The sequence below is a fragment of the Mastigoproctus giganteus genome, chromosome 4 (assembly GCF_048544385.1).
Source record: "Mastigoproctus giganteus isolate SK-2022 chromosome 4, ASM4854438v1, whole genome shotgun sequence".
NCBI lineage: Eukaryota > Metazoa > Arthropoda > Arachnida > Uropygi > Thelyphonidae > Mastigoproctus > Mastigoproctus giganteus.
The window spans coordinates 105,984,060-106,506,680 of record NC_143578.1 but is presented as its reverse complement, the minus strand read 5'-3'; the positions used below and the strand labels follow the sequence as shown (position 1 = coordinate 106,506,680).

General features: G+C 37.7%; 5 protein-coding genes across 8 annotated transcripts; 1 reads left to right on the top strand and 4 right to left on the bottom strand.

The window, feature by feature from the left end:
• Nucleotides 1–45,505: 45,505 nt before the first annotated feature.
• On the bottom strand, nt 45,506–67,934 carry LOC150086971 (lysM and putative peptidoglycan-binding domain-containing protein 3). 2 transcript variants are annotated; one of them, XM_090371715.1, is made up of 2 exons: nt 67,337–67,934; nt 45,506–46,261 (listed from the first exon to the last, which is right to left on the bottom strand). In XM_090371715.1, the coding sequence occupies exons 1-2, from the start codon at nt 67,808–67,810 to the stop codon at nt 45,710–45,712; spliced, it is 1,026 nt and encodes a 341-aa protein (XP_090227841.1). In that variant the 5' UTR covers nt 67,811–67,934; the 3' UTR covers nt 45,506–45,709. The 2 variants fall into 2 exon arrangements, with proteins under 2 accessions (XP_090227841.1, XP_090227842.1); XM_090371716.1 differs by having other exon boundaries at nt 67,564–67,631.
• A 6,034-nt stretch (nt 67,935–73,968) lies between these two features.
• LOC150086970 (putative rRNA-processing protein EBP2) lies at nt 73,969–243,066 on the top strand. 2 transcript variants are annotated; one of them, XM_090371714.1, is made up of 9 exons: nt 73,969–74,102; nt 93,829–93,915; nt 95,984–96,177; nt 127,041–127,164; nt 162,069–162,158; nt 173,914–173,989; nt 176,679–176,760; nt 190,396–190,546; nt 242,984–243,066. In XM_090371714.1, the coding sequence occupies exons 1-9, from the start codon at nt 74,055–74,057 to the stop codon at nt 242,996–242,998; spliced, it is 867 nt and encodes a 288-aa protein (XP_090227840.1). In that variant the 5' UTR covers nt 73,969–74,054; the 3' UTR covers nt 242,999–243,066. The 2 variants fall into 2 exon arrangements, with proteins under 2 accessions (XP_090227840.1, XP_090227839.1); XM_090371713.1 differs by lacking the exon at nt 242,984–243,066 and adding an exon at nt 202,335–202,435.
• Nucleotides 242,847–399,266, bottom strand: betaggt-I (geranylgeranyl transferase type-1 subunit beta). 2 transcript variants are annotated; one of them, XM_090371711.1, is made up of 9 exons: nt 399,079–399,266; nt 383,362–383,483; nt 371,966–372,039; nt 344,356–344,504; nt 320,496–320,628; nt 303,472–303,517; nt 276,051–276,235; nt 263,878–263,986; nt 242,847–243,236 (listed from the first exon to the last, which is right to left on the bottom strand). In XM_090371711.1, the coding sequence occupies exons 1-9, from the start codon at nt 399,186–399,188 to the stop codon at nt 243,091–243,093; spliced, it is 1,074 nt and encodes a 357-aa protein (XP_090227837.1). In that variant the 5' UTR covers nt 399,189–399,266; the 3' UTR covers nt 242,847–243,090. The 2 variants fall into 2 exon arrangements, with proteins under 2 accessions (XP_090227837.1, XP_090227838.1); XM_090371712.1 differs by lacking the exon at nt 263,878–263,986.
• A 17,771-nt stretch (nt 399,267–417,037) lies between these two features.
• On the bottom strand, nt 417,038–431,780 carry LOC150086968 (uncharacterized). The gene is made up of 5 exons (XM_090372860.1): nt 431,501–431,780; nt 424,715–424,776; nt 422,703–422,804; nt 418,867–418,890; nt 417,038–417,196 (listed from the first exon to the last, which is right to left on the bottom strand). The coding sequence occupies exons 1-5, from the start codon at nt 431,589–431,591 to the stop codon at nt 417,140–417,142; spliced, it is 336 nt and encodes a 111-aa protein (XP_090228986.1). The 5' UTR covers nt 431,592–431,780; the 3' UTR covers nt 417,038–417,139.
• A 43,012-nt stretch (nt 431,781–474,792) lies between these two features.
• On the bottom strand, nt 474,793–513,021 carry LOC150086967 (uncharacterized). The gene is made up of 5 exons (XM_090372859.1): nt 512,862–513,021; nt 498,311–498,372; nt 496,998–497,099; nt 488,415–488,438; nt 474,793–475,191 (listed from the first exon to the last, which is right to left on the bottom strand). The coding sequence occupies exons 1-5, from the start codon at nt 513,007–513,009 to the stop codon at nt 475,138–475,140; spliced, it is 390 nt and encodes a 129-aa protein (XP_090228985.1). The 5' UTR covers nt 513,010–513,021; the 3' UTR covers nt 474,793–475,137.
• Between the last annotated feature and the right edge of the window lie 9,600 nt (nt 513,022–522,621).

Here is a 522,621-nt window from a genome sequence, read left to right as displayed (position 1 = left end):
TTTTCAATTAATAATGTCCTCTGTCTTTGTGACATTGAAGTGTCATCTGGAATCAACTGTTGATGTGCACTCTTCGCATTTCATGCAGTGACACTCCTTATTGACAGGCTGGCTTCCAATTGCACGTGTGTGCATGTGCGTGCGTGTGTCCATGTCCGTGCGTGTTTCAGTTTGCATTTTGCTTGCCAACAGGGTCAAAAAGGACTTTTAATTTAAAAAATTAATTTAAAACATGTTTTTGATATAAAAAATTTAGTTTTCACAGTTGCATTCAGAAAATATTGAAAATAAAAGTGGCATCAAAAAAAGTGAACAACTTTAAATTATATGAGAGGCATTTGAAAAGTTTGTGATCTGAGTATGAAACAGTGGTACAGCGTCAAAAATTTTTGTACTTAATATATCACACTTCAAATAGTAACCCACTAAGTTTTATGCAATTTCATTAACACCTCTCTCTCTCTCTCTCTCTCTCTCTCTCTCTCTCTCTCTCTCTCTCTCTCTTTTTTTAATTATAGGTCCTGAAGTCAACAAAGTTATGTGAATGAGGAAAGATGGGCAAAATCAGTCACTGTGCAGTTATCCAATATTTGGGGAAAAGGGGGCTAATACCAAAGGCAATTCACAAGGATATGGTTACAACACTGGGGAGGATGCCCTTCCTATTCCATGGTTAAGAAGTGGGCAGCAGCACTTAAAGGTTAAGAAGTGGGCAGCAGCACTTAAACAAGGGAGAGTGAGCTTAGAAGATGATTCAATGCTGTGGCTGACCTGCAATGTCCATCACTCAAGAAGTTTGTTTTTGACCATATGCATGATCTGGTGATGAGTGATAGTTCGGTACGTTGCCAGCATCTTGGACAACTCACCTGAACACAGGTACCATATAAATAACAGAGGTTCTGGCTATAAAAAAGGTGTCAGCATGACGGGTCCTAAAGTTGTTGACAGAAGATCAAAAACATGCAAGAGTTGTCAAGTCAAGTGAACATTTCCATCATTTTCAAGAGACCTAGGTCCATCCCTCTCATTCAAAGACAAAGGAGAAGTCTAAACTGCAAACAGACTCTCTCACTCCAAAGAAGGCCAATTCGATTCCTTCTGCTGGCAGGGTCCTGTTATCAAGACCTTGCCAACAGGTCATAGGTTGTCATCAGTTTTTTGGGGTGCTGATGGAGCGTTGTTAGTGGATTATCTTCAGAAAGGGCAGATACTTGCAGACTTTGTGAAGCGTTTGCATGAAAATATGAAAGACAAACACCATGGAAAACAGCAAGCAAGAGTGTGTCAGATATCACAGTCATCTGACACTCATTTTTTGCTCATAGTGAATGATTCACCTGCGTGTGAGAAGTGCAAAACTATTTTAAGCATTCGTCAAGTTTTTATTGAATGTCTCTTATTTTTAGAGATGCATGACTTGCCTGTTTTAAAAATCACTTTTCATAATCTGGCTGAACCATTTACACTCAGGCAGATTTTAGATGACAGACAATATGTCTGACATTTTTAACTTTGTGCTTGATTCATTTATACACACAGATTTAAATTTAGGCTTTTATATTTTGTTATTTCCCTTTATTTTTACCTTAGTACTTTATATTTACCTTAGTACATCAACTATATTTACCTTCTTGATGTGGTAGCCTGTTTATAGGTTACCAAACATATTTAGTACCATGAAATCTTGGACCATTTCCCCCCCCCCCTCCACATGTACCAGATCTAACACCACTGGACTTTCACCTATTTCCTAATTTGAAAAAATACCTGACTGGCATCCATTTTCCCATCAACATTGATGTTGTTGTAGCAGATGCATTCCTGGAGGCCTAAGAGAAAACTGTCTTTGCAACTGGAATCAATGTATTGCAGCCTTGGTGGCAAAAATGTATTGACTTCAAAAGTCTGGTAACACGTTACCTTTCAACTATGTTGAAAGGCAATGTGTTACCAAACTTTTGAACAGTGTCAGTTGTACACAGTATAAAAGTACCGTGTAAAATACTACAGACACTAATAACATTAAAGTAATGCAGTCGATAATGGCTGTTTTTTAGGCACACAGTTGTTAGCTCTGCAAAATGTAAACATTTTATTTTTATTGCTAGAGTATAAAGAGAAATAAATAAGTCTTTTGTTTATACTCTGGGATGGCCACATAGGGTTAGGTGTGTGTGTGTGTGTGAGTGAGTGAGTGAGTGAGGTGCATCATGAATTGAATCGTGAGTTGAATCATGGTCAACTCCAATACATGCTCCTCAGCATAAACAGATTGTGTATAACTTTACTTGGCCGACCGGGCTAGCCGAGTGGGTAAAGTACCTGCCCGGCAACCCAAAGGTCGCGGGTTCGATTCCCGCCTCGGGCTTGGATCAAAGTACTGCAAAAACCTTGGGAGGTGCAATATGGCCACAGAAGCCGATGCGCCAACAACTACCAAATCAAAAAAATAAAATAATAAAAAAATAACTTTACTTGTCTATAGATAGCTTTTGTTAAATCTATCTGTAGTATCACCTGCTATAGACAGATTTAACTATAATAATATAATAGATTTAATTATATGTTACCTCTCCTAGTATCACCTGCTGGTTAGGAGAATTGCAAGGCCTGCTGTAAAGTGTGTGAATACTTGTCGACTCTTCTGATTTTGTTGGATGTTTTCCAACAATTGAGTGAGTCTTTCAATTTTCTGATAAGTTTAGTTTTCTTCTGATTTGCATTTAAGGTGTGTTATTTTTTAAAATCTGAATTATTTTTCCCCCTGGTTCTAATTATGGACTTATTGAACAGTGATATACACTTAAAAGCTCATACTGAGCTGCCCTATTCATGTTTTGCTGCATAAATATAGCAAATATGATCAAGTGGCAGTACAATTTTTTTTTTTTTTTTTTGTGGCATCAATGACTCAGGCAGAGTTTAGCACACTCACTGTTACTGGTTGTCAGATAGTTTGTTCTCTATAGTGTATTGTAGTTGCCCCTTTTGTTAAAGGAATGTTAGGTTAATTTAAATATAGTGGTTTGAGAATTTGTTTATGAAAAAAGAAAAGGGTACTTTCATTTTGTTGAACTATGTGACTGTGCTGTGGTCAAGGGCAGATTCAGGGTAGGGGCACTGGGGCACGTGCCCCACCTGTCATTTTTTGGAGAATATATTCATTTAAATTTCCTTTAGCTACAAAAAAAAAATTTTTTTTTTTTTTTTTTTTTTTTTTCATAGTATAGAATTTTATCTATTTTTGCATTTTAGCTCAGCTGTTTTCAATTGACTACAGTTGGCAACACTGATGCTGATGTGATCGCCATTCTAGTTCAAGGTGTCACACAGTTTGGTCATGCATAATGTTTACATCAAAGTAATTCAGACTTTAGCTGTGTACCTGTGTTTGCCAGTCACATTATCTTTGAGTGTCATATTTGTTTTGTTCTGTGCATTGCTTGTGCATAAACAAGGCACAAAATGGTGACCCCCTGTCACAAATGTGCCTCTCCTGTCATTTTTTTCTGGACTTATGCAAATCAACTACCACTGGCTGTGGTAGTTGATTTCCATAAGTTGACATGATACACTATAGTCAACTTAAGTGGGCTGTGGAAGGTAAAGATTTTGAATAGCCAATGCTGTATAATTGAACAGAACAAAAATGAATAATAATAACAAATAAACAAAGCAAAGAACTTTAAAATACAGTTTATTGCATTCCACAACTACATGCTTAATTTACCGACTGCAGCATAATGTATGCATTAAATACAGTATGGAAGGAAAGTCTGGGGAAATTGAAACAGTTCATACAATGTTGGAACATAGTTTCAAAGCATTCCAGGTTAGCTGTATCTCGATTAAGTAGTCTTCCATTTTATAGTATTCAGTTTTTAAAAGTTGGTAGGGACTGACCTCTCTCCAGGCCTCCTGTTAATATTAACTATTAAAACTATTACATTTACTATTAAAAAGATTAACTTTTTAATAGTAAATTTTCTTAGAAATAAAAAAAAATGCAGACTTGGACATTAAACATTTTTAGAAAGCAAGTACTAGGCCTCTAAGTGCAAGGCAGAACTTTCATTAAGCTCTGTACATTGTGTTTTCAGAAGAATAATTTTGTTTGGCTGCAATAATGATCAGTGATTAGGTAGTTTAATTTTTCATTTTTATCCTTAAAATATTGATTGTGCAAAAGAATGAACATAACTTAATGAAAACAGTTATGTTTATTCTTTCACATGATAAATATTTTATTCAATTCAATATTTTAGTATGTCCTGCTGAGAGATAAAGTCAAGTTGTGCTATTAAGAAGAAAAGATTATTATGAAAAAAAAAGAAATGGAGCTTTCTCAATCTTGCAAAAGTATACTGTTAATAAATCAGTTATTCATTATTTAAAAAAGAACTAGGAGGATAAAATTAACAAAATAAATACAAGCATATTTACAAGTAGGATTAAATTTGAAAGTATCTGCAATTCTGCCCAGACATGATAGGAGGGAGTATATGTTGAGAGTCTTGTCAATCAATTCGGCCCTGGAGAGACTGTGCAAGGCTCATGGGGTACAATTTTTCTAAATAGGAAGCCTTCAAGGAATTAATCGTGGAAGCTACTAGACTTTTCATACCAACTAGGAAATACTGTTCAAGATTTAAGCCAAAATGGAAGACAGATGAACTGATGAGGATCGTGGCAGAGAAGAAAAATGAGTGGGATGCATATAAATTAACAGGCGACACAGAAGCCTGTAGCAGATAAAAGCTAGTCTGTAATCAAGTTACAAAGAAAGTTAGGCAAGTGAAGACTGATTACAAGAAATCCTTGGCAAAGAATGCAAAGAAAAAAAACAAAGACTTCTTTACTTATGTAAACTCTAGAAGGAAGAGGAAGAATCTGATTGGTCCACTTGATGTTGGTGGTTCGACTCTTGGTGATCCTGCTCAGATAGCTGACAAACTGAATGAGTGTTTTGCATCTACATTTACACATGAGGAATTCTGTAAGGAAGGGGAGGATAGAAGTTTACTATATTCTAATAGGGAGCTGAATGATTTTGTAATAACAGAGAGCAAAGTGGAGGAGAAATTGAAGTTAAACATAAAAAAGGCACCTGGGGCAGATGGATTCTATCCAGTTATATTGAAAGAGGCAGCGAGGGAAGTAAGCAAACCCTTAGCCATAATTATGAGAGCATCCTTAGATTCAGGGGAGGTCCCCATGGACTGAAGATGTGGAAATGCATCCCCAGTTCACAAAGGGAGTTCAAAAGGTGATGCAAATAATTATAGACCCATTAATTTAATTTCTGTTACAGAGAAAATAATGAGTCACTGGTTAAAGAAGTGATGCAGGATCACTGCAGTAATAGTTCACACACAGCATGGGTTTGTTGAGGGGAAGTCTTGTCTGACCAATTTGATTGGATACTACGATGTGGTTACAAAGGAACTGGATGTAAAAAATAATTTTGATATCATATACTTGGATTTCAGGAAAGTTTTTGATACTGTTGCACACACATGGAAGACTGCTGTAAAGATTGGAGCGATATGGCATTAAGGGCAAGGTGCTGTAATTGATAAAGGGATGGTTGAATGGGAGACGGCAGAGAGTGGTAATAAATGGACACTGCTCTACGTGGATTAATGTTATTAGGAGTCCCCTAGGGTTTGGTGCTGGGCCCATTGTTTTGTGTACTTATTAATGATATCAGTGAAGGTATATCTGACTTAATGTCCAAATTGCAGATGATGCAAAGGTTGGCATTGTTGTTAATGATAGTAAAGGCAGTATGCTAAATCTAGAAATAAAGGCAGTATTTAGAAAAGCTAGGTAGATGGGCTGAGCAGTGGCAACTGAAGTTTAATATTGACAAATGGAAAGTACTGCATATGGGTAGCAGTAACCCAGGAGAAACGTACTAACTGTGTGGTACTACACTCAGGGAAGTGGAGAATGAAAAGACCTGGGGGTAATTGTGCAGTTTGATATGAAGTTCTCTGAGCAGTGCAGATGTGCTGCCGGAGCAGGTCATGGAGTTTTTTCAATGATATATAGGAATTTTGCTAGCAGAGACAAAGAGGTGATTATACCTTTTGTATAATGCAATGATCAGGCCACACCTTGAGTACTGCATACACGTCTGGAAACCTCATTTAAGGATCGATGCAGAGTTGCTAGAATGAGTACAGAGAAGGGCAACAAAATTGGTGAGAGGAACAAAGGAGTTCTCTTACCAGGAGAGACTTAAATCCTGTAAGTTGCAGCGTCTGGAGACTAGGACAAACTATGGCCTTGAATGGTTTGAGCAGGCTCAATGCTGATGGGATAGTTCCACATGCTCAGATTAAGAACCTGAATGAAAAGTTTCATTCAGGTTCTTAATTGATTCAAATTGAGGAAAGACAGTTGTAGAATAGATGTGTGGAAGTTTGACTCTAGCCTGTGGGTAGTTGATTGCCAGAACAGATTTCCATCTGTTATTGTGGAAGTTGAGAGCTTAAATAAATTTAAGGCTGAACTAGACATTCATTTGGAGTAACCGAATGTGGGAAGGCTTTTTTTTTTTTGGCTGTTGCTCCGTAGGCTCTCTTTCTTGCATCATATGCTTCAGCTAATGCTAAAACTCCTCAAGGGTCATTGTTTCCAATAGTTCCCACCAAGTGACTCCAGCATTCCTTTTTCTTGTCTCTTATGAAGGCTGTATACTGATTCCTGAGAGTTTCATAAGAATCTCTCATTGCATCCACCTCGTTTTGTGGCCAAGACATTCTGGCTCCTTGAAAATTTCTCCTTGCCTGGTGCACCCTTCTCCTAAGTATGATCAGTTTGGTGCACCACTAGGGGAATACCTGCTTCTTTGGTTTTTTCTGTGGGATAGACAGGTTTGCTGTTTTTATTAAAATGTTTGTCATAGTCAGTGTTTGCTCATCCAGGCTACAGTTGCCTGATCTAGACCGCTAATTTTCCTGTTTTTGCAGCTCAGCTGCGGTATGTTTTGCAAAAATCTGCCAGTTTGCCCTTTTAAGGTTATACCTTTTTGATATCCAGTGGAGTGTTGGGGTGTTTGTAATTGCCTGCTTAGTTTGAAGGTGATAGCTCTATGATCTGATGTGGTCCAGACTGGCTGTACACACCAGTCTTTAATTTTATAAGAAATCGAACTAGTGGCAAGAGTAACATCAATGTCAGTCTCCGACATGGTACTGCTAAAAGTTGGGAGGTTATTTGGTTTTTTTAGCATTTGAAAGAGTGAGGTAGCTATATAGTCTGAAAGTATCTGGCTGTTATGTGTGTGTGTGTGCGCCAGCTTTTTCTTCCATACAGCTATGCCTTAAGGCTGACTGGCAGTTGATATCAGCACACACTATGATATTTGCAATAGGTAGCAAGTCTATGACTGCTTGTAGGTATTCAATAGTTGGATTTATATCTTCACCTGGTCTGGAATATAGTGAAATAATGTAAAACTGCCCTGCAGTACTGGTGATATGGGAATGCACTGCCACTGGGGAGCACAGGCGACCGACCTTTGTGACTGTAGGTCAGTATTTTTAACTACTGTTGCTACAGAAGGGGACACTTGAGGTGTATTCTATTATTTTATAGCCTCTTGGGTATCCTTGAACCCTACCCATATGTGTGTAGGTTTCTTGGAGTACCAAGGTGTCTATATTATGTTCTAATTTGAGTTTGATCTGATCTACAATGGCCCTTGCTCTTTAAGCATTCAATGGACGAGATTTAGCATTAGCATTAGTAGAGGCATATGATGTAAGACAGCAAGCCTATGCAGCATCAGCCAAAAAAAAAAAAAAACCCTCACTCCCATTTCACCCATCCGTTTCAACGAACGGAGGGGTGAAAGCTGAGCCTTAAATTTATTTAGGCTATCAACTTCCACAACAAGGGATGGAAGTCTGTTCCACCAATCAACTACCAGCTGGCTAAAGGCAAATTTCCGCACATCTATCCTACATCTGTCTTCCCTCAATTTGAATTTATGCCATCTCAGGTGATTATTCTGAGCAAGAGGGAAAATCCCATCGGCATTGAGCATGCTCAAACCATTCAAGGCTTTATACACCTCTATCAGATCACCTTGCTGGTGCCTAGTCTCCAGACACTGTAATTTGCAAAACTTAAGCCTTTCTTCGTAAGAGCAATCCTTTGTTCCATTCACTAATCTTGTTGCCCTTCTCTGTACTCGTTCCAGCAGCTCTACATCCTTCTTGAAATGAGGCCTCCAGACCTGTATACAGTACTCTAGGTGTGGCCTGACCATTGCCTTATACAAGGGAATAATTACCTCCTTATCCCTGCTAGAAAAATTCCTGTATATCATTGACAAGACACCATGAACTACTCTTGCAGCTCGTCTGCACTGCTCAGAAAACTTCATATCTGCCTGCACAATTACCCCCAGGTCCTTTTCATTCTCTACCACTGTCACTGTAGTACCACAGAGTTGATACGTTGTTGCTCTGGGGTTACTGTTTCCCATATGTAGTACTTTACATTTGTGAATGTTAAACTTCATTTGCCAACTCTCAGCCCATCTGCTCAACCTTTCCCGATCCTGTTGCAACAGCATAGCGTCAGTAGTGTCCTTAACAACCCTGCCAACCTTTGTATCATCTGCAAACTTGGACATTAAGCTTGATATACCATCATCAACATCATTTATAAATACAGAAAACAACAATGGCCCCAACACTGAACCCTGAGGGACTCCACTAATAACATTAGTCCACAAAGAGCAGCATCCATTGATTACCACTCTGTCTTCTTCCACTCAACCATCTCTTTATCCATAGCAGCAATTTGCCTCCAATGCCACACTGCTCCAGTTTGTGTAGCAGCCTTCCATGTGCAACAGTATCAAAGGCCTTTCTAAGATCCAAATATATGATATCAAAATTATTCTTTGCATCCAGTTCCTTTGTACATCATAGTATCCAATCAAATTGGTCAGGCAAAACTTTACCTTAACAAAACCATGCTGTGTCCGAGCTATAACTGAAGTCTTGTCTAGATGATCCTGCAGTACTTCTTTAACCAGTGCCTCCATTAATTTTCCTGGAACAGAAGTTAAACTCACAGGTCTATAATTACTTGATCCTCCTTTTGAATTGGGGTCACATTTGCACATCTCTAGTTTATGGGTATCTCCCGAGTCCAAAGAAGCTCTCATAATTAAGGCTAAGGGTTTGCTTACTTCCTTTGCTGCCTCCTTTAATATAACTGGATAGATTCCATCCACCCCGGGTGCCTTTTTTATGTTTATCCTCAACAATTTCTCCTCCACTTTCCTCTCAGTTATTACAAAATCATCCAGCTCACTGCCTGAGTTTACTTCATCTCTGGCATTCCCCTTTCTGAATAACTCCTCATGTGTGAATGTAAATGCAAAATACTTGTTTAGTTTGTTAGCCACCTGAGCAGGATCCTCAACTGTTGAAACAACAATATCCAGTGGACCAATCTGATTCATCCCTTTCCTTCTAGAATTTACATAGGTAAAGAACTCTTTTCTGTTTTTCTTTGCATTCTTTGTCAAGGATTTCTCATAATCTGCCTTTGCCTGCCTAATCTCCTTTGTCACTTGGTTACAAACCAGCTTATATCTATCATAGACTTCCACGTCACCCATTAATTTATGTATCCCATGCATTTTTCTTCTCTGCCATATGTCTCATTAGTTCATCTGACATCCATTTAGGCCTTGAATTTAGACCTAAACCTTGAACAATATTTCTGATTTATTATGTAAAGCCTAGTAGCATCCACGATAAGTTCTTTGAATGCTTCCCATTTTGAATTTGCTGTTGGTAACATCATCAGTTGGTCCCACTGTATAGAATTTAAATACTGTCTCAGACCATCGTAGTCACCTTTACGAAAGCAAAAACCCTTCCCTTTACCCCTGATGGTAGTTAACTCTTTGAGTTAATCCCACTCCAGCACACTGTGATCACTGCCATCTAGTGGTTCCTTTATCTGCAGATTCTTAATGCATGAAGAATCACTACTGATAATCAGATCAAGAGGATTACTCCCTCTAGTTGCTTCCCAAACATGCTGATGTATAAAAGAATCATCCAATAAATCCACAAAAGCCTTGCTAGTGTGTGAGTGACCGACCCACAAATTCCAGTTAATATCCGGGAAATTAAAATCCCCCCATTATAAGACACTCTAATTTACTGGCCCACTCTTTTTTTGCACAGTTGCTCATTGTACTCCTCAGATTCATTAGGCCTATAACACACACCTACTCTCATTTTTCCTTTCCCAGTGCTTATATCACACCAAACAGACTCAACATTGCATTGTCCACGAACATCAATTGGATGCACTTCCTTAGATTTTGTGTTTCTTAACTAACAGCATAACTCCTCCTCCCTTCCTATCCTGTCTATCCTTTCTGTACACATTGTACTCCCCAAATTCCAGTTCTGCATTCCTTATATCTGTGTGACACCACGTCTCTGATATCCTGATATCCCAACAATATCTGCCTATGATGTTTTGAGCAATACCTCAAATTCATCAAATTTATTTACCAAACTCCTAGCATTGGTGTACACGCAAGTATACATGCACCTGTTCCTATTCTTAGCTACCCTAACACAACTCATGTATTTTCTTGTACCACAGTGACCCCCAGTAGTCTCTGAAATACCCTGCATCTTGTTTTCCACGCTTCTGCTCATTCCAATAGAAGCAGTGCAATAGGACCAGGATGTGTCTGCCAGAGGAAAAATTAGATGATATTATAGAGGGGATATCATCTTTTAAGGGCACAAAAGGTGATATTGTTGTACACGTGGGCACTAATGATATCAATAGTTTTAGAGCCCTAGTCACATTTATGTTTTCAGTTTGGCCTATAGTTGGTCCTAGATTGTATAAGTTTTATCATTGTTTTATAATAGGGACATTTATCATCTCTGATACTGTGGCCATAGTCAGTCAGCCAAGCTGCCTTAAAGGTAGCACATTTTGGCTGCTGATTTCTGTTTTGGCAGTTCTTGTAGTCATGGTCAGTAACTGTGCAGTGACCACAGACAGGGGTTTTTTGACTGCAGGCCCTGGCAGTATGACCATATCTATGACAGTTAAAGCTCTTTTGTACAAGGAAGTGCTCTCTGAATCTATAACTAGACCAGCCAGTATTGATTCTTTGCTGTTCTTGTAGGGGCTTCCAATTCTTGGGGGAAATCTCCACTATGATATTTATCTGGCCATTTTTTTTCGGCTTTTTGTAGCTCTTTTAAGTTGAAACTGTTCCGCAAAACTCGTCTAAACTCGTTATTTCTTGGACGTTTTTATGCTAGATGCCTGTCATTTGTTCTTTCTCTGGAGTAGTTTGTATGATGTCAAATAACAGTATATGTGGATTCTTTCCTTTTGGTTTTCCTGGTTTTAATCCAAGTTTTAAGATATCAAGGTTTGTTTCTACCTTTTTCAGATCTTTGTTTGCTATTTCCAGCAGCACACCATTTTCTCTTACTTTTCTCATGCTATTTATTTTAGTTTCTTTTAGGTGTGGCTTTAGTTGAGTCACTACAGCTTCACTGACTGCCTCACTACATTTGTTGACTGAGTCAGGTTTTGCTTTTAATATAACTATATTAGTATCTTTACTCCTGGGTGTTTCTTGGCATGGTGTGTGATGCTGACACTGGAGGCAGCCAGTCTGCCTCCTGTGTGAGATTAATGCCCAATAAACTAGGCACCATCAGGCAACTAACCCTGCACAGGGCATCCTGTGCCTATGACTTTAATCCCTCTACCCCTAAGGATTATTCCCCTTCCTCTCTGCCTCATCCCTCTCTACCCAAAACATTTCTCCTGGTGGACCCTACCGCCACAAACACTTTATACTGTCCTTGTCGATTTCTCCCCATGGAGGGTGGGCACCTTCTGCAGGGATGTCCCTTCCTTCTAGTTGGAGTCTCCATACCATCTACCACCTTTGCCTTCAACTATACCCCATACACCCCCATGGTCCTTTCAATAAAAGACATGTAAACAAACATGTATAGTATTTGTAGGGCATCACCTGAACATGAGTTTACTCTGCCTTGGTACACTGTGATGTATCCAGAACTCTAAAAGGCCAAAAATGTGTGTAACATTATGTTTATGCAGTGTGTGTTGTTCAGTTATTTCTGGCCACTTTGCCACCTGGAGAGCTTGCCTAGTGCTTTCCTACACCATGAGGAGGTGGGCTACAACTATGTGTGAAATGTGGGGAACCTCAGGAACTAAAATCATTGTCTGCCCTAAAGGGAAAAATCTTGCCCCCACTTGGAGGTAGTGCTATACTAGTGGTATCAGCAATAAATTCCATACCCTGAATGGCTCAAATGCAGGGCACTGGAAAAAAAAATGATAAAAAAATAAAAATGAAATAAAAAATTTAAATCGACAAATTAATAAAAATAAAAATTGGGATAAGACTGTTGTAGGAAGTCAAAATCACTATTGGCATCCCATAAGTGACATCTGATGATGAAAAGTGGAAGGAGCAAAAATTTGAAAGGCAATAAATTTAAACAAGACTAAACATGTATTCTTGATTTTTTTTTTTTTTTTTTTTTTTTTTTTTTTTTTTTAAGATTATGATGCTGGTGATAGAAAAAATGGTTTTACGAAAATTGTAAATAGAATGTGCTCAGAAGTCTTGACCTCACCACAGAAACAAAGATTGGAATCAGAAAGATCAAATTGAGCCAATTTCTCATTTATCAAGCTATGCCCTGTAAGAAGGAGACAAGAATACAGTAAACTCCCGCTATTCGCGGGGGTTACGTTCCTGAGAAATGTCGCGAATACTGAGTTATGGCTCCCATAGTAATAAAGGTGTTCCGTTCCAAAGTATGAAATATATAAGAAAAACTAGTCTAAAATTTTGTCTATGTATGTATTATATGTACCTAGTACAGTAGACAGTACATAGTGAAATGCAAGCATATGGTATCAAAATGAAAATAAGAAACAATTTAATATTAAATTTAATATTTATTAGAAATTTCAAACCAGCACCTTTGCTAGCAAAAAACTTTATCCCGCCAGTACTATCACCAGTTTCGCTGAAGTGTTAATAAAGGAGTTTTGCCTTTTCATGAATGATGAGGTAACTTAACGGAATTTTATTTTGAGTTCGGTCTTCTATCAACAGATTTTAAGCCTTTTCCATTTTTTCTAATTTAACATCACGAGTTACAGAGCAAATTTTTGAAGCAATTAGCGTGTTTTCACGGACGCTACGGCGGATTTTTTATTCCAATTTTTTGATTGATTGTACCGTTGACTCATTGATTTTATAATGTTTTACCACTGAAGAGACACTTTCACCATTAGAAATTTTGTCTAATAACTCAATTTTATTCGCTAATCACCTTCTTTGATATTTTCACATTTCCCTTGTTATTCGTAGCATATTTTTGTACGAGTAAAAAAGAACTTGTCCACAATAAAGGCACTTTCTTCCGTTAACACACTCGAAAAAGTGTTTTACACTGCAAAACGGTAAACAGTAGATTTATCACTTATGTAAGCATATCAAATTTATAAATTGATACATTTATTCACTTTATAAGCATATAAATTAAAAGAAAACGACCAAACCGTCCATGACAAGCGCATAACACATACTGAACAAGGATTAGCTGGTCTTGGCGTATTATAGCCTTAGTTGCTAATGCGCCAATAAAATCCAAATCAAATCAAACAAGGATTAGCGAGAAACATCCACGCTCGCGATTTTGTCACCCCTCTCCCCCACCCACTAAACGCTGTTTTGACTGGGAAAGATAATTTTAGCCACTCCCATGTTTTTTTTTATGGCGGAAAATATTCACTGCTATTTAAAATTCACATTTTAAGTTTCATTTTATATTAAATCGGCAATCGCGAAACCGCGAATACAGATACCGCGAATAGCGGGGGTTTACTGTATAGATTTCGTAAAAACTGTTTCAGTGTACTTTTATTGACAAAATTAACATCACTGATAAAAGATTTAGGGGGAGTCAGTCCAGTGTTACTGCCACCTTGACATAAGAATATTAAATCTGCAAAAATCTAAGTCAAGGGGCATGGAACCAGACAATACACATAAGTCAGGAGTTGAGACAGTTCTACAAGTTTTCGATAAAAGTAAAAGAAAATTGCATTGTAATGTGCACAATTTACTCTTCAAAGTAGAAAGCCTGGTCCAAGTAAACCAGGTTGCAGCTGCATATGTGGCAATAGGCAGAATGACTTTCTTGTAGAAAGTAGTTAATTTTTTTTGACTAAGACCCCAGTTGTGGTGAATGATTCTGGTTATAATACCACCAAATTTTTCAGTTTATCTCATAAAAGGATAAATGAGGACAGATGGTTATCTATAATTAATCCAAGATATTTAGTTTTAATGACATAAGGAACACTAGAACCACCAAGTTTAATTAAGGGAGGTCTGTTAGCAGATAAAGAACCTTTAAATACCATCATAGAAGTTTTGTATGTTGAAATTTTTAGCTTTAGCCCTTTCTGATGTCCTTTAGGATGTTCTCAGCTTGAGTTTCCCCCTGAGCTCTGGAGTCAGCATAGCAGAAAGGACAATGTTGTCAACATAATGGCATTGATTGATAATCGTATTGTTTAAGCAGCCACTGATTTTAAACCAAATTCCAGATTAGCAAACCAAGTATGGAACCTTGTGGATAACCACGACTAATATGTATATAAACAGCATGGAAGTTGGAAGCAACACAAATGTGTCTGTCTGAAAAATAACTTAAGTCGAAGGTACAGTTTATAAAGATCTAAGACATTCAAGAGCGCTCTCCCACCAATGGGAGTTTTTATTATTATTATTAGCTATATGGTGCACCAGCCAAAAAAAAAAAAAAATTCCCGAGTTACCCTGAGAGAGAGAGAGAGAGAGAGAGAGAGAGAGAGAGAGAGAGAGAGAGAGAGGAGAGAGACAAAAGGGAATCACCAAGAAAGAGAAGAATGATGATATCCAGCTCAGGACTTGAAATTGCCCACAAAGTCAACAAATATGGCTAAGGAGTATATATGATGTAAGTACAGGTGACCCCCGCTTAACGCTGATAATTCATTCCAAAACAGATAATTCGTTCCTGATAAAAACAGAGTGCTAAGTGAATCCGCGCTAAGCGAGCAAGCACCGCATTCCCATAAGGTAACATGTATTTGTGAGTTGCGGTCGGTGCTATAGGATATTTCCTAATCAATAATAAACGGTACTGAAAAGATGCACAAATGTCGGTCAAAATATTTAATATTCAAATATTTGTACATATAAAATATTCTGAATTACATATGTATATAATTATGTTGTAACTACTTACGTATCAAAATTAAACTTAAAATTCCAATTAAAATCATGAATTTAATTGATCTAAATTGATTGAATTTAACTGATGAATTTAATCATGAAAAATTTGTCGATTTTGGGTTGAACTTTGGCCCTCTTCCAAATAAACTAAAAGGGGTATTAATTTTAAATCCCCCACAGCGTTACCACCCAACAATAAAGTCAACTGATCCTTCGCTGCTTTGAAACTTGGCATGTTTTTTTCTTCTTTCAATATGAAACTTCTTTTAGGCATTCGTTTCCACAAAAGTCCTGCTTCATCTATGTTAAAAACTTGAGAATTATAACACATAATACCCGTCTTGAATAATTTTAACAAATTATTTTTTGAAAGTTTCAGCTCCTTGATCTGCACTTGCAGCTTCTCCCTGGATTTTAAATCTATTCAACCAGCCCTTACTAGTTTTAAATAGTTCCACATTTTTTTTTTTTAGGCGAGTTTTCTTCAGATCATCATATAGGCTGATCTCTCTCTCTCTCTTTTTTTTTTTATAATATTTAACTTAACTGAATTCTGCACTGGATATTATCTTCAATAAAATTAGTTAAAGTCTCCATTTCAATCCTAATAGCCGCCCTAGCCCTAGTTGCTTGCAGTGGAATGGTAAAATTAATTTAACCCGCTGATAAAATTAATTCTTTATTTTTATAATTGTTCTTACAGTTAAACCTGCCAGTCCTAAATTATGACACACATCTGCTCGTCGTTGACCAGAATCGATTTGCTTAAAAACGTCTAATTTAATTTTCAAATTCAGTCTTTTTCTTACACTTATAGCCTTCGTACTGCGTCCAGATGTTGTTGCTTTTTCATTCTTATCCGCCATTATTAACTCTTCGAAAATGTAACTGCGTTGGTTGCATTAATTATGATATGATGTTCAAGTAAACTGTCTGTTATGCACGATGTCTAACACTGTACTGAGTGATGACTACACTTTGGATAAGTGCATATAATGCAAATATTACAAGCAATATACTTGATCATTTTTTAAAATGCTGATCTCTGAACTACGTAACAAGTCACTGTACTGCAATTAAATTAGCGTGGGAAAATTTCTCAAGTCGGCGTGGGAAACGTTTTAATTCTGTTTTGCTATTCATTTTCAAGCTATCGACTCCATCAAATGAAACGATTTCGTTAAATATGCCAGAAATGCAATCTGTTAAAGAGCATTATAGTCAGATACAGGTTATAATGTAAGAACAGTGTTATACCAAATCTGCATAAAGCGAACTGCATTATAACGGGGGCTTGCTCTAATGAGTTTCATAAAGTGAAACAAAGCATATTCGGTACCAACTCCAAATGAAAACCAAATCGATTTTCATTGTAGAAATTATTTTTAGTCAGTAAACTAATAATACAGTAAGACAAAAGTCTCTCAAAAACTTTTCCCAAGTGACTTAGAAGGAAAATAGGGCTAAAAGAATGGGGGTTGTCAGTCAGTTTGCCAAGTTCGAGAATTTTCACAATGGCAGATTTTTGGACTGTAGGGAAAGATCTTAAGTATAAGCATTTGTTGAATAGTTTAGCCAAAATATTTGGGAATTTTTGATGCAGTTTAATTGTGAATATGCCTTCAATAAGGTCATTTGTTGGGGCTTGATTTTGCAACTGCTGAGTTAACTTCAGAAGTTAAAAATGATAGTAAGGTTGTATTATTGTAATACTTCACATTTGTTATGTTATGTTGTTATTTGGTTTTTAGGAACATTAGAAACTAAGGCCATATTTCTCGAGGGATATGCGGTGGTCATTCCCTGACCTTTCCGCATCCTCCATATTTGGTGGTCATGGGCTCGAACCTCGGTCTAATCAAGAAGCGTGTGCTATGCACTGCCACTCCTGCCTACGGAGGCACCTCTTCACATTTGTCTGCAAGTTTGTACTGGGGAGATCCTCCATTGGGTCATCGCCTAAAAAGAAAGCATCTAAAATGCAATTGATGGTGTCTACTCAATCTGATGTTTCTATGTTATTGAATGTTACTGTGTTTTACTGGCCTTCGTAGCCGAGTGGTCAGGAGCGGGAGTGCAGTGCGCACACGCTCATTCGGTCGACCGGAGTTCAAGCCCCTGACTGCTAAATACAGTCAATCTGCCAACCTGCACTGGACCAGCATGGCAGATTATGTTCCATTTCCCTCAACATGAATCATTGAGGAGGCTTCCATCCTGCAGTGGATTGATAATGGCTGCACTTTACCCTTTTTTTTTTTTTATTATTATTATTATTATTATTATTAACCATATGCTGCAAGGAAGCCTGAAGCTTATGCTGCACCAGCCAAAAGAAAAATTCCCTAGTTACCCTGAGAGAGAGAGAGAGAGAGAGAGAGAGAGAGAGAGAGAGAGAGAGAGAGAGAGAGAGAGAGGAATCATCAAGAAAGAGAACAATGATGATATCCAGCTCAGGTCCCTGGGTGTGCCAAGCCCATACTCACCAGATGTGAGCCCCTGGGGGGATTGTGTTTTTAATTGCTCTGTGACCAATTTGCAAACAGGCCCCCTCCCCCAGGGAGTTTGATCACTTTGCTCTGTGACAAAAGATTTCCAGATCTCAAGTTTACTTTGAAAATAAACTTTGCATATTGTTTTTTAAGAGTAATATACTGCTGGTGCAGTTATTCAACATCAGTCAGGGGCCAAGTACTGTGCTGACAGTGATAGTTTGTGGCCTACAAACCGATTTACATAAATTAGTTAAATTCTGGGCCCACAAGGAAGTAATAATGTATCTTTTAACTTTCTTTTAGTGGCTCTGATAGCTGACAAAATTATTGAATTTTGTAATGCAGAAACTAAGACAGGAAGATAAGAAGATTCAAACATGTCAGAAGTCTGCAGAGTAAGTGATAAGGTTGAGAAAAATTTTTCCCAAGCAAACTTTTTTTTAGTAGAAAATCAGATCATTTTATTTAAGGGTTGTTGGAGACCGTAAGAAGGAACATTAAGAGAGAAAAGACTAAAGCATGATGATCAGAAGTTGTCCAGTCTGTAAAGACATTCCAAAAACATAAAACGAGCCATTTTAAGGGAGGCCAGAGAGAGAGAGAGAGAGAGAGAGAGATCAATGTTTGAGCTGCTAGGAAATTTAAAAAGTATCAAGTTGATTCTAAATAACTAAATTGTGATGGACAAAATCATCTAAAAGTTTTCCTCATGTATCAATAGACAAACTAAACCAAGACAGACTTTGCATTGAAGTCACCACAGATAATAAAGTTAGGTGAATTATTATTTATTATTATTATTAGCCATATGGTGTGAGGAAGCCTGAGGCTTATGCTGCACCAGCAAAAAAAAAAAAAAAATTCCTGCGTTACCTTGAGAGGGGGGGAGGGGGAGTCAGAAGTAGAAGGGAATCGCCAAGAAAGAAAAGAATGATGATATCCAAGCTCAGGACCCTTGGTTTGCCAAGCCCATACTCACCAGATGTGAGCCCCTGGGATAATTAAAATATGTTAAAGCATGGTCCAGTGAGTTTAGTATGAAATAAAAGTCAGCATAATGAGCACAATAGATGAAAAAAATATGTAAGGCCAAAAGTGCCAGCAATATAAATACAAATTATAAATTGGGTGCATTTGGGGCACTTTGGGTCCTTTTGTTGGTTTAGCCTGGGCCTTTTTGATAGTTGTCCTCAGTGCCTCTGAATAAGAGCAGGGATGCTGAAGCATTTCATTGTTTGTCTGCTCTTTTACCTCTTTACACTCCAGTTTAGTTTGTAATATTTCATTTTTTGTAAAATTTCATTCTTTATATGTAGGTTGATAACAAGTCTTTCTAGTCTGGTCTAATAGTCTTCAATCTATGTCCTGATTGCGGCCATGATTTTGCTACTTTAGCTTGTCATATATTCCTCTAATTGGTGTTTTATTATAGCCATAGGGTCAAAATGGGATACCTCTTTGTCTGTTGTTTCTGGGGATGGGTGCACAAATTGTTAAGGCTCTTTAGTCTTGTCTATTTCATTTTGGCTATGTCCTGAATTAGGGAAGTTGCCCCAACTACAGATGTTCCTTTTTGCTCATTTATCAGAATCTGGTTTCTCATTTGAACTTTTGTCTGTATCCAAAATTTCAAATGTATTCTTGGATACCATCACAGTAGGCAAAGAATCAATAGTCTCTGCCATATTGGCATTCGAATGTAACTTTTTTTTTTTTCACTCCTACCTCAATAACACTTATTATTTCATTGAGTGTGTCTTCTTTCTGGGTCAAAATATTCCCGGTTTTATCAGTGATTTCCCCATTTTTGGTGAAATACAAGCAGAGGGGGAAGACAAGATGGCTGCCCTCTTAGCACTACTGGCTTGCAAAATACTGTTACTACAGCTAAATTCTGTCTAACTGGGGATTTATACATACTTTTTTTAAATACAATTTATGTCTGGTGGTGATATGTATGCTTTCACTAGTTCTATAAATATAGACGCATTGCCCTCCTCCCAGTTATGGGAAAACTATTAGACACTCTTATTAGTAAGGTTTACTAATATTAGTAAGTTCACTCTTATTAGTAAGGTTTACACTCTTATCAGTCAAGTATCTAACAGGCAATTTGGATTTAAAGTGGGACCGTGCACTGAAGATGGAATGATATACCTAACAAATGCTGTACATTCTGCTCAGCAGAAGTACATGCTGGTCATATCAGTAGATTTTGCACACTATGGTGGCCAAGCATCATAGGGCACCTGCACCATGCTGATCTCCCTCACATCCATACTGGATGTGCCAAAGACTATCTAAATAATAGTCATTATGGTAAGGACTAGACACCGAGAAATTTCCCGGTATATACCTAGAGGATGTCCTCAGGGATCCGTTCTTGGACTTTTCTTCTGGTCTACTGAGCTTGATGAATTTCTATCAATGGACAAGGGACTAGTAGACAGTATTACTTATGCAGATGATGTTGTCCTAGTTATAAAAGCAGATAGCAGGGCTTGCCTGGAAACACAGGCAAACTATGCCCTAGATAAGCTTGGGCTTGCACCCACAAACTCTGTATTTTGAGTGAAAAGACTAAGTCAATACTACTGAAAGGTTCCTTACAAAGATGCCCCGGCATAAAGATAAATGGTACAAAAAGGTTCCTTACAAAGATGCCCCGGCATAAAGATAAATGGTACAACCATTGCACTGGTTACTAAACTAAAATATTTGGGCTTCATCTTTCACACTAAACTAACTTTCTATCTGCACTTAGTGCACCTGGCAAAAAAAGAGTCAGAAACCGTGCCCACAATAGCCAGAATAACCAGAACAGACTGGGGACTGAAAAAGAGAACTCTAGCATTGATTTACAAAGCAGTCTTTCTCCCAGTGATAAGTTATGGGGCGGGCGTTTGGTACCAAAAAAAATACAGTTCTAAGAAACAGAAGTAAACTGGATTCAATCCAGCAAACCATTTTACTCCTTACCACCAGGGCATGCTGTATTGGAATGTAAATACTCCTGCCATTGGATCTTGAAGTGATTAGGCATGATATGATCTACCTTCATAAGAAAGGTACAACCAGGGCTAATGCTAGTGTTTGTGGCGCTTGAGGCAAAACCTTGTAACAGTGCCTAATTCATATTGTATCTTAACATGCATATATATGCAGCAGTGCATCTAGCAGCACCTATTTTAGGCAGCGCCTGTGGCAAGTGCCTCACTTGTGCACTCCTAGTGCCGGTACTGGGGTACAGCCACAACTATCCTTGACATCGGTCTTGATACCAACAGAGATATCAAGCAAGAAAGAAAGCTTATCATAGAGGAACAGCACAGAAATTGCAGGTACGCTGGGAAGAAAGTACCAAAGGTGCAATAATTAGGCGATTTTTACCAGAGGCATAAATGTCTGGGGGAACCACGCACGGTGAAGCCTTGGGCTAGTCATTTTTACCTCTGGTAAAAATCGCCTAATTATTGCACTTTTGGTACTTTCTTCCCAGTGTACCTGCAGTTTCTGTGCTGTTCCTCTATGATAAGCTTTCTTTCTTTCTTGCTTGATATCTCTGTTGGTATCAAGACTGACCTCCCTGGATATTACTGATGATCTTATCTGTAACTGTGGCGAAAGCGAAATGTGGATTTTGCACACTATGGTGGCCAAGCATCATAGGGCACGTTATATATCACTGCCCAGACTATGAGGAACACAGGTGTTGTCTAATTTCTAAAATCCATGACCTACCGAATGGTCAAGAGCATCTCTTTGTTACACAGGAGCATTACTACAAAACGCTGACTGAGTATCCGCAGATAGTTTACGACTCACCGACTGAATATTAATGGATCCAAAGAGTCTGAGACTCTGCTGGGCCCCAACTCTAACACTCCTGTCTAAACATACATATTTGGCCACCAGATCTGACACTACCTGATTTGACTGTAAACACCTAATCATTTAGGATGCTGATGCAGCAACAGCATAGGATAATCCTGTAGTAGATCTCCTGGATAGTGCCTCAGTGCACCAACAATGCTGACACTCAGTATGGTGTGGGATGAATTCAGGGAAACTCAGCTGCCAGAGCAACCCTGAACTAAAAAAAAAGGGCTTCAACTTTAGGTATGAATTGCTGACACCATTAGGTTTGATTTGATTTGATTTGGATTTTACTGGTGCAAAATTGACTGCGGTTATACTGTGCCAAGAAAAGATTAAAATGTCAACAAATAAATTCTGGTAACCTTTAAAAAGATTACCTCATCAAATTGTTATTTATATATATATATCACCATTAGGTGTGGGATGCTGATGCTGTCACAGCATGGGATAACTGCCTGGACTCTGATTGCTGTCGCCTCAGCAGTGTGGAACTACAGGGGAAGTCAGATCTAAAGGAACCCTGTATAAATAAAGGACTAATCAAAGACATCTATTTCAGGTCACTGTGCCCAACACCTGATTGGTACCACTGGTTATCTGGGGGAGGAGTAATGGAGATCAGTTGATTGCATCAGCCTGGGGTGAATCTTATAGTAGCCAGCAGAGCTATACTGGCATGCCATCCATTCTCCTGAATATATCTATGATGATAGGGGTCCAGCAGTATATTCTGCAACCCATGGCTAGGAGTTTCACTCCCCTGTTGGCCATACATCTCCATGACCAGGATGTCATTTTTCCCTGTGTTTGGAATGCTGCAGACGTCTTACATCTTGACGTGGAATCTTGGTGTCCATGAGATGACATCATGGGTTTTACCCATTGTCTTTACTCTCCTTCTCTTGGAGGAGATGGGCTCCCCCAGTACACCCCACCCCATTTCTCTCGCTCTCTCTGAGTGGATGTTTCCACCTGCATCCACCTATTATTCGCCTCTTCTGCCTTCCCCTTCACTACTCTAGGGATTCCTCTCTCTGGGTGGAACCCTCCCTTCTCACCTGGTGGACAAATCCATCCCCTCTTTTAATACTTGCCCTTGAACAGGATGGGCATCCCAACTGTCATCCTTTTTCCACTTCCATTCCCCTCCCCCACTTTTTTTTTCTCTGCCCTCCCTGGGAAGCTCAGGCAATTCCAGGGTTTGTCCCACCAGAGTATATTTCTTTCTGCTGACACAGCCTGCCTTCCTGTGGTGAAGGATGGTAACTAGGGGGGACAGGCCAGGTCAGTAGAAAGAAATAGACTCTGGTGAGGCAAATTACACTATAGTCACCACTAGTTGAATAAAACTACACACTATGTTGAAAAGACCTGACCTCATGCCAGTTCATAGGGGGTCTTTTGGGGTGCCTTGTGAGGCTGCCTGATGAGGAGAAACCAAGTTGTCTTTGGCTCCTGGACAGGGACTTCCAACACTCTGTTGGGTCTTCCATTGATGTGGGATCTCGGTTAGTCTGAGGTATGATTTCAGCCTAAATGATTTTAGTATGAGGCATAATTTTAGTCTAAATTTAATTTAAAAACAACACTGACCAAAGAGATTGAAAAGAATAACTATACTAATCCCACTTATTTTACAGCAGTACGAACTAAATTCTTTTAGATTACATTACATATTACGTAATGTAATATGTAATGTAATCAAGACACATTTGTATTCCTGTAAGGTCTTGTACTGTTGTACAAGACTTTATAGGCCTTTACTGATGCTGATTACACTGCTACAAAACTATGTAGAAAAATCTCTGTGTTGGTTGTATCAGTACTATAACAGTGGTGGAAGAATTTGAATGTTATTGATACAATACAGTGATGGCAAAATTTGAATGCTATTATCAATACAGCACAATGGTGGCAAAATTTGAATGTTCTGATCGATACAACACAATGGCAGTAGAAGTCAACTGCAGTTTCTTAAGCAATTACAAAGGCCAAGTAATGAAGAAATTCATCAATTTATCCAGAAAATCACAAATAATAACTATACTACTAATTTTTAATCAAAACAAAAAAAAAAGAATTTTTAAGCAATAAAGAAAGTTCCACTTAGTGGCTCCCTAAAAACTATGCATCCAGATAGCCTCGTCTATGTCCATCATTATGAATTTGTCCTGTGTGAGGAAATAGTGAACCACGAATAGTAAACAGTTATATGGTGATTGTACAATGTTGCCCGGAGAATATGGCTGGAAAATTTGGCTTCAGGGAATTGGACTTGCTTCCTCACAATGCCTCCACACACTTTCCATTTAAGGATTTCTTCTGTTGCACCCCAATCTCTGTGGTCATACAACTACTGTACTTATTGCATTAGTTCTCTGCAGTTTCCTTTTTTCCATGCTTCCTGATAGGCTTCTTTTGGAATTTCATTCCAAAAGAAGCCTATCAGGAATGCTTCTGGAATTTGCATAAGTGTTGGAATTGGTCAGTGCACTGTCAAGGAGACTACTTCCAAGGAGATAAGGAGATGGTCAATAAGCAGCATTTCCCAAATATCAGTTCAGTCCCTGTACTTTATGATCATAACCTTGTGTTATGTTTTATTGTATTTACATTACTGCATTTTTGAGAATTGTCATATAGTTCATAATGAAGAAAATATAAAAATAGGATGTGCAATAAAGCAGTCTAATTAAATATACAATAGTTTCACACACACTACTGGAGGGTAAGTTATTGTGATACAGTAACAAAACTTGGATACAAAAAAAAATGTGACATCATTTATGTAGATTTAAGTCAACTGTTGACACTGTTCTACATGAAAGACTGTTGTACAAATTGGAGCATTGTGACCTTAGGGGCAAGTTACTACTATGGATAAAGAGATGGTTGAGTGGCAGAAGACAGAGGCTGGTTATAAGGGGGCACTGCTCTTCTTGGACTATTGTTATTAGTGGCATCCCTTGGGGTTCAGTGCTGGGCCCCTTACCTGTTTTCAGTATTTATTAATGATATAATTATTATTATTAGCCATATGGTGCAAGGAAGCCTGAGGCTTATGTTGCACTGGCCGAAAAAAAATTTCTGAGTTACCCTGAGGGAGAGAGAGAGAGAGAGAGAGAGAGAGAGAGGAAAAGGAATGACAAAGAAAGAGAACAATGATGATATCCAGCTCAGGACCCTGGGTGTGACAAGCCCATACTCCCAGAGGAAGGCATATCAAGCTTATTGCCTAATACTGTATCATCTGTGGTAGTTTTCCCTTGATTTCTATCTTTGATAGAAATCAAGGGAAAACTACTACAGATGTCTGTTAGTGGGCCCAACCTGGAGGGATGGGGCACTCTACACTTTTGGAACCTTTCCCTCACTCTATCTTTGATAGAAATCAAGGGAAAACTACTACAGATGATAGAAAACTACTGACAGAAAACTACTACAGAAAATCAAGTTTTCCCTTGATTTCTATCTTTGATAGGAATCAAGGGAAAAAAAACTACTGCAGTTAAGACCCAGAAAAATTAGACAGATGGGCTGAGAAATGACAATTGAGGGTTAACATTAAGAAATACAAGATACTATATTTGCACAGCAGTAATCCCAGAATAACACATTGTTTAGTTGGTAAAGGTGGTGAAAAACAAAAGAGATCAAAGGGTTACAGTCCGAAATGAAGTTTCTGAGAATTGTAGACAGGCTGCCAGAACAGTTCATGGGGTTTTCACTGGTATACAGGAATTTTGCCATCAGGAACACGGTAGTGGTTATTTTATTGTATAAGACAATGCTTAAGCTGCATCTTGAATACTGCATACATGTCTGTTAGTGGGCCCAACCTGGAGGGATGGGGGCACTCTACACTTTTGGAATCTTTCCCTCACTCTATTTCAGATTTCTTATCGTTTAATAAAATATCAAATCAAAATATAAAACACTTAGACACTTAACTACACACTTAATCAAGGTCAATAAATGTATAGTGCTGCCAATGAGATTCTCCAACAACATTATATTCTTCCCTTCCACAAGTACCACTAACTGAAGAGGAATTAAAAAACCATTTGTAAGGTTTGAAGTCAAATATGTGCTTCTCTGTGTGTTTAATGCGAGTTAAAGTCTTGGCTTTTAAGTTTCAGGGATCATGGATTTTCCTAAAGATTGCTATATGGGTATATAATGATGCTCTCTCTAAAATAACTATCTTCCTTCACGGATTAGGCGATCCGCCTGTTCTGATCTCAAAGAGGTCTGCCTATCTTTTCTTTGGTCTTCCTCTGTCTCTTTTTCCTTTTGCTCTATATGTGTAAGCTAATTAAGGGAATCTATTATCTTCCATTCTTTCTACATGTTCTTTCCATCTTTGTCTATATTCTATAATTTTTTCATTAATTGATTAAATCTTTAATTCCTTTCTAATATTTATGTTTGGTATTTTATCTAATTTTGTATATCCTTTAACATATCTTAAAAATTTAATTTATGCAGCTTGTATTCTATTAATGTCTCTTTGTTTCGGTATCCATGGTTCAGAACCATAAAGAAGTGCTGGTATTGCCATTACTTTGTAAAATTTCAGTTGTGTTTCTTTCCTTGTTTTCTTAGCCAGAGTTCTTTTTATTGTTCCACATATATTTTGAAATTTTGCCAATTTCTGGTTGGTTTCTTCTTCGACATCATATGTTATATCACATCCTAGATATTTAAAATGTTTTACTATTCTAATATTTTATTGTCTATAACTATTTTTGTTCTAACTGTATTTTTCTCCTTAAAAGCCATTGTTCTAATTTTCATTGTTGATATTTTAACTTTATATTCTTCTGTTATTTGGTTTAATTTAAATACTGCTCTTTGTAAATTATTTTCACTATCTTGAATAATTACTTGATCATTTGCAAATAACAGTGTATTAATCCTATTCTTTGTATTTAAATATATACCTGTAATAATTTCCTCTTTCCATTTACATATCATATCCTTGATATATATATATTAAACAATGTTGGTGACAAGCTACATCCTTGTCTAACTCCTTGATTTATTATACTTTCTTCTGTTAATTTATTATCTATATCTATTACTATTTTTGTTCCTTGATATAAACTATTTATAAACTTGATATAAACGATAGGAGGGAGTATATGATGAGAGCCTTGTCGATCAATTCGGCCCTGGAAAGATTGTGCAAGGCTCAAGGGGTAGAATTTTTTTCAGCCTGGACTGTACTTGTTAACAGGAGAGATTGCTTCTACAGGGATGGGATACACTTAAATAGAAAGGGTGCAAGAATATTTGCTGATGCTATCGAGGCAGTGTTAGGTGGGTCGGAAAACTGCTAGCTTGGGGGGAGACAAAGACCAATAGATTGACAGTAGCCACTGGCAGAGGTGAAAGAGATTCTTGCACTGCTTCTATTAGAATAAGCAGAAGCCTGAAAAACAAGATGCATGGTATTTCAGAGACTGCTGGGAGCCATTGCAGTACAAGTAAACACATGGGTTGTGTTAGGGTAGCTAAGAATAGAAACGGGTGCAGGTATACTTGCGTGTACACCAGTGCTAGGAGTTTAGTAAATAAATTTGATGAATTTGAGGTATTGCTCAAAACATCGAAGGCAGATATTGTTGGGATATCAGAGACGTGGTGTCACACAGATATAAGGGATGCAGAGCTGCAATTTGGGGAGTACAACGTCTACAGAAAGGATAGACAGGATAGGAAGGGAGGAGGGGTTATGCTATTAGTTAAGAAACACATAAAAACCAAGGAAGTGAAGCCAGTCGACATCGCTGGACAGTGCAGTGTGGAGTCAGTTTGGTGTGACATAAACATTGGGGGATCAAAATTGAGAGTAGGAGTGTGCTATAGGCCAAATGACTCTGATGAGTATAATAAGGAACTGTACAGGGAAATAGAGTGGGCCAGTAAATCAGAGTGTCTTATAATGGGAGATTTTAATTTCCCAGATATTGACTGGAATTTGGGGGCTGGTTACTCACACACTAGCAGGACTTTTGTGGATTTATTGGATGATTGTTTTCTACATCAGCATGTTCGGGAGGCAACTAGAGGGAGTAATACTCTTGATTTGATTATCAGCAGTGATTCTTCATGCATTAGGAATCTGCAGGTAAATGAACCACTAGGTGGCAGTGATCACAGTGTGCTGAAGTGGGATTTACTCAAAGAGGTAACTACCATTAGGGGTAAAGGGAAGGGTTATTGCTTCCGTAAAGGCAACTACGATGGACTGAGACAGTATTTAAATTCTATACAGTGGGACCAACTGATGATGTTACCAACAGCAAATTCAAAATGGGAAGCATTCAAAGAACTTATCTTGGAAGCTACTAGGCTTTACATACCAACTAAGAAATATTGTTCAAGGTTTAGGCCAAAATGGATGTCAGATGAACTAATGAGGCATATGGCAGAGAAGAAAAATGCATGGGATATATACAAATTAACACATGACACAGAAGCCTATGATAGATACAAGTTGATATGCAACCAAGGTACAAAGGAGGTTAGGCAGGTGAAGGCAGATTACGAGAAATCCTTGGCAAGGGATGCAAAGAAAAACAGCAAAGAGTTCTTTACTTATGTAAACTCTAGAAGGAAGGGGATGAATCAGATTGGTCCACTTGATATTGATGGGTCAAGTGTTGATGATCCTGCTCAGGTAGCTAACAAACTAAATGAATATTTTGCATCGACATTCACACATGAGGAGTTATTCAGCGAGGGGAATGCCAGAGGTGTATTCAACTCTAGCAGTAAGCTACAGAATCTTGAAATAACTGGGAGTAAAGTGGAGGAGAAACTGTTGAAGATAAACACAAGAAAGGCACCCGGGGTGGATGGGATCTATCCAGTTATATTAAAGGAGGCAGCAAAGGAAGTAAGCAAACCCTTAGCCATAATTATGAGAGCTTCCTTAGACTCAGGGGAGGTACCCATAGACTGGAAATGTGCAAATGTGACCCCAATTCACAAAGGAGGATCAAAGGCTGACACAAGTAATTATAGACCTGTGAGCTTAACTTCTGTTCCAGGAAAATTAATGGAGGCACTGGTTAAAGAAGCACTGCAGGATCATTTAGACAAGACTTCAGTTATAGCTCAGACACAGCATGGTTTTGTTAAGGGGAGGTCTTGCCTGACCAACTTGATTGGATACTATGATGCAGTCACAAAAGAACTGGATGCAGGGAATAACTTTGATATTATATACTTGGATCTTAGAAAGGCTTTTGATACTGTTGCACATGGAAGACTGCTACACAAATTGGAGCAGTGTGACATTGGAGGCAAATTGCTGCTATGGATAAAGGGGTGGTTGAGGGGGAGAAGACAGAGAGTGGTAATCAATGGACACTGCTCATCGTGGACTGATGTTATTAGTGGAGTCCCTCAGGGCTCAGTCCATTATTGTTTTCTGTATTTATAAATGATATTGATGATGGTATATCGGGCTTAATGTTTAACATTGACAAATGTAAAGTACTACACATGGGAAACAGCAACCCCAGAGCAACGTATCAACTCTGTGGTACTACACTGACAGTGGTAGAGAATGAAAGGGACTTGGGGGTGGTTGTGCAGGCAGATATGAAGTTCTCTGAGCAGTGCAGACGGGCTGCAAGAGTAGCTCATGGAGTATTGTCAATGATATACAGTAATTTTTCCAGCAGGGATAAGGAAGTGATTATTCCATTGTATAAGGCGATGGTCAGGCCACACCTAGAGTACTGTATACAGGTCTGGAGGCCTCATTTCAAGAAGGATGTAGAGCTGCTGGAACGAGTACAGAGAAGGGCAACAAGATTAGTGAATGGAACAAAGGGGTGCTCTTACGAAGAAAGGCTTAAGTTTTGCAAATTACAGTGTCTGGAGACTAGGCACCAGCGAGGTGATCTGATAGAGGTGTATAAAGCCTTGAATGGTTTAAGCATGCTCAATGCTGATGGGATTCTTCCTCTAGCTCAGAAAAATCACCTGAGAGGGCATAAATTCAAATTGAGGAAAGACAGATGTAGGATAGACGTGCGGAAATTTGCCTTTAGCCAGCGGGTGGTTGGTTGGTGGAACAGACTTCCATCCCTTGTGGTGGAGGTTGATAGCCTAAATAAGTTTAAGGCTCAGCTGGACAGGTATTTTGAACGAACAGAGGGGTGAAGTGGAAGTGGGTTTTTTTTTTTTTTTTTTTTTGGCTGATGCTGCATAAGCTTGCTTTCTTGCATCAAATGCCTCTACTAATGCTAATGCTATTATTTTTGTAAGATGCTTTGGGTATCCTTTATTATCAATATGTCCCATAGTTTTCGTCTGTTTACTCGATCAAATGCTTTTTCATAATCTATAAATGCTAAATGCATTTCTAAATTAAACTCTTTTCATTTTTCTATTATTTGTTTTAATATAAATATATTATCTGTACATGATCTTCCTTTTTTGAATCCTGCCTGTTCTATTAATATTTCACCAGAGATCATTTTAATTCTATTATTTATTATTTTGCTATACATTTTATATACTGTATTTAGTATGCTAATCCCTCTAATTCTTTGTATCATTTCTATTTCCTTTTTTAAATATTGAAATAATTTTTGCTATCTTCCATTCTTCTGGTATTTTATATTGTTCCCAACATTTATTAAATAAATTTAGTATCCTGTCTTTTAAAAAACTTCCTCCATACTTGATCAGTTCTGCATTTATATCATCCATTCCTACTGCTTTCCTAGTTTTTGTAGCTTTCAATGCCTTTTCCAATTCTTCCTTCGTTGTCAGATCTATGTTGCTAACCGGGTCTAACTGCATCTCTTCTGTTTGATATGTTGGGTCTTTCCACAATTCTTCATAATGTTTTTTCCATTGTTCTTCTTTTATTATATTTATTCTTTAAGTGCCTTTCTCTGTGCTATTCAAGTGTTTCATCATTTTATAATGCAAATTTTGTCTTCCATGAACATCATGTTCTATTGTGTGATAGAAAGTGGTGGAGTTTATATAAGGTGGCACACATCCATATGTAAATAGTAGTAAACAAACATTTGTGTTTACTTATCAAATTAACTTAAATCCATTAAATTTATTTGCAACTCAGGTAAATTATTTTCAAGGAGTGTACAATGACCACTTTAAGTATGGCTTGTATATCATGGAAAAATGGGATTGAATCATCCTGAATAGTGATACCTTGAAATCTAACCATCTTGAGTGGTGCAAAAAAGAATCTTGCTGTGAGATACAAATCAAAAATTTGAAATGCACGAAGCTGGACCCCACTAGAGCTTTCCATCAAGTGTTGGCCAAACTGGTAGAAGCATCTTACAAACTCATTGCTAAACCCAAGGAAGTACGTATAATAGGAGAAACTTTTGTGAGGACTTTCTTATTGAAAGCAGCCGATATTATGCTTGGTGTCGAAAGCAAGAAATTGTGGAAATTCCTTTTTCCAGCAATTCCATGAAATTTCTCATCTATGACCTGACAAAAGATGTTAAACATCAAATTATGGGGTCAGTTTCTCCTTTTTTTGTAATTAACTGCAACGTCACTGATATAGCACAATTCTGCCAGTTGCCTGTTAGCATCTGACTCATTTACAATAGAACTGTAAAAGAAAACTGCTTTTTCTGAAGAGACAGATGACTGCATCAAATGATTTTTGGCCATTCTGAAAATGGACTTTTGTGGAAAACCCTTCTGGTATAAGCATAGGTGGCGGTCCATCAATGCTATCATTCTGGATTCTAGCCATAACTAACCACCACTGCATCATTAGGTACTAAAACTCTTCTAGAGACCTATGTGACCCATTCAGTTTTGCCATCAAAGTTAAAGCTCTGTTCTTAATAGAGCTTTAAATACAAGACTTTATACAGCTCTTCATGCAGATTTTGGAATGGACTACAGGTTCTATTTTACATAGGTACAATTACTTTCCAAAGGGTAAGTGCTTTTGAGATTATTTAAACTGAAAGACAAAGTGGAAATTTTCCCTTAAGCAACAGAAAAAAAGTTTTTAAATTTTTATCGCACACCTAGACATTTTCGAAGGTTTGAACCACCTCATTTTGAAGTTGCAAACATCACAGAGACCATGATGCAATCACAGATTTTAGAGGGAAAAAAAATCCACATTTTGGAAACAAATGCAAGCTCAGATGCCAAACTTTTTTTTTTTTTTTTTTTTTTGTCTTTCACGTTTTCTCATTTTCATCATTTCTAGGTCAGTGCTTCTCAAACTTTTATCATTCACGGACCACTTCAAGCATTCTTTACTTACCGCGGACCCACTGGATAGGGTTTTTTTACATCTATGAAAAAACTAGTATTCAAAAATCCTGCTTTTAACCACTTATCCATGTTGTTCAGTATGCTATACTGATTATAGGGCTGATATTAAATTCCCAAAATAAATAATTCCAATCTCAAACAAAATATCACTTATTAATTAAATAATTAAAAATTACTAAAAATAACTCACCAAACATACAATCAAATAATCACTACCAATTTTAAGTTATTCTCACACACTAGTTTTGTGAAAATGTAAAAAATACTTTACGAATACACAAAAACAAATCCAATATGTATTACATGCTCAGAAGCTCGTGACTGACTGTGATAGATGAAAGCTTGAAGTCTCGCCAACAGTGTGCTGGCGACACATGATGTCTTACATTGTAAGCCTTACATTCCAATTAGGAGGTATCCCTTACACTGTAGGGGATACCTCTTGATTTGCGATAACAAAGTAAACAGTTGATTGCTAATTTTAATGTTATTTGTGATTATATTTTATACTTACAATAAAATTTACCTTCCCACGGACGAACTCAACCACTGGTGGTCCGTAAGTTGGACAAAACATAGAACAAACAAAATATAGAACAGTTTCTCAACTACAGGTTGAGAAACACTGTTCTAAGTGCTTTGCAAAGAGGATGTGAAGAAGAAATTCATGTTTCATCTGGATTTTCTTGCTGACAGATTCATTGACCTAATTTCTGGATAACTCTGTTCATAAAATTATTATACACTACATTTAAAAGGTGATGGTGATTCATTGCCAATACTGCAAGAATAAAATGATTCAAGTGCAAAAGAAAGTTTTGAAGACTTAAACTTGGAGGAATTAAAAAAAAAAAAAAAAAAAAAAAAGGCCATAAACATTTTTCACATTTTAAGAAAGATATAGATCTTTTGGAATGGGTGCAGAGAGGAGTAACTCATACTAACTGCAATTGGATACACCAATTGCATATATCTAAAACTTTATTAAAATAAAATAAAAAGGATAAAAAATAAAATACACTGCCCACTGTAGAATTAAAGGCGATAAAAATAGATAAAATATACACAAAAATGTTACAAATTAAAAGTGATAAAACAACACCAGTGCTTTCAAAGGCGACTGCCTCCTTTTCAACAGTAGAACATTATTGTCACTGCAAATCCTTAAACTGATTTTTGATGGCTCTCCTCCCAGAAGGCTAAGCACTTCTGGGCGGTTTTCCCAAGTCTGTGGTCTCTATTACTCTAGATGTTCCCCAACATAACATCCCCCACAGTTTGGACATTTGATCTCATATACAATTCCACTTGTACCCTTGATAGGTATGGGATCTTTTACTTTGACACAACTGTGTGCAGTCTCTGCACATGGTGTGTCTGACATATCCGTAATATTCTAGAGATCCTTTCTACTAGTAGAAAGTATCTGTTAGTAGGGAATGTATGTGGTAGCAGTGGGTGAAAACACTTCTCTTTGCCTGTGTTCAACTTCTCAAATGTTTGTCCAAAATCTTCTGGTGGTAGGTGCATTTTCAGATTCACTGTGGCACATCTAATCTCCTCCAATCTATCATTGGAGGTGTTGCAGTGGAACCTGGTTCTAGGACCCTAATTACATTATTTTTATGATTGTTGGCTTGTACTGTGCTGTAATGCATATACACAGATGAGCCAAAATGTTATGACCAGCGAGTTGTTAAACACATTGAAGCAACTGCAGGTGAACTACAGCACATGCGCAGGTTGGGACACAGTATAAAAACCACCTGATACTGAGCTCCGTTAATCAGTGTATCTCTAGTTCTTCAGATGGAAAGGCAGCGGATGTGAGTTTGACAAAGGCCAAATTGTAATGGCCAGGTGACTGGGTCAGAGCATATCCAAAACGGCACGGATGGTGGGGTGCTCACGGTCAGCCGTGGTTAGTGGTATGTAACTAGCCGGTAATTGGAATGCTGGTGATGGGAGTAATGTGTCACAACACACAGCACGTCGAACCCTGCTGAAAATGGGGCTTTGTAGCCACTCCGAATGCCCATGCTGACCAGGGTTCACCAGCGACAGTGCCTATAATGGGCACGTGAACATCGAAACTGGACCTTGAGTGATCGGAAGGTCGTCTGGTCTGATGAATCACGTTTCCTGTTGCACCATTTGGATGGCTGGGTACGTGTGTTGTTTACCTGGGGAAGTAATGGCGCCTGGATGCACTGTGGGACGAAAACAAGCCGGTGGTGGCAGTGTCATGCTTTGGGCAGTTCTGCTGGGATACCCTGGGTCTCATCCATGTGCCAGCTACTCTGACGTCTACCACTACCTAAACATCATTGCTGACCAGGTACACCCTTTCATGGCAACAGTCATCTCCTCTGGTGGTGCCATCTTTCAGCAGGATAATGTGCCATGCCACACTGCCCGGATTGTTCGAGACTGGCTCACAGAACACGAGGAGGACTTCCAGGTATTGCCCTGGCCTCCAAATTCCCCAGACATCAATCCCATCGAGCATCTGTGGTTTGTGTTGGAACAGCAACTCCGATCTGCAACATCTCAACTATGGACCTTACAGAAATTAAAGAATCTGCTGGTTACGTGTTGGTACCAGATACCACAAGACAAATGAAGAGCAAGAAAAACACTGACAGGGAGAAAATTGAGTATACTGAGTTATGCAAAGCCATTAGAAAGAGACTCAGAGAGGACATAAGAAAATTTAACACAAGAAAAGTAGAACAAGCATTAAAGGAAAACAAAGGATTTAAATCAGCAGCCATGAGCAGTAATACAGAAAGACAAATGATACTGAAACTGAAGAATAGCGATGGTGTACTTATAAACAGCAGAGAAGGCATAATTCAAATAGCAGAAGACTACTATAGAGTTATACAAGGAGCGAGGGAATGATGCCAGCAGTGGGGAAGATGGATTGCAAATTAGTAACGCATACAACATACCTGATATCCTTCCTGATGAGGTAGAACATGCGTTGAAGAAAATGAAGAATCATAAAGCCCCAGGGGAAGACGAAGTTACTGTAGTTGTTAAAATTGGAAGAGACATGACACAAAAACTGGCAACTCTTCACAAAATGCATTAGAAAAGGCATGGCACCTAAGGAGTGGAATAATGCAATCATAGTTTTGCTGCATAAAAAAGTAGATAAATCAGAAATTGAAAATTATAGACCAATTAGCTTGTTATCCCACATTTACAAGTTGTTCACAAGGGTCATTACTAACAGATTAGAAAGAATACTTGATGAGAATCAATCGAAAGAGCAAGCTGGCTTTAGGACAGGATTCTCAACTATGCATCACCTTCACGTAATATCACAGCTAATGGAGAAAACAAATGAATATAAAACACCATTATGCCTGGTGTTGGTGGTTTATGAAAAGGCATTTGACTCTATACAGCATAAGGCAATGTTTCTGGCTTGTAAGAGTTGCCTTTCCAGAGTAAGGCAACTCTGGAAAGACAAGGCATAGATACCCCATATATTATGATTTTGAAGAAAATATATGAGAATGCTACCTCCTTTATTAGACTAGACAAAGACTAGTAAATTTAAAACTGTGAAAGGAGTTCGACAAGGAGACACAATATCTCCAAAATTGTTTACTACTACCCTTGAGGAAGCTTTCAGAAGATTAGACTGGTCACAGAAAGGAGTCAATGTGAATGGAAAGTACCTAAACCATTTACGATTTGCAGATGACATTGAGGTCATAAGCCACGATCCCAAAGAATTAGAGTAAAATCTTAATCAGTTATGCAGAGTTAGTAAGGATTTTGGACAAATTATGAATATGGCTAAAACAAAAGTAATGATGAACAAGTATGCCACAGAAAGGGATATAATGAAGGGGCAGTAATTGAAAAAGTGGAGTCATATACTTATCTGGGACATGTCATTAGCTGTAATAATGATAAATGGATGAAAGTCAAGAGAAGAATAAATTTTGGATGGATAGCATTCAGGAAATATAGTCACATACTGAGGAGCAATATCCCAATTTGTCTGAAAAAATAATGAACCAATGTATACTCCTCATAACTCATAATGGGGAGTATACAATGAACCAATGTATACTCCCCACGATGAGTTATGGGAGTGAAACTTGGGTACTCACCAAAAGAATGGAAGAGAAGCTGAGAATTACACAGTGAAGAATGGAACGAATTATATTGGGAATCAGACTGTTAGATAAGAAGAGAAACACATTGATTAGGCATCAAATTCAAGTAAAGGACATTCTTATGAAAACTAACAAACTAAAATGGTCTTGGGCAGGACACATAGCTAGAAGACATGATGACAGATGGACCAACAAAATAACAGAGTAGTACCCAAGAGAAAACCTGGAAGACAACAGAGACGGACAGATGAAATTCGTGAGTTTGTGGGTAGTAAATTGATGGCCGTTGCACAAAATAGAAGGAACTGAAAAGTTGCTGGAGAGGCCTTCATCCTGCAGTGGATTGAAAATGGCTGATGATGATGACCACAAGACACATTTAGAAATCTTGTAGCGCCCATGCATCGCAGGGTATGAGCTGTTTTGGTTGCAAGTGGAGGACCAACATCATATTAGGTAGGTGGTCATAATGTTTAGGCTCATCGGAGTATTGTCCCTGGCACATAGGTTTCCTATACACCCTCGCTTTTACTCTGGGTCATCCATACAAACCAACACATAAAGGAAATGGAAGGTTCCACCTCCAAGGTAAACTGAAGGAAAGGGAGAAAACCATTGAGGAAGTTGAGAATGTCATCCTGTCCTCCCCTCCGTATAATAACAAACTTATCGTTGATGTGACATTTCCATGTATGCATGGGGGAGGCAGAACAGAACCATTAAAAATTCTAGACTCCAGTTCTTCCATGGCTAAGTTGGCAACAATAACACTAATTGGAGAGCCCATAACCACGCTGTGAACCTGCTTATACATAGTACCGTGATATATGGTAGTGCTAGAATCACATAATTAAAAACTGCTACAAATATCTTCCATACTCAAGGAAGTCCTTTCTCTTTATGTCATTCCTCTCCAATGCCATACATACACACTTCACTCAATGGCGATGCATGTGAAGTGGGATCCCACATCAAAGGATACCATGCTAGGTGCACTGAGATTTCCAGAACGAGAATGGACCTGGTCAATTGTGGCTATCCAACCCACATATTAGACAAGTGCTTATTGCAAGCGGAAGAGCTCGCGATTCACCCGAGACCATCATCGACGCATGACAATATGCCTACTGCCCACATTCCTTACTGTCTGGGCATGTCAAGCCAGATTTCAAAAATCCTCCAGGAACACCGCATAAAATATGTGCAACTACCTGGTAGGACCTTGTATTCTCTGGTTTCTAATGTGAAGACTCCGATCGCCCCTCTTTTGTGCAGCGAAATGGTATACCGCATGTATACCACATCGATTGTAAAGATTGTGGCAGCTGCTACATAGGAGAGAGCTCGAGACTGCTTCAAGACCACCTTGCAGAGCACGACAGGTCAATTTGCCTTGGTGAGATTGACCAATCTGCAATTGCGGAACACTTCTGTACAACCCACCATGACCTTAACCAAGTGCAATTACGAAGTGATTGACCAATCCCAGCACTTTCGCCACCGCCTCTGGCTAGTCACTTAACATTCTGTGCAATTCAAGAACTATGAATTGCTGCAAGGTCACGAAGGCTACACCCTATCTTGAAGGCAACTATCTTGAAACTGGATAAACACTGGCAGCAAATCCACACACATCTGTGCAACAACAATGAGCAGCAATCTAGTAGTTGAATGTTTAATCACATGTCCATGCATGCACAACTCTGTATCTGTTAAAATTTTGTTTCTAATGTCTTTATCCCATTAGAATTTGCTGACGAAGGGACCAATTAAACCTGAAAGCTTCATGTCATTTATTATTAAAACTTTTCTGGATTATACAGAATTCATCTATCATTAAACTATGGAATCCAGAATGACAGGCCCATTTATTTTCAGTCTTCAGTTATTACCTGTGCATCTATAAATTCAACACAGTCTCTACTGCCCTTGATGGTCAAGTTTTTATCATCCTACAATAGGAGATATCAGTTTGGTTAGAAATCTAAACAGTGCATGTGCCGGGCTGCCCACAAATGACACAGTTGGCCTAAATGAGATCCCTGCCATATGAATTTTCAGCCATAAAATTTAGGCAACTGGCATGCAACGTCCAATAGGTGTCCTTGGAGATTATCCTGGCATTCAGCCAACTCTGCAGGATTTTGTTAATGCATCGTTCTAATCCTACCAGAGGATTTCTACAGGTCACTTTATAAGCTTTCCTATCATTTAACAGTTCCAAGATTTTGTGATGGTAATCTACTTTTATTGAGGGTCACAGTTGACTTCCCCTTTGTCTACGGGTAGAACAACAGTGCTGTCAACATGTCTTAACTCCCTAAGAGCCTTCCTGTGGATTGCGGTGAAATTATGATCCGCACGAGCCTGGCTCAAAACCTCTGAAGTTCTAGTGCATATTTCATTAACTACTGTGGCTGGTAAATTCCTTGCCGCTCTTTAATTACGCATAGCTATTTTGCACTATCAGAAGGTGTCAAGAAACCAACACAAACTTTATACCTAAATTCAACACATCCTCTTGTTCTTAAACATTTGCTCAAATTGCAACTGGAATTCTCATTTGCAATATTATTTTGTTCACCAGTGGCCTCCTCCGTTAATCTAGCAAACTTATTCCCTCTGTCTGTAGACATCTGAAATTCAGGCTGTTTTGGCTAGCACCACCTTTGAAATGAGTAAATAGTGTAGATGCCAAATATCTACTTAAACTATTGAATAACATACCCTTATGGTCTCATATCATAGTTCACTTCTCTGTAGTTTTCCAATCCATATGTTCAATGCCTTATTCTGATATTTCGTAGCATGGCATAGATCTCGAAAACTTAACATGAAATCCAGGAGTAAGTCTAAATGCTTTGCACTGATCAGAAAATCTCAAATGGTGTCTCTGCTCAGCTTCACAAACATTCTTTGAAGATTAGATGTGTGTTGCAGCACATATCCAAAAAATGTGGCTACCCCCAGAAGATTTTGAACAAACATATTCAAGAAGTTGAACACAGAAGAAGAAAGGTGTTCTTACCCACTGCTACTGCATACATTCCCCGGGCTTAACAGAATGGATCTCTAGAATATTATGGACTTGTCAGATCAGACAAGGTTTAAAAATCATATGGGGGAACATACTAGAGCAATTGATCACACTTATGGGAAATCTGCTGTGGCTAGGCACTTCTGGGAGATCAATAGAGATAGGGGAGTATATATTCACCCCCCCAGACCATAATTCTTGAATGGGATGAACAGTTCCACCTGTCATGCTCCCAAGCCATTTTTAGTATCTATGCATATGTGAAGGATAATTACCATGCTCCTACAGTAACACGTGCCATGATCCTGCTGATGTTATTTAAGGATGTGCCATGTCAATAAAGTTTCACTGTTGATAAAGGGCAGTCACCTTTGAAAGCTACAGTCTGTTTTATTGCTTTTAATTTAAAATTGTGTATATTTTAATTTTTTTATATATATTTTGATCACATTTAACTCTCCAGTAGTCTGTCTTTTATTTTTATATCAAATTTTATCCTAAAAGATATTTCTTGGCTAAATGCCTAAGACTATGAAGAAGTTTATTTATGCATCATTTCTGCACACACATTTATACATCTCATATTGTAAATACCTTCACAAGTTGCCATGGTATTGCACTACCTCAAATAAGTAACACTTCACCTATGGAGAAAACTATTGTTACTTTTTCTTGGCGGATACCCCCACCCAGACATTACTTATTTGAGGTAGTGCAATACCGTGGCAACTTGTTGTGAAGGCATCACAATATGAGATATAATTAAAACGATGCATTAAAACTACCTTGGTAGCAGAAATAATGTGTGTGTGCATTACCCATGCATAAACAAACTCCTTCATACTCTTAGCCATTTAGCCAAGAAATCTTTTAGATTAAACCGTGCACACCATCAGGCATCTCTCGCATTGTGCAGTTACACTTCATAACTGGGTTGTCACTATTACAACAACAGGATATCTACCCACTCACTGAGGGACCAAAAAAGCCTTGAAACGGTGCTGCCTGGGTAGTGATATCTGCCAAGAATAAGAAACAAATATTTTCCATAGGTGAAGCGTTACTTATTCAAGGTAGTGCAATATGGTGGCAACTCGCTGTGAAGGTATTCACAATATGAGATATAATTAAAATGATGCATTAAAACTACCTTGGTAGTAGAAATGATGTGTGTGCATTACCCGTGCATAAATAAACTTCTTCAAATTTTAACCTGTTTTATTTAATTTAAAGTTTTGGTCATTACAGTTGGTGCATTCAATTGCAGATAGTATGAGTCAAAACTTTTGTAATCCCCGAGGTCTATTTGAAGAATTAGCAGAGAAGAGTAACCAGATTAGTCAAGAACACACAGGTGTATTCTTCCCATAAAAGACTTCAGTTCTGCAAATTGCACTGCTTGGAAACTAGATACTGCAAGTAGACCTGATTCAAGTTCAAGACTTTAAGGCAAGTATTCAAGGCTTTAAATGGATTGAGTAAACTTAATGATGGTATTCTAACTCTTTCTTGGACTACACACATACACACGGGGACATGAATTGAAAAACATTTGCAGAACAGAGGTGTGTAAATTTGTTTCCAGCCAGAGAATAATTGATTGTTGGAACAATCAACTATTTGATATAGTAGAAGTGGGTAGTATGAATAATGAGGGATTTTAACTTCCTAGATATTGACTGGAACACGGGTGTTGGTCACTTGCACACTAGACAGAACTTTGTGGAATTATTGGATGACTGCTTTCTACAGCAGCATGTGCAAGAGGCAAACAGAGGAAGTACTACTACTGATCTGAATCAGGAGTAGTACTTCCTCTGTTTGCATCAGAGAACCTGTAGATACAGATTCTTAATGTTTGCATCATTAAGAATCTGTAGATAAAGGAACCACTTATTGGCAGTGGTCACACTGTACTGATGTGGGATTTGATGCAACTACCATCAGGGGTAAAGAAAGGGATTTTGCTTTAGTAAAGCTGACCACAGTTGGTCCCAGACAACTTTTAAATTGTATACAGGGTGACCAATTGATCACATCACCAAAGCAAATTTGAAATGGGAAGCATTCAAGGAATTAATCTTGGAAGCCACGAGGCTTTTCATACGAACTAAAAATACCATTAAAGGTTTAGGCCTAAATGGATGTCAAGTGAACTAATGAGACTTGTAGTACAGTAGAAAAATGCATATAATGTATCAGATGGCACGAAGCTTATGGTAGATATAAGCTAGTCTGTAATCAAGTGACAAAGGAGGTTAGGCAAGCGAAGGCAGATTACGAGAAACCTTTGGCAAAGAAAAACATCCAATATTTCTTTACTGTTTGTTTGTTATTTGGTTTTTAGGAGCATTAGCAACTAAGGCCATATTGCTCCGGGGATATGCGGTGGTCATTCCCTGACCTTTCCGCATCCTCCATATTTGGCGGTCACAGGCTCGAACCCTGGTTTAATCAAGAAGCATGTGCTACGGACTGCTGCTCCTGGCTATGGAGGTGCCTATTTCTTTACTTATGTAAACTATAGAGGGAAGGGGATGAAACATTGGTCCACTTGATGTTGATGATCCTGCTCAGGCAGCTGACAAAATGAGTTTTGCATCTACATTTACACAAGTTATTTAGGGAGGGGAATGCCAACAGTTTATCAAATTAAACTAACAGGGAGTTAAAGGATTTTGTCATAACGGAGAGCAAAGTGAAGGAGCAATTGTTGAAGTTAAACATAAGAAATGCACCTGGGGTGGATGGGATCTATCCACTTATATTAAGGAAGGCAGCAGAGGAAGTAAGCAAACCCTTAGCTATAATTATGAGACCATTTTTGAATTCAAGGGCGGTCCCCCATGGACTGGAGATGTGAAAATGTATCCCCAGTTCACAAAGGGGGGTAACAAAGGGTATCACAAGTAATTACAGACCTGTTTGTTTAACTTCTGTTCTGGGGAAAATTATGGACTCACTGGTTAAGCACTGTAGGATCATCTAGACAAGACTGCAGTTATACTGTGCTGCCATTTTATTAGGTACACCCCTGCCCCTGCTGTGCACACAAATGGTTTGTCCCACAATGTTGCAAGTCATATGACCACAGTTGTGGATTTAAATGCAGCAGAACCTTTCTAGGTTCTGCTGCATTTAAATTTGTAAGATTGTACGCTTAACTCAGTTAAGCGTACAATCTGTAGCAACAATGGAGAAAAGAAGTGATCTAATGGACTTTGAACGTGGCAATGTAGTAGGTGCAAGACGTGCTGGACAAGGCATCTGTGAAATGGCAGTTCTCCTGAACTTTTCATGCACCACAGTTTCAAAGGTGTATCGAGAATGGTGCAACAAACAGAAAACATCCTCTCAATGGCACTCCTGTGGAAGAAAATCACTTGTTGATAAGAGAGGTCAGAGGAGGATGGCTAGAATTATGCAAGCAAACAGACGGGCCACAATGTCGCACATCACATCAGAATACAACCTTGGTGCACAGAACAAATATCACAATGGACCACTAGTCGCACTTTGTCTCGAATGGGCTACAACAGCTGACAGCCACATCACACACATTTGTTATCAATGAAGAACAAGAGAGCACGCCTCCTGTGGGCACAGCAACACCATCACTGGACTATCGAGGATTGGAAAACAGTTGCTTGGTCTGACAAATCAAAGTTCCTGGTGCATCATGTTGATGGAAGGCTCAGAATTTTGCGCAAACAACATGAATCCATGGACCCGTCATGTCGTCTGACAACTACTGTGCAAGGTGGTGGGGGATGTTTTCTTGGCACATGTTAGGTCCATTGATACCCACAGACTCACGTCTAAATGCCACATCGTACCTAAACATTGTTGCTGACCAAGTACGCCAGTGCACAAAGCCCGAATCACTATGGAATGGTGCCAGGAACATGACAATGACTTTTCTTTTCTGCAGTGGACCGCTCAGTCCCCGGATCTCAATCCTATTGAACATCTTTGGGATGAGCTGGAAAGGGCTGTTTGCTGCAGGCCTACACCTCCGTCAAATCTCAAGGAACTGCATGACCAACTCATGTCTGCACGGTACTCCATTCCTGCACAACGTTTTCAGCATCTTGTTCAATTCATGCCTAGACGAATTCAGGCTGTTCTGAAGGCTAAATGAGGCTCATTACGCTACTAGGTAGGTGTACCTAATGAAGTGGCAGCATAGTTCAGACACATCATGGGTTTAAGGGAAAAGTCTTGTTTGACCAATTTGATTGGATACTACAATGTGGTCTGAAAGGAACTGGATGCAAAAAAATAATTTTGAAATCATATACTTAGATTTCAGGAAAGCTTTTGATACTGTTGCATATGGAAGACTGTTTTACAATTGGAGCAGTATGGCATTAAGGGCAAGTTGCTGCTATGGATAAAGGGATGGCTGAGTGGGAGGAGAGAGAGAGAGAGAAAAAGACAGAGTGGTAATCAATGGACACCACTCTTCATGGACTAATGTTATTAGTGGAGTCCTCCAGGTTTAGTGTTGGGCCATTGTTGTTTTTTATATTTAGCAATGATTTTGATGAAGATATATATGGCATAACATCCAAGTCTGCACACAATACGAAGGTTGGCAGGGTTGTTAATGACAGCATGCTACTGCAACAGGATCTAGAAAAGTTGGGCAGATGGGTTGAGAGGTGGCAACTGATGTTTAACATTGACAAATGCAAAGTACTGCATATGGGTAGTAACCCCCAGAGTAACATATCAACTGGGTGGTACTACACTCAGTGTAGTGGAGAATGAAAAAGGACCTGGGGGTAATTGTGCAGGCAGATATGAAGTTTTTGAGCACTGCAGACAGGCTACCAGAGCAGCTGATGGGGCCTCGAAGAATGATGATATCCAGCTCAGGACCTTGGGTTTGCCAAGCATATACTCACCAGATGTGAGCCCCTGGAGTAACATGAGATTGATGCATTAAGTATCATCTAGTTTGCTCATTGCTATGTACATAATAAGTCTATACTCATCACACTTGTACAATAATTCGTGAAGCAACTGTGGATAAAATATTTTCCAATTTATTCAAAAGTCTGAGGAGATGCACTACATATTCTTCTATTTTCATCAGTGTACCTACCTCTGTCTAAAAAAGCATTTAAGTCCCAAGAAAAATAAAACAAGGGAATCAACTGGATGTCAAAAATTTTTCAAACCTATGATTCCCAATTTGAAGAAAATGCTGCATTATCCTTCATAATAAATTTGTTTTGTTTCTGCTATTTTGTTTAATTTTTGTGCCAAGAAAAGCTTTATGGATATTTTTAATTTTAAATAAAAATTTTATATTAAGTTTTTGGTTTTTATTTACTTATTTTGAATTACAAATAGAAGTTTATGTATGTGGAAAGGGGAGGAGTTAGATGATAGTAAAGAATGTGTGGAAATATGCAAGTTCTTCAAAAGTCAAAAATGGGAATGTGATGCTGAAAAGTTTAGGAATCACTGATCTACAATGTGTATGCCATGACTACTGGGGATGCTCCCTTTTTGCTGGGAATATATAATCTGAATTACATGCCATAACCACTTGCACATGACCCTTTGGTGTACCTCAAATGTAGGCAATGGGTGTTTATGTTAATCAGTGGAAATAATAAAATTATAATGCTAATGTAATTAAAATTAAAAAAATATATTTTTTAAGTTCCTATTATTTTTTTTCCTATGAAATTAAAATATATATTTATATATTTTTACCTGCAAGATAAATGCTTTAGTTGCTATCAATGATTTGGCACTTGAAAGTTTCATACTCTGACAGAGCAATTCAAAATGAAGTTCTTATTTTTCAAGGGTAATTTAGCAGCTGGCAATCTTTAAATAATTGTATGGTGTGTTATAAATGCCCATTCTTGTTAGTGTTAGATTTTCTATATTTCAATCTGAATTTCTGATAAACGGTATGATACACAAAAAGAGTGAGTGAGAGAGAATAATACAAAAATTGGGTCTAACTTATATGGTCTATCCAACTGACTTTTACTTAGACCTTTCCTTGTAAGTGAACCTTCATCATCTTTATAAAAATTAACAACTTTTTTCATCAAACAATTCCTTATTTTTTTTCTTTCATACACAGTTAATCAGGGTTAACATTTTACAAATTATATATAGCCATATCCTATACTGATGATAAAAAAGTTGAAGAATATTTATGAATCTAAAAATATGATTTTTGTCATTCACAACTTATTAATTATTGTAAATGTAAATAGCGACTCATATATACTCATATTTCTTGGCCTGTTCTCTTCATCTAAGAAGAAATCACTATCATAAAATACATTTATATTTACAAAATCTTAAAGCAAAAATTTAATACTCTCAACTAACAAAACATTCTTACACAAACAGGTGTTCCCTACACTGGGGAAAAAATGTTAATATTATACAAACTAGTCATTTTATTTCTAAAAGTGGCATTCATTTTTTTATTTTTTTTTAAGACATACAAAGATCAGGTCTCAGATGTAATATGATTTTCCTTCAGAATAAAAGTGGCAAGAGTAGTAGAAGATGTGTCCATATTCGTGTTGGGTAATGTGAAATACATGTACAGGGCACCCACAATAGGTAGTACTAAACTTAGCATTACTATAAAAACAATTAAATTACGCCAGTTTATACCACAGTCTGTTCCATTGCAGCTGTCATTAGAAATTAATGGCTGAAACTGTGCTGATGTCAAACTTGCTGTTGCTGCTTCTAAAGATTCTTTATTTGACTGAGTTGAATCTCTGATACGGGCAAGGTCTTCATCCATTCTCTGCAAAAATGCTTTTGCTTCATCTTTTGAACCCAGTGGCCCAATTCCAACAACTACAGTTCGTATGTGATTATCATTCTTATTAATTTCTGTAACTGCCTTTGATTCTGTACTAACATTTTCTGTAGTAGTAGATAAAACTTCTGTCAGCAAACTGTGCTTTTTTACAGGTATACGAAGTCTTCTGAGGCCAAAAAATTCTTGGTTGCTGATTAAGTTATTAGCACGCTTCAGCTCTGCTACCTACACAAAATAAAAACATATATCTGTTTATACTTCCAAAATATTAAACATGCAATATATATATATATTTTTTTTTTCGTATTGTTATGCTGTTTAATAAAAACTATTTTATACTACCACCACAGAGCACCTAGAGGATAATTGCAAATTTCAACAACTTTAAAATACTAGCATCTTCTAATTTTTGGTACTAAGCTTTATTCCTGTCAGTGACAACAGCAACTTCTTAAAGGACTTTTCAAGTGTGGCCGAGTTAACTGGTCTCATATAGCAATGCAGGATTTCTTCCCAAAGTAATGCTGGCTTCTCATCCTACAAAACAGCCATCCCAAACACAGAGCATAATTTACAGATATGGTAAACTTTAATTCTTCATGACCTCAGTTTCCTTGTTATTAATAAGAAACAACCCAATTTTAAGAACTCTGAAATAAGAGAATTTAAGTGAACAACTCCTTTTGTTGCTATCAGGTTGGGTAGGAATAACAGAAGTGAAATTTAGATAGATATAAAACGACAATGAACTGTTTGGATTGAATATCAAACAAAATTTTGCATGTCATTCAGTTTAACGAATATGGCAGCCCATATTCATTCGTTCTTTGAGTCTCTTATCTTAGGGAGGGACGAGCGGTTTAGTATGGTTCCTGCCCAAGCCACTTCTGGTTCCAATATACGGGAAGTTAATACTGATCATGTGCCGTGAGGGGCGTCGCGGACCTGCTGGGAGGTGTATATATATATATATATATATATATATATTGTTTGGATAACCCATAACCATTTCAGCTGAAAGGCAGCTGCTGCTGCCAAAAGCTATTGTTGTATAGTGGTGTTAGTGATTTTAATCTTTTTAGCACTTTTAACTACACTTTTATTTTATTTTTACCTCAGTTTATATTTTATTATATAGTTTTATATTAAAGCTTTGTTTTATTTCATTTTGTTTGAGTCAGTGTTTAGTGCATTAAAATGAATAACCATCAGAAGCTCAATAAAAATGCTGATTGCATTCTTGCTTAGACCACACATGTAAGAGGGCATACATTTCATTTGAGGAAGAATGGTTGATTTTTGGAACAAACTTCCATCTGTTGTTGTGGAAGTGGGCAGTTTGTCTAGTTCTTCCTTGAATAAATTCAAGGGTGGAATAGACAAATTATTGGAGGGGATGGACAGATGATGTAGTATTTTATGATTTTTTTTTTTTTTTGGCTGATGCTGTATAAGCTTGCTTTCTTGTATCATTTGCCACTACTAATACTAAGAAGTTTTATATTTTTAATTTAATTTGTCTGTCTTTTTCAGTCACCCCTGTACTTTTTCCAGCCTAATATTCCCAAACATGAAAAAAATATTCCCAAACATAAAAAAAAATGAAGTAATTCCCAAACATGAAGTAATGGTAAATAATCCTTGGTAAATAACTCAGCTAGAAGGGATGCCAAAGCTTTTGCTATTACTTAATGTAATCACATAACTTGTTAATCACAACTAACATTCTTGTTCATTTCCTTAGCAAACAACCATTCAAAGTGCATAGTTTTAATTGTCTCTAGATACCTCATGTCACAACTTGATGATGGCCTCTTCTCCAATGAGTCTTGTATCATTTCGCACTGCAACAATGCAAAATGAATTGAACTGTGTGATTTCTTCCTCTTCTCTTTGATTGGACTACTGGTTTGAAGCTTCTGATACTAATATTTGCTCAGATGTGTCAGCAAAAATATTCTTGCAGGCGTGAAATTATTTATACCTCATTCCACCATAAACACTCATCCTTTACTGGGATCCAATTTCCTGGTTCATTTTCCACCTAGTTCTCCATGTCAGTATAGCAGCTTTGCCACTTGTCACTCATTTGGAGAGGCCTGTGTTCAAATCCCATTAATGACAGGAGGAATTTCTAGTCTTTCTCTAATTAGGGTTATAGGTAGCTGGTCTCAGGCAGAGGGAATTAGCTGAGTTATTCCAGGTTTTTCAGCCTGCAGAACATGCAAATCAGCCTATGAACATGCACTTGTATAGTCTGCCTTCTGTATGTGTGCATGTTAATTTTTTTTTTTTTAAGCAATTGGGTGACATTTGAAGCTCTCTCTCTCCTGGCTTATTGATGGAGCTTCCCAAGGTGCTGTTCTTTCACTGCTTTTTTCTACCTGAATCAATGACCTTTTTCCATTAGTTATAAATACCAGCTATAGTTTTGCTGATGACATAGTATATGCCACAGTGTCCAGTTCAACAAAATCTGGTCTACACAGAGAGTTACAACTTCTCCAACACCCACCACCAATTCCTTATATTCTGACCTCCAGGTGAAATGCTGAAGTCCAGCGCAGTGACATAGCCCCCTTATGCAAAAACCACCAAAAGGCCCTAGCTCTGTTTTTATTAACATGAAACACCAAGCCTTACTTGTAAAAGTATTATTTATAATGTATATTAATATTCAACAAATCTAAACTATAAAAAACTGTTATAGTTTTTAATTATCTATAATTTGGTTAATTTATAAAATCATCTTCCTTACCTTTACGTCTGCAAGGAAGATAAATTTCTAAGTAAAAACCAAATTTAACCAAGAGCCAAGTTTACCCTGTGGGATTTTTTTGTAGTCTTTTATTATTTTTAATTTACTAAATAACCTTTCACACTAATCAGTGTTAACAGAAATGTAAGAAATAACATAATTGAGTGTTGTTCTGTGTATTCTATAATAATAATTATTATTATATAATAATATTATTATTTAATATAGTTTTATTTCTGTAATGTTGATAAAAAAAAAATTGGGACAGACCTGATAATTAATTAAAATACTATGCATTGATATACCCATATCTTGTTGACTTCCTAAGTAAATAAGAGGCATATTAAAATATAGTTATATACTGATTAATATAGGATTTTGAACATTAATAATAATCCAAAGTTAAGTACATAAGATCTGGGAGACCCCACAACAGAGATCAGCAGGCCTTAACTATATCATATAGAAAAAGATAGCCAATGAATGCTGAAATCAGAGGTTTAAATTATTATAAAGTTAGCAGACGGCACAATTTGCATTTTTACATGAACATATTTTTCTTATGTTAATCCTACCTACCTCATTTACAATTTGTGCTAAAGTGAAGCAAAAAACAAAGCTTAATAAATTTAGTACAATTGTATCAACCTCTCTTAATATGATCGACAGATGGCAGAACTAATATCCCCCACCTTTTGTTTGATAAACAAACTTATTTTATGTTATTAATATATTTATTTATGAACCTTCAGTCTAAACAATAATAATTTTGCAAGCTTCACAAACATTTTGCTATCATTTAAAATGAACTTCAAAATCTTTACCCTTAGGATGTGGTCTATATCAGTGTTTCTCAACTGAGGTCCACAGACACCTATGAGTTTGTAAGTTGTGTTTGGGGGAGGGGGGGGATCCATGTTGATAATTCAATTAAAAGATAACCCCCACATAACAAAATCCAGCTATTATATTTGAAAGTGTCATTGCAATGCAGAAATGATAATTTTATGATGGTTGGTAAATCATAAATAGTTATACATTTACCTGGGTTATTTCTCAGTCACTGGTCAGCTGAAATATCTCTTAAAAAGTGAAAGAAAAATGGAACAATCAAGTGGTGTCATTTGTGTAGTATGTGCACTAGAAAATAAAGAAATGCAATTCAATTTTATCATTAAAAAAAAAAAAAAAAAAAAAAGAGGAAACTTGCGTTCTGACCTGCGACAAAGAAAAATCAAATTTTCAAGTTCAAAGCTCAGCATTAGCACCATAGGGTTAGACACTGGTGTCAATGAAATTGACATACACAAGCCAGTTATAAAATGCTAAGAGAACTGTCTGGACATTGAAGCATTCCAAATATGACAACCAGTGAAGTTTCCTACCATAGCATACTGCAAAGCTACTCCTTCAGCCTTATATGCATACTAGGAAGATATTTCATTGAATCTTTCAAGATTCTTTCCATTTCCACCAATTATTCCCACTGAATGACTGAATACTTTCCTCTGTTTAGGCTACAGCAGTATTACCTCTGCATACTTTTTTTTTCCATCCCTATTCCTTCCCCCAACTCCCAGTAGCATTTCTTTCTGCAAGTCCCTCCCCACCACACATGCTTCTAGTACAACATCAATTTAGCATTCAATACAGCTTCAGTGATGAGGGCAATGCTACTGTAAATATTACAGCAGAATCACCATTTGTACGATTTCCTTGTAGGGTTAGGTGAAAAGATTTAGTTCTATTCAGTGATTTTATAAATTTTTAACATAGTGTTATGTAGCATTATAACTATCATTAATCAAGTATTGTTCAAGGTCCCACTTTAATCAGCATATATTGTTAAGAGGAAGTCTTGTCTGACCAACTTGATTGGATACTATGATGTGGTAACAAAATGATGTGGACTAGATGCAAAAAATAATTTTGATATCATATACTTGAATTTCAGGAAAGCTTTTGATACTGTTGGACATGGGGGCTCACATCTGGTGAGTATGGGCTTGGCACACCAAGGGTCCTGAGCTGGATATCGCCATTCTTCTCTTTCTTGGTGATTCCCTTCTGCTTCTGACTCTCTCTCTCTCTCTCTCTCTCTCTCTCTCTCTCTCTCTCTCTCTCATTCTGGGTAACTCGCACCATATGGCTAATGATAATAATATATTTTAATTTACCTATTTCTACTGAGAAGTTCCCAAGACAAATAACAATATACTGAGCACTGCATTAGGAACACAGAACCTGGTTGAGCTAACTTTTTAACAAGTAGCATGGCCTAGATACAGATAGTATACTCTCCACAGCTATGGTAACCTAAGCCAAGCACACTGCAGCCCACAGTTGCTGGATTTTCAATGATACCAAACAGCCCTTGATGACTCACACATGTTCAACTCAGCCACAACTGGGAGTTAGGTAGCCATTGGAGGATAGAGAACTCACCAGAATTCTTGTCAAATCAACATGGAGTGGCAGAGCACTGTCTTGCTGAAAGATGCTTTAATGGTTCAGAAAGAGTGTCATTGTAAAGATGAACACGGTCAGAATATACACCAGTATGAGTCTCCAGTGAGGCAGCGATTGGCATATATCAGGGTCATCCTCCAAACACATCCCAGACCAATAGGCATTCCCTGTTAGCCTGTACTGTAATCCCCTTAGTGAAACAAGGTACAACAGGCTTTTGTTGAGCATGCCAAACCAACAATTATCTGTCTATATGGTGCAGCTGTAAATGTGAATTCAAAAAAATGCAAAAATGATTATCACCCAGAAGCAGTTTTTTTTGCAACCATTTCTTGTAACTTTTGACAATCAAAAAAGCAGCCCTGAGTGACATCACCTAGGGCAGTGCTACTCGAAGTGTGGTCCGCGGACTGGTGCCAGTCTGTGAATTTGTATTTTACAAAAGTGTCGGTACGCGACGTATTGAAAGTAAAAGAAACTGGTCTTTCACCACAGATAGTTTGAAAAGCACTGACCTAGGGCACTGTTTTTTTTTTTCTTGCTTCAGGTAATAAAATTTGCCTAAAGAAGTTTCACTTCAAAAACATTCATTGGGCTACTCAGCTTCAAATGTTCTTTAAAGTTCTTGCAATGCAACTGAACTATGGCTCTGATTACATTGTATGCCTGGACTCCTGCACAAGCTTGGATAGTAGTAATCAGTGCTTTTTTTTGGGACAGTATGCAATGGTACAGCGTACCAGCAGCTTTACTAGTGATATGTGACATTTGGATGCAATGCACTTCGAAATTTGTCATATTCCATAATTTTTTTTTTTCACATGTTTACCTACTATTCAAATAAGCTTAAAATTATTTAACTAAATTTGCATTTTTATTTGTCTATTGTTAAGGTATTTTCTATATAAAACTGTATAACCATTTTTATAATTCTAAATTACTCAGTCGGACCTCTGTTTAACGAAGTCCTTTTATAGCGAATTATTTTGAATTCCTCTTGGAAGTTGCATTTAAAATAGTTTCCGTTGAGCGAAGAAAATTTTCATATAGCGAACGGATTAGGAGAGAATTAACTCGGTACGGACTGTTTGCATTTAGGCAGTTAGTGCTGCTGCACGAATTAAAGAGAGCTAAAGCATTCTACAACTTAGTGGTACTTGGTAAAACCTATCAGACCACCTGTCCCACATACGGAGGAGTTGTGCTAGTCAAGAGTGAGCAGACCAAGGTGTATTCCCAATGGGCTTTGGCCCAACTACTGCGGTGGTGTCCAACCTTTTCCCGTACAGGAGCCAAATTCAAAGTTAGATTTCTTTAGTGTGTTATATTTTCCATATCTTGTTGCATGTAAAAGTAAAATTGAAAATATTCAAAATTTTATTAAGTACAATACACAATTACATTTTACTGAACAAAACATTTAATGAGAATTTTTTTGATAATTAACAAAATTTAAAATGCTGTTTTAGTTCACTTCCCTCGCATGCCGTAGGTTGAACACCTTTGTGAATCAACTGTAAGCGCCCTGTTCGAGAATTAGAAAAGAGATTTTCTTTTACCCCGACAAATAATCATCTGTTGTTTCGTGGAAGTGCGTTATCCACATTTTCCCGTAAATTTTCCCTATCTCTGTTTATATGGTCACAGTACCTGAATATCCGAATGACACCGTCATTTTGGACAGTTTAAAAAAAAAAAAAAAAAAAAAAAAAGAAAAGAAAAAAATTCAAATTTAAGAAGTAGTGACGATACCGATGACGAGAGAAGGAAAACAAGGACAACAAAAGTATTAATCCTTCTAAACATGAAATGTTGGCATTTGGTGAAAATGAAGTTAGAAAATTGTCAATTAGGTTACAGTTAAATGAAAGAGATGCAATTCGGAGATACCTAATTGATAAGAAGGTCTCGGAAGAATTGAAGCATTTGATGAACGTTTTGAGAAAGATACCAATTTCATCGAGTGAATGTGAACAAGGATTTTCACAAATGAATCTGATCGCCAACCCAACCAGCACTTCGTTGATGACAAAAACAGTTTCTTCCCTACTGTTTCTTAAAATTGTAGGCTCACCGCTGACCCGCTTCGACCCAGCAAAATATGTCAATTCGTGGCTGCTTCGGAAACGTCATTCAGTAACGACAGACAAGAGGAAGAAAAGAAGTCAGCATAGGACAGGGGTCGGCAACCTGCAGCTTGCAAGCAGCTCTTTTAACATGTAACTGCGGCTCTTTAACTTTTTACAGCTCACATGAAGCACAATTTGAAATGGAGTTAAAGGACTTAAAAATCAAGGACGTGGAGTGCAAGACTAAAATTCCTTAAAACTGAAATTGAGGATTTGGAGAGACAAAAAGCTGCCCTTGCAATTCTACACAAATGAACAGTGATGGATGAGTTTAAAATGCAGACCAAATTGTGTTCGATGCATGGAGTAGTTTGCCGGACCCATATATAAATTTGAAAATATTTGCGTTTGGACTTTTCTCAGTTTTTGGTTCGACGTATTTCTGCGAGCAAATATTTTTGAACATGAACTATATTAAAAATAAATCAAGAAACTGTCGCCTGAACAATGCGAGCATGTTTAATTACGACATATTCAAATGAGGTTGAGAGACTCGATCGAGAAGTTCATCAGCAAAAGTCATTAATTTGTACCTAATTGGATGTTTGTTACGTTGTTTCAGTATTAATAAATAATATTTCAAAAAATATATATTTTTAATAAACACCTTCCCATTCTATTCCATTTCTTAAAAAAACTCTCACCTCCCCCTCCTCCCAGCTTGAGCCAAGGTGTAGCTCTTCAGATTCTCTCTCTTTTTTTTTTTTTTTTTTTTTTAATTAGATCAAAAATGGCTCTTCACTCAAAAAAGATTGCCGACCCCTGGCATAGGGTGTCAGATGAGAACAATAAAAATTTGGAATATTCTACAAAAACTTTATTATGAAATTATTTTTTACTTATTTTACTTATTTTTTATATATACTTCAATAATAAATTTATGCTTAATGTCAGGGGAGAATGCAGTGATAGTGTTTTTGTTGTTAGTATATAAAGTAAGGTAAGTTTTTGTTAACTTTGTATTCTTTTGGCCAATTTCATTTTTCTCTTCCACTCATTCACTCTCTTTCCCTCATGCTGGGTCACTCTTTCTTTCACCAAAACTGACATTTATTCCCTTTTACCATAATTCCCAATTCAATCTTTCACTCAGTGCCCAGCCTATTCATTCTACATTGCATCCCCTTGCTACTAGCCTACTGATATTTTTCAGCTAATCTGCTTCCCTGGCTGCCTGTACATCTCCCTTCCCTACATAGTTACTTATTTGGTGTGGTCTATGATGAACAGATGTTCTTCTCTCCTGGGAAGAGGGCCAATCTGTGCTATTAGCTTTGTTCTGGGGATGTCACAAATTATACATTCATTGAGAATGTGTGCCCAGTCTTCACTCTCGCCACAGGTACAGTTTTGGTCATCAGTCAGCCCTAAGGAGGTTAGTTTCGCCTTTAGGGAGCTGTGACCTGACAATATAAATGCTGTAAAAAGTCCAGGGGCATACCACTTAGGTGGCTTTGGGCTAACCAAGACACTTGTGGCAGAAACTGTTTGGAAACCTGACCTCTGGTTTTCTGCTCACACTTTGTTCTGTGGATATGCCCTTTTTAAGTCTATAATATAAGCCTCTTTTGGCTACTTCCAGATAAAGTGGGAGAGTTCCAGCCAGCAACTGTAGTGAGGTGTGCTTATTATGCGACATGCTCTAGTAATAGTGAGAAGTATTGTCCTTTGTATCAATTCTAATTTATTCCTATTTCTTACTATGGCCAAGTGGGTGAACCACACACCAGCTCCATAGGATAACAGGTAGGAACATTGCATAGTATATGATTGCCAGGGTCTTTCTTTTGAACTCCCCCAGTCTGCTCGACTGATCCTGGCAATCATACCTGCATAATTTCTCACTTTCTTCGCCAAGTAGGTCCAATGGGGATAAAAAGTTAATTTTGAATCAAAGACCACTCCAAGATATTTTAGTTCTGTTACCATTTTTATAATAATTGTGTTAATTTTGATTTTTCGATGTCTTCTTATGTCCAAATTGCCTTTTAGAAGTATTTGTTTGGTTTTTTTTGGGCGATATTTTGACCATGTGCATTTGTACTCAATCCTGCAACTGTAAGAGGGCGGCATTTGATCTTTGCTCTACAACCACTCACATGTTACCTTTTGTAAGGAAAATCATGTCATCTGCAAAGGCCAGGCTTTCCATGGTGCCCAGATCCAAGGCCAGAAATTCATCCAGAACAATGTTCCAAGGATTGAACCCTGCAGGCAGCCTTTATTCACAAGGCGTGTCAATTCCTGGAACCTTATGCATACCGAGACACTTCTGTATGTAAGGTAGCTGTTTATTATCTTAGAGGTTTTGTGGGGCATTTGCCTGATGGAGTCTCCTAAGGACACTAGGCCACCAGAGTGAGTCAAATGCCCCAGAAAAGTCAATGGAAATTTCCAGCATATATTTCTCCTCTGAGTTTTTAATTGTTGTCAGTAGGTGGTGCATAGCATCCTCCGCAGAGGATTTCTGCTTAAAATCATACTGATTATTGGATGGGGGAAGGGAGGGGATAACATTGCACCATTCCCCCATCCAATAATCAGTATGGTTATCCTCTTAATTAAGATACACATAAAACCTAAAGCAGTGCATCCAGCTGAAATGGATGGCCAGTGCAATGTTGAATCAGTGTGGTGTAACCATCCTGCCAATCTTGTATCACCTGCAAACTTAGACATTAAGCCTGATATACCATCATCATTATCACTGATAAATACTGAAACCAACAATGGTCCCAGCACTGAACCGTGGGAAACTCCACCAATAACATTAGTTCACGAAGAGTAGTACCTACTGATAACTACTGTCTGTCTTCTTCTATTTAACCATCCCTCTATTCATAGTAGTATCTTGCCCTTAATGCCACATTGCTCCGGTTTGTACAGCAGTCTTACCTGCAACAGTATCAAACATCTTCCTGAAATCTAGGTATATGATGTCAAAATTATTTTTTGCATCCATTTCCTTGGTCACTGCATCACAGTAACTTATCACAGTGGTTATAAATATATAGGGGGTTTGCAGACCCCTATATATATATATATAGGGGATCTGCAAATATTCAAACATATATATATTTGTATGTGTGCAGTGGTGAGCTGTGAATATTTTAACAATGGGCTCGCAGTTTTTCCGACTTTCTACCCAGTAAATTTGATCAGTCACGGAAGTGACATCATCCGCGGCTTCCACCAGGGGCACTTCCCACGCTCGCACTACTAGTAGTGTGATTAGAGCATGTGACACATTTTTCGTGACCGGTATGATATCTCGAGTCAGGGGCAAATTTAGGAGGTGGACAGATGCGGTTTATTACCCCCTTAACCATGCATATCAGTAAATGTATAAAACGTTCCTAGGTCTATCTAAAAAAAAAAAAGAAACTTAAAAACCTGGTCATTATGCTTCGCCTTACGATGATAACTGGATATGACAGTGTCTGGAGTTCTAAATTTTTAGAATTTTTGAATAGTATGACGTTGCAATCATGCTTCCTGAAGTTACTAGTGCAGTAAGTATGATTGCAACAATACAAATATTTGTCAACAGTTTCTTTTTTCGTCTCGCATTTTCGCTACATTCCACTGTTAAGTGCCCCTAACAGCTGCATATGTCGCCCCAACTACAAGATCGGTACATCAATCAGTGCTATTTTACAGAGATATTTAGATACGTTGCACTTGCAAGTATACATCTCTTACTTTAGTTATCATAAATCCATTGTATCTTGTCTTCTAGAAATTATGAAAATCTGTGAATGATCAATAAAATATTTACAATAAAAAAAGCTCTTTTATTTTGTAATTGATATATACAAATCAAAATACCTAAAAGAAACGCAAAGGATGTTTCATGTAAACCATCTACCACACATGCAACTTTTTTGTTCGTCTTTTTTTTTTTTTTAAAAAAACAACTAGGGAAATATAATGGATACATTTTTTTCATGATAAAATTTTAATATTGTGAATAAGAAAAATAACATGAAATATTTCCCATATCACAAATAACATAAAAACTATCACAAAACATTCCACAATATAAAAACAAATATTACATAAAAAACACACACTTTCTAGAAAAAGAAGACAAAAAAAAAAAAAAAAAAAAAACACAGATTACATGAAAAAAAATTATTTCCCAAATATTCAAGAAAAATTTATTCTAAAAATTACCAATTTACTTCTTTATTAATATTTGTTGTTGATCTTCTGCTTTGCTCAATAGCTGAGCGATGATTACAGAGGAATGATTTGACGTAACGATCTGGATCAAATAGAAGCAATGGTTTTCTATTTAGATGTATGGTCATCATAATCTGCAATGTGTTTAATTGTCACAATATTATTCATAACGCTGAAAGCTCACTCAGCTTCAGCACAGCTAATCGCAGTCATTTCAAAGATATTTCTGGCTTTCTTAATTGAAAAGGGAATGTCACTCGATTTTAAAGATAAACTGTCTTCGACAAAATCTCTAAAATCATTAATTTTATCAGAAAACAAATTTCTTATTCGGTTTTCACCATCTTGTCACCAAGACGAAAGTTCTTTCACATTCCACGATTTCGGATAGCATATGTTTAAAATTTCTTTCAATGGTATTGTCATTTTCTTTATTTAATTTAAAATCACTCTGTTGCATTAATAACTTATCCTTTAAGGATAAAACAATGCATTTAATAACTTTTCACGAGATAATTTTTTTACATTCGATTTTGATTCCTTCAAATTCTTTCCACTTCGACATGCTCTCAATTTTAGCTTCATAATTTTCTTCAGAATTTTTCAAATTAGCAATAGCATTGATAGTTCGAATTACTAATTTATATGCTTTTACCATTGTGATTTACCAATTAAGGCCAACCATCCCATGCATGGGGAGAATGTCTCCTCAGGCTATACAAATGCCAAGTTGTATATGCTTGTAACACGCCCAAAGGCATTTTACGTCAGCTTACGTCATACTATGCAGCATTCGAAGTGCCCATCAAGTCTGCATTCCTTTATCCTCTGCTTCCTGTAAAACTGGGCATTGGAAGGTGTATTCAATGCCACACTTTAAGCGCTCGTCTAGTATAGCCCTTAGAGTTTGATAAACTTCTGGCATCCCTTACCCTAGAGATTCCTCTTGTGCGAATATAGATGCAAAATACCTATTAAATTTGTCTGCAACCTGAGCAGGGTGATGAATAGATATCAAGTGGCTCACTGATGAAGGGGTTGAAGGTGATTCAACCCCTTCCTGTTAATACGCATAGAAGTCTTGGAGGTTTTTCTTTGCCAGTGTTCTCATAATCTGCCTTAGCTTGTCTAACCTGTTTTTTTTTTTTTTTTAAAACCCCAAAAATTAGAGGTATTACCTATAGTACTTGGTACTGTGCTTGGGTTGGAGGTTGAGAAGACGAAAGAAGATATTTGTTGACATTAGACTTGAACTTCTGTAGACTGTAATTTTCAGGAAAAACGTACGAAGGAAGGTTGTTCCAGAAAACAGCAGATGAATGAATAAACGAGGAAGATGAAAAGTTCGTTCTGTGAGTTTGAAGTTGGACAGTAAATGGATGTTGGCGGCACATGTTCGGACTGTTTTTAAAGAGTGAGTGGGAATAAGAGAAGCCAATTCAGAAGAACAATGCCCATGGAAGTATCTGTAAAAAAGGCATGCAGAGAAACAGTACGTCTGGAGAGACTATTAGAGAGGAGTCATTAATTAACCTAATTTCCCTCTTCTGAATGGAATCTAGAAGCCTGAAAGAGGTTTTGGGGGCACCACCCCAGGTGTGGGAACAACATTCCACGGTAGGGCGGATTTGCAATTTGTACAGAGTGAACAGCTGTTTGGATGAAAAGTAATGCCGAGAACGAAAGAGAAAAACCAAGTTTTTTAGATGCAGAGGAAGCAATATTTGTAATGTGCTTGTGCCAAGAAAGATTAGAAAGAGTAGTCAGGGTAATCCCCAAAAGAGATATATCAACTTGCCTAGAAATCAGAGTGTCACAAAAGATAAGCATAGGAGCAGAAGAATCCTTTTTGCGAGACATAAGGCAAGACTGAGTTTTAGAAAGATTGAAATCAACTAAGTTGTCTTTGCCTCACTGAAGAATTACCTGAGATCGGCATTTAAGGAATTGGTAGGAGATATTCGAAAAGTTGAGGCTGATTGGGCAGGGCAAGGTTTCTCAAAATGGAAAGTGGAATGCAATGTGCTATCATCAGCAAAACTATGGATAGGATTTCTAGTCAATGGAAGAAGGTCCATTAATATACAAGAGGAAAAGAGTGGGGGAAAGAACTGAACCTTGGGGAACACCAGCATTAGTGGAGAAGTTAGAAGACAGAGCCATCTACCATCACCCTCACTGAGTGATCAGAGAGAAAACTGGATAACTAATTACAAAAAACAGTTGGCAAACCATAAGATGGAAGCTTGTTTAGAAGACCTTTATGCCAAACACGATCAAAAGCCTTTGAGATGTCAAGAGCAACTGTTTGTGTTTCCGAACTTTTCCACTGAATTTGTCCATAAATGGGTAACATAAGCCAGTTATGTTATGTTTCATTGTGACTTGATAACAGACTAATTTATATCTACCATAGGCTTCTATATCACCTGATAATTTATATGAATCCCATGCACTTTTCTCTGCCACATGTCTCAATATTTTGTCTGACATCCATTTAGGTCTAAGCCTTGATCAGTATTTCTTCATTGGTACAAAAAGCCTAGTAATTTCCTTGATTACCTTCTTGGATATATCAAAGAATAAACACTGCAGTTTCTTTGCAGGCTAACAGCATCAAAATATCAAAAAAATTATTTTATTTCAATGTGCCATGTCTGCATGTAAGCAGGCCACTGCATGGGTGTGTAGTGATTTTGTGCAATGCACACAAGTGCCTAATTGAGGGGAGCACTATCTGGAGTTTAACATTTACAAATTTTAAAAATTAAAAATGACAATGTTTATCTTTTTTTTTTTTTGTACAGGCAACCCCCATATAACAGTACTTCTACAATATGGTTTCGCTCTAACACGATTGATAACTTGAAGCAATCCTTGCACAACACTGTTAGAGAATTTCGGTAAACCTCGAAAAACAGGGTATTTTTGAGCTTTTGTGCTAGAAAACCCTGCTATTATGCTGGATGTAATTTTTCAACATTTCCACTCTTTTTGAATCCTGCTGTTGACTCGCTAGTCAAAAAAAATTATTGAGAAATCCCTATATTTTATTTTGTTGGGAAATCCCCGTGTTAGGTTCTGTGCTATTGAACTTGTGGAAAAATCTAGATTTCAGAGTTTTATTACTATTGGATAGCACATCAGGCCATCCAAAAGAGTTAAGTCATCCAAACGTTGAAGTTATGTTCCTACCACCACCACCACAGTTGTACTAGGTTAATACAACTTCTTTCATTCAGCTATTAGATCAAGGCATTATATCCACCTTTAAAACTCATTACATCAGAATATCGTTACAATTGATTTTGGAAAAAATTGATTCTGAATCTATTGAAGTAATGGAGGCACGGAAACATTTCTCAATTGTGGACTGTATCAGAATCATAGCTTTATCCCTGAAAGAAGTAAAACCGACAACATTAAATGCGTGTTGGAAAAATGTATGGTCAGTTCAGTCAGGAAATATGGTTGAACCGACAGAAACCGGAATTGGTGCGATAGTAGAACTTGCTACGTCGGTAGGAGAAGGTTTTGATGATATGACTACTGAAGCCCTCATGGGTAGCACAGTTAATAGAATCGCCCTCCTCCCCACACAGGGTGGAAAAGACCTGAGTTTGAATCCTGTCAATGGTGGCAGGAATTTTTCTGGATCTTTTTCACAATGTGACTGAGTTAGTCGGGCTCAGGCGAGGGTGGCATGGTTTTTTCTCCCGGAATCAGTTTTTAGTCAAGCAAAACAGAAAATCGACCTCAGGACACACGGAATTTATAGACAATATACACAGAGTAACATGGCCTTAGTCGCCTATGCTGCTAAAAAATAACAGATATGATTACTGAAGACGTTCAAGAATTACTGGTAGAATAAAGAGGCTGGCGAAACGGATTTGGTGGAAATGGCATAGGTAAAACCAAATCAATTCAGAGGATGATAGTGCAGATGAAAATTCTAAACTTCCAAATTTTATACTAAAAAGCATACGGGAAGGCATAAAGTTAGCCAAGCAATTAAAATCTTATTTCTTGAATGAAAGGATCCCAAAGTTCAAAAGGGGGCTTCAAAAATGCTTAGTTCCATAAGATGAAATTCACAAAGATTTATCAAGCAAAAGCAAACAAACCCAGATTACTGATTTTTTTAAGGAGAGTAGAAGATACACGAAATCTAGAATGGTGTATTTTCGTTAGCTTTTGGAACGTAACCCCCCTTTATACTTTTTCTTAGTCCCGTATAACATGGTTTCGCACAACGTGACTACCGTGTTATACGAGGGTTACCTGTATACTGTTATTGCATTGTCATCTAAAGCCAGGCCCATTGCATTATCATCTAAAACTTGTTATCTGCCATAAATTATAAGAAACTGAACGAAATTCTGATAAATGCCTTTTTTTTTTTGTTCTTGTAACTTTTAGAATATAGTTGTTGAGGTTTTTTTTACATAAAAAAAAAATATATTTTGTTATGGTCATTGATCATTATGAAATATATTAAAATCACTGTCTACAATTATTTATTACTTTTTTGGGAGGGAAGGCAAAAAAAAAAAAAACTGCTCAAAGGCACCTCACAGGTGCACAGCATTCCTGCATGTGGGGAGTACTTCTTTACAGCAGTTTATAGTAGAGCAATGAGTAATTAAATTAATTTATAATTATATACTGACTTGGCCACAAGCCATCATTATTAGTCTTAAGATTTTGGAAAAAAATCCAGCACGTGAGTAAGAATTTATAAGATTAAGTTATTTTTATTGGAATGTTACAATTAAATTGAAACACCTCAATACCAATGCTCAAACTAATATCAAACTAATGCTCCTAAAAACCAAACAAACAACAAAGGCTATCCTTTTGCAGGGGAACAAAATCTGTCATACAAACAAGAATTTTGTATAAATCGAGGTTATATTTAAGATATTCTACTGTAATTGATTTAGCCTCCGTAGCTGAGTGGTCAGGAGCAGGAGTGCAGTAGCGCAGTAGCACATGCTCTTTCAGTAGACTGAGTTTCAAGCAGGTGAGGACTGGCCATAATGCTTACCAGGAAACCCTGGTAAGCCTTATGACCAGCTGTACGGAAGCTGGTGTGATTTTGGCCATAAACACTAGTATGAGGCTGCTACAAGTTTTCCCTGGTAAGAATTTTTGATCCAGTTTGCCTCTGGCTTCAAGCCCCTGAATGCTAAATATGGTTGATATGCCAACATGCACTGGACCAGTATGGCAGATTATGGTTCATTTCCCTCAACATAAATCGTTGAGGCTTCCATCCTGCCGTAGATTGATGTCTGCAGTTTACCTTTTTTTTTTTTTTTTTTTTTTTACTGTAATTGATAATATTTATAAATAACTTCTAAATGGCAGGTATTATTATTGTTATTACTCAAAATGCTTCAGTTATTTATTGTAATTAACCTCTAACTTTAGCCATTATACCAGGTGCAAGCCAAAATTTTCCGGACTAGCTGTGTGGTTAGTACTCCACATGGCCAGTCTGTGGTATTCAAAAGAACTGATTACCATGAGTTAATGGGCAAGTTTTGCATCAGTAGGAGGTTGTGTTTTTATGCAATTGGTGTTTTTCTATTGAGTGAGTTGTGCAATTTTTGTAGCCAAGTAAGACGGTGGATGTTAAGGAACAGTGAATTAGCGTCAAATTTTATTTTAAACTTGGAAAACCAATTTCAGAGACTTATGAAATGCTTAAAAAGCATTTGGTAATTGATGCTATGAATAGAACACAGATATTTCAATGGTATTGGCAGAATTGTTTCCAAGATGGTCAAACTTTGGTTGATGATTTTAAGCAATCAAGTTGTCAATCATCAAGTCAGATCAATAAAAATGTTGAAAAAAGTGCAGTCACCCATGATGACAGATAGCATATGATTATCAATATTTGTGCCATAGATATCATACAGTATATGCCTGCATATTTTAACCGAAAATTTAAACACAAGGTGGATTGCTTCAAAATTTTTGTCGCATTCACTGAGTGACGAACAGAAATAGGACCAGCTTTCTGTGTGCAGGAAGAACCGAACTCGGAACTGACTTCTGCAAGCACAGGCCAGAAAGGATTGAAATTTCTTTTCCACAGTCATAATAGGGGATGAAAGCGAGGTTTATGGTTATGACCCAGAAACAAAGTGGCAATCCTCTCAGTAGAAAAGTAAATTTTCAGATCCAAAAAAAAGGTAAGTCAAATCAAATGTCAAGAGCATGCTGATTGTTTTCTTTGATAGTGAAGGAATTGTTCATCAGGAGTTCGTTTCATCAGGCCAAACTAACAATCACCAGTTCTATGTTGGGATCCCAAGGTATTTAAGGGAGGATGTGAGGTGAAAATGTTCAGAGAAATGGTGACCTTAGGACTGATTTCTGCAACATGACAATATGGCAGTTCACATGGCTTTGTCAGCTTGGCAGTTTTTAGTCAAGAGCAAAATCGGTGATGGTTCTACACCCTCCCTATTTTCTTGACCTCACCTCCTGTGACTTCTTCCTGTTGCGAAAAATAAAAATTCAATTAAAAAGATGATTCAAAGACAGGAATCTTTAGAATGTGATCCCAGTTCTGAACAATGGTTGCCAAGACATGGTGTGATGCTGTGCTTGACAGGCCTAGCTCCTTCCATCCGTTGCTTTGTTAGGCTGCTAGTTTGCATTACAGTGGATACTGTTTTTCAAATGATTAAAGGCTGCCAGGAATTTAGTCATTAGTAGTCAATTTAGTATCCAAGAGAGATTCAAGCAAAAAACTGACCAGTTTGTGTTAGACTGAATCCTTTTATTTATTTAATAAAAAACTTTCGAGGCTCCTGGGGTTGATGGCATATACCCTATAATCTTATGGGAGGCAGAAAGTGAGTGAATTGAACCATTGAGGCTAATTATGCGAGCATCACTGGACTCGGGAGTGATTCCGTTGGATTGGAAAAGTGCCAATGTGTCTCCAATACATAAGGGCGGTTCTAAGAGTGAAGTGGGAAATTACTGGCCAGTTGGTCTAACTTAAGTAGTAGGGAAAATTATGGAAACAATGATCAAAGTTGGAATTCAGGGTCATTTAGATAGAAATGGAATTCTGAAGGATACTCAGCATGGTTTTGTAAAGGGAAAATCATGTTTAACTTGACAGGGTCACTCAAGAGCTGAACTTTGGGAATAATTTTGACATTGTTTATTTGGATTTCAGCAAAGCATTTGACTTGGTCCCACATGAGCGGTTACTTTATAAGCTGGAACAGGTTAGAATCACAGGGAAAATCCTTAGATGGATAACTGGATGGCTTCAGGGCAGGAGGCAGAGGGTTGTGATAAATGGTTATCCCTCAGATTGGGTTGATGTAAGAAGTGGGATTCCCCAAGGATCAGTATTAGGACCACTGTTGTTTTTGATTTTCATAAATGACATCAATGAAGGGATAGAGGGCGTGATGTCTAAATTTGCAGATGATGTAAAGATTGGTAGAGTAGTTAATGATTGCAGCCAAGCAGAGCTTCTTCAGAATGACTTGGATAGATTTCAGAGAAGGTCAGAAAAATGGCAGCTATGCTTTAATCCAGCAAAGTGTAAAGTATTGCACCTGGGGAACAGTAACCCCAAAATAACTTGTACAATTGGCGGAGTTGAACTAAAGCCGGTGTGGAGGAAAAGGACTTGGGTGTTAAATACGGTCAGACTTTAGTTCTCTGAGCATTGTAGACAGGTTGCAAGGAAGGCCCATGGTGTCCTGTTGATAATGTATCAAACAATTGCTAGCAGAGGATGTCATAATCCCATTGTTAGACCTAAGGAATACCGTGTTCAGGTATGGAGACCACACCTAAAGAAAGATATCGTACTCCTTGAAAGGGTCCAGAGACGGGTAACTCACTTGGTGAGATCAGCAAAAGGGCATCCATATGAGGAAAGACTTCGAATATGTGGATTGCAGAACTTGGAAACTAGACACCTTAGAGGATACTTGATTGAGGTGTTGAAGGCTCTGAGAGGCATAAGCAAAATGAATGAGGACAAAATTTTCAAGGTTATAAATGATTCTAGAACAAGGGACCATAATTTCAAGTTACGGGGGGGGGGGGGGGATGTTTAGATTGGATTGCAGGAAGTTTTAGTTTAGCCAGCGAGTTATAAATTACTGGAATAAGTTGCCTACATGGGTGGTAGAGGCTGACAGTTTGGGGAAATTCAAAGGCTAGCTGGATAATTACCTACGGGAGGAGGGAAATGCTTAGGTTGTCCATTTCCTTTTCTCTTATTTATTTATTAATTATTTTTTCCTCTTATTATTATTTTATTATCATTGTTATTTATTTACTTTATGTTATTTTATTTTTTGGTTAGTGCAGCATAAGCCATACACTTCCTTGCACCATATGGCCATTACTAATACTCGCCGACCGGGCTAGCTGGGTGGGTAAAGTGCCTGCCTGGCAACCTAAAGGTCGCGGGTTCGAATCCCGCCTTGGGCTTGGATCAAAGTACTGCAAAAACTTTGGGAGGTGCATTATGGCCACAGAAGCTGATATGCCAACAACTACCAAAAAAAAAAAAAAAATACTAATACTCCACCTCCACTGCTGGATTAAAATCGGATAACAATTTTCTGATTTTAATCCAGCGGCAAGGGAACTGGCCTTTGTTTTTACTAGACTTTAAATTTCTTTACCTTCTCCCCCCCTTTGCCGCTGGGTTAAAATCGGAAAATCCTTTTCCGATTTTAATTCAGGGGGGAAAAAATACCATATACTAAAGATTAACCCAGAAAACAGACATACTAACCTAAAAACACATTCCAATGCACAACAGTAGTAAATTATGCACAGGACCTTCCAATTGCTGCAAAGAAAGCAACGGGTAGGACGAGCTAGGTCTATTCATCACTGCTTCTTGCAATGATCGATTGGAACTGGGATCATATTCTAAAGATTAATCCAGACACACAGATTGAAGCTGAATTGTAGGTGTTGGGCAGCATCACAAAACAGGAGTTATGGAGATGCTACAGTGGGAAAAGTGTTGGGATCAATGTATAAATTCTGGAAGGCCTACTTTGAAGGAGTCAATACCAACACGTAACTAACATTAGTCTAAATTAATTTTATTGTCCCTGTCAAGAAACTTTTGGCTTGCCCCTCACACACCGTAATTCATTCATTACTTATTGCAATTAACTACTTCAGCTATCTGGAAATTATAACCCAGCTGTTATTTATTATAATTAACTTCAAACTTGAGTTATTATTCTAATCCCTCAGTAAGCCTAACAAAGAGAACTGTGTATTTCCTGAAACATTGCCAAATTGTTTTAGTGTTGATACTCAGGTGTTTCAATCTAATTGCAACATTCCAATAAAACCAACTTAAAATGTGATATATATATTAGGTGTGGTTTTATTTTTTCTCATTTGATGAATACCGATACTATCAATCTGATCACAAGCAATATGGCAAACTTGCCCATTTTCACATACTTAATCAAAAGCCCATACATTTCGCAGAATTCGTTGTTGCAAACACTGACTTGCTCAGGTTGTACACTAATTCTAAGTAACTGATCTGTTGAGTAAAAATTATAGTAGGGGTTTTTCTTTTTCTCTTTCTCTCTAATTCAATGGACCAACCCTGACTGATACTGCCTACTGTACCTGAGGCCACACTACAAGTTAATAAAATGGCATTAGTATCACTTTTGCAATGCTTTGCAGTTTACAGAGGTATACTGTGCGTTTTAAATGACTCACCGGGCATTGATATTGCAATGATATAGCTTGCAGTGAAGTCCCCTCTTTAATTTCCAGTTCAATATAGTCTGTAAGATCATTTCGGAAAGATTTATTTGATGCGCCTTTTGGTAACGGGGAAAGAGCAGTATTATTACCATCACAGAAATCCGAATTTGAACTGTTACTCGGTCCACCCTGCCGAAAAACTCTGCCACGCTGTCGTACCGATAGTTGAAGAGACTCACCAGTATGCAGTTCCTCGTCCGAAATACCATCACCCCATCCTTCATTTGTGAATGGAAACAAAGGTTCAGCTTCATCAGTACGAAAAGCTTCACTTCGCAAATATGAACTGTTTCGTTGTTTGAAATTGAGAAGTTTCCCTTTGCGAAAAAATCGTGACTTACGAACTGTTCTACTAGAAGTGGTTATACTAGCATTTTGATAACACGAATTCGAGCTATGCCCGATACGGCCATGAAAAGCGCTCATTCCACAGCCTCTGGCATAACTAATCACGTTTGATGAAATGCACTCATGACAAAACCTATCAGCTATTCCATAAATCGATAACAAGCATTTAATTTCAAAGTTTTAACCATAACGATATCACTAAAAACACCACCATCACACTTATAAGTAAACACTTATGACTTTATGCCATATATCACAGAGAATTAAGATACGTTACTTCTCTGTGTCATGTGTTGCCCTCTAACGCAAAAATTCGTAGAAAAGGCAATACTTAAAATTCATGATTCGTGACAATGTTTTTTTCGGCAGAGTTGATGATGTAGTTCGATTTTATGAGCATCAGCAATTAAGGCCATATTGTTCCAAGTTTATTGTCTGTAAATTGCATGTGTTCTGGGGTCGATTTTCTGTCTGCAGGATGAAAAACCCGAGTTTCCAGGAGAAAATCATGCTACCCTCTGCAGAGACCCACTAAAGTTAACCCCAGGGGCTCACATCTGGTGGGTATGGACTTGGTACCGCGGGTCCTGAGCTGGATATCATCATTCTTCTCCTTGGTCCTACAACTTTTGACTCTCTCTCAGGGTAACTCGGGAATTTTTGTTTTTTTTGCTGGTGCAACATAAGCCTCAGGCTTCCTTGCACCATATAGCTAATAATAATAATAATAAATAACTCAGCCACGTTGTGAAAAGGGACCATAAAAAAAATCTGTCCATTATCGATGGACTCGAACTCAGGTCTTATCCATGCGATGGCGATTCTACCAACTGTGTTATCCACGAAAACCCAGAGTGTACCAAGCAAGGGTTCAAACATGTATGAAACCTCGTGGATAAAGTAGAGATTTCCAGCGCCGGTCCCCTAGAAAATATGCCAATGTAATGCACCTGTACTTCAAATCCGAAAGAAACAAAAATAAAATAATTGGTCTTCAACCCAGGCAAGGACTGTCAGGTCACTTTAACCATAGGTGCGCACACAGGGTGCCGAGATAGCTAAATTCCTCCCATGAACATTCTGTTTTATTTTATATAACTGTACTGGCATGAGCTGATGCTTTTAAAAGCTACCACTATGGCTGTACCAGCCCCACTCCCCAACCCTCCAAAATATTTTGGATGAACGACTGCCTTTAACTCTTGGATCGAGCCTGTTTAAAGATATAAGAGAGCTATACTGCAGGTGTTCAGTAATTTGCCGGACATTTATATAACGAAGCCCCTTTTTAATTTTCAGTTCAATGTAGTCTGTAAGATTATTTCAGAAAGAGTTATTCACTGCTCTTTTTAGTTAAAATTATGAGCCACGCAAGGCCGACGCTAGAGTTTATGGCACCTGAGGCAAAACCTTGTAACGGCGCCTAATTCATATCGTATCTTAAACAGCACCACCTTGATCAGCCCACCTTGTTTTTAACGTGGCGCTGATCTTAACACGCATATATATATACACACACACACACATACACGCACATACACACACACACAGAGTCCAGTCACAATGTTATGACTACCCCCAATGCAGAAATCACAAACGTCTAGCGAATCATACAGCGCAGCTGTCAAGTTAACACACCGCAAGCATATAAAGTTTGATGTTCGGCAACCGTGAACCCAGCAACAGCCTCTGTCGTGGGCAGAGTAGGATTACCCATTAAGGCAATGAGGCATGTACCTAGGGGCCCCAGGCTTTGGGGACCCCCCAATAGTGTTCTAAAATAGATTAATGTTTTTAGTAAACATCATAAAAATCTTGATTATTTTAAGTGAAATTTATTTCAAAACAATTATTACGTTTTAATATGTATTTTGGAGAGAGCGGAATGTCTATACGCTTTAAATAATGCCACAAACCAATGGCTCTAATGAGCCAAGAGCGATTAAATGCCTTATTCCTAATTTCCATTGAACACGAGTTTGCTGCCGAAAAAATAAACTTTGAAGACATAATCAATAAATTCGCAAAATAAATTTGTAAAAACGACATAAAAAATTCATTAAACTAAGCAGTTTTATTTATCATTCTTTAACCCTTAACAGGCAGAAAAATCCAGAAGTTCAAAAAATTTCATTTATTTGCCACCTAACCTTTATTTTTTTTTATTCTTTTTTTTTATTATTATTTTTTTTTGGGGGGTCCCCCAAATATAATTTGCCTAGGGGCCCCAACTATCCTTAATCCGCCACTGGTCATAGGCAAAGCACGGGACCTATCAGACCTGGAAAAAGGCAGGGCCATCGGTTATCGTGCCAGAGATGCCAGCATTTCCGAAACAGCCGACTTTGTGAAATGCTCACGTGCTGCAGTGGTGAAAGTGTATCAAGGCTGGACGAATCGGACAGTTTTGACGACCCGACGTGCTAATTGTGGACCCCCATGCGCCATTGATCCCAGAGGTGAACGTCGGCTGAAACGGTTGATCAAGACCGATCGGCGGGCTACTGTTGCTCAACTAGCCGTCCAAAGGAACCATGGGGGACACCAGAAAGGTATCCGATACGACAACAAACAAAACGAATTATGATATTCTGAAAGACTGATAATCATTACACTACCCATATATTTATTTTTCTGAATTTACGTGTGTTCTCTGGTCGATTTGCCTGTTTTGCTGAACGAAAAATCCCAGCTTCTGGGGGAACCTTGCTATCTACGCCTGAGACTGACTAACTCAGCCAAGGAGTGAAAAAAAAACCACCAAACTTCCTCGCGTCATCGACGGGATACGAACCCGAGCCTTTTCCACTCGGTGGGGGCGGACGACACGATACCACTGTGTTACCCGCGCAGACTCTCCAACACGTCAGTGCGTGAACCCTGTTCCGCATTGGCCTCTGGAACATTGGTGACAGTACCCCTGCTGACGACTGGTCATCGCAAACAACGCCGTCAGTTGCAGAGCAATACCGACACTGGGCCCCCCCCGACCGAGTGGCAACGGGTGGCCTTCTTCGATGAGTCACAGTTTCTGCTCCATCGAGAGGATAGACGGTTGTGTATTAAGCGTGAAACCTCCGAGAACAGACAAAAAAAAATTTCAAATTATTATATTAGGGCAACCCGTAATTTCTTACATCTACAGATGTATTTATTTGCCTGAAAATTGCGTATGTTCTCTGGTCGATTTGCCAGTTCGCTGGACGAAAAAAACCCCAATTTCTTGGGGGAGGGGGGGACCTTGCTAACTATCCCTGAGACAGACTATACCAGCCAAGGAGTGAAAAAAGCCCATTAAAGTTCCTCGCGTTATCGACGGGATTTGAACCCGGGCCCCTTCCACCCGGTGTGGGGAGGACGGTGAGGATAGCACTGTGCTACCGCGCAGACTCTAAGAAGAGTCACCGCACAAGATTGTTGCCAGAAGGCAGGCTGGTTGGCGGCCTTATGCTGTGTAAAGTATGTTGAGGTCAAACGGCACCGAAGGTTCCCTCCCATTTCCGCGTTGCTTTCACTGTAGTTGAACCAGTTCACTGGGAAGGCCAGAGATTTAAAAAGTATATGGATATTGTAAATGTGTAATGTAATGTACCGGTGTTCCTCTGGCCGTTTAGCCTCTGTACCCCTACTGAGGCCCGACGTTGCCCGCACTTCGCCCCGTGGAGGCAGACCAGTATTTTAAGTAAGTACTCTGTGTTATGGTAGGGGGAATGTTTTGATCGTACGGTCGTACGGTGTTCTCCAGAGGTATCAGCGGATACCTCCAGAGGTATACGCTGATACTGAACGCAAATGGTTACCTGTCGATCGTCGCCGATCAGGTACACCCGTATATGTTGACCGTGTTCCCTGGGGCTGATGGTATCTATCTGCAGGACAATGCGCCACGCTATGTAGCCAGAATTATTTGTGAGTGGTTTGAGGAACATGACGAAGACTTCAAGCTAATCCTTTGGCCACCGAATTCCGCGCATCTTAACTTAATTGAAAAACTATGGGACCACCTCGATCAACACATGAGACGGATGGACCCTCCAACAAGGAACCTACAGGAACTCCGGGGTATACTGCAGTCTGTATGGTCACAAATACCTGTAGCAACCTTCCTCGGACTTATTCAGTCCCTCCAACGGCGGCTGGCTGGGGTGCGTGCTGCGAAAGACGCATATTCTGAATATACTAGGTAGGTGGTCATAATAATGTGACTGGACCCTACACAGTATATAGTCTGCGCGGGCAGCACAGTTCTGTCGAATCCTATCGATGACGCAAGAAACTTTAATGGGCTTTTTTCATTCAGTATCTGAGTTAGTCGGTCTTAGGCGTAAATAGCAAGGTTTTACCCCCAGAAACTGGGGGGTTTTCGTCCCGCAAACAGAAAAATCGACCATGGAACACACGCAATTAACAGACATAAGACATCACGACAGATGAATTTAATTATTCGGGTGGCCTAAATATAATAGTTTTTTTAAACAATTTGTGCTGTCCAAGACGCACTTCCATGACAAAAGATAATAGTCCGAGCAGATGTTAATTGGCGCTCGCTAGTCTGGCACAGCACAGCCCAAGACGGCAAGGCACTTCAAACGGCCAGAAACAGAAAGATTATTTATCAAACTCTACCTACATAGCGAAGAACCAACCTCTCAAGCTCTCAACCTTCTGAAATACGTTATGGGAAGCTATAATCGACATTACATTAACTAGGAGGAAAACAGCAGAGCATATCTGAAACTGGGACCACATCTGATCATCGCACAAAAATATCCAAATTGACAGAACCGTGACGAGGCGACCTATCACCAGGCTGAAGGTGAACAGATTTTCAACAGAAAATGCAAATTGACAGCTGTTCCAGGAGCAAATTTTAACTAGAGCAAAGGAACTGAGGGATGAAGAACCTGGCCGGTAGGAAAACCCAGACATCCTACAAAGAAAAATAACCCAACTAATTACAACTATGGCAGAGGCGGCGATGAGAAAAAAGACCCCGACGTCGGTGCGAAGCCCTGGTGGACTCTGGAGTTCTAGGCGCAGAGGAGAGAAGTCCAAACAAAACGGAAAGAGTTCCTCTAGGCGCGTAGACCCTGACCGCCCGCAGAGATGGAGCATCTGCGTCAGCGCTATAGGGAAGCCAGGAGCAGATACACTGACAAAATCAAGAAAACAATAGGACATCTTGGGAACGGCTAGTCTCCATGACTGGGAACATAGATCCATGGGGGAGTGGTTTATAAAATAGCCACTAACAAACTCCCCATGGAGGAGGTTCGAACGGCAACCAAGACGCCACAGGGTACAATAACAACTTGGGAAGACTGAATAATCAACATACTAAAAACAATTCTACAGGAACCACCGAGAATGTTGAACTCTGATCAACGTACGATTTGCCAGGTAAACGTTGCATATACTACCCAAAGGATGGAACCACATTTTGTAGTGGAAGAACTTCAAGCTGAAACTGCGCAAATGAGAAACAAAAAAATGTCCTGGCCCAGATTTGCAGGAGCCAGAAATTATCAGGAAAGTGATAGAATAGCACGAAACCACTTACTCCAACTATTCACCTGCTGCTTCGGGGCAGGAAAATTTCCAACTAGCGGGAAAACTGCAAACTTGAGGCTGATTATAAAAAATTAAACTAAGAAACCAGATATGCTGTACTCCTATATACCAATTGCTCTACTCTCCAGGGTATATCCGACTGCATAATTACCATCAGGTCTTTTTTATTCTCCACTGGCCTGAGTGGAGTGCCACACAGTTGATAGGTTACTCTGGGGTTACTGCTACCTATATACAGTACTCTGCCTTTGCCGATGTTAAACTTTAATTACCACCTCAGCCCATCTGCCTAACTTTTCTAGATCCTGTTGAAGTAGTATACCGCTGTCATTACTGTCATTAACAACTCTGCCAACTTTTGTGTCATCTACAAACTTCGCCATGAAGCCTGATATACCTTCATCAACATCATAGATAAATATACAAATCAACAATGAGCCGAACCCCGAAGAACTCCACTAATAACATTGTTCCACAAAGAGCAGCGTTCATTAATTGCCACTGTCTGTCTTCTTCCACGCAAGGGAAATATATTTATTAATATATTTTAAAATTTTTATTATTTTTTTATTGTGTTTTATAATTTTCAATTATTTTCATTTCTGACTGCCTTTAGAATTAATAACGAGAATGCAATAATATATTTACAGTAGGCGTCGCCTCGGTAAAATTTAACATTTGTATTCTTCTGAAAATGTGTGTTTTGTATTGCGGTGTTTCTTAACAGAGTTAGATATATTTTGAATTTAGGATGTGTAATATGCAGGAAAGAGATATCGATGGATCTTCTGATGCAGAGGTAAAGTTAAGTTATTTAATGAGAAATATGCAACGTCCCACCCAACACTTTTCCTGCCTCTACTCTGTGGCGGGAGTGCTATGTTTTTCCACGTGTGTTTTCGTTTGTGTTGCCACCTGAATTGCTAATCTGGGAGATCTCTGTTGTCCGAAGGCCGGAGATTCCGGAAGACTTTATTATTATTATTATTATTTTTTTTTTTCTGGTTAAACTTTTACAAGCTGGTACGCTTCCGGTTGATTGCTGCGAGTAGCAGTAATTGATATGCCGGTAATCCTGCACTTTAGTGTCGTGAGTCACGGTCGGCCCGCAAGTCACCGCCAGCTCCAACCTGTCGTGAATCGTATTCTGACGGGCAATTCCGACTTGCTGAGCATGCACGACACTCACTACACAGAGTCGTGGGCTAATGTTATTAGTGGAGTCCTTCAGTGTTGGGTCTATTGTTGTTTTCTGTATTTATAAATGATATTGATGATGGTATATCAGGCTTAATGTCCAAGTTTGCAGATGGTAGGAAGGTTGGCAGGGTTGTTAATGACACTAATGACTGTATACTTTTGCAACAGGATCTAGAAAAGATGAGCAGATGGGCTGAGAGGTGGCAAATGAAGTTTAACATTGACAAATATAAAGTACTACATATGGGAAGCAGTAATCCCAGAGTAATGTATCAACTCTGTGGTACCACACTGACAGTGGTAGAGAATGAAAAGGACCTGGGGGATAATTGTGCAGGCAGATATGAAGTTTTCTGAGCAGTGAAGATGGTCTGCAATAGTAGACTGTCTGCACTGCTCAAAAAACTGCTCATGGTGTCTTGTCAATGACATACAATAATTTTTCTAGCTGGGATAAGGAGGTGATTATGCCCTTTAATAAGGTATTGGTCAAGCCACACCTTGAGTACTGTATACAAATCTGGAGGCCTCATTTTAAGAAGGATGTAGAGCTTTTGGAATTAGTACAGAGAAGGGCAACAAGATTAGTGAATGGAACAAAGGGTTGCTCTTACGAAGAAAGGCTTAAGTTTTGCGAATTACAGTGTCTGGAGACTTGGCACGTGCGAGGTGATCTGGTTGATGTATATAAGGCCTTGAATGGTTTGAGCAAGCTGAGTGCCGATGGGATTCTTCTTCTTGCCCAGATTATTTGCCTGAGAGGGACATAAATTCAGATTTAAAAAAGTTGTAGAATAGATGTGTGGAAATATGCCTTTATCCAGCCGGTGATTGATTGCTTGAACAAACTTCCATCTGTCATTGTAGAAGATGAGCTAAAATAAATTCAAGGCAGAACTAGCCAAAATTTGGAATGAATGGATGGATGAAATGGGAAGGGCTGGTTTTTTTTTTTTTTTTTTTGGCTGATGTTGTATGGGCTTGCTTTTTTTGCATCTTATGCTACTACTAATGCTCATTATAATTTGCAACCAATATGGAGACAGGCCTGACTGACAGATGTTGGAAACCACCAGAGGTACCTTTGGTGTGCACACTATGACAGATAAGAACATTACTCTGCATTTTAAATGATTAGTCTGTATTTCATAGCTTTTCATAAGAACACTTGGCTGTTTTGTACTGGTGGTTGAATTTAAGTCCTGACTGACCAAGCACCCAAAGCAATGAAAGAAAATAATAATAAAATAGAAAATGCACAAACAGAATGTATCAAATACCTTGTAGCTACTACCCCCTTGAATGGACTAATTTGTATTCTGATCTTTTTCTGCTATTTTCATATATTCTTCATTAGTCTAGCTTCATTTTATTCAATTTTCTCTGTCTAGATTTTATTTCTGTTCATGACAGCTTTTGTCAGTCATTGAATCATATTGTCTCAATGGCATTCCAGAGTTTTTACTTTGGAAAATTTTATTCCATGCACTCAAGTTTTTCATTTCTGTAAACTCTAAACCTGCAAAGAACCATACTACTTCACTGAGTTTTGATGTTTTTCTTCCTTTCCTGTTATTCTTTTTGTATATTGGCAGATTTTATTTTATTATTTTAGAATTTTTCAGCTACATTTCCTGTCTGGGGTTGAAAAGAATATTTATTGTATTTTACTCTTGGTCTCTAAAAAAAAACAAGGGCCATTATAAAATGTGTAAACATTGGCTGTTTTTGTTAAAATCTGTAACTAGAACTTTGACAACCTGAGATAAGCTTTTCCATTCTTAAATTTTAAAAATTTTCACAAGGATATTATTTTAATTTTTTTTTGTGATGTTTTGAAGTCATTACTGATAACACATTCAAGGTAGTGGAAAAATAAAAACACCTTTGAGTTTAACAAATCAAAATGAATAGACTGCTGTTCAATTCTGTAAGAGAGTAATTTTTTTATGTGTACAAATTATTTTAAAAAAAGCACTGCACATTAGATATCAGACAAGCTTGTTCCATTTAGTTTGCAAACAATTCAGGCGCCTCCGTAGCCAGGTGGGCAGGAGCAGCAGTGCGTAGCACACGCTTCTTGATTAGACCGGGGTTCGCCCCGTGACCACCAAATACAGAGGATGCCGAAAGGTCAGGGAATGACCACCACGTATCCCCGGAGCAATATGGCCATAGTTGCTAATGCTCCTAAAAACCAAATAACAAACAAACAACAACAGCAAACAATTGAGATAACAATTTGATTAAAATTGAGGTTAGAAGTGGTGATAAAAGCCACATGAGCAATTTTCACTGTTTTCAAAAATTAGAAGTTTTTAAAGAAAAAATTAATGAATTCTCAAAGAACTTCCCCATTTCAAACTTTGGGTGATTTCCCTCCTGAATAGGGCAATCAAGCAGATAACTATAAATATGTTATGATAGCATTTAAAAATAAGGACATATAACTGCTAGCTTGGGGGGGATACAAAGACTAATAGATTAACAGTAGCCACTGGCAGAAGTGAAAGTGATTCTTGCACTACTTCTATTGGAATGAGCAGAAGCCTGAAAAACAAGATGCAGGATATTTCAGAGACTGCTGGGAGTCATTGCGGAACAACTAAACACGTGAGTTGTGTTATGCTAGCTAAGAATAGAAACAGGTTCATGTATACTTGCGTGTACACCAATGCTAGGAGTTTAGTAAATAAATTTGATGAATTTGAGGTATTGCTCAAAACACCAAAGGCAGATATTGTTGGGATATCAGAGTCGTGGTGTCACACAGATATAAGGAATGCAGAACTGGAATTTGGGGAGTACAACATCTACAGAAAGGATAGGAAGGGAGGAGGGGGTTATGCTGTTAGTTAAGAAACACATAAAATCCAAGGAAGTGAAGCCAGTCGACATCGCTGGACAGTGCAGTGTCGAGTCAGTTTGGTGTGAATTAAGCATTGGGAGATCAAAATTGAGAGTAGGAGTGTGCAATAGGCCTAATGACTCTGATGAGTATAATAAGAAACTGTACAGGGAAATAGAGTGGGCAAATAAATCAGAGAGTCTTATAATAGGGGATTTTAATTTCCCAGATATTGACTGGAATTTGTGAGCTGGTCACTCACACACTAGCAAGGCTTTTGTGGATTTTTTGGATGATTGTTTTCTACATCAGCATGTTCGGGAGGCAACTAGAGGGAGTAATACTCTTGATTTGATTATCAGTAGTGATTCTTCATGCATTAAGAATCTGCAGATAAAGGAACCACTAGGTGGCAGTGATCACAGTGTGCTGAAGTGGGATTTACTCAAAGAGATAACTACCATCAGGAGTAAAGGAAGGGTTATTGCTTTCATAAAGGCAACTACGATGATCTGAGACAGTATTTAAATTCTATACAGTGGGACCAACTGATGATATTACCAACGGCAAATTCAAAATGGGAAGCATTCAAAGAACTTATCTTGGAAGCTACTAGGCTTTACATACCAACTAAGAAATATTGTTCAAGGTTTAGGCCTAAATGGATGTCAGATGAACTAATGAGACATATGGCAGAGAAGAAAATACATGGGATACATACAAATTAACACGTGACACAGAAGTCTATGATAGATACAAGTTGATCTGTAACCAAGTTACAAAGGAGGTTAGGCAGGCGAAGGCAGATTACGAGAAATCTTTGGCAAGGGATGCAAATCAAAACAGCAAAGAGTTCTTTACTTATGTAAACTCTAGAAGGAAGGGAATGAATCAGATTGGTCCACTTGATATCGATGGGTCAACTGTTGATGATCCTGCTCAGGTAAGTAACAAATTAATCTTGTAATAACTGAGAGTAAAGTGGAGGAGAAATTGTTGAAGATAAACAAAAAAGGCACCTGGGGTGGTTGGGATCTATCCAGTTACATTAATGGAGGCAGCAAAGGAAGTAAGCAAACCCTTAGCCATAATTATGAGAGCTTCTTTGGACTTAGGGGAGGTATCCACAGACTGGAGATGTGCAAATGTGACATCAATTCACAAAGGAGGATCAAAGGCTGACACAAGTAATTATAGACCTGTGAGTTTAACTTCTGTTCCAGGAAAATTAATGGAGGCACTGGTTAAAGAAGCACTGCAGGATCATCTAGACAAGACTTCATTTATAGATCGGACACAGCATGGTTTTGTTAAGGGGAAGTCTTGCCTGACCAATTTGATTGGATACTATGATGCAGTCACAAAAGAACTGGATGCAGTGAATAACTTTGATATTATATACTTGGATCTTAGAAAGGCTTTTGATACTGTTGCACATGGAAGACTGCTGTGCAAATTGGAGCAGTGTGGCATTGGAGGCAAATTGCTGCTATGGATAAAGGGGTGGTTGAGGGGGAGAAGACAGAGAGTGGTAATCAGTAGACACTGCTCATCATGGACTAATGCTATTAGTAGAGTCCCTCAGGGTTCGGTGTTGGTCCATTATTGTTTTCTGTATTTATAAATGATATTGATGATGGTATATCAAGCTTAATGTCCAAGTTTGCAGACGATACAAAGGTTGGTAGGGTTGTTAAGGACACTACTGACACTATGCTGCTGCAACAGGATCTGGAAAGGTTGAGCAGATGGGCTGAGAGGTGGCAAATGAAGTTTAATATTGACAAATGTAAAGTACTACATATGGGAAACAGCAACCCCAGTGCAACATATCAACTCTGTGGTACTACACTGACAGTGGTAGAGAATGAAAAGGACCTGGGGGTAATTGGTTAGGCAGATATGAAGTTTTCTGAGCAGTGCAGATGGGCTACAAGAGTAGCTCATGGTGTATTGTCAATGATAATCAGGAATTTTTCTAGCAGGGATAAGGAGGTGATTATATCCTTGTATAAAGCTATGGTCAGGCCACACCTAGAGTACTGTATACGGGTCTGGAGGGCTTATTTCAAGAAGGATGTAGAGCTGCTGGAACGAGTACAGAGAAGGGCAACAAGATTAGTGAATGGAACAAAGGGATGCTCTTACGAAGAAAGGCTTAAGTTTTGCAAATTACAGTGTCTGGAGACTAGGCACCGGCGAGGTGATCTGATAGAGGTGTATAAAGCCTTGAATGGTTTGAGCATGCTCAGTGCTGATGGGATACTTCCTCTGGCTCGGAATAATCACCTGAGAGGGCATAAATTCAAATTGAGGAAAGACAGATATAGGATAGACGTGCGGAAATTTGCCTTTAGCTAGCGGGTAGTTGGTTGGTGGAACAGACTTCCATCCCTTGCCGTGGAAGTCGATAGCCTAAATAAATTTAAGGCTCAGCTGGACAGGTATTTCGAACGAACAGAGGGGTGAAGTGGAAGTGGTGTTTTGTTTTGCCTGATGCTGCATAAGCTTGCTTTCTTGCATCAAATACCTCTACTAATGCTAGTAACGTATCTTACTTCTCCGTGACTTACTATATCTGTCGGTCTGTGTTGGGAATTGTCACAGAGCATGCGCGACACTGTCTGCCGGTCTGTATACTGTATTGGCAATGTACTACGTACCCGAAGTAATTTTTTTTTTTATTTCTTCGTTTTCAGAAAGAATAAAAACAATTTCCGGTAAAGCTACAGAACATGTTGCCCCTTTGAAAATCATGTCGAGAAGAAGAGGGTAAAGCAGTGACGGACGGTTCGTGACTCCCCCCACTCACTGCGTTCCCCCTCTTTTCGAGGACTGCATGTGGCAAATGTCAGGCAACATAACAGTATGGCGAAGCTGAAAAACAGTGAAATTAAAATATATTAAAAAATATAATTAAAACGAAATTAAAATATATATTAAAAGCAATACGGCTTTTAATATATATACATAAAATAGTTTTTTTTTTTAAAAACGAAACAACTAATGAGATGCAGTAAATGACCAATTTTCACTAAATAACTCCCGAAGTCGCGTAAAAAGGTAACCTAACAACCTAATCATTTTTCACTAAACACAAAAGAAAGTCAATGAAAAATTACACCCACTGTAATTTTTTTTTTCATCCAACGACCAGTTTTCGCTTGAATCCCTCCTGAAGTCGCGTAAAAACTTAACCATTTTTCTAAACACAAAAGTCGATTAAAAACATGACACCTGTTATAATTGTTTCTCGTCCAATGACCAATTTTAGCTTAAATCCCTGCCAAAGTCATAAAAACATAACCTTTTTTTGCTAAACAGAAGCAAAAGTCAATTAACACGTGCAACGAACAATGAAATTGCTTTTTGCATAACCACAAAACAGCAACATAGAATTTTTTTTTACACAATACTAGGTTAATATTCAACATTCTCGCTCCCTTGGGACTGAACAAAGGCAAAAAAAAAAACACAAAAGACAGACAAAAAACAAAAAGAACCTAAGAAAACAAAAATAAGAAAATGTGACGCAACGAACCGCAGCAAAAAACAAAGAAACAGTTTACCTGCAGGATTGAATGGGATAATGACACAGAAACTCAGGACCACGTGGAAAATAACATTAACACCAGCAAACGAATAGCAAAGCACCGAACAGAACAGAAACCGGCGTTAAAATGAAAGTACAGTATATGCAACGAATTTCGCATTCAGCGCTCCAGTGATGTTGTGTCACGCGATGTCTGCCTGAAACGAAGAGGGGGATGCAGTCAGCAGGTGGAGTCACAACCTGTCAGTCACTTCTTTCCCCCTTTCAGACAGCCAATTACAAAGGTGCACCGTATATTGGAGTATAGCGGAAATAAAATGATTTGTGAATATATATATATAATCCAATTAATCCAAAATTAAATGAAGAGATGAAAAGTAATCAAAATATATATTAAAATAAGAAAAAATAGTAGAAAAGTGAATTGTATACCGACCGGCAGTTCCGACTTGACTGAGCATGTGTGACACTGCCTAGTATTTATTATTATTAGTTACATGGTGCAAGGAAGCCTGAGTCTTATGCTACACCAGCCAAAAAAAAAAAAAAAATTCCCGAGTTACCCTGAGAGAGAGAGAGTCAGTCAGTCAAAAGTAGAAGGGAATCACCAAGAAAGAGAAGAATGATTATATCCAGCTCAGGACCCTGGGTGTGCTAAGCCCATACTCACCAGATGTGAGCCCCTTGTTACGATATACTGGCAATGTACGGTATTACATACATGCGGTAATTTTTTTTTCGTTTTTCAGAAAGAATAAAAAAACAATTTCCTGACTACATAAGAATTTCTTATAAAAATAAAGTTAGATAGTTATAAAAATGATAATGGAAATAGGTAATTATTATTTTCAGGTGATATATTTTGTATTGCCTGAAAATAATAATATTAGTATATTTTGTGATTATTTGTATATATTTGGAATAATTTTTGAATTATTATATTTGTGAAAAAGTGAATTAAATAAAAATACATTTAGTACTTAATGCTATAGATCCAATGATTTTAACTTTATATATATATATATACACAAATTCAATAGATAAAGCATAAAATGGTACCTGTCACAACAAATTAAAATTCAAAAACAATTTCAGTGAATATCTGAAACATACAAAGGACCCTATCAGCCTCTATATAAAGTAAAGCTAATAATAATCATAATAATTCCATATTTAAAAAATACAAAATCTAAAATACCAAATTTTACCAGTTATTATTGAATAAGGCTTACATTGAAAGGCACGTCATATATATATGTATGTATTTTCCCCCAATTTATTCAGGAGTATTGTGTTATCAAAACTTATCCAAACACAGAAATAGCGTTACGAATTTTTCTTACCCTGCCTGTAATAGTAACTTCTTGTGAAAGGTCCTCGAGTAAACTGAAATTGATTTAAAATCACCTTCAAACAACAACCGGACAAGAATGACTAACCAATATATCAATTGAATCCATCGAAATTCATGTTGCACGAAACATAAATTAGGATAAAATTATTGATGATTTCGCGTCGGCAAAAGAGAGAAAAATTCAATTAAAATAATACATCTTCATTGCACATGTTCAGTTTATTTTCAATTGAAATGGTTTTTAACAAACGTACTACCATACTTTTTGGAAAGTTTAATTTATATATATATATACATATATATATATATATATATATATATATATATATATACACACACACACATATATAAGAAAGTTAAAATCATTGGAGCTATAGTATTAAGTACTATATATATTTTTATTTAATTCACCTTTACACAAGTGTAATAATTCAGATTATTACAAATATATAAAAATAATCACAAAATATACTCATTATTTTCAGGCAATACAAAATATATTACCTGAAAATAATAATTAAAAAATAATTACCTATTTCCATTATCGTTTTTATAACTATCTACTTTATTTTTATAATCAAATTCTTATGTAGTCAGGAAATGGAGGAACTGGACAGGCATTTGGAGGGAATGTTGTAATTTTTTTTTTTTTTTTTTTGGCTGATGCTGCATAAGCTTATACACTTGCTTTCTTGTATCACATGCCACTGCTGCTACTACTACTACTACTAATTGTTTTTTATCCTTTGTGAAAACAAAAAAAAAGTATATAGAAAAAAATAAAAGTATTATTTTTATAACTATCTACTTTTATTTTTATTATCAAAGTCTTATGTAGTCAGGAAATTGTTTTTATTCTTTCTAAAAATGAAAAAATAAAAAAGAAAAATTACTGTGAGTACATAGTACATTGCCAGTATACAGACCGGCAGATACAGTGTCGCGCATGCTCCGTGAAAATTCCCAACACAGACCGGCAGATATAGTGCACCATGCTCAGTCAAGTCGGAACTGCCCATCAGAATACAATTCATGGCAGGTTGGAGCTGGTGGTGACTTGGGGGCTAACCGTGACTCACGACACTAAAGTGCAGGATTACCGATATGCCTAGCCCGGGGATGTGGTTAATCTTATGCCGTTTATCCAGTAATCATGCACTTTAGTGTCGTGAGTCAAGGTCAGTCCCCCAAGTCACCACCAGCTCCAACCTGGCGTGAATCGTATTCTGACGGACAGTTCCGACTTGACTGAGCATGCACGACAATGACTATATACTACTTTATGTACATGCAGTAATTTTTTTTTTTTTTTTTTTGTTTTGTTTTCAGAAAGAATAAAAAACATTTCCTGACTACATAAAAATAGATCTAAAATGTCCTGCTTCTTAATCATTTTTCATCTTCATTTCTAAATCAATTTTGTTTCGTTTCCTGGCACTACCAGCACTTTCACTTTCTGTTGGACCCTTTCCCTTCATCATTGTAATAGGTAAATAGGAATGAAGAGAAGTTTCTGAAATTTTTTTTTTTATATAATTGAAGATTTCAGTGAAGGGTAACACATTTCACCATAATACCGTAACCTAAAAACCCACAGAATTCCAGTTGTTGGGATTAGCATTAGTAGAGGCATATGATACAAGAAAGCAAGCTTATGCAGCATCAGCCAAAAAAAAAAAAAAACCGCTCCCATTTCACCCCTCTATTCATTCCAAATACCTGTCCATTTAAGGCTGAGCTGGACAGGTATTTTCTTCCTAAGAGCAACCCTTCGTTCTATTCACTAATCTTGTTGCCCTTCTCTGTACTCATTCCAACAACTCTACATCCTTCTTAAAATTAGGCCTCCAGACTTGTACACAGTACTCAAGGTGTGGCCTAACCATTGCCTTATAATACAAGGGGATAATCATCTCCTTATCCCTGCTAGAAAAATTCCTGTATATCATTGACAAGACACCATGAGCTACTCTTGTAGACCATCTGCACTGCTCAGAAAACTTCGTACCTGCCTGCACAATTACCCCCAGGTCCTTTTCATTCTCTACCACTGTCAGTGTAGTACCATGGAGTTGATACATTACTCTGGGGTTACTGCTTCTCATATGCAGCACTTTACATTTGTCAATGTTAAACTTCATTTTCCACCTCTCAGCCAATCTGCTCAACTTTCTAGATCCTGTTGCAGCAGCATACTGTCATTAGTGTCCCCAACAACCCTGACAACCTTCGTATCGTCTGCAAACTTGGACGTTAAGCCTCTTTCTGAATGTTCTTTCGACAACCATTTCTTTTGGATTCCAAGCCACTTTGGGATCAGGTTTAACGAAATGGCAGTCACTGTGGCAAGATCACCACAACCCTAGAACAGTTGTAGCCCCTTATATAGACTACAGGCACGTATGGTCCCAAAATTTGTGGGCCCTGTTCAGGTCCACAAATTGTCCCCCATAGAAATGCAGAAAAGACACATGATATTATTATTTAGACCAAAATTTCCCAAATTTTTTTAGTCATGGAACACTTTTCATCTCACAATATAGTTACGGAACACTTATGAAACACAAGTTTAGCAGGAGCCAAAGAACTGTTTGCTAATATTTTATTACATACAACGCACTGTGCATCAGGAGCATATTTATTTCCAAAACATGTAAAGCCGAAATTACGAAAAGTATTAATAATACTTTTGTTTTGGTCTTTTATTGGTTGGTTCTTGTTTTTTCACTCTGGATTTTTGGTTCCTGTTTTTTGAAGGAATTGAAATCCTCATTTTGAAGCGTGTCAATATTGTGTTCGTTTTCATAGACACAGTTGCAATATTAGAAGTACTTGCTTCTCATTTTAAAGTTCCTTTTTTCAACCACAAATCCATGGTCATTTATTTTAGTAATAACTAGGGGGCTTCACCCCTGCTTGCTTTGCTCGCCCACCCCCACGCACGCTTTTCTACGTAAAATGTAGAGATATATGGAGTAAGTCAAATTGGTAAATCTCCAGATTAGGGTACCCCACCCAACAATGGCGGCTAGCAAAACAGTGGGAAAGCAGCGATTGACAAGTCGTGACTCTGTCCACTGTCCTCCTAGATTGATATGCCTATGGTGTTTCCCCCCCACTTGCTGCTGTTTTTAAATTGCTAACTCATTTTCCAATTCAAAAACAGTGGGATGGGAGGGATAAACACCCTATCTAAGCTAAGCACCCCCTCCTCGACGACACAAAACAATCAGAAAGAACATGCCTCCACAATAATTATCCAATCACAGAACTCGACCATCAATCACAGCAAAGAAAAGATTTGACAGCGTAAGCTGTCAAATCTTTTCTACTTAAAAGACATACCTGTTAATACGCACTGATTGATATCTAATCAGGAAATGACCTATGTAATTATTTACCTGTGCATTGCAGTGCTTACGTTTACATAGTTCACTTAGGAAAAGGCTTTTTGCATGTTCCATTATTGCATCTGAAAGAGCAGGACTAAAATATTTAACTGAAATATTTACAAACTATATAAATATTTAAAATATTTACAAATACTGTATACAATATTCATTAATATACAAAAAACGTTATAATGGAACATCAAATATTAGACAGGGAAGCACGTGCATCAGGTGGGTGAATGTTATGGAGGCAGTTGTCAATAATTAATTGCATATGTAGTGACGTAATTGCCTTGCCCTCTTCTCCTATTGGTTCGAATAAATATCACTAGGAGGAAAACTTTTTTAATATATAGAGATATTTCAAAATGCTGATAATTATCAAAAAAAAATTTATTCAAGCAAGTGAGTTTAGTTATGATATTGGTTCGCTTCACCTGCTCCTTCAACCCTTGTACTCCAGGCTAAATCACATATGAATGGCATATTAGATCACTACATTGCTACTTTTTCATAGATGTCATTATCTCTATGCATACTTCTCTATGCAAAAGCCCACCAAAATAGTGTTCTGTGGTCTATTTGATTATTAGTTTGTGTCAGTATATTAATAACCGAAAAAAAGGTAATGTTAAAAATTATAATGATACAAAAGTGGTGTACACTACAAATATGCAAAATTTATTTATTTTATTTAATTTTTTAAATTATTATAATTTTTCATGAACGCTTGTTCACACCTTACAGAACACTAGCGTTTCGCAGAACACAGTTTGGGAAACCCTGATTTAGACCATTTGAGCACAGGGCCCTGTCTGACAGAACTGGCTGAACATGCTAACTGGCTTGACTACAGAAATGTAATTCCCGTTAAATTACCCTCCTGGTGCAACAATCTTTGCTTCACATGGGCAGGTTACAATTTTTTTTTTTTTAATGAAAACCGCAAACACAAGAGGTATTAGAATCTATAGTACTTAGTACCGTGCTTGGGTGGAAGGTTAAGAAGACGAAAGAAGATATTTGTTGACATTAGACTTGAACTTCTGTAGACTGTAATTTTCATGAAATACATATGAAGGAAGATTGTTCCAGAAAATGCCAGTTGAATGAATAAACGAGAAAGATGAAAAGTTGGTTCTGTGAGTTTGAAGTTGGACAGTAAATGGATGTTGGCGGCACGTTTTTGGACTGTTTTGAAAGAGAGAGCGGGAATTATAGAATCCAATTCAGAAGAACAGTGCCCATGGAAGTATCTGTACAAAAGGCATTCAGCAGAAACAGTATGTCAGTGAGACAGAGAGTGGAGAGACTCTGTTAAAGATGAATCATTAATTAACCTAACTGCCCTCTTCTGAATGGAATCAAGAAGCCTGAGAGAGGTTTTTGGGGGCACCACCCCAGATGTGGGAACTATATTCCATAGTAGGGTGGATTTGCGATTTGTACAGAGTGAACAGCTGTTTGGAAGAAAAGTAACGCCAAGAGCGAAAGAGAAAACCAAGTTTTTTAGATGCAGAGGAAGCAATATTTGTAATGTGCTTGTGCCAAGAGAGATTAAAAGTCAGGGTAATCCCCAAAAGAGATATATCAACTTGCCTAGAAATCAGAGTTTCACCAAAGATAAGCATAGGAGCAGAAGAATCCTTTTTGCAAGATATAAGACAAGACTGAGCTTTAGAACGATTGAAATCAACTAAGTTGTTTTTGCCCCACTGGAGAATTACCTGAGATCGGCATTTAAGGAATTGGCAGCAGATATTTGAAAAGTTGAGGCTGATTGAGCAGGGCAAGGTTTTTCAAAATGGAAAGTGGAATGCAATGTGCTAACATTGGCAAAACTATGGATAGGATTTCCAGTCAATGGAAGAAAGTCATTAATATACAAGAGGAAAAGAGTGGGGGAAAGAACTGAACCTTGGGGGACACTAGCATTAGTGGAGAAGTTAGAAGACAGCCATCTACCATTACCCTCGGTGAGCGATCAGAGAGAAAACTGGATAACCAATTACAAAAAATAGTTAACAAACATATGATGGAAGCTTATTTAGAAGACCTTTATGCCAAACACAATTGAAAGCCTTTGAGATGTCAAGGAGCAACTGCTTGTGTTTCACGTAACTTTTCCATTGAATTTGTCCATAAATGGATAACATACGCCAAAATATCACCAGTGGATCAACACTGATGGAATCCATACTGGCGATCATTGATCAGACGGAAGGTTTCTAGGTAGTTTAAGAGTTGGTGGTTAATTGATTTCTCTATTACTTTAGAAAGAGTAGAAGTAATTGCAATGGAATGATAATTCTATGGGAGGGACTCACTGTTTTTAGGAACTGGCTGGATATGAGCAAATTTCCAAGCAGAAGGAAAAACACCTTTGGAATAAGAAAGTGAAAAAAGTCAGCAAAAAACAGGAGTAGGTTCAGGAGCACAGGTTTTGAGAACAAGTGGAGAAAAGCCATCAGGACCTGGAGATTTCTTACTATGTGGATTAATCAAAATCCTTCTGACACCCTTTTGACGGAAGACCACAGGAGGCATTGAATGGAGCATGTTGGAAATGGTGGGAGGTGTTTTACCAAGATCATTAATACATGAGTTGTAAGAGAAATGGGATGCTAGCAGGTCAGCTTTATCTTTGGCTGAAGTGACAACAGAACCATCTGGTTTTGACAGAGATGGGGAAAAGTGTCGGCAATAGCTTTGGCAAGAGACCAGAATGCTCAGCTACCATTAGGATAAGAAGCAAGTTTTCTACTCTTAGCCTGTTCAAAAGCTAGTTTGGACTGATTAATAACTGCTTTACAATTGTTGCGAGCTTTGGTGTAGGCAGAAAATGAAACTGAAGAATTGGAAACAAACCAATTACGATATGCAACGTTCTTCTCTTGGACAGCCTTAGCACATTTATTTGGAAAGCCAAGATTTAGATGAAGGATGAGATTTTAAAGTGGAGTGATGGAATAATGGATTCCATTCCTACAAGAATAATTTCACTGACACAACCTGAACGAATGTTGACATCAGAAGTTTTGAAACAGTCCGACCAAGGAAAAGAAGAAAAGAAATCTCTCAGGTCATCGCAAACAACCCTTCTAAGTACACATCAACTGTGTACTTAGAAGGGTTGTTTGTGAGAAAAAGATAAAGCGTGTTGGCTGTATGGTTAGGATTGTCCTGTATTCTTGTAGGTAAATGAAATATCTGTGCAAGGTTGTTAGAAATTGCAAAAGTCTCAGCATCTCGACCAGATGGGTCTGTGTGACTAGAAAACAGAAGCCAGCTGGAGTTGTGAACATTAAAATCACCAAGGAAAATGAGCTCACTGTTAGGAAAGTTGGACTGGAGGAAGTCAAAGAGCTCCAAGTGATTAGTGGATTTGGGAGAACAGTAGAGACAGCAAATGAATTTGACACAGTGAGGTAGAGAGATTTTAAGCCAGAGAAGATCGGCCCCAGGTGCCAAGCGATTTTGTGATCAAGTGTCTTTGCCAGTGAATTTGCGCTCTCTTGAATAAATAAAATCGTCTTCTTTATTTACAGCGTTACACTAACAATCAATTAAATAAGCTTCAGTAAATAAATCACTTTACTTGAACAGGAGGAAAAGTAACCTTCTTTCTTTTTTTCTTTTATTTTGCATTACTACTAACCCACTACCGCTTGGTCACAAAGGTGGCACTGCTCCTGCCTCCACATGGCGGGGCCGGTAACCTGGAGGGGAAAAGGTCTCCCTTCAAATATTCAAAGAAAACACGTTCCCCGACAAATGGCATCATCCTGGCTTTTCCAAAACCAGGCAAAGACCCTACAAATCCGCAACATTATCGACCTATTGCACTCACTAGCTGTATGAGCAAGGTCATGGAAAAAATGGTTAACGCCCGACTAACCTGGTTTCTAGCTCAAAATGATCTCCTAAATCCTGTGCAATGTGGTTTCCGGGAAGGTAGATCCACTCTCGACCTTTTGATCAAGACAGAAATAAACATTCGGGATGCCTTCGTCCGAAAAGAACATCTTGCAATGGTCTTTTTTGACATCGAAAAAGCCTTTGACACTTCTTGGAGATATGGTATTATGCGAACCCTATACGATCTGGGATTTCGCGGACACCTACCACAGTTTATCAGAAACTTCCTGCATTGCCGCTCATTTCAAGTTAGAGTTCACAACCACTTATCTTCAAAATTCATCCAGGAAGAAGGAGTACGACAAGGGTCAGTGCTAAGTGCTACTCTCTTTAGTATAATAATGAATTCAATAACACACGACCTACCACAAACGATATCCACTACCCTGTACGCTGATGATTTCAGTATCGCCTGCCATTCGCCTAACATGTGAATGATAGAAAGGCAGTTGCAATGTGCTATCAACAAAATAGCTAAATGGTCCCAAAACAATGGTTTTCATCTCTCACACCAAAAAACAGTTGGGATACACTTCTGTAGAAAGCGTAACCTACACCAACATCCGGAACTTAGTAGAAAATTAGGTCATACCAGTGGTCCCTAGTGTCCGCTTTCTGGGTGTGATATTCGACCAAAAACTCACTTTCCTTGATCATATAAAAACACTCCGGACTAACTGTCTTAAAAAGCTTAACATTTTAAGAGTTCTATCGGGCACAACGTGGGGAGCTGACCGTTACATGCTGCTAAATCTCTACCGTGCACTAATACGGTCACGTCTGGATTATGGTTCTGTCGTATATAGCTCTGCTAGACCAAGCACTTTACGTTGGCTTGATCCTGTACACCACAGCGCTCTTCGTCTTGCACTGGGGGCGTACCGCACATCACCGGTTCAGAGCCTATATACCGAAGCGCATGAAACACCCTTACAGCTACGGAGACAAATGCTTTTATTAAATTATGCCGCAAAACTCAAAGGGCATCCAAACCACCCCACTTGGAATGGTGTTTTCTATCCTAAATGGGAAAACCTTTATAGAGCTTACCCATCAATAAACCCACCAACTGGGATACATCTTTGCTCACTACAAGTTGACTGGCAAATTGACCTGAGTAAGATACAGCCTACTGCCTCTCATGCAGTCCCGCCATGGATGTATCATATACCGCCGTGTGACTTTTCATTCACAGCCTGGGGAAAACACACCGTGTCCCAACAGAACTTGCTACAAATACATGCCACACTGAGAACCCAGCACGGCCAGTACACACCGATCTACACAGATGGATCTAAAACTGAAAAGCATGTTGGTGCAGCAGCAGTATTTCCTAACATCACTTTGTCCAAAAAACTCCCCACTGAATGTAGCAGCTATACTGCAGAACTCTGTGCTATCCACATAGCCTTAAACTACACACTCTCAAGAACTAGACTGCACAGCATTATTTACACTGACTCCATTAGTACTATCCAAGCTATACAACACAATACAAAAAATGATAACCCGTTACTTAGACAGATCTGGAATACTCTGACCAAGTTAAACCAGAAGAAACAACAGGTTCTGTTATGTTGGATCCCTGGTCACGCTGGCATTTCTGGAAACGAACAGGCCGACCTAGCTGCCAAAACTGCTACCGATCCTATAGACCAATCCTTCACTGCACCTATATCTGACTAAGTACATTATAAATAAGCGATGCCTTGAACTATGGCAACACATCTGGCAGAATCAAGCCAACAATAAGCTACTTGGCATAAAAAATATCTAAAACCATGGAGATCTAGTATCCATGAGAACCGACATGAAGAAGTCGTATTAGCCCGATTAAGGATAGGCCACACACACCTGACACATCTTTATTTGCTGGCAGCCACTGACCCACCACTGTGTACAAACTGCAACACTCAGCTCACTGTCCACCATCTACTTATTGATTGTCCCAAGTACAGTATTCAGCGACAAGCTATGTTTATCTTATTTCCCACGACGAACACCTCTCTCAGCATTTCTGATCTACTAGGAGACACACCACATGTGACCAAAATTTTTGATTTCCTCAAACATATAAAACTATACAACACGATATAAACTTGAATAGCATCTATACAGACGCAATTCAAGATTTAACATCACTTGAATAGCATCTATACAGACGCAATTCAAGATTTAACATCACCATAGTTAGGCGCATTAAGGCCTTTGCTGTCCTTGCGCCGTAAAGCCCCCAAAACAACAACAACCAGAGAAGATCAAAGAGAGGAGATTCCAGATTACCAAGTCTCTGACAGGAAATATCGGAAAGGACATATTCACAAGTACCACCTTTGAGGCGAAAGGAATTATACAACAAATAGTTTTGGCAACTGAGATGAGCAGTAGTTGAATCAACCGATAAGATTCTATCAGAAAAAGTACATGGGGTTTGGCAGACTGCAAGTGGAAATGGACATCGATGAGATTAGAATTTAGACCATGTATATTTGTGAAATGAACTAGGAAGTGTTTGGGAGGTTTAGATCTTTTCGCAGGTAAGCTTACTCTACTAGTTTGAGAATTCATGGTGTATTCAATAGTAAGAAAAATTGGGGGGAACATGCTGTATGAAGTAATGAAATTTTTGGATATGGCGTACACATGGTAAGAATATACCCAGATCTTTGACATAACGTGGCCTCGACAATGCCCCCCACATACACACTACTAGGACTCCCTCCAGTCACTATCTGGCAGAGTAGGGGTAGCAAGATTATATACTAGCTGATCCAGAAGCCTCCTAAAGGGTTACCAATAAGTTAGGTCTGGCGTACTAACTAGCGGCTGGCCTGCGCACACCGTTTTAGAGCTGTACCCTCAAAATATAAGGAAGATTGGATCTCGCCATGTTTTTCATCATAATCTGAAAAGTCATCAGTCATACTGCATTTTGGAAGAGATGGGGAAGGGTTGACTGGAACTTAGCTCTGGAGACTAAACATGGGTTCCACCACTTCAAGCCTCCAATAAGCAAAGTGGTGGTATTGCACCGGTTGATGAGAGTCATCTACCACCTAGTATTGCCTGGTAACACAGAGGGGCAGCATTTCTCCATGTAGTGTGGGCGCCACACCTCGACCCCTGCTTACATTGGTTCATAACTGGATGGTTACCCACAGTGTGCTTGACCATGGAGGTTATACCCTGGATTACTAACAGTCCCACCATTGTAATGGTGCAAGCAGAGGATTTGGCTGTCACAGACCGTCCGGACTTTGGCGAAATTGGATCTACTTGACTGAATGTCACCCGAATATCAGTTCCATCGGCGTGTTAGACTCCCAGGTAGCCAGTACAGCTTGTCTGGTATGCTCTGAGAGAATGTCTGTGACATCCTCAAGGATCTTAAGCTGTATCAGATAAAGCTTATGATCAGACACTGACAGTCTAATGTGCGCAGGAACCATAGAGTTAGGCTAATCCAGGGTAAACTTAGGGGCAGTCCCTGGACTGCCTGAGCCTTACTATTTTTGCTACATTTCTTTTCTTTTTTACTTTTCTGTATTCTTCCTGTTATTTCTCATGAGCCATTAGTTTTATGAAAGCATATTGAGAAATTATTTTCTTCCTATATTAACTTTTTTGTCGGTGCCTCCGTAGCCAGGTGGGCAGAAGCAGCAGTGTGTAGCACATGCTTCTTGATTAGACCACGGTTAGAGCCCATGACCACCAAATACGGAGGCTGCGGAAAGGTCAGGGAATGACCACCGCATATCCCTGGAGCAATATGGCCTTAGTTGCTAATGCTCCTAAAAACCAAATAACAAACAAACTTTTTTTTGCCTTTACAAAGTGTTCAGCACTTCTCCTTGCTGCTTTGTTTGTTAATTACTTTCTTACCTACAGTGAGTTGTATTTATCAGTAATTTAATTACTCATTTTTTTCACTAGATTGCTAGACTGCTGTTAAGCTACTTCCAGTTTTATATATATATATATATATATATATAGAATAATAAAAGTTAAAAAAAAACAAAAAAACTATGAACTTATACATCTCTCTACAAATATATAGAATAACAAAAATTGTTATTATTTTTTTGTTACACCATCTCTTTCTTGAGGAATTAAACTTGGGGCAGATCAGTGTGAATCAGGAAGGTGAAGTTCATAGTTTTAAAATTAAAATAACATTCATTCAATAGCTGTTTGAACAGTTGAATCTTTCAAAATTTATGGATTGAATAAATTGCACTATAATATTTTTATTCTTTTCAGCTTCAGGAAAATTTGGCTACAGGAGAAATGCAGCCTGGATTGTATTCATCATTTCCTCATATAAAGAAAAAAAGTGTGAATAACAAGGTAATTATTGTAAATTTTTTTTTTTTTTATTAAAGGAATGGCAATTAGTTCAAAACTAATTACCTTTTGTCACATGAGAGGCTTCATTTTCCTTTTGGAAGTGAAATCATATTCTACCCCAGTTTTCTCTGAATCAGAATTCAGTATTTTCTTCTAAATAAGACTTTGAATGCGCTGTTTGCTTTGTGGCGATGGGTCCATAAAGATTGATACAAATTACTTGCACTCTTTACACTATGATAAAATCATTTTTATTCAGTACTAGTCACTTTTTATCGAAGTGTTCATCTTGCAAATTGGATTAAAGTGTGGAAAAGAAATAATTCCCGTACGAGACCTACATGTCAGAATAGTCTCAAACTTTACTGGTTTTTTTTTGGCTGCCTTCTAACTAGTTAAAAATTACTCATAAGCTGGCAAATTACCCATCAGCTTTAAATCTAAAAACTAATCATGCCTTTTAGGCACAATTAGTTTTTTTAGATTTAGGCAAATGTATGCAGTTTATAAAGATATCAGTAATGGAGTTCCGAGTTGTGTGCAATTAAAATTACACAGTAAAAGTACAACACACACCCTGATAATTTAGGGAATAATGTTACTTAGAAAATAATTAATACAGCAGTTACTTTCTGAGTGAATATATTAATTTTTGGTACGGGATTATTTTGATTAAATTGCGTGTATGGAATTATTTACATTACAAAACTGGAACTGCACAAGACCCGTGAATTGCAAAATTACTGAAGACCCGAAAGACCTGACCTGCATTGTGAATAACCTGCAGGTTTCCGTAGGTACCTGACCTGGTGCAGTTATTCTATCCTCCTACCAGTGTGCTTTAAATAAATATAGTGTTGCAGTTCAGTCAACATTTTGCTGCCAAGGTAGTATGCCGATCTGAACCAATAGTGTGTTAGAGTACAAGCTATATAGGCTTAGAAATAAACTTGTAAATTATGGTATTTTTCTTGTTTTCAGTGACCAGCACACTTTTTATTACAAATTCATAAGACCATAGTGGTTGTTTACAATGGCAAAGTGTGCTGACTTCCAAATTCAAACTATGCCCACTTGTAAAGTGAGTATGTAGTGAAGATTAAGCTGCCAATTGTCTTTGGAAGTAACATACTGTTGGATCACATTGTCCTGCTGCCTTGAAAGCACAATCTTGGCAGAGTTTCGATTGTTGAATGTGAAAGCCTCACGTGTATAAAGTTCAGAATTTGTATTATTAAATAGTCTGCAGATCATCATTTGGCAGATGTTTTCTCCTTTGCTTTTACAGCGATTACTATCCTGCTGTTATACAGTCAGGAAAAACACCAGAAAACCAGGCTACGAAAATGGTGTTTTGTGACAGTGAAAGAGCAGGATTATAATCACTAAAGAAGTGGTGGAGAAATAATCTATGAAGATTATTTGTAGACTTGACAATAAAAATTTTACACAGCTGAAGAGTTGTCAGTGTATGTGGGCTTGAATCTTAAAGGATTTAGTTTTTGGGTGTTTTTCTGTATCAGATTTTGCCAATAGTAACAGCCGGACCTGTCTTATTTGTTTTGTTCTTTATAGGAGTTGGGTCTTAAGTGTTGCTCTTAACAACTTTTGCCACATTTATAGTAAAAACTGCAGTTGTAATTCAGTACATGATAACATTTCTAATCTGTCAGTTTGACAATGAGATAATGTATTCTGAATATTTTCAGTCTTTCAGCATATTTTATATTTAGGTTTTAAGAAAGTAAGTACATTTATTAAATTTTCTATGTTTGCATATGTGAACCTTTTGTTTGATTTGTGTCTTATTTTATCATAATACAGCAACTGGTTGAACTCAATTTTATTTTATTTATTTATTTATTTTATTTTTGCCCCAAATGTTTTTCAAATGATACTGAATTAATTGGTCTCCATCAGAATTCATAAGGCTTTGTAGTGTGTGTGCACATTTGTGTGTATAAGAGGATGCTTTTGATATTTAATTTAAGGAAAGTTTTGCACTTTGGAAATCTATTACAGAACAGTACATTCTCTCTCTTTCTCTCTCTTTCTCTCTCTCCTCCAGGCTAGCTTGAAACAAAAGTTGGAAGAAATGAAGTTGTCTTTACCATGGATAGAGACAGTGGATCTCAGTTGTGATATATTAGATTTCAGCACTGATCTAAACAGCAGTCCAAATGAAAGGCAAACATTGAAACAAAAAAGTGATTTATCCAGAAATATTGATACCAGTGATGATTTTAAAAGGGAAATGATTTTGTAAGACATCTTAATATATTCTATTCATATATCTGTTAAATGGTTTACTTCCAATTGGTGAAATTGTAGAATATTAAATTATGATAACAAATGAGTTGTAATTCAGTTTCATTATATATTCATGATGCTGCCAGATATTTAAACCAAAACTTAAAGTTATTATCAATGTTTACAGCTATTTATGTTTACAGCCAGTCACTTTGTTTACTGTGGTATACTAAAAATGTGGTTCTTAAATTGTAACTAAATTATTCTTCTGGTTTGTTCTTGTTTTGTGAAGTGAAATGTGATATGATCAGATATTTGCAAACAAATAATCATAAGAGTGGTATGCACTATGTAGAAATAAATGCAAAAATAGATCTTGCTGTTCAGAGGAAGATTACTGTTGTATGTGTTGGATGTTGCATTGTGTATCATGAGAACAACCTTCCTCCGAGCTGTGCTAATTATGGAGGAATGTTATTCAGAAATGTTTCCCATTAGCAAAATAGTAAAAAAATATAGATGTGGAAGAACAAAAACAGCAGGCATTGTTAGTGAAATTGCACAGAGAAGAAAGGAAAGAATCAGCCCCAAATAAACATTTAATTATTTGTGGTATGTGTGACTTCAGGGTAGGGTGCAAGCATTTGTGAATAATGCTTCCCTATGTGAAATGAAAAATTATAGGGAATTGAGAGAGGCTCAACTTTAAGGTTTCTCCAGAAAAGAAACCTTAAAATTCTGTAAGTCTTCATAGAATTTGAGTGCTATTAAAAATCAAGATAATTTTTCCTAACAAATTCTGCAGTCTGTTATTGAGAGCAAAGCAACAGTTGCAAATTGTGCCAGTTGATGAACTTTGTGGCGAGATTAATTTTACACCAATTTCTTATTGGGATAGGAGATCTTAAAGAAGATTGTCAGATAGAACGTAAACAGTTGATGTTGCATTAAGTCAAGTCAGACAATGGGTGTATTTGGTTGAAGTTGTGGCTAATTAAAAAAGGAGGAGAAAGAGAGTAACCTTGGGACACCAAAGGAGAGGAAGTGAACTTGCATGTATAAGCAACAGATTATTTCCAAAATGACTTGGAAAGTAAGAAGTTAACAGAGAAATAACTGAAATTAAGAGAAACCAACAGGAAAGAAGTTAACAGAAGTTAACATACTCTCAGGTACAGTGGATCCCCCAAGTTAGCCCATATCTAAAAATTCAAATAGCCAGATGGTTGCTCTTCCTGAGGGATATTAGTCATGTTTCACAGACTTGTAATGCAAGTCAAGGAAATTACAGGTAGTTCTCGACTTTACGAATTAATTCGTTTCTGCTGTGCGCTCGTAAAGTGAAAACTTGTGAAGCGGGAATTTATTTCCCATAGACATAAAGTTAAAAATAGGGGTTACGTTCTCAAAAATGAAATCAGTTAGCTAATTAATTTATGTTTAAACAATGATTGATTTATCGAAAAAAATTAAAACGTAGCCTATAAAATCAAGCAAATTATAATAATAGAGAAATTATTTATGATTTACAAATGTTAAAGAATGTTTATTCTTCATCATCATCGACTAAATGCACACTTGTTGATCACTCATTATTGACTTGGTACTCATTGGTTTGTTGCACAAGGAGTCATTGTCTTCAGAAATGTTTCAAGAGGTGTTTGTTTCCAAGATAATCTTCTCTTTTAATTATAAATTTCATGATTGCATGCATAAGCATTTTTTAACGGCACACAAATTGCAACTAACATGAATCGTGTGGAGTAACAAGTTTACGAAGCTTAAAAAAAAGGAATGAAGAGAAGATTCTGAAAATTTATGTTTTTTATATGATTGAAGATGTCTGTAAAGGGGAAACACATTTCACCATAATGTAAAAAACCACACAATTCCATCTATCGGTATTTTCGAAAATGCAAGAAGGTAGAGTTTACTACCTGTTTATAATTGCTTGCAGTAACAGAAAAGACTAATAAACCAGAAAGTGCAAATTGTTTTTATTGTTTTATGGTAGTGACCTCCAGAAATGTGCTTTAGAAAAATATCACAAAAGGTGTTTAAAATTGATTCTTATAACAAAACATATGATAACAATGAAAGTGTATTGCATTTTAATGATTTGAATCGGTAACTAATACAATTTACAATTAACTAATATATGCTCATGACCTTTTATATGGCCTTAAGGTCACGCTCGTGACCTTAAAAATGAGATAAATAGCTTAGTTATACAGCGAAAATTTCAACTTTCAAGATCTTGAAATGAATTACCAAAAAACAATGTGTTAGTGGGTTCACATTACGATATTTTAACGATACTGATTAATATCGTAAAGTGGGGTACACTGTATTGTATAGCCACGCATGTGGTTTGGAATGCGGTATTTATGAATGCTTAACATTCATTTTTTACAATTAATGTTCCTATTTTCGATTTTGTTGATACTTGGGAAAAAAAACTCGTAAACCTGGGAACTCGTAAAGCGAGAACTGCCTGTAGTTTAAAGATAATGCAAGAAACAAATATATCATAAAATTAAAATCTGGACCAGCATCACTGCACCTTGGATGCCTTCTAGTTCATCAGAACCTATGGTGCCTGAAAGAAGACTAGGAACTGTCACCCAAGAATTTTCTATGCACAGTTCATTCCTTGCATAAGAGCATTTCTCAGATATTAACAACAGTTGAAGTTTTAGTTAAAGGATAAAAGACTGTTGGACTTTGGGTACACAGATGTTCTTGTTCACAGTCATTTATAAACTCACTTCCAAAAAACAAGGCAACACTATCTACTGGACCAACTTTCAAAATTGATTAGAAACGGCAACATTTCTAAATCATATATCATGGAATGCAGTGAATTAGGCATGTTCTCAGTGTATATATCAAACATATAGAACAAGTTTTTATATTTCAGAGGTTGCCAAAAGACTTAAGTGTATGTGGCAACAAGCAAACAAAGTTTGCTACAAAAGGCATTGATCTTACATCACGAAGCATGTTATCACGAATTCCCTTGGTATTGTACTTGTGCTCAAGTAAGAAGTACTGCTTCCTAAGGTGAAATATGTTGGTGTTTATTTGAAATGCCTGTGTTGCCAAGATTGCCATTTTCAGTGCTTATTGGCATCTCATCAGTGAGTTACTGGGCACATTTAGTAAAAGGCCTGAAAACTTATTGATCAAATATTTCTACAGTATGAGAGATGCTAAATAGTGTAAAAATTTTAAAACTTGTGAAATTTAATATAAAAACTTGTCCTATATGAAGTATTAAAAATTTCTGTATGTGGGTTGGTAAAAGTATCACTTGTGTACATAGCAATAAGTAAAGTTTTATACAAAATTAATTGATTTCATATTTCATAATAATCAACTCTGTATTTCAGATGACAAGAAATCAGTCTTTTTTGCTCCATTGGACCAGTTTTCCATCATAACAGTTTCTCCATATTCCCCCCCCCCCCCCAAATAAAAAAAACCTGTTAAAATCAGAATGCTTTTTAAAAAATTCAAATTTTTTGCTTATTTTCATTAACCAATTCACTGTTAGGTGTATACTAATCTATTGCAAAATTGAAATGCAGGATAACAGGATTGTTGTCTGTAATATGTGACCATTTCATTGTTTTTGTGTGCTGCAAAGCAAATTAACAATAGTGAGTATCAACTATCGCCACCTTCAGCCATTACACTGTTGCATTGTGTTCAAATCTCTTCACTGCAACGTAGTAATAGTAGTTGCCATATAGTGCAAGGAAGCCGCAGATTTTCCTGCACTGGCAAAAAAAAAAAAAATGCCTCCAAGTAGGTAAGGAAATACAAATAATATGTTTCCCTCCTCATACAGGTAACTATCCAGTTGACTTTGAATGTATTGAAACTGTCAACCACAACTACCTGCGAGGGCAACTTGTTCCGGCAATCAAAGACCGCTTGCTAAAATAAAACTTCCTACAATCTAATCTAAAACTCAACCCCTGTTATTTCAATTTGTGGCCCCTAGTTCTGGAATTCTCTATAACAGTGAAAATTCCACCTTAATTAATTTTATTAATCCCTCTGAGAGCCTTATAAACCTCAGTCAGGTCACTTCTGAGGTACTCGGTTGCCAACTTTTTAGCCCACATAATTGGAGTCTAACCTTGTATGATCATCCTTTTGCAGATCTCACTATTTGAGTCGTCCATCTTTGGACCCTTTCAAGAAGCTCGATGGCTTTTTTCAGATGAGGTCTCCATACTTTAACACTATTCCAGATGTGGTCTTACAATTGCCTTAATACAGTGGAATTATGACCTCCCTATCTCTACAGGATAGCGTTCGATAAATCATCAATAGGACACTATTGGACTTTCCTGGCTGCCTATTTACACTGTTCCGACAACTTCTTATCTGCCTGTATTGTAACTCCCAGATCCCTTTTCTCCTCCGCTGTTTTCAATTTATCTCCACCAAGTGTATAATTTATTTGTGGATTGCTATTCCCCATAGCTGTCACTTATTTGACCATCTTTGAAGTCTGTTCAAGTTATCCTGAAGGAGTGCTGCCTGGCACTGATCGTTAATGACTCTACCAACCTCTATGTTATCTACAAATTGTGACATTTCTTCTATCCCTTTGTTGATGACATTTATGAAAATGAGAAACAAGAGTGGTTGATCTTTCAGGGACTCCACACCTGACATTACACCAATCTGAAGATTATCCATTAATGAAAATCATCTATCTTCTGTTCTGCAGCCACCTAGTAACCCATCTTAAAATATTACCAGTAAATCCCATCCTGTTCAGGCTTATATAGTAACCTCTCACGAGGGACCGAGTCAAATGCTTTGCTAAAATCCGAATCAACTACAGTGGTACCTTGGTTTGCGAGTATAATTCGTTCTGGAAACGTGCTCATAATCCAAACCACTCGTATATCAAAGCGAATTTCCCCATAAGAAATAATGGAAACCCAGATGATTTGTTCCAAAACTCAAAAATATTCATATACTGTAAAAATGATTAATACAAAATATCTACATATGTTTTTATGTTTTTAATATTTAAATTTAATATACATAAAGCAATCGAATTTATTAATTATTGCGTAGGACGACTGTCACTAACGGAATCATTGCTGTCTGTTGACTTTTTCTTTTTTGTAACAAGGAACCTATCCAATGACACTTGCTTTTGCCTCCTTTTGAGGATTTCACGGAAATATGATATTGCATTGTCGTTAAACAGATTAATCACTCGCACTATTACAAAATGAGGAGGCACACTTGATACACATAAACAAAGCTGCACTTGTGTAGCAACTGAATAAATAACACCGTAAAGGCAGAGATACACTATTAACATCTCACATTTTACTAACGCACATTTCTAGGGGTTACTACCATAAAACAATAAAAACAATTTCCAGTTGCGTTCCTGCAAGTGGAATCTGTTATAAACTGGTAGTAAACTCAATCTAATTGCATTTGCGATAATACTGATAGCTGGAATTGTGTTGGTTTTTATGTTATAATGGTGAGATGTGTTTCCCTTTCGCTGATATAAAAAAACAAATACATTTTCAGAATCTTTTCTTCATTCCTATCGTGTTGCATTCAGTTGGGGTGATTCTGCGTTTGACTGTCATTTCTTGTAAACACAAAGACGAATTGTGCATAAGCGAATTCGGGTCGTGTTATATAAGAGATCGTTCCCTTATTTATAAATCGTGTATGATTGAATTTGTGTAGTGTAAACACGTGTTATATGAGGACTGACTGTACTTGTATTGCAAGACCTCGCTCGTTTATCAAGTTAAAATTTATTAAAAATTTTTGCTCGTACTCTCAGACCAAGTTACTCGCAATGCAAGGTACCACTGTATGTCGAAATTGTTCTCTACATCCAGCTCACGAAGAAATGTATAAAAATAGCCTACTAAGTTAATTAAACATGATTTTCTCTTAACGAAACCATGTTGCTTCAGAAAGTCATGTATGTCTAAATGTCTCTGTATTGCACTCTTAATCATTGCCTCTAAGATTTTTCCTGCCACTGAAGTCAGACTAACTGGTCTGTAGTTACCAACTTCACTCTTGGAACCCTTTTATGTATTGGTGATATATTGGCACTTCTCCAATCCAAAGGAATCTCCCCCACCGAATCTCAAAGATACCCTCATAATTAACCCCAATGGTTCAATACACTCCCTGGCATCTCCCTCACATCCACTAGGTATTTTCCATCAACTATGGGAGCTTTACTTGCCTTTATGCTCAATGGATTTTCTAATAAACAGTCATCTGTAATTATGAAATCACAAATTTCATATGGGTTCATCTCACTTTCACAACCTCTTCTCAGCATGAAAGGTCTTTTGTTAGTAAAGACTGATGCAAGATACCTGTTCAGTTCATCTGCAACACCAACTGGGTTATCTAACGCCCAAGGGTCCGATGTGATTATCTTTCTTCTTCATTGTATTCACAGAAGTGAAAAATTCCCTGTCTCCATTCTTTGCTCTTCTAGCCAATGCTTTTTCATTACAGCTGTGGCCTCCCTAACCTTATTTGTGGTGCAATTACAGATCATCTTGTACCTGTTGTAGGCTTTAGTTCTTTTCATTGTTCTGTAACTGTCCCGTGCTATCTTTTTCTGCCCTGTTTGACTGGCCAACTCTGCATGCAGTCATTCATTTTAGATAATTTGGGCAGATGGGCTAAGAAGTGGCAACTGAAGTTTAACCTTGACAAATGCAAAGTACTGCACGTGGGTAGAAGTAACCCCAGAGAAACGTACCAACTGTGTGGTACTACACTTAAAGTGGTAGAAAATGAAAAAGACCTGGGAGTAATTGTGCAGTCAGATATGAAGTTTTCTGAGCAATGCAGACAGGCTGCCAGGGCAGGTCATGGGGTTTTGTCAATGATGTATAGGAATTTTGCTAGCAGGGAGGAGGAGGTGATTGTCCCTCTGTATAAGGCAATGGTCAGGCCACGCCTTGAGTACTGCGTACAGGCCTGGAGGCCTCATTTTAGGAAGTATGTAGATTTACTTGAGCGTGTACAAAGAAGGGCAACAAGATTGGTGAGGGGAATGAAGGGATCCTCTTACCAAGAGAGGCTTAAGTTCTGCAAATTGCAGTGGCTGGAGACTAGGCACCTGCGTGGTGATCTGATTGACGTATATAAGGCCTTGAATGGGTTGAGCACGCTGAATTCTGATGGGATCCTTCCACTTGTTCAGATTACGAACCTAAGGGGGCATAAATTCAAATTAAGAAAAGACAGATGTAGAATAGATGTGCAGAAATTTGCTTTTAGCCAGCGGGTGGTTAATTGTGGAACAAACTTCCAACTGTTGTTGTGGAAGTTGATAGGTTGAATAAATTTAAGGAGGAACTGGACAGGCATTTGGAGGGAATGGTGTGATTTTTTTTTTTTTTTTTTTTTTTTTTTGGCTGATGCTGCATAAGCTCATACACTTGCTTTCTTGCATCACATGCCACTACTACTACTACTATGTGTATGCCATATCCAAAAATTTCATTACTTCATACAGCATGCCCCCCCCACTTTCTTACTATTGAATACACCATGAATTTTCAAACTAATAGATTAAGGTTACCTGCAAAAAGATCTAAACCTTCTAAACACTTCCTAGTTCATTTCACAAATATACGTGGTCTCAGTTCTAATCTCAATGATGTCCATTTCCACTTGCAGTCTGCCAAACCCTATGTACTTTTTCTGAGAGAATCTCAGTTATTGGTTGATTCAACTACTGCTCATCTCAGTTGCCCAAACTATTTGCTGTATGATTCCTTTCGACTCAATGGTGGTACTTGTGCATATGTCCGTTTCCGATATTCCCTGTTAGAGATTTGGTAATTTGGGATCTTCTCTGGCTTAAAATCAATCTACCCCATTGTGTCAAATTCATCTGTTGTCTCTACCGTTCAACCAGCTCCACTAATCACTTGGAGCTCTTTGACATACTCTCTTTACAACTTGACTTTCTCCGGTCTAACTTTCCTAACAGTGAGGTAATTTTCCTTGGTGATTTTAATGTTCATAAGTCCAGCTGGCTTCCATTTTCTATTCACACCAACCCAGCTGGTCGAGATGCTGAGGCTTTTGCAATTACTAATGACCTTGCACAGTTTGTTCATTTACCTACAAGAATACCATAAATCTATAAGAATACCATAATAAATACCATACGTACAATCCAAACCATAAATCCAGCACGCTTGATCTTTTTCTCACAAACAGCCCTTCTAATTACATGGTTGAAGTGAGTGGTCCTTTAGGCACCTCAGACCACAACTAGGTGATTGTCTCTTTTCCAATGGCAATCTCATGGCAATTCCCAACCTCGTATTGTTTGGCATTACAAGAATACAAAATGGGATGACCTGCGAGATTTCTTTTCCTTGGTCGGACTACTGTTTCAAAACTTCTTATGTCAATGTTTGTTCAGATCGTGTCAGTGAAATTATTCTTGTAGGAATGGAATCCTTTATTACACACTCCACTTTAAAATCTCGTCCTTTATCTAAACCTTGGTTTTCCAATAAATGTGCTAAGGCTGTTCAGGAGAAGAATGTTGCATATCACAATTGGTTTGTTTCCAGTTCTTCAGTTTCATTTTCTGTCTACACCAAAGCTTGCAACAATTGTAAAGCAGTTATTAATCAGCTAAGAGTAGAAAACTTGTTTCTTGCCCTAATGGTAGCCGAGCATTCTGGTCTCTTGTGAAAGCTATTGGCCGCAAATTTTGCCCATCTCTGCTCCCACCTCTGTCAAAACCAGATGGTTCTGTTGTCACTTCAGCCAAAGATAAATCTGACCTGCTAGCTTCCCATTTCTCTTCCAACCCTTGTTTTAATGATCTTGGTAAAACACCTCCAACCATTCCCAACATGCTCAATTCAGTGCATCCTGTGGTCTTCCATCAAAAGTATGTCAGAAAAATTTTGTCGATTCTTGATGTTAAGAAAGCTCCAGGTCTTGATGGTAGTTCTCCACTTGTTCTCACAACCTGTGCTCCCGAACTTACTCCTGTTCTTTGCCGCCTTTTTTCACTTTCTTATTCCAAAGGTGTTTTTCCTTCTGCTTGGAAATTTGCTCATATCCAGCCAGTTCCTAAAAAGGGTGACAAATCCCTCCCATCCAATTATCATCCCATTGCAATTACTTCTACTCTTTCTAAAGTAATGGAGAAATCAATTAACCACCAACTCTTAAACTACCTAGAAACCTTCCGTCTGATCAATGATTGCCAGTATGGATTCCGTGAATGTCGATCCACTGGTGATATCCTGGTTTATATTACCCATTTAGGGACAAATTTAATGGAAAAGTTCGGTGAAACACAGGCAGTTGCTCTAGACATCTCAAAGGCTTTCGATCGTGTTTGGCATAAAGGTATTCTAAACAAGCTTCCATCTTATGGTTTGCCAACTATACTTTGTAATTGATAATCCAGTTTTCTCTCTGATCACTCACTGAGGGTGATGGTTGATGGCTCTTTCTCTTCTAAGTTCTCAACTAATGCTGGTGTTCTCCAAAGTTCAGTTCTTTCCCTCACTCTTTTCCTTTTGTATATTAACGGACCTTCTTCCATTGACTGGAAATCCTATCCATAGTTTTGCTGATGATAGCACATTGCATTCCACTTTCCATTTTGAGAAACCTTACTCTGCTCAATCAGCTTCAACTTCTTGAATATTCGCTACCAATTCCTTAAATGCCGATTTTCAGGTAATTGTCCAGTGGGGCAAAGATAACTTAGTTGATTCCAATCTTTCTAAAACTCAGTCTTAGTCTTATATCTTGCGAAAAGGATTCTTTTTCTCCTATGTTATCTTTGGTGACACTCCGATTTCTAGGCAAGTTGACATATCTGTTTTGGGGATTACCCTGACTTCTAATGTCTCTTGGCACAAGCACATTACAAATATTGCTTCCTCTGCATCTAAAAAACTTGGTTTTCTCTTTCGCTCTCTCACCGTTACTTTTCTTCCAAACAGCTGTTCACTGTGTACAAATCACAGATTTGCTCTACCGTGGAATATTGTTCCCACATCTGGGGTGGTGCCCCCAAAACCTCTCTCTCAGGCTTCTAGATTCCATTCAGAAGAGGGCAGTTAGGTTAATTAATGACTCATCTCTAGCAGAGTCTCTCCACTCTCTGTCTCATAGATGTACTGTTTCTGCTGCATGCCTTTTCTACAGATACATCCATGGGCACTGTTCTTCTGAATTGGATTCTGTTATTCTTGCTCGCTCTCTCTCTCTCTCTCTCTTTCAAAACAGTCCGCACACGTGCCGCCACCAGACAACATCCATTTGCTGGCCAACTCCAAACTCACAGAACCAACTTTTCATCTTCCTCGTTTATTCATTTAACTGCTGTTTTCTGGAACAACCTTCCTTCATGGGTGTTTCCTGAAAATTACAGTCTACAGAAGTTCAAGTCCAATGTCAACAAATATCTTCTCTCGTCTTCTCAACCTCCGACCCAAGCACAGTACTAAGTACTATAGTTTCTAATACCTCTCGTGTTTTTGGGGTTTTGATAAAAAAAAAAAAAAAAAAAAAAAAAAAAATGTATATGTGTATGTATGTTTGCTCTTAGGAACCCATCAAATATACCTTTGCTTGTCCCATGAGTACTTCTGGCAGGCCTGGTATTCCCCCCCCCCCCCCCCCCGTTTTGTTCTGCAGCATGCTGCATATCCCAAAAGAATCAGTGCAAGAATCATTACCATCTCTAATTGTGACTGTTAGTCTGTATATCCTTTCCATAGGCAAGGAGTTCCCAACCTACCTAATAGTGCCTTGATAGCAAATATTCTTGCACTCCTTCTATTTAAGTGTATTTCCTCCCTGTAAAAACAGTTTCTTCTGTTAACAAGCAGATCTTACCAAGAAAAATTCTATCCCGTGACCTTGCACAGTTCTTCAAGGGCGAGATTGATTGACAAGGCCCTCATCAAATACTTTCTCCTGTCACATGTCTGGGCAGAAATGCAGACTCTTTCAAAGTTCGAGCCTGTCACCACCAAATACGGAGGATGCGGAAAGGTCAAGGGAACGACCACCGCATATTCCCGGAGCAATATGGCCTTAGTTGCTAATGCTTCTAAAAACCAAATAACAAACAAACTTTCAAAGTTAATTCTAACTTGTGACTTTTTCTTAATTGTCCTTTACTCATTAAGTAAAGCCTCAGTTCTCCGTCTCTTAATATCATTGGTTCCGATGTGTACTACAATATTACCTCTTTTGTCCTTAAAAGATGAAGATTGAAGTTTAACATTGACAAATGTAAAGTACTACACATGGGAAACAGCAACCCCAGAGCAACGTATCAACTCTGTGGTACTACACTGACAGTGGTAGAGAATGAAAGGGACTTGGGGGTGGTTGTGCAGGCAGATATGAAGTTCTCTGAGCAGTGCAGACGGGCTGCAAGAGTAGCTCATGGAGTATTGTCAATGATATACAGGAATTTTTCCAGCAGGGATAAGGAGGTGATTATTCCATTGTATAAGGCAATGGTCAGGCCACACCTAGAGTACTGTATGCAGGTCTGGAGGCCTCATTTCAAGAAGGATGTAGAGCTGCTGGAACGAGTACAGAGAAGGGCAACAAGATTAGTGAATGGAACAAAGGGGTGCTCTTACGAAGAAAGGCTTAAGTTTTGCAAATTACAGTGTCTGGAGACTAGGCACCAGCGAGGTGATCTGATAGAGGTGTATAAAGCCTTGAATGGTTTAAGCATGCTCAGTGCTGATGGGATTCTTCCTCTAGCTCAGAAAAATCACTTGAGAGGGCATAAATTCAAATTGAGGAAAGACAGATGTAGGATAGACGTGCGGAAATTTGCCTTTAGCCAGTGGGTGGTTGGTTGGTGGAACAGACTCCCATCCCTTGTGGTGGAGGTTGATAGCCTAAATAAGTTTAAGGCTCAGCTGGACAGGTATTTTGAACGAACAGAGGGGTGAAGTGGAAGTGGGTTTTTTTTTTTTTTTTGGCTGATGCTGCATAAGCTTGCTTTCTTGCATCAAATGCCTCTACTAATGCTAATGCTAAGATGATAGCTGCTGTGCAGCGTCATCAGCTTTAGCCCCTCGCAGAAATGCACTAATCCTATTCTACATATTTTGCATAACATATTTCCTTTCTCCCTGATAATAGAGTAACCTGCCACTCTAGGATCAGTGATTGCTGTTGAAGATGTTCTCTATTGCCAGAGTGTGGGCTCCAGTGTTAAGCTGGGCAGCTGAGTGCTTTTTGGGTCCCTCTCTTTAATTTTCCTTTGGGGAAAATTAAAGAGAAAATCAAATAAATCAAATAAATAAGCATCAAATAAATGCCCCCATATAAGCCCATCAGAATCCTAAATTTTCACACAAATAAACACACACACATACCCACCGCTCTTTGGCTATATCATGCCTGGCTAAAGATAATTTGTAAAGGAACAACAAGCAGAGAGCACGTTATAAAACACCGATTTGTAAGAGAACTGCCAGTGGAAGTTCTCTACATAGACAAATCATTCGTGCTGCCTTGACCATTTTTGCTTCACTGTTCTAGGCTGAGGCATGATTCTAGTCTAAATTTAATTTAAGGATACTGCACAAAAACTAATGGGTATAAGTATAATATAATGTGATATAATAAGATTATATTATAAATCATATTTTAAAATAATTAAATGCACATGGCATAATACTTTAAGAGTTTAGTATCTATATAATATCGGTGTTTTGATACACCATAGACACTCTTAAAAAAAAACAAACTACAAAGTAGTTGTTGTGGGCATCATTTGCTCTTTCTCATATTGTGCTCTGCCTTCACGACGAGTTGCCATGATACTGCACTACCTCAAATAAGTTGAGGTAGTGCAGTATCATGGCACTACCTTAAAAAAAAAAAAAAAAAAAAAAACTACTTTGTAGTTTTTTTTTTTTAAGAATGTCTATGGTGTATCAAAACACCGATATTATATAGATACTAAACTCTTAAAGTATTATGCCATGTGCATTTAATTATTTTAAAATATTATCTTATACACCTTTTGGCATCTCTCATATTGTGCGATTAACTTCACAACTGGGTCGTCATGTCTGCAATACTAGGGTACCTGCCCACCCACTGATGATAGGCCAATAGCCTTGAAACATGTCTGGGTGGTGGTACTCACTGAGAATAAGTAACAATAGCCTTCTCTATTAGTGAAGCGTTACTTATTTGAGGTAGTGCAGTATCATGGCAACTCGTCGTGAAGGCAGAGCACAATATGAGAAAGAGCAAATGATGCCCACAACAACTACTTTGTAGTTTTTTTTTTTTTTTTTTTTAAGATTGTCTATGGTGTATCAAAACACCGATATTATATATTATAAATTATATTCAGATTATTTGGCATTAATACTTACTACACTATTTTACATTATGTTATTTACTTTGGTAATGCAGTTGTGTTATGAGATTACTTTTTTTTTTTTTTTTTGAATAGCTATAAATTTATAGTTTATGGATTTGATAAAACACATCTTATTGTTTATCATAGAACATAATTTTCCTCTGTTAATCAAATCATGCAGGCATGTTCAGAAATGTTTCCCAATATTGAAATAGCATAAAAAAAGCCATTGGGAAAAAAAAAAACAGTAGGCATTATTTGTGAAATTTCAGTGAGGGAAAGAAGAGGGGTAGTGATGGCTCCGAAAATTGTGCCATTTTTGTTTTCTGCAGATGGTAGTAATCAAAGTGGTTCCAGATCATATCCCATGTAGTGTTTTTTTTCCATATAAAAAAAATATATATATATATACACACCGATGAACAAAACATTATGACCACCTACCTAATGTGATGTTGGTTCTCCATGTGAAGCCGAAACAGCTCATACCCGGCGAGGCATGGAAGCTACAAGATTTCTAAATGTGTCTTGTGGTATCTGGTACCAACACGTAACCAGCAGATCCTTTAACTCCTGTAAGGTCCATGGTTGAGACGCTGCAGATTGGAGTTGCTGTTCCAACACAAACCACAGATGCTCGATGGGATTGATGTCCAGGGAATTTGGAGGCAAGGAAATACCTGGAAGTCTTCCTCATGTTTCTCGCGGAACATGGGGAAGACTACCAGGCATGGCGCATTATCCTGCTGAAAGATGCCACCGCCAGAGGGGAAGACCATTGCCACGAAAGGGTGTACCTGGTCAGGAATGATTTTTAGGTAAGTGGTAGACATCAGAGTTCCCGGCACATGGATGACTGGACCCAGGGTATCCCAGCAGAACATTGCCCAAAGCATGACACCGGTGCCACCGGCTTGTTTTCATCCCACAGTGCTATAGGAAACGTGATCCATTGGATCAGACGACCTTCTAATCACTCAAGGTCCAGTTTCAATGCTTGCGTGGCCATTGTAGGTAGTGTCACTGGTGAACCGTTGTTAGCATGGGCACTCAGAGTGCCCATGCTTGTGACACATTACTCCTGTCACCAGCATTCCAATTACCGGAAAGTTGCATCACAGTCGCCCTTCTGTTGCCATGTACCATCCTGGAGAGCCTTTGCTCACCTCTAGCATTGATGAGCCGTGGTCGTCCAATACCTTGCCAGCAGTTCGTGGGGTTTCTCTCCTCCAGCCCCTTTTGGTAGGTACTAACCACGGCTGACCGTGAGCATCCCACCAGCCGTGCCGTTTTGGATATGCTCTGACCCAGTTGTCTGGCCATTACAATTTGGCCTTTGTGAAACTCGCTTAAGTCCGCTGCCTTTCCCATCTGAAAAACAAGAGTAACACTGATTAATGGAGCTTAGTATCAGATGTTTTTTATACCATGTCCCAACCCATGCACGCACCATAGTTCACTTGCAGTTGCTTCAATTTGCATAACGACTCACTGGTCATAATGTTTTGGCTCTTTGGTGTATATATATATATACAGTTGGACCTCTAACAAACTTCTATGTAGCGAATGTTTTTGATTTCCCCTTGGTCGTTACATTGAAAATAGTTTCTGTATAACAAACTGAATTTGAGAGACCTGGGTACTCATTGTTCTCACTTCTACCCTTTAGGCAAAAAGCTGATGTTGTAGAAAGCACGAATTAATAGCTAAAGGCTTTAATTTCACAAATTAAGAGCTAAAACATTTTACTATTTAATGGTGCCTGTAAAACCCTGCAGGAGGAAACTGGCCAACCATGGCACAGGATAGAAAAAGATGGAAGTTTGGGTGAGGCCTTTGCCCAGCAGTGGGTCAGCAATGGCTAAAAAGAAGTAAAACCTATACAACTTATACACTACTATGCCGAGAAGTCTTGCTGGTCAGCTGTCCACAGCCATTGGCAAAAATTAAGGCATATTCCTGACGTGGGCATTGGCTCTGGTCAACCTATTTTCTATCATAAGCATCCTATTAGAGAATTAGGAGAGAATGGTTTTCCTTTATCTCGGAAATTCATCTGTTGTTTTGAAGAAATGAGTCATCCACACTTTCACTAAATTTCACCTCTCTGTTTACATGGTAGCTACAAGTTGTCCCTAATTTCAGCTTTGTTTTAACTGCTGTGCAAGTAACCTTACAAATGTCTAAGAGGAAATCCTTGAGTGTAGTGTGAAAAGTGGAAGTGCTTAATAGTGTAGATAGCGGCATTAAAAAAAAAAGAAATCGTTTTAAAAGTTGATGTCCCTGCTAGTTGTGTGTCAATCATTCTTAAAAACCTGTTTCGATTCTCAGACTGTTTGAGGAAACGGTACCCAGTCAGAAGCATGAGAAATTTTTTATGCCTTTGGGAAGATGTGGATGAAGTTGACTCGAGGCCAAAACATGCCAATATCAGGGCTATTAATAAAAGAAAAGGTGTGGAGTATGCATCTTTTCTGGGGTACAAAACATCCCAAGCCAGTTCTGGTTGGCTGGACAAATTTAAAGAGCGTTATGGCTTACTCAAAAAAAGTTATTTCTGACGAAAGTAGAGTTGCAATCGAAGAAGACTATATCCATTGGAAGGAAAGTTTTGAAAAAAATTATGGAGCACTACAAGTCCAAAGACATTCAACATTGATGAAATGTCTATTTTTTAAATGTTTGCCAAACAAGACACTGACAAGGTGATAAATGTTTGTTTGTTTGTTAGTTTGTTAGTTATTTGGTTTTTAGGAGCATTAGCAACTAAGGCCATATTTCTCCGGGAATATGCGGTGGTCATTCCCTGACCTTCCGCATCCTCCATATTTGGTGGAACGGGCTCGAACCCCGGTCTAATCAAGAAGCGTGTGCTACGCACTGCTGCTCCTTCCCACCTGGCTACGGAGGCGGCATAAATGTTTGTAAGTGGTAAAAATAGTAAGGAGAGAATTACACTCTTGATTCAAATATGGCTGGTAATGAAAAACTGAAGCTTTTAGTAATAGGCAAAAGTAAACAATTCTGATGTTTCAAAGAGTAAAATTGTTAGAAGAGTAAAAAGAGTTAGCATTAGTATTAATAGAGGCATATGATGCAAGAAAGCAAGCTTATGCAGCATCAGCCAGGAGAAAAAAAAAAAATAAATAAAAAAAAGAAAAACACTTCCATTTCACCCCTCAGTTCATTCGAAATACCTGTCCAGCTGAGCCTTAAATTTATTTAGGCTATCAACTTCCACAACAAGGGATGGAAGTCTGTTCCACCAACCTACTACCCGCTGGCTAAAGGCAAATTTCTGCACATCTATCCTACATCTGTCTTTCCTCAATCTGAATTTATGTCCTCTTAGGTGATTATTCTGAGCAAGAGGAAGAATCCCATTGGCATTGAGCATGCTCAACCATTCAACGCTTTATACACCTCAATCAGATCACCTCGCATGTGCCTAGTCTCCAGACCTGTAATTTGCAAAACTTAAGCCTTTCTTCGTAAGAGCACCCCTTTGTTCCATTCACTAATCTTGTTGCCCTTCTCTGTACTCGTTCCAGCAGCTCTACATCCTTCTTGAAATGAGGCCTCCAGACCTGTATACAGTATTCAAGGTGTGACCTGACCATTCCCTTTTACAAGGGAATAATCACCTCCTTATCCCTGCTAGAAAAATTCCTGTATATCATTGACAAGACACCATGAGCTACTCTTGCAGCCCATCTGCACTTCTCAGAGAACTTCATATCTGCCTACACAATTACCCCCCCGGTCCTTTTCATTCTCTACCACTGTGAGTGTAGTACCACAGAGGTGATACGTTGCTCTGGGGTTGCTGTTTCTCATATTTAGTATTTTACATTTGTCAATGTTAAACTTCATTTGCCACCTCTCAGCCCATCTACTCAACCTTTCCAGATCCTGTTTCAGTAGCATAGCGTCAGTAGTGTCCTTAACAACCCTGCCAACCTTTGTATCGTCTGCAAACTTGTACATTAAGCTTGATATGCCATCATCAATATTATTTATAAATACAGAAAACAATGGCCCCAACACTGAACCCTGAGGGACTCCACTAACAATATTAGTCCACAATGAGCAGTGTCCATTGATTACCACTCTCTGTCTTCTCCCCCTCAACCAACCCTTTATCCATAGCAGCAAATTGCTTCCAATGCTACACTGCTCCAATTTTTGCAGCAGTCTTCCATGTGCAACAGTATCAAAAGCCTTTCTAAGATCCAAGTATATAATACCAAAGTTATTCCCTGCATCATAGTATCCAATCAAATTGGTCAGGCAAGACTTTCCCTTAAAAAAACCATGCTGTGTCCACTGAAGTCTTGTCTAGATGATCCTGCAGTGCTTCTTTAACCAGTGCCTCCATTAATTTTCCTAGAGCAGAAGTTAAACTCACAGGTCTATAATTACTTGTATCAGCTTTTGATCCTCCTTTGCGAATTGGGGTCACATTTGCACATCTCCAGTCTATGGGTACTTCCCCTGAGTCCAAAGAAGCTCTCATAATTATGGCTAAGGGTTTGCTTACTTCCTTTGCTGCCTCCATTAATATAACTGGATAGATCCCATCCACCCCAGGTGCCTTTTTTATGTTTATCCTCAACAATTTCTCCTCCACTTTTCACTCAGTTATTACAAAATCATCTAGCTTACTGCCAGAGTTTACTTCACCTCTGCCATTCCTCTTCCTGAATAACTCCTCATGTGTGAATGTAGTTGCAAAATAGTCGTTTAGTTTGTTAGCTTCCTGAGCAGGATCCTCAACTGGTGAACCATCAATATCCAGTGGACCAATCTGATTCATTCCCTTCCTTCTAGAGTTTACATAAGTAAAGAACTCTTTGCTGTTTTGATTTGCATCCCTTGCCAAAGATTTCTCGTAATCTGCCTTCGCCTGCCTAACCTCCTTTGTGACTTGGTTACAGACCAGCTTATATCTATCATAAGCTTCCATGTCACTCATTAAATATTGTTTAAGGCCTAAACCTTAAACAATATTTCTTAGTTGGTATGTAAAGCCTAGTAGCTTCCAAGATAAGTTCTTTGAATGCTTCCTATTTTGAATTTGCTGTTGGTAACATCATCAGTTGGTCCCACTGTATAGAATTTAAATACTGTCTCAGACCATCTTAGTTGCCTTTACAAAAGCAAAAACCCTTCCCTTTACCTCTGATGGTAGTTATCTCTTTGAGCATATCCCACTTCAGCACACTGTGATCACTGTCACCTAGTGGTTCCTTTATCTGCAGATTCTTAAGGCATGAAGAATCACTACTGATAATCAGATAAAGAGTATTACTCCCTCTAGTTGCCTCCCGAACATGCTGTTGTAGAAAACAATCATCCAATAAATCCACAAAAGCCTTGCTAATGTTTGAGTGACAAACTCACAAATTCCAGTCAATATCTGGGAAATTAAAATCCCCCATTATAAGACTCTGATTTACTGGCCCACTCTGTTTCCCTGTGCAGTTTCTTATTATACTCATCAGAATCATTAGGCCTATAGCACACTCCTGCTCTCAATTTTGATCTCCCAATGTTTGTCACACCAAACTGACTCGACACTGCACTGTCCAGCGTTGTTGACTGGCTTCACTTCCTTGGATTTTATGTGTTTCTTAACTAATAGCATAACCCCTCCTCCCTTCCTATCCTGTCTATCCTTTCTGTAAACATTGTACTCCCCAAATTCCAGTTCTGCATTCCTTATATCTGTGTGACACCACGTCTCTGATATCGCAACAATATCTGCCTTTGATGTTTTGAGCAATACCTCAAATTCATCAAATTTATTTACCAAACTCCTAGCATTGGTGTACATGCAAGTATACATGCACCTGTTCCTATTCTTAGCTACCCTAACACAACCCATGTGTTTACTTGTACCGCAATGACTCCCAGCAGTCTGAAATATTTTGTTTTCCAGGCTGCTGCTCATTCCAATAGAAGCAGTGCAAGAATCACTTTCACCTCTGCCAGTGGCTACTGTTAATCTGTTAGTCCTTGTTTCCCCCCAGGCTAGCAGTTTTCCGACCCACCTAACACTGCCTCGATAGCATCAGCAAATATTCTTGCACCCTTTCTATTTAAGTGTATCCCATTCCTGTAGAAGGAGTCTCTCCTGTTAACAAGTACAGACCAGGCTGAAAAAAATTTTACCCCTTGAGCGTTGCACAGTCTTTCCAGGGCTGAATTGGTCGACAAGCCTCTCATCATATACTCCCTCGTATCATGTTTATGCAGAATTACAGACACTTTCAAATTCAACCCTAATTCACGGCTTTTTTTTCAACAGTGACCTGTACTTGTTAAGTAATTCTGCCAGTTTGTTTTGTTGAATTGGACTACAACAAAAAACCTTGAATGAGAAGCTAAATTTTTCAGCAGTGGATTTTGAAATTTGATAGAATTATGACAAAAAAACCCCAGAAAAATCACGTAAATGTAAACATATACAGTAATTATGTGACTTGCTGTTTTCTTTTTTTTGGCATTGCAAGACATCTGCGCTGTATGTAAACATCCGATCTCAGTGTGCCGTTAGCTTGAATCTTCCGTTATTTAGGGTGCGATTATTTCGACAATCTACTGTATAAATGTTTTCTTGTGAGAAAAACACATGATGTGCGTCATACTTTACAAATTTAGATGCCAACACAATATAAAGGAATTATGGAGCGTTTTGTTTTTTAAAGCGATTCAGCATTAAGATAAATAAAAATTCATTCCTCCTGAGATGGAGAAAGAGAAAGAGTGTATGAACTGTCAATGTTGAAATTGAGGTAGGACAAACTTTTTTTTTTTTTTTTTTTTTTCATATCAGAAGCATTGGAAAAACATAGGACAAAGTGAAAATAAATGGAAAAGTTCAGAACTATGTCAAATTCATCTGTTGTTTCTGTCATCTTAATTCCACTAATCAGCCTGAGCTTTTTAACTTCCTTTTGGGTTTCTCCAATCTAACTTTGCTGGCAGTAAGGTAATTTTCCTTGGTGATTGTAATGTTCACAGCTCCACTTGACTTCAGTTTTTAGTTGCATGGACCCAGCTGGTTGAGCTGCCAAGGCTTTTACAATTACCAGTGATCTGGGTCATTTATTCTGGTAGATAAATGAATCACTCATTCATTTACCTACCAGAATACTAGAGAGCCCTAACCACATACCCAACACTCTTGCTCTTTTTTTCATGAATGACTCTTGAAATTGCTCAGTCAATATTAGAGGTCCTCTAAGAGCCTCAGATGATAACTTGTTGATGGTCTCCTCTCATGTGAGACATCTGCGCTGTATGTAAACATCCGATCTCAGTGTGCCATTAGCTCGAATGTTCCGTTATTTCCATTAGCTCGAATGGTCCATTACAAGAATGTGAAATTGGATGATATGCAAGATTTATATTCTTTTTTTCTTTGGTTGATTGCTGTTTTTACATCTTCTGAGATCACATTGTTTGCTCAGGTCATGTCACTGAAATTATTCTTCTAGGAATGAAATCTTTAATTTCATATTGCACCTTAAAACCTTGTCCTTCATCTAAGCTTTTGCTTTCTAATAAAGGCACTAAGGCTGTTCAATATGAGAATGATGCATATCATAATTAGTTTGCAGTCAAATCTCCAGCTTCATTTTCTGCCTACACTGAAGTTTGCAATAGTGAAGCAGGTTATTAATCAATCCAAACTAGATTTTGAACAGGAGCTAAGAGTATAAAACTTGCTTCTTGTTCAAATGGTAGTTGAGCATTATGGTCCCTTGGCAAACCTATTGGCTGCAACTTTTGCCCATCCATCTTTCCACCTCTGTTAAAACCTGATGGTTCTGGTGCCTCCTCAGCTAAAGATAAAGCCAACTTACTAGTATCTTACTTTTCTTCTGCCTCTTGTATAAATAGCTTTAGCCACCTCCTACCATTCCCAGTACACTCCACTTAATGCCTCCTGTGGTCTTCTGTCAAAAGGATGTCAGAAGAATTTTGAACAGTGTTGATGTCAGGAAACTCCAGGTCTTGATGGCATTTCCCCACTTGTTTTCAAAACCTGTGCTCCTTAGCTTGGTCCTCTTCTCTGTTACCTTTTTACACTTTCTTATTCCACTGGTGTTTTACTTTCTGCTTGGAAATTTGCTCATATTCACCCAGTCCCTAAAAAGAGGTGATATATCTCTCCCATCCGATTAACACACTGTTGCACTTACATCTTCAACTCTTTCCAAAGAAATCCATCAACCCACCAGTTTTAACTAAATAGGAACCTTCTATCTGATTAGTGATGCCCAGTGTGGATTACGTCACTGTCAGTCATCTAGTGATATAATGGCTTCTGTGATCTTTTATGCCCAGCATGATCAAAAGCCATATTTCTGTTGCTTTTGATCATGCTGGGCATAAGTCTTTAAATAACTCCCATCTGAACTGTTTAAGCAAATTATGAACTGTTTTTTGCAAATGGCATCCACTTTTCTTTTCAACTGATCACTGCAGATGATGATAGATGGCCCCCTCTCTTTTAACCCTTTCTTGGGTTTCTAAGTTTCCTTGGCATAAGCACATCACAAATATTGCTTCCTCTGCATCCAAAAAACTGATTTTTCTTTTTTGCTCTTGGCATTACTTTTCTTCTAAACTACTCACTCTCTACAAATCCGAAATCTGCCCTATGGAATATTGTTCCCACAACCGGAGGCATTAACTATTAACTATTTCATTAACTATCTTGCAGTGTGGCAAGGTAGATAATGAAAGTTAATTAATCAGTTATTTCTTACAAAGTCTTTCTACTCACTGTCTCGTAGACATTTCACTTTCTGCTGTGTGCCTTTTCTGTTGAGAGCTGTTCTTCTGAGAGTCTGTCACATACATCTGTGAGAGCTGTTCTTCTGAACTGGCACCTTCAATTCCCCCTCTCTCTTCCAGGCCAGTCTGAACTTTCAACCAATGAGCACCATTCACTGGCTAACTTCAAAATCATAAGACCAACTTTTCTTATTTCCCATTTATCCCTTGTGCTTCTCTTTTCTGGAACAACCTTCATACAGTTGTATTTCCTAAAAATTATAATCTCAGAAGAATTAAGTCTAATGTCAACAAATATATATGGTACTAAGTACTATAGGTTCTAATACCTTATATGGTACTAAGTACTATAGGTCCTAATACCTTTTATATTTGGGGTTTTCATTAAAAGAAAAAATGTATACTCTAAAAAAAGTAGGAACTTTTCTAATCTCTTATTCCAAAATGAAAACTTATAACTTTGTTTTGTATTCCTTGTCTTGTACAAAATTAAGCAGAAAAATATGGCAGAGTTTCTTTTTCTAAAAGTGCCAACATTAATTTATTTATTTATTAAAATTGGATTAAAAAAAAAATCACAGTATAGTTTTCTAGAAAACTAGGACTATTCAACTCAGTGACAAAGTCTAGGACTATTCAACCCAAAGACAACTCAGTGGGACAAATAGAGAAACATAAATACCTTTTCTTGACATATACAAATTAAAAGGGGTGCAGTTTTTTTCTTTACTAATGAGTTGGTTTTGACTGCATAGATATTATTGGGTGTTACACAAGATAAAAAAAAAAAGAATTACAGAGATCCAAAAGCACACATGCCTGTGAATATGCTAGTCATGACTATCAACAGGATCAAATAAGGTTACAACTTTTTGTAACTTTCTGAGAAAAATTAGTAAATCTCTCTTTTTCTCTATAAATAGAAATGGATGCAATTGAATCTATTCATATTAGTGACACAAATACTCAGAAATAATCTAACTTCTACAATTCTGCATCTCTATTAGATTCCTTTTTAGAATGCAGTCATTATGGTATTCAGTAATTTTTTGCAGATGCTGAAAAAGTTTGAAAAACTGGAACTTGGCCAGAAGATCATCTGATTTTAGTTGAGTCATAAGAAGGTTGTAGTTTTATTAAATGAAGATTGCACAGGAAAACCAGTTCTTTTGTTAATAAATCACCACTGCTCAAGTCAACAAACTTATTAAATATTAAAGCAAGGCTTGATTGAGGAATTCTCAAGGAAATTCAGAATATGAGGACCAATACAAAAGTAACATCTCCTAATTTTTTGCTTTCAAATGTGGCACCATATATCATTTCACGTGCCACTGAGTGGTCACTAGAGGTCTCGTGAGTGCAGCACACGGATAGTTCAAAATGGTGAATGTTACAGATGTATCAAGCAAAGAGTGGTGATTGAATTTCTTACCAAGGAAGAAGTGATGCCTATCAAAATCCATACGCACCTCAAAAATGTTTATGGTGACAATACTGTAGATGTGAGTACAGTTAGACATTGGGTAAGACACTTTAAAAGTAGGGAAAGTGACATGTTGACAAGCCCCAAAGTGGCTGACCAGTAACGTCAGTGACAATAGTGGACTTTTTGGAGTGTGGCACCACAATCAACTCAGATCGATATGTTGAAAACCTGCATCCGTAGAGTTTGACCGGCCAAAAACCTTAATGAGGTTCTTCTCCATGACAGTGCACAACCCCACATCAGTCTATGCACGATGCAGGCCATTGCAAAACTGGGGTGCACCTCTCTCACCCTCTCTCATAGCCCAGATCTTTCACATTCCGACTATTACCTCTTTGGCCCTCTGAAGGATGCACTCCGTGGAACCCATTTTGTGGATGATGGCCAGTCAAACACAGTGTATGCGAAGCCCTCCGGAGGAAGAGTAAGGGCTTTTATGGGATTGGAATACAGCATCTGACTCAAAGATGGTGGTAGTGCATAGAAAATGGTGACTTTGTGGAAAAATAAGTGTATTTGTTATTGGTTGGGGATTAATTGATGTAAAAGGCATAGTTGTACGAATTAAATTTTCTGAGGAAAAAAATAGGAGGCATTACTTTTGTACCACTCCTCGTAACTTCACATCTGGTTAGACTTATCATGCAATAAAAAAACAAAGAAAGCATCCAATATTATTTCAACAACTTAATACGCTTAAAAGATTGTAGATACAGTTATTTCATTAGTTTGTGAGAGGCTTCAATGAGAATAGTGATTTACAAGCTAAACACTCTCAAGCTTGTTATCCAGAAAATTGAGTTATTGATGCTAAACTAAACTGTAAAAAGATGTCAAGAACACAAATGGGGATGAAAATCTTGAGGTTGACTCTTCCTATACTATGAATTTAATCTCAATTCAAAAAAGAAACCAGACAGTGGAAGTCAGTTTACTAGGGAAATCCAAGAGACTAGGAGGATCAGCAGGAAATTCTAAGTTGCATCAAGTTTTCTCTTATTAATAAACCTAATAATGGGTCTGGGAACGAGATTATAGGTGTGAAGATGTTGAATTCTTGAGCTCCTGCAAACAGATAAGTTTTCTTAGGTATTAAGTAAAAATAAATGCACAAGGCATAATACATTATGAATTTAAATTTACTAGTGAACATTCAATGAAACACACCATTCTTTGTTCATAATAGTAAATTGTAATGAATGGCATCCATTTAATTGTATCTCATATTGTAACTACCTTCACAATGAGTTACCATGTATTGCACTACCTCAAATAAGTAATGCTTCACCAATGGAAAAGACTATTGCTACTTATTCTTAGCTGATACCGCCACCCAGACTGCACCGTTTCAAGTCTTGTTGGCCTATCGTCTGTGGTTGGGCAGGTACTCTGGTGTTGCAATCATGCCGCCCCAGTTATGAAGTTGAACTCCTCCACAATATGAGAGATGCCAAAGGGTGTACGTAGTAATAATTACTAAGTAAAAATAAATGCACAAGGCATAATACATTATGAATTTAAATTTATTATTGAACTTTCACTGAAATTTCTGCAGTAAAATAAAATATCTTAAAAGTAAAATAAAAATATATATACGTATTTTCTGCAGTATGGCAAGATATCTATATTGCCATACTGCAGAAAATATGTTTTCTCTGATGTAAGTAATTGGCCTAATTCAGAGTAACTTCTCTTTATGCAGGATGAAGCCTCCATTCCTGTGCACAAGTGATTAAATAATGAGATTGCTTTTCCCAACAGGTTGATAGGCAAATGTGGATCAATAGTCTAGCCAACTAAAGGCCAGTTTCATATCAGTGGACTTCTCTTGTGAAGCTGGGTAAAGGAAAACATTTATAGTAAAAAAAAACTGACATTTGTTGGAAAGTTGAAGAACACTATTCACCAGGAAAGCAAGCCCTTGGATTTCTTTCATGGTTCAGACTGTATAGCTATTATGCAAGGCTTGTGAAAAGTAGTAAATAAATTGAACTGTAAGGCAGTTCATACTAAACATATCAAACTGAGCTGTAACACAGTTCACACTAGCCTAAACTATTCTAACCCACTAAATGGCATTAAAATACCTACAGTATTCTAGTTGATGACTTGTATACTGGTTGAGTATCCCAACTTGAAAAACAAGAAGTAACTTTCCAGTTACCCTGTATGTGGTCAACCCGTTAGCTTGCATGTGTTAGCATCTTGAAGCCAAAATTTTCTTTTCTTTTTTTTATGAAAACCCCAAACACAAGAGGTATTAGAACCTATAGTACTCAATGCAGTGCATGGGTGGGAGTTTGAGAAGATGAAAGAAGATATTTGTTGACATTACACTTGAACTTCTGTAGATTGTAATTGTCAGGAAATACGTATGAAGGAAGGTTGTTCCAGAAAACGGAAGTTGAATGAATAAATGAGGAAGAAGAAAAGTTGGTTCTGTGAGTCTGAAGTTGGACAGTAAAAGGATGATGACTGGTTGCGGAATATGTTCGGACTGCTTTGAAAGAGCGAGTGAGAATTACAGAAGCCAATTCAGAAGAACACTGCCAATGGCAGCATCTATAGAAAAGGCAGTCAGCAGAAACTGAATGTCCATGATACAGAGAGTGGAGACACTGTGTTAGGGATGAGTCATTAATTAACCTAACTGCCCTCTTTTGAATGGAATCTAGAAGTCTTTGAGAGGTTATCGGGGCACTGCTGTAGATGTGGGAACAATATTCCGTGGTAGGGCAGATTTGTAATTTGTGCAGAGTGTGAACAGCTATTTGGAGGAAAAGTGATGCCAAGAGAGATTAGAAGTCAGGGTAATTCCCAATAGAGATATATGATCTTGCTTAGAAATCTGAGTGTCATCAAAGATAAGATGGGACTGAGTTTTAGAAGGATTGAAATCAACTTAGTTCTCTTTGCCCTACTGGAAAATTACCTGGCGATCTGCATTTAAGGAATTGGTAGTGGATATTTGAGAAGTTGAAGCTGTTTGAGCATGGTAAGGTTTCTCAAACTGAAAGGTAGAATGCAATGTGCTATCATATTTTTTAGAATTTCTAGTCAATGGAAGAAGGTCATTAATTAACAAGAGAAAAAGAGTGGGAGAAAGAACTGAACCTTGGGGAACACCAGCATTAGTGGAGAGGTTAGAAGAACTGAGAGCCATCTCCCCCAGTAAGCAGTCAGAGAGAAAACTGGATACCCAATTCCAAAAAAAAAAAAAAAAAAAAAAAAAAGTTGCCGAATTACAAAATAAAAACTGGGTACCCAATTACAAAAAAACAGTTAGCAACTATAAGATGGAAGCTTATTTAGAAGACCTCTATGCCAGACATGATCAAAAGCCTTTGAAATGTTAAGAGCAGCTGCTTGAGTTTCGCCAAACTTTTCAGTTGAATTTGTCCATAGGTGGGTAACATGAGCAAAGTATCACCAGTAGACTGACACTGACAGAATCCATGCCGGCAATCATTGATCGGATGGAAGGTTTCTATACTGTTTAAGAGTTGGCAGTTAATTGATTTCTCCATTAATATCCTAATCATACAGCCAATACGCTTGATCTTTTTCTCACAAACAACCCTTCTAAGTACACGGTTGAAGTGAGAGGTCCTTTAGGCACTTCAGATCACAACTTGGTGATTGTCTCTTCTCCAATGGAACCTTTATCTCATGGTTATTCCCAACCATGTGTTGTTTGGCATTACAAGAATGCAAAATGGGATGACCTGCGAGACTTCTTTTCCTTGGTCAGATTACTGTTTCAAAACTTCTGATGTCAACGTTTGCACAGATCATGTCAGTGAAATTATTCTTGCAGGAATGGAATCCCTTATCCCACACTCCACTTTAAAATCTCGCCCTTTATCTAAACCTTGGTTTTCCAATAAATGTGCTAAGGCTGTTCAAGAGAAGAATGTTGCATATCGTAATTGGCTTGTTTCTAATTCTTCAGTTTCATTTTCTGCCGACACCAAAGCTCGCAACAGTTGTAAAGCAGTTATTAATCAGTCCAAACTAGAGTTTGAACAGGCTAAGAGTAGAAAACTTGCTTCGTGCCCTAATGGTAGCCGAGCATTCTGGTCTCTTGCCAAAGCTATTGGCCGCAACTTTTGCTCATCTTTGCTCCCACCTCTGTCCAAACCAGATGGTTCTGTTGCCACTTCAGCCAAGGATAAAGCTGACCTGCTAGCATCCCATTTTTCTTCCAGCTCATGTATTAATGATCTTGGTAAAACACCTCCCACCATTCCCAAACGCTCCATTCAATGCCTCCCATGGTCTTCCGTCAAAAGGATATCAGAAGGATTTTGATGAATCTTGATGCTAAGAAAGCTCCAGGTCCTGATGGTATTTCTCCACTTGTTCTCAAAACCTGTGCTCCTGAACTTACTCCTATTCTTTGCCGCCTTTTTTCACTTTCTTATTCCAAAGGTGTTTTTCCTTCTGCTTGGAAATTTGCTCATATCCAGCCAGTTCCTAAAAAGGGTGACAAATCCCTCCCATCCAGTTATCGTCCCATTGCAATTACTTCTATTCTTTCTAAAGTAATGGAGAAATCAATTAACTGCCAACTCCTAAACTACCTAGAAACCTTCCGTCTGATCAACGATCACCAGTATGGATTCCGTCAGTGTCGATCCACTGGAGATATTCTGGCTTATGTTACCCATTTATGGACTAATTCAATGGAAAGGTTCGGTGAAACACAAGTAGTTGCTCTTGACATCTCAAAGGCTTTTGATTGTGTTTGGCATAAAGGTCTTCTAAACAAGCTTCCATCTTATGGTTTGCCAACTGTTTTTAGTAATTGGTTATCCAGTTTTCTCTCTGATCGCTCACTGAGGGTGATGGTAGATGGCTGTCTGTCTTCTAACTTCTCCACTAATGCCGGTGTCCCCCAAGGTTCTTTCCCCCACTCTTTTCCTCTTGTATATCAATGACCTTCTTCCATTGACTGGAAATCCTATCCATAGTTTTGCCGATGATAGCACATTGCATTCAACTTTCCATTTTGAGAAACCTTGTCCTGCTGAATCAGCTTCAACTTCTCGAAAATCTGCTACCAATTGCTTAAATGCCGATCTTCAGGTAATTCTCCAGTGGGGCAAAGACAACTTAGTTGATTTCAACCCTTCTAAAACTCAGTCGTCTTATATCTCGCAAAAAGGATTCTTCTACTCCTATGCTTATCTTTAGTGACACTCCGATTTCTAGGCAAAATGATATATGTCTTTTGGGGATTACCCTGACTTCTAATCTCTCTTGGCACAAGCACATTACAAATATTGCTTCCTCTGCATCTAAAAAACTTGGTTTTCTCTTTGGCTCTCGGCGTTACTTTTCTTCCAAACAGCTGCTCACTCTGTATAAATCGCAAATCCGCCCTGCCATGGAATATTGTTCCCACATCTGGGGTGGTGCCCCCAAAATGTCTCTCAGGTTTCTTGATTCCATTTAGAAGAGGGCAGTTAGGTTAATTAATGATTCATCTCTAACAGAGTCTCTCCACTCGCTTTCTCATAGACGCACTGTTTCTGCTGCATGCCTCTTCTACAGATACTTCCATGGGCACTGTTCTTCTGAATTGGCTTCTATAATTCCTGCTCTCTCTTTCAAAACAGTCCGAACACGTGCCGCCACCAGTCAACATCCATTTACTGTCCAACTTCAAACCCACAGAACCAACTTTTCATCTTCTTCATTTATTCATTCAACTGCTGTTTTCTGGAACAACCTTCCTTCATACGTATTTCCAGAAAATTACAGTCTACAGAAGTTCAAGTCCAATGTCAACAAATATCTTCTTTCGTCTTCTTAACCTCAAACCCAAGCACGGTACTAAGTACTATAGGTTCTAATACCTCTCGTGTTTGGGGTTCACATAAAAAAAAAAAAAAAATTAGAAAGAACAGAAATAATTGCAATGGGATGATAACTGGACGGGAGGGATTTGTCACCTGTTTTAGGAACTGGCTAGATATTAGCAAATTTCCAAGCAGAAGGAAAAACACCCATGGAATAAAAAAGTGAAAAAATACGACACAGAACAGGAGTAAGTTCAGGAGCACAGGTTTTGAGAACAAGTGGAGAAATACCATCAGGATCTGGAGCTTTCTTAGATTCAATATTTGTCAAAATCCTTCTGACTTCCTTTTGATAGATGACCATAGGAAGACCATGAATGGAGTGTACTGGAAAAGGTGGAAAGTGGTTTACAAAGATCATTAATACATGAGTTGGAAGAAAAATAGGATACTAGCAGATCAGCTTTATCCTTGGCTTAAGTGGCAATAGAACCATCTGATTCTGACAGAGGTGGGAACACAGATGGGCAAAAGTTGCAGCCAATAGCTTTGGCAAGAGACCAGAATGCTCAACTACTATTTGGACTAGAAGCAAGTTTTCTACTCTTAGCCTGTTCAAAATCTAGCTTGGGCTGATTAATAACTGCTTTGCTACTTTTAAGAGAATGTGGTAGAGAGATTTTAAGCCAGAGAAGATCGAAAAGAGGAGATTCCAAATTACCAAGTCTCTGATAGGGAATATCAAAACTGACAAATGCACAAGTATCAACTTTGAAGCAAGAAGAGTCATACAGTGAGTAATTTGGAAAACTGAGATGAGCAGTGTTTGAATAAATAATTAATTGAGATTGTGTCAGAAAAAGTACATGGGGGTTTGGCAGACTGTAAGTGTAGATGGACATCGTTGATACCATGTATATTTGTGAAATGAATGAGAAAGTGTTTCCTCATTCATTTCAAAGATAATCATGTATCTATCTAATCTTGTAGTTAAAATATAAGAAATGCCATTGTCCACCTTATATAATCGGTAATTGATTAAATATGTATTATATTTTTTGTATTTATATTCATAAATACTTGCAATCTCTCACTATGTTGTATTTATGGGAAAATCAGTTTAATCTTGTATCATTTTGACTTGCTGCACATTATCTGGGAATTAAACCAGCCATAAGTGTGAGGACTGCCTCCCCCCCCCCCACACTCAATTGAATGTTATATTTATAACACAATATAAGCCACAGTATGTGTGGCTTATATTGTGTTATATAAATAAACTTATTTTTTTCATTATATTATTTTTTTGGCATTTTTCTCATTTCATCATAATTTTTAGTTATCAACAGGCACAAGCAGCTGTATTAAAAGGCATATCCCAAATGAAACAGTTAGGTATCCCAACAAAGCGACCAGAAGATTATTTTGCTCAAATGGCAAAGTCTGATGTCCATATGCAGAAGGTAGTTTTTCACATTTATGTCTAATATGTCTTAACTCTCTAAGTACTTGGTGAATTTTTTTCTGAAAAAAAAAAAAAAAAAAAATACAATATTAGTGGTGACCAATACATTTTAAAATTTCTTCGTCACTGGTTTCACTTTTAATCTGCATCGCAATTTGAATTCAAGTATGTCCATAAGAAAATCAAATCTTACAAAAAAGTAGGATGTATAGTGTACAAAATACTGTATATACAGGCAGTTTTCGCTTTACGAGGTTTTTTCCCCAAGTATCAACAAAAATCGAAAATATGAACATTAATTACAAAAAATCAGTGTTAAACATTCATAAATACCGCATTCTAAACCACATACGTAGCTATGCAATACAGTGTACCCCGCTTTACAATATTAATCAGTTTCAGAGACACCATCTTATCGTTAAAATATCATAATGTGAACCCAATAACATTGTTTTTTGGTAATTCATTTCAAGATCTTGGAAGTTGAAATTTTCGCTGTATAACTAAGCTATTTATCTCTCTAAAACGTAATTTTTAAGGTCACGAGTGGGACTTTAAGGCCATATAAAAGGTCGTGATCATGGTTTGTAAATTGTATTAGTTATCAATTCAAATCATTGTTTGTTTTTGGGTTTTTTTTTTTTTTTTTAGGAACATTAGCAACTAAGGCCATATTGCTCTGTGGATATGCGGTGGTCATTCCCTGACCTTTCCATATTTGATAGTCACGGGCTCGAACCCCGGTCTAATCAAGAAGCATGTGCTACGCACTGCTGCTCCTGCCCACCTGGCTACGGAGGTGCCTTCAAATCATTAAAATGCACTACACTTTCATCGTTATCATATGTTCCGTTATAAGAACCAATTTTAAACACCTTTGTGATATTTTTCTAAAGCACATTTCTGGAGGTCACGACCATAAAACAATAAAAATTTGCACTTTCCGGTTTATTGGGCTTTTCTGTTACTGCAAGCAATTATAAACAGGTAGTAAACTCGATCTTCTTGCATTTGTGAAAATACCAATAGCTGACATTGTGTGGTTTTTTAAGTTATTATGGTGAAATGTGTTTCCCCTTTACTGAAATCTTCAATCGTATAAAATAAATATATACATATTCAGAATATTCTCTTCATTCCTTTTTTTTTTTTAAGCTTCGTAAACTTGTTACTCCATTCGAATTGTGTTAGTCGCAATTTGTGTGTGCCGTTAAAAAATGCTTATGCATGCAATCGTGAAATTTATAATTAAAAGAAAAGCTTATCTTGGAAACAAACCTCTTGAAACATTTCTGAAGAATGCTCTTGTGCAACAAACCAACGAGTGCTGAGCCAATAATGAGTAATCAACGCATGTGCATTTAGTCGATGATGATGAAGAATAAACATTCTTTAACATTTGTAAGTCGTAAATAATTTCTCTATTATTATAATTTGCTTGATTTTACAGGCTACGTTTGCATTTCTTTCGATAAATCAATCATTGTTTAAACATAAATTAATTTCATTGTTGAGAGCATAACCCCTGTTTTTAACCTTATGTCTATGGAACATAAATTGCCGCTTTATGAGCGCACGCTAGGAACGAATTAACTCGTAAAGTCGAGAACTACCTGTACTTGTTGATCTGATGTTTTTCAATGGTTAGCTTTATTAATTTAATTTTAAAATGATCAAATAATTATCTTTATTTAAATTCTTTTTCTTCTCGAAATGATATATTGGATTGTTTATAGAATGTGCTGCATGACTGCTTGTGGAATTGTTGTTGAGCCAACAGAGATGGCATTTATTGTTGGTACTCAGTAGCATTGTGACAATAATTTTAAAAAAATATACAGGCTGACCTCAATTAATGCAATTAATTCATCCCGCGAGTGCTTAACGCAAAACGGAAACACGTTAATCGAATCAATAGGGAAAATTCTAATTGGTCCTTGATCTTCAGGAATGTCCATAAAGGATTTTAAAAATACCTTTTAAATAACTTTTTAACATGTATACCATGTAAAAGATAATGAAAATAATTATGGAATTAAATGTTTATTGCATAAAACAGTGGTTCCCAAACTGTGCGCCGCGTAATATTTTACATTTTTGAGGGAAACACAGCTATACTCGACATTGGTTGGACAACGCACAAACTACTAGCTCGAGGTAGTTCACAGTTTCAGCATTTCTTATTAAGTTGTTTGGACCTAACTACTTAATAAACGGAACTGTTATAGAACTTTTGGTCTAGGTGCACCATGAAAAAGTTACTGAGACTCTTAAGGGCGTAGTGAAAGTTTGGGAACCCCTGACAAAATACACAGTGGAGAAACAATTTGTTTCGAAAATATTTGAGCAGAGTCGCTTGAACAGTGTTGACTTTCTCTTTTCATCAATCAATGTCCTATAGTCCATAACAACCTTCTCTGGGCCCTGGCGAAATAAATATTGCAGAGAACCTCAAACCTTTTGTTTGAGGTTCTCTGCAGTACGAAAGATTTCATCTAGGTCTTTTACCGTTATCTCCTTCGCAGTAACATTTTCATCTGGCTCATTTAAAAATTAGAATTTTTAAATGCGAGTCTGCATTGATTTTATTAGCAGTTGACAAACAGTTAACACATCTACCGATGGTTGATGGAACACACTGAGGTGGGCAGCAGGCAAATGTTTGTTTATTGCCCGTCCAACGTGCCATAAGCTTAATGCGTGATTTCTATCTTTTTCGACTATCACATAAAAAAAAAAAATCGCATTAACTGGAAATTTGCATTGTTAAAGCAAAAAGTGGTATAATTTTTTTAAATAGCGGTAACTGAAAAACGTGCTATTCGAACTCTGGTTATGCGAGGCTTGGTTGTATCACATTGTCATAATTGTATCCTTATATTACTAAAATAATGGACGGCATCAAAAATTGCATACTTTTAAATTGTTTCTAGTTTCCATTTGAAAAAAACTGAATGGGATACAACGTGTGTATGTGTGTGCGTGCGTACACACACATGCACACTCACTTAGGAGTTGATAGTTATCTGTTTACAGGGCTGACACAAGGCTTGTATTTAGGGTGCAGTGCTCACAAGTATCTCAACCATAGGATTGTAACTGTCTCATAATTAGTTTCACATAAAAGTTTATTAATGCATAGTTATGGTGTCTGTTCAAACACTTAGCAACAGTCATCATTTGTATTAGAAATCGTAATACATTGATGTTTAATGTTTTGTTATAACCCCAGAACTCCATCTCGTACACACCGTAATGAATCTTCAAGATGTTTTCTTTTTTATATTCTGCAGTGCATTTTTGTATTTATAAGTTGTTAATCCAAAATATGTTAATGATTAACAAATGTAGTTTTACCTTTTATAACCTTCTGGGCAGTGATGTCACTTTAGTTTGTTTGCAACTGGTTCTCTGCAGTTGATATCACTAATAAAAAAATTACAAGACTGCTTCCATTCATTTGCTGATTACAGATGTCAGTGACTCCTTTTAAAATGTGCATGCCACCATCTGTGACCTTTGTATCAATAGTGTGTGGTATACTTTTCCTCAATTTTTCATGATTCCGCATAGCTGAGTTTTCTCATGACTTGAAAAGGAACTCTGTCACCAACTGTTTCCAGAAACAGACATCACTTTGACTGTTCATAACTTCAGAACTGCAATAGACAAATTTTTATTTGAGCATGTTTGTCTTAATATCTATCCTAGCAATATATAAAACTTCATGACACTAACTCATTACAAAAAAATTTGTTGCCCAAAGGCATCATCCTATTTTAAAATGAAATTGTTACAAGAAAAGATTTACTCTTTCCTAAAGAGTAAATGTTTAATTAAAAATTATTATTAAAATATGCTTTAAATTAAACTGCATTTTAAATACAGAGTACACTACCAAAAACAAATTTTAAGTGTTACTAAATTAAGCTATATACATTCTTAAATATGCAGGAAGGTACCACAAAATTTGTGATAGTTGTGCAGTTTCTGAATAAGAAAATGTTTATTATTTGGTGGAAACAATTCCTTGCTGATAAGTTAATACAGTTGCCAAATAGCATCTTTTGGAAAGTCTTAAGTTAGATGAGACCAGATGAACTTTAGTCATCCAACCATCTATCCCATCAGCATTGAGCCTGCTCAAGCCATTCAAGGCCTTGTACGCCTCAATCAGATCACTTTGCAGGTGCCACAACTTAGAGAATTTAAGCTGTTCCTGGTAAGAGAACTCCCTTTGTTCCTCTCACCAATCTTGTTGCCCTTCTCTGTACTCGCTCTAGCAACTCTACATCCTTCTTAAAATGAAACCTCCAGACCTGTATAGGTGCCTCCGTAGCCAGGTGGGAAGGAGCAGCAGTGCGTAGCACACGCTTCTTGATTAGACCGGGGTTCGAGCCCGTCACCACCAGATACGATACGGAGGATGCAGAAAGGTCAGGGAATGACCACCGCATATCTCGGAGCAATATGGCCTTAGTTGCTAATGCTTCTAAAAAAAAAAAAAACAAAAAAACCAGACCTGTATGGTGTGGCCTGACCATTGCCTTATACAACGGTATAATCACCACCTTGTCTCTGCTAGCAAAATTTCTATATATCATTGATAAAACTCCATGACCTGCTCTGGCAGTCCATCTGTACTGCTCAGACAGCTTTATATCTGACTGCACAATTACCCTTCGGTCTCTTTCATTTTCTACCTTCCCGAGCATAGTACCATACTGTTGGTACGTTGCTCTTGGGTTACTGCTATCCATATACAGTACTTTGCATTTGTCAAGTTGCCACTTCTCAGCCCATCTACCTAACTTTTCTAGATCCTGTTGCAGTAGCATACTGTCTTTACTATCATTAACAACCCTGCAAAAATTTATATCATCTGCAAACTTGGACATTAAGCCTGATACACCTTCATCGATACCATTAATAAATACACAAAATAACAACAGGCCCAACATCGAACCCTAGGGAATTCCACTAATAACATTAGTTCACTTAGAGCAGTGCCCATTTATTACCACTCTTCTGCTGTCTCCCATTCAACCATCCCTTTATCCATTGCAAGCAACTTGCCTTTAATGCCATACCACTCCAATTTGTATAGCAGTCTTCCATGTGCAAAATATCAAAAGCTTTCCTGAAATCCAAGTATAGTCAGTCCTCGTATAGCATGATAATTGTGTTCCTAGAAACCCTTGTGCAAAATAAACAACAGCCCCTATGGGAAAAATAGGGTTAGGTGCCGACCACCCAAGATTGAACACACATTTGTAACCAAAATATTACCAAACACAATACATAATCATAATAAAATACGTAAGTATTTTATTACGACTATTACGTAATAAAATATTGCTAATGCTTTTGCTTCTATCGTAAGCAAACTTGTTTTTTGTTTGATTTTCTATCCAAGTCGATGACAGCCGTTCTATCTCTCTTCCAATTCTTTGTGTCTTAATCTAATGGATTTTAATTACACTTTGAGTTGTTCCTGCTATGAAAGTTGTTTTTATTTTCTCTGCATTCTTTCTAATTTTCGGCGTTGCCTCATTTAGGCCTATGGCATGTATAATGTCACATTGTCTTTCATTTTGCTCAAAGCGTTTCACAATTTCATATTTTTTCTCTATCAACAGAGGTGGACAGGCCATAAGCCTTACTGGGAAAACCCTTGTGGGCTGGAGACCGGTGTTTTTTTTTTTTTTTTTTAGGAGCATTAGCAACTAAGGCCATATTGCTCCGGGGTTATGCGGTGGTCATTCCCTGACCTTTCCGCATCCTCCGTATTTGGTGGTCACGGGCTCGAACCCTGGTCTAATCAAGAAGTGTGTGCTACGCACTGCTGCTCCTTCCCACCTGGCTACGGAGGCACCTACTATGAGAAGTCCTTGACTAAGAATGCTACAGATTTTCCCGGGTAAATCTCTGTTTATCGATATTGCTTTTCTTTTTCTCTCTGAATCTGCAGTGTCTTCACCAGGATGCTTCCTTTTCACACTTTTTAAGTATTTTACTCATTTTTAGGGAATAAAGCACAATTACAAAATGAGGAGGCACGCTTGATACACAAACAAAGCTGCACGCGCATGTGTAGCAACTGAATAAACAACACCATAAAGGCAGAGACACACTATGAACACCTCACTAGCTCACATTTTACTAAAGCACATTTCTGGGGGTTACTACCATAAAACAATAAAAACAATTTCCAGTTGCTTTTCTGCTAGTGGAATCTGTTATAAACTGGTAGTAAACTCGATCTAATTGCACTTGGGATAATACCGATAGTTGGAATTGTGTGGGTTTTTACGTTATTATGGTGAAATGTGTTTCCCCTTCACTGACATAAAAAACATAAATACATTTATAGAATCTTCTCTTCATTTCTATCGTGTTGCGTTCAGTTGGGGTGATTCCGCATTCGACTGACATTTCTTGTAAACACAAAGGCGAATCGTGCATAAGCGAATTCGGTTCGTGTTATACATACGATATCGTTCCCCTATTTATAAATCTTGTATAATCGAATTCGTGTAGTGTAAACACATGTTATATGAGGACTGACTGTATGTGATATCAAAATAATATTTTGCATCCAGTTCCTTTGTGACCACATAAGTATTCAATCAAATTGTCAGAAAAAACCTTCCCTTTAACAAACCCATGCTGTGTCTGAACTATTACTGCAGTTTTGTCTAGGTGATTCTGCATCACTTCTTTAACCAGTGACTCCATTATTTTCACTGGAACAGAAGTTAAACTAAAAGGTCTATAATTATTTGCGTCACTCTTTGAACCCACTTTGTGAATTGGGGATACATTTGCACATCTCCAGTCCATGGGGCCCTCCACTGAATCTAAGGATGCTCTGATAACTATGGCTAAGGGTTTGCTTACTTCCCTCGCTGCCTCCTTCAATATCACGGGCATTGAGTTGGGCAGCTGAGCACTCGATGGCCTCCATTTTAATTCCTTCGAGGGCACCTACCTGGCTCTTCAAGCTCTCATGGATTCCCATCTCAACGCTGAGTTGGCACCTAATTTCTTCACATTCTCTGCACCTAGCACACACAAAGACATCTTGCATGGCTAGATCATGTCCTGTTCAAGAGAGATCCACAAAAATGATGCATTTTTCACATTTTTTAGACTGTGATGCGTTGGAGAATCGCCCCTCCCCCCCTTTGGCTCTCCACTGAACCACAGCACTTTCGCTACTTTGCACATGTTGCTTTGTTGCTCTAATCTGGGGCATGATTTCTGTTTAAATACAATTTAATTAACAATAAAAATTAAAAGGATTTATAAATTTAATTGATTAATTGCCAATACGGTACTAAGCTAACAGATTCCTACGTATTATGCTAGTTTTACATTATACCTTACACTATCAAGTTCGAGATATACGTAATGCTATTCCGTATCGATACTACACAATGGCGGCAAGTTTTGAATGATACAAGTTTTACTGATACGAAGTAATAACCTACAAAATCTCTGTCCAAGTTCAAAATAAACTAAGTACTGTAACTAGGAATGTGAAGCTCCTTCTAGAAAGTGAATTAATATGCCAATTAAGTCAGTAAAATGGTAAAAATTTAAGAAAAACTTCTCTGTTAGCTGGAGCCATAAATACTTTGCCCACATAGAGATAAGGGATGCAGAACTGGAATTTGGGGTGTACAATACGTACAGAAAGGATAGACAGGATAGAAGTGGAGATGCAGTTAGTTAAGAAACACACAAAATCTACAGAAGTGCATCGACAAAATCTACAAAACTGCACTGTCCACCGACCTGGTGGACAGTGCAGTTTTGAGTCAGTTTGGTGTCACATAAACACTGGGAAAACCAAGTTGAGAGTAAGAATAATGTTATTGGCCTAATGACTTTGAGTACGTTGAACAACTGTACAGGGAAATAGAATGGGCCAGTAAATCAGATTGTCTTATAATGGGAGATTTTAACTTCTCAGATGTAGACTGGAACTTGTGGGTTAGTCACTCACACAGTATCAAGACTTTTGTGGGTTTATTGGATGATTGTTTTCTACAGCAGCATGTTCGAGAGGCAACCAGAGGGAGTTATTACTTTTTATCTGATTATCAGCAGCGATTCTTCATGCATTAAGAATCTGCAGATAAAGGAACCACTAGGTGGCAGTGAACGCAGTGTACTGATGTGGGATTTACTTAAAGATGACTACAGTGGTCTCAGAAATTTTTAAAATTTTATACAGTCGGATCAATTGATGTTACCAACAAGAAACTCTAAATGGGAAGTATTCAAGGAATTAAACTTGGAAGCTACCAGTCTTTTCATATCAACTAAGTAATACTGCTCAAGGTTTAGGACTAAATGGATGTCTGATGACCAAATGAGACTCGTGGTGAGAAGGAAAATGTATGGGATGCATATAAATTATCAGGAGACAGAGAATGCCTATGGTAGATATAAGCTAATCTGTAATCAAGTCACAAAGGATGTTAGGGAAACAAAGGCAGATTACGAGAAATCTTTTCAAACAATACAAGGAAAAACAGTACAGACTTGTTTACTTATGTACACTATAGAAGGAAGGGATGAATCAGATTGGTCTACTTGACATTGATGGTTTGATTGTTGATGAATCTGCTGAGGTAGCTGACAAACTGAATTGAGTATATTGCATCTACATTTAAACATGAAGTGGAGGCCAGAAGCTTATCAAACTCTGGCAGGGAGCTAAATGATTTAGTAATAACTGAGAGTAAAGGGGAGGAGAAATTGAAAAGCCCCTGAGGTAGTAGTAGTGGCATGCGATGCAAGAAAGCAAGTGTATGAGCTTATGCAGCATCAGCCAAAAAAAAAAAAAAATACAAAACAATCCCCTCTAAATGTTTGTCCAGTTCTTCCTTAAATTTATTTAACCTATCAACTTCCACAATGACAGATGGGAGTTTGTTCCAGCAATTAACCACCTGCTGGCTAAAGGCAAATTTCTGCACATCTATTCTACATCTGTCCTTCCTCAATTTCAATTTATGCCCACTTAGGTTAGTAATCTGAACAAGTGGAAGAATCCCATCAGAATTCAGCGTGCTCAACCCATTCAAGGCCTTATACACCTCAATCAGATCACCTTGCAGGTGCCTAGTCTTCAGCTGCTGCAATTTGCAGAACTTAAGCCTCTCCTGGAAAGAGGATCCCTTCATTCCCCTCACTAATCTTGTTGCCCTTCTCTGTACACACTCAAGAAAATCTACATCCTTCCTAAAATGAGGCCTCCAGACCTGCACTCAGTACTCAAGGCGTGGCCTGACCATTGCCTTATACAGAGGGACAATCACCTCCTTTTCCCTGCTAGCAAAATTCCTGTATATCATTGACAACACCCCATGACCCTCCCTGGCAGCCTGTCTGCTTTGCTTAGAAAACTTCATATCTGACTGCACAATTACTCCCAGGTCTTTTTCATTTTCTACCTCCTTAAGCGTAGTACCACACAGTTGGTACATTTCTCTGGGGTTACTTCTACCCATATGCAGTACTCTGCATTTTCAATGTTAAACTTCAGTTGCCACTTCTCAGCCCATCTGCCCAAATTTTCTAGATCCTGTTGCAGTAACACACTGCCATTACTGTCATTAACAACCCTGCCAATCTTTTTATCATCTGCAAACTTCGATACTAAGCCTGATATACCTTCATCAATATCATTGATAAATATACAAAACAACAGTGGACCCAACACCAAACCCTGTGGAACTCCACTAATAATATTAGTCCACGAAGAGCAGCACCCATTGACTACCATCCTTTTATCCGTTGTAGCAACTTACCCTTAATACCATTCTGCTCCAATTTGTACAGTAGTCTTTCGTGCGCAACAGTGTCAAAAGCTTATCTGAAATCCAAGTATATGATATCAGAATTATTTTTTGCATCCAGTTCCTTTGTAAACCACATCATAATATCCTGTCAAATTTGTCAGACAAGACTTTCCCTTAACAAACCCATGCTGTCTGAATTATTGCTGTAGTCTTGTCTAGATGATCCTGCAGTGCATCTTTAACCAGTGACTCCATTATTTTACCTGGAACAGAAGTTAAACTAACTGGTCTGTAATTACTCATGTCACGCTTCGATCCCCCTTTGTGAATTGGGGATACATTTGCACATCTCCAGTTCATGGGGACCTCCCCTAAGTCCAAGGATGCTCTCATAATTATGGCTAAGGGTTTGCTTAGTTGCTTTGCTGCCTCCTTTAATATAACTGGATAGATCCCATCCACTCCAGGTGCCTTTCTTATGTTTAACTTCAACAGTTTCTCCTCCATTTTGTTCTCAGTTATTACAAAATCATTAAGCACCCTGTTACAATTTGATAATCTTGTGGCATTTTCAAACCATTTTCATTTTCAAAGGGTAGATGGGATCTATCCAGTTATATTAAAGGAAGCAGAAAGGAAGTAAGCAAACCCTTAGCCATAATTATGAAAGCTTCCTTGGACTGAGGGGAGGTCCTCATGAACTGGAGATGTGCAAATGTGTCCCCAATTCACAAAGGGGAATCAAAGGGTAACCCTAGTAATTACAGACCTGTTAGTCTAACATCTGTTCCAGGGAAAATAATGGAGCGACTGTTTAAGGAAGCGATACAGGATTATCTAGACAAGACTGCAGTTATAGTTCAGACACAGCATGGGTTTGTTAAGGGGAACTCTTGTCTGACAAATTTGATTGGATACACGATGTGGTCACAAAGGAACTGGATGCAAAAAATAATTTTGATATATACTTGGTTTTTAGATAAGCCGTTGATACTGTGGCACACAGAAGTCTACTGTATAAATTGGAGCAGCATGGCATTAAGAACAAGTTGCTACAATGGATAAAAGGATGGTTGAGTGGGAGAAGATGGAGAATAGTTATCAGTGGACACTGCTCTTCGCGGACTAATGTTATTAGTGGAGTTCCCCAGGGTTCGGTGTTGGGCCCATTGTTGTTTTCGGTATTTATCAATGATATTGATGAGGTATAGCAGGGTTAATGTCTAAGTTAGCAGACAATACAGCAGATTTGTTAATGACAGTAATGATGGTACAGTACTGCAATAGGATCTGGAAAAGTAGAGTAGATGGGCTGAGAAGTGGTAACTAAAGTTTAACATTGACAAATGTAAATACTTCATATGGGGTTGGATGAAATAACTTTGTGTTTTAGGTTGGAAGAATTTGAGTATTGTGACTGCCACTGCAATTGTTGAAGTTAAACATAAGAAAGGCACCTGGGATGGATGGGACATCCAGTTATATTAAAGGAACCCCAGAGTAACATATCAACTGGGTGGTACTACACTCATGGTAGTGGAGAATGAAAAGAACCTGAGGGTAATTGTACAATCAGATATGAAGTTTTCTGAGTAGTGCAGGCAGGCTGTAAGAATAGCTCATGGTGTCTTGTCAATGATATACAGGAATTTTGCTAGCAGGGATAAGAGGGTGAATGTCCCCTTGTATAAGCACATGGTCAGGCCACACCTTGAGTACCGTATACCAGTCTGGAGGCCTCATTTTAGTAAAGATGTAGAGCTGTTGGAATGATTACAGAGAAGGGCAACAAGATTGTTGAGTGGAACAAAGGGTAGGTGTTACCAAGAAAGGCTTAAGTTCTGCAAATTGCAGCTTCTGGAGACTATGTACCTGCAAGGTGATCTAATAAGGCCTTGAATGGTTTGAGCAAGCTGAATGCTAATGGGATTCTACCTCTTTCTCAGATTACTCACATGAGAGGACGTAATTCAAATTGAAGAAAGACAATTGTAGAATAGATGTGCAGAAATTTGTGTTTAGTCAGCTGGTAGTTGATGTAGTTAGGGCTTACAATACCAAGATTCCGGGATCCCAGTCATTTTTTTTCCGGTATTGATACAAAAATATCTGTTTTTCATTACTAATTTAAAAAATAATTATCCATTTTGACTACAGTAAATCATTAATACTGCTGAATTTGCAAATGAGAGATTGTTATACACAGTACAAATGCAACGGAAATCTGAAAACATCATGAAACTGTAAGCCAAAATCTTACAAATATATTTCTCTTAGTGAGTATAGTGTGTGTGTGGAAGTAAAGCACTTAAGGAATAACAAAAACATCATTACAGAAATATTTTCATTAGTGGCAGTAGGCCTGGTAGTGCAATTAAAGAGTATGATGAACAATCATATGGCAGTTGCAGAAGGTTAAAATTAAAAGTTTCTGAGCAATACTTCAATCCTCTATTACACCACTACTTGAGGATGCGACACTTAGTGTATTTTGGGAAAGGGTGTTGGTATGGAGCAGTTCAAAGATATTGTGAACAGGTGACCTTGAGGTAAAAGATGAAAATGTTTTGTTGTGTGGGAAAAAACAATGTTTTTCCCACCAAAGGAAGAAGTGTGAGTTTAAAGAATAACACTGTGATTGGGTCAGGTTTAAATTAGATGGGGGAGATACATAAATGCGTGCAAACCCCCAGAGGGGTTTGCATGCATTTATGCAAGCACGCATATAAAAAAGTAGTACAAAGAGCAATTGTAACTTGCAATCAATTCAATAAATAAATAACGAGAAGGAAATAAGGTGCTCTCACCAAAAGAGGGGTTTGTGGTTGTTGTTCGGAGGGGTTGCAGACTTCCAGTGGTAGTTCTGGGTTCAGTTCAGGTCCAGTTCTGGGAGTGTCCAGCTATATAGTGAAGTGAAGGGTTCCGCTGGGCATATTCCTGTGCTAGAAGTTAATCCGAAATCCTGAAATAACATAGTACTGGACGCGCTATACAGCAGAGATGCCGAGTTCAACTAAGAAGAGAGAGAGAGAGAGAGAGAGAGAGAGAGAGAGAGAGAGAGAGAGAGAGAGAGACACATCACTGCACTCTGTGGAAGTAACCAGTATAATGGAATCCCACCATGAAAGAAAAGGAAGGTAAGTGCTCTGAACTGTGTTGTTTTGGAAATGGTACTTAGATAAAGTGGGAGATTATTTTAGAGTAAGATTGAAGTTGAAGAAACACGAGAAATAAGGAAATGTTCAGTATTGAGTTGGTTTATTGGTTTAAGGTGTAAAGAAAATTGATATTGCTAAATTAAGAGAGATTACATGGAATTGTTAGCAACTTATGGATTGCTGTTGTGAAGAGAATTGATATTGGTGATTAAGAGAAATATGAGGAAGTGATTAAGATTGAATTAGTTTAGTGTTTGAAGCTGTAGAGAGAGTCGAGATTGTTAATTGAGAGAAATTTTATGGGAATGATAGCATGTATTAACAGATTAAATGAGAAAAATGAATAGATTAGATGTAAATGAATACCAGTTATGTATTATAAGTAGATTTGTATGATAAATGACCTTTGTTTTATATTTGTCATTGCTCTTGAGAAACTGACAGCTCACATATAATATATATGTAATTTTTTTTGTCCTTGCTTTTTCCCATTATATATGGGGTCAGTGTTTTTATTGTTTTGGCATGCAATTTTTATGGCCGGATGCCCTTCCTGACGCCAACCCTCACCCTTTATCTGGGCTGGGGATATGCGGTAGTCATTCCCTGACCTTCCGCATCCTCCATATTTGGTGGTCACGGGCTCGAACCCCGGTCTAATCAAGAAGGATGTGCTACACACTACTGCTCCTGCCCACCTGGCTACGGAGGCGCCACATATAATATATATGTATACGATATATATAAGGGGGGAGGTTAAACTGCAGCTCGTCTATGACCATTTCAGTACAAAGCACCAACCAGCACAGAATCCAAAAGGACGTTTTCTGCCGCTAATTAAATATGTGCCAAAATTAGATCCAGTTTAAACGATAACACTATTGAGTGTCTTAAGAACTCACTTTATTCAGATAGGTAGTGTGGATGCTTTTTTTTTTTTTTGTTTTTAGTATGTTTAATAATTTTTGCTAGTATATTTATTATTGTAATAAAAATTTGATTTAAAACGTGAATTAAAGTAATTACTTTTTTCCCCCCTTACTTTATTGCACGTAATTGTCATCAAAATTTATTGCGAAAAATGTTTTTTTTGGAATACCGGTATCCCAGTTTCATAAAATTAAAAATACTGAAATACCGGTATTTCGGTATTAAGATTTTGGCTGGTATTGTGAGCCCTAGTTGTAGTGGAAGTCAACAACTTAAAGAAGTTCAAGGCAGATCTAGACAAACATCCGAAATGAATGGATGGGTGAAATGGAAAGTTTTTTTTGTTTTTTGGCTGATGCTATATAAGCGTGCTTTCTTGCATCATATGCCTCTGCTAATGCTAAAACCAAGAGGAAAAAAACCCATATATTATAATCTTTGCTGTACCTGTGTCAGTAATAGAAAAAGAATTCATGATGGACATCTTCAAAAACGTTAACAATGAAATGACAATAGATGAATTTTCTGCAGAGTTCTTGCTGAAAAGGGCAACAAAAAATAAAAGGAATGGACAGCTCAATATAATTTCAGAAATTACACCAAAAATTTGGAAGGTATTGCAGGGACAACAGAGAACCCCTGCTGGCTGGACCAGTCATAGATTTAGGGAAAATTTCTCCATATAAAGACGTTTTAACTGCCATAAATATGGTCACACTGCCGGAGACTGCAGTTATAAAGAACCTGTCTGTAATCACTGTGCAGTAGCTGGCCACAATTACAAAAATTGCAAAAATAAGTCTCAGCAGCCAAAATGTGCCATTTGAAAGGCAGCACAGCTCTTTGCACGTAGTATCAGGGATGGTAAATGCCTTTGTTAAAAAAATAATGGTAAAACTTATAGATAAACAATCTACGACCAACTGTGGGCTAGATTGAAAACATAAATGTGACTAGGGCTCCAAATCTCGTCCAGTTGAATGATCAAAGAGCAAGAGCAATTGTAGATTAGATCAAATTCAAATTAACAGAACATAATATAGATATCTTGGTACTCCAAGAACTCTACGCACATATGGGTAGGGTTCAAGGATACCCAAGAGGCTATAAAACAATAGAATACACCGCAGGTGTCCCTTCTACAGTAATAGTAGCTAATAATACTGACCTTACAGTCACAAAGGTGGGTCGCCTCTGCTCCCAAGTGGTAGTGTGTGACCATATCACCAGTGCTGTAGGACATTTTTACATTATTTCACTATATATTCCAGACCAGGTGAAGATATAAATCCAGCTATTGCATATAGACTTGCTATCTACTGCAAATATCATAGTGTGTGCTGATGTCAACTGCAGGTCGGCCTTATGGGATAGCTGTACGTCAGACAGAGAAGGCACACACAACAGTCAGGTACTTTCAGACTATATTTTCAGCTAGCTCACCTTTTCAAGTGCTAAACCAACCAAATAACCTCCAACTTTTAGCGGTACCATGTGGGAGAGTGATACATTACTCTTGCCATCAATTGAATAGCTTATAAAATTACAGACTGGTGTGTCCAGCCAGCCTGGACCACATCAGATCATAGAGCCATCACCTTCAAACTAAACAGGCAATTACAAACATCCCAACAATCCTTGTTGGATATCAAAAGGTATAACCTGAAAAAGGCAAATTGGCAGATTTTTGCAGAACATACACCAGCTGAGCTGCAAGAACAGGAAAATGAGTGGTTTAGATCAGGCACCAACTGTAGGCTGAAGGAGCAAGCACTGACTATGACAAATATTTTAATAAAAACAGCAAACCTGTCTATCCCACAGAAAAAACCAAGGAAGCAGGTATACCCCAAGTGGTGCACCGAACTGATCATACTCAGGAGAAGGGTGCACCAGGTGAGGAGACATTCTCAAAGAGCCAGAATGTCTTGCCCACAGAATGATGTGGATGCACTGAGAGATTCTTACAGAACTCTCAGGAATTAGTGTACAGCCCTCATTGGAGACAAGAAAAAGGAATGCTTGAGGTACTTGGTGGGAACTACTGGAAGCAATGACCCTTGGGGAGTTGTCTACAGAATCGTGAACAACAAGCTGCCAAGAGGAGATGACTTAGAAACTACTGTCAAACCAGATGGAACCCCAACCCTGTGTTAGGAAGATTCTGTAAATAACATTCTAGACAGTATTATTCAGACAAACTGGGCATTATTCTCCCATCCAGCTAGACATTATAAAAGAAAACACTGAATATGACAATGCCAATATTGAACCTCTGTTTACTATACAAGACTTAGAAATAGCACTAACACCAAAAACAAAGATGCCCAGGTTTTAACCTCTTAAAGATTAAGATTATCAAAAAATTAACAGAAATGGTGCCAAACAAATTAATATCACTATAGTTATTAATATTAATAGCACTTTTCACTGAGCCTGTGAAAAGCCTGGCCTTGCAGGTGACATGATTTTCCTTGTAAAAGATAACACACGAGTGGTTGTAGAACAAAGATCGAATGCCGCCCTTTTGCAACTGCAGCAATGGGCACAAATGCACATACCCAAAATATTGCCTGACAAAACCAAACAAATACTTCCAAATGGCAATTTGGAAAAAACGAAGATACCCATAAATCAAACTTAACACAACCATTATAAAAATGGTAATAGAATTAAAATACCTTGGAATAGTCTTTGATTCAAAATTAACTTTTTACCCCTATTTTGACCTACTTGACTGGGGCCTCAAAAGAAAGATTCTGGCAATCAAATACCGTGCAGTGTTCCTAACTGTTCCTACCATGATTCACCTGCTCAGCCATAGTAAGAAACAGGAATAAATTAGAATCAATATGAAGGATAATACTTCTCACTATTACCAGAGCATATCGCACAGTTAGCACACCTGTGCTGGACAGAGCTCTTCCACTTTACCTGGAAATAGCCAAAAGAGGCTTGTATTATATACCCACTGATTTTCTGGGGATAGCCCTTGACACAGCCAATGCCATCAAGGCTGGAAGAAAAAAAAATAGCCACAAAGCTCCATGAGCTGTGGGAAAACAAATTGGGAGCAGGAAACCAGAGGTCTGGCTACCAAAAGGTTTCTGCCATGGGTGGCAATGGTTAGCCCAAAACCACCTAAGTCAGGGGCGGGCAACAGCTGGCCTGCGGGCCACATCCGGCCCGCGACAATGTTGAATCCGGCCCCTCGGTAAATGCATAAATATAGAAAATCCATACCTGACTACACTCGCCGTAAACGTTCAGCTTAATTCAGTTCAATCGGGAATCGCGGCCAGTACAACAGTAACCAAGTGATTCTACGCAGCGTCAAAGAGTTATTTCCTAATTATTATTGTAGCATCGATCGAACAAAGTTCCTTTGGGTTTGACTTCTTATTGAAAAAAATAATATTGGTGCAAGATATTTTATGTTTTATGCCTTTTCTAATTATTACAATTTTTAATTTAATATAATTTATAGCCCATAAAATGAGCCAATTAAAAAAAAAAAAGAAAAATTGATGCCAAATGCCGCATTTTCAATGATAATTGGACATTCAGATATATTTTTTAAAAATACATTAATAATTTGGTAATTCAAGTAATATAACATTTTTTTAGGTTCTGATTTTTTTTATTAAATCGTTCAATCTATTCCGGCCTGCATCATGATGCGAAAATTTCATTCGGCCCGCATCATGATACGAAAATTTCATTCGGCCCGCTGACGAAAAAAGTTGCCCACCCCTGACCTAAGTGGTACGCTCCTGGATGTTTTTACAACATTTATATTGACAGATCACGGCTCCCTAAAGGCAAAACTAACCTCCTTGGGGCTGACTGATGACCCAAACAGCATTCCAATTATCGGCGCAACTCGTCGGTAATTGGAATGCTGGTGATGGCAGTAATGAGTCACAACACACAGTACATCAAACCCTGCTGAAAATGGGGCCGCATAGCTGCAGGTCCCTCCTTGTGTCCATGGTAATTACGGTTTGTAGTGATAATTTAAAGTGATCTAAAATAAATTACTACTTAAAATTATAATCATAGCACAGTGTTACGTTTAATTAATATGTATATTAATTAAGCTATGTACGTAAGTATAAATTTATTTTTATTTTGCTAACCTGTGGATAATACTTCCAATTTTCACGCATCTTTAATTGGTAATAAAGACTAAATTTGTGCTTTTCATCTTTATTTTTATAGCCTGTGGATAATATTCATCAATTTTCGCTTATTAGATTTGCCATTTATTATAGTTAAAATTCAGTTTGCAAACATGAAGTATAAGCAGTGCTTACTGTTTATATAACCTAACAGAAAATATAAAAAAAAGATAAAAAAATTATTATAAAATAAATAAAAAAAAGTATAAAAATAGGATGCAAGTAGAGTGAGAATGTAGATTATGAATTAAGTAAATATGTGTATTCTATGGCTATTTAGTCAGCATGGTGTGGGATGCTGACATTGGCTACCATGGCTTGCAGCCTAGGCCAGTGTGGGATAGAGCACCAATGCAGGCGTACCTACAGGTATAAGGTATGTTCGTGTCAGACAGCACCTGGGATTTCTCCATCTCCGTGTGTGTTTCGCTGTATTGATGACAGTACACTGTCAGGCCAGAGACTTGAAAGTGTGTGGGCCCTGTCTGTGCAGTGTGATATGTTGTACCCATTGTGTGTCCGGCTTATTGGCCGCCAGGCCCCTATGGGGCCCGATGTTGCCCATACCTCACCACGTGGAGGCTAGCCAGGTGTATCTAGTATCACAACAAATTGCTCTGGCAGGTCCTGCCACCTAGTTTCCTGGGATTTCAGTGGCTAGGACCTAAAACAAAAAAAAAAAAAAAAAATTACGTGTTTGACATTGCTTAATGGGATTGCTGTTAGGAAATCGCTGGTTTGGGTTGAACACTAAAGAGATGTGTTAAAGGCCTAATAGGTCGGACAAAATTTTGATGTTATTAAATTTAGATGTGTGAGGCTATATGCTAGATGAAAGATAATACTGTTAGTTGTCTTAGAGAGTTACATGAAACCGGTAGAATTTAGACTGATTAGAATTTGGCGGCACTGTTAAGGGGTGTACTCGGTTGGTTTAGTGAGAGAGAGAGGGGAGACTGAAGACTGGGGGGAAAACAGACAGAAGAATATGGACGATAGAGTAGGCATCCCCAAATAGGTCAGTGGAGACAAGTCCCACCAGGCGAAGTATGGGGGTAGGCAGGCAGGGAGGAGAGGAGACAGAGACCTGTCTCCTCCCTCCCCTGCCTAGGGATGGGGTTTTAAAGGGAACCGGGTTAGAGTACCCAGTTCAGATCGCCAATGGCATATTGGCAGCAAAGCCACAGAATGTCTTGGTCGGTGTCATGTCCAAACAGTGTCGAATCCAGTATGAAGGTCAAGCTGCCTATCCTGCTCCGGGGATGGGATATGTTAGCTGGCAGCGGGGAATCCACCAGGTGAAGGGGTGGGAGAGAGACACATTTACTTCATTCATAATCTGCATTCTCACTCTACTTGCATTTCCCCCCCCCCCTTTTTTATTACTTTTTTATTATTTTATATTTTATTTTTTTCCAAGTTTTATTTATATATATATATATATATATATACAGTCGAACTTCCCTATAACGAATTCTATAAATCCAGCGAAAAAATTCGTTATAGAGAAATTTCGTTATACGGAGAATATCTTTTTTATTAGAAATTGTTATTTAATTAGAAAATGAAAATGAATCTACATTTATTTTTAATGTATTTTATTTCAAAAACACTTATTTAAATTACGCTTACACAATTTTCGCCAGTAAGTATCACAAATTAAAAAAAATCCGTAATTTTCGTTTGCACAGTACAATTAAAAAATGTCTGATTCTCAAAGAAAACCTCACATTTGTTCAGAGCATTAAAAACATTATCAGGAACATTTTCACAAAACTGTAGACCCCTACGAACCGTTTTAAAAGCGTTAATCATTTCTTCACGAGTTGGCTTTTCTACGGGTTGTTCTGATGGGTCTTCAGCGTCATCGTTAATTTCTTCGTGATCATGGTCGTGTCTAACACTGTTCAGCAGTATTTCATCTTCATTTGGATGTTCTGTTGTAGTCAGGTCTTGATCTACATAAACATAACTATCCAGTGTTATTTCATTTTCGATGTTTCCGGACGATTCTAATATTTTCCAAAAGTTTTTCAGTTGTGAAAGGGGCAGTTCATCTTGTTCATCCAGTTGATGTTCGACTTCTGCATTCAATGCAAATCCCGCTTTCGAAAAACAATTTTGAATAGTGTATTCAGTGACATCGTTTGTCCAAACTTTTGCCAGTTCAGAGATGCAATCTCTAAGGTTAATTGTAACTTCCAAGTTTCTATTTTCTGATAACGCATTGAAAATCTTCATTATTATTCTCTTTCGATAATGAAATTTAAAATTTTTAATTATGCCTTGGTCCATTGGCTGGAGTTTTGACGTCACGTTTGGTGGTAAAAACAATAACTTCACACTTTTAAGTTTGGCAGAAATACTGGCAGGATGTGCTGGACAGTTGTCAGTTACCAACACGATTTTCCTTTTTTCTTTTGTTATACGCTTGTCTAGTTTTAATATCCAGTCTTCAAAGATATCACTGGTCATCCATGCTTTTTTTATTAAAGGCGTAGTCAACTTCCAAAGATTTTGTGCCTCTAAAACATCTTGGGTTTTTTGATTTTCCGATTACTAAAAGTCTTAATTTTTCACTTCCTGTCATATTTGCTCCAACTAGCACAGTGATTCTTTCTTTGCTTTGTTTTCCACCAAAACATTTATCATCTTTAAAAGCAAGAGTTCTATTCGGTAAACATTTAAAGAATAAACCCATTTCGTCAGCATTAAAAACATCCTTAGGTTCATATTCTTCCAAAATCTTCTTTAAGGTATTGTTCCTCCAACTGTTGCAATCTTCTTCACTTACATTAACACTTTCTCCACAAATAACCTTTTCCACAATTCTGTGGCGCTTCTTAAATTTATCTAGCCACCCAGTGCTCGCATTAAATTCTGTATGTCCCAGGGACTGTGCAAATTTCAGAGCTTGTTGCTTAATTATTGGACCCGATATTGGTATATTCTTTTCACGTATCATTTGCACCCATTTTAGAACAGCTTTATCAAAATCTTCGTATATACACAACTTAATTCGCTTCTTGTCTGCTGCTCCTTCAATTGCATTTAAAATTGATTCTCGATTTTTTAAAATCATAGATAAGCTGCTTGCAGGTATGCCATATTTCTCCGCAATATCTTTTTTCTTAAAACCCTGGTCAATATCATGAAGAATCTTTACTTTATCATTAATACTTAAACATTTTCTCTTCGACATTTTTTCCCCAAATGTAAAAATCACTGGACTGTAGCTCTTGCCGATACATACACCGCAAACTTCGCTGCGCTGGCCATATAGTGAATTGTTAGTACAGGTACCGCCTACTCAATGACGTTTGCTTGCCAATTCAACAGTATCACGTGACTTTTCCTATCAATCACTTTGAAGAAATATACGACTTTCATTCATATATAAAATTTACAGTTAATGTATGCTGTATGTTACTTTTCAAAAAAAAAAAAAAAATACAAGAGCATATAGCCTATGTGATTGATGACAAATTGTTCTAAAAGAACTAAATAAAAAAAAAAAATTTTTCATGAAAACCATCTACTAGAAGTCCAGTTAGATGAGAACGGACATATCACATAATGATTGACAGGAAGGTCACGTGGTACGGTTGAGGTGAGAAGCGAATGTCACTCAGTAGGCGTTCGTTACTAAAAATCGACTATGGCATCATTCTATGTATTGCTGCCGCAGCACGCCAGAGGCTTACCGCAGCGAATTTCGTTTTCCCCTGAGCCAACATCAATTTACAAATCTATCCTATTTATTGTAAAGTTTATGACCACTTTTAAGAAAACCCATTTGGTTTTATAACTGTAACAAAAATGAAACAAAGACCTTCCTACGGCGTCAATGACCACAAGTATTCACTAAAAGAATGATTAATTCCAGATGCTAATGCGTAATTTCGGAGGGAAGAAGGTCGTATATTTTTAAAAATTCGTTATAGAGAGACTAACACTTCGCTATATGGGGTTAATTTTACATGTAATTTCGTTTCAAGGTGCAATGTTTTGCGAAAAAATTCGTAATATAGAGAAATTCGTTAAATAGAAGTTCGTAATAGAGAAGTTCCACTGTATATATATATATAGATATACAGGGTGATTCACTACCAGTGTGACAAACATGCAGGAGGTGTAGGGGGCACAAAGATGAATTGGAATCACATAGCATTGCAGGGTCCGAAATGCCTTCGTCATGCAGTAGAGGACGTTGAACGGGAGGTCGCGTGAACAGTGATCCCGCTGGAAGTCAGCATTTGCGAACCGTTTCTGTTGAAGAAGCCAAGTAGCAAAAGTCCTCCGGAGTGGATAATCCGCAGGCTCCAATGATTGGACGCATTGCAGGTGGCATGAACTCATTTGGTTTGTTGACAGTATCCTCCATACAGTGGATTGGGAAATACCCAATCGTTGGCCTATCAATCGAGTACTCGTACTCGGATTGCCTTCTACAAGATGTAGGACATTCTCCTCATTGTCTGGCGTCCTCGTCGTTCACTCTCGATTCATGGTACCTCTCGTGAAACAACCAGTCTCACGTAACCTTCTGTGCACATGTGCGAAAATCGTATGATGAGGAGCACTGTGACATTATATTTCACCAATTGTAGTGTAATAAATACACCTCATTTATTACACTACACATCATTGCCACACCAGGAGGGGATGCAATGATGTGTAGTGTAAATTTATATACTAATTAAAACTAGGGTTAGTGTACTTAACTGTAGCATTTATGGTTTGTGTTCTTTTTCTCACACGCTTACACTTTTATTCATTCTTCTAGCTCTCATCTCATTTATTCGACTCTTACTTTCTGCACTGCACTCTCTGGGCACCTCAACTTACTGTTATTCTTCAGTTGTGGTGCAGACCTAGCTGCAAGTTTTTTTTTTGCAGGCCAGGGGAGAATGCAGTGATGTGGTTAGTAAATGTTTGTTAATACAGTGTATATATAAAGTAATGTAAGTTATTTTTAACTTTGTATTCTTTCGGCCAATTACATTTGCTCTTTCACTCATTCCCATTCACTCTCTCTTTCCCTCGTGGTGGGTCACTCTTTCTTTCACCAAAACTGCCATTTATTCCCTTTTACCATAATTCCTAGTTCACTCAGTGCCCAGCCTATTCATTCTATCTTTCATTCTCATTCATTCATTCATTTTCATTCTACATTGCATCCCTTTGCTACTAGCTTACTGATATTTTTCAGCTAATCTGCTTCCATGGCTGCCTGTACATCTCCCTCCCCTACATGGTTACTTATTTGGTGTGGGGGCCCCAGGTTCCTACACATGACAGGGTAGTCCTGGGGAGTTTTGTCATGTCAGGTTTCTGTCAGGGCACAGAATACTGCTATCCTGACAGTTTTTAAGTCATCATCTGGGCGTGGTGGGAAACTTGGGCAATTTTAACTATTGATTATTGTTTAATTGCTGGGGGGCTGAATTGCCATTCTTTGGATTGTTCTACGCATTTCAAATACTTTCTGTGTGAAATATGTAAAGGCTTTATAATTTTCCTCTTCTCTGATGAACAGATGTTCTTCTCCCCTGGGAAGGGGTCCAATCTGTGCTATTAGCTCTGTTCTGGGGATGTCATATATTATACATTCATATAGAATGTGTGCCCAGTCTTCACTTTTGCCACAGGTGCAGTTTGGGTCATAAATCAGCCCTAAGGAGGTTAGTTTCACCTTTAGGGAGCCATGACCTGTCAATATAAATGTTGTAAAAAGTCCAGGGGCATACCACTTAGATGGCTTTGGGCTAACCATTGACACCCGTGGCAGAAACCGTTTGGTAACCAGACCTCTGGTTTCCTGCTCCTACTTTGTTTGCCCTAGCTCACTGAGCTTTGTGGCTATTCTCTTTCTTTCATCATTGAAGGTGTTGGTTGTATCAAGGGCTATCCCCAGAAATTCTGTGGGTATACCCTTTTTAAATCTATAATATAATCCTCTTTTGGCTACTTCCAGGTAAAGTGGGAGAGCTCTGGCCAGCAACTGTAGTTCAGGTGTGCATACTGTGCGACATGCTCTGGTAATAGTGAGTAGTATTGTCCTTTGTATCGATTCTAATTTATTCCTATTTCTTACTATGGCCGAGCGGGTGAACCACGCACCGGCTCCATAGGTGGTTATTGTTATTTGGTTTTTAGGAGCATTAGCAACTAAGGCCATATTGCTCCGGGGATATGCGGTTTTCATTCCCTGACCTTTCTGCATCCTCTGTATTTGGTGGCTCACGGGCTCGAACTCCGGTCTAATCAAGAAGCATGTGCTATGCACTGCTGCTCCTGCCCACCTGGCTACGGAGGCGCCGCGCCATAGGTGATAACAGGTAGGAACATTGCACAGTATATGATTGCCAGGGTCTTTTTTATTTGAGTCCCCAGTCTGCTCAACTGATCCTGGCAATCATACCTGCAGTCCCAATGTAGGTACGCCTACATTTGGTACTCTTTTCCTATGATCTTTTTATTCCTACCATCTGGTAGAGGTCTACATGGGCTCAGGCCTGACCCGACTTGGCTTTTGGGCCGGTTAATACTAACAATGTTTGGGCTCGGGTTAGGTACAAATAATCGTAATGAATTCTTATTACAAACATTTTGGACTTCTTTGGGCTTACTTCTTTGGACTTCTTACATATATTTTAAAAAAAAAAATTTATGTATTTAAATTCTTAAAAGATTTTTAGAAAAAAAGTGTATTATTAGTCTGTTGACACTTTTAAGTAACCAATAAAGGCCACTTCGCCAATGTCTCCAAAATTTACTGAAATTTGAATTTTTTCGTAGAAATAAATGACCTGGTCTAAATTTTTGCAGAGTAAAGTAGCCCTTAAGAGGGTATTAAGTTGAAATTAATGCTACATCAGGATTATGATATTAGTCATTATGTCCCTCTGTTTAGTTGTATGTACACAACAAAACGTATACCATACAGTGTTTCTTAAAAGTCTGATACTGTTAATCTCTAGTTTTCTACATCCGAGATTTTGGGTTGACGTACTTTCAATTCTAAGAACTTTCACTTGAAACATTTTCTATCTGCTTCTTTGCTGTATCCAATACTGACCAGTAATTTAGAAATAAAGGTAAGGGGAATGCTTACACATTATTCATACAGTGAGAATTGCCAGTGACAGAAGTGACAGTCAGTTCTAACTTTTTAATTGAATTATTAATAGTAACAGGTGTAGCCCTCATCATGAATGTCGATGAAATTAAAGCAAAACTGAAAAGTGGGCAATATATTTTAATAGAAAGAAAGCATGCTGAAAGTGATCTATGGAAAACATTTAAAGAAGTACAAGATGCATCTACGAATGAAAAAATTAGTGCTGTTCAGTGCATAAAATGTCAATCATTATTAAGTTATTGTGCAACAAAAACGGGAAGTTCCCATTTAAATCACCTTTCTTGCAAGTTTTCAGTCAGTGTTGGCCAAAGTTCTATCAAGAAACATTTGCATCCGCAGCCGTCAACTGTACATATATCTCAAAAGATAAAAGAAGAGTTAAAACTAAATCATGTGTTTTATTATGTTGCAAGGATGTCAAACCTTTTGACACTATAAGTGGTACTGGTTTCATAAACTATTCTCAGACTTTAATAAAAATAGGAGCTCTTTAAACGTTAAAGATTTATTGCCACATCCCATTACTATTTCTTGCAATATGCTCAAGGAAGCGGAAAAGTTACGAACATCACTTACTCCCATCATTCAGCCTTTAATTAATTCATGACAGTGTAGTGCATCTATGGATATGTGGACAGATGAATATAACCATTTATCATACACGATGTTGACATTGCACTATATCGAAGAAAACTGGAAGCTTTGTTCTAAAGTATTATTCACATGTGAATTTCCTGATGATAAAAAAACTGCTAATGACATTAGAAATGAATTGAATCACAGACTTGTAAAATTAGGAATAAAGCCAGATGTTCTCTCTAAATTAACTTTCATCACTGATCAAGGAAGTAATATTGTGTGTGCTCTTCAACAGTCTGTCAGACTTTTGCATTTTGAGGTGGTGGGCCATGTTGTCACATAATAAACACAGTACTATGAAATACTTTTAAAGAAAATTACCTGAAAGAAATTCTACCGCTCATTAAATTGTTACAGACAAAGTTAAAGATGTGACATATTTGAAGCAGTCTGGTCTCGTTTGTCACCTGAAACCCATTGTTCATCAAGAGTGTGATACTCACTGGGACAGTAGAATTGACATGTATGAATCTTTTGATGTCAACTATGACGACATTACAAAAATTCAACTATGACGACATTACAAATATTCTCATCGAATGTCGGGAAGAAGAGAGAATGGTCCATGTCCAACAAGACAGCCTTAAAATGCTGATTAGTTTCCTGAAACCATTTAAAGAAGCTTCAATGCAACTTGAAGGTGATACATATCCAAATTTGCAGCTTGTTTTGCCAAGTAGATTTAGCCTGTTGAATCACTTGACAGTTTTGGTTTCTGACCCTAACGATCTGATTGAGCTAAAAAATAAATCTCATCATTTAAATGAAAAATTTACAATACATAAATTTACAATACATATATAGAATTGCGTCATTCCTTTGACAAAATTTACACCAGTTAAAGATGTTGTCAGATCAAGAAAAACGAGACACAATACAGGATGTAAGAGATTTAATTGAAGAATATAAATATGACAAACAGTCACTATCCTCAATTATAACAATGCCAAAAACAACACCAGTACGGAGGCACCTCCGTAGCCAGGTGGGAAGGAGCAGCAGTGTGTAGCACACGCTTCTTGATTAGACCGGGGTTCGAGCCCGTCACCGCCAAATACGGAGGATGCAGAAAGGTCAGGGAATGACCACTGCATATCCCAGGAGCAATATGGCCTTAGTTGCTGATGCTCCTAAAAACCAAATAACAACAACAACAACAACACCAGTGCATTTAGACCAGCGTAGCAACGACAACAAGGAACCTCTTACAAAGAAAGTGAAAATACTAGACTTTAGTATGTTCCAAGACACTGTTGAAGCAATGATAAGTGAGGATGACGAAATTGACAAATATATGCATTTTGATGTGGTGGGCCATGTTCAACCCAACGACTTATTGGAGTGGAGGAAAAATCATGAAGGTGAATTCAAATATTTGTCCAAAGTGGCTAGGCATATACTTTGTGTTCCCGCCAGCAATGCAAGTTCCGAAAGAAATTTTAGTACAGCCGAATTAGCAGTGCAAGAGCGTAGAACCGATTTAAATAGCGACAGTGTCAACTCTATTTTATTTCTGCACAACAGTTTGCAATGATTATGGTAAATTGAAAATTTATTATTTTCTTTTTTTTTATAATTAATTAATTATCCAAAATAATTAATAATTATTTTGGATAATTATTGTTATATAATTATTAATATTGCATTTTGAATCTAAAAGTTTTATTATTATGAAACTTCAAAGTAATGCTAGCGATTTTATTTATATAAAAAGTTTTTCAATTGGAGTGAGATAAAAATTGGCTCAGGGTGGGGAGATATGAATTTGAAAAACAAATTCATGCTCCTGCCCTCTTAGGCTTTGGGCTGGGCTGGGTAAAAATAAAAAATATAGGCTCGTGCAGACTTCTGCCACCTGGGTGGCACCCCCTCCCCCCCTTCGCCTGGTGGGTTCCCCACTACCAGCTACCATATCCCGCTCCAAGAGCAGGATGGGCATCTTGACCTGGAGGTTTCCCTTCTGCCACCCCTTTCACTCAGGGTGGCTTCACTACTGCCCCTATATCCTTCTATTGCTTTCCCCTCCCACTTCCTATCTCTCCACTACCCCCTTTTAATTTTCACTATTTTTTTTTTTTAAACTGGGCTCTTCCTGTTTGTAGCATTGGCTGCCACAGAGTTCGCCCCACTAGTGTTTTATACTCCCTACTGCCTGGCCTGCCTCCTCATGGCAGATGAACAATACAGCCCCACACTAATACTACAAGAACACTCACTAACCTACACAAATCCTGCCTTTACAGAGTTTTGTATTCATCATGTTGCTTGATGCAGAGTTGGGGGGGGAACCCCTGGAGCCACATTATAATTAGCACTATACACTAGCTTTTGTTAGTAATGGTTTAATTAATTGTTTTCACCTCATCCCTAATAAAAATTCTGTTATTGAGTTTGCTTATTGGAAGATTGGTGCTCATTAAAGGTAACATTTTTAGGCAGGTTTTTGTTAAATCTAATTATATGTACAATCCATCTTTTCAATGTTGAAATTATAGTGTTCGTGGGGTTAGTTTTGCTTTCCCAAAGTTATTGACTGTTTCTTTTTTATGTTCATTAAATTCTTTATATGTATACTTTAGGAAATTGTGTGATGGAAGCATTTTCATATAATCTCTGTTTGTTCATAAACATTGCCTGACTTATTATTTAGTCCTACTTCCCCCCCCCACACCCCTGCAAAGTTTATACAAAAGTGTATTTTAGCATTTGTGTAAATTTGGAAGGGTTTGCCACAGTCTATTTCAGGTTGCATTATCTGATTTATTTTCTTTATTTTACATGGTTTAATAATTTCTCTGGTACTAGTAGGTTTAAATTGCTTGCTACTGGCAATTTTTCACACCAGCTATGGTTAGGATCCACTTAATTAAGTACTGCACATATTTCAAAATACAGATTTGGAGGTAAATACATTCCTGTAATTCCTATCAAAGTCTGTGTGGTTTATTTTGTAGGAAATTGCTTTGATAATTTTTGATGGGCATATGTATTCACTGGTTGAGGCTATCTTTCACTAAGATGGTGATATTACCACCTTTATCTAGATCTCTGGAGTGATAATGTTATATCCTTCCAGGTTCGTTATGATGAACTTTTTTTGATCAGCTGTCATCCATGTTTCTGTTAGAGTGATAAGATCATATATTCTTGATAGTTGTTAATAGTTCCAGTATTTCTAATTTGTTTTTAATACTGAGTAGCATAATCCTATAGCATAAAGATTTCTGTCATATTTTCAGTCATGGGAGTGTCAACATTGTTCTGGTTTGGTTTATATTTCAAGTCTTTGAAATCACTTGTCATATGTTCCCTATAAACGTACTCATCCATACAATTTCTGTATCTGTTTTATAAATGTGAACAATTTTTGTTGGACCCTAGTCAGACTCCATTTAGGAGTGCCATATTTTATAGTCAAAATTGTATCATTCAAAATTGTAGCTGCTGGAACGAGTACAGAGAAGGGCAACAAGGTTAGTGAATGGAACAAAGGGGTGCTCTTACGAAGAAAGGCTTAAGTTTTGCAAATTACAGTGTCTGGAGACTAGGCACCAGCGAGGTGATCTGATAGAGGTGTATAAAGCCTTGAATGGTTTAAGCATGCTCAATGCTGATGGGATTCTTCCTCTAGCTCAGAAAAATCACCTGAGAGGGCATAAATTCAAATTGAGGAAAGACAGATGTAGGATAGACGTGCGGAAATTTGCCTTTAGCCAGCGGGTGGTTGGTTGGTGGAACAGACTTCCATCCCTTGTAGTGGAGGTTGATAGCCTAAATAAGTTTAAGGCTCAGCTGGACAGGTATTTTGAACGAACAGAGGGGTGAAGTGGAAGTGGGTTTTTTTTTTTTTTTTTATTTTGGCTGATGCTGCATAAGCTTGCTTTCTTGCATCAAATGCCTCTACTAATGCTAATTACACATTATAGTGTTCTTTGGTTGGTTAATGGCTTTTAACCTTATTTCTACATCTTACTTTCCACCCAGCTTTACCTTAGAAAATTAACAAGACAAGTTTTTACCTCTCCTCTGCATCAAGAAGAAATATTTCTGTAACTCAACCACCAAATTATTAAATAAAATTATTTGTAGATTATGTTAAACTCACTGCTTCCTTATCTTTTCTCTGTTTGTCTTCTGTTTACTACATAACTTTCAGCCAATAATAGTGATATGTGCAATGCTTTTTTTTTCTTTTTCTTTTTTTAATATGTAAACTGCAAACACTAGAGGTATTAGAACCTATAGTACTTAGTACCGTGCTTGGGTTGGAGGTTGAGATGACGAAAGAAGATATTTGTTGACATTGGACTTGAACTTCTGTAGTCCGACCAAAGAAAAGAAATCTCGCAGGTCATTCCAGTTTGCATTCTTGTAATGCCAAACAACACGAGGTTGGGAATAGCCATGAGATAAAGGCTCCATTGGAGAAGAGACAATCACCAAGTTGTGATCTGAAGTGCCTAAAGGACCTCTCACTTCGACCGTGTACTTAGAAGGGTTATGCCACATCACACATAACAATGATTACATCAAACACGCTGAGCAGTTGGATGAGTGTATTTATATTTAAGCACGTCGTCTAACAGGTGTGTGTGTGTGTGTGTGTGTGTGTGTGTGTGTGTGTGTGTGTGTGTGTGTGTGTGTGTGTGTGTGTGTGACAACACTAATTTCTCTTAAGTATTTTATCAAACAGTGAGTTTATCCTAGCAGTGGTTGTGTGGAACCTCTCAGTCCCTTATGAAGGGGCAGGGGGAGGCTTTTTTTTTTTTTTTGTTTAAGCTTAATGAAACCTTTTCTACCTTCCTAAATATAGGCCTAGTGTTAGTTGTGTTATTTTTTAACCAAGGTGATATTTTTTTTTTCACAGAGTACTTATGTAAAGTACAGGTGCCGTGTGAGACCCTTGTTTTTTATTCATTATAGGAGCACATCACCTTACTGGTCCTGCTCCAGTATTTCAGTTGTGCAATGAACAATATAGCCCAACGTAAGCCATTTTTATGCTTTCTGACTCTATCTAATTGAGTCAGAAAGCATAACAGTGGGGAAAACATTTTCCTCAACCTTGGGGAAAAATTTTAAGTCTTTCACTGTGTAATTAGCTAAAAAAAAAGTGGAAAACACATTAGAACTCTTGAAAGAGTTGTTCCCGAACCCTTGTAATGACTTTTGTGTAGAGCTCTATGAAATGCTCTAGTTTATCAGGTTTTTTTTTTTTTCTTTAATATATAACATTAATCCGTCTTTTGATATTGAAATATTTTAAATTAAGAAATATTGCTGAATATATAATGGAGTTCATAGACTCATGTTAACAGTATATCAAACAAAAACATGAAACGTGTGTTGAATTTTCTAAGCAGAAAAAAAAAAATTTCATGTGCATTTGAAATTTTGCATCCTCGGATTTCTGCATGGGAAAATGGAATTTACTATTAGGATAATGTTTTTATTTTATTTCACATTCCCCCCAATTTCTACTTGCATACATAATATTTTTTGTTTTTTAAAAATAAAATGTAAAAAAATCATTTTTGAAATATATTTAAATTTTTTTTATTAAAAATTAAAAACTTAAAAATAAGTACTGCAATCTATTAAGAAAAGATGATATTGGCATATTACAAGCAGAATTTAAAAAAAAATAAAAATTCAATTCAAGATCTTTCATAAGTAAAAAAACAGTTTGTCATCTGTTAGGTGTTTCAAGATTCCCTTGCAACAAACTGGAGGCATGTTGGCTTAAATAATCTAAATGGATCATATCACAAAAGATACTGGTTATTTATCATATCTAGGGGTACTAATTCATTGATGAATAAATGATTAAATATTTATAGCACATAACATTCATTTGAAACAAAATGCATTTCTCCTTCCATAATTTATAATTGAATTATGTAGCATTCATTTATAGTTTACTATCCCTTCCATCAGTGGGGAAGATGGATCGCAAATTGGTAACGCATATGACATACTCAATATCCTTCCTGATGAGGTAGAACATGCGTTGAAGAAAATGAATCAGAAAGCCCCGGGGGAAGATGAAGTTACTGTAGAGTTGTTAAAATTGGGAGGAAGAGACATGGCACAAAAACTGGCAAGACTCTTCACAAAATGCAAAATCTAGAAAAGGTGTGATGCCTAAAGAGTGGAATAATGCAACCATAGTTTTGCTGCATAAGCAAGGAGATAAATCAGAAATTGGAAATTATAGATCAATTAGCTGGTTATCCCACATCTACAAATTGTTCACAAGAGTCATCACTAACCGATTAGAAAGAATACTTGATGAGAATCAACCGAAAGAGCAAGCTGGCTTTAGGACAGAATTCTCAACTATGGATCACCTTCACGTAATGTCACAGCTAATGGAGAAAGCAAATGAATATAAAACACCATTATGCCTGGCATTTGTGGATTATGAAAAGGCATTTGACTCCATACAGCATATTGCAATGTTTCGGGCACTGGAAAGACAAGGCCCATATATTATGAATTTGAAGAAAATGTATGAGAATGCTACCTCCTTTATTAGACTAGACTAGACTAGACAAAGACAGTAGTAAATTTAAAACTGTGAAAGGAGTTCGACAAAAAGACCTCCAAAGTTGTTTACTGCTGTCCTTGAGGAAGCTTTCAGAAGATTAGACTGGTTGCAGAAAGGAATCAATGTGAATGGAGAGTACCTAAACCATTTACGATTTTCAGTTGACATTGTGGTCATAAGCCACGATCCCAAAGAATTAGAGGAAAATCTTATCAGTTATGCAGAGTTAGTAAGGATTTTGGACTAAAGATGAATATGGCTAAAACAAAAGTAATGATGAACAAGTATGCCACAGAAAGGGATATAATGATTGAAGGAGCAGTAATTGAAAAGGTGGAGTCATATACTTATCTGGGACAAATCATCAGCTGTAATAATGATAAATGGCTGGAAGTCAAGAGAAGAATAAATTTTGGGTGTATAGCATTCAGGAAATATAGTCACATACTGAGGAGCAATATCCAAATTTGTCTGAAACATAAAATAATGAACCAATGTATACTCCCCACTACGACTTACGGAAGTGAAACTTGGGCACTCACCAAAAGAATGGAAGAGAAGCTGAGAACAACACAGCGAAGAATGGAATGAATTGTATTGGCAATCAGACTGTTAGATAAGAAGACACGTGGATTAGGCAGCAAACTCAAGTAAAGGACATTCTTATCAAAACTAAGAACTAAAATGGTCTTGGGCAGGACACATAGCTCGAAGACATGATGACAGATGGACTAAGAGAATAACAGAATGGTATCCAAGAGGAGCTAGAAGAAAACCTGGAAGACAATGACAGTGATGGACAGATGAAATTCATGAATTTGTGGGTAGTAAATGGATGGCCATTGCACAAAACAGAAGGAACTGGAAAGTTGCTGGAGAGGCCTTCATCATGTAGTGGATTGATAATGGCTGATGATGATGATCCTTCCCATTGGATCAACTTCTTCACACAGAACTGTCTGCCATAGCAGCGGTATTCAGCCTTTTTTGCTGATTTACTGCTTTGCAGTTTTCTTAAAGAATGTTGTCTCCATTACATTTTTTCTATGAAATTTATACCTGCTAAATGCATTTTCAAGATAATACCTGTTCATAATACCAATGACAACTTGCAAATTAATCAGAATGCATGATTAACACAAATTTACCATATATAAGGTATTAAAACTTCATAGATAATTTTTTAGTAAAGCCAATTTCATATTCTGGGGGACCCACCAAAAAGACCTTACTTCCCTCCAAGAATATGCATACTACCAGTTGAATACTACTGTCCTACAATTCTTAGGTTCAGTTTCAAATTCAAGGTTGGTTACTTTCACCTGCTGACAGGCTCGTTTTGCCAATACTCCCAGAAACTGGGTGTGTATATAGGCAAGAAGCCTGCCAGCAGTTAATTGCCTATATGCACACCCAGTTTCTGGGAGCATCGGCAAGAGGAGTTTGTCAGCAGGTAAGAATTTAATCTCTTTGTAATTATCTTAGTTTTCCTGTTTTCTCTATTGTAAAGGTAACTTAAAATTTAATACTTTGCATCCATAATTTGTAAATTGTAATTGTAAGAGTAATATTGTAATTGTAAATTGGTAACTGTAATTATATTATTGGTAATTGTAATATTTTAAAATATTCAAATTTGTAACTCTTTCTATTTTTCTGTTCCCCCAACAGCTTGGTTTGATGATGGGTATCGGTAAGATACCTGAAACATCATGGTAATAGGCAAACAGCCTATTAAACTATATTTTTAATTTTCACATGGTATAAGAGTGGTTTTAATATAGTAATAACCTTAATGGAAAACAACCACATAACATCTTTCCCTAAGCTTATGGAAGAAGTTCTTATAATTAATTATTATTATACGCAATGGTAATTTGATTGTATAAGTTTAAGTATTTGTTGAAAGAAAGCCTCCTTATTTATTTTAATAAGTTATGTAAATTTTACAGTTCATTAATGTATTTATTCCATCTTTTCTATATTTTACTTATTGGATATCTCAAATATTGAGTCTAAATAGGACTACCTTTTTACCTCATTATTTATTGTTATTAAAATTTAGCAATTTTAATCATTGTCACTGATTGCTCCCATCAGAAGCATCACACAAGCACTCTTCCATGCTCTTTCATCAAATATATTCTTTAACTTCATAATTTGGTGAGCTTGATTATTGATATTGGTTTAAGAAAATATTTGCTGATCATATGCATTTTCATCAGTGTATTTTTACACTGATGTAATTTAAATTATTATTTTGGAAGAAATTTGTAATTAACTTTTACTGGTGGTTCTTCAAACTAAGGATGTATATCACTCAACTTTAATTTTTTCTAATCTCTCTCCCCCTCCCCCTTCTTCCCAGATATATCTTAAAGACATGTATCCTTGTAGGGTAAGAATAGAGAATTTCTGATTCATTACAGAAAATTAAATTTTCTTTTTATTCATTTAATATTATTATTTATTTATTTTCCGAAAGGTTAGGGAAAAGTTGCTAAGCAAACAAGTTTCACTGGAAAGGACAGAGAGGACTCGAAAGCTTAGGGAAATGAAAAAATATGGAAAAAAGGTAATGGCAGTTGTGAAATAAACTTGGTTAATTTTATAAATTTCTGACCATTTCATTTAACTTAATTTTAATTAAAAAGATTAAAAAAAAAACACTGTTGATAATTAAACAGATAACAGAAATTAATTTTTCTCTGACTTGCAAATATCTAAATGATTATTTCAGGTATTTGTGGATAAAAGTCTTTATTGATGGACCAACCAAATGAAACAAAATAATAAAACATACGTGCAAAGCAAAATCTAGTTACCGTCTAATGTAGGGTTTCCCAAAGTGTGGTCCACAGCCCGGTACCGCTCTGCGAAAAGAAAATACCGGTCCTCAAACAACTTATTTGAAATATACCTACATAAAACTATAAGAAAATTTACTTTCTTAAAATATGTCAATTTTATGTAAACTTTTGATAATAAACAAAGAAATGAATTACCTATCTTTTATTTATATTTACTGAAGTTAATGAATACCTAATTGTATTATTACTGGTATGTTAGGACTCCGTAGCTGAGTGGTCAGGAGCGGGAGTGCAGTAGCACGCACTCTTTGAGTAGACAGGGGTTCAAGCCCCTGACTGCTAAATATGGTCAACCTGCACTGGACCAGCGTGGCAGATTATGGTCCATTTCCCTCAGCATGAATTGTTCCATCCTGCAGTGGGTTGATAATGGATGCAGTTTACTTTTTTTTTTTACTGATATGTTAAATGTCCTAATGGTAGTAACATTATTTCCTGAACCTGTGAGTATAATTATTGAAAATACATTAATTTATAGCTATAGGTGGGCTGCAAAAAAAAAAATCTGCAAACACCAGTCTGTGCTTGAAAAAGTTTGGGAAACCCTGGTCTAATGTATTAATATCCACCTATATTGTAATCCAGATTGTTTATTTCTCCTTTGAGTTGTATAATATTATGTATATATTATTTTTATATATGTTTGAAAGTATTTCTATATATAATGCTTTGTTTAAATATTCGTGTATACATGATGTCCCAAAAGTCATGCATCATGGAACAGTAATAAAGTTTTTTTAATTGTTATTTTCCCGTGTTGCTGGTTTCCTGGTTTGTAATTTCACAGGATGGAGGGAAAATTACTCTGAAGGAAAAATTTACCATAATTTGCCATTTGGAGATGTTTAGGCAGCTTGTGGACCCGTTGCATGGAAATTTAACCAGCTACACCCAGAGAGCATAACTGTCACCTAATAAAACAAGATTCACTGTTAGACAAAGAGAACTGGATATGTCTGTGATCAACCATGCTACTAATGAAACAAATGCAATATCTATGCTTAGACAAGCTGTAACAAATCCAAAGGAGTCTGCATTCCTATAAGTAACAAATTTCACCAGTATAAGGGCAGTGATATAAGAGCATTCAACATACAGCATCGGAAACATTGCATTTCATTCACATAATTTGTTTTGGCACTCTGTAGGTATAATACTACATGCGATGATGTTCTGTCTACACATGCCAGTACATTTTTGAAACTAGATGGTCAGTTAACACACTATCTCAACTGAGTAGCAGAGTGTCGCTGTGTCAATTAGTTGTAATGTCTGATACTGAAAAATGTAACCCGAGAATTTGTTATTTGCTTTTCTGTACAATGTTTATTTTATGTTTCATCTAGATATTATTTCATGCAATAAATTAAAAATACATAGCTGCAAAGGGATACAGCCGCATTATTTATTTATTTTTTTTAAAATTAACTGTACAAAGTTAGGCAATGTTTCTTCTGCTGTGAATAGTGCATTAACTAGGCAGGTTTAAATTTTGCTAGCACAACAAAAATGAATTATGTTTACCATGAGACAGAAAACCAAAAAATCACCTATCTGTTTTCTCAATCAGAAAGTCCAATATATATATAGCTCATCAAAGCTATTGAAATATGGTAATATGAAAAAGAATTTTCCTTCTTCTTATTCTATTCTTTTATATATATAAAGTCGAACTAAATTTATAATGGGCATCAAGGGACCAACAAAATTTCCTCATTATAATTATTACTCAATATATCAGTGATGAGTTAAATCTACCTCCTATTTTTTTAATTCTCGATAACTTGATAAAAAGATAGATTCAAAAAACAAAAGAAATATTAGAGAGAAAAAAATAATATTAGTATATACCTACATGTTATTTCTACTAATATGCTTGTATCCGGTTTTTAAACAGATCCAGCCAACCGTTGTTACATACAAAATCATCATGTTCAAATTGTTTAGCAAATTTATCTGTTTGAGCCATCAAGATTGGGCCGGCTATTGAAAATCCAGCACTTCTTCGTGTAGTGAACCATTGAAGCAATGCTTCATCAACGTTTGTAACCTCACACTTTCTAAATTTTTTTTTTTTTTTTTTCCGGTTATGTTCTTTACCAGTGCTGATATGTAAGCATGTTTATTTTTCCATAATGTTGATACTGTTGAAGAGGACAAAGAAAACCTTTTACACACTTCAGTATTTTTTGTACCACATTCTAACAGTAATCCCAGAATAACATAGAAATTGATTGATACTACATTCAAGGTAGTGCAGAATGAAAAACTTAAGGTTAATTCAACATGAAGTTTTCTGAGCTGTGCAGACAGGCTTATAGGATAGCTTGTGGAGCTCTGTCAATGATATACAGAAATTTGCGCAAGAGGTGATTACCTTGTTGTATAATGCAATTATTAGGCTACTTCTTCAAAACTACATATAGATTTGGAAACTTTATTTTAGGAACGATATGCAGGCAGTCCTTGCTTTGCATGGTTCCAATATGCACGGATTTCAGTTACCACAGTTTAGTTAAATAACACCAGTCCTAACAACATGGTTCACATTTCAGTTACTACAATATATTAACTGTGAGTAATTGCATAAAGTACAAACTTCACTGCTAGCTTTTCAGTCTACAAATCACTATAAGTAATAGCTGCTAGCACGGATAAGGATGCTGCTGCTGTGAAATTTTCACCCCGATTCCAAAGATTAGTTAAGGCAAGTGGTTATGATGATCGTCAAATATTTAATGTTGATTAGACATATCTTTTTTGTAAGGCAACCCCATCAAGAACTTATGCAATGAAAGACCTAGGATCGCGAAGTGGCCATAAAGGAGTTAAAGACAGATTAACTCTTTTATTAGGAGGCAACACAGAGGGTGACTTTAAATTAAAATCTATGCTTATCTATCGGTCTGAGAATCCCAGAGCATTAAAAAATCAGCAAAGCATCTCTACTAGTCATTTGGCATGCAAATAAAAGGTCATGGATTACAATAACATGTCTCAATCGTATTTTTGTTCAGCTGTAGAGAGATACTGTAGGCAAAATAATTTAAATTTTAAAGCACTACTACTGTTGGATAATGCTCCAGGTCACCCTAATTCTCTTGGGGACTTGAATGGAAATGTGAAATTTGCTTTTTATCACAAACACAACCTCATTAATCCAGCCAATGGACCAAGGAGTTATTTCAAAAGCCTATTAAAGCCTATTATCTTAGACGGACTTTCGGACAGCCTATTGATGCTACAACTGGAGATCATACAATTTCTTTAGCTGTGTTTTGGAAGAAATATGACATAAAGCATGCAATTGAAAACATTCAAGCATCATGGCAGGAAGTAACAGTGAGTAATATGTGTTCAGTATGGCAGAAACTTTTACCACACTGTGCAAATAACTTTGCAGGATTCAAATCAAATCTAAATGGAGTTATAGAAGAAATAGCTGACCGTGAGAATGTTGACACTGCTGCCGTTCAAGAGGATCTAAATATGCAGCCAGAGGAACTTAGTGAAAACAAAATTATTGACATAAATGAGGAAAGCGGTTGTGACGAAAAGGGTGAAGATGTTCCAGAGAAGTGACGCTGGCAAAAAACTTCACATTAAAGAAACTCTTGCATATATTTCACGACATTGAAAGTGCAAAGGATAAAATGTTGGAAGCTAATTCAAACCTAGAAAGGATTACGACAATACGCCGAGGCATAGAAAAGATGCTTGCTCCACATTGTAAGTTATGAACATAATAATTTAATAGTCTTAGTCATGTTAGTTAGTTTTGAAAATTTAGCTAGAGATTTTGTAATTACAACTTAATATTCTTAGAGCTTTTGTATCGGTGATTTGGTACAAATACAAGTAAACCTCAATATATACGCTTTTGATCAGTTTGAGTTTTGGTTAATACGGTCACAAACATTTATACCATTCCTCTATATATGCCCACTAAAATTTTTAATAGTGCAGCCAATTATGAAACAAAAAATTCTTAACAACGTAAAAAAAAATGTCTGAAAACTGTCCGTAAACAGTCTTGCCAGATTGTGCTTCTATCGCTCCATTATCCTGCCATAAGCTCAGTTTCACTTAGGCAACCATCCAAGGCAGATGCGTCAAAGCAGTCTCTTCCCATTACTGTATTTCACACTGAGTATGCTAGTGCTAAGAACTAGCATGCAAGAAGCATGCTAGTTTGCCGCACCCTATAAAACGGAATTAGCTACTATTGTAAATTTTATGAAGAGAAAAAGAAGGCTACAACTATTCTAACAATACTTTAAAAATATTTTTCTAGAAAGTAGCATATCCATTTTTCACTCATTTTGTAGCTCATTTCTTTAATAAATGTTTTTTAGCTTACTTGCTTTCCATTATTCTTTATATTTCTATCTATGTACACAGTTAAAGTGTATTTTAAAGGCCTAAATTAAGTCTTGTGACAAATGTTCCAAAACATCATGGATGAATTAGAATTTTTCCCATTGGTTTTTAACTTCAATATATGTGGTTTCAAGATATACAGTACACTCATTGCACTAATTAACTGCGTATATCGAGGTTTACCTATATTGTATTTGTAAACTACTATCATAGTGCATGGTAGTGGAATTGTAGTGTTTTAATTATGGTAAATAAATAGCTCAAAGGTTCTAATTATGTAGGTTGGTATTTTTTTTTTTTTTTTTTTTTTTTTAGCAAACAAATTTTATTTCTAGTAAGGCTATAATTTATTTAAAACTTTAAGAATGTAAGGGCATAGCATAATAAGTATCAGTGTAGTCTAAGTATTTGCCATATAGTGCAAAGAAACCACAGTCTTTTGCTGCACTACAAAAAAAAGTAGATAAAAAAATACAAATTATGCAACTCCCTCCTCATACAGGTAGCTATCCATTTGACCTTTGAATTTCTTCAAACTGTCAGCGTCAGCTGCCTATCGGGGCAACTTGTTCCAGTAATCAACAACTTGCAGGCTAAAAGAAAAATTTCTGCAATCTAGTCTAAACCTTGTTCCCTGTAATTTGAATTTATGGTCCGTAGTTCTGGAACTCTTCATAACAGTGAAAATTCTGTCTTCATTAATTTTACTAACTCCCTTTCAGAGCTCTATAAAAATCATTCAGGCCCGTTCTAATGTGCCTGGTTGTCAAGCTCTGTAGCTCACATAGTTCAAGGCTTACCTCGTATGGTTGCCCTTTTTCCAGACTCAACATGCAAGTTGCCAATCTTTGGACCCTTTCAAGAAGGTCAATGTCTTTTTTCATATGAGGTCTCCATACTTGGACACAGTATTCCATATGCTGTCTAAAATTGTATTATACAATGGGATTATGACCTCCCTCTCTCTATTATTTGATAGATCATCAATAGGAAACCATGGGCTTTCTGGGCTGCCTGTTTACACTTCTCAGAAAACTTCATATTTGCCTGCATCATAACTCCCAGATACATTTCTTCCTCTACCTTTTTTAATTCAACCCACCAAGTGTGTAAATTATTTTAGGGTTGCTAATCCCCAGGTTTAAAACATTAAAACATAGATGCCACTTTTCTCACCATTTTTGAAGCCTGTTTAAGTTATCCTGAAGGGGTGCTGTTTGGCACTAATCATTAACAACTATTCATATCTTTGCGTCGTCTACAAATTTGTGAAAATCAGAAACAAGTGTGATCTAAGAACTGATCCTTGGGGAGACCCACTTCTGACCTTACACCAATCTGAAGTTATTCATTAATCACAACCCTGCAGCCACCCTGCAATCCATCTTAAAAGCTTTCTGATATTCCAAACATGTTCCAGCTTATGCAGTAACTTTTTATGAAGGACTGAATCAAATGCCTTGCTAAATTCGAAATAAACTGTCACAATTTTTCCTTAAATCCAGCTCATGAGTAACCGTTTCAAAATAGCCTTACCAGGTCAGTCAAACATTATTTTTATTTAACAGAACCATGTTGTGTCTTTCAAAATAAGAATTTTATCTAAATGTCTCTGGATTGCATTCTTAATCATTGACTCCAAGATTTTCTCTATCACTGAAGTACTAACCAGTCTGTGTTTACTAACTTCTCTTAGAACCACTTGTATCGGCGATACGGTGACATTTTTCCAATCCAAAGGAATATCTCCCCTGTATCCAATTATGCCCTCATAATTAACCTCAGTGGTTCAATGAACTTTCTGGCCACCTCTCAAAAAATTAATGGCTATATGAAATAAAATCCAGGAACTCAACTTGCCTTCAGGTTCAAAATTTTTGTGATAAATAGCCATCTTTCAGAATCACAAATTTCATGTGTGTCTCGGCCTCACTCGCACAGCCTCTCTTCAGTGTGAACATTAGCATTAGTAGAGGCATATGATGCAAGAAAGCAAGCTTATGCAACATCAGCCAAAAAAAACAAAAAAAAAAAACCTTCCACTTCGCCCCTCCATTCGTTCAAAATACCTGTCCAGCTGCACCTTAAATTTATTCAGGCTATCAATTTCCACAACAAGGGATGGAAGTCTGTTCCACCAACCAACTACCCGCTGGATAAAGGCAAATTTCCACACATCTATCCTACATCTGTCTTTCCTAAATTTGAATTTATGCCCTCTCAGGTAATTATTCTGAACAAGAGGAAGAATCCCATCAGCATTGAGCATGCTCAAACCATTCAAGGCTTTATACACCTCTATCAGATCACCTCAACAATGTCCTAGTCTCCAGACACTGTAATTTGCAAAACTTATGCCTTTCTTCGTAAGAGCAACCCTTTGTTCCATTCACTAACCTTGTTGCCCTTCTCTGTACTCGTTCCAGCAGCTCTACATCCTTTTTGAAATGAGGCCTCCAGACCTGTATACAGTACTCAGGGTGTGGCCTGATCATTGCCTTCTACAAGGGAATAATCACCCGGCTAGAAAAATTCCTGTATATCATTGACAAGACACCATGAGCTACTCTTGCAGCCCGTCTGCACTGCTCAGAGAACTTCATATCTGCCTGCACAATTATCCCCAGGTCCTTTTCATTCTCTACCACTGTCAGTGTAGTACCACAGAGTTGATACGTTGCTCTGAGGTTGCTGTTTCCCATATGTAGTACTTTACATTTGTCAATTGTTAAACATTTGTCAATGTTAAAGTGAAGGGTCTTTTGTCAGTAAAGACCAATGTGAAGTACCTATTCAATTCATCAGCAACATCAGCTGGGTTATCTAAAACTTTCTCAAACCCAGTATACAAGAGTGCGATTTGATTTTTCTTCTTTGTATTCATATATGTGAAAAATCCTTGTCCCCATTCTTTGCTCTCTTAACCAGTGATTTCACATACTCAGCCTTGGTGTTCTTTGTATGTAGTACTATTACAGATCAACTTGTAGCTATTGTAGCTTTCAGTACGTTTCCTCGCTCTGTAACTTTCCCATGCTGTCTTTTTCTGCTCTATTATACTGTCCAGTGCTATATTCATTCGTCTTGTCATCCTCGCCCCCCCCCCCCCCATGCTATATTTTCTTAATGGTATGTATGCATTCACAGCTTATTTGATTTTTGCTTTAAAAGTGTTCCATAACTGTAATGTATTCGCCCTCCCTCTGCAATTTTCCCAATTAATAGATGCCATGTAGTATCTTAAACTGTCATAGTCCTTTCTTTTTTTTTTATGAAAACCCCAAACATGAGAGGTATTAGAACCTATAGTACTTAGTACCATGCTTGAGTTGGAGGTTGAGAAGATGAAAGAAGATATTTGTTGACATTAGACTTGAACTTCTGTAGACTGTAATTTGCAGGAAATATGTATGAAGGAAGGTTGTTCCAGAAAACAGCAGTTGAATGAATTAACGAGGAAGATGAAAAGTTGGTTCTGTGAGTTTGAAGTTGGACAGTAAATGGATGTTGGTTTGTGGCGGCATCTATTGGAACTGTTTTAAAAGAGAGAGCGGGAATTATAGAAGCCAATTCAGAAGAACAGTGCCCATGGAAGTATCTGTAGAAAAGGAATGCAGCAAAAACAGTATGTCTATGAGACAGCGAGTGGAGAGACTCTGTTAGAGAGGAGTCATTAACCTAACTGCCCTCTCTGAATGGAATCTAGAATCCTGAGTGAGGTTTTGGGGGCACCATCCCAGATGTGGGAACAATATTCCATGGTATCGTGGATTTGCGATTTGTACAGAGTGAACAGCCTTTTGGAAGAAAAGTAACACCGAGAGCGAAAGAGAAAACCAATTTTTTTAGATGCAGATGAAGCAATATTTCTAATGTGCCTCTGCCAAGAGAGATTAGAAGTCAGGCTAATCCCCAAAGGAGATATATCATTTTGCCTAGAAATCGGAGTGTCACCAAAGATGAGCATAGGAGCAGAAGAATCCTTTTTTGCAAGATATAAGACAAGACTGAGTTTTAGAAGGATTGAAATCAACTAAGTCGTCTTTATCCCACTGGAGATTGGCATTTGAGGAATTGGTCACAAATAAGAGAAAACTGGATAATCAATTACAAGAAACAGTTGGCAAACCATAAGATGGGAGCTTGTTTAGAAGACCTTTATACCAAACATGATCAAAAGCCTTTGAGATGTCAAAGAGCAACTGCTAGTGTTTCACCAAACTTTTCCATTGAATTTGTCCATAAATGGGTAACATGAGCCAGAATATCACAGTGGATCGACACTGACGGAATCCATACTGGCAATCGTTGATCAAATGAAGGGTTTCTAGGTAGTTTAAGAGTTGGTGGTTAATTGATTTCTCCATTACTTTAGAAAAGGTAGAAGTAATTGCAATGGGACAATAATTAGATGTAAGGGATTTGTCACCCTTTTTAGGAACTGGCTGGATATGAACAAATTTCCAAGCAGAAGAAAAAACACCGTTGGAATAAGAAAGTGAAAAAAGGTGGCAAAGAACAGGAGTAAGTTCAGGAACACAAGTTTTGAGAACAAATGGAGAAATACCATCATTTTACTGAAATTAAAACCTGTACTTATTATTGTTCAAGATTTAGGCCTAAATGGATGCCAGATGAACTAATTGGACATGTGGCAGAGAAGAAAAATGCATGGGATACATATAAATTAACAGGTGACACAGAAGACTATGATAAATATAAGCTGGTCTGTAATCAAGTCACAAAGGAGGTTAGGCAGGCAAAGGCAGATTACAAGAAGTCTTTGGCAAAAAGACTTTTTCTTTGCATCCTTTGGCAAAGGATGCAAAGACACTAGCAAGACTTTTCTCAATTTATTGTATGATATCAAGGGAAGCAATACCCTTGATCCGATTATCAGCAATGATTCTTCATGCATTAAGAATTGCACATCAAAAACCCACTGGATGACAGTGATCATGATGTACTAATGTATTTATTTAAAGACATCACTACTGTCAGGGAGAAAAGAGAAGGACTTTTGGTTTTGTAAGAGTGACTGTTAGTGGTCTTGAACAGTTTTAAAATTCTATGCAGTGGGACAAACTGTTGTTACCAACAGCAAATTCTAAATGGGAAACATTAAGGGAAGTAATTGTAGAAGTGGGCCAGTAAATCAAAATGGCTATTACTAGACTTTTCATATCAAGTAATACTGTTCGAGGTTTTTAGTCCCTTGATGTGGGCTCCTGTACGTGGTGAGGGACCTCTTAGTGATGCTGCTGGTCCTCTAGATTAGCATCACTGGGATCCACAGTCTAGGTTTCAGGCTGACACCATAGGAATTTGGTGGGTTTGCTGTGCACTATGACCGTGGAAACTTGGGAAGTGGGATCTGGTGGTTGACGTGGCCCAGCTTCAACACACCACTTTGGCCACAGCTGCAACAGGACAGGTGGTCATGGATGGCTTGGCTGGGGATCAATTGGCTAGCGGGTTTGCTTGTAAAGGTCAACTGTGTCCATGCCATGTCTCTTCTCATGGTCCAAGGGACAGGATCCAGCCTGGTGGCGATGCGGGTATGGTTTCTGGCTATCCCTGGTGTCCCACTCCTGAACGCATTTATTGCTTGATGGATAGTGGGCATTTAGGCTCCATGGTGGGTGGGTAGCCCAGGCACTGAACCAAAACAAAATCTCCATGAATCCTGACAAAGTGAATTCTTCTGGAGCTCCAACCCGGTCTCTATCTATAAACTTGAATATTGACCAGGATTGTGCATAGGGGGTACAAATTCAAATTAAGGAAGGACGGTTGCAGAACAGATGTGCAGATGTTTGCCTTCAGCCAATGAGTGGTTGATTGTTGGAACAAACATCCATCTGTTGTTGTGGAAGTTGATAGTTTAAATAAATTCAAGGATGAACTAGACAAACTATTTGAAGGAATGAATGGTGAAATGGGAGATGTCATTTTTTTTTTTTTTTTTTGGCTGATGCTGTATAAGCTTGCTTTCTTGCATCATTTGCCACTGCTAATACTAACTTCATCAATCTCATAGAACCAATTTTTCTTCTTCTTCATTTATTCCTTCAACTTCCATTTTTTTTGGAACAACCTTTCTTCACGTGTATGTCGATTTCTTGAAAATGGTGAATTTTCTTGAATTTATAATGTACACAAATTCAAGTCTAATGTCAACATGTATCTTCTTTCATCATCTCAACCTTTAACTCATACACAGTATGAAGTACTATAGGTTCTAATATCTTTTGTGTTTGGGGTTTTCTATTAGAAATGAGAGAGCGTTACTTTGTATTGGTTTCAATATTGTCTGGTCCAATGTGATGTAATGCTTTTGTTTATAGATATGTAAGATTCCAATTCGATTATTATTCTCCCATCTGAATCACCTGGTTTATGGCTATAACCTAGAACCATCACAGTTGTCTTCCGTCCTTTGTCCTCGGGGTGTTCTTTATTCATTGGATAGCCTCACAATCATAATCTTACCTTGATATTCTTTATAATCCCCTGCACTAGGCAAGCACTGTTATAATTGAATTTGCAATGTAGGAGGTAAGAAGGCCATATTCGATAGAGTGGTAATATAGTTGGATGCCATTTTACCATTTTATCATCATTATAGTTTAAGTTCCCGAAACACGCATCATATTGTCTTATAACATAATCTAAAATTAATAATTTTTTTAGTTTTAATTGCTTCTGATTTGGTATTGCTTGTAACTTTTACTGATATTAATGTGAATGTCTTCATTTTTGTTTGAGATATTATAATAGGATTAACAATATCAAAATAGTAACTTTTTATGAAAGCTTAACAAGAATGACATAAGGTGCTGGAAATGTTCAGAGAGAAACTCTGTGAAGTTCTTCTCACTAAACCGTTATAAAAGTTAGATAATATTTGTTTTTGATAAAGAAAATATGAGCATTTGATTAGTTTTACTTACAAGTAAATGTTTTAAGGCTCCTCCCCAAAATTTGCAATGGTTTTCTTCAGAAATTTATTCAGAAAGTGAGTAGCATATTTCAAAATACATATTGGTTATATTTCATTTATAATTTATCCCTTTTCAGCTTCAGCAAGAAATTATTCAGAGGAGGCAAAAAAATAAAAAAGAAATGATGGAATCTTTAAAAAAATACAAAAAAGGTATGTTACTTTAATATAATATAACATACTTCCTCTGTATTTTGATTAGCAAGATAAGTTTTTTTAAACTTAATTTTTGTAATGATTTATGGTTTCTCTATGAAAATAAATGCTTACTAATAAAATCAGACTATTTTGTTTATACAGCAGGCTTCTTTGTGGAAGTTTTGTAAATATGATTCTTTGTTCATAAGTTAAATTATTAATCTCTTCTTATTTTGACTTGATTGTCTAATATTTGAGTGAAATTATTGTTAAAAATGAATTCAGAACTTTGACTTTTTCTTTATATTTTCAAAGGTGTTTTCTTACCACCAATCTGTTGTAAATGATATGTATCACTGCATTTAGGAATCTGTTAGCTTAGCTTAGCATAGCATAGCAGAGCAGCAAAGCAATGGGCATAAAATAGCAGGAGTGCTTTGTCAAAAAAAAATGTGCAACTTGTGAAATGTATACGGAACTTTCTGGAAGAGGATATGATCTAGCCATGGAGGATGTCTTTGTGTGTATATGTGTGCGCTAGATGCAAAGAATGTGAAGAAATTTGGTGCCAACTCAGTATTCTGATGGGTGTTCTATGGGAGTTTGAGGAGTAGGATAGATGCCCTCGAAGGAACTAAATACTCCTACAAGAGTTTGAGGAGCAGGATAGATGCCCTCGAAGGAACTAAATACTCCTATGAGAGTGTGAGGAGCAGGATAGATGCCCTCAAAGGAACTAAAACAAGGAACCCATCAAGCTCTCAGCTGCCCAACTCAATGGCAGGGCTCACTTTTCTGCATCAAGTAATACAGCGGCAATCTTCAAAGCAGGATGTGCTGGTCCACACAGGAGCTAGTTATTGTCGGTGACTCTATTGTCAGAGAGATTTGTAACATATTGTGAAAAGGGGATTGGTGAAATAGGACCAGGGTATGTCTGCCAGGGACAAAAGTTGATGACATTGTAGAGCAGGTTCTGCTGCCACAAGCTGAGGCATGTATTATGTAAAGCCTCTGAACATTGCATGAGGTATGTTTTACCATGTTACCAGGATGATATCCCGTAGATATGTGATAGTCAGTGGTGGAGGATCCAAATGCCAGATCATGTTGATCCATGCAATCCCAGAGAAATCCTGTGGGATTCATATCCAGCAGATTCAGCAGCCAAGATAGAACCTGGAAGTAACATTCATATTCGCTGAACCTATCTCGAACAATACTGGCAATGTGGAAAAGTTCATTATCCTGCTGGAACACACCTGTGCCACCTGGGAAGAAGTCACCAGGAAAGGGTGTGCCTGATCAACCACAATGGATATGTAATTTTTTGGATTTAGAGTGTGACTTGGGGATATGAGGGCTCCAAGAGGTTCCCAGGAAACATTCCCCCCCCCCCCATAAAAAAACATAACATCGCCACCACTTGTCTGTTCCTGTTGGGCCAGAACATCGGGGTGTCTCTTTAGTTTGTTGCTGGACCCACCATCTGCTTTCCACGCAGTATAGCAAGAATTGTGATTCATCGGAAAAGCAACTTTTTTGTTCTGGTTCTCAGTAGTCCAACAATGCTATTCAAATGAAAAATTTAGGCATCGTTGGCGATGGGTAGCCATAAGCATGCATATCTTGACCAGATGCCTACTCCAGGAGGCCCCTACAGGAGAGTGTTCGTTGGATCGTTGTCCTTGTTAAAGTCCATGGTCAGATGTTCCATCATTTTCCATCACTCAGCTCTCACAAGGCAGGTCTGCCCACATTCACCATGACAATCAGTGAGGCATGGGCACCCACCTTTGTCTTGGCAATTACTGCCCTGTCTCCTACCAGTCCACTCTTTGAACACCTTAGCTACAGCACTCCGCAGACAGCCCTTCTGAAATTGATGAAATGAAATTTTTTGTGGTTTTAATTTTTGAATATTTTATTCTAGTGATTGGCAATCAAGATATTGTGAAAATCAAGTCAAAATAAGAAAAGGTTAATATTTAAAAACATTTAAGTTCTCAATTTTTTTATAAAACTTCAGAATTTCATGCAGAAATTCTTCAGAACTTCTTCTACAAAGTGTAAATTCTTCTACACTATCACATTCATTATGGGAAACCCACTCATGTGCAGAAAACTCATTTGTAAAAGGGTAAATTGCCAGCCACTTGTCCTAACTTTTCACCATGGGGAGAAAAGCCTTGCCAGAACACATGATACTCTTCCAAGTGTTGATTGAGCAGAAGGTACAAGGATATCGCCCATCCCAAAGCCATAAGGAAATGAGCCAAAATCTGCTGGTAGAGGTGTAGAGAAATCGATAGTTGAAGTGAAGGCACAAACTGTAACCTCTATAATCCAAATTAAAATTTTGATTTTAATGAGTTTGTCAGTTTGTTGCAAGAAATGTTCCACATCATGTTTCCCAACACCTCTTTTCTTAGGAACTTGCATATAATTCTGCTGCCTACCTTTCTTGTATTTCCTTATATTATTTTAGTGATATTACTTTGTAATGAAGCTGATTAAAGCAAAATTGACAATGTTCCCCTTGTTTTTAATGTTTTAAACTAATTATTAGCTTTACTCTGTTATCAGCAAACACCAATTTAATTGGACTGCAGAGTAAGTGTAATTATTTTAGAAAAGCTAATTTAGTCTACATAATGTCCTACAAACAATAAATCTCAAATATATTTATATTTTAATGATGTAGGGCAGCAGGATAGTTTAGAATTTTTGGATGAAACTACATCCTCAAAGCAATCTGGAAAACAACCTATCAAGAAAACTAAAAGGTAATTAATTTAATATAGTATTGTAACTGTGTGTATTTAATTTTATTGTTGCAGGATTTATTTTAAGTGCAGTAAAAAATGACCTAGAACCAAAAGCAAATTTAAAACAGCTTTTAAAAAAATTAAAATTCATCTTGAAGATTAAGAATAGTAATTTCGAAGCTGTTTTGCTACAGGGATAACAGAAAAAAAAAAGAGGAAGAAAAAAAAAAAGAAGATGATCTCAGTATTTTTTGATGAAGGAAGTCTAGATTTTTTTTCTTTTTTACCCATCTAAATCATATAACTGGAATGCCTGTAAATAATTTAAATGGAATTGAGTGTTTGCTTTTGTCACTCCATGCTTTAGGTAGTTTTTTTTTTTTTTTTTTTTTTTATATTAGAGGCTTTAAACTTAAGGTAGCTTAATTTCAAAGGCTTATTATTAATGCTGTATTTGAGTTTTCACTTCCATTGATCATACTGGATTACTTGAACTGCTGCTTTTGCTAGTCTCATCTCAGACTACAGGGTCCATTTTACCAGCCACTGTTTTGATACTTCTGAAGACTAAAATAGTATCACTTTACATATCAAGCCATGGAACAGAAGCATCATTTCATATAAATACAGAATAAATTACTCTCCCCAGAGAGCTTATCTTATGACTAATGTGGAAATACTACTTCATGAAGTAGTATTTCACGAAGTAGTATTTCACCACTTGTATAAACTTGTAATTTTCATAGTCTGAAACTGATATTACTCTACTAGGAATGATTGCCATATTGCTCTTTCTCCCTGAAAGAATTTGTTACACATTTTCAGTAGGAAAATTCAGCCAACCAGCCTGAAATTTTCAAGCCTAAGGTTAGCTATAAATATTAGTATTAATATTAGAATGCATTACAGTGGACAGTTGATATAAGGAAGCTAGGCTTTTGCCACATTCACAAAAAAAAAGTCCTGTTTCCTTATCATTTCCTATGCAACATATGACAGTGAGTCTACATACTGTCAGATGTTATGATTCACTGAGGGGAGTGAGTTGATGTTCAGAGCAAATTCAATCTGGGGGCTCATCAGAGACTCAGGTGGATGATATTATGTCGGGCAGCTTGCTCTCAAATTCAGTCCCAGAAATGGATCAACTGGTGCTTTGGTTCCATAGACGGTACAGAGTTGAATTCCCAGTTAGTCTTAATTGGGGATTCACTTGTGAGGGTGACAGGGTCTATATTCTGTAAGAAAGGCAGATTAGCATTAGCATTAGTAGAGGCATTTGATACAAGAAAGCAAGCTTATGCAGCACCAGCCAAAAAAAAAAAATAAATAAATAAAATAAAATAAAAATAAATAAATAAAAAATAACCACTTCACCACTCTGTTCGTTCGAAATACCTGTCCAGCTGAGCATTAAACTTACATAGGCTATCAACTTCCACGACAAGGGATGGACGTCTGTTCCACCAACCAACTACCTGCTGGCTAAAGGCAAATTTCCGCACATCTCTCCTACATCTGTCTTTCCTCAATTTGAATTTATGCCCTCTCAGGTGATTATTCTGAGCAAGAGGAAGAATCCCATCAGCATTGAGCATGCTCAAACCATTCAAGGCTTTATACACCTCTATCAGATCACATAGCAGATGCCTAGTCTCCAGACACTGTAATTTGCAAAACTGAAGCGTTTCTTCGCAAGAGCAACCCTTTGTTCCATTCACTAATCTTGTTGCCCTTCTCTGTACTCATTCCAGCAGCTCTACACCCTTCTTGAAATGAGGCCTCCAGACCTGTATACAGTACTCAAGGTGTGGCCTGACCATTTCCTTATGCAAGGGAATAATCACCTCCTTATCCCTGCTAGAAAAATTCCTGTATATCATTGACAAGACACCATGAAATACTCTTGCAGCCCGTCTGCAATGCTCAGAGAACTTCATATCTGCCTGCACAATTACCCCCAGGTCCTTTTCATTCTCTATCACTGTCACTGTAGTACCACAGAGTTGATACGTTCCTCTGGGGTTGCTGTTTCCCATATGTAGTACTTTACATTTGTCAATGTTAAACTTCATTTGCCACCTCTCAGCCCATCTGTTCAACCTTTCCAGATCCTGTTGCAGCAGCATAGCATCAGTAGTGGCCTTAACAACTCTGCCAACCTTTCTATCGTCTGGAAACTGGGACATTAAGCTTGATATACAATCATCAATATTATTTATAAATACAGAAAACAATAATGGACCCAACACTGAATCCTGAGGGACTCCACTAATATAGTATCCAATCAAATTGGTCAGGCAAGACTTCCCCTTAACAAAACCATGCTGTGTCCGAGCTATAACTGAAGTCTTGTCTAGATGATCCTGCAGTTCTTCTTTAACCAGTGCCTCCATTAATTTTCCTGGAACAGAAGTTAAACTCACAGGTCTATAATTACTTGTGTCAGCCTTTGATCCTCCTTTGTGAATTGGGGTCACATTTGCACATCTCCAGTCTATGGGTACCTCCCCTGAGTCCAAGGAAGCTCTCATAATTATGGCTAAGGGTTTGCTTACTTCCTTTGCTGCCTCCCTTAATATAACTGGATAGATCCCATCCACCCCAGGTGCCTTTCTTGTGTTTATCTTCAACAATTTCTCCTCCACTTTACTCTCAGTTATTAAAGATTATCTAGCTTACTGCCAGAGTTGAATACACCTCTGGCATTCCCCTCGAATAACTCCACATGTGTGAATATTTTGCATCGACACATGTCGATGCAAAATATTCATTTAGTTTGTCAGCTACCTGAGCAGGATCATCAACAGTTGAACAATCAATATCAAGTGGACCGATCTGATTCATCGCCTTCCTTCTAGAGTTTACATAGGTAAAGAACTCTTTTCTGTTTTTCTTTGCATCCTTTGCCAAAGATTTCTCATCTGCCTTTTCCTGCCTAACCTCCTTTGTGACTTGGTTCCAGACCAGCTTATATTTATCATAGGCTTCTGTGTCACGTGTTAATTTATATGTATCCCATGCATTTTTCTTCTCTGCCATGTGCCTCATTAGTTTATCTGACATCCATTTAGGCCTAAACCTTGAACAATATTTCTTAGTTGGTATGTAAAGCCTAGTAGCATCCATGATAAGTTATTTGAATGTGCTTCCCATTTTGAATTTGCTGTTGGTAACATCATCAGTTGGCCCACTGTATAGAATTTAAATGCTGTCTCAGACCATCGTAGTTGCCTTTATGAAAGCAGTAACCCTTCCCTTAACCCCTGATGGTATTTATCTCTTTGAGTAAATCCCACTTGAGAATACTGTGATCACTGTCACCTAGTGGTTCCTTTATCTGCAGATTCACTACTGATAATCAAATCAAGTATATTACTCCCTCTAGTTGCCTCCTGAACATGCTGATGTAGAAAATAATCATCCAATAAATCCACAAAAGCCTTGCTAGTGTGTGAGTCACCAGCTCACAAATTCCAGTCACTATATGGGAAATTAAAATTCTCCATTATAAGACTCTCTGATTTACTGGCCACTCTATGTCCCTGTACATTTTCTTATTATACTCATCAGAGTCATTAGGCCTATAGCACACTCCTACTCTCAATTTTGATCTCCCAATGCTTATGTCACACCAAACTGACTCGACACTGCACTGTCCAGCAATGTCAACTGGCTTTACTTCCTTGGATTTTATGTATTTCTTAACTAATAGTTTAATCCCTTCTCCCTTCCTGTCCTGTCTATCCTTTCTGTAGAAATTGTACTCTCCAAATTTCAGTCCTGCATTCCTTATATCTGTGTGACACCACGTTTCTGATATCCCAACAATATCCACCTTTGATGCTTTGAGCTATACCTCAAATTCATCAAGTTTATTTACCAAACTCCTAGCATCGGTGTACACGCAAGTATACAAGAACCTGTTCCTATTCTTAGCTACCCTAACACAACCCATGTGTTTACTTGTACCGCTATGACTCCCAGCAGTCACTGAAACATCCTACATCTTGTTTTCCAGGCTTCGCTCATTCCAATAGAAGCAGTGCAAGAATCACTTTCACCTCTGCCAGTGGCTACTGTTAATCTATTAGTCCTTGTATCCCCCCCCCCGAGCTAGCAGTTTTCCGACCCACCTAACACTGCCTCGATAGCATCAGCAAATATTCTTGCACCCTTTCTGTTTAAGTGTATCCCATCCCTGTAGAAGCAGTCTCTCTGTTAACAAGTACAGAACCAGGTAGAAAAAAATTCTACCCCTTGAGCCTTGCACAGTCTTTCCAGGGCCGAATTGATCAACAAGGCTCTCATCATATACTCCCTCCTATCGTGTCTGGGCAGAATTACAGACACTTTCAAATTCAACCCTAATTCACAGCTTTTTTTCAACAGTGACCTGTACTAAATACAGTATATAAAATGTATAGCAAAATAATAATATATAATATAATTAAAATCATCCCTGATGAAATTATTATTATTATCCATATGGTGCAAGGAAGCATGAGGCTTATGCTGCACCAGCCAAAAAAAATTTCTGAGTTGCCCTGTGTGTGTGTGTGTGTGAGAGAGAGAGAGAGAGAGAGAGAGAGAGAGAGAGAGAGAGAGAGAGAGAGAGAGAGAGAAGTAGAATATTAATAGAAGAACAGGCAGGATTTAGAAAAGGAAGACCATGTACAGATAATATATTTATACTAAAACAAATAATAGAAAAATGAAAAGAGTTTAATTTAGAAACACATTTAGCATTTATAGATTATGAAAAAGCATTTGATCAAGTAAACAGACCAAAACTATGGGACATATTGATAATAAAGGATACCCAAAGCATCTTACAAAAATAATACAGAGTTTATATCAAGGAACAAAAATAGTAATAGATATAGATAATAAATTAACAGAAGAAAGTATAATAAATCAAGGAGTTAGACAAGGATGTAGCTTGTCACCATCATTGTTTAATATATATATCAAGGATATGATATGTAAGTGGAAAGAGGAAATTATTACAGGTATATATTTAAATACAAAGAATAGGATTAATACACTGTTATTTGCAGATGATCAAGTAATTATTCAAGATAGTGAAGATAATTTACAAAGAGCAGTATTTAAATTAAACCAAATAACAGAAGAATATAAAGTTAAAATATCAACAATGAAAATTAGAACAATGGCTTTTAAGGGAAAAAATACAGTTAGAACAAAAATAGTTATAGACAATAAAATATTAGAACTAGTAAAACATTTTAAATATCTAGGATGTGATATAACATATGAGGTCAAAGATTTGAACCAGAAATTGGCAAAATTTCAAAATATATGTGGAACAATAAAAAGAACTCTGGCTAAGAAAACAAGGAAAGAAACACGATTGAAATTTTACAAAGTAATGGCAATACCAGCACTTCTTTATGGTTCTGAACCATGATACTGAAACAAAGAGACATTAATAGAATACAAGCTGCAGAAGTGAAATTTTTAAGATATGTTAAAGGATGTACTAAATTAGATAAAATACCAAACGTAAATATTAGAAAGCAATTAAAAATTTCCTCAACTAATGAAAAAATTAAAGAATATTGATAAAGATGGAAAGAACATGTAGAAAGAATGGAAGATAATAGATTCCCTAAATTAGCTTACTACACATATAGAGCAAAAGGAAAAAGAGACAGAGGAAGACTGAAGAAGAGTTGAGCAGACCTCTTTGAGGTCAAAACAGGCAGATCGCCTAATCTGTAAAGGTAGATAAGATAAGAGAAGAACTTCCACAATGTTACAGCAATCAACTGCAATTTGCATTCAGCTGGCTAACGACAAATTTCCACACATCTATGGCAAGAGGAAGAATCACATCAACATTGAACTTGCTTAAACCATTCAAGGCCTTATACATGTCAATCAGATCACCTTGCAGGTGCCTAGTCTCCAGATGCTACACTTAAGCCTTTCTTGAAAAGAGCAGAACTTAAGCTTTCCCTTGGAAAGAGCTCCCTTTGTTCCCCTCACCACCTTTATTGCCCATCTCTGTACTCATTCCAGCAGCTCTACATCTTTCCTAAATGAGGACTCCAGACATGTATTCAGTACTTGAAGGTTTGGCCTGACCATTGCTTTATATGGATAATCACCTCCTTCTCCCTACAATCAAAGTTCCTGTATATAGTTGACAAGACCCATTGGGCTGACATGGCAGCCAGTCTGCACTTCAAATCAGACTTGCACAATTAACCCCAGATCTTTTTCATTCTACACTATCCAAGTGTGTAGTACTACACACTTGGTACGTTGCTCTGGGTTACTGCTACCCATATGCAGCACTTTGCATTTGTCAATGTTAAACTTCAGTTGCTACCCCTCAGCCCATCTATCCAACTTTTCTAGATGCTGTGCAGTAGCATACTGTTATTACTGTCATTAAAATCCTGCCAACTTTCACATCCTTTGTTAATGTGAACGTTAGGCCTTCGATATACCTTCATCAATATCATTGATAAATATAGAAAAGAATAAAACAGAACTCTGGGGGATTCCACTAATAACATTAATCCACAAAGAGCAATGTCCATTGATTACAACTCTCTGTCTTCTCCCACTTAACTACTCCTTTATCCATAGCAGCAAGGGCCCTTAATGCCATACTGCTCCAATTTGTACAGCAGTCTTCCATGTGCAACAATCAAAAGCTTTCCTGAAATCCAAGTTTGGTATCAAAATTATTTTTGCATCCAGTTCCTTTGTGACCACATCATAGGAACCAATCAAATTGGTTGAACACGATTTCCCCTTAACAAACTTGTGCTGTGTTTGAAGTATAATTGCAGCCTTGTCTTGATGACCCTGCATTACTTCTTTTACTAGTGACTCCATTATTTTCCCTAGAACAGAAGTTAAACTAACAGATCTGTAATTACTCATGTAACCCTTTGTGAATTTCCAGTCAGTGGGGAACTCCCCCTGAGTCCAAGGATGCTCTCATAATTTTGGATAAGGCTTTGCTTTCTTCCTTTGCCACCTACTTTAATATAACTGGATAGATCCCATCTACCTCAGGTGCCTTTCTTATTTGAACTTCAACAATTTCTCCAACACTTTGCTCTCAGTTATTACAAAATCATTTATCTCCCTGTTAGAATTTGATAAACTTCTGGCCTGCATTTCCCTACAGAATTCCTCATGTGTGAACGTAGATGCAAAATACTCATTCAAATTTTCAGCAACCTGAACAGGATCATCGACAGTCAGACCATTGATATCAAGTGGACCGATCAGATTCATCCTCTTCCTTCTAGAGTTTACATAAGTAAAGAAGTCTTTGCTGTTTTTCTTTGCATCCTTTGCCAAAGATTTTTCATAATTTGTCTTCACTTGCCTAACCTCCTTCGTAATTTGATTACAGACTAGTTTATATCTACCATAGGATTCTGTGTCACTCTATAATTTATATGCATCCCATGCACTTTTCTGCTCTGTCACGAGTTTCATCAGTTCATCTGACATCCATTTAGGCCTACACCTTGAAGCGTATTTCTTAATATGGTATGAAAAGCCAGATAGTGTTAGTGATTAATTCCTTGAACATTTCCCATTTAGAATTTGCTGATGGTAACATCATCAGTTGGTCCCACTGTATGGAATTTAAAAACTGTCTGAAACCACTGTATTCACCTTTACAAAAACCCCTCTCCTAACCATTGATATTAGTCACATCTTTAAGTAAATCCCATATCAATACACTGTGATCACTGTCACCTAGTGGTTCTCTTATTTGCGTCTTCTTAATGCTTGGATAATCACTGCTCTTAATTACTCCTTGTTGCCTCTCTAACATGTTGATGGGATATAACTAGCAATTTTGCAGGAATGGTGACAGAGTGAATAGAACCATTAAAGTTGCATACTGCCACCTTAATGATTAATAAATGATATATGAAGCCACTGCCGGATTAAGGATGAAATAGGCCCCCAGCTATATTTAAATTCAAGGCCCCTTTAATATATATATATATTGCATATAAATACAAATACTACATAGGTTTTTATATTTATATTGTGAATAATAATTCATTAATAAAAATGTAAAATGAGAGGTCAAAAGTGTTTTGTTTTTTTGACTTGAAAAATAAAGTAACAATGAAAACAATTTTAATGGAAACTTTTAACTTACTTATTGTACAATAAAGTATAAATAAAGTAAAGAATAAAATTTAAACACTTAAGTTAAGTTTAAGTATGTTTTCATATTACAAGTTTTCTTGGTTTATTATTATTATTAGAAATTTTTTTAGCAGGGATAACGAGGTGATTATTCCCTTGTATAAGGCAATGATCAGGCCATGCCTAGAGTACTGTATACAGGCCTGGAAGCCTCGTTTCAAGAAGGATGTAGAGCTGCTGGAACGAGTACAGAGAAGGGCAACAAGATTAGTGAATGGAACAAAGGGGGTGCTCTTACGAAGAAAGGCTTCAGTTTTGCAAATTACAGTGTCTGGAGACTAGGCACCGACGAGGTGATCTGTTAGAGGTGTATAAAGCCTTGAATGGTTTGAGCATGCTCAATTCTGATGGGATTCTTTCTCTTGCTCAGAATAATCACCTGAGAGGGCATAAATTCAAATTGAGGAAAGACAGATCTAGGATAGATGTGCGGAAATTTGCCTTTAGCCAGCGGGTGGTTGGTTGGTGGAACAGACTTCCATCCCTTGTCGTGGAAGTTGATAGCCTAAATGAGTTTAAGGCTCAGCTGGACAGGTATTTCGAATGAACAGAGGGGGTGAAGTGGAAATGGTTTTTTTAATTTTTTTTTGGCTGATGCTGCATAAGCTTGCTTTCTTACATCAAATGCCTTTGCTAATGCTAATAACAAACATCAAGGGGCTGACAAAATTTCCTTGTTATGTTTCCTGCTTTCAGTGATGAGTTAAATCTACTTCCTATTTTTTTAATAACTTGATAAAAAGATAGACTCAAAAGACAAAAGAAATATTAGAGAGAGAGAGAGAGAGAGAGAGAGAAATAATATTAATATATACCTACATATTATTTGTATTGATATGCTTGTATAAACTACAATACACTTTATATTAAACACAATTTGTCTGTACTAAACAATTTATTTCTCCGTAATTAAAAACAATACTAATTAATAATAAACACTATTTCCTGTTTTGTCAGCATTGTAGATGTCTTTGCCCTTGAAATCTTTCCAGATTTCTGCCCAAACAGGTTCAATCCATTAATTTGCGATTATTGGATTTGCAGATAGAGATTCTCCACTAATATTTGCATAAACGATGTTATGTTGGTTTTTAACTGTTGTTAGATACAAAAATTGTTTAGCAAATTTTCTCCACTTGAGCTTTCAAGATCGGACCGTCTATTGAAAATCCAGCACTTCTTTGTGTAGTGAACCAATCAGTGGTGGATTCAGGATAGGGGCTTCGGGGCACATGCCCCCTATCATTTTTCTGAAAACATACACCAATCGTTTAAATTCCCTTTAAAGGTTTTTTTTTTTTTTTTTTTTCATTTTTAACATAGGATTTTATCTATTTTTGGATTGTGGCTCAGCTATTTTCTACTGACTACAGTTGGCAACAGTGATGCTAATGTGATCAACATTCTAGTGCACAAAATGGTGTCCCCCCCCCCGTCACAAGTGGTACCCCTCCTGTCATGTTTTTTCTGGATCCGCCACTGGAAGCAGTGCTATATTGATATTTGTAACCTCGCACTTTTTAAAAATTTTTTTTCCCCTGTTCTTTACCAGTGTTGATATGTAAACATGTTTATTTTTCCACAATTACAATAATGTTGAAGAGGACAAAGAAAACGTTATACACAGTTCTTCAAATAGGCCTCTGGGGTTGGGTATATTCATACTATGATTTTTAGTGTTTCTCACCAACCATTGAAGTAAAAACAAAAACCAAAATCTTAAAAAGCTTTATATTTAAATTTACAATAAATTTACAGTAGATCAAACAAAACAAAATAAGTGTGACTATACAAATAAAATGTTACTGATAATAAAATACTGAATTAAGATAGGATAAAACAAATGTAGTTTACAGTGAATGTACAAATAAAATGATAATAAAATACTGAATTAAAATACAATAAAATATACTAGATTAAAAGCGCTAAAATAACTGAAGCTTTCAAAGGCTTTTGCCTTCTTCCTCAACAGTTGAGGAATTTCCCCATTATAAACAATCTGATTTACTGGCCAGTCTATTTCTCTGTACAACTGTTTGTCATATTCATTAGAGTCATTAGGCCTATTGTAATACACTCCTGCTCTCATTGTTGCTTTCCCAGTGCTTATATCACACCAAACTTACTCAGCATTGCACTGTCCATCGATGTCAACTGGATGCATTTCCTTAGATTTTATGTTTCCGAATTAACAGTATAACCCCTTCTCCCTTCCTATCCCGTCTGTTCTTTCTGTGCCTATTGCACTCCCCAAATTCCAATTCTGCATTCCTTATATCTGTGTGACACCATGCCTATGATATCTCATCAATATCTGCCTTTGATATCTTGATCAGCACTTCAAATTTATCAAATTTAAAGTGAATAGGTGCATGTATACTTTATGTACACCAATGCTAGGAGTATACATGCAAGTATACAAGCACCTATTCTTATTCTTAATTTCTCCTAACACAGCCCATGTATTTATTTGTTTCATGACTCCCACTAGTCCTTGAAACCCCCAGCACTCCACCCATTGCTCATTCAATTCAAAACTTAATACTTTAGAATCATAATTTGCTAATTGTAAAAATTTAGTAATTGTAACTGTAATATTCAAAATTTGTAACCTTTTCTATTTTCTGTTTCCCCAACAGCATTGTCTGATGATGGGCATCGATAAAATACCTGAAACATTACTTTAATGTACAAAGGGTACTAGGAAAGTTTTGCAATATGACGCAACAATGAATCACAGGAAGCTGCTTGTTGCTGCATGTTGAGACATGTTCATACGTGCATAGTAGCCGCCGCGCCAAGTCGATGGGCTCAGTTATTCATTAGTAGTGAGAGTGTAAAGTGCTTGCGATGGCATCGTGGTCACGAAATGAGATAAGGACAGTTTTGCGGTATAATTTCGTGCGTGGTTTAACCATAGACCAGTGCTTAGAAGAAATGACTCTTGCACTAGATGATGATTGTCCACATCGTACGATATTCAGGTGGTATAGAGAATTCCAAAGGGGAAATTTCACTCTGGAGGATTCTGAGAGGCCGGGAAGGCCACGAACGTCAGTTACGGAGGAAAACGTTACTGCTGTGAGGAAAATGCTTGACGAAAACAGGCGAGTGACCTACCAACAGATAGAGGATACTTTGGGCCTAAATGCACCAGCAATTCGTTCGATTCTGCAAGATCATTTGCACGTGAAGAAACTTTGTTCTCTCTGGGTGCCGCATCAACTGACTGAAGAGCAGATGACACGACGTGTGACTTGGTGCCGGGAGATGTTAAAAAAGTTTGATAAGGGAAAATCTCGGTATGTGAACAACATCGTGACAGGTGACGAGACTTGGCTGTACTATTACGATCTGCCGACCAAGGCTCAAAACCAAGTTTGGGTCTTTGATGATGACAACACACCTGTAATTGTCAGAAAATCCCGATCTGTAATGAAGAAAATGATAGCTGTATTTTTCAAATCGAGTGGAATTGTGGAACGTGTCGTTTTGGACATGCAGAAGACAGTCACAGCTAAGTGGTATACTGAACAATGCCTGCCTAAAGTCATTGGATCTATGAAGAACCTGCGGCCAAAGTCAAGAATGGACACCTGGTACCTCCATCACGATAATGCTGCAGCTCACCGCGCCAAAGCCTGCACCGAATATTTGACCACGACAGGACTGAAACTTCTCGAGCGCCCTCCCTACAGTCCAGACCTTGCTCCCTGCGACTTTGCACTGTTCCCGCATGTGAAAATGAAGCTAAAAGGGAGGCGGTTTTCCAGTGATGAGGACCTTCTACGGGCTTGGGACAACGAGTGTGCTTTACTCCCTAGTGAAACTTGGCAGAACTGGTTTAAAGATTGGTTTCGGAGGATGGAGAGGTGTATTGAATGTAGAGGAAATTACTTTGAAAAAATTAAATAAACAGAGCTGTATTGCAAAACTTTCCTAGTACCCTTTGTATAGTAATGTAGGTGAACAGTGTAATAAACTATATTATTAATTTCACACAGTATAAGAGTGGTATTAATATAATAATAACCTTGAATCATAAGGTTATTAACCAAGGATTTTTATATTTATGATAAAACAAAAAAAAAAAAAAGTACTAACTATACCTAAATTAATCCAAGCCTTAAAATAAAAGATTAATTAGCAAAGAGAAACTTTTAGAAAAATTCTTGAGATGGGATTTGAGAAATCTTGAAACAGAAGAAAAGTTTTAATGGAAACAAATGATGTCACACTGAAGTGAATGAAGTATTTACAGGAAACAAAATGATTAAGAATAATATATTATTAATATGAAATGGTTTATGTTTAATAAGACTCCTAAATTAAAGTGATATGTTTTCAAATTCCCAAAATTTTTACATCTTGTCACTTCTATCATAGTAGTAGTAGTGGTGGCACATGATGCAAGAAAGCAAGTGTAGGAGCTTATGCAGCATCAGCCAAAAAAAAAAAAAAAAAAAAAATCACACCATTCCCTCCAAATGCCTGTCCAGTTCCTCCTTAAATTTATTTAACCTATCAACTTCCACAACGACAGATGGAAGTTTGTTCCAGCAATTAACCACCCGCTGGCTAAAGGCAAATTTCCGCACATCTATTCTACATCTGTCCTTTCTTAATTTGAACTTATGTCCCCGTAGGTTGGTAATCTAAACAAGTGGAAGGATCCCATCAGAATTCAGCGTGCTCAACCCATTCAAGGCCTTATAGACCTCAATCAGATCACCGCGCAGGTGCCTAGTCTCCAGCCACTGCAATTTGCAGAACTTAAGCCTCTCTTGGTAAGAGAATCCCTTCATTCCCCTCACCAATCGTGTTGCCCTTCTCTGTACACGCTCAAGCAAATCTACATCCTTCCTAAAATGAGGCCTCCAGACCTGTACGCAGTACTCAAGGCGTGGCCTGACCATTGCCTTATACAGAGGGACAATCACCTCCTTTTCCCTGCTAGCAAAATTCCTATATATCATTGACAAAACCCCATGACCCGCCCTAGCAGCCTGTCTGCACTGCTCAGAAAACTTCATATCTGACTGCACAATTACTCCCAGGTCTTTTTCATTTTCTACCACCTTAAGTGTAGAAAATGAAAAAGACCTGGCATCGATCCAGCTGATTTTTGAATTTGCCCAACTCTTAGCCTTAACTTACTAAGGTAATTAACAACTCACTGGCTAAAGGAATTAATGTAATAAACCCATGTGTTGAACTTTCTTCTTCATTACTTACTTCTGCTTTTAATTACAACCACTTGGTATATATACTACGTGTGCACACACACACACACTGATTTTGAATTTCCGACATCTATACACAGGGTGATTTTTCATTTAAGATCTATATCAGTTTTCAACCAAGAAAAAGAATAATTACAAATATTAAGTAATGCGAGCTTCATTATCATTCATTTTTTTTTAATCTGGTTAGAGCCTTGAAAAAAGAAGAGTACAAAAACTCCAGATATGGGTATGGTGGTAAAAAGAAACGGTCTAAGTACAATACAGCAGACAGTTCAGCTGTGCTTCCTGGTATGAAAAGTGTTAAAAACAGAAAGAATTTTTCTGGGAGAAAAGTAAAGGTAAGTAATAAATAATGAAATGAATCATTCCATAGGTAATAATTGAATATTAAACATTTTGTGAAATAACATTTGAAAGAAGCAAGAAACTTTTTATATTTTATTAGTACTTTGAATTATGTGCAGCATATACCAAAATCTTTACCTAGTCCTGAATGGTCAATGCCAGCAATGAAAATGCAGGTATTTTGTAATATCAAACTTCAGTGCAATTGTTTGAAGTGTCACTTGCATTATTTTTCTTTGTTTTGAATATTTGTTAAAGGGCATTCTATAAAATGTTTGTGATTCTTCAGAATCACAAAACTAACTTGGCTGCATATGGATTTTGTAATGAAACTATTGCATGAGAAATCAAAGTGTTATTCAAACTGTTATCTGTAGAATATCTAATTGTCATTGCTCTGTCACTAGTAGATGAGTGGGTATTTCATGTGGCACCATCGACGACATTATCTGGCAGTAATAAACAAAAGTGTCAGGCTCCTTGGGTTTCCTTATTTTGCACAAACTATTTTTATAGGGGGAATCTTGAGCAGCACTTTGAACAGTGCTTCTACTGAAACCCTGTCAAACCGATATTGTTGTTTTGGTAAAAAGAGTTTTGCCAACAAAGTGTAATCTTACATTTGCAATACCATGTTGATTTTGCTTGTTACTGTGGTTGGATCTGCTTTTATCATAAGACATATGCATCACTGTAGTCATTTCTTTTCAGTTTATTCCTGATGTAAAAAATGCCAGGAGAATGTACTCACCATAGCTAAGTTAAGGGTTTTCCTGGCATATGAGATATGCCAACTGCCAATTGTTTACATTGGGAACAAACCATAAAGAAATACTATATCATATCATATTCACTTTGTGTACTGACTACATGCAGTATCCAGTGCACACTTGTATCTGTTTTGTGTTTATACAAATAGCATGCATGCACCCTTTTTTCCTGCATAACGCTGCCTATTCCTTCATCCATTGAGACTTTTGTGACCTCTAATATTTTCACACTTTTATTTTAATTATGAAATGTCATAATTTGCTATTTTTGTGCACATACATAAAATATAAATTTGAAAATTTTGCCAAGGGTATTAATATTAAGATTTATTGAAATTATTTCAAAATGCAAAGCATTTAGATGCAGGAAAAGTTTTAATATTATACCTGTATGTAGTAAAGCTTCTGATTCACTCTACCATGAGAGGCTGCTGTACAAAATGGAGCATTGTGGGATTATGAGGAGAATTTTTTTTAAGTGGATTAATAGTTGGCTGAGTCATGGGAAAGAGAGGGTGGTAATGGCAAATAATCAGAGCCAGACTATGTTGATTCGGAATGATTTTGATAATTGCATGTAGTGGCCTGAAATATGGCAAGTGAAGTTTAAGAATTCCCATTTGAGGGAAAGAAATCTGGGAGTGACTAACAGAATAGGGGATATAGAATTAAACATAAGAAAATTTAGTGGTTATAATACAAGATAAAGGCTCAGGATGTGTTATCAGTCACCTGTGGGACTTTTATAGCTGGGACAATATTATTAATCCTCCTTTCAAAGTGATTAGACCACATTTGGAATATTGCATTTAGATCTGGAAGTGCTAAATATGAGGGACATCTTAGAAGATGCGGACTGCAGAACCTGAATAGTAGACACCTCAGGGATGACCTGATTGGGGTGTTCATTCCCTTAGAAAAATAAGCAGAATAAGTGAGGGAAGTATATTCACATTGGCTGGTAAAACTAGAACAAAGGGACAAAAATTTTGGGAAGAAACAGATTAGATCACTGAAGTCATGTAAGTGCTTTCCAGAGTGGCCAAGGTAGTCTGGAAAAGTTGGTAGTTAACTTGTTAACTACCAATTCTATTTACAAGTGTGAAAACTGTGACTGACTCATTTTTTTGTAGATGCTTAAATTGTATATGTTTACATTTTTGTTAATTGTCCTTTTATTATTAGATTATATGTATTTTCATTCTAGATAACTTGCTTAGCAAAAAGAAATTGTATATCCATACATTTTCATTAATTTGAACACATTCTACTAATTTGCTCTATCAAATAATCTTCCAATCTCCAGTCATGGAAAGCACGTTTTTATGTGTCTGATGTGTACTGTTTGAAAAGGTATCTGACACGTGGATTTGCATGATGCTGAATTGACAGAGTGAAAAATGAATAGACAGAGTTCAAGTAGAGTGAAAAATATTCCACTGTTAGCATGGGTAACAGCCACTATTCACCTAGGCATTGATTCCACTAGTTGTCTGAAGATGTCCATAGGGATCTTCAGCCATGGTGAAGATCCCTATGGACATCTTCAGACAACTATGGAAGCTGCCTATAAGGTGACACAGTGTTGGAATAGCTGACGGTTGCGTATCCATATGACTCCTTTCCCAAAACATCCCACAGGCATTCAGTTGGATTGAATTCAAGTGAATTTTGAGGCCAATCAAGGTGGGTGATATCTTCACTGTGTTCATCGGGCAGTGTGGGCCTGGTGACATGACTCATTATAATCTTGGAAGATCCCATTTCTGTCCTGGAAAAATGCAACATGGCATTGGTCATATGGCTTCCTAAGAGCTGCCAGTAGACCTCACCGGTGAAATGTTGGCCCATGCACACCAGGGGTATAGTTTTTGCCAGAAAAACATCCCCTATTAAGCAACCACTGCCTGGATAATGGGCACCATGCATGATGAGTCCATGAACTCCTGTTGCTTGCACTACACACAAAGGGGTCCATCTGTATTTGTAGTCATCTGACCAGCACACTCGTTTCCAGAGTTCTCCAGTGTCCAACCAGCATGACACCACAGCATTTGCTGTTGATGATGATCTGTAGGGAGGAGAGGGTGACTTTTGGGTTGTCTGAGTGTGTGGCACTCATCATTTGGGATATTGTTCTTGCATTTCCCATATTGTATTGCAATGTCAGTTGTCACCTACCATTGAGTCTGTACAATAATGTCCTTCGCTAACCACAAACATCCTTTGCATAATCCTTTAGTCCTATCAGCAGGAGATGGTTTGATCTGTTCGATGATTCTTTGCCCACCTTAACCACAGTGGGCCATGTGCACCTGACAAAACATGCCATTTCCTTTATGGAAGAACCTGACACACACGTTTTCACAATCAACTCCTTTGCAACTCTGTGATATCTTTACTGTGTCCCATAACTGCTACTTTATCACTTTGACTTTCACAACCAAATGCAAATTTCCACCTGCTGTAGCATTGGAAGCTGTTTGACTTTCTATACTGCGAGCTATGTGGCATAGTCCATTACAGATGGGGTAGTCGTAATTCAGTGATCACTGAATTATGACTACTTTTGTTTAGGTCTATGTGTGAGCCTAAATACAAGTTGTTTGCAGTTGTTGTGTTTTTGCATCAACATAGCAAGTAAAGGCAAGAAAACAGATTTAAATGCTAATCTTGTTCCTTGAACACCACACGACACATAAGCCATTTTTCCACTAAAGAAACAATGTCTATTCTAATGCCAAAGATAATCTCACTAGAAATAATTAAAAAGAGTGAATTTCAAAGTGAAAAAGAATTATTAACTCATTGGTTGTGGTGACTTAAAAAACAATGTTCCTGCATTTTAAAATATATTCAGTATACAGTCAAACTTGGTTATAACAAGCATGGAAATAACGAGATCACGGCATTGATCTCGTTATTTCCATGAGAAAAAAGCCATAATGGTTTTAATTTTCTGTGTATTCCTATACATTCGCTCACTGTTATAACGAGTGTACTACACAGATATATTGTACAGATTTTGGTAACTATGCAAACATTCTTAATTACTCAGGTAGTTGAAAAAATCCAATTCTTGGAATAGACAAAAAAGTCATAATACAATAGTGCATTGGCATTTCACTTGTAATTTCTATGGTCACATTACCCTATTTACAGATCCGTTTTGTATTCACTGAACCATAAATTTATTTTGGGACTTCTAAGAATTTTGGAAACAATAATTGTCTGTATGTAGATCACTTTATTTATTTTTAAATAAAATATCATTTTAAAGTAAACTCAGTTAGAAACTAATCCTTCCTTTGGAAACATGTCTACTAACACTAACAAAAGAAAGTCTCTCTCGATTTGCAAAAAAGTTGAAATTATTTGCGAGTTAGAACGTGGCGCAAAAAATGTGGAAGTGTGTAAAATATTTTCTTTGTCCTCTTCAACAGTATCGACATTGTGGAAGAATAAACAGGTTTACACATTGGCACTGGAAAAGAACATAACTAAAAAAAAAATCATAGAAAGTGCGAGGTTACAAATGTTGATGAAGCATTATTTCAATGGTTCACTGCACAAAGAAGTGCTGGATTTTCAATAGACTGTCCGATCAAATAAAGTAGTTATATATATATATATATATATGTTTCTCTCTCTCTCTCTCTCTCTCTGTAATATTTCTTTTGTTTTTTGAATCTATGTTTTTATCAAGTTATTGAGAATTTAAAAAAATAAATAATAGGTAGATTTAACTGACTATTGATATAGTGAGTAATGATTATAACGAGAAACTTTTGTCGGTCCCTTGATGCTCATTATAACCAGGTTTGACTGTATATAATTTAAAATCTTTCTACCTTCCTAAATATAGTCAGACTTTTTTTTTAAGATTTTTTTTTTTTGTGCAGAAACTGCATATGAGAGCCTGTCAGGTGACCCATCACTGTCTTTGCAACTATTACTTTTTGCATGAAGAATGGTGAGGTATTGGACAAGTGCCAACACTGTTTAGTTTTAGATTACTTATTTTCCTTCTTCCACTAGTTCATTAAACATCTGCTGTTTTACTTTTGTTTTTGAATGATTTTTTTTCATGTAGTAAAGATAACATGAAACCCTATATTCTCTCAAAACGGTTGTTGCACTGTGGAATGTGCCATGTTTGAAAAAAAAACCTGAAAATGGAAGTAGCTAATATAATAGTATTGAATAAATATATATATATTTACTTTTTATGATAATATTACATGTGTAATAAGCGGAAATATATGCACATATTTGAAAATTTGGGCACTTAATGATCTTTTAAACTGGAACCGATGTTTAATTTTTAATAAAAAGTGTAAAATGCATACCTTTTGTTTTAAATTTTTAATTTATTAAAACCTAAAATTCATAAAAGAAAAACTGTAATCCATTTAAAAAAAGGCTTCCCTCCTCCAGTTGGCAGCAAAAATGTACCCATGCTTAAAGTTAAAAAATAAAACTAACCTTGTCAGTTTTATTTTTTTAATGTCAACTTCCCAAAACAGCTTGTTTACAATATCACTAAAACTTATACTATAATATTCTTGGACAGTTGTTAATGAACTCTGTAATGTATGTTTGTTAATGTGAAAATAGCATCCAATTTAATTGTGCAACATGTCAGACATCATGTTGCAAAGCTGGAGAAACTTGAGAAATTGCTCTTTACATTCAAGGCTGTTGCATAAAGATCTTCTAAGGAAGCTTCCACATTGTTTGCCTTATGATTTTTGTAGTATTGGTAGCAGGTTTTCTCTCTGCTCATGATAGTAAATGCATACGTATTCTAACTTCTCAACTAATGCTGGTGTTCTCCACGATTATTTTCATTAATCTGCTCTTTACTTTACATATAATAATGACCTTCTTTGCTGACCTAGAATCCTATCCATAATTTTGTTGCTGATGGTGCTCTTAATTTCATTTCTGTTTCAGGAACCTCTGATCAACAAACAAACAACATACTTCTTGAATATCCACCAGGTCTGAGTGATTCTCAGTGGGAAGAAGAAAACTTAGTTAACTTCAGTTTTGTCTTTGTCCCCCAAAAAAAAAAAAGGTCTACTTCATACTTATCATCAACACACAGATTTCTAGACAAGATCATATATATCTTTAGGATAAATAATCCTAATTTCTAATCTTTCTTGGCATATTGCTTTACTCCATATTGAAAACTTAGGCTTCAGGTTGTCTTTAGTTGTTTGTATCCTTTTCTTCTAAACTACTCCCAATTCTGTTTAAAACACAAATCCAACTGTCATGGAATATTGTTCCCACATCTATGATGGCCCAGTATCCTATCCATTGGGCTAATGGACTATAGCCCAGGATACCAGTATAATGGATACCATCCTTCCTATTTTGTGTGTTTTTAATTTTCAATTTTGTTGTTTTTATTTATGAACAGTAAGTTCTGTGTTTACTTTTTAAATATTATTTGAATGTCACTTCATACTTTGTGTTCTTATTGTTAAATTCCTTTATATTTAAAGTTAAGTTAAAGGCTGCTTATTGTGTCATGGTTCCAAAAAAGATAAAATCTGACTGTGCCAATTCCCTTTAGTAAACTTTTATTTCAGTTAAATCTGAGTTCCTTTTTGCCACTGTAATCAGATTATAGCTTTCTCAATTTACCTCTACAATATTTCACTTAGTTAAGTTCACCAATGTGCTGGTGTTCCAAGAAGTATCAAATTGAAAAAAAAAAAAAAGTCGTTTTCATTTAAATAACACATTTTTGATAGTTTACCTTAAATTAATTTAAATTCCTATTACTTTAATTATATTCTTCTATACTTATCATACCGTACTTCAGTAGAAATTTGTTTAGTTTGTTGAAAATCATTTAACAAACAAGTTTAGGCACTATTAAAATTTTATTTTTGGTTATAGTTTCCATATGAATTGCTCTGTTGTCAGTTTAAATTCAATAATAGGCATTTCAAACTAGGCAAACTATAATATAGCTTAGCTTTGATCCTCTTGCCTTCACCATATCTATCCATTTGTCTAGAGCAGCGTTTCTCAATTAAATTTAGTGACGGAACACTTTTATATTTTGTACAACATAACAAAACCCCTTAAATATTTTTAGCGTAGCACACAAAAAAATAAATGCACCACAGATGAAAAATTTTCTTGGTTCAAAGTCAAATACCCTTAAATTGAAAGTTACATTTTTCTGGTGGGGGGGGGGGGCGCAACTACACGTTTTGTCCTTTTTCATGTCCATTAAATAAATGCAGCCGTCCTGTATACATGCCTGTCAGGGAAAAAATTATAAGCTTTTAATTTTACTTTTACTCTTAATTAAATGATAATTATAGTGTCAGCTTCTTTATTATTAGCATACAAAAAATATCAACATACATTTTATGAGCAGTGTAATATTTTCTTTTTTTTTGGCAAATTCTTATATCCAGTTTAATTGTTGATAGTTGTATTCGCATCAAGTCAGTTTTGATACTTCATTTTGGTTCCATAGTATAGCGGGAATCCAGTTTTGCACAAGTACGTGCTGGCAAATGGCAACAGTACTTTGATTGCCTGCCGCAACAACTCTCTATTCTTCGCATAAATCGCCTCAAAAAGCAATAAGAGAAACTTCTTTAAATTTTTGTGTTAGTTGACTGTCAGAAGTAATATCGATCAGATTTTTAAAATCTCAGAAAACCTGGCGAATGGATTTTGAACCTAGTTATTTTTTTCATTCAAGGATGGAAAATACTGATTAATAGATGTGTGTAAATTGCGAAGATGATCTGCAATGTTGCTGTGAATTTCTTCACATTCAAGTTCGGATTCTTCTTAAGCGTTGAAAAAGAGCCCAAACTATTTTGCTTCACAGCTGAGATCCAAAATTGCAACTTATGAGATAGTGATAATATTTTATCTCTCGCATTAAAAATGTTTGTTTTTTCTTGGAGTGATAAACCTACTTCATTTAATTTTGTGAACATGGTGGCAAGATATGCAATTTTAGATAATCATGAAATGTTTGTTAATTGATCAGATGATCCAGAAAATATGACAACTCTTGCTGCAATTCAAACATTCTAACGAGGACTTGACCTCGTGATAGCCACCAGACTTCTGAATGCAAAAGCAGGGGGCAGTGGTGATTACCCATATCTTCGCACATAATTTTAAATAATCGTGACTGTAATGGTAAAATTTTAACAAAAATAAGCTGGACCGCTTTGTCTAGCAGTTTTAAGTGTGATTGAAATATTTTTAGCTACCATGAATGTCTGTGAAGAACACAGTAACTATTGGTACATTTTTATTCGTGTCACAGCACCTGCCCCTTTTTCGACCATTGCTTTGGCCCCGTCACTGCACACACTTGTCTCAACTTATACTGTGTTCATAAAATTATGGATACAGTTAATGATGTTCTCACCAGTGGTATGAGTTTGTAAACTTTTGCATAGAAGCAGGTCTTCTTCAATCCCTTTGTCAAAATCAAATCTTGCAAGATCAGCGGACTCGTCTAATTGCATTGTGTATCCATCACATTGATGCAGCCGAGAAATGAGTTCTATCTGGATGTCATCAGCAAGATCACAAATACAATGTGAAACTGTGTTTTTGGAAAGTGGCACGGCTTCAACTTTTTTACACGACTCCTCACTTAACACACACGGCACTATATAGAATAGAATAGAATCTTTAATTGCAGCAATGATAGACATACAATTAGTCCCGTCACGGCATGGTGGTGCCAGGGGTTTACAAAACATATCTTTTGCACATGGTTTTATTAGCGATTCCCCAATTGTGTGTGCTTCTCTGGCAACTCACACTGTAAAATGCCTCTGTGGCATTTTCATTTTGTCATGAATCGTTTAGTCTTGCTCTATTCCTCCAGCTTTTGCTTAAAATAGGCAGTCTTTATCTTTGTACTCAGAGTGGTTTTTCTCAAAATGACGACTTAATTTAGCAGGTGCTAATGAACTGTTTAGCAATATTTTCTTGCAAAGAAATTTTGCTACATGTTCATTTCCGACACTTGTGAATCCAAATGACAAATAGCTGTCATATTTTCATTTCTTAGTTTGAGAAGAAGATTGGGTGCTTCTCAGTTTTTCTTTGACTTGTCCCTTTTCTCTGCAAATTTGGGAACAGGCGATTCAACTGCTTCGGACCTGTTTTCTTGCTGTAAATGCTGAACAGTTTGTAGCAGTAATAATTTTTTTCTTTAAAGTTCCTTCTTTTAACCAACTGTCCAAATTCAGTCAATAATTTAAAATTTGCATATAACGAACTTTTTTTACAAAGAGGACGATTGAAATACACAGATTGATAAAAATATCAAATAGGTTTATACAAGCGTGCATACAGCAGGTGTAACCACATTGCGATTACATTTACTGACACTGAGGGCGGTTTCCCACCATGTGAAATATGGATCCAAACACAGAGCATAACCAATCACAGCCATTTGCATGTCATAGGTATTTAAGTAGCTACCTAAATACACACCTAGTATTTAGGTAGGTAGTATACAGTCGTGCAGGTTCTGGATTACAATTACAAAAGCAGTTTAGTACAGAAGATGTGCAGTAAAAGCAACCTGACCCAAATATTGTTTCACCTGCCAGATATAAACGTACCTACAATATTTTTAACTTTCAATACTTTCAATGTATAAAATTTTTTTTATTTTTTCGTGGAACCCTTAATTTTACCTCACAGAATCCCATTGGGAAACGCTGGTCTGGAGGGACTTCCAGTAGGTGGATTTTCGTGAAATATTATATTTTAACATTTTAGTACATTTCTATTCCTTAAATTTCTATTGGTCTGATTTTAATTTTATTGAAATCAGACCAATAGAAATCTGGCAATTACTATTTCTTTTTTCCATAAGAAATTCCTAGATTAAATGTAGTTTTAAATCAGTATTCTTAGCTTTAGACAGCCAATGCATGCTTCATGTGTGTTGTCATACAGGGTGTTTCAAAATTATGTATACACACTAAGAATTTATATTTAATGAACAATGTATAAATATAATTTTTTTGACACTTTGAAGACAAAACACAATTTTTTTTTACGATAAAACTTTAATTGTTCAAAATAGCATTAATGCATGAGTGGCATCTATCTTCAATGTGGTGAAATGTTTTCTGCTTTTTGTTGAATTTTCATCCACAATTCCTCCAATGTTTGCAGTTTGTCACTGTAAACCCGATTTTTCAAGTATCTCCCCCTCCCTCCCCCACAACGTAAAGGGGTGAGACGTGTCAATCTTGGAAGATAATCAAAATAAAATTATTGTAAAAAAAAAATTGTCTATTTTTAAGCTACAAAATGAGTTTAAGAAAATTAAATTGGTGCATATTGTTCATTAATTATAAATTTTTAAAGTGTGTATACATAATTTTGAAACACCCTGTATAAGATTCAATGTGTTGTTGCTTGTATAGAGAGAGAAAGAAGTGACTCAAAAGTATGTGGCAAAGATTAAATATTATACAGCTGAAATTAAATTGAACTGCTAAGTTTAGAGTTATAATTCACTTAATTTAAGACAAAAAAAAATTGAATGCACTGCATGCATCAGCTAGCTTGCTTGTTCTTTCAACAACTTTAGCTGCTTTATGGCTACTAAACTTAGTAGCGTTGTTACAATAAATGTTGTACTCAAACTTAGCGTTGTTACAATAAACTACTACTTGTAATTTTTTTTTTTTTTTACTTCTCTCTCTCTCTCGACTGTTGCACCACACAACAGAGAATGTCATGATACACATTAACTACTGTACAGCTTGCATGCATGTGATAGGCAACAGTGTATTTTTTAATGAGACCATGGATGTTTGCTTAATGAGATACAAACAGGCAACAATCACATTACAGATGACAAAATCAATACAGTTCACATGCTCTAACACCAATTTTGTATCATGAGAACCAGCATAAAGATGTGGTGTGTAAAAGAGTTACATAACAAAAATATTCTGGAAGTTTATAAAAATTTTGACACTATAATGCATGATTCGTTAGTAAATGCTGCTGTTTCTTATCTCTAACCAATTGTAGAAAATTTATCATAGATGCCAGCACAGAAATATCTTTGACAATTGGAGATTGCACCTGTTGATTTCTCTTGTATTCTGAGCCAGAATTTTATACACTTGAATCGAGTAATACGTAAGTAGATATAGAAGGTATTGTTGCATTGAAAAGTAACAATGGGCTTTATTTGGATTTTTGATGTAATGTCAGAATAAGAATATTATTATTTTAAAGCATTTATGCCCCCTGCTCATTTTCAGAATTCCATGAAAATATTTACTTTTGAAAGGGTAAAACTCCTAGACTCGATCTAAAAGAAATTAGTCAGGTTAATTAATAAACCCACTCTTACAAATTTATTTTGATCTGCATCACATAGATGTTCAGTTTTTCTAGATATTTTTATATAGGCACTTTTCTTCAGTTAGCTTTAGCTTCTATAATTGCACCTATCCTAACATGTGTATCAACTAGCAAATAGTCCATTTCACAGTGCAACTCCAACTTACTGACTGTTCCTATTTCTGTTTTTTGAACAGCTTTCCTTATGTATTTCTTGAAAATGACAGTGTACAGAAATTCAGCATTAACCTTCTTTACCTTCAGCCCACATACTAGTTTTATACAATGCTATTTAGACTAGAGGTTCTAATACTTTCCATGTATTAGAACCTATTTTCTGGCTAAGTTGAATGCTTTTGAATTGTGCAGTATTCAGCCCTAAACCTATCGAGGATTTTCATTCCGTGGACCCCTCCCAATTAAAATTGTATGTGTTTTATAATTAGAAAAATGTAAATCAAAATGCTGTTTATAATTTATAAGCATTCGTGTTGAATGCATTAAGTGAATATTCAGTAATGTTAAGTGTCTATTTGCTTGAATAATATATAAACTTAGCCATAGCAAGTGAAATGCTTAAACACCAGACAAGGAATTTAACTTTCTGATGTTGAATTTCCAGCGACCAGGAAAGAATCGAAGACAGAAGCTGAGGAGGGCTCGATAATGAAAACTTCGTATTGACAATTATGTAAACTTCATAATGTAGTAATAAAAAAAAAACAAAAAAAACTGGATAATGCTGTTTTATTTTGGATGCATTTATATATGTTATATTTTACCCAATTAGGATGATATAGCAAAAACAGGAGATCCCAACTATCACAAGTTTTTCTCATAGTTACAATTACTTTTGGGTGGATCAACGTATGCAAGTTTGAAAACGGAGGTATTAAAAAATGTTTTGTAATTTGATAAAATAAGTGTAAATCATAGCTTTGGTTTGCAACTAGCACACTTTTATATCTTGTCACTCTCCAGACATTGCAGTTGGTCAGAGAAACATTTTTAAATGCATTTGAACTGCCTGTCACCAATTCTTCTTACACTTATCTTTTAATGTCCTCTGCCCCATTAAATCATCTTTTCAGCATGGATTTCATTTTTAAGGAACAAGGAGGAATAAATAATGCAGGGAAGATAAATGGTGGGGCAGCTTCCCAGTACCATGCTTTGCCAAAAACTCCTTGATAATCAGTGTAGAATGTGTGTATTGTCATGCAGCAGGTGTGTGTTATTATTTTTTAATAATTTGTGCATAGTACTGCTTATTTGTTCCACCTACCTGGTGGAACAAATTATTTGTGAATGATTCCCTTGTTCTGAAGTGATCAATATCACGTTGACATTGATTTTTGTGTCTTAGAAAGCATGCTGATGACCATTCATGCTTTCTCTTTGTTTATGGATTGTATTTGAAACACTGACTCATCACCTGTTATGAGCAAGGAGGATTCATCAACAGCCTTATGAGTTTTTCAAGATGCTTTGAGTGTGAATAATTTATTCATCAGTCAAACAGGGAATGGACCTAACACAAATTTTCTGTTTGCTCAAATTTTTTTTCTAGAATTAGTGTTTCTCTGTTAGTGTTCTTCTCTGTTTGTCTCTGTTCTTCCATCATTTGACATTTAGACATAAATGTGCAGACTAACATTTTCTGTAGTTTAACGCTTTGTTGGACATCATATTATTGTCTTCCAGATCATTGTAGTTAATCCAATGTCTTGCAAACGAGTGAAAAAAACAATATAGAGCATTATTACCATAAACTACTTCTTTTTTTTTTTCTTTCTAACACTAGTTTGCAAGTTTTATTCACACTTTTTGCCAGTTTGAACAAAATTTTGTGTGCTATTTGTTCAATTATTTAATATTTCTAACACTGTTCTGCAAATGACTTAAGCTGCATTTTGGTTTTATATGCTTTGACATGTGCAATGAACAGTCCTGAAATTTAATCACCAAATCTTGTATTATGATTTATGGGAGCAAACAGGCTCTGTTTAGAGCATTCTTTACAAAGACAACCTCAAGAAAGAAGAAACTACTTATTAATAGACCATGTATTAGCCAGGAGATACCATGTTCCAGAGTATAGCTATGGTAACAAATTTTTATGCAGTTCTATAAGAGAATGCCACCACATTAGGCAAAATCCACTCATGTTCCTGAACCAGTTCAGTACAATTTTGGCATTTTGATTGGCTTGGCACATTATCGTGCTGCAACCATGAAGGGAAACAAATTGGAAATAATTTCCAGGTAACTCTTGGCATCCAAATGTTTTTCCATTAGTATCAAGGGCCCTAATGTGCACCACAAAAATACTTCTTAACATCATTATAACACCACCTGGAAGGATTGGCCAGTGGACTTGCTGTTTGCCACATTCTGGTCCTCCCATCTATGCAAAACAGCAGGAACTGGGATTTGTCAGATCAAACCAGCAACATTTTTTTCAATCCTCTACTGTTCAGTGTTGCTGCTTTTGAGTCTACTGTAACTGTACCATGTTGTATTTTGCTAACAGGTGTGGAACCTAGTTCAATCACCAGCTGTGAGCCCCTATCCATGAAAAAATTTGAGTTGTGAATTATGCAATTCTTCTTTAGCTGCCACTGTTATGCTAGGTTATTTGGCAAACTCTAGATTGCCTTTCTGTTACCTTGCACAAATCAGCCTCTGTTTGCTTGTTGCATCAACATACTATTTTCAATCACAGGATTACCATTGGCTGGATGCTAATTGGTTATTAGGCCAATCTTGTTTCATGCAACCATATATGAAAATCCTAGCAGGGATGCAGTTTCCAACATACTCATGTGGTACTGAATACCATTCCAGGTTCAAAGTCAGTTAAATCGTTCATCTTGTCCATTTGCACGCCAAATTGCAAACATATGGTATTCAAAGTATCCACCCACTTTTCTTCATAATGTAAAGTGGGCAGAATGCACAACTCATAGCATGCGTTCATACAACACTATGAATACATGCTATTATTGATGGAGTGCTCCAATTCATGAAGAGGCAGGTGCACCTAAAGTTGTCACTTAAGTTTGATGGGTTACAGTACTGTAAACACCTGTGTATGAGGTCAGGAACTTGTAGTTTTTTAAAATGTTTATAATAGTGTAGTATGTTAAATGGCTAGTTTCATTTTCTTAGACAGTGAAGAGGAGAATTTCCCAACCCATATCCCTCAAAAGTGTGGATGTAACTTCCACAGTTAGTAAGGGACTAATGCACCAGTTACATTAATTATTCACTGCTGAATACTTAAATTTTCCTTCATTCTTCACTTCATTAAAATGATCAGAACAGGAAATTTGCATCTCACTTTTGTTATTATAATTTAAAAAAATGTCACTAAGCAGAATTTATATGAAATTGATGTTTTGTTTTACAAATAAAAAACTTAGCTAATTAAATTATTTCCAAATTTTGGAATTTTTTAAATTGGTAATCTGAAAATTCCAAATATAAAATACAACTAGCAGAAACTTATGACTGGGGGAGGGAGGGATATATATATATATATATTTTACAATTTTGTATGCCAGTAATGCTAATGCACTTCTACATTGTAAAGAAAATTTAAAAGACATGGAAAGAGATGTGAAAAATTAAATAATTTATTGGTTTTAAAAGGCAAATTAATAAAATTGGCTGAGTTTTAATATTTTTATATTGAAAATATAATAGGAAAGACCTGTACCTAATACAGACCAAAGACTGATCAGAAAACTCTGAAACATAGCCAGTTTTGAGATATCGAGACTGAGTCTAATTGTATTAGTTTTTCCTCTAATACCAATAAATGAATTAAATATTTCAACTAGTAAAGATTGTCTTTTATTAAATTTTCTTACTTAGTAGTGTTTCTGCATAACAACATTTAAACTCCTAGATTTCTAATGAATGAATTAAATTGGGTATATCTTGGCATCTCTCATATTAAGTTACAATCAGCTGTTACCCTAGGATCTACCCATCCACTGACGAGGGCTGTCAGTCAATCCAAAAATGACCATCTAGGTGGTGAACTCAACTGAAAATAAGTAACAGACTTCTCTATTGAAAAATCCTGAGGTATGAGAGGCAACTCATGAAAGTTTTCATGATACAAGATGTACAAGGTATGACTAAAGTTCCTGGACTGGTGCAATAAAAATAACACAAAGTAAAGGAGCTCAGAAATGGTTATATTTTTATTCAGAGTAATCACCACCTGATTAAATGCACTTACTATCCTATTCTAAAAGTTTCTGAAAAGAGTCAGTGAAGGCATCCAAAGAGAAGAGATGATGTTCAGTTCAGCAGTTATGTTTTTCTTTGTCCCCAACATCCTGAAATCTTTCTTTCTTTCAAGGGCAGTTTTCACCTTGGGAAAAAGAAAAAAAAATCCACTGGTCCACTGGCCAAATGCCAGGACACATAACAAAACCCAACATAATACTGCACATTCAACACAACACTTTCCTGGCATTTATGATAGCACTATATTTCTTCACAGTGTACATATGGCACAGATGTGGGAAACCACAGGTGGCACCCGACCCTAACATTATATGATGCTAAGATTGGGCCTTACACCAACTTCATCAAAAGTAAAGAGGCATTCACTGCCCTCCTTCACTTCAGTTCAAATTTTTTTAAAGAGAGAAGATCACTGCTGCCACTAAAACTGCATAAACTTACCTGCCAGAACTGTACCCCAACACTAAACTGCTGACACTGGGTTTCCTAGCATGGGATTATTTGGTCTTTGACCCAGTCCTTGCTAACCCCTTTCCGGGATAAGATTGTGGGGTTACTTGGCGACTCTTTCTCCCCCCCCCCCTCCTTAAGCTGTCTGCCCACTGTTTTCCCCACTTTAATATTAGCCCCTTGTATGGGCTCTTTACCAACTACAGCTAGTTCTCGACTACGGGTTAATTCGTTCCTAGCGCGCGCTCATAAAGTGGGTATTTATTTCCCATAGACAATGTTAAAAATAGGGGTTACATTATCAACAATGAAATTAGTTAGCTAATTAATTTGTTTAAACAATGATTGATTTATCCAAAGAAATGAAAACGTAGCCTGTAAAATCAAGCAATTTATAATAATAGAGAAATTATTTGACTTAAACGTTAAAGAATGTTTATTCTTCATCATCATTGACTAAATGCACACTCGTTGATCACTCATTATTGGCTCGGCACTCGTTGGTTTGTTGCACAAGGAGTCGTCGTCTTCAGAAATGTTTCAAGAGGCATTTGTTTCCAAGATAATCTCTTAATTATAAATTTCACGATTGCATGCATAAGCATTTTTTAACGGCACACACAAATTGCAACTAACATGATTCATGTGGAGTAACAAGTTTATGAAGCTTAAAAAAAGAAAAGGAATGAAGAGAAGATTCTGAAAATTTATGTTTTTTATATGATTGAAGATGTCTGTAAAGGGGAAACACATTTCACCATAATGTAAAAAACCACACAATTCCAGCTATCAGTATTTTCACAAATGCAAGGAGGTCAAGTTTACTACCCATTTACAATTGCTTGCAGTAACAGAAAAGCCTAATAAACTGGAAAGTGCAAATTGTTTTTGTTTTATGGTAGTGACCTCCAGAAATGTGCTTTAGAAAAATATCACAAAGGCGTTTAAAATTGATTCTTATAACAGAACATATGAAAACAATGAAAGTGTAGTGCATTTTAATGATTTGAATTGGTAACTAATACAGTTTATAAACCATACTTATGACCTTTTATGTGACCTTAAGGTCACACTAGTGACCTTAAAAATGACATTTTAGAGATAAATAGCTTATTATACAGCGAAAATACAGCCAAAAAACAAGTGTTAGTGGGTTCACATTACAATGGTAACGGATTAATATCGTAAAGAGTGGTAGACTGTGCTACACATGTGGTTTGAAATGCAGCATTTATGAATGTTTAACATTCATTTTTTTGCAATTAATGTTCATATTTTCAATTTTGTCGATACGTGATACTTTTTTCAAAAAAAAAAAAAACCCTCAAACCTGGGAACTCAAAGCGAGAATTGCCTGCAGCAGTCACCTGGGGACATTCCATGTGTCTCCTCCTATTCCACTTCTCTTCCTCCCCCATTTCTTTTCCTGGGTTCTCTCCTTCCTTGCTTTGTGGGAGGGGAGGCTCCATCAGATGTCCCTCCTGCTGTCCTGGCCCAGCTCCTCATGCCAGGGACAGATGCCAGCAGGTGGCTTCCTTGTTAATCGCACCTCCCAGTAACCAAGTGGCCAGATGAACAACACAACTCGCACTCATCTGGCTTTACAGAGTTTTGCATCTTTATGGTGTCACCAAGGCAGTTTTGTGGTAAACCAGGGGCATTGTCGTGCAACAAGAACTAGCTGCCTTTCTCTCAAAATTGTGGCCTGTTTGTTTGTTATTTGGTTTTTAGGATCATTAGCAACTAAGGCCATATTGCTCCGGGAATATGCGGTGATCATTCCCTGACCTTTCCGCATCCTCTGTATTTGGTGGTGACGGCATCGAACCCCGGTCTAAGCAAGGAGCATGTGTTATGCACTGCTGCTCCTTCATTGTGGCCTCATCTGGAAAATACTTCAATAGTTTGGAAGCACCTGTACATAGAACACTGCATTGACCCACTCTCTCTCCCCTTCAGGTACAATTTCCTCGTGAATCACACAGTTTGTTGAAAAACATGATCGACATTGTCATGATCCTGGACTTTCCCCATAAGCTAAATTTTTTGGGTCTTGGTGATGATTTTTAAGTCCGGTACATACTATATTTCGTCTTTGGCTTGTACTGAAACATGCAACACTCATCTCCAGTGACAATACAGTTGAAGAAATTAGGATTGCTTGACAAGTCTAGATGAAGTCTTCGCATGATGACACTCTTCCTTGCTTCTGCTTTTTTGTGAGGCTGCGTGGCACAGACCATTCTTTTCCCTAAATCTTCATAAAGAATTTGACGAATCGTTTCCTTATTGCTATAAAACCCATCAACATCATTCTACGGGTCAAATGACAATCTCTTGCCACAATTTCCCAAGCTTTTACAACTTTCCTCATTTTGATAGGTTATTGGATCATCACGAACATCCTCACATCTGTCTTTGAACTGCTTACACCATTCGAACACACTAGTACGACTTAACATTTCATGTGTTTCTGTTTCCCCAGTTTAAAGCAAAATTTGATATTAATTCGTTGCTCCATTGCAAAATCATCACTAGGAATGCTTCTAATGAAACTGGCTGTTGCTTGCAACCTATTAGTCTACTAGACTATCTTTGTCTACTGTCTGTTGGTGGAAGTTTGAACTACAAGATACAACCTCTGTTTATTTTCAAACTTGTCAAACGTGACAGCACCAGTTCAGAAACTTTATTTCTATACCTATATAATGAACACCTTACATGAACTTCAATTTATTTACAAGTGTATAATGATGCATATGCACCAGTCTGTATGTTGTTAAGTACATTTATTATGATTATTATCTTTAAATCCAAAAAACAACATGCTGTATGAATTTCAAGGCTTTTCTTAACATGTACTGAAAAGATAGAGATCACAATTGAAATACCAGAAGTTATTTCTTTTGCATTTTAAATAAGAGAGAGAAAAAGAATGCTTTCTGTTTTGTTTTAAGGAAAAGAAATTAGAAGACATCTACTTTGAAATGAAGCTCAAAAGAACAAAATACCAAATTAACAATTTGTTGATTTGGTCTTTATTAATTTCAATGTTTTTTAATTTGTTAATTTTGTCTCTTGCAATGGCATAATAAGCAAGATTACAATTGGTGAAGAAGTGAAAAAGAAAATATCCACAAAATACATGACCTGTAGCCTATTAACAATAGCCTAAACTCTTTACAGGCAAAGTGCTTTTGTTTCATCTATTTCGATGATTTTTATTTTAGCAGAAAATTTTTCTGATATTAAGGAAGATTAAGATAGACTGGAAATCTAGTTTCAGAATTAAGGTTTCCAGTCTGTCTTAATTGAAGAAAACAGTCCTTTTGGCGGCAATAAACACAATATTATTAAACAATACTTAAAAGATAAATACTCGTATGGCTATTCAGACAGGAGGGTACAGTTAGCTGGTCAAAACTTGGTTGGGAATTTTTTTTACTTATTTGAGACTTCTCAGCAGGCAAATTGTTGATCCTCTCTTTGTTCGAACTTGATTTAAAACTGTTGTATGTGAACTGTGTAAGAGTCATATTCCAGATAAGACAAAGTAGCTTACACCACACATTATAACGTTACCAAAAATAGCAGACTAGGATAAAAAATTTTTTACTAGAATTTAGTCCTGTATTGGGTTGCATGGATTGCTCACAGTGAGAGTCGGTGTTCAGTTATTCTGCAGTTACAGTTTTTACAGAATACTCAAATTTAATATATTAATTGATAAAGTAACTGTTTTTAATAGTTTTCTGTCCTAAATAACATTTGTTAAATTATCCAGAATGTGTAGTACTTTTATTATGTAACTTGAATTACATGTGGCATTACTCCAATTATTGATATTTTTATCAATTGTGTATTATATTTGTCTAAAAGGTAAGATTAGTTTCTAGATTTAAAACTTATTTTTAAACCACCTGCTCCTCCCTAGCTCTCTTAACATTGTGTTGCCAAGTGTGAAAAGTAGGGGGGGGGGGAAACCAAAATTGTTTTTCTATTTCCAATTATAACATCATATTATATAGCAATTCAGTGTCTAAGGCCGCATTGCACGTCTGATTATGAAGTTTGCACTCAAATCAAAGTTTGTTTAATCGATTAAACAAACTTCAATTTAGTATCTAAGGCTATATTGCAGTTGTGATTATGAGGGCCATATTGCACTTCTGATTTATAATTCTGCAGCAATGAGTGCAAACTCATTGCTGCAGAATTGGAAATTGAAACAATACCAAAAGAAGAATATCATTGAAAATTTCCTAAAATTTGCAGCTTAAAAGAACACTAACTTCTTAGGATTCCATTCATTGTAGGAAATTCTAAATTACTGTATCATAAGTAGCTTATGGTCATACATAGAAAACCATCTGCATTTTAATTTTTTGCTGTTTATTAATAAATAAGAAATTTTCTGTTTACAATCTGGAATGACCACACATAATAAGAACGAACAGAACATTACCACGTTTAGTAGCCAAGCCACGTTGTTTTGAACTTTGATCTCTCAAACTGCCTTTACTTGTAGTATTAGTAGTGGCAAGTGATGCATGAAAGCAAGCTTACATGGTATCAGCCAGAAAAACCAGCATTTCCCAAGTCACTTGCCCATTCCCTCTCTAATAGTTCTTTGAATTTATTCCAACATCCACTGGCTGAAGGCAAATTTGTGCACATCTATCCTGCAAAATTCCTTTCTCAACTTGATTTATGCCCCCTCGTGTGTGTAGTCTGAAAAAGGAGGAGTTGTCAGCTGAGTTTACTGTATTTATTCAAAAGCCATAAATATCTCAATTGGATCTCCTCTCAGATGCCTAGTCTCCAGGCAATACAGTTTGCAGAAATGAAGCCTTTATTGGTAAGAGCACTCTTGTTTCCCTCACCAATCTTATTGTTCTTCTCTACACCCTTTCCAACAGATCCACATTCTTCCAAAAATGAGTATGCAAGTCTCGAGGTTTGATTAACCATTATCTTATACTACAGGATCACCTTATTCTTACTGGTGAAATTCCTGATCATTGACAAAACCCCGTGGGCTGTCCTAGCAGCCTGTTTACGTTGCTAGGAGAACCTCATATCTGATTGCACAATTGTCCCCAATCTTTTTCATTCTCCACTGTTCTAAGTGTGTTACCATGCATTTGGTATGTTCTGTGCCCTTATGCAGTTAGTTGTGTATTCCTATCTCTACCCCTTTAAAGTTATAAAGATTTGATTTTATTTGAATTTTTGCAGCACATGGGCAACTTAAGGTCATGTGTCCAAAGGATACGAAGATGTGAGGTAAATGAAGATATAAAAATAAGAAAAAAATGAGTATTTAGAGTTTGAAATAGAGGCTAAAAATTGGGAGAGGGATATCATTGGATGCATCCCCCTATTGCGAATGGAAGTTATAGTTTTGGCCTAAGCAATCTGCTTAAAGGATAGGCTTATACAGTTGCATCATCTCTTTGCGAAGTACATTCATATCCCCCCCCCCCCACCATTGGAAAATGAGAGGGATTTAATTCTTACCATCCCTGCCAAAAGCACAGCAAGCTAAAGGGTTTTGGATTTTTAATCCAAGAATGAAAAATACAGCTGAATCTGAAAACTGTTGCTGATGTCCTATTTACGCATGACTGCTAACAAAAAAATTATAAAATGAATTATATTACAAATGCGTAATTTTTTTAGTTTTCATAAAATAAATAAATAAAATACTTTATTGTACAATGAGAAAATGAACACCACCATCGTAAGCAATGCAAAGATGTATTATTTTTGCAAATGTATATACATATTATATACAGCATAGGTTCTTAAAAACTTTTTTTTATCTGCAACCCCTTTTCATAAGGCAAAATTATTAAAGAGCCCAGAATCTTTTTGGCGATCCCCTCTGGGGTTCGTGACTACAGTTTAAGAACTGCTGGTTTATAATGATTTCAATAGTTCTATAATAAATATTTAATTTACTCAAGTTTTTAATGTTTGCTAAGACCCCCAAAATCTTTTTTTTTTTTTAAGATCCCGGAAGGGTCGCAACCCACAGTCTAAGAACCCCTGATATACAGTAAAATATTAGTATTATTATATTATTGATTGATTTATTTTAATCTAAGTCTAACTGTTGCATTATTACCAAGTTGTAGAAAAATTTAATATATAATTCTCCCAGACCCCCTTCTTGCGAGTACAAACAATGTGGATTGGGTTTGGTATAAGCCCGCTTTCTGTATAAGCTTGCTTTCTTGCATTATATGTCTCTAGTAATGCTAATTTTATTTTGTGGCACCCCTACTCAATTTTTTGCCTGTTAGATCCATCTCTCTCTCTCTCTCTATATATATATATATATATATATAAAAATGTTATATGATAGTTATTATAATATAATTATAAACAAAATTAATAGTCCCCAAATATAGCTACTTCCTATGGGACAAGGACATCTGCTGCAGAGGATCATTTTGTCCTTTCTCTTGCTGAAGCATGAGCTGGGTAGCTAAGTGTTTGATGCATCCCTCCCTTTTAATCCTTTAAAGGCATTAGCCCCTATTCTTCAAGCTTTCATAGAATCCCATCAGCATGCCAAGTTTGTGTTTAACCTCCTCAAGCTCTTTGCAATAAACATACTCAAAAGAGAAAAACCAAGTGCAAACTACTCTGGTTAAAAAGGACATTGTATTATTAGGAGACTCCATTGTCAGGGAAACATTTTTTGTAATAAAGATAGGTGGAGGAGAACCAGGGTATGTCTGCCGGGAGCAACTATTGATGATGTCACCAACAGACTGTCAGATTTTAAAGGGGGTAAAGAAAATATTATTATTCATGTGGGAACAAACGATATTAAACGTACACGATCTGACGATTTGTTGGAAAAATACAGGACCATGCTGAAGAAATGTCGCGAGCTAGGCCATAATGTCTATGTGTCTGCAATTCTGCCCAGACACGATAGGAGGGATTATATGTTAAGAGCCTTGTGGATTAACTCAAGACTTGAAGGAATCTGCAAGGCTTTAGGGGGTAAATTTCTATCAGCATGGCCCACACTTGTAGGTAGAAGGAATTTGTTTTGTAGAGACGGGATACACTTAAACAAAGGTGGTGCAAAAGTTTTTGCCAGTATTATTGAGGATACCTTAAAGGTTCAGGGAAACTGCTAGTTAGGGGGGATGTGGGTAATACTGACACGCGTTTATCTGATAATATTGGTCAAAGTAACTCTTGCACATACCTCAAGAGTTCTTATCTCTTACCCCAACTGGACGTATTATCTAGATGTTCTGGGGGCACAAACGTTTCACGTGGGCAGGTAGCTAATGCCAGGGAAGAGAGCCTAAAAAACTTCAAGGGTTGTGTTAGGGTTGTTAAATATACAAGAACAGTAAATCTTAATTGTTTATACAGTAACGTTAGAAGTGTCGTCAATAAAATGAGCGAATTCGAACTGCTGGTTAAAACAAGTAACGCGGACATAATAGGGCTTACAGAGACGTGGTGCCACCCGGAAATTGGGGATGATGAGTTTCAGTACGGCTTGTATAATGTATTTAGGAAGGATAGGTTAGATAGAAGGGGTGGTGGGGTAATGCTTCTTATCAGAAGCAGCCTGAGTGCGACGATAGCTTTCCCGGATTCAGACGTTTCACATGCTAGTATAGAGTCTGTATGGTGTGAGATAGTTGGAAACAAAGGTATAATGCGAGTAGGAGTAATCTACAGACCAGGTGATTGTGAAGATTATGACAAAAGCCTCTACATGCAAATGGAATGGGCAAGTAAGCATCAATGCCTTATTATGGGTGATTTCAATCTGCCTCTAATTGATTGGAGTAAATGGGAAGGAAACTCGACATGGGGAACAAAATTTTTAAATCAACTAGATGACTGTTATTTGTATCAACATGTCAGGGAAAATACTAGAGAAAAGAATATCCTAGACCTCATCATCACACATGAATCAGATGACATAACAGGGCTGACAGTAGAGGAACCAGTAGCAGGAAGTGATCACGGAGTTCTACGGTGGATGATGACGAGAGAGGTAGCAGAAGTAAAAGGCAAAGGAATGGGTTTTAATTTCAGAAAAGGAAATTACGATGCCTTAAGGTACTACATGGCCTCTATTAACTGGGTAGATATCGCGCAGAGAATGAATACAATTGAACTGTGGTACGCTTTTAAAACATTAATCACAGATGCCTTGAATGCGTATATACCATTAAAAAAATACTCCACGAGGAGGGTTCCAAGTTGGATGACTAGTGAAGTTGCCGCATTACTTGAGCAGAAAAAGGTGGCATGGAAAGGTTACAGAACAATAAAAAGTACTGAAGCCTATAACAGCTACAAGGTGATGTGTAATAGAGCCACAGAAAAGGTTCGACAGGCAAAGGCAGTTTATGAGAAATCACTAGCAAACAGAGCAAAGAGGGGGGATAAAGAATTCTTCACATATATAAATGCCAAGAAGAGCAGGACAAACCAGATCGGACCTTTATGTAAGGGAAAGGGGATAGTAATAAATACACCAGCTGCCGTTGCAGATGAACTCAACAGTTATTTTGCATCGATATTTACAAATGAAAAGCCTTTTGTGACAAAGGCAAATTGTGGGAGCGAAGTTAAAAAATATGTAATTAATGATATTGAAATTTCGCAAGATTATTTAATGAAAAAACTTTCGAGCCTACAGACCAGTAAGGCTCCTGGAGTTGATGGAATATACCCTATAATCTTAAGAGAGGCGGCAAGCGAGTGCATTGAACCATTGAGGCTAATTATGCAAGCATCATTAGACTCTGGGGAGATTCCCTTGGATTGGAAAAGTGCAAATGTATCTCCCATACATAAGGGTGGCTCTAAAAGTGAAGTTGGAAATTATCGACCTGTCAGTCTGACTTCAGTAGTAGGGAAAATCATGGAGGCAATGATCAAGGGTGGAATTCAGGATCATTTGGATCGAATTGAAATTCTCAAGGATACTCAGCATGGTTTCGTAAAGGGAAAATCATGTTTAACAAATCTGGTTCGCTATTTCGAAAGGGTCACTCACGAGCTGGATTTAGGGAATAATTTCGACATTGTTTATTTAGATTTCAGCAAAGCTTTTGACTCAGTCCCACATGAGCGGTTGCTTTATAAGCTGGAACAGGTTGGAATCACTGGGAAAATCCTTAGATGGATAGAAGGATGGCTTCAGGGCAGGAGGCAGAGGGTTGTGATAAATGGCTATTCCTCAGATTGGGTTGATGTAAGAAGTGGGGTTCCCCAAGGATCAGTATTAGGACCACTGTTGTTTTTAATTTTCATAAACGACATTGATGAAGGGATAGAGGGCGTGATGTCTAAATTTGCAGATGATGTTAAAATTGGGAGAGTAGTTAATGATCACTGTCAAGCTGAGCTTCTTCAGAGAGACCTAGATAGACTTCAGGAATGGTCAGAAAAATGGCAGCTGTGCTTTAATCCAACAAAGTGTAAGGTATTACACCTGGGAAACAGTAATCCCAAAAAAACTTATTCACTTGGTGGAGTTCAACTAAAGCCAGTACTGGAGGAAAGGGACTTGGGTGTTACGATACGGTCAGACATGAAATTCTCTGAGCATTGTAAACAGGTTGCAAGGAAGGACCATGGTGTCCTATCGATGATCTATCAAACTTTTGCAAGTAGAGATAGGGACGTGATAATCCCATTATATAAGGCTTATGTTAGACCACACTTGGAATACTGTGTTCAAGTATGGAGACCGCACCTGAAGAAAGACATCGAGCTTCTTGAAAGGGTGCAAAGAAGGGTAACTCGCCTGGTGAGATCGGCAAAAGGGCGTCCTTATGAAGAAAGACTTCGAATATGTGGGTTGCAGAGTTTGGAAACTAGACACCTTAGAGGAGATTTGATTAAGGTGTTTAAGGCTCTGAGAGGCATCAGTAAAATGAATGAGGACAAAATTTTCAAGATTATAAATGATGCTAGAACTAGGGGACATAAATTCAAGTTACGGGGGGAAATGTTTAGATTGGATTGCAGGAAGTTCTATTTTAGCCAGCGAGTTATAAATTACTGGAATAAGTTGCCTTCATGGGTGGTAGAGGCCGACAGTTTGGGGAAATTCAAAGGGCATCTGGATAGTACTTTCGGGTAAGGGAAGCACATAGGATGATAGGTTTAATTTCCTTTTTATTTATTTTTTATTTTATTTTTTTTTATTTATTAATTATTATTATTTAGTTATTTATTTATTTATTATTTTTTTTTGTTTTTATCATTGTTTTGTTCGGATTTTTTTTTTTTTTTTTTTTGGCTGGTGCAGCATAAGCCATAGGCTTTCTTGCACCATGTGGCCGTTACTAATACAAAGGCATTCCCTGTGTCTGTACTATTTTCTGCTAGAAGTAGCTTGAAAAAAATGGCACAAGTAACGCACATAACATAATCCTGATTGTAGGAGAACTGCCTTCAGAAGTTCTCCCTCAAACCAAAGCACTGGAACTACTTTGAGTACTTTGTTTTTCTGCTCTACTCTGATGCATAATGTTAGTCTACATGTAATTTATAAATAATATAAAAAATCAAAAAAGAATAACTCCACTAATCCTCTTAAAAGTGCAGTTAGATTATGCTACATACATTATTTGAACATGTTTGTATTGTAAATTTTAATCTATAGGTCTCCTCTGATGGTGATTACACTGCTAGAAAACCTCCAAGTATGGCAACCAAGTTGACTATGGTTTCTTAAGCAATTACAAATCCAAGTAACAAATTCACCAAATTAATCAGTGAGCTACAAATAATTAGTATACTACTAACTTTAAATCAAAAGTTAACAAAAAAAAAAAAAAAATAATAATAATAATTTTAAACCAATAATGTTCACTCACTGAATAAGGGCAATGTTGAGAAGGTCTTGAGTTGTATTATTATTATTATTATTATTATTATTAATATCCATATGATGCAAGGAAGCCTGAGGCTTATGCTGCACCAGGAAAAAAAAAAAAAAAAAAGTTCCCGAGTAACCCTGAGACAGAGAGAGAGAGAGTTACATTTGAAAGTGCCTGCAATTCTGTACAGACACAATAAGGAAGGAGTACATGACCGCGCATGCCCTATTCACTGCACCTGGACCCATTCCAGCTCCCTAGACAAGAAGCATGAAGTTTCAAGAGTAAAAACAATCTTTTCAACTGTGGCTACCCTGCCCATGCCTTAAATAAATGCAATCTGCAGGTCCACGAGCTTGCCGCACACCCCAGGGCCTCCAACAATGATGGCACGATCTCGACCACCTTTATTCCCTATTACCCTGGTGTCTCACAATGCCTCTCTAAAATTCTACGTGATCACCGGATAAAATGCTTGCAGCTTCCTGTTAAAAAAACAACAATCCCTTCTCTCAAGGGCAAAAATGCCCATCCCTTTTTTATGCAGCAGGTCAATGTATCACATTACCTGCCATGACTGCAGTGGTTGCTACATCAGGGAATCTGCCAGAATATGCAGTCAGGACTGGATCGATACGCCGGGATATCAAAATCATCGACCACTCACAAAATTACCATCGGCGAGTATGGCTCGAATCACTCTACATATCCGGTTGCCACAATAATTTTAACTACAATAAAGGTATACATTTACATCCAATATTGGAGGTGGTTATCCTACAATGTGATAAATGTTGGCACACACCGCATGTACATGCTCTGCATTCACAGTTGCAAGCATCTAGTTCTAACCAGTGATTACTGTTGCTTGCACTCGTGTCATGCTTTATTTCATAATAACGTTTGTATTTAGCTGATGAAGAGTCGCCTAGACACGAAAGCTACTGTTTTGCTTTATTTTATTTTTATTTAATTTAGTCTAACTCAAGTTGTACTTGTTTTTTTTTTTTTTTTAATTCTGTTTCTCCAGAGGTGAGCAATAATTGTTGCCACAATAATTTTAACTGCAATAAAGGTATACATTTACATCCAATCATGGAGGTGGTTATCCTACAATGATTATCCTATCAAACTCCATAAAGTTTATCAAACTTTACAGATTTTGATAAACTTCTGGCATCCACTTGTCTATAGAATTCCTCATGTGTAAATGTAGATACAAAATACTCATTCAGTTTGTCAGCTACTTGTTGCAAAATACCCATGTCAGTGTATTAGTATTATAATGGCTAAATGATCCAAGGAAGCAAACTTTTTTCTGCATTTATCAAAAAAAACTATCACATGTAACTTCCCTAATGGCAAGGTGTGGTAACGTCACATTCTCAACCTAATGAAAGTTATGCAACTTTCAGTTAAATTTCAGCCTGAAATTATGGCACTGGGCCATAATTCAGCTCTGGATCTAAAGTAAGCCTTCTCCATTATATACAATATCTTTTTTGGTACAAGGATACTTTTGTTGTGGATGACCTTTGGAACATGGCTTGATCCTAGAAGAGGTGTTCTTGTGACAGCCCCTGTTCAAGCCATTAGCAGCTCACAAATATCAGACGACTGACAAAGTTTCAGTGTTGTAATACAATGGGAAGTTGAACCAATTTTCCTCCATTATACCCACCAATTTCACTATTTAGATACATAGGCCCTTATACCTAAACATACAGAAGTTAAGAGATATTATATACATATCAACACCACAAATATTGCTGATTTGGTAAGAGAAAATGGTAAGTGAGTAATTTTATTGAGATAAAATGCAACATGTCATCTGTGCCAAATCAGGGCTGGTTTTGGAGGCAAAGCATCCTTACTAGATGGGTTATAATCAGTTCAACATCTTGTGATTTGATTAGTTCACTTCTACAGATAAAGGAAATAAATATACCATTATAGCAGTGGACAAACTTTTCTTACTCTGGATCAAGAGGCCCAAACCAGTGCTAACCTATTAGTGAATATCATATGTGCTCCCCGCCAACAAAAAGTACTAGCAGACAGAGGTACGAGTATTAATTTTACCTCGGAACTCTTGTTCAACTGTAACAGATATTTAAGATACAGAAGGCATACACAACACATTATTGTCACCAGTGTTATGGACTTGAATGAATCGACAAAGCTCTAAAGCAGTGTTTCTTAACCTTTTTGAGCCGTGACCCAGATTACAGTAATAGTTTTGGTTTCACAACCCAAGAAAATATTAATAAAATAACATATACAGATAACAATTAAATAAATTTTATATTTTAATAATACAAAATACATTACTTATATTGGTAACAACATTAAATCTTATTAATGTGAACCTTGCCTTTGAATAAGTTTTGAAAGCTTATCAAATCTTGGTGGGCTGCACCTTAGGTCATCTTCAGGCTGCAGTCTGTTTCACGATTTGGTTTTTGTTATAGAGTTGAAAACCCTTGCACATGTATGCTGTTGCAAAGGGCAGTAGTACTTTTAGTGCTTCGTTTACTAATGTTGGCTTTTCGCCTTTTAATTTCAACCAGAATGCACACAAAGACTCGGTGCTTTTGTTAAAAGTGTAGCAAAGTGCCTCATCACTTTGTATTTCAATGATTTGCTCTTGTAGGTTATTAATATTTACAAAATCTTCATGCAAGTCATTTACTTCAAAATTAAATGGCATCTGTACCCAATTATATTTGAAGATATCTCCTTCTGGAATATACCGATCAAGTTCTACTATTAGGTTTTCTAAATGTCTGACAATTTCTTGTATGTCAGTGTCAGCGACATTAATGTTTTTATCTTCAATAAGTTAATTAAGTGTCAGGAAAGAGGCAAGTTTCTTTTCTTCCATAATTATAGCTTACCTTTGAAGTATGTTATCTTTTCAGCTAATTCGATAAGAGTGTGATTGTGCCCTTGCGTAAATGTATTTAAGTTGTTGAATTTCGGAAAAAGTATCTGAAAGATAAGCTGCTTGAAGAATCTTGATACCAGAGGGTGATTTTTCTCGGTCAAAATATTTTTAATCTCATTGCGTAATGATAAAACTCACTGGAGCACCACTTTTCCACGAGACAGCCATCTTCACAGTAATATAACAAGTATTCGTATTCAGTGCCAAAATTGGAAAACTGGTTAAAATTTCGACAATTGAGAGTCTTTGATTTAATAAAATTGACCACCTGAATTATCTTATTTAACACAGTGCACAACTCAGGTGACAGATTTCTTGAAGCAAGATTTTGTCGATGTAGGAAGCAGTGAAAAGTTTTAACCTGCAGATTAACTTCTTTTACTCTTACACAAAAGCCTTGCCGAGCCTGTAACATTGCTGGTGCACCATCGGTGCATACACTGAAGCATTGATTCCAATCAATCCTTTCTTGAAAAAAGAATCTACCATTTGAAAAATATCGTCTCCTGTTGTTGTAGTGGTCACTGGTCTGCAAAATAAGATGTCTTCTTCCATATCTTTTACACCTGGGTATCGTACATAAACCATGAGTTGAGCGTCGTTGCTTACATCAGTCAGTTTATCAAGCTGAATACTAAATATATGACCAATTTTTATAACGCGATTAGTTTAATATCTTTCGGCAAGTCTATGATGCACGCACGAATTGTATCATTTGACAGGGGAATCTGTTGCACTTTTTTCATCTCCGCATTAATAGCAGTATCAATAACAGTAGCAATACCATATCAATAGCAGTTGGTTTTATAAGATTTTCCGAAATGGTATGAGACTTCTGCTTTGCAATCCACCAAGCAACATGATAGGAAGCGAATGTAGCTTGTCGAGCAGAATATACAATACTGTTGTTTGGAGCATCCAAATGCTGTCTTTTGATCTGTTCTTTTCTTTAAAAAAAAAAAAAGAGTGGTCTTTACCAGTAAACGTAAATGTTTTGTGTTTCGTTTCAAAATGTCTTAAGTTTATTTGGCTTCAATGATTCATTACTGAATACTTCATAACATAGTACACACTGTGGTTTGTCTACTCAGAGATCATTAATGCAGGTGAAACTTAGCTCTAAAAATGCTTCTTTGTATCACTTTTGGCATTATGGGTAGGTTAAATTTTAAGAATCTATGTATACAAAAATAATGCTAACACTTGTATAAAAGAACGTCAATGTAATCCTGCAAGAAATTACTTCAGCTCTGTGCACCACAGTATGGTAACACGTTGACTGAGCAGTGTTCTTTGCAGCTCAGTTCTCGACATAAACACAAACCAGTTTATATCTGCCTCGTGTTTATGATAAGTTTCAGTGAATTCTGAATACCGAGAAGCTGTCACTTTTGATGCGCAGTGGCTTGAAAGGTTTTTAAAATGATTTGTGTACATTTGTAACGTATCGTATGTTATTAGGCAAAAATATTGTTATTGTTGAAAATATTTCGTGATCCACTCAATATGCAAATCCAACCCAATTTTGGGTCGCAACCCGTAGGTTAAGAAACTATGCTCTAAAAGAAATTTTGTCAAAAATTGTGGTTGGTGGCCCAAAAAATTCCCTATTATCCAGGCATGTCAGGACGGATCTCGAAGGTCCTTAAAAATTACAACATCAAATGTGTGCAATTACCCTGCAGGAACCTACGTTCACTTGTCTAAAAATCACCCTCGTTTTCTTCGAGGGTGATTTTTTGGAAAGATAGGCCCAGGAAACAGTCCCCGGAAGCGATCCACCAGTAGAACCAGTTATGGTGAGTTCACTAAATTCTGATAGCTTTAACAAAGTGTAGATAAGTTACAGAAAGGGAAACTTTCTCGAGATGGAACATAGAAGTACAAAAGCGTCCACCGAGAAAAATATTTGAAAGGAGGGCAGCGAGATAATGCTAACAGAAGAACACCGTACCGTCCTGTAGAAATAAAGTGATGGGAAGCGACTCCTACTGAATGATCCGGCACAGCAAAGAAGGATGCGACACCAGGATGATCGGCAAAGCGAAAAGTGTCCCTGGCAAAGTTTAGCATTCCAGATGAACGTTCCCAAACCAATGGAGGACCCGATGCAGAGCAGAAAGTCACAGGCCACACGTTGTATTAGCGGTAAGATCCAAATCCCCAGAAGTAAGTGGTTAAACAACGAATTTACCTCTATGTAATTGTAAAGGACTGCAGGGAAGATAGATAAATATTAAGTGAGATTTAGGGAAACATACAGTTAATTAAATGCATGTTGTATAGATAAGTAAGGAAATATCATAGAAATAGTTTAATGAAGGATGGTTTACAGTTGTGGTCTATTTACCAATCAATTAATGGAGTAAAGGTAATAATTTTGGACGAGTTAGCCTATAGAGCAGGTACAGTTGTATGTCATTTATATAATGTTACTGAAGTAGAGAAATTAGTCGCTATATGCTGAAGTTTACCTGAGGGAATGAAGAAATAAATAATCCCATGTATATTTCATTAACATGTAACTTTAAAGTGCTGGGGAGAGAACAGAATAGAATAGTTTGTAAAGTGGACATAATTCCAGAAGAAGAATTGTTTCAACCATGAAGAAGAATGTAGGATTGTGCTAGATAGGTATGAAAAAGGAAGATATAAATAAATAATAAATGTCAATTGTAATTAAGAAAGAGTTAAATTAAACTGATTGTACGAGATGTTAGTGGGCCTATAGTAAGAAGAAGACGATGATGGGAGAGCCTAATGACCAGGAACGTGATCCATGCCCTGTACCTATATATGAAGTGAATAATGTGTAATGATTTGTCTTATCTTTTATTTGTAAGTATGTATAATAAACTAATTGTATTTTACTTAATGAAAATGGAGTTTGGTCATTTCTGAACACAGCAAAAAAATCCAAGGAGGAGTGCACTAATATAGAAACTCCCTCAGAACCGGAATTCTTCTGTGAGATAACAAGTCAGATGCAAAGTGGGGATTTTTAAGAATAAATACACATATAAATAATAATAAATACAATAGTAATAAATAAACAAAAAAAAACCCCACCCCTGTCACACCTGTCTTACGCAGCAATGTAGTATATCGCATCACCTGTAGAGACTGTAACAGTTGCTAAATAGGTGAAACATCAAGGCGTCTCCAAGATCGCCTTACGGAACACGACAGAGCAATCCGGCTTGCCGAAACTGACCAGTCCGCGGTCGCGGAACATTTTTGGGCCACCAACCATAATCTTGACCCCAAACACGACTTAACAGTTGACCACTCACGACACTTTCGCCACCGCCTATGGCTAGAGTCACTCAACATAGTAAACAATCCAAAGGCATTAAATGCCAGAAAGGCATACATCTACACCCCATCCTAGAGACAGTTTTAATGCTAGATGATCAGTGGAGTAGAAAGCAGCGCACGTCCGTGCAACAACAATGACGCATGATTAACATGCTTCACTCAGCACTTATTCGTTGTATATTTGTGTATTTAAATGTCAGTTGATGAAGAGACACGCGTCTCGAAAGCTACTGTTAGTATATATTTGTATTCTTACATTAAACTGGATTTATAACTTATACATGTATGTTATTCTAAATGAGGCAACCCCAAGAATTACAAAGAATGCAGAGAAAATAAAAACAACTTTCATAGCAGGAACAACTCAAAGTGTAATTAAAATCCATCAGATTAAGACACAAAGAATTGGAAGAGATGGAACGGCTGTCATCTGTTTGGATAGAAAACCAAACAAAAAACAAGTTTGCTTATGATAGAAGCAAAAGCATTAGCAACATTTTATTACGTAATAGTCGTAATAAAATACGTATTTTTTTCGTAAAAAATACTTACGTATTATTTATTATATTATAATAAAATATAATATTATATTATAAAAAATTATAATATCATTTTTTATTACGATTATTTATTGTGTTTGGTAATGTTTTGGTTACAAATGAGTGTTCAATCTTGGGTGGTTGGCACTAACCCTATTTTTCCCATAGGGCCTGTTGTTTATATTTCACGATTTTGCATTGCACGAGGGTTTCTAGGAACACAACTATCGTGCTATACGAGGACTGACGGTACTAAGTAAACTGTATGAACACCTACACAGGATAAAAGCTCACTACCAAGAAGCAGGCCTCCCCTCTCCCAAACAATTCAGCTTTCGACGAGGATGTTCCACCATGGATGCCCTGGAACGTATAATAAATGCAGGCACAAACAGCAATAGTAAATACTTCCTGATTATCTCCATCGACTTTGCCGGGGCATTTGACTCACTTTGGTGGCTAAGTGTCCTTAGACACTGGGAGGCAAACATCCCCAGCAAATTATACCAGTGCATTAAAACCTATCTTTCAGGCAGAAGGATCTTAGTATCTACACCCTATAGTCCCACAGGCAGATATTGTTGGGATATCAGAGATGTGGTATCACACAGATATAAGCAGTTCAGAATTGGAATTTGGGGAGTACAATTTGTACAGAAAGGATAGACAGGACAGGAAGGGAGGAGGGCAGGGCTGGATTTACACATAAGGTAAACAAGCTACCGCTGAGGGGCTCACATTACAATGGGCCTCGGTTCATCTTAAAAAAAAAAAAACTTTAATATTTCCACAGATGAATTGTAAGAGAGAACGGCCTAATAAATGTCATAGCTTAGGGCCACAACAAGTTTAAATCCGGCACTGGAGGAGGGGGTTATGCTGTTAGTTAAGAAACAAAATCTAAGGAAGTGCATCCAATTGATGTTGGTGAACAATGCAATGTTGAGTGTGTCGTGTGACATAAGCAATGGGAAAGGAAAAAAGAGTAGGTGTGTGTTATAGGCCTAATGAGTATAATGAGCAATTGTGCAGAGAAATAGAGTGGGCCAGTAAATCAGAATGTCTTATAAAGGGGGATTTAAATTTTCCAGATATTGACTGGAACTTGTGGTTTGGTCACTCGCACATGAGCAACACTTTTTTGGATTTATTAAACTACTGTTTTCTACAGCAGCATGTTCGAGAGGCAACCAGAGGGAGTAATACTCTTGATCTGACTATGAGCAGTGATTATTCATGCATTCAGTAGCGTAGCTACCCTTTTTCGGGCCTGGAGGCAAAGAACATGTTCAGGCCCTTACTTAATTAATGAAAATTGCAAAAAGAGGAGAAGATGCCGGGCCCCGAAAGGCCCTGGGGGAAATTGCCTTGCCTACCTACATGGTAGCTACACCACTGCATGCATTAAGAATTTGCAGATAAAGGACCCACTGGGTGATAGTGATCACAATGTACTGATGTGGGAATTACTTAAAGACGTAACTACCATCAAGGCTAAAGAGGAAGGGAAGGGGCTTTTGCTTTTGTAAAGGTGACTACAGGGGGTCTCGGCCAGTTTTTAAATTCTGTACAGCAGGATCAACTGATAATGTTACCAATGTTGAATTCTAAATGGGAAGTCTTCAGGGACTTAATCTTGGAGGCTACTAGGCTTTTCATTCCAAGTAAGAAATACTGTTCAAGGTCCAAGCCTAAATGGAATTCAGATGAATTAACGAGGCTCGTGGCACAGAATAAAAATGTATGGGATGCATATAAATTATCATGTGACACAGAAGCCTATGGCAGACATAAGCTAGTCTGTAATCAAGTTACAAAGGAGGTTAGGCAGGCGAAGGCAGAAGGCAAAGGATGCAAAGAAAAACAGCAAAGAGTTCTTTACTTATGTAAACTCTAGAAGGAAAGGGATGAATCAGATTGGACCACTTAACATAGATGGGTTGACTATTGATGGTCATGCTCAGGTAGCCGATAAACTGAATAAGTATTTTGTATCTTCATTCAACACATGAGGAGTTGTTCAATGAGGGGAATGCCAGAAGCTAAGTGATTTTGTAATAACTCAGCAAAGTGGAAGAGAAATCGTTGAAGTTAAACATAAGGAAGGCACCTGGGATGGATGGGTTCTATCCAGTTATATTAAAGGAGGCAGCAAAGGAAGTAAACAAACCCTCTTCCTTGGACTAAGGGCGGTCCCCATGGACTGGAGGGGGTGCAAATGGAGGGGTAACCAATTCACTAAGGGAGGTTGAAAATGTAGTGGTAGTATAGTGCACAAGGTGGTGGTAGTAGTAGTATAGTGGCATGTGATGCAAGAAAGCAAGTGTATGAGCTTATGCAGCATCAGCCAAAAAAAAAAATAAATAAATAAAAAATTCACACAACCATTCCCTCTAAATGTATGTCCAGTTTCTCCTTAAATTTATTTAACCTAACAACTTCCACCCGCTGGCTAAAGGCAAATTTCCGCACATATATTCTACATCTTTCTTTCCTTAATTTGTATTTATGCCCCCTTAGGTTCGTAATCTGAACAAGTGGAAGAATCCCATCAGGCTTCAATGTGCTCAACCAATTCAAGGCCTTATACACCTCAATCAGATCACTGCACAAGTGCCTAGTCTCCAGCCATTGAAATTTGCAGAACTTAAGCCTCTCTTCGTAAGAGGATCCCTTCATTCTCCCCACCAATCTTGTTGCCCATCTCTGTACACGCTCAAGCAAATCTACATCCTTCCTAAAATGAGGCCTCCAGACCTGTACGCAGTACTCAAGGCGTGGCCTGACCATTGCCTTATACAGAGGGACAATCACCTCCTTTTCCCTGCTAGCAAAATTCCTATTTATCATTGACAAAACCCCATGACCTGCCCTGGCAGCCTGTCTGCATTGCTCAGAAAACTTCATATCTGACTGCACAATTACTCCCAGGTCTTTTTCATTTTCTACCACCTTAAGTGTAGTACCACACAGTTGGTACGTTTCTCTGGGGTTACTTCTACCCATATGCAGTACTTTGCATTTTCAATGTTAAACTTCAGTTGCCACTTCTCAGCCCATCTGCCCAAATTTTCTAGATCCTGTTGCAGTAGCACACTGTCATTAACAACCCCTGTCAACCTTTGTATCATCTGCAAACTTCGACACTAAGCTTGATATACCTTCATCAATATCATTGATAAATATACAAAACAACAGTGGGGCCAACACCGAACCCTGTAGGACTCCACTAATATCATTAATGCACAAAGAGGACTAATCTTCTCCCACTCAACCATCCTTTTATTCATTGTAGTATTTACCCTTAATACCATTCTGGTCCAATTTGTACAGTAGTCCTCCATGCACAACAGTGTCAAAAGCTTTCCTGAAATCCAAGTATATGATATCAAAATTATTTTTTGCATCCAGTTCCTTTGTAACCACATCATAATAACCAACCAAATTTGTCATGTACTGCATATAGGTAGCAATAACCCAAGAGAAACATACCAACTGTGTGGTAATACACTCATGGAAATGAAGTGGACCTGCCCTGGCAGCCCGTCTGCACTGATCAGCAAACTTCATATTTGGCTGCACAATTACCCCCTGGTCTCTTTTCACTTTCCACTTCCCTAAGTGTAGTACCACCCAGTTGGTATGTTTCTCCTCGCTTATTGCTACCCATATGCAGTACTTTGCATTTGTCAATGTTAAACTCCAGTTGCCACTTCTCAGTCCATTTTTCCAACTTAGCTAGATCCAGTTGGAGTAGCATACTGTCATTGCTGTAGTTGACAACCCTGCCAACCTTTGTATCATCTGCAAACTTGGACATTAAACCTGATATACCTTCATCAATATCATTGATAAATATACAAAACAACAATGGGCACCGACCAGGCTAGCCAGGTGGGTAAAGTGCCTGCCTGGCAACCCAAAGGTCGCAGGTTTGAATCCCGCCTCGGGCTTGGATCAAAGTTCTGCAAAAACCTTGGGAGGTGCATTATGGCCACAGAAACCAATGTGGCAACAACTACCAAAAAAAAAAAAAAAAAAAAACAACAATGGGCCCAACACCGAACCCTGGGGGAACTCCACTAATAACATTTGTCCACAAATAACTCCAGGGGCTCGCATCTGGCGAGTATGGGCTTGGCACACCCAGGGTCCTAAGCTGGATATCCTCATTCTTCTCTTTCTTTCTACTTCTCTCTCTCTCTCTCTCTCTCTCTCTCTCTCTCTCTCTCTCTCTCTCTCTCTCTCTCTCTCTCTCTCTCTCTCTCTCTCTCTCTCTCTCTCAAGGTCAGGAATTTTTTTTGGCTGGTGCAGCATATTATTATTAGCCATATGGTACAAGGAAGCCTCAGGCTTCCTTGCACCATATGGCTAATCTTGGTGCTACCATTTTATGAAGAGAAATGGGCTTTCCATGAGGACTCGAACAGAGTTGGCTCAAAAAATGCTCCCTGAATATGAAGAAAAAATGATTTCTTTTCACAAATATGTTATCAAGTGTAGGCAGAAGAAATTACAGCAATACGACAGATTGTTAATATGGACTAAACACCAATAACCTTTGACATTCCATCAAATAAAACAGTGAACTGTAAAGGTGGTAAGTCAATTTATATAAAAACTAGCAGGCATTAAAAAACTAGATTCACAGCTGTGTTGTGTTGCGCTGACAGAACAAAACTGCTACCTTTATAATATTTAAGAGAAAAAACAGCACTTGCAACAATTCTACACATGCATGAAAATGAATGGATGGATGGTTGAAGATGGAATGAAGAAATGGATAGGAAAGGTGTGGAACCGAAGAAATGGGGCATTGATGGGAAAAAAATTCACTTTTGGTGTAGGATCACTTAAAATCTCACCTCACATATTTATTTAAAAAAAAATTTAAAGAAGCCAACACAGAATTGGCTGTAATTCCAGAAGGCCTGACTTCTTCCTGGCTTCAACCACTTGGTGTATCTCTGAACAAACCCTTTAACACATATATGAGAGAAGAGTGGAATCGTTGGATGATAAACACAGAAAGCTATGAATTACACCCAACAGAGCAATTAAAGGCTAAGTATTGCACAGGTGTGTCAGTGGTTAAGGATTCCTAGGACAAAGTATAGAAGGAAATAGTTTGTTTGTTTGTTTGTTATTTGGTTTTTAGGAGCATTAGCAACTAAGGCCATATTTCTCCGGGGATATGCGGTAGTCATTCCCTGACATTTCCACATCCTTTTTTTTGGTGGTGACGGGCTCGAACCCCGGTCTAATCAAGAAACGTGTGCTACGCACTGCTGCTCCTTCCCACCTGGCTACGGAGGCGCCTAAGGAAATAGTGCAGAACTCTTTTAAAAAAATCAGCAATTTGTTAGACAGGACTAAAGACAATTTTTTGTATGAACATTCGGATGATGAAGATGAAGAAGATAATGACAGTGAAATTAATTTTGGTAGTGAAATGAAAGTGAAGGTGACCATTCTGGATTTTAATTGAGAATGGCTTTTGGATTCAATTTTACATTATTAAAATTTTTTATAGTTATACAAAGGGTACTAGGAAAGTTTTGCAATATGACGCAACAATGAATCACAGGAAGCTGCTTGTTGCTACATGTTCATACGTGCATAGTAGCCACCGCGCCAAGTCGATGGGCTCAGTTATTCATTAGTAGTGAGAGTGTAAAGTGCTTGCGATGGCATCGTGGTCACGAAATGAGATAAGGACAGTTTTGCGGTATAATTTCGTGCGTGGTTTAACCATAGACCAGTGCTTAGAAGAAATGACTCTTGCACTAGATGATGATTGTCCACATCGTACAACGATATTCAGGTGGTATAGAGAATTCCAAAGGGGAAATTTCACTCTGGAGGATTCTGAGAGGCCGGGAAGGCCACGAACGTCAGTTACGGAGGAAAACGTTACTGCTGTGAGGAAAATGCTTGACGAAAACAGGCGAGTGACCTACCAACAGATAGAGGATACTTTGGGCCTAAATGCACCAGCAATTCGTTCGATTCTGCAAGATCATTTGCACGTGAAGAAACTTTGTTCTCTCTGGGTGCCGCATCAACTGACTGAAGAGCAGATGACACGACGTGTGACTTGGTGCCGAGAGATGTTAAAAAAGTTTGATAAGGGACAATCTCGGTATGTGAACAACATCGTGACAGGTGACGAGACTTGGCTGTACTATTACGATCTGCCGACTAAGGCTCAAAACAAAGTTTGGGTCTTTGATGATGACGACACACCCGTAATTGTCAGAAAATCCCGATCTGTAAAGAAGAAAATGATAGCTGTATTTTTCAAATCGAGTGGAATTGTGGAACGTGTCGTTTTGGACACGCAGAAGACAGTCACAGCTAAGTGGTATACTGAACAATGCCTGCCTAAAGTCATTGGATCTATGAAGAACCTGCGGCCAAAGTCAAGAATGGACACCTGGTACCTCCATCACGATAATGCTGCAGCTCACCGCGCCAAAGCCTGCACCGAATATTTGACCACGACAGGACTGAAACTTCTCGAGCACCCTCCCTACAGTCCAGACCTTGCTCCCTGTGACTTTGCACTGTTCCCGCATGTGAAAATGAAGCTAAAAGGGAGGCGGTTTTCCAGTGATGAGGACCTTCTACGGGCTTGGGACAACGAGTGTGCTTTACTCCCTAGTGAAACTTGGCAGAACTGGTTTAAAGATTGGTTTCGGAGGATGGAGAGGTGTATTGAATGTAGAGGAAATTACTTTGAAAAAATTAAATAAACAAAGCTGTATTGCAAAACTTTCCTAGTACCCTTTGTAGTTCTTGTAATTCTTAAATTTTTAAAATAGTTATATGAAAAATGAATTGTGATTTATTTATTTCCACATGTTATTATTAAAATTTTTAGGGTGCGTCTTATACACCAGAAAATACGGTATTTAATATAATTCCAAAACAAATATCGATATCCATTTCTACCAGCCACCTTTTCTTGCAAATTATTGTTCAGAAAAATAAGGCCAACACTGTCAGTATTTAAACTGATCACAGATTATTATTCTATTCAATGCTCTTGCACTGCTGGTGGGCCATTTCCACGAAAGATTACAAATTTCGGTGGATTTGAGTTGTTGGCAAAGTGCGCCTTATTGGCCAATTAAAAGTGTCAACAGACAAATAATACACATTTTTTTTAAAACAACCTTTAAAAATTTAAATACATAAAAAAATTAAGAAATATATGTAAGAAATAGCCCAAAAAAGTCTGAAATGTTTGAAACAACAATTTATTACGATTATTTTATCCTGATCCGAGCCGTGACCCAGGCTTGTGCAAACCACTACAAGGAAGTGTTAGATGGGTTGGAAAACTGGTTGTTGTTGTTTGGTTTTTAGGAGCATTAGCAACTAAGGCCATATTTCTCCGGGAATATGCGGTAGTCATTCCCTGACCTTTCCGCATTCTCCGTATTTGGTGGTCACGGGCTTGAATCCTGGTCTAATCAAGAAGCATGTGGTACGCACTGCTGCTCCTGCCCATCTGGCTATGGAGGCACCTGGAAAACTGGTAGCTTGGTGGGATTCACAGACTGATAAATTAACATTAGCCCCCCACAGCAGAGCTGAAAGTGATTCTTGCACTGCTTCTACTGGAATGAGCAGTAGCCTGTAAAGCGAGGTGCTGGAATTTCAAACACTGCTGGGAGTCATTATGGAACAAGAAAAAACATGGGCTAGGGTAATTAAGAGTAAAAATAGGTGCATGTACACCAATGCTAGAAGTATAGTAAATAAATTTGATCAATTTTAGATGCTGGTCAAGACATCAAAAAGCCAGATATTGATGGGATATCAGAGACGTGATGTTACACATATATAAGGAATGCAGAATTGGAATGTGAGGAGTACAATGTGTAGAGAAAGGATAGAAAGATGGGGGGGGGTCATGCTGTTATTTAAGAAACACAAAATATAAGGAAGTGCATCCAATTGACATGGGTGGGCAGTCCAGTGTTGAGTCAGTTTGGTGTGACTTAAGCATTGGGAAAGCAGAATTGAGAGTAGGAGTGTGTTATAAGCCTAATGACTCTGATGAGTACAACAACACCTGTACATGTGTATATGTAAAGGCGGCACCTAGAACGTCTGTTCAAATCCGCCTCATGTCCATGTTAGTTGAACAGACTAATAAAATAGGCCAGTTGAGCATTAGTGTCATGTTTGTGTAATCAGTGTACATTGTATTATTGTGTGCTGCTGACCTTTTGGCTACCCAGAAGCTGCAATCACTAGGAAAGCTGCTTCTGAGTGCTTGTTCAAACCACAAGAAGGTGGGCCAAGTCCGGTAGATGGAACACTCATATGGTCTCAGATGAGACAAACAAAAAAAAAAAAAAAAGAAAAGAAAAAACCCTCTTAGCTTAAAAAAACCCGGAGCTTAAAAAAAAATTTAAAAAAATATAATATATATAAATAAAACATAAATTAATAATAATAATAATATTGAATAAATAAAAAAAACTCTCAACACTACACCTCGACCATAGTCTCTGATGACCTCTGATGATCAACACTTCACTATAATGAACCCAAACATTAAGTAGAAAAAATTGGCATTAAAGATCTATGTCTGAACACTGCCTTTGAGAATTCTTGAAAAAGATCAAAATTATTTTGATCAGCCAAAAATAATTCTTCCTGGCCCGGTATCAGATCCTCCATTATTCCTCGAATATGAATCCTTAAGTTCTCGTAAATAGCACAATTATAAAGTATATGGTCCCAACTTTCCTGAGCACCACAAAAACATAAATCAGTGTCTGACAATCTCACAAGGATTCCAAACTTGGTGTAAACCATTTTGTAATCTGTCTACTTTTTAAAAATGTGACTTCAAGCATAAAACACCAGGTAACCTGTCCAACTCAACATTATCCCACCTATGGTGCCACAATTTAAAGATTTTGTTCAAGCATTGGTTCTTTTCTTGTTTAATACCAGTATTAACATTTAATTCTATATCCAAAATCCTAATGAGCATTTGTCTCTTTATAATAGTAACAAAGACCTCGGTACACCAAGAACAAATCCAACGGAACACAACCGGCAAGCACATTTAATTGAAACCGTTCTATAAACTCTCATGATAGTAAGCAACATGTTTGCTGTATAGAGTTCAACTTGCTTGAAACCGTATAATTGTAGCACACTGAAACCAGACTCCTGCTGCGTACGTGGTTATAGGAAGGAAAACCGCCCGATAATACAACTTCAGAGTTTTCAATGATAGGCCCCAGTAGCTAATTCAGGTGTGAATAGAATAATAATCTGTGATCAATAAGTACTCCCAAATATTTTGTCTCAGCCACTAACAGTATTTGACGTCACTGTAGCCCTGGGGGCACCCACATGTCACTTTTCTTTTAACATAAAAGTACTTAGATTTAACTAACACACCTGAAGAGATTACACAACTTTTGAAGAGATTATAGATCTCAAATGTACATTCTGCACACTGCAACAGAGAGGGCAGCCTCCCACCAGACTGAATCGAATGCCCCTTCAAAATCTATATATAGAGCTAATTCATATTTAGCTTCAGAGTTCTCAATGTGCGCCAAAAAATCAACTAAAGCATCTTCACAGGATTTCCCAGACGTGAGGCCATACTGTCTAGAGCAGTGTTTCTCAACCTGTGTGCCGTGGAAAATGCAAATAAAAAATAATAATAAAAATTAATTAAAATAAAAAAATTCACTTATTTACGCTGCACCGATCCCAGCCCCTTCCTGCGGTCAATGTGACGTCATGTTTTGATTCCTAGTACTAGTTCTGTTCACGTTTAATCCTTTATTTACCTTTTGATTCTATGGAGGCCTCTCTTTACTAGATCTGTTCACCTTTATTCAGCCATCCTTATCATTTGAGAAACTCTACCAGGCACCCTGCAGTTGTATGAGTACAACTTATAAGCAGCATAATAAGAAATTTTTTCCTTTGTGTTTTAAAAATACTTTGAGTTTTTATATCGCTGAAATGTCATATTCAGTTAATTCGTATAGAACAGGTATTTTTAATTAACTGTATTAGTACATTCTAGAAGTAACTTTTAATTTTTTTTTAGAAATTATTAGCAATGGATACATTTTTAGCGAAAGGAAATCAGTAGAGGCAAAATGATAACAAGTTGGAGAAAATGACAAAAAAACAAACAACCATCAACATCAAAATAGAAGAAAATATGTTGTCGTAAATATGATGATTATTTGGCGATAGGATTATGATATACTGGTACCCAAGATTGTCCTCAACCTTTAAGTGTGTATGTGGCGGTTTAAAACTGTCGAATGAATCAATGGTGCCAAGTAAATTGTAGCATAATTTTTTTACGAAACACGAGAAGTTATCGTCCAAAACTATGGAATGTTTTGAAATGTTTTCCTTGACTGCCAAAACAAATTATACTAAAATAATTAATGTAATAAGCGAAACATTAGAGCTGTTAAAGACAAACATTGAGCATTACTTTCCATCTCTTGATATTTGTGGGTAAGAGACCCATTTGCAACAAGAAACTTTCCGGCATTAGAACTTCAGAAGAGGAAGAATTGGTTGAGATCCTTAGTGACCAGTCACTGGAAATTCACTTTAATAACACTAATATTAGCAAATTTTGAATCAAAATTCAAAATAAATATCCACAAATTTCTGAAAAAGGCAATTAGAATTTTATTTCCATTTTCCTCTTCCTACTTGTGCGAAAAAGGGTTTTCCGCTATAAACAAGATTAAACAAAAAAAATAAATAATAAATAAATAAATAAAAATAATAAGTAAAAAGAGAAACTAAAGTCGGTAGAAGAGGAGCCGAGAGTAATCCTATTCACAATAAATCCTCGTATTAAAAATCTGTGCTTCCCATTAAACCCAATCATCTCACTGATTAAAATGTTATAATTGTATATTTGTGTTTGTTTTTATATAATTATGTTAATTTTTTACATATTTTCTTTTAAATTTCATGCAATTCATGTATGTTAAAAAAAGAACGTTATAACATTTAAAACAAATAATAAATGTATTATTAAATATACCCAACAGAAATAACTTCCAGTTTGAATATATATAATTTTTATTTATAATATTAATAGATATTTATAATATATATATTACAAATATATATTATATATACGTACAGAATACCCTGCATAGCACTGATAATTGGTACCGAAACTGTGCTGATTGAGGTAGTAGTAGTAGTGGCATGTAATGCAAGAAAGCAAGTGTATGAGCTTATGCAGCATCAGCCAAAAAAAAAAAAAAAAAAAAATACACCATTCCCTCCAAATGCCTGTCCAGTTCCTCCTTAAATTTATTCAACCTATCAACTTCCACGACAGATGGAAGTTTGTTCCAGCAATTAACCACCCGCTGGCTAAAGGCAAATTTCCGCACATCTATTCTACATCTGTCTTTTTTTAATTTGAATTTATGCTGCCCCCTTAGGTTCATAATCTGAACAAGTGGAAGGATCCCATCAGAATTCAGCGTGCTCAATCCATTCAAGGCCTTATACACCTCAATCAGATCACCCCGCAGGTCCCTAGTCTCCAGCCACTGCAATTTGCAGAACTTAAGCCTCTCTTGAAGAGGATCCCTTCATTCCCCTCACCAGTCTTGTTGCCCTTCTCTGTACAAGCTCACGCAAATCTACATCCTTCCTAAAATGAGGCCGCCAAGACCTGTACGCAGTACTCAAGGCGTGGCCTGACCACTGACTTATACAGAGGGTCAATCACCTTTTCCCTGCTAGCAAAATTCCTATATATCATTGACAAAACCCCATGACCTGCACTGGCAGCTTGTCTGCATTGCTCAGAAAACTTCATATCTGACTGCACAATTACTCTCAGGTCTTTTTCATTTTCTACCACCTTAAGTGTAGTACCACACAGTTGGTACGTTTCTCTTGGGTTACTTCTACTCATATGCAGTACTTTGCATTTGTCAAGGTTAAACCTTCAGTTGCCACTTCCTAGCCCATCTGCCCAAATTATCTAGATCCTGTTGCAGTAGCACACTGCCATTACTGTCATTAACAACCCTGCCAAAACTTTGTATCATCTGCAAACTTCAACATCAAGCCTGATATACCTTCATCAATATCATTGATAAATATACAAAATAACAGTGGACCCAACACCGAACCCTGTGGGACTCCACTAAGAACATTAGTCCACGAAGAGCAGCACCCATTGATTACCACCCTCTTGTCTTCTCCCACTTAACCATCCTTTTATCCATTGTAGCAACTTACCCTTAATACCATTCTGCTCCAATTTGTACATTTGAGTATTACAGCTCTGATTCATACTATCTAATAGTCTTCCATGCGCAACAGTGTCAAAAGCTTTCCTGAAATCCAAATATATGATATCAAAATTATTTTTTCATCCAGTTCCTTTGTAATCACATCATAATATCCTATCAAATTTGTCAAACAAGACTTTCCCTTAACAAACCCATGCTGTGTCTGAATTATTGCTGCAGTCTTGTCTAGATGATTCTGCAATGCATCTTTAACCAGTGACTCCATTATTTTACCCGGAACAGAAGTTAAACTAACTGGTCTGTAATTACTCATGTCACCCTTCGATCCCCCTTTGTGAATTGGGGTGCTTTTCTTATGTTTAACTTCAACAATTTCTCCTCCACTTTATTATAATTGGTTTTAATTGAATGCGTACTACAGAAACAATCTATAAACAAATTATACTAAATCTATACACAATTTCCGATTGATAGCCAATTAAAAGGATTTGAAATTAAAAATATTGCAAAAATTTTATTAATAAAAAAGGTAACATCATGAGAGATGAGAAAAAAGCTTTGTTTATTAAAAGAAGAGACTTCTGATGAAGAAGTCTCTTCTTTTCTTGGGGTAATCTTTGTAGCATCAAATCCCATCTTGTAAAATTTGCCGTATCTTGATGCTACATTCAACATTCAGATCTCCATTCATAATCACCTTGCAGGCCATGTCAAACACCCCTTCTTCCAAAAAACTTTCTCCAATCCTTCTGTTGAAAATTCTTTTGGTGCCACTTCAGTGTTATCTACTTCAAAATTGTTTTTCTCTTCTTCATATGCAGTTTGCTTGTCAATTTCAATGACAGTTGCATGCAAGTCAATGCAGTCATGTACTTTGACAGTGTTCAAAGATCCCAAGTCTTTTCTGATCTTCACAATATCTTTGGCAATTGTCTGAATTTTCAATTCAAAACCAACAAAATCATTTGCAAAATGGGTCAAAATATACTGCCAAACAGAACTCATCTTGTTGGCAGTGGTTTCTGGCCAAGATGCAAATATATTTTCGATCGTATTTAAAGGGGTAAAAAACAAATTGTGAAATGAAAAGTTTGAAAGCTATCATGTAGTGTTGTCAAGATGGAATTAAGAATACTGAACATTGTTGCACGTTGCCACTGACTGCCTGAGGACAGCTATTGGCGCATGTGAGCCAATAGAGTTGGCACTGCAGCATATATGTAGAATATGTGTCTAGGACGGTGTTTCCCAACGTGGGTCCCATGCCCCACATGGGGGAAATTTGATTGTTCAGGGGAGCAATTCAAAAATTGCTCTTCTAGAGTTTAAAACAACCGCCTACTATGATTTAACTTGTACAAAAGAAGAATTGTTGGTATCTCATCCAGTTATATTAAAGGAGGCAGCAAAGGAAGTAAGCAAACCCTTAGCCAAAATTATGAGAGCTTCCTTGGACTCAGGGGAAGTACCCATGGACTGGAGATGTGCAAATGTGATCCCAATTCACAAAGGAGGATCAAAGGCTGACACAACTAATATATACCTGTGAGTTTAACTTCTGTTCCCGGAAAATTAATGGAGGCACTGGTTAAAGAAGCACTGCAGGATGATCTACACAAGACTTCAGTTATAGCTTGGACACAGCATGGTTTTGTTAAGGGAAAGTCTAGCCTGACCAATTTGATTGGATACTATGTTGCAGTCACAAAAGAACTGGATGCAGGGAATAACTTTGGTATTATATACTTGGATCTTAGAAAGGCTTTTGATACTGTTGCACATGGAAGACTGCTGCACAAATTGGAGCAGTGTGGTATTGGAGGCAAATTGCTGCTATGGATAAAGGGGTGGTTGAGGGGGAGAAGACAGAGAGTGGTAATCAATGGACACTGCTCATCGTGGACTAATGTTATTAGTGGAGTCCCTCAGGTTTCAGTATTGGGTCCATTATTGTTTTCTGTATTTATAAATGATATTGATGATGGTATATCAAGCTTAATGTCCAAGTTTGCAGACAATACAAAGGTTGGCAGGGTTGTCAAGGACACTACTGACACTATGCTGCTGCAACAGGATCTGGAAAGGTTGAACAGATGGGCTGAGAGGTGGCAAATGAAGTTTAACATTGACAAATGTAAAGTACTACATATGGGAAACAGCAACCCCAGAGCAACGTATCAACTATGTGGTACTACACTGACAGTGGTAGAGAATGAAAAGGACCTGGGGGTGGTTGTGCAGGCAGATATGAAGTTTTCTGAGCAGTGCAGACGGGCTGCAAGAGTAGCTCATGGTGTATCGTCGATGATATATAGGAATTTTTCTAGCAGGGATAAGGAGGCGATTATTCCCTTGTATAAGGCAATGGTCAGACCACACCTAGAGTACTGTATACAGGTCTGGAGGCCTCATTTCAAGAAAAATGTAGAGATGCTGGAACGAGTAGGGCAACAAGATTAGTGAATGGAACAAAGGGGTGCTCTTATGAAGAAAGGCTTAAGTTTTGCAAATTACAGTGTCTGGAGACTAGGCACCAGCGAGGTGATCTGATAGAGGTGTATAAAGCCTTGAAATGTTTGAGCATGCTCGGTGCTGATGGGATTCTTCCTCTTGCTCAGAATGATTGCCTGAGAGAGCATAAATGCAAATTGAGGAAGGACAGATGCAGGATAGACGTGAGGAAATTTGCCTTTAGCCAGCGGGTGGTTGGTTGGTTGGTGTAACAGACTTCCATCCCTTGTCGTGGAAGTTGATAGCCTAAATAAGTTTAAGGCTCAGCTGGACAGGTATTTCGAACGAACAGAGGGGTTAAGTGGAAGTGGTTATTTTTTATTTATTTATTTATTTTTTTTTTTTTGGCTGATGCTGCATAAGCTTGCTTTCTTGCATCAAATGCCTCTACTAATGCTAATGCTAATTTGAAATAAGCATTCGTTAAATGTTGTACTTTCTGCAGAACTGCACTTAAAAGTTTGGAGTAATATCAACTACAGTTTGCTTGGAGAGTACTGCTTACTATGCCTAGTGAAGGAATAGTACGTACTGTATTGGCCGATTGCTTATTGCATGCGCAATACGCAAGCAAAGTGGTTGTCTACTGTAGCCTACCACAAACTACGCATGTTATATGAAATGTTATCTGGGATTAAAATAAAAAATTACTTTGTCTGCGCACAGAATTATTATTAATGAAGAACCGTGATACACAATGGTATGTATTTGTCGTATATGTATATTTCTGTGGTCTCAGTAAATAAGCAAATAAGTCCAAAAACTCGAATTTGCAGAAGAGGAAATATAAACTTCACACTCTCATATAAACATGCATATATTCGAATATACAAATATTTATTACTCACGCTAAAACTACAATAACGAAGATATCTGCAGATATCTGCATAGTAAATAATAAATACTTTATTATAGTGCACTTATCTCATTTTTGACAAATTAGACTTATCTGCTTGTTCACAGAGACCACAGATTTAATAGCCCGAATTCAGTAATTTGTGTGATTTATTCATTCAAAAAGCATACTAATAATTAATTTTGATATATTAAAATAAAATTAAATTAACTTTAATGCATAGTTTATTTTTAGTTTTTGATTTATCTTATATTTATTTCTTTCAGTTGCACAGTAAAATGAGTAGTGCAAGTAAAAAAAAAAAAGTTTGTCGGTATCCAGAGGAATACTTAAAATTTGGTTTCATACTCACTGTCCACGATCAAAGGTCACCTTTTTGTCTTTTATGCCAACAATGGTTGACCAATGAATCAATGAAGCAAGGTCATCTTAAGGCGCATTTGAAGGCGAAACACAATGCTCATGTAAATTCAGATTTAAATTATTTTCAAACTTTAAAGAAGAATTTTGAAAAAACAGCAACATTAAAGTCTCTGTTTATTGCTCATACTGCAACTGTCAATCGTACTCTTCAGGCTAGTTATGAAATTTCTTTACTCATTGCTAAATCTGGGAAAAATCATACTATAGGCGAGAATTTAATCAAACCATCAATATCAGAATTTCTTAAAACAGTTCTGGAAAAATATGACAAAGACATGAAAAATATGACAAAGACATGAAATTTTAATATCATACAATTGGATTTCAATTGAGATTTTAATATCATACAATTTTTATTATTTGCTGCAATGGATAAAGGGATGGTTGAGTAGGAGAACACAGTGGTAATCAATGGACACTGCTCTTCATGGACTAATATTATTGGTGTCCCCCCATGGGTTCGTGTTGGGCCCATTATTGTTTTCTGTATTTATTAATGATATGGATGAAGGTATATGAGGTTTAATGTCCAAGTTTTCAGAGGATACTAAAGTTGGCAGGGTTGTTAATGACACTAATGACACTATGCTACTGCAACAGGATCTAGAAAAGTTGAGCAGATGGGCTGAGAGGTGGCAACCGAAGTTTAATATTGACAAATGTGAAGTACTGCATATGGGTAGCACTAACCCCAAAGTAATGTATCAACTGTGTGGTACTACACTCAGGGTGGAAGAGAATGAAAAAGACCTGGGGGTAATTGTGCAGTCATATATGAAGTTTTTTGAGCAGTGCAGACAGGCTGCAAGAGTAGCTCATGATGTCTTGTCGATGACATACAGGAATTTTGCTCACAGGGATAAGGAAGTGATTATACCTTTGTATAAGGCAATGGCCAGGCCACACCTTGAGTATTGCGTACAGATATGGAGGCAGAGCTGCTGGATGAGTACAGGGAAAGGCAGCGAGATTGGTGTGGGAAACAAAGGGGTGCTCTTACCAAGAAAGAATTCACTTCTGCAAATTGCAGCATCTGGAGACTAGATGCCTGTGAGATGATCTGATTGAGGTGTTTAAGGCTTTGAATGGTTTGAGCATGCTCAATGCTGATGGAATTCTACCTCTTTCTCAGACCACACATGAGGTGGCACAAATTCAAATTGATTAAGGATGGTTGCAGAACATAAATGCAAAAGTTTGCCTTTAGCCAGCGAGTGATTGATTGCAGGAACAAACTGTTGTTGTTGTTATCTTAAATAAATTCCAGGAAGAACTAGACAAACTTTTGGAAAGAATGGATAGATGAAATCAAAAGTGGTTTTTGTTTCCGACTGATGCTCTATAAGTCTGCTTTCTTGCCTCCTATGCCACTACTAATGGATTGGTGGTAAATGTCCACAAAGCAACTTAAATTTTAAAATAAAATAAAAATATTTATCAAAGTGACATCAATGTGAATTTTAGTATTCCTTCATTATTGCTTAGTCTTTCGATTTACATCATTAATTTTCTTACAGAAGAAGTTTCACCATAAAAAAATAATAGAATGGAAGTTTTTGTTACACTTCATGAAACAAATTCTTGCATATAATTATTAAATGCTCCAAAACAAGAATTTATTAGCAGTGTCTATAGGTGCAATAAAAAATGGGCACTATCATAACTTTTTATCTGAAGTGAACAGATCAAAAGTTTTTTTGATTTGTTCACTTTATTGGCACTTTACTGGTTATAGACAACCTCCAGAACTAGCAATGGAGGTTGTTTATAACCAGTAAAGTGCCAATATTTGTTTCTCTTGCTGACAGTGAAGATAATTCTTAAGTACAGGCATTTAAAAACATATTATGAAAAAGCACATGTGCAAATTGTGTTAGGAGTTTATTTTAAAAAAAATAATCAAAAATATGTTTCAATATAAACAAAAATGGATTTTTCACAGTTGTGTTCATAAAAGTTGAAAATTAAGATGCCACCATAAAAGTGAACAATTTTATGCTATTTCATACCATTATTCCAAGCATAACAATGGTGGAAAAATTCCACCAGGTACCTGCTAACATTATAATTTTCATGTGCCTAGTAAGGGGCAATGGTGCTTTTCTAGAGTTTTGGCAGTATTTTCGAATTATACAAAAAAAAGTTGCCAGACTCAATTCAGACTTTGAATTTCATTATAGACTTATTTCTAATAATCTGTACTAAAATATATGTAAATCCCTATACTGGTTGTCAGGGAACACTAGCAGACTTTGAAATACTTTGCATTTTGAATAATCTGACATCAAATTAATGAGGATATATTGTATTGCTACTGATAAGTTTTTCAAAACAATTAAAGGTTTACTTGTAATTCAAAATTAATTAGAATAATACATTTTATTATCTATATTCAAGGTTTACTTTACATTAAGTTGGAATCTTTGAGAGCCAGTACAAGTACTGGTTTTATATATATATATATATACACACACACACACACACACACACACACACTGTTTACATGTATTCTGAACTCTGCAGCAACTGCTTCAACAAAAAAAAAATTATAATACTGATTCATTTACCTGAATAGCAGGATACAAAATGTCTTTACATTATGGTATATTATTTCTTTATATTGCTATGCTGGGGGAGTGATAGTTTGTTCTTTCAACAAAAATAATGCACAAGTACAAGATAAATTTATATAAAAGAAGCTGTAAAAAATAACTCAAATTTCTTGATCAATCTTGTAATCCTCTTGATTATATATAGCCTTTTGATTTTTCAGAAACAGACAAATTAAGACTGGATCGACCACTCTGTAATTCCACAATCCATTAAGTGATGACAACTATATAGCACCCGCTGTGAAAAAATATCACTGTGCTTTTGATGTCACCTGCCACTTGACCACTGACAATGCAGTTTGTGAAGATGTGCTACAGCTCTTTCACTAATATTTAGTGCTGGATGAATGGGAAGCAGACCCTCAACCCCCATCAGTGACAGTCCACCAATACCAAGGCATGTATGAAGTGGGTCTATAAATATAAATAAGAGAATAACACAATTATATCACTAAATCAATATCAACAAATTAAAAGCACATTTTTGACAAAATAATATACAGTAGAACCTCATAATTCCGACATTCAAAAATCCGTAATAATCAAAAATTCAGTATTTTTTGAAAGGTGCACTTTTAAAAATTTTGCCCTGGGTAACCTATCCCATCATTTTTGCTTGAACACACCACTCATACTCATTCAGTTTCCATATAGGCAAAATTACAGCACTGTCATTAGAGTAATAAGAGTTTTCAATACAAAAATGTTAATTTAAATTAACATTATGAATTAGTTTCTAAAGTTATGTCCAGTAGGAATACCAGAAAGTCTGGGGCCAACAGCAAACAATATGGAGCTTTTATGGATATCTTAAATACACACTTTACAAGCTGCATTAGACACAATTTAAAACCTTTCAAAGCAAAGCACATTAAAACAGAAACCTCCTTGTATAATACTGTATTTTGAGGTTGCGAGGCTTACCAGTATACTACAAGCCATGTTGTATATAACTTTTATCTGGTTGCATGTTCAGATTCATGGTGGTTGCATGTTTTCAGTAGTGTAATAGGTCATAATTTCCTATTGGAATGCCTTCAAAAATTCTGGAAAAACTCTTTTATGGAAATATGAAGTGCAACCATAAATCTCTTTCTACTGAGCAAAAGGTAGACTTATTAAGAAAAAACTATATATAATGGTGCTTCAGTTAAGAGATATTGTGAAAAATAGTGTATGCAGTTCTACTGTGTATGATTTGAAGAAGTCAAAAGTGAATTGCTGAAGTTTTATGCAGACAGTGACATTCCTAAGGCTATGAGTGGCCGAAAGACAGTACACATGTCAAGAGTCAATAATGTCGACAGACAGAGTATTATTTGAATGGTTTTGACAAAGTGAAGGTGAACCAGTATCAAGGTTCTCTGCTTTACAGCAAGCAAAGAAATTCCGTTCATTTGAAAATCAAAAAACTTGCATTCAAACTTGCAAAAAACTTAACTGTTTCCAGCTTTGTTGTGGAATATGAAAATTAGATGTCTGCCGAAAAACTCAGTTGTGATTCAGATGTTGCCAAAAAATTTCTAGAGTAGTTTACAAAGTTAAATTTGGATGAAAATGTTACTGCCAAGCATATATATAACGTGGGTGAAACAGGATTATTTTGGCAGTCTTCCTTATTCTCATCACTTGCAGCTAGTGATGAGAATAAGGCATTTGGAGTGAAGGAGTCATATATTTTGTCTTTAGTTTTTAAATATTCTGGTATATTCTGAGTGCATATTGAAATACATGACAAATTACAAAAATCTATTTTGCTCTATCCTGTAATACGAGGATATGCCTTGGAATAGACAAAACTTCAGTTATAGCTCGGACACAGCATGGTTTTGTTAAGGGAAAGTCTTGCCTGACCAATTTGATTGGATGCTATGATTCAGTCACAAAAGAACTGGATGCAGGGAATAACTTTGATATTATATATTTGGATCTTAGAAAGGCTTTTGATACTTTTGCATATGGAAAGACTGCTGCACAAATTGGAGCGGTGTGGCATTGGAGGAAAATTGCTAATATGGATAAAGGGGTGGTTGAGGGGGAGAAGACAGAGTGGTAATCAATGGACAATGCTCATTGTGGACTAATGTTATTAGTGGAGTCCCTCAGAGTTCAGTTTGGGTCCATTATTGTTTTCTGTATTTATAAATGATATTGATGATGGTATATCAAGCTTAATGTCCAAGTTTGCAGACAATACAAAGGTTGGCAGGGTTGTTAAGGACACTACTGATGCTATGCTGCTGTAACAGGATCTGGAAAGGTTGAGCAGATGGGCTGAGAAGTGGCAAATGAAGCTTAACATTGACAAATATAAAGTACTACATATGGGAAACAGCAACCCCAGAGCAACGTATCAACTCTGTGGTACTACACTGACGGTGTTAGAGAATGAAAAGGACCTGGGGGTAATTGTGCAGGCAGATATGAAGTTCTCTGAGCAGTGCAGATGGGCTGCAAGAGTAGCTCAAGGTGTGTTGTCAATGATATACAGGAATTTTTCTAGCAGGTATAAGGAGGTGATTATTCCCTTGTATAAGGCAATGGTCAGGCCACACCTTGATTACTGTATACAGGTCTGGAGGCCTTACTTCAAGAAGGATGTAGAGCTGCTGGAAGGAGTACAGAGAAGGGCAACAAGATTAGTGAATGGAACAAAGGGTTGCTCTTATGAAGAAAGGCTCAAGTTTTGCATATTACAGTGTCTGGAGACTAGGCACCGGCGAGGTGATCTGGTAGGGGTGTATAAAGCCTTGAATGGTTTGAGCATACTCAATGCCAATGGGATTCTTCCTCTTGCTCAAAATAATCACCTGAGAGGGCATAAATTCAGATTGAGGAAAGACAGATGTAGGATAGATGTGCGGAAATTTGCTTTTAGCCAGCGGGTAGTTGGTTGGTGGAACAGACTTGCATCCCTTGTTGTGTAAGTTGATAGCCTAAATAAATTTTTTGCATCATATGCCTCTACTAATGCTAATGCTAAATACTTAAGCTACCTGCAGCACTTTCAAAAACCACAATTTTCAAAAATCCAACTCATGCCAGGTCACAAGGGTACCAGATTTATGACATTCTACTGTATAAATATTATGCAAAACTGCTAATAAATTTATGTTAAACACTGAAAGAAATAGTTTCATAATAATTACGCTAGTGCACGGAAGTAAAATGTTTTTTGTTCCGGTTTTTGTTTTGGTTGCTGCAAAACAGTTTTTCTCTGGTAGCCATTAATGAACCAATTAGTCTGATTTTTTTTTGTGGAAAATTTCTGGAAATTTCTATTGAGCTAGTAACTTTAATATAGTCAAAAGAACACAAATCATTATATAATCACAGTGGTGCTTTTATATAATTTAATAATTGTAAATGAATAAGAGAAGTTTACCTCAATATGATATGTGGAACACTTCCGTATGATACTCTCCAGAAATTAAAACAAAAACAATTAAAAAAAAAAAAAAATCAAAATTAAAAATTGATTTTTTTGATTTAACAATAATTAAAAATCAATTTAACGCAATTAAAAATTAAGTAAAAATTTAATTTAACGAAAAAAATGCAAAACGATTTTCCTTCCTGAAGCTGACAATGCTTTGACCATATGTCGTGATCACAGGAATGAAAATAATTTAATAATAAAGATGTCAAGTTTTTCACATTGTTATTATAAAATATGAATTAAATAAATTATTTAAAATATGAATGAATTATTTTTTATTTTAAATAAAATAATAGGGTCCCTCTCAAAACTAATTGTGGTGCATTAATTGGTGGTTTAAAGCAAATGGCTGACACCTTCAGTACCTTCTTAAATATAGTGAGACTTATTTTAGCAGTTTTGGATGTGAACAACTATTGTTGTAAAAAGCACCTGTCAGGTACCACTTAATTATTTACTGTTTTTGCCTTCTGCTTGCACATTTTTGAATGCATGTTTTGGTTTCCACATGTAAACAATGTTGTTGAAACAGAAACCAGCATGGAGGCTAATGCATCTGCTACAGATTATAAATACTGTGTTTCATGTTTAGTAATCGCACAGTATGTATTTTTGTGTTAATTATTATTGATTTAAAGTTGTTTGTTTCGATTATTAATATTATTTATGTGTTTATTCCTTTATTTATTTGATAAAACATAGTAATATGTAGTTTGAATTTTCACGCTCTGAACTGGAAATGGAAGTCGCTATTAGTTTTATGTCTATTTATAAATATAATATTTCTCGCCCCCCTCTCCAACAAAACTTTTATTTCATTGAATATAATATATAAAATAACATACCTTAAAATTTTTAAATAAAACAACCACATTTAATAAATATTGCAATCCTTTATTTTAAAAAAAAAAGCATAATGTGAGCTTGAAGCAGAATTCAAATAAACAAACTTCCTCCAGAAATTAAAAAAAAAAAAAAAAAAAAAAAGATTTTGAGCACCTATAAGGTGCCACACAATACTTTTGTTACAATTTGGGGCATGAATGCTGCTAAGTTAAAAGTATTAATTAAAAATAGAGCATCCCTCAACTTATGAGCTTAATCTTTTCTAAGGTGAGTTTCCTGAACAGTGAGTTTTGTGCTAGCAGCTGGCTCTGTGGAGTGACTTTCTAAATACTCAATTTTTAAATTGATACTATGTTCTACATCTATTAATGTATCACTTCATTCAATTTAATCAACTTCTGGATCTAATTTCCAGAGAATTTTTGCAATTGTAACCCAAATTTAGACAACACAGGTGTGATCTTCTCTTCTGATTTTAAAATCTATTTTCATGCTGCTACCTATTGTCTACAATTAATTACAGAACACAGAAAGAGATAGCAGTATTCAATGAAATATTTTGAAACAATTCATAAATAAACAGGCACATTATTTGAAATGACACTGAAAAGTTCTTATGTATACAACATACAATCATATATACACAACATGCTCCTCAGGGCCCATACACAAAAAATATATAGATATGCAAGTACTCAACAAAAGATGCCATTAAATTAATAACTGATCATTCAAAAATAATATCTATACTTTCGGTGAGAGAACAGCTACAAAGTAGGACTTACTGTTAAGAGTTCTCCCAAAATTAACTGTAGAAATATCCCTCCCAGCTGTCTATAGTAACTTATTAATAAGAGACCATTATTATCACTTTTACAATATTATACCAAAAAATTAAGATAAGTATTCATTTTATGTTTTCTTATTAATGAATAAAACTAGTTTCATTGTTTGCATTAAGTGCTTTTACCTTGAAAAAAAAAAAAAAAAAAAAAAAAAAAAATACTGAAATTAATTATCGAAGAAGTGGAAATCCCAGTACTGAAAACAATGTAAAAGATGTACAGGTGACCCCCGCTTAACGTTGATCATGCGTTCCGGAAAAACAGAGCGCTAAGTGAATCCGCGCTACGCGAGCGCCGAATTCCCATATGTATTTGTGAGTTGCGGTCGGTGCCATAGGATATTTCCTAATCAACAATAAGCGGTAGTGAAAAGATACACAAATGTCGGTCAAAATATTTAATATTCAAATATTTGTACTTATAAAATATTCTACATTACATATGTATATAATTATATGGTAACTACTTATGTATCAAAATTAAACTTAAAATTCCAATTAAAATCATGAATTTAATTGATCTAAATTGATTTAATTTAATTATGAAAAATGTGTCGATTTTGGGTTGAACTTGGGCCCTCTTGCAAATAAACTAAAAGGGGTATTAATTTTAAATCTCTCGCAGCGTTACCACCAACAATAAAGTCAATCGATCCTTCGCCGCTTTGAAACCTGGCATGTTTTTTCTTCTTTCAATATGAAACTTCTTGTAGGCAATCGTTTCCACAAAAGTTCTGCTTCATCTATGTTAACAACTTGTTGAGAAGTATAACACAATACCCCTCTTCAATAATTTTAACAAGTTCTTTTTTGAAACTTTCGGCTCCTTGATCTGCACTTGCGGCTTCTCCCTGGATTTTAAATCTATTCAACCAGCCCTTACTAGTTTTAAATGGTTCCACTTTTTTTTTTTTTTTATTAGGTGAGTTTTCTTCAGATCATCATATAGGCTAATCTCTCTCTCTCTCTCTCTCTCTCTTATTATTTATAATATTTAACTTAACTGAATTCTGCATTGGTTATTATCTTCAATAAAATTAGTTAAAGTCTTTCCATTTCAATCCTAATAGCCAGCCTAGCCCTTGCTGCTTGCAGTGGAACAGCTATCTTTCCCACTGCTAAAATTAATTCTTTATTTTTTTTTATAATTGTTCTTACAGTTAAACTTGCAAGTCCTAAATTCTGGCACACATCCACTTGTCTTTGACTGGAATCGATTCGCTTCAAAACGTCTAATTTAATTTTCAAGTTCAGTAGTATTTTTCTTACATTTATAGTCTTCATACTGCGCCCAGACGTTGTTGCTTTTTTATTCTTATTGGCCATTATTAACTCTTTGAAAATGTAACTGCGTTGGTTGCATTAATTACGATACAATGTTCAAGTAAACTGTCCGTTATGCACGATATCTAATACTGTACTGAGTGATGACTAGACCTCGGATAAATGCATATAACGCAAATATTACAAGCAATATACTTGATCATTTTTTAAAATGTTGATCTCGGAACTACGTAACAAGTCACTGTACTGCAATTAAATTAGCGCGCGAGAGAATTTCACTGAGCGTGGGAATATTTCTCAAGTTTGTGTGGGAATCGTTTTAACCGCATTTTTTATATTCATTTTCAAGCTATCGACTCCATCAAATGAAACGATTTCATTAAATATGCCAAAAATGCAAGCTGGAAAAGAGCGTTATAATGATCTGTGACAGCGTTATAGTCAGATAGTGGTTATAATAAAGCGAACTGCGTTATAACGGGGGCCTGCTGTAATACAAATTAAGAATAAATAAATCAAAAGTATAAAAGCATAGTGCATGGATGCATACTCCATGATAGCAAACCTCCATTGCCTATATTCAGGTGATGCCTCAATACAGGTAACCAAATTACTGGTTTCAGACAGTTTTTTTTGTAATTTGAAAATTTGGATTTTTCAGATCACAAAAGAATCAATCTGATAAAAGCCAACCATACTGTATGCTAGGAAGCATAGATAAGCCTTATGAAAAAAAAGTTAATGCAAGTTTGGTAGTGAAGATCCACTTAGAGTGTGTTCTATACACAGTTGAACTTAAATGGGTTGGAAATTCTGCCTCATACCACTACTGATGATTAATTTCATCAAGAATGTTATCCAGTGTCCAGTTTAGAAAGGCAAGCTGCATTCATTATCTCAACTGTTGATACATTCATTTTGTTATTACTTAATTTAATAATCAAGTAAGCAAGAAACTGAGAATAACTACTAACCATAATTTGCAAGTCAAGCACACACAAAACTAATCCACTCATCTTGCAGTACCACCTAGCAGTGTACCATAAAGGTTCATAAAAAATATTCATGTGAGTGAGTGATTCATCTAAGTGGCTTGCAGAATTTAGTTGTAATTCTTGACTCCTGCCTACAGGTTATTAATTGATTACAAAACAACTGAATATTGCAGTTTACATTTCTAAACTATGAAAACACTTGTAGTCTGGTTAAAACTTTGTCCACATTTTGCTTCTTTTAGATATATCAAATGCAGGTGACATTATTTACTTAAACATGGCTTTTATCAGTTCAATATTACAAGTTCTCCATGGTCTGTTGCCTAATTCATGGTATTAGAGATTGGATTGGTAAACAGCTAACCAACCCATAAATACATTTGTACAGTGGTTCTCGAGCTTTTTAATGTGAAATCCATTATGCCCTAAATCCATTATGAAAAATTCCTGGCACCCCCAGCACCGGGTGCATAGACAGTGCCAGAATATTTTGTAAGGTGGTGCATGTGGAAGGGCAACGAGGGAATTTTTTTGGTACAGGATTTTTAAATTTCTATATCTCTAAGAATAATAAATTGTATGAAAAAATCTAAATTAAAGAAATAATATTCGATTGTTTTTTCATACTTATTTAAAATGTTTTTAGAACAATAAGTACATTTTCTAATTTATATCCAGAAACTAAAATAGTTCAAAATTAAAAAAAAAAAAATAATAAAAAAATAATACAAAATTATATTGAAATTTTATTAATTTTAGGGCTAAGATCCGCTAAGCGAGTATGAGCATTTGCAGCAGCGCTGTGCTGTTTCAAATACAGTGTATGCGACGGACGGCTTGGCTGATCCGTATATGTAGGTGTATGTACATAAACACTGCGATGTGGTCAGCAATTATTTCATGACGACTTCTAATTTACACAGTTGCAAGAAAATCAACGACCTTTTGTAGCGACGGCCATGATGTAAGCTGATGCTAAATTTGACATCGGGCATCCACTTTGAGTATTTGAGAACCACTGCATAAATACCTCAAGGGTTCCTTGGTGCTGATTCGGTCATTATGCTTCCTGTACAGATATAATGTATTATATCTCTATAGGTAGTATGTGTGTTCAAGGACTACTCTACACATTTGGCAGAAAAAAAACTCTCAGTGCAGAAAGAGTAGTGTGGGGATTAAATCTGAGATTAGTTAACTAAAACTCAATTGAAGAGTTTTTTTAAGGACTTTTTCAGGCTGAATGTATTTAAAAACAGACTTATCAGTAGTGAACTCAATATATATTCAAGGAGGCACTAAGCAGAGATAACATGTTGCTCTTATGCATAATGCTATATGGATCTATAGGATCCAAAACATTTTCTTTTATTTATTAATAAGATTTTAATCTCTCTAGTGCCTGTAACCCTTCCTTTGTAGGTAATTCAAGAATATAAGATACTCTGCTGATATAGTTAAATTTTTTTCAGTTTCCAATATAATTATCTTATTTAGATTTGATATTTAAGTCAGTCTCTCTCTCTCTCTCTCTCTCTCTCTCCCTCCCCCTCCCTCCCTGCCTCCAGGAAGTCATACTGTAATCAGATCACGTCCCAGTGCCAGATTAAGGCATGGGCTATCAGGGCCTTTGCCCAGGGCAGCATTCTTGAAGGGGCACCAAATTTTACAATCGTGAAATATATATATATATATATATACAAAGGGTACTAGGAAAGTTTTGCAATATGACGCAACAATGAGTCACAGGAAGCTGCTTGTTGCTGCATGTTGAGACATGTTCATACGTGCATAGTAGCCGCCACGCCAAGTCGATGGGCTCAGTTATTCATTAGTAGTGAGAGTGTAAAGTGCTTGCGATGGCATCGTGGTCACGAAATGAGATAAGGACAGTTTTGCGGTATAATTTCGTGCGTGGTTTAACCATAGACCAGTGCTTAGAAGAAATGCCTCTTGCACTAGATGATGATTGTCCACATCGTACAACGATATTCAGGTGGTATAGAGAATTCCAAGGGGGAAATTTCACTCTGGAGGATTCTGAGAGGCCGGGAAGGCCACGAACGTCAGTTACAGAGGAAAACGTTACTGCTGTGAGGAAAATGCTTGACGAAAACAGGCGAGTGACCTACCAACAGATAGAGGATACTTTGGGCCTAAATGCACCAGCAATTCGTTCGATTCTGCGAGATCATTTGCACGTGAAGAAACTTTGTTCTCTCTGGGTGCTGCATCAACTGACTGAAGAGCAGATGACACGACGTGTGACTTGGTGCCGGGAGATGTTAAAAAAGTTTGATAAGGGACAATCTCGGTATGTGAACAACATCGTGACAGGTGACGAGACTTGGCTGTACTATTACGATCTGCCGACCAAGGCTCAAAACAAAGTTTGGGTCTTTGATGATGACGACACACCCGTAATTGTCAGAAAATCCCGATCTGTAAAGAAGAAAATGATAGCTGTATTTTTCAAATCGAGTGGAATTGTGGAACGTCTCGTTTTGGACACGCAGAAGACAGTCACAGCTAAGTGGTATACTGAACAGTGCCTGCCTAAAGTCATTGGATCTATGAAGAACCCGCGGCCAAAGTCAAGAATGGACACCTGGTACCTCCATCACGAAAATGCTCCAGCTCACCGCGCCAAAGCCTGCACCGAATATTTGACCACGACAGGACTGAAACTTCTCGAGCACCCTCCCTACAGTCCAGACCTTGCTCCCTGCGACTTTGCACTGTTCCCGCATGTGAAAATGAAGCTAAAAGGGAGGCGGTTTTCCAGTGATGAGAACCTTCTACGGGCTTGGGACAACGAGTGTGCTTTACTCCCTAATGAAACTGGCAGAACTGGTTTAAAGATTGGTTTCGGAGGATGGAGAGGTGTATTGAATGTAGAGGAAATTACTTTGAAAAAATTAAATAAACAAAGCTGTATTGCAAAACTTTCCTAGTACCCTTTGTATATATATATATCCTTAGTAAAGGGGTGCCGAAAAATCTTTCTGCCTGGGGCACAAAAATACCTTGGCCTGGCACCGTCACATCCCTATTTGTTTTGTATGTTTTCTCTCCATTGATTTCCCAGAAAATAAAGCAGGTGGTACAACTTTAGGCAAGTTGACCGGCATCAATGACAAGAACTTATTTGTCACTTATTTTACTAATCCTTCCAAAATCAGTTTTCCTGTCTGGATGCCAGAAAATTTGATTTCTGAAATGAGTCATATAAATTTCCATCATCATTTATAGATATTTTGAAAATCAGTACATAAACAATCAATTCCTAAATATATATAAAAAGTAATGCATGATATTCAAATAGAAGATTAACAGAGAGGAATACTCTATTAGTGCAATATATGAAGCAGAATGCATGAACATGACAATAAAAATGAAACAAAAATGGGTTATGGGATTAAAGCACTAAACATCTTAAAGATAATGTAAAGCTAAATATGTTATTCAAAAATATACTAAAAATAGGTGCTGTGTTCTTTCTATAAGTTTTCAAGCTTAGAAGATGCTAAGAATAGTTTAAAAACAAATTAATTAGAAACCAAACTTAAAATTCAAATACTACAATTAACTGTAAATGGATGAAAGGTGGCAATAATGCATTATAAGGGTCAAAATTTTTATAAGTCAGCATAGCCACACTACATGCATGTATATTTGGATTATTAGAATGGTTTACTGGGTCCTAAACTTGAAAATAAAACTGTTTCTCCTCCAGAAGAAAACTCAATGTTCAATTCACAAAATAATAATGCTTAAAGACTGTTTCAACATCTTTAAGGCATTCCTTTATGGTCAAAGATTTAAATCAGTGCTTTCCAAACTTAAATTACTGGTGTATCCTCTTCAGAACCTCTGCTTTATCAATACACCCACAAATTATTGAAATTAGTTAACTCATAAGTGGTTGAGCACAAAAGGCTATGAAATGTACAAAAAATTTGAAATTCATATCAGTAAAAGTAAAGTAATAACCATTAAATTCTTTATATATGTATACCTGGAAATAAATGAGTGGAATAAGGCTATTTTACTTTATCTTTTTTTATTTTATTTCATTGTCACCCAGTGCCAAGAATTCTAATTCACACATATTCCAGTAATTAACCTTCTCTGTAATCCAGTCTATACTTTTCTCTCTGTAATTTGAATTCATGTTCCCTAGTTCTAGTATTATTTATAATTGTGAAAATTTTGCTTTCATTCATTTTACCCCCTCCCCCCCTTAGAGCCTTACAGAGTCCAACTAGATTCCCCCTAAGGTACATAGTTACCAAGCTCTGTATCCCACATATTCAAAATCGTTCCTCGTGTGTGAGCCATTTTTCTGATTTCACCAAGCTTGTCTATCATGGGAGTGATGAACAGCAAAAAAAGATTTAACAGTATTGTCCAATGTGGCAGGGTGCTGAGAACATGCTCAACCAGAATGTTAGTATCTTACTGAAGTGGTTCTCAGAAGCCATTTAGAGCAAACTTCAAAGAACTGTTCTTCTTCTTCTGAAGTCAAAAAGTTATTTGGTAATGTTTGGACACCGATGAGGAAAGGGTTTCTTACTCACTGAAAGTTGTCACCTATTTCCGGAAAGTACTTACAAAGACCTCTCTCCAAGCCTTTGGAGAGAGGTCTTTGACAACTTGACAGAAATTGCTGACATAAAGGAACACATTATTTGAAACTTGAACAACCTTGAAAAATGCATATATATGCATACATCATCCTCAGAGCTCAAAAAACATACAAAACTGAAAATGGCAGCACACAACAGTGGAACAACAGAATAGGGAGTACGATTTACCTTTCAGCTGATTTCATTTAATAACTGCATAAACACACATCACTTCCAATCCTACTGAAATAAAAATATATTTTTATATACAAATATAATTTGGATATATTTAAACTAGAGAGAGAGGTGGGAAGCGTTAATAATTTCAAATTAGAAATTAATGTGCAACAGATATTTTTCAGGTAGGTCTGTTAAGCCCCACATCATTGCCACCAACCACCAGCTTAATGAGATTTCAGAAAATATATTAATGAGCCCTCACCGATGAATGAAATAGCTAGTAGTTCTTTACTACTGATAACAGATATTGTATTTTATGTTTATTTATTTATTATTTTTTTTCAGCAATATACAGCTTAGTTAAGTTGATAGTCAAAATATGGCAGAAAATTCACAGTCTAATGCGGAGATCTATATGACTCCATTCTTTATCCCATCATCGGACAGTTGAGTAAAGATGAAATTAGCAATGCATATTTCTAATATTGTAATGCTACTTTGTATGCTGTTAATGTCTCCATGCAATTACTCTAAGAGATGTACAGAGACACTCATTTCAAAGATTAAATCATCTGATCTCTGGCTTCTCCACCCTTCTCTGGGGACCAATGAAACCTGATTGCTTACAGAGATAAACCCAATAGCTGGAGAAAATACCACAAACATAATTAACAATATAACATAGATTGATCTGATTTGTGTTTGCATGCATGTGGGCACCATGCATACAAACACAAATCATTTGGAACACCATTTATAAAGGTTTGTACAATAAATATTTTTCTCATGCATTACATCTTAAAGAAATTTTACAGGAGTATATTTATAGAAGAGCACAGTGACCTTACAGACACCCTTAGTCATCTAATCAACTAGTTCTAGGTTGGACAATGAAGAGTTAGGTTATCAACTAGTTCTAAGTTGGACGATCAAGAGTGGTCGTCGTAGTTGTTAAAAACAAGGCATGGCTTTTAATTTAATTAAGTAAGATAGTTTAAGATGCTACATGACATCTGTCAGCTGGGAAAATAATACAGGAAGGGCAAATATAGGAAAATTATGGAATATTTTTAAATAAATAGTCACAGAAGCCACAAATGCATAAATACCATTAAGAAAATAGAGCACAAGGAAGATGTTAGATCAATGAATGAGTTGGCCAATTTAAAAGAGCAGAAAATGATGGCATAGGAAAGTTTAGAGTTATGAAAAGCAATGAAATCTACAAGAATTAAAAGTTGACATATGATAGTATCATAGAAATGGTCAGACCAACAAAGGGTGATTATGAAAATAACTGGCTAAGATAGCAAAGAATGTGAGGAAGAAGGTTTCACATATGTGAATACAAAAAAAAAAAAAAAGGAATAAATCATATGATCCTTGTTTAATGGATGTGGAAGAGTCCTAAATAACCAAGCTGGAATTGCTGATAAACTGAATGGTACTTCACATCACTCTTTAGATGATAAAAGACCCTTTACTGTTTTAGAAGAAACTAAAATTCAAGGTGAGAAGTTTAATATCAGTGCTAACTGAAATTACATAAAACTGTTTATTAGAAAAAATTATGCCTAAAAGCAATTAAGACCTTTGGAATTGACAGTATATACCCAGTAATTCTGAGTGAGGTGGATGGATAATGCATTGAATCATTAAGATTAATTATGAGAGCATAAATGAACTAAGGAGAGATTCCTTTGGATCAGAAGTACCAAAATATCATTAATATATAAAGGTGTTCTAAGAGTGAAGTGGGTAACTACAGACCAGTTAATCTGATGTTAGTGGGAGGGAAAACCATGGAAGCAACAATCAAGAGTATAATGGAGAGACATATAAATAGAAATGGAATTCAGAAGGAAATGCAGCATAATTTTTTAAGCAAAAATTAACTGGTCAAACAACTAACTTGGTTGGCTATTTTACCAGTCACTCATGAGCTGAATGTAAGAAATAATTCTGACATTGTTTATTTGACTTTTAGCAAAGCGACTAACTAGCCTACATGAAAGATTACTGTATAAGCTGAAACATGTCAGGATCATAGGCAAAGATCCTCAGATGGTTGCAGGGCAGCTGAAAGACAGAAGGCAGTGACTGATCTTTATTCTTCAGATCAGGATGAGTTAAAAGAGGACCCCCCTCCCAAGGATCAATACAAAGGCCACTGTTTCTTTAAGTAAAATTGACAAACAAAAATGAGGCATGATTGGGAGATTGGTTAATGATCAGCACCAAGCACATGGTCTTATGGAATGCCAAGATGAATAACAAGCTAGTCAGTTAAATAGAGCAGACAGAGATTGTAAAGTTACAGAGTGATGAAAAATACTGAAACCTACCTACCTACACCAGCTACAAGTTTATCTGCAATAGTAATACAGAAAAGGCTTGACTGGCAAAGTCAGATTACAAGATATCACTGGTTAAGAGAGAGCAAAGAACAGACATAAGGAATTTTTCATGTATGTGAATATAAAGAAAAGAGCAAACCAGATTGAATATGTGTGTAATGGGTGCAGGAAAGTGTTAACTAATACAGCTGATGTTGCAGATGAATTGAACAGGTACTTTGCATCAATAATTACAAGTGAAACCTTTATGGTGTGGAGAAACTGTGGGAGTGAAGCATAAAATTAGCAATACTGAAATTTCAGATTTATCAGAAAAAAATTTAGTCTAAAGGTAAGTAATGCTCCTGGAGTTGATGGTATATACCTTGTAATTTTCAGAGATGCAGCAAGTGAGTACCTCAAACCATTAAAGTTAATTATGAGGGCATCACTGGAGTAAGGAGAGAATCCCTTGGATTGAGAGAAGTGCCAATGTATTTGCCAATACATAAGGGCAGTTCTAAGAGTGAAGTTGGACGTCATTCCATACCACTAGTCAGTGGTATAACTTCATTTGTATGGAAAATCATTGAAGCAATGATTAGGAGTGCAGTACAGAATAATTTAGATAGAAATGGAATTTTGTGGGAATTATGATTCCATAAAGGTAAAATAGCTAACTAAACCTGGTTAACTATTTTTAGTCACCCATGAGCAGGATATAGGAAATAACTTCAACATTAGTTACCTGGATTTCAGCAAAGCATTTGACAGTTACACATAAGTATAAGCTAGAACATGTTAGGATCAGAGGAAAAATCCTTATATGAATTGCAGTGTAGGAAGCAGAGGGTTGTGATTAATAGTTAGTTACTCCTCAGATTGGGCTAATGTTATCAGTTGAGTTCCCCAGGGTCAGTAATAGAATCACTGCCATTTCTGATTTTCATAAATGAAACCAATAAAGGAATATAAGGTATGACATCAAAATCTGCAGATAATGTGAAGATTGGGAGAGTGGTTACTGATCAGCACTGAGCAGTGCTTCTTTGGGATGACTTGGATAGGCTTCAAGGATAGTCCAAAAAGTGGCAGCTGTTTTAACGCAGCAAAATGCTTGGGAACCAGAAACTTCAAAATAGCTTATGCACTGGGGGGGGGGGAGTTAAATTAACAATGGTAATGGAAGCAAAGGATTTGGGAGTTATGATACGGTCGGACACAAAGTTTACAAGCAGTGTAGACAGGTGGCAAGTAGGGCCCAGGATGTCATATCGATGATTTATTGAACATTTGATTGCAGAGATAGGAAGGTCATAATCCCACAGTATAAGGGCAGTGATGCCCTTATACTGTAAGACCACACTTAAAAGAGAATCAAGCTTCTTAAAGAGGGTCTAAAGGTGGGCAATGCACCTACTGAGATTAGCAAACTGGCACCATATGAGGAAAGACTTCAAAGTTGGTAACTAAGCATCTTACAGATGACCTGATTCAAGTGCATAAAGCTCTGAGAGGAAAAAGTAAATGTATGATGGTGAAATTTTTACTATTATAATTCCAGAACAAGGGACCATAAATTCAAATTAAGGGGTGGATAGATTTAGAAACTAGAAAATAATTTGCCTCCATGGGTTGTTGAAGCAAACAACTTGGAGAAGTTTGTGTCAGTTGGATGTGTACATAATGAGGAGAGAGTCAAATAGATAGTTTAATTAATTATTAATTATAATAATTATTATTTTTATTTTTTGGCTGGTGAAGCAAAAGTCTCCACCTTTCTAGCAATATATGGCTAATACTAATAGCAAACCAAAACAACTTGGAGTTGAATTAAAAATGTAGGAGGGAGATGATATAGGCAGACATGGAGTTCTCTGTGCAGCTTAGACTAGCAGCACAAATTGCCAGTGTTCTATCAATATGATTTATTGAACATACATTCACAGACAGGGAGGTCATAATCTCTCATAATCACACTGAAGCAGGATGAGGTAATTGTTAAGACTGCATACATGATGACCACAACTAAATAAAAGACACCAGTTTTCTTAAAAATGCCCAAAGATGGCAATGTACCTGGTGAGATCTGCAAAAGCATTACTATAAGTGAAGAGACTTCAAATACATGGATGACACAGTTTGGAACTTTAAACAGGATCTGATTAAGGTGAAATTTTCACAGTTAATGATACTAGAACTAGAGTTCATAAATTCAAATTAAGGGGGAAGAGGCAAGGCAAAGGACATTTTTTTTAAACCAGTGAATTGTTAATTATTGGAATAAGTTACCTGCGTGGGTAGGTGAGGCTGATAACTTGGGAAAATTCAGAAATCAGCTGTATCAATACCTATATGAGAAGTGGGAAGGTGTGTATATAGTTTCTATGTAACTACACACACACACACACACACACACACACACACACACACACACACACACACACACACACACACACACACACACCTTGTGTATATAGTTACATAGCAACCTGTCTGCAATAAATAATATAAAAGTTTATAATGGAGTCTAAAATTTAAAATTTTAGACTCCAACATGGTAATGCTGTCTTAATCACTGAGCCACCAGGTACTCAACAGGAGCAGCCCAAAATATTGGATGATACTTATACCAAGCTCCATTTAGTATTAGCCATATGGTGCAAGTAAGTCTCACCCCTTAATTGGTACAGGAAAAGGCCAGAGACTTACTTGCACCATATGGCTAATACTAAATGGAGCTTGGTATAAGTATCATCCAATACTTTGGGCTGCTCCTGTTGTGTACCTGGTGGCTCAGTGATTAAGACAGCATTACCATGTTGGAGTCTTAAATTTTAAATTTTAGACTCCAATATAAATTTTTATATTATTTTATTTATTATTTTTTTAATATTGCAGACAGGTTGTTATGTAACTATATACACAAGGTGTGGCTATTAAATAACAAAACTGCACACACAGCCACTACACACTAAGCACCACCTGCGAAACAAAGGCACAGCAGTTGATCTTGAACTAGTTGTCTGCCAAGTCACGATCCAACACACTCATTTGCTTTACAATGAGATAATGTAACAACCTCAAATTTTTAAGAAAACCTCAACTGAAAGTTATGAGCTATTATGTCAAGTTTATGGGGAAGATACTAAGTCAAGAACTTGCATGTTTTTATGGTATGAAATATTTTTAAAAGGAAAAGAGAATATGAAAGATGATGAATGACCAAGCTGTCTGGTATCCATGAAAGCTGATGAAAATGTGGACTGCATAAGGACATTGATTGTCCTTTAAGTATCAGAATGGTTGCATCAGAACTAAATATGGACAAGGAAACAGAAAAATTTTAACTGAATATTTAGGCAGGAGAAAAGTATGTGCCAAGTTGGTGCAAAAAATTTGAATGAAGATAAGAGAATAAGCAGCTCCAAGTTTATGAAGATGTTTTGAAAAATACTGAAGATCCAGACTTTCTGAGAACTGTAATTATTTGCGATGAAAGTTGGCTGATTCAATATGACCCAGAAACTAAAAGATAGTCAATGCAATGGAAGACAAAACAATTCCCCAGAACAAAATAACAAGAATGTCAAAATCAAAAATGAAAACCACGCTTATTTTCTTTGATAAAGGAATTATTATGGCTGGAGAAGTCCCACCAAATGAGACTGTCAATCAAACATACTAGACTGATGTTCTGACGAAGCTTTGTGAAAGAATTCAAAGAGACCTGAATTATGGAAAGATGGTTAGATGCTCCAGCAATACAACTCTCTTTGCCAGTTTCTGGTCAAAATACAAATCCCTGTGTGTGAATTTGCATCCTGCTCACAGACCTAGCCCCTCTTGACTTTTTCTTTTCTGTAAACTAAGCAGTACTTAAGGAGAAACACATTTTCAGTCCATTGAAGACATCCAGAAAAAATGACCATAGTGTTAAAAGGTTATAAAGAAAATGACCCCCGAAAAAATATTTGTGCTTAGAAGAATATATGGATCAGTGTGTACAAGTCCAAGCCAAGTCCAAATTTTGAAGAGTTGAAGAGAATTATTTTGTAAGGTAAAAAATATTTCATTATATATCTTATTGCAACAGTCTCATTATTTAATAGCCACATCTCATATCTTATGGTATACAAAAGTGCAACGTGTTTTTATTTTATTTCTTCTGTTCATCATTACATAATTTTGTTATTCATTATATTTATTGTGCAACAATGAAAGCAATGGAATGAACAAGTTACATTTAAACTGCAAAGGGTAAACTTTCAATGTTTGGGGTGGTATAAGTCAAAAAAACATAACAAAAAATTTGCACACCAAGTACAACACATAATTAGTAGGCCTACAGCCAAATTTCTTAAAATTCATTTTACTGGAGGAAACATGTCTGTTTCATATTATAAAACAATTCATCCGTATTTTCTAGATTTGTCATTTTGGCAGCAAACCAGGTGCACCAGGTCATCAGTTTGAAACCAGGACAGACAACTGGTTACAGTTAAATGCATGAATTAAATCTGATTGTCTTTTCAAGTTTTCGAGAAAAGACATAATCTGAACGAATATTTTCTAGATTTCACTTGTCTTGAACAGGAATGTTGCATTTTGCAGTTTTTTAATGAAACTTTTCACTTGCTCAAAAAAGCAGACATCACAGAGCTGATAAGTGTACATCAACCATGCAAATACTTATTATTATCATTTTGATTTTCACGATACAATGCACTATTAGTTTGCCTTGTTCAACCACAGACAAAAACTTTTCCATTCTGACATAACATGCAACACTTATATTGAGAAAGTACTCACATGCAAGAGTACAGTTTCCCTGATTTTGCATATGTAACAATGGCACTTCTAAATTCAGCTGTGTTTGTCTACCTGTTTCATTATGCATAGCTTAAATCAATTACCACTTTCATTGTCAACAGTGAAAACTTTTGGTGGTACCTTCCCAGAAAATGACATAGCATACTGCTTAGTATAAGAATATGTTAAGAGTATTGGCAACAGTCTCAGAAAGTTTTTCTTCATTTGCAACACACTTCACCTTGCAGTTGCTTTATACTGACATCCAGAGTGATCTGTATTGATGACAAAATCAGTCATTGTAAGGTAAAATGGTAAGAAATGTTGTCCTCTGCAACTGTAGTTTTTCCTTGCAACTAACGTATACTTTGTGATATGGTGTTTCACAATCACCATATCACAAAGTATAGTGATTCAAAATCTTCTCTTCTTGATAATGTCAGCCCAGCTCTCTGATGTCTCTGGTGGTTCATAAGCCTCTTCCTCAACCAATGGAAGGTCTAGCAATTAGAAATTGTTATACAGTAAACCTCCACTATTCGCGGTCGCTGATTTAATATAAAATAAAACCCAAAAAAAATGTGAATTTTAAAGCGCCGTGAACATTTTCCGCCATAAAAAAACATGGCCGTGGCTAAAACTATCTTTCCCGCTCAAAACAGTGCTCAGTGGGTGGGGGGAGAGGGGTGACAAAATCGTGAGTGTGGATGTTTCTCGCTAATCCTTGTTCAGTATGTGTTATGCGCTTGTCATGGAAGGTATTGTCGTTTGCTTTTAATTTATATGCTTATAAATTGAATAAATTTATAAATTGATATACCCGCATCTTCCAAAATTCTGTCATAGATGGTATCAAATGTATGCATATAAAGGAGAGTCACATTATGAAGTATTGTGTGTGTGTGTGTATACACAATTCAATAAGAAAATAGGTGCACCACCAGCAGCACGAATCAACAGACCCATCATAACCATACGTTAACACAAATCACTGGTGGTGATGGTGCGGCAAATGATTTTGGTCCCCTGAGATTGGTAGGTCAGCATCTACATCTGACAGAATTCCAGAACATTTTGCCAACACCAGGTTTACCCCTTCCTGCTCACAATTTATCCATCAGATAGCGATTGATTTCAGAAGGAAGTCATGGCATGGATCATTTAGGAATGGTGCCAGGAGCATAAGGTTGACTACCATATTTCATTGGCCTGCAAAGTCACTGGATCAAACCAGACTGAGCATCTGTGTGATGCTCAGTCTGGCTGCTACTGTCCAGTCTGAAGCAACTACAGGAAGTGATAGAGATGGTTTGTGCAAGCATCCTTGTGGTATGCTTTTAGAAACTTTTTGCAATTTGCAGTCTATGATGCAACAACTGGGGACTGTTCTTAAGGCTAAAGGAGATGCTACTTGCTGTTAGGTTGGTGTACCTAATAAATTGGCTACTCAGTGTATAAATGCTTCCAGTTGTACTTATCTACTGAAATCTTTAGTCCATATCAGTCATCAACTGAGATTCTGTATGCATTCATTTGAATTGTAAACCACAGCAAGAAATTGCTTCTCTTTTTTGAGCCAGTATTTCATTTAATATAAGTTTTTCAAAACAATATTGCTAAAGAATCTTTCTTTCACATTAAGACATTACTAAAGAATCTTTCTTTCATATTAAGAATGATTTAAATTTTACCTGGAGTAATATCTGGCCATTTTGCCAGTCCACCAGTTACTAAATCTTGTGTAGAGAGTAGAAAGCACAAGTTTTCAGAAACGTTTACAAATTCAAATGCATTTAAAAGCTAGAGAAGAAGGGAGAAAAAAAAAAAATGCTTTATTCATTCATTTCCAGAGTGTATAGACAGAGTAAGTTTCAGAAATGTTTTTACAAATGTAATTAAATGATAAAGATGAAAATATGCATCATTTCTACTTCTCCTTAGATTGATATGCTTCAGTGTTGAATGAGAAAATTAAAGCAACCCTGTTATAAAGATAAATCTTTATCTTTATAACATGGTTGCTTTAATTTTATCATTAAAGATATTTTCGTCATTAAACAAATACACTTAACATATATTGCATAGTATTAAATTCCAACAAATAATATTTGTACAGAAATCTTTGATTGAATTTTATATATAGATCCATTTATTGCCAAACAAAAAAGGTAAGGGGCAATACCTTTTGTTGTGCTACAACAAAAGCTAGAGTTACAGCATGTTATAACAATCAACAAAAACAGAAATGAAAAAAAAATTAAATAAATGAAAGGTTTATTGAAACTGAAAGTAACAGGTCAACTGAGGTCACAATTTTAAAAATTAATGAGCCTAAAATTCTTGTTCTGTGTGCCCTATCATGAAGCCAAACATCTAAATAAAGTTCAGAGCAACTAGGCAGCAAATATTGAGATATTGAGATGAAGAATCAATCTGTTATTTTGGAAAGTTCAAGCAGGAGGTGGGAGGGCATTGGCTCTGGTAGCTTTGGGTGGAAATCAACATCTGGAACTTCTTCAGTTGCTACTGAAGAAGTTTGATCTTGAGAAAGTAACTTTGCCTGGCAATCAGGACACAAAATATGGATAGCTTTTCATTGACAGTGAAAGGTAACAGGAATAAGTTAGATTTGTTGGTAAAGTTGAGATTCAGATGACAACAGGAAGACTAAGCTTGGCATTTAACCACCTGACGAAAAAATATTTGGCTGATTTGGTTGAAGGAGCAGGTTTTGAGAAAGACTGGTTAGTGAACAAGAGAAGAAATAAGATGGGACAAAAATAAAGTATTTCTTAATGGTGTTCAGGTTATAAATGAAAGCAGAGTCATTTCATAGAACTAGAAGATGTAAAGATAGTAGCACAAAGCATTATGCAGTTGACCAAGAAGAGAAGTCTTAGGTGTGCACCTAAAAATTTAAAATGGTTTATAAAGGACTTACCTTAGAATTAATCATAATTTGGAGGAAAAAAAACGGTTGTGGAAGAAGCAAATGGGAAGTAACGGGTTTGAGGGATTGACAAACAAACCAAACAGTTCAATATAACTCATGAAATAATCAATAAGTTGAGCTATGCATGGTGTGAATTGAAAAGCCTGAAATTATTGGAAGGAACTGGTAAGGCTAAAAAATGTCGTTGGCACAAGAGATAGGGTGACTTAGTAGTTAGTTGGCACAAGAGATAGGATGACTTGGTAGTCATAAATGATGTAAGAAAGCAAGCTTTCACAGCATCAGCCAAAGGGGGCAGGAGAGTGGCCAAAAACAACAAGATTGAGAGGGGCTCCTAATTAGAGCAGACCATTTAGTGCATCAATCTCATATAATGCACTTGATCATCAGGAAGCATACACTTGATCATCAGGAAACATAGCTGCCATCCCCAAGGCAGAATGTGCTGGTTTCACAGGAGCTAGTTGTTGTAGGTGACTCTATTGTCAGGAAAACGGGAAATATATTATGCAAAAAGGATAGGTAGAATAGGATCAGGGTATGTCTGCCAGGGACAAAAGTTGATGTTCTAGTGCAGGTATGACCTTTAAGGGCACAAAAGGTGATACTGTTGTACACGTTGGCACTAATGACATTAAGAGATCTGCAGACTTACTTAACCAGTACAGGTCAATGATGAAAAAAAATTTGCGAGTTACAGTTAAATTTGAAAGCCTGCAATTCTGCCCAGGCACGATAAGAGGGAGCATATGATGAGAGCCTTGTCAATCAATTCAGCCCTGGAGAGATTGTGCAAGGCCCAATGGGGGTAGAATTTTTCACAGCATGGTCTGTGCTTGTTAACAGGAGAGACTGCTTCTACAGGGATAGGATACACTTAAACAGAAATGGTGCAAGAATATTTGTTGATGCTATTAAGGCAGTGTTACGTGGGTTGGAAAACTGATAGCTTGGGGGGATAAACAGACTAACAGATTAACAACAGCCGCAGGCAAAGGTGAAAGTGATTCTTGCACTGCCTCTATTGAAATCAGCAGCAGCCTGGAAAGTAAGGTGCTGAGGATTTCAATAACTGCTGGGAGGCATCATGGAACAAGTAAATATATGGGCTATGTTTTGGGTAACTAAGAGTAAGAACAGGTGCATGTATATTTGCATGTACACTAATGCTAGGAGTATAGTAAATAAATTCGATGAATTTCAAGTGCTGGTCAATGCATGAAGGGCGGATATTATTGGGATATCAGAGACATGCTGTCACACAGATATAAGGAATGCAAAACTTGAATTTGGGGAATACAAGGTGTACAGAAAGGACATTGTGTATATTTTCAAGTGGCACCAGGGGTTCCCCTTACAAACCACATTATTATACAATGTGATGTTACAAACTCTGTAAATGGCAGAGATAGTGTAAGTTTTAGTGTTAGTTTGCATAATGTAGCGTTGGGTTATATTGGCCTGTTGTTCCTCTGGCATTTTTGCTGCTGCCCCCTAAAGGGCCCCACATTGCCTGTCCTCACCTCGGAGAGGCAGTCAGGTGTAATACATATAGAAAGTTCTCTGGCAGGGGTGAATTCTGGACTGCATCTCAGCCTACCAGGGTGGACCCTAGGAAGGGAAAATGCTAGAAGAGGAAAGCATGAAAAGGGGTGACAGTGAAGAGGGAGAGAACAGATGTAGAAGATTAAGGTGGACAGTAAAAAGGCTGTGTGCCTGGAAATAGGAAGTTAAAGAGGCACCCCTGTGGGAAGAGCCCATCCTCACATGGGAGGGAGGGGACTATTAAGGAAAAGTAAAAGGTTTGTGGTGGTAGGCTCCACCAAGAGAAAAGTTGGTGGTGGGGGGGGAGGGAGGGAGGGAGGGAGAGAGAGAGAGAGAGAGAGAGAGAGAGAGAGAGAGAGAGAGAGAGAGAGAGAGAGAGAGAGAGAGAGAGACGGGAGTGTGGAGGAAGAAAGTCACAAAGTCACAGGGTAAGAGTGCTCTATGTGTGTGTGTGTGTGTGGAGGGGGGAGGTCCACTCTGTGGATACACAATGAAGCTCTCCATGAAATCCCACACTGGCCAGACTAGCCGTAGCCAGTGTCAGCAGTTCCCACACCAAGCCTCAAAATAGAGGATGCATGGCATCAGTGCACTGCAGTGTGGGGTTACTCACACTGCAGTCCAAGTAGGAGTGGCGGCTGCCAGAACACTACACTTTTCATATGTCCAAACCTTACATACACCTTCCACTCTTACACACAGGTATACATACTCTTTTTCTTTTTTAATCTGTTATTATTACTCATTTAAGGGCAGACTGGTAGGTAACAATGGACAACAATCACTCACTCGTGCCTCTTTCATATATCATCATACAATCCGAGACACAGGACACAGCGTAGCACTTAAAACTGATCCACGAGGCATGTCCTCCTCTTGGCAGAAGGACTGAGAGAAGGTGACTCCTACATCCTCTCTAATCAAATTTCTAATAAAAACACAGAGGTAACCTCTAAGATGAGGTTATAAAGGTCTTTTAAAATTCCAGTTCTCTAAGTTGTCATAAATATTTTCATATCAAAGAACACGAACACCATCAGGTGCTCTCGTTTTAGGAAAACATCTCAGACAGATGTTTCCAACCTAATTAGAGGGTCCAGCGTGGCCCTGTTTCTTCAGAAGTAGCATTAGGAGTTGCAGAAAATAGCATTTGCTTCTAAATAATATATAAGACAAGCATTGCCTATTCTTTCTGCAAACAGCTAAACAGAACAATAGGATGAGAGTCTATTTAAACTTTAGGAACCTTTCCTGCTTAGGAAAGGCAACAATGATTGTCTTATACCAGGAGTCTGATAACTACTGCTCCAGAAAGATTTTGTTACACAGAAAGAGGATCCATAAGTTTTAGCAAAAGGTGCTTAATCATTTTGTAATGATGTTATCTTTGTCCGAAAGCACTTGCTTTGGTAAGAGTTAGAACTATTTTTAACTTCTGTTTGGTACACATAGCAAAAGAAATAAGTAAACCTTTAGCCACAATTAGGAGAGCACCTCTGTATTCAGCGGAGGTCTCTATGACCAGAGGTGTGGGAATGTATCCCATTCACAAAGGGTGACATGAGCAATTACAGACCTGTTAGCTTGACTTCAGTTCCAGATAAAATAATGGAGTTTTTGGTTAAAGAAGTAATGCAGAACCATTTAGACAGAAATGAATTTAAGGGGTGATCTTTGTGACCAGTCTGACTGGATGTGATGATTCAGTAACAAAGGAACCAGATAAAAAAAAAAAAAAAAAAATTTTACATTGTATAAGTAGATTTCAGTAAAGCTTTTGGTATTGTTGTACATAAGAGTGCAAAACTGAAGATTTGTTTTGATTTTTGGTTTTTTATGGCACAACTACAAACTGAAGCAGTGTGACAAGGGCAAGTTACTGCTAAGGATAAAGGGATGGTTGGGTGAGAGAAGACAGATTGGTCATCAGTGAGCACTGTTCTTCTTGGATTAATATTATTCGCAGAATTCCTGAGCATTCAGTGCAGGGCCCATTGCGGTTTTCTATATTTATTAATGATATCGTTGATAGCATATAAACTTTATATCTAAGTTTGCAGATGATACGAAGGATAGTTCATTAGCTGAGGCATATGATGCAAGAAAGCAAGCTTATACAGCATCAGCAAAAAAAAAAAAAAAAAAAACCTTCCCATTTTACCCATCCAGTCACTTCAAATGTTTGCCTAGCTCAGCCATAAATTTATTTAATCTCCACAACAACAGATGGAAGTCTGTTTCAGCAATCAACCACCCGCCGGCCAAAGGCAAACCTCCGCACATCCATTCTACAACTGTCCCTCCTCAATTTGAATCGATGCCCACCCCAGGTCCTCAATCTGAGCAAGTGGAAGCATCCCGTCAGCATTGAGCGCACTCAATCCATTCAAAGCCCTACACACCTTGATCAGACCACCTCGCAGGTGCCCAGTCTCCAGACGCTGCAACTTGCAGAATCCAAGCCTTTCTTCGTAAGCACACCCCTTTGTTCTTACCACCAATCCCACTACCTCTCTTTGTACTGCTCCAGCAACTCTACATCCTTCCCAAAATGAGGTCCCCAGACCTGTATACAGCACTCTAGGTGTGGCCCAGCCAATTCCCCATACAAAGGGACAATCACACCTTCTTGTTCCTGCTAGCAAAATTCCTATATATCACTGACAAAACTCCACGACCCGCTCTGGCAGCCCGTCTGCACTTCTCAGAGAACTTCATATCCGACTGCGCAACCACCCCCAGGTCTTTTTCATTCTCTATCTCTCTGAGTGCAGTACTTTACAGCTGGTACGTTTCTCCTGGGTTACTGCTACCCATATGCAGCACTTTGCATTTGTCAATGTCAAACTTCAACTACCACTTCTCAGCCCATCTGCCCAACACTTCCAGATCCCGTTGCAGCAGCACACTGTCCTTACTGTCATTAACAACCCTGCCAACCTTTGTATCATCTGCAAACTTGGACACTAAGCCAGATACACCCTCATTGATATCACTGATAAATACACATAACAATGGGCCCAACACTGAACCCTGAGGAACCCCGCTAATAACATTAGTCGATGTAGAGCAGTGTCTACTTATTACCACTCTCTGCCATCTCCCACTCAACCATCCCTCTATCCATTGCAGCAACCTGCCCTTAATGACACATCACTCCACTTTGTACAGCAGTCCTCCACATGCAACAGCATCAAAAGCCTTCCCGAAATCCAAGTATATGACATCAAAACTATTTTCTGCATCCAGGTCCTCTGCAACCACATCGTAGTATCCAATCAAACTTGTCAGACAAGACTTCCCCTTAACAAAACCCATGTTGTGTCCTAACCATCCATGCTGTCTTGTCCAGGTGATCCTACATCACCTGTTTAACCAGTGACTCCATCATCTTCCCCGGAAGAGAAGTTAAACTAACAGGTCTATAACCATTTGTGTCACCCTTTGAACCACCTCTGTGAACTGGGGACACATCTGCACATCTCCAGTCCATGGGCATCTTAACTCTAAGGATGCTCTCATAATTATAGCTAAGCATCCACTTAACACCTCTGCCACTTCCTTCACTACAACCAGATGGATTCCATCTGCACCAGGTGCCCTTCCTATGTTCAACTTCAACAACCTCTCCTCTGCCCTGCTCCTAGTTATTACAAAATCACTTAGCTCCCTGGTAGTACAGTTTGATAAAGTTCTGGTATTCCTCTCCTTTAATAACTCCTCATGTGTGAATGTAGATGCAAAATACTCATTCAGTTTATCAGCTACTTGAGCAGGATCATCAATAGTCGAACCATCTATGTTAAGTGGACCAATCTGATTCATCCACTTCCTTCTAGAGTTTATATAAGTAAAAAACTCTTTGCTGTTTTCTTTGCATCCTTTGCCAAAGATTTCTCGTAATCTGCCTTTGACTGCCTAACCTCCTTTGAGACTTGATTACAGACTAGCTTATATCTGCTGTAGGCTTCTGTGTTGCCTGATAATTTATATGCATTTCATGCATTTTTCTTCTCTGCTATGAGCCTCATTAATTCATCTGACATCCATTTAGGCCTGAACCTTGAACAATATTTCTTAGTTGGTATAAAAAGCCTAGTAACCTCCAAGATCAAGTCCCTGAAGGCTTCCCATTTAGAATTCATTATTGGTAACATAATCAGTCGACCCCACTGTATAGAATTTAAAAACTGCCTGTGACCACCATAGTCACCTTTATGAAAATAAAAACCCTTCCTTTACCCCTGATGGTAGTTGCATCTTTAAGTAAATCCCACACCAGTACACTGTAAATCACTGTACCTAGTGGCTCCTTTATCTGCAAATTCTTCATGCATGAATAATCACCGCTGATAATCAAATCAAGGGTACTACTCCCTCTGGTTGCCTCTCGTACATGTTGCTGTAGAAAACAATCTACCAATAAATCCGCAAAAGCTTTGCTAGCGTGCAAGTGACCAACCCATAAGTTCCAGTCAATATCTGCAAAGTTAAATTCCCACATTATAAGACATTCTGATTTACTGGCCCATTCTATTTCTCCACACAACTGTTCATTGTACTGATCAGAGTAATTAGGCCTATAACATACCCCTACTCTCATTTTCCCTTTTCCAGTTTTTATGTCACACCAAACAGACTCAACATTACACTGTCCACCCATGTCAACTAGATGCACTTGCTTAGATATTATGTATTTCTTAACTAACAGCATAAACCCCTCCTCCCTTCCTACCCTGTCTGTCCTTTCTATACACATTGTATTCCCCAAATTCCAATTCTGTACTGCTTATATCTGTGTGACAACATGTCTCTGATATTCCAACAATAGATGAATGAATTTGAAGTGCTAATCAAGACTTCAGCCTTTGATGTCTTGATTAGCACTTCAAATTCATCAACTTTATTTACTATAGTTCTAGCATTAGTGTACATGCAAGTATACATGCACTTCTTCTTACCCTAACACAGCCCATGTATTTATTTGTTCCATGATGACTCCCAGCAGCTCTTGAAATCCCCAGCAACTTGCTCTCTAGGTTGCTGCTCAAGTCCATAAAAATTAAGCAGATGAGCTGAGGAGTGGAAAATGTAGTTAACATTGACTAATATAAGGTACTTCACATGGTTAGCAATATGAAGTGTATGGTACAAAACTCACAGTAGTAGTATTAATAATGGAGGCATGTGAGTTTATGTAGCATCAGCTAAAAAAAAAACCCAATTTCATACATCTATTCCCTGTAAAAGTTTGTCCAGTTCCTCCTTGAATTTATTTAAGCTATCAACTTCCATAACAACAGGTGGAAATTTGTTCCAGCAATTAACTACCTACTGGCTAAAGGCAAATTTCCACACATCTATTCTACAATGTCCTTCCTCAATTTGAATTTATGGCCCCTCAGAGGTTTGCAATCTGAGCAAGCGAAAGAATCCAATCAGAAAATTTAGCGTGCTCAACCCATTCAAGGCCTTATACACCTCAATCAGATCACTTTACAGATGCCTATTCTCAAGTCACTGCAATTTGCAGAACTTCAGCCTTTCTTGGTAAGAGGACCCCTTCATTCCCTTCACCAATCTTGTTGCCCTTCTCTGTACATACTCAAACAACTCAACATCCTTCCTAAAATGAGGCCTCCAGATCTGTTTGCAGTATTCAAAGCATGGCCTGACCATTGCCTTATACAAAGAGATAATCATCTCCTTTTCCCTACTGGCAAAATTCCTGTATATCATTGACAAAACCCATGACCTGCTTTTGCAGCCTGTCTGCATTGTTCAGAAAACTTCATATCTGACTGCATAATTACTCTCAGGTCTTTTTCATTTTCTACCACCTTAAGTGTAGTACCACACAGTTGGTACATTTCTCTGGGGTTACTTCTACCCATATGCAGTATTTTGCATTTTTCAATGTTAAACTTCAGTTTCCACTTCTCAGCCCATCTGCCCAAATTTTCTAGATCCTGTTGCAGTAGCACACTGCCATTACTGTCATTAACAACCCTGCCAACCTTTGTATCATCTGCAAACTTTGACACTAAGCCTGATATACCTTCATCAATATCATTGATAAATATACAAAACAGCAGTGGGCTCAACACCGAACCCTGTGGAACTCCACTGATAACATTAGGCCACGAAGAGCTGCGTCCATTGATTACCACCCTCTGTCTTCTTCCAATCAACCACCCTTCTATCCATTGTAGCAACTTACTCTTAATACCATTCTGTTTGTTTTTTGGGTGTTGTTTGTGCATTGCATTTGTTATTGTTGTTATTTGGTTTTTAGGAGCATTAGCAACTAAGGTCATATTGCTCCAGGGATATGTGATGGTCATTCCCTGACTTTCTGCATCCTCTGTATTTGGTGGTCACGGGCTCAAACCCCAGTCTAATCAAGAAGCATGTGCTACGCACTGCTGCTCCTGCCCACGGAGGTGCCACATTGCATTTGTCAGTAATGCCTGCACACCATAAGATTGATGGTCATAGCATCGAATGCCCGATTCCAGGGGTCCCAAACATGCTCAAATGAGCTGAGATTGGGTGAGTTGGGCATCCATGGGAGGACAGAGAATTCACTGTCATGTTCCTGAATGCAGTTAGCAACCTGCCAGGCCTTGTGACATAGAGTGTTGTCTTTGCCATGACCTCATTGCTTTTGTGAAATGCAAATACAAGCATTCAGCATAATAGAGTTGGACATAACACAGGATTCATGAGCCAGGCAACAGATTTCAACATGTCAGTGTTGATGCTGATGTGCCTATGCAAGGCACTGTTTATTGTGTCTTGCAGTGAGCATGGATACCCACAACAGCTGTTGACTACCATAGCCTACATGAGCTAATGCCTGGCACATAGTCCATGTGGATATTGGTCTTGCTACATTGTACTGGGTAGTTAGTTGGGCCACTGTTCTGCATCACTCCTGTGTTATGAGATGAGACACATGATGATCACGATGGGCATCAACCACACATGGCTGCCCCATGTGTGACTGGCAGGCTGTCCAACCGCTGTTGAGTCAGTCGGTCACAATAGATTCATGACCTCACAGAACAAGGGCACTTAACCATGATGGCTGCTGTTGAGATAGTAGCACCAGCATGTCTTGCCCCTCACACTTGAAGTCAGAAAGATCTTGATGCCAACCCATTCTTCCACACAGACACACAAACTGATTGCCACATGTGCAAACTACAATCTTATATCAAACCATTCCCAACTTTGAGCCAGTCCAATCCTACAGGATGTTGCAAATGAAAATCCAACTCAGTGCGTATGTTTCTGAGTTTCCCAGATAAGACTACTTTTACCAAAAGCAGTAAAAAAGTTTGTATAAGCATATGAACCTCCTTTCCAAGTTATGGCCCTTTTAATGTGGTTGAAAAGTGCTTTTAGATCAAAAGAATCACGATCAAATCCTGCTTAAATTACTGTAAGGTGTTCCCAGGTTCTGTCAAAGCATATAGGTCCAGCACAATGGTGCTTCTGCTCATTTCAGCCATGGATGGTGGCGCATAACCATCTGATTGTAATGTACTAGAAGTGGATCTGGAATGGTGTTCCTGTGACACGAAAGGGCACGGTTCTGTGATCTGAATCCACTGAATTTCTTTTGACTTGCAAACCTCAAGTGTCCCCAAGTGTACAAAATATCTATGAAATACAAGGATTGTCTGTAACTTAATTAAGAACAGACCCAGGGATTTTATATATGTATGGCTTTCAATATCATGTCAATACAGGTTGCATTGCCAAGTCTGAGCTGCCACTTCAAGCATCTCTGATTGCTGAGCAAGCATATTTAAAAACCCGAGTGAAAGAAAGCTAATCACACTCACTCTTCTTTATATTTTGTAGCATTTCTTTTAAAAGTATTTCTGCTCATAACTAAAATTAATAATGAAAAGATCTGCAACTCAGAAAGGAAGCATTTCCTGACACGTTTATATTAACTTTTTTTTTTAACTTGTTTTCGTTGAATGACGTAGATATTGACACTTTGAGGGCTTGCTTTGCCTACTCAAGAGAGAAAATTTTCTGTATTTACCTATTCTTGAATGAAAAGTGTTTTGATAGCAAAATTACATGGGATTGAAGTAACCCCCCCAACCAAGTTACCAACAATAGATTACAGGATAGCTTCCTTTGAAGATATAATCTATACTTCCCAATTATTATATTTTAAGGTGCTTGTGGTTTAGGTTTTAATTATACGATGCAATGTTTCATCATACTTAGGGTTTCCTGTCTTGATAATTTGTTAGGCTATTTTATTAATTAAAAATAGTTCAGTCTTCCTTAAAATTGTATATAAAATTTAAAAAGTTAAAAACTTTAAAAAATATTAATTTTTGATAATGTAATTTAATAATTCTTGTGTATTCAATCTATAAAAATTAGTGGTTTTGGAAATGGGAAGGAAGCACTGCAGATCTAAAACATGAGTCAACAATGCTCCCTTCATGCAGCAAAAACATAGTATTACCAATATTGCCTTCATAGCCTGGTATTTTTTAATTTGAATAGATTTTATTTACTTATATTATACATGTTTTGGGATTTTTCTGTATATTCAAAGATCCCCTGATGTGATAATTTATTAATTTATTATTAATAACTGGGATTTATACAATTTTCCTTGAAATCTGTATTTTTGAATTCTTCCCTACACAAATAGATATTTAACATTCTAAACTTTGTGAACAGATAGACTTATTCAAAGACCCTCAAACAGAGTAATAAGGATTAAAAATAATGGGATTAAGGGAGTATTAACTGAACAACAGAATAAGGCTTGCAGACAGAAATGCAAGATATTTTTAACTCCTTTTTTGACTTTTCTGCCACAGACAAAATATCAAGAAATCACAACTTTCAAAAATTTGGAGAGAGAGAGAGACAACTCAGAATGACCTCAAGTGATGGGTAGTTAATTTCACATAAAATTTCAAGCTTATTGAGAATTAAAAAAAAATTGTGAAGAATTAAGTTCATTCTAAGTAATAAATCTCTAAATTTGAATTTCCTATTCTCACATGTGTCTTTCACATAACATTTATGGCCATAGCCTCTAAAATTTTTTTTTTTACAAATTGTTAATTAATTAACTTCAAAATTTTTAATAAATTCAAATACACTTTCTTCACAGTATACTTATATAAAGAAATGTCCTTAAATTCTCCTATTAGACAAAAAAAAAAAGTCTTTTTTTATTACCAAAGGTTAAAAATGGTTTCTTTGATTGTGTCATATATATTATTATTATTTCAGTAATATTTAACAGTAAGAGGGAAATAAAAAAGAAAATTAAAAATGTAAAATATTTAACTAAATACAATTCTTTCTACTTGCCTTCAGTGTAGCTCCTACCCAAAAAGAGTAACATGTGTCAGTTGGCTTATTAGGGCGTCCTTGAAAGCCATCTTGTTGACGAAAGAGACACCACTGCTTTAACCTTCCCAGCTGTTTAGGAGTAAAAGTTGAATGTAGTTTTCCCATCAAGAAAAGGGCTGCTATAGCACAAAATGTAGAGCCACCTACAATTAAAGTGATAAATTAATAGTCTTATATTAATGTTATTAATAGTAACTAAATTTGTTAACTCATGCTGAATTCCTAAGAGATAAAATGATTATTCAAATGAAATAAGGAGTCTTTAACTTAATTCTTAAGTTAGCTACCAGTTCCTACGTAATGTTATTACCCCATTGGGAACTGTGTGGAATCACACACAAGATCTTACCAACTTCGATACAGTTAGTCCCCGACTTACGTAACTTCGGACTTACGTAAATTTTGATTTTTACTCAAATTTTTTTTTTTATTATTTTTTTTAGCATTGTCAAATTTAAAACAGTAAAAAAAAAAAATAAATAAATAAATAAAAATAAGCAGTCAAAAACTATGAAAATAGCACAAGTGAGATACAAAGTATCAAACTTAAAAAATAGGATTGAAGAGAAGATTCTGAAATTTTTTTTTTTTTTATATATGACTGAAGATTTGGGACACCCATTTCACCATAACAACATAAAAACCCACAGAATTCCGGCTATCAGTATTATTGCAAATGCAATAAAATCAAGTTTACTACCAGTTTATAATAGACTGCACTAATAGAAAAGCCCAATAAACTGGAAACTGCAAATTATCTTTATTGTTTTAGGGTAGAGAAATGTGCTTTAGTAAAATTTGAGTTCACAAGGTAATAATAGTGTGTTTTCACCTTAACCTTGTGAAGTTCTTTACAGAAAATTTCATTTTGACAATTATCATGGTACCAACCAAAAGAGAATAAGTGACAGGAGTACTAGTAAATCTGCCAAGAAAAGGAAAGCAATCGATTTGGATCAGAAAATTAAAATAAATGGGTGTATCAAAATGGTAAAACATTAACAAGTATCGTGTGGAATTTAGATTTGTCAGTGTCAACAGTGAACACAATAATAAAGGATAAAGACAATAGAAGAAGCAGTGAAGGGATTGCCACCAATGAAGTCAACTATAATAATACAAAATACATATCAGTTTTTACAGTACAACATGAATTTTTTCTTCCTTTTAAGTTTTCTTTTCTTATGTGCCACTCCCTACTTCACCGCTGTCCCCAGATCAAGTTTTTAATTGAATTAATTAAAAATATATAACTATTCTTCTAAATAGTTATATATATATATATATATATATATATATATATATAGAAAAATAGTTATTCTATATATAACTATTTTTCTTCATTCTTGTGAAGGTATTATGTGATTTTTGTAATTTTAGCATATCAAAGATATAGGAGCAATATTTTATTAGTCATTCCCGAGTTACGTAAAACTTGGCTTATGTAAGAAGTCCTGGAACGTATATCTTACATATGTTGGGGACTTACTGCAGTCATTTTCACTCTAAACAAAGAATTCTCAAATTTTGAATACACGAATTGTGGGAAAAATTATGTACAGCACTGGTACTGTCTAGAGTGAGTAGAAAGTTTTGACTGAAAGTAGAAGCAAAAGGGGGGGGGGGTGGAGATCATTAGGTGACCAATGTTAGATTAAGAACTTGTATTAGATGGGGAAAGTAGTTTGTGTGGTTAGTGCTTTTAATGAAGTACATGTTTTAGGTAAATCTATGCACACCATAAACCTGCCACTAGTCTTATCAAACAGCATGGAATTCTAAAGTGGTAGATTCTCATTAGGACATCATCTAAAAATTATCACACGTAACTTGTTTACACAGAATATATAAAGTAAATGAAATTTTACATATGGCAAAAATATTGAACTATAAAAGCAAATTACCTAGAATAAACAAAAACATCATGTGATTTTTTTTTTTTTTTAAATTACTGATTTTTGATTAAAAAAAAAAAAAGCATCTGGAAACTATTCCCTAGTAAAATTCCTGTATATCCATGGCAATAAAATGAGTTGCCAAGGACAACTCTAAGCATTATGTTCTTGTATATTCTCTGAGCAGTGCAGACAGGCAGCACTGCTCAGAGAACTTCAAGTCAGACTGCAAAAATTACCACTAGACCTCATTTGTTCTTTGCCACCGTGGACATGGTACCACCTAATTGGTATGTTATTCTGGGATTGCTGCTACCCATATACAGTAACTTCCATTTATCAATGTTAAGCCACAAATGCCACCTATCTGCCTAATTTTTCTAGGTCTTGCTTCAGTAGAACACCTTGATTCCTGTAACTAATCACTCTGCTAACCTTCATATCACCTGCAAACACAGATAATAAGCTTGATATGCCTTCATCAATCTATATGATAATTTGCTTATGTCCCTCTGTCCAGACCACGCTTTTTGAACTTGAACAAATCAAAGACTAAACAAGCTGTTGACTTAATTCCTTTTGCAACAGGTTTTATTTAGCAATAAAATTGAGAGAGAGAGAGAGAGAGAGAGAGAGAGAGAGAGAGAGAGAGAGAGAATTTTTTTTTCAGTAATATTTTCTGACCAATTTTCAAAATTTTAATTACAAAACTGTTCAACAGTTTTGGTACAGGTACTTGAATAACTCAGACTAAACAAGCTTTTGACCTGATTCCTTTTGCAATAAGTTTTATTTAGCAATAAAATTGAGAGGGGGGAAAAACAACAATACAAATTTGCAGTAAAATTTTCTGACCAATTTTCAAAATTTCCATTATAGTTTTGGTGAAATATTTGTAACTATTTAAAGGATGATATAGTCATACACACAAAAATTATCAAATTGCAATTTTAGTCATTTTTTTTAAATATATTTTATTACCCAAGTCTGTCCCCACTGACACCTTAACTAGTAGCAAATGGAGAAGAGGGAGAGTTTTTTGTAATTACTTTGATATTAATCTTTACTTCTCTGAAACAGTTTTGGCGAAATATTTGCCTCAGGTATTTTATTTATTTGTTTTTGTACTTTGTTGCAGCCTCCAGGGTTTCCCCTATATGGCACTGAAGGCACTGGGCCAAAGCCATCAAATGTGTGAGTGTGTTTTGTTATGTTGGGTGTTGTGTGCTGGCACCTGGCATTTTGCAGCCAGGGGGCAGGAAACGCCCGGTCCCCTGACTCCCATCTCAAGCCACGTGGAGGCAGCCAGGTTCTACAACCAGGTTGAGACTCTTATTGAGATTTCAAGAGACACCTTGAGTATACTAGTATTGTTAATAAAGGAGAGACCTAAAGGAACCTATACTGAAAACATAAAGGGCCCAGCACTGAACCTGGAAGGACCCAATAATAACATCAGTCCAAGAAGAGCAGTGCCCATTTATAACCACCCTCTGTCTTGTACCAGTCAACCATCCCATTACTTGTAGCAATATCTTTCCTCTAATGCCACACTGCTGCGATTTGTACATCAATGTGTTATGTACTGACTCTACATTTGACTGTGTCAAAGCTTTACTGAAATCTAAGTAAATGATGTCAGAATTATTTTATTCACCCAGCTCCTTTGTCAATTCATAGTAATTAATTAAATTGATCAGATAGGATCTCCCTCTTAAACTCAAGCAGTAATATCTGTGTAATTCCATTCCATTCAGTTGATCCTGCAATACTTCTTTAACCACTGACTCCTTTATTTTCCCTGGAACAAATATCAAGCATACAGGAAAGACCTAAAGGAACCTATTCTAATCTAAGGATTTTCTTGTAATTATGGTTAAAGGTTTGTTTACTTTTTTGTTGCTTCTTTTAATATAATTCGATAAATCCCATCAGGCCCAGGTGCCTTACTTACTTTTGTTGCAGCAGTTTCTCTTCCGCTTTTTTTTCTTCAATTATATAACGATGTTGGCTAGTGGCAGCATGTGTTCAGACTGTTTTGAAAGAGAGAGCAGGAATATAGAAGCCAATTCAGAAAAACAGTGCCCATGAAAGTATCCGTAGAAAAGGCATGCAGCAGAAACAGTATGTCTATGAGACAGGAACTGAAGAGACTCTGTTAAAGATGAGTCATTAACCTAACTGCTCTCTTCTGAACAGAATCTAGAAGCCTGAGAAAGATTTTGGGGGCATCGCCCCAGATGTGGGAACAATATTCCATGGTAGGGTGGATTTGCGATTTGTACAAAGTGAACAGCTGTTTGGAAGAAAAGTAACGCCGAGAGCCAAAGAGAAAACCAAGTTTTTTAGATGCAGAGGAAGCAATATTTGTAATGTGCTTGTGCCAAGAGAGATTAGAAGTCAGGGTAATCCCCAAAAGACATATATCATTTTGCCTAGAAATCGGAGTGTCACTAAAGATAAGCATAGGAGTAGAAGAATCCTTTTTGCGAGATATAAGACGACTGAGTTTTAGAAGGGTTGAAATCAACTAAGTTGTCTTTACCCCACTGGAGAATTACCTGGAGATTGGCATTTAAGGAATTGGTAGAAGACATTCGAGAAGTTGAAGCTGATTGAGCAGGGCAAGGTTTCTCAAACTGGAATGCAATGTGTTATCATCGGCAAAACTATGGATAGGATTTCCAGTCAATGGAAGAAGGTCATTAATATACAAGTGGGGGACACCAGCATTAGAGAAGAAATTAGAAGACAGAGAGCCATCTACCATCACTCTCAGTGAGCAATCAGAGAGAAAACTGGATAACCAATTACAAAAAACAGTTGGCAAACCATAAGATGGAAGCTTGTTTAGAAGACCCTTTATGCCAAACACGACTGAAAGCCTTTGAGATGTGAAGAGCAACTGCCTGTGTTTCACCAAACTTTTCCATTGAATTTGTCCATAAATGGGTAACATAAGCCAGAATATCACCAGTGGATCAACACTGATGGAATCTATACTGGCAATCGTTGACCAGATGGAAGGTTTCTACGTAGTTTAGGAGTTGGCGGTTAATCGGTTTCTCCTTTTTTTTTTTTTTTTTTTTGTTTTTTTTTTTGTTAGTTGTTGGCACACTGGCTTCTGTGGCCATATTGCACCTCCCAAGGTTTTTGCATTTTCTACTCTGATCCAAGCCCGATGCGGGATTTGAACCCGCAATCTTTGAGTTGCCAGGCAGGCACTTTACCCACCTGGCTAGCCCAGTTGGCAATTTCTTCATTACTTTAGAAAGAGTAAAAGTAATTGCAATGGGACGATAATTGGATGGGAGGGATTTGTCACCCTTTTTAGGAACTGGCTGGATATGAGCAAATTTTGAAGCAGAAGGAAAAACACCTCTGGAATAAGAAAGTGAAAAAAAAAAAGGTGGCAAAAAACAGGAGTAAGTTCAGGAGTACAGGTTTTGAGAACAAGTGGAGAAATACCATCAGGACCTGGAGCTTTCTGAGCATCAAGTTTCATCAAAATCCCTCTGACATCCTTTTGATGGAAGACCACAGAAGGCATTGGATGGAGTGATCATTAATACATGAGTTGAAGAAAAATTGGATGCTAACAGGTCAGCTTTATCCTTGACTGAAGTGATAACAGAACCATCTGGTTTTGAGAGAGGTGGTAGCAGAGATGGGCAAAAGTTGCAGCCAATAACTTTGGCAAAAGAGACCAGAATGGTTGGCTACCATTCAGGCAGGAAGCAAGTTTTCTCCTCTCAGCATGTTCAAAATCTAGTTTGGACCGATTAATAACTGCTTTACAATTGTTGTGAGCGTTGGTGTAGGCACAAAATGAAATTGAAGAATTGGAAACAAGCAAATTACAATACGCAACATTCTTCTCTTGAACAGCCTTAGCACACTTATTGGAAAACCAAGGTTTAATTAAAGGACGAGATTTTAAAGTGGAGTGTGGAATAAAGGATTCCATCCCTACAAGAATAATTTCACTGACACGATCTGAGCAAACATTGATATCAGAAGTTTTGAAACAGTAATCCGACCAAGGAAAAGAAGAAAAGAAATCTTGCAGGTCATCCAATTTTGTATCCTTATAATGCCAAACAACACAAGGTTGGAAATAGCCATGAGATAAAGGCTTCATTGGAGAAGAGACAATTACCAAGTTGTGATCTGAGGTGCCTAAATTACCACTTATTTTGGCTGTGTACTTAGAAGTGTTATTTGTGAGAAAAAGATCAAGCATGTTGGCTGTATGGTTAGAACTGTCCAGTATTCTGGTAGGTAAATGAAAAATCTGTGCAAGGTCATTAGTAATTGCAAAAGCCTCAGCATTTCGACCAGCTGGGTCGGTGTGACTAGAAAACAGAAGTCAGCTAGAGTTGTGAACATTAAAATTACCAAGGAAAATTACCTCACTATTAGGAAAGTTGGACTGGAGAAAGTAAGTTTAAAAGAGAGGAAGTCAAAGAGCTCCAAGTGATTAGTGGAATTGGGAGAACGGTAGAGACAACAGATGAATTTGACAGAATGAGGTAGAGAGATTTTAAGCCAGAGAAGATCGAAAAGAGGAGACTTCAAATTACCAAGTCTCTGACATGGAATATCGGAAAGGACATATACACAAGTACCACCTTTGAGGCGAAAGGAATCATACAGCAAATAGTTTTGGCAACTGAGATGAGCAGTAGTTGAATCAACCGATAACTGAGATTCTGTCAGAAAAAGTACATGGGGTTTGGCACACTGTAAGTGGAAATGGACATCACTGAGATTAGAAATGAGACCACGTATATTTGTGAAATGAACTAGGAAGTGTTTGGGAGGGTTAGATCTTTTCGCAGATGAGCTTACTCTATTAGTTTGACAATTCATGGTGTATTCAATAGTAAGAAAAAGTGAGGATGGGGGGAGGGGGAATGTATTTGAAGTAATGAAATTTTTGGATATGCTGTACACATGGTAAGAATATACCCAGATCCTTGACATAACGTGGCCTCGACAATGCCGCCCCCCCACAAACACACTACTAGGACTCCCTCCATTCACTAGGAAGAGTAGAGGTAGCAAGATTATACACTAGCTGATCCAGAAGCCTCCTACAGAGTTACCAGTAGGTTCAGTCCGGTGTACTAACTAGTGGCTGGCCTATGAACAACGTTTTAGAGCTGTACCCTTGAAATGTAAGGAAGATTGGATCTCGAGTGGAACTTTGAAGTGGTGGTATTGCACCAGCTGATGAGAGTCATCTACCACCTAGTATTGCCTGGTAACACAGAGGGACAGCATTCCTCCATGTGGTGCGGGTGCCTCACCTTAACCCCTGCTTACTAATAGTCCCACCATCCCGAAGGTGCAAGCATAGGATTTGGCTGTCACAAACCTTCCGGACTTCGCCGAAATTGGGTCCACTTGACTTGAGTGTCACCCAAATATCCGGTGTTTTAGATTCCCAAGGAGCAAGTTTAGCTTGTCTGGCATATCTGAGAGGATGTCTGTGACAACCTCAAAGACCGATATACAATACTCTCTCGATTTTCCGGGATAGATGGTAAAAAAAAAGTTCCCGGATAATCCAAAACTACAGCAAGTCCCCAACATACATAAGAGATACGTTACAGGACTTCTTATGTAAGTCAGTTTTATGTAACTAACTCGGAAATGACTAATAAAATATTGCTGCTATATCCTTGATATGCCAAAATTACAAAAACTACATAATATCCTCAGAAGAATGAAGAAAAATAGTTATATATTTTTAATTAGTTCAATTAAAAACTATCTGGAGACAGCGGTGAAGCAGCCAGAGTGACACTTAAGAAAAGAAAACATAAAAGGAAGGGGGGAAAAAAAAGCATGTACAGTAAAAAACATTGTACAGTAAAAATTGATTTGTATTTCGTAGTCTTGGTTATTATAGTTAACTTCATTGGTGTCGATCGCTTCACCGCTTCTTGTATTGTCTTTCTACTTTTTTATTGTGCTCACTGTTGCCACTGACAAATCTGAATTCCGTGTGACACTTGTTAATGTTTGGCCATTTTCATACATCCTTATTATTTTAATTTTATAATCCAAATCAATTGCTTTCCTTTTCTTGGTAGATTTACTAGTAGCGCTGTCACTTATTCTCTTGGTCAGCACCATGATAACAGTCAAAATTCAATTTTCTGAAAAGAACTTCACAAGGTTAAGGCGAAAACTCACTATTATCACCCCACTCGAGATCACATTTTACTGAAGCACATTTCTGGAGGTCACTGCCATAAAACAATAAAAAAATTTGCAGTTTCCGAGTTACTGGGCTTTTCTGTTAAAATGCAATTCATTATAAATGGGTAGTAAACTCTATCTTATTGCATTTGATAATACCGATAGCTGGAATTCTGTGGGTTTTTACGTTATTATGGTGAAATCTTCAGTCATAAAAAAATATATAAATAATGTAACGTAAGTCCGGAGCTGCATAAGTTGGGGACTTACTGTATCGAAAAATGTTCAGCAACCTAAGTAAAAAATATGGCGATAGATAAAAAACGAAAAAAACTCACCATGCACTACTCGTGTGTCCAATATGCGAGTAGTGCGTATTGGACATGCATTTATTTTTTACAAGGTTGCGTATGGTTTGATCACCAACATTATAATGGTTATTTTAGATTTAACGGATGCACCGTTTTCAAACTTTTGAATAATTTCAAGTTTTTGTTTATTTGAAAGCACAACTCTTGTGTTTGCCCATCATTTTTGCAATTTCTAAACAAAAAAAATTCCGACATCCTCGACATAAATAAGGAAACAAAATTTGTCCTTTTGCAGTGTGACAGAACACAATAATCAACATGATGCACTAAAACAAACTAAACATTTGGTCTTTTTTTTTTTTTTTTAAGCTGCGGATGTGAAGATAGCTGGGGTTGCAAGATAATAATCTCCCAATGACGACTTATAACGCCGCTTCTTGTCGCTTATTTACGACTTGCAGAACATCTGTTTATACCTATTCCAGTTATTACTTAAATTTTATGATTTCTGGTTGATTTTTTTTTTTTATTTGGAGTTGAAGTGTCCCGGTTAATGCAATCCCGGTAAATCGAGAGTCTGCTGTATACAAAGTTGATATATAAAGCCTAGTAGCTTCTACAATTATTCTCTGAATGCTTCCCATTTAGAATTTGCTGTCAGTAATATGATTAGTTAGTTCCATTGAATAGAATTTAAAACACTGCTGTAATCATCATTATGAAAGCAAAAGCCCTTCTCTTTGCTCTTGACAATAGTTACTTCTTTAAGTAAATGTGACATCAACACAGTGATGTGGCATTTACTTAAAGAAGGGTGACTAGTGTCATTCTTCTGATGCTTCAACTGCATTACTTCAAATTCATAAAATTTATTTACTATCCTCTTACCATCAATGTTCACTCAAATATAAATGCATCTGCTTTTATTCTCAATAACCCAACACAACCCATGTATTTGCTTGTTCCCATGAGGACTCCCAGCAGGCTCTGAAATCACTGACACCTTGCTTTCCAGGCTGCTGCATGTTCCAATAGATGCGATGTAAGAATTACTTGCACCTCTGCTTTTTGCTGCCATTAATCTATTGGTCTGTATATATCTCCCCCATGCTAAGTAGTTTTCTGACTGAGCTAACGCTGCCTTGACAGCATCAGGAAATATTTGCCACCCCTTCTATTTAAGAGTATCCCATTCCTGTAAAAACATTCTCATCTTTTAATAAGCACAGACCACAATGAGAAAAATCCTACCCTACAAACCTTGCACATTCTTTCCAAGACCATTTTTTTTTTTTTTATGAAAACCCCCAAACATAAATGATAATAGAACCTATAGTACTTAGTACTGTGCATGGATTAAAACTTGGAAGTCTGAAGATAGTTGTTGACATTAGATCCAAATTTCAATCGACTGTAATAATTTTCAGGAAATAAATATGAAGGAAGATTGATCTATAAAAGAAAAGTTGAAAGAAGAAGAAAAGTTGCCTCTGCGGGTTTAATGCTGGACAGTAAATGGATACTGATTGGTTGTGGCACATGTTTGGACTGGTTTGGAAAAGAGGAAGGAAATCAGTGATGCCAGTTCTATCCATGGAAGTAGCTACAGAAAATAGATGCAGCAGCAACAGAACAACTGTGAAAAAGAGAATAGATAGACATTGTAAGAGATAGGTCACCAGTTAACCTGACTGCTCTCTTTTGAATGGAATATAAAAGTCTGAGAAAGGTTTTGAGGCCACCACTTCACGTGGGAACGATATTCCATGGTAGAGCAAATTTGAGATTTCTACAAAGTGAACAGCTGTTTAGAAGAAAAGTAACACTGAGAGGAAGAAAAAGAAAATCCAGTTTTTTAGTGTAGAGGAAGAATATTTGTGATGTTCATATGTCAAGACAGATTAGAAGTCATTGGTAATACCTAATAGAGATATGTGATCTTGTCAAGAAATCTGAGTATCACTGAAGACAACAAAAGGAATTGTAGACTTTTTTGTAAGATATTAGAAAGGACTGAGTTTTAGGATTGAAATTAAATAAGTTATCTTTGTCCCACTTAAGGAATTGTGGTCGATATGCAAGAAGATGAAGCTGTGTAGGGCAGGTTTTCTCAAACTGGAACGGAATGGAATGTGCCATCATCAGCAAAATTACGGATAGGATTTCCACACAGCCGAAAAAGGTCATTAAAATGCAAGAGGAAAGAATGGGAGAAAGAACTGAACCTTGGAGTGTACAAGCATTAGTGGAAAGTTAGAAGACAGAGTCATCACCTGCAGAAAGGAAAAACTAGATAAACAACTGCAAAAAAACAATCAGCAACCCACATGGTGGAAGCTTGTTTAGAAGACCAATATACCAAACATGACCAAAAAGACCATTCCTTAGAAATGTCAAAAGCAACCGCTTCAAATTCACTAACTTTTTCCATACATGGATAATATGAGACGGTATATCAGTGGATTGATACTTATGGAATCCATACTGGCAATCAGATGAAAGACTTTGGGATAGTTTAGGAGTTAGTAGTTAATGGATTTCTGTACTACTTTGAAAAAGAACAGAGGTATGGACAGTGGGAGAGAGAGATTTGTCACCCTTTTTTTAGTAACTGGATGTGAGCAAATTTCCAAGCAGAAGGGAAAACACCAGTGGAATTAGAAAGCATAAAAAGCTGACACAGAAGAGAAGCACAGGCTTTGAGAACAAGTGAGAAATACCATCAGGACAGAGAGCTTTCTTGGTATTAAGGCTGTGCCAAATTCTTCTGACATCCTTTTGACAGAAGACCAATAAGGCAATGAGTGGAGAATAGTAGGACAATTATAACCACCTCCTACTGGGAATGGTAGGAGGTGGTTATAATTGTCTATACGAGAGTTAGAAGAAAAGTAGAATACTACTAAGTAAGCTTTATCTTTAGCTGAGGCAGTAAAAACACCAGGTTTTAAGAAAAGTGGGAACATACACCGATGAGTCAAAACATTATGACCAGTGAGTCGTTATGCAAATTGAAGCAACTGCAGGTGAACTATGGTGTGTGTGTGTGTCGGGACACGGTAAAAAAACACCTGATACTGAGCTCTGTTAATTAGCATTTCTCTTTTGCTTCAGATGGGAAAGCAGCGGACTTAAGCGAGTTTGACAAAGGCCAAATTGTAATGGCCAGACGACTGGGTCAGAGCATATCCGAAACAGCATGGCTGGTGGGGTGCTCATGGTCAGCTGTGGTTAGTATCTACCAAAAGTGGTCTGAGGAGGGGAAACCCATGAACCGCTGGCTAGGTGTTGGATGACCATGGCTCATCGATGCTCAAGGGGAGTGCAGGCTCTCCCGGATGGTATGTGGCAACAGAAGGGCGACTGTGGTGCAACTTGCCGGTAACTGGATTGCTCGTGATGGGAGTAATTTGTCACAACACATAGTACTTCAAACCCTGCTGAAAATGGGGCTGTGTAGCCGCAGGCCGCTCTGAGTGCCCATGCTAACCACAGTTCACCAACAACAGTGCCTACAATGGGTACGCATCGAAACTGGACCTTGAGTGATTGGAAGTAGGTCATCTGGTCCGATGAATCATGTTTCCTGTTGCACCATGCGGATGGCTGGGTACATGCGTGTGTCGTTTACCTGGGGAAGTGATGGTGACTGGATGCACTGTGGGACGAAAACAAGCTTGTGTTCTGCTGGGATACCCTGGGTCCAGTCATCCATGTGCGAGGCACTCTGACATCTACCACCTACCTAAACATCATTGCTGATCAGGTACATCCTTTCGTGGCAATGGTCTTCCCCTCTGGCAGTGCCATCTTTCAGCAGGATAATGCCACACTGTCTGGATTGTTCAAGATTGGTTTGTGAAACATGAGGAAGACTTCTAGGTATTGCCCTGGCCTCCAAATTCCTCAGACATCAATCCAATCAAGCATCTGTGGTTTGTGTTAAAACAACAACTCCGGATCTGCGGCGTCTCAACCACAGACCTTACAGGAGTTAAAGGATCTGCTGCTTATGTGTTGGTACCAGATACCACAAGACACATTTATAAATCTTGTAGCATCCATGCCTTGCCAGGTACAAGCTGTTTTGGCTGCATGTAGAGGACCAACATCATATTAGGTAGGTGGTCATAACATTTTGGTTCATCAGTGTATATGGGCAATAATTTTCTTAAGAGGTCAGAATGCTCAACTATTGTTTGGGCAAGAAGCAAGTTTGTGAAGCTTAGCCTGTTAAAAATCTAGTTTGGATTGATTAATAACTGCTTTACAATTGTTATGAGCTTTACTGTAGGCAGAAAATGAACCCAAAAGTTGGATGCAAGCCAGTTGAGATATGTGACATTCTTCTCTTCAACAACCTTAGCACATTTATTGAAAAACCAAGATTTAGATAAAAATCTTGTTTTTTCAGTAAAGGATTAAAGGAATAAAGGATTTGATTCCGACAAGAATAATTTCACTAACATGATTTGAGCAAGCATTGACATCTGGAGATTAAAAACAGTAATCCAAGCAAGGAAAAGAAGAATAGAAATCTTGCAGATCATCCCATTTTACATTCTTGTAAAAAGTCTCACTGGGGTTGTGATCTGAGGTGACTAGAAGACCATTCACCTTGACTCTGTACTTGGAAGGGTTGTTTGTGAGAAAAAGACTGTGTTGGCTGTGTGATTAGGATTGTCTGGTATTCTGGTAGGTAAATGAACAATCTGTGCATGATCGTCAGTAATTGCAAAAGCCGCAGCATTTCGACCACTGGGTCTGTGTGACTAGAAACTAAAGCCAGCTGCAGCTGTGAACATTAAAATCAACAAGGAAAATTACCTCCCTCTTAGGAAAGTTGGGATGGAGAAAGAAATGCAGTTTCAAAGGAAGTCAAAGAGTTTCATGTGATTAGTGGAGTGAGGAGAATGATATAGGCAGCAAATGAATTTGACAGAATGGGGGCAGAGATATTTTAAGCTAGATAAGGTTGAAAAGAGGGGATTCCAAATTAGTAAGTCTGACAGAGAATATCAGAGTATTCATACGGCAAGTGCCACCTATGAAGTGAAGGGACACACGTGGTGAATAATTACGGTGAACGTCCATCACAAACATGCCTAAAATTTCCATCAGAATGCAGACAGTGGACCACTAAAAAAAATAGCCTTTTCCAATGAATCTTGGTTCATGCTATGGTGACAAACTGCAAAGAGGAATTACTCCCATGTCTTAGTCTGACAGAAGCAGGCAGGTGGTAGCAATGTTTTGGGTGATGTTTTCCTGGGAATCTCTTTGATTCTATATACCCCTAGACTGTGCTCTGAATGCAAAAAGCTATTTATCGACTGTGACTGATCTCAGTACTCACCCCCCCCCCATAGTGATTGTTTCCTCTGGTTGGTACAGGTCTGTTCCAGCAGGTTAATACGCCTTATCACACTTGCCAGTATTGTTTCAGAATGATTTGCTGAACACAAAAATGATTTCCAGGTGATATCTTGGCTGCTGAATTCACCATGAAACATTTCTGGGATTATGCAGATTGACAGATTCAGTGTTTGGATCCTCCACCAGAGACTACAGAACTTAATCCTGGAGACATGGTACAACATACCTCCTACAGCATTCAGAGACCTTATAGAGTCGATACTTCACCATGTGGTAGTGGTACTGGCTGCAAGAGAACAACATACCCACTATTGGGTAGGTAGCCATAATGTTTTGACTGGACAGTGTATACTAGTTCATCCAGATGCCTACTAGATGCATGTAGGTTTGGTCTGGTGGATTATCTAGTGGCCAGTCTCCAAAAACTATTTTAGAGCTATACTCACATGTAAAGAAGATTGGATCTCACCATGATGCCCATCATAACCTCAAAAGACATCAATCAAAGCATGATGGAAGAGACAGGATTGCTGTAACTTTACTCTGGAGACTAAACATGGGCTTTACAATTTTGAGCCTACAATAAGCAAAGTGGTGGTACTGCATTACTTTGCTTATTGAGATATGACAGATTTGCTTATTGATGGTTGACGAGTCATCTACCACCTAATATTGCCTGGTGACACAGAGGGGCGGCAAATCTGTTTGGTGTGGACACCACACCTTGACTCCTGCTTATGTTGGTTGCCCCCAGTATATTAAGCGCAGTCTTTCAGGACATTCACATGGGTTACTAATGGTCCTACCATCATGAAGGTACAAGCAGAGGATTTAGTTGCTGCAGAATGATTGGGCTGTACCAAAATTCAGTCCACTTGACTCATGAATATTACCCAAACATCAGTTCCATCAACATTTTAGACTCCCAGATAGCAAGCAATAGCTTCTCATACTTAAGAGAAAGTCTATGACAAGACTCAGGGACAGTTACTCCAGGGTGGAATTCATTGACAAGGCTCTTATCATGTGCTCCCTCCTATTGTGTTTGGGCAGAATTGCAGCCACTCAGATTTTAATCTCAACGCATGACTTTTGCTCAATATTATCCTGTACTTTTTAAGTAAATCCTCAGATCTCATACTCTTAATATCATTAGTTCCAATGTGTACAACAATATCACCTCTTGTACCCTTAAAAGATGGTAGCTACTGATGACAGATACAAATTTATTGTATCTTTTCCCCCTATCCTTTTTACACATCATATTTACCATTTCCCTAAATATTAAACCATCAACTATTGCTACTTCCTGTGAAATCAAAGGTCTCAGCTGTGGTCTCCTTGCGTTGTCTGATGTTGAAGCATGTAAGTCCACATATAATCCCGTCAGAATGCTGAATTTCTTTAAATGCCTCATGCACTTTGCAATAAATGCACACATAAAGGACAAACTTCCAGCATGTGGATTGCAGATTGTTTTTTGCAGTTGGGTATTTAGTTTTTCTTTCTGACTGCTCTCTGAAGGTGATGGTTCTGTCTTCTAACTTTTGACTAATGCCTGTATACTCCAAGGTTCAATTCTTTCTCCCACTCTTTCCTCTTGCATATTAATAACCTTTTTCAAGTGAAAATCCTATCTGTAGTTTTGCTGATGATGACACATTCCATTCCAGTTTGAGAAAACCTGCCCTACACAACATCTTGCATATCCACCAGCAATTCCCTAAATGGGGAAAAGGAAAAGATAACTTATTTAATTTAAATCCTTCTAAAACTCAGTCCTTTCTAATATCTCACAAAAAAAAAAAAAAAAAGAGTCTACAATTCCTTTTGTCGTCTTCAATGATATTCAGATTTCTTGACAAGATCATTAATAGATGACAAAGCTGCAATGGCTCAATATGTTCTACGTTATATATTAATTAGTTAAGGAAAGGAGGAATTACCTCTGATGTCTTGTAAAACACTTCTGTGCTGCTAGGGTGACTTCTTGCCACCTATCTGTTGACTGGCCATGGCGCCATAAGAGAAAAACTCCATGGATTCAAATTAAGTGACACACACCCCACGCCACTGCGGTCTACGCAAGACATGAGGGCACCTGAAGTATGACTGCCCATCGTACGAGGATCTCCGTGTTGCCTATTTATAACCACCACCCGAATAATGCTATGAGACCAGGAATACCCGATACTAACTGAAAGAGATACCTATAGTACCTTCACTCGATACGCACAAGACCTCTTCACGAGAAGACGGACTCTCCCACAGCAACCATGAATAACTTACCAGCATGAACTTCGACTGAATTATGTCTAGATGTTGCAACCCCACCCTCACCAGTCTCAAGAATTCACTGCCACCAAGTGCCAATGACAGCAAACAATACAAACCAACAACTAACTGCCTCAGAGAGAGCAATAAAAAAAATAAGATGGTCATACGAACTGGAGCTGACCCACGAAAGATGCACACCCGATATGTGGATCCCGCCCAGATAGAGCTGCTGGAATGAGTACAGAGAATGGCAACGAGATTAGTGAATGGAACAAAGGATTGCTCTTACGAAGAAAGGCTTAAGTTTTGCAAATTACAGTGTCTGGAGACTAGGCAGCAGCGAGGTGATCTGATAGAGGTGTATAAAGCCTTGAATGGTTTGAGCATGCTCAAAGCTGATGGGATTCTTCCTCTTGCTCAGAATAATCACCTGAGAGGGCATAAATTCAAATTGAGGAAAGACAGATGTAGGATAGTCTCCAGTCCATGGGTACAAGGAAGCTCTCATAATTATGGCTAAGGATTTGCTTACTTCCTTTGTTGCCTCCATTAATATAACTGGCTAGATACCATCCATCCCATGTGCCTTTCTTATGCTGAACTTCATCAATTTCTCCTCCACTTTGCTCTCCATTATTACAAAATCATTTAGCTCCCTGCTAGAGTTTGATAAGTTTCTAGCCTCCACTTCCCTACAGAATTCCTTATGTATGCATGTATATGCAAAATACTCCTTCCTAAAGTTACTGTATATCACTGACAAAACCTCATGAGCTGTCCTGGCAGCATGCTGCACTGCTCAGAGGATTAACGGATTAACAGTAACTACAGGTATAGGTGTAAGTGATCGTACTGCTTCTATTGGAACATGCAGCAGCAATCTGGAAAATGAGAAGGCCTGCTAGAGGTCCTCACGGAACAAGCAAATACATGGGCTGTGTTACTAAGGGTAAAAACAGGAGTGTGTACAATTGTATGTACACTAATGCTAGGAGCACAGTAAATAATTTTGATGAATTTGAACTACCAGTCAAGTCATCAAATGGAAACATTTAGGTTCACTGGAGACATGATGTGACTCAGACATAAGGGATGCTGAATTTGAATATGGGGTATACAATGTGTACAGCAAGAACTAACAGGACAGGAGGGGAAGGGTTATGCTCTTAATTAAGAAGCACCTAAAATGTAATGCAGCAGATCCAGTTGACATGGGGGAGGGGTCACTGGTGTTGAGTCACTTTGATGTGATACAAGTACTGGGAAATAAAAATGAGAGCATGTTATATGCATAATTACTGTGATGAGTATAATAAAACTGTGCAAACAAACAGAGTGGGCCAATAAATCAGAGTATCATATAATGGGAGATTTCAGCTTTCCAGACATTGACTGGATTAATGTGGGTTGGTCTAGTAAATATATGTGAAATTAAAGTGGCAAGGCCTTTTTGGATTTATTGGAAGAAGATTTTCTTCACCATCTACACCATATTAGAGTCAACAAGAGAAAGCAAAACACTTGATCTGGTTATTAGCAGCAGCCATTCATGCATTAAGAATCTGCAGATAAAAGACCTAATAGGTGGCAGTAATCATAAGGATTACTCATGTGGTATTTACTTAAAGATGTAACTACCATCACGGGCAAAGGGAAGGATTTTTGCTTTTGTGAAAGTGACTACAGTGATCTCAATCTTAAAATTCTATAAAGTGGGCCCAATTGATGATGCTACCTACAGTAAATTCTAAATGGGAAGTATTCAGTGAAGCAATTTTAGAAGCTACTAAGATTTTTCTACCAATTATGAGATACTGTTCAAGATTTAGACCTAAATAAATGTTAGATGAAGTGATGAATCTTGTTACAGAGAAGAATTCATGGGATGTGTACAAATTATTAGAAGCCTACAGCAAACATAAACCACTCTACAATCAAATCACAAAGGATGCAAAAAAGGTAAGAAACAAAGACTTCTTTACTTATGTAAAGACATGAAGGAAGGAGATGAATCATATTGGTCCACTAGATATGAATAGTTTAACTGCTGATCATGCTCAAGTTGTTGATAAACTGAATAGATTTTTGTATCTACATTCAGTGTTGAAATTTTTTAGGGATGGGGATGCCAGAAGTGTATCAAATTCTAACAGGGAGCTAAATAATTTTGTGAAAACTGAGATGATATCTCAGGAAGAGAAATGATGAAGCCAAACATAAACAAGTATGCCACTGTGTTACATTTCAGGAATGTTAAATTTTTTTCCTTAAATTAATTATTTTTTTATTTTATGTTTTCTGTGATTAATAGAAGTGAAAAGTAAATATAATTATCTCCTTATCAATTAATTAACTCTACAGTTTAACATTCTCTGAACAGCCATTCAGTTTAATTACAACTGCATAATATTAATTATTCTCCTCCTGTACACTTTTTTTTAAAAAGCTTCTTTTCTCTCTATATATACACATCTCTTCACAAGTAAATACAGTGTTCCCAAATTTTATATTAACACTACATGCAACACATGCATGGACTCTCTAAAGCTAACAATACTGCATTAAAACTACATTTAATCTATGACTTACTTTTGTTACATACAAGTTGTATGGAAAAAAGAAATAAAATTGCAATATTTCTATTTGTGCAATTTTAATGAAATTTGGAGAAAATATTTTTAGGACTAGATACAAGATTTTATGACAATCCATTCACTGTGGGTTGAATTGTTACATTCGAAACATGGTAGACAATATGTACATATGCATATACGTATATATACACTCAGTGATCGGTGAATTATGGCCACCTACCTAACACCATATTGGGCCACCGTTTGCATGGATAACAAGCCACTATTTGCCTAGGCATCTGAAGATGTCCACAGGATCTGCAGCCATGCTCCCCACAAAGCTTTCTACAGTGTCGGAATAGATGACAGTTGAATGTCCATATGCCTTGTGTCCTGTTCCAAACCATCCCACAGGTGTTCAACTGGATTGAAGTCAAGAAAATTTGGAGGCCAGTTAGGATGGGTGATATTTTCATTGTGTTTCTTGAACCACTCATACACAATGCAGACCCAATGACATGGTACATTGTCTTGGAAGATCCTGTTTCTGTCTGGGGGTGGGGGGGGGGAAATGCAACATAACAGAGTGTATGTAGTCTCATAAGAATTGGTGGTAGACCTTACCAGTGAAAAATTGGTCCATATGCACCAGGGGTCCTAGTTCTTGCCAGAATTTTTTTTTTTTTTTGTAGTAGAGACTAAAAAAGACCATTATTGCACAAACAGATATACAGTTTTCTGTATAGTGCAGACAGACTGCCAGGGCAGTTTACAGGGTTTTGTCAATGATATACAGAAATTTTGCTAGCAGGAATAAGGAGGTATCCCACTGTAGGGGGGCATTCAATAAATTATCTACCTAAGATACTTTTTTATAGTTATATTCCAGTGATTCATGATTTTTAAAGGTTCCTACACATCTTACTTGAGTCATACTAATTTTAATCTCACTGTTTTTAGGTTGTGCTGCTGTAATAGAAAGAAGGAAGACACCTGTATCAAATTATGGATTTGCTGAAATTGGAGCATCATTCAGTTATTAAGTTTCTTACAAAAGAAGGAAATGGGCCAAAGGCCATTCATGAAAGGATGGTGGCTGTGTGTGGCAGTGCACCTTCAGAGTACCAGGTGAAATTCTGGTCAAAACAATTCAAGTGAGGTAGAATATCCATCGAAGATGATCCACATCCAAGAAAGCCTGTGACAGCAACCACTCCAGAAATGTGCCAAGCTGTGGAAACTCTTGAGCTGAATGACAGATATTTTAAAGGTGTCCAAAATCTCTAGAGAATGTTTCATATCTGAGGGAAGTTATAATCATCCTCCATGAACATTTGGGGATGACTAAGGTCAGTGCAAGGTGGGTCCCTAGATTTCTTTCCCCTGTGCAGAAGCAATTCAGAGTATGGTGTTATGAGGAGAATTTAGAGCTTTAGGAAGGGATCCTGAAACTTTCATCGACAGAATTGGTATGGGTGATGAAACATGGGTTCATCATAGTGGAATAGTATTTAGGGTCAGGGCACCGGTGGTTTCCCAAATCTGCACCGTATGTATTCTGTGAGGGAATACAGAATACATGTTGCTCAACAGAATACATGTTGCCTTATGTTGCTCAATGCCGCCACCACCGGGAGGTGAGTCAGGCTGCTCATCATACTCTGGCTGGTCTCTGCCAGGGTCGCCAGAGCTTTCAGGATGGAGACCATAAAAAAAGAAAGAGTGGGGAAGATAGTACAAGTGGTGAAGTCAAAGTAGGCAAAAGAGGGGGATAAAGAAAGAAGGCATCCTCCAGTGGAAAGAAGAGGTGGGAAGGGAGAAGTAGGAATCACCCCCTGGTCTGAGAGCCCACTGAAGGACAGCTGGCAGAACAAGGGAAGTCTGTAAAAAGGTGAGCACCAGATTGCCATCCCACATCTGGCAAACCAGATGTCCACTGCGCCTGACCAACCTGGAGTATACAGGTGCAAGGAAACCTCGACAGGTCAGGAAATTCCATGCCATGCAGAAAACACCTGCACAGTTCTCATTTCTGGTTTCTCAGGAAGGTGGGAGTAAGTCCATTGGTAAAGTGGTGCTGTGGCAGAGGCTTAGAATGTGGGAGATCCCCAAGGTGGGGCAGTGTTGGCCTGTGTCACAGTTGCATTTTTTTTTTTTTTTTTTTTTTTCAGTCATTTCAGTTTCTAGAGAGAATGGACCTTCTCTGTGTGAAGGCTGCCTGTGCAAATGTGGAGAGTTCTTTGTAATGCTACTCATCTTATGACGAAAAAATGTTCATCTTCACACAGGGGAGGGAATGGAGATTTGCTAGCATGATGCTTCTGAATGGATGGTAATTTTCAGTGGTAGAGCACATGTTCCCAGTCCTTGGGGGCACCACAAATACAGGAAAGACTGTTGGTGAGGCCCAGGCCAGCAAGCTTCTGGTTTAATGAGCTATATTCCATGACATGGCTCAAGGGGAAGGTGGTGACTCTGGGAATGAATTTCTTTGTAACCAACCCCTTAAGGGTATTCCAGTCATCTTGCCAAATTTGAGTGAGGCGAGTATATAATCTTTTCTTGTTTCCATTTATTGGTTAGATCCAGTGTGCAGTTCAGTATTGTTGCTGGAAGACATTTTTTGAAGAAGTAGCTAAGGCCCCTGGCAATGGCTTCAAAGTGGAGTGTGGCATGGCCCCAGCCAGTACTTGAAGGGCAGGTGTGCTGATGATGTAGCAAACTTGGGTGATGGTAAGCAGAATGTACCGCTGGATGGAATCAAGCTTCCTCTTGTTTCTGTATATAATGGCCCTGTGAAACCAAATGCCAGCACTGTAGCATACCACCAGAATGAAGACAACCTTATAGATGGTGGCCAAGGCATGGCATTTTAATACCCAATTGCATTTAGAAATCCTAGCAATTAAGGAGGTGTATTTTCTAATTTTTCCAGTCAAGTGGATAAGGTGAGGATAAAATGTAAGTTTATCATCAGCGATCACACTGGGAAACTTGAGCTTTTTTACCATTTTAATGGGTTGGTTATCAAGGTGTACAGGTGGTGATCTTCTGAGACTCACGGTTCCTTTAATGAGGGCTTGTGTTTTCTCGGGTGAAATTTGCAATTTATGAAGATGTGACCATGTCTGGATTTGGGTTGAGGCAGATGTAGATCTGGCTTTTAGATGTGCTCTGCTCTCTGTTCAATTAGCACAATGACATCATCGACATATACTAGGATGGTGGAGTGCTCTACTTCCAGATTTAGGAGTTCATCAAGGACAACTGTCCAAAACAGAGGGGCTAATGCCTCGAACAAGTAACATGGGTTCATCAATGGGATCCTGAGAGAAAGCAAGAATCAATGCAATGGAAACACAAGGTTTCTGCCCCCAACCAAAAAATTTTTGGCACAACCTTCAGTTAGCAAGATTATGTCCACCATTTTTTGGGATGCTGAGGGAATTTTGTACATTCACTACTTGGAACACAAGCAGACAGTCACTGGGGAGTCATATGCATCCCTACTGTACAACCTAAGGGATGTCATAAAGGAAAAATGCCAGAAAAACTTTTCAGACGTATGCTGCTTGGTCACGACAATGCACAGATCATTGCTGCTTTGAGAGACTGTGATTTTTACAGAACTTACCCATCCATCTTACAGTTCAGATCTGGCCCCACTATTTCCTGTTATGACACCTCAAGAAAAACATACGTGGACATCACTTTGTCAATGATAATGAAGTGAAGTCTGCTGTTTCCAAGTTATTTGATGGACAGGACAAAGAATTTCATTTCACTGGTATTTCAGGGGAGTTACGTTGAAAAATAAAACCCGATTTTTGCCTCTATTCTCATTTCCTTCATAGGTAGGTAGATAATTTATTGAATGCCCCTTGTATAATGCAATGGTTAAGTGACAACTCGAGTACTGCATACAAATATGGAAGTCTCATTTGAAGAAGGATGTGGATCTGTTGGATTGGGCACAGAGAAGAACAACAAGATAGTGAGAGAAACAAAAAGGTTCTTTTACCAAGCACACTTTCAGTTCTGCAAATTGCAGCTCCTGAAGATTAGGCACTACAGGGAGTACTGATTGAGGTGTTTAAGGCCTTGAATGGATTGAGTAAGCTCATTATCAATGGACTTCTTCATCTTGCTCAGACTACACAGGGGTGTGTGTAGGGGGGGGGGGGGTCATAAATTCAAATTGAGAAAGGATGGGCAGAGAGCAGATGAGTAGAAATTTGCCTTCAGTCAGCAGGTATTTGATTGCTGGTACAAATCTCCATCTGGTGTTGTAGAAATGGGTAATTTGAATAAATTCAAGGAAAGACTAGACGTATGCTGTTAAAGCAGATGGACAGGTGATATCATAAGTGTTGGGGGTGTGTGTGTGTGTGTTTGTGTGTGTTTTGGCTGATGAAATATAAGCTTGCCTTCTTGCATCACTTTCCACTACTAATTTGAACTATATATGGGCTTACAGAAGCCCACATATTCTAGAAGCTTATAAAGACCCCCCCCCCCACCCCACACACACACACACACTCCACATCAATTTTCAAAACTTGTAAATAGGAAAACAGCTATTTGTAGGGAATACGTACATATTCAGATATAATTTATTAATGGTGCATCGACTGACCTTGAAAATGCATATATACATCATACTCCTTTGGTCCACTGCAGGAAAAATATATATAGCAAATTTTGTTATAATGGTTTCTGGGATACCAGCTCTAAAGAGCCATATAAAAGACATTTGTACAAATTGGAATAATATGGCATTACAGACAAGTTGCTGATATGGATAAAGGGATGATTAAGTGGGCAAAGACAGAGTGGTAATCAGTGGACTAATGTTATTAGTGGAGTTCCGCAGGGTTTGCTGTTGGGCTCATCCTTGTTTTCTATACTGATGAAGGCACATCAGGCTTAATGTCCAAATTTGCAGATGATGCAAAGGTTTCAAAGGTGGTTGTTGTTGTTATTTTGATTTTTAGGAGCATTAGCAACTAAGGCCATATTGCTCCAGGCATATGCGGTGGTCATTCCGACCTTTCCGCATCCTCTGTATTTGGTGGTCACGGGCTCGAACCCCAGTTTAATCAAGAAGCATGTGCTACGCACTGCTGCTCCTGCCCACCTGGCTACGGAGGCACCTGCAAGGGTGGTAATGACAGTATGCTACTGCAATAGGACCTAGAAAAGTTAGACAGATGAGTTGAAAAATGGAAATTGAAGTTTAACATTGACAAATGCAAGGTGGTGCATATGGGTAGCAGAAATCCCAGAATAACAAAAACCGTGTGCTACTACACTCAGGGTGGTGGAGAATGAAAAAGACTTGGGGGTAATTGTGCAGTCAGATATGAAATTTTCTGAGCAGTGCAGACAGGATGCCAGAGCAGCTCATGGGATCTTGTCAATGATATACAGGAATTTTGCTAGCAGGGATAGGAACGTGATTATCCCCTTGTATAAGGCAATGGTCAGGTAGGTCACACCTTGAGTACTTCATACAGGTCTGGGGGTCTCATTTTAGGAAAGATGTAGAGCTGCTGGAATGAGTATAGAGAAGGGCAACAAGATTGGTGAGGGGAACAGAGGGTTGCTCTTACCAAGTGAGACTTAAGTTCTGCTGGAGACTAGGCACCTGCGAGGTGATTTCATTGAGGTGTATAAGGCCTTGAATGGTTTGAGAAAGCTTTATGCTGATGGGATTCTTCCTCCTGCTCAGATTACGCACCTGAGGAGGCATAAGTTCAAACTGAGGAAAGAGAATTGTAGAGAATAGATGTGTAGAAATTTGCCTTTAGCCAGCAGGTGGTTGTTTGCTGGAACAAACGTCCACTGCTGCTGCTGTGGAAGTTGATAGCTTAAATAAATTCAAAAAAGAACTGGACAAACTTCTGGAGTGAACAGAGAAGGTTTTTTTTTTTTTTTTTGTTTCTTTTTGGCTGATGCTATATAAGCTTTCTTTTTTGCATCATATGCTTCTACTAATGCTAATTATTATTTTATAATTAATTTTTTTTTATATTGATTTTAAAGTGAAGTAAATAATTAAGTGATAATTAAGCAAAATAAAGCAGAACTGCTACTTCTATATATTACGGAAAAAATATTAAAATGCCGCAGAGTTTATATGAAAAAAAAATATATTTTTTAAAAATAATTTTCAGCAATATTTATTAGAACAAAATGTCAGTACAAAGAAATGATCCGTACACCCAGTGGCAAGTTCATTATAGCAGGATTTTACTGTATCAGTAAAAACTATTTACCAATTTTCAGTAAATTTTTTTTTTCTTTCAAATTGTTATTAATTTTTTTTTTTGTTTCAGCTTGTTTTTGGGATATAGACTGGAAAAAGGTTCATCATCACACTGATCAAAATTCATCTCTATGCCACCCATAGTCTGCCAGGCAGTTAACGTAATGCACTATAATTACAACCATGTGTATGGAATAAAATAAATTGAAAGTTAATTAAATTACCATGTAATGATCAAGAAAAGTACAAGTGGGCGATAATAATTTGATGATAAAATATCTACATTCTCAACAGAAGCCCTTATACAAAAAAAAAAAACAAAAAAAAATACAAATTTAAAAATACTTGTGCAATAATTATGCTTTATTTCCCTGATAGATTGTGTCAAGGGCCAGTGCCCATCCATTTCATTGTACTTTATACTAGCATAATGAAGACCTAATGATAAGTGTTTTTATAGATTCTTATAAAGGCCAAATAATAGATCTAATTTTAATTTGCCAGGTATCAGTATAGTAGAATTCCAATATTTCAGCATCTGTGGAATTACAGCAGTGCCAGATTATCAGAAATTCCAGATTAGTGAATGCATACTTAAATATATTAATGAGGACTTAATTTTTTATTAACCAAAAATTTTTAGTACATGTGCCATTTATTTTATATAATGAAATAATAAAAAAATATATAAAACCATAAAGTACAGAGACAAAATTTAACAATCGAAACAACCTGCAGTGGTTTCAATTTTTTTTTTTTTGCTGTTTAACATCATATACAGTAGAAGCAACAATTCAATCGTGACAACATGAAATTTGACAACTGTGTACAATATTATGGTCCTGCCACAAACTCTGCTGTAGCTTACTGAAGCAGTATGGCAACAAACTTACATCATATGACAGGACAGCTACTGATATTTAAACTCTATGAAACCTAAAAGCTTTTAAATTTTTTTTTGCATTGTCACATTTTATCCTAGATGTTAAATTAACTACACAGTCAGTTCTGCTAAAATGTCCATTTTTTGCAATGCAAATTTGCACCAACATGACTGATATATCAGGGAACAATGGGAGTATAACACGATTTTCGTGTTGGCTCATGTGCAATTTTGCCTACAAGAAACACTAGGTGAATGCAAAACTCAGCACCAAGCTGAATGTAGCAACTTGTGCAGCAATACATACAGGTTTACATTTCTGGAGGTCACTACCATAAAACAAAATAAAAACAATTTGCAGTTCCCTGTTTATTGGGCTTTTCAGTTAGTATGATAATACCGATAGCTGGAATTCTGTGGGGGTTTTACGTTATCATGGTGAAATGTGTTTCCTCTTCCACGAAATCTTCAATCATATAAAAAACAAATAAATTTTCAGAATCTTCTCTTCATTCCTATTTTTTAAGCTTCGTAAACTTGTCTCACTTGTGCATCCAGTATTTGTCATTATCGACTCCTTATCTTTTTTACTGTTTTAAATTTTACAATAAAAAAAAAAAAAACTAAATGTCACCGAACAGAAATATCAATCAAACTTCATATCTTGTCAAGGTAAAGTGTTATATTTACTGTAATATTTATTTATTAGAAATTTAAGATGTTTAAACCTGTTTTAGCAATTTTATTGGGTTTCTAACTTTTTTTAATGTGTTTTACTTACTGACTGAACATCTTTTTTGAGTGCTCTGCACCTATTAAGCCCTGTTATTTTTAATGTGTGAAATACTATAACGTGGAGATTTTTAGGAACGCATGTACCGCATTATAGCAGAACTGACTGTAAATGATAAATTACTTATTCCTAGGATATCAAAGCAACACCACAAACGTAGGATAAATTACATGGTTACTTCTTGAATCTGAATACTCAAATTGCAAACATCATGTATAAGAACCATGATATATCTTCATGAGATACAATATAATGTTATTGCAAATGAACAGTCCTTCAAATTTTTATTTTCCTGATGATCGAATAGAAAAACATTGCTATATTGGTGCTGTTTATAAATGCAGCAACTTAAATGCATTAGTTTAGCCCAATGCTTCATCTAAGGGTCACCCCAGAGAGAAACTCATTTCCGTTCCCATTACTAATTATGCCCATGAATAGCAACAAATAATCCTATGACCTTTAACAAACTTCTGCTTGCCATAAATTAATGCCACAATGTGCTAGCTGGCCAGCACATTGCGGCATTAATTTTCTGGATAATCAGATGCCAGATTATCTGACTTGTATGTATACAGTTTTAGAACTGGAGTAGTAATCAATTTAAACATTAACTGGTATAAAGGGATGCTAGCCTTGATAACAGAGTTAAATTAGCAACAAATATAAAAAAGAACATAGTTACCAATAGAGTCACTGTTTCTCCTCATGGCAGGTTATATGCTAGTGTGTGTGTGTGTGTGTGTGTGTATTACATAAACAAATAAATCAATAAAATCAGAATATTATTTACCATGAGCTTCTAAACCTGGTCCTTGGGCAATTGCACCTTCATAGGACTGAAAGATAATAATACATTAATTGAATAATTATTGTACATACATTATATCTACTGTTCAATTATGAAGTGGCATTTTATCACCTAAAGAATGATTTGAGAATTTAATTGGGCCCTCTAAAAGAAAAGAATGTCAGTATAATGTCTCATTCCTCACAGTCCAAGAATTACAAAGTGGTTAAAATTTCTATCTAGTGTCTCCAGCCCAGAATTCCTTCTATCCCACAAGGTGTAATATTTCAATTTGAAGAGTATTGATCTAAGTCACTCTGCTATTATTAATCCATGCTGTTTAAGATAAGGTGTGCCCACCATTCAATGCTATTTTTACATCACACCAAAGAGCATTCGAATTGTCTCATTTTATTCTTTATCTTGTGTACTGCAATTTATAATAGCAGAATTATGCTGCAGTTTATGAAGAATTCTATGGAAGGGAGGGTTTCTTTGTACCACTGGAAAAGAGAATTTACTAATATAGAATGAGTTATAAGAGGAATCCCCACAACACACTTTCATTATAAAACAAGTTACAGCTGGAGGATGGGTCAGATGACTGCTTGATATTGCATCTGGTAACAACACTTTTCTAAAGTAGAACTGCATGATTTCTGCACGATGATAGCTTTTCCGGATTCAGATGTTTCACGTGCTAGTGTAGAATCTGTATGGTGTGAGATAGTTGGAAACAAAGGTATAAAGCAAGCAGGAGTAATCTACAGACCAAGGTGATTGTGAAGATTATGACGAGAGCCTCTACATGCAAATGGAATGGGCAAGTAAGCGTCAATGTCTTATTATGGTAATTTCAATTTGCCTCTAATTGATTGCAGAAAATGGGAAGGAAACTCGACATGGGAAACAAGATTTTTAAATAAACTAGATGACTGTTATTTGTATCAACATGTCAGGGAAAGTATTAGAGAAAAGTATATCCTAGACCTCATCATCACCCATTAATCAGATGACACAACAGGGCTGACAGTAGAGGAACCAGTAGCAGGAAGTGATCACGGAGATCTACGATGGATGATGAAGAGAGAGGTAGCAGTAGTAAAAGGCAAAGGAATGGGTTATAATTTCAGAAAAGGAAATTACGGTGCCTTAAAGTGCTACATGGCCTCTATTAACTGGGTAGATATCACACAGAAAATGAATACAATTGAACTGTGGTATGCTTTTAAAACATTAATCACAGATGCCTTTAATGCATATTTACCATTAAAAAATTACTCCATGAGGAGGGTTCCAAGTTGGATGAATAGTGAAGTTGCCACATTACTTGAGCAGAAAAAGGTGGCATGGAAAATTTAGAGCAATAAAAAGTACTGAAGCCTATAACAGCTACAAGATGACCTGTAATAGAGCCACAGAAAAGGTTCGACAGGCAAAGACAGTTTATGAGAAATTGCTAGCAAACAGAGCAAAGGGGGGGGAGGGAATAAGAAATTCTTCACATATATATAAATGCCAAGAAGAGAAGGACAAACCAGATCGGATCTTTACGCAAGGGAAATGGGATAGTATTAAATACACCAGCTGCCGTTGCAGATGAACTCAACAGTTATTTTGCATTGATATTTACAGAAGAAAAACCTTTTTGTGGCAATGGGAAATTGTGGGAGCGAAGTTGAAAAATATGTAATTAAAGATATTGAAATTTCGCAAGTTATTTAATGAAAAAACTTTCGAGCCTATAGGCCAGTAAAGCTCCTGGAGTTGATGGAATATACCCTATAATCTTAAGGGAGGCAGCAAGTGAATGCACTGAACCATTGAGGCTAATTATACGAGCATCACTAGACTCTGGGGAGATTCTGTTGGATTGGAAAAGTGCCAATGTATCTCCCATACATAAGGGTGGTTCTAAGAGTGAAGTGGGAAATTATCGACCAGTCAGTCTGACTTCAGTGGTAGGGGAAATCATGGAGGCAATGATCAAGGGTGGAATTCAGGATCATTTGGATAGAATTGAAATTCTCAAGGATACTCAGCATGGTTTTGTAAAGGGAAAATCATGTTTAACAAATCTGGTTTGCTATTTTGAAAGGGTCACTCATGAGCTGGATTTAGGTAATAATTTCGACATTGTTTATTTACATTTCAGCAAAGCTTTTGACTCAGTCCTACATGAGCGGCTGCTTTATAAGCTGTAACAGGTTGGAATCACTGGGAAAATCCATCCTTAGATGGATATCAGGATGGCTTCAGGGCAGGGTTGTGATAAATGGCTATTCCTCAGATTGGGTTGATGTAAGAAGTGGGGTTCCCAAAGGATCAGTATTAGGACGACTGTTGTTTTTAATTTTCATAAATAACATTGATGAAGAGATAGAGGGCTTGATGAATACTCTGAGTTTCATCAAGCATTGATGAATACTGCAGAGTATTCTGCAGAATACTCTGCTAGAGTATTCTGCAGAGAGACCTAGATAGACTTCAAGAATGGTCAGAAAAATGGCAGCTATGCTTTAATCCAACAAAGTGTAAGGTATTACACACCTGGGAAACAGTAATCCCAAAATAACTTATTCACTTGGAGTTCAACGTAACCCACTACTGGAGGAAAGGGACTTGGGTGTTACAATACGGTCAGACATGAAATTCTCTGAGCATTGTAAACAGGTTGCAAGGAAGGCCCATGGTGTCCTATCGATGATCTATCGAACTTTTGCAAGTAGAGATAGGGCCGTGATAATCCCATTATTTGTTAGACTTTTGTTAGACCACACTTGGAATACTGTGTTCAAGTATGAAGACCGCACCTAAAGAAAGACAGCGAGCTTCTTGAAAGGGTACAAAGATGGGTAACTCACCTGGTGAGATCGGCAAAAGGGCGTGCTTGTGAAGAAAGACCTCGAATATGTGGGTTGCAGAGTTTGGAAACTAGACACCTTAGAGGAGATTTGATTGAGGTGTTTAAGGCTCTGAGAGACATCAGTAAAATGAATGAGGATGAAATTTTCAAGATTATAAATGATGCTAGAACTAGGGGACATAAATTCAAGTTATGGGGGGGGAGATGTTTAGATTGGACTGCAGGAAGTTTTATTTTAGCCAGAGAGTTATAAATTACTGGAATAAGTTGCCTACATGGGTGGTAGAGGCTGACAGTTTGGGACAATTCAAAGGTCATTTGGATAGTACCTTTGGGTGAGGGAAATGCATAGGATGATAGGTGTATTTTCCTTTTCTTTTATTAATTATTAGTTTGTTTTTTTTATCATTGTTTTATTCGTTTTTTTTTTTTTTTTTTGGCTGGTGCAGCATAAGCCATAAGCTTTCTTGCACGATGTGGCCATTACTAATACTAATTTGCACCAAGATAAGAATAATACATACCTCATCCATATGTCTGCTAGTAATTAACTACAAACACACCAATGCAATAATACTCCTGTATATACAGGAACTCACCAACTTACGTAATTAGCATTAGTAGAGGCATTTGATGCAAGAAAGCAAGCTTATGCAGCATCATCCCCAAAAAAAAAATAAATAAATAAATAAAAAATAACCACTTCACCCCTCTGTTCTTTCGAAATACCTGTCCAGCTGAGCCTTAAACTTATTTAGGCTATCAACTTCCACGACAAGGGATGGAAGTCTATTCCACCAACCAACCAACCACCCGCTGGCTAAAGGCAAATTTCCTCACGTCTATCCTACATCTGTCTTTTCTCAATTTGAATTTATGTCCTCTCAGGTGATTATTCTGAGCAAGAGGAAGAATCCCATCAGCATTGAGCATGCTCAAGCCATTCAAGGCTTTATACACCTCTATCAGATCACCTCGCCAGTGCCTAGTCTCCGGACACTATAATTTGCAAAACTTAAGCCTTTCTTCATAAGCACACCCCTTTGTTCCATTCACTAATCTTGTTGCCCTTCTCTGTACTCGTTCCAGCATCTCTACATCCTTCTTGAAATGAGGCCTCCAGACCTGTATACAGTACTCTAGGTGGGGCCTGACCATTGCCTTATACAAGGGAATAATCACCTCCTTATCCCTTCTAGAAAAATTCCTATATATCATCGACAATACACCATGAGCTACTCTTGCAGCCCATCTGCACTGCTCAGAAAACTTCATATCTGCCTGCACAACTACCCCCAGGTCCCTTTCATTCTCTGCCACCGTCAGTGTAGTACCACAGAGTTGATACGTTGCCCTGGGGATGCTGTTTCCCATATGTAGTACTTTACATTTGTCAATGTTAAACCTCATTTGCCATCTCTCAGCCCATCTGCTCAACCTTTCCAGATCCTGTTTCAGTAGCAGAGTGTCAGTAGTGTCCTTGACAACCCTGCCAACCTTCGTATCATCTGCACACTTGGACATTAAGCTTGGTATACCATCATCAATATCATTTATAAATACAGAAAACAATAATGGACCCAATACTGAACCCTGAGGGACTCCACTAATAACATTAGTCCACAATGAGCAGTATCCATTGATTACCACTCTCTGTCTTCTCCCCCTCAACCACCCCTTTATCCATAGCAGCAATTTGCCTCCAATGCCACACTGCTCCAATTTGTGCAGCAGTCTTCCATGTGCAACAGTATCAAAAGCCTTTCTAAGATCCAAGTATATAATATCAAAGTTATTCCCTGCATCCAGTTCTTTTGTGACTGCATCATAGTATCCAATCAAATTGGTCAGGCAAGACTTCCCCTTAACAAAACCATGCTGTGTCTGAGCTATAACTGAAGTCTTGTCTAGATGATCCTGCAGTGCTTCTTTAACCAGTGCCTCCATTAATTTTCCTGGAACAGAAGTTAAACTAACAGGTCTATAATTAATTGTGTCGCCCTTTGATCCTCCTTTGTGAATTGGGGTCACATTTGCACATCTCCAGTCCATGGGTACTTCCCCTGAGTCCAAGGAAGCTCTCATAATTACAGCTAAGAGTTTGCTTACTTCCTTTGCTGCCTCCTTTAATATAACTGGATAAATCCCATCCACCCCAGGTGCCTTTCTTGTATTTATCTTCAACAATTTCTCCTCCACTTTACTCTCAGTTATTACAAGATTCTCTAGCTTACTGCCAGAGTTGAATACACCTCTGGCATTCCCCTTGCTGAATAATTCCTCATGTGTGAATGTTGATGCAAAATATTCATTCAGTTTGTTAGCTACCTGAGCAGAATCATCAACAGTTGACCCATCGATATGAAGTGGACCAATTTGATTCATCCCCTTCCTTCTAGAGTTTACAAAGAACTCTTTGCTGTTCTTCTTTGCATCCCTTGCCAAAGATTTCTCGTAATCTGCCTTCGCCTGCCTAACCTCCTTTGTAACTTGGTTACAGATCAACTTGTATCTATCATAGGCTTCTGTGTCACGTGTTAATTTGTATGTATCCCATGCATTTTTCTTCTCTGCCATATGTCTCATTAGTTCAACTGACATCCACTTAGGCCTAAACCCTGAACAATATTTCTTAGTTGGTATGTAAAGCCTAGTAGCTTCCAAGATAAGTTCTTTGAATGCTTCCCATTTTGAATTTGCTGTTGGTAACATCATCAGTTGGTCCCACTGTATAGAATTTAAATACTGTCTCAGTCCATCGTAGTCGCCTTTACGAAAGCAATAACCCTTCCCTTTACTCCTAATGGTAGTTACCTCTTTGAGTAAATCCCACTTCAGCACACTGTCATCACTGCCACCTAGTGGTTCATTTACCTGCAGATTCTTAATGCATGAAGAATCACTACTGATAATCAAATCAAGAGTATTACTCCCTCTAGTTGCCTCCCGAACATGCTGATGTAGAAAACAATCATCCAATAAATCCACAAAAGGCTTGCTAGTGTGTGAGTGACCAGCCCCCAAATTCCAGTCAATATGGGAAATTAAAATCCCCCTTTATAAGACTCTGATTTACTGGCCCATTCTATTTCCCTGCACAGTTTCTTATTATACTCATCAGAGTCATTAGGCCTATAGCACACTCCTATTCTCAATTTAGATCTCCCAATGCTTATGTCACACCAAACTGACTCGACACTGCACTGTCCAGCAATGTCGACTGGCTTCACTTCCTTGGATTTTATGTATTTCTTAACTAATAGCATAACCCCTCCTCCCTTTCTATCCTGTCTATCCTTTCTGTAGACATTGTACTCCCCAAATTCCAGTTCTGCATTCCTTATATCTGTGTGACACCACGTCTCTGAAATCCCCACAATATCTGCCTTTGATGTTTTGAGCAATACCTCAAATTCATCAAATTTATTTACTAAACTCCTAGCATTGGTGTTCACGCAAGTATATATGCACCTGTTATTTTTCTTAGCTACCCTAACACAACCTATGTGTTTATTTGTACCCCAATGATTCCCAACAGTCTCTGAAATATCCTGCATCTTATTTTCCAGGCTGCAGCTCATTCCAATAGAAGCAGTGCAAGAATCCCTTTCACCTCTACCAGTGGCTACTGTTAATCTATTAGTCCTTGTATCCCCCCCAATCTAGCAGTTTTCCGACCCACCTAACATTGCCTCGATAGCATCAGCAAACATTCTTGCACCCTTTCTATTTAAGTGTATCCCATCCCTGTAGAAGCAGTCTCTCCTATTAACAAGTACAGACCAGGCTGAAATACTCAACTTTAAGTAAGTTTTTGCCAGCCGGTGTAAACTTAATAAAAAAACCTTGGAGATGTATTTTGTATCCTGTAAGAATAAATGGAGATATCGTGAAAATATTGTAATGTGAACCTAGTAACACATTTTTTTTTGATAATTAATTCCAACACCTCGGAAGTTGAAATTTTCCCTATATAACTAAGCTATTTATCTCTCTAAAAGGTCATTTTTATAATGGAGTGCTACCTTTTCAACATTATCATATGTTCCGTTATAAGAATCAATTCTGAACAGCTTTGGTGATATTTTTCTAAAGAAACTTTCTGGACGTCACTTCCACAAAACAAAAACAATTTGCACTGTCTGGTTTATTGGGCTTTTCTGTTAGTGCAATCTATTATAAACAGGTAGTAAACTTGATCTTACTGCATTTGCAATAATACCGATAGGTGGAATTCTGTGGGTTTTTACTTTATTATAGTGTGTCCCCTTCACTGAAATCTTCAGTCATAAAAAACATAAATAAATTTTCAGAATCTTCTTTTCATTCCTAATTACTTATTACAATGGTCAAGGGAATGGGATCAGCGGAAAGTGCAAGTGCTGGCAGTGCTAGAAAATGAAACAAAATTGATTTAGAAATGAAGATAAAAATGATTAAGAAGCAGGACAAAGTTTGTCATCTACTGCATGGAATTAGGTCTCACTGCTTCAACAGTGAATACTATTTTAAGGGACAGTGCACATATAAAAGAACATGTTAAAGGATCAACGCATCTAAGATCAAGTGATCACAAAACAGCATTCAGGTACTATATCGAAGATGGAAAAGCTATTAATGATATGGATGGAAAATCAGATTCAGAAGCAAGTGCCCCTGAGTCCAGTGGCCATTCAAGCAAAAGCAAGAAGTATTTATGAAGATATTAAGGATAAGTATACGGCAAACCCCAAGCCAAGTTTGTGGCAAGCAACACGCAGTTTAATAGGTTCAAGCATTGCACTGGTTTCCACAATGTTCTAGTATGCAGTGAAGTTTCCAGTGCCAATTCTGCAGCAGCAGCAGAGAAATTTTGTGATGCGTTCGAAAAAACCCCTTCCTAAATTTCCACAGCCTTCAACCTCTGCAGCAGTGTATTTATCAGTTGGAGATGTTGATTCTAGCAACAATGCTCAAAATGTAAAACTTGCTGACATTATGCCTGTCCCTCCCCTTTTTTTGTAATTTTATAATTTTGAAATTTTTGTAATTGCACTTTTGTAATTTTTCCTACACGACAAAAAAAAAAAAAAAAAATTGAATAAATAATTCTATTTACACGTTCATCAAATATTTCTTTTTTGCTTGTCAAATTCAGCAAGTCTAGTTGCAAGGTAAGCATTTAAGGAAATTCTGACTTACATAAAATTCGACTTACGCAGAGTTCCGTGGAACGCAACCCTTACGTAAGTCGGGGAGTGGCTGTACTCCGAACATATTGGAACTTGTTCATAAGTGATTGAATTGTATGCCAACAAATTTATGGAATTAAGGGAATCACAGCATGGTCTCTCATTAGCAGGACATTGTGGGTGACATATGGTTTCAGTTTTTGAATGTAAATAATTTAGTACAATAATACCAAAAATTAATACAATAACTCATAAAATAACTGTTCTTAGTAGATTTTCCAAGTAATGTATCAGTTTTATTGGTTAAAATAAATTAAACTGTACACTACTATTGCATCTTTATATAAAATGCACACATTGCCTTAAAGGGACAATTAGTTTTTTAGATTTAAAACTATTATTTCAACACCCCCACCCCTCAATATCACATAGCTAGACATGAAAATAGAAAAAAAATAGACATCCTTTTTCGATTTATGAATTCTCTGATGATGACATGTTATTATTTTTACAGCTCATTAGTATCTAAGCCATACTGATTCTGAAATTTTTCAGTATAAAACTAACAGAACATCATTAAAAGCTTGATAAAAATGGAAACTGAAAAGAACACTAGCTTTTTAGGATTCATCACCTGAAATTCAAAATTATTGTAAATTTTGGGAGATTATGGTCATACATACAAAACTGTCTGCATTTCATTCTTTACGATTTATTTTTTTAAAAAGTGTACATTTATATCCAGACCTCTTTGAGGTAATATGGATATAAACATGAATATAATGTCATGGACAACTCAGTCCATCAATGTTTCAAGTCCAAGAAAATATAAAGTTGTAGCTGGTATATGAAGATATAAAATAATACAGTATAAAACAATTAAATAATAACAATTAAGAAAAAAATAGAATATATAATTATATACTATTTTTTTATATATAAGAGTTTGAAAACATAAAAAATATTTATATATGAGTATTCAGAGTTTGACAAATGAAGTGCAATGAGTATTTAGAGTTTGAAAAATGAAGGGCAAGATAAACACTGACAAGGACAAAATTGAGTATACTGAGTTATGCAAAGCCATTAGAAAGAGACTCAAAGAGGACATAAGAAGATTTAACACAAGAAAAGTAAAACAAGCATTAAGGGAAAACAAAGGACTTAAATCGGCAGCCATCAGCAGTAACACAGAACAACAAATGATACTGAAACTGAAGAATAGCGATGGTGTACTTATAGCAGAGAATGTCATAATTCAAATAGCAGAAGACTACTATAGAGAATTATACACAGAGCGAGGAATGATGCCAGCAGTAGGGAAGATGGATTGCAAATTAGTAACACATACGACATACTCAATATCTTTCCTGATGAGGTAGAACATGCACTGAAGAAAATGAAGAATCAGAAACCCCGGGGGAAGATGAAGTTACTGTAGAGTTGTTAAAATTGGGAACAAGAGACATGACACAAAAACTGGCAAGACTTCACAAATGCATTAGAAAAGGTGTGGCGTCTAAGGAGTGAAATAATGCAATCGTAGTTTTGCTGTGTAAGAAAGGAGATAAATCAAAAATTGAAAATTATAGACCAATTAGCTTGCTATCTCACATCTAAAAGTTATTCATAGGGTCATTACTTACAGATTACAAAGAATACTTGATGAGAATCAACCGAAAGAGCAAGCTGGTTTTAGGATAGGATTCTCAACTATGGATCACCTTCATGTAATATCACAGCTAATGGAAAAAGCAAATGAATATAAAACACCATTATGCCTGGCATTTGTGGATTATGAAAAGGCATTTGACTCCATACAGCATAAGGCAATGTTTTGGGCACTGGAAAGACAAGGCATCGATACCCCATACATTATGATTTTGAAGAAAATATACAAGAATGTTACCTCTTTTATTAGACTAGACAAAGACTAAAAGAACAAATTTAAAATTGAGAAAGGAGTTCGACGAGGAGACACAATATCTCCGAAGCTGTTTGCTGCTGCCCTTGAGGAAGCTTTCAAAAGATTGGACTGGTCACAGAAAGGAGTCAATGTCAATGGAGAGTACCTAAACCATTTACAGATGACATTGTAATCACAAGCCCTGATCCCAAAGAATTAGTTGAAAATCTTAATCATCAGTTATGCAGAGTTAGTAAGGATTTCGGACTAAAGATGAACGTGGTAAAAACAAAAGTAATGATGAATAAGTATACCACAGAAAGGAATACAGTGGACCCCCCACTTTACGATGTTAATTTGTACCAGAGACACCATCGTATTGTGAAAACATCGTAATGTGAACCCAATAACACACTGTTTTTTGATAATTCATTCCAAGTCCTCAGAAGTTGAAATTTTCTCTATTTGTCTAAGCTGTTTATCTCTGTAAAAGGCGATTTTTACATTCTGTATATTAGTTTTATACCGAATATTGTGTTTTCCAGCGTATACCACGTACCTTTTATCTAAAATTAACTCGCCCTAAAATTGTGGTGTGTCTTATACACCGGAATAAACAGTAAAGAATGATACAAATTTTAAAAAAAGAAAAAAAATGCTGATAGTGCCGCACATTTTTACTTATTTCCCCCCCCCCTCCACAAATGTTGTTTAAAATGATAATTGGTAATTATAAACATTAAAAATACAAAAATCGTAATTTTCATTTAACTTACATTGGAAAAGCTGTGTCAGTGGTGGTGTGGTGATTGAGGCGGAAGAGAATCTTTTACCATCAAGATATCAGGACAACCTTCAGGATCTAGTGTTCTTTCTGATCACTGCCTCTTACTACTTATGGTATAAAAACTGTCCAAAGTGGTTTGCTTTTGGCACTTTCTCTGAAGGTTCTTGAAATAACTTAACAACTGATCTTCAAATTTGCAGGTAATCAATTCAGTAGTTTCAATATCTGGGTAATATTTCTGACTATCTTCTTCACAATATCCCATGCAGCAAACATGTCCTTAATTTCTTGAGTTGTTGCTACATGGTCATCCTCCTCATGTTCCTCATCTCCACTGTCATGCTCACCCATCTGCTCTAATTCCTGGAGCTCCTCTGTTGTCAATTCCCTTCTGTGGTCTGCAATTAACTCCTCCACATCAGCCGCATAAATTTCTTGAGCCAAGGACCTGTTCTAGAGCAGGAAATTATCACCAAGAGTGATAATTTCCTGCTCTAGAACACCTTCAGCTTCAAATCCTTCAAAATCATGGATGACTGAGACTGAAGGCCATAAGTTCTTCCAGGCTGCACTGAGGCACCAAGCTGAAACTTCATTCCAAGAACTGACAATCATTTGTACACAGTCTAAGATGTTAAACCTGATCTTCCAGAATTCCTTTAAGGTAGTAGCTCTGTCTCCTGAAGTCTCTTCAAAGCACTTTGCTCTATGTTCTTTGTGTAAATGTATGTTCTTTGTGTAAATTTTTTTAAAGTTGGCAATGACTTGCTGACCCATTGACTGAAGTAGAGGGGTGGTACTGGGTGGGAGAAATTTGACAGTAATGAAGTTAAATTGCTCCTCCAGAGATCGGGCAAGTTGGGGATCATGACCTGGAGCATCATCCAAAATTAACAGTGTCTTTAAAGGAAGTTTGTTTTTTCTAAGTAACCTTTGGCTGAAGGACATAACACTTTGAATACCCATTCATTGAAGAGGTGCCTTGTCACTCAAGCCTTCTTGTTACATCACCAGAAGACACCCAACCTGCTTTTGTTGACCTTTTTGCTGTTTAAACACTCTGGGAATTTCTGAGTGGTAAACCAACATTGGCTTAAGTTTAAAATCACCAGAAACATTAAACCCCAATAACAGAGTAAGCCTATCCTTCATAGGCTTATACCCACACAACGAGGCCTCTTCTTTTGTGATGTATGTTCACCTAGGCATTCTTTTCCAAAAGAGGCCCCTTTTGTCTGTATTAAAGACTTGTTGAGGAAGGTAACTCTCCTTCTCAACGAGAAACTCCACCTTAAAGTTTTCAGCTACTTCCTAATTATCACTGCAAGCCTCTCCATGCCTTATGACACTTTTAATATCAGACCTTTTTCTAAAATGGTCAAACCAACATTTGCTGGCTTTAAAGTCCCCATATCGCGTATCACTAGCTGAAGGTGTTTTAGTCTAAGTCCTCAAATATCTGCTTTGCATGTTCGCAAATGTATTGTCCAGGAACTGTATCACCCTTCATTTATTTTTCTTTTATCCACAGCAACAAAAGCCTTTCCATTTCTATAATCAGTTCTCTGCCTTTTTGGACTGTGTTAGTTTCATCACTTACTTTAACTTTAAGGTTTTCTTTTTGTTTCACTATGATAGAAATGATTGACTGTGAAAAATCATATTTGCACACCAATGAACTAATTTTAGCACCATCATCATGTTTTTTCACTATTTCTTGTTTAATTTTAATTGAAATTTTTTTCTTACTGCCCTCTTTAGGGGCCATATTACACAATGTTGCACAGTCAAGAATTCAATACAGTAAATTTATGGAGAGTTAATTTAATTTATACAAGAAATAGTGAACTTTTTCTTGTTTAATTTTAATTGAAATTTTCTTCTTACTGCACTCTTTAGGGGCCATAATACACAATGTTGTAGGTTCGAGAACTCAATACAGTAAATTTATGGAAATTAAGCACAACATAAAAAATCACTTGAACTAAAGGATACAAAAACAAAACACATACCCAACACATTTCAAATGCTGCTATTTGGCTGAGAAAGGACCACGTGGTCCGGTCGGAGACAATTGTAAGTCATCATAGAGCAAATAAGCAGGCTCCAGTGATCACTGGTTATTAGAATCAGCTGCTGAAATCATTAAAATGCACTACACTTCACTGTTTATTCCTGTGTTTTGTTATAAGAATGATTTTTGAACACATTTGTGATAATTTTCTAAAGCACATTTCTGGAGGTCACAAACCTAAAACGATAAAAACAATTTGCACTTTCTGGTTTATTGGGCTTTTCTGTTAGTGCAATATAATTATAAACGGGAAGTAAACTATCTTATTGCATTTGTGATAATACGGATAACTGGAATTCTGTGGGTTTTTACTTAATTAGGGTGAAATGTGTTTCCCCTTTGCTGAAATCATAAAAAACAAAAACAAATTTTCAGAATCTTCTCTTCATTCCTATTTTTTAAGCTTCGTTTAAAAGAATTAATTAAAATAGAATTAAAATTCAATTCACAAATGTGATGACAATGTCCCATGCTTACTACATATCGTATAGCGAACCCATCGTAAAGCATAGTCCATTGTATAATCACTGATGGAGCAAAAAACTGAAAAGGTCGATTCATATACTTATCTTGGACAAGTCATTAGCTGTAATAATGAAAAATGGTGGAAGTCAAGAGAAGAATAAATTTCGGAAGTATAGCCACATACTGAGAAGCAATATCCCAATTTGTCTGAAACTTAAAATAATGAACCAATGTACACTCCCCCACCATGAATTATGGAAGTGAAACTTGGGCATTCACCAAAAGAATGAGACAGAAGCTGAAACTACACAGCAAAGAATGGAACAAATTATATTAAGAATCAGACTGTTGGATAAGAAGAGAAACACATAGATTAGGCAGCAAACACAAGTAAAGAAAATTCTTCTCAAAACTAAAGAACTGAAATGGCCTTGGGAAGGCCACAGCTCGAAGACATGATGACAGATGGATTAAGAAAATAACAGAATGGCACCCAAGAGGAGCCAAAAGAAAACCTGGAAGTCAATAACGGAGATGGACAGATGAAATTCAAGAGTTCGTGGGCAGTAAATGGATGGATGGATATTGCACAAAACAGAAAGAACTGGAAAGTTGCTGGACAGGCCTTCATCCTGCAGTGGATTGAAAATGGCTGATGATGATAATGTTGATGTTTGTTATTTGGTTTTTAGGAGCATTAGCAACTAAGGCCATATTGCTCTGGGATATGCGGTGGTCATTCCCTGACCTTTCCGCATCCTCCGTATTTGGTGGTGACGGGCTCGAACCCCAGTCTAATCAAGAAGCGTGCGCTATGCACTGCTGCTCCTTCCCACCTGGCTACGGAGGCGCCTAAATAATGTTGAAGAAAATGCATTTCATCAAATGAGGACTATTTTGTAAAGGATCATCAAAATATGGATGATTAATAAAGGTATGTTGTAAAAAAAAAAAAAAAAATAGGGTTATTTTTTTATTCAATAGACCTTGCAATATTCTTCTTAAATCAAATATATTTTTTTTATTATTATTATTAATCCTGAAGTACAAAAATTCTTGACTGTAAAAAGAATATTGCATGAAAGGCATTATGTGGAAGGGAATAGTCAAATTTAATTGGTTTATCGAGTCCTAAAAGTAGAAATACTTAACTATTTTTCAATGAACATTGACACACTCACTATACTAAATACTTGTAATACCAAGTTCTTGTCAATGTTTCAGATCCAACTTTGGAAATACTCATGTTGGATTCAAAATGTCAACAAAAATTCAATGTTATTTAGCAGCTGAGCAGGTATAATATCACAAGCACATGCTTGCATAATTTGAATATAAGCATTGATAACCGCATTTCTGGAATTTTATCCATTAGCGGAAAAGTGGCATAAAAAAACAGTTTCTTATTCAATCACTTTCTAGTTCACATTTTTAAAAATGTAATGTTGGTAAGTGCTGTTAACTCTGAACCAGTATTCATGGAATGCCTCTTCTTTATTTTTTGTGTTTTTAAAGCTGAAGCACTTTCTGTTTTAGCCAACATACCTGCTACTTGTGAGATTATTATTATTTACTTTCTTCCATGACGTGGAGAAAGTAATACTGAAGTTCCAAAAATAACACCAAATGTAAATACAGGGTGTCTCAAAAATATTGGTACAAACGTTTAGGGGAGGTAGGTAATACCTAAAGGAATGTGAATAGGAACCCATAGGAACCCATAACCAGAAACGTCATGAGAAAGCAGTAGCAGAGGCACAAGAAGTAGAAATGACACATGACAGTAATTATTGGCAAACATTTATTTGACATAATATTAACAATGGAGTATGAGATGGATGTATTTCATGATGTTACAACAGATGCTTGAAGGTTCCACCATGAGACACAATGCATGCGTGACACTGACGCAGCATGGATTGGCAGACACGGTCGAACACACCTGTCGAACACACCTGGAGTTTCTTTGACAGTAGCAGCAGCGCAGACGAGTCTCGCCCCGAGATCCATTTCCGTCTCCACAGGCAATTCATACACTATAGATTTGAAGGTTCCCCCACAGAAAGAAATCAGGGCTCGATAAATCAGGTGAGCGTGGGAGCCAGGCAACGGGTCCACCACGACCAATCCATCAACGCCCAAAATGCCTGTTCAAATGGTCACGAACACACCTTCCATAATGTGCAGGCATCCCATCATGTTGAAACCATATGTTGCATCTCACATTTGCTGGAACATCATCAAGTAACCCTGGTAAAACTTGTTCAAGAAAAATCTGATATTTAGCGGAGCTCATGCGGGATGGTAACAGGTATGGGCCGACCATACCTGCCCACACATTTATTGTGAAGCGATGTTGTGCTGCTTGGGGGGCACACACCGTGTGGGTTGTCGTGAGTCCACACATGAGCATTGTGCTGATTGAATAAGCCTTCCCGAGTGAAATAAGTCTCATTTCATGAGACTTATTTCATGGCACGTGTGCTGGTAGTAGGATTATTCTGGACGGCATTCAACACACTTTCTTGCATGGCGGGAGTTTGTATCGAACGTGGTCTGCCCGCACTACTCCTGTTACCTCTAAATGACCCATAATCGCACAAATTTTGATGCACACACGCAAACAAACTGTAGTCCGGTACATGTCTGTCTGGGAAGCGTTCTCCATAAATTCGTTCAGTAGCTTGTCCATTGCCCTCTGCTAATCCATACACTAGGTGCATGTCTGCCAGCTCACAGTTCGTAAATCAATGCATGCTTTTCGTGCGGTGACTACTGCTTGAATGAGTAAACCAAAAATTTTCCCTCTCGCGAACTGATGAACAGCGCCATGTACCGACTTATGGTGACGTTTCCGGTTATCGGTTCCTATGCGATTCACATTCCTTTAGATGTTACCTACCTTCCTTAAACGTTTGTACCAATATTTTTGAGCACCCTGCATAATGGGAAATATATTAACACGTTACATTTATAGTAATATTTTCTTGGTTTTCTGTTTTTCATCTGCCAGCGCTGAACACAAATGTTCAATGCTTTAAACATAAAATATCTTGATTTTGCAATTAACATTAGAAATTGACAAACAAATTGACATCAGCGTGTAGTCTTCGAAGTCACTAAGTTTTACTCCATGCCAAGTAGAGGAACTATCTATTCAGATTCCAAAACGTGTATTATGTGATATTTGTTTGAATGAAATTCAGTAAAGGCCGCTAGTCAGTTCTATTATATATTTTTTTTATTTATTTTAAGTTTTAACACCTGGTTCCATATTTCTTTTAAATTTACAAACCTGTTCTTAAAAAAATTAATTAAAGCTGCAGTTTCAGTCCATAAATTTATAAATCCATATATTAAATAATTTATTTACTCCATCAAAAAGAGAAAGTCCAGTCTTTACAATCAAATGTTTTTTTTTTTTTTTTTTCGTGCTATACAAAAAGATATGAGGGCAAGAATAAAAAGCATGCAAGCAAATAAGCTGGTCTTTTTTTGGAAACAGCCATGTTTTAATAAATACTGTACAATAATTAAAGATTACAGTCTTATAATGTGAATTTAATTTTAATTTTATCAGAACTAAATATTTTAACTAAGAGAAGTATCCAGAAAGGACTGTGCGGCTGAAAGGTTGTTGATATATAGCCTCATTAGTAGTCAAAACTAAGAAAACAGCTTAAATTAAAAAGAAAAAGTACCTTGGTTAAGTAATATTGAGTAATCAACAGTAATCAATACACAAAATATCTACATACCAGACTATTTTTAATGTACTCTACAGCTTTTGCTACATCCATGCCACTCCAATCTTGCAAAATATAGCATATACATGCTGCACAATAGACAAACCTCATGTCATTTTCACTTCCATCATATAAGGCTCGGAAACTAGAAAGAAGAAAAAAAACAAAACATTTTATTTTCAATCATTATTTGATCTTTTGAAGATTAAATAAATTATTTGAAAATGTCTTCTACATTACACAAAGCAAGGAAAAAATTATATAACTTAGTTATACATTACCAATAAATCAAGTAAATCTGCTGGTCATATTTTTTGTTTTCCAATAGGTGCCTCATACTTATTTTTTTAACCATCTGGACAAACACATTTAAACTAATAAACTCATTCAACAATCTACAGGGTGATGGGAAAGTCACTCCCTCTTTTAAAAACTGTTACTTGATTAGTATGTAAGATAGAGCCATCACTGGATGTGCACTAGGCAGAGAACTTTATGCCATTTAATTCAATGCAACCTTTCTTCCCCCCCTTTTTTTTATTGCAAATAAAGAATAGTGAAAAATTGAGCATACGTAACAGAGCCTGAATTGTTGCAAGATATGAAGCACAGGTTCTGCAGTAGTTGCATAGAGATGGCAGTGGGCAGAATGAGAATGGCATTAGCATTAGTAGAGGCATTTGATGCAAGAAAGCAAGCTTATGCAGCATCAGCCAAAAAAAAAAATAAAGTAAAAAAAAAATAAAAAATAACCACTTCCACTTCACCCCTCTGTTCGTTCGAAATACCTGTCCAGCTGAGCCTTAAACTTATTTAGGCTATCAACTTCCACGACAAGGGATGGAAGTCTGTTCCACCTACCAACCACCCGCTGGCTAAAGGCAAATTTCCGCACATCTATCCTACATCTGTCTTTCCTCAATTTGAACTTATGCCCTCTCAGGTGATTATTCTGAGCAAGAGGAAGAATCCCATCAGCATTGAGCATGCTCAAACCATTCAAGGCTTTGTACACCTCTATCAGATCACCTCGCTGGTGCCTAGTCTCCATACACTGTAATTCGCAAAACTTAAGCCTTTCTGCGTAAGAGCACCCCTTTGTTCCATTCACTAATCTTGTTGCTCTTCTCTTTTTGTTGAAGATCCATCCAGTTCTTCTGTACTCGTTCCAGCAGCTCTACATCCTTCTTGAAATGAGGCCACCAGGCCTGTATACAGTACTCTAGGTGTGGCCTGACCATTGCCTTATACAAGGGAAAAATCACCTCCTTATCCCTGCTAGAAAAATTCCTATATATCATTGACAATACACCATGAGCTACTCTTGCAGCCCGTCTCCACTGCTCAGAGAACTTCATATCTGCCTGCACAACCACCCCCAGGTCCCTTTCACTCCACAGAGTTGATACGTTGCTCTGCGGTTGCTGTTTCCCATATGTAGTACTTTACATTTGTCAATGTTAAACTTCATTTGCCACCTCTCAGCCCATCTGCTCAACCTTTCCAGATCCTGGACACTACTGACACTATGCAGCAGCATAGTGTCAGTAGTGTCCTTGACAACCCTGCCAACCTTCGTATCGTCTGCAAACTTGAACATTAAGCTTGATATACCATCATCAATATCATTTATAAATACAGAGAACAATAAAGGACCCAATACTGAACCCTGAGGGACTCCACTAATAACATTAGTCCACGATGAGCAGTGTCCATTGATTACCATTCTCTGTCTTCTCCCCTTCAACCACCCCTTTATCCATAGCAGCAATTTGCCTCCAATGCCACACTGCTCCAATTTGTGCAGCAGTCTTCCATGTGCAACAGTATCAAAAGCCTTTCTAAGATCCAAGTATATAATATCAAAGTTATTCCCTGCATCCAGTTCTTTTGTGACGGCATCATAGTATCCAATCAAATTGGTCAGGCAAGACTTCCCCTTAACAAAACCATGCTGTGTCCGAGCTATAACTGAAGTCTTGTCTAGATGATCCTGCAGTGCTTCTTTAACCAGTGCCTCCATTAATTTTCCGGGAACAGAAGTTAAACTCACAGGTCTATAATTACTTGTGTCAGCCTTTGATCCTCCCTTGTGAATTGGGGTCACATTTGTACATCTCCAGACCATGGGTACCTCCCCTGAGTCCAAGGAAGCTCTCATAATTATGGCTAAGGGTTTGCTTACTTCCTTTGCTGCCTCCTTTAATATAACTGGATACATCCCATCCACTCCAGGTGCCTTTCTTGTGTTTATCTTCAACAATTTCTCCTCCACTTTACTCTCAGTTATTACAAGATTCTTTAGCTTACTGCTAGAGTTGAATACACCTCTGGCATTCCCCTCGCTGAATAACTCCTCATGTGTGAATGTCGATGCAAAATATTCATTTAGTTTGTTAGCTACCTGAGCAGGGTCATCAACAGTTGACCCATCAATATCAAGTGGACCAATCTGATTCATCCCCTTCCTTCTAGAGTTTACATAAGTAAAGAACTCTTTGCTGTTTTTCTTCGCATCCCTTGCCAAGGATCTCTCGTAATCTGCCTTCGCCTGCCTAACCTCCTTTGTAACTTGGTTACAGATCAGCTTGTATCTATCATAGGCTTCTGTGTCACGTGTTAATTTGTATGTATCCCATGCATTTTTCTTCTCTGCCATATGCCTCATTAGTTCATCTGACATCCATTTAGGCCTAAACCTTGAACAATATTTCTTAGTTGGTATGTAAAGCCTAGTAGCTTGCAAGATAAGTTCTTTGAATGCTTCCCATTTTGAATTTGCTGTTGGTAACATCATCAGTTGATCCCACTGTATAGAATTTAAATACATGAAACATTGGATCCAAAAAAACCATTAAGGGCCATCACAGAAAATTAATGACACTGTGTGATCAGTTGCTAATGCTAAACAAAACCATCAACACCTGAAGAAAATATTTAGGCTTTTGAAGAGGCATTCAGAAGCTGAACTATTAAATATACAAGACAATGTATGTGGAAAACTAGAATAAATTACCATGCTGTGTAAAAGAGTCTAAGAAATGAAAAAAGTGAAACACAAACCATGGAAACTACATTATATCCACTAACTGTTTAGAAGAGGCCTACAAAAGAAGGCATGCTCAGGTGGATGGAGGAACAGCAGTTCTTTTCAATAACATCCAGTAATCAGAAGAAGATTTATCAACAAGCATAACAGCCATTACTGGGGCCCACACAATTCTGAGGAAACAGTTGGAAAACAGTTAGCATTGTCAAAAATGATTGTGTTGCAGACAAATTTTGGCAATTACTGGACTATTAATTCTGTGCAATACCACAAATGACAAAAGATATCTTGACATACTACAGACATTTTTTTTCCCTTTCAGTAAGAAAGAACTGAAATTCATAGCAGTTTCTCTTTATGTAGAACGGAGTCAGTCCCACCAAACCAGTCTTCCACTCCTTTGCAAAACTAACTTGATATCACTTTTCCCAAAAGATCAATAGGCAGAATATGGATCAACAGAGCGCCAGCTAGAAGGTCTGATTTCAACCCAACAGACATTTCCTCATGGGACTGAAAAAGGAAACCATTTACAACAAAAAAAAAAAAAAAAAACCAGAAAACTGTTGGCAAGCTGGAGGACACTGCAGCCATCTGATTATGCAAGGCTTGTTGAAATGGCAGTTGCATATATTGTTGAATGTTTATTATTCAGTATGTTGAAATGGCATTAATACAAAGTGCTACCCAAAATTACCTAGGTCTTATTCGCCATGGTCACTTTCGAAGTAGTCCCCTTGAGAATGTAAACACTGATCCCAGAGCGTCTCCCACGATTTGAATGCGTCCTTCGTCATAGTGTTCAGCATCGCCAGTGATTCAGTTTGGATATCCTCTACACTCAAATCTTCAATCCATCAGTTTGATTTTCATTCTTGAGAAGACAAAAAAGTCACAGGGGGCTAAGTATGACGAATAAGGGGGGGGGGATGATTATCATGTTGTTGGATGCCATAAACTGCGTCACAACAAATGTGTGGACTGGCAAGTTGTGATGATGAAGGACCCAGTTCTTTGTGCACCTCTTCTTCTTCTCTGGACGTTTCCTCCTGACTGCTTCCCTTAACTGTCTCAGAATGTCACAGTAGAACTTTGCATTGACGGTCTGGCCAGGATTATCCTTGTGGATAATCCCGTCAAAGTCCAAAAAACAGATCAGCATGGACTTCACATTGCTCCTCACTTGTCGGGCTTTCTTCGGTCGGGGCGAAGATGGGCTCTTCCATCGAGATGATTGTTGCTTGGTTTCTGGGTCATACCCATATACCCAACTCTCATCACCAGTGACGACCATAGAAAGGAAGTTTTGATCACTCCTGGCCCATTCTTGAAGATCTCTGCTAACTTCCATACGATGGTGCTTTTGGTCTTCACTCACTAATTGTGGCACGAACTTGGTCGCAATCCTTCTCGTTCAATTAATCTGACAAAATCCGCTGACACTTGTCATATGATATTCCTACAATGCCATATGATAGTCCTACAATGCCACAAATGTTGTGGATGATCCACCTGCAGTCTTCATGGGTTGCCACCCGAACTTTTGTGACATTTTCCAGGCTGGTGCTCAATGATGGACACCCAGAGCGATCGTCGTCATCAACCGACATTCGATAGTTTTTTAAACAGTTAAACCAGTAGTAAGTCTGTGTCTGGCCTAAAGCATTGTCACCAAAAGCTTGTTTCAACTTCTTATGGGTTTCTACTGTTGTATTGTTAAGAAGGAAACAAAACTTGATGCAAGCATGCTGCTCTCTCTCACATCAGCCATCGCAACAATCGCAAACTATGCAAAACACATTGCTAAAGAACTGTGCATAAATATCGATGACTCTATACAGCCCGACACCATGTGGCACACTGATTCACAAAGGATGCATGCAGCATTACCTAGCACCACAAGTCCATACTAGATGTAGTTCATGCGCAACATTCAAATTTCAGGAACATTTGGGTAGCACCTTGTATACCTACCAACTGAATGAGAATTCTATATTATATATTAGTAGAGTAACACAACTTGAAAAATATGAAGTGATTCTTCAAGAAATTTGAATATTTATTGCTTCATCATTTAGTGATATTTCATGATGATACATTTTCAAAATGTTTTTTTTGAATATATTTGTCCACAATCTTGCCTTTGAATTTTTCATCAAAAAAAGCATATATATCAGTGCCATTCTTAACAAGGAACCAAGTTTATGATATTAATCATAATTAAATAAATGAGTTTTTAATTATTAAATTACATAACTGAACAATCACTTTTGTAACCAAGTTGTACAACTTAATTATGCAACTTAATGACAACTTAACAACTGCTCACAATTGTGCTGTAGAATTATATCTCAATAAGCATACTGTAAGCTGTTGTTTGGTTTTTTTTAAGGAACATTAGCAACTAAGGCTATATTGCTCCGGGTTATGCGGTGGTCATTCCCTGACCTTTCCGCATCCTCCGTATTTGGTGGTGACGGGCTTGAACCCCGGTTTAATCAAGAAGCGTGTGCTACGCACTGCTGCTCCTTCCCACCTGGCTAATACTGTAAGCAGTGAAGTAAGAAGTGGCTTTGTGTCTAAATATATTTCATGTAGAGCAGTTGTTATTTGAAATATGTGATAAAATATAACAGCATTTGAATTTTTTTCCCTTGTTACTGCTATTTTTTATTCAATAATAAAACAAACAAACAAAACAAACGACAAAAAAGATGAGGAAGGAAGAAATTAGAGAGCATATCAATGAGAATAGAGACCAAAGATTAAAATGTGATATTTATTTTTGATAGAACAAATATTGTAAACAAAATACGAAAAAATTACAGAAACAATTCTGTTTATACTTGTATTTCAAAGCCCATCGGGGAATCAGAGAACATATGGATAAGAAGTAAAATTACTGCATTGCATATGTATTGTATTAAACAAACTACTAATTCATGGTATAGCTATTAACATACCAATACTCCTAAATAATAAGAAAATACAAAACTTAAACTATTTACCTAGTAATATTAGTAGAATTATTAATAAAATGGATGAATATGAGCTACTGGTTAGACCAACAGATGCTAATATAATAGGGTTAATTAACTAAGACTCGGCGGTGCCCCAATACAGGTGATGATGAGTTTCATTTTGGAACACACAATGTGTATAAGGACAGAGAGGATTGCAGGTAGAGGATGTTCTGCTTCTGATAAAAAGCTGTGGTATAAATTTGTATCCTAATCCATAGTAGTTTAGAGAGAGCACAGAATCTGTTTGGTGTGAGATACTTAGTAGCAAAGGAAAGTTGAGAGTTGGGATGTACCACAGACTGCACAATAGCTATGAGTATGAAAAGTCTCCACATGAAACCTGAATGGACAAGTAAGTCTCGGTGAGGATTTAAATTTACCTCTAGCTGATTTGAAATTGAACTGGCAACTTGATCTGAATAATAAATTTCTGAATTAAATTGACTTATCTGTCAACATTCCGTGGAAAGGGAAAGAAATATTCTTGATCTGGTCACCAACAATGAACCAAATAAGAACCCTGCAAGAATATTTGCTGATGCTATCAAGGCAGTGTTAGGTGGGTCGGAAAACTGCTAGCATGCGGGGGGATACACAGACTAAAAGGTTAACAGTGGCTGCAGGCATTGGCAAAAGTGATTCTTGAACTGCTTCTAGTAGAATGAGCAGCAGCCTAGAAAGCAAGGCAATGGAGATTTCCAGGACTGCTGGGAGTCATAGTGGAACAAATAAATACATGGGCTGTGTTAGGGTAACTAAGAGTAGAAACAGGTGCATGTATACTTTCATGTACACCAATGCTAGGCATATAGTTAATAAATTTGATGAGCTTGAAGTGCTAGTTTGTTTGTTTTGTTTGTTATTTGGTTTTTAGGAGCATTAGCAACTAAGGCCATATTGCTCCGGGATATGCGGTGGTCATTCCCTGACCTTTCCGCATCCTCCGTACCTGGTGGTGACGGGCTCGAACCCCGGTCTAATCAAGAAGCGTGCTACGCACTGCTGCTCCTTCCCACCTGGCTACGGAGGCGCCTGAAGTGCTAGTCAAGACATCAAATGCAGATATTGTTGGGATATCAGAGACGTGGTGTCACACAGACATAAGAAGTGCAGAATTGGAATTTGGGGAGTACAATGTGTACAGAAAGGACAGACAGGACAGGAGGGGAGGAGGGATTATGCTGTTAGTTAAGAAACACAAAATCTAAGGAAGTGCATCCAATTGATGTTGGTGGACAATGCGATGTTGAGTTTGTTTGGTGTGACATAAGCACTGGGAAAGGAAAAATGAGTAGGTGTGTGTTATAGGCCTAATGAATCTTATGAGTATAATGAGCATTTGTGCAGAGAAATAGAGTGGGCCTTATGTACAGTGCAAACATTATGTATCATATGGTACAAAAGTACTATACAATACATAAGGAAATAAGAAAACCGAGATCACAGAGGCAATGCAAACTGGTGGAATTCTTACTGCTAAACACGCGGCTTACGTATGTGATAAAATGATGGTAAAAATAGAGAATGCACTGTTCATTTCGATCGAAGACCAGCACAAGAAAAACTTGCCTCTGAACATTGGTATGATTCCCGCTGCTAAGGCCCTCATTCTTTATAACAGATTTAAACAACAAGCCCACTGTATCAGCAGCACCGCAGAAAACACTTTCATTGCCAGCAAAGGCTGGTTCTAGAAATTTAAGAGGCGTTATTCATTCCGTAATGTAAAGATTACAGGCAAGTCTGCTAAGGCCTACCCTGTGCAACTCAAGAAGTTCATCGAGGAGAAGGGATATAAATCTAAACAGGTTTTCAATGCCAATGAGATGGCATTATTCTGGAAGAAGATGCCTCAACACATCTATATAGCCACCAAAGAGAAGGAGGGCCCCAGAATTCAAAGCAGCACGAGATCGGGTTATGCTACTAGTTTGCAGCAATGCAGCAGGCCATTTGACAAAGCTTGGCTTAATTTTCTGCACACAGAACCTAAAAGCTCTTAGAGGCCGTAACAAGGATATACTGCCTGTGTACTGGATGTGGAACCCAAAAGCCTGGACAACGAAGGACCTCTTCCTGAACTGGCTCCACCACTGCTTCATCCCAGAAGTCAAGGAATACCTGGAGGAAAAGGAGCTTCCATTTAAAGTCCTCCTCATGTTGGACAATGCCCCAGGACACCCAAGTGATGCACAAGACTATGCAAATGAAGACGTAGACGTGGCCTTTCTACCCCCCTAACACTACCTCCCTTATCCAGCCACTCGACCAGGGAGCAATCAAGACCTTTAAGGCCAACTACATGAAGAAGTGTATGGCTCAAATTGTTATAGCCATGGACAGCGATGACAACCTCAACAGTCAACAGCTGACAGTCTCTACCTAATAAAACATGCATTGGTAGACATCAAAGACAAGTATGTAAATGGCTGTTGCAAGAACTTGTGGCCTGAGGTTGTGTATGACTTCAGTCCAGATGAACTATGAATGATTCCAGATGATAAATGCAAGAAAACCATCACATAAATAAAGTAGTTGGCCAGAAGAATTGGGGGCGTAGGTTTCAAAGACCTAAGAGGAGGAGGATATCAACAAGTTAATTGATGGACAGGCAACACACTAATGGATGATGAACTCTAGGATCTTGTTTCTTCCAACTGTGAGGATGAGGTTGAGGAAGAACCATGCCAAGAGAAGTTGACTGGGAAAACCTAGCGCAGGCAACACTTGACACCAAATACTTTGAGGACTTCTACGAATATGACAACATGATTTGTGCAATGAAGTTCAAGAAAAGCCTCAAAGATATTTTAACACCATACACAGCCATGTTCAATGAGTTCAAACAAAAGAAGAAGCAGTTTCCCATCACAATGTTCCTGAAAAGGGAAACTTCAACATCGACACCTAAAACCCTTCATACCCCCCCGAACAGGAAGTCTCGACGTCAGCCAACCCTGCTCCTTCTCCAGCCTTTGAGACCCCTACTACCGAGGAGTACTCAATCCTGTTGTCAATACCCTGGTGCATGCCTTGTTCTTAACTATGTAATAAAATTTTCATACGGTATTTTCGAAACATGGGTCTAAAATATTACTCATTATTGTAAAACACAATTAAAACCTTTTAAACACATTTAAACATTTTTTGGTTAATTGTAAAAAGTTGCATAAGTGTTTAGGCGTAGAAAACATCTAGGGCTATTTGGGAGAGTACAGATTTTCGCAGAATTTCACGTTTTCGTGGGAAGTGTTGACATGTAACCCCACGAATATGAAGACCCGTAGTTAGGCAATCTCACGTGGAGAGGGTTTATCCTTGTGGGTTTTTCAGACCACACAATGTGCAGATCAGCCCATCAAAGCACACTTCTACAAAAATATGCATAAAGTTATGATTACATGCTTGGGAGATGTTAAAGCAATATTTATATCTTTATTTACTATTCCATTTTCTACATTGTCAGAGTAGGTTTCTCACTGGAGGTATACACTTTTCTCAGCCCAAAAACTTCAAAATCTGCTGCTGAAGGCAGTAACTGTAACATGCAGTAACCCCCCCCCCCCCTCCCTGCAAACACTTAGACTTGTTTATTTATTTCACTTTAATTTAATTTACATTATTTCAGTCAAATCAGAATCTTGAGTACTGCATACAGCTCTGGAGGTCTCGTTTCAGGAAAGATGTAGATCTACTGGAACGAGTGCAGAGAAGGGCAACAAGGTTGGCAAACTGAACAAATGGGTGTTCTGAAACCTGAAACCTTTTATTGGTTTTAGAAATGAAACTAATAAAGGTTTCAGTTCTGAAAACTGCAGCATCTGGAGACTTAACACCTGTGAAACAATCTGATAAATTTGCTTATCTGTATATAGTAAATGCACTAAACCTTTAGCAATATATGGACTGTTCTGCTTTGAACAGCAGCAACTACTCCAATAAATTTTACTTAATTAAAAATTTTATTCAAATTCACACACAATAGTATTCTCTCTTTCATCCTTCCTTTCATATTAGTATTAGTAGTGGCAAATGCAAGAAAGTAAGCTTATACGGCATCAACCGAAAAAAAAAAAAAAAAAAAAAACACTTCCCACATCACCTGTCCAGCCCCCCTCCAACAGTTGTCTAGTTCTTTTTTGAATTTATTCAAACTACCCACTTCCACAACAGATGGAAGTTTGTTCCAACAATCAATAACCCACCAGCTAAATGCAAAATTCCACCCATCTATCCTGCAACCTCATTCCTCATTTTGAATTTATGCCCCCGCCCACACATGCATAGTCTGAGAGAGTAAGAATGCCACCAGCAGCAAGCTTACTCAATCTATTCAAAGCCTTAAAACTCTCAATCAGATCTTCTCACAGGTGCCTAGTCTACAGATGCTAAAATTTTCATAACCAAAACTTTTCTCATTAAGAGCACCCAAATGTTCCCCTCGCCAATCTCGTTGTCCTTCTCTGCATCCATTCCAGCAGATGTACACCCTTCCTAAAATGAGGCCTCCGGACATGTATGCAGTACTTGAGATGTGGTCTAACGATTGCCTTGTACAGAGTGATTCTTAAGCCACACACCATTATAAATACTACAAATTATTTCTTTTTTGTTTCAGAACTAAAAAATGACTGAAAAATTATCTAAGGATGACAAAGTTAGTTTAGTGTTTATGTATGGAGTACCAGGTGCTACACACCATTCAGTTGCCGAAGCATTTAATAGAGAATACACACCAGCCTCCAATTGATCAATCAACTGTTGGACAATTAATAAATCATTTTAAAGAAATCGGAAGTGTTGCTGACCAACAGCAGAGTGGGAGACCAGAAAGTGTAATTGAGGAAGAAACACAGATGATGGTAATGGCACAGCTTGCAAACAGCCCAAAAAAAAATCTACAAGGAAGTTAATTCAAGAAACAGGGGTTAGCCAAAGTTCAGTAGTGTGCATTCTTCAAAAAAAATCCTTTTCACCCGTATAAAGTGCAACTCATTCAGGATTTTCATGGTGTTGACACATAATAACAACAAGAGTTTTGTGAGTGGATGTTGCAGAACAGAGATGTATCAATCTTCCTCAGTGACAAGGCAGTATTTTACCTAAGTGGTAACATCAACAGACAATTTTCATTACTGGTCAGACAGTAATTCTAACTGAATGGAAATGACTGAATGTGCAAAACAACCCTGAGTTGTAGTGTGGGCTGGAACATGGGATGGTCAAAAAGTTACTCCTTATTTCTTTGACAACAACATTACTGGTAAAACATATTTACATATGCAACAGAATTACTCGATGGATTTTCTGAATAATGTTCCTTTACAATGAAGGATCAATATATTCTTCCAACAAGCTGGAGCACCACTGGTTGTGCAAAACTACTTCAATGAACGATTCACCCACAGGTGGATAGAATGTAAAGGTGCAGCTGAATGCCACCCAGGTCACCAGACCTCACACCCCTCAATTTCTTCCTTTGGGGTCATTTGAAGCCTGCTGTTTACCAGAAGAAAACAAGAAACACTGAAGAAATTAAAGAAACAATATCATCAGAATGCCATCAAATTACAAAAGAGACATTGATATGTGTCAAAGCATTATTCACACAAAGAATATAAGTGTTTAACAAGTTGGAGGAGGGATTTAGTTTATTGTAACATATCTGTTACAATAAAAATAATTTACTCCATGGTGCACAACTTTGATGCACCCTGTACAACGGGATATTCACCTCCTTATCAGCGATAGCAAAATTCCTTTGTATCACTCACACAAAACTTCGTAGGCTGTCCTGTCAGTCTGTGTACACTGCTCAGGGAACTTCATATCTAACTGCACAATTATCCCCCCCCCCCAGGTCTTTTTCATTTTTAACTACCCTGAGTGCAGTACCACAGAATGGTATGTTAATCTGGGATTACTGCTACCCATATGTGATACCTTGTATTTGTCAATATTAAACTTTACAATTTCACGGTTCATCTGCCTAGATCTTGTTGCAGTTAACAACTGCAACAAGACCTTTGTATTATGTATCTGTTAACCTTTGTATCATGTGTAAACCTATACATATATCATATATATATATATATATATATATATATATATATATATATATATAGGGATATATTTGGATTTCAGAAAAGCTTTTGACACTGTTGCGCATGGAAGACTATTGTACAAATTGGAGCAGAATGGTTGAGTGGGAGAAGACAGAGTGTGGTAATCAATGGGTGCTGCTCTTCGTGGACTAATGTTATTAGTGGAGTCCCACAGGGTTCAGTGTTGGGTCCTCTGTGTTGTATATTTATCAATGATATTGATGAAGGTATATCAGGCTTAGTGTCGAAGTCTGCAGATGATACAAAGGTTGGCAGGGTTGTTAATGACAGTAATAGCAGTGTGCTACTGCAACAGGATCTAGATTATTTGGGCAGATGGGCTAAGAAGTGGCAACTGAAATTTAACCTTGACAAATGCAAAGTACTGCATATTATTATTATTATTATTATTAATAGCCATATGATGCAAGGAAGCCTGAGGCTTATGCTGCACCAGGAAAAAAAAAAAAGCTCCCGAGTTACCCTGAGAGAGAGAGAGAGAGAGAGAGAGAGAGAGAGAGAGAGAGAGAGAGAGAGAGAGAGAGAGAGAGAGAGAGAAAAGTAGAAGGGAATCACCAAGAAAGAGAAGAAGGATGATATCCAGCTCAGGACCCTGGGTGTGCCAAGCCCATACTCACCAGATGTGAGCCTCCGGGTGAGAAACGAACCAACTGTGTGGTACTACACTTAAGGTGGTAGAAAATGAAAAAGACCTGGGAGTAATTGTGCAGGCAGATATGAAGTTTTCTGAGCAATGCAGACAGGCTGCCAGGGCAGGTCATGGGGTTTTGTCAATGATATATAGGAATTTTGCTAGCAGGAAAAAGGAGGTGATTGTCCCTCTGTATAAGGCAATGGTCAAGCCATGCCTTGAGTACTGCATACAAGTCTGGAGGCCTCATTTTAGGAAGGATTTGCTTGAGCGTGTACAGAGAAGGGCAACAAGATTGGTGAGGGGAATGAAGGGATCCTCTTACCAAGAGAGGCTTAAGTTCTGCAAACTGCAGTGGCTGGAGACTAGGCACCTGCGGGGTGATCTGATTGAGGTGTATAAGGCCTTGAATGGATTGAGCACGCTGAATTCTGATGGGATCCTTCCACTTGTTCAGATTGCGAACCTAAGGGGACATAAATTCAAATTAAGAAAAGACAGATGTAGAATAGATGTGCGGAAATTTGCCTTTAGCCAGCGGGTGGTTAATTGCTGGAACAAACTTCCATCTGTCGTTGTGGAAGTTGATAGGTTAAATAAATTTAAGGAGGAACTGGAGAGGCATTTGGAGGGAATGGTGTGATTTTTTTTTTTTTTTGGCTGATGCTGCATAAGCTCATACACTTGCTTTCTTGCATCACATGCCACTACTACTACATTATGCTTGATATACCTTCATCAGTATAATTAATAAATATAGAAAATAACAATAGGCCCAGCACTGAACCTTGCGGATTCCACTGATAACATTCGTTCATGAAGAGCAGTGGCTATTAATAACTACTCTGTCTACCATTCCTTTATCCACATCAGTAACTTGCCCTTAATGCCACACCACTCCAATTTGTACAGTAGTCTTATGTGCAACAGTATAAAAAGCTTTGATACTGTTGCACATATATTTGGTATCAAATATATGATATCAAAATTATTTTTTTGCATTCAGTTTCTCTGTTACAATCAAGAAAACAGGTCGGTAATTACTCATGTGACCCTCTGATTACTTCTGTGAATTGGGGATACATTTGAACATCTCCAGTCAGTAGGGACCAACCGTGACTCCAAGGATGCTGTTATAATTATGGCTAAGGGTTTGCTTACTTCTTTTGTTACCTCCCTTAATATAAGTGGATAGATCCCCCCCCCCCCCAGATGCCTTTTTTAAATTTAGACTTAAACAATTTCCCCTCAGTTATCAGAAAATCATTTAGATGTTCCAGTTAGCATCTGATATATTTCCGGCATCCCCATCCCTAAAATAATCCTTGTGTGTGAATATAGAGACAAAAATTACTTTGTTAGCAACCTGAAGATTTTGAACTTACAAAAATTAAAAATTGAAGAAACTCATTGAAAGTCACACACGGAAGTTAACAAAAATGAATTTAGAATAGAACTGAATGCAAAAAAATCACTTTGATATCTATATATGGATTTCAAGAAAGCTTTTGATGCTTTTGCACATAAAAGATTGTTGTATAAATTGGAGCAGTGTGGCATTAAGGGCAAGTTGCTGCTATGGATAAAGATGGTTGGGTAAGTGTAAGTGTATTTAGGGTCAAACGGCACAAGGGGTTCCCCCCATCTCCGCGTAGTTTACATTGTGGGTGAACCAGTTGACTGGAAAAGCCAGAGATTTAAAAGTGTATGGACTTTGTATATGTGTGATGCCTTGTACCGTTGTTCATCTGGTCATTTAGCCGCTGGGCCCCTACTGAGGCCCAACGTTGCCCCACTTACGCCCCGTGGAGGCAGACCAGGAACCCAGTAGTCTGTTTCACTCTGGCAGGTCCTGCCACTTAATTTCCTGAGATTTCGGCGGCTAGGACCTTAAAAAAAAAAAAAAAAAAAAAAGACAGAAACGCGTCGACGTAGGGGTAGAATCGCTTAGTTTTGCTAGGCCAAGTTATGGGCGTTATGGGTAATTTAGATATGTTAAGTTTTTGGGTAGGGCTTTCGCTAGCTTATAGATAGAGAGGGGGGGAGGCAGAAGGCTGGGGGGAGAAAGACAGAAATATGGGGCCAATAGAGTAGGTAGCCCCAGTTTTCAGTGGGACATGCCCATGTCCCACCAGAGTAGAAGATATAGGGTGGAGAGGAGAGGAGGACGAAAATGTCCCCCCTCCCCGCAGGGAAGTAGGTTTAAAGGTGAAGGGGGCTAGAGTGCCCTCTTCAGATCGCCATATGGCTATTGGCAGCTATTGTTTCAAGTTTCTTTACTCATGGGGCAAGCTCCGTCCTTGTGCTTGTGTCCCTCATCTTTAGTTGCAGCCTTTACATTGTGCTGGCTGGTGTCTCAATAGTGGTACTTGATGTCAGTCATTGTAGATGGTGATTAATGTCCTTCTCCTGATGAAGAGGTCTTGTGCGAACTGGGATAATGCTCTATATTCATCCTCAGTATCTATGAAATGGGATTCCAATCCTTTTGGTAGGTATCTTATTTTTGTTATAAGTACCCCTCTGAGGTCTTCATATTGTGGGCACTCGTACACTATGTGATTCCAGCTTTCTGTCTCCCCGCACGTACAGTTTGGGTCCTCAGTGAGTCCGAATCCGTGCAGCTTCTCATTGTAGGGTCCGTGTCCTGTTATTAGAGATGTCAAATGGTACCCTGGGAAGTACCAGGTCGGCTGTTTTGGGTAGATTTTCTGGAGGTCAGGTAGATATCTTCTGGTTATCTCACCCTTGGTGGTCTCCGTCCATCTTCTCTGCCATAATTTTAGCAGGTGGTTCTGTAATCTAGTTTTTTCCGTTTTTAGGTTGTTCGCTGGGTCAGTTGTGGAGTCCAGATGTGTGGCCGCCACTCCCCTGGATAGCAAGTATAGCAGACCTGTGCGAACGACCTCCAGGTCCAAAGGAAGCGCTCCAGCGAGTACCTGTAGTGCTGGAGTACTCACTGTACTACACGCACGCGTCTTAGTTAAGAGTATGGTCCTTTGGATCATGTCCAGAATTCTTCTATTCACTGCCAGTGAGTTTTTGGGAACCAAATTGCTGAGGCTTAAGTAATTGCTGGGAGAAACGTTGTCCTGTAATATAGCGTCAGGGCTCTTTTTTTGAGTCCCCAATCTTTCCTAGTAACTCTGGCTACCAGTGCAGAATAGCTCCTGATTTTTTTTCTTATGTACTTTAGGTGCAGCTGGAATGAGAGGTTGTTGTCCAGTACCACGCCTAGGTACTTAAGTTGGTTTACAAACTTAATGGTGACATTGTTAATTTTTATTTGCGGTGGTCGTCGCAATTGCAGGGTTCCTTTAAGCAGGATTGAAGAGGTCTTTGTGGGTGAAATTGTTAGCTGGTGTTTTGCAGCCCATTGCTGGAGTTGCTGCAGTGCTTGGTTTGCGTTGGTTTCCAACTGGGCCCGGGAATCCGCTCCCACGGTCAATATCAGATCATCAGCGAATGCTTGTGTCCTGACGGGTCCCAGATCCATCACTAAGAACTCATCTAACACCATATTCCACAGGAGTGGTCCCAGCACCGACCCTTGCGGACAGCTTCTGTGTACTTCTCTTGTAACCTTATGGTATTCTACATTGATCTCCACTCTTCTATGTGATAAATAGTTTTCCATGACCTTGAATAGGTTTGTTGGCACCCGTGCCTCCCTCAACCTCGCCAGGACGCTTGGCCACCAAAGTGAGTCAAACGCCCAAGCAAAGTCAACCGAGATGAGAAGCAGGTACTTGTTTCTACATTCTTGTACCGTTCTGAGTAGGTTTCCCAGTGCGTCCACTGTCGAGGTCCCTGGCTTGAAGCCATACTGATTAGCGGCATGGAGTCCAGCTTTTCCGTAGTGAGCAATTATTCTTCTGTGAAGTAGTCTTTCGAATACTTTACTTACCACCGAGAGCAGTGCGATGGGTCGATATGCATCTGGGCTTTCTGGGTTTTTTTGGGGTTTTTTTGGAATTAGTTTTAAGTTGGCCGTTTTCCATGCTTTTGGAAAGTGGCCGGCTTCCAGGCATCTGTTGTATAGGGTGAGCAATAGGTACGGTGCGTATTCAACAGTTTTCTTTAAGATTTCAGGCTCAATCATGTCGAGACCTGGGCATTTCTTGCTTCCTACTCGACTAGCTGCCACGCTGAGCTCGTCATTGGTAAAGGGGGGCTCCATTGCCTGATTGGTGTAACTGGCATTGCTCTCGCATATTTCTCTCTGTGCTGTTAGTATCGGCATCGCTGGTTTCTGGTAGATTGTGTCCAGTATATTGTCCATCGACTGCTCCCAGGTCATGGTAAGGTTTCCCTGCCGGGTCCTGGTGGTGGCATTCACCTCCCCTCTGGGCATTTTGTTGGTAGTTACCTTATAGACTAGGCCCCGGGGGTTAGTGTTTCCTTCTGTGGATACTAAGAGCTCCCAAGAGCGTCTTTTGCTCTTCTTAATGGCATCAGTATAGCGGTTTCTTATCTCCCTATATTGTTGTCTCAGGACTTCGACTTCGTTTGCAGGCCACGATCTGCGGGCCCTCTGAAAGTCCTTCCTTGCTTTTATCGTTTGCCGCCGGAGCATGGCAATTTCTCGAGTCCACCAGGGTACTGCCCCCAGTTGGGGGTGTTTTTTTCTTATTGCTTGGTTACTGATAGTTGTCATCAGTTCCGTAGTAACTTTCTGCAGGTCGTCTGGGCTGTTCAATGGGTTCAGGGTTAGTGGGTTATTGTTGATCGCTGTGGTCAGTAGTTCTTTGAATAGCGGCCAGTCCACTTTGGCAACTGCATATCTATGGCATCGTTGGTTGATTGTTGTTGCTCTTGTCATTGTTCTTGTTATTGTGCAAGTTATAACTCGGTGATCCGAGGTGGTCCAGGCTTCCTCCACCCTCCAGTCGGCCACGTGGTTCGCCAGGTTCCTAGTGGCTAAGGATATGTCGATTGTGGCCTCCCAGAGGGTGTTACAGAATGTCGGTAACTGGTGTGGCTGGTTTAGGACCGCTAACTGTGATCCTGTCAGGTAATTCTCAAGCTGCTGTCCGTTTGCTGTCCCTTTTCTATCATCTGTAGCGCTATACCATAGCGGGGAGCGGCAGTTTACATCCGCGCCTATTATGATTCTTTCGTTTGGCAGGATGTTCTGTAGGTAGCGTAGGTAGTTGATGGCGATCTCTATTTTTTGTCCCGGTCTACTGTATAGAGCCACCACGTAGAGGGAACCCAGTGCTGTGATGAGTTGGGCACAGGCTGCCCAAGCCGTGCAGAGTTGCGTTATTCTTGTTGCAGTAATATTCTTGTTTCTGACCAATACCGCCGCCCACGGGGTGTCTTCTTCTGTGTGGATCACTTTATATTGTAATGGGTAGCCCGCCACCCGCCTTGCATGGACATACGGCTCCTGTAATATAATAACGTCTATGTTCTCTTCATCGGCCTTGACCCGAATCTGGTCAGCCACCGCTTTTGCTCGCTGGGCATTTGTTTGTATTATTTTGATCATGGTTGTGTTATATTTCTTAATTTTTGTACCCATAATCGATTCTGTTTTGGTAGGTGCTCTTGGCTTTTATATAGATTGGGCAGTTAGGATCCCTGATTGAATGTGTATATTCGAGTTTCATTGTTTTACAATTTGCACATGTGGCTTCCTTGTCTTTGTGTGGGCATTCTTTATATTCGTGGCCCTTTTCAGTGCAATGTCCGCATGTTGGGACTGTCTGGGAACAGACGTGGCTGGAGTGGCCGAACTTACAGCATCTAAAGCATTTCGGTACTGCCACCCGCTCACGAAAACGATAGCTTCCCCATTCTATGTAGACCCTTGTCCGGTCCTTTAGGACTTGCCACGCTTCCGGGATTAGTTCCACACTCCAGCTGTTTTTTAAGCCTCCTCTCGCCTCTATGTGGAACTTTGGTGTTATCACTTCTTGTGGCTGCTTGTCCAGCATCTCGCGTTGGAGGTTTCTGTGGTAAAGTTCTTCAGCTATCTGGGTGGCTGTAATTTCTGGGCTAATGTCATAAATTAATATATTTGGTCCCTTCCTTTTGGGCGGCTGGGCCGTTAATCCAAGGGCTTCAATCTTGGGGTTTTCAATGATGCTCTGGATTTCTTGCCTCGTCTCTGTCTCTATTACCAGCCCTACGTCTCTCATCTTTCTCATCCCTTTTATTCGTGTTAGCTTCAGGTCCTCCTTCATGTTATTTATTACTTTTGCTTTGAGGTCTTCGCTTGTGGGAATTTTTCCTGTTTGTTTCGGTCTAAGTATCACCAGGTTTGGTGTTGGTAGGAGCGTCTTCCTCTTCTGGTGCGTTGTTATTGTCTGGTGCGTTGTTGTCTGTTGCGTTTCCGTTGGGGTCCTCAGCGCTTCTGAATATGTCGGGGCGCGCTGTGGCATTTGTCTTGCCCCGCATTCGATGTAGGCGTGTAGCCGTGTGATGGCTCTCTCGTTTTCAACATGTGTGTCATGCAGGATTGTCTCCATCTTGTGAAAGATGGTGACAATCTGTGATCTCAGGCCAGACGATATCCTACTGGGATTCTCCTTAAAAATGGTTTCGAGGGCCGTTTTCAGAAAGAGAGTTTTCTCGTATACGGAGCCTTCTGGTATGGTATGGTCCAGACATCGTTCTTGTTGTTTTTCATCATTTCTTTCCTTTTGCGATGCATTGGCTTCTGGCTGTTCCTTTGTTTCAACCCGAGATAGTGTTTCGCGTTCTGGTTCGGGAACCAATCGCTTGCGGGTTTTCCGCTTGGTTGGGGGGTCCCAGGTCGGGTGTCCTCTATATCCTCCAGTTGATCAATAATGATGGGATCATCATTTTGTGTCTCTGTCAGGGAATGTTTGTGCTTGTCTTTCCCCTCCATATCCGTGGATTCCGGATTACCGGGACTGTTCGGTTAATCGGGTTCACAATGTTGGGGTTAGATGGTTTGTTAAAAATGATGGCGATTGATGCCAACCACAAGTTCGTGGGTATATTTGAAGGCACACAGTGGACTGTGGAAGTTTTGGGTCTCCCCACAGCACTTTGAGCGGGGGGGGGGACGCTGGATATATAAATTCTCCTAAAAGGACGGGATTACTTTCCCAGCGTGATATCTAGTAGCGGCGAAGACGCTCATGGCATTCAGGTTTCTGGTAGAAGCACAGGTGCGAAGATAGCCTCTCTCTCTCTCCGTGGAGAGTTTATGGTGGGGGGGGGGAAACGCCGGATATAGAAATGCTCCTAAAAGGACGGGATTATTTTCCCAGCGGGATATCTAGTAGCGGCGAAGACGTTCATGGCAGTCAGATTTCTGGTAGAAGCACAGGTGCGAAGATAGCCTCTCTCTCTCTCCATGGAGAGTTTATGGTGGGGGGGGGGGACACATTAAATTCATATTTCTTTGGTGATATTATTCGGTAAAGGCACAGATTGATAGAGCACAACAACTGCTCAGTTTGCACTAGTTGGGGCACCTCCCCAGTCAAGGTGTCAAGTTTTTTTTTTTTTTTTTTTGATAGTTGTTGGCGCATAGGCTTCTGTGGCCATAATGCACCTCCCAAGGTTTTTGCAGTACTTTGATCCAAGCCCGAGGCGGGAATCGAACCCGCGACCTGGTTGCCAGGCAGGCACTTTACCCACCCGGCTAGCCCGGTCGGCCAAGGTGTCAAGTGGAAACGCGGCCGCCGTGTTATATCGGCAGCCTCTCTATAGCCCTGTTGTCAGCGACATGGTGACCATGCGGTCTGGCAACAAAGGATACAGATAAATAACGCTTCAACCTGACCAAATTCCCAATATATAGGCAAAATTTTCTCACCAGTAGAATCCAGTCCAGTTTGTCTTCAAGTGAGGATACATTTCATGGCACTGACAGAAGTAAAACACATTTTTTAAACTGAAATTTCGCGGAGCGATGAAACACACGTCTGTTCACAACGGCAGCCATATAGAGTGGTAATCAGTGGACATTGCTCTTCTTCAACTAATGTTATTAGTGGGGTTCCCCAGGGTTTGGTGTTGCGCCCATGTTATTTTCTATGTTTATCAATGATATTGACGAGGGTGAAAAAAAGAAAAAAAAATTGAAAAATTGATAAAATTGATGAAGGCATATCAGGCTTAATGTTCAAGTCTACAGATGATACAAAGGTGGCACGGTGGTTAATGACAGATGCTACTGCAACAGGATCTAGAAAAGTTAGGCAGGTGGGCTGAGAGGTGGCAACTGAAGTTTAACATTGACAAATGCAAAGTACTACACTCAGTATAGTGGAGAATGAAAAAGATCTGGGGGTAATTGTGCAGCCAGATATAAAGTTTTCTGAAGTTGCCAGAACAGCTCACGGGGTCTTGTCAATGATAAACAGGAATTTTTCTAGCAGGATAAGATGTTTATTTCCTTGTATAAGGCACTGGTCAGGCCACACCTTGAGTACTGCATACTGGTCTGAAGACCTCATTTTAGGAAATGATATAGAGCTGTTGGAATGAGTACAGATAATGGCAACAAGATTAGTGAGTGGAACAAATGGCTGCGGTTACCAAGAAAGGCTTAAGTTCTGCAAGCTGCAGGGTCTGGAGACTAGGCACAAGCAAGGTGATCTGGTTGAGGGTATAATGTCTTGAACGGTTTGAGCAAGCTCAATGCTGATGGGATTCTTCCTGTTCAAACCACACCATGAGAGGACATAAATTCAAATTGAGGAAGGATGGTTGCAGAATAGATGTATGGAAGTTTGCCTTTAGCCAACAGATGGTTGATTATTGGAACAAACCTCCATCTGTTGCATTGGAAGTTGACAGTTTAAATAAATACAAGGAAGACTAGACAAACTTACAGAGTGGTAATCAATCGACACTGCTCATCGTGGACTAATGTTATTAGTGGAGTTCCATTGTTGTTTTCTTGATATATCATCATTGATGATGGTATATCAAGCTTAATGTCCACGTTTGCAGACGATACGAAAGTTGGCAGGGTTATTAAGGACACTAATGACAGTACGCTGCTGCAACAGGATCTAGAACAGTTGAGCAGATGGGCTGAGAGGTGGCAAATGAAGTTTAACACTGACAAATGTAAAGTACTACATATGGGATTTGTTTGTTTGTTATTTTGTTTTTAGGAGCATTAGCAACTAAGGCCATATTGCTCCGTGGATATGCAGTGGTCATTCCCTGACCTTTCCGCATCCTCCGTATTTGGTGGTCATGGGCTCGAACCCCAGTCTAATCAAGAAGTATGTGCTATGCACTGCTGCTCCTGCTCACCTGGCTATGGAGGCGCCTCTACATATGGGAAGCAGTAACCCCAGCATAATGTATCAACTCTGTGGTACTACACTGACAGTGGTAGAGAACAAAAAGGACCTGGGGGTAATTTTGCAGACAGATATGAAGTTTTCTGAGCAGTGCAGATGGTCTGCAAGAGTAGTTCATGGTGTCTTGTCAATGATATACAGGAATTTTTCTAGCAGGGATAAGGAGGTGATTATCCCCTTGTATAAGGCACTAGTCAGACCACACCTTGAGTACGGTATACAGGTCTGGAGGCCTCATTTTAAGAAGGATGTAGAGCTGTTGAAACAAGTACAGAGAAGGGCAACAAGATTAGTGAATGGAACAAAGGGTTGCTCTTAAGAAGAAAGGCTTAAGTTTTGCAAATTACAGTGTCTGGAGACTAGGCACCTGTGAGGACATCTGATTGAGGTGTATAAAGCCTTGAATGGTTTGAACATGTTCAATGCTGATGGGATTCTTCCTCTTGCTCAGAATAATCACCTGAGAGTGCATAAATTCAAATTGAGGAAAGACAGATTTGTTGTGGAAGTTGATAGCCTAAATAAATTTAAGGCCGAGCTTGACAGGTATTTGGATCGAACGGCGAGATGAAATGGAAGTGGTTTTTTTTTTTTTTTTTTGTTTTTTTTTTGGCTGATGCTGCATAAGCTTGCTTTCTTGCATCATATGCCTCTACTAATGCTAATACTACTGGAGGGAATGAATAAGTGAAATGGGAGGTGTTAAAAGGTTTTTTTTTGACTGATGCTGTATAAGCTTGCTTTCTTACATCACTTGTCACTGCTAATAAATAGATATAGAGAATACTACTGCATCAAAAAAAGCTTTTTCACAATGATTAAATGAAATGGATAAAAAAAATTTTTTTTACAAATTTTTAGTATTTTTTTTTGTAATTTTGATTTCACTTTTGGCAATTTTACCCTAGGAGTGAGTAATGAAGTCGAAATAAGACAAATTATTTAAATGCATTTACATACAGTTTATTTTTACAAAAATCCAAAATTCCATGAAAAAGCTCACTCCACAGGCATGCCGTTACCTGTAGTCCACACATATTCAAAAAACTCATTCTGGAAACGGCTAAGGAAGGAAAAATATGAAATAATTTTTTTTTTTTTTTTTTTTTTTTTTTATCTCAGACATAGGATTCTTTTATGGAAACTTAAAAAAACAAAAATGTGAAATATATATATGAGAACTATACATAAAAATAAAAAAAATCAGATTAACTGACTTGGCACCAATCTAGATTTTTTTTAAAATCAAAATCTTAGGAATAGCAAGCTTTTGGACAGCTTTCTATTGTTACACTAGAATAATTAACTGCCATCTTTTTGCTGTAAACCTCTAACTCCTGCAACTAGTGATGCATGGTTAATATTACTTAGGTTAATATTAATTAATTGCCTCTGTTGCCAGTGAAAAACGTCCCGGCATCATGGACAGCTCTCCTTAGTTTTTGTAGTTAACCTGACTGCACTTCCTGCCATCAGATCATTATCACTAAATCATTTTCTGTTTCAATTAACTTAAGTTTGTTTCTGGATTAGTAACTTAAAAGATAATATATATCAATTATAGCTGCATAGATGGAATCCTGATAGTTAGTCAATACCTAAACATTACCATCATACTACATATTTTCAGAAAAAGAGAAGTGGCAAATTGTTGCATTAAAAATAATATAATTTCATTTTCCAAAAATTCTTAATTTATACCTTAAATATTTTCTCCTGAACTATTCAGAGAAAAAGCTTACCTGCCATCTTTTTGCTGTAAACCTCTAACTCCTGCAATTAGTGATGCATGGTCAATATTACTCAGATCATCCCCCAATATAAGAAGTGATGCAAGACCTGTGTATGTCATGGCTATGTGTGCACAATCATAATTGTTCACATTTTCAATCTGTAAAAGAAAGAAAAAAATATACTGAATAAAACTACTGTATGAGAATCTGTGTATTTCTAATGAGTTTTTAAAGAACAGAGACCTATTATTCTAGAACTAACAATACAAAGTGCTATCAATGTAGACACTATTTTGCATAGCACTAATGGAACATCTGATTCACCCAAATAAATACTAATACATATAGCACTAATATGCTTCCACAGCTGAGTGGTCAAGAGCAGGAATGCAATAGCACACACTCTTAGACTAGGGTTCATGTCCCTGACTGCTCAATACGGTCAATCAACCTGCACTGGATCAGTGTGGCAGATTGGTCCATTCCCTCAACGTGACATGTTGAGGAGGCCTCCATCCTGCAGTGGATTGACAATGGCTGCAGATTTATTTATTTTATTTTACAGTACTAATATCTGAATTAAACCTTACCCTGTAAGCACCAAGAACATGGCCATTAAGTGTTTTCTATTTAATTTTGGTTCAAATATTTTCCCTCATGTTTTCACAAATGCTAATAAGCAGGATGCTTTGATTTTAACTACTTCTTCAGTAACATTTCCTTTCTTCCAATAACATTTCGAATTTAATACAATCAAGAAAAACATACACCAATGTAAGAAAACAAAATAAGTTAATGGACAGTTTGAATATTTAGATATGAAAAGTCATCTAGCTTATGACTCTTTCCTCTTGATTTGTTGATGTTATACAAACAGAAAAAAGACAATGCTAAAAGAAACATAGATGAAGATTTTTTATAGTTTTAACAAACAAAACTGGCACTCACAAGGCACAATAAACAGTTACAATAAAATTTACAAACTCTATACATGAAATGGTAAAATTAAAAAACTCAGAAACACAAAGAACTTATATGAATGAAAATTTTCCTAAAAGGGATTGATAATTTAATTGGATTGATTATGAATGCAGACACCTCAATCAAGTTAATGAAAAAAAAAAAAAAAAATATATATATATATATATTATTATCAGGGTATTTGGTGAAGGTGCTGAACTGTCAGGTGTAATTACCATGGAAAAATAGACAATACAGGCATGGCAAAAACAGAATGCGACCCTTGATGAAATAGTTAAAGTCCTAGGACCCACGGCTTTAGATACTATCATTTATTTTTATGTTAAACTTTAATTTTATTTTATTTCAGGTATTCTGTTTTTACCATGCCTGTGTTCTCAATTTTTCCATGGTAATTACACCTGACAGGTCAGCACCTAAACCTAATACACTGATAATAATATATTCGTCTATATTTCATTATGGTTGCTGGTTTTTTCTGCTATTACTAGTAGTACCCTGGATCCATAACCTGATAAACCTTTTCTTTTCTTGTTTGCTAACACTTTCAGTAATTTCATTATTTATTCATTATTAAGAAATTACTTTCAGTAATTTCTTAATAATCAATATTATATTATATAACAATATTTTATATATATATATATATATATATATATATATATTAAATGTAATTATTTAAAAAGTTACAGTGGATGAAAGATTAATAAGTCAGGTATGACAGATGCACCTAAAAGTGCAAAGCAGCATTAAAGGATGCAAGGGTATATATAAGTTTGTATTAATATATTGAATAAAGTATGCATAAATGGATGTGAAAATTACACAAAGTGCCAGAAACTAGAAGGATGAGGATAGCAGAAAAGGAAGTGTAGTAGATATGTGAAAGAATGTTAATATCCTAAACGTTATGATGAATTAAGAAAATTATGGGCTGAATTAAAAAGCCAATGGAAGGTAAGTGAACTGTAAAGTAAAATTAGTACAGTAAAATACAAATAAAACAAAAATAAAATAAAGAGTGGTATAGCTGTCATCAGATATGGGGGTAACATATTTAGATAAAGGTTGAATCTTAACCCTATACCATATGTTTCTTCCAAATTATTGAATTCCAATCTCCACAAAATTACAACTTGTAAAACCTACACAAAACTCTACTTATTTTTACCTTAATAAATGACACTAAATTGGGGCTACCTTGTCCATACTGTATAAGAATGTGCTAATTACATTTTTGTTCCTTTTTGGTCTTTAACCTTTCTTCTTCTATTATGGACAAGTATAGAAACAGTCCCTGATACATGGTAAGGTGTAGTCCCCTGATGAAATACCTGATCATGTATTGATATTTGCTGCAGCTGACATCAGATTCTGCATATCAGCCTTCCCTATATTCGACCTTTATCTAAATATGTTTCCCTCCATATCTGATGACAGCTGTACCACTTTTTACTTTTTATTTTATTTGTATTTTACTTTACAGTTCACAGTTCCATTGGCTTTTTAATTCAGCCCATAATTTTCATCATAACGTTTAGGATATTAACATTCTTTCACCTTTCACATATCTACTACACTTCCTTTTCTACTATCCTCACCCTTCTAGTTTCTGACACTGTGTAATTTTCACATCCACTTCATCATCATCAGCCATTTTCAATCCACTGCAGGATGAAGGCCTCTCCAGCAACTTTCCAGTTCCTTCTGTTTTGAGCACTGGCCATCCACTTACTACTCAAAAACTCATGAATTTCATCTATCCATCTCCACCTTTGTCTTCCAGGTTTTCTTCTAGCTCCTCTTGGGTACCATTCTGTTATTTTCTTAGTCCATCTGTCATCATGTCTTCGAGCTATGTGTCCTGCCCAAGACCATTTTAGTTCTTTAGTTTTGATAAGAATGTCCTTTACTTGAGTTTGCTGCCTAATCCATGTGTTTCTCTTCTTATCTAACAGTCTGATTCCCAATATAATTCGTTCCATTCTTCGCTGTGTAGTTCTTAGCTTCTCTTCCATTCTTTTGGTGAGTGCTCAAGTTTCACTTCCACAAGTCATGGTGGGGAGTATACATTGATTCATTATTTTACGTTTCAGACAAACTGGGATATTGCTCTTCAGTATGTGACTATATTTCCTGAATGCTATCCATCCAAAATTTATTCTTCTCTTGACTTCCAGCCATTTATCATTATTACAGCTAATAACTTGTCCCAGATAAGTATATGACTCCACCTTTTCAATTACTGCTCCTTCAATCATTATTTCCCTTTCCGTGGCATACTTGTTCATCATTACTTTTGTTTTAGCCATATTCATCTTTAGTCCAAAATCCTTACTAACTGTGCATAACTGATTAAGATTTTCCTCTAATTCTTTGGGATCGTGGCTTATGACCACAATGTCATCTGCAAATCGTAAATGGTTTAGGTACTCTCCGTTCACATTGACTCCTTTCTGCAACCAGTCTAATCTTCTGAAAGCTTCCTCAAGGGCAGCAGTAAACAGCTTCGAAGATATTGTGTCTCCTTGTCGAACTCCTTTCTCAATTTTAAATTTGCTACTGTCTTTGTCTAGTCTAATAAAGGATGTAGCACTCTCATATATTTTCTTCAAAATCATAATATATGGAGTATCTATGCCTTGTCTTTCCAGTGCTCGAAACATTGCCTTATGCCATATGGAGTCAAATGCCTTTTCATAATCCACAAATGCCAGGCATAATGGTGTTTTATATTCATTTGCTTTCTCCATTAGCTGTGATATTACGTGAAGGTGATCCATAGTTGAGAATCCTGTCCTAAAGCCAGCTTGCTCTTTCGGTTGATTCTCATCAAGTATTCTTTCTAATCTGTTAGTAATGACCCTTGTGAACAACTTGTAGATATGGGATAACAAGTTAATTGGTCTATAATTTCCAATTTCTGATTTATCTCCTTTCTTATGCAGCAAAACTATGATTGCATTATTCCACTGCTTAGGCATCACACCTTTTCTAATGCACTTTGTGAAGAGCCTTGCCAGTTTTTGTGTTATGTCTCTTCCTCCCAATTTTAACAACTCTACAGTAACTTCATCTTCCCCCGGGGCTTTCCGATTCTTCATTTTCTTCAATGCATGTTCTACCTCATCAGGAAGAATATCGGGTATGTCGTATGTGTTGCTACTTTGCAATCCATCTTCCCCACTGCTGGTATCATTCCCTCGCTCCTTGTATAATTCTCTATAGTAGTCTTCTGCTATTTGAATTATGCCTTCTCTGCTGTTTATAAGTACACCATCGCTATTCTTCAGTTTCAGTATCATTTGTCTTTCTGTATTACTGCTCATGGCTGCTGATTTAAATCCTTTGTTTTCCCTTAATGCTTGTTCTACTTTTCTTGTGTTAAATCTTCTTATGTCCTCTCTGAGTCTCTTTCTAATGACTTTGCATAACTCAGTATACTCAATTTTCTCCCTATCAGTGTTTTTCTTGCTCTTCATTTATCGTCTTTGGTTCATCATGACAAGTGTTTCTTGACTAATTTTTTCTTCTTTGGATTTTTGTTTCCCTATAGGTTTCTTGGGTTTTATCACTTTCAGAAAGTTGTAATATTCCTCGTCGATATCTTGATCCTGAGCAGTCTGCAGAAGCTCAAACTTGTTAAGTTCCAGTACATACTGCTTTTTCTCCTCCTCTGTTATTTCAAAGACCTTTGTATTATTTACTCGAGTCAGTTTTTTCCTTTCCTTTCCTACATCTATATCAAGTGTACATCTTACCATTCTGTGATCACTTCCAACATTTACCTTATTCAGGACGGTAACATCATTCACAATATATCTTCTGTTAGTGAGGATGAAGTCGATTTCATTAGTTGTTAATCCATTTGGACTCTTCCATGTCCACTTTCTGTTCACCCTTTTCTTGAAAAAAGTGTTCATTACTGACATTCCTTGAGATTCTGCAAATTCCACAAGTCTTTCACCTCTTTTATTTCTTTCACCAATTCCAAAATTTCCTACAGTTCCTCTTTCTGCACTGTTTTGCCTTTTTCCAACCTTAGCATTGAAGTCCCCCATAATAATAGTGTAGTGGGTTTTCTACTCATCTAGAAGACTCTCAATTTCAGTGTACATTTCTTCAACCTCTTCATCATCATGGCTCGATGTTGGTGCATAAATCATTATAATCTTTAGCTTGTACCTCTTAGAAATCTTGAGTATTAGTCTTGACACCCTTGGTGATGTACTTTTGAATTCCAAAATGTTGTTTTTAAAATCTTTATGGACCAGAAACCCAACTCCACCTTCACTCCTTTCACTGTTTCCATTGGTGTACAGCAGATTTTCACTTGATAAACTTATAAGTGATTCATTTCTTCTTCTTGTTTCAGCCAAACCGATGATATTCCAATTCACATTTTTTATGCATACTTTATTCAATATATTAATACAAACACACACATATATATACAATTTAAATAACAGTACAAAAGCAATTTAACCTATTTAAGCAAACAATGTTTATCGGATTAAGCAATAAAGAATTACAAGAAATACCTAAACTTTAAAAATACTTCTAATGTGTATTCATCTTGATATTCCTTTCCTCCATGGCAAAAACAATATACCCAAGACAAAAAAAAAAATAAATAAATAAATAAAAGAAAGGAAGGAAGGAAGGAAGAAAGTGCATGAACAGATTAGAATTTTTTTTTCAGAAGGCATTGTTATGGGCATAATTACAAACCAAATACTACAAAAGACAGACCAACAGAAATTTAACATGGCAGATTCAGAAGCACAGATAATGGTCTCAAAACTTTTGAGTTTTAACCCTTCCTTGCAAGATTGCAATGACTGTCACAAAATAAAATTAAAAGCTAATTTAAAAATTTGGCATTTCAGTACATTTTTACAAATGTAGTTTTTTATTCTTGGTGGAAAGCTAAAGCAGTGACAACATGAGTAAAGAGGACACTTGGGAACTTTTCAGGAAAAAAAAAAGGAGTTTGTGCACTGAAACTGGGGACATAGCATTTCGCAGCCTAATTTCAATTTTTTATTATTATTATTAATAGCCATACGGTGCAAGGAAGCCTGAGGCTTATGCTGCACCAGCCAAAAAAAAAAAACATTATTTCTGAATTACCCAGAGAGAGAGAGAGAGAGAGAGAGAGAAGTAGAAGAGAATCACCAAGAAAGAGAAGAATGATGATATCCAGCTCAGGACCCTGGGTATAAGAGAGCCCAAGTGATTTCTAATACTCTTTTTTTTTTTTCTTGGTTGTACCACTATTTTAAATCTACTTCTAATATATGCTCAGATTGTGTCACTGAAATTATACCTGTAGGAATGAAATCCTTCATTCTCTGTTATTCCACCCTATACTCATACTTTATCTAAACCATGGTTTCTAAAGAAAATGTTAAGGATATTTAAGATAAGGATAAAGCATATCACAATTCTCTTACTTTAAAATCTTAAGCTTCATTTTCTACCTACACTGAATCTTGCAACAGCTATAAACAATTTATTAAAAAATTTTAAACTGTGTTTTGAAATGTCCACAAGTCTGAGATTTGCCTCTTATCCATATGGTAGTCAAGCCTTTTGATCTCTTTCCCGAGTCCCAACTTCTGTTAATCAATATTTCCCACCCTCACAGTTCTAGTGAATCTTTATCCAAAGATAAAGCTGATTTGCTAACATCTTACTTTCCCTAAAATTCTTATATTATGATCTTGGTAAATATCTTACTACAATAAACACATCCCACTCAAAGCTTCTCTGTTTTCTGACAGGTTAGAAAAATTCTTAAGGAAATCTTGACATCAAGAAGTGTCAATTTCCTAATGACACTTCTTTGACTTTTTTAAAATGCATGGTCCAGAATTACTCCTGTGTTGTATTACCTTTTTATATTCTATTCCAGCATTTTTTTTTTTTTTTTTAAATCCTTCTGCACATAAATTTTTGCTCATATCCAGCTAATTTCTAAAAAGGAATATAAAACTCTGTCCTTAAAAATTAGCCTTTCCAACATAATGTAAAAATTTATTGTTTTCCAAAGTAATGGAGAAATGCATCATCCCATCTCAAAATCATGATAAACAATCAATACATATTCCGTCAGTTTTGATCCACTGGTCATGATATCCTGAACTTCAGACAAATTCCATAGAAAAAGCTTAAGAAATGCCAGAAGTTTCTCCCAATATTTCTGAGGCTTACAACTGTGTTTGGCTTAAAGGAAGAGTTTATGTGGCAAGCTTCCCTCTTATGGTCTGCCTTCTGGTTTTTTGAAATTGTGTGGCCAGTTTCCTTTATGCCCACTCATTGCATATGATGACTTCTCAACTATTGCTGAAGTACACCAAAGTTTTGTACTCTCAGCCCCTCCTTTCTTCTTGTATATTAATGACCTTCTTCCACTGACTGACACCTATACACAGCTTTGACTTTTCTCCAGTCCATCTTTCCTAGGGGCAAGGCAAAAATGTTCACAGCTCCAGCTGGTTGAGACGTTAAGGCTTTCACAATTACTAATGACTTTGCACAAATTGTTTATTCATTAATCTATCACACAATCCAAACCCCACAACCAATATGCTTGATCTTTTTCTCACAAACAACTCTCCAAAGTACATGGGTGAGATGAGAGGTCTACTAGGCACCAGAGATCACAACTTGGTGATGGTATCTTCTACCTATCATAGACAATCTCAACACAAAAGCCTTCCTATCATAGACAATCTCAACACGTTGTTCTTCGGCATTACAAGAATGCAAAATGGGATGTCAGAAATTTATATTATTCTTCTTCTTTTCCTTGATTGGATCACTGTTTTAAATCTTCTGATGCAAATTCTCAGATCACATCAATGAAATTACTGTGACAAGCAAGTTTTCTACTCTTAGCCTGTTTAAAATATAGGTGACTGATTAATAACTGCTTTACAATTGTTGTTGCAAGCTTTAGAATAAGCAGAAAATGGACCCAGGGCTTTGGATGTGAGCCAATTGTGATAAAACCCTAAATTCCACACTCTACTTTAAAATCTCATTCTTCATCTGAACCTTGGTTTTCTAATAAATGTGCTAAGGCTGTTCAAGATAAGAATGTTGCTTATCACAATTGGCTCACATCCAAATCCCATTTGCTGCCTATTCTAAAGCTTGCAACAACAATTGTAGAGTAGTTATTAATCAGTCAACTATATTTTAAACAGGCTAAGAGTATAAAACTTACTTCCTGTCCAAACAGTACTCAAGCATTCCGGTCACTTGTCAAAAACAGGTGGTTGCAACTTTTGTACATCTATGCTCTTACCTATTTTAAAACCTGATATTTTATTGCCTCCTCAACTAAAGATAAAGCTGACTAACTAGCTTCCTACTTTTTTTCTAACTCCTGTATTGACAATCATGGTAACCTACTTTCCACCATTACCAGAACATTACAGTCAAGGCCACCTGTGATCTTCCGTCAAAAGGATGTCAGAAGAATTTTGAACAACGTTGAAGACAAGAAAGCTGAGGGTCTTTGGTATTTCTCCACTTGTTCTCAAATCCTGTTCTGTTTTGTGTTGCCTTTTTATACACTCTAATGCCACTGGTCTTTGTCCTTCACTCACATCCAGCCAGTTCCTAAAATAAAAAAAGGTTTTAAAGGTAAAAAATGTCCATTATGTCCCACTGCACTTCTACTCTTTCCATAGTAATGGAGAAATCCATTAATTGCCATGTCCTAAACTATCTTGAAACCTTCCATCTAATCAATGACTGCCAACATGGATTCTGTCAGTGTTGATCCACTGATGATATACTTGCTTTTGTTACGTATCTGTGGAGAAATTCAATGCAAAAGTTTTGTAATACTCAAGCAGTTGCTCTTGACATTTCAAAGGCTTTTGATAATGTTTGGTGTAAAGGTCTTCTAAATAAGCTTCCATCTTATGGACTAATGACTTTTTTTTTTTTTTTTTTTTTGTAAATGGATATCTACTTTTCGCTCTGACCACTTGCTGCATGTGATGGCAGATGACTCTCCGTCTTCTAACTTTTCCATTAATGCTGGTGTTTCCAGAGGTACAGTTCCTTTTCCCACCCTTTCCATCTTGTACATTAATGACTTTCTTCCATTGACTGTAAATTTTATCCACAGTTTTGCTGAAAATAACATATTGTATTTCACCTTTCAGTTTCAGAAACCTTGCCCTACAGATACAGTTTCAACTTCTTGAATATCCACCACAAATTCCTTAAATGCTGATCTCCTGGTAATTCTCCAATGGGGAAATGATAACTCAGTTAATTTCAATCCTTCTAAAACCCAGTCCTGTCTTACATCTTGCAAGCCTACTGCTCCTGTGCTTATATTTGAGGGCGCCTCCGTAGCCAGGTGCAGCCGTGCGTAGCACACGCTTCTTGATTAGACCGGGGTTCGAGCCCGTGACCACCAAATACGGAGGATGCGGAAAGGTCAGGGAATGACCACCGCATATCCCCGGAACAATATGGCCTTAGTTGGTAATGCTCCTAAAAACCAAATAACATAACAGCTTATCTTTGATGACACACACAGATTTCTAAACAAGATCACTTATCTCAATCAGGGATTACCTTAAATTCTACTCTCTCTTTCTCTCTCTCTCTCTCTCTCCACAAGCACATCTCAAATATTGCTTCTTATGCATCTAAAAAACTGGGTTTTTCTTTCACTCTCAAGTGTTATTTTTCTTCTAAACTACTCACACTGAACAAATCTCAAATCTGCCCTACATAAAATATTGTTCCCGCAACTGGGAGTAGTGCCCCCAAAACCTCTCTCAGACACTTCTATATTCTATTCCACAGGTGGTCAACCTTTGCCCACTGCTGTTTTCAAAATACAGTCAGACCTCTTTTTTTTAAATAACTTCGATATAGAAAATTTTTCTATGTAGCAAACTTTTTTTTTTTTTTTTTTATTTCCCCTTGGTCATTACACTGTGCGAGACAAAGTGAAACGGTTGTATGCCAAGCTCCAACGAGTTACAGGTGTGGATTGGGGCATAAAGGGGGGGGGGGGGGCACCCTCCACCTCCTTTATGACATCTTTATACAAATCCTGACTTACGCAGCTGGGGCTTGGGGAGGGTCAACTGAATATTCACATGTCCGCAGAATTTTGTCATCGGCGCAGAGATTTGCTCTCCTGGGTATAACCAGAGCATGTAGGACTGTCGCCACTGATGCGTTGCCTCCTTGCTGGGAAAATGCCAGTGAAATTTGTGGTGGCACATTATGCACTGCATTTTGCCTTGAAGAGGGGAATTTCTAGGGCGATATTTGGTGTCAGGTTGTGCTCGGTGGGGCGGGCTGCTGTAAATTGATTTACCATCTGAACAAAGGCAAATCAATAATGAGTTGGTGGCCATATGGGAAATGCAATGAGCCAATTCTGAGAAGGGTCGGCACTTATATGCTTTTATGCCTTTGGTTCGAGTCGTGAGTAGGGAACGATGTTCCTGGCTCCGATTCGGGCTTGCAGTATGTGCTGTTCTCACTGGACATGGCCTGAGATCAAGGTTGTTTCAGTTGGGTTTGTCCGATGGAGCTATGTGCTTGTGGAGTGCCAGAGACTGGCCTCCACATGGTGTTTGATTGTCCATATTATCTGGACTTAAGATTTCAGCTGGAGCGAGGGACTCTCACTCTTACTGTAGAAAATCTAAAGGAATTGTTTTGTGATAGAATTGCTTATGGATACTTTGTTCAATTTTGTAAGGCATCTTACAGAAGAAGTAAGGCAGCGAGATAGCAGTGACCTACCTCCTGGTGGTGAGGGTGTGACTGGACTGTCCCCTCCGCGAGGCCAAATGGTCGATTAATTTAACAATGTTATTGTTATTTGTTTTTGAGTTGACAAGTTGGTCCCTGTATTAACCTACTAAATGAAATTTGTGGTTTAATGCAATTGAGAACTAAGATGCATATGGGTGAAAACCCGGGTGGTGTCTTAGGATGAATGCTCATTCAAATGACAAATGGTCATTACACTATGGCTGGCAATGAAAAACTGAAGCTTTTGGTAATAGGCAAAAGTAAAAAACCCCGATGTTTCAAAGGAGTAAAGTCGTTAGAGTTGGATAACAACTACAACAAAAAATCTTGGATGACAAGTGAAATTTTTGAGCAGTGGATTTTAAATTTCAGTAAAAATATGATGAAAGAAAACAGAAAATGAATGGCGTTTATTATCGACAATTGCCCTGCACACCTTCACTTGGTAATTTCGAAACTTACAAGTGTGAAACTTGTTTTATTCCTTCCGAATACCTCGTCTAAACTGCAGCCAATGAACCAAGGCATTATCAAGAATTTGAAGATGCACTACCATAGATGCATACTGAAAAACATTATACTGAGAATGGAAACCAACCAACCTATTCTGTTACAGATTTGCAGATGTGCATATCAGAGTTAGTGAAAGTGTGAAGTCATGATGTGATGGAAACAACGATTAAGAATTGTTTCACAAAAGCGGGTTTTGCTAAAACACTAATTAACAGCAATGAGAGGGATGAACTACTATAAGACATTGAGCAACTTGGGAAGAATTCCAATTGAGGTTTGATCAGTGGAGAAATTGTTCTTGACAAATTTTTAGGAGTTGATAATGATGTCATGGTAGCTGAATATCCGGGAGATTCCAACATTTTGGAGCGTATTTAAAGAACTAGTGACAATGTCAATGATGAGTTGATGAAAATGAGGGCAATATTAAACCTTCCAAACAAGAAATGTTGGCAGTATCTGAAATTTTGCTTCAAGGCCTTCAGTGGGAAGAAAATTTGTCAGAAATATATTTGAGTGTTTAAACAAATGAGAACATTTTTATGAATGGTGTACAGTAGAATCCAGCGTACAACAAAAAATTAACCAAATATTTTGCGACATAATTCTTAAAAGTGTACTAATACATTGTGCGCATCATGTAAGTAGTCATTTCTTAATATGTATGTATTAATAAATTAATTGTTTTAAAATGCTAGAAAGTTTATTCATTTCCACTTATTTCTGAATTATTTCCCATCTTTTACTATATTTCTGAATTTACAATATTTTTCATTGTTGAAAATGTCACATTTCTTTATAACGAAATTTCTGTTTAACTAGTTTTTTTTAAGGGAATGATGGATTTTGTTATATAGAGGGCCAATTGTACATATGATAAATGACCCAAAGTTTCCTGGAGTGGTACCTTTTGTGGAATAAACAGATGATAATAATAATAATACATTTCTGAATTAATAGAATTTCTGACAAATTTAGAAAATACTCTGCACATCGCTACAACAAATAGCAATTCACTGATAAAAATAAACAGTATCAAATCTCTTAAATATTATAAAAATAAAATATTGTAATTTTTGTTACTGGAATTGTATTTGTATTTTTTATTATAATTGTATTTTTGTAATTTTATCTTGAATTTTTATTTTTTCTTATTAATAAAATTAATTAGAAGTACATGTATGTATAAATATTACAATAAATAACATAAATTTGTTTATGACAATTTTTTCATCATACACCATTTTAATAATCCTAAAAATAGCGGAAAACTAAAAAAACATTTTGCCCGCATGTACCTCACAGACATGTTATTTGGCCCACCATTTATAAAGTTTGCCCACCCCTGTTCTATTCAAAAGAGGGAAGTCAGGTTAACTGATGACATGTCTCATATATGCTCTTTTCTGCTGCATGCCTTTTCTATAGATGCTTCCATGAGGATTGTAATTCTGAACTAACATCAATAATCCAAACAAGCTAAACACACGCCACAATCAGAAGCATCCATTTTCTGTCCAAACTTCAAACTCACAGAACCAACTTTTCTTCTTCCTCATATTTCCTTTCAACCTTCCTTCACATGTATTTCCTGAAAATTACAATCTACAGAAAATCAAGTCTAATGTCAACAACCATCTGTCTCCTCACCCTGTAATCCACACAGTGCTAAATAATGCAATCTAAAAAAAAAAAAAAAAGTTATTTTATAAACCCTGCTCTGCATAAGCAGCTACACTTAATGAATAATCAACACTGGTTCCATAAATACAGAACCCCAAATAACTCATAAGTGCAGTGACCATGGCCCTGGACAAAATGGTAAGCACACTGTGCCTACATGCCTCTAACTCCTACTGCTGTCACAAAAAATGCAAGGCAATTATTCTTATTAACATGATCAACAGTTTATATGGCAGAAACAGTTCTGTAAAATCAAATTTCTTTTTGAAAAATATTTTGCAGAAAAGACTTAAGCTAACTGATCATTTCTAAAGAAAAGCTTAAAGTAAAATTCAAACAAGGGGGACATGGCTTATACACCTCCCACAGCACAAAATCTCCTATTATTAGTAGAGGCATATGATGCAAGAAATCAAGCTTAGACAGCATCAGCCAAAAAAAAAAAAAACAAAACACACCTTCCCATTTTCTCTAAACCTTAGTCCAGTTATTCCTTGAATCTATTTAAGCTATCAAACTTCCACAACGACAGATGGAAGTTTGTTCTAGCAATCAACCACTCGCTGGCTAAATGCAAATTTCCGCACATCTATTCTATCCTTGTCTTTCCTCAATTTGAATTTTTTCCCCCTCAAGTGCATAATCCTGCAAGAGAAAGAATCCCATCGGCATTGAACTTGCTCAAACCATTCAAAGCCTTATACGCCCCAATCAGATCACTTCACAGGTGCCTAGTCTCCAAAAGGTGTAATTTGCAGAATTTAAGCCTTTCTTCGTAAGAGGATCCCCTCGAACCTCACCAATCTTGTTGTCCTTCTCTGCACTCACTCAAGCAACTCTACAACCTTCCTAAAATGAGGCCTCCAGACCTGTATGCAGTACTCAAGGCATGGCCTTATCATTGCTTTATACAAAGAGATAATCGTTCCCCCCCTCTTATCCCTGCTACAAACATTCCTGAATATCATTGACAAAACCCCATTATTTGCGCTGGCACCCTGCCTGCACTGCTCAGAAAATTTCATATCTGACTGCACAATTACCATGGGTTGATACATTTCTCTGGGGTAACTGCTACCCGGGTCTAGCCCAAAATCCCGACAGCCGAAAATCCAGACAGTATCTACTATATTGTAAAAATATAAGAATATAATTCTATATATTTATTAGTTTTTTAATAAGTAAAAATTTACCTTATTAGATTAATTTTGTATAGAAAGAATATAAAAAATAACAAATTTTAACAACAAATACCTCTTTCAAATTTGTTTTCTGTTACAAAAACAGTTTTAAAATATCAAAAAACGACTTAATTCATTTTACTTTATTATACTGCATTTAATAAAAATTATCCCATTTTCTTATTATTATTATAATACTTAAGGTTTTTTTAAGAATTATCATTAAGATTATTGAAGTATATTCAGATTATTATAATACTTAAATTTTTTTTTTAAGTATTATCATTAAGATTATTATAATACTTAAGCATTTGATAATAATTTGTATGATTTTTTGCAAATTTTAATCTGTGATTTTGATATTAATTCGCTAAACTGTGATTATTGTCAGTAATGTGATTTTTGTGAACTGATTGTATATTGGTATATATACAGCAATACCTCGCTTAGCATGGCTTCAAACAGCACAGGTTTCACTATAACACGGTTTTCAATTAAATTTAAGTTGAAAATTTACTGTACATATTAAAACTCATTCAACAGCCTAGACACATACTCTACATATATGCTGTGTTGTCATAGCCTAGGTACGGGTACATATATGCTGCGCTGCCAACTGTATTGCCTCATATATGCTGCACATATGATAGCAGTCCCCTCAGGCAGTTGGTGGTAAGTGTCCACTTGTCTTAATTCCATCCTGATGAGACAACATGATAGCTTTTCAAACTTTTCTTTCACAATTTATTTTATACCCCTCTAAATACGATCGAAAATATATCTGCGTCTTGGTTAGAAATCACTGCCAACAACATGCATTATGTTTGGCAGCATGTTTTGCCCCATTTGGCAGATGTTTCATTGGTTTTGAATCGCAAGTTCAGACAACTGCCGAAGACATTGTGAAGATCGGAAAAGACTTGGGATTCGAAACTTTGGATACTGCCAATGTACATGACTGCACTGACTCACATGCAATTAACTTAGATGATGCAACTCTGCTTGAAATTGATAAGAAAATTGCATATGAGAAAGAAGAAAACAATTCTGAAGTGGATAATACCGAAGTGGCACCAAAAGAATTTTCAACAGAAGAATTGAAGAAAGTTTTTCGGGCCTTGACATTACCTGCAAGGCAATTATGAATGGAGATCCATATGTTGGATGTAGCATCCAGATATAGCAAATTTTATAAGACAGGATTCAATGCTACAAAGACTTGTATACCGAGAAAAAGAAGAGATAACTTCACCAAACTTCATTTTTAAAATATCCAAATAAACAATAAAGCTTTTTTCTCATCTCTCATGATGTTACCCTTTAATTAATAAAATTTTTGCAGTATTTTTATTTCAAATTCTTTTAATTGGCTATCAAGTGCAAATCGTTTATAGATTTATTATAATTTGTTTATAGACTGTTTCTCTGGTACGCATTCATTTTAAAACCCATTATAATTATACGTCAATCAGCACAGTTTCACATAACACGGAACAGTTTCAGTACCAAATATCAGTGCTATGCGCGGTATTGCTGTATATATATATATATATATATATATATATATATATATATATATATCGAAGTGTGTGTTGTTTATTCATTAATATGACACAAAACATTAACATTATCGTATACTGTTTGCATAACTGCAATGTACATGTTCCATGTGTTCAAATAAAATTTTAATATTTTTAGTGGCTGTTTTGATTACATGAAAAACATTTTTTATTGCAAAATCAATTTCGCAGATATAGACTTTAAATTTTTTTTTTTTTTTTTTAAATAAAATCGGCATGTTGGGAATCGCAATGTTAAGATTTTGGGCAGCACCGATGCTACCCATATCGAGTATTTTGCATTTGTCAATGTTAAACTTCGGTTGCCACTTCTCAGCCCATCTGCCCAACTTTTCTAGATCCAGCTGCAGTAAGATACTGTCATTACTGTCAATAACAACCCTGTCAACTTTTGTATCATCTGCAAACTTAGACATTAGGCCTGATATACCTTCATGGATATCACTGATAAATAGACAAGACAACAATGTCCCCAACACAGAACGCGGGGGGTTCCACTAATAACATTAGTCAACGAAGAGCACTGTCCACTGATTACCATTCTGTCTTCTCCCACTCAATCATCTTTTTATCCAATGTAGCAACTTACCCTTAATACCATATTGCTCCAATTTGAACAGTAGTCTTCCATGTTCAACAGTGTCAAAAACGTTTCCTGAAATCCAAGTATATGATATCAAAATTTGTTTTTTTGCATCCATTTCCTTTGTGACCACATCACAGTATCCAATCAGATTGGTCAGACAAGTAAAAAAAGTAAAGTGCAATCATTATCAACCCACTGCAGGATGGAAGCCTCCTCAACAATTCATGTTGAGGGAAATAGACCATAATCTACCACGCTGGTCCAGTGCGGGTTGGCAGATCGACCGTATTCAGCAGTCAGGGGCTTGAACCCCGGTCTACACAAAGAGCATGTGCTACTGCACTCCCGCCCCTGCCCACTCGGCTACGGAGGCATTTGTTGGTCAGACAAGACTTCCCCCTTAACAAATCCATGCTGTATCTGAATTATTACTATAGTCTTGTCTGGATGATTCTGCAATGCTTCTTTAACCGGTGACTCCATTATTTTCCCAAGAACAGAAGTTAAATTAACAGGTCTGTAATTACTTGTCACCTTTTGATTCCTCTTAGTGAATTGGGGATACATTTGCACATATCCAGTCAGTGGGGACCTCCCCCCCGAGTCCAAGGATGCTCTCACAACTATAGCTAAGGGTTTACTTACTTCCTTTGCCACCTACTTTAACATAACCAAATAGATCCTATACACTCCAGATGCCTTTCTTATGTTCAAATTCAACGTTCTCTGTCACTTCGTTCTCAGTTATTACGTAATCATTTAGTTCCCTGTTAGAGTTTAATACGCTTCTGTCCTCTACTTCGCTACAGAATTCCTCGTGTGAATGTAGATGCAAAATACTCCTTCGTCAGTTATCTGATCAGGATCATCAACAGTCAAACCAATCTGATTCACCCCCTCCCTTCTTGAGTTTACATAAGAAAAGAAGTCTTTGCCGTTTTTCTTTGCATCCTTTGCCAAAGATTTCTCATAATCTGCCTTCGCCTGCCTAACCTCCTTTGTAACTTGATTATGGAATAGTTTATATCTACCACAGGCTTCTGTGTCACCTGATAATTTATATGCATACTATGCCTTTTTTATTCTCTGCCACAAGTCTTATTAGTTCATCTGACATCCACATAGGCATAAATCTTGAACAATATTTCTTAGTTGGGACAAAAAGACTAGCAGCTTCCAGAATTACTTCCTTGAATGGTTCCCATTTAGAATTTGCTGTTGCTAACATCATCAGCTGGTCCCACAGTATAGAATTTAAAAACTGTCTGAGACCACCATAGTGACCTTTACAAAAGCAAAACCCCTTCCATTTACTCCTGATGGTAGTTACATCTTTAAGTAAATCCCACATGAATAATCACCGCTGATAATCAAATCAAGTGTATTACTTCCTCTCACACATGCTGCTGTGCCGACCGGGCTAGCCGGGTGGGTAAAGTACCTGCCCAGCAACCCAAAGGTCGCAGGTTTGAATCCCGCCTCAGGTTTGGATCAAAGTACTGCAAAAACCTTGGGAGGTGCATTATGGCCACAGAAGCCAATGCGCCAACAACTACCAAAAAAAAACATGCTGTTGTAGAAAACAGTCATCCAGTAAATCCACAAAACTTTTGCTAGTGTGCATGTGACCAACCCACAAGTTCCAGTCAATATCTGGAAAGTTAAAATCCCATTATAAGACATTCTGATTTACTGGCCCACTATTTCTCTGTACAGTTGTTTGTTGTAATCAGAGTCATCAGGCCTATAACACACACCTACTCTCATTTTTCCTTTCCCAGTGCTTATATCATACCAAACTGACTCAACATTGCACTGGCCACCCACATCAACTGGATGCACTGCCTTGGATTTTATGTGTTTCCTAACTAACAGCACAACTCCTCCTCCCTTCCTATCCTGTCTGCCCTTTCTGTACTATCAGAAAACAAAATTGTGACATTAAAATAAAACTGTTCATCTTCTGAGAAACAAAGGACGTCTTGCAGACAGCTAATCCAACAGATGTTGAAAAAATATATATATATATTTTACTAGCCTACCCTCTTTGATGGAGACTGGTATGACATTTTAGCAACCCAAGCTGAGTAATTCAACCTGGTTAATATACAGAGTTCCAAAACAATATACTAAAAAGGAGATATCCTTGGAGATATCCTAAAAGAAACAACTTTTAGGTTCAGTTCATGTTTTGGTAATAAGATCACAAACTGGGTTACTGGTTTTGGTCCACCACTTTCAAAGTGGTTATTACAGAGTGATCAAATTTATTTAGGATTCACTTCACACAATATCCCCGGGGGCTCACATCTGGTGAGTATGGGCTTGGCAAACCCAGGGTCCTGAGCTGGATATCATCATTCTTCTCTTACTTGGTGATGCCTTCTCTCTCTCTCTCTCTCTCTCTCTCTCTCTCTCTCTCTCTCTCTCTCTCTCTCTCTCTCTCTCTCACACACACACACAGGGGTAACTCGAGAATTTTTTTTTTTTTTTTTTTTTGGCTGGTGCAGCATAAGCCTCAGGCTTCCTTGTACCATATGGCTAATAATAATAATAATAATAATAATTTCAGAAAATTCACCGTAGTTTCCAAATGCTTTCAGTGACTGGCCTATGGTCATTCTACTCAGAATTATTCTCACAAAACTATGTCCTGTGGCCACTGTGCCAATGGTGGGCACATCTATGCAGACTGTAAGCATAAGAAGGAATCACCACAATACGTAAATTTCAACAGGAAAAACCGAGATCATCATCACACAGTTTGAGATCCAATATGCCCAGGATACATTAAAGCAGTTGAATTGGCAAAACAGCATATTTGCCATGAATAATACACCTAACTCCTTCTGTTCTCCAGTTGCTACCCAACAAGAATATTATTTAAACATTTTACAAATCAATGGCCAAAGATCTGTGCCCCTTTGGATGAAATTCGTGTTGTGGCTACAGAAAATAATTATGATTTAATTTGCATCAAAGAACCATATTACTCTTCCCTAAGTTGGCAGTCTGGCTCACAAGATTATGGCTTTTTCCCTATTTACAAGGATTATTTTTTCTGATGACTCTCCTCTTAAGACTGCCATTGCAGTCTGCAATAAAGATTTGGTATAATTATTAATTTCATGAATTTCTTCTGCAAACGTGCCGTGTATATTAATCTCTTATGGAGCATTCTCTTTTTATTTAATGTCACTGACCACCCATCTGAAGATATCCAAATTACACTTCAATGCTTAGAAAAAATTTGTTCTGGATTTGCCTCTAAACACCTTGTAGTTACTGCTGACCTAAATGCTAAGTCCCCTTTTTGGTACAGCAGATTTATGATCCCGGGGGTACCAGGCTAGAGGAATTCATTCTCTCACACACACCCTGATCATAAAAAATCTACCAAATTATCCATTTTACATTCTCCACAGTTAATGGAGAATCTAACATTGACATGACTATTACATCTACTAAATCTGATAGACACGTGTCAAGTTAGGAGGTGCAACCTAATTTGGTTAATAGTGATAGCTGTGCAATTACTTTTTCTGTTTCAATGCAGCATCATGTTTTGGCAGGTGTGCACTTACAAGATTTAAGGTTTTTTATTACGAAAATTAAATTGAATAAATTTAAACAAATTTTGGATTCAGTTTTCAACCAAGAAGTTGCTCAGAATTTAAATTCCCTTTCTGTATCAGAATACACTAATGTTCAGAACCTCTTATCCATCGCATCTGAATACTCTGCCAGAAGAAAGATAGCTAGACCAAATGCTCTTCCATGGTGGACAGCAGAGTTAGTATTAGCAATGACCATATGGTGCAAGGAAGCCTATGGCTTATGCTGCACCAGCCAAAAAAAAACATAATAATAATAAAATAAAATAATAATTATAAAAAGAAAAATAATAAGAGAAAAGGAAATAGACAATCTATGCATTTCCCTCCTCCCATAGATAATTGCCTCCTCCAGCTGACCTCTGAATTTCCCCAAACTGTCAGTCTCTACCACCCATGTAACTTATTCCAGTAATTTATTACCCACTGACTAAAATAAAACTTTGTGCAATCCAGTCTAAACATCTCCTCCCCAGTAATTTGAAATTATGGTCCCTTGTTCTAGAATCATTTATAACCGTGAAAATTTCGTCCTTATTCATTTTGCTGATGCCTCTCAGGGCCTTAAACACCTCAATCAAGTCTCCTCTAAGGTGCTTTGTTTCCAAGCTCTGCAACCCACATATTCAAAGTCTTTCCTCATATAGACACCCTTTTGCCAATCTCACCAGGCAAGTTACCCGTCTTTGGACCCTTTCAAGAAGCACAATGTCTTTCTTTAGGTGCTGTCTCCATACTTGAACACAGTACCTTAGATGCCAGGTAATGGCTGCCAGAAAATGTTTTCCAAGAAACCAGCACCTTTCAGAGCAAGATGTTCAATTCTTAAAGTAGGATCTTAAAGACAAATGGAAAATTTCATTCAAAGCCATTGCGGACCAGAAAACGAAGTGCTGGCATGGCTTGTGAAACAAATAGGTAACTCGGATCCATGGGGCTAATTTTATAAGATCTCAAGAAATGAGCTACATGGCAGAGAAATCTATAACACGGTCATTAACAATAATCAGGAATCACCGGATTGGTTCTCCACTGTTGAAATAATCACTAAACAACTCTTTCCTAAGGATGATTCACTGAAATGGGATCTTCTAAAATTGCTCAACCACAGTACTACACAGTCAACTGGAAGTGGTTCCACAATTCTAGTCCTCTTCTATGATGAATAATTAGCACCTGAATTAACAAAGAAAAAACCAATGTGGCCTTGAACAAAACTTTAAATAATATGATGCAGAATCTGTAAAACTAGTCTTACAGATTTTGGTTTAAATGGTATCTGCAGTTAACAGCAATGGTAATATCCATAAAGTGCAAGAAAGCTACAGGCTTTTGCTGGAAAAAAAAAAAAAAAAAGTATTTAAGAAAATACAACAAATTATTTGCTTCCCCCCTTCACACAGGTAACTATCCAGTTGACATTTCAATTTATTCAAACTGTCAGCCTGAACTACTTGCAAAGGCAAACTGTTCCAGTAATCAACAAACTTGCTGGCCAAAAGAAAACTTCCTACAATCTAGTCTAAACTTCTCTCCCTATAATTTGAATTAATGCCCCCGAGCTCTTGAATTCTCTGTAACAGTGAAAATTCTACCTTCGTTCATTTTACTAACTCTTCTCAGAGCCTTATAAACCTCAATCAGGTCACCTCTGAGGCCTGGTTGCCAAGCTCTGTAGCCCACATACACAGTCTTTCCTCATATAGTCGTCCTTTTGCTGATCTCACCAAGCTAGCTTCCATTAAATCTTTGGACTCTTTCAAGAAGCTCAAATCTTTTTTTGGATGAGGTCTTAATACTTGAAAACAGTATTTCAAATGTGGTCTTATAATTGCCTTACACAGTGGGACTCTGACTATGATCTCTACATGATAATGTTCAATAAATCACCAACAGGACACCATTGTCTTTCCTGGCTGCCAGTTTACACTGCTCAGAAAATTTCATATCTGCAGTTATTATACCTCCCAGATCCCTTTCTTCCTCTACTGTTTTTAATTCAACCCTACCAAGTTTATAATTTATTTTGGGGTTGCTATTTTCCCCAATTGTGAGACCTTGCATTTTGTTGCATTAAAACATAGCTGCCACTTTTCTGACCATCCTTGCAAGCTGTTTGAATCATTCTGAAGGAGTACTGCATGGTACTGATCAAATTTTAATCGTATTAGTGGTTACGGGCTTCAACCCCAGTCAAAGAGCATCTGCTATTGTACTCACGCTCCTGATCACTCTGCTATGTCAGGCCAGAGTAGTAGGCACACACAAAAAATATATTCACCAACACCAAAATAAAATCAGACTGTGTGATGTATATTTATATTTAACACTGGTTTTGCTGAATATTTCACGACTATCTTTTATTTACTAAAATTTCTATAAGTGTGCCATCAGTTTAAAGAATACAGCTAGTCACCAGGTTGATAAGAATGTGTTACATTTATTAATCAAAGTGTCTTGAGAAATGAATCTATCTTCCAAATTTTATGGGCCCCTTTCAAGCTCAGCACCAATGCAGCTGCATTGGCACAGTTATGCCACTGGGTTTGTGTTACATTCAAGCTCCAGGTCATGGCCATCAACAATGTCCAAGCCATGTTGGCTGTATAGAAACAAAACTGACAGACAAGGGTAGAATGTTGTTGTTTAGTATTATTGTATTGTATAGTTGTTTAATATTATTCATCTTCAGATTCATTACTGAATTGATCATATAATTATCCTCAACATTATCATAATCATCGTTCCTCTTCACTAGTATCACTGTCTCTTGCATACAATAAATGATCTTCAGTGCCATCCATTGTATCACGTAGACTACATTTTTTAAAGGACCTGATCACAATTTCAGTCTTAACATCAATGCCATGACTTCAGCACCCATTCACACACCTGTGCTATTGATGGACATTCATCCTTCCCGTAGGCATCGTATTATGGTTCAGCTCTATCATCCATTTATTCCATTGCTCCCACATGCTATTCTTGAATAGCTTATTTATGCTGACATCTAATGGCTGTAACTGGGAAGTTATGCCACCCGGAATTACAGCCAATTCTGTGTTCATCATTTCGGCCAGTTGTTTGTTGTTTTCAGTCCTAAGTGCTCTAAACTGATCCTATACTAGTAGTGCATTTTTACACAGTAGTCCACCAGGACCCATGAATGAAACTTTTACAAACCAATCTTTGATATATTCTTCATCCATCCATCCCTTCGGTTTACAAGTACGTGAATTCCATTTGGAAGTTTATCTTTCGACAAAGCTTTTCTTTTAAAAATTAACATTGGTGGAAGTTTGGTCAAATCAGCATAAGTTAAAACTGCAGTACAGGCATTCTCTGGGTAATTCTAGTTCTTGTATGTAAACTTAACCAGTTTCTTTTCATGAAGCGATAACACCAGATTCCTTTAAAGGCGTGTATCCCAATATCAGCTACTCGTTTCCAGGCTTCTACTATTATCATTTTAGTACTGACTGCAATACCCATCTTTGAGTTCCATTATCCAACTACACAAGTTTTTTTGCAAATTTGGCCATTCAGGTGGAATTTTACAAAGGTTGAGCTTTGTTTTATCAACTTCTTGTAATAAAATTTCCTGCTTCCTCCACTGACGAATCATCTTTTCAGTAGGCGGTGGTCCGAAATTTCGTTCTGCTACTCTGTTCCCATGTTCTTTGGCATTTGTTTTCTACAGCAGCATGTTCGAGAGGCAACTAGAGGGAGTAATACTCTTGATCTGATTATCAGTAGTGATTCTTCATGCATTAAGAATCTGCAGATAAAAGAATCACTAGGTGGCAGTAATCAGTGTGCTGAAGTGGGATTTACTCAAAGAGGTAACTACCATCAGAGATAAAGGGAAGGCTTTTTTCTTTCATAAAGGTGACTACAGTGGCTTGAGACAGTATTTAAATTCTATACAGTGGAACCAACTGATGATGTTACCAACAGCAAATTCAAAATGGGAAGCATTCAAAGAATTAATCTTGGAAGTTACTAGGCTTTTCATATCAATTAAGAAATATTATTCAAGATTTAGGCCTAAATGGAGGTTAGATGAACTAATTAGACATGTGGCAGAGAAGAAAAATGCATGGGATACATATAAATTAACAGACGACACAGAAGCCTACGATAGATATAAGCTGGTCCGTAACCAAGTCACAAAGGAGGTTAGGCAGGCAAAGGCAGATTACGAGAAATCTTTGGCAAAGGATGCAAAGAAAAACAGAAAAGAGTTCTTTACCTATGTAAACTCTAGAAGGAAAGGGACGAATCAGATTGGTCCACTGGATATTGATGGTTCACCAGTTGAGGATCCTGCTCAGGTAGCTAACAAACTAAACGACTATTTTGCATCTACATTCACACATGAGGAGTTATTCAGGAAGGGGAATGCCAGAGGTGAAGTAAACTCCGGCAGTAAGCTAGATGATTTTGTAATAACTGAGAGGAAAGTGGAGGAGAAATGGTTGAAGATAAACATAAAAAAGGCACCTGGGATGGATGGGATCTATCCAGTTATATTAAAAGAGGCAGCAAAGGAAGTAAGCAAACACTTAGCCATAATTATGAGAGCTTCCTTGGACTCAGGGAAGGTACCATGGACTGGAGATGTGCAAATGTGACCCCAATCCAGAAAGGAGGATCAAAGGGAGATACAGGTAATTACAGACCTGTTTAGTTTAACTTCTGTTCCAGAGAAATTAATGGAGGCACTGGTTAAAGAAGCATTGCAGGATCATCTAGACAAGATTCCAGTTATAGCTCGGACACAGCATGGTTTTGTCTCGTCCGACAAATTTGACTGGATACTATGATGTAGTCACAAAGGAATTGGATGCAGGGAATAACTTTGATATCATATATTGGATCTTAGAAAGGCTTTTGATACTGTTGCACATGGAAGACTGCTGCACAAATTGGAGCAGTGTGGCATTGGAGGCAAATTGCTGCTATGGATAAAGGGATAGTTGAGTGGGAGAAGACAGAGAATGGTAATCAATGAACACTGCTCTTCGTGGAGTGCCCCAGGGTTCAGTGTTGGGTGCATTGTTGTTTTCTGTATACATTAATGATATTGATGATGGCATATCAAGGTATTTATAAGGGAAAAAATGTGCATCTTATAAGCCGACAAATATGGTAAATTTTACTTACCTACACGAGGAGCACAATTATTCAAATAAAAACACACCAATATTATTAAACAACGTTATAGTAATGTATACTGTGTTTGGTGGGGCGAGCAGGGTTGCTCAGCCATACAGCGGGTGCTAGACGAAAGTAATTAATTTTTATACACGTAAACTCCACCTTATGTCTGGCCCATACGTGAGGTGAGGTATACATATATGAAAATTAATTACTTTTGATATTTCAAGGGTTGTGTAAAATTTGGCCTTGAAATAATTATGAAATGAAAAAATTAAAAATAATAATAAACAATAAATCATTTTTCTCTGCATCCTTTCTAATGATTGATAAAATGCTAATCATATTTTCTAAACATATCTAAAAAAAGTCAGGGTTTTAGGTTTCACAAGATCCCCATATGATTTAAATACTTTTTAAAATCAATTCTTTAACTAAACTTTAAAATAAAACCTTTTCCTTCTGCTTTTTCTCTTCATTTATCTCTTTTTTCATCTTTCGTCCAATTTAAATTTTCCTGCCGCATGCAGGGCCACAAGAGTGCAGGGCCCGATTGGGTCCAATCTGCCTAAGGCCAGCCCTGGTCAAGGCAAAGCAGTATTGAAGAAATAATGCAAACATTTCAATCCACCACAACAGAAAATCCTTTACATTGCCTTGAAGTTGGAGATACTGATGCATGGTTTTGCTGTTGATAATGAGTTGAATTATTACAATCATTCTCAGGCCAAGAAATCATTGATAATGTCATTACTCCTGAGAAACTAGATGATGCACTTTGTTCAGATGTAGAAGAGGACATTGCAGAACTGAAAAGATAACTTGGGCTGTTGCAGAATCAAGCATAGAAAATATTCCTTTTTTTTTTTTTTTTTTTTTTTAAATCCAAGGTTCACTATGGAAGAAGTAATACAAGTGCACATGATGCAAAACACCATGATAAAAAAAAAACGAGCATCAATGAAACAAAATGATATAAAAATTTTTTGAAAAAAAAAAAAAAAAGTTACTATTCCTAAAGAAAACCATCAAGAAAATGTACCCTCTATTACAGATGAAGCATTAGAAGAAATGGCACTATCTATATCTAAAGCAGACATATTTGGAAGGGAATCAGCTGGAATACAATTTTTTTCCCCTTTTTTATGTTTATATACTAAACATAAAACATAAAGCAACCATGTTTATGTTTTTTTTATGTTTACATATTACAGGATGTTTATGTTTTTTTATGTGCAGTTAATAAAATTGCATTTTTAATCTCTCTATTTCTTATTTAGCCTCATTATTTCTGCATTAAATATATTAAAAATAAAACTTTCTAGATAATGGAAATATCGAAATAACGGCACCTTCAATCCCCGAAGGTGCCGTTATTCTGAAAGTCTACTGTATATAGATATCTAAAGTAATTCTACTATGAGCAAATGTAAATTTGGAATTACTATATATATATATGCTTTCAATTTACTCTATTTCTATGACCAAGTAGCTTCTGCTATATTAATACTACTTAAGGAGCATTAAAACTCACACTCCCCAACCCAAACAATCCTACAAAACAACTATCAATGATTGAAACAATAAGGAAATATAATCCAATTAGCTTTCCATTGCTTACACCCCCATTTTTAACAAGGACACTTGTGTGGAGTCTATGTGATCACCATTTTTTGTTTTAATTATAAAAAAAGCTATTTTAGCAAATTGAAAACAGTGATCTATTCATTATGATTTGTTAAACCCAATTAAAAAATATTGAATAAAAATAAATGACAGAAACCAATAATGATAATAAAGGAAGTTTTTATTGTACTTTTTAAAATTTTCAGGGCCAGTGATCCAGGCTGAAACCCTGATGCTTGCATGGCATCTAACAGACACAACATGAACACCTATATTTCTGTCAGCTGTTGATGTTTAGGCAGCAAAACCAATGCCCTACTGCAAGATTAGACACCTGTCACTGGCATCTCACAGACACCACATGGGAATTGCCTAAAAGAAAGGTAGATGATGCTTTTGTTCACCTGCTGTCTGTTAGATGCCAAAAAAAAAACCAAAAAAAACTTAATGTCTTGTAATTCATGGTATATCAAAATAAAAACAAACTGCTGGACAACTAGTTAAAGGTGCATGAAAGAATTTGATTTCCTTTACATAAAGAAAAATTTTTAAAAGTGGCATCTTTTACAACATCATGTTAGCGACAGAAGGTTAAAATAATCCCAGTAATCACCCTTTCATTTGTCAGCATTTATCTTTTTTCTTTTTTTTTTTTTTTAAAAAACTTTTCCGTGTAAAAAAAAAAAATTTCTAAATAATCAATATACAAAGAAATTTCAACTGTTTTGGAAAAAGCTCATTGCAGATTTTTTTTTTTTTTCATCACTTAGCAAATGGATAGGATCTTATTCATTATCTTAAAACATTGCAAGAATGGGAACTCTTCTTAAATAAAAATTCTTAAGATATTTACTTTTTTGCCTGAAATACTCAAAAGTTTCTTACTCTATCCACTTCATTTTCTTCAGAAATTACACTGAAATGAGAACCACGAAACCCACAGAGTGCAATATTCAATCCTGAAGTAAAAACATTAAATGTTAGTTTCTCATTTAACTTTGTATTATTTTAATATTTAATAAAAAAAAAATTCCCAATTCTTAAATATCAAATAAAATATTGATTCCATGACTTAAAAAAGACAGAAAATATAGCCTGCTCCTCAGAATTTTATGAGTTGGCACCATTAACATGACACATTATGTCAAGCATGAAGGTAACACTTTTAGTCCTAGATGATATTCCATTATCTTAATATTATTTCACTGGCTTGTGAATGAGCCTCAATTAAGATTATATGGCTTATGAATAATTTTAGTAGTGATAAAATTTTACTCATTAAGAATATAATCATGTTAATTTATAAAACCATTTTTTTTTTGATAATAAAAAAAAAGTTGTTTAGATTAAAAGATTCTAAGCTAAAGCAGGAATTATATTTTCTAGTAATCTGAAATTCTCTGACTCCTGGAAGCAAGTACTGTATATTCTATTAAAAAAACGTGTATAACATTTTTTTAGTAAAATTATTCCTATATGATATTATAATATCACTTTGCCATCTGACTGCAAGTGTATTGCAAACTAAAATTATCATGCCTCCACGACTACAGTTAGCCTACTGTGAAATGCTCTACATCTCGGCTTTAAAGGTTTTCCTCATGCAAATACTAAATATTAAAGGACAATCTAATGATAAACACTACCCTACACTCAATGTTACTGTTTGCTAAATAATTTTGAAGCCTTATTTAATATTTTTTAAATACCATCCTCCAAACCATTAAACTCAACAAACCAGATACTAGCTATCAGGTTAAAAATATTACTGACACCAAGTTCTCAAAGTGCAGGATGTGGCATATGCAGAACACCTACATTCAAATGTAAATAAAATATAAAACTTGCTTACCATATGTCTGATATTCACTTTTATTTTGGAAAAAACTAAATATAGTTAAATAATACAAAATTTATGGCTGCATGGCATGCTGTGACAATGTACTTACATGAGAAGTACATAATATCATCCATGGCTCCTCCAATAAAATTGCTAAAAATTACTATACTCTATAAAATAGAACTTGTTAAAAACAACAAAAAAAAAGTTTTTTAGATTATATGTAATTTATAATGATTGCAAATCCCATTAAGCTTAAACTCTACATTCATGTAAATAAACAAAAAATTTAATCCTAACAGGGGACTTACAATAAAATTAAGGAATGTATTTTTTTTTGCAAAATAAATTAAATTCCTTGCATCATCTAGCCAGATTAATGCTAACTTAAAGGCCCACAGGACAATAAAATAAAATGAACAAAGCAACCACTATCATAAATAAAACAAACTTCTCTAAACAACAACAAATTCTTTTTAAGCTTTAAATTAATCGGCGCCAAAAAATTTCAAATGTGCCAATTGAAAAAATAAAAAAATAATCATCAGTAGGCAACATGGGGGCCAGGCATTTCAATCAAAACATTTTTGCTTCTTATTGCCTGAATAGTCTTCATTAACAGACTGATAACATTAGTATCTAACCAATTTTTACACTATCATTCATGTGATTCATGAGTGGGGATAGGTATAGTTTTGGAACAAGAAAGACAGCTCTAGAGAGAAATCTCCACCTCACATGGCTGTTCATGGATTAGAAAGATAATGATAATAAATTCATGTAACATGGCACAGAAAATTAAAATTTAATATATTTGATATATACTTGAAATCATATGAAATGTACAACTAATCATTACAAAGAAAAAAAAGAATCAAATAGAATATTGCACACTTTAAAAGTGCAATAAAAGACATCTACTATAAGTCATTTGAAATTAGAAATTATTAAAAAAAAAAGCAGTCTTATGTTGTTACCACCAATTAGATTACATGCATGTACATATTAGCATTAGTTGAGACATATGATGCAAGAAAGCAAGCTTAATACTGCATCAGTCAAAAAAAACCTTTCCCTTTCACCCATTCGGTCCCTTCAAACGTTTGTCTAGGTCAGCCTTAAATTTATTTAAGCTATCAACTTCCACAACAACAGATGGAAGTCTGTTCCAGCAATCAAATAACTTATGGCTAAAGGCATACTTCCACACATCTATTCTACAACTGTCTTTCCTCAATTTGAATCTATGCCCTCTCAGGTTCTTACTCGAAGCAAGCAGAAGAATTCCATCGGCTTGAGTCTGCTCAAACCATTCAAGGCCTTATACACCTCAGATGCCAAGTCTCCAGATGTTGCAACTCACAGAATTTAAGCCTCTCTTGGTAAGATCACTCCTTTGTTCCTCTCACCCATCTTGTTGCCCTTCTCTGTACTCTTTCTAGCAACTCTACATCCTTCCTAAAATGAGGCCTCCAGACCTGTACCAGTACTCCAAGGTGTGGCCTGACCATTGCCTTATACAAAGGGATAATCACCTCCTTGTCTCTGCTAGCAAAATTGCTATATATCATTGATAAAACTCCATGATCTGCTCTGTCAGCCCACCTGCACTGCTCAGAGAACTTCATATTTGACTGCACAATTATTCCCATGTCTTTTTCATTCTCAACTTCCCTGATTGTAGTACCACACAGTTGGTACATTTCTCTTGGGTTACTGCTACCCATATGCAGTACTTTGCATCTGTCAATGTTAAACTTCAGTTGACACTTCTAAGCCCATCTGCTTAACTTTTCTAGATCCTGTTGCAGTAGCATACTGTCTTTACTGTCATTAACAACCCTGCTAACCTTTTTATCATCTGCAAACTTGGACATCAAGCCTGATATACCTTCACTGATATCATTAATAAATACACAAAACAACAATCGGCCTAGCACCAGACCCTGGGAAACTCCACTAATAACATTAGTCCACGAAAAGCAGTGTCCATTTATTACCACTCTCTGCCCATCTCCCACTCAACCATCCCTTTATCCATTGTAGCAACTTGCTCTTAATGTCATACCACTCCAATTTGTACAGCAGTTTTCCATGTGCAACAGTATCAAAAGCTTTCCTGAAATTAAAGTATATGATATCAAAAGTATTTTTTGCATCCAGTTCCTTTGTGATCACATCGTAATATCCAATCAAATTCGTCAGACAAGGTCTCTCCTTAACAAACCCATGCTATCTGAACTATTACTGCAGTCATGGCTAAATGACCCTGCAACACTTCTTTAACCAGTGACTCCATTATTTTCCCCGTAACAGAAGTTAAACTAACAGGTCTATAATTATTTGTGTCACAATTTGAACCAGTTTTGTGAATTTGGGATACATTTGCACATCTCCAGTCCATGGGATCTCCCCTGAATCTAAGGATGCTATCATAATTATGGCTAAGGGTTGGCATACTTCCCTGTTGCCTTCTTCAATATAACCGGATAGATTCCATCCACTCCAGGTGACTTTTTAGGGTCCATAGTCTAACAAAGGACCCTTATAAGGTCACTCAGTTGTCTGTCTGTCCGTCCGTCTGTCACAGCATTGTATCTCTGGAACCACTGAACCTATTGAGAAATTTATTATACAATTTATTGCAATCTTATTATACACCATTGGAAAGAGCTCAACGAGTAGGTTTAAAATATAATTTTAAGATTTTTTAAAATTAAAAATGGCAGCACCAGACAGGAAAATGTGAGTAATTCCCTTCTTTCTGGAGTTTGCCAAGGATTTCTCATAATCAGCCTTCACTTGCCTAACCACCTTTGTGACTTTATTACAGACTAACTTATATCTGCCATGGGCTTCTGTGTCACCTGATTATTTATATGCATCCTATGCATTTTTCTTCTCTGCCGCGAGCCTCGTTAGTTAAGCTAAAAATTTAAAAATCATATTAGCTATGCGTTATTCGATGCTTATCAAGAGAAAACTATTTCGATTGAAATCTATCATTCACTTTTTGTATTAAAATTAAAAATTAAATTAATTTTTTATTGCACTTCGATAGCGCACTTCTTTGTACTACGTTTCTCTCCTTTTGGTGACAGAAAGGTTGCTAAATAGTTAGTTAATTCTATAAAGGTCATTTGTAAATTTTGCGACGAGAAGTATTTTTTTCAAAGCTGGAGTTGTCCCAGCAAGAAGGTATAAGAGGGGAAGTGTTAAGGGGGCCGTGGTGGGGAGGCTCGTGAGAGGAGTATTGCATGGCCCTCACCTGCCAGTTGCTTCTCCCCCAAGACTTTAATGGCTCCTCCAGAAAGAAGTCTGAGTCGCTTCTCCCACCCTTGTCATTCAAAACAACTGGAAATACTCAAATAGACAATATTTTCGTTAGTTCCTCAGTTTTAGGCCAAGCCGGGGTACTAGAAACTTTTTTCAGTTCATAAATTTTTTTCATAAAGCTCTCTATTTGGGATACTACACTAACGACCATTCGTGACTATGGATCCTTCATCCTGAGTGCCCAGCACTCAGTAAGTATTTGATCGATTTTTTATGTTTGACTTCAATAATTTCTCCTCCACTTTGCTCTCCATTATTACAAAATCATTTAGCTGCCTGTTAGAGTTTAATAAACTTCTGGCATTCCCCTCCCTGAATAACTCCTCATTGTGTGAATGTAGATGCATAATATTCATTCAGTTTGTCAGCTACCTGGGCAGGGTCCTCAACAGTCAAACCATTAATATCAAGTGGACCAATATGATTCATCCCCTTCTTTCTGGAGTTTGCCAAGGATTTCTCATAATCAGCCTTCACTTGCCTAACCACCTTTGTAACTTTATTACAGACTAACTTATATCTGCCATGGGCTTCTGTGTCACCTGATTATTTATATGCATCCTATGCATTTTTCTTCTCTGCCACGAGCCTCATTAGTTCATCTGACATCCATTTAGGTCTAAATCTTGAACAGTATTTGTTAGTTGGTATGAAAAGCCTAGTAGCTCCCCCAGATTATTTCCTTGAAGGCTTTCCATTTAGAATTCGCTGTTTTAACATCATCAGCTGATCCTACTGTATAGAATTTAAAAACTGTCTGAGGCCACTGTAGTCACCTTTATAAAAGCAAAAATCCTTCCCTTTACCCTTGACAGTAATTACATCTTTAAGTAAATCCCACATCAGTACATATGCCAATATTAACCATTTCAATTATGACCATTTGAAAACATCAGAATATTAGAATAACATAAGAATGGGAAAAAATGGATTTAACAAGCTCAATGCTTCCTCTTGCTCAGACGACACACACACACGGAGGAGCATAAATTCAAATTGAGAAAGGATAGTTGTAGGATAGATGTGCAGAAAATTCCCTCCAGTCAGTGATTAGTTGATTGTTGGAACAAACTTCTATCTGTTGTTGTGGAAGTGGGTAGTTTGCATAAATTCAGGAAAGAACTGGACAAATCATTAGAGGGGATGAGCAGGTGATGTGAGAAAGATTTTTTTGACTTATGCTTCATAAGCTTGCTTTCTTCCATCATATGCCATACTATTACAAATAATAATATGCAGAAAAAAAATCCCAGATTGATGAACACTGAAGATATTACACATTGTGAGCAAAAAAAAGAAAAATTACCAAATCAGTTGCTTTTAACGAAGCGTGGACTTCAAGAGGGGAGAAACGTGGCTTTCCAAAGGACCCTCACCTTGACTTGGTAAGCAGTAATATCCATTTCAATGAGTGAAACAAGCCATTTTTTCAAATAATCATTGAAAAAATATTGTAAAAATCAAAAAGTTTGAAATTTTTATTACATTTACGATGATATTTGTGAACATATTAGAGAAAACTGCATCTGGATGACCACCATTTGCATATTTGATATATGGGAAATTAGACAGAGAGCCTTCCTATCTGCACCTGCTTGCAAGGTTCTAGAAAACTACTTTGCCACTACTGGGTTGGGGGGAAATCAAGGGACCAAATGGATGGTTTGATATGGTCATTTAAGTTCCCGTGGGAATTGCTCAAACACTCACATGGAACCCACAATTTAGTTTCGCTTCTGCCACAAAACAGGATTTGTGAAGGATTCTTTGCACAAAAGCCTGCATTTCTGTTAATGACCTTAGTCCATACATGATAAAAGCAACTTATGCATTACAAGTGTTCTATCCAATCCTAATCCACATTGCTTAGCCCACAGCTATATTAATGTCCAACATTAATGTTCAAGTTTCCTGATGATACAAAGGTTGGCAGGGTTGTTAATGACAGTATGATATATCAACAGGATCTAGAAAACCTGGGCATATGGGCTGACAGGTGGCAACTGAAGTTTAACATTGACAAATGTAAAGTACTGCATATGGGTAGCAGCAACCCAGAGTAATGTACCAACTGTGCAGTACTATGCTCAGGGTAGTGGAGAATGAAAATGACCTGGGTTTTATTGTGCAGCCAGATATGAAGTTTTCTGAGCAGTGGAGACAGGCTGCCAGAACAGCTCATGGGATCTTGTCAAATATATACAGGAATTTTGCTAGCAGGATTAAGGAGGTGATCATCCCTTTGTATCAGGCAATAGTCAGGCCACACCATGAGAACTGCATACAGGTCTGGAGGCCTCGTTTTAGGAAGGATGTAGAGCTGCCAGAATGAGTATAGAGAAGGGCAATGAAACTGGTGAGGGGACAAAGGGTTGCTCTTATCAAGAAAGGCTTAAGTTCTGCAAATTACAGTGTCTGATCAGGCACCTGCAAGGTGATCTGATTGAAGTGTTTAAGGCCTACAATGGTTTTGGCAAGCTCAATTCTAATGGGATTCTTCCTACTGCTCAAATTATGTACCTGATGGGGCATAAATTCAAATTTATAAAAGACATTTGCAGAATAGATGTACAGAAATTTGCCTTTAGCTAGCAGGAACAAACTTCCATACGTTGTTGTGGAAGTTGATAGCGTAAATAAATTCAAGGAAGAACTAGACAAACTTTTGGAGCAAATGGATGGGTGAAATGGGATGGTTTTTTTTTTTTTTTTTTTTTTTGTCTGATGCTGTATAAGCATGCTTTCTTGCATCACAAGCCTCTACTAATGCTATATAGGCTTGCAGAAAAATTATTTGGGAAAATTTTGTAGATGTCAATAAGTTATTTCTTATGTAAAAAACCATAAAAGTCCCCACACACACACACAGAGCTATTTACAAAGATATAGAACATGGCCTCTCTCTTCTACCAGAGCCTATTCTGACAAGCTGGGACAAATATGGCTACATATTTGCCCCAGCTTGTAAAAAAAAAAAAAAAAAAAAAAAAAAATTGTCAAGGCTTTGGATACTGCAACTATTGGCACTGGTAAGAAAACATTTGCTGTTCACTGAGACTCATTCTGCTTTGTTAGCCAATTCTATAACCAAACATTAAGCATGGAACTTTCTTTGAGAATGTAATTAAAGGGAGAGAGAGCATTCAGTTACAAATTATAACCATCCCTGGGAAATATGACAAAAATAACAAATAAATGTGATAATGTTTCAAAAAATAACTCTGAATTTCATATTTTAAGGAAAATTGATGACTTCATTTGTGGGCTCAGAAGGCTCACATTTTCCAAATAAATAAATTTTCTGTTTATAGTCCAGGATAGCAACCTAAGGCTAGAGGAATCAGAAGACAGAGAGAATATAAGAACAGCACAGCATTCAGTACGCAAGCAGGCTTGAATCATGATCACCCAAAGTGTGTATATTTCTATACCGTAATGCTTGACCACTTGGCTATAGCAGCTTTAAAGTTTAGCCAAGTCATTTCCTCCAATGTGGAAAGGTCATTATCTGCTTTTAAAATGATTTTGGAATAAATGACATAGATTTACAATAGTCACATTGAAATACAGGGTGTCTCAAAAATATTGGTACAAACGTTTAGAGGAGGTAGGTAACATCTAAAGGAATGTGAATCGCATAGGAACACATAACCAGAAACATCACGGGAAAGTAGTAGCAGAGGCACAAGAAGCAGAAATGACACAAGACAGTAATTAGTGGCAAACATTTATTTGACATAATATTAACAATGGAGTATGTGATGGATGCATTTCATGATGTTACAACAGATGCTCGAAGGTTCCACCACAAGACGCGATTGCATGCGTGACACTGACGCAGCATGGATTGGCGGACACGGTCGAACACACCTGGAGTTTCTTTGACAGTACCAGCAGCACAGACGAGTCTCGCCACGAGATCCATTTCCGTCTCCACAGGTGATTCATACACGATAGATTTGAGGGCCCCCCCCACAGAAAGAAATAAAGGCTCGATAAATCAGGTGAGCGTGGGGGCCAGGCAACGGGTCCACCACGGCCAATCCATCGACGCCCAAAACGCCTGTTCAAATGGTCACGAACACACCTTCCATAATGGGCAGGCGCCCCGTCATGTTGAAACCAAATGTTGCGTCTCACATTTGCTGCAACATCGTCAAGTGACCCTGGTAGAACTTGTTCAAGAAAGATCCAATATTTAGTGGAGTTCATGCGGGATGGTAACAGGTATGGGCCGACTAAGCAGTCACCGACCATACCTGCCCACACATTTATTGCGAAGCGATGTCGTGCCACATGGGGGTGCACACCGTGTGGGTTGTCGTGAGTTCACACATGAGCATTGTGCTGTTTGAATAAGCCTTCCCTCATCCGTGAACAAAACATAGGCTGGAAAATTCACGTCTTGAACACTTTCTTGGAGAAACCACTGCGCAAAAGTCATACGAGCAGGATGATCTTGGGAGAGCAGTAACTGAACCCTTTGGAGATGAAAGGGGTGTAAGGAATCGTCGTGCCAGACACACTGTACACTGCAACGAGACACTCCTAAGGCAGAGGCAATGGCACATGTGCTGGTAGTAGGATAATTCTGGACGGCATTCAACACACTTTCTTCCATGGCAGGAGTTCGCGTCAAACATGGTCTGCCCGCACTATTCCTGTTACCTCTAAATGACCCATAATTGCACAAATTTTGATGCACACGCGCAAACAAACTGTGGTCTGTACATGCCTGTCTGGGAAGCGTTCTCCATAAATTCGTTGAGCGGCTCGTCCATTGCCCTCTGCTAATCCATACACTAGGTGCATGTCTGCCAGCTCACAGTTAGTATATCGATGCATGCTCTTCGCGCGGCAACTACTGTGCCATCTACCGATTTACGGTGACGTTTCCGATTATGGGTTCCTATGTAATTCACATTTCTTTATATGTTACCTACCTCTCCTAAACGTTTGTACCAATATTTTTGAGACACCCTGTATAGTGTTGTTTATTGTAACAAAAGTTACCATGAACGAGTTGCAAAATGATTTTTGCTCTAAACTTTTTATTAAACAGTTTAGAGCAAAATGATGAATACAAAAAATTGCAATTCAGTTAATTGTAATAAACATAAAAAATGTGATTATATATAACAGCATTATGATGTATATTTTATTTCATATTTTAGTGCTTTTATTTAGTATTTTGGTGCTTTTTTTTTTTTTTTAGGAGCATTAGAAACTAAGGCCATATTGCTCCAGGAATATGCGGTGGTCATTCCCTGACCTTTCCGCATCCTCCATATTTGGTGGTGACGCGCTCGAACCCCGGTCTAATCAAGAAGCATGTGCTACGCACTGTTGCTCCTTCCCACCTGGCTACGGAGGCGCCTGTATTTTAGTGCATACTATGTGATGTCTAACAACAACAGTACACTATTCATAGCTGCCTACAGAAATATATGCATTTCTTAAAATTTATAATACATTACAATATTAATTATATATACCAAAAGCACCTTAAAAAAATATATATATATTATTAATAGCCAAATTGTGCAAGGAAGCCTGAGGCTTATGCTCATGAAAAAAAAAAAAAAAAAGTTCCCGAGTTACCCTGAGAGTGAGGGAGAGAGAGTCAAAAGGAGAAGGGAATCACCAAGAAAGTGAAGAATGATGATATCCAGCTCGGGACCCTGGATGTGCCAAGCCCATACTCACCAGATGTGAGCCCCCGGGGTTTATATATATATATATATATTTCGAGAATTATGTTGTTTACAAACTTCCTGCTCACAGTGACATTGCAATATTCACAAACTTCACACTGCCAAATCTGAATAATTAGATTAAAACTATTCATTTTCTACAGATTACAATATACGTTAATCAAAAAAAAAAAAATCTTCAAATTATCAGAAAAATAATGTTCTGAATAAAGGACAAGCTAGCAAACATCCACCACATAATAGCCTCGTTCCCAAAGTTTGTTGATGAAGCACTTTCATCAATATCAAACATCACTGAAGCAGCTATCATAGTTACTACCATGGCACTGCAGTATCAGCAGTTGGTAGTGACTATGATAGCAACTAAACAGCAGTTTTACTTCTTATACAGGAAGTGCTCATTATTTGTAAAAAACACAAAAGCAACTGATTGCAAATGTATCAAAATCAGAGAGCAAAGGTTCTTTTTAGCAATCAGTCTCATGTAAATACAGATTCAAGTTCTGAACCACGATTTGCATTTTTGTTGAAAGGACCCTGGCATTCTATTCTTTACAAATATCATTTAGGACAATTCAGTAAGCTACATATTAGTACAATGCTATAGTATATGCTTAGAAACAGTTATCATGGTGATGTTCTGAGATTTTAAATGTATAATGAATTCATCTATTCTGGTGATGCTACACCATTTAAAAAGATATTAGTAATTTGGGCAGAACAATGGATAACAGTAATTGTCTTTAAGCTGAACGTAAGTCCAAGCCTTAATTCAGTGACTTCATGAATGCAGGTCAAGTGTACAAATTTTATTATTATTATTATTATTATTTTTTTTTTACTTCAACCATTGTGTTGATATACCTTTACAATCCTATAGTACTGTAATGTGTAAGGTGAAAGTAGCCCAATTCTTAGGGTTAAAGGTAAACCTTAACAGTTATGATTTTAAAACGTTTTAATTCCAAACAATGCTTGGCTGTTCACTTGGACAAAACACTATTCATAGTTCGACACACATTTGCTAACAGAGACTATCTGCAACTAATGAGAATCCAATAAGCTTAAAAACAGTTTCCCTGGTGGCATCTCCAATTTTGAAATTGTATAGTGGATTCAACTATTCTGGTGACACTATACAATTTAAAAAGATATTAGGAACTAAGGTATGGATAATAGCATTTGTCTCTAAGTTGAACATAAGCCCGAGCCTTAGCGCTGAGGAGTCTATGCTTGGTCTTCAATGAAAGCAGAAATCTCTCTATGATCAAAACTGCATACAAATAAAGCATACAAATTTTGCTTTGATTGATGTACTGATGTTTTAACTACTACAAGATCATTTAAGCAAAAACATTTTCATGAATTCAAAAGTAAAGTACAGAAATTACCTGTCTTATCAGGAAGTACTTGAAGGGAATATATCCAATCTATAATCTGTTTCCTGTTTATTTCCTCATCTAAACCATTTAATAAGTCTAGTCCTGATAAGGCAAAAAAAGCAACTGTTAATCTGAAAAAAATAAAAAATAAGTAAATAAAAGTATTAGACAAAAAATAACACTAAAAATATACTAAATAAAAATAAAAATGTAGTTCAAGAAATTTTAAATAAGTTATAAAATGTATACAAAATGTGAAATCATCATAAAAAATTATGCAATCTGAATTACCATTTGTTTTGCTGAATGAAAAACACAAAACACAGACACAAACTTACCTGGCCATAATGGGGGGGGGGGGGGGAATAGTAAAGTGGTTGCATTTGCTGAACAAAACATAAGCCTTTTCCAGATGTTGGGGATGTACAGCAAATGCAACCACTCTACTAGCCATGAGGAAATTTAACTGTGCTCTGTTAACTCAGTGAATTCCAAAATTTGAGTATTAGTGTGGGGTTGCAAACAGATCCAATATAAAAATGCCATGCAGTTGTGCATGAGTTGCTCATGCAGTTACTTTTTTTTTGGTCAATACAACACTTTTACCCGTATTTTCATATATTATAATCATAACCTCCAGTTGTGAACAGTACAACTAGCCAAGTAAATTCAGGACAAAAGCCTTGTTCCATGAGAGTTATAGAACGTTAATATACAGCTTAGGGCAATTGGACCAGTCTTGTACATAGCTATGAGAAAACTTCATAGAATGAGATTACATTGCACTCAACATTAAATAAAAACCAATGCCCCAAAGGAGCATTGGTTTTTATTTAGTGTTGCTATTTATTTAAAATGGATGACATTACTGCCCACACTATAGTTTTAGCTCTTTCTGGCTCTTCTCTTCCTCAGTTGACAATTAAGCACCATAAGAAAATAATGTGATGACCCAGTGATAAGAAATATAAACACAATATGCAAGATGCTTGAGAGTCTTAGAAGTTTTAAACCTGAAATTTTTGGCAAAAGCCTTATACTATGTGACCATTACTGTATAGATTAGGGCAGAGCATTCCAAACTGTGTACTACAACACCTTAGGGTGTTGCATCAGGTCCCAAAGGATACTGCAAAATATTGCCATCATAACAATGTTTTCACTCTGATTTCCTTTCCTTTCATACATTGATGACTGATTAAATAAAAAATGGAATTAAGTAGTAAATTAAAACTTTACAACAATCTTCGCATAAATATTTAGCATGTTTCATTAAAAATTTACAATATAAAATTTATTTTAATGTACTTTATTCTTGGTGACTAGTGCAGTGTTCTCCCCAGAAAATTTTGCCAGCCGGGTGTGAAAGTGTAATACTTCACAATATTATAAAATTTTCTTTGTAACCTAAGCAATCCAGAGCATCGCACAGTTTAACATTGCATGCTCCTGTTGCATTTACCTCGAACACATAGTATGTTCAAATTAATATTTAACAAGATCAGTGAGCAGTACTGTATGGTACCGCAAGAATCGCTTAAATTTTAGGTGGGTAGTCAGTTAAATTTACCGGGCGGTGTGCCCATTTGATAAGCCCTGGGGAGAACACTGTGGTGGCTATGAGAAAACCAGGTTTGCTAAAAAAAAAAAGTTAAAGTGCACTAGTGCAACACCAGGGCAATTCATGAAGTATCTCCACAATACAAGATTCACACATTTTGTAGCAAACCTAGTCTGCTCATTACTACACACAAAACTGAGGCTACTGCCTTACCTATAACAATTATATTACAACTACCTTAAATACAAATTCTATTGGAGGGGGGGGGGTTGAAAAATTTTGTGGTTTGTGGCCCAAGTACGAAATGTTAGTGGAACAGTGTTAAAAATTTCTGTACTTAAATGTATAACACTTCAAATAGTATCCCACTAAGTTTCAACAATATTTTTTTTAATTACGGATTCTGAAGTCATCCAATATTTGGGAAAAAAGGGACTAATACCAAAGCCAATTCATGAGGATATGGTTACAACTTTAGAAGAAGATGCCCCTTTCTATTTCATGGTTAAGAAGTGGGCAGCAGAATTTAAATGAGAGAGAAAGAGCTTGGACGATGAACCACGCTATTTCTATACCGTAATGCTTGACCACTTGGCTATAGCAGCTTTAAAGTTTAGCCAAGTCATTTCCTCCAATGTGGAAAGGTCATTATCTGCTTTTAAAATGATTTTGGAATAAATGACATAGATGACATCACATAAATGACATCACCACAGAAGTGATGAACACATTTCCACGCTGTGGAAATGTGTTCATCACTTCTGGGGTGATGAACCTGCAAATGTTCATCACTCCAGAAGTTGTTGACAATGTACACGAGCTGGTAATAGGTGATCAATGAGTGATGGTTCAGCACATTGCCAGTGTCTTGGGCATCTCATTTGAACGTGTGTACCACATAATAATGGAAATTCTCACTATGAAATAGGTGTCAACGCAATAGGTCCTAAAGTCATTGACAACAAAGCAAAAACATACAAGAGTTAAAGTCAAATGAACATTTGCATAATTTTCAAGCAGATACAGCAAGGTTTGTGACCATGAATGAGATGCGAGCCCATCACTTTCAGCCAGAGAAAAAGGAACAGTCCAAACAGTGGAAACAGCTTTTCTCCTAATCCAAAGAAAGTAAAGTTAATTCCTTCTGCTGGAAAGGTGATAGCATTAGTTTTTTTGGGATGCTAATGGAGTGCCAGTGAATTACCTGCAGAAAAGCCACAGTCACAGGGGCATATTATTCAGACTTTGTGAGGCATTTGAGTGAAAACATCAAAGACAAACAAAGAGAAAACTCAGCAAAATAGTCTTGTTCTACCAGAATAATGCACCTGCTCACAAGTTTGTTGCCATGGCTGCACTGCATGAGTATGGCTTTGAAATCTTGGACCATCCTCCATATTCACCAGATCAAGCACCCCTGGACTTTCATCTATTTCATAATTTGAAAAAATATCTGGATGCCATCCATTTTCACACTGATTGTGACATCACCGCTGTAGTGGATGCATTCTTTGAAGCCCAACAGAAAACTTTATTCACAGCTGAAAATGCATTGCAGCATCAGTGGCAAACGTGTATTGACCAAGGGAGGGGGGGGGCTACATTGAAAAGTAGCATAAATAAATAATCAATTTTCTGTTTACACTCAGGGATGACCACAAGGTCACAGGAGTTGACAAGATAGAGAGAATGTTACCAGATTCCTCAAATAAATCCTTCACACTCAAGTCAAAAACTTTTCAAATGCCACTTGTACGTTCAGTAGTTAATTTTTTATAAAAACTTAAACTGTACATTCATCATTTTCCCTCTAATATTCTAAATATAAAATAAGCAGCACACACAAACAACCTGGAGCAAGGATATTCTAGATCTGATCATTGTCCATAAATCAGACACCAACAGGACAATGCAGTGATTACTCCATTCTATAAGGTAATGGTAGCTGAGTACTGTACACAGGTCTGGAAGCCTCATTTTAAGGAAGATGTGAATCTGTAAGAATGGGTGCAGAGAAGAGCAACAAGATTAGTCAAGGTCATAAAAGGATACTCTTACTACAAAAAAGTCTTGTTATGTGCAAGTAACCAACCCACAAGTCACTCTGTACAGTTGTTAGTTGTATTCACCACAGTTATTTGGCCTATAACACACTCCTATTCATTTGTTTTCCCAGTGCTTATGTCACACCAAACTGAATCAACATTGCACTGCCACCCATGTCAACTGGATGTGCTGTCTTAGACTTTGTGCTTCTTAACTAAACTAAGAGCAGAAACTCAGATATGAAATTTTATGATCAGTGTAAACTGGCAGCCAGGAAAGACAATGGTGTCCTGTTGCTGATTTATTGAACATTATCAAGTAGAGATCATAGTCAGAGTCCCACTGTGTAAGGCAATTATAAGACCACATTTGAAATACTGTTTTCAAGTATGAAGACCTCATCCAAAAAAAAGATTTGAGCTTCTTGAAAGAGTCCAAAGATTTAATGGAAGCTTGCTTGGTGAGATCAGCAAAAGGACAACTATACAAAGGGTACTAGGAAAGTTTTGCAATATGACGCAACAATGAATCACAGGAAGCTGCTTGTTGCTGCATGTTGAGACATGTTCACACATGCATAGTAGCCGCCGCGCCAAGTCAATGGGCTCAGTTATTCATTAGTAGTAAGTGTAAAGTGCTTGCGATGGCATCGTGGTCACGAAATGAGATAAGGACAGTTTTGTGGTATAATTTCAGTGCGTGGTTTAACTATAGACCAGTGCTTAGAAGAAATGCATCTTGCACTAGATGATGATTGTCCACATCGTACAACGATATTCAGGTGGTATAGAGAATTCCAAAGGGGAAATTTCACGCTGGAGGATTCGTAGAGGCCGGGAAGGCCACGAATGTCAGTTACGGAGGAAAACGTTACTGCTGTGAGGAAAATGCTTGACGAAAACAGGCGAGTGACCTACCAACAGATAGAGGATACTTTGGGCCTAAATGCACCAGCAATTCGTTCGATTCTGCAAGATCATTTGCACGTGAAGAAACTTTGTTCTCTCTGGGTGCTGCATCAACTGACTGAAGAGCAGATGACACGACGTGTGACTTGGTGCCGGGAGATGTTAAAAAACTTTGAAAAGGGACAATCTCGGTATGTGAACAACATCGTGACAGGTGACGAGACTTGGCTGTACTATTACGATCTGCCGACTAAGGCTCAAAACAAAGTTTGGGTCTTTGATGATGACGACACACCCGTAATTGTCAAAAAATCCCGATCTGTAAAGAAGAAAATGATAGCTGTATTTTTCAAATCGAGTGGAATTGTGGAACGTCTCGTTTTGGACACGCAGAAGACAGTCACAGCTAAGTAATATACTGAACAATGCCTGCCTAAAGTCATTGGATCTATGAAGAACCTGCGGCCAAAGTCAAGAATGGACACCTGGTACATCCATCACGATAATGCTCAGCTCACCGCGCCAAAGCCTGCACCGAATATTTGACCACGACAAGACTGAAACTTCTCGAGCACCCTCCCTACAGTCCAGACCTTGCTCCCTGCGACTTTGCACTGTTCCCGCATGTGAAAATGAAGCTAAAAGGGAGGCGGTTTTCCAGTGATGAGGACCTTCTACGGGCTTGGGACAATGAGTGTGCTTTACTCCCTAGTGAAACTTGGCAGAAGTGGTTTAAAGATTGGTTTCGGAGGATGGAGAGGTGTATTGAATGTAGAGGAAATTACTTTGAAAAAATTAAATAAACAAAGCTGTATTGCAAAATTTCCTAGTACCCTTTGTATGAGGAAAGACTGTGTATGTGGGCTACAGAGCTTGGCAACCAGGCACCTCAGAGGTGACCTGATTGAGGTTTATAAGGCTCTGAGAAGAGTTAGTAAAATGAAATGAACGAAGGTAGAATTTTTACTGTTACAGAGAATTCAAGAGCTCAGGGGCATTAATTCAAATTATAGGGAGAGAGGTTTAGACTAGATTGTAGGAAGTTTTCTTTTGGCCAGCGAGTTTGTTGATTACTGGAACAGTTTGCCTTTGCAAGTAGTTTAGGCTGACAGTTTGAATAAATTGAAATGTCAACTGGATAGTTACCTGTGTGAAGGGGGGAAGCAAATAATTTGTTGTATTTTCTTAAATACCTTTTTTTTTTTTTTTTTTTTTTTTTTCAGCAAAAGCCTGTAGCTTTCTTGCACTTTATGGATATTACCATTGCTGTTAACTGCAGATACCATTTAAACCAAAATCTGTAAGACTAGTTTTACAGATTCTGCATCATATTATTTAAAGTTTTGTTCAAGGCCACATTGGTTTTTTCTTTGTTAATTCAGGTGCTAATTATTCATCATAGAAGAGGACTAGAATTGTGGAACCACTTCCAGTTGACTGTGTAGTACTGTGGTTGAGCAATTTTAGAAGATCCCATTTCAATGAATCATCCTTAGGAAAGAGTTGTTTAGTGATTATTTCAACAGTGGAGAACCAATCCGGTGATTCCTGGTTATTGTTAACGACCGTGTTATAGATTTCTCTGCCATGTAGCTCATTTCTTGAGATCTTATAAATTAGCCCCATGGACCCGAGTTACCTATTTGTTTTACAAGCCATGCCAGCACTTAGTTTTCTGGTCCGCAATGGCATTGAATGAAATTTTCCGTTTGTCTTTAAGATCCTACTTTAAAGGGTGCAAGAATATTTGCTGATGCTATCGAGGCAGTGTTAGGTGGGTCGGAAAACTGCTAGCTTGGGGGGAGAGAAAGACCAATAGATTGACAGTAGCCACTCGCAGAGGTGAAAGAGATTCTTGCACTGCTTCTATTAGAATGAGCAGAAGCCTGAAAAACAAGATGCATGGTATTTCAGAGACTGCTGGGAGCCATTGCGGTACAAGTAAACACATGGGTTGTGTTAGGGTAGCTAAGAATAGAAACAGGTGCAGGTATACTTGCGTGTACACCAATGGTAGGAGTTTAGTAAATAAATTTGATGAATTTGAGGTATTGCTCAAAACATCGAAGGCAGATATTGTTGGGATATCAGTGACGTGGTGTCACACAGATATAAGGGATGCAGAACTGCAATTTGGGGAGTACAACGTCTACAGAAAGGATAGACAGGATAGGAAGGGAGGAGGGGTTATGTTATTAGTTAAGAAACACATAAAAACCAAGGAAGTGAAGCCAGTCGACATCGCTGGACAGTGCAGTGTGGAGTCAGTTTGGTGTGACATAAACATTGGGAGATCAAAATTGAGAGTAGGAGTGTGCTATAGGCCTAATGACTCTGATGAGTATAATAAGGAACTGTACAGGGAAATAGAGTGGGCCAGTAAATCAGAGTGTCTTATAATGGGAGATTTTAATTTCCCAGATATTGACTGGAATTTGGGGGCTGGTTACTCACACACTAGCAGGACTTTTGTGGATTTATTGGATGATTGTTTTCTACATCAGCATGTTCGGGAGGAAACTAGAGGGAGTAATACTCTTGATTTGATTATCAGTAGTGATTCTTCATGCATTAAGAATCTGCAGATAAATGAACCACTAGGTGGCAGTGATCACAGTGTGCTGAAGTGGGATTTACTCAAAGAGGTAACTACCATTAGGGGTAAAGGGAAGGGTTATTGCTTCCGTAAAGGCGACTACGATGGACTGAGACAGTATTTAAATTCTATACAGTGGGACCAACTGATGATGTTACCAACAGCAAATTCAAAATGGGAAGCATTCAAAGAACTTATCTTGGAAGCTACTAGGCTTTACATACCAACTAAGAAATATTGTTCAAGGTTTAGGCCAAAATGGATGTTAGATGAACTAATGAGGCATATGGCAGAGAAGAAAAATGCATGGGATACATACAAATTAACACATGACACAGAAGCCTATGATAGATACAAGTTGATATGCAACCAATTTACAAAGGAGGTTAGGCAGGCGAAGGCAGATTACGAGAAATCCTTGGCAAGGGATGCAAAGAAAAACAGCAAAGAGTTCTTTACTTATGTAAACTCTAGAAGGAAGGGGATGAATCAGATTGGTCCACTTGATATTGATGGGTCAAGTGTTGATGATCCTGCTCAGGTAGGTAACAAACTAAATGAATATTTTGCATCGACATTCACACATGAGGAGTTATTCAGTGAGGGGAATGCCAGAGGTGTATTCAACTCTAGCAGTAAGCTACAGAATCTTGAAATAACTGGGAGTAAAGTGGAGGAGAAACTGTTGAAGATAAACACAAGAAAGGCACCCGGGGTGGATGGGATCTATCCAGTTATATTAAAGGAGGCAGTAAAGGAAGTAAGCAAACCCTTAGCCATAATTATGAGAGCTTCCTTGGACTCAGGGGAGGTACCCATAGACTGGAAATGTGCAAATGTGACCCCAATTCACAAAGGAGGATCAAAGGCTGACACAAGTAATTACAGACCTGTGAGCTTAACTTCTGTTCCAGGAAAATTAATGGAGGCACTGGTTAAAGAAGCATTGCAGGATCATTTAGACAAGACTTCAGTTATAGCTCAGACACAGCATGGTTTTGTTAAGGGGAAGTCTTGTCTGACCAACTTGATTGGATACTATGATGCAGTCACAAAAGAACTGGATGCAGGGAATAACTTTGATATTATATACTTGGTTCTTAGAAAGGCTTTTGATACTGTTGCACATGGAAGACTGCTACACAAATTGGAGCAGTGTGACATTGGAGGCAAATTGCTGCTATGGATAAAGGGGTGGTTGAGGGGGAGAAGACAGAGTGGTAATCAATGGACACTGCTCATCGTGGACTGATGTTATTAGTGGAGTCCCTCAGGGCTCAGTGTTGGGTCCATTATTGTTTTCTGTATTTATAAATGATATTGATGATGGTATATCGGGCTTAATGTCCACGTTTGCAGACGATACGAAGGTTGACACGGTTGTCAAGGACACTACTGACACTATGCTGCTGCAACAGGATCTGGAAAGGTTGAGCAGATGGGCTGAGAGGTGGCAAATGAAGTTTAACATTGATAAATGTAAAGTACTACACATGGGAAACAGCAACCCCAGAGCAACGTATCAACTCTGTGGTACTACACTGACAGTGGTAGAGAATGAAAGGGACTTGGGGGTGGTTGTGCAGGCAGATATGAAGTTCTCTGAGCAGTGCAGACGGGCTGCAAGAGTAGCTCATGGAGTATTGTCAATGATATACAGGAATTTTTCCAGCAGGGATAAGGAGGTGATTATTCCATTGTATAAGGCGATGGTCAGGCCACACCTAGAGTACTGTATACAGGTCTGGAGGCCTCATTTCAAGAAGGATGTAGAGCGGCTGGAACGAGTACAGAGAAGGGTAAAAAGATTAGTGAATGGAACAAAGGGGTGCTCTTACGAAGAAAGGCTTAAGTTTTGCAAATTACAGTGTCTGGAGACTAGGCACCAGCAAGGTGATCTGATAGAGGTGTATAAAGCCTTGAATGGTTTAAGCATGCTCAATGCTTATGGGATTCTTCCTCTAGCTCAGAAAAATCACCTGAGAGGGCATAAATTCAAATTGAGGAAAGACAGATGTAGGATAGACGTGCGGAAATTTGCCTTTAGCTAGCGGGTGGTTGGTTGGTGGAACAGACTTCCATCCCTTGTGGTGGAGGTTGATAGCCTAAATAAGTTTAAGGCTCAGCTGGACAGGTATTTCGAACGAACAGAGGGGTGAAGTGGAAGTGGTTTTTTTTTTTTTTTTTTGGCTGATGCTGCATAAGCTTGCTTTCTTGCATCAAATGCCTCTACTAATGCTAATGCTAAAGAATTGAACATCTTGCTCCGAAATGTGCTGGTTTCTTGGAAAACATTTTCTGGCAGCCATTACCTGGCATCTAAGGTACTGTGTTCAAGTATGGAGACAGCACCTAAAGAAAGACATTGTGCTGCTTGAAAGGGTTCAAAGACGGGTAACTTGCCTGATGAGATCGGCAAAAGGGTGTCTATATGAGGAAAGACTTCGAATATGTGGGTTGCAGAGCTTGGAAACAAGTCACCTTAGAGGAGACTTGATTGAGGTGTTTAAGGCCCTGAGAGGCATCAGCAAAATGAATAAGGACAAAATTTTCACAGTTATAAATGATTCTAGAACAAGGGATCATAATTTCAAGTTACTGGGGAGGAGATGTTTAGACTGGACTGCACGAAGTTTTATTTTAGCCAGCGGGTAATAAATTACTGGAATAAGTTACTACATGGGTGGTAGAGACTGACAGTTTGGGGAAATTCACAGGTCAGCTGGAGGAGGCAATTATCTACGGGAGGAGAGTAACGCATAGATTATGTATTTTCTTTTCTCTTATTATTTTTCTTTTCTCTTATTATTTTTCTTTTTATAATTATTATTTTATTTTATTAATTTATTTTTTTTATTTTATTTTATTATTATTATTATTTTTTTTTTGGCTGGTGCAGCATAAGCCATAGGCTTCCTTGCACCATGTGGTCATTGCTAATACTAACACTGCTGTCCACCATGGAAGAGCATTTGGTCCAGCTATCTTTCTTCTGGTAGAGTATTCAGATGCGATGGATAAGAGGTTCTGAACATTAGTGTATTCTGATACAGAAAGGGAATTTAAATTCTGAGCAACTTCCTGGTTGAAAACCGAATCCAAAATTTGTTTAAATTTATTCCATTTAATTTTCATAATAAAAAACCTTAAATCTTGTAGGTGCACACCTGCCAAAACATGATGCTGCATTGAAACAGAAAAAGTGATTGCACAGCTATCACTATTAACCAAATTAGGTTGCACCTCCTAACTTGACACATGTCTATCAGATTTAGTAGATGTCATAGTTACGTCAATGTTAGATTCTCCATTAACTGTGGAGAATGTAAAATGGATGAATTGGTAGATTTTGTATGATCAGGGTGTGTGTGAGAGAATTAATTCCTCTAGCCTGGTACCCCCGGGATCATAAATCTGCTGTACCAAAAAGGGGACTTAGCATTTAGGTCAGCAGTAACTACAAGGTGTTTAGAGGCAAATCCAGAACAAATTTTTTCTAAGCATTGAAGTGTAATTTGGATATCTTCAGATGGTGGGTGGACAGTGAGACTAAATAAAACGAGAATGCTCCATAAGAGATTAATATACAGGTCACGTTTGCAGAAGAAAGTCATGAAATTAATAATTATAACCAAATCTTTATTGCAGACTACAATGGCAGTCTTAAGAGGAGAGTCATCAGAAAAAATAATCCTTGTAAATAGGGAAAAATCCATAATCTTGTGAGCCAGACTGCCAACTTAGGGAAGAGTAATACGGTTCTTTGATGCAAATTAAATCATAATTATTTTCTGTAGCCACAACACGAATTTCATCCAAAGCGGCAGAGATCTTTGGCCATTGATTTGTAAAATGTTTAAATAATATTCTTGTTGGGTAGCAACTGGAGAACAGAAGGAGTTAGGTGTATTATTCATGGCAAGTACGCTGTCTATTTTGCCAATTCAACTGCTTTAATGTATCCTGGGCATATTGGATCTCAAACCGTGTGATGATGATCTCGGTTTTTCCGGTTGAAATTTACATATTGTGGTGATTCCTTCTTATGCTTACAGTCTGCAAAGATGTGCCCACCATTGGCACAGTGGCCACAGGACATAGTTTTGTGAGAATAATTCTGAGTAGAATGACTATAGGCCAGTCACTGAAAGCATTTGGAAACTACGGTGAATTTTCTGAAATTGTGTGAAGTGAATCCTAAATAAATTTGATCACTCTGTAATAACCACTTTGAAAGTGGTGGACCAAAACCAGTAACCCAGTTTGTGATCTGATTACCAGAACCTGAACTGAACCTAAAAGTTGTTTCTTGCTTAACCTCATCTGAAGAAAAGTGGAATTCTTTGAGATTTTTGAGGTACCAGTCTTCAAGGATATCTTCTTTTTAGTATATTGTTTTTTAACTCTGTATATTAACCAGGTTGAATTACTCAGCTTGGGTTGCTAAAATGTCAGACCAGTCTCCATCAAAGAGGGTAGGCTAGTAAAATATATATATATTTTTTTCAACATCTGTTGGAATAGCTGTCTGCAAGATGTCCTTTGTTTCTCAGAAGATGATCAGTTTTATTTTAATGTCACAATTTTGTTTTCTGATAGTACAGAAAGGGCAGACCAGATAGGAAGGGAAGAGGAGTTGTGCTGTTAGTTAGGAAACACATAAAATCCAAGGCAGTGCATCCAGTTGATGTGGGTGGCCAGTGCAATGTTGAGTCAATTTGGTGTGATATGAGCACTGGGAAAGGAAAAATGAGAGTAGGTGTGTGTTATAGGCCTGATGACTCTGATTACAACGAACAACTGTACAGAGAAATTGTGGGCCAGTAAATCAGAATGTCTTATAATAGGATTTTAACTTTCCAGATATTGACTGGAACTTGTGGGTTGGTCACATGCACACTAGCAAAAGTTTTGTGGATTTACTGGATGACTGTTTTCTACAGCAGCATGTGTGAGAGGAAGTAATACACTTGATCTGATTATCAGTGGTGATTATTCATGTGGGATTTACTTAAAGATGTAACTACCATCAGGAGTAAATGGAAGGGATTTGGCTTTTGTAAAGGTCACTATGGTGGTCTCAGATAGTTTTTAAATTCTATACTGTGGGACCAGCTGATGATGTTACCAACAGCAAATTCTAAATGGGAACCATTCAAGGAAGTAATTTTGGAAGCTACTAGTCTTTTTGTCCCAACTAAGAAATATTGTTCAAGATTTATGCCTATGTAGATGTCAGATGAACTAATAAGACTTGTGGCAGAGAATAAAAAAGGCATAGTATGCATATAAATTATCAGGTAACACAGAAGCCTGTGGTAGATATAAACTATTCCATAATCAAGTCACAAAGGAGGTTAGGCAGGCGAAGGCAGATTATGAGAAATCTTTAGCAAAGGATGCAAAGAAAAACGGCAGACTTCTTTTCTTATGTAAACTCAAGAAGGTAGGGGGGTGAATCAGATTGGTTCAACTGTTGATGATCCTGATCAGATAACTGACAAAGGAGTATTTTGTATCTACATTCACACATGAGGAATTCTGTAGGGAAGTAGAGGACAGAAGCGTATTAAACTCTAACAGGGAACTAAATGATTACGTAATAACTGAGAACGAAGTGACAGAGAACGTTGAATTTGAACATAAGAAAGGCATCTGGAGTGTATGGGATCTATTCGGTTATGTTAAAGTAGGTGGCAAAGGAAGTAAGTAAACTCCTTAGCTATAGTTGTGAGAGCATCCTTGGACTCAGGGGAGGTCCCCACAGACTGGAGATGTGCAAATATATCCCTAATTCACAAAGGGGGATCAAAGGGTGACACGAGTAATTACAGACCAGTTAGTTTAACTTTGGTTCCGAGTAAAATAATGGAGTCACTGGTTAAAGATGCATTGCAGGATCATCTAGACCAGTGGTTCTCAAACTTTCTGAGCCCACGCCTCCCCTTGACCTGTAAAATTTTCCCGGTGCCTCCCTTGAAGTAAAGCATCTATAATTGTGCAATTTCTTATTTTTAATATGTTAATACAATAATTATTAATACTATATGAAATAATAAGCATCTGTAGTTCTAAATTACTAGTGTAATTTAGAACTACAACTTCTAAATTACTAACGATTATTATCAGTAAGTAATCACACCAAAAACAATAAAAAACACAATCGCACACCGCTGAAACCATATTTTCAACCATGCAGCTAATGCTATACTATGCAATCTACCTATATATGTCATACAAGTGCACACTAAATTATATATATTACATTACATCATATCAATCATAATTCATCAATCCATTTCAGCAAAATATATTTTTTTTTCCAAATGTTTATCTCATGTTTATATTGAAGTTAGAGTGAGAGAGGTGGTGGTAAATGCTTTAAAAAATAGGTTATAAAATTTAATGTTAGGTTATGAAAGTTTATTTATATGTATATATTTTTTTATTTATATATGTTATGTTATGAAAATTACATTTCTGTTAAACTTTTTGTGCCTCCTTTTGCACTAGTCCACACCTTCCCAGGGAGGCACGCCTCCCAATTTGGAAATCGCTGATCTAGACAAGGCTGCAGCAATAATTCAGACACAGCATGGGTTTGTTAAGGGAAAGTCTTGTCTGACAAATTTGATTGGATATTATGATGTGGTTACAAAGGAACTGGATGCAAAAAATAATTTTGATATCATATACTTGGATTTCAGGAAAGCTTTTGACACTGTTGCACAGGGGAGACTACTGCACAAATTAGAGCAGAATGATATTAAGGGTAAGTTGCTACAATGGATAAAAGGATGATTGAGTGGGAGAAGATTAGTCCTCTTCGTGGACTAATATTATTAGTGGAGTCCCACAAGATTCGGTGTTAGGTCCACTCTTGTTTTGTATATTTATCAATAATATTGATGAAGGTATATATCAGGCTTAGTGTCGAAGTTTGCAGATAATACAAAGGTTGGCAGGGTTGTTAATGACAGTAATAGCAGTGTGCTACTGCAACAGGATCTAGATTATTTGGGCAGATGGGCTAAGAAGTGGCAACTGAAATTTAACCTTGACAAATGCAAAGTACTGCATATGGTAAGTAAACCCAGAGAAACGAACCAACTGTGTGGTACTACACTTAAGGTGGTAGAAAATGAAAAAGACCTGGGAGTAATTGTGCAGGCAGATATGAAGTTTTCTGAGCAATGCAGACAGGCTGCCAGGGCAGGTCATGGGGTTTTGTCAATGATATACAGGAATTTTGATAGCAGGGAAAAGGAGGCGATTGTCCCTTTGTATAAGGCAATGGTCAGGCCTCGCCTTGAGTACTGCGTACAGGTCTGGAGTCCTCATTTTAGGAAGGATGTAGATTTGCTTGAGCGTGTACAGAGAATGGCAACAAGATTGGTGAGGGGAATGAAGGGATCCTCTTACCAAGAGAGGCTTAAGTTCTGCAAATTGCAGTGGCTGGAGACTAGGCACATGTGAGGTGATCCGATTGAGGTGTATAAGGCCTTGAATGGGTTAAGCACGCTGAATTCTGATGGGATTCTTCCACTTGTTCAGATTACGAACATAAGGGGACATAAATTCAAATTGAGGAAAGACAGCTGTAGAATAAATGTGCGTAAATTTGCCTTTAGCCAGCAGTGGTTAATTGTTGGAATGAACCTCCATATTTCGTTGTGGAAGTTGATAGAATAAATTTATGAATTTGTCCAATTCGTCCTTAATTAAATTTAAGAGGGAAATGGACAAACATTTAGAGGGAATGATTGTGTGAATTTTTTTTTTGGCTGATGCTACATAAGCTCATACGCTTGCTTTCTTGCATCACATGCCATGATTACTATTACTCACCTTTATAAAAGCAAAATCCGTTCCCTTTACATTTGACCATAGTTATATCTTTAAGTAGCTCTCACATCAATATATTACAGTCACTGCCAGTTAGTTGTTTTAATACATGAAGAGTAACTGCTAAGTCACTGATGAGTAACTTAGTAGTGACTCTGCCTGTCACTGTATATTATAGGTGAAATGTAGTAGCGTAGCTACCCTTTTTCGGGCCAGGAGGCAAATAACATGTTCGGGCCCCTACTTAATTAATGAAAATTGCAAAAATAGGAAACAGCCAAAGACGCCGGGCCCCTAAAGACCCTGGGCCAGAAGGCAATTGCCTTGCCTGCCTACATGGTAGCTACGCCACTGGTGGAATACCAAAAGAGTTATATCATTTACATTTTTTATACCTAAGGGTTATACCCGTACCATTTTTAACATTTATTAGTGATACAATGTATATTCTCTGTATCTTTTTTTGGTGAACTTGTTAACCAAAGCAAAACTAATCTACATCATCATCATAAGATATTTCGATTTTAATATTACCGTTTTCTTAATTTTTTTTCCTCAACGTTTTCTCATTTTCTCATGAGAATGCAAATATTCATTTCATGTAAGGTGGGGGGGGGTAAAACGAATCAAGCGATAGTAACCAACATTAGGAGGTGGGGAATTAATGCATGAAATAACGACAATAACAAATACATAACATCGTAAAAATTGACTTAAGCAATTTAATAAAAACTGACATTCAAGCTATTTTATGAAAAGCTGACACTAACCTGTTTGAATCTAAAGAAGAAAATCTCTGTGGAAGCACCTGAAGACACCTACGAAAAAAATTTATGTGTTTTCCGAATTTAAAACTACCACATTCACAAAATGATGCCATACTTCTATATCCCACTATGTTGACAATTCTCCGAAATCAAATTCCCCCTCTTAGCTCAAACATTCCCTCTGATTCCCAACTTTTTTTTTCTTTCGACTTCACATCCAAAGAATACAAAATAATTATTACTAATCTTTTATAGAACAAATAACCCGCACAATAGTGTATACCAATCTCAGTCATGCAAGTCAATAAAACTTGGCAAGAAAATGCATTACGTTAGGATGCAACAGTCCTGTGAATGCCCTTCTAAATAAATATGCCATATCTGAATTATGCAAATTGGCACTGAAAGTGAGTATTCATCAAAGAAAGCTGAAGACCTAAACAGGAGATATGATTACCCCTAAGAGTCAGATATACCCATGGTTAGCTAGTACGGCCAATGAGAGTAATTTCAGAGTTCTCTTGGTACTTACACTCACTCTTCCAGGAAAGAAGTTTCATATACTGTTCTGAATTGGATAATTACTTGAAATATGTTTTTCTTATAGTATCATATAAGTTAATGGAAATGCGGTCTAGGTTCTTGGGTGTCCACTCCATTCGTGAAATATCCAGACTGTGGAAAAAGATTCAGAGAGTACAACATATCCGTTGTGGTACATGTACCACAGCTCATAAGTTGTACTGTATGAGAGGCGAATGGGTGGTAAAGAAGTACTTGGCAGCCTAACGAATCTCTATAAAAGCCTGATCATGGTCCAAATGGGATTTCCGTATGCCTTGCTGAAGTCACAATTTTTCTTTTGCAGATGTTAATTTGGAATGAACTATGGATGCCCAGGATATCAGATCTTCTCCTTAGAGGCTCCTTAAATCATAGATATAACCCCAGGGGCTCAGATCTGGTAAGTATATCCCACTACGGCACACCTAGGGTCCTTAGCCGGACATCATCATTCTTCTCTTTCTTCTCTTGGGTGTCCACTCCCAAGCAGGCTTCTACTATTTGACTGACTCTCTCTCTCGCTCTCTCTCTCTCTCTCTCTCTCTCAGGGTAACTTGGGGAATTTTTTTTTTTTTTTTTTTTATTTGGCTGGTGCAGCATAAGCCTCACTCTTCCTTGAACCATACAGCTAATAATAATAATTATTATAATTATAATTATTATTATTATTAGGATGGAATTTGGTCTAGAAAAATGCAAGACTCACACTGCACCAAGGAAAATTAGTTGGCCGAAACTACAGCTGCTGACTGGTAAAGAGATCGTAGCTATGACAGAAGGAGAGATCTACAAATACCTATAATTATAATTATAATTATTATTATTATTGCTGCTCTTATATTATTTCTCCCTGATTGGGGGATTCCACTCCGTAACGGGTACTACTACCAAGTACACAGGGTGGTGGTTGTAATGTCTGATGTGACTGTCGGTCGAGGAAATCTCTGACTATTCTACAGGTGTTCGGGATTGCGACTTTCTGGAGTTCCTCGTATGTGTTCTCTGGGTGACCTATTGCTGCTAGGCAGCTATGTACGGTCTTTGGCACCATAACTGTGGTTGACACGATGATCGGAATGGTCGTTACTTATTGCATATGCCACAGCTCTTTGATCTGCTGTCTTAGGTTCGTGAACTTCCATATTTTTTCCCCATGGGTTTTCGGCAGGTTGCCAGTGTTGGTTACCGTTATGTCAATCAGACATGTAGCCTTTTCCTTCTTGTCCACAAGGGTTATGTTCTGTCTGTTCTGCGGGATTGTTCTATCCGTTATTATGGCGCGATCCCAGTACAGACTGTGGGTTGGGGTCTCTAGTACTACATGGGGTTCGTACTTGTAGTACGGTACACATTTTTCGATCAACTGGTATTTCCCTCGCTAGCTTCTGATGTAATAATGGTCGTGTCTATGAATGTACTCAGTCTGGGTGATCACCTTGCATCCCGCGGTAATGTGTTGGATCGTTTCTGAGGCCAGGTGGCATCGTCGACATGTGTCATTTAACACTGCGGGCTCCTTGGCGATGTATTTTCTACAGTTTCTGGTGTTGATTAGCTGGTCTTGGATGGAGAGCATGAATCTTTCAGTCTCGGGGAGGAGCGTCCCGCTCTTGAGCCATGCATTAGATGTAATTTTATCTATGCGACCCTGATGGAGATCATTGTGGTGTCTGCCATGGAGTGTCTTTTCTTGGCCATCTTTCTAGCTTAGTGTGTACCTCCTGGTTCGTGGGGGGGGGGGACTCCTAGCTTAGGCTGAGTGGGGTATACCGCTTGTCTATCTTCCTTATGGCTTGGTGTATGCTGCTGTGTGTTTCTGGAAGTAATGCTTCAGGTTAACTATCGCTGTCTTCCGTTGCTCAATGAGGTCTATCAGGCCCCTTCCTTTTTCTTCCCGGGCAATTGTTAGTCTCTCCACGGCAGCTCTCGGGTGGTGTTGGTAGCTCTTGGTCATCATTGTGCTTGTCTTTCTCATGATATCCTCCAGCTCGCTGTTAGTCCAATCTATGACCCAGAAGGAGTATGTTTGCAGTTGGACTGCATAGGTGTTTATGGCTTTAACTGTGTTCCTTCCGTTCAGCAGGCTTCTCAGTCTGATGGTATTTTTCAGTCAAGCAGGCGTTAATTTCCTTGCGCTGTAACTGCTGAGCCTGCATGATCTCCAAATATTTATAGGCCTCTCCCTCTGCCATGGCTTCTATCTCTTTACCACTCTGCAGCTGGTAATTTCGGTTGACTAATTTTCCCTGACGCAATCCGTAGGTCTTGCATTTGTCTAGACCAAATTCCATCCTAATATCCTTGCTGAATTCTTTTGTGATCTGGAGTAGTTGCTGAAGGTGCTTCTCAGTTTCCGCGTAGAGTTTGATGTCATCCATATACATCAGGTGGGTGAGGGTGTACAGGTTCTTCCTTCCTTCTTTGAGGTTATATCCGTACTTGCTACTGTTGAGCATGGTAGATAGGGGGTTAAGTGCTAGACTGAACCACAATGGGCTCAGGACATCATATCCTTGAAAGATTCCTCTCCTGATGGGGATTGGCCTGGTTGTGATGTTTTCGACCTTAATAGTGGTACTCCAAACAATTTCGCCATCGTTTCTCCTAGGAAGTTTGTCACTATCGGATTGACTTTGTAGATTTTCGTCGCCTCTATTAGCCAGCTATGAGGCACAGAGTCGAAGGCCTTGCGGCAATCAATGTAGCCTGTGTACATGTTGCGGCGCTTCTTGTATGCTTGCTCCATAACCGCAGAATCTATGTTTAATTGTACCTTGCATCCTTTGCTGAGCCGCTTGCATCCTTTCTGCTGTTCGGCCGTTATGCTCTGGCTCTCCGAGTGGTCTGTTATCTTCCTGGTTATGCAGCTTGTCAGGATCTTGTACATTGTTGAGAGGCAAGTGATTGGCCTATATTTCGCCGGGTTTCTTGTATCTTCGTCTTTAGGCTTCGATATGTGATTCCTTGAATCAGAAACTTCGGGACTGTCTCTGGGTGCCTTATCATTTGGGTGAACTGTTCTGCCAGGTGCTTGTCTGTGCAGGTGAGCTTCTTTTACCAGTAGGTGTGGACGTTATCTCTTCCTGGAGTTCGAAAGTTATGAGAGTTCTTGATCGTCTGTTTTACTTTTTCTTCTTCCCAAATCTCCCATCTGCTCATGACTTGTACGACCTTGATTTTCTTGCGGTCTAGTTCTATCTATGTGGCTCGGCTGTTATGTTTTACTTCCCTGCTCCATATGTTTCCCCAGAAATCCTCAATCTTCTTCTCGGGTGGTCTGTTCCCTTGTTTCCCGGCTTCTCTGAGATTCTTGTTGAAACCACTTTGGTCCTCATCGAAGATTCGGTTGTTTGGAGCGCTCATTGTATCAGCGTAGTCTCTTGCTGAGTGCAAGGAGGTTATGCTTCAATGTATCCAAATACTCTCCTATTCTCTGATTTTTTGTCTCATTATTGCTGTGGACGCTGTCTCCGGGCGGAAAAGGCCTGGGTTCGAATCCCGTCGATGACGCCAGGAACTTTAATGGGCTTTTTTCACTCCGTGGCTGAGTTAGTTGGTCTCAGGCGTAGATAGCAAGGTTTTTCTCCCCAGTTACTGGGGAGAAAAACCTTTTTTTTCGTCAAACAAAACAGGCAAATCAACCATAGAACATACGCAATTTACAGACACAAATACGGGTTAATGTATTTAATTACGGGTAACCCTAAAATAATAATTTGATTTTTGTGGACGCTATCTCTCTTGAGCATGCTCTTCACTTTTACAATTAATTTCTTACTCCTATTGTCCCGTTGGTACTGGGTCAATTTACCTATAGTGACTCTTAATTCTTCTATCTTCTGCTGAAGTCTACTTTCCCAAGCTGGTGGTTCCTTCTGTTTTTCGGTTCTTCTGCTGTTGGTCTCTCGCTTCTCTTCCATTAATCCTTGTGGATGCTACCGCAGCACAATAAACAGCTGTGTGGATGGCCTCCAGTGTTGCACTATTGCTGTCGAGGTAATGTGGTATTATGTGCCAATTCAGGTCATCTGTGACTCTCCACAAGGTTCTATTCGGCCTCTGCTTCGGTATCACGTGAGTCTTTGTGGGGTCCATTCCTTCGAATTACGTTAGGGCCTTCTTCCACTCGTCCTCTATTCTGGATATCATGACCTCGTCTGTTTCCACTTCAGCTGCTGTGGGTTGTATTTCCTCTTGCTCTTCTGCCTCTGATTCGGTGGTGGTATGTTCTTCCTCCTCTGGTTCCATATTCTTTATCCTTTGTAGTTGACCGCTCATGTCCTGCTTGATTTTTTCCAAGATTGCAGAGGCTATTAGGTTCTTCGTGACGATGGTCCTTCTCTGGTCCGCTATTCGCTGTTCGGCGACCTGACTATCCAGGAATCGTTCCAGCCACTTGGTATGTAGTCTCATCCTGTAAGTTGTCATATCAGTCTCCAGCTTCGTTATTTCGTAGTAATGCTTGCATGATGTACGTATTCATTTCGATTCTCCACTACATACTTTGGCGTTTTCTCCCTTCCTAGGTGGTCACTAGCGCAGTTGTGCAGGAAACACTTCCAGTTGATGGGCCTGGATGGTCTTGCTCTTCTCTTGTGGTAGCCATACAGGGGACAGTGCCACTCACTCCAATGTCTTCCTCGGCAGACTGTCTCTGATTTCCCGAACCGACCCCTCAGCCTAAGGCCTGAACGTGAGCGACTTCATCCTGCGCCACACTCGACGCAGTATGATTAATATTTCTTTGCGACATCATTCATTAAGGTGTAAGGTGTAAGGTATATCGTTTTCATGCGGCCCCAGGGGTTTCCCCCATCTTCGTGTTGCTTTCTTTGTGGGTGTACCAGTTTCCTGGGAATGCCAGAGGTTTAAAAGTGTGTGGGTATTTATTGTACCTGTGTAATGTCGTGTACCGTTGTTCATCTGGTCATTTAGCCGCTGGACCCCTGTTGGAGCCCAGCGTTGCCCCACCTTCGCCCCGTGGAGGCAGACCAGGAAACACCAGTAGACTAAGATTTACTCTGGCAGGTCCTGCCGCTTAATTTTCTGAGATTTCGGCAGCTAGGACCTAAAAAAAAAAAAAAAATACCTATGTACACATACACATATATGCACATTATATGGGCCTCTAAAAAGTCATCTGGAACCCTGACTGTCGTAAAGAATTGACAATATTACAGCCAAAATTGGTCCAATCTCCTTCCAAATTTTTTTTATAGAATTCTATGATCAGTCGATCCGGACCTGGCGCTTATTAACCTTTCATTTCTTGTAAAGTTACCGATACTTCTTTCAAAGAGATTGGTTGATCGTGCTCCTCTCAATGAGCAGCAGAGAACAAAGAAAGGCATTTATCAGCTTGAAAGCAGAGCCGGCCCTAAAAATGTTGCATACATCTGTTTAAGTGTCGGTAATATCGCTGTGGTATGATATTGACGTGAGCCTGATTGAATATTTTGAATAGTACAGCTAGTGCTATTAAACTGTTCGAAAAAGAAAGCTGATGATTTATCAGCTAGCCTATAACGCAATCGCATTTGAATGGGTTTGCTCTCCGCTTGCATTTACAAATGTGATTGTATTTCATTTTGTACTCCTTGTATCCCCACTTCATCATGACAATATTTTAATTTTTTTTAATTTGATTACAATCTTCTAGAACTATTATTATCTGAAAATAGCTTTCCTGAAGGAGCAGTTATTAATTCATTTAATTCAAAAAAGAATAAGATAAAAAGAAATTTTAATAAAAATCATAACACTATTTTTAAAGGTAAAACAGACCGATAGCAATTAAATTAATGATAAAACAGACCGATAGCAATTAAAACATATTGTTAAAGGACATTTGCCTCTCTTATTAGTTCTCTCAAAAGAGAACTAACAGTCTTGGAATTATACATATTAATATATGTACATTTACAAAATGCTAGGAGTATTATAAGTGCAATTAATATATTACCTAACTTAATTAGTCAGGCAGAATTTGATATATGGGCTATTGTTTGTTTGTTTTACGGCGCAAGGGAAGCAAGTCCATAATACGCCTATATGGGCTATTACAGAAACTTGCTTATTTCTAGATATCAATAAACAAGAATTATGTCCTGATAATTTTCAACTAATCAGGAGAGATAGAAATATAAAGAAAGGTGGGGGAGTAGCATTATTTATAGACAAAATTGTTATTATACTGGAGCATTCGAATTTGGAGGAATGTGAGAGAATACAGGTAAAACTGAAAGCAGGCAAAAGTACCATATTGTTAATTTTATTATATTTACCTCCACCTGTATTTGTTTTTACTTTAAATAAACTAGAAGCATGTTTGGATCAATTATTAATTCTGTTAATATTGATATTAAAACCATTGTGAGGGAAGACTTTAATGTTCCCTTTCAATGTGACTATAGTAATGATAAATTAGTTATGGAAAAATCTTATCGGGCTAGTCATTTGTTTTTAAGACTTAATCTAATTCAAAGAATTATTCTCCCAACTAGAAGGAAAAACATACTAGATCTAGTATTCTCAAACTTGGATATTAAGGTGAATTATGCAGAAAATAACTATTTTAATTCTGATCATTTTGCTCTACAATTGGATTTGACATGGGAAACCAAGTTAAATAAACCTAAAGATATAAAAGAGTATTTTGATTTTAAAAACACGAACTGGAGTATGGTTAGAATTGCTATTTTAGACTGGAACAATTTTTTGATATTAGAGATACTGATAGTCTTTTAGATTTCTTAACACAATTTATCAAATTTTATAGAACAAACTGTTCCTATTAAGACAAAAAATGTAATGAAAGTTAATCTTACTTGGTTTAATGATAATTATGATATTATAAAACTTTTGAGAATTAAAAAAAATTGGTTTAATAAGTTTAAAGAAAGTAACAGTTAGATTACAGTAGATTATCTTTTTTTATGAAAGAAGTGAAATACAGAATAAAAATTGCTTATAATAAATCTTTATCCTTAATAGATTCTTCAGTTATTAAGAAAAATAACATTAATTTATTTTGGAATCATTGGACCAAATATAAAATGCAATCAAATATGGAAAAAAATATATTATTACCAACTATGAGAGAATTTATAGAATGCTTCGAAAAACTGTATTCATCAAAAAAAAAAAAAAAAAAAATGACACAAGTAACAATATTCCTACTTTTCATAATATTTTTAGAAATACAATACAATACAATTTTATTTTATCAAGAGAATTTTTTTTCAATAAAAGAACTTGTTAAGAAAAGTGAATTTCTTGACAATAAGTTGTAATTCATCATTTATGATCATAATAATAATAATTTTGAAATTAGCCCAGAAATATTAGTTGCAACAATTAGTAAATTTCCAATGAACTGTAATACTCAATTGGATAGTATCCGAATGGCCTTTTGGAAGAACTGCTGTCTTGTGTTAAGTAAACAACTGTTACATTTCATAAAGACTATTTTTAAGACAGGTCATTTACCTAATAATCTTACGATCACTACTATTAGTCTCTTATATAAAAAAGGTGATAAGAGTAATCCAGTTTCTTATAGACCAAACCACAAATCAAGTTCACTGACTAAAATTGTGGAATATATAGTCTATAAACAAACAACTGCTTTTTTTCATAATAAAATACATATACAGTATCATGGTTTTATAGAAGGTTGGTCGACAGTTACAAATTTATTGACAATGAATCATGATATTAGGAAGGCACTTGATAACAACAAACAAATGATTATTATTCATTTAGACCTTCAAAAAGCTTTTGATTCAGTTTCCCATAATACAGCTAGGCCTCGCATAACGCGATTTTCAGTTAACGCTATTTGAAAAATGATACCACTTTTCACTTTACACGATGCAAATTTCCAGTTAAAGCGATCTTTTTTTTTTTTTTTTATGCGATAGTTGAAAAAAGATTTGAATCGCGCGTTAAGCTTACCGCGAGTCGTACGGTCAATAAACAAACGTTTGCCTGCTGCCCGCCTCGGTGTGTTCCATCAACCATCGGAAGAAGACGTGTTTGTCTCCTGCTAATAAAGTCAATGCAGAAATGTAAAAATTCAAATTTTTAAATGAGCCAGATGAAAATGTTACAGCGAAGGAGATAACGGTAAAAGAATTAGATGAAATCTTTCGTATCGCATAGAGCCTCAAACAAAAGGTTTGATGTTCTCTGCGATATTTATTTCGCTAGGGGCCCGGAGAAGATTGTTGTCGGCTATCGGAAATTGTCTGATGAAAAGAGAAAGTCAACACTGTTCAAATATTTCTGCAACAGTAATTTGTTCATTATGTATTTTATGTCAGAGGTTCCCAAAGTTTCTCGGCTCACGGCGCCTTTAATGTCTCAGTAATTTTTTCAAGGCGCACCCAGACCAAAAGAAATACCTAACAGTTTCGTTTAGTAGTTAGGTCCAAACAACTTAATAAGAAATGCTGAAACTGTGAACTACCTCGAGTTAGTAGTTCGCGCGGTGTCCGACAGATGTCGAGTATCGCTGTGTTTCCCTCGAAAATTTAAAATATTCCGCCGCGTACAGTTTAAGAACTGCTGTTTTATGCAATAAACATTTAATTCCATAATTATTTTAATTATCTTTTACATTATATACAGTTAAAAAGTTATTTAAAAGGTATTTTTAAAATTCTTTATGGACATTCCAGAAGGTCAAGAACCAATTATAATTTTTCCTATTAGTTATCATATTCGATTAACGCGTTTCCGTTTTGCGGGATGCGCTCGCGGGACGAATTAATCGCGTTAATCGAGGCCCGCCTGTATATTGTGTATTAATCTCGCCGGTATGGGTGTAATGGGACTAGCTTTAACCTGGTTTCAAGGTTTTTAAAAATAGGAAAAGTATAATCTGTTTTAATGATTTTTATTCCCGTTACATAAATATACAGAGTAGTGTTCCAGAGGGTTCATCTCTTGGTCCTTTATTATTCAGTAAATTCTTGAATGACATAGATTTATGTTTTCAGAAAGCCAAGTTCAGTATCCTTACTTATGCTGATGACATGAAATTGTACAGGGAAATTATGGACTGTAAGGAGTTACAAAAGGGCATTTAGTTGATTTATAATTGGATTAAAAGGCATAGTCTATCTGTGAATATTGATAAATCCCATGCCATTACCATAACTAATTCTCACTAACAATTAGTTATCTGTTACAATTATACTTTGGAATCTGTACACATTAAAAGAATACATGAAATTTTGGATTTAGGAGGATTAAAAACCAGTAATGGTTCTTATACCGCTCATATTATTAAAACTGCCAGAGCTTGTACTAATAAAAAGGGCCTGTTTTGATTTTATTGGCCAATTTACTTTATCCCAAGATTGGCTTATATTTCATTTGTTAGACCAATTCTGGAGTATGCAACACAGGTGTGGAGCTCCTTTGGAAAAAACAATATTAATATGTTTGAACGGGTGGAGAAATCTCTCATCAGGTTTTTAGCTTATAAGTCAGATCTAGACTTTTATATGCTAATTATAAAGATTGGTGTAAAACGTTCAACCTTCCCACCTTGAAAGATAGAAGAAATATGCATGATTGTAATCAGTGGCGTAGCTATCATGTAGGCCCTTTAGGGGCCCGGCGTCTTTGGCTGTCTCCTATTTTTGCAATTTTCATTAATTAAGTATGGGCCCAAACATATTCTTTGCCTCCAGGCCCTAAAAAGGGTAGCTACGCTAGTGATTGTAATCTGCTACACTCTACACTTCAAGGCAAAATTAACGTTCCATTGTTCCTATCTTATATTAATTTTGACTGTCCACCTTGGCCTTTGAAGGAACATAATTTATTTTATCTCACCAAATTTAGAAGAAATCATTTTAAATTTGAATATTTTAACAGAACCGCAGCATTTTTAAATGAAAACAATATTGATATTTTTTTTTAGCAAAAGCATTATTAAAAACGAATTTTATAATCTGTTTTATAGTTTATAACAATTTACTTTATTTTATTAGGTTTTATATATTATTTAAAATAATAAAAAATAAATTTATGTGATTGATAATGATGTAATATTATCCATATTTTTAATTTCCCCCCCTTTTAATCATTGTATTATATCATGCTTTTTAATTAATTAATACTACCCTATTAATTATTGTTTCTGTGTTTAAATTCCTTATAAATATTTTATTTACTGAAGATTGTATATGTTTTGTATTTATAAGTGACAATTGTAAAGCAAATTGTAAATCAGAAATGTAAGGTTGTTTACATTTATGCTGTTGTTGTGATTAATAAAAATAAAAAAAAAAAGTAGTCGCCATATAGAGATGCTTCAATGTTTCCCTGTTTTCCACACTTTTTTGCTCGCTAATTTTTGGAAAGCTGACTTTATTGCCTGCTTAAATTTTACCCAGACTTCCCATGTCCAACAGTTAGATTGCACTCAATTATGGAAGTCACTCTGTAAAAGGGCCGAGAGTCTCCTCCCTGATCAACTGTTGTACACAGGGGGAGGTCCATCATTACCAGTTTGTGATCAGTAATGAAACAGGATACGAAAATATTAATATGCCTAACCCGAGATGCTTTTCTTGCCATATTACTCGGTGCATAAATACGATCGATGTGGGTACTCACCGTGCCTCTAGAGCAAGTCGCGCTATGTATTATAGGATTTTGCAACCGCCATACCTCAGTGAGATCGTACTTCAAACAATTGTCTTTCAACTCCGAGGCACCCCTCGTACCTCCTGCAGGATCACCTGTGTCCGTCTTATCTCTGACGGGGTCTAAGACACAATTCCAGTCTCCACCGAGAACAATCCAGCAGGCACCCAATATAAACGGACGCAAGTTAAATACCCACACCCGTTCTGGAGCAGTATTTGGCCCGTACACATTAATTAAACGTATTGTGCGCGAATCTAATTTCCAGTCTATACAGACCACCCTGCCTTCTACGTCTCTCTGAAGGTTACTGAACCTTTCTATAATGGGCGGTAATATTATGATTCCTCCCCGACTCCGGAATTTCTTTCGCCAAAACTCCAAAAACTTAAACATTGGAATTTATTTTGATATTGTCGTATTTGAACAATGTAAAAATGACTTTCGTGAATAAATAAAACTTTAATGCAAAACCCCGTACATTCAGAGTGCCAATAACTATCATGTGTGTAAAACACGACCCTTCTCGTAGTTGTTCTTTGCTTTACCTATTACACTTTCCACGAAACACCCACCCCCACAGAAAACTGAACTGAGGTGAGCTACCTTCCCCGGATCGATTCATAAAAAAACATGGTTCACCTAAAGTGTTCCTTATTGACCGTAGACTATCTTAATTTCGATGTACTGTATAAATTGCAAAAAGTGCTTTATACCCTGAATTGTTTCGTTGTCTCTTCCTACAGTCGTAACATTATCTGCTGCCACCCTTCAAAATCCTCAGGAAAGTATTTAATTTCTTCCGTATCATGTATCCTTCAAGTCAGTTTCTATTTTAGCGATCTGCCTTTTTTTTTTTTTTTTTTTTTTTCGCTTTGAGATGTTCGCTAAGAGACAACCGGGCGCTTTAACACATTTGGTTCACTAATTTTCTCATCCATTGGCATAATATATGTTCCTTTGATATCGGTAGTTACTTCGGATTCATCGTCTGTTTCTACAGGTATTATTTATTACTTGGGGCTCAAGAGGCTCACAATGAAGCACATCAGCATAAGATTTCTTTGGATATGTAACTGCTTTATGATCATGCAGTCCACACTGCCCACAGAGTTTACGGCAGAGGCGGATTGGGTCAATAATTCTCACCGAGGGAAAACAAATAGAATGTATCGGCTGTCAGAGTGTAATATCGAAAATTACACTGGCCTCCGGCCCACCGGGGTTTCCCCGGTAAGTCTTATGGCCAGTCCGCCACTCGCTTACCGCATTGACTGGTCTACCAAGTTTCGTTTCAACACGCTCATTCTCTTTGCAGCAAGACAGTTTCATTACCAAGTGTTTTTTTTTTTTTTTTTTGTTAAAGATCGCCAATATGGTCGCCTTTGTGATCGGGTGTACGATTCATCGCTCCGTAAATTTTTAATCAAAAATGTATTTTAACTATAGTTTAAAATTGACAGTGTTCTCACAAGAAGATAAACAGTACAGAAGTCCCTTGGTGAGAAACTTTTGGTATTTTATTGGGTGTTTTGTCAGATGTAAGCGTCATTATCTGTGTCCTTTGTTGCCAGACAGCTATAAAAAGGCAGCCGTTATTACGCGGCTGCCACGTTTCTATCTGGCAATTGACTGGGAAGGTGTCCCAAACAGTGTGACTTTGGACAAAACCTCTGTCCCAAAAATTTCGATGTGTTGTGTGAGTTTAATACAAAGAACAATGACTTTAGTATTTCCTCTCCCCCCCCCTTTCTGCCATAGACTTACCATGGACAGAACGTATCAAATGTGTCTGGTATTCCCAAAAGGGATTAAAGGGCGACATGAGCAATTCTGCTCCTCTAAGCTTAATTTCTGTTCCTGGAATATAATGGAATCAGTAGTTAAAGAAGTACGAATATATCAGGATCATCTTAACAAAATGAAATTATACGGAAAACACAGTATGGGTTTGTTAAGGTGGGTGATGCTTGTCTGACCAGTCTGTATGCTTCTAATTTTCCCTTTCTAATGTTCAGAATGGGAAATATTCACTGTCATACCCTTTTTCCAGTTTTACCTATTCAGTTTTACTCAGATTTTCAATTTGGTGTTGGCAATCCGTAAGTCTTCTCTCAAAACTATCATTCCTTTCGCTTAGACATATATTTTCCATATCTTCTCCCTCCCCCAGCTTTACACTCCCATTGACATACCATCGTAAAAGACACAATTTGTCCAAGTTTTCCAAATCTCAGACTGCCCACGGAATTGAAATTCTTCCATAATTTTCCTCAATCCAGAAGTCAGCTCATTCTAATGCTTTAATTTCTATTCATTATGAATTTCTCTATATTTCCCATTCAACGGGCTGACAACAGTGTGACATTGTTCATACTTTATCTTTTCAACAATTACTTGACATTGATGATAATTTCTTATCCTAATCGGAGAGCCATCTCCTGAATGCAAAGTGCTGAGATGGCAGAGGCCTGTGCTGTGACATAGTGTTTATTTGTCTGGCGGCATGGGGGTGCCCCACCAACTCCTCGTAGTAACTCTATGCTGCATACAGTCTACTGTAAAGGCCAGAATGTGTATGCTAAGTGTAGGGTTGTGCAGTGTTCTGCATAGTGTGCACAGAGTGCATAGTGTTTGGGTCAGGAGCCACCAGTGGTTTGCCACACAGTACCACTGTAAAAGCCAGGAAAGTGTTTTGTGTTATGTGTGTAGTATTATGTTGGGTTCTGTTATTATGTTCTGGCTTTTGGTCACACGGTCCCTGGTGGCAACCTGGTGGCCACACACACCACTAGGAGGTAGCCACATTTGTCATTATTCTCTGGCTGGTCGCCCGGGCTTCCTAGACGGAGACCAAAAAAAAAAAAAAAAGGAGAGAGTGTGAGAGGGGTGGATAGAGCAAGAATGGAAGTTAAAGTTGGAAAAAAGCTAAAAGGACGGGGAAGGGAGGTGTCCTTCAGATGAAAGAGGCGAGAGAGAGAGAGAGAGAGAGAGAGAAGAGCTGGAACCCACCCAAGGCCAGGGGAAGTAAATGACGAAAGCATTGCTGAGCTAGGGTGCTAGCAAAGTAGGATCGGCATTTGGCACGTGACAACACAACGTTGGTTGAGGTTCAGTTGGTAATTTCATGCATTGAACTGTTTATCGTGGGTGAAGCTGTGGTTGGTAGTTTTTTCGAATGTTAAATGCAGCCTGGGCAAATCCAGTCAATTGCTTGTAGTGTTTATCTTCAGTGAGAAAGAGGAATTCTTCACCACATTGGAGGGACAGTAGTTGTGTGAGCATGCAGCTTCTGGATGGATGATAAAGGTGACAGTCGTAGAGAACATGTTCCCAATTTTCCTGGATTCCGCAGTGGCAGAGAGAGTTGTCAGATATGCCTAGTTCAGAGCTTAGCATTGAAGGACCCATGTTTAGTTAGAAGGTGTGTTAGAGGAGTTCGCGAGAGTACCATGGAAGAGGAGGGGGTAGGTCATAGATACAGTGGGAATAAATCTGTACGCAGTTCTTCTCAAAGCTGAGGTATTCCAATCCTGCTGGCAGATTTGGACAAGGTGGTTCATTATTAATGAGATTCGTTATTAATAAGTAAAATTAATGAGGACGAAATTTCCACGATTATCAATGATTCTAGAACAAGAGGCCATAAATTAAAGTTACGGGGAGAGATGTTTAGACTGGATTGCAGGAAGTTTTATTTTAGCCAGCGAGTTATAAATTACTGGAATAAGTTACCTACATGTGTGGTAGAGGCTGACAGTTTGGAGAAATTCAAAGGTCAGCTGTATAGTTAACTACGCGAGGAGGGAAACGCATAAGTTGTTTATTTTCATTTATTTTGTTATTTGTTAATTATTTGTTTTATTTAATTTTATTGTTGTTATTATTATTATTATTATTATTATTCTGTATTACTCTTTTTTTCTTGAAATAGAATGGACCTGCGGCACTGATTTCCATGGTTTAGAAGAAGAGAATACAGCAGAGCCAGTGGAAGCAGTAACTAAAATAAATTTAATAAGTTTTAATATGACAAGTAGCTTTTGGGGAACGAACCCCTTCCTCAGCAAGAAAGGTATATACATACAGAAATGCAAACATAACATAAAACGTTAGGAATGGAATAAATTATAGTAAATATGCTGTGCGTAATCAGATGACTGGCAGAGTGCGCACATCAACGCTAGAGGGTTCAGTCATCCACTAGGCCAGATCAGGCGATTGTTGTTGGTGCGCGGCGCATATAGGATTGCTGCCAGCGTTTGTCGTGTTTCAAAACTACTGACTCCAAACCTGGTGTAGTCGTGTACCTCTACTGTGATTTAAACTTTGTGACACCTGGATATATTTAGGGATTCTAACCATAGGCGGTGATAGTAGTGTCGAGATTGGTCGATCACTTCACTATCGCGCATGGGGTTATGATGAGTTGACCAAAAATGTTCTGCGATTGCAGAGTGCTCAGAGTCACCTAGGTGGATGGAGCTGTCATTTTCCGCCAGGCGGTCCTGAAGACGTCTGGAGCTTTCCCCCTACATAGCAGCTGCCACATTCGTGGCAAGTAATCCGGTATACAATGCCGCTGCGTAAGAGAAGGGCGATGGGCGTTTTTAATCTCTAGACCAGAGATCGTAGACTCCTACCAGGAAGTTGTATGCATGTCATGCGGTGCTCACGCACGATCTTAGAGGTCTGGTATGAGACACCCTGGTAATACAGAATATCAGCAGTAGGTAGACTATCACTGTGCACGAGGGCCTCGGATGAGTTGCAAGCTCTTGTGCTTGTAGTAAGCACCTGTCTAACACACAGGCTGGGTATCCACAGTTGGTGAAGTCAGTTTTTACTCTAGAAACCTCAGTGCACCTGGCTTGCTCTGAGCTGGAATGGTTCCAAGCTCAAGAGAGTAGAGAGCGTGCAGTGCTGTTTAGATGACAAGGGGCATAGGCTGACTTGTATTTCGTGAATTTCCTGCAACACATTGGTTTCCAGACGAGAGCCCACTCACCTCACCAAAACTGGATAAAGGATGACTGAGCTAACTGGGGCAGCTCCTGTCAGCTCAGTCATAGCAAACACTGCTATGAAAGAACTGGAAAGCCACATATTTCCAAACCCGCCCATCCCGATCACCCTCTGGTGCCAGAACATAGATGACATTTTTGCAATCATCCCCCGGGTTCAGAAACCAAACTACTGCAGCACCTCAACTCCCTGTCATCCTTCATTCAGTTTATCTAGTACTAGAAGGCTCCGAGATCGAATCTCCAAACATGAAAAGGGCCTCCGATCTGTTGACTCCAAGCACTCCACAGTTGCGGAACACTATTGGTTTAACAACACAACCCGATCCCCAACGAGATGCCGAGATCGTTGACCAGTCACATAACTATCGTCTTGGTTTGAAACACTGCACATAATCAGTTGCTGTAGTGTCTTCAGTAGCAACAGAGGTGTGCGTATGCACCCAATTATGGAGGCAGTTGTCTTGCAATGTGACGAACGTTGGCATACGCCCCATGTACGCGCCGTACATTCTCAGCAGCAAGTGTCTGACAAAGGGCATGGGCTGACTTGTATTTTGTGAATTGCCTGCAGCACATTCGTTTCCGGTATTCTGAGGTTTCCAGATGAGAGCCCACTCACCTCACCAACCTCGTTCACGTGCTTGACTTGTCTAATACATGACCACGCCCGGCATTATTTTATATTCCATCGTAACATTTTTGTATACTTTGTATTAACGTTTTTGTATTTTAGCTGATGAAGGGACCCATTGTCCTGAAGCTCCTGTTTATTTATATAATTTGTATATTTTTGTATCCTACCTATTAAATGTATTAGTTCTTGCTCTTTCGGATATGACAATATTCTTATATAAAATTATTTTTGGCATTCAGTTCCTTTGTGACCACATCCTAATATCCAATCAAATTGGTCAGGCAAGATTTCACCTTAACAAAACCGTGCTGTGTCTGAACTATAATTGCAGTCTTGTCTAGATGATCCTGCAGTGCTTCTGTAACTAGTCACTCTATTATTTTCCCGAAACAGAGGTTTCCCTAAGAGGTTTATAATTATTCGTGTCACCCCTTGATCCCCCTTTGTGAATTGGGGATACATTTACACATCTCCAGTCCATAGAGGCCTCCCCTGAATGCAAGGATGCTCTCATAATTATGGCTAAGGGTGTGCTCCATTCCTTTGCGGCCTCCTTTAACATAACTGGATAGATCCCATCCACCCCAGTGCATTCCTTATGTTTAACTTCAACAATTTCTCCTCCACTTTGCTCTCAGTTATTAGAAAATCATTCAGCTCCCTGTTAGAGTTAGATAAACTTCTGGCCTCCACTTCCTAGAGAATTCCTCATGTGTGAATGTAGATGCAAAATACTCATTCAGTTTGGCAGCTACCTGAGCAGGATCATCAACAGCCAAATCATTGATATCAACAGCAATCAAACAGTCATCGATATCAATCAGCAACAAGCAATCAGCATTAGCTGAATTCAGGCGTGGAAGAAGTCATTTGAAGATGATCCTTGACCGGGAAGGCCTTTGACTCTCATTACCTCAGAAACTATTACCAATATTGAGTGGCAGTAATATACAAATAATTTGAGTACACTTGTAATAATGTACATTTATTACAAGTGTACTAAATGTACATTTATGATGTACATTGTACAATGTACAATGAGAGAGAGAGAGAGAGAGAGAAAATGCACTTCATATTTGGTAAATGCTATTTACTCTTTATTGTTCATTTCTGCTTACATTGGTTGACTTATAATATGAATATTATTATCATTTTACAATGATTGGTTTCAGACAAGTTATTCCATGCAGTGCTTTACTCGTTCATGAATTTCTTTCTTCTCGTCTTCAGATTTCTGCATAATAGAAAAGTAAAAATTTAACAAATAAATTATGTTATATTGAATATTTCATTATATCACACAAAATTTCTTACAGCTCGGTATATAAGAAAAAGTATATCAAAACACCGATACCGGGGCAGGACAGGCTTTAGCTCCAGAGGAGTTAATTCGAATTGTGGATTCTTTTCCAGAAGTAATATTAGTACAAATTTTATGACAGAATCTATCAGTGCATATAAATAATAATTTTTATTATCATTCAGTAATCTTTAAAAATGAATAAAATAAATAAATTCACTTATTTATTTAATTGTATCGCTTTTTTAGACACACGTCACAAAAGAATTAAAAACAAGTAAAATAATCATAATCATAAACTTCCACATGAATGAACACTATTAAATGCATTTATTTAAAAATAGTGGGATGTATTATAATGCACAAATAAAGAATAACATTATAAAATGCACTTTTAAATTTATTTTTTTTTATAAAGATACGAGTATTTAAATGGTGGGCAAACTGCGTCACATTCCTGCTTTTCAGAAATTTTTGACGCGCCCCTCGGAGTTTAAGATTTTACTGTATGTTATTGACCTCATGAAATGCAAACGAGTAAAGAATTTTCCTTATTGGAAAATTTCTCCATACAGGACAATCATTTAACCAAACAATATAACCTAGAGTTTACAGCAGTATTAAAATTAATTTTGAAATTGTGGTAAAAGTGAAATTTCTTTAAAATGTTTTATATATGGCTGATTTTAATAAAATTATCAAAAACGGGGCACTTTTTTGACTTCAATAAAATTTATTGGATATAGAAAAATTCTGTGAGGATATTTATAAATATTACGATGCGATCACTAATATTTTTTATTAATTTGGGATTATCATCAATCAGAAAGCCTGTCCAATTTTGAATTTAGCAAAATATTCTAAAAATTTAAATCGAAATTTAATCATACGAAGAAAACTTTATTGGATATTGAAATATCCAATATATTGAAATGTCATTCCAATTACCCAGAGAAACATTACAAGATTTGGAAATTTAATTTAAAACTTTGATTAAAAATACAATAGGTTAGATTTAAGTTGTATCTTATAATGATTATTTTGCAAGGGTTGATAAAATAATAGAAACATTTCTGTTGTGGCTTAGCTTAGGATTTTGAATATATCCCTGTTGCGCCTTTGGACCTTTCCGGATGGCAAAAGTTTCGTTAATAGTAAGTGTTTTACTTACATTTGGGGGGAAATGCTATATTATTCCTTGGACGTCATTGGCTTTAATTCGACATGATCGAAATGCATGAATACCATTCTGTCATGCACTTCACATCCTTAACAGAAAAGAAAATGGCAGACTAAAGACATCAGCAATTATGAATAGTCTGAGGAATCACAATACGCTAAACATGTTCTACCCTTCAGATTCCCTGTGTAAAGCTCATCCACGTGTATAAAAACCGTCCCAGAGGCGTGTTTACCTCATAAAGATCGGTATTTTAATCAATTTGTAAGTATTTGTAGGATGAGCATTTCTATTAATTTGCAGGTATTTGTAGAATCAGTATTTTTATTAATTTATCTCTTGCATATTATATTAATAGAGAATTTTTGTATGCTGTTGTTATATTACAATAGATATTTCTTATGATTCCAGAGTTATTACTTACCTCTCCACAGACGCACTCGAAAAACTGAAAATGAAAAAAATATATATATAATTAGATTACATAAAAACTCAAAAATTTTTTAAACAAAATACCATCCCGCCTAAAAGTTTGGAATCTCGTTTCATTTCGATTCAAAGTTTTTATTAAAATAGGACCAATTTGTTTATCAATTTTTATTAAAATGTTTAAAATCAAAATAATATTTAAGAACTTTCTAGAATATTTCAGAAAATCCCAGAAAGGTGTAGAAGAGTTGTGAATGTGGTAGAGCATTATAGATGATTCGAGAAAATTGTGAGTATTGTTTCAATATTGCAGAAGATTGTAGATGATTCTAGAGTGTTTTTCAATACTATAAATTGAGGAGTAAGAGCTGTAACTTATAAAATCGAACCACGTCATTCAGAAAGAGTGTTTGGATTAAGCTTAGTGTTTCGTGATAAATATGGCAAGAAATAAGAAATGGAGTGTTGAAAAAAGTTCTATTATAGCTCTGTTAAAGTTATTCCATGAGAAGATTTGGCAAAAACTTCCCATGGAATAACTTCTTTAGGTGTTTTTTAAAGGAGTATAAACTACCATTCGACGATTCAAGATGACTGGCAGTTTAAAGAACAAACCACAATCAGGACGGCCACGCGTAACAACGGAAGCGCAAGATAAGACCATAACATTGATTTCTAAACGCAATCGACGAATTACTGCACCTGAAATCCGAGCTGAGTTTAATATGAACAGAGAAATTCGAAATTCCCGTGTTTACATCCGCCGTAAAACTTCGTCTTAAACAAGCAAGACTTCATGGTCGTGTCACGGTCCGAAAGCCCTTATTAAAACAGGAAAATCGAAAGAAATGGTCGGCTTTGGTTCAGTTATCCAATCAACATTGGATAACTGAACAGCGGAAAAACGTACTGTGGACGGGTGAATCCAAATTTGAAATTTTTGGATCCAGGCGTAGTTTGTGTGAGACGATAAATTGAAGAAAAAATGGTACCGCATTGTTTAGTGCCTAGGGTTGTCGTTCCTTCATGATCTGGAGTTGCTTATGTTTTTCAGAAGTGGGTTACATCGTAAGAATAGAAGGAATTTCAAGAAAAGAAGGCTATAAAAATATTCTTGAACATAATGAAATATCCTCGTGGATTTTGACTTTATGAAACAAATTTTATATTACAACAAGACAATGATCCGAAGCGCAACCCTAAACTGTGCAGGGACTTTCTAGCAACTAAATAACAGGAGGGATATTTCAAATTATGGTGTGGCCACCCCAATCGCCTGAAATAAACCCAATGTAGCTTTCGTGGGATCATTTAGACCAGTGGTTCCCAGACTACTGAGATCTACGGACCCCTTCAAAAAGCAACAAAAGTTTTCTGATCCCTATATATATATATATATATATATATATATATATGTAGGGAAACATATGCATATGTTTCTGTATGTGTGTGTGTGCGCGCGCGCATATATATAAATATGATCTTTATTGTAATGTGCAAAAGTACACGCAGGTACCCAGACATTATAATACCCTTCACGGCACTAAGCCAGGGGTTATTGTATATTAACATGGCAGAAATTAATATGTATGAACACTGCGTTTTCTGAAAACAAAATTCGAAGTTTTATGTTTAAAACAACTCAACTTTATTCTTATTTTTACATAAATAAATAATATCTTTATTTATCATCAATTTGCTATACCTAACGAATAATTTGACCAGTTCCAGAATAATAGTTCTGTTTTGCGGACCCTATGGAACTGGTCTACGGATCCCCAGGGTTTCCGCGGACCCCAGTTTGGGACACGCTGTTTTAGACCGTAAACTCCTTGACGTCTGCCCATATTCACAAAATTTATGGGAAACCTTGCAGATCGGTTGGAATAATATTAGTTAAGACACTATTAAGATTATTATTATATTTCCTAACTATACAAGACACTATTACAAAATCAATCGCCAGAATGCCACGTCTGTGTAAGGCAGTGATAAAATCTCGCGGAGGATATTTTAATGAAAAATCAGTATACTTGTTAATATTAATCATTTCAATATTTTTTGCTGTAAATTTTTAGATGGTTAATAAAAATCATAAAATACAGTATTTTGTAGTGTGTTGTTTGTTTGTTTGTTTGTTTTTAATATTAAGCCTCATATTGTCAGCTAATTTCAAAAAAATTAACGAAAACTATTGTCATACTCTGTGATTCCAAAGTTTTAGGCGGAGTATACATGCAGAGAAATGTTTATAAATAAATAATTTCCTGTTTACCATATAAAGACCAATAGAATGAAAGTTGACTTTTTAGCATCATGTAAATTCGATCGTACACCATTGTATTAGAATGCATGGAATCAGTGAGAAAGTAATTTGACAATGGCTAATCCGCTTACTGTTGTGTCTAGTACGGTATGCACTTTCTATAGAAGAGAATGCCAATGGTAGAGTAGTTTATTCATATTTTCCACCTACTAATACGACTAACTTTGCTATGAGTAAAATGAAAACCTTAGGTGACTTGCTAATATTTTTCGTTGTCTTTGATGAGGATCCATAGAACAACATCCGGCTATTGTAGATTTACAGTTTTTTTTTTTTTTTTTTCTGTACAGCATGAAATATGCGTTCAATAGTATTCTAAAGTGAATCGTTTAGAGTTAGACTGAGGATTATTCAAGGATAGCCTTGAGCGTCTATCGAGTATGATGCTGTTTCGGATAAAGTGAGAAGTACGGCACGAGAGAAAAAGGGCACTGTCCTTAAAACTATACTGAGTCGTACTACAGTACATACTCAGTTATTGAATATCCAAAGGAAAGATAATCATTTGACGATTAAATTAAGAGTTGTGTGTATAGTTTACAAAGAGTAAATTAACATGACCTTATTCGGGTGTGCGTGGAATTTGGCTCCTAACTACTTACAAAGGTATACAACAGGGGTTTTCAAACTGTATTGACTTAAGGATGCATTTTAGCTTAAAAAAATTTATGCAGAACCCCAAAATTAACAAAATATTTCTATACTATAACTTATTTCAGTTTTTTAATATTTAATTTCAGGACATTCTTTGCGGGCCTCCTGGAATCCTCAGATTACAATTTCAGAAACGATGGTATAACGCTATCATCACCTAGGGATATTCCATACCGATATCAGTGCTATATTGGCAAGGGAATTCGGAAAAATTTGGGCAACACTTCTTGTATATATACTATATGCCATACTATATACTATGTTGTTGTTGTTGTATATTTTACGGCGCAACGGCAGCTATAGGCCATTATGCGCCAATATACTATGTACTACACTTTTATGTTTAAATACTGAGAATATTTTCAGTAGTCTAACTACAGAAATTCGTCCTCACTTCAAATTAAATCATTGGTTACCAGTCTACTGGAGTACTATTAGGAGCCAAAGGGAAAAAAAAAAAAAAAATGGAGAACCACTGGTCTGGAAATATTCCATACAGACATTAAAATAACCTGCAAGTGAAATGGTGAACGTAATATACATAGAAATTAAATGAGGAATTAAAAAAAAAAATATATATATATATATATATATATATACAGGTCTTTTCCACCGGGTATAGGAACGAACCTTCATCTCTCCCACAACCGGTAGAAAAGACCTGAGTTCGAGTCCTGTCGATGACGCGAGAATTACACGCAATTCTCAGACAATATATACAGAGCAATATAGCCTTAATTGCCGATGCTCCTGATATGCTGTTATGAAAGTTTGTTATAAAGGTTTTATTTTTGCTGAAAACCATTTTTTTGCCGATTTACTTGTTATAAACAACTTTTCTAGCTATTTACCTTTTCGTGTTCTCCACTTTCGCAAAGTTTTTTCATAGTTTCGAATGGCGACAGCTCTGGGCCCAAAAGGCTATCCTTACATGAGTCCCATTTTTCCACTTCCTATAAGGAACAACAAAAAATTCATTGGTAATATACTGGTACTATTCAAACAGCAGGTAGGGCGGATCCAGGCAAGGGGCAGTCTGGGTAATTACGCTGGTGTTCAAAGAAAGTGCATCACCCCTTAAAATTGTAATTGTCGTCGGATAACCTAACTATATGGCAATATTTCATACAGATTGCATCAGATAAGATTGACACGCGTATGTGATGACGTAATATTGCATCCGCTGTTACTTTCAGCTATATAAGCACGCTCTGCAAGAGTTGCAGTCATTCCTTGTTTGTGTCAGGATGGCGCGTTACGTGCAGTTGGCGCCACGAAGAAAGAGTGCTATTGTTGCTTTACGTGAGGAAGGATGTTCTTCCCGTCATATTGCTTATAGAGTGTCTTGTAATCAGTCGAGAGTGAGTAGATTTCTTTCCAATGCTGTCCTTACATGACTCAAGAATACTGGTTCTGCTGATTGGAAAAAAAGGAACCGAACGCAAACGAGTCTACGCCAAAACAGGACCGCGTTTTGAAGCGCTTATGCCTTAAAAACTGTAAAGCCTCTTCGTCTGAGCTGAAAAGAGAATGGGAAGAACATACAGGAGTGGTAGCAAGTGCAGTAACAGTCAGAAGACGCCTCTGCAAAAATGGACTTGTAGCCCGTCGTCCTAAGAAGAAACCCCTCCTCACAAAAAAAATGAAAAAGGTCCGATTAATTTGGTGTAAGGAGCATGTCAAATGGACCCCCGAGCATTGGAAGTCAGTTATTTTCTCGGATGAGAAGAAATTCAACCTGCATGACTCTGATGGGAGACAAACGATTCGCTGTAGACGTGGTGAAGAATACCATCCAGACGCTATGGTGTCTACAGCGAAATTCCCTACCAGCCAAATGATATGGGGGTGCATTTCGTATTGCGGAGTAGGTCACCTGCAGTTTATAAAAGGTTCCGTAAACGCCAATGGATACCTGGCTATATTGGAAGGCAAATTGCTGCCAACCATCTTTCAGGACGACTCTGCTCCTTGTCATCGGGCGAAAAGTGTAAGTAGGCACTTCTGTAGATACTTTAGCTTCATTTCTGCATTCGACAGTAATGTGTTTACATTTGTTACAGGTAAAAAATAGTTGGAAAAAACGGTGCATTACAACTGTTAGCTGGCCAGAAAACAGCCCGGACCTGAATCCTATAGAGAACTGCTGGCATCGTGTGGAATTGTCAGTTGCCAGAAAGAAACCAAAGACCCTTCGTGAACTTCATAATTCGTGTTTGGAACCACGAACTATCAGTTGATTATCTTCAGAAATTGATCTTGTCAATGCCTCGACGGTGTGCTGCTGTCATCAGGGCGAGAGGCGGTTCAACTAAATATTAGTTTGCACCTGGTGAACTTTTCATTTCGTTTCCCATTTAAAATGATAAACTGAAGCAAACTGAGGGCTTCTGATAACATTTCAGCCATAATTGTCGTGTTTACCAAAACTGTTGTATTAAGGTTGCAAATGCTCATTTTGGAATATTTTGAGAGCACCTGTTAAATATTACTTAGCTTTGCCTTAACTATTAATAAAAATCTTTTGTTTATATTTCTATTTGCGATGCTAGTTATTAATGTAACATACCATTGCGAAAAAGGGTTAGAAATGTGAAATTTCTAGGTGATGCACTTTCTTTGAACACTAGTGTATCTCTCACATTATTCTAAAAGCACGCTCTTGCGTGTTATAATTCTGTATTATCCGTAAACAATTTTCATATGCTGCTGCAGCTTCCTCCCCCTACTTCAAAATAGATCTTCGTTATTTTCCTGTACCCTCCCCTCCCCTCCACTCTCTTCTAGAGACACGAAGTCTGGATCCGACCTTGTTTAATAATCGATGAAAAAACTACAAGAATAATTACTCTTGCATACTTACTTCTTTAGTCATTGCTTCTCTACAACATTTTACTGCGGCTTCCTGTTTTTCACTGTCCAAAGCTGGAACACAAGTACAAGTTTAATATTTTGCAACGCAGAGAATAGTAAAAGCAAATATAATAACAAAATAAAAGAAAAGAACAGTTTACAGTTTTTCTGTTTTAATGCAGTGTAACGGTTAAGATTAAGGCCTCCTTTAACCTGTAACAAAAGCTCGTAAAGCTTTAGGTAATCTGGGACAGTGGCATACATATTTTTAGAAGAAAAAAGTCGGGAAGGGATCCTGGACCAATAATTATCACGTTGGTAGCCGCGACCTCAGCGCAGTTGAAGCAACTTCACTCCTGTAAGTCGAACGTTGCTTACACTTATTTTCAAACTCTTTTTTCCACAGCGGGGCTCACCTAGGACTCAGAGCGAACAACTCCATCCGTGACGCGTTACCAAGACATCTCACACCAGTTTGTGACGAGACCCACTGGCAACATTTGATGCACCAATGCCCACTGTACGACGACCTACGTGGAATTCAAATCACCAGATTAACTTACTTAGCTCAGGACCGGGAACACCATCTCCTGGACAGCTTCGATGAATATAGTGCGCTCACCAAATTTGCACAAGACTTATTTGCAAGAAACGAGAACACAAATTGCAATCAATGATGCACGCTGTTAGTCCAGGGCTCCCTGCACATGAGCATCCAAACTGAACCAGACAATGACCGTTATGGTAGGATCTCACTCTTTCTCCCAGGATTGAACATCCATCGCAAAGGATAGACGATCCGTCACTGTCTATGCGGACTCTACTAGACAATGATCTCTCTGGACGGGACTCTTTCTCCCATGTGCGACGCAACGACTGGCCCACATGACCACAGCAACTCTGCTGCAGCATGCCGCCTGGCGTTCTGAACTGGGGACCCTTGCTCAGTTCACTTTTAAAACACCATCCCTAGGCAGGGAGGGGGGGAAGAGATGGGCCTCTGTCTCATCCCCCCTGCCTCCCCCTTCTTTCCCTGGTGGGGCTTGCTCCACTGACACTCCTAGAATCGCCTTCTTTCGTTCCCATACTTCTACCTGTTCCCCCCAATCTTCAGTCTCCCCCACTCTACCTTTACCGACCGTGAATATCCCAACTACAAGCTGCTAAACTTCAATGTGAAAATTTAACCTAAACTTCATTTAAAACCTATCTCGGCCTTATCTAAACCTCTAGCGTCTACCCCATTTTTTTTAAGATAGGCCCTAGCCACTGAAATCTCAGGAAATTAGGTGGCAGGGCCTGCCAGAGTAAATAACTGTAATACTGGTGTACTTGGTCTGCCTCCACGGGGCCAAGTGTGGGCAACGTTGGGCCTCAGTAGGGGTCCAGCGGCTAAATGACCAGGTGAACAGCGGTACACGACAGTACACATGTACAGTATCCACGCACTTTTAAATCTCTGGCCTCAACAGTGTTCTGTTTCACATGACAATGTATACTACGCGGAGATGAGGGAAACCCCTGGTGCCGTTTGACACGAATACACTTTACACTGCCCACCATCAACGTGGAGATGGGAGAAATCCCAGGTGCCGTCTGACACGAACATGCCCACCATCAAGCGGAGATGGGGGAAACTCCTGGCCCCTGGTGCCGTTAGACACGAACACTGCCCACCATCAAAAATTGCATCAGAGATGTTAGAATGGTGTTGAGGTATATCATAATATCGCTCCGTGTGCAAGGCACCACCATCACAAAAAAAAAAAAAAAAAAACCATTGGCTCAACGCCATATCACAAAAAAGCAGGCCCAGTCCGTCAGACAACCACCACTATGCTTCACAATTTGGGTGGTATAATCCTTTCCAAAATGTTCTTCTAGTTGGAATCACACCCATTTCCTTCCACCTAATGAAAATAACGTACTTGTATCGATATTCGTCGCTCCAAAATACATTGAACTTGCGGCTAGCACAGGCTCAGACTTTTTCATTTTGTGATACAAGCCCACCGACACCGATGGGAATGCAACTACCAGGCAGACACGATATAGCGATACACGCCTCATTGGCCTTAGTTGCTTCGGTAAAGGCGCGTTCGATTATCGAAAAAAACCTTCTATAATGTACTCAAGAAATGCTTACCAAACCTCACCAAGTAAGTTCACGAAGTGGTGGGTGGCCATGAGGTGAGATTTGTGTAGCAGTTCTTTTTTTAATCCTCAGACCTTTTGAAGGACTAACAGAACGCACTCTGAAAATTTAGTGTCGATTTAACTTTTCCGTATCGAGTAATGCCAAAACATCTGAAATAAACTTCCATTTATGTATAAAGATAATTAAAAATTTTACGAAAAAAAAAAAAACTAAATTTCTGTTCGGTTCTGTTTTAATAAAATATGGAAAGGTTCGGCAAATTTTTTTAAATGACCCAAATCTGAAAGTTGGTCCACTGGGAATCAAGTTGTTACATACAGACAGACGGACGGACAAGATGAAGGCAACAGGCGCTTTGCCCATTTTGCGAATGCTCCTAAAAGCAATCGTAACTTTAATCGCATTATCGGGCTCTATCCGAATTTCTATGTGTATGCATATGTGATCGTATCGGAAAGATACACAAAAAGCAAAGCATCATTGTTAAATTTGGAAAACTTGGACGTTTCTATGAATGCAACAAAACAAATTAGAAGTTTCATCGTTACGATACCAAGTAGGGTTAATTTTTCTTATCCTATGTAAAAGATATTTAATCTTTTAACTTTCACTGAAGAATTTCAGGTTAAGTAATCAAGTGCATTTATTTGTCTCCACATACCATTAGTATTATCAGGAACCAATGTGGCATCTGAGTTATGTTATAGGGCAGTGGTCTCAAACTCAAATTGCATGCGGGTCGAATGCACGATCTGAAAGCAGCTGACGGGCCCGAACTTTTTTTTAACAAAATGAGAGTGAATATAAGGACCGTATTTACAACAAATATATAATTGAAATGTATTCGCGAGCCGTGTAAATTTGCTTCGGGGGCCGGATGCGGCTCGCGGGCCGCCAGTTTGAGACCACTGTTATAGGGGACTGTCTTAAGATAAAATTATGGGGCAGGGATCTGTTACATCAAGCAAGGCCAGGGCCGTACCACGCTTGGGCAACGCACAGTCTTATTTCTGTACCCTGGTAGTCGTGTTGTGATAGATTCTATAGAATATAGTCCGATCAAGTCAATGTAGTGCTATATCATGCTGCAGTTAACTTCCAGTACTGTAAAATCTAAACGGCAACTGTAAATATTTCTATCATAAAACAGGATCAGTGCATAAAAAAATATCTATAGTACTAAGGTATTTGATATAAGAAGTAGATAGTTTTTTTTTTGTGAACTACTTAAAAGAACTGTATGATCTTATGAAATTTTATGTCACCTACAGTTTCAAGACCGAAACTAATGAAAATGTTACCAAGGAAATTTGAATTTCCAGACTATACAGAACAACAAAAAGAGAGTATTACGTTATATGCAGTCACAAATAAATACAGTAATGCAATTGCAAGTACAAGTAACAGTAAACATATAAGTATTAAACATACAAGTAATAAACATGGTTTATGTATAAATAATATACAGGTGATAGTAAATGTAGTAATGAGAGAGTGCTTCCGTTAGCAAAATACCACGCAGAAGATACAATTGCTTACTTATTAATGTTACTAAGCATTAGGGCTACAGCTAGAAATCTTTGATGGCTTTGATAAGGCTGGCTCGAAGTGAGTGGAGATATAAGAAGAAATCCAGATAATACAAGTTTGCATCGTGGATAATCCGTGTGATGTCTACCATGACCAGTGTACAAGCCGTTGAGCTGAAGGAGCCTTTCTAGCGAAGATTTATGCAAGAAACTCGGATTCAGGAGATCCGTACTGTCAATTTCGGTGTTGGGTGTTTTATGCAGGAACATGAGGTATTTTCTTTGTGCAGAGAGAGGCATCAGACTGAAATGCTTACAGAGCTCGGGGTAAACATTGTTATATTAGTAATCCAGTTCTTGTATTATAGCTTTCTGAGGATTTTCTGTTCTTTAATCACATAGAGGTGGTATGGATTCCAGATTACAGATACGTAGTTGAAAACTGTTAAACCATTAAATTTCAAGCCACTGAACTTCATAAGAACAGTGAAACATTTCCTATAAATAAGGAATTATAGGTGATACCAGATCACCCAAACTTACAGTTACACTGGAACAGATATTTCGCAACTTAAACTGGGAAAAGAGAGGAAGTATAATTACCCAATCTACAATTTTCTGATGATGTAGCCATTTTAATCGAAGACGTGGCAGACTTATAAAGTTGGACAACTGAGTCAAGCTTCAGTCTGAATCGACTTAAGAATAAATATTAGTAAAACTAAAATACACTGTACTGTATTTTTTTTTTATTAACAATGCAACATAAAAATGTTTTATGTTGCAGGGAAAAAGAGATTGAGAAGGTGAATTCCTATATCTACCTTGGAAATATATTAAAAATACAGTATATACCTTTTTAAAGCCGCCTCTGTTCTTTTAGTATATATAAATCGACAGTACACTGAGCCGATGGAGAACACTACTGGCATACAACTTCAAGTGGTTGCCATTTCTCGAGCCGCTATTTGAAATAGCGAATTGAATTTACGCTGAGGTCACTCCCTAAATGTCCAGGAATCACTGTTCCTAACTATTTCTGCACAATTGCAACTGCATCTAGTGCGTGCTCAAAGTTATTGAAAAGGCGATGAAGATCCTTCCAATGATAACTATGCAGATTGTGTCACGGCGCTCACCCAAAATCTATTCGTGCAATCCACGGGAAATCAACGATCACCAGTGTCTTAGTAACAGACACTAAAATTCTTTACGCACTAGAAATAAGATAGAGAAGTGGTAGTTAGATATGTCGACGCGATACTGTGGTTATTCATTCTCTTATCTTTCTACTCGAGAATTACTTCGCTATCACGAGTGATGCACTGTAGATCCTTAGTGCTATCCTGTGAGAAAGAAAAGTGACTCTCTGACATAATAAGAACAATTGGACGAGATATATTTTTACAGGAATATATCAACGAGACGTCCTTTTAGGGGTTATTATTCGCAGCTACACTCGTTCCCTTTCTATAGGGGAACCGCGGCATCACGTTAATGTAAGTGATCTCAAAATCCTGACGAGAATTGAGTCCAACGATCAAAGGCTAACATCACCGGTTTTGTCTGTTGGAAATTACGCAATCTAGGGCCTACCTTCATAATTTTAACTTTAGCATTGATCCGTACAAATCAGCCATAATGGTGTATTCATTGAAGAATCGGTGTAGTAAGTTTCCAATCCGTAAATAATATGGACATAACGATATTTATATAATTTTATTTATTTATTTACTCTAAACGGTTCGGACGGATCCTGCAAACCCGCAGTTAGAAATACGGGTATTGACATACAATATCGATATAGGGATAACATTTGATCCTAAACTCTCGTCTCATACTCAAATAGAACGACTGACCCAGAGGTTCCATCAACTCAGATGTACCACCAGGGAAGGTGGTCCATCTGAGTTGATGGAACTATGAGGACGCATTCTCTTGGCATTACGAGATTGTTTACCCTTACCGAGAACGCCGCTTTCATGATTAAGATGTTCTCGTGAATGATTGAGACTCCTAACTCAGAATCACATCAACTTTATCAGTCTGTAATAAATGGCTTCGCCTGATCAATAGGTTCCCCACAACTCAAATGGTACTAATCCTTCAGGAGCTAAATTGCTATTCCAAAAGGTTCGCGATGGACAAAAAATACAGGCAGAAGATCCTGAATCATTGGGCTGTATCGACATTTTCAGCTTTAGTTGACCGCGGTTTCAACCGCTGCCTGTGAGATGAATACTTCCGTCTCCACCATGCTGCTCAAAGATTTTCCTGATACCCAAATGATTTTTCTAATCAATGGCACTGGAGACTAGTGCGCTCTTTTGCAACTCCCTACATGAAAAGACACAATTAAATGAACTTAACCACTAGATGGTTCTCTAATGATGATGTAAGTAACCTATTAATGTTACACATTAGCTTCTGTTTTGCTCTGTGACATTAACCCTGCATAATATCTTAACTTTCTTAGAAATGGCTTATGGTAAATTATGCTATTTATTGTCGCACTTTCTGTGAGAAGCGTGTATTGTATAACTCATATACGACGTTTCTTAACCTTTATCAAATTTTCTTTCGCTTCTTTAACTTATGTAATTAAGATTACTAATCCGGTGTGCATAATTGTGCTTGCCTGTAAACTGTTATGTATTCTATTGTAGGTCTGCTCGTTTATAGGGTAAACCTGGAATATCCCGAAGAGGAATCTCGCGTCTGCGTGTGAGCTCCTAATTAACTTCGTACTAAGCGAAAGAATTTTGGAAAATTTTTTCTCAGTTTAAAATTCAGTTCCATTTCTATTTTATGAGGATTGATTCAGCAGTATACAAACATTGAGCAACTTCTCTAGACGGTGCTAAATACTAATCTGCTGAAAATTTAAACATATTTCGAGGACAACATTAAAGAAATCTCAAATAAATTTTAAAAAAAAACCAAGAAATAGGAAAATTTATTATTATTATTGCAACTATAATTATGATTTTATATCGTATTATACCTATAAATGCTAAAAGCAGCATGTCGATCTCAGGCTTACAAGTTTCACAATTCATATGGGATACCAAAAATTGGAAATTATTGAAATTATTTAAATTGTACTTACCGCAATATTTTTCGAAGTCCTCTTCGTCAGCTGAGACGTGTAAGGTAACACACAGCAGGAGGACTACAAATGCTCCAAGTTGACGATACATTGTGATACAGTTGTTTTCTAGGGCTCTGTCTCCTTACTCTTTCTCTGTGTCTTCTCTAATGAAACAGCGGCGCCTTTAAATTTTATAAAAAGTGGGGAAGGGGGAAGAAAACCAAGTGACAAGCGAACATGTGATCTACGCAACAAAAATGAAACACAACTCATCAAATAACCCCGAAACGAGATACGTTGATAAGCGTAAGATTCTATTGTGTTTCCTCATTCGTAGGATCTAAAAGAATATAGCAAGGTCATTTTTGAAATAGCCATGACAAGAAAATTGCACTTTGATGTCATAGGTGACATTAACAGGTTTATCTACTTTCGAAAGTTTCCCTGTTGTGGTGATTGTTCGGTTATGCGAAAACACCCACTCACTACCATAAAAACTAATTAAAATAAACTTCTCATAAAGCACTTGTTCTTTACCTCGGAGCTTGTAAATGCAGCCTGGAAAATACATGAACGAGATATAAACAATTACTTTTTTCAAAATTAATTCTGTTCTGTTAATTTCGAATTTGAAAAAAAAAAAAAAAAGTACGCCACCATGTTGGGGTGAAAAACCGCAATATATAATGCATATGGAATATAATGATTCGAACAACCTGTATCAAATGCACGTTAGCTGTCCTATACGTACATTAGACGCACTTTGTATGTTTTATTACCTTTGTTTTTCTGCAATAAACACAGATAAATCACAATATTTGGTTCACGCCAAAATCACAACATCGGTCTCTACCGAAACGGTTAAACATGCGTGTTATTTGTTATTATTATTATTTCTCCCTGATTGGGGGTTCCACCTCGTGACGGGTATTGCTGCCAAGTACACAGGGTGGTTGTTGTTATGTAATTATTATTATTATTATTATTATTAGCTATAGGGTGCAAGGAAGCCTGAGGCCTATGCTTCACCAGCCAAAAAGAAATTTCTGAATTATCCTATGTGTGTGAGAGAGAGAGAGAGAGAGAGAGAGAGAGAGAGAGAGAGAGAGAGAGAGAGAGAGAGAGAGAGTCAGAAGTAGGAGGAAATCACCAAGAAAGAGAAGAATGATGATATTCAGCTTTGTTCTTTGGGTGCCACTTTGGAGATCAACACTTTTTTTTATTTATTTATTATTTATTATTATATATGTATTAGGCGGTCCCTGCCAACCCGTAGTAACCCCGCCGCCTGTACACAAAATCATTCAAATAAAAGCCAATTAAAAAAAGATAGTTTCTGATCAGGAAGCTATTACCCAGATCATAGAGTACAAACAAGGTCTAAGCAGCTCCTCAAGTTGCTTCTTCGATATACACCGAGTGATCACTGAATTATGACTGCCTACCTAATACTTCGTATGTCCTCCTTTTGCTCTCAGTACAGCAGCTATCCGACGTGGCATTCATTCAACAAGATGTCGGAAGCGTTCGGGAGGTATGACCAACCAAGCTGTGTGTAATGCGGTCAGCAATGCAGGTATGAAGGTGATTGGTGTATCCAGACGCCTAATATGCCTTGCTATAGTGTCCCACAAGTGCTCTATGGGATTGATATCGCGGGAGTTCTAAGACCAATCGATATGCTGGAAGTCAGTCAGAACTGTGTTCCTCGAACCATTCCTGCACAATAAGTGCCCGATGGCTCGACACATTGTCATCTTGGAAGACACAATCGCCATTCAGGAAAAAAGTGTAACATAGCGGGGTGTATACAGTCAGCAAGCAGTTGACTAAGCGGAGACCACTGACACGTTGTTCCACATGCACCAGGGGTACAAGATCCTGCCAGTGAAACGTGCCCCACACCATACAACCGCCTTTACCTGCCTGCACTTTTGATACCATGCATGATGGATGAAGAGCCTCATGTTGTTGACGTAAAATCCGTACACGACCACCCACAGTGTGGAGTAAATAACGTGACTCATCCGACCAGCACACTTTCCACTCTTCTAACGTCTAACTTGCATGCTCTTTGCACGAGGCGAGTCTTTTACGCCGATGAACCTTGGTTAGGAGAGGATGCCGTAGGGATCGTCTGCTGGTATAGCCCATAGTGCGAGCGTGCAACGCATGGTCATGCCAGATATTGTTCCGGGTTGGCCCATGTTGTATTGGGTAGTCAACTCTTCAACAATGCTGCGCCTGTTCGCTTGTACGAGTCGTCTGACCCGGCGCTCACCTCTAACAGCAATGGTCGTGGTTTGACCATTTTGACGCCAGTCCTGGTACACTTTAACTACGGTGGCTCTCGAACACCCCACCAGTTCATCCGTTTGGGAAATAGGCACCAGCTCATCGAGCACCCACAATCTGTCCTTTATCAAAGTCCGATAAATCCTTCCTTTTACCCATCACGCTCAGAAATTTACTACCTACTGAACCACTGGCACCTTATCTATGCTACGTAGGTCGACTAACTCTGCATTCTCGTATTGCACGTGGCCAACGGGTCGCATTCAATTTTCATAGGGGTGGTCATAATTCAGTGATCACTCAGTGTATAGTCACTATTATAGCTCAAGGAGATGCCATTACGCTTTAGACACTGTCACACAATAAAATTCACATAACGCTATTGTCGTTATACTCTGGTATACTACTGTAGTGTATTGTGGCGAGAAATATTGTGTTCATACCTCTGATTAGAGAGTATAAACAATCAGCTCCGTTTGCAGAGGTATATATTCGTAATAGTAATACAATTACAGAACCCTGTGTTAAGAGATCAACACATGTGTTTATATAAGGGGCGGCTCCTAGAACGTCAGTCGAAATCCGCCTCGTATCTCTGTGAAGAACAGCACCACTGTAAAAGGGACAGATGTGTGAGTAGTGTGCATGTTCTGTTGTTGTGTTCTGGCCGCTTAACTAACCAGAAGCATCAGTCACCTGGAGAAATGATTCTGGGTACTCGTCCACGCCACGGGAAGGTGAGCCAGTGCCAGTAGATGGGACACCAATGGTCTCAGAGTATGAGGAAAAAAAAAAAAAAAAAACTCTCTGAGACCCACTCCAGAGGGGAAAAAAAAAACCTAAAAAAATATATAAAATAATAAATGAATAAATAAATATATAAAAATAAAAATAAATTAAATAAAAACATAAAAATACATAAATATTAAAAAGGGAGAACAGCAGTTTTAATTGTGCAACCATTAAAAACAGCAGCATCAAAACACATCAATGCCTCAAACCAGATGAATTTTATCAATCATGTACCGCTGGAATCATACTTTTCCTTAGTATCAACACTATAAAAATATATAGACTCTTATCCTGGAGTTATACTGTCAAGAATTTCACGTATTGCTATCCTGGCATTGTCATATATTCGACAATCATTTAGTATGCGCTGCGAGTCTTCCTTGGACCTGCAAAAATAAAGGTTTGTGTTATTCAGTCCTAATGCATATAATTTCTGATTCATTGACCCGTGCTCTCTTAATAAAAATTGTGATTAAACTAGGTGTACACCAATTACGAACTTTTTTGTCATTAAGGAAAGTCACATCATGGATAAACAAGTTGATCACCCTTCCTGTAGGTATGGTATCTCCATCTTGCCTGCCATAAACTAATTACTTAATTCAAACATCTTTTCTTTTCGCCTCTACAATCAGAGCGAATATTGATCTCTATACGAAAAATTTCTGTAGGAATTTCCCTCTTAATATGGTGACATAGACCACCATACAACAAATATAGATCCTATTGTATCGCTATTACCAACACCTGCAGCGCTGCAGTGGACACTGTTCTGCACACTCTTAGAATACCAAGAAGCATGATGCAATGTATAGAATTTAGTTTAGCCGAAACGTAGCTATTTTAACTCTATAGAATCAGGCTGCTGCAGCATATGTAGTTATAGAAAAAAATACTGCCCTGTAATACAGAAATAATGTTTTATGTGACAACCCCAGCCGGACTGAAATTATAATGATAGCACTAGAAAAATTCCTGATTTTATTGCTTAAATATATTAAGTACTGGTAAAATGATAGCTTACTACTGTTCACCGTCTACACTGTCCATACTGTCCACAATATTTCCCAGATAACTGTACACCATTCAACTTGATCTGAAGAGGTCGATTTATATCAAAAGTTGTTTTAAATAACATCATTTTGGTTTTATCAGCAATAACAGGAAACTTATAGCTTTGAACCCAAGAACTGAAGTCTGTCAGCACACTACTAGCGCTCTGTTCTGAGAGTGAGCGGGATCGTCCTGCTATTATAATCGTCAGATCATCTGCAAATGCCAACACCTTACAGTTAGAGAACGTGCGAAGCAATCAATTCTGTAAGACTAGGTTCCAAATAAGGGGTCTCAAAACAGAGCCCTGAGGACACCCCTCACAACCTGTTTTCGTAGCTCAAAGTGCTTGGAATTTTACTAGCACATGTCTATTCGAAAAGTAACTATTAAAAAGCGTATATAATTCCTTTGAACAATCAGCGTTTCTTAACTGAGGAATCGCTGCCTCCCACCAAACTGTATCAAACGCTCCTTCGAAATCAACGTAGATTGCTAAATCATATTTCGATGTAGAATTCTCAATATGCGTTTGAAATTCCACGAGACAATCTTCACAGGATTTCCCAGGAGTAAACCCATATTGCTGAGGCGATATCATATCCTGCTGCATTAGCAGGTCAGTTATCCGTAATGACATTAACCTTTCAAGAATTTTAACAAAGTTTGCCAAAAGAGCGATCGGGCAATATGATTTGGAAAATCAACACAAAAAACTCAAACAATTATGTATATTAAGGCCACCCGTAATTGTTTACATATACCCGTATGTGTATATGTCTGTCAATTGAGTGTGTTCTCTGGTCGATTTGCCTGTTTGTTAGACGAAAAAATCCCAGGTTCTGGGGGGGGGGACCTTGCTATCTACGCCTGAAACCGACTAATTCAGTCACGAAGTGAGAAAAGCCCATTCAAGTTCTTCGCATCATCGACGGGATTCGAACCCGAGCCTTTTCCACCCGGTGTGGGGAGGACGGTGACGATACCACTGTGCTACACGCGCAGACTGGGAGATCAACACATGTATGTATGGGAAATCAACATAACAGATCCTGTGTATATACACTGGTGTGCAAAACTTAAGAACCAGTCAGGTTTTCTCCTGTAACTTCTCATAGGAGTGGCCTGGATTTGGGAAAAGCATACCAAAGGAACCTCGTGAGGTACAGAAATGATGATTTTGATTTGATTTGGTAGTTGTTGGCGCATCGGCTTCTGTGGCCATATTGCACCTCCCAAGGTTTTTGCAGTACTTTGATCCAAGCCCGAGGCGGGAATCGAACCCGCGACCTTTGGGTTGCCGGGCAGATACTTTACCCACTCGGCTAGCCCGGTCGGCCAGAAATGATGAAGGAAACAACACCAACACAAAGGAAACAAAACGGTATAGAGGGACTTTATTCAAAAATGGCGACGTAGCACTGGCTGCCATGATACAGATGCATCTCTGCCAAAAATGGAACAAAGGGAAGAGGTGGTCCTCAGTAGGAGATATGACCACCCCTAATGTCGATGCAGGCTTTGCACTGCCTGTCCATACTTAAAACAATGTTGCTGATAAGTTCTTGTGGTAACATCGTCCATTCCTCTGTCAGCACCATCTTCACCTGGTGAACATTTTCTGGTGGGTGTGGATGTGCCGCTAGGCGTCTCCTCAGAGCGTCCGATGTGTTCGATGGGATTTAGATCGATGGAACGGGCAGGCCAATCCATACGAACAATATCCTCACTTTCCAAAAGCATATTAACAGCTGCAGTGCAATGGGGTGTACGGATTTTATCAAAAGTGCAGGCAGGTAAAGGCGGTTGTATGGTGTGGGGCACGTTTCACTGGCAGTTCGTGTACCCCATTGCAGTGCAATGGGGTACACGAACTCGGGGCCAATGGCACCTCAGAACAGACAGACGCACATGGGGAAGGATTACCTCAGTACAGTAGCGTGCACCGGTTACAGTACCGCCTTCCAGTATCTGGAGTTGTGTATGTCCATCCAAGATAACGCCTCCCCAGACGAGAACACCTCGACCGCCATATCGATCCCCTTCAGTGATGTTTGCGGGGTGATACCGTGTGCCAACCTCTCGCTAGATTAGCTGACGTCCAGAATCGCTGCTGAGACTGAATCTACTCTCATCAGTAAAAATTACCTTACCCCATTGCACTGCTGTCCAGTCCTTGTGTTCGATACACCACTGTAAAACGGTGTCTCAGATGGGCAGGTGTTAAAGGGACACAGCGTACTGGCCGTTGGGCAAACAGTTCACCTTTATGGAGTCGCCTGGCCAAAATAAACCGCGATATCCTGCGTCCTGTGCAGCTGGTTTGCAATAGATCCCGCTGTCTGGTGTCCGTCCCTCTTGGCTTGTCGGAGACAGGCCAATAGGGACGGACACCAGACAGCGGGATCCATTAAAAATTTTTGTATTTTGTATTTTTGTAAAGAATTTTTGTATTTTGACAGAGAAATAAAAAATTGTCCATGTTTTATGTAAGGATTCTCCGTTTGTGTGTCCAGATATAAATACATTGATGAAAGAATTGGAATTTTAACACCAAGCTGGTGGCTACTCATTAATTCATCTGGAATTTAAATCAATTTTATTACATATGGAAATACGGAGCGTATTGAGTGCAATCAAATAGAAGGAATATTATGTGGAAATTTTAAAAGTCATGGCGCTTTTTCACTTGGGTTGCAGAATGGATTTACCAGATATTGCTATTTCCTCTTCTTGTAGGGCAGAGAGGAATAGAACAGGCACGCTGTCAAAGATTGGACAGCACAAGAAGTGTTCATTCCTGAGAAAAGTAATATCATATATGACAGTAGGTATTAAATTAATTGGAAGAGGGGGATCAACGTGATAGTTCATCATTGTGGGATAATTAATTGATTGAAACTACACTATTATATTGCGTGGTAGATTTAAATAAGTTGTTATTGAAATGCTACAATTTGAATGATTGAAACACCTCAATGACAAACACCTAAACAATTCTGGCTACGTTTTGGAAACTCACTGTGTCACGTCTTCACGTCTGTTTATGCGATTCTGGAGCAGAGTGGAGGTACTTACCCAGACAACTCCACTCCAGGATCGCATAAACAGGCTTGACGACGGGAAACAGTGAGTTACCGAAACGTAGCCAGAATTGTTTAAGTTGATATTCACTCCTCCGTTTCCACTTCACGTAGTTCACCTTTCTACGCATTTGCGTAGAAAGGTGAACTGAATGAGAAATTTTGAAGGCTTTGAACAAATAAAGTGATTTTAACTATTTAATGGAAAAATGCGATTCAAAACTCGAAGGAACCTTGGTTGATTATATCCCGGACGGTGATTACGATCATTATGCTACCCACGCGGGTAGCATAACGGTTGCAATCACCATCCTCCCACACCGGTGAAAAAGACGATGAATTTCCATTTTGTTGAACTGCAAATTAAAATTTATTGCATTATAGCAGCTTCGAACAAAAGGTACACCCCATTTAGTTAGCTCCATGGGAGTCTTTCAAATCTGTGCTTAACGGGTATTTAGGTAACAAAAAAGGAAAACTTTAAACAGCTGATGGAAGAGCATACACTTTTTACAATCGCATAATTTGAATTTCTTCCCCGATAAGTGCGATGCTGCTAGTGATAAATAAATGAAAATACAAAATATTTTTCTAAAAAATCACTAGAATGTCTCCTTGGAGACATTCTAGTGATTTTTTAGAAAAGTCTTTTCACGCTAGCCATGTTTGCTGTTAGCGGTTTCCTGACTTTTATCATGAAGTTTTTGTTGTTGTTGTTGAGTTAATGCCACTAAGACTAGTAGCTAATATCGTCCCGTACATAAAGTACTGTTAGTATATTGCGTGTACAGTATTCTGTGAACGACTTTTGTTTACTGAACGCAAAACCCGAATTATCGTGAGTAAAAAAAAAAAAAAAAAACTATTTAGCAGTGAAGTACAGTATTATCTTTCTTCATCTTTATTTTCTAAAGATCTTGCTGTTGTCAGTTGAATGAGTCGCTCAACCTCTGTATATTTCTTTCATTACTGATATCACCATTTTGAAAATGGAATAATTAATATCTGATTAATGGCTGATCTGATCTCTGTGCGATGATATGCACCAAGATCACATCAGCTTTTGGCATTAAAATTCAAAGAAACTTTCGCATTATATCCGAAAATTTTAATAATTTTTTTCCGTAATAATCTTTTGCTTAATGATTTTTCTCGCTGTTATTTGAGCCATCCTATATTTATCTGTTCCGCACATTTGATAATATGCTGACATTGTCAGTAGTCACACGGAAATCTATAACGTTGATTAATGAATCATACTAAATGCTCTACTAATGGGATCGATCAGTATGAGGATGCGAAGCACCAAAACTTAACATTACAGGCGGTGACCATCATTTAATGGGAACCTGGCTGATTTTCCATGTTTACACTCCAGCACGACCACCAGGTCAGTAGAGTTAACAACAAATCATTAATACAAACGCTAATCGTATTTAGCAGTCACGGACTTGAACCCCGGTCCACTCAAAGAGCGTGTGCTACTGCACTTATGCCCATGACCACTCGGCTACGTCATTTGGATAACCATTGTCAAAAACCAAATGATTATTCACTTTAACCAAATCAAGAGAGGTTACTAGAAACCATAAATACTTTCATACACACACCAGCTATAGCACACAGAGAGAGAGAGAGAGAGATAAATCGTTGTTAAAATTTAACAGATATTTTAATCATGTTGCAAACGAAAGAAACTATAACTTTTTTTTTTCTTTTCATTTTTTTCCATCAAACTTGAATTTGCATTCAGTAAAGAAGTAAACAAACCATAGAATACAAACAACATTTACAGACGCGACGATAATGATATAGTAACGTCTCGTGACCTTAGTTGTCTCGACGCTTTCTAAATCAACTCAGCCAACCATGTTAACATTTGCATCATTTCTTTGAATCCGAGAAGATTTGAATTCCATTTAATATGACGTTCGAACAATGCCTGAAAATGATAGAGCCGCAGAAGCGATAATCGCATAATTGCTTTTTTATTTTTATTTTTATTTTTTCAGACCTTGGCAGATTGAATTGCCTTTTCGTAATTGAGGAAGTAAAATACTGATATTTTCGAAAGGCTCGCTGCTGTTGCGTGCGATATATTGGCATTTATACGCTTTTTAAACTAACTACTACTGGATTAAGTGAGGAGAAAATTTTCCCCGAAGACACGTGGAATTTTTATACCACTTTACTTCGTTTCCTTTGTGGGAAAGAAGACCAAAAGAGAACCGTGCGCTCTGTACATTTGTAATTTATGCCTGTTTGAGATAGCAAATGATTCTCAGTCCATTCGGAAGAACACTGAACTAAGGCATCTTCTGAAATAATAATCGGCGAGTTTCTAAAACAGCAGCCACCCCTCTAACCTCTTTCCACACTTACCGTTTCTGAAATGCAGTAACCAGAATGAATGAACAAAGGTAAACATCAAAATCTAAAATAAAATGCATTTTATGGATCATTTAAGTTATTATTTTCGAAGATTTATGTTTTAATTTTATTTTCAGGCTATCAAAGTAATTCTTCCAACTCGGAAACATTGAGTTATGTTTCACAATGCTTTAGATTAACTGATAACAGGACACAGTAATTTTCACTTTTTTGTTTTTTTCTAAAGTAGAGACGGAATTTTTACAGTGCGCTGCGACCCGAGTTTTTGTGGGGAGGGAAAAGACCATGCGACACCCGCCCAAGAGTGACTGATTCGATTGCGGTGCGAACAAAGCCCACAAAAAATGACTGCCCACGTGAATGGTTTGAAACCAGGCCTTTTGCACACGGCAGGAAGAGCAAAGCAAATATTTTATAATAGGGTTACCACAGTAGAAGCACTACGCGCATATATTTTGTTATAAACTGCGTGTATTCTCTGCTTGGTCTGTCTATTTTTTCTGAACTTAGAATCTGAGTTTCCAGGAGAAGAAAAATCCATAATACTCTCACTCGAGACGGATTAGCTGGCCCATAAGATATCTTGCTCATTCAGAATTCAAACCCAGGTATTTTCCTTAAAGTGTGGAACGACGGTGTTCATGACCACTGTGCTATCAAGAAGGGCGGTGTCAAAAGGCAAAAGTAAAGTACAGTCGAAGCTATATAAATATATAGACTACCCAGAGAACGGTCGTTTATCAGAAGGGCGTTATATCGATTGTTCATAAAATAGCATTAGGTTAATGAGAAATTGGCCGGGACCAACCACATAGGAAGTTATAACGTGTATCACGTTAAAAAGAGGGTGCTACAAAGAGCATCTATTAGTCCTTTTCTTGATAGCCACCAGCCAGGAGACACTCTGCCACTAGCAAATACACTTCCGCAGGTCACATTTATAGTTCAACTCTGGTGGTTCTTGAAACCCAGACTTGGTCTCAAAAACCAATGGATCATAATCAAGAAAACAGGAAAATGCTTGCCACGCAAAAAGAAAGACAAAAAAAATCTGAAGGATTAAGGGTAGAAGAATATGGCGAATGCGACAAAATTTCAAAACTTCACTGTCTTTGCAATAGACCGTGGAAACATGCGTAAAGCAAGCAAGTACACCTTTTAGCCAGCATTCCGCTGTTTTACTTGTACGCAAATTAAACATAAGTTTAAATTAATATGTCCCTCTGATGGCGGTTATCTTCCGAAAATAATCAGCGGAGAACATACCACGCTGGTCCTAGAAAACCGACAAAATTACCTTTGAAGTGATGCTTGCACTCTTCCCATCTTCACTGACAATTGTTGAGAATGTTTCCAACTCTTTGGAACGTTTCTGTTTCTTGGCCAGAATAGTAAATCCAGGCCTGATCCATTTCATCTGACCCTTAAAGGGAGGGTCAGTGTCATGCTAGTTACTAAGTATAACAAACTGTATACTTGTTTGTCTCACGGTTGGCCCCAGACACTTCAGCACAACTCGTCACAGATGTACTGATTGAGGAATTACAATTAGAATTAAAGATTCAGAGACTGAACACTCGAAGCACAGCATATGCTTCTTTTCGCATCTATTGTGATCGAAGTCAGTTTGAAATGATTGGAACGTGCACCAAATGGCCCCTCGGCACCATCATCAGACCATTTTATGAAGCACGAAGTAGAAAAGAAGCGATATCCATAAACGCTCCTGAGATGTGCCCAGAACAGTCCAGACTCTGACTACACAATGTATCTGCATTCTCCACTAAAAACCCAACTGCTCTGCATGGGAATAGCCGTAGGAAAAACAAGGTAAATCCATACTTCGCCCTTAACATACCCACGGAAAGGGGGCTCCCAGCGGTCACTGAAAATGATGAGATTGAAAATTACCCAAAATCTTTATCATCTCTCTCCTCGAATTTTGCGATCCCTGTCATGGTCTCAACATCTCGAAGACCAGCGACGCATCACAGACGGATCAGACCGCGTACATCCCTCGCCACGGTAAAGAGAACAGCTTCATTCCAACTCCTTTTCCAAAATGTGCGATCCATGAGGAATAAACTGAATGAAGTTGAGGAGCTCATGCTGTCCAGTACAATGGATGTGGTTTGCTTCGCAGAAACCTGGCTTGACCCCAATGAAGAAACACTTTCCTCTACTTGGCCTGCAAGGTATCAGATGGTGTGCACGTCAAGAGAAAACCGGAGGGGAGGAGGAGTTGCGATTTTCTTCAAGGAGCAAGTATTCTCTATCCTCCACTCAGTATCGAGCCAGTCCGACTCTTTCGAGGCAGTTCTAGTTACGCTAAAACCTAAAAACAATAACAGCCAGAACAATTCTCTTGACATTGTCGCAGTGTATATCCCACCGGTTCCAGACGCACAAGTAGTTGATGAACTCCTCAATTGGTTGCTTAACCATCTCCATTCATCACTGAAACACGTCGTGTGTGGGGATTTCAATCTCCCGAATACTCAGGGAAACCTCAGGAGGAGACTGAGTCAGCATCTAGGTATATTAGGTCTCAAACTGGTTAGCACACCACCCACGAGGGGCGAAAGCACATTAGACCTTGCGTTCGTGTCAGCAAATTGTGTGGCTAATCAAAATCCTACAAGCAACATACAGTCTGATCACAACCCCATCATTCTCTCTGTGCAAATAGAAATGCCCATCATTTCTGGAAGAAGGAAAGTCACAACCAAAACAATTACAGCGCCCAAATACCTTAATCCTGAAAAGTGTGTCTATGCGGCTCAAGCAATCCCATGTGTTGTCCTTGAGGAATGTGATCCCGAACTCGGGATTGACTTGATGACAAGATGGATAGCCACTGTTTCTCTTTATGCTGCAACGAAGAAACTAACCATCACAGAGCATTCAAAGGCCTGGTGGAACCCAGAAGTCTCTGAAAGTTTCCACGTTAAACAGAATTTGCACAAAAAGTGGAAAAACTCCGGCTCACCTTCGGACAGAACTGCCTATTCCCGAGCTAGGGCGCTTTTTATTCGGAACAAGAGGAAGGCAATAAAACTTCACCTAGAGGATACCATAAATAAGGGGAAGCCCTTCCATAGAATCCAATGAGAGGATGCCATTGACTCACTCAATATGAGGAGCTGGCTCGACCATATAACTAGGTTCGCTGCTCAGCCAGAATCCACTACACCAATGGAATTCCCAATCAATCCGATTTCGATAGACCCTTTAAATTCAGTTCACCTCACCAGAGACCAGCTGATCGACGTAATGAATAGCTTAGCACCTACGGCCGCATCAGGTGCCGACGGAATTCCTCAGTTTATGCTGAAATGCCTCAGTACATTTGTTGTTGATCCAATCCTGTCCTTATTTAACAAGATCCTTAATCAAAACTTCTTCCCGCCTATGTGGCATGTCTATCTAGTAAGACCGCTGCCGAAAACACGCTCTGCTTCTCAGCCCAGTCACTTCCGTCCAATTTCCTCTGCATCATGCCTATTAAAGCTCTTTGAAAAAGCTCTTCTAAGAACATTAACCATCCAAATTATTCCACAACAGCTACCGCAGATCCACTATGCTACCCGGTCAAGATCCACCGCTACAAATCTAGTCACCACCACTACCAAGATCCTCGAGGCATTTGAGCACAGTTCGGAAATCACCGTTACGTATATCGACGTCCAGGCAGCATTTGATTCCATATCCGTTCACGCATTGGCAAGGTTACTACGTGAGTAGTACCTCATTGGTGGAGACGTGCTCTGGTTTATTCAGAAAATGTTCGAGAACAGGACCATTATTGTTCGCGATGATCTGGGCGTTATTTTTGATCAATCTGCGCTATACCAGGACTATTACAGCTGGAGTTCCACAAGGCGGGGTCCTGTCCGGAATCTTGTTCTCAGCTATTCTCGTGCCATTTGTGATAGGCCGAACTGACATCCTCACCTTTGCCGATGACATAAAACTGTTTACTCCTATCAACCCTGGAGACACTGCTGAATACATCAATACCTTAATCCTTCAGAAAATCCAGAACCTTGAGGCCTTCCTCTCCGGTTTCGGACTTCAAATCAATCCCGAGAAGTCAAAACAGTTGACTTTCTCTTTCAAACGGAGCCCAACAATAGTACAACCCATTTTAAGAGGATGCGCGATTTCTGCCGTCCAACAACATAAAGATCTGGGCGTTATTTTTGATCAAAAGCTCTCCTTTGTACCGCACATAGACAACTTGCAAATAAAGTTCTGTCGACTCCGGTGGATGATTAAACAACAACTAATGCACGTCCATGACCAGGCTGTGGGGTGCAGATATATTAAGACATGTGTTTATCCGGTAATATTGTATGGCGCCGAAGTCTGGACCTCAACTGCTACGACCCATCTTAGACGGATTTTCGCGGGGGAATTCTGGCTACTGAAGTGGGCCATATGGAAATTTCGGCTTCCCTCTACACCAAGGACCACCCAGATGGCGGCAGCTCTCAACATGAGACGTCTTCCTGCCATCATTCACGAGAGAAGACTCGTCTTTGCCATCAAAATGATGGTCGGCATTATTTCAGTGCCAGATTTCTGGGCTAACTGTGGATGGAGGATCCCGGTCCCAAGCCTTAGGGCTAATCCAATCCTACAGGCCATTCCAAACCGGTTAAAGCTAACTGAGCGGTTCCTACCCGTGCAAATGCTGCAAGACATACAGTCCTTGGACGGCGACCTCTACAAATTCGCAGTCGACAAGGAATACAGGCAGAAAGTACTCGGTCGACTTCCTTCCCAGGACCACGTTAGAGGACAGTAGACCGTGCTCCCGGAGACCTATTCATCACTGCCCTGAATCCATCATCTCAGTGTACAAACTTTTCAGGAGTCATAATGCTCTTTTTTTTTTTTTTTTTTGTGTGTTTATTGTATTATATGATTTCTTTTATGTAAACCCCTGGCTTGTAGCCGTGAAGGGAGTTGTATACAGCAATGTGCTTTCTGTATATAATAAAGAATTCTTCTTCTTCTTCTTCTTCTGATGTTTGCATGGCCTTTGGTGCACGTTATCCAATTCCTCCACATTTTTCAAACGTGGTAACATTTGTTGTGCGCCCTGGAATTTCTGCCTCGCACTAATGCGACGCTAAAAAGTGGGCAATCGTCCCTATATACAGTACTACTGCACTCACCTCCTCATCAATTGTTTAAAGTTTTTCGCCTAAAGAAACAGAAAGGGATGATCGATCTACATTTCATTTTGTCCATAGTCTCACTTGCCTATGCCGTAGGTTACGCAAAAAAATAAGAAAAAAAAAAAAGCAGTTGGCAGTTATAGTCGCCAAAAATTTCGCAGCAGCTGCTACTACTACTGCGACTGCCTAGTTACGTTATCAGGATCAATGAGGATCCGTGGACTGCAGCATATTTATGAAAATGAACGCAGTCATTTTCGTTAGGGCGTAACGTATAAAAATGACCTCAATAAAAAAGTGCAGGAGCAATGCTAACTCATTCTGTTCACTAGTAATAGGGAAAGGAAAGGATATCACCAGCTTTAAACGATGTATGATCCTCGCTACAGTGCCATGGTACAAAAGCCAGTCATTATTGTCGGTTCAAGTTAACTTCTTAAGTAATTAACGAGAGTCGTGAGTTGCGGATTGAAGTTGAAGTGTTTTTTTTCGGTGTTCAGAATTCGTGGAAACGAGATGAAGAAGGGAAAAAAAGTAGTGAGGGGGAAAAAACGTGAGAATGTGGGGACTGAAAGTGATGTTTTTTGGTAAGTGTGGACGAGTGGAAAACAAATATTCTGAAGTATAAAGTAAAGTTAGAGAGAGAGAGAGAGAGAGAGAGAGAGAGAGAGAGAGAGAGAGAGAGAGAGAGAGAGAGAGAGAGCCCAGTCGTAGCTTGATCGGCTTGCCTAGCAACGAAATCGCATGCTGTATTTCTGAATTTTATGTCATGTAAGGATCTACGCTTGCGTCTAGCGTCCGATCCCATCGCGAGTGAGCCAGGGATGTACAGGTTTGTTAAAATTAAAGTGTCCCTATGTAGGCTTGGCGCACAATAGCCTTAGATGCTGATGCGCCATAAAAATCCTAATAACCAAACAACCAACCTATGTAGGCTCTAGAGCAAGTTCTAAGGCTCGTACTGAAGAGAAATTTGGATAACAGGTACAATAAAGAATGCGCTCGCCATTTATTGAAAAAAAATGATTAAAACAATTTGTCACTGTATGGCGCGTAACTATCTTAGTTGCGATTATGCAAATAACTTACGTTATTTGCATAATCGTAAGTTATTGCCACAGAGCCACTACTCAGCTCTACTGTACTGTATAAAAGCAAAGCAGTCTCTTCCAAATCATACAGTAGATGTTTGCCAGAACTACAGCAGCAATGCCAACAACGTTGCAGGAAAAGGCGCTATTAGTGAAGCTGTACTATCAGAACAGCAACAGTGCAGTTGCAGCTATCAGAGAATTCCGGCGTCAGAAGCGCATAAGGCCCATGAAAAATGATTGCGAAATTTGAAATGATGGGACATCTTGGTGTTCAACCAGGTAGAGGTCGAAAACGAGTGGACTCCTCTCGTGTTGAAGAGGTGGCTATGGCTGTCTTGGATTTATCGAGTCAATCTCCATGTGGTAGCGCAAGTGTTTGTAGTGAAGTGCATATGCCGTATTCCACTGTAAGGCTAGTAATGTGTCATGTGTTGCGATACTATCCTTACAAGATGCACATGCTACAGCAGCTAAAGCATGATGATGCAGATATTCGTTTCACATACGCACTTCAGTTTCTGGCACGAATGACAATGGATATCACTTGACCATCGGAGTCATGAAGCCCACTTCTGCTTAAATGGACAAGTGAATACGCACAGCCGACCGGGCTAGCCCGGGTGGGTAAAGTGCCTGCCTGGCAACCCAAAGGTCGCGGGTTCGAATCCCGCCTCGGGCTTGGATCAGATTAAAGGAAAAACTTTGAGAGGTGCATAATGGCCATAGAAGCCGATGCGCCAACAACTAAACAAAAAAAAGAATACACACAACTGTTGCATTTGGGCAACAGAAAACCCTCGAGTTATCCAAGAGGTCCCGTTGCATTCTCCAAAAGTGACAGTGTGGTGTGGATTTACGGCCACATTCATGATTGGACCATATTTTTTTGAACAGGTAACACCGACTGGACCCAGCACCTATTTCGTCACTGGACAGCGATATTATGAAATTTTGGCAAATTTCGCAATACCAGACGTGGGTGCTTTCAGGATACCATATTCATGCAAGGTGGTACGTCACACCACATCCACCGTTTGTGTCCAAAGATTGCTAATGCAACACTTTACAGACGCACGGGCCATCAGCTGTTGTTTCCGGACATCTTGGCCACCCCGATCATCGCACCTCACCTCATGCGACTTCTGATTGTGGGGTTTTTTGAAGAACCAGGTGTATCGGGAAGGATGTCAAACTCTGGCAGATCTGAACGACAGCATTAGACGTCATATGCTGGCTATTCCAGTTGACATGTTACTTTCTGCTGTAGAAGATGCTGTTCTTCGAATGGAAACTATTGTTGACCAAAATGGAGGAAACATTGAACAATTGTAGCGCTGTTCAAGTGATTTGTATAGCCACAGCGCCATATACTGACAAATTTTGTAACTAATTTTTTTTTCCAATAAATGGCGAGCGCATTCTTATTGTACCTGTTGTCCAAATTTCTCTTCAGTACAAGCCTTAGAACTCGCTCCAGAACCCTGTACATAGGGATACTTTAATTTTAACAACCCTGTAGATACTGTATGTGAGCTAAGAAATCTACGTGAGTAGGAGTGTCCAGTCCACGAGCCCCACAAAAAAAGAGATAAACCGCCAGAAATATTTGAGCGGATGTGAGAAACCTGTGCCACGGAGAAAACCAGAGTGCCAAAGAATTGAAAGTAGCGGCCCAATTCGTAACATAAGTCTGTTCCAGTTTTTATTGAACTGAGACAGACTTATGTTAAACTGATAGAAATTAAGAACAATGAGAAATTGTTTGATAGTTTCTTTAAAAAGAAATCTTTTTTTGTAATGTACAAGTGAGTTATTAAGTTGGGTTAGATTATAGATAATGTTAATGACCATGCAATGATGTACGAGTGCTAAAGGAGTAAGGAAGAAAGAAAAAGAAATATAAAAGAAATGATAATAGAATAAATCATAGGTAATGTGGTAATCTATATTATTATTCTAGACAATGTGTTAACAGATGATGATATAACAGATAAGATTCTGGGTAATGTGTGAAGGGAAGAAAATTTTATTTTAATGACAAACCTTGAGAGAGAAAAGGGGAACCCTGCCGTTTATTCGAAAGAGGGAATAACTAAGATGCTAACTACGGGAGTAACTAAGATAGAAAATAAGTGATTTGCAGTATTACTGATGTAATGGGATGAAAAATAGCAATTGATTTGAAATGTGTTGATAGATAGGTGATTTGGTGGAAATAAGTTTTATTATAATAATAATAATGTGATGGGTAAAACCATTTCACAACTCCGGGTAGAAACTCACATTAAAATGGCAACGGAAATGAAATTTGAAAGATGGCGGTGGACATTAATAAAAATGAACTAGTAAAATGACATCGGATGATTAAGCCTTTTTAGCAATGCATAAACGCCTCGCTGCGACTCATTCTGCTTGTTTATGATGTCTGAGCTATTACCTGCATATTTTTGGACCTGTTCCTTCTTTTTTTAATACATTTCTTAGCATCATTCAGTACGTTCGTAAAGCTGTCCTTATACTTTCGGTAGGATAGTATATATGAAATATGGAGGCTTTCTGTTTCTTTTATGGTACTACGTACAATTAGTGTTGTAACAATAAATACTATGGAAAGATTGAATAGTATTAATGGCAGTCCTCTGTATATTTATTTAATTTTATTTTAGAAGGGGAATTTTGTGTCTCGGAAGTTAATTTCCCATAACTCTTAAAGGAGGCCAAGGTAAATAAATTATACATTTAATAATGTGCACACATTCACATATACATATGTGCATGTGGCACGATATGACTTGGAGGGATCACGCAGTTCTCGTTATCCTTGACGGCACGGTCCCTCAACTCTCTGCTAGAAAACCCGTTGTTGAGACAGTTAAGTACTGTAATATGTAAAAGACCGAGTAAAAAGCTGCTGCTAAAGCGATACCGTATGTATTCTTGTTATTTCTGCATCTCTTCTGAGACTTTTATAAGCGGCTAATAGACCAGGTCCTCCAGGGATCAAGCCATTAATTGCTGCTGTTTCTCACATCCGATCGATAGCCAAGTACAGTCACCATTTCTGACATCATAATTCTGTGAATTCTGCGTGTCGTTCTTCGTTCATCTACTTTATGAAATAAATGTAAAATACTGGAATAAACCCTGAAGTTCATGGAACAGACAAACTGAAAGGTAGAAAGATGAACAGAAATCCAAATGAGGAATTTCTAATGAGCATTTAAAAAAGCTTGTCATCCTTCGCAATTGTGATCTAAGAATCGAATCAGTTTAATAATAAAAGAGTACCACACAAGATGATATTCAGAATAACTAACTATAAAATTTATATTCAGTTTCAGTTAGCTAGCTGTTCTGTTTTATTTATTCAACTTGATTGGATTGGCAGGGGAAATAAGACATTGACTTCTTCATTTGCTATCCCTTACAAGTGGTTATATATTTAAAAATTTTATTTATTTTAAATATCTGATAATTTTTTGTCTTCCTTTTTGGGATTTTTGCTTATTACTTTCCTATTGTATAAAGAAGCGAGGGTTATAAATAATCTGCCACACCACAGATACACACCCACCTAAAAGTTTGGAATCACAGCGTATGACAACAGTTTTCGTTATTATTTTTATTTTTATTTTTTTTTTGAAATTAGTTTTGACAATGTAAGGTTTAATATAAAAAACAACACACTACAAATTGTTTTAAGAATTTTTATTAAGCATGAAAATTTTTCAGCAAAAATATTGACGTGATTAATATTAACAATTACAGTGATTTTTTCATCAAAATGTTCTCTACGAGATTTTATCACTACTTTACACAGATGTGACTTTCTTGCGATTAATTTCATTATAATAGTATCTTGACTAATTGTCTAATATTGTCTTCACTGACATTATTCCAAGCGATCTGCAAGGTTGCCCATAAATTTTGCGAAGATGGGCAGACTTGACAGTCTAGATCAGTGGTTTTCAACCTTTTTTAATAACGGCACCCCTAAGTAATTTATTTTATTTTGCGGCACCCCTACTCAATTTTATGCCTGTTAGATCCGATTCTCTCCCTGTATATATATATATAATATTAAAAATATATATGTCATATGATATTTATTACAATAATATAATTATAAAAATTACATTTCATAATACAAATTATATATATACAGTATGTAATTTTATTCTTTATATAGAAGTACTAAGTAAACATTAATTACAGATCACCACAAAATTAAAAAGATACTGTACACCTTTTTATAATGAAATAAACATATAAATAAAAAAAAATAATAAGTTTAAGTAACTTAAACCCAAATTATGTGGCACCCCTGGAATGTTGTTGCCGCACACTAAGTATGTGTGCCCAACCACACATCCAAAATCACCAGTTTCTCAATGCACACTCTAGTCATCCAGCCTATCTTGGAGGACCCAAAGACATGCATCGTTGTTCTAAACAAGGATTTGGATGTCCTCGTAATACATGGCCTCTGCAATCAGTTTGTCCCATTGTGCGCAGATCACATATGCCACGTGGCCATTCTATCTGCTGTCCATGTATTGTCCCCCATCTGCTGATTTTAACAACTCACTTAATTTCCTGGAATATGCTCTCAACTTCCTCAACTCAAAATCTCTCCTAGTTGGCTCTGACGTTAATGCCAAGTTCGAGTTCTGGTTTTGCCCTACTGCTGATGCCCGTGGAACACTTCTGGAGGACCTTGTCCTGAATAGAAACCAAACAATACACAACCAACCCAGTGCCTACACCACGTACAGTAGCTCTACAGTGAATCAAGCATTGATGTCATCATCTCCACTAGGGATCTTGGCTTCCTGGTCTCCGACTGGAAAGTTATCCCAGACTGGACCCTCAGCGACCACAGAGTCATACTTTTCCTCATAAACTTAACCTCACTCAAAAAAGACAACCAGATAAGACTGACTGCACTTGTGAGGTTCTCCATCAGAAATGTCTACTGGCAAACCTTTGAATGTTCTATTAAAGGAGACTTCCCTGCAAGTGAGCCAAATCTATATGAATCCATGAAAGCCAATGAATTGGTAACTGCTCTCCAGCAAGCAATCCTCAAAGCATCCTATAAATCTGCCAAAAAGAAAATATTCCGACCTGTTGTCTCCACTTGGTGGACCAATGATCTCACTAGACTTCGGCGATTGGCACTGTGGGCGCGTCGCTACTACCAGCAGCACCGGGTCTGGTCGCTCCCAGAAGTTGAGCAACTCTACAGTGACTATACTAAAGCCATAGCAGCCAGGAAGAAAGCAACCTGGATAAGCTTTGTTAAGGAAACTGGGAACTCCAACCCCTGGGACCTAGTATATAAAATCACGAGAGTAAAACCTTCACTCCTGAAATTTTCGACACTGTACAGTGTCGAAAATTTCAGGAGTGTGGCTATCCCAGGAAACCTCCAACTGGCATGATTCAGCCATCCTAATCCTTGATAGGTTGTTTCCTTCAGACGATTTTGCTGAGGATCTCCCAGGGCATGCAGCAATCAGAAGAGCAAATCGCAGCTACGCCACGGAAAACACTAAGGACCCTTTCACCCTGGAAGAGCTGACCGCAGTATTACAGAAAATAAACTCCGACAAATGCCCTGGTCTAGATAGAGTACACCATCATCTTCCGTCTGTTTAAACTAAGGCCGCTATACCTCTTCCTGTTGTACAATAAATGCCTCCAGGAAGGTTTCTTTCCCAAGGTCTGGAAAACTGCTCTTCTGCGCCTGATAAAGAAACCACATAAGCCAACTTCAGAACCTCGCTCCTTCCGTCCCATAATTTTCTCTTATATTCTGGTGGCAGTTGGCACCCCATTCCATTACTGGTTGCCGTTGCAATTATCTCTTCAACGTGGTGTTGTGTTTTAGTTTCATAAAAATTGTTAATTGACAACATCACAATTATTTTTCAATATAGAAATTATGCCCGTTACTAGTAAATAGCGCAGACTTCAATCATTGTGTTGATATTGAGCAGTTTCTAATTGCTTGTGCTTTTGTTTCTGCAGCACTCGTTTATTGATTGCTTAATAAGGACACATATATATGGGTGCCCCTTGAAGTGTATACGCGTCAAAGGCATCCAAGTTAATTATATCGATATCTGAAAACTGTAGAGGCGGTCCCAGGATTTTCTAAAAGTAAGGGGAGTATAAAACAATTTTCCGGGAATCATGAAGCTTGCAGCAGTAAAAGCATTGATATTATTTCGATCATAATGAGGGGGGGGGGGGGGGTCTATATTCTCTTTATCTCCTAACTCCTCCTGAAAAACTGCATTCAACAAATTATATTAATTATATTTTATATCGAAATCTGGGAACTATATTTAACAAACTATTTGCTAAAGAAAAAAATTAGACAATAAACATGTTTAGTAGAATTTATTTCAGATTACAGCGAAAATTACAGTTTATACAGAAGAAACATTTTCATTCATGGTACTTGACCGAGAAAGTAATTTAGTTTGATTTCCTTCTACATGTAATTCAGTCTGCGCTGGTATAGCACAGTGGTATCCTCACCGTTCTCCCCACACCGGGTGGAAAAGGCCCGAGTTCCAATAACGTCGATGACGCGAGGAACTTTAATGGGCTTTTTTCACTTCGTGGCTGAGTTACTGTCTCAGGCGTAAATAGCAAGGTTTTCCCCCCAGAAACTGGGGTTTTTCGTCCAGCAAAACAGACAAATCGACTATAGAACACACGCAATTAACAGACATAAGACACACAGCGCGGCAGATGAATTGCATTATTCGGGTGGCCTAAAAATAATAGTTTGGTTTTTTGGTTTGCATGTAATTCACGTTTTGTTTGGAGATATTTAGCAATTACTATTACTATTAATAATATCTGAACATTATCTAATCATATGCATATACACATATATAAATGAGAAAACAGCTTTGGTTGGCTCACAACTAGTGAGTATGGGCTTGGCAAACCCAGGGTCCTGAGCTGTACATCATTATTCTTCTGTATCTTGCTTTCCTGAGGATACAGAAGAATGATGATGTATCTTGCTTTCTTGGTGATTCCCTTCTACTTCTGACTTTCTCTCTCTCTCTCTCTCTCTCTCTCTCTGTGCCTCTGTCTCAGGGTAATGTGGGAATTTTTTTTTTTTTTTGGCTGGTGCAGCATAAGCCCTAGGCGTCCATGCACCATATGGCGAATAATAATAATAATAATAATAATAATATGTCACAAAGATCTAAAAATATGCAGTTATTTACAAAATCTTGTCCAATAGAAAGAATTGTGCCGTTAAAATTTCGGTGTTTCTTGGAGAATTCTATAAACCTGAAAAATATAACAAATAAATCTTAATCCTGTCGTTGTCTAATATTTTGTTCATTTTGTTTACATATTTATTTTTAAATAAAGAAATAGGATGTGCATGTTAGGGCACCCACACTTTTTACAGTTAGTACTATGTTTCTCCACTAGATGTCGCAACAAGTGTAGAAAACTTACTGTGTCCAAAAACTTCGAATTTTAACGAGTATACTGAAAAATATTATGGAAAGTAAATAAATAAATATAATTTTTGTTGTGATCCATGAAAAATGCACAAAAATGCGCAAAAATTCCTTCACGGCTAAGGAGCGCCAGGTGTTTACAGTCTCAATTATGCAGTGAAAGACAATAAGTGAAAGACAATAATAGTAAATAACAATTACGCTAACAGGACAATAACAGATATCAGAATAATTACAATGGTTTCTAACTTATATACCAAAATGAACTATGGGTGGACATGTTCACTAACATGTACAGGTGCTTACAGTCTTAAGGTTGGTGATGTGAGCTCTGTGAAGCTGATTATGGAGAGGGATCTCTATGGTAATTTACAATTTATTTATACAAATGTGCTTGCTAATGAATGTGTTCCTTTCCATAATGGAAAACTATTATGGCTACGTTGTGGTGTATTGGTGTCGTCAATGTAAAAAAGACTGAAAAGAACCGCATCACAATTTAAAATCATCTGAAGAACCTTGGAATTCTAACTGCCTTTCTACTGACAGAAACTGCAGTGTGCAAAAAATAACATACAGTCAAACTCTGAACTGCATCGACTTTGGGACGTGATCCTTGCTGGACTTTAGAATTACTCGGAATTTGGGTGTATTCATAAAAAAAAGTTAGGAAAAACACATGCCATATTCTCTATCATAATTTATTTATACAAATTATCGTTGCCGTTGGAACGTGATAAATTCTTAGGGGTTAGGTGAAATTTCCACCTTGCTTTGGAAAATTTCTCATAACGTCTGGAAATGCTTGGATTCGATTCCCATTCCCTGCAGAAGCTCAGAAACACTTCCCATTAGAATTTTATTTTATTTTTTTCATACCATGACCGACAGTTGGATGGTTTTTCTGAAAAAAAAAATTGTGTTTAACATTCTACAAGACAGGTGTGTGTGTGTGTGTGTGTGTGTGTGTGTGTGTGTGTGTGTGTGTGTGTGTGTGGATGCGTAAGCTACACTGACTATAGTGCGCCTCTACAAGACAGGAAAACCAACTTTAAAATAATGGGCTTTACTGTACAGTAGTACAATATAATTACGTTTCATAGCCTTAACTATTCGGTACAAACTCAAAAAACAACCCAACTCAGTCCTTTTCTCGAGACAGACAAAAAGTGAATAAATATGGGCACAAGTTTCCTTGATATAAATATCAAGAACCTTTCAGCCGGGTTTAAAGTAGGGTTTTACGTCTGCCAAAATAGGCAAACTAAGAAGGAACTCATGTAGTTTATGGACTATTACATATGGGTCAATGAAGTTGTTCTCGGGTAACCTTAATATGACTTTGACTTTTTTTTTTGTCTTTCACTATATATAATATCGTCACTAGAATCAGAACTGGTATTGTTACAGAGAGACAATATTTTGAACAATTTCTGTAGCCGTATAAATTGGGACTTCACAATAAAACTCAATTATTATGTTTTTTGTAGGAACATTAACACATTTATGTCAAAAGATTTGCATATTTTTTTAACAGCCTATAAATCTAAGTATGTGTTTTTGTCTGCCAATGTTCAGTGGGAACTCTTCGCGATTGATTTTAAGTTAAATTAAAAAGTTGTTGAATTATCCTCTGGAAGCGCAGAACTTCATCCACTGTCTCTCTGAACAACATGTTTCCATGTTTATAAATCCTTTTATTGCTGGAAACATGGAAATATAGGTACCGACACTAAATATTGTACCATTGAGACTAAAAATATTATTAAGAGCTTAGGAGCCGACCTTCATCCTTTCCCACATACCTGTATCATTTGTCAGGCCTTCAAGCTCCTGGGATTGGTCAAATATCTGTCGTCTGTTTAAGAGCAATAAAGTGATTCTCTAGGTGCAATTATTCTTTTTTCGGACTGCAGTGATGTGATTTGGTCACCGTTATAATTATATCTTTCTCACAGTTCTGAGTACATTCAAATCAAATTTGTTTGATTTTTTTGTTTCCGCATTCGTTTAATCTACCATTGACGTGACCTTGAATCCTCTCTGTCATCATTTTAGACTTTTCCCTTAGCGTTCCAGATTATACTGTAATACCACGGTACACTTTTCTTCTCATCATATTGTGATCAGTTCCAACATACTGTATATTCCATGTTGCTTCATGGGCAAATCCTTTCCATAGTGACGCGTTATGGCAGGCATCATTTCTATTTTTCTCTACATGTTCTTCGCATGAACTGTTTAACAGCTAGACCCTGTTTTGCTTTTTTGCAGGTTGTAAATAAGCACCATATTGATTTCGCTCTTGATATTTCTTTGTTTAAGAAATTATTTCGTGTAGTAGCGTTACTAGGGTGAGGCAGTGGGGAACGTGCCCTGGGCGCCAAATTTGGGGGACGCATTTTTATGGTTAAACAATGCAAACCTTTCAAAAGAACAGTTTTCAAGAGGCGCATTTTTTCATTTGCTCTGGGAGCCATCAACCCTAATTATGCCACTAAATTTTAGTGCATTATATTTTTTATCGTTTTGAATTATCGTTTATTATTATGTTATACCTCACTTCTGCATCTCGGTATTATTGTCTGCACACCTTGTGCATATGTGAAATTTGTATGTAAATAAATAAATAAATGCTTTAAGCTTTTTATCTTTGTAGTTTTCATATATTGCTGTATACAAAACTGAATACTTCTCCCTCCTATATATAAATTTATCTGTTTAAACTAATTAAACTAATTTTGTTAACAAGTTCTACTGTCGTTTCTGCGAATATATAATTTTTGTTTCTAGCGCCTTGACTTAATCGCGGCAAGTACTGGCAACACTATTTAAGACAGTATCGTTTGGTTGCTCTTGTTTTCGTTGGTGTGGCGGTCATATCTAAGGATGAGTGTAATTCACGTAGTTTATTTGTGAAACAGTTATAGAAAAATAATACTTAAATTATCGTAGTTTATTTGTGAAACTGTTATACAAAAATAATGCTTAAATTATATATAGTGCATGCTTGTAAAGGAACCAACAATCTGATTGTGAGTGTTAATGACAGTGATAAATATTTCAAGATCCAAGCTGTAAGTAAGAGTTTTAAGATATTTGTACAAATGATTTTAGGCTTAAATTAAAGGCAATGGTAGTATACTGGGCATCCCTTGCCGATTGCGAGAGTAAGGACGTACGCGATTAACAAAATGCAAATACTGTGCTTCAAAGAAAATGTGGAACGATTGCGTTCCCGGGTAGTTGTAAAATGCAGAAAAGACAAATAGATAAATTATTTTAGTAAAAGAAATGGGAAAAGTGGTATTATATACTTAGAAAATACTTATTATTATTATTTTTTTTAATACAGGATTCCATTCAAATATGTACCTCGATATGAGAAACTTATAGCAGAATGACACAGTCTTCATTTTATTGGGCATTTCTGATGAAACGAATAGTGCATTTTCGCCATAGTGAAACTCAGTGAAGGGCTCATTATTTGTTTAATCGAAATAATGATGGTTTTTGTTATTATTTTTAACTTTTTTTTTTGTTGTTGTTGTCTTAAATAAGTTTGCCAGCTGTGGTCGATAATAAAGTGATACAGAACAAACAAACAAATTTGGATTGTTTGTTAGCATCAGAATCGCTTCTATAGTTGTTTGACGCATTAGCATATAATGCGCCTATTATCTTCACAATGTTAGTCCGTTTGTGCGTATACCCCTCCACCGCGCCATCCGCATATAACAGTGCGACTCCCAGTAGATGGTTTTCGTGAAATTTTATATTTGGGCCTTTTACAAAGATTTGTCGAGTCGCGCCGAGTTGCATTACAATCGGACCAATGATCCGAAAATTATTATTTTCTGTCCTCATGTAATAATTCGATTCCCCGTGGATAGATTTTCGTGAAATTCTATATATGGACATCTCAGAAAGATTTATGACCCCTTCCAAAATTTCATTTCGGAAAAAATGAAATCTGGCAATTATTATTTATTTATTTTTCATGTCACTTAGGCTATCCATATACCGTATATACCGGCTATCCATATACCGTAACTGAAGCACCGGATATTATGTTTCGTTTGAGGAATGAAGGCGATAAGGTGGATGCGTAGGAATGAAATTTTCTTAGTTCGCGTTTTTTTTTTTTTTTGTTATAAATCATGAATTATTACTAATTTGCCAACGGCCCTGAAATGTAATGCAGTATGTACATTAACCAACTTGTTATTCCTGATAATAATTTAATGACAAAAATTTGCAATTAAACACCCTATATTTTAGGCCGAACGTTAGTACATTAAAAATAAAATTCTCTATTTTATTTAACAAATTAAATTGAATATTTAATTATTATATACACATAATATATACATATATGTATGTATATTATATATACATACATATATTATATACACATAATATATAGGGAAAAGGAGGTGATTATCCCTCTGTATAAGGCAATGGTCAGGCCACGCCTTGAGTACTGCGTACTCAAGGCGTGTACAGGTCTGGAGGCCTCATTTTAGGAAGGATGTAGATTTGCTTGAGCGTGTACAGAGAAGAGAGCGTGTACAACAAGATTGGTGAGGGGAATGAAGGGATCCTCTTACCAAGAGAGGCTTAAGTTCTGCAAATTGCAGTGGCTTGAGACTAGGCACCTGCGCGGTGATCTGATTGAGGTGTATAAGGCCTTGAATGGGTTGAGCACGCTGAATTCTGATGGGATCCTTCCACTTTGTTCAGATTACGAACCTAAGGGGGCATAAATTCAAATTAAGAAAAGACAGATGCAGAATAGATGTGCGGAAATTTGCCTTTAGCCAGCGGGTGGTTAATTGCTGAAACAAACTTCCATCTGTCGTTGTGGAAGTTGATAGGTTAAATAAATTTAAGGAGGGACTGGACAGGCTTTTGGAGGGAATGGTGTGATATTTTTTTTTTTTTTTTTGGCTGATGCTGCATAAGCTCATACACTTGCTTTCTTGCATCACACGCCACTACTACTACTGTAAGAACAAAATTCTTACACTTATCCTAGCGAATGTTATGTTATAAATATTATAACATAACAAGAAAACAATGTATATATTAAATAATATTATGTACATAGGATGATTTCAGCTTAGATTGCGATCGCTCTGTCCATACAGTCAAGTAGGGGAGGATTAACGTAACAACGGGAGGTAGCAGGACGGTACACAAGACAATAGGAGCACTGGAACACTAGTACAAAGGGAGCACCGCAAGGCCAGTTCATGGTCGCATAAACAGAAAGTGAGCAGCTCTTTGGAAGGAAAGAACAAGGGAACCGACTCCCCCTTGTGGAGAGGAAGATTTTAAGAACTAGGAGGGTGAAGAAAACCCTGGATGCGATATACACTATGTAGAAATGGCTGCCGCTATTTGAAACAGACCGACTCCTTGAGCACTTACTGATTTCAAGGAGCGGTAGAGAAGAAACAGAGTGGACTAATGGCGGTAAGTGAATCGGGAATGATCACAAGGAAATATCTAGAAATTGCTAGACGCCCTGTAGTTCATCGAAGTTGAAGAAAATTTCGTAAACAGGAAGTTACCCCAGGAGAGGGAGGGCCAAGAAAAAACGGAAGAAGTGGGAGAGAGCGAATGAGAATAATGAGATGATGGAGAACGAACGACGATTGGATAAAAATAGAATGAGCGGCTGAAACAAAAAGGCAGATGCAAGAAAGGAGTGAGGAGGGTTTTTGTGGGAGAGTTGTGAGTTTTGGCAGTGTGGAAGTATGGAGAGTTCCCGTGGAGATGCCTGAGTGATGTGCGGCTGGAAAGAAATCCCGAGAAGTGCCGGGAGAATCGCCAGAAAGTAGCGGCCAGAGTAATGAGTTGTGGGAGATGCTGTTTAAGAGTTGTTGAAATAGGAAGGAGATAATCCTTGAAAGATGGAAACACCTATGCTGGAGCTGAGTAAAAAGGATCGAAAAGCCTCACCATAGAACGATAAGGAAGAGCTACATAGCCAGGCTTCTTAATAAAGCAGTAAGAAGAGTCCTGATAATCCTATTATGCTTCCCAGTTTCGTCGAACTGATCAGACGCCCAAAAAGCAGGCCGGAGCAACTTATTTAATAGCCGTATGTAAAGAAGAGCGAGTTCCTGAACGTAGGAGAATCCCTGTAGATGAACAGCAGTACTTTGCCGATGAATAATTCCAGTTGGAGCTTGATGATGCCCTATGCTGTCGATGATGAGTCGCCCCTGAACTGAGAAAAGGTAGTGTAAGGAGTGATTCCCTAAGTTAATATGTAAGTACGAGATAATAATTTTAAACTAGATTTGAAGAGAAGGACTTTAGAAAAATGTTTATTTAGTTGATAGTAGATTTGAAGAGAAGGACTTTAGAAAAATGTTTATTTAGTTGATAGTAGATTTGGTATTGATTAGTATAAAAGGGAGAAAAGGGTTCATAGATGTATGTACTTCATCTCAAGGATAAGTTAAAGCAAGGAAGATTTAGATACATGTACTTGAGACTGGTATGTTCTAAGTTAAGATGTAAAGGTGTTCTATGTACTTGAAACGTTACAAGATAATATGATTGAATTATTTTGGAAGGGATAAATTAATGAAAGATTACAGCGGGGATTTATAATCTAGGACATAGAGGTGTTAAGCCCACTGAGGTAATTCCAGTTGGGAAGTTTAACTGTTAGAAAATAAAAATAATGTTATGAGATGTAACCTAAACCAGAAGGAAAAAAGGCAGAAAGACACGAAGAGACATATTATATCATTTGCTATTAATTTTACATCTTAACACACATATAATGCCAGTTATTAACATTATACCAATTGATGTTGTATGATACAATTCTTTAATGTATATACTGTGAAATAAACAAATTTGTATATGTTTATCATGTGTAGTATTGAGTCATTCTGAATACTCAGCCAGTCCAGAGGAGACATACACGAACTATTATTCCCCCAGAATCTGTGATCTTCTGTGCAATATACAAGTCAGGTGTTAACGTGGAGGGGAGGTAAATTAAGGGGGATATTTAATTAAGGAATACAAAGTTAAAAGAGGTGGGTCTGGAAGGATAACGTGATTTATTATTAAAGAAATTTATTAATAAGTAATAAATAAATAAAAAATAATAAATAATAAAAGAAAAATTATTATCCCCCCAGAATCTAACTTCCACAAACCACCCCCCACAATTGGCGAGCCAGCCAGGATATATCCTCACGACGGAAGGCTGGTGTTCAGAACGACAGAATAAAAAGTAATTCAGTTGCTGAAACTGAGGAAAAAATTCAGCTGGCGAGCCAGAAAAAAGAATAGTAAGTATAATAGGTTGATTAATTTGAGGTAATGTGCATATAGTTGTGAATTGATTAAGATATATATATAATTTTGGAATTAAAGAGGAATTAGATTGTTAGTTAAGTTAAACCCCCAAAGATAAGTCATGGCTACAAGGAGAGCGAACAGCAGTAGGGATAGAGAAATGGAAAATAATAATGGACGGGAGACATCAGTAGAAACTATTATTTCCAGTGTAGGGAACGATAATAGGGGGACACTCAAACTAAGTAAGTTTTTAAAAACATTTAGGGGCGAGCCATCAGAAAGCATAGACTATTTTCTACGGAGACTAAAACTGATTAAAGAAAAGGAAGGCCTGTCTGAACTGGAAATAGTCATGATGGCGGAATTCAAGCTGGAGGGCAGGGCCCAGACTAAATATTTAGAGGAGACCCAAGCGATGGAGGTGGAAACCCTAGATGAATTTGAAAAGATATTAAGAAAGCTATTTTCCCCGAAAAACTCTTTTCTAGAAGGAATAGGTATATTAAATAACTACTCTCAAACAAGTCGGGAAACAGTAGAAGAGTATCATAAAAGATTTATAAATGTAAAATTAAATACAGAAGTATCGGAAAAAGAAAGTAGCGCTTTTGACAAAATCCTGATGGGGCAGTTTTTGATGGGGGTCAGGGATAAATACAAAAAAGAAATTTTGAGGAGAAAACCAAATTCATTAGCAGAGGCCCTGGTACTGGCTGTAGAAGAACAAAAATTAGATTTCCAAAGTCGGGGGGCAATAAGAGGGGACATAAATGCATTAGCGACAGGAGAAGAGACAAAACCGAAAGGTAATAAAGAAAGGGAAGGCGAAATTAAGCTAGAGGGGCTAGAGAGACAGATAGCTGGGATGGAAGTTAAATTAAATAGATTATTAGGTGAATTGAACACAAAAAAGAACGCTCAAGATCAAAATAATAGACAGTGGGGCGAAAACACTCAAACGGGGCAGATCACAAGAGGTGGATACAGCAGGGGGTGTAAAGGAGAAGTCAGAGAAGATAGGCGAAACGGGCAGAGGCGTTGTTACATCTGTGGGGGCAAGGAACACCTCGCAAGAGATTGTCCACACTGGAAAAGCCAGGGGAGATACTGGGGAGGTGGCAACTACCGCCATGAGCAAGACGCTGGGCGGCGTGAACAAGCCCTGAGAGTAGACCGTGATGGACTTGAAGGTGACGGAGTAGTAAACAGAGGTGGGGAAAGGAGATGGAAACATAGCGGCAGGGAAAGGGCTATCGATAAAAGAAATATAGAACAGAGGGATTTAAACTAAACAGGTCTCTCAAGAGCGCCCGCAATGGGAGACCAGTACCAGAAGCAAGTTCAGTTAAGACGGGTGAGTATTTGTTTGAAATGTTAAGTGACACAGATAGGATAAACGGCCTAATTTACATAAAGGGGAAGTTAAAGGGAATAAAAGGGAAATTCCTTATAGACACGGGAGCCTCTAGGTCCATATTAATGTGGCATTACTTCTCGCGATATTATAAAACATCCGGGAAAGGGGGAATAAAGCGGTGCCGGGAGTTTTCTTTGAAGGGTGTAGGTGAGGGGGAGATCCGCACTGATTACGTGGTCGAAGGCGAAACCCAACTAGAGGGGTGTAAAAGGAAGGTAGCACACACCTATTTGGTATCTGAAAGGATAGATAGCTATAAACACGATGCAATCTTAGGGATAGACCTACTCAAGAAGTTAGGCGTTAGGATAGATGTGAGGAGAGGCAGCATTAGTTTTGGCAAAGATGTTATAGTTGATACTGAAACAGAAGAGAATTCAGAGGAGTTGGATAGAGACAGCGTGAGAGATTGGGAGGAGGAATGCGCTGTAAACATGACGGAGATGGTGGAAGAACCACGGTTAAGAGCGTTAATAGAACAGTACCAGCAAGTGTTCGCTAAGAAAATGACTGATCTGCTATGTACTAAATTGGTAGAACATGAAGTGCACATCAGACAAGAAATCCCCATCTATACCCCGCAATACAGGATACCGCAATCACAACTGCCCGCATTAAAGGAAGAGATCGGGGAAATGGAAAGGGCTGGCATTATTGAGAAGTCTGTGTCTAAATGGAACAGCCCTTTACTAATGGTTAAGAAGGGGGATGGAGGCGTTAGAATAGTACTAGACCTACGAAAGGTAAATGCTGTCACTCATCCAATAGACTTTCCTTTGCCCAATATAACGGAACTGCTCTGCAGTCTGAAGGGAGCCAAGTACCTGTCTAAGCTGGATTTGCATTCAGGGTACTTCCAAATACCTCTTAGGAAGGAAGACAGGAAGTATTTTGCCTTTTCAACGCCCTTCGGCAAGTACAATATGAAAAGGATGCCACAAGGAGCGAGAAACTCTGCCGCTTCTTTCCAGTGTCTGATGAACACCATCCTGGCAGACTTGCTGGAAAAAGGGGTGCTGTGCTTCCTGGATGATATTTTGGTATACTCGCGGACGTTAGAGGAACACTTGGAGCTATTAGAGGATATATTCCAAAGGTTAAACGAAGTAAACCTAAAGTTGAAAGGATCAAAATGCAGTTTCCTCGTGCCAGAGGTAGAGTATTTAGGCCACGTAATATCCGAAAGGGGGATAACGCCAAACGCAAAAAATACAGTAGCTATTAGCAAACTCAAGCCCCCTGCGAACGTAAGGGAAGTGCGCCGTCTACTAGGGATGGTTAATTACTATAAGAGATTCATCAGGGATAGGGCCCAGTTGATGAAGCCCCTAACTGATTTAACCAAGAAGGGTAGGAAATTTAGGTGGACCGAGGAGGCAGATAAATCTTTCATATCCCTAAAGCAAGTAATGATGAGCAAACCCCTGCTGAGACACCCAGATGGGGGGCAGCCTTTCCTTTTAACTTGTGATGCTTCGGGGGAAACTATAGCAGCAGTTTTAGAACAGGGGGAGGACACTGAAAGAGGAACCATTGGCTATTGCAGCAGACCACTGAACCCTCACGAAAAAAACTACTCTACTATAGAGCGTGAGGCATTGGCTATAGTCTTCGCCTTAGAACAATTCAGGTATCTAGTTTACGGCAGGAAGACAGTGGTGCTGTCAGATCACCAGCCTTTACAGATACTGAGGAGCATTAAAGATAGGAATAGCAGATTAATTAGGTGGAGCCTGCAGGTGCAGGAGTTTGATATAGAAGTGCGATACATTCCTGGGAAGAAAAACACTGTGGCTGATTTTTTTAGTAGAGCCAAGTATGAAATTATTAAAGAAGGGGAAGATAAGCAGGATAACAATACCGTACTTGAGGCATGCGTAGCAACGGAAAGAAATACAGGGCTAGTACGGGAAGTGGAAGAATTAAAAGGGGCCCAGGAGACTGACCCAGAGTGCTGCGACATCAGGAGAAATCTAATGCAAGCGACCAGGGCTAACCAGACCCAAGGTAGGGGTTACTCACTAGATGACAGGGGGATATTAGTGTGGGAAAGCGGGGCTAAGAAGGTGAGCAAGGCTAGAAAAAAAATTGTCTTACCAAAAATAATGCGCCTTGAGATCCTAAACGCATTTCATTCTAACAAGATGGCTGGGCACATGGGTTACAGGAAGACGCTGCAAAGAATTAGGGAGCGGTACACGTGGCGTGGGATGGATAAGGATATAGAACAGTTTTGCAAAACCTGCCACGAATGCCAGATGAGGGCCACGCACATTGGCAAAGCTCCTATGCAACAACACTTGGACCCAGGGAGCCCGTTTGAAGCGATTGCGTTAGATATCATAGGGCCCTTACCGGTCACACAAAAGGGGAACAGGTACATCCTAACCATAATAGACATGTTCACCAGATACCCTGAGGCTTTCCCCTTAAAAGATCAAACAGCACAAGCAATTGCTGAGGCCTATCTGAAGGGAGTAGTGTGCAGATATGGGTGCAGTAAACACATGTTAACTGACAATGCGGCTAATTTTCAGTCTGAGCTAGTATTACAGCTGTGTGAGATGCTGCAAGTAAAGAAACTCAGCACTGTGCCCTATAGGCCTGAGGCTAACGGGTTATGTGAGAGGTTCAACAGGACATTGAAGAGCGTGCTCTCTCACATTTCTGATACCTCTGCTAAAGATTGGGATGAACAATTGCCCTATGCTTTGTTCGCTGTACGGACTTGTGTACACAAAAGTGTAAAAGATACCCCGGCCTATCTGTTGATGGGTTTTGACCCAAAATTTCCGACAGACCTATGCCTCAAGGGAAATAGGGAAGAGTTCCCTGATATCACGGAGTATAAGGAGGAGATAATTAGGAATTTTGAAGAAGCACGATTAGATGCGAGGAAAGCGAGTTTGGAGGCAAGCAAAGGGAACAGAGCACGGCTAAATATGGGCAGGAAACACAAGACGCTGGAAGTAGGAGACTGGGTAGTACGGAAGAACCACAGGAAAGAGAAGGGGAAATGGAATAAACTATCCATAGGACCTTACCGTATAATGGAGAAACTGTCCCCTGTTAATTATAGGATAAAGCTAACTCGGCCCCCATACACTGTTAAAGTGGAACATGAGAATCATCTGAGACGATACCACCTGAGGGGGGGAGAATACTTGAATGACCAATCACCCAAGGATCTCAGAATGGGGAAGACACTGGCAACATCCCCTCAAGTCAGAGATGAGGGCAGAGGCGAGACTCTCACGAGCCTGGGAGAGGTGCTGAGAAGGAGAAAAAGAGTGGATTACCAAGGACTCCATAGAGGTAATTTTTGCGTAAGGGGGGAGTAAGGGAGTCGGAGGGTGCTTGGAGACAGATCAAAAGGGAATATACAGTTGTTGTTAATAAGTAGGCCATGGAAGAAGACGCACAAGCAGGGAACCTGTAGAAAATTTATAATGGGGATATAAATTTTAAAGGGAGGCGGAAGGAATGTAAGAACAAAATTCTTACACTTATCCTAGCGAATGTTATGTTATAAATATTATAACATAACAAGAAAACAATGTATATATTAAATAATATTATGTACATAGGATGATTTCAGCTTAGATTGCGATCGCTCTGTCCATACAGTCAAGTAGGGGAGGATTAACGTAACAACGGGAGGTAGCAGGACGGTACACAAGACAATAGGAGCACTGGAACACTAGTACAAAGGGAGCACCGCAAGGCCAGTTCATGGTCGCATAAACAGAAAGTGAGCAGCTCTTTGGAAGGAAAGAACAAGGGAACCGACTCCCCCTTGTGGAGAGGAAGATTTTAAGAACTAGGAGGGTGAAGAAAACCCTGGATGCGATATACACTATGTAGAAATGGCTGCCGCTATTTGAAACAGACCGACTCCTTGAGCACTTACTGATTTCAAGGAGCGGTAGAGAAGAAACAGAGTGGACTAATGGCGGTAAGTGAATCGGGAATGATCACAAGGAAATATCTAGAAATTGCTAGACGCCCTGTAGTTCATCGAAGTTGAAGAAAATTTCGTAAACAGGAAGTTACCCCAGGAGAGGGAGGGCCAAGAAAAAACGGAAGAAGTGGGAGAGAGCGAATGAGAATAATGAGATGATGGAGAACGAACGACGATTGGATAAAAATAGAATGAGCGGCTGAAACAAAAAGGCAGATGCAAGAAAGGAGTGAGGAGGGTTTTTGTGGGAGAGTTGTGAGTTTTGGCAGTGTGGAAGTATGGAGAGTTCCCGTGGAGATGCCTGAGTGATGTGCGGCTGGAAAGAAATCCCGAGAAGTGCCGGGAGAATCGCCAGAAAGTAGCGGCCAGAGTAATGAGTTGTGGGAGATGCTGTTTAAGAGTTGTTGAAATAGGAAGGAGATAATCCTTGAAAGATGGAAACACCTATGCTGGAGCTGAGTAAAAAGGATCGAAAAGCCTCACCATAGAACGATAAGGAAGAGCTACATAGCCAGGCTTCTTAATAAAGCAGTAAGAAGAGTCCTGATAATCCTATTATGCTTCCCAGTTTCGTCGAACTGATCAGACGCCCAAAAAGCAGGCCGGAGCAACTTATTTAATAGCCGTATGTAAAGAAGAGCGAGTTCCTGAACGTAGGAGAATCCCTGTAGATGAACAGCAGTACTTTGCCGATGAATAATTCCAGTTGGAGCCTGATGATGCCCTATGCTGTCGATGATGAGTCGCCCCTGAACTGAGAAAAGGTAGTGTAAGGAGTGATTCCCTAAGTTAATATGTAAGTACGAGATAATAATTTTAAACTAGATTTGAAGAGAAGGACTTTAGAAAAATGTTTATTTAGTTGATAGTAGATTTGAAGAGAAGGACTTTAGAAAAATGTTTATTTAGTTGATAGTAGATTTGGTATTGATTAGTATAAAAGGGAGAAAAGGGTTCATAGATGTATGTACTTCATCTCAAGGATAAGTTAAAGCAAGGAAGATTTAGATACATGTACTTGAGACTGGTATGTTCTAAGTTAAGATGTAAAGGTGTTCTATGTACTTGAAACGTTACAAGATAATATGATTGAATTATTTTGGAAGGGATAAATTAATGAAAGATTACAGCGGGGATTTATAATCTAGGACATAGAGGTGTTAAGCCCACTGAGGTAATTCCAGTTGGGAAGTTTAACTGTTAGAAAATAAAAATAATGTTATGAGATGTAACCTAAACCAGAAGGAAAAAAGGCAGAAAGACACGAAGAGACATATTATATCATTTGCTATTAATTTTACATCTTAACACACATATAATGCCAGTTATTAACATTATACCAATTGATGTTGTATGATACAATTCTTTAATGTATATACTGTGAAATAAACAAATTTGTATATGTTTATCATGTGTAGTATTGAGTCATTCTGAATACTCAGCCAGTCCAGAGGAGACATACACGAACTATTATTCCCCCAGAATCTGTGATCTTCTGTGCAATATACAAGTCAGGTGTTAACGTGGAGGGGAGGTAAATTAAGGGGGATATTTAATTAAGGAATACAAAGTTAAAAGAGGTGGGTCTGGAAGGATAACGTGATTTATTATTAAAGAAATTTATTAATAAGTAATAAATAAATAAAAAATAATAAATAATAAAAGAAAAATTATTATCCCCCCAGAATCTAACTTCCACAAACCACCCCCCACACTACTACTAATAATAATATTTAGTACTGTGCGTCTTCAAAAACCCTTTACATTTTATAGAAACAATTGTGTGACTGAATTCAAAGAATAACTCTTCTAATTTTATTTAGATATGGTTACAAAAAAACAAGGTATAATGGATTATTTAACAGTTATTGATTCTTTCTAAATCATTAAATAATATTTCCATAATAACATAATATTTCCATAATAACATAATAATATTTGCATTATATTAATACATAATATTTTTATTTTATAATTGTAAATTGCGTATAGTTTTATAGACGCATTCGCACATGCGTTGTTTTCACTATGTTCATTCGTTTCTACCTGCTACTGGGCGCTGACAACTTATCTAGTGTACAGAATTCAGGAAATTATGTTTGGATCTTTCAGAAAGATTTATCGAGGAATCACAGATTTCATAAAAATTGGATTTATTAAAATCCGACAGTTACTGTTTATTTCTCTCTCTTTTTTTTTTTTTTTTTTTTTTTTTGTCACATGCATATCACATAGGCTATCCATATACTGCATATTGTAATATTTTGTTCTTTGCTTTGAATGTAGCACATGCTCAGAAAAGATGTTCTCAGTGCCCATATGAAAGTCGCTTTTTTAAAGCTTTTTTTTGTTATCAGCTTATGAAATATATAAATCATTTCCTGCAAAAATATATTAATCAGAATAGAACCTGAAATATTTGTTTTATTTCAACAGTTATTAAAATATAGGAGGAAATGAATGAACTATATTGCAAAAATGTTGACTGCTCACTACGATCACAGATATGTGTTGTTGTTTAATTTATTATCACAGAAAATCCTTAAAATACGTGTTACTTTTCAGTTTTTATTAAAAATCTAGGAAGAAATCAGTGAAGTATTATGAAAAGCTGAGCGAACACTGTGAGATATATGCAGTGAAGTGAAAACAATTACTTTTATATATTGCTAGTTAATTAATTCGTGATTAATTGATAACACGTTAGTTATTGATTTTTCACTCTTTTAATCACAACAAAAGAAAAATAAAATTAATTTCAGAAATAAAATTGGAATGCTCCCAGTATATAATATGATGTGTATTATGCAACCTACCCTGTTTTTTGTTTATTTATTATTATTATTTTTAATTTACAGGGTGTAGCATGTGGAATAAGACAATAAAAATTTTATAGGTAATTACATTTTTATTCATTTTAACAAATAATTTGCTGGTCATAGCCCACTGCTTTCACTGCGAATAAGTAAAATCCTCTTTGTGAACTGAAAAATTGAGTAGCCCATTCAAAGAGGAAACTAATGATAGTGGAAGATAACGACTGGCTAGGGATACTTGTATACAGTTCTTTATAATAGTGTATGTAAGGCGGATAACTTTATTTAAAAATAAAAAGTGTATTTTATGCAAAGACAGAGGTTTGAAAGCTTTTGTATAAATAAAAAATATTGAACTTTTCGAGTTTATAACTGTCAAAAGTAAATTAAAACAACGTATATAAAATGTATGGTTTAATGAAATGTTATTTTTTATAATTGTAATGATGTTTGTTTATGGCTTTTGTTTTTTATTTAGAAGTATTATTATGGTATTGCTTTTTGTTTGAGTATTGATGAAGTGCATTGTTACGGTACTGCAGCGGTTCCCAACCTTTTTTGACTCGCGAACCCCTTTCAACATAATATTTTTTATCGCGAACCCCTTTCAACGTAAAATTTTTTTAGCGAATCCCTTTCAACATAATATTTTGAAACCGAACCACTAAGCCTATATTCTCTGAAATCGTTTAATATTTCTGAATTTTTATTACAAAATATTTCCAGTACTACGTTTTTATAAGTGACTAATAATAATAATTTTATTATTAAGTATCATTTATACTTTGTAAAGCAGTTATTAATCAGTCCAAAATAGATTTCGAACAGGCTAAGAGTAGAAAACTTTCTTCTTGTCCAGTGGTAGCCGACCATTCTGGTCTCTTCCCAAAACTATTGGCTGCAATTTTTGCCCATCTCCGCTCCCACTTCCATCAAAACCAGATGGTTCTGTTGCCACATCAACCAAAGATAAAGCTGACCTGCTGGCATCCTATTTTTCTTCCAACTCATGTATTGATGATCTTAGTAAAACCCCTCAAACCATTCTCAGTACACTACTCCATTCAGTGCCTCTTGTGGTCTTCCGTCAAAAAGATGTCAGAAGGGTTTTGCTGAATCTGATGCTAAGAAAGCTCCAGGTCCTGATGGTATTTCTGCACTTGTTCTCAAAACCCGAGCTCCTGAACTTACTTCTGTTTTTTGCCGCTTTTTTTCACTTCCATATTTTAAAGGTGTGTTTCCTTCTGCTTGGAAATTTGCTCATGTTCAGCCATTTCCTAAAAAGGGTGACAAATTCCTCCCATCAAATTATCGTCTGATTGCAATTACTTCTACTTTTTCTAAAGTAATGGAGAAATCAATTAACCGTCAACGCTTAGATTATCTAGAAACATTCCGTCTGATCAACGATCCCCAGTATGGATTCCGTCAGTGTCGATTCACTGATGATATTCTGGCTTATGTTATCCTTTTATGGGCAAATGAATGGAAAAGTTGGGTGAAGCACAAGCAGTTGCTCTTGACATCTCCAAGGCTTTCGTTCGTATTTGTTATACAGGTCTTCTAAATAAGCTTCCATTCTATAGCTTTCCAGCTGTTTTTTTGTAATTGAGTAGATAAAACTACGGTCAGAGATAAAACTGATAAATCCAGTTTTATCTCTGACCGCTCACTGGTTAATGGTAGACGGCTCTCTGGCTTCTAACTTCTCCACTAATGCTGGTGTTCCCCAAGATTCAGTTCTTTCTCCCACTCTTTTCCTCTTGTATATTAATCACCTTCGTCCATTGATCGGAAATCCTATCCATAGTTTTACTGACGAGAACACACTGCATTCCACCTTCCAGTTTGAGAAACCTTGCCCTGCTCAAACAGCTTCAACTTCTCGAATACCATTTCCTTAAATGCTGATCTCTAGGTAGTTCTTCAGTGGGGCAACGATAACTTAATTTCAACATTCTAAAACTCAGTCCTGTCTTATATTTCGCAAAAAGGATTCTTCTGCTCCTATATTTATCTTCGATGACGCTCCGATTTCTAGGCAAGATCTTGGGGATTACCCCGACTTCTAATCTCTCCTGGCATAAAGCACATTACATATATTGTTTCCTCTGCATTTAAAAAACTTGGTTTTCTTTTTTTTTTTTTTTTTTTTTTGTCGTTACTTCTCTTCCAAACTGTTGTTGACTGTATAAATCGCAAATCCGGCCTACCACGGAGTATTGTTTCCACATCTGGGGCGGTGCCCCCAAAACCCCTCTCAGTCTTCATTTAGGTTAATTAATGTCTCATCTCTTACAACCTCCCCTCCCCCCCAAATTATGATATTAGGGTCACCCGTAAATGATTACATCTACCCATATATTTATTGTGTCTAACCATATATTTATTGTGTCTGAAACCGACTAACCCAGCCACGGAGTGAAAAAAGCCCATTAAAATTCCTTGCATCATCGACAGAATTCGAACTCGGGCTTTTTCCACCCGATGTGGGGAGATCCGTGACGATACCACCGTGCTACCGCGCAACAGTCTCATCTCTAACAGAGTCTCTCACTCTCTGTCTCATAGACTTTTGTATAGATACTTCTGTGTGGGGGGGTGAAATAACGAGGATGTTATATATATGTGTTTTATATATACTCTTTAATTTTATTATAATATTCCTTATTTTGTTTTGTTCCCTTATAACTGTATAGACCTCTTTATCTTATACCCCCACTTACACATCTGACTTTGCTTCACAGGAGAATTCCAGATTCAAGGGAACTTCTCAATTATGTATAATTCCCTTCGGAAAGGCTGTGTTCAAGAATAACAAAAGCGCTAATTAATAAACAACAAAGTTTATTTACATATATACAGTACTTACTGTTTATACAGTATATATGTATGTACGGTATATTTATTTATTTATTCTCTGTACATATACATTGGACTGAAAGGATTATAGGCTCTGTAAACTTTTCAGTTCGATCTCCCTGCCTCCCGTAGATTATGAGGAGAGTGGGAGTTATAATAAGTAATGTAATGCAAAGGAGTAGGGTTTGTTTACGTCTACTCCCCTCAGTGACCTACTCGCCATAACGTGTCGGGTGTTTGAATAAAGTATACAGTACTGTACTGTACACCTTTTTTTTCCCACAGACGTATTGTGAACTTGTTTTCGTAACGCTTTGAAGATTACCATGTTTAATATAAACTAACTTTTTTTTGTTATATCTGACTTCTAAATGCTCACTAAGTGCTGAAAGTGATGTGTGAAAAGGCAAGGAAAGTTGACATTGAAACAAAAGACGAAAAGTAATTGATATACTTCATCGTTTTATTGTTTATAACCCGTTGGTAGTAGCTTGAGGGTCATTTTGACGCCCAGTACTTTTTTTTTTTTTTTTTTGCGGGTTTGCTTCATCTGTACTGTACACTGGTTGATAATATCCATATTTTTGTCTGGTACTGATTTGCATTGCTTACAAGGTTAAATAATACAACGCTTTGATTTATTGCACAAAACAGAAGCAAAACTACAAATTCTGGATTCCCCACCTCGTCATCTGTGTTTCCGAACCACCTTACATGACCTTTAGCAACCATGCCATATTAGCCTGTGTGGTACCTTCGCCACTGACGCGAGCACTATTTGCACATGTTACTTATTAAAAGTATTTTTATGTCGCTCGTCGTTGTGGAAGTTGATAGCTTAAATAAATTCAAGGAGGAACTGGACAAACTTTTAGAGGGAATGGTTGTGTGATTTTTTTTAAATATTTTATTTTATTATTATTTATTTTTATTTTATTATTATTATTATTATTATTTTTGGCTAATGCTACATAAGCTCATACGCTTGCTTCCTTGCAACACATGTCTCTATTACTATATTACTATTTTCCAAATGTAAAAGCACGAAAAGTAACATTTTAACTTTTTTCTTAAATTTATTAGTTATAGTATAATTTTTTATGTTTGTCAAATTGTATTTAATAAGTAGTATTATATTGTAACATTAATTTTCATGTTTTTCATGTTTGTAAAATTATAAAGAAATTGTAAAAAAATACATATTCATGTTATTAAAATGATTAAACATTTTTTTTGTATTATACTTATTTAAAATTTATTTTAATAAAAATAAGGGGCCCAAAATGATTTCTTGCCTAAGGGCCCACAAAACTTAGCTACGCCACTGCTTATACCCTAAACATAAAATTAATAATTATGTAATTGTTACCAGAAAGCAATTTTTTAAAAATTGCCTCACTAACACTCACGAAATTTCTATATTTTTTTAAACATAAAAAGAGTTTGATCGATTTAGTAGTTTTAATTAATTCAGTGCCATCAAAGTTTTAATTACTCGTTATTATTATTTATGTAATGATCATATATATATATTTACAAACCTACAGTACTTCCTATTTCTGCTATCGTCATCCTTTTAGTTTTTGCCAATTTGTGTATTTTTCATTCCCATCTCTGCACCTTTATCAAAATTTATCAGACCTATCAATTCTTACATGCAGATATAAACTTTTGCATCCTTTATTGCTGCTTTGTGCATTTTGGTGCATCTGTCATGTCTTACTTATTTATATTTTTATTTTTTCTATCAGTTGATACTACATGTTTAAACTCATGATTATATATTGCTTTCCATATATTTATTTATTTAAACATAATCTGGTAAAGTTTGCTTATTGATCACTGGAAAGAGCTGTAGTCACAAAGCTGTTTTAGAGGCAGTCCAAAATTAGCTGCTCTTTTCCTTTTAATTCTTCTTCTGTTAGCTGAAAAACAAGTTAGGAACACCTTTGAAAGAATGCCCTACATACTTCTCACATATGCATATGTATATATAATATAAATAATAATAATATTTATTATATTACTATTTTAAAGATATAAAAGATATATAAAAGATAAACTTGATCCTGAGGCCTAACGTTCTGGTTAGTCTCTCATTACCCAATTGTAATACTTCACACACACACACATAATGCACACACTGTCCAGAGCAAGTTTGCATCTAATGCACCACGCCTTGGGTCTTTTAATATGCACTCAGTTACTACCAATAGCAATTTTATTTCTAAATTTAATAGCAGTAATAGTAAAAGATGCCTCACATGTTCTTGTATGCATCCACAGCATTACATTGATAATCCAACTGTGCAATTTACTCTTCTGTAACTTGTACAGTGTCATTTACCTTATCACATGAAGAACTTCAAACATTAAATATATTGGACAAACAAGTAATAAATTACATATAAGAGTTAATTTACATAGATCTGTTATAAATAACTATAGCCACAATAAACTTAAAATTAATATGACTGAACATGAGATTGAATTTAGACATTTTCAATCACATCCTTTTTTAATATTTATATTTCAGTTTTGGCATAGATTCATAACCTCAATTTCAGGTTAAAACAGGAAGAAATCTTTATGTTTGAATATAAATCTCTTTATCATTATGGTCTTAATAATAAGTCCAACCACCAGTTTATTCCTAATCATATATCTAATACATGCATTTATTATAAATTTCAAATTGTTAAATACTTTACTAAGATTTCTCTGTTAGATTTTATAAAAAATCTAACTTTCAATATACAGTTGAGTCATAATATACTTTTTGGTCTTAAACTTAGTGTTCTCAAAGCACTTTGTAAATTTATCCGAACTTTTCATTTTAAATCTACTCATCTTTATCATTTAATGAATGTAAACATTTGTAAATTTAGGCTTTTACCTTACAATAGTAATCCCAAAAAGACTTTCATATTCTTATCTTAAAATTTCAGTCAAAACTTATGGATTTTTATAAAATAGTGATTGCATTAATTCATAGTTCTTTATTCTGGTTTAACATATGTATTCTGGTTGACAAAATGCATATGTTAAAATCAGATACAATTACAAATCTGTGGCCATAAACTTTAACCCTAACTCCTCTAATCTATATTTGTAAATACCACAATTACAAATCTTTTGTTGAGCCTAAATATGGACACATTTCTAGTAATCATGATATTGCCCCAAACAGAATTCAGAGAGATTCTTTCTCATGGCTTCAAATTTAGGTTAACTCCAAAATTTAACTTTTTCTTCTTTAAGAAACAACTCTGTAGAGACCTTTTATACTTTTGTTTTACTTTGGAATATACAGTAAGCATAATACACCAGTTGAGACTTTTTAAATTTGGTAAAATAATGGTTTTTTTCAGAACTTTTATATCACTTTTTAAAACTATACTCTAAAATGGAATATAATTCTATTAGATATTACATTTGTTCTAGGATAAAAACACAATTACAAGAAATACATGAAAATTTTATTATTACATAGGTAGACAAAGCTTCCAACAACTATGCCGTTATATGTAAGGCTTTCTATTTTGATACATTAAACAAAGAGCTACATGAGAATGATTCTTACAAACTGGTGCCTTCCTCTCTTAACATTATCATAAAATTATTTGCTTTAAAGAAGATATTAAAACTAAATATTAATAATTTTAAATTTCCCTTTGGTTATTTCATTCTAAAGTTCCATAAAACACCTGTCAAATTCAGATTTATTACTTCTTGTAAAAATTGTTATGTTCATATTCCTGGAATTATTTCAGTTTTGGCACCGGTTTATTTAAACCTGTCTTGGATTTTAAAATTGTTCTTTTAGAAATTTTCCATAAATATAATCACATTATTAATTGTAACATCACACTTTGGAACAATTTGATCAGCCTTTTGTGTCTTTAATAATTATGTTTTTGATGGTTTCATATCTATCAACAGATTAAGGGTAATCTCATGGGTAGCCCTGATTCTTGTATCCTTGCAAATCTATATCTTTAGTCCAAAATTTATTTCCCTCAAAATATCCTGTTATTTAGGTATATTGATGATTTTTGTGTAATCAATTATTCAAACTTTATTAAGGATTTTGCCATTTTGTATCCTTGTGAACATAACTCTAGAAAAAAAACAATTCCTATAATAATCCCGCTAATTATTTGGACCTTAATATTGATATTGTTAATGATCATACTTCAGTTGATCTTTACAATAAAAGAGACTCTTTCAAGTTTGAAGTTACTAATTATTTCCATTGGGTGTCCAATTTTTCTAATAGGCCCAACTAATATCACTACTTCGCAATGTGTTAGAATTGCTACCATATGTGATAACTACATTATTGCTATTTTTTTTTTCTTAAACTTGTTGGCAATAGCAATTCTTTTCCTTTATCTTATTTAAATTATCATTTTCATAAAGCTCTCAAATAATCAACTATAATATTTTTTTTCAAAATCCATTAACTTACTACAGATTTCTTATTAATATATAGAGGGTAGTTAAAATTAAAGTTTCGCTTTGTAGAGGGCTCTGGAGCGAGTTCTAAGGCTTGTACTGAAGAGAAATTTGGACAACAGGTACAATAAAGAATGCGCTCGCCATTTATTGAGAAAAAAAATAGTTACAAAATTTGTTACTATATGGCGCTGTGGTTATACAAATCACTTGAACAGCGCTACAATTGTTCAATATTTCCTCCATTTTGGTCAACAACAGTTTCCATTCGAAGAACAACATTTTCTACAGCAGAACATAACATGTCAACTGGAATAGCCAGCATATGACGTCTAATGCTGTCGTTCAGATCTTCCAGAGTTTGACATCCTTCCCGATACACCAGGTTCTTCAAAAAAACCCCACAACCAGAAGTCGCATGAGGTGAGGTGCGATGATCGGGGTGGCCAAGATGTCCGGAAACAACAGCTGATGGCCCGTGCGTCTGTAAAGTGTTGCATTAGCAATCGTTGGACACAACGGTGGATGTGGGGTGGCGTACCATCTTGCATGAATATGGTATCCTGAAGGCACCCACGTTGTTGCAGCTCTAGTATTCGGAAATTTGCCAACATTTCATAATATCGCTGTCCAGTGACGAAATAGGTGCTGGGTCCAGTCGGTGTTACCTGTTCAAAAAAATATGGCCCAATCATGCATATGACCATAAATTCACAACCACACTGCCACTTTTGGAGAATGCAACGGGACTTCTTGAATAACTAGAGGGTTTTCTGTTGCCCAAATGCGACAGTTGTGTGTATTCACTTGTCCATTTAAGCAGAAGTGGCCTTCATTACTCCAAAGGATGTTCCATGGCCAAGTGATATCCAGTATCATTCTCGCCAGAAACTGAAGTGCATATGTGAAACGAATATCTGCATCACCATGCTTTAGCTGCTGTAGCATGTGCATCTTGTAAGGATAGTACCGCAACACCTGACGCATTACTAGCCTTACAGTGGAATACGGCATGTGCATTTCATGATAAACAGGTGGCACACTTGCGCTACCACATGGAGATTGACTTGATAAATCCACGACAGCCATAGCCACATCTTCAACATGAGAGGAGTCCACTTGTTTTCGACCTCTACCTGGTTGAACACCAAGATGTCCTGTCGCTTCAAATTTTGCAATTATTTTGCGGACAGCACAAACAGTCACAAGTCCACGCCTTATGCGCTTCTGACCCGGAATTCTCTAATAGCCGCAGTTGCAGTGTTGCTGTTCTGATAGTACAGCTTCACTAATAGCGCCTTTTCCTGCAACGTTGTTGGCATTGCTACTGTAGTGCAGGCAAACATCTACTGTATGATTTGGAAGAGACTGCTTTGCTTTTATACAGTACAATAGAGCTGAGTAGTGGCGCTGTGGCAATAACTTTCGATTATGCAAATAACTTACGTTATTTGCATAATCGTAACTAAGATAGTTACGCGCCATACAGTGACAAATTTTTTAACTAATTTTTTTCCCCAATAAATGGTGAGCGCATTCTTTATTGTACCTGTTATCCAAATTTCTCTTTAGTACGAGCCTTAGAACTCGCTTCAGAGGCCTCTACATATGGACACTTTAATTTTAACAACCCTGTATATATTAATGAGAAATTTGGCGTTACTGCCAGCCGCCGATCTAAATTTTCCACATTTTCGCTTAATTTGTAACTTTATTTTTTCAAAATTTGTTTCAGATACATAGTGCTTTCCCACTTCGCCCTACTCTATCTATTTGACCCTCATTATATCTGCTTATATCTCGCTTTAACACTCTTTTCGCATTTTTTACTCTAGGCTTGTACATTATGTATATAGCATACATTTAATAGTTTATGATTTATCTATGTGATGGATGCAATTTTTTTTATAGTTTCTAGTTTTAGTTTTGGAAAAAAAAAAAAAGTATCACTAAGTGTCGCTGTTGTATAACTTTATATTTGCACCTATCTCATTGGCGTACGTTTTTTAGTTTTGTTATACTTTTGTCCTGTGATCAGTTGTGTGGAAATATCCTTATTTTGTCAATTTTGTAATTATTTTATCAGTTTTATAATTAATTATCTTTTATTTGTTACTTTCTATTCCCTTCTTATCACTTTATCTCCCTAATTTTTTTTTTTTTTTTTTTCACTTTATGCTCATTCTCGGCATAGGTTTATACAGGGTGTCTCAAAAATGCACGGCAAAACTTCAGGAATGAGTTCCTCATAGGTAGACAATAAAAATATTTTATATCAACATAGTTCCGGAAATGCTTGGTTCCCGAGTTATTAACCGGAATGTCTTATCTCCCGCAGGTGATTTCCTTCATCACAAGGTACTCACAGAATCTGGTGTTTTTCCATTCCGACCATGAACTCAAATCAGCAGCAAGAGGATATGCACTTTATGTACGGTTTGGCGGACGGCAATGCTCTGGAGGCTTGTCGTTTGTACCACGAAAGGTTCCCAGAACGAAGGTGTCCAGACAGGAAAACGTTTGAAGGTATCCATCGCCGCCTTTGTGAACACGGGACCTTTACACCTCGTGCTGCCGACAGAGGACGACCAAGATTTACGACTCCTGAAGTAGAGGAGTAGACTAATCGCCTCGCCTCCACGTTCACATGATTTAAACCCACTAGATTTCTTCTTGTGGGGCCATTTAAAGTTAATGTTGATATAAAATATTTTTATTATCTGCCTATGACAAACTCATTCCTGAAGTTATGCCGTGTATTTTTGAAACACCCTGTATATACTGATGAGCCAAAACATGGTACAAGGAAACCTGAGGCTTATACTGCACCACCCAAAAAAAAAAAATTCCCGAGTTACCCTAAGAGAGAGAGAGAGAGAGAGAGAGAGAGAGAGAGAGAGAGAGAGAGAGAGAGAGAGAGAGAGAGAGAGAGAAGTAGAAAGGAATCACCAAGAAAGAGAAGAATGATGATATCCAGATCAGGATCCTAGGTTTGCCAAGCCCATACTCACCACATGTGAGCCTCGGGGTTACTTATTATGACAAGCGAGTGTTATGAAAATCGAAGCAACTGCAGATGAACTGTGCAGTATGCGCGGGTTGGGACACGGTATAAAAAACACCTGATACTGAGCTCTGTTAATCAGTGTTACTCTTGTTCTTCAGTTGGGAAAGGGCAGCTGACTTAGCGAGTAATGGCCAGACGACTGGGTCAAAGCATATCCGAAACGGTACGGCTGGTCGGTTGCTCACGGTCAGCCTCGGACCACTTTCGGACAACTACCGAAAGTGGTCCAAAGAGGGAAAACCCACGAACTGCCGGAGAGGTTTTGGACGACCACGGCTCATCGATGCTCGAGGTGAGCGAAGGTTCTCCCGAATGGTATGTGGCAACAGAAGGGCGACTGTGGCGCAACTCGCCGGTAATTGGAATGCTGGTGATGGGAATAATGTTTCACAACACACAGTACATCGAACCCTTTTGAAAATGGGGCTGCGTAGCTGTAGGCCGCTCCCCGTGCCCATGCTAACCACGGTTCACCGGTGACATTGCCTACAATGGGCACGCGAGCATCGAAACTGGACCTTGAGTGATTGGAAGAAGGTCGTGTGGTCCGATGCATCACGTTTCCTGTTGCACCATGTGGGCGGCCGGCATGTGGGTACGTGTGCGTCGTTTACCTGGAGAAGTGATGGCACCTGGATGCACCATGGGACAAAAGCAAGCCAGTGGCAGCGGTGTCATACTTTCGGCAATGTTCTGCTGGGATACCCTGGGTCCAGTCATCCATGTGTCAAGCACTGTGACATCTACCACCTATCTATCAGTTCGCAGGGGCTGCCCCCAGGGTTCTGTCCTGGGACCGCTCCTGTGGAACTTTGTCTTCGATGACTTTCTCTTCAAGGACTTGTGGGAAGTTGAGGCCCAAGCCTTCGCCGATGATTTACTCCTAATCACAGCAGCTGATTCAAGAGCCAACTTTGAAAACAAGCAAATGGAGCGCTGCAAATCCTACAGGATTGGGTTAAATTAAATAACTTAAAACTAGCACCAGAAAAGACCAACTCGGTCCTCTTGAAAGGAAAACTAAACTTAAACATACCACCACAAATCAAATTAGAAGGACTAACAGTAAAATTATTAAACAAGATAAAATACTTAGGAATTATCATTGACAGCAATCTCTCATTTAAACCGCATTTAAACTACCTCAGGAAGAAGATACGTATATACACAGCACTTCTAGCAAGAATCACGCGTAAGGACTGGGGGCTAAATAAAAATACCCTCTCCTTATATTACAAAACCCTCTTCATCCTGGTAATTATGTACGGATCGCCAGTATGGATGATGAAAATCAGCACAGTAGCAAACAGGAAAATCCTTGAAACCATTCAGAGGAACGTACTATTTACAATCACTAGAGCGAGTAGCACAGTTAGTACGGCGGCACTCCTGATCATTGCAAGTGCACTGCTCCTTGACCTGGAAGTTGTTCGCACGGGTCTAATGTGCTATCACAAAAAAGCGATCACAATTACAACCTGTGGCATAACCGTTGACGTGACAAGTAGCTGGAAGACGGAACAAAAAAGGATAGATAAATTCCTAACAGAAACCTGGCAAATAAGGTGGAATGAAACCACCAAAGGAGCAATAACGCATAAATTTCTTCCACTAGTGACAAAAATGCACCCGAAAGGCCCACCGTAGATCTTCCCGAGCCTTAACACTACGTATCTACTAACAGGCCATGGCCCGTTTAAGGAAAAACTAAACATGCTAGGCATAACAGAAGATAGAAATTGTACTTGCAGAGAACCTGAATCATGGACTCATGTCATGCATGGATGTGAAAATTATGACGACACAAGAGCAAGCCTCATTGAAAACATCCAGTACATTCCAATTCACCAAAAATCCCGACTCCTGAATACACAAGAAGCGTTTGTAGCATTTACCAACTTTGCAACTCCACTATTTACAAGAAGGAAAACAATTATTGCACTACAACCTGTCCAGCAGGAGGACAACAACAACAACACACTCAATAGAAAAGCCTAAACTTAGAAGGAATGGATAAACCAGAACAAGGGAGAAACTCAAACAAACTAGAATCAAAGAAGAAAATTCAACAGTACAGAAAAACGCACCATTAGTGCCCAAAAGACTAATCAAAGTCACCCACAGGAGAAGCAGAAGATAAATATGTTGAGGAAAACCACCCCGGACAAGACAGATTCTCGTCACACTGACGAAATTCCTGAAAGAGATCAACACTGAAACGTCCCAGAGCTAGATTAGACCTCCATCTGGCTCTCAGATCCTGCACCTGCAGGATCTCTTTAAACCCCATTTCCTGGCAAGGGGGGAGAACCTTCTTTCTCCCTTGCCACCCGGTATGGTTGGACATGGGTATGCTCCACTTACAACGGGGGGTCATCTTCTCTATCGACCCCTTTGCCTCCCACTTCCTCCCCCCAGTCTTCTGCCTCCCCAGCCAAAACTGTCATCTTACATAGCGATCAGCCCAACATCAAAATTTAAGACACACCAAAATTTATGCCCGATCTTTTAGGCCTTACAGACTTTCAGTTTAAACCACAAATGACGTTTAAAAGATCCTTAACTAACTAAACTACGCTCGCGACTTCTCCAATTTTTTGTTAGGTCCTAGCCACTGAAATCTCAAGAAAGTAAGTGGCAGGACCTGCTAGAGTAAATTAGCCTCACTGGGTACACCCGGCCAGCCTCCCCATGGCAGGGTGTGGAAACGTCAGGTCCCGCTAGTGGCCTGGTGGTTAATAGGCCGGATGAACAAAGGACGCAACACAACACACCATATAGCAGATACACTTTTAAAAATCTCAGGCTTGCCCGAAACATAGACCATACGCGGAGATGGGGGAAACCCGAGGAGCCGTGAGACCCTCATCACACCTTACACCTTACCTTACCTTGCCTAAACTCCAGATTTCCTCCTGGTGGGGCATGGGCATGCCCTACTGACTTAAAGTCTTCTCTATTGACCCAATTTCTTCTGTATTTCTCCCCCCCCAGTCTTCAGTCCTCTCTCCCTCTCTATCTGCACGCCAACATATACCCCATAGGTCAAAATTTAATATCATCCAAATTTAATTTGCCCAGATTTCGGTCTTTCGATCTAGCGTCCATCCCAAAAAAAAAAAAAAATTTTTTTTTAGGTCCTAGCCACTGAAATCTCAGGAAACTAGGTAGCAGGACCTGCCAGAGTAAAATAAAACTACTGTGTACCTGGTCTGCCTCCACGGGGCGAAGTGTGGGCAACGTCGGGCCTCAGCAGGGGTCTGGTGGCTAAATGGCCAGAGGAACAACTGTACATGACATCACACACCTCAAGATTCATATACTTTTAAATCTCTGGACTTTGCAGTGAACTGTATCACACGACAATGTAAACGACGCGGAGATGGGGGAAACCCCTGGTGCCGTTTGATCCTAAACACACTTTACACTTTACCTAAACATCATTGCTGACGAGGTACATGGCAACGGTCTTCCCCTCTGGCGGTGCCTTCTCTCAGCAGGATAATGCGCCATACCACACTACCCAGATTGTTCGAGACTGGTTCGCGGAACATGAGGAAGCCTTCCAGGTATTGCCCTGACCTCCAAATTCCCCAGACATCAATCCCATCGAGCATCTGTGATTTGTGTTGGAACAGCAACTCCGATCTGCGGCGTCTCAACCACGGACCTTACAGGTGTTAAAGGATCTGCTGGTTACGTGTTGGTGCCAGATACTACAAGACAAATTTAAAAGAAATCTTTTAGCGTCTATGCCTCACTGGGTACAAGCTGTTTTGGCTGTACGTGTTGGATCAACATCATATTAGGTAGGTGGTCATTATGTTTTGGCTCATCCGTGTATTTATAACTTGGATAGAAGGCATTAAGGTCTAATGGTGTTGACTAGCAATTCGGTGTACTAGCAGTAGCCAGTTCACCTATATCAGGAGTGGCCAACTTAATTTGTGATGCGATCTACTTTTTTCCTTCAAAAGGTGGCGCGATCTAGCATCTCAAAAATTTCATTGCACAAGGTGCACAAATCGAGGGATGACTATATATTTAAAATTCGTCGTGATCGACCGAAATTAAATCCACGATTGACTCGTTGGCCACCCCTGCCCTCTGTATACGAGGGAGTTGCGAAAAGTATGGTAACACATTTTTTTCCCTTAATAATGGTGAAAGGGAATGAGATGAAACGCGGTGGACAGATAGACCCTTTAATAACGTTCAAAAAGACCGCCAGTGTAGTGTTGCGGTATTGTTGCCTCACAGCATATTTCAGTTGCAGAATGGAGGCTACCGAGCGAGTATGGTCCTAAACAGGTGTTCCTGAAGTTATTCGCTTTTTTCAAGCAAAAGGGTCTTCACCAAGTGACATTCACTGTGAACCGGTTGCTGTGCATGGCGAAAAGGTGATGACAAAGAAGCCGATGTGTTTTTAGTGCAATGAATTTAAAGCCGGCTGTGTTGACATTGAAGATCGACATCGAGCGGGCAGGCCTTCATGGAACAAGACGGACATTTCGTGCATTAAGGGCATCGTTCTTGAAAACAGGCGAGTGAAACTGCCTGAAATTGCACAAATAGTGAACGTGAGTAAGTTCACGAAATTGTTCACGATGTCCTTGGCATTCGAAAGGTGTGCTACCGCTGGACGCCCCAACAATTGTCAGAGGAGGATAAAGCAAAACGCATAGGGATGTGTCTGGAGAACCTGTTTCGACACAGCGACGAAGGAAAGGATTTTCTCGCTCGCATAATCACAGCAGACGAAACGTGGGTTCATCACTTTGCCCCGGAGAGCAAACAAGACTCCATGACCTGGAAAAAGCCACAATCTCCTGTGCACAAAAAATTCAAAACTGTTCCCAGTGTCCGAAAAGTCATGGCCACAGTGCTCTGGGATCGCCAAGGCATTCTGTTGGTGGATTTCTTGCCGAAGAGAGAAACAGTCAATGCACAGCTTTACTGTGCAACGTTTTTCCAAAGTTGCACAGTAAAGCAACGTTGCAACGTTGTTTTACTGTGCAACGTTGGAAAAACTGAAAGCAAACATTCGACGCAAACGATCAGGACTCCTGACAAGCGGCGTGATTTTGTTGCACGACAACGGAACTCTACACACTGCCCACACCACTCGTGAGTGGTTGCGCCGTAATCGTTGGGAAACTCTGTCACATCCCCCCCCTACAGACCAGACTTAGCCCCTTCAGACTACCATTTGTTTGGCCCTCTGAAAAAACACCTTTCAGGAAAGCATTTCACCACGGATGAGGAAGTTCATCAGGCGGTGTGATGATGTTGGTTACTGCGTTTGGGCATGAAATTGGCTGATCAAGAGTTGGCCACCCTAGTTACAGGAAATGAAAAATTACATTCACCCACTTGGCCATCTCCCCACTACTTCGTCAGGGGCTTTGAACGGACAAATAGCAATACGAAATGAATATCTCATGCATACCTTTTTTTAGCAGTCCCAATAACAGTTTTACTATTATTCATTACATATTTTCAATGTTGGTGTATCCCAATTAATCTTGATACGTGACTGAAGGTTAAATTTATTTTATGTTTGGCTTACAGACGTTTGATTGGAACTGAGATTGGAACCCAAAGCCCAACGGGTATGCATCAGTATGAAATACAGCAAATCTCCAAAACACATTGTGAATGGAGGTCGGTATGAGAAGAGACCGTAAGTAGTCTGTGGCTGAATTTTGGGATTAGGTTGCAAGGGGCGCCATCTGGCCAATTTACTCGTGTGGCAGCAATCGTAATTATTTATCTAATTGTAGGTTTTCACAACTCTATGTTAATGTTGGATGTTGCCGCGCTCTTTGTACAGCTGCATATATAGATGTGCGGAAGTTTGCCTGATCCTGGTTGGTGCTTCGAATAGGAGCCCAGTTCATAACAGTTAAAATATTTCCCCAGCATCATTGACCACCTACGAGCTTGCACTGCACCTTGCAAAGACAATTGGATGAAATGCGTCATTGCTTTACCTGTGAACTCTGGCATTATCAGAGTAATGGCAAAATTTGGATTTGTGCCATTGTTCCTCTCCGGTTGGCTGAAACAGTGTGAGACAGACGTTGACGGCCACGTTCATCCACCACCCTTTTCCGCCCACAGCAATGTCCACGATGAGATGTTATTCCTGAAATGGGGTATTCCCGATATACTCTTGATACTGTCGAACGGGGATAGTGCAATTTCTGTACTATCTCCTCGATAGAGTGATCCATGCGTCTGGAACCCACTATCATTCCCCTTTCAAAGTGGGTTAACTCGCGATGTTTATCCATACTGACATTGAATTATCGTCTACGTGAATGCAGTGTACCTATATACCTGCCAAGCGATGGGTTCGTCCACTAGAGAGAGGGGTGACAGCGTTGCCCAGGAACCAGGTGTCCCAAGAATTCTGTCCTTTCAGTGTACTCACCATCCTCCCCACACCAGTTAGAAAAGAACCTTGTTCGGATCCCGTCAATCACGCGAAGAACTTTTATGGGCTATTGTCACTCCGTGGTTGAGTTTTCGGTCTCAGGCGTGGATGGCGTGGTTTGGTTTCCCGCTCGGAAACTCGAGTTTTCATCCTGCAAAACAAGCAAATCGGACAGAGAACGAGTAATTTATGGACACGTTACACGTGGGCAGATAGGATAGCTGTTGGATGACTCTAATGTGATAGTTTTAATAGAGTGGGATAATGATCTTCTCTCTCACATCTTGCAAAGTTCCAAGAAATCATAGGGAATAAAAAACCATGTACCTTTCTTATCGCCTACTTACAGTGTATTTTTTATTTCAAACTTCATGTCTCTCTGTATCGTAGTCCCCAAGTCATTTTCATCCTGAACATCCTTTAATTCTTCTTCCTCTAATGTATTTACTAATGAGTTTCTGTCCTAAAGTGTAGTGATTTGCGTTTGTAGCATTAAACCTCTTCAGCTGCCATTTTTCACCCCATGGCTGCAGTCAGTCCAAAACCTTTTTTGATGTATAGCCTGATTTTTAGCGTTAACCACTCTGCCAACATTTAGGTTATCAGAAAATTTTGACAGTTGCCACTGTATTCCTTCATTAATATCATTCAGAAAGATAAAAAAAACAAGAGAGGTCCGAGTGGTAATCCTCAGCGACCCCTCTTGTTAATTCAGTACGCTGAATGAATACTCGTTAATAAGAGGGACCCTGTACTTCAACCATTCCCTGATCCACCGATGGATTATTCCTAATATTGCGATCTGCTCGAATTTGCACAGGAAATTTTCGTGACGAACTGAAATTCAGATATATAATGTCAAAGTTGTTTCTCGCATTCAACTTCCTTATAAACTCGCCATAATTTAGAGATTTGTCACTCAAGATCTTCCCTTGACTACATCATGCTGATCCCATATAGGGGAACATTCTTGTCGAGATAATCTTGTATTGAGTCTTTAACTATAGAAATTTTAAAAGTTCGCAAAAACGAAGGAATTTGAGAGTTGCTGTTGTGAGCTCTTGTTTACTTGGAATGAATTTGAAAAGGAAAAATTACTTATTATTACTTTAATATAAAACTTAAGAAATTTTTTAACCCTAAAATCATAAAGGAACAAGATTTTTAATTTATTAAACCCTTACCTCTGCATGAAGACATCCCTCAAACTGAAATAAAAAGTAAAATAAATAAATAAATAAATAATAATAATAATAATAATAATAATAACAACAACAATAGGAACTATAGAAAATACATCGCCAAGGAGTTACGAGTGTCAGATGACATATGTCCACGATGCCACCTGCCTCAGAAACGAACCAACACATCACCGCAAGATGCAAGGTGATCATTCAGACGGAGTACACTCATAGACACACCAGGCAGCCAGGATAATACAACAGAAGCAAATGAGGAAATACCATTTTTTTTTCCATTTATTTGTACACACAATTCTTTACATTTTATATACCAGAACTTACAGAGAATATATATATACAATTTTATATACATTAGCATTATCATTCTCATTATACCTATATATATACTATATTATATATGAACACGTGTGTGTGTGTGTGTGTGTGTGTGTGTTTTACCTGTATCAAGGGTGGCTCCTAGGCCTTAGCCCATCTCCACCTTGCACGTCTGTGGTGGTGGTGCAGAAACTCAGCAAGCTTTTTATCGCTTGTGTATGTCCACCTTGCCACCAGGGAGCAGCCAACACCCAGGCAGCCGCTGCCTGCCCCCAGGCACAAGCAGCCAAGCCTGGGTCTACTATTACCTTTAGTGCCATGGGCACAAATCCCACACCCACCGGAGATAGTGCAATACCGGTGGGTGCCAGCAATCCCGTCCCCAGGTTGCCCAAACCTGGAAACCAGCAAAAAAAAAAAAAAAAAAAAAACGAAGTAAATATTTACATATGTACAAAAGATAATAAAATTTTGACTCTAAATCCTAGTAATACAATTCAATTTACATATCTGACAAGTCATCCTATTTATATTTAATGGGATACCAACATTTATATTAACTGCTCAGCTGTCAGATTTATACTCGATTTTGGATTTGAGTTCTTAGTTGAAGTCTTTTCTTAAAGACCGATTCTGCAAAGGTCTGGAAAGTCTCAAAGTTTGTTTTGTTCTCAACTAGTATTTTCACGTTGTCCTCAGCTAGACCTGGAACCTGATTAAGTAGCAATACTCGATGGTCTGTATATTGCGGACAAAACAGTAAAACATGGATCCAGTCCTCCATTTGACCACAGGTGCAAAAAGGATCCGGCTCCAAACCTCTGTCGAAAAGTTTGGCCCTCAGAGATCCATGGCATGTTAATAAATACGTCGTAAACATGCTTGGTGCAAACGACGAAACAGAAGGTTGAGTAGAAGCAAACTCAACATTTTCAATATACTTCTTTGTGACTTCGCCGTGCACAGACTCATTCCATCTACTTTGCCAAATACTAATCATTTCACTCCATAATCTTTTCCGTTCTGTCTTTAAGTTACTAACTGGGTCGGTTGTAATTCCCATAATAGATACCTGCAGTCCTTTCTTATGTTTATAAATCATGCCACGGTATAAGATAAATAAATCTAAAGGCAGTTCTCCTCTAAGAATTTGGAGGGCATTGTTTGATACTGTACGAGGGGCATTGTTTAGTGCCAGAAGCATTGTCCTTTGAATTGATAGTAACTTGTTTTTAATTTTCACCTTAACGACGTTCTGGTGCCAAATACCTGCTCCATACGAAACTATAGGCAGAAATATTGCTTTATAATATAGTTTTAAGGTCTTTTTATTCAAACCCCAGTCTCTTTTGGAGATTCTTATGACCGAAGCAGTAAAATTTCTAATTTTTTCCTTCAGTTTGGTGACATGAGGGAGAAAGGTTAATTTATCATCAAGAATTATGCCAAGATATTTGTTTTGAGGAACATAAGGTATCTGTAAACCATTCAGTCGAATTCTTGGTGGTCTTCCGTAATTAAAGTGGTTTTTAAATGTCATGAAATTCGTTTTACTCGGAGATATCTTGAGCTTGTTGATGTCAGCCCATGCCACCAAATCATCTAAGATGGGTTGAATTTTGTCCTCTAACACCTTACGTGACCTTCCTTCTATGGCAATCACGAGATCATCGGCGTAGGCCACCTTTAGAGAATCCTCGTGTGATTTCGTGAGCCACTGATCTAGTACGGCATTCCAGAGGAGAGGCCCCAACACCGACCCCTGGCGAGGAAATACCAGTTGACCAAAGAAAGTGTACCGTATTACAAGTACGAACCACAAGTCGTACTAGAGATCCCAACCCACAAGCTATACTGGGACCGTGCCTTAATAAGAGGCAAGAGAATCGTGCACAACAGACGGGACATAACTCTTGTCGACAAGAGGGAAAGGATACCTATCTGACTGACATAGCGATGCCGAACACTGGCAACCTCTAGAAAACCGACGAGCAAAAGATCATGATGTACACTGACCTAAAACAGGAGATCAAAGGGAAAGGCATATGCAACAATTAACTACCATTCTGATCATCGTGTCAACCACCGGTATGGTGCCAAAGACCCTACATAACCTAGCAGCAATAGGTCTCTCAGAGGACACATACCAGAAAGTCGCAATTCTGAATACCTGTAGGATAGTCAGTTTCTCGACCAACAATAACACCAGATTTAACGACCACCCCGTGCATTGGTACCAGTACCCATCACAGGGTGGAACCCTCCCATCAGCGAGAAATGATATAACAACAGAAATAATATAACAATAATATTATTAATAATAAATATAGACAAAAATATATAAATATAGAAAGATAGATAAACGGCACAAAACACAACCTCAACAAGGGGACCACACTCACGCAGACAGAAGAAACAAAGACAGAAAGATGGGCGAAGCAGACACTCTACGGCAGACGCTAAAATGACTTCCATCAAGGTTAAATAGATAAGATGACTTCCAACACTTGGCTCACTAACGGAAGGCTCATCCCCGAGACCGAAGGATTCATGCTCGCCGTCCAAGACAAGGTAACCAACACCAGAACTACAGGAAATACATCGCCAAGGCTCCGGAGTAACGATGACACATGTCGACGATGCCACCTGGCCCCAGAAACAATCAAGCACACTACCATAGGATGCAATGTGATCACCCAGACGGAGTACATTGCCCGTCACCACCAAATACGGAGGATACAGAAAGGTCAGGGAATGACCACCGCCTATTCCCGGAGCAATATGGCCTTGGTTGCTAATGCTCCAAACAACAACAAACGGAGTACATTCGGAGACACGACCAGGTGGCCAGGACAATACACCAGAAGCTAGCACAAAAATACCAGCTGATCAATGAAAGTTTACCGTATTTAAAGTACAAGCCTCGGGCTGTACTAGAGACCTCTACTCACAGACTATACTGGGACAGTGCTATCATAAAGAACAAGACGATCCCGGACAATAGACCAGACATAACCCTCATTGACAAGAAGGAAATGGAAATGGTTACCTACCTGATCGACATAGTGATGCCCAATACCAGCAACCTCCAGAAAACATACGAGGAAGAGATCAGGAAGAACTTAAGACAGCAAGTCAAAGATATGTAGAACAAGTAATGACTATCCCAATCATCGTGTCAACCACCGGCATGGTGCCAAAGAGCCTCCTTAAGAACCTAACAACAATAGGCCTTTCAAAGAACACTTACATGGTACTCCAGAAAGCCACGTTTCTGAACACCTGTAGGACAGTAAGGGAGTTCCTTGACCAACAGTAATAATAATAGCAACCGCACACAACAACCACCTCATGCACTTGGTACCAGTATCCGTCACGGAGAGGAAAAACTCCTATAGAAGGAGAAAAAGTTTTTAATAATAATAATAATGATAAGAAGAAGAAGGCCCCTACAATGATCTCCATCAAGACTATAGATAAGGAGTCTTTCAACGCATGGCTCACCAGCAAGATGCTCCTCCTAACTTAAGCATTCATGCTCGCCATCCAAGACCTGATAATCAACACCCCAAACTACAGAAAATACATCACCAAGAATCCCAGAGTGACAGACGACACATGTCGATGATGCCACCTTGCCCCTGAAACAAAACCAGCACATCACTGCGGGATGCAGGGTGATCACACAGACGCAATATACTTAAAAGAACGACCAGGCCGCCATGAAATCCTCGAAAAGAGAAAAATGAAGCTTTAAAATATGCAATACCATTCTGTCTATAATGAACATAACATTCAAATATTTACATTAAACAGTTATACTGACTTTAAGCCACTTCTTACTTGTTAAGTTATACTTATCAGGTATATTTATTTAGGAAAGAAAGTACGTGTTAAATGTTCTTGTATTGCTAGAGAAGGAAAAGTTGGTTTTCAGTGCTTGTTTAAGTCGTCCATCCAAAGATTTTTGGCTCAGTTGGAATTCTATCGCTCAGATAGATATCAACCTATATTGCTAAAATAAGATTTAATGACGTTGTTACTGAACAAGTAGTCTTATCATATTGAATGTATTGCATATATGCCCTTGTGAGTAGCATAAGCACCCGTTGGAAAAGACATGAGTTCGAATCCCATCAATGACGTGACAAATTTATTTTTGCTTTCTCAGTTAGAATTTACAGTCATATTATATACATGAGGAATTTTTATTTGCCTTTTCACAACGTGGCTGAGTGAATCGGGTCCAGACGAGGGTAGCATGGTTTTTCCACTCTCAAACTTGGTTGTTTCTTCCAGCAAAACAGTAAATCGATTAGAGAAAAAACGCAATTTACAGACATATTATATACGCGCAGTATGACCTAAGCGATTCGCCTAAAACCCAACAACAACATATTGTGCATACCCAAATTCGATATCTGTGTTGGAGCGGTGTGCAAAGTGAATGCAAGCTTCTTCTCCTGTATATGAGTATTGTTATAAATAAATAAATATTCTGTTTATACTCCGGGACGACCAAACGAGTTTACAAGATACACAGAATACAAGAAACAGCACCGTATCCAGCAGTCACGGGTTTGAACCCCTGTCACTCAAAGCATGTGTACTTATGCACCCGCGCGCCTGACCACTAGGCTACGGCGGCCTCATCCGTTTCATTCACTGCAGGATAGAACTCGCTGATATCCACAATTTAAAAGAAAGCGCCACTATATCCACGAATTTTTGCCAGATGGTTCCGCACCAATTTCATTCTTATATTTCAAAAATCGCTCACTACCCGTTGTGTAAACATAAACGTAATACAGGCAAGCGCTTTTTCTTCACTTATAATCAGTGGCTTATCATCACGAGGCCCCTTGTTATGTAACTTTCTTGATTCTATCGTTTGGGCTCGATTGAGTTCATGGCATTAGTGCATCTGCACCGTAGTATGACGCACTGTTGTCTATTGTACAAATGTAAATATTTTTCTTATATTTGGGGATTACTTTAGAATAAAAAGTCTGCTCGAATTCAAATTTTCAGCTGTTCTGTTCGTCAGTAGAAGGTTTAGGCCCATTGAATTAAACAGCTTATAAGTTTAGAACGGCAGCTCTGGTCCATATGAAATTTTTTTAGGACTTATTCAGAAAATACAGTGCGTAGTGTCTTTTGTAGCAATTTTGGCCTCTGTTTGTTCACTTTTTCATGTTTCAATATTTTTTGTTTCGTCACCAGAGAATTTTTATATCTAGTCGACATACTTTTCGACATTTCATAAACTGTTATTAACGTTTATTTATGTAAATTTATACGTTAAGAAATTAATTTTAATTTTATTTTGTAATGATGGTTAAGCATTTCTCTAAGAGGACACTGATTTACCACATACAGTTTATTAATTTATAATGTACTTAGCGGACATTTTGATTATGATTCCTGTGGGTGGTATAAATGACTTAGATCAGGGGTGGCCAACAAGTCGATCGCGTCTTTAATTTCGGTCGATCACGACAAATTTTAAATATATATAAAAAATAGATTAGTCAAAATCTAAATGTTATTATTATTATGCGCCCTACTGCATACGCTTCTTACAAATCCGTTGAGTCACATGACGACTCTTGTCGCCGCTCAGCCGGGCTTGTCTAGTGAAAATTCACGCAGTTACGTTGTGGAGAGCATAGCGTGTGTCGAATTCTTATTTGGCTTACTTAATATTAATAACTGGACCGTGCTTATATGTTAATTTAATACCCTTTGATTTAAAATGAATACTACAAAAAAGAGTAAAACGTATCATTTTCATCAAGAGTTTATTAATTTATGTGTTAGAATACTTTTTTGTAATGATAAAAGAAAAATGTTTTGATTTGCAATGCTTCCGTGGTATTTGCGATGCTATACCCAAAAAAGGAAATTTAGAAAGGCACTTCAAAGCGCTCCATGGTAAATACCAGTCGGATTTTTCGCCTAATAGTGACCATAGAAAAAATAAATTAAAAGAACTTAAATCCAGATTATTCGCACAACAAAATTTCTTCATGACACCTAATTTACAATCTAAAGCAGTAACTGTAGCATCATTTAAAGTGAGTCATTTCTGATGATCAATTCATTAAAGACGCAAATTTTATAAATAACAGATTCTCTTTTTGAAAATTTTAAGAACAAAAATGGGATTAAAAGTGCCCTTCAAGATCTGCAATTATCTTGAAATACTGTGATGCGACGCATCGAAAAAATGACTGAAAAGGTGAGCGAACAATTGCGTGCTCATATTGCTAATTGTATGTACTTTTCTTTACAACAGACGTCAGGTGATATAACTCAATTGTTCGTTGTTATTCGTATGGTTTTCGATTATCCTCCACTAGAGAAGAACTGCTGGGTATGGTTTCGTTAAAAGAAAGAACTAGAGGTCTTGATATATTTAACGCATTCAAAAATTTTATTGAAAAAATTAAATTACCACTATTTAAGCTCGTATCAATAACAACAGATGGAGCGAAAGCAATGACAGGGCATCTTAACGGATTTATCGCATTGTGCCAAAAAGGATGGTGACTTTCCAGATTTTTTGAGTTACCACTGTATCATCCACCAAAAAGTATTAGCCAGCAAAAGATTAAATACTAAAAGTATTATGGACATAGCTTTCAAAATTGTGAATTCCATCAGAGAACAATCTCTTAAAAGGAGTCTGTTCGAAATGCAACTCGATGAAAATGAACCAGATCTGATATTACACACAGATGTGAAGTGGCTGAGTGGGACTAAGTTTCTACAGATTTCGAAATTTGCTGAATGAAATTAAAAAATTTGTCGATCACAGTGGAGATAATTATCAGCAGCTGAAAGATACGGTGTGGTTGTGTGATCTGGCTTTTTTGGCAGATTTTACCAGTAAATTAAGGGATCTCAATTTGGAATTACAAGGAAAAAATAAAAATGTGGGTGACATGATTAGTAGCATCTTGGCAATGGCTAAGGATCTCACAGAAAAAAAAATTCGATAATTTTGCAAATATGCAAGATCATTTGTAAAAATATCCTGTTTTTGAATTTAATATTGAGAAATATGTTTCTGAAATTGAGAAAGTTGTGGATGATTTTGAAATCAGATTCAGTGATTTTAAAACAATTGAAGACATTGTTCAATATATTTCTTGTCCATATAAGGTCAACTAAGATACGAAACAAACTGCAGAAAAAAATCGCTGAGATTTTTCACACGGAGAAAATATTACTTGAAAATGAAATTATTACATTGCAAAACGATATCTTCCTAAAAGCGAAGTCATCAGAAAAAGACGTTTGGAAATATGTTTACCGAGAAAAGTACTGTAAAAAAATGCAGTGAATTTTTAAATTCCTATTTTGGTTCCACATATCTATGTGAATCGGCCCTTTCGTATTTGAAACAAAAAAAAAAAAAAAAAAAGACGAAGAATTCCTCCACTCTTACAGACTTGCATACAGAAGATTCTTTACAGTTGGCCTTATCAGAGTATATCCCCGATTTTGAAAGCTCGGCAGATGACATTAAGACACAAACTTCACATAAATTAAAAATTTAAATACGTCTGAATTTAAAATAATAATTCTGAATTGTATTTAATTTTAAAATTTATAAACAACATTTTTCAATGTGTTGATTAATCTTTTTAACCATGTGCAATGAACTTCTTGAGCTGATAGATCGCGGCACATTTTGAAGAAAAAAAGTCGATCGCTTCACAAATTAAGTTTTTCACCCCTGACTTAGATGTTTTCTTTTTATGTAGTGTCCTTTATCTTTCTTTGTTGCTATATGCTCCCCACCATAGGGCTAGCCGTATCACTTCCCGATTGCTGAACAACTATAAACTTGAATTTCAGGTCTATGTAAATTGATGACTTGATGAGTCATTCTGCGTTTAGACCTTTAGAGATACACGATGTTATATTAAATAACTAAATAAATATTCTGTTTATACTCTGGCACGACAACCAAGTCAGTAGAGTTTACAATAAATCGTCAAAAAAATACAAATATTTATCGTATTTAGTAGTCACGGGCTTGAACCCCGGTCCACTCAAGGTTATACATTTGGTTTTTCAGTATTTATATTAACGGTAGATATTCAGTTGATATTTTAATGTCGTTCGTCTTGTCATGTGCTGATTATTTTATTTTATTTAAGTTCACTTTTACTATCATAATGGCATGTTATTTAGATATATTTCGATCTTTTGGAAAATTTGACAATTCATTTGATTTACCTCTGAATTGATTCCATCCTTACAGAATTTCTCCATTATTTCTAGAAGTGAAAAATTTTTCTGAAAAACTTTCATTTTACATTCCCTCCACTTCGTTCTCACCTGTAATTAAATAGAACGAGTTCGGTATACAAAGTTATACATAAAGCAAGTAAGTATAAATAATATGCAGTTTTTCTGCAGTAAATACCTTTTAAAATACAAGAAACAGAAAACCATAAACACGAATAATAAAATAGAATTTTATTTCTGACAAATTGAACGAGCTAAAAAAAATGACATTCTTGTAATGCCCACGTGTTCAAATCAGTAGAAATATATTAAAGAAAGCATCATATATAATTACAGGACATCAACTGATGTCTCAACAGATTATCGCTATTGGGATTCCGCAGTTAAGGAGAGTTCGAACATTCTATAGATAATAGAAGACATTGCTGGTAATTTTTAGTGAGCAGCAGTGTACACCAGTGTAATCCATTGTTAGCGAAATGGCTGTCTGCGTGGTAGCACAGTGGTACGTCTTCCCCACACCGGGTGTGGAAAAGGTCCGCGTTCGAATCCCGTCGATGACGTGAGGAACTTTAATGGGCTTTTTTCATTCCGTGGCTGAGTTAGTCGGTCTCAGGCGTAGATAGTAAGATTCCCCCACAGAAACTGGGGTTTTTCGTCCAGCAAACAGACAAATCGACCATAGAACACACGTCATTGACAGACATAGGGCACATAGCACGGCATGATGATCAAAGCTTAATCATTTCCTGAACACTGATATTGCTCCCCTTTAAAAAATCCTGGGACTGACCTTGCGTGGGCATGCCGGTTTAGGTTTGTTTAGAATTTGTATGGACGCAGATAAGATCATGAAGGTCAAAATAACATGTTTGCAAATTTTGTGTATTTAATGATTGGTTCTCCGGTTTTGTTTGATGAAAACTAGAGTTTCTGAGAGAAAACACCTTGCGATGTTCTCCTTAGACCTACTAGAACAGCCAATAAAAGTTCTTATCTTTAAGAGTACAATTATTTCTCAATTTCAACTGACAAGGGAAATTGAATCCAGTGTGAGAGAAAGCAGCGACCCTAATGCATTCCCAATGCGCTATCGCTAGAGCCGAGAGCTAAAGGCGAACCAGATTCCAGCTGCCAGTTCTTGTCTGATATTTTCCTCTTAATTGGACTACTTATCATATGATGCTTCGGTATTACTCCCTGAATACTTTGCTACCGAATTAGCCTAAAAAGTAACAGGCAAGAAATGTAAAGAAAAAGTATGAATAATTAAAACTGAAATTTTAGAATTTTTTACTTACTGCATCTGAAGCTTTCTCTTCCGCACATTTCACGAGAACATCTTTTTCCTCACTCTCTTTGCCTGGAAGAAAGTATTCTTTTTAATCTCTGCAGTTTTATTGTCAACTATACTATATTACCAAAAGCGAGCCAGATGTTTGCATGTTTAAAGAACTGGAAGGGAAGCGACTATACAAAAAGGTTAAGAATCAAAAATTAGTGACAAGACTAGGAGAAGTCTGTCTAATTTGGATTATGTGCTTTTTTTTTTTTAATTTATACTTCAACATTACAGAGAAGTTCCAAAATCAGACGAAATAAACAATAATAAAATTTTATAATAAAAGTAACAAACAAGGCATAAAACAATAGTAAATTAAACTTGTAATAAAATATTAACAAGCTGCAGTACCTTATCTAGATATCGTCGTAAAGGGGTGGGGGGCATGACGACCAGGTATTTGAGTGTTTTTTTGCATGGAACACTTATATGCATGGTTAAGGGTGGGCATATGCCCCCTCTGATCCTCCCTGAATAGGCCCCCGGACTGATTGCGGCACGTGTTCAGACTGCTTTGGAAGAGAGAGCCGGAATTATAAAAGCCAATTCAGAAGAACAGTGCCCATGGTGTATCTATAGAAAAGGTATGCAGCAGAAACAGAGCATCTGTGAGACAGAGAGTGGAGACTCTGTTAAAAAGGAGTCATTAATTACCTAAGTGCCCTTTTTTGAATGGAATCTAGAAGCCTGAGAGAGGTTTTGGGGGCACCGCCCCAGATGTGGGAACAATGCTTCATGGTAGGGCGGATTTGCGATTTGTACAGAGTGAACAGCTGTTTGAAGAAAAGTAATCCCGAGAGCGAAAGAGAAAACCAAGATTTTTAGATGCAGAAGAAGTAATACTGTATTTGTAATGTGCTTATGACAAAACAGAGAGTAGAACTCAGGGAATCCCCAATAGACCTTGCCTAGAAATCGGAGTGTCATCGAAGGTAAGCATAGGAGCGGAAGAATCCTTTTTGCGAGATATAAGACAGGACTGAGTTCTAAAAGGATTGTAATCAACTAAGTTATCACTGCCCCACTGGAGAATTACCAAGAGATCAGCATTTAAGGAATTGGTAGTGGATATTCGAGAAGTTTCCAGTTAAATATTTCTCACAAAACAATGCGTGGATGAGCCAAGATATATTTGATGATCGGTTTCATAAAATATTTGTACCATGTATAGGATCACATTTGGCATCAAAAGGTTTATTAGAATATTCAATGCTACAGATGGACAATGCGCCTAATCATCCGATACACGTACGTGATTTAAAAAGCGATGATGGCAAAATATCATTCCAATATCTGCCAGCAAACACGACATCTCTCATTCAACCGATGGACCAAGGCAAAATGTTCATTCAAAAACTTGTTTCGGCAGAAAATAAATTAGATTTGCTAGAGTTTTGGGAGAGTTACACTATAAAATAGCAATTTTCAATGTCGCTGTTGCCTGGAATGATGTTCTAGTTCAAACAATACAAAGAAGATGGAATAAGTTGTGGCCAGAAGTATATTGAACTGATACAGAAACCATTCCAAGAGAAACTGAAAATTTTCAGTTATGTTAGAATGTTCCTGGTTTTAAAATTATTTCTATGGAGGAAGTAAATGATTGGCTGGAGATGGACAAAACGGGCATCGGATGCGAAATTTTAGATGACGATGAAATTGTGCAAAGAGTGATGACTATTTCTGATGATTCTGAAGCTATGTTGTCTAAGTGCATTGGGTGGTTCGAGGTACAAGAAGTAGATGCTACGCAAGTGTTACTTTTGCATAAAATTCATAACATTGTCTCCCAAAAGGCACGAGGGATAATGAAACAAACGAAATTGGCTGACTTTTTAGAAAAGAAATTTAATTATATAACATTGTTTTCTTTTAATTTTTTATGACATTACTAGACCAACGTAAGTCAAAATATTAAAATATTATGCTACCCTCTCGAAAGACGGACTAACCCAGACTCATGCATAGTACAGATATCTACATATGTACTTCATATGTATTTAGACATTAAGCCTGCTATATCTTCATCAATATCATTGATGTCCAAGTTTGCAGATGATACAAAGGTTGGAAGGGTTGTTAACGACTGTAAAGACTTATGCTACTCCAACTGGATCTAGATAAGTTGGGAAAATGGGCTGAGAAATGGAAACTGAAGTTTAACATTGGCAAATGCAAAGTACTGCATATGTGTAGCAATAACCCAAGAGAAACGTACCAACTGTGTGTGCTACACTCAGGGCAGTGGAAAGTGAAAGGGACTGGGGGTTATCGTGCGGTCAGATATGAAGTTCACTGAGCGGTGCAAATGGGCTGCCATGGCAGTTCATGGAGTCTTGTCAGTGATATATAGGAATTTTGCTGGCAGGGACAGGAAGGTAATTGTCCCGTTGTATAAGACAATGGTCGGGCCACACTTTGAGTACTGTATACAGGTCTGGAGGCCTCGATTTATGAAGGATGTGGAGTTGCTATAACGAGTAAAAAGAAGGGCAACAAAATTTGTGAGGGGAACAAAGGGGTGCTCTTACCAAGAAAGGCTAAAGTTCTGTAGATTGCAGCGTCTGGAAAGTAGGCACATGCGAGATGATCTGATTGAGGTGTATAAGGCCTTGAATGAGTTGAGCAAGCTGAATGCTAATGGGATTCTTCCTTTTGCTCAGATTAAGAACCTGAGGGGACATAAGTTCATATCAAGGAAACAGTTGTAGAATAGATGTGTGGAAATTTGCCTTTAGTCAGAGGGTAGTTGATTGGTGGAACAGACTTCTATCTTTTGTTGTGGAAGTTGACAGCCTAAATAAATTTAAGGCTGAACTGGACAGGCATTTGGAATGAACAAAGGGATGAAATAGGAGAGTTATTTATTTATTTTTTTTTGGCTGATGCTGCATAAGCTTGATTTCTTGCATCGTATGCCTCTACTAATGCTAATGCTAAAAGTTGAAGCTGTTTGTGCAGGGCAAGGTTTCTAAAACTGGAAGGTGGAATGCAATGTGCTATCATCAGCAAAACTATGGACAGAATTTCTGGTCAATGGAAGGAGGTCATTAATATACAAGAGGTAAAGAGTGGCAGAAATAACTGAACCTTGGGAAACACTAGCATTAGTAGAGAAGTTTCAAAGAGATGAAGTCAAAGAATTCCAAGTGATTCGTGGAGTTGGGAGAACGATAGAGACAACAGATGAATCTGACAGAATGTCGTAGAGAGTTTTTAAGCCAAATAAGTTCGAAAAGAGGATATTCTAAATTACTAAGTCTCTAACACGGAATATCAGAACGGACAAATACCACCTTTGACGCAAAAAGAATCATACAGTGAATAATTCGGACAAATGAGACGAGCAGTGGTTGAATCAATGGATAACTGGCATCCTGCCAGAAAAAGTACATGGGTTTGGCAGACTATGAGTGAAAATGGACATCACTGAAATTAGAACTGACACCATGTATATTTGTGAAATGAACGAGGAAGGATTTGAAAGATTTAGATCTTCTCGCAGATAAGTTTGTTCTATTAGTTTGACAGTTCGTAGTGTATTCAGTAGTAAGAAAAGGTGGGGCGACATGCTTTATGTTATAATGACATTTTTTGGATATGGAGTACACATGGTAAGAGTATATCATATCCAAAAAATGGCCTCGACAAAAGCTCATACACACTACTCGGACTCCCTCCACTCACTATCTGGCAGATTAGAGGCAGCGAGATTAGACACTAGCAGATCTGACCCGGAAGCTTCCTAGAGAATTCAATCATACTGCATGATTAAGACATCAATCATACTGCATGATGGAAGAGATGGGAGAGAGTTTGCCGGAGCTTTGCTCTGGACACTAAACATGTATTCCACCACTTTAAGCCTCCAATAAGCAAAGTGGTGGTATTGCACGCACCCGGACCAGTCAACATACTTTTACTGTCCAACTTCAAGCTCACAGAACTAACTTTTCTTCTTCCTCATTTATTCATTCAGCGTCGGTTCTTGGGACAACCTTCCTTCACATGTATTTCCTGAAAATTACAGTCTACAGAATTTCAAGTCTAATGTTAACAAATATCTTCTTTCATCTTCAGCCCTTGAACCGTACTAAGTACCATAGGTTCTAATACATCTCGTGTTTGGGGTTTTCAGAAAAAAATAAAATAATAAAATAAAACCGATATCTCAGCACATCGCGGCTAAAATTATCCGAGAATTAATGGTCGTGGTTTACATGGAAACATAATCGTAGTACATGGGGGATGGTGCTACTCGTCATATTGATGATATGTCAAAAGGCTTCTAAATCCTATGATACTCCTTCACGGAAGAGCGAATTATTAGTGGCCATTTTCCAAATCTTTGGCTTGCATGATCGCCGGACTTGACTGTAGCAGACTTTAATTGTGTGGTTATCTGAAACATCGCGTTTACAGAGGTTTCTTCTGAACTCTTTCAGATATGAAGGAAGCAGTCCGTCGGGAGTAGTGACATTCCATTGGAAATTTTGAAGGCAATTGTGAAGAACACTATGCCTTGTTTTGATTGCTTATGCGAAAATAATGGTGGACACGTGGAGATTTGATCGTCAATAAAGATTGGAGAAAATACAGTTGATTCCGGTTATTTGGGACACATCGGGACTAGTGCATTTTGGCCCGATTAAGCGGCTGCCCCAATTATCCGAAGTTTCACGTAAATAGTTAAAAATACAATGCCCCCCCCCCCCTTTACAATTGGTTTACTGTCACCATTGTAAAGTACCGTTCACTATACGATGTGTAATAAGCGCCGGTCATTGTGATTATGTTTGTGAATTGAATTTTAATTCAATTAAACCGCGATTCTAATTAGCGAAAATAGGAGGAATATTATCCACAGGCTATAAAAATAAAGATATATTGAGTACAAATTTACCCTTTATTACCTTACCAATTAAAAAATTAAATGATACGTGAAATTCGGAAGAATATACGTGATAATCGGAAGAATTAATACGTACTGTAATATGTACATACTAACTAAACTAGTTGACATTTCTGTTCACTGTCATTTGTGGGTGGGAGTTAAAATTTAAAACAGTAAAAAGATAAGCAATCAATAACAAAGAACACGGCACACAAATTGCAAGTAACACGATACGCGCAAGTGAGAACGGAGTAACAAATTACGAAGCTTTAAAAATAGGAATGAAGAGCAGATTCTGAAAATTATTTTTTTATATGATTGAAGATTCCATAGAAGTGTAAACACATTGTACCATAATAACCCACAGAATTCCAGCTGTCGGTATTATCGCAAATTCAGTAAGATCGAGTTTACTATCAGTTTATGATAGATTTCACTAACACAAAAGCCCAATAAACAGGTGACTGCTAATTGTTTTTATTGTTTTATGGTTGTGACCTCCAGAAATCCGACCAAACTACATGTACGGTCGGAGACAATCGTAGGGTAATCTTCAGTGCTGCGGTCTCCTGCCCCGATTAAACGGCATTTTGTCCCAATTAAGCGAAGTAAACTCTGGCTATTTTCTCGATTGGGTTCTGTTTTTTAAGATTTGCCCCGATTAACCGGTGGCCCAAATAACCGGAATCTAAGTATTACTTTTATTTTTATTTATTTTTTATTATTTCATACAAGACAGAGTAAAAACCGATTATAATGCACGTGTCATAATACACAATTTTAATGATTTTAATAAAACGAAGTAAAATAAAACATTAATCTGTTAAACTTTATATTAAACAGCAATACTGATTTTAAAATTCATTATATGATGTAAATGTCGTTAGTGTTCAATAAATTTAGCTATCTGTAAAGAGGACTGTTGGCCCATAGTCAGTTCGAAAGCTCAAATAAAATAATTTGTCCTGATCTTAAACTTTTGTGAGGAACTCTATAATAAATGTAAGGAAACTATTCTTTATTTAAAATAGTATTGTTTAAAGATTTATATATAAATCTTATCCTAGTAATAGTTCTTCGATGTTCTAATACATTTAGATTTAGGTTATTCAAGTAACTGAGGTAATTTGGACTGTGATATTCTGACGTGCTATCTTTTAATGTAATTAAGTTCTTTATTGCTTTTCTTTGAACTGTTTCTATTTTTATTTATATGTTTTTTTGATAAGGATACAGAGGATCCGTGTTCCAAAATAGGAATTTCCATAGTTGAATATATTTTTTTTGACTAAGTGATTTTAGACTATATGAAAAACGTTTTATGAGGCCCAAAATATAACTTTTTCTTGATATTATGTTAATGTGACTTTTTTAAATCTGTAGTTTGACGAAAATATAATTCCTAGATCTAGATCTTTTATTTATAATTTTCTTTGTATTAGAAAATAATTTATTGTATAATTGTATTTATAAAGGTTTTTGTGAAAATGATGAATGACGAATTCAGTGAAATTAATACATCGTTCACATATCTGCTGAAAAGTAGAGAGCCAAGTAGAGGGCCAAGACTACAGTGTGTGTCTTTACTTAAACTTTTGTGAGGAACTTTATAATAAATGTAATGGAGCCATTCTTTATTTAAAATAGTATTGTTTAAAGATTTATATATAAATCTTATCCTAGTAATAGCCTTCAGTAACACCATGGTTGAATGTCAATTGATAAGATCTTTGTCCTGATATTTTTACCCTTTATTCTCGTAATGGATGATAAATAAGTTTTTAGCCAACTCAGTAGAGCAAGGGTCGCCAACCTTTTTGAGTGAAGAGCCATTTTTGATCTGATTATAAAAAAAGAGAGAATCCGAAGAGCCGCACTTCAGTTCAACCGGGGGGGAGGGGGTAGTTTTTTAAGAAATGGAATAGAGTGGGAAAGTTTTTTTTATTATATATATATATTGAAATATTATTTATTAATAATATTTCTAATTAATGCAACTTTTGCTGCTGAACTTCTTGAGCGAGTCTCTCAGCATCGGGGAAGTATGCCGTAATTTCCATCTTTAAGAATGCTGAGAGACTCGCATTGTTCAGACGGTTTCTTGATTTATTTTTAATATATTCATGTTCGAAAATATTTGCCCGCAGAAATTCGTCGAACCAAAAACTGTTGTTGTTATTTGGTTTTTAGGAGCATTAGCAACTAAGGTCATATTGCTCCGGGATATGCGGTGGTCATTCCCTCACCTTTCCGCATCCTCCGTATTTGGTGGTGACGGGCTCGAACCCCGGTCTAATCAAGAAGCGTGTGCTACGCACTGCTGCTCCTTCCCACCTGGCTACGGAGGTGCCACCACCAAAAACTGAGAGGAGTCCAAATGCAAATATTTTCAAATTTATATATGTATATATAATCTTTATTGTTACAAAAGGATGTATACAATTTACCCTTCACGGCAGGAATGCCAGAGGCTTCACATTGGCTGGTGGACAAAGGCCTTGAGGACGGGGCCCACATCGAAGTTCGGGTTCATCTCCCAGGGCCAACAACATAATAAGTTTCAGTTAAATTATTCACAATATTCATAAAAATATTATACAGTATTTTTTACATTATATACAATATTATACAGACATCCTTTTTAAATGTATTATACTGCGACATTACTGTGCAGTTTGCCTGGTTGAGTTTAGGTCATCAAGGATCTCTCTCCGGTATTTGCGATCCTTGACAAATTTGTATAGGTCGCCTTCGATTGCTTGGACTGTGATAAGTATCTGCTTGGGGGAGAAATCGGTCGCTAAGGACTAGTCTATTATGGTTGGCTATAAGTGTTGGAGCTGACCTGAGTTCGGGTTGAGGGATTCTCCAGATTCACAGTTCCCATATGTTTGGCTCCGAGATTATTCCAGTGGTCATTTTGACAGTTAGGGTGAGGCGTCTTTCCATTATAAGATTTGGCAGTCGGGCAAAGTTCAGTGCGGTTGCCATCGCAGTTGTTCTTTGCTAGGGTGGACGATGATGTTTATGTGTGATCCAACGAAGGAGCCAGTATTTGGAGGAGTACCCACGCTTGATATTCGTGGGGGCTGCAGATGCCCATATTTCTGAGGCGTATAACACGACGGAGTATACAGAGGTGTATACGTACCGCCGAGTCACATCCAGATCCTTAATGTAGAGTAGTTGTTGTTTGGTAATTCACCGCATTTTGCAGAATTTTGTTATGAGCTTGTCAGTGTGGGGCTTGAAGGTCAGTTTGTAATCGAAAACTACTCCCAGGTCTGTATGTGTATTTACCACTGGAAGGAGAATGCCATCTAGAGAAGCTTGGACGTCAGTGGATTGGTGCTTCAACGAAAAGACAATTTGGGCTGATTTTGCAGGATTAATAAGTAGTCCAAATTGATGGAGATAGGATTCTAAGTCGTGTAGCTTTCGATTGATCTTTTCATTAATTTTTGAGATATGTTCGCCCGGGTTAATCTGGGCTTGAACCCCGGTCACTCAAGGCACGTGTACTTATGCACCCGCACGCCTGACCACTAGGCTACGGCGGCCTTCCAAGGTAAGCTACACCACCCATCGAACACAATTTGGTCTTGCTTTTTCAACTCATCTATCAGCATCCATTTATGTAGAATTGCAAGGGTAGCCTTTTGCTCTCCAAATGCTCAATTTCAGTTTTAAGGCATTTTAGTCTTGCACTCCACATGTTCTTGATTTTTAAGTCCTCTAACTCCATTTCAAACTTTGCTTCATGTGGGCTAAAAGGTAAAGAGCCGTAGTTACATGCTCAAAGAGCCGCAGGTTGCCGACCCCTGCAGTAGAGTGTCCCGGATACTACAAGCGTGCAGTAAGGGGAGCTCGTGATGTACATAATCAAAAGCCCTGGAGAGGTCGGTGTAAATAACATCTATCTGCATTCCCCTGTCAATTGCTGTGTTAACATGTTGCCATTGGAACACAGGTCTGTTATCACCGATCCTCAGTCTAAAACCATGCTGGGCATTAGCAAATACTGTTTAAGATACATTGTTAGTTTCTGTGATATTATGTAATCAAATAGTTTAGTTAAAGAATTTAAAAGAACTATAGGACGATAGTTCCTGAGTTTTTTTCGTAAATAGGACAAATGAATGCGGTTTTCAAACACGTTGGATAAATTCCTTCTATCAGTGAAATAATAAATAACTTAAAATGACAGTTAAATACAATTAAATAACTTTAATTTTTAAAAATGCAACTAATTTTGAAAAATTAATCACTTCGTTCGTCCCTGGTGGTGAAATCGTTTAAAGCATTCTAGTTTTAAAAATCCCACATGTATTGATTACAAATATAAAAACTGTTTTAAAATTTATTAATCATTAATTATTGACGTTAAAAACGTTTTTACCGGCGATATTTGCAAAAAAGCGTTACGTTACCTACAAATCGTCACGAGACCCGATGCGCATGCGTTGTACTTGTTGAGTGCAGTGACGCAACAAGTTGCAGTGACACAACTACAATTGAGCAGTGAACGCTACGTTATACCGTTATATCATCATAATGATTATGGCCCATATCTATAGCCCAGCGTTCGAAGGAATATCGTGAAAGAAAGAAAGGGAAGTTGGACAGAAATGTGAATCCAGATGAAATTCAATAAGAGTGTTTCGTTATGCCTGGGAGTTCTCAAACTGAACCCAAAAAACTCGAGCTGAAATAATGAAGGAATATCGTGAATGGAAGAAAAGGAAATTAGAAATTCAAACTATTCCGAATCATAATGAAATTCAACCACAGAGTTCTACTATGTCTGATACTTGTCAACTACAGAGTTAATAAATAATAATAATAAATTTTCTGTTTATACTCCCGTCAGAGGCGTTCACAAGATAGACAGAGTACAAGAAACAGTAGTCACGGGTTTGAACCCCGGTCACTCAAGGCACGTGTACTTATGCACCCGCGCGCCTGACCACTCGGCTTACTGCGGCCTAATATGCCTGATACTTGTCAACTACAGAGTTCTACTATGCCTGATACTTGTTGTTATTTGGTTTTTAGGAGCATTAGCAACTAAGGCCATATTGTTCCGGGGATATACGGTGGTCATTCCCTGACCTTTCCGCATCCTCCGTATTTGGTGGTCACGGGTTCGAACCCCGGTCTAATCAAGAAGCGTGTGCTACGCACTGTCTGTGATGTTTGTGATCGTTTATGGTTTCAATTAGATTTGAAACCATTTCCAACAACTTCATATGAATTACTTCAAAATGAATTTCCTTTACAAGAAGTGAGTACTTTCATGACGTGTAATACATGTCATACTTCATTAAAAGAGGGACGGATACTAACTATGGCCACGTCAAATTGATTTATATATCCAACATATCCTACTGATTTGCCTGCACTGGATATTGTAACTGAGCGTTTAATATCACCACGATTACTCTCTATGCAAATTCGTCGTTTACGTTATGAACATGGACAATATTATTATTAACATATATTTTTTCCACATCAGTGGGCACCCCGGAACAGCCTGGTTCGGCTAGAGGGGTGTACATAACAAATATTCAAATTATATAATAAATATATAAACACATTAAGTTTAAAAAATATATGAACACAGATTGTATTTACAAGTAAGCTGACATGATATAACATTGAAATTTCAAAACTGTGAAGGTGGTACAGCCAATAGTTCTACTTTGTACAGTTCTTTCAGGGTGTCTTCTCTGTAGCGCTTCGAGCTGCAGAAAGCTGAGGCATCGATTCCGAGGGAGTTATATGGTCCGACTGTATTAGCCGGAAACACTGATCCTATGAATTAGGATCAGTGTTTCCGGCTAGGTATTGCAGGTTTTATAGTAAAGATCGTGGACATGGTGTTGCACTGCACCGGGTTCGTTGGATAGTCCGAGAGCTTGTCGTCACATCCCAGATGTCGGGTGAATCCATTCGGCCACAAAGGAGTTGAGCCAATGTGTGCAGGTTCCTCTCCTTGATGATGGTTTCCCCATGGTTTCAGGCCGAGGTTTGCATAGAGCACGCTCTGAGAGATGGTAAAAGGGTGGCCCATCACCTTGTTTAACCATCTCAGGAGCCAATACTCTGTCCCAAGGAATCTCTTGAGTTGAGCAGTAGAGGTCCCTGACCAAAGCACAGATGCATAGAGTGGTACGGGGATCAAATTTCTTTGCACGTAATCCAAGATAAACTCTCGAGGCCTAAGACTGACCAGCACCTGTCGGATTTCCCAGAGAGCAGCAAGCGTTTTATGCCTGGTCATTTTGAGGTGGTCTTTGAAGGTTAGTCTGTCATCCCACTTCAATCCAAAATCAGTGTGCGAGTTTACCTTTTCAATGACGGTCCCGTTGATTTTCAGTGTAATTTCATTCTTTGTCTTCCTTTTTGTGAAGGTCATCTGAGCGGATCATTGGACAAGTAATAAATGTACCAGTTAACGTAAATACGATGGTTCATCAATTACCTAGAGAATCAGATGACGATTATGCCATTAATGTACATGTAAAACGAAGACTCATACATAAATCATCATATCTACAAGGATGTGTGCAGAAGAAAATAATGAAAATATGGTTACGGTATTTGATAAATTCACCTTTGTATAAAAAAAAAAAAGTGAGTGATGATTTCTTGGGGACAAATGATGATAGTGAACAGGAACATTCAGATGAAATTGTGGAACCTGTCAACAATGATGATGAACTATTTTTTATTCAACAACAAACATTATTATATAAATCTTTATTTGTCCTACCAAATTTAAAATATAGATGTACATTGGTAAGTGACAAATTCCCTTCACGGCAGACAATGCCAGGGGATTATCATAAAATGCGAATAAAAGAATGTCTAAAATATACAAGAAAGGTTAAATATACACGAAAAGATGACATTTAAACTACATTACTCTTCACTACATTTCTGTCTAGAGTCCTGGCAATTGTAATACAAAAGTTCATCTTAACATCACATCCACTGATCAACTTGTGCGAGATATACATTATTCAATTGCGTACACACAGTTCGACAGAAATTCACACAACTGCTAGGCAACAGTAGCCTCAGCGAGCCACACTGCGGTTTGTTTCCTATATTTCGGGTCTTCTATGAGCCTTAGTAGGTCAATTCCGATATGTGTTAGGCACTGAATTGATTCTAACGCACTGGCGGGTATAAACCTGTCGGCCATCTTCAGTCTGTTGGTTTTCATTCTCAAGGATTTTGTACCTCTTAATGCAGATGGCGGGATGTGCCACTCACAAAGCTGCCAGAAGCATGGTGATGATATCGTGCCAGTCATCATTTTGATTGCAGTTATTAATCGTTTCCAGGAAATGATGTCTGGTAAACGCTGCAGTTTAAGCTGTTCAGAGAGCTGCGTGGTCCTTAACTGTTGAGGGAGGTGGTGCTTATGGTTTGCCCACTTCAGCAGCCAGAATTCACTCGCATATATTCTCCTAATGTGGGTAGGGGTGGCTGACGCCCACAATTCAGCGCCATACAAAATGGCCGAATACACCGTGGTTCTTAAATATCGTGCGGTTGTTGCAGTCTGTTTCACGTGCAAGAGGTGCTGTTTTGTTGCCCACCGTAAGTAGTTCATTTTCTTCACAAGCAGGTCAATATGAGAGTTGAACGTAAGTTTCGTATCAAATGTTACTCCCAGATCTCTATGCGTCTCAACAACTGGGATAGGTTTGCTATTAAGTTTCGGGTGTACGAGCGTAGGCGATTTTTTGAGCGAGTACACCATGATTACTGTCTTCTGAGGATTTAGGGTCAAGCCAAATTTGTCTAAGTACACGAATAAGTTCAGAAGCTTATAATTAATCTGCTCACACAATGCCCTGTTGTTCATGGACGGTTGGATGGGTGTTAGGATCTTAATGTCATCTGCATAAGTGCATACATCATCCCTACCGTTGCAGAACGGGATCATCATGACGGTAAAGAGGAGTCCTGATAAAACTCCACCCTGTGGAACTCCTGCATGGAGTTGGCGTTGGAGGATCTGACTATCTGTGCGGTAATAAATGGACCGACAAGTAAGTAGGGTCTGTAGGAACTTCAGCAAATTTCCTTTTATTTGGAAGGCGTGTTGGAGCAGATGAAGTAAGGCATGTACATCCAGACTATCGAAGGCTGCTTTTATATCGGCATAAATTATTGCCATTTCCTTTATGGTCTGAAGATAAATATTTATGTATAGCACTTGGTCATATCATCTCCAAAAAGTTTCATATTTGATATACATGTAGAAGAACTTTCTTTTCCAGCTATATATTTGCGACATGCACGAAAATTTAAAAATGGATTTAAAATTACTCCCTTTATGATGACATCGGGTGAAATTCGTAGATCTGATCGTCGTGGAGTAACTCCCCAATATTTGCTATATAATATATGGAAATGAAAATTATTTCCGCAGAAAAGTACCGCAGAAAATTTGCAAATTGCATTTAAATCAGTAGGAATAACAGCTAACATTACTCGTTCTATATTGGAATCGAAAGAATTTATAAAACAAGTCATTAGAGTCTAACTTGGCATTTCTAAAATCAATTACCAATTCAGCATATTATTGGAGTCAACGCAAACAAGATGTGTTTGCCATGATTCGTCAATTAGGAAAACCTAAAATGTTCTTGACGTTGAGTGCGTGTGAACCAACATGGCCCGTATTACTATGTATATGTAAATTCAGATATAAACGAGAAATTACAACTAATGAAGTTATGGATCTACCTTACATGGAAAGAGCTACATTAATAAATGAAGACTCCGTAACGTGTGCCATATACTTGAATAAAATTGTTGAGAGTATACTCAAAATTTTAAAATCGAAAACCTATAGTTCTTTGGGGAAATATTATATTGTGAAAATCTTTAAACGCATTGAATTTCAACATCGAGGAAGTCCACATGCACATGTATTATTATGGATGAACAGTGCACCCTCTGCACCATTAGAAGAAAAAGAAGGTGGGGTGGAGGAAGCAATCCAAATGATAGATGCATTATGTTCTATAGAGAAAACTTCAGATTATTCAAATTTACAGCAACATAAGCATACTTTTACCTGTTATAAAAATAATAACGCAAACCGATGCGAATGTCGATTTGAAGCGCCAAAAATGCCAATGTCGCAAACTCGTATATTGATACCGATGGCCATGATTATCGCAAAAAATATCGTAAAATGCACGACTCATTAGAATTGGATAATCATGTTAATTTCGAAGATTATTCGAAACATTTTTATTTCTTTTACTGTAGCAGTTTCATATTACTGTATCAATTTCATAATGCTTTATTTTACTGTACCAGTTTCATAATGAGTTCCTACAGCAAATATGTTTTTAATAAATGGCTGCCGCTGTGACATTATCAGTCTCAGAGTAAAGCGGCTGCAACTCATTATGTACCAGGTACATAATTTTGGTCTTTTTTTATTAAATTTTAAAATATGAAAGCACTTTTTGACCATATTGTACGCATACTTTCACGTGGTGTTCATAGAATTATTAGCAGAGTAAATTATTTTTGTTGAATATCTAATAAAGGATTAAATTTCAAGATATATTATAATAGTTACCACAGAAAGCCCTAAGAGTTTCTTCCTTTATTGAAAGCACTGAGCTCGCAAAAAAGACTGCAACCACCAAGAAAACAACTTGAATATTCATTACGCTCTGGTTTCTTTGATTTTCTTCTTCGTTTTTGCAGGTCTGATATATGAACATGCAGCTCAGCTTCAATGTTCAAATTTATATGGAATGCCAACAGGAAAAAAGAGAAAACATGAACACGTGATATTGAATATAAAAATTAAATAAATGATAGATTAAGTTTTAAGGAATGGTACTATTTTTGATGTGTTAATGATAATGTGAGTTTAACTGTTGTTTATTTTATCGCACGAACAAGGTCAACTTTATAGTCATGATTGCCAAATGCCCAGGTGGTCTTAGAGAGCTGTTCTTGGAAAGATAAGATTTGTGATGCTAATTGGTTAACTGTTATGTTAATTTTGGGGTACAACAGACAAAACCAACTTGCTGGCAAGCACTCAACAGTTTCTGTTTAATTGATAAGGTTATGCTTGAGGCCATGGGCGCTTACGTAGCAGAGAGTTTAAGGAGAGCCTTTCCCTTATTATTCATTCCGTTTTCCTTTCCATGCTATTTATGTGTTTTGACAGTTCCTGAATCTCATTTCCCCATTCCCCAAGCTCCTTTCCTGTCCCCAGTTGTCTTTTATTAGTTGTCATGTTTATCTCCCTTATTCCTGTATTTCTACTAAAATTTTCAAGTGTCTCCTCCTCCTCCTCCAGTGCTATACTGTGGGCCTCCGTCAAGGTTTCAGGTCTTTTTCTCAGTACAGTACTTCCTTTTTATAATTGTGCCGGAGCCCTGTAAGTGTAAGTGTGTAAGTGTGTGTTGTTGTTGTCTTATGGCACCAGGGGTTTCCCCTATCTCCGCGTTGCTTTCATTGTGGTGAACCAGTTCACTGGGAAATGCCAGAGATTTAAAAGTGTGTGGGAATTGTTCATGTGTTGTGTTCTGTACCATTGTTCATCTGGTCATTTAGCCGTTGGACCCCTATTGAGGCCCAACGTTGTCCCACTTACGCCATGTGGAGGCAGACCAGGAACCCAGCAGCTGTAGATTCACTCTGGCAGGTCCTGCCGCTTAATTTCCTGGGATTTCGGCGGCTAGGACCTTAAAATATATATATATATATATATAAAATAATAATAAATAAAATAAAAGAAAAGAAAAAGAAAAAAATAATAATAATAAAATAAAATAAATAAATAAATAAAAAAAAATAAAAATAATAAAATAAAATAAATAAATAAAATATAAGAAAAATAAAAATAATAATAAAAAATAAAAATATATATATAAAAATAAAATAAATAAATAAAGAAAAAATAAATAAATAAAAAATCTGCGCTGTTGTAGGGGTAATGTCGCTTTGGTTTGCTAGGCCGAGTTTTGGGCGTAAGGTAATTTTATCATATTAAGTTTTTGACGTGTGGGGCTTTCGCTATGATGAAGGTAGAGAGGGGAGGGAGACCGAAGATTGGGGGGAAAAGACAGAAATATGGGGCCAGTAGAGTAGATAGCCCCAGTTTTCAGTGGGGCATGCCCATGCCCCACCAGAGTAGAAGTTTGGGGGTGGAGGAGAAGGAACAAAAATGTCCCCTCCCCCCAAGGAAGTGGGAATAATAAATGAAGAGGGCTAGGGTGTCCTCTTCAGATCGTCATCAAGCTGTTTCCAACTGTGCTGCGTTTTCTGTTCTCTACTGTCTGTGCTGCATTCCCCCGTCCTTGCTTTTCTCTTCCTTGTGATCAGCACTCTTCTTGTCCAAGTACTGGTCCTCTGCGGGGTTTCAGTTGTCACATTTGGCACCAATTTTTGTCAATCTCTGTGTACGTTGCTGTAGATAGCTATTAGTGTTTTTCTCCTGGTGAATAGGTCTTGCGCATACTGGGAGAGTGCCCTATATTCATCCTCAGTGTCCAGGAAGTGGTGCTCCAGTCCTTTTGGGAAGTATCTTAACCTTGTTATTAGTCGCCCTCTGAGGTCTTCATAGTGTTGACAATCATAGACTATGTGGCTCCAGCTTTCACTTTCCCCACATATGCAGTTGGGGTCCTCAACGAGCCGGAAGCCAAACAGCTTCTCCTTGTAGGGTCCGTGTCCGGTTAATAGTGTTGTCATATGGTACCCTGGGAAGTACCACGGTGGCTGTTTTGGGTATATTTTCCGGAGGTCTGGTAGAAATCTTTTTGTTACTTCGCCTTTTGTAGTCTCTGTCCATCTTCTCTGCCAAAGGTCTAGGAGGTGGGTCTGTAGCCTATTTTTTTCGTGTTTTAGGTTGCCCGCCGGGTCAGTCGTGTATCCTTGGTGGGTAGCGGCCACTCCCCTGGCCAGCAAAAACAGTAGCCCCGCCTGAACTGCCTCCAGGTCCAGAGGGAGCGCTCCAGCAAGTACCTGCAATGCTGGGGTACTTACCGTGCTGCAGGCGCGCGTTGTTGATAGCAGTATGGTCCTTTGGGTCATTTCTAGTGTTCTTTTGTTGACTACCAGTGTCGTTTTTGGATACCACACCGCTGCTGCATAGGTGATTGCAGGCAGGAAGGTTGTTTTATAGTAAAGCATCAGTGCTTTTTTCTTGAGTCCCCAATCTTTCCTTGTGATTCTGGTTACCAGTCCAGAGTATCCTCTGATTTTTCTTCTGATGTATTTCAGATGCGGCTGGAACGTCAGGTTTTTATCTAGGATAACGCCCAGATACTTCAGTTGGCTCACAAATTTGATTGTTACATTGTTGATTTTAATTTGCGGGAGTCGTCGTAGTTGCAGAGTCCCCTTTAGCAGGATCGATGAGGTCTTGTCTGACGATATTTTCAGCTGGTTCTTTGATGCCCATTGCTGCAGCCGCTGCAGTGCCTGATTTGCCAGCGTCTCCAATTGGGCCCTGGAGTCCGCCTCTACCGTCAATGTCAAGTCGTCCGCGAAGGCGTGTGCTGCCACAGAACCCAGGTCCATAGTCAGGAATTCATCGAGGACCATTGTCCACAAGAGCGGCCCGAGCACCGACCCCTGTGGACATCCTCTATGCACCTCTCTTGTTATTTTTTGATAGTGCACATTGATTTCCACTCTTCTTTGCGTTAAATAGCTTTCAATTACTTTGTAGAGGTTAAGAGGCACCTCAGCCTCCCTCAACCTTGCCAGGGCGCTTGGCCACCAAAGTGAATCAAACGCCCCAGCAAAGTCAACAGAGATGAGCAGCAGATACTTTCGTCTACAATCCTGGAATATCCTTAACAAGTTTCCCAGTGCGTCCACAGTTGAGGATCCTGGTCTGAAGCCATACTGATTTCTGGCATGTAGGCCTGCCGCTTCATAGTGTTTTATAACTCTCACATGGAGTAATCTTTCAAACAATTTGCTTGCCATTGGCAGCAGTGCAATGGGTCGATATGGATCCAGAAATTCTGGATTTTTGGTAGGATTTTTCAGTATTAGTTTTAAATTTGCTGTTTTCCATGCAGTTGGGAAATGTCCTGTTTCCAAGCATCGATTGTACAGTGTAAGGAGTAGGTGCGGCTTGTATTCGATGGTTTTCTTGAGTATTTCAGGCTCAATAAGATCGAGGCCCGGGCATTTTCTATTTCGGACCCTACTAGTGGCCACGCTGAGTTCATCCAGGGTGAAGGGAGGCTCAATCGCCTGGTTTCTGTAGTTATCGTTTCTCTCGCATGTCTGTTTCTGACCTGGCATAGTTAACATATTTGGTTTTTGATATATTGTGTCGAGTATGTTATTCATCGACTGCTCCCAGGTTATGGTGAGATCTCCCTGCCGAGTCCTAGTGGTAGAAATCATCTCCCCCCTAGGCAGTCTATTGGTTGTTACTTTGTAGACAATGTCCCAGGGGTCATTGTTCCCTGCTGTGGAGACCAAGGACTCCCAAGAGCGTCTTTTACTTGTCTTTATGGCGTCAGTGTACCGGTTTCTTATTTGTCTATATATTTGCCTCAGGGCTTCAACCTCATTTGCTGGCCATGTTCTTCGGGCCCTCTGGAAGTCCTTCCTACTCTTGTTCATTTGTCGCCGGAGCATGGCAATGTCCCAGGTCCACCAGGGGACTGCGCCCAGCCGGGGGTGTTTCTTCCTGATAGTTTGGTTGCTGATATCTATCATCAATTTAGTAATTGCCTTCTGCAGTTCGTTCGGATTATTCTGTGGATCTAGGGACGGAGGTTTGTTGTTAACCGCTGTAGTTAGTAGCGCTTTGTATTGGGCCAATCTGCCTTGGCAACTGCGTATCTGTGGGGTGTTTGTATATTTGCTGTTGTTCTTGGCAGCGTTCTTGTTACTTTGCAGGTGATGACCCGATGGTCCGAGGTGGTCCAAGCGTCTTCCACCCTCCAGTCGGTCACGTGGTTCGCCAGGTTCCTAGTTGCTAGGGTGATATCGATGGTGGCCTCCCAGAGGGTGTTACAGAATGTTGGCAGCTGGTGCGGTTGGTTCAGTACAACAAATTGGGATCCTATCAGATAGTTTTTGAGTTGCTGCCCATTTGTTGTTCCTCTTCTGTCGGCAGTAATGCTGTACCATAGTGGAGAGCGACAGTTTACATCCGCTCCTATAATTATTTTTTCATTCATTAGAGTGTTTTGGAGACGGCGCAGGTAGTTGATTGTGGTCTCAATTTCCTGGCCTGGCCTGCTGTAAAGAGCCACTACATATAGGGAGCCTAGTGCTGTAATGAGCTGGGCACAGGCAGCCCAGGTCGTGCACAGTTGAGTTACTTTTGTTGCAGTGATTTTGGTGTTCCTGACTAGGACCGCTGCCCAAGGGATGTCCTCTTCCGTGTGGACGGCCTTATATTGCAGTGGATACCCCACCACCCGCTTTGCGTGAACGTATGGCTCCTGCAATATGATTATGTCGGTGTCTTCCTCATCGGTCCTGACCCGGATTTGGTCTGCCACTGTTTTGGCTCGTTGCGCGTTAGTCTGGATTATCTTAATCATTGCTATATTATACTCTTTATTTCTTGTCCCCATAATCGATTCTATTTTGGTATATGCTTTTGGCTTTAAGGTAGACTGGGCACTTCGGGTCCTTGATTGAATGCGCGTGTTCTATTTTCATTGCCTTACAGTTTGCGCAGGTGGCTTCCTTGTCTTTGTGCGGACAGTCTTTAAAGGCGTGTCCCTTCTCTGTGCAGTGTCCACAATTTGGAACTGTCTGGGTGCAGACATGCGTAGTCTGTCCGAACTTGCAGCATCTGAAGCATTTCGGAACCACCACTCGCTCCCGGAATCGGTAGCTGCCCCACTCAATATATACCCTTGTTCTGTCCTTTAAGAGTTGCCAAGCTTCCGGTATAAGCTCCACACTCCAGTTGTTGTTTATTCCTCCTCTCGCCTTTATATGAAACTTTGTGGTTATTACTTCGTGTGTTTCTTTGTCTGGTATTTCCTTTTGCAGATTCCTGAGGTAGAGCTCTTCGGCCAGCTGGGCTGCTGTGACTTCTGAATTGACGTCATAGATTATTATTGACGGTCCCTTCCTTTTGGGCGGCTGGGCCGTTAATCCGAGAGCGTCTATTTTGGGGTTTTCTATGATGCTTTGTATTTCTTGTCTAGTTTCGGTTTCAATTACTAGTCCTACGTCTCTCATTTTCCGTATTCCTTTTATTCTTGTATTTTTAAGGTCCTCCCTCATATTACTAATTACTTTTGTTTTTAATTCCTCACTAGAGGGGATCTTGCCAGTCTCCTTTGGTTGGAGTATCACCAGGTTTGGTGTTGGCAACAGTGTTTTCCTCTTCTGGTGCGTCTCTGCGGTTCGTTGGGTTTCCTTTGCTATTGGGATCCTCAGCGCTTCCGAGTATGTCGGGACGCGCTGTGGCGTTTGTTTTGCCCCGCATTCTTTATATGCTTGTGGCCGTGCGTTAGCTTTCTGTCTTTCTACGTACATGTCATGGAGGATCGTCTCAATTTTGTGAAATATGGTCACTATTTGCGACCTCAGTCCTGTGGATACCCGATCGGGATTGTCCCTAAAGATATGTTCTAGGGCCGTTTTCAATACGAGGGTTTTCTCATAGACTGTGCCCTCGGGCAGCGTGTGGTCCAGGGGCGGCTCCTGCTGTTTATCATCATTTACATCTCTTTGGGACGCAGCTAGTTCCGGTTGTTCTCTTGCTTCCCCTGTGCACTCTCCTTGTACGTGTGCTGTAAGCTCTCCTGAGTTAGTAACAGCTTCAGCATGGCTTCTTTTATCGAACTGAGTTGAATACACCTGGCTGTCACTGACGTGCCGCCTTCTACTACGCTGCAGTGGGCACGGCAGCATCAGGTGGGAGTCAAGCAGCAGTTTGGGAGGGGGGCTCAAGGTTGAGTGGGAGGGGCTCCCTTGCCCATTCGCCGGCTTTTTTCGGCAGCAGTATGCAACGAATTTCGCTCGGGCTGCGCTTGATAATTTTTTCAGGCTTATGTAGGAAAGACCTGAACAGCTCTGGCAAATTTGGAATTTGCATTTGGAGCATTTGATGTTTGCACCTTTGTTTTCTTTGTTGATTTCTAGTTTGCATAATCTGCAGTTATGTACATTTTTAGAACGTGTTGCCCCTTCCATAATTGACAAAATAAATGAAAGTGAACACTTCGTATTTGGTGGCCACACAAAAACTTAATCCTCTTAGTCACAGTAAGTTTTCTCAAAGGATGTGCGGGACCTCCTGCTGTAGAGTATTGCTGCAGGGAATGAGGTGACATGAAACGGAGAGAGACAGCGAGAGGAGATGTTACTGGTCAGCGAAGCTAGTGTCCACTACGGTGAAGCAGTCGTGTGACGTCGCTGGCCGTCCCAGTGTAGTACGGCGCAGTAAAAAATAGTTCCCTGCACTGAGTATATATTTAATGAAGAGTCGCTAAAATTTGTACATTAATAAATGGTAAAGAGCCCACAAGAATCAGCGTCATGGTAAACAAGTTATTGTAGCCATTTCACAGGGTGGAACCCCTCCCCAGTCAAGGAGTGCAGTTCAAGCGTGGTAGCAGGAATTTCCTTTGTTTGCCACTCTCTTCAATTCCAGGATAATGCCGCTGTGATAAGCAGACACATTACCGCCGGCGTTGAATAAATGACGACTTGAAGCACACTAAAGACCCAAAGAAGCATAAAACAAAACTCACCACGATGATCCTTGTCCTTAAAAACCTCGGTATGCAATTAATCCTGACTGTAGTAGCAGAATTTCTCACTAATTAAACACAAAATTAACAGAGCGTTAATCAACACGTGCTTCCATAACGGCAGCCATTTTGGCGATCTGCCGGAGCCCTGTGATAAATTGCCGTGTCAATATTTTCTCAAACTCCTGTTTCTCTAAGTCTAACGCTTCTGTATTTAGTTTTAAATCTAAAAGGCGCTGATGAAATTCGCTCACGGTCTCACGGGTGGTTTGTATATATACCTTCCTAATTTACCTATGCTAGTTGATAGATCGTTCTTTCTCCCGAATAACTTCCTTAGAGTTTCTATAAATTTGTGAAGTGTTTCTGTTTCTTCTGCCATTGTGGCCTGTCTGTATTTTTCTAACGCTTGACCCTCTAATTGAAATTTCCCTATTGTTATTACATCTAGGTCGCTTAGCCCCTCTTTATCCCTATTTGCTTTAATTTACTTATGAATTTTTCCACTCTTTCACCTGTTCCTCCCTTAAATGTTTTCAAATACTCGCTGTATTTAATTTGTCCTGACCCCTTGGTTACCATGTTTACCATTCTCACTTCTTGATCGTCTTGGTCCGCATGTTCATGATGGTAGGAGATTCATCCTCACTGTGTCTCCTACCCTTTTTTTGGCATTTTTTATATTTATTATTTTCTAGCTATCAATTTTAATTAATCAATAACGCACCTGTTGATTCCTCTACAATTTATCAATTAAAGTCAATAATCAGTTCAATCTACCATTAATAATTTGCCTATTAGATCAATAATCAACCTAATTATTCATAAATCAATAATTAACCCTTTGAATCCACACTTATCTACCCTTGATAATTTACCTGTACAATCAATAATCAACTCAATAATACATAAACAACTATAAATCGATACTTGACCCTTAAAATCCACACTTAGCTTTAATTAACTTATTACTTTTTACACTTTCAGTATTTCAGCATTGATTTTTCTTTGCTTAATTATTTCTCCTACATGTATCATTAAACTTTCTCGCTTGCCAGCTGAATTTTACAGTTTCAGCAACTGACTATAGTGAATCTTAGTTATTCTAGAGAGACACAGCCTGCTGATTTGTCGTTTCAGGGAATTATCCTGGCTGGCGTATCGCCAATTGTCGGGGGGGGGGGGGGATGATATAAATTTATTCCCTGCAATTCACAGAAGAGTACTACCTTTCCTTGTATATCTCTTATTTATATTTTTCTTAGGTGCCGTCACACCTAACAAGGCCCCACCTTTTGCCACCTGACTACTATCACTGTACATCTTACAGAAGATTCTCAGGATCATGAGGGTAATTTTCTTTGTTTCCCCTTAGTCAGTTTCCAGGATTCTCTTGCCAAATTGTGGGAGAGCAAACTCTTAACCAGGCAAGCAAGGCGTGTGTTACTTAGAATAACAGGACTCAAAGTGAAAATAAAACATGAAATTTATTACATACATAAATACAACATAATATACAACTGAACTAGAAAGCATATGATCATAATATACAAAGTTGACTCAGAGATACCTTGCATATATTATTCTTATTCCAATTTTCCATCACTAGTTAATCCGATTTGACGTTTATATGAAAAACATTATTCATTCTTCTTGTCTTATTTTCTAATTAACTCCTAACACTTATACATTCCCTATACAGTACTTATTTCCTTTACTCCTAGATACAATACTGTTTCATATAGTAATAATCAAAATGCTACATTCATCCTTCATCTCTTTGTTCTCACTACACTGTTACAATATACTTGTAGAGCAATCTTCAGTATCCTAATTTCCTTCCTTGTTACTAATCATTCAGATAAACCAATTGTACACAAATCTTCATTAATTAAAGCATTCAGAGTTGCTCATATAACTTAATTATCTATCATTTAAAGCATGTTCAGAATCTTTCTTAATCTCTTTACTTCCCTTTCTAACACTTTATAGCTATTTGTACATCAATTTCATCAATTAAACCACCATATTCAGCTTTGCTCATACAAAGGGTACTAGGAAAGTTTTGCAATACAGCTTTGTTTATTTAATTTTTTCAAAGTAATTTCCTCTACATTCAATACACCTCTCCATCCTCCAAAACCAATCTTTAAACCAGTTCTGCCAAGTTTCACTAGGGAGTAAAGCACACTCGTTGTCCCAAGCCCGTAGAAGGTCCTCATCACTGGAAAACCGCCTCCCTTTTAGCTTCATTTTCACATGCGGGAACAGTGCAAAGTCGCAGGGAGCAAGGTCTGGACTGTAGGGAGGGTGCTCGAGAAGTTTCAGTCCTGTCGTGGTCAAATATTCGGTGCAGGCTTTGGCGCGGTGAGCTGGAGCTTTATCGTGATGGAGGTACCAGGTGTCCATTCTTGACTTTGGCCGCAGGTTCTTCATAGATACAATGACTTTAGGCAGGCATTGTTCAGTATACCACTTAGCTGTGACTGTCTTCTGCGTGTCCAAAACGACACGTTCCACAATTCCACTCGATTTGAAAAATACAGCTATCATTTTCTTCTTTACAGATCGGGATTTTCTGACAATTACGGGTGTGTCGTCATCATCAAAACCCAAACTTTGTTT

Coding starts and splice junctions, on each gene's coding strand:
- LOC150086971 (XM_090371715.1), bottom strand. CDS start 67,810: ATGAGCGCTTTTCATGGCCGTATCGGGCATAGCTCGAATTCGTGTTAT. Junction 46,262..67,336: donor CATTGCAATATCAATGCCCG/GTGAGTCATTTA, acceptor TATTTTGTGTAG/GTAGCAGAGCTGAAGCGTGC.
- LOC150086970 (XM_090371713.1), top strand. CDS start 74,055: ATGTGTAATATGCAGGAAAGAGATATCGATGGATCTTCTGATGCAGAG. Junction 74,103..93,828: donor ATGGATCTTCTGATGCAGAG/GTAAAGTTAAGT, acceptor TATTCTTTTCAG/CTTCAGGAAAATTTGGCTAC. Junction 96,178..127,040: donor TTTAAAAGGGAAATGATTTT/GTAAGACATCTT, acceptor CATAATTTTTAG/TTATCAACAGGCACAAGCAG.
- betaggt-I (XM_090371711.1), bottom strand. CDS start 399,188: ATGGCATCATTTTGTGAATGTGGTAGTTTTAAATTCGGAAAACACATA. Junction 383,484..399,078: donor TCTTCTTTAGATTCAAACAG/GTTAGTGTCAGC, acceptor TATTTTTTTCAG/ATTAACAGTTGCTTTTTTTG. Junction 372,040..383,361: donor AGTACTTCCTGATAAGACAG/GTAATTTCTGTA, acceptor TTTTTACTTCAG/GATTGAATATTGCACTCTGT.
- LOC150086968 (XM_090372860.1), bottom strand. CDS start 431,591: ATGTATCGTCAACTTGGAGCATTTGTAGTCCTCCTGCTGTGTGTTACC. Junction 422,805..424,714: donor GAGAAGCAATGACTAAAGAA/GTAAGTATGCAA, acceptor TGTTCCTTATAG/GAAGTGGAAAAATGGGACTC. Junction 418,891..422,702: donor AAAGTGGAGAACACGAAAAG/GTAAATAGCTAG, acceptor TTTCATTTTCAG/TTTTTCGAGTGCGTCTGTGG.
- LOC150086967 (XM_090372859.1), bottom strand. CDS start 513,009: ATGTTCATATATCAGACCTGCAAAAACGAAGAAGAAAATCAAAGAAAC. Junction 498,373..512,861: donor AACTCTTAGGGCTTTCTGTG/GTAACTATTATA, acceptor ACTTTCTTCCAG/GCAAAGAGAGTGAGGAAAAA. Junction 497,100..498,310: donor AAGAGAAAGCTTCAGATGCA/GTAAGTAAAAAA, acceptor ATTTAATTACAG/GTGAGAACGAAGTGGAGGGA.